Below are 511,791 nucleotides of genomic sequence, written 5' to 3'. Positions count from 1 at the left end.
CTTTTTGGAAAAAAAAACCCAGAAACACAGGCAGTAAGAGCAAAAATAGACAGATGGGAGTACATCGGGCTAAGAAGCTTCTGCGCAGCAAAGGAAACACTTATCAAAGAAGCAACTTGGTCAGGGAGAAAATACTTCAAACTATTAACTGATAAAGGATTAATATACAGAATCTACAAAGAGCTCAAGAAACTCAACAAAAACTAAACAATCCAGTTAAGAAATGGGCAAAGGACTTGAACAGCAATTTTTCAAAGGATGAAATTCAAATGGCCAACAGACACACGAAAAATAGCCAGGATCACTAGCCTTCAGAGAAATGCAAATGAAAACCACCATGAGGTACACAGTGTGAAAACACATGAAACTACTCAGTTCACTAAGAGAGCAGGTGCAATCAGTAACCAATGAATAAAATGGCAGGTACTAGTTCTATCATACCAACCTTGAATATAAATGGATTAAATTCCCCAGCCAAAGGACTTAGTTTGGCTGACTGAAATGAAAACAAAACAAAACTTATATGCTGCCTACAACAAATTCACTTCACAAGTAAAGACACACATAGGCTGAAACTGAAGGGTTGGAAAAAATACACCAGGCAAAAGGAAACCAAAATTGTGCAGGAGTAGCAATATTCACATCAGATAAAACAGACTTTAAACCAAACACATTAGAAACAGACAAACAAGGATATTATACAGTGATAAAAGGACCAATTTGGCAAGAAGATATAACAATCAAATATATATGCCGCCAACACAAGACTATCCTGATATATGCAGCAAATTGTATTAGACCCAAAGGGAGACATAGACTCCACCACAGGGCTCTGAGGAGAACCACACTGACTTTGTGGACAGTAGCCATTAAGAAGTTCTGAAGAGCATTACCCCTAAAAAATCTGCTGTGGTTTTCAGCTGAGGGTATTCAAAGCAAGTATTGCATTCATTATCAGAATTACACAAAAATACTTTTAAAAGTTGGTGGAAAAATCAAATTAAAAAAACAAATTTAGGGGCCAGCATTGTGCCTCAATGGGTTAAGCTACTACCTGTAGTGCCAACATCACATGTGAGTGCCAATTTGAGTCCCAACTGCTCCACTTCTGACCCAGTTCCCTGAAAATGCAGCTGAGAAAGCAGATGAGGATAAAGAAAGGTAAGTTTATTTGGCACAAAAAGGCTTGAAAGCCACATACTGCTTTTTCATAATGCAAATATTTCATGAGCTTTTAGAAGATCCCTTGTATGCATGTATTTCAAAAAATTTTGCACTAAAATGGAATTAACTTTTTTTTTTTTGACAGGCAGAGTGGACAGTGAGAGAGAGACAGAGAGAAAGGTCTTCCTTTGCCGTTGGTTCACCCTCCAATGGCCGCCGCTGCAGCTGGCGCACCGTGCTGATCCGATGGCAGGAGCCAGGAGCCAGGTGCTTTTCCTGGTCTCCCATGGGGTGCAGGGCCCAAGGACTTGGGCCATCCTCCACTGCACTCCCTGGCCATAGCAGAGAGCTGGCCTGGAAGAGGGGCAACCGGGACAGAATTCGGCGCCCCGACCGGGACTAGAACCCGGTGTGCCGGCGCCGCAAGGTGGAGGATTAGCCTATTGAGCCACGGCGCCGGCTCTGGAATTAACTTTTAATTCCATTTTCTATTAACTATTTTCAATACCTTTGTAGAAACTCCAAAACCTAGCTAGCTGAGTGTTGCTCCCTCTTCCATCAAGCAGAGCTAAATTCACTCTTAACAAATGTTCATGAGAGATATGAGTCTAATACTACATATTTTTCAGGCGGCATTCCTCTATTTTAAAATATTTCTCAAATTACAGAAATTATTACTATAATAGCTCTTAATGAAACAAATGAGCTTATAGATGATATGATATTTTCCTTTTTTTAGAATTATTTTAAGTTCTTAAATAGTGGGTTTCTTAAAAGATTTACTAACTTGAAAGGCAGAGTTATAGAGAAAGAAGGGGAAAAGATAGAGAGATTGATCTTCCATCTACGGGTTCAGTACCCAAATGACCACAAAGGACAGGACTGGATGAGGCCAACTCAGGTGCTAGGAGCTTCTTCTGGGTCTCTGATGTGCGTGTAGGAACACAAGTACTTGGGCCATCCTCTGCTACTTTCCCAATACACTAGCAGGGAACTGGACCAAAAGTGGAGCAGCCAGGACTCCAATCAGTGCCCACATGGGAAGCTGGCATTGAAAACCATGACTTAACCACTGCACCACAATGCCAGTCCCTGATGATATGGTATTTGATATTTAAAACCTATACAAGAATAAATGTTTAAGAAAGAACTACTTCTATGTAAATCTATACGCCTTAGCTGAAAGATCATATTCTGGTATCTGCTCTCCTGGTACTTTAAGTAAGTAATACTTCTGAAAGCCATCCATCCAGCTCCAACATTGTGGGGAGCAACTCGGACTAGACTAAGTTACTGGAATTAAGACTTATTCTGTGCATCTGCTCTCCCACAATATGGCACTGGGAGAGGAGTAAACAACTTCTACACAGCTGCCTCCAGTTTGACCAATAACCTGCAGGAGCTGATCCTGCTCCTGATTGGAGGAGAGCAGCGTACTCGGCGTGTGGGTAGCAGAGTTGGGATTGGTGGAAGAGGACTATAAAGGAGAAGAGAGACAACATGCACAAGGAACATCTAAAGGGAACATCTATCCGAATAACATCTGAGCAGCCCCCGAGAGAGCCAGCTGGCGGTGTGCCACTCCCCCGCGGAAGTGGGGAAAGTGGCAGGGGGGCCCGCCCCTCCATGGAGGTGGAGGGAGGGCAGCCAACCCGGGAAGAACCAGCAGCAAACCCGGGAAGGGCCGAGCAGACAAAAGAACAGCGCAGGGTCCTGTGTCGTTCCTCCGCGAAGAGGGGGGAGCGACACAACATCCTCCTGCAAAAGGCCAATTTTCTTGTAAAATACACATATATTGCTAATAAGCATATGCAAATGTAAGCAGTAAATCCAGACTGACACTATGTGGTATATTTGTGGTGGATATACATTCCTGTGTGTGTGTGTGTGTGAGTGTGTGTGTGAGAGAGAGAGAGAGAGAGAGAGAGAGAGAGAGAGAGAGAGAGAAACAAAGAAACAAAGAAATTAAGGGAAATGGATTAGGTCAGCTTTGTTTCAAGTTTCAATAATAAATGATGTGCAATGTAACATTAGTAATAAAATTACCAAAATGTATTAAAATACCCATAGTAATAAGCCAAATCACTGGCAAGGATGTCTCGGGTGGAATGCTTTTTCTTCACTTTCTGTGTCTTCGAAGAGTGACCTTTTCTTCTCTCATTTGAGTCACAGGCTCTGTACTCTCTCCTGGTGAAATGGAAAGTCTTATCCCATTGCTAAACCTGAGATCAAAACCTGAGCCTCCTCGGTGTTCCCTACCCTTTTGAACCATTTGGAAGAATCTACCCTGAGAGATTTCACTGCTTCTACATGATGGGAGTCTTCTTGGGTATTGGATAATTTTGTGTAATTCTCGAATGTGGGGTTAGTAATCTTATCGGATAATAGATTACAGTTCTTGTGCGACAACACACATGACATTGTGATTGTACCTACGTGTCAGCATTGTATGACTCACTTATTCTGAGAAGTGGCCAGAGGTGAAGGCTATTTCCAACTTCATCCTCATGCCCCTCCAGCCTCCTTCTCCATCCTGTGCTCTGTCCCTATGTCTAAGGAGGTTCTTTTTCACTTTTGGTAGACCTAATAAGTAAGGTTTAGTGTTACTGTCAACTTGAGAGGAACCTGAAGTACTTGGCTATTTTGTCAAATACTGTTCTGGGTGTTTCTGAAAAGATGTTTAGATGAGGTCACTGCTTACAGTTGGTAGACCACAGAAAGCAGACGGATCGCTATACCGTGAGTGGGCCACACACAATCAGATGAAGGCTATAACACAGCATAAAGCATCAGCTCCCTATGAGTCACATGGGGTTCTTCTTGCCTGGTTGCCTTTGAACTAGGCAAATGGCTACTTACCCTGCTTTTAGATACAAACTTGAGCATCAGCTCTTTCTAGGTGTGTGGCTGGCTCACCTCTGGACAGGAACTACATTCTCAGACCTCTGGACTTGAACCAGAGAACTAAATCCTCAGCCCTCCAGAGACTCCAGCTTGCTGACTTATCCTACTTATTTTGGGACCTTCCCACCCCCATAATCACGGTTCTGCTTCTCTGGAGAATCCTGACTAATGCACGGTGTTAGTCAGTGTAACAAAATAACTGAGGCACTAAATTTATAAAGATGAATAATTTATTTTGGCTTATGGTTCTGCAGGTTCAAGTTCAACACTGAACAGGTTCCACTGGTTTGGCCTATGGCATATTCCTGGAAAGGCACAAGGCATCACATGTCAAGGGACAGAGGAGGGATGCATCTACCTGTGTCTGTGATTATGTATGTAGTCACCAGGACTTAATCATGGGGGCTCTGCTCTAATGACTCACTACGATCCCTTCACCTTACAAAGGCCTCACCTCCACACATGCCAACTGGATTACATTTCTAACCCCTTGGTGTCATTAACATAATACACTGGGGACAAAACCCCCGAGCTTGGGAAGACAAACATTCAAAGCACAGCATACAGTGAGTTAAATTTCACTGTGACATCATCAGAATATTTTTACAAGTTGGGCTTGAATTAATTCTTGCTATTTGTGCGCCTAACTTTCCATCTCATGCAGGAGATTCTATGTCACTAGTTCACGTCCTGGCTGCTCCACTTCCAATCCAGCTCTCTGCTATGGGCTAGGAAAGCAGTGGAAGATGGCCCAAGTTCTTGGGCTCCTGAACCCATGTGGGAGACCTGGAGAAAGCATCTGGTTCCTGGCTTCATATTGGTGCAGCTCTGGCCATTGCAGCCATCTGGGGAGTGAACCAGCGGATGGAAGACTTTTCTCTTTCTCTGCCTCTGCCTCTCTGTAATACTGCATTTCAGATAATAAATAAATAAATCTTTTTTTTTTAAAAAAAGAGCTCCCCATTGTAAGGATAACCTATACTTTGAGAATTTGAAAACAGCCTCACTGTAGCATCCATTCTAAAGACAGATTCAAGTCATACATTGATCATCAGATAATACAATATGGTCACTTTATTTAAATAAACAGATGAAGTCTATATTTTTATCTTAGATTACCGCATTTATGTTTTTCAAATCTGATAATGCTGAAATTTAATAAAGGATCAGAGATGATAAAGAAGCACAGGAAATACTGAATGGTGGTTCCATCTGTAAAGGGAGTATGGATATGGAAGAAAGATGTCAGACTCTATAGTGCATTCAACTAATAAGCCAAATAGTCTCCAAAAAGGTGGGGTTTTTTTTTGTTCAGCCATCCTAGTCTGAATCCCAGGTCTTTTTGCAAATTTCAAGATTTATGACCAAGGAGAAATGCTTTTTTTTTTTTATTTAAGAAGCAGAGAGACAAAAAGAGAGAGGGAGGGACTGAGATACAGAGAGAGTGCTCTTCTGGCTCACTTCCCAAATGTCCACAACACCCAGGGAAGGAACTCTCCGCTATGTATGGCACTGATCCAAAGACTTAAGTCATCACTAGTTGCCTCTTAGGGTCTGCAGTTATGTGGACATGGAATCAGAAGAGCTTGCCATCAAAGCCAGACACTTCAATATGGGATGTAGCGGGGGTTGTCTTAGCTGGTATTTTAACCACAGGCCAAAAATCTACCCCCCTCCAAATACTTAATGTTTCCAAAGGCACACTTAGGACCAGCACTGTGCCATACATAGCAAGTAAAGCTGCTGCCTGTGACACTGGCATCCCATACGGGTGCCAATTTGTGTTCTGGCTGCCCTACTTCCAATCCAGAACCCTAGTAATGGTCTGGGAAAAGCAGTGGAAGCTGGCCCAAGTGCTTGGGCCCCTGTGGGGAGCAAACCGGACTAGACTGAGTTACTGGAATTAAGACTTATTCTATGCATCTGCTCTCCCACAATATGGCGCTGGGAGAGAAGTAAACAGCTTCCGCACAGCTGCCTCCAGTTCAACCAATAAACTGTAGGACTTGCTCCTGATTGGAGAGCAGCGTACTCGGCGTGTGGGCAGCCGAGTTAGGATTGGCGGAGGAGGACTATAAAGGAGGAGAGAGACGGCACCAGGAACATCTAAGGGGAACATCTAAGGGGAACACCTGTGCAGCCCCCGAGAAGAGCCGGCCGGCGGTGTGCCGCTCCCCTGCGGAAGTGGGGAATGTGGCTAGGGGGAACTGCCCTTCCACGGAGGTGGAAGGGACAGTAGCCAACCCGGGAAGAACCAGCAGCAAACCTGGGGAGGGCCGAGCAGACGAAAGAACAGCGCAGGGTCCTGTGTCGTTCCTCCACGAAGACGGGGAGCGACATAATGGTGCCGTGACTCGGATATGAAGCCTAGGCAGGGCTTAGTGTCGTTCCCCCATGAAGACGGGGAGCGACATAATGGTGCCGTGACTCGGATAGGAAACCTAGGACAGATAGGAAACTTAGGAGGGAAGAAACGGGAAGAAATGGGAAAATACCGGAGAGAGAGAGACTAGCAAACAGCCTAGGGAAAAGCCGGATGAAAAAGGTGCCGGAAGGAGCTATTGAAAGCCTAGGCATAGACTCGGATACGGACTACGGGGGGAAGCTGGGAGAAATCTCTAAGGTTGAAAGCGAAAGTGAAGGCTGGAACAAACAGACTCGGATACAGACTGTGAGGAGAAGCCAGGAGAAATGAGAGGAATATTGTTGGAAGAAAACTTAAGGAAACATACCGGGTAGAGAGAAATGTTAGGGAGGATGAAGCCGCGAGTGCAGGCCGAGGCGGAGATATAAGCCACCTTGGAATTCTTCAAGTCACCCCGGGGAGCAAGAGGCGAAGATCTGGAACCAGAGGCAGAGACGTGGGCCGCCAGGATTCGCCAGGTTAGTCCGGGGAACTTGGACTGAATGCCGGTGGTGGCGGAAACATTCGCGGAAGCCGCCGCGTGCAGAGAGAGCACGGGGCGTTGGCGCAAGGCCGTGGTGCGGGCGCGAAGTGCGTGGAGACCGCGGAGCGTGCGCGCAGAGCCGGGAACCCGCCGGCGGGGCGAGGCGCCAGGAAGCCGCGCAGAGCCGTGAAGCTGCCGCGGGGCGAGGCGCCGGGAAGCCGCGCAAAGCCGGGAAGCCGCGCAGATCGGAGAAGCGCGGGCTGAAGCGGCTCAGAGCCGGGAAGCCGCCGAGAAGCAGTCTCGGGGCAGGCGCCGGGAAGCCGCAGGGATAAGAGAAATAGAAGTTTAGAAGTAAAGTGAGAGAAATAGGAATGCTGGAAGATAGAAGTAAAATGGGAGAAATAGGAATGCCCGGAGATAGAGAAATAGAGAAATAGAAAGGCCTCCCTACAACATGGCAATTAGAGAGCTTGGATTCGGTCTGCCTGATTAAGTGAGGCGATGAGCACCTGGGCGGCTAGCAGCTTATGTGCCGCAGGTCACCGAAGACAGGCACGTTATCAACACCAATAAGTCACCCCACAACATGGCAATGAGAGAGCTTGGATTCGGTCTGCCTGATTAGGGCGATAAGCACCAGCAGGCAGCTCGACCAGAGTATGAGCTGCAGGTCACCGAAGATAGGCACGAATCAACACCAATAAGCCTCCCCACAATATGGCAATGAGAAGGCTTGGATTCGGTTTGCCTGATTGTTAGGGCTTGTAAGCCCCTGCAGGCTCGACCAGAGCATGCGCTGCAGGGCACGCATCAGCGCCTAAAAACCTCCTCACAACATGGCGAAGAGAGGACCCGGATTCGGTTTGCCTGATTGATAGGACTTGTAAGAGCCTGTGGCAACCCTAGCAAGTAGAGCAGAGTGTGTGCCGCGGGACACCGAAGACAGGCGCGTATCAACGCCAAAAAATAAAAAGAAAGGGGGATCTGTGGGGAGCAAACCGGACTAGACTGAGTTACTGGAATTAAGACTTATTCTATGCATCTGCTCTCCCACAATATGGCGCTGGGAGAGAAGTAAACAGCTTCCGCACAGCTGCCTCCAGTTCAACCAATAAACTGTAGGACTTGCTCCTGATTGGAGAGCAGCGTACTCGGCGTGTGGGCAGCCGAGTTAGGATTGGCGGAGGAGGACTATAAAGGAGGAGAGAGACGGCATGCACCAGGAACATCTAAGGGGAACATCTAAGGGGAACACCTGTGCAGCCCCCGAGAAGAGCCGGCCGGCGGTGTGCCGCTCCCCTGCGGAAGTGGGGAATGTGGCTAGGGGGAACTGCCCTTCCACGGAGGTGGAAGGGACAGTAGCCAACCCGGGAAGAACCAGCAGCAAACCCGGGGAGGGCCGAGCAGACGAAAGAACAGCGCAGGGTCCTGTGTCGTTCCTCCACGAAGACGGGGAGCGACATAATGGTGCCGTGACTCGGATATGAAGCCTAGGCAGGGCTTAGTGTCGTTCCCCCATGAAGACGGGGAGCGACAGGCCCCCACTACCCACATGGGAGACCCAGAAGGAGCTCTTGGCTCCTGGCTTAAGCCTGGCCCTGGATCTCTCTGTCTCTCTCTCTCTCCTATAACTCCGACTTTTTAAATTATTTTATTTATTTATCTGAAAAACAGAGTTACAAGGGTGAGAGAGAGAGAGTGAGAGAGAGGGAGAGAGGGAGCAAGGGAGCAAGGGAGAGAGAATGAATCTTAAGTCACACTCCCCAGATGGCTGCAATGGCCAGAGCTGGGCTAATTCGAAGCCAGGTGCTTCATCCAGGTCTCCCACATGGGAGCAGGGGCCCAACCACTTGGGCCATCTTCTTCTGCTTTCCCAGGCTCATTAGCAGGAAGCTGGATTGAAATCAGAGCAGCCAGGACTTAAACTGGTGCCCTATAGGATGCTAGTGTTGCAGGCGGTGGCTTTACCCACTATGCCATAGCAAAGGCCCTATCTTGTGATTCTGCAGGTTTAAATGATAGCTTTGCACCTTCCAGATGATAATATGTATCCAGTAAATGACAGATGTTATTTCACTTGTTCCTTTTTGAATGTTTCTAGTTACAATGGCCTGTTTTGAGATATTTCACACAGAGAATAGAATAACTCCCACGAGCCTGTTTAAGAGGGGGGCACAGTAACCCAGAATCATCCAAGTAGGAGAGAGACAAGTGGGTCAGTAGCATCTGCTCCAAGGTGCTTGTCCAAGAATGAGTCCCAGGCTACCTGCATAATCTCCCATGCAATTCTAAGACAAATGTCTGAGTCTCACCTAGTACCTACTGATTAGTATTGGTGGTGAGACCCAGGAATCCACATTTTTCTGGGCACTTGGGCCATCTTCAACTGCTTTCCCAGGTGTGGTAGCAGGTAGCTGGGTTGGAAGTGGAGCACCTGGGTCTCATACTGGTGCCCACATGGGATTCTGATATCACAGGTGGAGGCTTAACCTACTATGCCACTATGCTAGCCCCAGTAACCCACATTGTTAACAAGTTTCTAGGTTAATCTTTTATATTCGAAGATTTGGAAACTACTATAATAGAAGGGTTCCCTTTATTCGACAATACTAAAACTTTTCTCAATAAGATCCTTTTAGATCTCTCAGGCAAAGTTCAAAAGCCTCAAATACACAACCCTCCTATCAAACATCTCCTGATTTTATGAATTCTTATTCTCAAAACAAAGTATCCTAGTTGGAAGTCCATATGTAGGCCATGAAGGGTCTGCACAATCTCCAACATTTATTATTTTGTATGCATGTGAACATGTGCATTTTTCTAGAGATACTTCATACATTTCAAAATTCCCACAGGCTTCTACAACACAATCATTCTTAGAGCTGCAAAATTAGGAGATAACATCCATCTAAGAAGATAGGTTTGTTTTCAACATCTCTTTTGGATGCCTGAAACAAAGCATGAGGCTAAGCACTTCAATCATCATTAAATAGCCTTATATGTCAGCATGCCAGTTCTTTATAATTAAGCACGTTTTGAGTAATTTGGATTAAGTAATGCCTGCATTCTAAACTCCCCAAGCTATTTGCTTTATAAAAACAAAGAACAAAAGAACAGGACCATCTATGCACCTCTTCCCGAGTTAGTTATCTGAGGGGCATAGGTGCCTTTCCTTTTCTTTGGAATAAATTAACTTGAACATCTTCTCTGACGAGAGTCACAGATTCATCTGATCCCAGGTGCAGAAAGAAATCTTTGCAACTCTAGACAAACTAAGGATAAAGGAGGACCCCAGGGCACAAAGCAGATGTTGTAAGTAATCATACAGGCAGAAATTTTAATCAGTTCTTCTGTGTTTTAGAGACAATTCTGTTTCCTAGGTTAATAGGGAGCTGTGAAGGTGCTGAATTGCCCAGGTGTGGCAGGATGCTATCCTACCCTCCTAACCTAGGGACACTTACAGCACAGAATCTACCTCCTTTCAGAGATTCAATGTCACCTAGAGAAATCGTCTCTATTTTTCAAATTAATAATTCTATTGACATACAAGAATAACCGTTAGGCTTTGGAGTTAAAACACGAGCTGTTAGTTGCTTTGGGGAGAGTTTACATTACTAAGATCTTTCAATCTCTTTCGTAATCTTCAATATGATAAAAATGTTGACAAGTATCACATGAAAATATGTGAAACCATTTCCATTTGGTGCTTGGTGTTCCTTCCTTTCTCCTTACCAACTTAAAATGGGAAACTAAACATTTGAATGATCTGAATTTCCCTCCAGTGATCGGATAGGCAGCTTTCAGAGGGGCCCCAATGATCCTCACTTCCTGGAACCCAGGGTGTTGTATAGCCCCATAATCTCACCATTTGAGAGTGGAGTAGACCTCGTGACTGCTTTCTTATGGAGAGAATATGGAAAAGTGTATAGAGTATCACTTATAAGATGAAATAACAAAAGACTGTGACTTCCACCTTTCTCTCTCTCTTCCTCTCTCTCTTTCTCATTTCCCTTGCCCTGAGAGAAGCAAACAGTACATGACAAGTAGCCTTATGGAGAGGCCCACATGCCAAAGGACTGATGTCTCTGGCCAGAAATCAGCAACAACCACACGCCTTCCAATCAGCGTGTTGGTGAGTTTGGACAGGGAAAGGATCCACCCCTAACTGAGTGTGGAAATGACTGTAGCCCCAACTAACACATTTTAATTGCAGCCTTAGGAGAGACTCAAAGCCACAGGACTCAGCTGAGCTGAGCCCTGATTATGGTCCAGGAACTGGGAGGTGAAAATTGTTGCCCTAGGCCAATAAGTTTGGATGGAATTTGTTATACAGCAGTCAATAACAGAAATAAATTTAAAAATGCATAATTTACCCTTCCAAAATAGTAAACCCTTCAAATTCATTCTGTAAACTTAGTTTTCACAATGCGATCTACTGGGGGGGATTGAAATTGAAAGGGAAAAATGGGCTGGCAAAACCAGGTGGGTAGCTCTTTAAAGTAGCACATGCTTCAGGAAGGTAAAATGAGGAAGCTAAGCATGCACTGACCTATTACTATGTAAAAATGGATGTACACGGGTTGTACCACTGAATTCTCACAGTCACTCCAACTGTTATAACTATGGATACTATGGCTGTGAAGACTGAGGTAAAGGGATTTTAAGTTTCCCAGTCCACCTAGCTAGAAGTTAATCTAGATCCTATAAAAACTATAGCCTGTATTTATTTATAAACACAGCACCATGAAGAGACCTAATGATGGTGGCATCAGGTGAATAGGGGATACTTTCTTTGCCAAGCCTATTCAATGCTAATAAATTAAATTATTTTTCAAAGTGCATAAAATTCTATGAACTCTATTAAATTAATGTGCAATTGTTTCACTGCACTCATAAAGTTACACAGAAACATCAAAAACCAATGTATTTCATACATATATGGCACTTATTACATGCTCTGAGGACAGTTAACCACCAAGATGCTTTAGAATTGCATGGATTTGTACATAGAACATAATATAATAGTAACATTCATTCTTTCTACTTTTTCCTTCTGAATAATTCTGGACAGAACTGAATTTTTGAAAAAATAAATAATTGAAAGCTAAAGAGGTCTTTTCATCATCTAGTCTAACAATTTTCTTTTTGCATACAACCAAATGGAAGCTCTTGTTTTCATGTAGCCACATAACCAATTACAGGCAGTAAGAATTAGAATCAGAGCTATTACTCACAATTTATATTCAAATATAGAGCTATGCACGGTCCAGTAAGCTCTATGTACTAAACAGGCCTCCATTTTCTTTTTTCCAATGAAAAGGCAGAATCAAATTAACCAACAATGTTCTCTTTGGAGGCCAAAGTAAAATATAAAATTCATATGGAAAAAACAACCACAAAACTGACATAAGTCCTTAAAAGACCTAATTCTAATTATGTCAAAAGTAATATTAAAATTAATATTTTAAAGTAAACTAACAAGTTATTACTAGTGAGAATATGGGAGAGATATTTTTAGGCATGAAAAAATAGTTCCAAACAGAAGCACAATAATGTATGACAGCAATAAAGCAAAGAGCAGAGGATCATTGGAACGAAGGAGTTCTAAAGTCATTGCATGGTTCTGGAAGTTGACAACAGTAATCTAATAAATCTAAAATCATGTCTGATTTTGAGGCTAACCACTACGAGAAGGATCAGAGTATCTGACTACATGCTAGTAGAGAAGACAAAGTGGACAATTTCCAAACACTTGAAAAATATTTAATAAATTTTTTCTATAGGAAAAGAATCAAAGAACTGATAAGAAAAATTAAAAGTTACAGATTCTGGCCCCATTATATTAGTATTTTTATTAATATAATTAAATTTAATAGTCCATCTGGAGAATTGCAATATCCTGGATAAAAATAAAATTCAATCATGTGTTCTTTTTAAAGGACATAAAGCCATAGAAAGTTATATTTGGTCATATAGTCCCTCAATGGGTGAAAAGGTATATACTATGTAAACAATAGGCAAAAATAGAGCCAGTAAATATATTCAGAACAAAAAAGCATACTTTTAGGAAAGAGATAAAATATGAGAATGAGAGAAGCAAAATTAGCAATAGACAAATCTAAAATAGTAGTTGGAAATATTAGCATATCCTTTTAGTAACTGAAAAAAGCAGATTTTTAAAAATCAATAAGAATCTAGGCCGGCGCCGCGGCTCACTAGGCTAATCCTCCGCCTAGCGGTGCCGGCACACCGGGTTCTAGTCCCGGTTGGGGCGCCGGATTCTGTCCCGGTTGCCCCTCTTCCAGGCCAGCTCTCTGCTGTGGCCAGGGAGTGCAGTGGAGGATGGCCCAGGTGCTTGGGCCCTGCACCCCATGGGAGACCAGGAAAAGCACCTGGCTCCTGGCTCCTGCCATCGGATCAGCGCGGTGCGCCGGCTGCAGCGTGCCGGCCGCGGCGGCCATTGGAGGGTGAACCAACGGCAAAGGAAGACCTTTCTCTCTGTCTCTCTCTCTCACTGTCCACTCTGCCTGTCAAAAAAAAAAAAAAATCAATAAGAATCTAGAATATTGGAAAAGTTTGATTTCTAAACATCATCTAGTCAGGCTTAGCACTGCAGTCAAGAACTACATAGTCTTTCCTAAAATCTCATGGAACATGTACCAAAATAGACTTTATGTTGTGTCATTAAACAAGTCTTAATAGATTTTGAAAAACTGAAGTAATGAGTTATGCATCTGATGAACCTAATAATCTTAAGCTAGAAATCAATAAGAGAAAGTTGAATTTTAAAAATTCCAAATATTTAGAAGTGAAGCACTAGAGCATTATCAGCATGTACTGGAAAATAAGAAATAATTTAAGCTTCGATCTGAGGAAGTTATGAAAAGAAAAGCAAATTGACTCACAGAGAAGGAAGGATATAACGTAGGGTAGATTGGAGGGTGCCTGGAACAGCAGTTAAGATGCTGCTCGGGACAGCTTCTTCACTTATCAAGTGCCAGGTTCAAGTCTTGTCTACTTCACTTCCGATCCAGCTTACACTAACTCCTGTCCGTGAAGGTGGAAGGTACCTGCTACCCACATAGGAGACCTGAATTGAGTTCCTGGCTCCTGGCTTCCACCTGCCCAGCTTCAGCTGTTGCAGTTATTTGGAGAACAAACTACAGTGGATGGAAAATATCCCCTCTGGCTCTTTCTAATTCTCTGCCTTTCTAATTAAAACAAAGAAAAAGAACATTTTTAAAATAATAAGCATAAATTAATGAACTAGAAAGCAAATATAAAAACGATGAAATCTCCAAAGCCAAAATATGACTTTGAATATTAGTAAAATATAAACTCCTAACAATACTTTGCCAATGGGGAGGGAAGAGAATACGAATTGTAAGATCAAGCACCATTATTTTAGGTATTGAAAAGATAAGAGGCTATTATAAATAGTTGTATACCAGTAAATATCATAAATTGGTTCAAATGTACAAAGTGTTCCAAAGAACACATTACCACAGCAGGCAGAACAACAAAAAGTAAATATTCAGATAAATATTTACTAGAAAATTAGATTTGCTATTTTAGGCTTTTTGCATAATTAAATAATACCAGATGGCTTCACTGGCAAATTCCTCAAAAATATTTTTAAAATAGTAATATCAAGTTGGTTGGATTTATTACAAGGAGGCAAATTTGGCTTAATGTTTGAAACTCCTTTAACATAATTAACTACAGTAATACAATAAAAGAGAAAAGCATATGATCATCTCAATAAGTACATAAGGATATATTTAGTGAAATTCAATGATTATTCATGATACCCTTAACAAACTAGAATAACAAAAGTATCTTTTAGAAAATTTTATAGAACATTTTATAATTAATGTTAAAATTTTGAAAGCTTAAAGCCATTATATTTACAATGGATATATTTTATTAGGATTTCCATTTAATCTGATACTGGATATACAAGTAAATGTAATAAGACAAGAAAAAGAAATAAAAGTATATGAATTGGAAAAAACAAAAATGTAATTACTGGAACATAATGTGCTCCACTTCCTATAAATTGTTAGAATTAAGAAATGATTTTATCAAAGTTGTTATGTCTCACAAAGTCACTATTAAAAATGAATTATTTCCATATGCTAGCACCAAATAAATAGAAAACAAAATTTTAAAAATTCTAAAATAATACATGAAATAACATCAAATGCCTAAAAAATCTAATAAAAGATATGCCAACATATCTTCAGAGGAAACTACCAAACATTACTGGAAAAAATAAAGAAGACTTAGGGGCTGGCGCTGTGGTGTAGTGGGCTAAGACTTTGCCTGCAGCGCACGAATCCATATGGACAGTGGTTCAAGTCCTGGCTGCTCTACTTCTGATCCAGCTCTCTGCTGTGTTCAGGGAAAGCAGTGGAAGATGGCCCAAGTGCTGGGGCCTCTACACCCACGTGGGAGACCTGGAATAAGCTCCTAGTCCCTGGCTTCAGATCAGCCCAGCTCCAGCTGTCGTGGCCATCTGGAGAGTGAACAACTGAATAAAAGACTTTTCTCTCTGTCTCTTCCCTCTCTCTGTCTGTAACTCTACCTCTTAGATAAATAAAATCTTTTTAAAAAAACTGAAATATATTAAGTATATTAAGTGATAAATGGAAGACTCAATATTGTAAGACTGCTTATTGCCCCATATTTATTTATAAGCTCAATACAATTCCAATCAAAATCCCAAAAATATTTCTTTGTGCAAATGACTGGGTAATTATAAAATTTACATGGAAATCAACCAGTCAAAAATATTGAAGATAATTTGAAAAAAATAATTATAAAAGGGGGAATTACATTAATAAAAATGACATTTAATGTAGCAAGCATTAAGTTGAGAGGGAAAAGATAAAGCAGTGTAGAATTATATTTTTACAATATGCACAAATGATAAAGAACCATATCTTGACTTTATAAACAATGGATCAATAAGAAATCGATTGGCAAAAGACTTGGACATATCACTTGAACATATGAAAAGATGTTTAAAGAAAGATGCAGTTGAAGCCACATTCACAAGAATGACTACACTTAGAAACAATTCTGAGAGTATAAAATACTAGGAGGGGCCAGCACTGTGGCACACAAGGTTAAAGCCACGGCCTGCAGTGCCAGCATTCCATGTGGGCACCAGTTCAAGTTGTGGCTGCTCCACTTCCTATTCCTAATGCAACTGGGTAGACAGCAGAGGATGGTCTAAGTCCTTGGTACCCTTCAACCATGTGGAAGACCCGGAAACAGCTCCTGCCTCCTGGCTTCAGCATGGCCCAGCCCCGGTCTTTGTGGCTGGAAAAACCATCAGCGGACAGAAGAACTCTCTCTCTATGCCTATACCTCTCTCTCTGTAACTCTGTCTTACAAATAAATAAAATGAATCTTAAAAATAAAAAAACACTGGGAAATATTTGGAGAAACTGAAAACTCTCATTTACCAGTAGTATAAATTTGCGCAACCACTGTAGAAATAATTTGACATTATCTACTAATGTTGAGTATATTTATACCCTCTCTATCATTTTTACCAGCAACAAACTTAGTAGCAAATTCCCACAAACCTAGCCACTTAAAACATCACATATTCACAACTTTACACTTTCCAGGTCAGGAGGCTGGGAACAGCTAGCTGGGTCTTCAATCAAACTGTCAGCTAAATTATGTTCTGGAAGACCAACTGCAGAAGAATCCACTTTCAAGGCCATTCAAGCCTCTGAAAGAATTCATTTCCTGGGAACTGCATACCTGAGGGTTGTTTAGCGGCTGGAAGTTGGTGTAAGGTTCCAGAAGCCACTCCCAGGAGGTTCCTTGTCCGGTGTGTTCTCAACATGGGTCTTCAGTTTCATCAGACCAGCAAGTAGAACTTCTTTTTCTAGTCTGCTACAATAGTCCTTTATGATGTAACATAATTACAAGAGCTGTATTTCATTACTATTGCATTACAATGTAACATCAAAGGAAGAAGTAACATCTTATCACCTTTGTCATATTTTCTGGGTTAAAGAGCAACAAGGACACAAATTGGTACCCATATGGGATGCCGGCATTGCAAGACCCACTACACTGGTTCTTAACCCAGAGATTACATTAGACTCACCTGGAAGATTTCCAAGGTTCATTACCCCTCTATTCACTCATTCTAACTTAGGAAGTCTGCTGTGACGCCCCAGCATGTATATTTTTGAAAAAAGTTCACTGGGAAATTCTGATGCATCCGCTGGTTAAGTATTATAGGAACAGAAACTGTATCTGATGTGGTTAAAGAACATTATCCACACCTCATGCAGAGATGCACGCCCACCTGGCACACAAGGTATTCCATAATGCAGAGAATTCCTCACCGTGAGGACAGTAACCTGCTAATGACCTCGTGTGAGAAGGTCCCTAAATCAATATTTACTTGGGATGTTCCTTTCTGTCTTAAGTGCATGGGAGCAATGCTGCCCTCTCATTTGTATGCTGTATGACCTTTCAGTGTTTGTATTCTATCCAGCAAGTAGAATCAGGAAAAGTGACACGTCTACTGTTTATTTCTAAAATGTATCAGATAATGGTTTCATAGTGAGTGATTCAGTCCTTAATAATAACACCGTATTAGCTAGTGAATCCAATTTAATCTAAATTTGAGGGAATATTCAAACAGTTTTATACTTGTCAGTATTGAAATTTACAAAGCAAATAAGCCAGCAACAGAAGAAAGACAGGCAGGTGAATAAAACTCAGATGCAAGTGGCTTATAGCACAGCAGTCTCCTTCCATCATCAGATTCCTCTTCCAGTGCTACCTTGATCACTTGAGTCTCTTCTGTTCCAACTAGGTTTACACCACCCACTGTTCTTGAAACAAGCCAACGTAACCACCCATGCAGACATTCCCTGTGATGGGAGAAAACTCTGGAAACCAAGCTTCCCCTGGACATTGTCTCTTCAATGTCTCCACAGATTTTCACCTAAAATCCAAACACCTCAACAGAGCTAATGATAGAGTTGACCACATAATTCAAGTAAACCAGTTCAAGTAATTCAAGAAATAAAAGAGTTCATAGCAATTACAATGAGATAACTGAGCAAACTGGAACTGCCCCCAGTTAAACAGGGATGCCATCACCCTCCACATCCAGTGGTTCACAATCTGACCCCGAGCTCTATAAACCAGCACCTCACAAACATCTGTTTTATAACAGACTCAGCACATGTTGCTATGGCTTGGATGTAGTTTGTTCTGCAAAAGCTCATGTACTTGGGGCCAGCACTGTGGCATAGCAGGTTAAGACGCCACATACAACACCCACAAGCATCCCATATGGTACCAGTTCAAGTCCCACATGCTCCACTTCCGATACAGCTCCCTGCTACTGTGCCTGGGAAAGTAGCAGCAGATGACCCAAATGCTTGAGGCTCTCAACCCATGTGGGAGACCCGAATGAAATTCCTGGCTCCTGGCTTGGATCTGGCCATTGCAGCCATTTGGTGAGTAAACCAGAGGATGGAATATTTCTTTCTCTCTGCCTCTGCCTCCCTCTCTGTATCTATGCCTTTCAAATAAATAAATAAATATTTTTTAAAAAGTTCACACACTGGACATCTGATAACTAGTACTGTGGTGTTGAGGTTGTGAAATCTGTAAGAAGGGGAGTCTGTTGGCAGGAAATCCAGTCACCAGGGCCCCAGTCTCATGATTGGGTTAACGGTGTCTGATGAGAATGGACCAATTCTCATGGGACTGGATTACTTCCACTGCAGGAGGCTGCTAAAAGCAGAGCAGGCCTGCCCCCTCCTCTGTCTCTTTGGCTCCTCTTTGCCATGTTGTGATGCAGCCATGAGGCCCTTCCCAGAGACAGAATTCTGGCACCCTGTTCCAGGACTGGAGCTGCACAGATCTCTTTTCTTTGTAAATTGCAGTCTCAAGTATTTTGTTATGGCAACACAAAACAGATTAAGACAGACATATTATTTCTAGTCAGTCCAAAATCTACTGTTTTATTATTAATCTTATTATAAAGATGAGAAAACACACAGAAATTAAGTTCTTTGCAGACCTTTTGTCAGGAAACAGAGGCAAGATCAAAGGCAAATCCTGATCTGTTCGCTTTAATGTTGAAACGTTTCCTCAGGTTGGTGTTTTCCTTAACAACTCATACTTTCTAAAAGAGTGAAAAGATATATAAATATCCACCTATGTAAAAATGTGCCCTTCTAAAGGACCTGAAGAATGAGTCAATTACACCGTGATAAATTAAAGAAAATTAAGACAAAAACGTTAAGTTCCTGGGGCTAGCACTGTGATACAATGAGATAAGCTGTGGCCTGCAACACCAGGATTTCCTATGAGTACCAGTTCCAGTCCTGACTGCTCTGCCTCTCATCAGCTTCGTGCTAATGTCCCTGGAAAGACCCAGAAGATGGCCCAAGTACTTGTGTTCCTGCCACTCACGTGGGATACCAGGACTGAGTTCCTCCTAACTGGCTTCAGCTTTGCCCAGCCCTGGTTGTTGCAGCCATTCTGACAGAGACCTGACCTAACAGCCTATTAGCTCATCTAACTGCTCACACTTTCACATATAACTTTGTAGACAAATACAAACAAGTCACATTATTTTTTTAAAGGTTAATAGAAACTTATCAATGAGCTAATTTAGGAGAGCGCAAGAAGAAAATGTGTTTCATGCTTAGTAAAATTTGCTCCTAGAGTTGGCAGTTTCAAAGACTTCAAAAGATCATCACTGAGGACTATGTGTTACATAGAGTTGTAGTAAACGTCTTTGACTCCTAAGAGTGGGGACCCTGATGCACCAACTCTAGCAGGAATAACCTGGGACACACAGCTCCTCACCTCTTAGTACCAAAGAGTAATACCCCATGAATGTATGGACTTCTTCGGACTCATTACTTCTCTTTAGGACAACATTAGGTAAACATCCTCACCCTCCCTAGCCCACCACTTAGGCCCCTTTTTCCAGGTAGAAAGAGAAGGAACATCCAAGAGAGAAACATTTGCAGAATTACTGAACTACAGAAGTGAGATCACTGTTGTCCTGAGCTGCCCATGAGTTACTGAAATGGTTCCACAGGGAGTCCTACCAAAAAAGGAGAAACACAATTCCAATGATGGATACACCTTTTCCATTCCTGAAGTCTTCTTGTGGTGGGAGGTCAAAACAATCCCTCTCCAATTGTTGCTCAGTAGGGATTTCCTCATATTATTGGTGAGTCTGAGAAGGATAGCTGGGTATGTGTTACAACAGAAGACCATCAACCTGGGGCCTTAAACAACAGACATTGCTTTCTCACAGTGCTGGAGACTGGAAGTCAAAGGTCAAAGGGCCAACAAATTTGGTGTCTGGTGAGAGTTCTATTCCTTACTTGCAGACAAATGGTTTCTCCATGTCTTAACAGACAAACAGGGAACAAACTCTCTAATGTTTCTTCTTAGAAGGGCACTAGTCTCATCATGAGAATCCCACCCCAAGACTTCATTTAAAACTAATTTATTCCCAAAGATTCCCTCTCCGACTGTATCTCACTGTAGGTTTCCAGCTTTGAATTTGGGAAGGGAAACAATTCAGTCCATAGCAGAATGCTTAGCTCAACTCATTATTCTGATCTTGGAGTTAAACCAAACCACCAAAATCATAGGCTCTCCCTTGTTTGTGTGCATGCTGTAAGCCTTGCTGGGCCAATAAGGCTAAATTGTCCAATTCTTGGCTATGATATAACAGTTTGTGTTAGTCAGCTTTTCACCACTATAACAAATACCTGAGAGAAGCTACATATGAAGGAAGATTTATTTTGACTTCTGGTTTTCAAGATGCACAGTCCAAGGCAGAGTGGTCCCATTAGTTCAGCGTCTGATGAGGGTGGCAATGGTGGACCGTGGAATGCTGATGCGGGGAAGGAGATCACATGGCAAGCCAGGAAACAGAGGAGAAGCAGCGGGGCCTGACTCAGTCTTTCAGGCTTCATAACCACCTTCTTTCAAGAACTATCTTCCACAGGCACAGCCCCAGGTAGCTAAGAACCCCCCATATGTCTCCCACTAGGCATCATAGCTAGACTGTCTTCCTCTCCAGTGCCTTTAAGTTACAAGGCTGGAGATTAGACATCTCCATGAACTGGAGAATCAATTAAGGTTGGAAATACAGCACAGTTGCCTTTGGTACACAGACCTAAGCCCAGGTCCAACATCATTACCTCAATAAAGGTAGTATTGTGCTGTACTGTGCTTTTTGTGGTACTATTAATCACTAACCAATCCCACCCCCAAAAATATACAGAATTGTTAATGTCTTCTCCCATGTTCTCCAACTGAGCAAAGTACGTAGATTCTCTGACAGTATTTTCCTCTCCCTATGAGTTTGTGTAGGGGAAGGGGGACTGGTAGCAGTGGTTCATCCATAAATAAACCTTCCCTCGGCTGGTATTCCACACACATATTCTACATGCACTTGACCACACTCATGGGCAACAATCCCAGTGTGGCACAAGTCTGCTTTTCATGTAACATATCCGACACAACACATGCTTCTATGGAAATCAGAGACTCTATACACGAGATATCAATATTCAAGGGTAAGTTCACTGCTAGAAAAATAAGTAAGAAATGACAGCCACCAAAAGGAATTCAAATGGTTTATAATATCAATAAGGATGCATTCAGCACTGTGTCATGGAAAAACCTCGACTCAGCAGGCTAAGAAATTAGGAAACATTTTCATCATAAATAATGAGACAGAGGGGGACTGTCTTAGGGTTGATTTATTCAACTAATTCATTTATTTATCAGGAATGCAAGACCTTTTGTCTATAATATCAACAGTTTGTCAATTATTCAAGGTAGCCTCTCATAGTCACTGGGTGATTACGTCTGCTCCAAACACCTCATCCACTAAGACATGGCAAGATTTGATGAGGAAATAGGAGAACATTTCTTCCTTTGGGCCCTTTCTTAAGAAAAAGAAATCCTGACTCTAAAGGCTTGCAATGGACTTCTTAAATTTCAGAAGCCAGGTCATGCTCCCCTCCCTAAACCTATCAGTGAAAAGGATAATGGAATTAAGATGACTCACCCAGGCAAATCAGGTTTTAGTGCTGAGCTAAAATGAAGATACAGAACCCAACCACCAAGGTATGGAGAAAGCCCACTGGGTCAGCAGTGAGCAGTCTCTTCCACTGCCAGTCTGAATTGCTGAGTAATGCAAGAATACATTCTTCATGCTGGAATGTAGTCTTACTCCTCATGTCCATCCAGAGTCTCCCCTCCCCTACTGTGTACCTGGGGACTTTAACGTAGACAGAAAACAGTGACTGAACAATGTTTGGGATGTTATTCACTGCTTCAGCACATTGGGATAGGAAGGCAGCGATTGCATTTAATTAAATTATGTAAATCCTTCCCCAAATAGTTAGTGCTCTTGCTTCCTTTCATAAATGGATGAGATGAACAAATAAATTATTGGACTACTCAAATTCTGTTCTTTGGGAACTGTCATATGCCCTTTGACAATGAACACAGAGGGGCAGATAAAGAGCATCAGCTGTAATAGGATTTCAGCAAGACAGTAGCCTGGCCAGCCTATATGGAGGTTTAAATTAATGTCCTTCTGCCATCATTAGAATCATTTTGCTGTTCTGACAGACTCTTTGCTGCAACTATTTAAACAGAATATGTACAATTTTTCAAGAAATGTTGGCAGGGATGTCATTCATATTAATTAGATAAGAACCAATTGAGAATGCTAAAATGAATCTATATTCAGCTAACAAGTAAAGGCTGTTGCATTATCAGGCTCTTGAAACATTTTCTTTAAATATGTCAATTTCCACTGACCATATAAATCAATTTTAAGGTTTTTTTTAAAGATTTATTTTATTTATTTTAAAGGCAGTCACAGAGGGAGAGACAGACAGACATAAGAGCTTTCAGCTGCTGGTTTGCTCCCCAAATGGCCTCAAAGGCTTGGACTGGACCAGGGCAAAGCCATGAGCCAGGAGTCTCCTCCAGGTCTCCCACATGGGTGCAGGGGCCCAAGCACTTGGACCATCTTATACTGCCTTTTCAGGCCACCAGCAGGGAGCTGGATGGGAAGTGAAGCAGCTGGTCTCGAACCAGCTGGGACACTGGGGATACAGGTGGCAACTTAACCCACTACGCCATAGCATCAGCCCCTCAATGTTAAGTTATAAAAAAATCATACAACATTTCTGATCCTCTATAGCTGTACTGTTAAGGGCCAGCCTGTGGACTGCCTAGACAGGTAAAGGAGTCCGAGTTTGTAGGTTGATATGTGAAGGCCAAGTGATGAAGTGTAAATATGTGAGATTTGGTGAGAGAACACTCATCTTTCATCTCTGCCACTCAACTGTGTCCCTTAGGCAAGTCAATAAAACTATTTACCCATCAATGAAGTGGGGATAATATTGCCTACCTGACTTGTGATCAAAAACACTCTGTCCTGACGGTTGATGTACAATGTAATACTTTATCCATTATAGTATTTTTTTTTGTTCTAGTACTGTTGGTTGAACTCTGTAATTAACACACAATTATTCTTAGGTGTTTATATTTTAACTGAAAAGTGATCCCTGTTAGGAATTTGGAAAACATTATGCTGAGTGAAATAAGCCAAACCGAAAGGGACAAATACCACTTGTTCTCCTTGATAGGTGACAACTAACTGAGCACCAAAAAGGAAACCTGTTGAAGTGAAATGAACACTATGAGAAACGATGACTTGATCAGCCCTCACCCTGACTGTTGATGAGCAACTTGATATGTTATCCCTCTTACTATTTTTTGTTTGTTTGTTCTACTTAATACTTTTGGTTGAATACTGTAATCAATACACAATTCTTCTTAAGTGCTGAAACTTAACTGAAAAGTGGTCCCTGTTAAATATAAGAGTGGGAATATGAGAGGGAAGAGATGTGCAATTCGGGACATGCTCAAGCTGACTTACCTCAAACGGTAGAGTTAGAAACATACCAGGGGATTCCAATTCAATCCCATCAAGGTGGCATGTACCAATGCCATCTCACTAGTCCCAGTGATCAATTTCTGTTCACAATTGATCATAATGATAGGACTAAGAACCAAAAGGATCACATAAACAAGACTAGTGTCTGCAAATACTAGCTGATAGAATAAAAAAGGGAAAGAACGATCCAACATGGGAAGTGAGATACACAGCAGACCCATAGAATGGCAGATGTCCTAAACAGCACTCTGGCCTCAGAATCAGCCCTTAAGGCATGCAGATCCGGCTGAAAAGCCCATGAGAGTATTACAGGCATGGAAAGCCAAGACACTCTGGAAAAAAAAAAAAAAAACTAAATGAAAGATCTCCGCGAGTGAGATCCCAGTGGAAAGAACAAGTCATCAAAGAAGGAGGTACCTTTCTCTGAAGGGAGGAAAGAACTTCCACTTTGACCATGGCCTTGTCTAAAAATTATCAGAGTCAGTGAACTCAGGGAGCTTCCATAGCCTTGGCAGCTCATGACAAGAGCCTAGGGTGATTACTGATGCCATAAACAAGAGTGTCAATTTGTTAAGTCAACAACAGGAGTCACTGTGCACTTACTCCTCATGTAGGATCTTTGTCCTTAGTGTGCTGTACATTGAGATTTAATGCTATAACTAGTACTCAAACAGTATTTTTCACTTTATGTTTCTGTATGGGAGCAAACTGTTGAAATCTTTACTTAATGTATGCTAAACTGATCTTCTGTATATAAAGAGAAATGAAAATGAATCTTGATGTGAATGGAAGGGGAGAGGGAGTGGGAAAGGGGAGGGTTGTGGGTGGGAGAGACGTTATGGGGGGGAAGCCATTGTAATCCATAAGCTGTACTTTGGAAATTTATATTCATTAAATAAAAGTTAAAAAAAAACACTCTGAAGTATCTGACATAGGTACTTGGCATGATGGATACTGGTATTTATTATGAATTTGAAGACCTTGCACATATTTACAACTATTAGGTTAAGTAATCTAAACAAATTAACATTAGTTTTTCAGACATGTACATTAAAGTTTTGAAATGGGTAAGAATCCAGACCACAGAAGCCAAAAGATAAATCTTAAAATTCTCTGTGATGCCTGACTAATTTACATGTCAACTTCCTTGAGCCACAGTGCCTAAGATTTGTGATCAAACATTATTCTGGATGTTTCTGTAAGGGTGTTTTTGGATTCGACTGACATTTTAAGTGGTAGAATTTGACCAAAGTTGACTGTCCTCAATAAGGTAGGGGGGGCCTCATCCAATCAGTAGAAGTCTTGGATAGTGAGCCGGCGCCGTGGCTCAATAGGCTAATCCTCCACCTTGTGGCGCCGGCACACCGGGTTCTAGTCCCGGTCGGGGCGCCGGATTCTGTCCCGGTTGCCCCTCTTCCAGGCCAGCTCTCTGCTGTGGCCAGGGAGTGCAGTGGAGGATGGCCCAGGTGCTTGGGCCCTGCACCCCATGGGAGACCAGGAAAAAAAAAGCACCTGGATCCTGGCTCCTGCCATCGGATCAGCGCGGTGCGCCGGCTGCAGCGGCGGCCATTGGAGGGTGAACCAACGGCAAGGGAAGACCTTTCTCTCTCTGTCTCTCTCTCTCACTGTCCACTCTGCCTATCAAAAAAAAAATAATAATAATAATAAAAAAAAAAAAAAGAAGTCTTGGATAGAACAAGACATATCTCCCCGTGCTGTCGCTCCCCCTCTTCGTGGAGGAACGACACAGGACCCTGTGCTGTTCTTTTGTCTGCTCGGCCCTCCCCGGGTTTGCTGCTGGTTCTTCCTGGGTTGGCTACCGTCCCTTCCACCTCCGTGGAAGGGCAGTTCCCCCTGCCACTTTCCCCACTTCCACGGGGGAGTGGCACACCGCCGGCCGGCTCTCTCGGGGGCTGCTCAGATGTTCCTCAGGTGTTCCTTCAGATAGATGTTCCTGGTGCATGTTGTCTCCCTCCTCCTTTATAGTCCTCTTCCACCAATCCCAACTCTGCTACCCACACGCCGAGTACACTGCTCTCCTCCAATCAGGAGCAGGATCAACTCCTGCAGGTCATCACTCAAGTTGGCGAGAGGCAGCTGCGTAGAAGCTGTTTACTCCTCTCCCAGCGCCATATTGTGGGAGAGCAGATGCATAGAATAAGTCTTAATTCCAGTAACTCAGTCCAGTCTGGGTTGCTCCCCACACTGTGCAAGAGGGAATTTTGCTGAGGACACCCTCCTGACTAAAATGCCCTATCAGTTCTTCCCCAGGACCCCAGTCTGATGGCTTTGGACTTAGACGGTCCATTAGATCCACCTTCAGTATTCAGTCTGATAGTCTCTGAACTTGAACTGAAGCTTTGGCTCTTCCTTGGGTCTCCAGCCCATCCTTCTGCTATGTAGACTAAACTTGCTAGCTTCCATAATCTCATGACCCAATTATTTAAAAAAAATCTTCTTATCTATAAACACATCCTATTGATCACATTTTTCTGGAGAGCCCTAACTACTACACCTCCTCAAGTCAAGCACGTGTATCGTGTAGTACATGCTGCAGTAGCTGGTAGATGTGATGTTAGCATCAAGTCCCTTCATACTAATAGGCACTAATCCTATCTGACGTGCAGGGATGTGGCTTAGAATTGACAAACAGCCAGGTGAACTCTGGGTACTTTCCTTGAATGCAGTCATAATCTATTACTCTCATTAACTTCATTAATAAGGACAATTTAGTTCATGCAGTACCAGGGGTTTTAAGGTCCTGTTTCTAATTTCCAGAGTATCTACCTTCATAATATCCACTCTTTAATCTCCATTTATTGATTCCTTCAGCCTTCTCTTCTCAAAAGATATCACTCAACCTCTCTAAATTCTTCATGGTCTTCCCTCATTTCTCTCTCTCTCTCTCTCTCTCTCTCTCTCTCATTACTATCATGTATCCCTTCCTGCTTAAACACTTTTTCTAAGGAACACAATCTTTTTTAAAATTAGACCCATTACTTGAACCATCACTGTTGCCTCCAGGACCTGCAATGGTTGATAGATGGAATTAACAGCCAGAGACAGGAATTGAACCCGAGCACTCTGATATGGGACATGAGCATCTTAATTGACATTCACCCACTAGGCCAAATGATCAACCCTCATTTACAACTTCTGGTGGCAAAGTTGGACCATTTTTTGGCTAATCTATGGAATTTTATTCCTTAAAGATAGTGATATTTCTCTTTTTGGGAGAAGTCCATGGCAGGTCAGGAAAAAGTTTAAGTCAAATTACATCATTGAAAAGGACAAGAAAAAAAATGGAAATTTTTTATTACATCTGGAAAGAGCACTGGGAGATTTAAAGTTTATCTAGACCTTGGGGTTTATCTATTTGAATCTAGTCTATGACCATAAAAGCCAAAAACATAGTAAAACTATAGACTCTAGCCAGAGTACAGGTGAACACGGGTTAGATAAAGATAAATGAACTGACATTAAGTGGATCACTTGTACTTTTGAACTGGGAGAGAGAGTCGGGAAGCATAAGCTGTGTGTTATAACCAGGTCACTCCTGTCCTTGAGATTTACCCCTGAGCCCTCCACAAGCCAAACCCTCCGTGAAACAGTGTGTTATCTGCATTTGTGTTATCATTTTACCAGGAAGGGTGAAAACAGATAACTCCTGCAAGACTTGGAAATTCCACTTTCAAATATCTGCAGATAACAGCTATCAAGGTATGCATTTCAGAGGAAATATCTCTCTGAATATCTGAAATATGTAAAATGGTCATGCACAAGCCATCTTTTTAAAAGTGTGGGGAGCGGGCATTTGGCACAGTGGTTAAGATGCTGCTTGGGAAGCCTACATCGCATATCGGAGTGTCTGGGTTTGCACCCCAGTTACACTTCCAATCCCAGCTTCCTTGTTAATGTGCCCTCTGGGAGGCAGAAGGTCATGGCTCAAGTGCTTCGGTCCCTGCCACACATGTGTAAGACCCAGACTGAGTTCCTGTTCCTAGCTTTGGTCTGACCTAGCCCTGAGTTAAGGGCATTTGAGGAGTGAAGCAATGTATCTTTCTTTCTCTCTTTTGCATTCTCTCCCCTCTCCCCTCTCCGCCCTCCCCCCCCTTCTCTCTCTCTAATAAAATAACTAAATGTGTGAATATTTCTATTCCCAAGTTTGGAGGAAGAAAAAACAATCTCCTGGGGGACAGAATTCAAGAGCTGGTCCTAAAGTTCCTGCCCTCTGGCCAGTCTATCAAGCACTGTGAAGGGTTGAGGTGTCAGAGATCTTTCAACTGGGACTGAGGTTGTGGCCCACCAGAGACGGAAAGAATCCTGTAGCATGCAGGGGAGTCCAGTCTACTCCCCTGAACGTTCTTCCAGCTGGAGACAGAGGTGAACTGCGGCAGAGGAGGCAGGTGAGAGAAACCTGCAGAGAGACGCAGGCAGGCTGGCACTGCTGAGAAAGGTCTCGTGCGGCAGCTAGCAGAGCAGCTCGCCCTCAGTCCTACAGCCACACGAGGCTGCATTCTGCCAACACTCTGAACAAGCCTGCGGATAGATGGCTTCCACATGCCTCCAAGTAAAACCCAGGATGCTCAGAGCCTGGGTTTTGTCCTTGTGGAACCTGGAGTTGAGCTCAGCTGAACTATTCCTGAACTACAGAACTAAAGAATGCTAAATCTGTGGGGGGGTAAGCTGATAAAGTTGCAATAATTTTTTACACACACACTTGATCTTAGCCAAAAGGCCAAGAAGCGATGCAATAATTTTTTAATAGTGGGAATACAGCACTAATCCAGCACTTTAAGAACAAATTTTCACTCTGCCTTTTATTGTGTTATACGACTTTGGACACGGCTTTAACCCCTTTCCACAGAGTTTCTATGTGTTAAGTGAGAAAAATATATACCTCCACCACAGTGGCATTATATCCAAAAAATCGTTTTAAACCTTTGGGAAGCTAGGTATGTTTGCCGTGACTTGAACCATTCACAATGTATACAGGATGTGTACAGTATACAATGTACATGTATCAGTTAAAAGTAAAAATGTTCCTGGGCCTGTGTTATGGTATAATCAGTTAGGCTGCCACCTGTGGGCAGGCATTCCACGTGAGCACCGGTTCCAGCCCTGGCTTCTCGACTCTGATCCAACTCACTGTGACTGCATCTGGGAGGCAGCAGAGAACGGCCCACGTGCTCGGGTCCCTGCCACCCACATGGGAGGTCCGGGTAGAGTTCCAGGCTCCCGGCTTCGACCCAGCCCAGCCCTAGCGGTTGTGGCCATTTGGGGTGTGATCCAGTGGAAGGAAGATTTCCCTCTCTCTGTTACTATACCATTCGAATAAATAAATAAATCCAAAATAGTTTTAGCATCAAATATTTAGAATTTTTTAGATTTTAAAGTTACAAAAGGATGAGCCTTTATTACTAAATGCTTCATTTTGTATAAGCAATCTACAAAAAGAAAAATCAGAAGTTTTAAAAGGAAAAAAAAACCAACATAAAAGATATTCTAGACTAATATTCTAGGCTAAGATCCCTGCTAACGTGTTAGTATCTAAAACATTCCAGACACTCGATGTTGGTATCTTATGATGACCATGTTACAGAGTACACAGATAGCATGGTGAGAAAACCTACTGATGTTATCCTTCTTTATTTTCACCATTACAAAGAGACCAGAAGTAATGAAAACCATTTTATTCTTTGTTTTCCCAGTAAGTTAGGAACCGAGTCTCACAGATTCAAATTGCCGTGTCTGGGGCTTCTCCTCCCACCCCGGCTTGGAGAGAAGCTCTCAGTGACTGTGGTGGGGAGGTCACTTAACTCTCTTATGACAGGAGCGGCCGGAGCAGCACAGGATGAGCAGGGCCCACAGGGAGTGGATGGGACTTCTCAGAGGACCCAGCTCAGAAAAGCTCCATGTCAGAACCACAGCCCAAACTGGTGAAGTCAGATTATGGTGTAGTGACATTGTAAAACAGTGATTTTTTTTTTTTTTTAGTTTTTAAATTTACTTTTTTTAAAAGGCAAAGAGAAACAGTGACACACACATAAACATACACACACAGAAAGGGAGAAAGAAAGAGATCTTCTATCCACTCATTCACCCCCCAAATGCCCACAACAGTCAGGGCTGGCCCAGCCAGGAATCCAGAATTCAACCTGGGTTTCCCACAAGTGTGGCAGGGACCCAAGTGCTTGAATCACTACCTGCTGCCACCCAGGGTGTGCATTAATCAGGAGGCTGGACTGGATCATGGAGCTAGAACTTGAACCCAGACACTGGTATGGATGGAAGGCATGTGTCCCAAACAGTTCTTAACTACTATGTGCAGTGCCCGGAAGAGAATTTTTACATGTGTAATAGTCTTAAAAATTCTATAATCTTCTTTTAATTACTTGATTATTTTAACTCTTTATATCAAGAAACATAGAACCATGAGGTCATTTTAATAGCTGTATAATATTCTTTTAGATAGCTGTTCCATAATGTTTTTTAATAATACAGATTTTGGATGTTTTTGTTAAATCCAAATTTTCATTATTACAAACAATTCTGCTATTAAGATTCATTATCTTCATAGCTGGTGCTGTGATGTAGAGGGTGGGGCCACCACCTGCAGTGCTGCCATCCCATATGGGCGCCAGTTCAAGTCCTGGCTGTTCTACTTCCAATCCGGCTCTCTGCTATGGCCTGGGAAAGCATTAGAAGATGGCCCAAGAGCTTGGGCCCCTGCACCCACGTGGGGGACCTGGAGGAAGCTCCTGGCTCCTGGCTTTGGATCAGTGCAGCTCTGGCCATTGGGCCTATTTGGGGAATGAACCAGTAGATGAAGGATCTCTCTCTCTCTCTCTCTCTCTTTCTCTCATAGATCATTAAAAAAATCCATTATCTTCAACATAAAGAAAGCAGAAGTCAGGGTGACTTTGCAATGATCAAAGCCAAGAAGCTAAGAGGCACAACAGATGGAGGTTAAAACAGGGATGCTTGTCTGCACCCGCTGAAGGACGGAAGGTTTCGACACCAAGTCTGCTCAAGCACATAATCTACAGACAGCCTGGTGATATCTGACTCTTTTTTACTTAATTTTTGGTGGTTTTTTTGTCTGATTTGCAAAAAAACATGGGCAGTACCCTAACAGCAAGGCAAACAAATGTGTTACATTTCATATTCTCAGGCTGTCTTCAGTGTTTCATGAATCACTGCATAAAACTTATAGAATAATTACGTCAGTTATACTTGTTTTGCTGGTTAGCTCACACAGAATGAGAGAAATGTTGTATAATATAGGCTCGACTTACCTGTGCAATTAGATTGTGGCTTGGCTTCTCCAAAGAACATAAAGCTGTGTTGGTTCAGTGCTCTTTCTAATACCTGAGATTTGATTTAGTGAGGTGCATTTAGCTCACTTCAGTTTACCGAGGCAGCTGGACTATGAGCTCACCTTCCAGCGCGAACAACGACGCTAAGGAGGCTGCATGTCTGGTTGCTTCAGGGCTGCTCTTAAAGACTCGATAAATCCCTGCGCTCTCATTTGATAGGCTCATGCTTTACTTTATTGTTTCAAACTCTTTTCTGTTTACTATCTATTTTCAGAAGTTAAATTCGGCCCAATGCACAAACGTAGATCTCCAAGCAAAAACTACAAATTCATTTAAATAATTCTCAACACTGAGCAAAAATATATTTTTGGGGGAGAAAAAAAAAATCTCATGTAATTGAATCTGAGCAAATCAATGAAACACATCCGAGTGTTCCTCCACAGATGGCATTCATTTTTCTCTGGCTGCTGTGCCTTTCAGCCTGGATGGCTGGTTAGCCACGGCCAGTGTGTCCACAGCCTGGCTTCTGACTCAAGACCTGGTCTTGAGTTCTGTAGGCCAGGAGCCACAGTGAGTTCTCAGACCTGGAGACTCGCTACCTCTCAGTAGCCTCATGTGAAAACACGGCCTTGCAAGCATGGCTTAAAAGTTCCATATGAGGGCCGGCACCGCGGCTCACTAGGCTAATCCTCCACCTAGCGGCGCCGGCACACCGGGTTCTAGTCCCAGTCGGGGCACCGGATTCTGTCCCGGTTGCCCCTCTTCCAGGCCAGCTCTCTGCTGTGGCCAGGGAGTGCAGTGGAGGATGGCCCAAGTCCTTGGGCCCTGCACCCCAATGGGAGACCAGGAGAAGCACCTGGCTCCTGCCATCGGATCAGCGTGGTGTGCCGGCCGCAGCGTGCCGGCCATGGCGGCCATTGGAGGGTGAACCAACGGCAAAGGAAGACCTTTCTCTCTGTCTCTCTCTCTCACTGTCCACTCTGCCTGTCAAAAAATAAAAAATTTCCATATTAGGAGGAGCACGCTGCAGTACCCAGAGGATAGACACAGCCAGCCTTGCATGTGAGGATGATTCCACAGGTCCCCAGCAGGAGAGTCTACCCAGGCCTCACCTATTTCCAATCCCTTAACAGGAGCTCAAAAATCCATTTTCACCCATGTTCTTCAATGGATGCAGAATGCGGGAAAAACCACTGTGCTCTCCCTCCCACTCTCAACATGGTAGAGGTGCTCTTTCTATTTTCAAACTGAGATGGCTGTGAAAGAGAAAACTGCCTGGAAAGGAAGTAACCCAAAACGAGCAGGCGAGAGTTCAACCATTTAGCTTCAGTTCTTCTTGCTGAGATGTGAACTGGAGAAAGCACCATTCCGACACACACACACACACACACATACACTTATTTTTAATCTCAAATTTCATAAATTCCCCAGCAGAGGAAGTTGTCTCTTCATGAGAACACCTCTTCAAGTCTCTGCAGGCACCCGTAGCTTGGAGCTCCCTAAATGTAATCTTCCTTTTTCTTGCTTCATATTTCTATTATAAAATATTCCAAATACCACAAAAAGTACTAAAAGGAGTTAAGTGAGCACACATAGATTTAAGAATTTTTACCGGCATGCCATATTTGGTTCATATGTAAATTTATATACATGTATAATTTTAAAAGAAAGGGCATACATATTAATAATGTATAACATAGAATTTTTCACAGATGATAAAATGAGGAAACAAGAGAATAACAGTATGTAAGAACATAATTCCATGAAGACAATATTTATTAAATATATTTATACCAAATAATGTGGCACTTACACATACATATATATGTAGATTTATATGTGCATTATTTCTCTTCATGTTTGTGGCTTTTTAGCACAGTAATCTCCAGCTCCATCCATTCCCTTGCAATTGCCAGTATTTCATTCTTTTTTACAGCTGACTAATATTCCATAATGTATAGATACCATATTTTTCTTAAAATCTATTCATCCATTAATGGACACATAGGCTGATTCCATATCTTGGCTACCATTCATAGCAATACTGCAAAAACAGAGGAATGGAGGTATCTCTTTGATAACTGACACCACTTCCTTTGGATGTACTCCTAGAAGTAAGATAGCTCAGTCATATCATAGATCTATTAATTTGTCTGCCTTCCAAAGAGGCAAATGCCAATGAAAATTAATGTGTTCTACTATGAGAATTAACAGTATAACAAGTACTCAAACACTACTTTACACTTTGTTTTTCTGTGTGGGTGCAAACTATTGAAATCTTCACTTAGTATATACAAATTGATCTTCTCTATATAAAGATAACTGAAAAATGAATCTTGATGAAGAATGGGATGGGAGAGGGAGTTGCAGATGGGATGGTTGCAGGTGGGAGGGAGGTTAAGGGGGGGGGAGGAAGCCACTATAATCCAAAGGCAATGCCACGGCTGAGAAAGAACTTCTAAGATCAATCCCATTCACAATAGCTACAAAAACAATCAAATACCTTGGAATAAACTTAACCAAGGATGTTAGAGATCTCTACGATGAGAATTACAAAATCTAAAAGAAAGAAATAGAAGAAGATACCAAAACATGGGAAAATCTTCCATGCTCATGGATTGGAAGAATCAATATCATCAAAATGTCCACTCTCCCAAAAGCAATTTATAGATTCAATGCAATACCAATCAAGATACCAAAGATGTTCTTCTCAGATCTGGAAAAAATGATGCTGAAATTCATTCGGAAGCACAGGAGACCTCAAATAGATAAAGAAATTTTGTACAACAAAAAAAGAAAGCCGGAGGCATCACAATACCAGTTTTCAGGACATACTACAGGGCAGTTATAATCAAAACAGCATGATACTGGTACAGAAACAGATGGGTACACCAATGAAACAGAATAGAAACACCAGAAATCAATCCAAACATCTACAACCAACTTATATTTGATCAAGGATCTAAAACCAATTCCTGGAATAAGGACAGTCTATTCAATAAATGGTGCTGGGACAATTGGATTTCCACGTGCAGAAGCATGAAGCAAGACCCCTACTTTACACATTCTACAAAAATCCACTCAACATGGATTAAAGATATAATTCTAGGACCTGACACCATCAAATTATTAGAGAACGTTGGAGAAACCCTGCAAGATATAGGCACAGGCAAAGACTTCTTGGAAAAGACCACAGAGGCACAGGCAGTCAAAGCCAAAAGCAACAATTGGGATTACATCAAATTGAGAAGTTTCTATACTAAAAAGAAATAGTCAGAAAAGTGAAGAGGCAACCAACAGAATGGGAAAAAAATATTTACAAACTATGCAACAGATAAAGGATTAATAACCAGTATCTACATGAGATCAAGAAACTCCACAAAAACAAAACAAACAACCCACTTCAGAGATGGGCCAAGGACCTCAATAGACATTTTTCAAAAGAGGAAGTCCAAATGGCCAACAGGCACACGAAAAAATGTTCAGGATCACTAGGAATCGCGGAAATGCAAATCAAAACCACAATGAGGTTTCACCTCACACTAGTTAGAATAGCTCACATATAGAAATCTACCAACAACAGATGCTGGCAAGGATGTGGGGAAAAGGGACACTAACCCACTGATGATGGGAATGAAAACTGCAAAAACCTCTATGGAAGTCAGTTTGCAGATTCCTCAGAAGCCTGAATATAACCCTACAATACAACCCAGCAATCCCACAGCTTGGAATTTACCCAAAGGAAATTAAATTGGCAAATAAAAGAGCTTTCTGCACCTCAATGTTTATTGCAGCTCAATTAACAATAGCTAACACCTGGAATCAACCTAAATGCCCAGCAACAGTAGACTGGATAAAGAAATTATGGGATATGTATTCTACAGAATACTATACAGCAGTAAAATGAAATCCAGTCATTTGCAACAATATGGAGGAATCTGCAAAACATCATGCTGAATGAATTAAGCCAGTCCCAGAGGGACAAATATCATCTCTTCTCCCTGATTGGTGACAACTAACCGAGAACCAAAAAGGAAACCTGTTGAAGTGAAATGGACTCTATGAGAAACAGTAACTTGATCAGCCCTTGTCCTGACTTTCGAGGAACAACTTAATACTTTATCCCTTTTAGTACTTTTTTGTTCTACTTAATACTATTGGTTGAACTCTGTAATTAACACACAATTATTCTTAGGTGTTGAAATTTTAACTGAAAAGTGATCCCTATTAAATATAAGAGTGGGAATAAGAGAGGGAGGAGATGTACAATTTGGGACATGCTCAATTGGACTTGCCCCAAAAGGTAGAGTTAGAAACGTACCAGGGGATTCCAATTCAATCCCATCAAGATGGCATGTACCAATGCCATCTCACTAGCCCAAGTGACTGGTTTCAGTTCACAATTGATCATAATGATAGGATTAAGAGTCAAAGGGATCACATAAACAAGACTATTGTCTACTAATACTAACTGATAGAATCAAAAGGGAGAGAACTATCCAACATGGGTAGCGGGATACACAGCAGACTCATAGAATGGTGGATGTCCTAAACAGCACTCTGGCCTCAGAATCAGCCCTTAAGGCATTTGGATCTGGCTGAAGAGCCCATGAGAATATTTCAGGCATGGAAAGCCAAGACACTCTGGCAAAAATAAAAAAGAGGACCTAAATTAATGATCTCTGTGAGTGAGATCCTAGCGGAAAGAACAGGCCATCAAAGAAGGAGGTACCTTTCTCTGAGAGGAGGAGAGAACTTCCACTTTGAATATGGCCTTGTCTAAATAAGATCAGAGTTGGCAAACTCAAAAGGCTTCCATACTGTTGGAAACTCATGACAAGAGCCTAGGGGGATTACTGAAGCCATAAACAAGAGTGTCAATTGCTAAATCAACAACAGGAGTCACTGTGCACTTACTCCCCATGTAGGATCTCTGTCCTTAATGTGTTGTACTATGTGAATTAATGGTATAACTAGTACTCAAACAATACTTCATACTCCATGTTTCTGTGTGGGTGTAAACTGTTGAAATCTTAATTAGTATATACTAAATTGATGTTCTGTATATAAAGAGAATTGAAAATAAATCTTGATGTGAATGGCATGGGAGAGGGAGCGGAATATGGGATGGTTGCGTGTGGGAGGGAGTTTATGGGGGAAAAATCACTGTAATCCAAAAGCTGTACTTTGGAAATTTATATTTATTAAATAAAAGTAAAAAAATAAATAAATAAATAAAAAGGCCAACTTGAGAATGACTGTAATTAAATAGAAGAAAATCCTTATTTTGACTAATTAGTGGAGGGGGAGAAAGAAGATATTGCAGCTATACCCAGAGTGACACGACACTGTCATGTGCTTATTTTAATTCTGACCCCTTATTTAATTTATTCTTCATATGCACGTGTTTGAGTACCACTGGAAAACTGGTGCATGGTGTTAGGATATTCTCTCCTGGGTTCCTATACAATAGGAATTTTTTGAGTAGCTGAAATGAATGAATAACAAGAAAAATGCATCTGAACCATTAGTTTTTCTGGCCTGTCACAGTGTAGACAAGAATCAAAGAGATTTTTAGCTTTCTAGAGAAGAAAGGGGCAGAAGAATTGGTTGCCAGAAAAAAACTGATGTTAATAAAATATGCGATAGATGTATAAATTTTGGATTACTGTTTCATTAGAATAGTTCCGGTGCCACAGGAACCCAGGAGAGTGAGATATCTGGCAAGCCTTCATGCAAAAACAGACAGCTTTTTGATGTTATGGGTTCTGTTCTACAAATTCTTCAGTGCAACTGTTCCTGAGAAACAGAAAAGCAGTGTTACTCTATTTTCTTCTTTCTGGTGAAATCTTTGATTCAAATGAAAACGAGAATGCATTCCCTGAGAGCAGAGTCCTGGTCTTTGGGACCAGTGGACTACTCACAGGAAGAGATGGCTCAGGACAAGGTCCTATCTGTGCTTCTTTGCTGAAGCCCTGTGTTTAGAATTGGATCTTCAGGGTGCCAAGGCAATGTTGGAGGTGAGCACCGTGTGTGGACTGGAGGAATTGATATGGAATCATTTTCCCATACAGTCCTTTGGAGTAAGAAGAAAGCTCTAACTTTTTTTAAAAAAATGAAGCTACGAAATGATTTAAGTTCTGATGTTTAGACCATAACTGAGTCAATCATTCAAAAAGTACACTCTACCTATGCCCCGAATAAAATCTTTTGTAGTGAATATTAAAATACTCACCATGTAGCAAACCCTACACTTGTTTTTAAATTTGTATTTATTTGCTTTAATTGGAAGGCAAAGGAAGAGAGAGAGGCAGAAAGACAGAAAAAGATACCAATAGACAGACAGAGATCTCCCATCTGCTGATTTACTAGTCAAATGCAACAGCCCAGGCTTGTCCAGGTTGAACCTCGGAGCCTGGAATTCACTCCAAGTCCTTCATGTAGGCAGCTAGGGCCCAAGTATTTAAGCCATCACCTGCTGCCTGCCAGGGTACACATCATGCAGAAACTGTAATCAATAGTGGAATTGAGTCTTGAACCTGATGCTCCAATATGGGACACAGGTATTTCAAGTAGAATCTTAACAGCTGATCCAAAAGAGTGCTGGCAAACTATGGCTCTCTATTGAGTGTATAAAAGATAAGTAATCTACTGAAGAAAGGTTAACAGGTAAAATAAACATATTTAACTTCTGTTATTCATTGTTATTGGTTCAATTTATTAGATATACTTCTAAAGAGAATCTGTTGTCAGTGGTACAAATCAAACCCATTTTCTATGAAGCATTCCTGTTTATACATCTGATCACCTAGCTCATGGGTTAGAGTTCAGCTTGATGAGTGAAGACAAAAATTTTTGGCAACTTATATACAAATATGATATCTGAACACCCTACTCCCCAGTTAAGGAATCACAGCTACACACAAAACTGTCACTTTTAGATGAGTAAGCAAATCGGATACTGTGCTACCATTCAGGATTATCATTCTTTATTTCTTACAGGAATTCTCAGAAGAAGGTATCACCATCTCTAATTTGCATTTAAGGAAATTTATACGTTAAAAAAGGGGTAACTTGGGGCCAGCACTGTGGCATAGCGGGTTAACACCCTGGCCTGAAGCACCAGCATCCCATATGGGTGCCAGTTCAAGACCCAGCTGCTCCACTTCCCATCTAGCTCCCTGCTGTGGCCTGGGAAAGCAGTAGGACAGCCCAAGTCCTTGGGCCCCCGCATCTGCGTGGGAGACCCAGAGGAAACTCCTGGCTCCTGGCTTCGGATTGGATGTGGTTTCGGCCTTTGTGGCCAATTGGGGAGTGAATCATCGGATGGAAGGCTTCTCTCTCTCTCTCTCTCTCTCTCTCTCTCTCTCTCTGCTTCTCTTCTTTCTCTCTGCCTCTCCTCTCTCTGTGTAACTCTGACTTTCAAATAAATAAATAAACCTTAAAAAAAAGGGTAACTTAAAACAGCAAAGAGCAACAGTTATACTCTTCTCAGAATGGTTCCAGTCCAGAACTTGTTAACCTCAGTTGCTGTCAAGGATGTGGAGCAGTGGGAGAGAATGCAAATGACACAGCTACTCTGAAAGATAGTTTGGCAGTATTTTACAAAACTAAAAATGTTGTTATCATATAATTCAACAACTGTATTCCTTGGTATTTGCCTAAAGGAAAACTTATACAAACAGAAATTGTTTCATATATATAATTTGTAATTATATATATTCATATTATATATATCCATAATTCATAATTTCCAAACTTGAAAGCAATCAGGATGTTCTTCAGTAAGTGGATAAACTGTGGTACATCCAGAAAATAAAATATTATTTAATGGTAAACAAGAAATAAGCTCTCAAACAATTAGAAGACATAAAGGAAACTTAAATGGATAGTGCTAACAAAGAAGACAATCTGAAAAGGCTACATACTATATGATTCCAGTGATCCAACATTACGAAAAAAACACCACCACAGTGGAAACAATCAAAAAATCAGTGGTTGCCAGGGGGAAAGCGAGGAAGGCACAGATGAGTGGTTTTAATACAGAAGCTTTTAAAGCAGTGAAAATATTCTGATAATATAAGATGTGTCCACTTCATTCTATGTTTATCCAAACCCCGAGAACGTACAACACGAAGGGTGAACTCCAATGCAAACTATGAACTTCAGGTGATAATGCTGAGTCAGTGTGGGCTCTTCAAGTCCAACACCGGGACCACTGTGGTTGTGGTGCTGATGTTGGGGGAGGCTACACCTGTGTGGGGTAGGGAGTCATGCAGGAACACTCTGGACTTCCCTCTAAATGTTTCTGTGACTCTAAAACTGCCCTAAAATGATATTTTTAAATTAAAAAAGTAAAATAATAAAAATAAGTAACCTGTTAAGTATCTAATGGTAAGTGACAAATTTGCAAGTAGTAGCCTCATTTATTTTATCCTGACTTGAAAGTTTTTTGTTTTCAGTATTTTCTTTTGAAGAAGTACTGCTTTGGAGCCAGCACTGTAGCAGAGCAGTATTCCACATGAGTCGGCAGCCCATGTGAGTACTGCTCCAATTCCAATACAGCCCCCTGCTAAAGGGCCTGGGAAGGCAGCAGGTGACGGCCCAGGTACTTGGGACCCTGCACCCATGTATGAGAACTGGATGGAGTTCCTGGTTCCTGTCTTTGCCTGGCCTAGCCCTGTTCTTTGCAGCCATTTGTGAATGAACACACAGATGGAAGATCTCTCTCTGTGTGCGTGTGTGTGTGTGTGTCTCCCATTCTGTCTGTAATTCCATTTTGGTTTCTCTTGTTTATCAGTAGCCCCTCCTCTTAACACCCCATTAATGCTACTGAATTACTTTGAAGTAATATCCAGACACCATTTTCTTTAATCTGTAAATATTTCTGTATTTACTTCTAAAATTCATTATTTAAAACGTATTTCCATAATAACATTATTGCACTTAAAATGATTCCTATTTTCTCCATCAACCTCAAGTTATTTTACAACTTATTTTCATCAGAATCCAAATGAGATCCATATACACAAAATGTTTGCATGTGACCTAAGTCTGCTCCAACCAGTATATTCCTCCTTCTCCTCCCTCTCCCCACTTACTACAGTCTGTTGAAGCAGTGGGGCCATTTATCTTCAACAGTTTACTACCAACTGAATTTTAATAATGGCCTCTCATTGGTATCATTTAGCATGTTCCTCTGTCTCTTGTGACTACTGTAATTTAGTAGTCAGACTAAACAGCTTAATAGAATTCAAGTTTGAATTATCTTTTGGGAGTTACATATCACGGATGATATTGTATACTTCTATTTTTAAGATTTTATTTATTTATTTGACAGGTAGAGTTACAGAGAGTGAGAGAGACAGAGAGAAAGGTCTTCCTTTTGCTGGTTCACTCCCCAAATGGCCACTACGGCCAGCACTGTGCCGATTCGAAGCCAGGAGCCAGGTGCTTCTTCCTAGTCTCCCACGTGGGTGCAAGGGACAAGCACTTGGGCCATCCTCCACTGCCCTCCTGGGCCACAGCAGAGAGCTGGACTGGAAGAGGAGCAACCATGACAAGAACCCGGCACCCATATGGGATGCCGGCACCGCAGGTGGAGGATTAATCTAGTGCGCCACAGCGCTGACTCCTGTATACTTCTTTTAAGAGGCATATAAAGCTGTTTTTCCCTCTCTTTTTACGTTAGCAACAATTCATAATTACTGCTTCACATTCATCATTCCATTAGGGCTTAAAAATAGTACTATTTAAATTCTGTCATTCTTTTTTCATTCATTAGTTAAGTGCATCAATAAATAGAACTTTATCTTATTGACATTTGGCTGCCCTGAAAAATAATCTAAAAAGACAATTCAGGGTAACTGCTTGCATGTATTTTCCTGTATGCCATTTTCAAAACAATATATTGGATTCCCATCATTCTCCAAAATGGGCCAATAACACCCTTATCTTCTTATTTAATATTATTATTTACTTGTAAATAATACACTGGATGTATTTTTTTAATTTATTTGAAAGGTAGAGTTACAGTGAGAGAGACAGAAAGGTCTTCCTTCCATTGGTTCACCTCCCAAATGGCTGCTACAGCCAGCGCTGCGCTAATCCAAAGTGAGGAGCCAGGTGCCTCTTCCTGGTCTCCCATGCAGGTGCAGGGCCCAAGGACCTGGGCCATCCTCCACTGCACTCCCGGGCCACAGCAGAGAGCTGGACTGGAAGAGGAGCAACCGGGACAGAATCCGGAACCCATATGGGATGCCAGCTCCACAGGCAGAGGATTAACCAAGTGAGCCACGGCGCCGGCCCACACTTGATGTATTTTAAGGTAATTTATTTATTTTTCTTAATGATTTAAAGATTTTCTGATGACTTAGTATATGGGAAGACTGCCCTTATACTAAGTTGCAAAACAAATGTCACTCACATACACAGAGAAAGAATTGGGGAAAAAAAGTAGATCATGTTTTCTAAGCACCATGTCATTAAATGTTCTACCTTTGGCCAGTGGTAGCTTCTTCAAACAGAGGGGTACACCCAAAGGAATTTTAGGATGCATACATAAAATTGATTGCCAAGTTAAAGAGGATCACTAGAGAAACATAATACTAATTCATGAAAAGAAGTACAAAGTTGTGTGTCTGTGCATGTGTGTGTGTGTTCATGTATGTAAACATCCACCATGATGGTGTATTTATAACACAATAAAATGGTAGGCAGAAAAACTGATTAGCTTGAATCACCAATTTAGTAAGTGAAAGGCCAACTAGCACAGCATGAGTTCTATAGTTAATCATATTATACACTGAAAGTTGGCTGAGAATCAATTTCAAGTTACTTTTAGCTCAAAAATAGGAAGGAATTATGAGATACGATGGACAGGGTAATTGTCTTGCCTGCAGTAATACTTGTTCAATATATATATATATATATATATATATGTACATATATATATATAGAGAGAGAGATACAAAACATCATGTTGTATACCTTAAATATGCCAATTTAAAAAAATTATTTCTTTATTTGAAAGTCAGAGTTAGAGAGACAGCGAGAGAGATTTTCCACCTGCTGGTTCACACCCCAGATGGCCACAATGGCCAGGGCTGGGCCAGGCCCAAGCCAGGAGCCAGAAGTTTTTCCAGGTCTCCCATGTGGACAGCAGGAGTCCAAGAACTTGGGCCATCTTCTACTGCTTTCTCCAGACCATTAGCTGGAGCAGGAATGGAAGTGGAGTGGCCAGGACAGGAACCAGTGTACATTTGAGACTGCAGGTCGAGCTTTACCTGCTATGTCACAACACTGGCCCCAATATAATGATATTTATGTAAATAAATATATATACTCATACATAAAATAGAAAGACAAACATAATGATCATTAAAAAGATGCAGAAGGAGTATTCGGTACAATCTCATCTATCCTTGTTGAAAATAAACCTCAGCAAACAGAATAAAAATAAACTTTTTTCTCTTATCTAGGATAATCTACCAAAGCTTTATAGAAATCACCAGATTCCCTCTAAATCATAAGGGCAAAGACTCCAGCTGTTACAGCTGCTTTTCAACATTGTGCCTAAAGTCAAAAGGCTTGCTTTCGCTTCTAAGCCTTATAGCTGCCTTCTCTCCATGGCGAAGCTGCAGGAGGAGGCGGTAGTTCCCTAAAATCTCCTTCATAAGAGCATTAATTTCATTCATGAGGATGGAGCCCTCTTGATCTAGTCACTCCCCAGAGATCTCACGTCCTAATACCATTGTCCTGATGATTAGGTTCCAACATGCAAAAGTTGGAGGGACACACACTCAAACCAAGGCAGTGGGAATCCAGAATTTGGGAATCAACAGTATTCACAACAGAGGAAACATGTAGCATGTACCTGGCACAAAGGAAACATGACCCCTAAAGAGAAAATTATCCCTGAAATTCAAAACAATACAAAATAAAAGTAGACACTATGTCCACAGACAGATTCAGTATAGAAAAGACGCCATTTTTTTTTTCAAATAAATCCTCAAAATCAATACTATCCTATTAAATTATGGCAGAGTATGGCACTAACAACATTATATTGAAAATAGACGTGAGACAGAACTAAGAACTCAAAAGCATGTTAAGGAATGTGTGATATATTAAGCATGACATTGCAAATTCATTCCGAAATGGGAAATAACTCAATCTATGATGCTTACAATTGATCATTCACATAGAAAAGAAATAAAATCTATCAAATCTCGAGTGACACAATCTCGCATCAATTCTAGATGGAATAAAGAGTTATCATTTTCTATTGTCTATAACTCTACTTGTCAAATAAAAAAAGAATTGTTATCATTTTCTTCTATTGATACAAATAATCATCTGTGAAGTTAAAGTCTGTACATTTCGCAATATCATTTCTGATTTTATTGCTAACAGTAATCACTGCATCTGTGCTGCAAATAAACACATAAAACTGGGGCCAGTATTGTGGCGTAGTGGGCAAAGCCGACATCTGCAATGCCAACATTCCATATGGGCACTGGTTTGAGTCCAGATTGCTCCACTTCCAGTCCAGCTCTCTGCTAATGCCCTCGAAAAAGCAACAGAAGATGGCCTGAGTACTTGGGCCCCTGCACCAATGTGAGAGACCTGGAAGGAGCTCCTGGCTCCTGGCTCCTGGCTCCTGGTTTCAGCCTGGCGCAGCCTTTGCCATTGCTCTCATCTGGGGAGTGAACCAGCAGATGGAAGACCTCTCTCTCTCTCTCTCTCTCTCTCTCTTTCTCCCTCCCTCCCTCCCTTACTTTTACTCTAACTTTCAAATAAATACACAAATAAATCTTCTAAAAGAACCCACATAAAATAATGTTCATCCCTGCATTGTGTATGATCACAAAAAAATAAAAATTGGAAATACTTAAATGTCCTTAACAGGAGCATGTATAAATTATAATTAATTAATATACAATGAAATACAGCACCAAAACTGAAAAGGAATACTCAAGAGTATTATGAATCAGTGTGAAAGAACTCCACAATTCAGAGCAGTTGTGACCTGCTGTAGAAGAAGCCAACCTGGTGAGGGATGCACAGAGCTTTGAAGACTAGAGGTATATATCACACAAACAGGGGTTCTGGGAGAGATGATATTCCTCCTCTGCATATGAAATGTTCACTTCTCTGTGTAACATTCTGCACAACTCTACACCCACTAGCAGTTTCGAAGAGAAGAATCTTTTCAGTACATTTTAGATGTAATTTGAAGGGTTTTCCCAAGCCTTCCTAAATTCTTCTTAGGAGTCCCTGCTGGAGAAGTTTTAACCTCACAAGTTTTTGGATCCAGAGATGTAAACAAATCCTCAGAACCACCATTTAGATTAGGCGCAGTCTTACAGAGAGAATCAATTTATACAGCTACTGAATCAAGTTCAACCACATACTATAAAAACAAGAAGTCTGTTTATGGAGCATTATATATCCTAGATTTCCCAGACTTAAGTGATCCTGTTTTCATTTTTGTAAATTCCTGAGAACAATGGTGAAAATGCACCAATTTAGAATACAAAGGAAAATTCACAAGTGGCCCCACTTGTGATCTTCCTTGGGGTAAGGAATTATTATTAGCATCACAGATTGCTGGAACTTATTCTTCTCTTTGACATTACATACTTTGATACATTGAAAGATGAACTCAGAGCCATCAAAGCTAAATTACCAACTAGAAACTAAGAATATATATATATCAATAGGTTCTGATCTACTTATTGAAAAATGACATTTTCACATACCTTAAGTATAAGGAAATATCTGTTAATAGTATTCTAGCTTTTAACTACCTTAATATTGCAAAATTATTGCATATGTCAAGCAAAACTAATACAAAACTAATATGCACACTGAAGCAATTTAATGTTGGAAATATTGGACATAGTGTAGGGAATTAAAAAAACATAATTTGCTTATGTTTAAAATCCAGAGTAGAATAGTGTGTGGCTGTAGAAAAGGATGAAATCTTGCAACAACAGGGGTGGAAGTGGAGGTTATCATGTTAAAGTAAGTAAGTCATACACAGAAAGACAAGTATCCCATGATCTCACTCATATGTGGAATCTGTAAAAAGTGATCTCATAGGAGCTAAAATCATAACAGTGGAGGGAGGCACTTAGCCTTGTGGTTAAGACAAGATGCCATGCCCTATATCAGAGCACCTGGGCTCCATTCTGAGCTCCAGCCCCTAATTCCAGCACCCTACCACTGCAGAACCTGGGAGGCTGCAGTGATGGCTTGAGTGACTGAGCTCCCCCTGCCCATGAAGGAGATGTGGACTGGGTTCCCAGTTCCCAAGTTTGACTCAGCCCAGCCCCAGCCCTTCTGGTATTTAGAGAAAAACTTTCTCACTTTCTCACTTTCTCTCTCTCTCTCTTTCTCTTTCTCCCTCCCTCCCTCCTTCCCTTCCAGCCCCCCTCCTCCCTCCCTTTCTCCCTCTCCCTCGCTATAAAATATATTTACACATATATATTTTCATGTTTAAAAAGGAGAATGGTGGTTCCCACTGTCTGAGGAGGGAAGAGATTAGGAGAAATGGGGAGACACTGATTTTCTAGGACTGTTACAGCTACACTATAGTAAGTTCTAGGGTTCTACTATACAGCACAATGACTATAAATATTATGTCTCTATTAATAAAAAACTAAAACATATGAATGTTTTCACCACAAAACAGTAAGTATTTGAGTAGATAGATATATATTATCATTATTGTGCATTATACAATGTATACATGAATGAAAATGTCACATGGTATCCCTTAAACATATATAATTATCATTTGTCTATTTTACTCCAAAATAAAATGCCAATGGAAATAAGTTGCCTGAGAAAACCTGAGCTTATGTATTTTGATAAATTCAAAGCCTACAGAAACAGAGACTGATATTTTCTCCTGAAGGCTAAATCTGGAAATGAGATCATTTGCACAAGAATCACTGATAAGGCAGCCCTAGATGGGAATCACCCTGGTGTAGGGAACCTCAGCATCCAGAAGGAAACACTAAAACAAGAGATGAGCAGATAGGCAGCAGGGCTCCACGTGGGAGCAGAAACACCATGGAAGGAAATGTGCTGAACCTGCCCAGCTGCAAACTCAGACCCTGAGTCATTGTTGTACCATATTGTAGGTGAAGGGCAGATTCCTCTTCTGTCATCTGACAAGCCTTTACATTTGGGATGCAATGCTGACTTTTGACTGGCTAACCATTTTTCTCACTATGCATTCTTCATATTTTTCTTCTGTGCTTTAATACTGGCAATCCCAAGAAAAATATTTTTTCGAACTGTTCCAGGTAGCTGAAATAGTTGGCAAAACAAATCTCTAAGATATTAAAACTTTCTATCCTGGCCAGTGCTGTGGCTCACTTGTCTAATCCTCTGTCTGCGGCGCCAGCACCCTCGGTTCTAGTCCCGGTCAGGGCACCAGATTCTGTCCCTGTTTCTCCTCTTCCAGTCCAGCTCTCTGCTGTGGCCCGAGAAGGCAGTGGAGGATGGCCCAAGTGCTTGGGCCCTGCACCCCATGGGAGACCAGGAGGAAGCACCTACTCCTGGCTTCGGATTGGCGAAGCGTGCCGGCCATAGCAGCCATTAGGGGCGTGAACCAACAGAAAAGGAAGACCTTTCTCTCTGTCTCTCTCTCTCTCATTGTCTAACTCTGCCTGTCAAACAAAAACAAAAACAAAAACAAACAAAGAAACAAACAAAACACTTTCTATACTGATCAAATAAAACATTAAATATGGCTTACTGTCAAAATTAGCTTCATTTTTTAAGAATTGAAAGAATTCTTGAGAGAAACTGAAAATCTGCTACATAAAGCTCTGTATTTTATTAATGAGTTCAATGACATCAGCCCAAGAAACCACAGAAGAAAGTTTTCCCTTAACTTTACTGTCGTTTGACATCTTGCCGGCAGTGTCTATGAGATCTGTTTTTCCACCTACTGGCCCATGTTTAGTTTTCCTTTTTGCCATTCAGCGGATGGATAGAGTAACTCATTATGGTTTATATGTTGGTGAGCATTTTGTGATTTTGTTTTTGTTTTGTTTCTTGCTGTTCGTATGTCTTCCTCCTTGAAGTATCTGTTTAAATCTCCTCTCAGGTTCATTCTCTCTCTCTCTCTCTCTCTCTGTCTCTCTCTCTCTCTCATTGGATTGCTGTTCTCAATACCTTTCTTTCAATACCATTTTTGTTGTTGTTTAAAATAGTTTCTCTTGGCAGCTCATTCAAGCTTGTCCCTTCTGACTTGCAGACCTCTGCTCAGCACATCTCTCTTTATCTCTGAGCATGAGAACAGTCCTGGCTGTTTTCCCCTAGCCAGGGGTGCCACTGAGCAAGCGTGTGTGCTACTGAGAGGCAAGACAGCCTGCACGAAAATGTGTGAGAAATGCTAGTTCACGGAACTATCTCCACCTCTCCAAAAAACAAACTAATTTTAAAGAGACAAGTGGAGACACAAACCCAAGAGAAACGAAAACACGGTCAGGGAAGGAGCTGTGAACCAGCACTCACAGCAAATTTGTTTTCCATGATAGTTTAGAACTGAGAAGAACTCAGATGGCCTTGAGCTAATTAATAAGAAGGAATGAACTACTGGTACACAAAACAAACTTGGTATATCTTGAAACATTCTGGTTCCAGATACAGAAAGGTATATTCTGCATGATTCCATATATAAGAAACATGCAAATTGCAAAGTAATGTATTGAGGTATAAAATAGAGCAGTAGTTACTTAGAGTCGCAGGTAGGAGGTACTGACTGACAAAGACACTAGGGTGCTTTGGGGGAGATGCAAATATTCCTCCTTTTAATTGTATGGGTGGTTACACGAATGTTTACATTAAAAAAAACTCATCAGAGTCCCTTCCTAAAATGGATGAGATTTTTTAATGTGAATTATACTTTTACCAGCAGACTGAAGATCTCTCTCTCTGCCTCTCCCTCTCTCTCTGCCTCTCCCTCTCTCTCTGTAACTCTTTCAAATAAATAACTACATCTTAAAAATTAATTATACCTTTAAAAGATTTTCAAACACATATAAACACAGAAGCTATCTGAGATAAATGAGGACCACAGTAAGGAAATGAGAAGAAAGTGAGCTTGATAAGTCTTATAAGACATGTCAGAGCCATGGTAGACATGAAAATTGCTGTAGTGTTTTTAGGTAAGGTAGATTGCTATGTCAGGTAAGCAGGAAGCCAGGCCTTTGGCTGTGAATCCATCTGAGAGATCATCTCCAGGGCAGCACAGGCTTTTATGCTGCTTGTTCTGATCAGATATTTTCTCATGTCTGAAGTTCTTCCGGCTTTAATATTTTATGATTCTGCTCTGCAATGTCTATGGAAATGGACTGACCAAGCCTATAGAGAGCTTACAACTAGAATGGACAGCCAACTAATATACTGGGTGACAGATCCAGGATTCAAAATCATTTTCACATACAGGAACACAGAACTGAAACCAATCAGATAAAATTTAAGAAGACAAATCTTTTGAATTTGGGTCTAAAATTTCAATCCTGTAAACATAATTTTAAAAGTCTGTTTAAATCTTTATTTTTTTCCAAAGGATAAAAAAATGTTTTTTATAATGGACTGTACTCACATATGTTTATATGATTTCATTTTCATAAAAACTCTAGAAAATGCAATCTATGGTGACATAAAGCAGACCAGTGGTCACCTGGGGTCAGAAGTAGAGGGTTCGCAGAAAAACAACATCGGGGAACATTTAGGGTGATAAACACACATACTCTATTGCAAAGAAAATGAGACACATTCTCAAGCGATTGCTAAAAGCCCCAGGCAAAATTGGGCCACGTGAAGAGAAGTAAACATCCAAATCATTGTAAATAATAACCTCACTGATGTTCTATGCTGCTCAGGACATATCTGAAATACCATTTTCAATCACGAGTGACAAGCTTAGAAGGAAGATACCAGAGAAGCAGAGAGAAATCTGATGACAGATGTTTTTCCAAAATTTCAGACATTAGAATAGTACAGTGAGCAAAATCATAGTGGTTTCTAAACATTGAGCCATGGAAACATGGAAAAGAAAGGAAACATGTCTGTTTTTAAAATCATGAACATGTATGTAAGTTACAAAGAGGTAGAAATACCAAAAGCATTGCAAAAAGTAAGAGAGAGACAGATAATGAACTGCTCTAAAAATAAACACCAATGAAGATAAGTTACAAAAAGGGAGAAATACTTTAAACTGTAAGAAAGAAATTGAATGCATAGCCTAGTTCCTAATGATATGAGCTATCTCTTGATATATCATGTAACCTGCCCATGATATAAATTGAGGTGCAGGATCCAATTACAAAGATATATCATTTTATATATATATATATATATATATATATATATATATATATATTATAAAGATATCATAAGGAAATCATACAATTAGGTGAGAAGTGGGCCTAGGTGTCATGAATTAGGAAACTGAGAACATAATATTTGACCTAGCCTTCATGGTGGTAGAGGTTTGTAAAAGGGTAGAGAAAGGGATAGATAAGGGGTGCATAAATTGTAATGATGCAAATACATGAAACACCCCCCCAAATAGTTAAGTACGTCTACCAATCTGCTGCTGCATAGTATTCTTGCTAAGGAATTAGCCTGGAAAAACTAAGAAGAGTCTTGACATCAGGACAGGAGGTCTAACACTTCAAGATAATGTGCCAAAAGCTAGGGGGTAAGAATTTCAGATGCATTTTACAGTAGAACGCCATGCTGCTTTATTCATGCCTTTAAAAAAGGAGGTAATTTAAGGGAAGAGATCACAATTTCAAATTTCTTCCATGAGATTAAGAGGGTAAGTCAGATTTGTAAAGAGAAAGAAAAGAGAAGGAGGGGGCATTGAGATCTAGATGACTTAGATAAAAAACAGAAATCGAGATTCCAAGATTTCCAAGATGGCAGATTAGAGAATGACATACTGCACTAGGCTAATGATAAATTTTTCAAAAAACAAAGTATAGAAAGTATACTCTCAGGGGATAATTGAAGAGAACACCTCACCGGAAATCCTACAAGAGGAAGAGGAACACTATGGACCTGTGTGGAGGGTGCCGAGGCACAACACAAACACACATGACTGCAGCAGCCAAGAGCCGGAGCAGGAAGTGGCTCAGCGACTGCTTAGAAATGGAGGTGAGACCAGACTGCAGCAAACTGTGGTGACATAGCCAAAGGCAGAGCATATTATGAGTCCAGACTGGAGCCCTGGGGGCTAGTGGTTGTTAGCAGTTGCCGGCAGAAGCAGTAGAAATAGAGGGAGTAGATTTATCTCACCCTTAATTTCCCCAGACAGCACCTGCTGCCTCACTGAGACAAGGCAGGCAGCATTTTGGGTTTGGGCAGCAGGTGAGGAGCCTTTGTGTGCACGCACAGCCTCTGGCTGAAGACAGGATGACTTCTCAGCAGTACTGGCGGCAGGGGTAGGGAAAGAGCAACATTCGAACAGTGGCTCTTGTGTCTGCATGTGATCCAAAGATTGTAGCAGAAGTAAAAATCTCCAGTCCCCACTGACTTTGAGCCTGGTTGACAGGTGGCTGGACACCATGGAGAATTGTAAGGGGACTTCGGCCTCTCAGGATCAATGCCTAGGCAGAGCTGACTTGGGGAACACCTGCCTCTCTCCTGATGGGACAGACTGGCAGGAAGTGGCAAACCTCTGCATGCAGTGACTGTGGGAACCTTGTGTGCAGAGCTATGGGGATTCAGTGGTTACACGAGAAAGTGCAGGATGTAGCTGGGTCTCCGGACAATCATGCTTGGAGCTCCTTTGTTACTTGGGGCAGGTCAGTGCAGTGGGAACTGTCCTCAAAGTGAGGAAATATGGTGGTGCAGATGACTATAAAACACACTGGGACTAACACCTGAGCATTTCTCAGCTTGCAGGAGACGGAGAGGGTGATCACACCAATAGAGGTGACCATTCTCCCATTTCTATAAACAAGATGAGACCTACCATGCCCAACCTGGGAGTTACCCTTTCTATCCGCCCTACCCTGGAACACTGAACAGAGTTCCCTGGCCACAGCCACCATACAGCTCTTGGTATTCACTGAAGATGAAGATATTCTACTAAGCCACAGAGGCATTGCTCAAAGATAAAAGTCATCAGAGAAAAAAAAAATCAACTCCACAAATGCCTAAAGAATAATGCAGAAATTCAAGTAACAAGAATAAGGAAGACACCATGACCCCAACAAAGGAACACAAAAATGTTGATATTAGAATGTGAACATGAAGAGATTGAAGAAATGCCAGAAACAGAATAAAAAATTAATCATAGGATTACTCAAAAGCAATCAGAAGCAAATCCATGAAAAAAGAAAACTATACATGACATGAATGAAAAGTTTTCTCATGTAATTGAGATTTTTTAAAAGAAATAAAAATGAAATATTAGAAATAAAGAATTCAATAGATCATAAAAACATGTGGTGGAAAGCCTCACCCACAGACTTGGTAAGGAAGAAGAAAGAATATCCAACCTAGGAGAAAAATCTTTGGAAATCTTTCAGCCAGAACAAAAGAAAAAAAAAAAAACAAGAAGAAATTAGGAAACCTAAAGACAGTGTCAGAGATGTTTGGGAAATTATCAAACAACTCAATAAATGGGTCTTAGGAGTTCCTGAAGGCATGGAAAGAGAGAATGAACTAGAAGGCCTATTTTGTGAAATCAGTACAGAAAACTTCTCCAATTTGGACAAAGAAAGGGACATCCAAGTAGAGGAAGTGCACAGAACTCCTAACAGATATGACCAGAAAAAATCTTCACCATGACACCCTGTAATCAAAATTTCAAAAGTAAAGCATAAAGAAAAGACTCTAAAATGTGCATGAGAGAAATGCCAGATTATTTTCAGAGGATCTCCAATTAGACTCACAATTGACTTCTCATCAGAAACCTCACAGGATAGGAGAGAATGACAAGATATAATCCAAGCCTTAATGGAAAAAAACTGTCAACCCAGACTACCGTACCCTGCAAATCTCTCATTTATAAGTGAAGATGAAATAAAGACCTTCCATAACAAATTGATATTGAAAGCATTTGCCTCCACTTATACAGCCTACAAAAGAGCTTAAGGATGTGCTACACACAGAAACACAGAAAGATAGCCATCACTACAAAAGAATATGAAGGCAGAAAATTCCTCAATAAAAGTACAAAAGAAATCCAAGTAAATAAGAATATTTATGATAAAATGGTAGGCCCAAGTCATCACTTACCAATAGTCACATTGAATGTAAATAGCCTCAACTCTCCAATTAAACTATACAGACTGGCATAATGGATTAAAAAACAAGACCCATCTATTTCCTGCCTACAAAAAAACCACATCTCACCAACAAAATATATGCAGAATGAAAGTGAAAGGTCAGAAAAAGATATTCCATGCTAACGGAAAACAAAAAATGTCAGGGGTTGCTATCCTAATATCAGACAAAATAGACTTTCAACACAAAAACTGTTAAAAGAGATTTAAAAGGGCACTATGTAATGATTAAATATAATGATCAATTCAACAGGAAGATGTGATTACAATAAATGCATACACACCCAATTACAGGGTGCCTGGTTATTTAAAAGAAATGTTAATTATCTAAAGGGAGACACAGACTCTGATAAAATAGTAATGGGAGAATCTCAACACCCCATGTTCATCAATGGACAGACCAACTAGACAGAAAATCAACAAAGAAACAACAGAGCTAATTGATACTATGGACCAAATGACCCTAACTGGTATCTATAGAACTTTTCATGCCATGGTGGCAGAATACACATTCTTCTCACTAATGCATACAACTTTCTCTAGGGCAGACCACATGCTAGGTCAGAAGGCAATTCTCAGCAAATTAAAAAAATAATCATAACATGCATATTCTCTGACCACAACAGAATGAAGCTGGAAATCAACAACTCAAGAATTTCCAGATCATATGCAAACACATGGAAACTGAAAAGCATGTTCCTGAACAAACAGTGGGTCATAGAAAAATATCAAAAGAAAAGCCAAATTTTTGAAATGAATGAAGATGACAAAACATCATAACAAACTTATGGGATACAGAAAAGCAGTGTTAAGAGGAAATTTATACCAGTTGGTGCCTACATGAAGAAGTTGGTAAAGTGCCAAATAAATTAGCTATCAATGCATCTCCAGGACCTAGAAAAATAACAAACCAAACCCTTATTTGGTAGGAGGAAATACATAATTAAAGTTAGAGAAGAAATAAGCAAAACTGAAACAAAAAAAAATACAAAAGATCACTGAACTGAAGAGCTGGTTTTTTGAAAAAAAAAAATTAAACAAAATTGATACACCACTGGCCCAACTAACCATAAAAAGAGGGAGAAGACTCAAATGCATAAAATCAGGGATGAAAAAGGAAATTAACAACAGACATCAGAGAAATAAAATGAGTCATCAGGAATTAATACAAAGAGCTGTATGCCAACAAACTGTGAAATCTTGAAGAAATGAATAGATTCCTGAACACATATAATTTATCAAAATTTATCATTAAAACATGGAAAACCTAAAAAGACCCACAACCAAGACAGAAATTGAATCAGTAATAAAGAAACATCCAACAAAAAGCCCAGGACAAGATGGCTTCATTGTTAAATTCTATCAGACATTTAAAGAAGAAATAATTCAAATTCTTCTCAAACTATTTAAAACAATTGAAAGGGAGGGAATCCTCCCAAACTCCCTCTATGAAGCCTAGATCACCTTAATTCCTAAATCAGAAAAAGATACAACAGAGAAAGAGAACTATAGACCAATATCCCTGATGGACATAGACATAAAAATCCTCAACAAAATACTAGTTAATCGAATCCAACAACACATCATAAAGATCATTCACCCAGACCAAGTGTGATTTATCCATGATTTGCAGGGATGGTTCAGTGTTCATAAATCAATGTGATACATCACATTAACAAATTGAAGAACAAAATTCATATGGTTACCCCAATAGATGCAGAGAAAGCATTGATAAAATATAACTTCCTGGGGCTGACACTGTGGTGCAGTGGGTTAACACCCTGACCTGAAGCACTGGTATCCCATATGGGTGCCGGTTAGAGTCCTGGCTGCTCCACTTCCAATCCAGCTCTCTGCTGTGGCCTGGGAAAGCAATGGAAGGTGGCCCAAGTTCTCAGGGTCCTGCAACCGTGTGGGAGAACTGGAAAAAGCTCCTGGCTCCTGTCTAAGGATTGGCTCAGCTCTGGACATTGCAGCAGTCAATTGAGGAGTGAACCAGTGGATGGAAGACCTCTCCTCTCTGTGTAACTCTTTCAAATAAATAAATAAATAAATTGCCTCAGTATGGTAGGAAAGGGGAGCCAGCATTTGAACTCAGGATGAAAGACTGTAAAGCTATTTTCTAATATATATATATATATATATAAACTTCCTTTCATGATGAAAACCTTAAGCAAATTGAGTACAGAAGGAACACTCCTCAATACAGTCAAGGCAATTTATGACAAACCCATGGCTAGCATCCTACTGAATGGAGAAGATGTGGAAACATTCCTCCTAAGATCCTGAACCAGGCTAGGATGCCCAGTCTCATTACTGCTATTTAATATATTCCTGCAAGTTTTAGCCAGAGCCATTAGGCAAGAAAAAGAAATCAATGGATACAAATTGGAAAGGAGTAAATCAAACTATGCCTATTTGCAGATGACATGTTTTTATATATAAGAGATCCAAAAGACTCCACCCAGAGACTGCTGGAACTCATAAGAGTTTGGTAAAGTGGCAGGATATAAAATCAACACTCAAAAATCAATAGCCTTTATATACACAGACAATGTCATGGCTAATAAAGAACTTTTAAGATCAGTCCTATTCACAATACCTTCAAAGAGAATCAGATACTTTGGAATAAATTTAACCAAGGATATCAAAGATCTCTATGATGAAAATTACAAAATGCTAAACAAAGAAATAGAAGAAGATATTTAAAAAATGGAAAAACCTTCCATGTTCATGGATTGAAAAAACCAATACAATCAAAATCTCCATACTACCAAAATCAACTTACAGATTCAATGCAATGTCAATCAAAACACAAATGACATTCTTCGAAGATCTAGAAAAAATGATGCTAAAATTCATATGGAAACACAAAAGACCTCAAATAGCCAAAGCAGTCTTATATAACAAAAATAAAACTGGAGGTATCACAATATGTGATATTAAGACATAACATAGGGCAGTTATAATCAAAACAACCTGGTACTGGTAAAAAAAAAAAAAGACATATAGACCAATGGAACAGAATAGAAACTCCAGAAATCAATATATACATCTACATCCAACTTATTTTTGACAAAGGAGCTAAAACCAATCCCTGGAACAAGGACAGTCTCTTCAACAAATGGTGTTTGGGAAACTGAATCTCCACATTCAAAAGTAGGAAACCATAGACCTCACACAAAAATCCACTCAACGTGGATCAAAGACCTAAATCTATGACCTGATACCATCAAATTACTAGAGAACACTGGGGAAACCCTGCAAGACATTGGCATAGGCAAAGTATTCTTGGAAAAGACCCCAGAAGCACAGGCAGTCAAAGCCAAAATTGACAAATGAGATTACATCATGCTGAGAAGCTTCTGAACTGCAAAAGAAACACTCAGTAAAGTGAACAGGCAACTGACAGAATGGGAAAAAATATTTACAGACTACACAATTGATAAAAGGTTAACAGTCAGAATTTATATAGAGCTCAAAAATGCAACAACAAAACAAATATTGCAGTTAAGAAATGGGCAAAGGATTTGAACAGATATTTTTCAAGGAAGAAAATTCAAATGGTCAACAGACACTGGAAAAAATGCTCAGGATCACTGGCCATCATGGAAATGCAAATAAAAAGTACAGTAAGGTTTCACTTCACTCCAGTTAGAATGGCCCTCATATAGAAATCAACAACAAATGTGAGGCTGTAGGGGAAAGGTACCCTAATTCACTGTTGGTGGGAATGTAAACTGGTCCAGCCACTGAGGAAGACAGTATGGAGACACCTCAGAAATTTGAATACAGACCTACCATATGATCCAGCCATCCCACTCCTGGGAATTTCACCAAACCAAAAGAAATCAGCATCTGAAAGGTTTATTTGTACCCCATGTTCAGTACAGCACAATTCACAATACCTAAGACACAGAATCAATCCATGTGGCTATCAACTGTTGACTGGATAAAGAAATTATAATATATATATGTATATGCTATGAAGTACAATTTAGCTGTAAAAACAAACAAACAAAACAATGAAATCCTGTCGTTTCCAACAAGATGGACACAACTAGAGACCATTATACTTAGTAAAATAAGCCAGTCCCAAAAAGACAGATATCATATGTTTTCCTTGACCCAAGGTAACTAATAGAGTACCTAAAATGTAATGTATTGGAGCAAAATGGACATTTTAGGATTCAATGATCTTTTACAGCCCTTGTCTCTTCTGTTGAGGAACAGTGGTTTTTTTGTTTGTTTGTTTGTTTGTTTTTTCCTTTTCTCTTTTACTTAGCATAGGGTTAACTATATGATCATTAAGTAAACTGAATATAGATCTTTATAAAAATTAACAGTGAGGTGGCCAGCACCGTGGTGCAATAGGTTAATCCTCTGCCTGCGGTGCCAGCATACCACGTGGGCACTGGTTCTAGTCCCAGCTGCCCCTCTTCCAATCCAGCTCTCTGTTGTGGCCTGGGGAAGCAGTGGAAGACGGCCCAACTGCTTGGGCTCCTGCACCCATAAGGGAGACCAGGAGGAGGCACCTGGCTCCTAGCTTCGGATCAGTGCAGCTCCAGCCTTCGCTGCCATTTTGGGAGTGAATAAACAGAGGGAAGACCTTTCTCTCTGTCTCTCCCTCTCACTGTATGTAACTCTACCTCTCAAATAAATTAAAAAAAAATTAACAGTGAGAATGTGAAAGGGAGGAGGAAGAAGGATTGGAGCTTGGGTGGGAGGGAGGTCATCGGGGCAGTATCACTATGTTCCTAAATCTGTATTTGTGAAATACATGAAACTTGTATAAATTACATAAAATTTTTAAAAACTAGAAATTATTTGCATTGCAATCTGTGTAAAATTATTCCTGTGCATAAAGTTGAGAGGAAATAACTTAAAGTCTAAATAAACCTAATTATTGTCTTATATAACCTCATGGGAAATATTTAAATGTTACATTGTCATTGGCTGTATCTCATTGAGGGAAATTATGAATGACTAATTGACCAAAAAACTGTGTATGGGTGATATTGTCATTTAGACATTCAGTTAATGCTTATAGTTGTTGTCTATATTCCCACTAAAGTAGGTCAGTTTTTTTACTTTTTATTTGAGAAACTTCTTATTCAGTGAAGTATCAAGCCTTTTTACTTTAATGTAAATTTAAAATGTGTTATCTCAAAAACTAAAAGAATGAAGGGTAGAAGGAAGAATGGTGAGAGGGAGGGAGGGAGGGGTTATTACAGTGTTCTTAGGCTTTTATCTACAAATCATATTGAATCTGTCAAAAAATTAAAATGAAAATGAAACATGAAATATTCTGGACTTAAATTGGTATTAATGTACACATTAAGACTAATACTACAGGGGCTGGCACTGTGGCTTAGGGGGTAAAACCAGTGCCTGTTGTGTTAGAAGCCCAAATGGGTGCCAGTTCAAGTCCCAGCAGCTCCATTTCCAATCCATCTCCCTGCTAATGTGCCTGGGAAAGAAGCAGAAGATGGCCCAGGTGCTTGGGCCCCCACACCCACATGGGAGATTCAGATGGGGTTCCTGGCTCCTGACTTCAGACCAGCCCAGCACCAGCCATTGCAGCCATTTGGGGAGTGAACCATCAGATGGAAGATCTCTCTCTCTCTCTCTCTCTCTCTCCCTCTCCCTCTCCCTCTCCCTCTCCCTTTCCCTCTCTCCCCACCCCCCTGTGTGTGTGTGTTTGTGTGTGTGTGTCTTTGTAACTCTGGCTTTCAAATAAATAAATAAATATTTTTTAAAAAGATTAATACTACATTGGTCAATATAGAAGCTAATAAATAGTTGAATATTTGAGTATACTTAGCTTAAATTGAGACGTGCTAAGATTTTGAAGTTCACATGAGATTTAAAATAGAAAAAATAAAATGTCATATTACTTATTTAAATATTAACTGCATGTAAAATAATAACCCTTTGGATATATTTCATTAAATAAAATATATTCATATAATTTTACTGTATTATTTTATTGTTTCCATTAAATAAAATATATTCATATAAAAATACATAAATAAAAGATAAAAATAGTTATTTTCAAACCAAAAACCCAACTTGATATTTTTATTTTAAGTGTTTATTTGGATTTTATTTTTTTTAATTTTTATTTTATTTTTATTTTTTTGACAGGCAGAGTTAGACAGTGAGAGAGAGAGAGAGAGACAGAGAGAAAGGTCTTCCTTTTCCGTTGGTTCACCCCAAAATGGCTGCTAAGGCCGGCGTGCTGCACTGATCCAAAGCCAGGAGCCAGGTGCTTCTCCTGGTCTCCCATGGGGTGCAGGGCCCAAGCACTTGGGCCATCCTCCACTGCACTCCCGGACCACAGCAGAGAGCTGGACTGGAAGAGCAACCAGGAGAGAATCCGGAGCCCCAACCAGGACTAGAACCCAGGGTGCTGGCGCCACAGGTGGAGGATTAGCCAAGTGAGCCACGGCGCTGGCCTGGATTTATTTATTTATTTATTTATTTATTTGAGAGGCTGAGAGAGAGAGAGCTCCCATCCACTAGCTTATCCTCCAAATGCCCACAGCAAGTTGGAGCTGATAAGGCCACAACTGTTACCCAGGAACTCAGCTCCCATTTCTCATGTGGAGGGCAGGTCTCTCACGACTTGAGCCATAATGCTGTCTCCCAGGGTCCACACCCACAGGAAGCTGGAGTCAGGAGCACAGTGTGGAGTGTCTGACAAGAGGCTTAACTGCTAGGCCAAACACCCACCCACTAACTTGGTTTTGGATATGTAAGGAAAACTAAGAGGAGGAGGTAAGTGACAGCCAAGTAATGAATAGAATAACAATACTCATAGTCACAACTGTCTGATAAAGAGAAACAATCTTAGTAGGAAAGGCTTGTGTTTTGAGTTGACTGTGTGACCAACTAGCCCTTAGAACAGACCCTAAGCTCCCTAAGTGAAACTCCAAGTGGATGCTTATTCTGAGTCAGTACACATCATGTCTGAGGTTCTTTTATTCGCTCTATTTGTGTTTCTCCTTATTTTCTTAAGATGAATGGATTCTCTGCTTCATTGAACACAATAAGAGCAAGTGAAGATTAAATGTTGACTCGGTCTAATTAAAATATAAATCTAAATGCAGCATTGAAAGAGAATCAAGTGTGAAGGTAGATTCATAACATACACACAGAGAGATGCACATTCACACAGTCACACAGATACACACACACATAATTTATATTCTAAATATTTTTCAAAGGGTTATGAGCTATAAAGTTAATATACAGGATCGTTTCACCTTAACCTACAGATTATACTATATCATTTAAAATTATTTTATGGGTCTATTTATTTATTTGAAAGACGAAGTTACAGAAAGAAGAAGAGACAGAGCAAGAGAGATCTTCCATCCAGTGGTTCACTGCCCAAATGGCTACAACAGCCAGGGGTGGGCCAGGCCAAAACCAGAAGCCAGGAGAATCTGCATCTCCCAATTGGCTGGCAGGGGTACAAATCTTTAGGCCATCTTTCATGGCTTTCCCAGGTGCATTAGCAGGGAGCTAGATCAGAAGTGGTGCAGCTGGAACATGAACAAGTGCCCACATGTCATGCTGACGTTGCAGTTGTTGACTTATCCCACTGCCACAATGCCAGCACCTATGCATTTAAAATTCTAAATGCTTAAACCAAAGGAAATTAAATTCCTAAAGCTTAGGCCAGCGCCATGGCTCACTTAGCTGGTCCTCTGCCTGCGGCGTCGGCACCCCAGGTTCTAGTCCCAGTTGGGGCGCCAGGTACTAGTCCTGGTTGCTCCTCTTCCAGTCCAGCTCTCTGCTGTGGCCGGGAGGGCAGTGGAGGATGGCCCAAGTGCTTGGGTCCCTGCACCTGCATGGGAGACCAAGAGGAAGTACCCGGCTCCTGGCTTCAGATCGGTGCAGCGCCCGCCATGGCGGCCATTGGGGGAGTGAACCAACAGAAGGAAGACCTTTCTCTCCCTGTCTCTCTCTCACTGTCTAACTCTGCCTGGCCAAAAAAAAAAAAAAAAAATCCTAAAGCTTAATACAAAAGGTCAAAAAACATAGGCTCTATTTATTTATTCATTTGAGAGGCTGAGTTCCAGACAGAGAGAGGGAGAGACAGAAAAAAAGAGATATCTTCCATCTGCTGGTTCACTCCCCCAATGGCTGTAATGGCCAGAGCTGGGCTGATCTGAAGCCAGGAGCCAAGAGTTTCTTCCCAGTGTCCCACACAGGTGCAGGAGTCCAATCACTTGGGCCATCTTCAACTGCTTTCCTAGGCCATTAGTAGACAGTTTTATCAGAAGAGGACCAGCTGGGACACGAACTGCTGCCCATATGGGATGCCATCACCGCAGGTGGAGGCTTAACCTACTACACTACAGCAGCAGCCCCTCTGATGTATTTTATAGAAAGGAAAAGATGGAAGTTGTAGTCAAATATCTATACATTTAAATGGCTAACGCATGTGTGAAAATATGTAAAATTTCAAGAGAAGTCAAATGAATTCAAATTAAATTAATGAGATCTAACTTAAGGATTATATTAATATGTTGCTTATCTTATGATAAAAATTAAGATAAATAATATATATTGGTAGTGGAAGGTGATGAAATAGGCTTTTTATAGGGGAATAAAGTTTGCAAATTTCTGAGTCACAATCTAATACATCATGCGTATTTTAGGAAAATATTCCAAAACAAATGAAGTAAAAACATACAAAGAAGTGATCACAAAATGTCTGAACAAATATTGTTTATTACAATACTGCCAGAGATTTAAAGGTCTATTAAAAGGCACCTGTGTTAAATAAGTTATAGTTCATTCATAAAGTGAAATGCTACTTAAATGAATGAATTCATTATTAAATGCTAATATGGCATTAGCTATTAGATGATGAGATTGTAATATGTATATAAACAAAAATACTTTGATATAACATATATTTTTCATGTTTCAATTTAGATACATGATTAATCTACTTATTAAAATGTTGGAAAGGATAAGTTTTTAGTTGTTAATTATGTAGGTCAAAATTGTATTATGTGAATTTTTCACATTTTTGTCCATAAATTGGGATTTAAATTATGAACTATGATTTTGTATTTTGTGATAAGCAAAATCAATTAAATAATTCAATGTGCAGACACTAATCTTTCCTCTTCTCAAGATTTATTTATTATTTATTTGAAAGACAGAGTGTCAAAGAGGGAGACACACACATACAGAGAGAGAGAAAGAGACAGACAGAGAAAAAGAGAGGTCTTGGGCTGGCGCCGCAGCTCACTAGGCTAATCCTCCGCCTAGCAGCGCCGGCACACCAGGTTCTAGTCCCGGTCGGGGCGCCAGATTCTGTCCTGGTTGCCCCTCTTCCAGGCCAGCTCTCTGCTGTGGCCAGGGAGTGCAGTGGAGGATGGCCCAGGTGCTTGGGCCCTGCACCCCATGGGAGACCTGGATAAGTACCTGGCTCCTGGCTCCTGCCATTGGATCAGCGCGGTGCGCTGGTTGCAGCGCGCTGCCCGCGGCAGCCATTGGAGGGTGAACCAACGGCAAAGGAAGACCTTTCTCTCTGTCTCTCTCTCTCACTGTCCACTCTGCCTGTCAAAAAAAAAAAAAAAAAGAAAAAAAAAAAAAAAAGAAAGAAAAAGAGAGGTCTTCCATCCACAGATTTACCCCTGAAATGGTTACAACAATCAGGGCTGGCCTAGACTGAATCCAAGACCCTTCCTCGAGAAACTATGGCCCAATGCTGTGTACTGAATTTTTCTGTCCACCTAAAAATTCATGTTTAACCCTAATCCCCAGTGCGGTGGTAGTTGAAGGAGAGGCCTTTAGAAGGTGCTTAGGTCAGAAGTCCTCCCTCATGAACAGGATTCATTCCACAGACAGACCCCAGGGAGGCACCTTGCCCCTCCAACCATGTGAGGTTGCAGGTAGGAGTCCTCCATGACCCAGAATGTCAACTCTTGCTACAAACCAAACTCTTTATAACGGACTTCTCAACCTCCAAAACTAAGATAAATAAGTTTGCTTTTCTTAAAAATTTAAAAGGAAGGGGCCAGTGTAGTAGGTAAATCACTGCAGTGTTGGCATCCCTCAGGCACTGGTTCAAGACCCAGCTGCTCCACTTCTGATTCAGCTCTCTGCTATGGCTTGGGAAAGCAGTAGAAGATGGCCCAAGTATTTGGGCCCCTGAACCCACATGGAAGACTCAGAGGAAGCTCCTGGTTCCTGGCTTCAGATCAACCCGGCTCTGGCCCTTACAGCAATCTGGGGAATGGCCACCATTCCAACCAACAGATGGAAGAGTTTCTCCCTCTCCCCCTCTCCCTCTCTCCCTCCCCTTCTCCTCTCCCTCCCTCTCTTCCTCTCTGTAACTCTACCTTTGAAATAAATAAAAAAATCTTGAAAAATAATTTAAAAAGAAAAGGAAGAACCCTCCACTCTAGCCCCGCACTACTGTATATGGCAGGCTTAAAGAAACCCAGTCCTTCTACCCACATGCCCCTTTCTTGCCTGACATCCCACTGCCCCCCTCAACTTTGAGTCTCTGCCAATGCTAGCACCACGCTCTCCAGGATGTCTGCTTCTGTTGCCATCCAAAGGCTTGGGCTTTCTCCCGCTCACTCCCGTAGCACTGGACATGCATTGCCATCACAGCACATCTTGTGCATATTTGTCTACAAACTCATTTCCCCACAAAAGATCCTCCTCCCAATGTAAGAGGATGGAAGACAGGACTCCAGCATTGGTGTGTGAATAACCACCAGACCTGGCAAGCCACCTGATCTCTAGAGCCCTGGAATAAATACATGTTAGAAGAAGGAACAGAGAGATTTCAGAAAAGTCATGGAAAATGACATGAAAATCTGAGTTTGTTTTAGTGCAAAAAGAACTTAAAATTCATACATAGTTTTTCCATAGGATGCATCTTTCCCTGAACTTTTCAAAGACTCTCATGTCACTGAATGACCACCACAATTTGCTGCAGATTTCTGTACTTGGAGAAATATCAGACAAGATTCCTCTCCAACTTTAACATATGTTTGGGTGGGAGACTGTGGAGATGAGTTTGAAAATATAACTGAATGAATCTCCAAGGTGTACAAGGTATAGTCATGAGGAATCTGGGCTGAAATGGAGCTCCCGTGTTCAATGCTTTAAAAATCAACGTTATTGAGTATCGCTTTCTTTAAATATGTAGCTGAGAATACTACTTTGTTTACAGGAAATGTGCTTGCACTAACAGTCTCCCATTTGTCATTTAAATGGGACCCTGCATCATTCCCCCCCTAGTTTGTTAGTGGCTGTCATGTATAAAATTACTGCAAATAGAGAAGGAGGTGGAATATATTCAGAGGCAAAACTCAGCATGGTAGGCAGAGGTGAGAATGGAGGTTGCAAAACATTTTGTGGTTCCCCAGGGAGTGAGGAATGTAGGGCAAGTCACATCAGGAGCCTGGTGACTGTTTAGCTCAAATATCTATGTATACGTATATGCATGTGCATATTATTTTCTTTCTTGGAAGTAGAATATTTTAGAATCTGATTCACTATGGTGTACAGGCAATCTGCTGCTTATGACTTAAAATACCGTACCTCTTTTTGTTGTGTATGGATAAAACTAAACCCTTTTCCCCAAAACCTCCCTCAGCTTTCAGTCTCTTCCACCCCAGAGAAATTTAACATCAGGGAGGAAGAAAGGACAAGGGAGGGAAGGAGTCTCCCACGGAGGGGAAGGGGAAAGGGAAGCACACATTCTGGCACCATAAATTAAACAACTCCCCTCCCAAATGCGATGAACTAGTTACCAGTATGGACAGAAGGAACCTGGTTCAGCAGAGAGGCGTGACCATGTCTGTTTTTGGGGGACAGGGGGGTGTTGATTACAACAGTGGGGGTGAACTGGAGGGGTGTTGGGAATATCTGGAAGAAAAATAGGACAGAGATCTAGAGGAAGAAGTTGAGGAAAGTAAACTGAGGAACCACTTAGATAATACTTAGGGAGAAATTAGTGGTTTTTAAAATTATTCTATTCATTTTGGAGGCAGAGTCACAGAGAGAGAGACGTAGAAACAGAAAGAGAGATCTTCCAACCACTGGCTCATTTGCCAGATGGCCACGACAGCCAGAGTTGGGCCAGGCTGAAGCCAGGAGCCAGGAGCTTTTTCCAGGTTTCCCACCTGGGGTCAGGTGCCCAAACATGTGGGCCTCTTCTGCTGTTTTCCCAGGTGCATTAGCAGGAAACTGGATTAGAAGTGGAGCAGCCAAGACATGAGTCAGTGCCCTTAGGTAGCAGCTTGGCCTGCTACACCACAGCACCAGCCCCGAAATTAGAGATTTGAAGAAAGCGTCTCAGTGACTCTCAAAATCGGGAAGCCACAATATCATGGAGTCATCGCTTACAATATTTGACTGCAAGTCTAATGAGACTTCTATTGCATTATATTATGGCTATTCCAGTATCTAATTTCAAAACACTGGATGACTCACACAGGCCTTTGGACTTCTTTATCATAAGATAAGAAAAGACAGCAATCTTAAATTATCCTGCTCCTCCTGAGCCCATTTATCAAGCTACCCTCTTTCCACCAACTAAAGCAAGATGGGATTACTTAATCAACATTACTCCATCAGCAGGATTAAATAATCTCATAACTGTGAGTTCTCCATTTCTGGATATCTACAAACAGAACAAGGAGTCATGCATCTAAATGCTCTTGTTTGTCAAGGAAATCTACTGGACACAAGTATGCAAAATCTCCCTAGTCACATCTAGCTTGTAGGTGACTGGTTAGGTGTGGTATTTCTATTTTCTAGTGGCATTCAAAACATGTGTGAAATAGTCTACTTCATCAAGATTCTCTGGTCGGGATTTAACAGGACAGAATCAGGCGACCCATGGATTCTACAGACCAGAGTCACCAAAACACTTTTTCACAGGTCTGTAGATAACCTGAAATGACACAAGTACAAGAAATAGTTTCAGCTGGCGCCGCGGCTCACTAGGCTAATCCTCCACCTAGCAGCGCCGGCACACCGGGTTCTAGTCCCAGTCGGGGCAGCGGATTCTGTCCTGGTTGCCCCTCTTCCAGGCCAGCTCTCTGCTGTGGCCAGGGAGTGCAGTGGAGGATGGCCCAAGTGCTTGGGCCCTGCACCCCATGGGAGACCCGGAGGAGCACCTGGCTCCTGCCATCGGATCAGCGTGGTGCGCCGGCTGCAGCGCCGGCTGCAGCGCCGGCCACGGCGGCCATTGGAGGGTGAACCAACGGCAAAGGAAGACCTTTCTCTCTGTCTCTCTCTCTCACTGTCCACTCTGCCTGTCAAAAAAAAAAAAAAAAAAAAAAAAAAAAGAGACAGAGAGAGAGAGAAATAGTTTCTAGGCTTAGGAGACCCCTGTTCAGGGTAGTTCAGGTAATCAAGGAAAAGTCATTCCCCAGACTCATGCTTAGTTTTATTATCTATAAAATGCCAAACGTGGAATCTGAATTCCAGGTTCGATGTTATGAGCCCTGGAGAAGTTCTATAGAGTCATGTTTTGTGCTTTAATTTTCATCAACTCTGGCAAATGGGAACCACCGCCTCATCCAAGTCATTATTAATTTAATCAGAGCCTGTTAGATCAACAGAAATAATGTGGCTTAAAAATAGAACTGATAGTTTTGTTTTTTTTTTTTCTTTTCCAACCCAACAAACATCAGACATGAGGAAAACCGTTCCTTGTAGTGAACGGTGTTCTAAGGGTCACCATGGCTTACAACACACTTCATAGTGAAGACACTGCCAAGCAGGAAACGTTTCCGTTTGGAATTAAGTGTTTTTCTTTGCCCTCTATGCCCCCAGCTTTATAATTTCAGCTCCTGCTCCAAAGCTGAGGGAGGAGAGCACACAACTTGCATCCTCTGGTTCCTCTCCAGAAAACATGGTAATTCTGAGTTGTGCCCTCTAGTGGGGAAATGATCCAATTGCACCATTTCAGATGATTTGTTTCTTGGATGGGCTGAGTCTTTTCTCTGATTCTTGATTAAAGAACTCAAGACTTGGAGTCTCAAGTCTTTCTGAGCCCTAGGATGCCCATCACGGAGCTTTGTGAGTTTAGGAATTAATTCTTCAGAGTCCCTGTGTTACCATCAATTATGTGAGTGTCACCCCACTCTGGGCTGTTGTGTTAAGTGAAGTAATACATCATTTGCTTTGTAAAACGTAGAATGCTTCACACCCACCAATGCCTATGATTAATTAAAAGAAGTCTCAGCCTATTGAATGCTTAATTACTAATAATAGTTCTCCAAATCATAGGTAACTTTTATATATTTGAATATAAAAAAGAGCTTGTTCCATATTTTTCCCTTTATCCATCACTTCTTACACTAAATCAGTGTCATCTCTGAAACGCACAACTGTACTATCAAGTAAAACAATCTCAAAATGAGAAAAATTCACTTAAAATATACCTGAAATCAACTAAGGGTTAACAAGAGATCTGTAAAGTTCCTGACTTTCCTCAAAACAAGAATTATAATAGCTAACAGAATAAAATAACACAGAAAAACTGCCACCTATAACAAAGTCACTTTAAAGGATCCTTTAAATATCAGTTTAATTTCAGCTGGATTCCTTCCCAAAGAGTTATTCTACATGTCCCTTAACTTCTCTGTGGCAAATACCTAAAATTTGCAAATGTGCATATGGGATTATCCATCATTTTATTTTCTTCTTTTTGTTGTTCTTTATGTTAATAATATATCACTAGAATTACCTTTATTAAGATAAAAGCAGTATCTCAAACAGTGTGGATGTTTCAGAGTGGAACTGACATAGATTAAGTACCTTATTTAAATTTTAAAGCTATCCTCTCTTCTCTCTCTTCCTAATACTCTCTCACAAAAACACACAACCTTGTTTGCACATAGACAGCCTCTGACTGTGCCAGAAAAGCTCCCCCTCCCCCCACCCCGTTTTCCTGGAATATGTATGGCTCATCCAGTCTCCACAATGCCCAAACCTGTTTTTCCTGTCTATAGCACAGGTTTTGAGAGCATTTCTGAAATTGAAAATATATTCACTCAATAGGTATGTAACAAAATATTTTTCTGTTTGAAAATAGGGAATTAACACTCCAGTTTAACCAATTATGTGACTCTTCTGGGTCATCATCTATGTTAACATCACACAGTTAGAAAGAAACATCACACATAAGGTTAGCAAGGGAAAGGGATAGGGAGCAGATGCCAGGAGCACACCAGGGCAGTGAGAATGGGCATGTGGGGTGTGATATGGGGCCAATCTGAGAGTCAGAAGCAAAGTGCATTGTGTGAGGGGGGGGAGAAATTAGTGGTCAACCCAGCCCCTCCTTTGAGGATCCTTCAGTCCTCATTAATACGTTCTGATGCCAGGTGAAAGTTCCAGAAAATCCAACAGACTATAAAACTTTTCTTCCCTGAGCGACAGGAGAGTTTTAGCTTCCCAGAGACATTGGATTGTCTTCCTGAAACACCTACTAGCCACATCCAGGCCCGTTCTCTCTAACAGCACTCTGAACATTCCTTCATAGCACCTGCTACATTCTGTTATACATTTATTTATGTGATTATTTACTTACTTCCTGTGTTCTCTGCTAGGCAGTAGGTATGTTCAGGAAATATCTGTTCTGTATAACCAGTGCCTGATATTAAATAAACGTTCAGTGAGTGTTTATTGAATAACCACATGAATGATCTGTAATCTATAGCACCCCTGAACTCCTAAGGGAGCCCTTTTGCATGACTTTGCTCTTTTTCATCTGTCCTAACAGGTTTTTTCTCTCAGTTGTGAACCTAGCATTCAAGCAGTTGTTGAAGATGATACAGGATAGAAACAAGCTCACTAAATTACATTCCTCCCATCCTGATGTGTATGTGTCCGTCTCCTGACCAACGTAGCCATCTCTAGGCTCAAACCAATCCTCTCATCTTGATGCATATGTGTCCATCTCCTGACCACCATCTCTAGGTTCAAAGCAATCCTCTCACCCTGATGTAAATGTGTCCATCTCTGACCAACGTATCCATCTCTAGGCTCAAAGCAATCAGGAGCAAGGAGCATCCAGCAGGTAACTACAAAAGACACGTCCCATCTTGTTAGGGACACCCTCGACTTGCATGCACACCCAGAATAGCCCCATTCAACAATCTCATGACTTTCCTAGCATGGCAGTGTGAGCGACACTGCCATTTTGATCATTCATGTGCTAAAGAGAGAACAATGCCAGAACACGGAGCCAGGTGCAAACCAGAGTGTCCTGTGTGGATGGGGAGAGCAGAACTCCAGGCTGGGCACAGATCAAAGTGCTGCCCATCAAGGGGATCCACCACCCCACACCACCCAATGAAAACCGTACCCACCCCCCCCCATTGAGCCAGACCCCTTCCACCAAGGCTGTCTCCCTCACATATGCACTTAAGCCCCCAATAAACTTAGCCTAAGTTGCACGTTGACCTCTTGTCGATTTCTGTTTTCAAGTGAGCCAAAGAAGCTGGATTTGGTAACACAAAGAGGAATTAAGACGTTTCCAGTTTACACATCGTCACACAAAACTCAAAAGAACCTTATGGACAGATGTCCACAACTGCTAGCTTGGTTAGCACTTACTGACCTCTCTATAAAGGCCATCCCAACCGGAAAAGCATGCAGAACATTTTGCAGGTTTGAGTAGCAATCATTCAGGTTCAGAATTACTGTAAAATATTTCATTTGACCTCTTAATTTTAATAGCAGAGTTTCTAATTAGTGTGCTAAGTTTGGTGAACCTCAAGAGACAAGATAGAGCAGAAGAGAAAAAAAAATCTATATTTCGTTGTATTAGATTACTTTGATTATGGATCTAAAGCAACTCCATAAACAACAACAAAAAATACTATAGCAGCAGATTCATACTCTCAAAACACACCACTTTAGTCACCACTCTCAGAAGCACCATAGATTTAAGAGCATAATCTGTGGACCTGGAGCTAATTATGTAGCAACGAAAAAGTCCAACCTACATTTTAACCTTAGCCTCACAGCACTAAGCAACTAATCTATTCAGCCACCCCAAATCAAGTACCACAAATCATCAGGAATTATGTAAAACTCTGTGCCCTTTCTTAATTTTTTTCTTCTGCCCCAAACATCTGAATTTCCCTCTTAATTGTCCATCTGAGCTCAGCTTCCAGCAATCAAAACAGCAGCTGGACTGGGGACAGAAGTCTCTGAGGCAATCCAATCATGAGTTCAAGTAAAAATAACGAGTGCAGATATTTCCTTCTAAAGATATCAAAATGAATTTCTGGACTTTGCTATTGCAACCCAGAGAATGAACTCTGATGGTGTTCATGTCAAACAACATTTGCGTGAAGTTGGAGGCAGCAGCTCCTTTGGTTTGGTTTGACTTCAGGGCTTTTTTCTGTTTTCCAGGAACATTTTTCCTTGTGCAGTATTTTTGGGGCCCAGAAAACCAGTGGGAATTGTTTATTTACTACTGGAAGAAACGTTAAGTCATGAGTTTATCAGTTTCATTTTAAAAGAAACCAAGAAAGAAGAAAATGCTTATCCCAAAGCTGTTTCCTTACCCAGAGTGCTTATCATGGTGCCTTGATTTTTTTCTCCTGGTTTTCTCTGTCAACAGGGCAATCTACAGTGGAGAAAATGTTGTGATACTTCCCCAAAGGAAGTGAGGGTGGCCTTGTAGAGAACTTCCTGTTTACTCTACCTACTTCCTGGGGAAGCCTAAGCACCTGTTCTGTGGCAGGTTCTCCACACAGGTGTTTTATTCTTTTTCCACTTTCAGTCTTATCCCCACTATTGAGTACTAAAGGATATACATTACCAGTTGGGTTATGATGTTGATACCTTGAAATGTGAAAATTGCTTCATGAAGATAATGCCCTTTTAACTAAAATCTTTCTATCTGTGTGGGGTGGGGAAAAACACAAAGAAAACTGCCACTGGTTTCTTGGTATGTGTATACACGCACACACATATGTACACACACATATATCATAAAAATGACATATACATGTAACATATATTACATATCTGTGTATTATATAGATATGTCACTGTTGCCCACACACGATCATTCCCCTTTCTTTGAAACACTTCCCTGAAAGTACTGTGTGTCCTTTTCATTTTTACAATGCTGATATCTTTGATTGTAACTGGGTGGCCAGATATAGATATGTGAATTAAGCTGACTAGTGTAGTGCTCATTTCAAAACTTTAGACTGGGTTCTGAGAAGCGTCTGGTTGGTCTCAACCATAAAGCACAATTACAGAGGTGGAATCATTTTATAGGCTCCACTCCTCGAGGCAGGGCCCAAGCTTTTCCCGTTTAAAACCCCAAAAGGGTCCTGATTTCTGTCCGTTTTGAAGCATAGTGCTTCGTGTCTTCCTAGGATCTGTTTGATACCACAAAATCCTTTCTTTTTTCCACTGCCTACTTCACTTTATTTTTGTAATAAATTATAATGATTCTTATGGTAATTTATGTTTTTCTGAATACCTGCTAGAGTGGCACAGGGGAAACAAATTACTTACACTTAATCTTTCTGTCGTGAGAAACCACTATTTCTGGTGTCATTAGAGGATTGGAACGGTCAACTGCTCCCCATACCACGTGGAAAAACTTCCTGTTTTCAGCCTGTCCAACCTCAACTCTACCTCTCTAATACTGGGCTCTTTTGACCTCTCTTGCTCTGCCTTCACACTCGCCTCATCCAGGCCTAGACATGGTCTCCTCCTACATTTCTGTTCTTGTTCAAGTTGGCAAAGCAAGCTGTGCTTATCTTGACCACTACTGATTGAGTAAGTGGATTGACCCTTAGATAAGTATTTTTACATATGTAAGGGTTAGAACTACTACTAAGAGCACCTACTTAGGTTTCTATACTACCTAAAGGATGTCTCAGCATCATCTAATTGAGAAGTATAGACTGAGTTGAGATATTGGACATTTAGTTATTTAACAAAAAAAGTGATGCCTTTTTTCCCATTTGCCCTCATTTTAAAGCTTCTTAATCTGAAACCAGAGAGAAATAGAGGTAGGGGGTAGAATTCAGGCACTAGAAGCCATCTCAACCCCTTTGAGGAATGACTGATTCTCAATGATTAATGGTTTAGCTGGCATATACATTAGGAGTTTGATATTTGGACAACTCAGTAGAATCTACTGGAAAGCTTCTAAAATTTCCAATGCTCAGACAGCACCCATATCAAATTAAATCAGAATTATTTCTAGAGTGAAGCAGACATCAGCAAATGTGCAGGGAAGTTTGAGGAACATTATCTATCTTCCAATGACCCTCTCCCTCTCCATTTTTTCCCTTTAAATGATAATGGCCTGGTCAACCGATGATCACAGAGCCAAATGAAAAGCAAGAATGCTAAAGCAGAATGCTTGGGGGTGGGTTGTAATGGTGGTCACTAAACACAATGAGTTGCAGCAATGAAAATCTTGGGATAATTTATTATAAAATAAAAGAACAGATGGTTTTGATTTAAATTGTATTGACAGCAAAGACAAGATTTAGTAGGAAAAATATAATTATGTGGGAAAAGCCAACTTACAAATGTAGGATAAGGATAAGGGAGAAGTAACTAACCTCTAAGGTTGAGGAAATTTAGGTGTGGATTGGTCTGCTCAGACTGTCAAGGTAAGGCACCACAGATTTGGGTCAGCAGTGTCAGTCTCTGGTGAGGGCTCTCTTCCTGGCTTCTAGACAGCTCCCTTCTTCCTATGTCTTCCCTACCACCTTTCTTTGGTAAACACAAAGTGACAGAGCTTTGATGTCCCTTCCTCTGCATACAAGGGCACCAGCCTTATCAGTTTAGGTATCCACTCCTGTGACCTAATTTAACTTTCTCACTGACCCTACTTTCTTATACAATCACATTGGATGTCAGTGCTTCAACACAGGAATTAGGAGGCATGATTCGGCCTATAACAGGGTGTTCTGGTTGAGTGTAGACAAAGTGTAAGTCACTGACCTTATATGACCTTATATATGTTATCAAACATATATGAAAGTTATAATGAGTGCTTACTGGATTTTACCATGTGGGTGGCACTTTATAATAGAGTGTAACATACACAACATAATCATGTACATGCAATATCCCATATAATGTGTGAAGAGAGACAAGGACTGCCAGAAAAGGCCCCCCAGAAGCTCATGATGGCTGAGAAGAGGGTTTGCACAATGCCGGCAAGAGTCAGTGTGTGTCTAAATCAGCATCCACTAGTCGGAAATCAGGTTCTCAGAAAGTCACCAGGTACAGGCCCTGGACCTCAGACAACTCTGTACAGCTTGTGTCTAAACCCTGGGATTCCACTCTCTGACTCAAGCTCAGATTTGAATTATAAGAACATAGATGAAGAGGCAGGGTCCCTGAAAAATTATAAATTGCTATATGATCCTACAAGTTAACTCCGAGAAAACACCTAGGAGAATCCTAGATTTCTGCATGAATTGCAATTCACCAATCAATTTACTGTGTTTACTAGAACTAAGTATGTATAATCCAGTGGGAGCCAGCTAGGATTGACTTCAAAACAATTACAGGTCCAGCAACCCTTTAATACCGCATCTTTTGATTGTTTTGTTTGTTTGTTTCTTTGTTTCAGAGCCCTATGTTGGACTCAGAAATTTAATGGTGTTACTCTTCTCTAGGAAAACCAGGAAAAGATAAATAGCTGATCGATAGATACATGGATAGATGATGAACAGAAAATAGGTAATAGAAAACATATATGTTATATATATTTATATGTAAAATGTGTATTATACATATGACTTCTAAAAGTTTGTGGGAAAGTGAGATTAAAAGATGAGTTTATTGTTGTACAAAAATTTGAAATCCAGAAATAATTTTCACAGTATGCATTTTCTATGAACTTTTTGAAGACCTCTTGTATGCACTGATTTCGAAAATTTTTACACCAAAGTAAGTTTATCTTTTAATTCTATTTTTCTCAATTTTTTAAATTATTGTCATATTTGTTACTTGTAATATCATACATATTTTACTTATATTTATATAAAAATGTAAGAAATACATATTCTATTTCATGGAAAATTAGCATAAGGAAGCAAACATTTTTTTTTCCTCATCTGTGTCCTTAGAATAGACTAATCAAGGCCACTTTAAAATGATACCAAAACCACATGACTCCAGAAGAATGAAAGTCATGAGCTAGTCTGTATTTTGCCTATTTAAAATAATTTAACAGGAGTCTCAGAGTGATGTTGTACCCAGGTTCACTTCACTGAGTCTATCTGCATATTCATCTGAATGCCAGGCACGGATAAAGTGAATTGCTGTTTAGCTCTCTTCCCCTGAGCTCTCTGCAGGATCCACCTCTTATTGACAGGCACACCAAAGCCCCTAGGGAAGCATTTATAAAATGGGCTTACAAATTTGTTTATATGTAATTCTCTGCTTACCAAAACAGCCAAAATCTGCATGATCACACAACCAAAGCCACTCTTTCCAGTTAATCGGCTTCTCTCCCCCATTGTCCACTCTGTCCTTATTTGTACTTTTAATTTAAATGTACAATGATCATATTTAACCTTTTAGAAGTTGTTTTGCTTTTATAGCAAGATATCAAATTTTCAAGTGCCTGCTATAAGCTTAGCTGTATGTTGGGCACTGGACAGACCCTGATGAAAGTTTTAACTAGTCATATTTTATTATTATAAAAACAAAGCATACAAATATTAAAATTCCAAATACTGCTAAAGGATATTAAATTGACTCAGTTTGTCCCATTTCCAATGCCTCTTCCAAGAGCTTAACCACTTTTAGATATTTCTACTGTGTCATCACAAGGACTCAGTGTTTGTGCAGGTGGGGGTGAGCATCTGTACTAGACTCTTAAGTTTTATATATACATATACATATAAAGTTTTCTTATATGTAATACATTGTTTTATTTATATAATATGAAATATTTGTCCTTTTGGCACTGGCATATTTCACTAAATATGATATTTTCTAGTTTCATCCATTTTGTCGTAAATGACAGGATTTCAATTTTTAACTACTGTATAGTTAAATATATATATGTACATAAATATATATATATGTACATATCCTATAATTTCCTTATCCAGTATTCAGTTGACAGACATTTAGGTTGACTTAGTATCTTAGCTATTGTGAATTGAGCTGCAATGAACATGGGGGTACAGATATTTCTTTCATATGCTATTTTCATTTCCCTTGGGTAAATTTCCAGGGGTGGGATGGCTGAGTCTTATAGTAGGTCTAGATTCAGATTATCTGAAGTATCTCCATAGTGGCTGTTACTATTTTGCATTTCCACCAACAGTGGATTACAGTACCATTTTCACCACATCCTCACCAGCATTTGCTGTTTGTTGATTTCTGTATGAAAGTCATTATATATATATATATATATAGAGAGAGAGAGAGAGAGAGAGAGAAACTTCTAAGTTAATAATAAATAAAAATCTTCTGAAACAAGAAACATAACTTATGTTTGGTGTTAACCTCAAAGTAGCACATAGCACTGAATCTTTAACATACGTGTCTGCAATGTATTTGTGAATCCACCAGCTCTTTGTATTCTATCCTCTTCAACATACCCTAGCTTGGTTATTTAACTCTGTGTATGACCATTCCCCTCACCTCTTACTATAGAAGCATTAAAAAGCATTTGGTCAGATGTTAAAATTTAAACATATTGACCAGTTATTTATTTCTGAAATACTATGTATATTTCTTTGGAAATAGATTAATTTGTTTTATCATTGTGCTGAATTTTACTGGATGGGTTTAGACAAAAGGTAGTTTCCACAAGAATATGGGGATACTTCAAAAAATTCATGCAAAAATGGAATTAAAAAGTAAGTTTATTTTTAGTGCAAAAAACTGAATCCATGTATCTTTTTTTCCATCATGTATTTTTTTCCATCAACTTTTTGAAGATTCCCTCATGTGAAGGGATTTCAAAATCCTTTTTCACCAAAATAAACCTAACTTTAACAATTTTTAAAATTTGTTTCAAAGGCAGAATGACAGAAGGGAGGGGGAGAGAGAGAGAGAGGGAGGGAGAGAGGGAGAGAAGGAGAGGGAGAGAGGGAGAGAGGGAGGGAGGGAGAGAGGGAGGGAGAGAAGGAGAGGGAGAGATGGAGGGAGAGAGGGAGAGAGGGAGAGAGAAATCCCCTATCTGCTGGTTTATTCCCCAAATGTCTGCAACAGCCAGGCTTGGGCCAAACCTGGGTGGCAGGAATCCAAGTACTTGGGCCGTCATCCACTGCCTCTCAGGTGCATTAGCAGGAAGCTGGATCAGAAGCAGAGTAGCCAGGACTTGAACCTGCACTCAATATGGGATGCAGGCAGCTCAAGTAGCAGCTTAACCAGCTGAGCCACAATGCTCACCCACAAAAGCGATTCATCTTTTAATTCCACTTCCAAGAACTCTTTGAAGTTGTCAGTTTTTGTAGCATTACGGTAAGTCTCGAATTCAGATGATGTGAGTCCTCCACTTTTTCTTCCCTAATATTGTTTTGGTTATTCTGGGTCCTTTCATTTTCATATCAATTTTAGAATCATATTATCAATTTCCATGTAAAACCCTGCTGGAGCTTATATTGAGACTGTGAAAAATATATCAATAACTGAGAGAACTAAAATAAAAATAGTATTTAGTATCCTGGCTCATAAATATATTTTATTTCACCAAATATATAAGCCTTTATTTTCTCTCAACAATTTTTAAATATAGGATTCTTAATGTATTATGTTATAATGTATTTAACCATTTCACATGTGTTATTGTAACTGATACTTGATATTGTAATATTACATTCCAATTGTTCAGCTGTAGTATACACAACTTTTTGTTTTGTGATTATGCTAAGGAGGCTATTGGTCATATAAGCTACTGCATATTTCTTAGAATTTTAAGTGTAAATGTTTTCTGTGAACAAAGACAATTTTACTTCTTTTCCAATCTTACTTTATATCGCATTAGAATCTCTTCAACACTGTTGAATAGAAGTAGTGAGAACAGGTACCCTTTTCCAAGTACTCAGTACGTCAACATTGTTTGATGTTAGTTGTGATTCTTCACAGACAACTTTTCTTTTTTAGTCTGATAATATGATGTGATTGTCAATATTCAACCAATCTTTCATTCCTTGGACTTGTTTCCTTGTTATTTCCTTCTTTCTCTTTATTTTCAGTTTAATTTGCTCTACTTGTTTAACTTCTTTAGAATGACCCATAAGTCAAACATTTTAAACTTTTTTGTTTTCATATAAGCATTTAGAATTTTCAATTTATTTCTAAGCATAGCTCTAGGTGCACCTTAGGAATTTTTGTGGACTGTATTTGCCAATCATTAAGTTAAAATATGTTAATTTTCTTTTTGATGTCATTTGCATTTTTTAAGAGTGTGTGGTTAAACTACGTTTATGATTACATGGGCTCTTTCTATTTATCTTTCTGTTACTGCTGTCTAGTTTAATTCTTTTGTGTTCAGAAAACATATTCTGACTTACCTGGTCTGAAATGCATCGAGTGTTTTCTTGGCACCGTATTAATGTATCTGGCTGTTCTTACATGAGTTTTCCACAGAAATCTATTAGGTGAAGCTGGCTTCTGTCTACTGATTCTATTGAGTACTAAAAGGGTAAGTGTAAAGATCTGTAGCTCTAATGGTAGATTTTTTTTTCACCTTTGTATTCCATTACTTCTGGCTTCTTGATTTCTGAAGTTCTTTAATTAGATGCATGCACACCAAGACTATTTACATCTGTTGATGAATTCTACCTTTTATAATTATGAAAATACCCTAGGCCTCTTTCAGAATCTAGTCTGATATTAATATGGTTACTCTAGACTTTTGTCATGAATATTTTAGTGTGATATCTATTCCATTATTTTATGTTTAATTTGTTTGATTCTTTGCATATTTAGAGTATTTCTTTTAGACAGAAAAAATTAAGTCTGCTTTTTTAATGCTAGCAGAAAAATCTCATTTAGTTTACTTCACATTTGACAACTTTATTAAGATACACTTTATGTCCCATAAATTAACCAAATTCACGTGAATATTTAATATTTTTGTGCATATATCATGTTCTACAATCCTCACTATGATCCAGTTTTTGGTATATTTTATCACATAAGATACTTCATGACCATTTACCATTATTCCTCATTCCTGTGCTTGGCACAAAACAATCATTAATGTACTGTCTCTCTTCATTTACATTTTCTAGGTATTTTGTGTAACTAGAATCAAATATGCTTTTATATGTGTGTTCTTTCACTTGGCATGATGATTCTGAAGTTCGTCCATGATGGAGAATGTACTAATATTTCTTTTGTCGTTGTTACTGAATAGTATTTCAATTTTTTCTTTAACCATCTACCAGTTGATAGGTCTATTGGTTCATTCAGATTTTATAGAAGCTATGAATAATGCGGCTATAACCTTTCAATTTCAAGTCCTTTTGTAACACAAATCTCCATTTTGCTTGGACATATGCAAGAGCAACGCTGCGAAGTCCTGTTCTTTAAAAAAAAAATAACTTTTTCCAAGTGCCTGTTGTATTTTACATTAACACCAGGAGTGCATTTAGTTTTACGTTTCTTCAAATCTACATCAATATTTCTTCAAATCTACATCAATATTGTGTATCTCTTTAATTATAGTCATTCTGTGGGTATGAAATGGTAATGTCATTGTGGCTTATACTTGCATTCCATAATTACTATTGATGTCAAGCATCTTTTAATGGGCTTATTTTCCATATCTTCTTTGGTGAAATATTTGTTCAAATCTTTGCCTAACCTTTTCAGACTGAGTTGTGTTATTATTGAATTGTAGAAATTGTCATGACATTCAATGTCATTATTGATGCAGTTTAACTTAAATCTACCTTCAGATGATTTTGTTTTCATCACATGTTCTTTGTTCCTTTTTTCCTATCTTGCCTTCCATTGCATTGAGTTCTTGTGAAATTCCATTTTACTGTCATTAATATATTAGCTATAATCCTGTTTTACTGTTATGTGATTGCTCCAGGGTTTACAGCATTTTTTATTACATTCTAATTTCATTGCACTTCATGTACGATACAAGGACCCACAACAGCATACTTCCATCTCTTGCCTACAGTCTTTGTGCTAGAGTTATCATACATTTATACATCCAAAAAGACCCAATAGGTAGCTATTTTTATTTTGTTCTAAGTAGCCAACTGCCTTTTAAATGGTTTAAAAATGAGATAAAATCTCTTCCATATTTCCCACATATTTATCATCTCCACTGCTCTCTGTTCCTTTGTGTAGATGGGTACTTCCCTCCAGTATCTTTTTCTTGTTTGCCTGAAGAGCTTCCTTTATCTTTTCTTAATGTGCCTGTCTACTGCTGATAAATTCTCTCAGCTTTCTTTATCTGAAAAACAGTGTATTGTTTTTTGCCTTAAAACATTTAGTATTGAATTAAGAATAAAAAGAAACTATAAAATAAATCATAAATTGGTATAGAATTTTAAATTGATAACTTTTTTATTTTATGACTTTAAGAAGGTCACCTATTATAGTTTACACAGTTTTTAGAGACGGTTCTAATGTTGTTCATGTCTTTGATCTTCTATATAATGGTTCTTTTTACTATCTAGTTGCTTTGAAGATTTTCTCCTTATCATTAATTATTTTTTTTATTTATTTTTTGACAGGCAGAGTAGACAGTGAGAGAGAGAGACAGAGAGAAAGGTCTTCCTTTGCTGTTGGTTCACCCTCCAATGGCCGCTGCGGCCGGCGTGCTGCGGCCAGCGCACCACGCTGATCTGATGGCAGGAGCCAGGTGCTTATCCTGGTCTCCCATGGGGTGCAGGGTCCCAAGCACTTGGACCATCCTCTACTGCCTTCCCAGAGCCACAGCAGAGGGCTGCACTGGAAAAGGAGCAACTGGGACTAGAACCCAGTGCCCATATGGGCTGCCGGCACCACAGGCGGAGGATTAACCAAGTGAGCCATGACACCGGCCTCCCTGGTCTTTTCTTACAATGTCCTCAAACACTGTTCTCATGATGCTCAGTTATGCTCTATCATGGAGCATATGTTGAATAGTTGTTGCAATTGACTTACTTGTGAATCAGTTTGATCCTTTCAAGGGATGAGCTTAGAGCTGCCTTTTTAATTTAGCCCAAATACTAAAGTCCTTCTCAGAATTCTTCCAGATGTCTCATTATCAGGTCTTTCCACTTGGGCCACTGGAGACATAAATTATCCCTAACCTGATCCTGGCTGCAGCAATTGGTTGGCCCACAGATTTTGGTAGGTATGCTGCACAGCTGTACTGTGCATGCCTGTGAGGACTCAGCTACAGGGGAACATGGAGAATGCATATAGAGATGTCAGAGCTTCCTCTCTCCCTCCCTCTCTCTCTCTCTCTCTCTCTCTCTCTCTCTCTGTCTCCAACTCTCTTAGCTGGTAGTCTGCCTAAAAATTCTAGACATTGTGGCTTTTTCAAATACTATTATCCGATTTACTGATTTAGCAAGGATTCAAGGTGACTCGCGTTCCCTCTCTTTGCATAATTTAGAAATTGCCTCTAGAGTAAGAATTATTTGGACTCATCTAATTTCTTTTTCTTCTCCAGAAGAATCCAGATCTATGCTAATATTACTCAATGACAAAACTGTGGGGTGCATGTGTGTTTGGAGGTGGGGGGTCTATTTTGTCTGGTTTTCAGGTTTGAAGTCACAAAATCTGGTCTCCTGGCCACAAGACCAGACCTCTATATCGTAAAGGCAGGACTCAGCCTCTCCTCTGTCTCCCTTAGCCCAAGGTGTCTTTGCATGTCCTTTTCCAAAAGGATTTCACTGAATTGAAGCAGTGATACAGCTAGCCTGACAAGGTTCTAATTACTGGACTCAAGAAGTCATTTGCTTCTCCAATAGATAAAACTCTGTCGTCTCGAGGGAGATGTTTAGGGAAATTTCATGTCCGATGGGAAATTTCAGGTCTGGGGCAGAAGGTAAGTAATTCTCACATCTAATCAACCCCAGATCAATTGAAGCCCACCAGACTATCATAAAAACTCCCTAAAGAACACAGCATCACCGACCGATCAAAGGAAAGTCACAAGGACCACAGACCAACCAGGGACTTGGACACCAGCCAAGCACACTCCTCTCAGCTCCAGGTTCAATCTATAATAACCTTCACCCCCAGCTCTCCAGGGAGCTTCAAAATTAAGTGATAACTACTCAGCTCCTTGTTCTGTGCATGGCAATAAATATCTACTTTCTCCCAACATCCAGTGCTAGCAATTGGCTTTCTGAACTTCAGGCGCCTGAACCCAACTTTCAGGCTTCCTGTAACAATGCCTCCTACTAGTCTGGGGTGTTGTTTTGCAACAACCAGAGGCAGAAATTCCCTGTCTTATCTCTATCTTCTTTGCTGACAGGTTTAAAGTTAATGCCAGACTCACTGTTTTTCACTTTGATACATACCACATGTACCTTCTTTCAAAATGTCCACATTTTTGGGACCAGCAGGTTAAAGCCCCACCCTGCAGCACCAGCAGGGCTCAGTTCTAGTGCCAGCTGCTCCTCTTCTGATCCAACTCTCTGCTATGGTCTGGGAAAGCAGAAGTTGGCCCAAGTCATTGAGCTCCTGCACCCACATGGGAGAAGCTCCTGGCCCCTGGCTTCGGATCAGCACAGCTCTGTCCATTGCAGTCATTTGGGGAGTGAATCAGTGGATACAAGACCTCTCTCTCTCTCTCTCTGGTTCTACCTCTCTCTGTAACTCCATATTTCAAATAAGTAAAACAAATCTTAAAAAAATTTAAAAGTCTACATTTTCTTAAATAACCACAATTCTTTTTTCATACTATACAAATTAAAACAATTTTTTTAGTTTATTTGCTATTTAATAAATCAAATTACATCAATTTTGCTCAAAATGTTTTTTAACTTAGAAGTACTTGAATTGATATGCAAAATGTTTACGAGACAACTTTTTTTTTTCTTTTTACTTTAATTGGAGAATCTAGCTCTGTAGAATGTACTGCCTAGGTTCTATGCACGTACTATGCCGTTTTATGCAATGGACTTGAGCATCTGTAGATTTTGATGCCACAGAGGACCCTGGAACTGAGTTCCCAGATGCTGAATTCTCTAAGTCCTCCTAATGAATCATTGAACTTGAGACTGACCTTGACACAATGAGCTTCAGCTTGTTTGATTTCACTCTGTTTATCTTTTTTCCTCTTAACGTCATTATAATTAGTAGGTTTCTACATAATAAACATGCTTCAGTAAATGCCCACCATTGTTATTTTTTTGAAGCAAAAAATATGTCAGTTTTGCCAAGGGAGTTCTTTCTTGTTGGTCCCCTGTTCCTTGGGGGTAATGTAGTAGTCATTCATAGCTTTCTTGCTTTCTGTCACAATATACCCCAGACTCTCATGTTGAAAATATTCTGTATCTGAAATAAATCATTCTTTCAGGTAAATTAAAAATAACATGTAAAGTCAAAATCTGGGCCGGCGCCATGGCTCACTAGGCTAATCCTCCGCCTTGCGGCGCCGGCACACCGGTTCTAGTCTCGGTCAGGGAGCCAGATTCTGTCCTGGTTGCCCCTCTTCCAGGCCAGCCCTCTGCTGTGGCCAGGGAGTGCAGTGGAGGATGGCGCAAGTGCTTGGGCCCTGCACCCCATGGGAGACCAGGAGAAGCACCTGGCTCCTGCCTTCGGATCAGCGCGGTGCGCCGGCCGCAGCGGCCATTGGCAACCAATGGCAAAGGAAGACCTTTCTCTCTGTCTCTCTCTCTCACTGTCCACTCTGCCTGTCAAAAAAATAATAAATAAATAAAATAAAGTCACAATCTGGGTACTAGGTATATGCTTCTTAAGGAATGCCATTAACTTTGTCAGCCTTTTTTAAGTATACAGAGCCAGAAAATACATAATTTTTGAATTGAAAAATAAAATTAACACATCATACCAATAATGCCAATTAAAATAGCATATTATTAAATCATTACTTAACTTCTTTGATTTTCTACTTGTATCAATTTTCTATGACACTGAAAGTTGTGGTGACTGATAACATAAAAAATTAAATACTTAAATTGTCCTAAAATAGATATCAAAGTGTTATAAAATCATATCATAATCAAAGTGCCCAGTGTGAGTCTCAACTAGTCCCCTTCCAATCCAGCTTCTTGCTAATGTGCACCCTGGAAGGCAGCAAATGATGGCTCAAGTGTTTGTGTCCCTACCACCCATGTGAGAGACCTGAACTAAACCCCTGGCTTCCAGTTTTGACCTGGCCTTGCCACGACTGCTGCATTTGAGTGAATCAGTGGAATGGAAGATTTCTCACCTTTCCTCCTTTTCCAATAAAACAAAGATAAAGGAATAAAATTTTAATAAAATGTTTTAAAAAGTTAAGGCCACTTGGAATAATTTATCCCCTCTGTGACTAATGTCTTCAACTTTATGACAAATCCATGTCTCATTTTTTACTTTGCTATAAATTATATTCTAAATTTCTGATTACACTTAATTTTTAAAATAATAAATTGTGCATTTCAAATATCAACATTACTAAACAAGAAATTTCCAGAGAAATATTGCTTTTGTACCTGTTTTTTTAAATATATTTCATTATATAAATATACACATAAATGGTTGCATATTAAGTGTACTTTTCTGACACTTGCATTTTTCACTTGACAGTACATTCTGGAGGTCACTTCAGATAAGCTATGACAGAGAGTTCCCTTATCCCTTTTTGTAGCTACAATAGCATCCCATTGTGTAAACAGACACAATCAGAATCCATTAATGGGCATTATGTAGTAATATGATTTTAATGGGTATACTTTATGGATGTGATATTACAATTTACCCAATCCCATACTTTCAATAATTCATATCCAGTAGTCTATTACTGCAATTAAAAGTACTCTAGTGAGAATCCTTTAGCAAAATCTAAATTATTCTATTTATTTGATAGGAAAAAATCCCTAGAAGTTGAATTTCTGTGTGAAAATCCTGCATTTATTCATTGTTTAGCCCCATTCATCTGAGTTCTTTTCAGACAGTTTATTACATGACACAATCCTGATAATAATTGATTTCACCACTCAGTAACATTATTCTTTCTTTCTAAAAATAGGATCTTTTCAAACCCAAAACTTAAATAAAAAAGATGGATTAAATATAGCTATACAAACTATTTCAATATACAAATATGGTCCCACAACAGAAAATAACATTAACTTCTTATAGCTATGGAATGACGGTAAATTTGGTCTAATTGACTGTATAGGACATTAGTGTGAGTTGTAGACTCATACACACCCAGCAACCAGCAGGGAGAAGGCACTGTTGTGAAATGAACAGGGCTGTGGCCAGTGGGTATTGTGCAGATGCATGATCCAAGAATTTTACCAGAGGGAAAAACTCATTGCCCCATGAATTCTGAGTCTAGCTGGGAGGGCTGAAAGGTAGTTGAGCACTCAATTGTGACCATTTGAGGAGTGCAATAGCAGATGGAAGACCTCGCTCTTTGTCTCTACCTCTCTTTCTGTAACGCTATCTTTCAAATAAATAAAAATAAATCTTTTTTTAAAAAAAGTACAAAGGAAATCCAGAGTAAACAATAGGAATATTTATGGAAAAATGGCAGGGCCAAGTCATTACTTATCAATTGTAACCTTGAATGTAAATGTACTAAATTCTCCAGTTAAAAGACACAAACTGGCTGAATGGATTAAAAAACAAAACCTATCTATTTGCTGCCTACAAAAAACATATCTCACCAACAAAGATACATGCATACTGAAAGTGAAAGGATGGAAAAAGATATTCCACACTACTGTAAAGCAAAAAAGAGCAGGTATAACAATCCTAATATCAGACAAAATAGATTTTAATACAAAAACTATTAAGAGACAAAGAAGGGTACTACATAATGATTCAGGGATTAATTTGACAGGAAGATTTGATTATAATAAATGTATATGCACCCAATGCCAGGGCAGATGGCTAATTAAAACAAATGTTAATGGCTCTGAAGGGAGAAACAGACTCCAATAAAATAGTAATGGGGGACTTGGACACCCCACTTTCATCAATGGTCAGATCAACTAGACAGAAACAAGAGAGCTAATTGACACTATGGATGAAAACGACATAATTGTTATCTACTGAACTTTTCATCCCACAGTTACAGAACACACACTCTTCTCATCAGTTCACAGAACTTTCTCGAGGATATACCATATGCTAAGACATAAAGCAAGTCTCAGAAAATTCAACAAATTGAAATCATATCATGCGTCTTCCCTGACCACAACGGAATAAACCTAAAATCAACAACTCAATAACCTAGAACCCATGGAAATACAGAGACTGAACAACATGCTCCTTAATGAACAGCAGGTAATAGAAAAAGGCAAAAGAGTAATAAAAAAATTCTAAAAATGAATGAAAATCACAATACAATACATTACAACTTATGGGATATAGCAAAAGCAATGTTAGGAAATTTATAGCAGTTGGTACCTATATCAAGAAATTGGAACAGTACCAAGTGAATGAGCTATCAATGCATCTCAAGGAGCCAGGAAAACAACAACAAACCAAACCCAAAATCAGAAGGAAATAAATAAATAAATTAGAGAAAAATTTAAAAAATGGAACCAAAATATAATACCAAATATCAGTGAAATGAAGAGCTGATATTTTGACAAATTTAGAGACATTATTGGCCCAGCTAACCAAAATAAAAAAAAAGAGGGAGAAGACCCAAATCCATAAAAATAGATTTGAAAAAGGAAACATAACCATAGATACCAAAAAATAAAAAAGAATCATCAGGTATTACTACAAAGAACTGTATGCCAACAAATTGGGAAAGCTAATAGAAATGAACATATATGGACATATATAATCTACCAAAATTGAGTCATGAAGACACAGAATACCTAAACAGACCAAAACACAAGATAAAAATTGAATCAATAATAAAAACCCTCTCAGCAAAGAAAAGCCCAGGACTGGATGGTCTCACTGCTGAATTCTACCAGGCATTTAAAGAAGAATTAATTCTAGTTTTCTCAAGCTATTCATAACAACTTAAAAGGAGGGAATTCTCCCAAACTCCTTCTAGGAAGCCAACAGCACCTTAATTCCTACATCAGAGAAAGATATAACTGAGAAAAAGAGCTGTAAGTAATATCTGCAAAAAAAAAAAAAAATACTCACTAATCAAATCCAACAACACATCAGGAAAATCATTCAGCCAGACTAAGTAGGATTTAGCCCTGATATGCAGTGGTAGTTCAATATATGCAAATCATTACATGCAATACATCATATTAACTAACTGAAGAATGAAAACCATATGATTATCAACAGATGCAGAGAAATAATTTGATTATTTTAATAATTTCATGATGAAAACATTAGGCAAATTTGGTATAGAAGGAACATTCCCCAACAAAATCAAGACAAACCAATAGCCAGCATCTTATTGAATGTGGAAATGTTGGGAGCATTCTGACGGAGATCTAGAACCAGACAAATATACCCACTTTTTTTTTTTTTTTGACAGGCAGAGTGCACAGTGAGAGAGAGAGAGACAGAGAGAAAGGTCTTCCTTTGCCATTGGTTCACCCTCCAATGGCCGCCACGGCCGGCGCACTGTGGCCAGCGTTCCGTGCTGATCCGATGGCAGGAGCCAGGTACTTCTCCTGGTCTCCCATGAGGTGCAGGGCCCAAGTACTTGGGCCATCCTCCACTGCACTCCCAGGCCACAGCAGAGAGCTGGCCTGGAAGAGGGGCAACCGGGACAGAATCTGGTGCCCCGACCAGGGCTAGAACCCGGTGTGCCAGCACCGCAAGGTGGAGGATTAGCCTAGTGAGCCACGGCACCAGCTGTATACCCACTTTCAACAGTGCTTTTCAATACAGTCCTAGAAGTTTTAGCCAGAGCCATTAGGCAAGAAAAAAGAAATCAAAGAGATAAAAAATGGGAAGGAGTAAGTCAAACTATAGCATTTTGCAGATGACATGATTCTACATATAGGGGATCCAAAAGACTCCACCAAGAGACTATTGGAACTCACTGGACTATTGCTAACATGGCAGGATATAAAATCAACACACAAAAATCAATAGCCTTTGTATACACAGACAATGCCATGGCTGAGAAAGAACTTCTAAGATCAATCTCATTCACAATAGCTACAAACTATTTAATCCCTCGGAATAAATTTAACCAAGGATGTCAAAGACCTTTACAATAGGCTGGCACCGCAGCTCAGTAGGCTAATCCTCTACCTGCGGCACCAGTACCCCAGGTTCTATCCCGTTTGGGGGGCCTGATTCTGTCCTGGTTGCTCCCTCCTCCAGTCCAGCTCTCTGCTGTGGCCTGGGAAGACAGTGGAGGATGGCCCAAGTGCTTGGGCCCTGCACCCGCATGGGAGACCAGGAGGAAGCACCTGGCTCCTGGTTTCGGATCAGCACAGTGCACCGGCCAGAGGCCATTTAGGGGGTGAACCAACCGAAGGAAGACCTTTCTCTCTGTCTCTCTCTCTCTCTCTAACTCTGCCTATCAGAAAAAAAAAAAGACCTTTACAATGAAAATTACAAAACTTTAAAGAAAGAAACAGAAGAAGACAGAAAGAATGGAAAAATATTCCATGCTCATGGATTGGAAGAATCAATATCAACAACATGTGTATACTAAAAACAATTTACGGATTCAATGTGATCCCAATCAAAACACCAATGACATTCTTGTCGGATGTAGATAAACAATTCTAAAATTCATATTTAAACACAAGAGACCCCAAATAGCTAAAGCAATCTTATACAACAAAACTACATGACAGTTATAATCAAAACAGCCCAGTACTGGCACACAAAAATAGATGTGTAGACCAATGGGACAGAATAGAAACTCCAGAAATCAATCTACACATCTACAACCAACTTACCTTTGACAAAGGAGCTAAAAGGAATCCTTGGAGCAAGGACAGTCTCTTCAACAAATGGTGCTGGGAACCCTGGATCTCTACATGGAGAAGTAAGATAAAAGACCCCTATCTTACACTTTACACAAAATCCACTCAAAATGGATCAAAGACCTAAATCTATGACCTGATACCATCAAATTACTAGAGAACACTGGGGAAACCCTGCAAGACCTTGGCATAGTCAAAGACTTCTTGGAAAAGACCACAGAAGCACAGGAAATCAAGGCTAAAATTGACTAATGAGATTACATCAAGCTGAGGAGATTCTATACTGCAAAAGAAAGTCTCAGCAAAGTGAGGCAATGGCCAACAGAATGGGAGAAAATATTTGCAAACTATGCAACCGATAAAGGGTTAATATCCACAATCTATAAAGAGTTCAAGAAATTCAACAACAACAAAACAAACAATCCAGGCAAGAAATGGACAAAGTACTTGAATAGGCATTTTTCAAAAGAGGAAATTCAAATGGCCAACAAACACTGGAAAAAAATGCTCAGGATCACTAGCCATCAGGGAGATGTAAATAAAAATCACAATGAGGTTTCACTTCACTCCAGTTAGAGTGGCTCTCATACAGAATTCAACAAACAACAAACAATGGTGAGTATGTAGGGGAAAAGGTACCCTAAACCCCATTTTGTGAGAGTGTAAACTGGTGCAGCCATTGCAGAAAACAGTATGGAGATATCTCAGGAAACAGAATATAGAACTGTCATATGACCCAGCCATCCCACTTCTGGGAATTTACCTAAGCAAAATGAAATCAGCATATGAAAGAGTGATCTATTCCCCCATGTTTATTGCAGCTCAATTCACAATAGCTAAGATATGGAATCAACCTTGATGTCCATCAAGTGAAGACTGGATAAAGAAATTGTGCCATATATAACCTATGGACTACTACTCAGAAGTAAAAAATAAAAAAAATGAAATCCTGTCATTTGCAACAAAATGGATGCAACTGGAAACCATTATATTCAGTGAAATAAGCCAGTACCAAAAAGACAAATACCACCTATTTTCCCTGATCTGTGGTATCTAACAGAGTACCTAAAAGGTAATCTATAATATTGAAATTGACATTTTGAGATTCAATGATTTTTAACAGCCCTTGTCTCAACTTGCTCAGGAACAGTGTGTTTTTTTAATTATTTGTTGAGCTCTTTACATATTGTAGAGTTAGTCTGCTTTGTATAATGTTATCTGAAATATCTTTCAAAAAATAAGAATGGGAATAGGAGAAGCAGGAGGAAGAAGGTAGGAGTGTGAGTGGGAGGGAGGGTAGGGTGGAAAGTATTACTATGACCCTGAATCTGTATATAGGAAACACATGGAATTTGTATACCTCAATAAAATGAAATAAACTGTTAAAAAGAACAAATAGATTGAATAAATGAAAGTTTTGATTGAAGGTGACATATCAACAAATTTCATTCACATACATGCTCTAAGTAGTCATTGGAATATTATTTGAATATTTACTTCAGGCTTTATGGGCAAGTCTTTTCCATTTGCTTTATTTTCATAAATGCCCTTTATCACATTTTCCAAATGCAGAAAATTTTTAAACTGTTTCATGTTTCTTAGAAACTCTGCAATTTGGGGCCAGCACTGTGGCATAGTAGGTAAAGTCACCTCCTGCAGTGCTGGCATCCCATATGGGTGCCGGTTTGAGTCCCAGCTGCTCCACTTCAGATCCAGTCCTCTGTTATGGTCTGCTAAAGCAGTAGAAGATTTTCCAAGTCCTCGGGTCCCTGTACCCGCATGGGAGACCCAGAATAAGCTCCTGGCTTTTGATCAGCACAGCTCTGGTTGTTGCAGCCAATTGGGGAGTGAACCAGCAGATGGAGGACCTCTCTCTCTCTCTCTCTCTCTCTCTCTCTCTCTGCCTTTCCTTCTCTCTGTGTGTAGCTCTGACTTTCAAATAAATAAATAAATCTTTGGTAAAAAAAACCCTGCAATTTGATATTGCTGAAAAAAAAAAAAACATGCATTGTTCTGTGCTGTTCTCATTGAACATCCTTTGACAGAAAGAAAGTCAGCTGACCCTGAGTCAAGGGAAGAAACTCAAGAAGAAAGAGAGTTGGGATGGTCTTCTTTCCTCTAGGCAATCATAAAGACCTTGGGTAATTTCTCCTGAAAAACATATAACATTGTGGATTTAACTCTGGACATTCCCTTAGAAAACTGCTCTTGCAGGAAGCCCTGGAGGATATTATTAGCCACTGCTTTCATTCTGACCAGAGAAGCAAACAATGAACCTGGTACACACCTAGGGAACTTACATACTCAGTAAGGGACTGTGCATATATCAACCAATGCCAGTAGACAGCCTGTATAAAAATACAATTGCTGCCATTTACCAAAGACAGATTCAACAGTACAGAAATCCTTAGCCAGCAGAAGCCACTAGTACTTGGGATTCCAGAAAATTAAATCAAGAACCATCATATAGAATATCAGGGTAAGGGCCGGCGCCGTGGCTCAATAGGCTAATCCTCCACCTTGCGGCGCCGGCACACCGGGTTCTAGTCCCGGTTGGGGCGCCGGATTCTGTCCCGGTTGCCCCTCTTCCAGGCCAGCTCTCTGCTATGGCCAGGGAGTGCAGTGGAGGATGGCCCAGGTGCTTGGGCCCTGCACCCCATGGGAGACCAGGAAAAGCACCTGGCTCCTGGCTCCTGCCAGGATCAGCGCGGTGCGCCGGCTGCAGCGGCGGCCATTGGAGGGTGAACCAGCGGCAAAGGAAGACCTTTCTCTCTCTGTCTCTCTCTCTCACTGTCCACTCTGCCTGTCAAAAAAAAAAAAAAAAAAAAAAAAAAAGAATATCAGGGTAAGGAATCAACAGTTCTGCAGACTTCATCTGAATTTTACTGCAAAAAGATTAAAAAGACAAGGGGTGGCAGGAGCTGGGCCTGTAAGAAGATAGTCTGTGAGTACAGCTCCTCTAGATGGATAAAAAATTAGTTCTGATAGGGTACAGATTGCAGAAAAAAAGACCCCAGGCCGTAACTGGTAAATTCAAGCTTTTGCAATGTCAGTTATTGAAGCCAACCAGACAACGGCATGCACAGGTAAAGATGAGGCACTGAATGGTGGAGACAGAGCAGCTACTCACACCCAGTTAATGGCTGTAACTTCAGGGTTTGGGCAGAGCTCCCATTGATATCCCTTATCCAAAATGCTTGGGACCAAACGTGTTTCAGATCTGGAGTTTTCAGATTATAAATGTTCAACCTATATTGCCATAATGTTTGATTTTTTTCAAGAAAATCCAGAAAAAATTTATGTGGAAAAAAAAATCAGATGGTTAATGCTAACATTGTTGGCTAATGTTCAATTCTATGTAGAGCAATCAAACACGCCTGCAGAGCTCTGGTTTGTCATCTGGGTGATTGCCCTCATATTAGCATGCTTTAAGAAGCTGTTACTCCTATTAGAGATTGCCACTCGCTTACCCAAGAGGAATGACAGATGCTAAAGTACAATGAACTTATGCAGAAACAGCAGTCTTTCTTTTTAAGGACAATATAAAATTCTTAATGACCTTGAATTGCACAAGCTTTAGCATGTTCTAAGCTAACAATGCTACTTTGAATTATATTTTAAGTATCTTTTATTTTATAAAAAACTGTAAGACTAACACAGGACAACAACTCGCCAAATTTCAAACTGGTTCACAGTGGTGAAAACCAAGCTTTTTTTGTCTTACTAACAAAAATGGCAAACTAGCTGGGCATTTCATGCCTTCAGCACTTCATGCAATCAAAGATGCTGATGCAGTGCTCTGAAAATAAAATGGAAGATTCATCCTTCCCCAGAATCAGCTGATTAGTCTCCCCATCAAGATGACCAGATATTTTGGTGCGACATAGACACAAAATACGTCTTACAAGGTGAGCATGATGAATTCAAGAGCACAAACTGGAGTTGATGGCTTTAGCTCCTAGCATATTATTAAATTTATGTCTATTTCTTTTTCAAAGGAAATAGTTACTTTAACCAGAAAGAACTCTATTCCGTATGAGAAACCCGTGCTCCATCACATTGTCTCTCAATACTCCAATTCTCACCAAGACAATTTGTCAGAAGGAGGAAATTGATAGTCAGAAAATAACTGGATATGATCCTGATCCAATCTCTCACTCAACTGGGACTTCATGCTATGGAATCCCCAACAAACAGTCATTTGGCCTCTGCTTTATGAAACTAATGAATTTCATCTGGTCACAAATTTGGGCTACTGTGGAGAATAGGAAAAAAATATCCTTTGTGATTCTTCCCTATCCCTAATATCAAGTCTACACGTAAAATGAAAGCTCCTTCTATCTACTCTCACCCATCATGTTCTGTACTTGCTGGAAATCCTTAGCATCAACAAACATCCAACAGACTGGTGTCCCCACCATCATCATGACTCACAAGTATCTGATTATTTAAAGCAGTGAGATTTCACACTTGGCACCTCCCCTGAGAGGCAGCTGCTGCACTTAGCTAGTGTGTGAGCAGTTGGTGGGTCCTGCCCACTGGCAGGCAAAGTCAAAAATAGTCCATGCCCACGTCAACAGTCAAAGGCACATGGCTATCCAAAATCCCAGAATCTGTGGGGCCAACACAGCCAACACAAGGGAATAACACACCCAGCTTGCTGGCCTGTGTGTCCTCGGAGGGAAGGACAAATCACAAACTTTACAGAATTGGTCCCAATGGCTTGCGTTTCTGATAACAACACACTTCCAAGAGAAATCAAATGAATTAATAGTCACAAAATCAAAGTAATGAATTACTTCAATTCTATACAGAAAAATAGATTTGCTATCGACTGTGAATACATCCTAAAATACCTATTTTAATGTGGTGTAGAATCTCTAATGCTGCATAGGTGCCCAGGATTTCTGGAGCTTACAGAACAATGTCCCAGATGTGGTATGTCCTTGTTTTCCTTGTTTGTGCCTCTAATGCATCTACTAAATCCTACTCAGTTACATATTTTGAAAATGTATTCCAATTAATCTCTTCCCTTTATAAATGATTTATTTGTCAGAGAGATCGTCCATCCACGGGTTCACTCACCAAATGGTCACAATAGTTGGGGCAGGGCGACGCCTAAGCCAAGAGCCAGGGATTCCACAGAAGTTTCTCACTGAGTGGCAGTGACCCAACTCCTTGGGCCATCACCTGCTGCTTTCCCAGACACATTAGCAGTGGCCTGTCGCTCCCCCTCTTCGTGGAGGAATGACACAGAACCCTGCGCTGTTCTTTCGTCTGCTCGGCCCTCCCCGGGTTTGCTGCTGGTTCTTCCCGGGTTGGCTACCGACCCTTCCACCTCCGTGGAAGGGCGGTTCCCCCTGCCACATTCCCCACTTCCGCGGGGGAGCGGCACACCGCCGGCCGGCTCTCTCGGGGGCTGCACAGGTGTTCCCCTTAGATGTTCCCCTTAGATGTTCCTGGTGCATGCCGTCTCTCTCCTCCTTTATAGTCCTCCTCTGCCAATCCCAACTCGGCTGCCCACACGCCGAGTACGCTGCTCTCCTCCAATCAGGAGCAAATCCTACAGTTTATTGGTTGAACTGGAGGCAGCTGTGTAGAAGCTGTTTTCTCCTCTCCCAGCGCCATATTGTGGGAGAGCAGATGCATAGAATAAGTCTTAATTCCAGTAACAGTCTAGTCCGGGTTGCTCCCCACAGTGGCCTGTACCAGAAGTGGGGACTTGAATCGGCACTCTGATAAGGAATGCAGGCATCCCTAGTACATGCTTAAAGCAGACCCACAACGTCCCCCTCCCCACAATGTCTTTCTGATTTTTGTTTCAGTGAATTTTCAAGGAAAAGAAGTGCATCATTTAATGCACTTGGTTGCATTCATTTTTTTTTTCATGTGCATCTTGTTCCTTCGGCATTTTAAGAAATATTTGCCATTATAATATTAAAATATCTTCCTATACTTTTTCCTGTGTCTACCCTTCAGAAAGACACCTTCAATCTAGCCAACATCTAATGTATGTGTATGGTGTGAGGTAAGAATCTAATGTTACTTTTTCCTGGCATGGTCAATTGTCTTTTTTTTATCCCACTGATGTACAATGTTACTTCTGCTGGATACCGAGATGTCACAAAAGAGATTCTGGTTTTGGGGTCTTGACTTTTACTCATGGATCAATTTGTCTTCCAGACATAAGTATCACTGCATTAAATACTTTGTCAACTAGACCTTAATATTTGTAAAACAAGTTTCAAATCCAATACTTTTTCAGTGAAGTCTTGGTCACCCTGCTTTCCCTCAAATTTTTAGAAATCAACTTGTCAAGTTTCTCAAAACTCTTAGCTTGATTTGTGGACAGCACACATCTTTTGATGCTGAGTCTTGCAATATACTACCATGTAATACTTCTCCATTTATTTAACTCTTCCTTGACATCTTTTCAAAAATCTAAAATGTTGGGCTGACATTGTAGCATAGCAGGTTAAGCTGCCACCTGCAACTCCCCCATCCCACAAGGGTGCTGGATCCTGTCCGGTTTTTGTAATTCCAATCCAGCTCCCTACTAAAGACCTGGGAAAGTAGCAGAGGACAGCCCAAGTGCTTGGGCCCATGCACCCGTGTGGGAGACCCAAAAGAAGCTCCCAGCTCCTGGTTTCAGCCTGGCCCAGCCCCAGCTATTGCTGCCATTTGGGGAGTGAATCAGCAGATGGAAGATCTCCCTCTTTCTCTCAGCAACTCTGACTTTCAAATAAACGAAATAAATTTTATTAAGAGGTTTGTTTTACTCATTTTTGTTATACATATTCCCAGTTACCCTCATACTTTGTGCTATTACAAGTATCATTTTTAAATTATATTTCTGTTTATTCATGGTATGTAAGGATTTGATCAAATTATTTATGTCTTAAAGCTTGATATATTGCTAAAATTTCTTATTAACTCTAAGTGTGAAGATGTTTTGGGTTTTTCTATTTCAGTCATCATTTTACGTAAATGCAGATAAGTATATTTCTCTTTTTAATACTCATATTGCTTTTCTTTTTACTATCTTGGCTGCACTTAATAAGCTAAAGCATAGAAAATAATGTTCAATACAGGCTAGCATGTTGGCCATTCTTCTTAATTTTACAGATAATAATTCTAGCTATGTTTCACTAATAACAGATTTTAAGAACATTTTTAGACACCCTCTTTATTGTTATGAAGCTTCTTTCTATTCATAGTTTGAAAAAAACACTTTATAATAAGTGGGAGAATGTTGAAGTTCATCAAATTTCTGTCTTGAGGAAAGCATTTGTTTAATTCACTGATGTAGCCAATTTAATTTATCAAATACTTTAGAAAATCAAATACTCTTGAACTTCTGGGAGAAAACACACAATTTATAAGGAATGTATGATCATTATCAGCATAACTAATTAGCTAGCTAGTATCTTTCTTGATATTTTCATATCCGTATTCTTGAACAAAATGGCCTGTGGCTTTCTTTTGTCATTGCTCCCTTGAGTGGTTTTGGCAGGAAGGTTACTCAAGAGTTCCAGAATGTTTTGAAACCATATTCTTTCACTTTTTTTTCTTTGGAATATCCATACTGTTACAATTATCCCATGCAAGTTTGGTAGAATTCTTTTGAGAAATAATTTGCAACTAGTTATTTTCTTGGTGGGAAAAATTATATTACTCAGTTACCTGAATGGTTACAGAACTATTCAAGCTTTCTATTTCTCATGTAGTCATATTGTATTACTTGTTTTTCCTAAGTATTTGAACATCGCTGAAACTGTCATGAACATAAACATATCCACAGTTTTTTCTTATATCATTCTGAGTCTCATCTGTGTCTGCAGTTATAACCCTTTTCTATTCCTTATATTCAATACTTGTGTCCTCTATTTTGATCAATCTCAATGCATGTTCCTTTTATTAAGTTTTTCAAAGAACAACTTGTGGTTTTATTTTTCATACTACTCTATCTTTGATTTCTTCTTTATTAATTTCTGTTCTCAATGTAATCATGATCTTTCTTATGCATTTTCTTGAATATCTACTCTCTGTTCTTTAACTCCTTTAAGATGAATATTGAACTCACATAATTTTAATATCTTCTTTCACAGTAGTAAAAGAAGCCAAATAATAATTTATGACTAATAATAATGGCACATATTTCCAAGTCATGTATCCATAGTTGTGGAACTCTAAAATTAAAATTTATACTTATATCTGCTTTAAAATAAATTGTAGAACCATCAACAGATACTATAATAGAGAGAACACATGAGTATATAAATGTGTATTACTAAATCACAAATTTAAAAATAATTTGATGACAATTTGTTTATGATTGATTTTCTTTGAACTTTCATAATTTTATTTTATGAGTCACAATCACTATATGTGAGGTGGGGGAAGCAATATACTTCATCAGGCTTCCATAATGAAAAAAATGTTAAGACACCTTCAGTAGATCCTAATGCAACATTCTCAGACTTAGCTTCCTCATCCTAGTAGGGGCCAGAATTCCTTGATACCATGGCTCTACAGGTGTATTCCTTCTTATACTCATATTTTATATCCCCTTTGGTTTGCTTTGTTTTTTACAACTTACACTTTGTTGAGTTATATTTTGTCTCTTTTGTATATTTTTCTTATTTGGTAGCCAGACCAATAATGCATTAATTATTTTATTTGTGGTAATTTGTAAGGATTTCATTTTATATTAGCAAAAGGACACCAACAGACTATAGGGACCATTAACCTGCTGGAAATAGAAGCCTTGGCTAGGATTTTTCAACTTTTACTTAAACTAGGTTATGAGAAATTATTTATAATTCTGAAATTCAGATTTATGTTCAAGAAGCATTTTGAGGTGAGCATTTTGCCTGGTGCTTAAGATGCTGGTTAAGGTGTCCTTGTGTTGTATGAGACCATCTGCTGCCATCCAGCTCCTGACTTTAACTTCCCACTAACACACACCCTGAAGAAAGGCAGCTGATGATTCAAGAGCTTGAGTCCCTGCCACTCATGTGGGAGACCTGGAGGAGTTCCCAGCACCTGGCTTCAGCCTGCCCCAGCTCTGACCAGCATGCCATCATGGACATTTGGGGAGCGAATCAGAGGATGGAAGATCTCTCTCTCTCTCTCTCTCTCTCTTCTCCTCCCTCTCACTCTTCTCCTCCCTCTCTCTCTTCTCCTCCCTCTCTCTCCTCCCTCATCTTTCTCATGTGTGTGTCAGTGTGTATGTCTCAAATTAAAAAAATGTTGGAAGGGGGAGTCCCACCCCTTGAGAAATCATCTCCCCAATGAGACTTTTATCTTATACATCCAGCCCTGAATAATTATTTCCTAACTGCAAAATGGAAAATTTTAACCTAGAAAACTAGTCGTTAGGTATTAATCACCACTGCCACCTATTTTGAAAGGGACAGAAACAACCTTGTCTGGTGACACAGAACGCATATGAGCATCACAGCGATTCACAACACACAGTGTCTGGATCCTCATTCAGGGTACCATCTCCTTTCTCCCTCTGCTTCCCCAGCCCTCACAGCAAAGGCTTCAAGGTGAGCCCTGAACCGACATTGCTATCACCTATTAAATTCCTCAGCTTCATAGTTTTTCTTAGAATCACTCTATGACCAGGTATACAAAGAATTAGGTTCTTTTTTCTTAAATTCTATAGGATTTATCTTGATTGATCACAGATTCTTTCTGTATCTTTCAAGATTCTGAATCTCAGGGTCACTGTGCATAGATCCCCACCTAAAAGGACAAAGACACATCCCTGGTAGAAAAATACATCTTTTTGTTGTTTAGAAAACTAAATGACATCTGTGGCCTACACTGTGGCTCAGAAGGTAAAGCCAATACATGCAACACTGGCATCCTGTATGGGTACCGGTTCAAGCCCTAGATGTTCCACTTCTGATCCAGCTCCCTGCTAATGTACTGGGAAAGCATCAGATGATGGCCCAAGTTCTTGGGCCACTGCCACCCATGTGGGAAACCCAGAAAAAGCTCCTGGCTCCTGACTACCACCTGGTACAGTCCTAGACACTGTGGTCATCTGAGGAGTGAACCAGTGGATGAAAGATTTTCCCTCTCTCTCTCCCTCTCTATCTCTCCCTCTCTCTTACTCTGATTTTCAAATCAATAAGTAAATGTAAAAAAAAAAAAACCTAACTAAATGATATCAATGATCTATCTGTCCAATGTGAAGTAATGCTATAACTAGTACTCAAACAGTATTTTACACTTTGTGTTTCTGTGTGGGTACAAACTGATGAAATCTTTACTTAATATATACTAAATTGATCTTCTGCATATAAAGATAATTGAAAATGAATCCTGATGTGAATGGAATGGAAGAGGGAGCGGGAGATGGGAGGGGTGCGAGTGGGAGGGAAGTTATGGGGGGGAGCCCTTGTAATCCATAAACTGTACTTTGGAAATTTATATTTCCTAAATAAAAGTTAAAAAAAAGTTCATGAAAAAAACTATGCATGAATTTCAAACAATTCTTGCAGCAACATCATAAACTTATCTTTTTTCTTATGCACTATTCTAAAGAAACCAGAGAAACAGATATAGATAACCTTGTCTCCCACACGGGTGGCCCAAGTACTTGGGCCATCTTCCAAGGTCTTCCCTAATGCATCAGCAGGAAGCTGGAGCAAAAGCAGAGCCGCCAGGACTCTAACTGGCACTCTGATCTGGGAGTCCTGAGACACGTGCAGCAGCTTAGTTTTTTGCACCACAATACCATCCCAAGTATTGTCTATTATTCTATTTCATCTGTTCTAATGAGACAGGCAGAACAATGTCTTGTTTCACTGATAGCTAGCAATGCTGAATGTTTTACTTGTGTTTTTAGATAGCTAACTGAATTATTCTAAACTCAATGCCCTTCCAAAATGTGCCATATCTTTCAAACATAGACCAGACTGTAGCTGCCATATCAATTAACTGCTTGTTTTCATATAATCCTTGTGGATGAACTCTAGGAAGGTTATTTTCAAGCTAATTAGATCCAATCCTTATTGTCTTACTACTCAAACTCATGTATCATTTCTAACTTGTTTGCTTTAATTTTCTAGGGATTAGATTAAATAAAGAGAATTATTTTAAGCAGCTGAATAATGGCATCAGCTCTTTTTGGGGCATAAAAACAACCTTAGGGTATTTTTACAAAACTTCAAAATAGTCATTTGATTGAGTCGCCGTTTTGAACACTTACAGATATTTGGAGAAGAAAGATCCTTAGAGAGAGTCAAATTTAGCCTTCTTATTTTGCCAATCTGGCAACCAAGATCCAAAAAAGAAAGCTGATTTATCAATATCAAGGAAAGTTATTTCATAGCTCTAGGATTAGAGCACAGGAATTCCAGGGGCCAGCGTTGCAGTGCAGCAGGTTAAACTGCTGCTCGGGCACCCCATTTCAGAGTCCCAGTTTGATCACAGTTACTTACATGGGGGAGATCCAGGGGTTCCTGGCGCCTGGGTTTGACCTGGCTTCACCCTGGCCCAGACCTGGCTCTTGTCATCATTTGGGGCGTCAATCAGCAGATAGAAGATTTCTGGCTCCACCTCTCTGTCACCTTGCCTTTCAAATAAATAATATATAAACAAGAACACTGGCACCCTGGATCTTTTTCTACTGATGAAAACCATTTTGCCACCATACATTTTTTCCCATATAGGAAATGGGTGTCATGAAGAATAATTCCAGGGCCAGCCCCATAGCATAGCAGGTAAAGCCGCTGCCTGCAGTGCCGGCATCCCATGTGGACACCAGTTCAAGTCGTGGTTGCTCCACTTCCAGTTCAGCTCTCTGCTATGGCCTGGGAAATTAGTGGCAGATGGCCCAAGTCTTTGGGCCCCTGCACCTGCGTGGGAGACCCAGAAGATGCTCCTGGCTCCCGGCTTCAGACTGGTGCAGCTCTGGCCATTGCGACCATCTGAGGAGTGAATCAGCCGATGAAGACCTCTCTCTCCCTGCCTCTGCATCTGCCTCTGCCTCTGCCTTTCAATAAATATAAATCTTTTTTTAAAAGGAAGATAGTAAAAAAAAATTCCGAAATATGTTCAGATAGATATCTCTGAGTACTTTAGAATATACACAATTTTCTCTGACAAAAGATAGGAATCCACTGGGGTAGAAGGAATATTTTAGAACACATTCACTAAGCTTTTCATTTGATACTTTTTTTCATTTTTTTAAATTTTTTGACAGGCAGAGTTAGACAGAGAGAGAGTTACAGACAGTGAGAGAGAGAGACAGAGAAAGGTCTTCCTTCCGTTGGTTCACTCCCCTAATGGCCTAATGCTATGCCAATCCGAAGCCAGGAGCTGGGTGCTTCCTCCCAGTCTTCCATGCAGGTGCAGGGACCCAAGCACTTGGGTCATCCTCCACTGCCTTCTCATGCCACAGCAGAGAGCTGGACTGGAAGAGGAGCAACCAGGACTAACACCCAGCACCCCAACAGGGACTAGAACCTGGGGTGCCAGCACTGCAGGCGGAGGATTAGCCAAGTGAGCCACAGTGCCAGCCGATACTCTATTTCAAACTATAACAATTAGGCTATAGGTCATGTAGGAAGCATGTATCCAGTAGTAGATTTGGTCTGATATAATATTTCTGGTGCTGTTCATTAAAGACATGTTAATGTCACTTCAAGAAGAAAAGGGGTTGGCTCGAGTTATGACTTAAAAGCTACTTTTTTCTGCACAGCGACAAATTGAATATAGAACTTAAACCCTACATCAGTTTCTACTCAAGGACCCAACCCACCCAAAGCATCTGTATGTACAGAAAATATTTTTTTTGAAAATTTGGAGTCTGTGGCAGCTCTGAATTTCTACACAGGCAGAGATGATGCGTCGTAATCAAGTGGGAAGGAGGAATAAGGGACAAGTTGTGAAGACGCTTTTGCACACAAGTTCACTATTTTTGCTTAAATTGGGTTTTTCTTTGAAGGATCAGGACGACATTTGAGTTAAAAGAAAATGGTTTTCCACAAATGAACTTGCTAGCAGCAACGGTTTCTTCTGTACCCTTCCCCAAAACATCCAACCACACCCGATCTCCTGACATCTTTATTCTCCATCTTTCTCTCTTCTCTGCCCGTACACTTCCCTTGTCCCTTTAAAAAGAGGAGAAAAACTCTTTCATACCCATGTTTGCACCAGCATATTTACTGAGGACACTTATTTAGGTGAAATTCTGACCAAGCATAGTTCCGTCTAAAGGGGAATTCTGTTGCCACTTGTGTGGTTAATAATGTTTCTTAACCACAGCATGCAATAAGCAGAAGATCTAGGAGTATTTAATGTCCAGTTTACTGCAGCAATTATTAAACTCCCTTAACTTTGGTTATCTTTCTCTACTTCTTTCAGTTCACAAGCGCTTGCCTCCTTGTAGAAAGTGGCAGTCTCTTCTACTCACTTCTTTTGTTCACTGGCAAGTTTTTAGTCTGTCCTCCTCTCAACTTATGAGATAAAACCTTTCCACCGTTTCTCACCCAGCCCAAAGCAGCTGCCACCTTTGCCTCACTCTCCTAAATAGAATAGTTATTTCAGTAGTGCTAAACTTCTACAGAATTTAAAGCATACTCTTCTCTTTCTTTATTCATGCTTCTTCTCGATTCTCAAACAAAGCAACCAAATACCTGTTATTATTCTATTCTAGAGACTTGGGGTGAAAATGTTACCATCTGCCATTTATCTGCTGTCATTTGTACGTAATAGCACTGATTTAAAACTCTTGCATTGATCAAGGTGGGAGTGGTTGTGCAGCAGGTTAAGCCTCTGTTTGGGATGCCTGCATACCATATAGAATTCACAATTTGAGTCCCAGATACTGGAGTTCCCATCCAGCTTCCTGCTAATGCATCCTGAAAGGTATCAGTTGATGGTCCAAGTGATTGGGCCCCTGTCTCCCACACAGGAGAACCAAATGGAGCCTCTGGCTTCTAGCTTCGGCCTGGCCAGTCCTGGCTGATGCAGGCATCTGGGGAGTGAACCAGTAGATAAAAAGCTAAAAGATATTTTCTGTCTCTGTCTCTCTCTGTCTCTCTCTCTCTCCCCCCTTCCCCCTCGCCCCTCTTCCCCTTTCCCCCCTCCTTTTTCCCCTCTCCCCTTCTCCCTCTCCCTCTTTCTCCCTGTCTCTTGCTGACTTTCAAGTAAAGAAAAATAAATGAGTAAATATTTATACAAACATTTTGTTAAATCCTGAATTGAAAGTACCCTAAGTAAAACCTTTGTCATTTCCACTGACAAGATGCCAAACAATAAGAGTAGTATTTCAGGCCATTCAGGCTACTATAGAAACTACCACAATTGAACAGCATATAAACTGCAGAAATCATTTCACATGTTCTAAAGGCTTGAAGTCCAAGATCAAGCCACTGTCAGGTTCCTTGTTCTCCAAGAAGGCTGTGGTGTCAGTGTAACCTCACGTGACTGAAGGATTGAACACGCGCTCCAGGATTGTTTCCATAAGGCAGTAATCCCAAACACTTGGGCCTCGCCTCAGTGATCTGATTACCTCCTAATGGCCCCATTTCTCAATACCCTCGCCTTGGGAGTTTCAAATTTAACATATGAATTTGGGAGGATACAAATATTCAAACCATAGCAAAGTGGGGAAAAAAAAACTATCCTGTATTTTTAATGGTTTTATGTTCTTTCTATTCAAATGAAATGAAGTATTTCAAGATCTTAAGAGATTTTCATTTTGAAAAAGAAATATTTAATATTCTTTGCACCTCTTATGTTAGACTCTAGTCTCACTCCCCCTCTATCCCCACCCCCTGGCTTTACAGCCTCTGAGACAAGCTGTCATTCAATCACTATGTGGACCCATTTGCAATAAAGAAGTGGTATTGGAATAAAGATTTCTGTTGAGCTTAGGAGAGTAGTGCACTCAAGTAAGCAGCATTTCTATACACCTTGCAAAGGTCCCTGGTTCCATACTTTCCAACAAGTTGCTTCACATGTCTTCAAACCCATCACGTATTAGGTTACGATCCTCCATGGTGGGAAACATTTTCATTTACAGATGACAATTAAATCTGGCACTGTTCTCATGAAATATTTTTCTCGAGAGTTGAGTATTCTTCCTTCTTCCTGGCTAAAGAAAGAAGGAGCTCAAGCCAGTTAGAAAGGGTAGAAGGGCAGGAAAGAAAGAAGATGTACAAAGTGTACAAAGGCTCAGAAGTGGGCAAACATGGCCTGGAGCTACACCACCTGGCGAGCCTCTGCAGCATGCAGCTACAGAGATGGCATTTCATGAAAATTACCAATTCATTTTTGAGAGTATTGTAGCCACCCTGTCCACAGAGGCAGGCCCTGGAGGGAAGAAAAGTGTTTTATAAAGTAAGTTTGGGCACCAAATAACTTCATGGAGCTACAATCTCATGGAATTCTCCAGTTCAGAGTTTTCTTTTTGCTCTGTTTCCCAAATTATTGAAAATAATATTGGCCCTCTCCTTACAAAAATGGAATGCACTTTTTACTCAATCACTGGAAATACTTTTCTGGCCATTGATTTCTTTTTTTTCCTAGTTGACCTCAGTTCCTTGAGAAGAACCTAAATCATGCAACTGCCACACAAATTGCCTAATAATTCATCCTTCAGAGTGGGAAAATGTCTCAATTTACGCCTGATATCATGAAGCTTGTGTGTTGATCATAATGTTTTTTTTCAACTTTGGCATCACTTATTAGCCAGGGGCTAAGAAGGGAAAAATAGATGCATTATCTTGAAAAGACAAGAATATGATTGACAAGCAAGAGCTGGCCCCGGAGCTGGTTCCAGTCAATTTCCTGAACAAGATATCCAGCTCAGTCTTTCTTCCCACGTGAAGCCTGACCTAACTGAGGGATTGCTACATAACCCCGAATCCGCAGGATCAGCACAAACCAAAATTCTGATATTCATTCCAGCAGGTAAGGGATAGGCTAAATGTCCTCTACTTAGGACATAAAGGAAACTAAGGCTCAAAAGAAAATCCTTCTCGTAGTACCATTTTTGACATCCTTATCATTTGTGGTTAATTGATTTGTTATTGTTCTTCAAGCTTCAGAATCTTCAGCTTTTTGTCTTTATTATCAATACTCTTTTCCCAGCCTCCGTATGTGTGTGGGCATGCACATACATGTAAACATATGTATATCCTCTGATCCTAACTGCCATGAACACTTTAAAGGATACAACATTTCAGTTCTGTCATGCAACCAAAAACATCTGTATATTTTTTATGGAACGAAAAAATATCTATATTCATATTTTTGTAGGTTTAATAATCACATCTCAATAGATTTTTCATACAAGAATATTATTTTCTAAACTGAATATTTTTCTTCTGTTAAAGAACCTTTGAAATGTCTGCAGAAAAAAAGAGATCTATGTCCCAATAGTTCTGTTTCTACCACACAGGTACAAAGTAGGCTGGTAGTAACCCTTCTGTGAACTTCAGCCGTGAGAAGAGACCATAAACTCCGATGAGCACCGTCTTCCAACTCTGTGAAAATAGGCCCAAAGCCCTTCCTGCTACTTACTCCATGTGTTACCAAGGAAACCACATGTCCCATAAATATACTTGGTATTTGAGAAGTATTCCCTGAAGACCTACTCTTCCACTTGTTTTTAACTGGGTCTTTTTATTGATGCATAATGAAGTAGCAGAGCGAACTCTAATCAATGAGTCCCTGAAGTCACAGAAGAATCTCGTACTCAGGGGAATGTATAAGACAGACAGGAAAATCTGACATAAGGAAATATAGCAGTGTTCAAATGGTCCCTCCTAGAGGTGAGCTTATATTCAGAAATGCCTGACACTGTCCAGCAGTCAGGTCACGCTTGTATGCAAAGGTCTTGGAAGCCTTCAAAGAGATCAGCATTCATAAGGAAGGATCCAAGGGAAGCAGCCATCCTCCAAAAACATCCAACGCTTTTTCTCTCTACACCTATGGATCCCTTGCTCATCTTCCTCCCATGCCATAATCCCAGTTCTTTCAAGACCACATTCCACTTGATTCCATGCTTCAATAGGGAGAGGACAAGTTTTAGATACTGAAATTACAGTAGGAATGGAAGAACAAATCACTTCTTCAAAGTTGTCGGAGCTTCACACTGAATTTCCAAAAGCCAATCAGAATGTATGATCAGCAAAGATGAATGTGCTATCAACATATCTCCTATGTCTTATATTAAATGTGTATCTTTTGGCCGGTGCCATGGCTCAATAGGCTAATCCTCCGCCTGCGGCACCGGCACCCCGGGTTTTAGTCCCAGTCAGGGTGCCCGATTCTGTCCCCGTTGCTCCTCTTCCAGGCCAGCTCTCTGCTGTGGCCTGGGAGTGCAGTGGAGGATGGCCCAAGTGCTTGGACCCTGCACCCACATGGAGACCAGGAGAAGCACCTGGCTCCTGGCTTCGGATCAGCGTGGTGCACCAGCTGCAGCGTGCCGGCCACAGCGGCCATTGGAGGGTGAACCAACGGCAAAGGAAGACCTTTCTCTCTCTCTCACTGTCCACTCTGCCTGTCAAAAAATAAATAAATAAATAAAATAAATGTGTATCTTTGGGGTTGATGCTGTGGCATAGCAGGTAAAGCTGCTGCCTGCAGTGCTGGCATCCCACATGGGCACAGGTTCAAGTCTCAGTTATTCTACTTCTAATCTACTCTCTGCTATGGCCTGGGAAAGCAGTAGAAGATGGCCCAAGTCCTTGGACCCCTGTACCTACATGGGAGACCTGGAAGAAGCTCCAGGCTCCTGGCTTTGAATCAGCACAGCTCTGGCCTTTGTGGCCATCTGGGGAGTGAACCAGCAGATGGAAGACCTGTTAGTCTCTCTCTCTCTCTCTCTCTCTCTCTCTCTCTCTCTCTCTCTCCCTCTCTCCCTCTCTGCCTCTCTGTAACTCTGCCTTTCTAATAAAAATAAATATATGTTCATAAACATATGTTTTACCGTCCTACCTTAAAGGTCATTTTAGAAACCCTTGTATTAAAGTGAGGCTTCTGGAAGGGAATAGAGTTGAGGTAAGAATGAGAAGATTCATCCCAGCATATGTTAAAAAGTAATTATAATATTCATTTACCCACATCCAGAAAACATAATTTTCTATTATAAATCATTTTAGACATACAAATGCTGATTAAAATGACATAATAACCCTTATATGTGCATTGCCCAGTTTCAACTATTATCAAGTTCAAATTCCTATGATGTAAATCCCAGTTGTTGCATTATCTCATTCACACATGTTTCACATGTAACTCCTAAACCTATGGGAGACTTTCTATAATATACTCTTTTACATTATTTTAGTACTTCACCTGTGCATACTTTCCAAATTAGAAAGCAGACAATAATTTCTTTTAATCAAAATTTTCTTTTCCTTCATACATGTATCTCATTGCCTTCCTCCCTCTCTTCCTTTTAATTAATTAATTTGAGACATGGAAAGTATAACAGGCAGAAAAAGAGCACTCACCTTCTAGTTCATTCCCTAAATGCCCAAAATGATCCCTGCCAAAGCCAAGAACTGAGCAAGAAACTAATTATTTGAGCCGTCACTACTGCCTCCCACTACTGTCTCCCAGGATCTGTATTAGCAGGAAGCTGAAGTCAGGTGCCAGAGCCAGGAATCAAACCCAGGAACTATGAAGTAGAGAATGTTGTCTTAAGCCAGCCACTTAACCAGTAGCCCTCATGCCCATCCTATTTCATTTGCTCTCTTCTTATTTGAGTCCCTCACCACATAAGCTTGCTCTACAATCTCACAAACTGTAACTGTGTAGGGAATAAAATACTCACACAGCCTTGCACATTCCCTTAGCTTCTGCCCTATTGCCCAACTTGCTTTCAAAAAACACATCTGCTTATTAGGTCACACTCAGTGTTGTACTTTATACCTCCTCTTCAGCTTTCAACCCATTGTAATAAGGTGTTTACCCATCACTCAACTGAAAATTCCTGATGAAAGTTAGCAATGACTTCTACCTGCCAGAGTATGGACTTACTGAGTCTTTTTTTTTTTTTTTTGAAAGGCAGAGTTAGTGAGAGAGAGAAAGGTCTTCCTTCCATTGGTTCACCCCTCGAATGGCTGCTACGGCCGGTGCGCTGCGCTGATCCGAAGCCAGGAGCCAGGTGCTTCCTCCTGGTCTCCCATGCGGGTGCAGGGCCCAAGGACCTGAGCCATCCTCCACTGCACTCCCGGGCCAGAGCAGAGAGCTGGACTGGAAGAGGAGCAACCGGGACAGAATCTGGCACCCCAACTGGGACTAGAACCTGGGGTGCCAGCACCGCAGGCGGAGGATTAGCCTAGTGAGCCACAGTGCCAGCCAACTTATTGCGTCTTCATCAGGGACCTCCCTAACCATTTAGCACAGTTTAGCACCCCTCTTGGTAACTATTCCCAGTCGTATGAATTTCGCCCCTGAGATTCTGTAACACCATCCTCTAAACATTCTCCCGACTTCTGTGACTACACATTCAGAATATCAGTCACTCCATGAATCCTCTTGCGCATCACTATGCCAGCGTGCCTTCTCTTGTCCTCTGGTCCTCTTGATTCTACCTCCCCAATGCTCTCAGGAACTTCATTCTGCCTGATGTGCTCTCTGATTGTCCTTCCACGTCTCCCTCTCCATCACCTTAAGTCATGTCACAAGAATGCTCATGGGACATCCTGACATAAATACACGCACACAGATGTATGTGCACACAAACATAATATATTCCTTCCATGCCCTCTGGGTTCTGTCTCCATGACAGTGATTTTTCAATGTTTCCTTCTCCTTTCCAAACCGAAGTTCTTAACAAGATTTTCAACATCTGCTATTTCATCACTACTCATTCATACTTTGGCCCAAAGATGGATATATTAAAATGGAAATGAAGCTGTATATGGGGCTACTTCATTGTATGAACTTAATCCAAGACCTTATACATGGTTTTGAATTGATAACTCTGTATTTTTGGCCTTATAAAGGACCCTCCAAATTATACAGCTCCAGACTCCCATTAATTTTGATCTATTGCTGGCTTCTATTCTAACCACTCCTCTGAAACTACTCTGACAAAGCTCACAATTTAATTTCAAGTGAATAAATCCATAGGTGATTCTTACTCTACCTTAATCCCTTGTCACTCATCACAGTTAACCATATTCTCTTTAAAATTGTCCTTTCTGGTTAACTTCCATCCTCCCCTGGATCTTTTTAGACATCATTTGCCATTTCTCCTTCTCCTTTTTTCTTTGCTTATTTGCCACTATATTTAATTAATCATCAATACTACTAAGTCTATCTCTAAAAATCTCTCCCATATTCACTTCCACCTTCATTCAGGCCTTACTCTCAGCTTCTACTCTTGTGCGTTCCAATCTCTACCAACTTTGCCTTCAGGAGGCCCCACTGTTAAAATTAAAGATGGATCATAGCTTGAAGATACAGTAAAAGTCCTAACAGTAACATGCAAATCCTCTTCTCTCATTGTCCAACCTTATCAAAACATAGCTTAATAACTATTCTCCAATAAAATCTTTGCTGTAAACAGAAGTCACTTCTTTGATTTGTACCTACAGCTTCCTATGCCTGAAGAACAATCTCCCACTTCTCCTGTGCGCCCATGTACTGTTCCATTCAACTTCCAATGCAAACTGAAGAATGATCTACATGACTATCCTACGTTCTACTAAGTTGGTATTCTTCTTCTAACTACATTAACATCCTGTGGTTATCTCTATTATACTTTATATACCATTCTATGCTGTGATTGTCCATTGAGTTATCTAATTCCCCAAACCAGGCAAAATCCCTTGAGAACAGGGAATATGCTTAGACCATTTTGCATATTTAACACCAAAAATAATGCTTTGGAAATAGCCAGCTCTGAACAAGTGGTTACTGAGTGAATGAGTTAATATGTTAGCGAATGCTCAAAGCACTTCAAAACATTTCAATAGAATTGGTCTAGGAGACCTCCCCCCACCTTTCTCTCCGCCTAAAGCTTCTTTTAAAATTTAATCATAAGTGGATACCCTGTGCTCTGTCTAAACTGAAGCTACTAGTTTCTTTGTTAATATTTCATGATTATAAAATATTTCTTTTCATCAGTCTAATCAATATTTATTCAGTGCCACATGGAGCATGAACTGGGGTCTTTTGGGTTTTCCTATTATGAAGAACTAATCAATAAAAAATGTTCTTATCAATTGGATTGATACACTCTGTGACTATCAGCCACATTCTTAAGTTTACAGGGATTTTATTCATATTAAAAGGATCAGGCCAGAGACGTGGCTCACTAGGCTAATCCTCCGCCTGTGGCGCCGGCACACCGGGTTCTAGTCCCGGTCGGGGCAACGGATTCTGTCCCGGTTGCTCCTCTTCCTGTCCAGCTCTCTGCTGTGGCATGGGAGTGCAGTGGAGGATGGCCCAAATGCTTGGGCCCTGCACCCACATGGGAGACCGGGAGAGGCACCTGGCTCCTGGCTTCGGATCAGCGCAGTGCACCGGCCGCAGTGGCCATTGTGGGGTGAACCAACGGCAAAGGAAGACCTTTCTCTCTGTCTCTCTCTCTCACTGTCCACTCAGCCTGTCCAAAAATAAAAAAAAAGGATCAGAGATATCACAGTTAAGTGAAATATTCATAAAGATCTAATTTCAACAAATAACATTACAAAAATTGACCGGTAAATAGCAAAGTTAGAATATTGAGTGAAAGAATAAAAAGCCTAAATTCTTGCTCTCTGCACTTCAGATTCTCTTAACTGCACATTGAAAAGATGATTCCTTAGGCCGGCGCCGTGGCTCAATAGGCTAATCCTCCACCTTGCGGCGCCGGCACACCGGGTTCTAGTCCCGGTCGGGGCGCCGGATTCTGTCCCGGTTGCCCCTCTTCCAGGCCAGCCCTCTGCTGTGGCCAGGGAGTGCAGTGGAGGATGGCCCAGGTGCTTGGGCCCTGCACCCCATGGGAGACCAGGAAAAGCACCTGGATCCTGGCTCCTGCCATCGGATCAGCGCGGTGCGCCGGCTGCAGCGGCGGCCATTGGAGGGTGAACCAATGGCAAAGGAAGACCTTTCTCTCTGTCTCTCTCTCACTGTCCACTCTGCCTGTCAAAAATAAAAAAAAAAAAAAGAAAAGATGATTCCTTGGCCTGCTGTTGGGTGCCCATGCTCCTGTCTCCATGAATACCTCACAGGAAAGGAACGTCAGGCAGTCACAGGAAAAAGCAAAGAAAGTTGGAAGTCAGAATATCAGCAAGGGTAAACATCAACAGGGCAAGTAGCTAGAAGAAGATGCATTTAAGTCTCTCTCCAGCATAAAATAGGTGGTTGACTGATGTACATTCTCTCCCTTCTCTCATGCTGTGAGGTGAAGCTATCTCAAGAAGACTCGTGGGAGAGGGGGATTTCGAATGCACTGCTCTGAAATGCTCACTCTCTCCCCTCTTTCTCAGAGGGCACCTGTGACTTAGGAAGAATGTGTATCTGTAAGAAGAAGACCAGGAGAGGGCTCCATGGAAAGGTGCTCTCATCAGCAGAGATTAGTCCTCACCAGACAGCAGATTTGCAGATTCCTTGACCTTGGATGTCCCACACTCCAGAACTGTGGGAAAACAAATGTATATCCTTTATTTAAAACAAAAACAAAAAAGAAATAACCATGCATTAAGGCTTAGCCTACATGCCTCTAGGTTCCAGGTGCAAAAAATAAGAGTGAGATCCCAGTGGGAAGAATGGGCCATCAAAGAGGAGGTACCTTTCTCTGAAGGGAGGAGAGAACTTCCACTTTGACTATGACCTTGTCTAAATAAGATCGGAGTTGGTGAACTCAAGAGGCTTCCAGAGCCTTGGCAGCTCATGACAACAGCCTCGGGTGATTACTGACATCATAAATAAGAGTGTCAATTGTTAAATTAACAACAGGAGTCACTGTGCACTTACTCCCCATGTAGGAGCTCTGTCCTTAATGTGTTGCACTATGTGAATTAACAGTATAACTAGCACTCAAACAGTACTTTACACTTTGTGTTTCTGTGTGGGTGCAAACTGTTGAAATCTTTACTTAGTATATACTAAACTGATCTTCTATATATAAAGATAATTGAAAATGAATCTTGATGAAGAATGGGATGGGAAAGGGAGTGGGAGATGGGATGGTTGCAGATGGGAGGGAGGTTATGGGGGGGAGCCACTGTAATTCAAAAGTTGTACTTTGGAAATTTATATTTATTAAATAAAAGTTTAAAAAATAAGATTAGGGGTGCTGGTAGATATTCTTCTAGGTTAGCCTGCCTAGTTGATTTAGAGAGGAAAACAGCCAAGAATTCAGGGGTCTGGGGCCCACGTTAGGCACAGCAATAAAGACACTGCTTGGGACCCCTGCATACCATTTAGGAGTGTCTGAGTTCAATCTCAACTTCACTTCCAACTTCCGGGTAATGCCTATCCTGAGAAGCAGTATGTGAGGGCTCAAGTACTCCAACCCATGTAGGAGACTTGGTCTGAGTTCCTAGCTCTAGGCTTCTACTTGGCCAAGTCCCAACCATTGTGAAATTTAGAGAGTGAACTAGTAGTTGGGAGATCTGTATTTTTCTGTTTCAATCTTTGCCTTTCAACTAAAATGAAAATAAATAAATACATTTTTTAAAGAAAGAACTCAGGGGAAGCATTCTTGAGTAATAATATTGATTTTTAAAAATTCTATTCAATATATCTATCACAGATACTGATATATGCTCTCATGACTTAAATATTTACTGGGTGCCTACATAACATAGGCACTGTCCTAGACACTTGGGATGAAGAAATGGGAAAAACACATACAAGTCCCATCTTCACTAGACTTGCATCCTAATTCAAAGAGCTCAGCAATTGCTAAGAAAAACTAATAAAATGCCAGCTGACACAGATGTTATGAAACAAAATAATACAGAACAAGGGGCTGAGGCGTGCAGAGCAGAGACAGTCATTTAACATTGCTTGGGGGATTTAGCATTTAGCCTTTCAGCAAAGATACCCACGTCCTACACGACAGTGTCTGGATTTGGTTCTCAGCTCTGGCTCCTAATTCCAGCTTCCTACCAGCGCTGATCCTGGGCTGCAGAGACGACAGCTGAAGGAAATCCGTTCCTGCTCTCAGCGTGGAAAACCTGGATTGTGTCCCCAGCTTCTGGTTTCAGCCCTGCCTGGCCAGGTTCAGATTATTGTGGGTGTGTGTATTTCCATCTTTCCTTGTCTCTTTGCCTCGCAAATAAATAAAAAGCAATGAAGAAAAACCTTCCTTGGTTGGTTGTGGAAAGCCTCACTGAGAAGGTAAGATTTGGCTAAGACTAGGAGGACAGGAGGGAGGGAGTCACAGGCTGTCTAGGAAATCAGGGAATGAGTCATGAGCCATCAGAGAGATGAACTTTCCAGGGAAACGGAACCACCAGTGTCACCTGGGAAGCACGTGACGGCAGCTTCAGAGGAACAGAGCTGTGAGTCAGTTATCTGAAGCCCAGCAAGTGAAGGGCAACATCATAGAAGGCTAGGAAGGGAATTCAGAGTAAATCATGCAGATCTCCTGGACCAGAGGCCGGAGGAGCTTTGACCCTGAAAGGCATGGGAAATCACCTAAGGTTCTCAGTAGTGAATTAGCATGACCTCACATGGGTTTTGAAGAGAGAGTGTGTGTGTGTGTACCTGTGCTACAGAGCACATTTTAAACAGTAAGTGCAATATTCAAAAAATTGTTACATCTTTCTAAATCCAATTTTACAATAATCATAGGAGTGATACTCGAGTTAAATGTTTTTAATAGAAGGATAAAATTATAAAATCTAGATTACGGGAAATTCCAAGGATAAATTCCAAGTTTGTTTTAACAGTAACAACAAATGAGGAATTTACACATTCACTTCAAATTTTTTGAGAAAATTTGGATAGCTGAAGAATTGTTTTTTAGGATAATAAATATCCTTTTAAATTTCTTAACTTGTAGGGAAAATATTTTCAAGTTACATGATGGAATAGCTGGCATTCGTTTCAAAATAATTCAGGTGGTATGGGGGGCAGCTGGGTGAGGGAACAGATAAGAGATGCTGGTTGCTGAAGCTGGGTGGCAGGTTCATTTTACGATTGCTTTTGCTTTGATGCACAGTTGAGAAATTTTCAAAAATAGTACACTGTTTGCTTTTGTAGAATGAAAAACAACCCACTTCCTGTACAAGAAACAACCACTGAGCTCTTCAACTGTATGTTTAAAAAAAAGTGACTTTTATGGAAAATTTCGAATAGTTTCTATTTGTGATCACCAAGCCTTTCTCGTCCGTTTTTAAGCAGGTCAGGGTGTGTAGTGGAAAGAGCATTGGACTGTGAGACCACGGTCAGGCCTGTCCGGCTCCTCTCTGCCACTGACTGACTGTAGCCCTGAGCTAGTGACATAAGGACTGAAAAGTTCCGTTTCCTCCTCTACAAAATAAAAGACTTAGGCCAGATGGCCGGTAACGTTTCCTCCAGAACTAAGACAGAATCTTTGTGATGGCTGATTTGCATTGATTTTGATTTTAGTGACTGCCCTAAAGCAAACATATGTTACTAAAGGATTAAAAAAAGTGTTACCAAGTCAGAATCCTGAGACCCAAAAAGCAGCTGAAAGCCAGGTGAATCTGTTATTTCAGGTTCACCCCTCTTGTAACAGAAAGAATATCTGTCTTTAGCAGGGGTCTACAAACTTGTTGTAAAGGGCCAGAGAGAAAATAGTTTAGGCTTTGTTGTCTGTATGATCTCTCTTCGCAACTTCTCAACTATGCTGTTGCTATGAAAAAACAGGCATGAGAAGTATGTAAATAGGCAGAGGTGGCTGCTCTAAAAATCTTCATTTGTGAAACAGGCAGCAGGTGGCACTTGGCCCTAGGCAAGTTTGCTGATGTTGGTTCTTTAGCATAATCAGATACTAATATAAGGCTCTTAGTGCAGTCAGATGATAATACACAGAGACCTATTCTGTGTCATGTTTTCTAAATTTGCATATTCTTTAGCCTTAAAGTATCAGAGATTACTAAAGAGATCTAATGCTCTCTATTCCTACATCCTAATTCCAGTCTCCTTTCATCATCTCCACTGCTTCCTCCATTGCTTGCTTGAATTATTGCCAAATGCTTCAGGTTTACTGCCCTGTTGCAACTCATTCTCTGCACAGCAGCCAGAAATCCTTCCAAGGAGGAAACCGTATCATGTCAAGGTCCTCCTTAAACCCCCACAGCTTTCGTGACTCCTCATCATGGCCTGCAAGGTCCTGGATGAAGTCCTCGTTCTCTGACTTCATCCCCAGTCACTCAAGCACACTGAGCTCAGTCCTCTATCAGGCGTCTGCCTCTACCATATCCTCTACACAGAATGTCTGTTTTACTCAGGGTCATGTGGCTGTTTCTCACTCAACCTTTACGTCCCAACTCAAATATCATCATCACAAACAAGCTTGCTCTGACCTCATCACATCTCAACCTATTGTCCTTTCATATTTCTTCCCAAAATATCTCAACACTTAGAATGATATTATGCACTTATTTGCTTGAATATTTATTTTGTGCTAATCCCATTGGATTTCAAGTTCCTTCAGGGACAAAATTTTATCTTAAAGATTTATTTATTTATCTGAAATGCAGAGTTACAGATGAGGGATGTCAGCATTGCATTACAAGTGGTAGCTTAACCTGCTAGGCCACACTGCTGGCTCCACAGATTAAACCGATTCCTCTGTCCCCAGCACCTGGAACAGTATTTAGCATTTATTAGACAGTCAATAAATCAACTGTTAAGTAAAAAATTATTCATCAATATTACATGTTTAAAAACCAGTATTCTTCCTTAAAATGAAATTATGCTGTGTTATTTTTATTAGTTACTATGGTCAAAGTACTAAACTACTGTTAACAAAAGGTCCCAAAGATATGAAGGTTCTGACACAGTGGGAGTCTCCTCTTGTTCACAATACGATGCTAGGCCTCTGGGCAGGCTGGCAGCCTTTTCCATTCATTTAGGGACTAAAGAGGTGGTTTCCTAGAATGACCAGTGGCATCTGTAGTCGAACCAGCCTGAAGAAAAGAAAGCAAGAAAGAAAACAAAGGTGTCACATTGTGTATCTTTTCTGCTCACATTTCATTGGTGGGAAACCAGTCACATGGATACACCTAGATACAAAGCATGCTGGGAATTGTAGTGATTCCTGGGCTCACCCTAGTCAGATGTGACTACTCCACTGAAGTAAGAGCCCAGATCATTGTCAGAGTTAGCCCTCCCTGCCAGGATACCCTCATCTTCACCAGTCGGCTTTAAATGTGTAGCTAAAGAAGGAATGCAACCATACACAGTATGTTCCCAACACCTATAGCAATTTACACTTAAAATAAAATTGGAAATCATGTGAATATCAGGGGCAAGTATTTAGCCTAGTGGTTAAACACCAGCCTCAAGCAGTGGAGTGCCAGGCTTTGATTCTTGTCTCAAGGTCTTGACCCAGTTTCCCACCAGTGTAGACCTTGGGAGGTAGCAATGACGGCTCAAGTGACTGGGTTCTTGCCACTCACTTGGGAGACCTAACTGCAGTCCCAGCTCCCAGCTCCAGAAGCTGTGGGCATTTGGTCTGTGAACTGGCAGGTGGTTCTCTCTTTTTTTTCCATCTCTTTCTCTCAAAATAAATATGAAATTAAAATAATATAAATGTTTATCTTCACTACTAATTCTTTCATTTTTTGACTGTTCTGTACCTGAACCCAGGGATCTTACAAAGTCATATAAATCATGCCTCAGTTGACTTCCTAAAACCCCACCACAGGTATGTCCTACATTTCAAATTTTTGTCCCCCATTGGTCCTTTTTCTCTGGTTTGTTAAGAAATATCCATATGATTCCTAGGCTTATTCTTCATCCCCCATCCTTGATGTATTTTTATAAAACTCCCTCAAGATCAAAGTTGAAAAAGTCACAGTCACAGAGGAAATGAATGTGTCCTTAAAATATTCACAAACTAAGTTTTATATATATAAATGTATTTTATCTGAGTGATAGGAATATATGTAATTTAATATTATTCTTTTTAACATCTGTATCTTTAAATTCTCTGTATATTTCATAAGCAAAAATAAAATCTAAGTCCATCAACTTAAAGGTTTTGGTGTTGCCTCGCCTATTTTACCTTATCCATTTTCAAATTCCTCACTGCAGGTTTTCATGCTTTTGCCATATTTTTTAAAGAAACCTCTTGAAAGAGAATGTAGCTTCTAAGTGCCTCTATATCACTTGTTTTCCTTTAATTACGTCACATGCTTGCCTGGAAAAGGGCATTAATATAAAGAAAGATTTTTTTAGCTACAAAATACACATAGAATGGGACACTGAACAAGATTTGAGTTTGTTTCATTGTATCACCAGTAGGATTTTATCTACGCATGATCCATCCAGGAACCTCACTATAAGCAGCAGCTTCAACTCTCTCTCTCTCTCTCTCTCTCTCTCTCTCTGGTTTTCTCAGAACTGCTGAAAAGAAGCAAGGATGAAAAGGTGTAGGTATCTTTTCCACTTCCTCTCATTTAAGGGAGCAGGGCGATTGCCAAATATCAGGTGATGCAGAGAAAAAGAAAAGGATAAATGATCTAAAAAATTGGCAACGGTTCTCTGAGTAAAAGGATTTATGCTGTGTGGGATTCGGCGCCTCATAGCTGAAGCCCTTTAAGATCAGGGATACTTTGAGAATGTAATGGAAGGCGCTGACGCTGCAGTTATGCACATATACACACAAAATGTGGGATATGACTTCTGTGCCTTCACAAGCCCCCGAGGCCCACAGGCCCTAAGTTCAGAAGTCTGAATACCAAATTTAGGAAGCAATAGCTCAGTGGGCATGGAGTCCACATCAGGCTCAGACGTGTGATAAAATCAGTGTCAGGCTGTAATCTGGTTTTCAAGGAACCAGCTTCATATTTTTTAAAATCCCACTTTGGGCCCTGCACCACTCTCTTTATCTCATTTTTCCTCTTTCCTGTGTTTCTCAATACCCACATATTCTCTCCTTCATTCTTCTCTAGGACTCTTTCTCTTTCACTTTGCTTAATCTTCATGTTATTGTCTCCTCTCCCCACCCCCCATCATTTGCTGCTTCTGTTAAAAGTCTGACTTCAGAATTTGGTCTACATTATAATGTCACCATCTGCATCTCCATAATTGCTCTACTCTGTACTCATTCAATCAATTCTAATTTTTCCAGACCATTTGAATTCTTTCTATAGTCTTACATTTTTGAATTGCAATCACTCTATCCGTACTGTCATAGCTTAGTACCTGAGTATAAAATTCTTTACCTATAAAAGTTATTTACCTTTCTAGTCTTCACACAGAGGCATGCTATGCAATGTTCCAGTGCATTGACTGCTGTTTGAATCCTCAAGTATATTTAAGCATGTCAACCTAAAAGTGACACATGCAATAATATTTTCCATACTGAATCATATTTCCCATACTGATTTCTACATTTTCTTTTCCTGGGAATGAAACATCACTGTAAGGTTATGCAAGTGGAACTGTACCTTGCACATTTCTATGTAAATTATAAAAATAACTCACTGACGTGCACAGAAGCACACACTCATAGACTTGCAATAAGATCCATTTGTGGTAAGGAAGGAATAAGGCAATAGAGTTGAACAACTATAGAAGGAAATGTTGATTCCAGTTGATTAACTCAGCATAAGGCATGGAAATGCATTCTAGAATCAAGTCAGACATCTTGGTTTAAAAAAACAAAAATGACACCATCCTCCACTGCTTTCATTGACACTCCTTTCTTTCTCTTTCCTCACTGTGTGGACCTACGTGGACACACTTTGCCTTAGCTATCATCTGTACATCTAACTGCCCAGTAGTACTTGTCACTGAACGGTTACTAAGCTGTTTGTATACCGCTTGTGTTTATTAACGGTAACCACACGATGAGGTGTGCATTAGTTTTTCATTTGAGTGATGATAAAGATAGAGGACCGTGAACATTCCCGTGGCCAGGAGTCAGCCCTGGAACCAGCATAAGCATGAAGATCTCCCTGAATTCATACCCCAGACACTGCACAACTGTTGGCTCTGTGTATTTCTTGTGTATATATGTATACAAATCTTCCATCTGTTTCTACTGGTTTTGAATCAAGTGTGTGTGGTTTCTTTGTCACTTTTTCTGTTTCTCCTTTCCAGTCCAGCCCTCTGCCTGTTTGCACCCTATCCTGTGCTCATGAGACTTTCTCGTTATCTCTTACTCTCTGTCTACTGGTCAAAAGGGATTAGCTCAGATCAGAGCAGCAGGAGAAGTCAGGTATTCTTTCCCACCTGCTCTGACCCAGCCACAGCTGTGTTCCTCTACCCACAGCTCCTGTTAAGCAGCTCCCACCCTCTTGGCTGTAGCATTCACTATGTTCGGATAACCATTTCTTTCATTTGCCTCCTCAGAACTAAAGTAAGTAAGGGAGTTTCTGAATTTCACTAGTCCCTAGGTGCTTTCTCAGCCCTTGTTGATTAACCTATCTCTGTAAATAACCTCTTCTTAAACTCTCCTCAATTCCACTTTCATCATCTGTTCCTCCATGGACCTTGCTCACTGTTCCTGGTATGGCAATGAGCAGAGGAGTGTGTGTGTGTGTGTGTGTGTGTGTATGTATATATATGGTGTGGTATGTATGAAAGTTGGTTTTATGGAGTATACATAAAAGGCAAAATATTGCCCGAATATAATCTTGGGAGAAGGTTGGGAGGAAGCATGCCAAAAATCAAGTATGCAATGTAACTTTGGAAGGACAAAAAAGCAAACTTAGAAAGTCCTTTACTGGGTAGAAGTCCAAAAACTTTTAATGAAAGATGATAGTTTCATAAGTTACCTAAGGCAAAAGTAGCTGGATCCAAAACACCATAGCCTAAGGATTTAGCCAGCTAAAGACTAGTGCCAGTGAGTATTGGTTTTAGGAGATGTATTTCAGAGTAGGACAAAATTCTCCAGTGAAAGCAATTTACTCCCAAAAGGACCATTAGTTATCATCTCCAGCAGGTAAATTCGAGTTCTTATAGAAAAAGATACATCAAAGGGAGGATGAGACAACAGTGGAGCAAAGTCAGAAAAGCCTGGGCACTGGACAACAGAGGGGATGAATGGGAGAAGAGCTCTACCGGAGCCTGTAAAATGACCCAGAGGTCATCTGGGGTCTGGATTGTAGGTCTGACTGGTGACCCTCACTTAATTCCAAGGTCTACCAAATAACAGATAACTCTTATGCACACTCAGTCCTCAGATGATGTAACATACAATGGATACCCAATAATATTGATGGAAGAATTCATTATGAATTGGGAAATTTAGAGAAAATGACAGATAAAATGGATGGGAAATGGGAATGTACTGTAATAATGAAAAATCCCTGACAATAAAACTGAAAAACTAAAGCACAAGAAATATTTAATAATATAGTTCAGGAAGAAATTGTATCCAGAAATAAAATGCTTGAATCTATATTTTGGTATGGCATGCTAGCCTGGAGGAAAACCCATTGGCCAGTAATAGAAAACACATACAGTTTAATATTGCAGTAAACTTCAAGGTAAGGAGGAAAAAGAAAAACATATTATCAAAGAGATACAATGATTTTTCCCTTAATTGTAAAGAAGAAAATCAGGCTGGCATCAGAATTATCCATGGCAAAACTCCAAGCTGAAAGATTGAAGAGCAATGCCTACAGGCACTCAAAGAAAGGAATTAACTCATAAATGTGTAAGAGTGAATTTTGAAGATTCAAACACACAAAAATGGGCTTTCCATGACCTTCATTTGAAAGAAAGAACAAATGAAACCACTGGGGGAATGACCAACTTGAGCCTACAGAGAGATGAATAAAAATAAGTAAGCTGTCAGGTGGAGAGAACTGACTCTATTTACATGTGATTAAGACAAAATAAAAGTGTGCAAAGAGCTGGTTACAGGACAACAACCAACCGTTAAGTGTTAGTTATAAAAACAAAATAAATGCTACAAACCCAGATAATTGTAGATATTGCAAAAAATGTCAGGGCAAGGAAGAGAAAAGGTAAGAGGGAATGCAAATGTGCTGATTTCCTTAACTTCAGTAACTAGGATGCTACCATAGAAAACAAACAGGTTTCATCAGAGCAAACAACTTAGGATCAACAACCGGGCCAAGTATAGATGCCACTCCAAAATCCTCAAGACACAGTCAATTTAAGGTTCAAGCAAAAGCACAACTGATTGTTTGGCAAGTGGTATATTCAGACAGTCAGTCAGCTAATTAGTGGTAGTTTGGAATTTTTGTTTTGTTTGTTTCTTGTTTGTTTTTTAGCTAGTTGAGTAAGCACAGCAACGGAATTCGCCTAACCAGACGTGGTGGACTTCTCCATGCTCAGAGGGAGGACACCATCATGCACCATGCGGGAGGTGATTCTTCTTCTCCAGAAACCAGAGCAGCAGTAACAGGGAGGGACTGGTTGCCTCCATTTGAATGTGTAGGGAACAGCAATGTCAAGTTAAACTGCTCTTCCGCAAATGAATCAAGATTCTTCTAATTCTACTTCTTCCTCTCCTACTCCATTCACTTTAGAATTGTCAAATATAAATGTAGTATTTCTGGCCCCTTTTCTCCGTCAGGCAATTTATCATGATACGGGGAATGATGAGTTAGGAAACCCTTGTCTCAAGAACCAGCTAATGATGCTGCAGCCACCCCCACCCAGAGTCCCTGACAAAGCCCCTCTTCTGCTCACCTTGCATTGGAGCCCATTCTGTTTTCTGAGTTTTCTTTACTTTATAACAACAGCACCTATACAATGAAATCATTCCATTTAAAGATGGCTAAAAACAGTTAACCAAAATAGCTAGCTTCATGGTCTATCAGATCTCAGCTTGTGTCTGTCATTCTTGTCCTGTACACCAGAATCTTCTGTGATACAAACTTCTTAGTCTCATGCTCCGAACTTCATTCTCACATTGCCCTGAATATTGGAAACTTGTCTTTCCATTCTTTTTCAGCTGAATACTTTTATAAATTAGTGCTTTTTATATTAACAATCTGACAGTTCTTTCTGTGTGTGGCATCTTGCTGACATGAATACTACGTTGATTTGATGTTGGTAGACAAATCTGTACATTGATGGGTTTCCAAAAGTACTTCTGTATGACAGTATAACTCAAAGATAGCCATGAAAATACTGGTAGGATTGGGTGTATGTCAGTAAAATTCACCCAAGCACACAGGAAGCACTTTAGGATACCTGATAATGACCAACTATTTAATGAAAATATATAGCATTTATATGCCATTTGTCACCATAACAGTGAAGTATTACTGTTCCTAATAACACACAAGAGCTAACAAACCTGAGGGTAGAAGAGGTTAATTGGCTATTTTACAAAGTCAGTGAACAAAAAGCAGAAAAGGCTTTGTTAGTCTTAGCAAAAGAAGTAGGCAGTAACACCTGCTACCATGAAAAAAATATATAAATTTTAATAACAATGTAATGCTCATATTCTATCTAAGCTAAAGCAGTGATACTGACTGGTCTGCCATTAACATTCTCATATTCATCCTTCTAAGTTATCTTGTATATGTATTATGCTTTCATAGCTAAAATGAAACTAAACATATGTATTGTATACCTTTCCTTTGCATTTTTAAAGGTTTGTTTATTTATTTATTTATTTATTTATGTGAGAGGTAAAGTTACAGAGAGAAAGGGAGGGAGAAAGAAAGGTCTTCCAACCACTGGTTCACTCCCCAAATGGCCACAATAACTGGAGCTGTGCCAACCCAAAGCGGAGCCAGCAGCTTCTTCCAGGTCTCCCATGCAGGTGCAGGAGCCCAGGCACTTAGGCCATCTCTACTGCTTTCCTAAGCCATAAGCAGAGAGCCAGATTGGAAGAGGAGCAGCCAGGACACGAACCAGTGCCCATAGGGATGCCGATGATGCATGTGGAGGCTTAACATATTATGCCACAGCACTGGGGGCCCGCCTTTGCATCTAAATTGTAGACATCATTTTAAATTTCTCCATAATCATTCATCTCAATTCATCTATTTCCTTATTTCCAAATGCATGTATGTGTGTTTCCAGAAACATCTGCATGAGGCTCTCTAGCATTTCATTCTTTTTTTTTTTTTAAGATTTTATTTATTTATTTGAGAGGTAGAGTTACAGGCAGTGAGAGGGAGAGATGAGAGAAAGGTCTTCCATCCATTGGTTCACTCCCCAAATGGCTGCAATGGCTGGAGCTGTGCTGATCCGAAGCCAGGAGCTAGGTGCTTCTTCCCAGTCTCCCATGTGGGTTTAGGGGCTCAATTGGGCCACCTTCTACTGCTTTCCCAGGCCACAGCAGAGAGCTGGATTGGAAGAGAAGCAGCTGGGACTAGAACTGGCGCCCATACGGGATGCCGGTGCCGCAGGCAGAGGATTAACCTACTGTGCCATGGCGCCGGCCTCACTTTATTTTCTTAAATAAATTTCCAACAGTGGATGGAAACGTAGCAATTTTTAAATTTTGTAATTCCTTATTTGAGAGAGAGAGAGAGAGCGAGAGCTCATCTACTGGTTCACTGACCAAAGGCCCACAAAAGCTGAGACTGAGAGTGCAACCCAGGTCTCCCCCAAGGCTAACAGGAACCCAAAGACTTGAACCAATACCTCAGCCTTTCAGGATCTGCACTAGCTGGAAGTTGGATTCAGGACCCAGAGACAAGTACTGAACCCGAGTATTCCAAAGTAGGATACAGGTGTCTTAATTGCTAGGCTCAATGACTATTCCTTAAAAGTAGTAATATTTTTTGGATGCATGGTATATGTTGGAAAACTGATTTCCAAATGATTAATTGATTTACATTCCCAGAAGCAGTATTTGAGGAAATACTCGTATCGTCATTTGCACTTTCGAAATTTAGATATGGGGCCAACATTGTGGCACAGAGTTAAGACACAGCCTGAAATACCAGCATTCCATATGAGCACCAGTATAAGTCCTAGTTGCTCCACTTCCGATCCAGCTCCCTGCCAACATGTCAGAGAAAACAGTGGATGATGGTCCAAGTACCTGGGCTCCTGTCACCCACATGGGAGACCTGGATGAAGCGCCTGGCTCCAACACTACGTGAAAGGCTGTACAAACTATGGCATATCCACACAATGAAATACTACTTAGCAAATAAAAATACAAAGAATTGATATATATGTATATAAAATCATGAATTAATCTCAAAATAATTATGTTAAGCAAAAGAAATAGGCAGAAAAAGAACTCCATGGGTGTTTCCTTGTATATAAAATTCAAAAATATATAATCCATAGTGACATAAAGTCAGTTCATGGTGGCCGAAGGATGAGAAGGCAGAACTGCAGAGGGACAGGAGACTATCTGGGGGTGATGGCTGAGAGGGGATTGTTTAGGTGATCATCATGCTTCTACAGATGAATATGTAAGTCGACATTGATCAAATAGTTTAAATAGGTGCCATTGATCATCTGTCAACTATCAAGTTCTTTGTTGGCTCTGTGGTGTGGTAGGTTAAGCCTCTGCCTGTGGCGCTGGCATCCCATTTAGGCACCAATTCAAGTCCCAGCTGCTCCACTTCCCATGCAGCTCCCTCATGATGGCCTAGGAAAGCAGCGGAGGATGGCGTGAGTGCTTGGGCCCCTGCACCCACATGGAAAACCCAGAAGCAGCTCCTGGATCCAGGTCTCAGATCGGCCCAGCTCCAGCCATTGTAGCCTTTTGGAGAGTGAACCAGCAGACGGAAGACCTCTCTATGTCTCTCCTGTAACTATGTAACTTTGTCTCTCACAGAAATAAATATTTTTTAAAAATTATTAAGTTCTTGGAGTTTCTCCCTATAACACCATAACTACAATTGACTTAATATTGAGGTATACGAGTATCTTTTTAAGAGTCCTTGTATGCATGGATAAAAAATTATTTGAACCATAATTAGCTAATCTTTTAATTCCATTTCCACTAACATTTTTAAGTATACTCACATATGGCATACATTATTAGTAAATTACAGTATTTAGTTGTACTTTTATTTTGGATTACATTTGTGCTAGAAAATATTGGGTTTATTTTTTTTTTATATTTAGGTTGTATTTAATTATGTGCTACTATAAAGTAATTAAAATTTCTCCTGAGAGAATGTTTTCCATTTATTCAAGTTTTTGTATAAATTTGATAATTTTGTATGTAAAATCTTTATTTCCACTTTATTTTCACTTTTTTGTTCAATAGGTTGCTAATTGCTAATTTTTAATATTAATTAACTTGCCACCTGATTTATAAAATTCTTACATTTTATTTGAAGTAATTTTTCAGTAGACTTTCTCCAATTTCCCATAAAAATTAGACTACTATTTTCCTGTAACAGGTCTCATCCATTGTCATGCTTATATTTTAATCTCAATTTCCTTTATTTCAAACAAAAATCTCAAATATTATGACTGTCATTGTCTTGCCTTAAACGGAATAAGAATTCTTTAAGTGTTTTAGTAGTTTAGTATTTTAACAGCAAATTTCCCCTATAATCCTGTAAAATTTGGTTTATTTTTATATACATGTAAACATATATTTCCAAAGACATTTGTATATACTGTTACTCCCTTTTAGAGTGAGTATTCAATGTTCAATGCTTACTCAGTTCAAGCACAACTTAATATTTTTATATTATTATGACCTCTTTTCTCAATCCAAATTTACTCTAAATTACTACTTCAAAAAATTGACGATGATCCCTATAAACTATTTCAAGCCTTAATAATTCTGTGATTCTCTATATTAAATTTAATAAAAAGTGCTTTTAAATAATTTAATTTTGTACTAACTTTTGTCTTTTATCACTTTGAAAAAGATCTAATAAAATATTTTTTTGTTTTTTTTTTTTAATATGACAGAGTTATGGACAGTGAGAAAGACAGAGAAAAAGGTCTTCCTTCTGTTGGTTCACTCCTCAAATGGCCACTACGGCTGGCGCTGCACTGATCCGAAGCCAGGAGCCAGGTGCTTCTTCCTGGTCTCCCATGCGGGTGCAGGGGCCCAAGCACTTGGGCCATCCTCCACTGCCACGGGGACTAGAACCTGGTGTCAATATGGGAAATATGCCATAAGGGATATGCCGATATGGGATAATATGCCGATATGGGAAATATGCCGATATGGGATAATCCTCCACCAGCGCTGCAGGTGGAGGATTAATCAAGTGAGCCACGGCACTGGCCCCAGAATATTTTAAAGTAAATAATTATCTTTAGGTATCATGGGCAAGAGTTCTCAGTTTAGCCCAATCTGATTCTTTTTTTGGAAAAGAATGAATGGTAAGAAGCCACAAGGTATGAATACAAACTCTTTGAAAGGCACAAAATCAGGTAGGTTACTTTTATCCTTCTTAATGATAAAGTATTTGGTCCTTGCTTTTGCTCACTACTAGGAAGCTACTGTGCAAATGAAGAGGCCTCGCTAGAGGTTAAAATTTCTTGCCAGTCTCTGGACACTGTTATGAAAGCCTTCACCAAACACCCATAGGCAGAGGATGGGCCAGCAATAGCAGCAACACCAAACCAGGGACTTGTCTTCCTGATTCTTTCCATTTCCAAAAAGACAGAAGGAGGCCGGCGCCGTGGCTCACTAGGCTAATCCTCCGCTTTGCGGCGCCGGCACACCGGGTTCTAGTCCCGGTCGGGGCGCCGGATTCTGTCCCGGTTGCCCCTCTTCCAGGCCAGCTCTCTGCTGTGGCCAGGGAGTGCAGTGGAGGATGGCCCAAGTGCTTGGGCCCTGCACCTGCATGGGAGACCAGGATAAGTACCTGGCTCCTGCCATCTGATCAGCGTGCCGGCCACAGTGGCCATTGGAGGGTGAACCAACGACAAAGGAAGACCTTTGTCTCTCTCTCACTGTCTACTCTGTCAAAAAAAAAAAAAAAATCAACACACACACACCAAAAAGACAGAAAGAATAACATGGCTGACTTGAGTTCAATTAAATGATTTTCAAAGGTTCTCCTGGGTGGTTTTTGTTGTATTAAATAATGTTCTTCTCTCTTTCAGATTTGTGAATTTCCTTTGACCATAAAAGGGGAATGAAGTCAAATATTATCTAGAGTTTTGTGTTCCGTTTATGAAATTCATCTTTGAAATGTCTGGCTCTGTTTTAGACATTTTGTCTTCAAGAACAGCATTATCTATTTGCCAAGGCTATAATCATCAAAATAAGGATTTTTTTAAAAAAATTCTGAATAAAAAGCAGACTGTTTCAATTTTATGTCATGGAGAAATAGCTATAGTTTATTAGTTTGGAACAGTGTCATAGAATAATTTTATATAAATTGATATTACAGATAAACATACCCATCTTTTCATCAGCTTCTATCAGCATCTTTCCACAACAGAAGCAATATTGAAATCAAAACAACACATTTTGCAGGAATGAAAAAAATGCATTTCAAATAAAATCTTATGTGGGGAATGAACATTAAATGAAAAACACTGAAAGCATAATATTGTTCTAAACTAGAAATGGCAGCGATTTCGTGTTATGTGAAAAACTCTGTCCTAGGAGGCAGACGTTCTACCCTTGAAAAAGTTCCTTATGTTATCTGATCTCAGCCTCCTTATCTCTGAAATGGAGATAGCCCTGTTCTGAGAACAAAATGAGAGAATGTACGGAAAAGCGCTTTATGCTATCTGGTTTTTCTTTTAATGTGTTACAGCTTTAAGGGTCATATTTTATTTTAGAGAACATTTTAAATTATCTTGTAATGTTATTAACCATGTTACTAATACCCATATTTGCCATTTGTTGTCCTCTCTGGACATACAAATTAGATAATTTCACAGTAGAATTGAACGTATCTGCAATTTGTTTTCACCTACACAGCCATTCATTGAAATATGTGTATGTATACATATGTGCCACCCACACCCCCTACATACACATGTACACATATGGGAGAGGCAGGAAATGAATTAACAGGAGTTATGAATAAAATCAGACATTATCCCTGCCCCTGTTGAACTTATTATCCAGTGGAGAAGAAAGATGTTAACGACATAATTAAATATCAATTTGATGACACGCTAAGAGGATTTCCCCTGGCCAAGGAGAGTAAGAAGGCTTTCTCTTGGGAAATGACACTTGAACCAAGATTTACATGATGGATGAATAGTAATCACCAAGAGAAAAGCAAGAGAGAAGTCATTTGGTCTTGGGCAAAAACCTGTGGCTCATGGCCAGTGTGTTTGAGACAAAGAAAGCTCGGATGAAGGAGTGAGAACGAGTGAAGAGACCATCGGGGCCCATTTCCAAATTTACATTCCGGGGTGGGTGTTTGGTGCAGTGGTTAAGACACTGCTTAGAATGCTCATGTCTCACATCAGAGTACCTACAATCCAGCCGGAGCTTTGTTCCCAGTTCCAGATTCCTGCTAATGCAAACCCTGGGAAGCAGTGCTGGCGACTCCGTAGTTGTGTCTCTACTACTTGTGGGGAGACCAGGATTGACCCCAGGCTCCTGACTGCATCCTGGCCCTCTCTGCCCATTGCAGGCATTCGGAGAGTGAGCCAGTAGTCTATGGAAGGTCTCCCTCTGCCCCCCACGTCCCTCTGTCTCTCTACCTTGTGAATAAATAAAATAAATACATAGAAATTAGAAAGTAAAATGAGTATTTAGAAGTGACAGGAAAGGGCATAAAGAATTAAGATAATGAAGTCCGTCGAGCACGAGAAGTCTGGAAAATACTGAAGTTGGAGGGGAACTCGGGCTCAGTTCCAGGGAAGCCACAAGGTCGAGATGGGCAGTGGAGCGCGCAGGGGTGGAAGAGGGAAGGGCAGGATGGTGGTCAGGACATCTTCAGAACCATCGCTGGAGATGAGTGACCCCTGCCTGGGGACGGGGCGGGGGCTGTGCCTTTGGGCTTTTAGCCCGAGTTTGTGTCGTTAATTGAGTACAGGATTCCCTTGACCCAGGACAACTGATTAGCCACAGAGGAGCTCCACGGCCACTGCGGCTGCACGGGGCAGATCCTGAAGGAGCACACGCACGACGTCCAGGCCTTCCAGAAGCCCCACATACACACGTTACCATGTCCGGGGTTTGTCACGGCTTTCTCATTTCCTCTTGAACTGCATTTCCTTAGCGTCACACTTTGCCTCCTTCCTTAGATGTTCAGACTGCAAGTTAATTTATTTTTCCAACCTTTACTAGAGTATTGCCTGTCAGAGAATGGTCATTGTTGCCAAAAAGAAAATAAGATTACGTAACTTCTAAAAACGACTGCTTGTGCAACAGCAAGGAAACAGAGCAACCTGAGAGGTGGCTGCTGACGTGAGGGGACAGAGGGACATCAGGTCTGGAAGCAGCACATGGCAGGTGCCGGCTGCAGCTCAGTGACTGGCCACTCCCCTCGGGGATCGCTGGCTGTGCTGGGCGAGGCTGCTGTCCCTTTGCAAAGGCATAGTTAGGCTAGAACACCTGCAACACTGAAAGGTTTGCTTCCTCCATTCTTTGTAAGAAACTTTCAGAAAATTCTAGAAGCAGCTAACTGTATAAAAATAGTCTGTTTCACCTATCAAAGCAGTAGTTTTATTTTGCACCATTGCTCATCCTGCCTAATTGCCCTCAGACTTCAACCTAGACAACATTATCTCGGCAAGATAACATAAGCAGGACCAGGAAAGAGAACACAAAGCTACTGGAAAGACCAAAGAAACATATCAAAGAACAAAAGTCTTTATAGCAAATGCTCAGAGGCACAGGCACAATAGAGCCAACCAAAAAGACAATTTCAAGGCAACAAATTAAATTATCTAAGATGTAAGTGGAGTCACAAGCCATAATGAATGTTGAAATTCAAATTACAAATATAAACCATGCACGAATTGTGACCAGTAGGGTCATTCTAATCCAAGAGGGCATTCATCCTATAGTTTTACTTTTAAAAATGAAATAGAGCATAACTGAACAGAAACTCGTCAGAAAGAAAACATGATAATTATACAGCAACACACTTGTTTAAACAAAATATTGATCACTGGCATGATGCATATTTGTTACACACCAAGGCATTTCAGCACATCAGAGCAGGATGATAGATCTGGAGTAATTATGCAAAAATCGACAAGACATTTGTCACTGTTTGTAGTAACTTCACAGCATTGGCATTTCCTTGAATTATGGTATGTCATCTCATTTGTATACAAATGTTCAATCATTGATGGTAACAATTGGTCATTAATTATAGCACACGCTGAAGGGTAGCACCTATAAGAGTTTCAATTAAAGGAATGAATCTGGTGTTTAGGTTGTGCAATTAATTTGACAAGCACCCTGAAGTTTTAAAGGTGACTCATATTTCATTCGTTTGTTTCCATCTATAAAGTGTTATTGAAATGAGCTAAGGAAGAATGCTGAGAGCATGAAGTATTTTCCAATCCAGAAATAGCCTCAGTGTTGCGACATCTAAGTTGAGTAATGCCTACTACTTGATTGTGGAGAGTGAGCCAGCAGAAAGAAAAGCTCATACTCGCTCTCTTGCTCTCTCCTCTCTCCCTCTTCCCACTTGCAAATAAATCAATCGGGGGGGGGGGGGGGGAACAGCAGTTCCAGTTGAAAATCTACCCAAAGGACTCAATCTATTGATGGTGGTTCAATGACATTGCCTTCATAGATAGCTTGCTTTGCACAGTCTATAGAGGGCTACAAAATCGCCTGAGAAACCAAGGAAGAGGTAAGCCCATCCGGTGGCTGCTGGAGCTACCAGTTCTCAACGGGAGATAAAATATCTGCAGCAGAAATACAGGACAAAGCCTTCAGATTGCATGTGCAACTGCTAATAATTGCAGGAAAATGTTAATTGTTCCACTCATTTCCAAGTTAAGAGCCTAATTAAGAGTAAAAAGAGAACACACCTATCAGCCATGCCACCAAGGCTACTCTGGCTCTTGAGTATTTCAACAATTTGCCAGGCCAGTGGGTCAAGAAAATCACTTGGAGGCTCAGCTGGGATTCTGAGGTAGGGCACAATGCAGGGCTGCCTACAGGAAAAAACAATTACCTTTGTCCTATAACATGATGCGACACCAAATGCCTCCATGGAAGTTGACAGAATCAAAACAACTGCATGTAACCAATGCTTATCATAGATGAAATGATAGTAACAAGTTATAACTAAATAGTTCCCTGTTTCGACATAAAAAAAGGTTTATAACTTTTATAAATGGATATTTAGCTTCAGCTTACAAAAGAAAATTAAATTTGATTGAATTCAGTTTAAGTATTGAACGACTTTTTAAGGGACAAACCCTTGAAGAAGAAATACACATGTGGTGAGCCGGCGCCATGGCTCACTAGGCTAATCCTCCGCCTTGCGGCGCTGGCACACAGGGTTCTAGTCCCAGTCGGGGCGCCGGATTCTATCCCAGTTGCCCCTCTTCCAGGCCAGCTCTCCGCTGTGGCCGGGAGTGCAGTGGAGGATGGCCCAAGTGCTTGGGCCCTGCACACCATGGGAGACCAGGATAAGTACCTGGCTCCTGCCATCAGATCAGTGCGGTGTGCCGGCCGCAGCAGCCATTGGAGGGTGAACCAACGGCAAAGGAAGACCTTTCTCTCTGTCTCTCTCTCTCACTGTCCACTCTGTCAAAAATTTTTTTTAAAAAAAGAAATGCATGTGTGGGTACCTAAATGTCTCTGTGGAGTCCTTGGTTATATGCATGGACCAGAAAGCATTTTTGCATACTCAGTCTCTCTGCAGAAATTCTAATCCTCCTCAGATTTCCCCAAAATGAATCTGGAAATTGTCAGCAAGGTCCCTGGTGTACCCCGTGAATCAGCCCTCTTGCTGGCCACATGGTGTGGCCCATGTTCCTCCTCCCCTGTCTCTGCTGCCTATGGATCCAATTGCCTATGTGTGCCAAGAGCAAGAACTCGGCCTCTGGTGCCCTTTAAAAGTACAGCTCTCTGTGTATCTGGCAAGCTCTGCCAAGACTGCCAGTGCTTGCCAAGGTCCCCACTAGACTGCCAGCGTCCCGTGTCAAGGAGACTGACTTTTGTGCAGAGGGCAACTGTGCCTGATGTCACACATCCTGTTATCTGTGCTGAATTCCCTCTCTCCTGTCTTAACAAAAGCTGCTGGCACCATCTTCTGTTGCTGTGAAATGTTCTGGCTTGGATGCTGCTGACTGGAGTCTCAGTGGCCCAACTCTGTCAGAATGGACTTGATCTTCCATTGCTACCCTCTCCCTGTAATCTGTGATGTGAGTCCAGAGACCTGGCTGGAAGATGCCAAAGTTGTAGAAGCCATGATTTCCAGAGTTGCTCTATACAACCACTGAAACCAACTGTGCACTTTTATTTGCCTATAGGTGGAGGTTTGTCCAACCAGCATAAGCAGAGGCTCAAGACCAACTCCAGCTTGAGAATGGGACTGGCTGGCTCCCCAGGACGCCAGGGCTGGAGGCAGAGATATCATTCAGGAATCCCTGGCATTGAACTGCCTCCCGCCCCTGTGATGGGGTGGCCAGCAGGTGCAGACCAGCCTGGCTAGCTTGTGGCAAGCTCTCCCTTAGAAGAATGCCTGCACATAGTTAGCATAAACTTGTTTCCGAATGGAAATGTGGCCCTAAATACAAAAGGGCAGGTGCAGGAGATTCTGGCTTCCTTCTGAGCTCTGCTGTACTCATCTGGCTCTGACAGTATCACAAGCCACTGTGTACCTCATTGGAAACCACAGGCAAAGAAAATGCGACACACAAATCTGCTCCTGTCTGTATAATTGGCCAAATCAATCAGGAACATACAGTATCTTGGTGTGGGGTCTCGTCCTACCCATCTGACCCATGTTGGCTAAGTTGAGGCAAGGTAGCAGTTTCCCAAGTGATGGTCAAGTGGGAGCCAAGGAGACAGTCCAAAGCAACAATTCTAAGCATGTAAGCATAGACTAACTCAAGTCCAAAGCAACAGTCTTATATCCAACCAGTGTGATAACCAGCTCCAGGCCACCAGCAGCTCCCAGAGCTTACCATGTCAGCCAGAGACCCAGTAACAGGGAATTTTCCTACACATGTCTGGCAGAGACTCGTGCCGTTCCCTGAATATTCGTGCGCATTTCCCTCCCCTTTGTAAAATGGTTCATTGAACTAACCCTGGCCAATGGACAGTGACATCAATGACTCACGTGTCATCTGAGGAGCTAACGAGCAGCCTTACGGCTCTCTGGAACTCTGCCCTGGCAACTGCAGATGTTTCTGCTTCTTGTGTTGCTGGGTAGAAGAGTGACCATGGAGGACCCAGTCCTCCCCAGCCAGCCACTCTTGGTGAAGACAGTAAAACATACAGGCTTCATTGGGTTGAGTCAGGGATCACCATTCAGGGACCCACCTGTCATGACCTCAGATCTTGTCCAACACACTTCCATCTAATGCAGGAGATCTTGTCAGCCTCTATGAAGCAAATCCATATATTTCCCAGGCTTCTTTGTCCTTTATTTATGATCTCATTCCTACTTGCCAGGTGATTTTTGTATCTTCCCTTAATTCTTTGGCTATATAAATTCAGAATATGAATTTGACTCCCTTTGGTCAATATCCACTCGTTAAGCCAAAACCAAGTGACTTATGGGAGAAAAAGAAAAAGGGGGAGGGGCCATTGCTGTGGCATAGCCGGTTAAGCTGCCACTTACAGTTCCAGCATCCCATAGGGTACCGGTTAAAGTCCTGACTGCTCCACTTCTGATCCAGCTCCCTGCTAATGCACCTGGGAAAGCAGTAGAAGATGGCCCAAGTGCTTGTACCCACATGGAAGACCAGAAAGTAGCTCCTGGCTCCTGGCTTCAGATCAGCCCAGTTCCAGCCTTTGTGGCCATTTTGGGAGTGAACCAGCAGATAGAAGAAATCTCCCTCTCCCTCTTCACCCCAACTCTCTCCCTGCCTCTGTTTCTGCCTCTCTGTAACTCTTTCAAACAAATAAATACATCTTTAAAAAAAAAAAAAGAGGTGGACAAGAAGTTCTAGATAATGTACGCAGTAGCAGAAGACACCTTCAGGGAACTTGGCCAGGCCTAAACATACCCATAATGAACTCCTTCTAATCCCAAATCATGACCTTTATTTTAGATTCAAAAAGACACATCATTTCTGTGTTAAAACTTCAACTACAGTGACCAAGTATTTTTCAACCATTATTTGACCACTTTTCCAGAGATAAAACCTCAGAGAGAGCATAGTACAATTCTTATCAATATGTAAGCTCTACTATAATCAATATTACTACAATAAATAGAATCTGGGTGATATTATTAATGTTCCAGTGTTTAGAAATAGGAAGTGGAAATGTCCCCACTTCTCCTTGAATGTCAAGTACAAGTTATACTGGAAGGATAACTGTGATAATAAAAAGAAAATAATTGTGGATGAAAAAATGTCTTGCTAATACTTTCACCACTTGAAAGACATCTAAAATATATTTATGAGCTACAATAAAGAGCTTATTTTCTGGTGTCCAACTTTAAATGGATCATTTCCAGTATTCTCTATGGTATATTTTTATAACTGTATCAATTTATTATAAAGGTCAATATTATTTTCTTTATCAAATTCTTTCAAGTGGGTTTTAAATTCCATTTTCTGAAGTATTTAAAATGCTAATACACAACCAAAAATTTACCAGTAAAGTCCTGGGTCATTTTTTTAAACACACTATTTGATGTGACATGAACCTGGGTTACAATAAAACATCATTAGAAAAGGTCAGCCCTAGAAAACAAAGTACAAAGGCAAAATGCATAAGGCATCTTGAAAATCCTATAGTCAACTGAGCCATTCAGTGCAACTTTTCAGGGCATGAGGTTTGAAATTCTGAAGTGTAGGTTTCCTAAGGAAATTAGAACACATATTCTTCACTTGAGGCAAATATGGCATCCTCTCTTTCTCATTTGATTCTAACCAACAGTCACATGGCTTGATTTTTGCCTTGATAGTCTCTCTCAAAAGGAAAGGGACTACCTAGTGATCGTTGCAACCACAAATCCTATTTGATATGTAGGACTTGAACACAAAGATTTGTTGAATAAACAAATGAATATTTCTGGGTCCTAACACAAGTATAAATGGAAAAAAAGTCCATCTGATGGGTCACTTGTAGGCAAGACACCAATCACTGGTTTACTACTTTCCCCACTAAGTTTTGCAGACTATTTCGTTTTGCAGCTATTTTGTTACTGAGAAGGCATGGATAGAGCTTTCCCTCCACTCTCTATTCTCAACTCACTACCAAGAATGGTTCAGGATCAAGGGAAAGAATATTTTATTGTGTCAGAAAGTAGCACACTGTAATGAGCCTAGATGAATATGCTCTTTATGGTTGGTCAATCTTTCTTGGAAGTCATACTTCTTAGATGGTTCCCCTTAAGGGCAGCCTTCTCAAATCTATGGAACCCTATACTTGGAACTCAATGCTTCCTGTTCTTACCCTTTATTGTTGGGTTAGTCTCCCATGGAGCAATGGGATTCCCTGGCACACTTAGGATCAGGGGCCATGTTCACAGATCTACCATGTGGCCAGCCATCCCACTCCTGGCAATTTACTGAAATGAAATTAAATCACTATACGAGTCATTTGTATGCCCCATGTTTATAGCAGCTCAAGGCACAATAGCTAAGATAGGTAATAAATCCAGATCAACTGATGACTGAATACACTACACTGTGGAATACTATTCAGACATTTAAAAAGAATGAAATCCCGTCTTGTGCAACAAAATGGATGCAATCGGAAACATTATGTTTAGTGAAATAAGAAGTCCCTCCAAAAAAATCATGTTTTCCCTGATATGTGGTAGTTAATACAGAATACAAAAAAATTGTATAGGAACAAAATGAACACCTTGTATGTCGATTGTTGTTTTCATGCCTTGTCTACACTCCCGCGGAACTGTGGTCTTTATACTTTTTACTGAATATTATGGCTAGTGGAGCATTAAGCCTGTGATTATAAAGTGAACTAAAATTATGTTTTTGCAAAAATGAGAGATACAAAAAAGGAAGGAAGGAGGGGGATTGAAAGAGGGAGGAGGGGAAGAAGGAGGGAAGCCTGATGATCTTCTTAGAACTGCACCTCTGAAATGCATGAAATCTGTTCTCTTTATGTTAATAAGTTTTTAAAAAGGAACATAGGTCTGTCTCTAGCCTGGGTGAAAGCACCCACTGTGCAACTGAGCAAAGATACGTATTCAGACTGCAGTTTGGTCCAAAGCCCCGGCTACTAACCTGGTGTTCCTTGTCCTGGCCTTTCCCTGCATGCATTTTTTTTTCCCTCAGAAATCTCACCACAGCAGTGGTAACTGCAAAATAAGGTTTGTAAACACCCCTAGGGTCCTGTCATCTCTCACTTTATATAGAAAAGTGTATTTCCACGCTACTTTCCCTACAACAGCTTAGATCCGCTCCACCTCTGCCAACTGAGCACCACTGTTTCATCTCCACAAACAAACAAATGGCATCATAAGGAAACACAAAACATATCTTAGCCTATCTGCTTTTTAAAGAGAAAAAAAGAATATTTGAAATTCAGAAATGGTGAATTTAATGTTAATCCGCTATAAGTTTTACAATGGATAATTGGACAACCTTGAAATTGTCATCCAGCTTAAAAATATGAAAACTAGTTGCTTGTCATCAAGTGTACCTGTGTCACACCTGTGTCAGCAAGAAGACAACAAGGAATTATGTTTTCAATCTTGGCTCAGGGTACCTCCACCAGTCTCAGTGGACAGGTATGAGCTGATGCCAAGTGGACAGCTACCAACGAGAATACAAAGGGACATAGACAAATCACTGTGGCCAAACAAAACCTGTGCAGCAAGGCCCTCCTGGGCGTTTTACAAGGTGGAGGCTCTCTCACCATGGTAAAACAGAATTGGATAGAAGGGCCCCCACACCCACTTTCACCCAGTGTGGATCAACATGATCACACCTAATCAATTGAGAAAAGAGCAGTGGATTCCAAAATAACAGCAGAAAAATTCTGTCATTTTTCCTTATATTCAGAAGCCAACCACCACTATTTCTTCCATCTGGAGGCTAAGATCCACTTCCCTGCTTCCCCTGCATAGATGCCATAGTTGAAGCCAATCCAAACTCTCGGCACAGGGAGTTGGGGAGGGGAATTAGGATATAAACCAGAAAGTGGATTCTAACCTGGAGTCTATGACCACCTGTGTTACCACAGGCAAACTGCCTGCCCACTCTATGCTTCAGTTCTTTCAGACACAAAATGGGTACATTGTGGACTTGATCCATCAGCTTCCAGAGCTGCCCTGAGTACTAAGGAGTGCATCCGCGTCCCCTGGAGGGCTTGTTAAGACACAGATTCCCGGGCCTCAGGGGTTCTCAGGAGGGCTGAGCTGGGGAGGCAGAGAGCTTGCATTTCTACTGGGTTCTCAGAAGATGCTGATGCTGCTTAGTCTGAACACAACAGCCTGGGACTCCCAGCCTTGGGGGAAAAGAGAAGGACTGCCCTCTGTTTAAGGTGAATCCTTGCATCTTTGCTTCAAACTCCTCTTGCTGTGTCTTCCCTAACTTCTATTATCCTGAACAGCTTCTAGTCTCCGTCTCAATTACCCCTATCTCTTTTTTTTTTATTTGACAGAGTTAGACAGTGAGAGAGAGAGACAGAGAGACAGAGAAAGGTCTTCCTTCCGTTGGTTCACCCCCCAAAATGGCCGCTACGGCTGGAGCTATGCCTATCCGAAGCCAGGAGCCAGGTGCTTCCTCCTGGTCTCCCATGTGGATGCAGGGGCCCAAGCACCTGGGCCATCCTCCGCTGACTTCCCGGGCCACAGCAGGGAGCTGGACTGGAAGAGGAGCAACTGGGACTAGAACCTGGCACTCAAAAAGGATGCCGATGCCACAGGCAGAGGATTAACCAAGTGAGCCATGGCGCTGGCCCCAAGTTAGCCCTATCTTTGATAAATGTGGGGCTCAGCACTGTAACAGCAAGACCCAACATAAGTGCTGACTCCACGTTAGGCACTCAATTAAGGAAAAGACCACCGGTGAAATGAAGTGAATATTAAAAGTGTTTTGTGTCAGTGAAATGGTATAGGCACACGAGGGACTTATATTAGTCATGAAGTAGATTAAGTTATGTAACAAAGATATCCCAAAATAGAATGAGTCATCTAAGGTTTGCAGAATAACTGCTCCCTGAGCTCATTCAAGAATACATGGCTCTTCCCAGCTGTTGCTGCACCATCTTCTGAAATGTGGCACTCACCTATGTGATTGAAACGAGCTCGTGACTGCTATGGTGGATACGGTCTCTCTACCAAAGGTCCATGTGCTGAAAGCTTGGCTCCCAATCCAATGCTACTGCAAGGTGGTGGTAACTTCCAGAGGTGCAGCCCAGTGGGAGATGTTAGGGGCATGACTGCTTTTGTGAAAGGATTCCTGCTGCTCTCGTGGGATGCGGTGGGTGTCATACAAATGGATCAGTTCCCAGGAGTGGAGCTGTTGTGAAAGACCCAGTCTGCCCTGCCCTCTACTTGCTTCCTCTCCAGCCACAGGACTTCTCTGTCTTACACATCTCCCCACAATGGGATGCTTTATGTGACCAGAAGCCCCCACCAGTACCAGACTCTTAGACCTCCAGAACTGTGAACTAATTAAGGCTCTGTTTTTCAATAAATTACTCAGCCTCTGGTATTCTGTCACAGCAACACAAAATGGAATTAGAAAATGGCCATGATCCATAAAAGCCATTATTTCTAGGCCCACCAGAAGAGGAAATGGAAATTAAGCATGAAAGGGATATCCAGAAGTTAAATACATCCCCCAGTATCTGTTGGGACATACTCTGATACATAACCACAGTAGGCTGCATGTGGAGCTTGGAAACACAGGCTCGGTTTGGGCAACCACGTCTTAGGCTAAAATTCAAGGATCTATTATTGATTCTTCATGTTGTATCTATGAACTACATTGAATATGTTTTTTGTATTGATATCATATTAACAGAAAAAGTAAAGTATATATTTAAAAAAAAACACCTGTGACTGTAAAACACCCTGGAAGAAAAGGTTTCATGGCATTGTGTTGGGCCGTCATGCTTTGGATATGACAAAGAAAGCAAGATCAACAATAAATAAATAAATACAAATATATGATAAGGTACAAATGTAAATAACCACCAGAGAAGATACGTTTTGGCCACCCAATTATCTAGAGATGTCCCTACACATACAGAACATTCTCAGTTTCCCCCCAAAAATTTGAACCACAAAGATTCCTTCTGTGGAGCCTTGAGCTCAAAGGCTAGGATCCGTGACTCGCGTATAAAGAGTGAAAAGGATATTTAACAAGTTGTGTGTGTTGTTTTTCTCATATCATTGTTCCAAATTCAGTTAAACAAAGAATCCTGGAGGATACACAATCTAGGTAGTGGGGCGATATGCTAAGTAGCTTACCGCCAGCGCCGCAGCTCACTAGGCTAATCCTCCGCCTTGCGGCACCGGCACACCGGGTTCTAGTCCCGGTCGGGGCGCTGGATTCTGTCCCGGTTACCCCTCTTCCAGGCCAGCTCTCTGCTGTGGCCCGGGAGTGCAGTGGAGGATGGCCCAAGTGCTTGGGCCCTGCACCCCATGGGAGACCAGGAAAAGCACCTGGCTCCTGGCTCCTGCCATCGGATCAGTGCAGTGTGCCAGCCGCAGCGCGCTGGCTGCGGCGGCCATTGGAGGGTGAACCAACGGCAAAGGAAGACCTTTCTCTCTGTCTCTCTCTCTCACTGTCCACTCTGCCTGTCAAAAAAAAAAAAGTAACTTACCAAAGACTTACATTCGTAAAGGAAATATAATTGTAATTAACTTCTACACTACAAATAGAAATATGTAACATTCATCTTTATAGCTCCCACAGCACTTCATTTATTGTAGATATTCAAATTATGTTTGCTGAACTGTTTGCTAAATAGAAAGGTAACTGTCACACAAACAACAGAATAGACCAGAGCAGACTCACTCCTGAAATTTCTCTAAATTCTCTGAATCTCCAATTGCCTTAATACACCAAATCATCATAATATTTCTTGAGCGTTACATAAAAAAAACAAACTTGTGAGTTATTTAAATTTATGGAACATGATCAGGTTGTTAGTGAGCATTATTTGTGAACAGTCTTTTATGATCTACTACAAAATAAAATAAAGATCCTGGGATATAATTACATAGCTGTCTTTGTAATTCAATAACGTTAGAAAGTATTCAAAAATAGAAGAGCCAGAAACATATACAAATAGTACCTACAAATATGCAGAACGCTTTCATTGGTTAATCATCCATTAAGTAAATTCAATTTGATTAATATGTGTTTTTTTCTACATCTCCCAACAATTCTATGGGGGGAGAGGGGAAAGTTAACGTTGTCCTTATTTTAAAACTAATACATTAAAATTCAGAGAAATAAATAAACTTAATTTTTCACACCAAGATAATATTTAAGATTTATTTATTTATTTGAAAGGTAGAGGGAAAAAGGAGACAGAAAGAAAGTTTTCCACTGTTTGACTCACTCGTAATCCCCACAGCAGCCAGGGTTAGGCCAGGCCAAAGCCAGGGGCCAGGAACTATATCCAGGTCATTTGGATGGGAAGAAGCCAAATCGATGCGCCCTTAACCTCTGCTTCCCAGGCACATTAGCCATAAGCTGGGTAGGAAATGCAGAGAATCAGGACTTGAACTAAGGTACCCTGAAATGGAATGTGGACATCCCACGTATCAGCATAACTCACTGTGCATAATATCCACCCCTGAAATAATATTTTTGTTGAATGTTTAATGTACATATAGATATTACATAGGTATAGCCTCACCCAAAAAACATTTGGGGCAGTAAAGACTTCAAGGATAAAATCAGTACCTTTCTCTAATTAAAGTACTCGATGCACAGCCTCATAATTTTGATTGTTATTGATAAAGAGTTCTGTCATGCTATTATGCTTCTCTGATTCAATTCCATTTTTCTTTATTACTGAGGGCATTTAGAGGAAAACAAGACTGTTTCCAAAGAGTTTAGATGCTTATGTATTGCCTGAAGTCATGATTCTCCCTTTGGATATGACAATTACTTCCATCACAACCAATTGAGAAATGAAATACAGAAGCAAAATTGTTTCTAAATTAATAGCTTTTAAAAGTTTCCTGGGGAGTTGTCAGACAACTCTAAACATTTTTATGTTCTGTATCAATTTCCAGCATGAAAACATGGCAAGAGTACACTGAAGGTAAAAGGAACAATTGTAAATAAATTAAATTTTGCCATCTAGACATGCAGCAAACGATTAAATTATAGAAAAAGATTGAAAGCAAAATGTATACTAATAAATGTAGCAAGTATTGTTTTACACCAGTACTGGATGGTTTCCAAATTGGAGAGCTGGTTTAGCTGCAGTAGATCTTCCCTAAAAATACCTTATCAGAGATGTCCTTTCACATAATGTCATTATTATCAGCACCACGGGTCTCTTTACTAAGTGCCAGTGAGATTTACATACATAGCTCTCTACAGACATCTGATGAATCACAACTTGATCAAAATATGCTCACCCCTGTGCACACACACATACCCTTTGCCAGGCTTCACTAACTTGCAATTGTAGAAGACTGAGTGTTCTGTTTTATAAAGTATCTAAATGTTCAGAGTGGGTGGCATTCAATAGTCCTCAACTGATACTTAGAGAATGCAATTGCTCTTTAGCCATCTACAATCATTACGGTTGAATATTTACGTACGAACTGTACCTGAGCCCACATAGCAGACATCACCTTGTCTGCCACCACTGGCATGGCTTCAATGTCTGAGTATGTGTGCACCTTTGCATTTTACTGTTGTTCCTCCAAATAATAATTTCACACATGCTTACTGAATGAGGAATTTTGAATAATAATGCTGTAAAGAGCAAAGTATTAACTAGAGAAAAACAGATCAATCAAGAGGGTGCAAGTAAATGTGAGCTTTGAGCAAAAGAAATGAGAAATGATTCAGTTCATCAGGTTAGATGCATGGTCCTGGGACCACCATTTATACACTCTGACCTAGAATCTGAAGAGGAAGGCAGACAGCCTACAGCAGTCAATGTGGACTGGCATAAAGTTAATGATTATTATTAAATCCATGGAGGTATGCATGATTAATATTGTATGGTTATTAATTATACCAGCAAACATCTTTATGAGTTAATTATTAGCAGGAACAACTTAATCAATGATTTATAGCAATGGGCATTTGGTGCAGTGGTTAAGACACTACTTAGGAGGCCTGCATCCCGTATCACAGAGTACCTGGCTCAAGTTCCAGCTCTTCTCCTTCTGATTCAGTTTCCTGCACATGCACTCCCTGGGTGGCAGCAGATGATGGCTTAAGTTCTGAGTTCATTTTACACTCATGGGAGACCTGGATTGAGTTCTGGGCTCCTGGCTTCAACGTGGCTCAAAGTAAACAGAACTACTGTAATGCAATTAAACTTTGCCATCTAGATAAGTAACAAATTACTAAATGACAGAATGGAATTTATTTTTTTCTTTTTCTTTTTCTTTAGTAAATATAAATTTCCAAAGTACACTTTATGGATTACATTGGCTCTCCCCCCCCCATAATTTCCCTCCCACACGCACCCCTCCCATCTCCCGCTCCCTCTCCCATTCCATTCACATCAAGATTCATTTTCAATTATCTTTATATACAGAAGATCGATTCACTATATATTAAGTAAAGATTTCATCAGTTTGCACCCACACAGAAACACAAAGTGTAAAAATACTGTTTCAGTACTAGTTATAGCATTACTTCACATTGGACAACACATTAAGGACAGATCCCACATGAGAAGTAAGTACACAGTGACTCCTATTGTTGACTTAACAATTTGACACTCTTGTTTATGGCGTCAATAATCTCCCTAGGCTCTAGTCATGAGTTGCAAGGCTATGGAAGCCTTTTGAGTTCACTGACTTCAATCTTATTCCTACAGGGTCATAGTCAATTGGAAGTTCTCTCCTCCATTCAGAGAAAAGTACCTCCTTCTTTGAAGACCTGTTCTTTCCACTGGGATTTCACTTGCAGAGATCTATCATTTAGGTCTTCTTTTTTTCCCAGAGTGTCGTGGCATTCCATGCCTAAAATACTCTCATGGGCTCTTCAGCCAGATCCGAATGCCTTTAGGGCTGATTCTGAGGCCAGAGTGCTGTTTAGGACATCTGCCATTCTATGAGTCTGCTGTGTATCCCGCTTCCCATGTTGGATTGTTCTCTCCCTTTTTGATTCTATCAGTTAGTATTAGCAGACACTAGTCTTGTTTGTGTGATCCCTTTGACTCTTAGACCTATCAGTATGATCAATTGTGAACTGAAGTTGATCGCTTGGACTAATGACATGTCATTGGTACATGCCACCTTGATGGGATTGTATTGGAATCCCCTGGCACGTTTCTAACTCCACCATTTGGGGCAAGTCCGATTGAGCATGTCCCAAATTGTACATCTCCTCCCTCTCTTATTCCCACTCTTATTTTTAACAGGGATCACTTTTCAGTTAAAATTTAAACACCTAAGAATAATTGTGTGTTAATTACAGAGTTCAACCAACAGTACTAGAACAAAAAAAATACTAAAAGGGATAAAGTATTACATTGTACATCAACAGTCAGCACAAGAGCTGATCAAGTCACTGTTTCTCACAGTGTCCATTTTACTTCAACAGGTTTCCCCTTTAGTGCTCAGTTAGTTGTCGCCGATCAGGGAGAACATATGATATTTGTCCCTTTGGGACTGGCTTACTTCACTCAGCATGATGTTTTCCAGATTCCTCTATCTTGTTGCAAATGACCAGGTTTCATTGTTTTTGACTGCTGTATAGTATTCTATAGAGTACATGTCCCATAATTTCTTTATCCAGTCTACTATTGATGGGCATTTGGGTTGGTTCCAGGGTCTTAGCTATTGTGAATTGAGCTGCAATAAACATTAAGGTGCAGACAGCTTGCTTGTTTGCCAATTTAATTTTCTTTGGGTAAATTCCAAGGAGTGGGATGGTTGGGTTGTATGGTAGGGTTATATTCAGGTTTCTGAGGAATCTCCAGACTGACTTCCATAGTGGCTTAACCAGTTTGCATTCCCACCAACAGTGGGTTAGTGTCCCTTTTTCCCCACATCCTCGCCAGCATCTGTTGTTGGTAGATTTCTGAATGTGAGCCATTTTAACTGGGGTGAGGTGAAACCTCATTGTGGTTTTGATTTGCATTTCCCTGATTGCCAGTGATCTTGAACATTTTTTCATGTGTCTGTTGGCCATTTGGATTTCCTCTTTTGAAAAATGTCTATTGAGGTCCTTGGCCCATCTCTTAAGTGGGTTGTTTGTTTTGATGTTGTGGAGTTTCTTGATTTCTTTGTAGATTCTGGTTGTCAACCCTTTATCTGTTGCATAGTTTGCAAATATTTTTTCCCATTCTGTCAGTTGCCTCTTGACTTTCCTGACTGTATCTTTTGAAGTACAGAAACTTCTCAATTTGATGTAATCCCAAATGTTAATTTTGGCTTTCACTGCCTGTGCTTCTGTGGTCTTTTCCAAGAAGTCTTTGCCAGTACCCATATCTTGTTGGGTTTCTCCAATGCTCTCCAATAATTTGATGGTATCGGGTCGTAGATTTAAGTCTTTAATCCATGTTGAGTGGATTTTTGTGTAAGGTGAAAGGTAGGGGTCTTGCTTCATGCTTCTGCACATGGAAATCCAATTTTCCCAGCACCATTTATTGAACAGACGGTCCTTACTCCAGGGATTGGTTTTGGATCCTTGATCAAATATAAGTTGGCTGTAGATGTTTGGGTTGGTTTCTGGTGTTTCTATTCTGTTCCATTGGTCTATCCATCTGTTTCTGTACCAGTACCATGCTGTTTTGATAACAACTGCCCTGTAGTATGTCCTGAAATCTGGTATTGTGATGTCTCCGGCTTTGTTTTTGTTGTACAAGATTGCTTTAGCTATTCGAGGTCTCCTGTGTCTCCATATGAATTTCAGCACCAATTTTTCCAGATCTGAGAAGAAGGTCTTCGGTATCTTGATTGGTATTGCATTGAATTTATAAATTGCTTTTGGGAGAATGGACATTTTGATGATATTGATTCTTCCAATCCATGAGCATGGAAGATTTTTCCATTTTTTGGTATCCTCTTCTATTTCTTTCTTTAAGGTTTTGTAGTTTTCATCGTAGAGATCTTTAACGTCCTTGGTTAAGTTTATTCCAAGGTATTTGATTGTTTTTGTAGCTATTGTGAATGGGATTGATCTTAGAAGTTCTTCCTCAGCCATGGCATTGCCTGTGTATACAAAGGCTGTTGATTTTTGTGCATTGATTTTATATCTTGCTACTTTGCCAAACTCTTCTATGAGTTCTAATAGTCTCTTAGTAGAGTTCTTTGGATCTCCTAAATAAAGAATCATATCGTCTGCAAAGAGGGATAGTTTGAGTTCTTCCTTCCCAATTTGTATCACTTTAATTTATTTTTCTTGCCTAATAGCTCTGGCTAGAACTTCCAGAGCTATATTAAATAGCAGTGGTGAGAGTGGGCAACCCTGTCTGGTACCAGATCTCAGTAGAAATGCTTCCAACTTTTCCCCATTCAATAGGAGGTTGGCAGTGGGTTTTTTAAATTGCTTTGATGTATTGAGGAATTTTCCTTCCATACCCAGTTTGCTTAGAGTTTTCATCATGAAAAGGTGTTGTATTTTATCAAATGCTTTCTCGGCGCCTATTGAGATAATCATATGGTTTTTCTTCTGCAGTCTGTCAATGTGGTGTATCATGTTGATTGTTTTGTGAACATTGAGCCATCCCTGCATACCAGGGATAAATCCCACTTGGTCTGGGTAGAATGATATTTAAAGCAAGATAATGCTAATAAATGTGGAAGCTATTATTTTATACAACAGAAATTATCTGATTTTAATCAAGATGTGCATAATCCTGCAACTGCCAGTGATGTACCCTACCAGGCTTGGGAGCAGTCATCTGGGGAGTGAACCAGCAGATGGAAGATCTTTTTAAAAATATTTTTAACTATGATTTATGAAAATTAATAAAACACAAAAATTTAACAAATTCTTAAAGAAAACACACACATACACACGTGTCTGTGTGTGTATATATATATATGAATGAAAAGAGTGAATACATTTCAAACTCTGTGCTTAAAACATAAACCATGATTAAGGAAGGAATTTGCATCTTCAGTGCTTTACATAGCATCTGATGCACACCAAATACCCAACAATCCTTAGTTGAAATATATACTAGCAAAACCAACACATGACCATTTGTATGACTGATGAGAAATTATCACTTAATAGAAATGAGACCAAGTTGACATTTTTTTTAATGTGGAAGCTGACAAGACCAGCAGTGAAAATGGAAACAATTTTGAGAGCAATCATAGGGTTCTTATACCTCCTTTTGGCCCAACTCAGAATTCTCACCTGGGCATAAGGTTTTGGGGGACGTTTGGCAGTTTTACCCCTGGTGGCACCATGGCTCAATGCTACTGGCACCCAGGATCCTCCCTTGCTCTGGCAAGTACAGGCCAGAGATACTGCTGAAAACTGGACAGTGCACAGGACAGGTCTTTATAGGAAATAATTACCAAGCTCAAAACGCCAAGAGTGCCAGAGCTGGGAATCTTCGCATGACTGAATGGACCTCTCTGCTCATGTGATGTTTTTCTATACTCTGACTTTCTGGAAAACTCTTACCCATCATTCAAAGTCCAGCTCAATTGCCACCTCCTCTCCAGAGCTTAACCCTCCTGTGCTTCTCCTAAGAAAATTAAGTGACTCTTTACATAAGGCTTGTGTTTCCAAAACACATCTTACTTATTTATAGCATGGTACTTATCACATCATTGCTATCTGTAATTGTTGCTAGTTGCCACTTCAGCTGAACTGAATAATAAAAATAGCTACTGCTCTACTATTGGGGGCGGAGCCAAGATGGCGGAATAGTGAGGGCGCGCACCGATAGTCCGGGAAAATTTAGTTTAATAAAAGGGGAGTTACGGTAGCCTCAGAAAAAAGAACCAGGAAAATATTGCAGAGGAAACTCTTCTGGATCAAGTAGCTGTGAATCAGAGGACCTACTGGGAGAACAAGGTTGCCCACCGCGCGGAAGCCGAGCCGCGGGACCGAGCCGCGGGACCGAACCGCGGGACCGAGCCGCCCAAGCCACAGGGTCTGCTCGCCAGTGCTCGAAGGGGAGTGCGTGCCACACAGACAACAGTGGGGAGACTTGGGATGTCCAGGGCTCTGAGTCCACACATCAGCGCTGGAAGGGGAGCGGACCTGCGTGGAGAGCGTGGGAGCCCACAGTTTGGGACACCAGCGGCAGACTCAACACACCAGCGCTGGAATGCGAGGTGAGCCGAACCTCAATAGCCCAAGACACAGGCAGGCAAGCGGAGAGAGGAGACTAGAGGGAATGACCCCCGGGCGGGGGAAACTTCACCAGGCTAACTGGGAGTGAGAGAGGAAAAAAAAATAAAAAAAAAAAGGTGACTGGTACGGACACAGGTTTCTCTCTCTCCGCTCACCTCTCAAGGGCGAGCAAGACAAAGAGCAGGCACCATCTTGGACATACGTCATAAACAGAGCGACCTCAGGTCTGCACCGGCCCTGAGCCTAGCAGAAAAACCCGACTCTGGGCGGGGCGAATTAACAGGAGATTAGGACCTTGTAAATTTGTGGTGCTACTGAACTGAGACTGTGAAAAAAGAGACGGTGGGGGAGAGAACTCACGGAATTCACGTGAGCACTCTCCAGAGACGCTACAATTCCGTAACTTTGGCAACCCAGTGGGAGGCTGAAGGAGAATTTGAGCCCACTCTGAGGGCCAAACAGACTCCCTGTGTGGTCCTTGGGAAAGAGCTTCTGATCTCTGGCTCCTGTGGGTATATCATTTGCCTGCTAACTACCTCCAACTTCGTTCAGCTGTGCAGAATAACTTCCCTTTTGAATCAAAAAAAAAAAAAAAAGAAAGAGAGAGAGAGAGAGAGAGAGGTTTACCACGCCTAACCTGGGAGTGTCACCTTTGGCACACCAAACAGAGCTCTCAGGCCACACCCATCTCAAGCCCTAAGGCTCCATCAAAAACTGATAGTCCACTTAATCTAGAGTCATAGTATAACAAGAAAAAGCACCACAGTGAAGAAACCAAATATCTCCAATATGCCAAATAACAAATGCAAAAACCAAGGTAATAAAAACAAGGAAGTCACCATGAAGCCCTCAAATGAAAAAGACACCCCAATTCAAGATTATGAGGATGATGACATAGAAGAAATGCAAGAAGCAGATCTCAAAAAATTGATAAGAACATTAAGAAGTTCTCAAAAACAAATTCTTGAACTACAGAAATCCTTAATGGACAAGATAGAAAATCTCTCTCGTGAAAATGAAATATTAAGGAGGAATCAAAATGAAATGAAACAACTAGTACAACAGGAAACTGTGATAGTGACTGAAGTGAAGAATTCAATAGATCAAATGAAAAACACAATAGAGAGCCTTACAAACAGAATGGGTGAAGCAGAAGAGAGAATATCGGACTTAGAAGACAGAGAACAGGAAAGGATACAATCAGACCAAAGAAAAGAAGAGGAAATTAGGAATCTAAAACATATTGTTGGGAATCTTCAGGATACTATTAAAAAACCCAACATTCGGGTTCTAGGAGTTCCTGAAGGCATGGAGAGGGAGAAAGGATTAGAAGGCCTTTTTAGTGACATATTAGCAGAAAATTTCTCAGGTTTGGAGAAGGACAGAGAAATCCTAGTACAGGAAGCCCACAGAACCCCTAATAAACACGACCAAAAGAGATCCTCACCACGACACGTTGTAATTAAACTCTCCACAATGAAACATAAAGAAAAGATCCTAAAATGTGCAAGAGAGAAACGTCAGATTACTCTCAGAGGATCTCCAATCAGACTCACAGCTGACTTCTCATCAGAAACTCTACAAGCTAGGAGGGAATGGCGAGATATAGCCCAGGTACTAAGAGAGAAAAACTGCCAGCCCAGAATATTATATCCTGCAAAGCTATCATTTGTGAATGAAGGTGAAATAAAGACTTTTCATAGCAAACAGAAATTGAAAGAATTTGTCGCCACTCATCCAGCCCTGCAAAAGATGCTTAAAGATGTGTTACACACAGAAACAAAGAAACACGGTCATCAATATGAAAGAAGGTAAAGGAAGGAAACCAAGGAAGGAAAGCTAACAGCAAAAGATCACAGGGAATTCAAAGCATATATTAGAACTTATCTTTGGCAAATGGCAGGGCAAAGTTACCACTTATCATTAGTCACATTGAACGTGAATGGCCTGAACTGTCCAGTTAAAAGACACCGATTGGTTGATTGGGTTAAGGAACAAAACCCATCTATTTGCTGCTTACAAGAAACACATCTTTCCAACAAAGATCCATACAGACTGAAAGTGAAAGGCTGGAAAAAGATATACCATGCCAACAGAAATGAAAAAAGAGTGGGCGTAGCCATCTTAATTTCAGACAACATAAACTTTACCACAAAAATCGTTAAGGGAGACAAAGAGGGACACTACATAATGATTAAGGGATCAATTCAACAGGAAGATATAACAATTATCAATGTATATGCACCTAACTACAGGGCACCGGTTTATCTAAAAGATTTGTTAACGGACTTAAAGGGAGACTTAGACCCCAATACAGTAGTACTGGGGGACTTCAATACTCCACTCTCAGAAACAGACAGATCAATAGGACAGAAGATCAACAAGGATACAGTGGATTTAAACGACACTGTAGCCCAAATGGATCTAACAGATATATACAGAACTTTCAATCCTACAGCTAAAGATTTTACATTCTTCTCAGCAGTACATGGAACCTTCTCTAGGATTGACCACATACTAGGCCATAAAGCAAGTCTCAGCAAATTCAAAAGAATTAGAATCATACCATGCAGCTTCTCAGACCATAAAGGAATGAAGTTGGAAATTAGCAACTCAGGAATCCCTAGAACATACGCAAACACATGGAGATTGAACAACATGCTCCTGAATGAACAATGGGTCATAGAAGAAATCAAAAGAGAAATCAAAAACTTTCTGGAAGTAAATGAGGATAACAGCACAACATACCAAAACTTATGGGACGCAGCAAAAGCAGTGTTAAGAGTAAAGTTTATATCAATAGGTGCCTACATCAAGAAATTGGAAAGGCACCAAATAGATGAGCTTTCAATTCACCTCAAGGATCTAGAAAACCTACAGCAAACCAGACCCAAATCTAGTAGGAGAAGAGAAATAATTAAAATCAGAGAAGAAATCAACAGGATTGAATCAAGAAAAACATTCCAAAAAATCAGCCAAACGAGGAGCTGGTTTTTTGAAAAAATAAACAAAATTGACACCCCATTGGCCCAACTAACTAAAAAAAGAAGAGAAAAGACCCAAATCAATAAAATCAGAGATGAAAAAGGAAACGTAACAACAGACACCACAGAAATAAAAAGAATCATCAGAAATTACTACAAGGACTTGTATGCCAGCAAACAGGGAAACCTATCAGAAATGGATACATTCCTGGACACATGCAACCTACCTAAATTGAACCAGGAAGACATCGAAAACCTAAACAGACCCATAACTGAGACAGAAATTGAAACAGTAATAAAGGCCCTCCCAACAAAGAAAAGCCCAGGACCAGATGGATTCACTGCTGAATTCTACCAGACATTTAAAGAAGAACTAACTCCAATTCTTCTCAAACTATTCAGAACAATCGAAAGAGAGGGAATCCTCCCAAATTCTTTCTATGAAGCCAGCATCACCTTAATTCCTAAGCCAGAAAAAGATGCAGCACTGAAAGAGAATTACAGCCCAATATCCCTGATGAACATAGATGCAAAAATCCTCAATAAAATTCTCGCCAATAGAATGCAACAACACATCAGAAAGATCATCCACCCAGACCAAGTGGGATTTATCCCTGGTATGCAGGGATGGTTTAATGTGCGCAAGACAATCAATGTGATACACCGCATTAACAGACTGCAGAAGAAAAACCACATGATATCTCAATAGATGCCGAGAAAGCATTTGATAAAATACAACACCCGTTCATGATGAAAACTCTAAGCAAATTGGGTATAGAAGGAATATTCCTCAATATAATCAAAGCAATCTATGAAAAACCCACAGCCAACATCCTATTGAATGGGGAAAAGTTGGAAGCAGTTCCACTGAGATCTGGTACCAGACAGGGATGCCCACTCTTACCACTGCTATTCAATATAGTTCTGGAGGTTCTAGCCAGAGCTATTAGGCAAGAAAAAGAAATTAAAGGGATACAAATTGGGAAGGAGGAAGTCAAACTATCCCTATTTGCAGATGACATGATTCTATATATAGGGATCCAAAATACTCCACCAAAAGACTACTGGAACTCATGAAAGAGTTTAGTTAAGTAGCAGGATATAATGTCAAAACACAAAAATCAACAGCCTTCATATACACAGCAATGCCATGGCTGAGGAAGAACTTCTAAGATCAATCCCATTCACAATAGCTACAAAAACAATCAAATACCTTGGAATAAACTTAACCAAGGACGTTAAAGATCTCTACGATGAAAACTACAAAACCTTAAAGAAAGAAATTGAAGAGGATACCAAAAAATGGAAAAATCTTCCATGCTCATGGATTGGAAGAATCAATATCATCAAAATGTCCATTCTCCCAAAAGCAATTTATAGATTCAATGCGATACCAATCAAGATACCGAAGACCTTCTTCTCAGATCTGGAAAAATTGGTGCTGAAATTTATATAGAGGCCCAAGAGACCTCGAATAACTAAAGCAATCTTGTACAACAAAAACAAAGCCGGAGGCATCACAATACCAGATTTCAGGACATACTACAGGGCAGTTGTTATCAAAACAGCATGGTACTGGTACAGAAACAGATGGATAGACCAATGGAACAAAATTGAAACACCAGATATCAGCCCAAACATCTACAGCCAACTTATATTTGATCAAGGATCCAAAACCAATCCCTGGAGTAAGGACCGTCTATTCAATAAATGGTGCTGGGAAAATTGGATTTCCATGTGCAGAAGCATGAAGCAAGACCCCTACCTTTCACCTTACACAAAAATCCACTCAACATGGATTAAAGACCTACATCTACGACCTGACACCATCAAGTTACTAGAGAACATTGGAGAAACCCTTCAAGATATTGGCACAGGCAAAGAGTTTCTGGAAAAGACCCGGGAGGCACAGGCAGTGAAAGCCAAAATCAACTATTGGGATTGCCTCAAATTGAGAAGTTTCTGTACTGCAAAAGAAACAGTCAGGAGAGTGAAGAGACAACCGACAGAATGGGAAAAAATATTTGCAAACTATGCAACAGATAAAGGGTTAATAACCAGAATCTACAAAGAGATCAAGAAACTCCACAACATCAAAACAAACAACCCACTTAAGAGATGGGCCAAGGACCTCAATAGACATTTTTCAAAAGAGGAAATCCAAATGGCCAACATGCACATGAAAAAATGTTCAAGGTCACTAGCAATCAGGGAAATGCAAATCAAAACCACAATGAGGTTTCACCTCACCCCGGTTAGAATGGCTCACATACAGAAATCTACCAACAACAGATGCTGGAGAGGATGTGGCGAAAAAGGGACACTAACCCACTGTTGGTGGGAATGCAAACTGGTCAAGCCACTATGGAAGTCAGTCTGGAGATTCCTCAGAAACCTGAAGATAACCCTACCGTTAGACCCAGCCATCCCACTCCTTGGAATTTACCCAAAGGAATTTAAATTGGCAAACAAAAAAGCGGTCTGCAGCCTAATGTTTATTGCAGCTCAATTCACAATAGCTAAGACCTGGAACCAACCTAAATGCCCATCAACGGTAGACTGGATAAAGAAATTATGGGACATGTACTCTTTAGAATACTATACCGCAGTAAGAAACAACGAAATCCAGTCATTTGCAACAAAATGGAGGAATCTGGAACACATCATGCTGAGCGAAATAAGCCAATCCCAAAGGGACAATTACCATATGTTCTCCATGATCGGTGACAACTGACTGAACACCAAAAAGGAAACCTCCTGAAGTGAAATGGACACTATGGGAAACGGTGACTTGATCAGCATAGCCCTGACTGTTAATGAACAACTTAATACATTATCCCTCTTAGTAGTTTTTTTGTCTGTTCTACTTAATATGACTGGTTTAATTATGTAATTAATACACAGTTATTCTTAAGTGTTAAAAATTAACTGATATGTGATCCCTGTTAAACATAAGAGTGGGAATAAGAGAGGGAAGAGATGTACAATTTGGGACATGCTCAAGCTGACTTGCCCCAAATGGTAGAGTTAAAAACATACCAGGGGATTCCAATTCAATCCCATCAAGGTGGCATGTACCAATGCCATCTCACTATTCCAAGTGATCAATTTCAGTTCACAATTGATCATAATGAAAGGACTAAGAGTCAAAGGGAGCACATAAACAAGTCTAGTACCTGCTAACACTAACCGATGGAATAAATAAAGGGGAGAGTGATCCAACATGGGAAGTGGGATACTCAGCAGACTCATAGAATGGCAGATGTCCTAAATAGCACTCTGGCCTCAGAATCAGCCCTAAAGGCATTCGGATCTGGCTGAAAAGCCCATGAGAGTATTTCAGGCATGGAAAGCCAAGACACTCTGGCAAAAGATCTCTGCGAGTGAGATCCCAGTGGAAAGAACAGGTCTTCAAAGAAGGAGGTACCTTTCTCTGAAGGGAGGAGAGAACCTCCACTTTGACTATGACCTTGTCTAAACAAGATAAGAATTGGAGAACTCAGAGGGCTTCCATAGCCTTGGAAACTCATGACTGGAGCATAGGGAGATTACTGATGCCATAGACAGGAGTGTCAATTGGTAAAGTCAACAACAGGAGTCACTGTGCACTTATTCCTCATGTAGGATCTCTGTCCTTAATGTGCTGTGTATTGAGATTTAATGCTATAACGAGTACCCAAACAATATATTTCACTTTGTGTTTCTATGGGGGTGCAAACTGTTGAAATCTTTACTTAATGTATACTAAACTGATCCTCTGTAAAAAAAAAAAAAAAAAAAAAAGAAAAGAAATTATCAACTCCCAACTTGACTCTCACTGGGTTTAAACATGACAATAGGTCTGATCTGATTTCATCATCATTTAAAAAAAAATCATCTATCATTTTTCACTTTATGTTTCTGTGTGGGAGCAAACTGTTGAAATCCTTATTTAATGTATACTAAGCTGATCTTCTGTATATTAAGATAATCGAAAATGAATCTTGATGTGAATGGAAGGGGAGAGGGAGTGGGAAAGGGGAGGGTAGTGGGTGGGAGGGACGGTATGGGGGGAAGCCATTGCAATCCATAAATCGTACTTTGGAAATTTATATTCATTAAATAAAAGTTAAAAAAAATAGCTACCATGAATTAAGCATGTACTATTTGCAAACCATTTTGGTAAAGGCTTTAGACAATCTAACTTAGTCCTGGTATAAGATACTAGGAGGTAGCTAATAATATCTCCATCTCACAAAGGAGGAAAATAAAGTTTAGAGGAGGTGAAGAGTAGACACAAGATCACACGTATAGAAAGCAGCAGAACAAGGATCCAAGATAAAGGTCAAACCAGCCGGGGTAAGTACCCCCCCAACACGTACAGAGGTAATAAGTGTTTAGTGGGGAGTAACCAGGTTTTGCACTTCTGCATCAGAGAAAGTGAAAAATCCATGCACAAAGGTGAGCAGGGATCAGGGTATCAGCTAAATACTGGGGCTGACAACAGATGCTCCAAGCAGGTAAATCAGATGGAACAGATCGAAGAAAAGTACATAGTCATTCAGTAAGTAGATGGAATTCCAGGATGAATAAGCACATGCTTGTGGCTAAGTGTCGTAGCACAGAATGGAAACCTGACAAGCAATGTGTGGGTAGTGTCAGTCTGAAGTAGAGGACTGTAGAGTATCTAGAACTGGGAGATCTTCTCTAGTCTGTGACTTGGAATCAGGAGAGGCTTGCCCAATAATGCAGGATCCTGAACTGGCAGAAGGCAGGCAGACAGCTCACTGAGTGGGGCAGCCAAGGAAGGTGTGACAAGTGGAATGGGCAGGGGTTGAAGCTGGGTACCAATGTCCCCAGTGAGGGACACTAACTGGAAGGAATGGCGCTGGGGTCAACTGAATTCAGGGGATGCCAGGCAACGGGAACCAAGAGTAGGACTGAATTCACAGGGCCTCTTGTAAGGCAGGGAAGAAGAGAAGCCAGAGTCTGGGGCCATGACCAGGCTGATCTCAACTTCGAACTGAAAGAGCTGAGGTTAGTCTTGGACCCCAAATCGGAAGCTTCAAATGGTTCAGAAAAAAAAGTAATTACATTATAGATAGACAACATAGATTATTATAGAAAGACAATATAATCACAGAGCCTTAAAGGGAAAAAATTAAATGTGGGAAAATGACAACATTGACCCTAATGTAACAGAAATATTTGTAGTATTTTGGCAGCTTTTTTTCAAAATATAAAATTATTTTTTAAAAAAACATAAAGATTCTCTCTCACCTCCTCTCCATGGCATAGAGTGCCCCCGTGCAGGTGGGCAAGGTATTGTTTTCCACAAGGTTCAGCCAGGGTGTGCATGCCCTAGCATTTCACCACAGCAGGCTGACCTGCTTGCTGGCACAGGGCCCAGAGCTGCTCCCACCAGCAGATTGGAAATTGGCTACTCCACACAGTGCCCAGAACCTCTTCTTGCTTGCTCTCTCCCTAGGACCACATCAGCAACAAATTCCCACTGCTACTAAAACCCAGGCTGGCCATTAAACTCAGTAGTGAGCATTCCATTACCCAGAAGGCCACTGACCCAGGAAAAAACACAATCCCATAGTGGGCCCCAACAGATAATCTCTACCCTAACCTCCCAGTAGGAATCTTCCTCAAATCTCTTTAAAAAGAAAAAAGTGTCCTATTGGGAATTAGCTGTGTGTGACTGAATATGCAGAAGAGGGAACTGACCTTCCATTCAGTGTGAAGTTAGGGGCACTTGTCCAGTGAAGAGCCTCTCTGGCCAGTCACCTGGAAGCACTGGCTAACAAGGAGACCTCCAACCCCAGAGAGCTGAGTATGCCTATTTTCTATGTGGCCCGGTAAACAAACTTGCATTGTGACAGTGGAAGGAGTTACAGATTCTCTCAGAAGACACTTTTTCTTAAATTTTCATCCAAAGTGTCCCCAACCAACTTGAAGAGGAAAAGAGGGAAAAGCTGATTACACAAAGCCAGTGGCTAGAATCATTTAAGCTCAATTAATATGGCCTATAAATAACTTTGTCTTTCAAAAAAAAAAAAGATACTTAAGGTTAGTGAATAGAGAAACAATGCATTTGTCTCATCAAGTTGTGAAAACTGAGGAGATCTCAAATCAGTTTCAGGAAAAACAAAAGAACCCAGGGTAGTGGCTTCATGGAGTTTGAATGCAGTGAGGGCCTATTAGTTAGAATTCTCATCCAGTCAGATACCCACATATTTGTCACATCTTCCTTGCATAGCTACTAACTTTGCATTATACTTTGCTTTAATGAGATTTTTTTTCTTTATCACTGGGTTAGATTTTAGGTTTGCTGTGTTGATGTCATTGATTTTTTTACTTTGAATAATTTGCAAAACCTAAGATAAAGATTATTTCTCACAAAACTTTCTAAAGAATATATCAGATGCCCTTGAATCTGATCGATCCTATATGTTTTAAGAGGCCCCATTATTTCATGCACCAGCCAAAAAGAAAAATATTGATGATTAAGCTATTACACCATGTGTTCTTATCACTTGGAATTGTATTAAATGCAAATTGAGAAAGTTCTTTTAGATATACCTAGACACATACTTTAAACATTTATTACTGTTGTATACATGTTAAATAAAAATATACATGAGATACATTGGTTAAAACTTCTTTAAGAGTCCAATTTTTTATGATTACATCTTTCTAATTACTATTCTAACTACACACATTTAGACGATACAGTATGATAATCTGATATATGTATTCAAGGCATGATGGTCAAATCAGGTTACTATGTCCTTAATTTTTAAAGTATTTATTTATTTTAAAGGCAGACCTACAGACACATAGACATACACATACACACACACACACACACACACCCCACACACAATTCTTCCATCAACTGGTTCACTCCCTAAATGCTGGAAATGGCTGGGGTTGGGCAGAGCAGAGCCAGGAGCGCAGGACCGCAACTGGATCCCCAACATGGATGGCAGGGACCCAGGTACTTGAGCCGTTATCTGCTGTCCTCCAGATGCACTAGCAGGGAGTTGGAATGGTAGCAGAGAGGCTGGGACGCTAACCAGCAGTCCGATAAGAGATGCGGGCATCGCAATTGGTAGCTTAACCCGCTGTACCACAATTACCACCGCATCCTTAAGATTCTTTATCAATACCCAAGAAGTGTACATATTTATGGTATGCAGTATGATATTTTAATGTGTATTTAATGAATACTGATTCAATTATGTTAATATTTCTTTTCTGACTGCTTTCCTTTTTAAAGATTTATTTATTTATTTAAAAGTCAAGAGTTACACAGAAAGAAGAGACAGAGCTCTTCCATCTGCCAAAGTTCTCCCCAAATGGCTGCAATGGGTGGGACCGGGCCAGGCCAAAGTCAGGAGCCAGGAGCTTCTTCCAGATCTCCCTTGTTGGTACAAGGGCCCAAGTGCCTGCCATCTTCTTCTGCTTTCCCAGGCATATTAGCATAGAGCTGGATCATAAGTGGAACAGCTGGGTCTCGAACCAGAGCTCATGCAGGCAGTGGCATTACCCAGTATGTCACAATGCCAACCCCCTCTGATTGCTTTTGAAGTCAGTTGCTATATCCATGCTGCTCCAGGATACAGTGTTGCTAATGCAAAATTTCAGTTTTACAAAATTGTTTTATCAACAATTACACATACTTATACATATATATACATATATATATACATATATATATGTGTGTGTGTTCTGCAACTTGATACTTCAATACATGTATACAATGGATTTTTTTTTTTTACAGGCAGAGTTAGACAGTGAGAGAGAGACAGAGAGAAAGGTCTTCCTTCCATTGGTTCACCCCCGAAATGGCCACTATGGCCAGCGTGCTGCACTGATCCGAAGCCAAGAGCCAGGTGCTTCTCCTGGTCTCCCATGCGGGTGCAGGGCCCAAGTACCTGGGCCATCCTCCACTGCCTTCCCAGGCCACAGCAGACAGCTGGACTAGAAGAGGAGCATCCGGGACAGAACTGGTGCCCCAACTGGGACTAGAACCCGGAGTGCTGGCTCCACAGGCGGAGGATTAGCCTAGTGAGCCGCGGCACAGGCCATATGATGGATTTTGATCCAAATAGAATAATCACAATTTCATCTCCTTTGACATTGCTTTATGATTAGAAACTTGGAGCTTCTTTCTTCTATTAGGTCCTACCTCTTGCCATACAAAAAAAAATCAACTCGAGGTTGATGAAAGGCTTAAATATTAGACCTGAAACTATGAAACTGTTGACGCAAACATGGAGGAAACACATCAAAACCTTGGTGCAGGCAATACTTCCTAAAAATAATAAAAAAAAAAAAAACTACAGAAAGAACTAAAATCCTTTGGTGCTGAGCTTCAAGCAATCACAAAGAGCTGGAACACCCTCTTCCCTGCAACCACCGGGTTCCTAGTGGTTAAGAGGGCTCACCACTGATTTCTCCGGGATTTGTCCCCAAGCAGCTGTCAGTTACTCTGCCCAGCTTTCCTCCTGGTGCCTTTGTTCTGTTCACAGCTCAGGCAACAAGTGTGTCCTGCTGGCTCATCCATTAGCACTCGTTCCTTGCTATGGATGATAAAGTACAACTCAACACTGAGATAGTAACATTTGCACCTTAGAACCAACCAAATGTACTACGTGGTTCCTGAACCATCTGAGCTAGAAAAGTTGTTTCCTGGATCAAAAAGACTCTGTTTTCAGTTCTCACCTTAACTGAGAATTGAAACTCAAGACCTGTCTACACTGGCTTCTTGGCAGCCATCCTGAGTTATTTCTGGGCTTTTCTCAGGAAGCTTCCACCTCCAAATTTGTCATCTGAAATTAGACTATTCACTCTTTTTGGTATATCTTAAGCAACTTGTGACTAGTCTATAGCTTCAAAGGAAACCATTTAATAGACAGCTACCCATAGCTTTGTAAGATGTGACAGGGGGGATAAGTTGATAGTGCAAGTGGATGGCCTGGGTGAGTTTGCATGATGACTTCTCAGTGACCCATCTGTGAGAGTTCAGAGGTGAGCTGGACAAGAAATGCAACCGTAGACACAGAAGAAGGAGACCTGGGGGAAGCTGGATGGCACGCAACCCAGTGTGCTTCCTTGGTTCAACGAACCAGAGAGCAAACGCTATGGAGTCTAATAAATGGAACATGCAAGCATCCTTGCTTCTTCCAATGTTCACCCGCACTCATCCTGCATCACACACACAATGGCTGCCCGGTAACTCTGCATCTATTCTTTCTTCCACAACTTGCTCTTCGGTAATTTAAGAGTGTAAAATCTAAATAGTATGTGCTCAGATATTTCCCCTCATTCCTTACCTACATAAACAAACATATCTTGGGGAAAATCATTATGCCACAACAACGCATAGTATGCCTTTGTTTATTCAATTCTGGCTTGGAAATTCTTTAAAGTTTTCAGAATTTTAGAGGCATCCCAAGCTTTCCACCAAATTAAATTTGCATCACAACGCATTTCAGATCCTACACTACAAGACAAATGTAGCTTATATTAATGGTAATTAAGGTTACTCATCCAAACACTGAAAATTGCCCTGGTTTAAGTCTGAAAGACTTTGGTGATGGCTGTGCTTTTATTTAGTTGTTTCTTCTAGAAATGACCCAGCACTGAAGAAGTAGGCACTGTGTTAGTTTTCCTCAGCCAGCTCGGAAACTAGGTTACTGTTTCCCAGACTCCAAGTCAGAAATACCCAGAGATATTTTTTTTGGTTTGTTCTAAAGAAATGCTTCTTCCCTTCAGAGTAGTTTTACAAATCACTGGTGCTGTGCTGGATATAGGCCATGTCTATAGCCTGCTGAACAAATGATTAGACTCAGCATAGGGTGTGCTGGGTTTGCTGTGAAGTGAACCCCGCTCACTGTGCCAGTTAAGAACCTGCGATTTGTCTGCTCTGTTTTCCTGTACTCTGGCACTTGATGTTACTTGTTAAGGCCTGTGTTCATGTCATTTCATTGTTTCTGGTCCTGGCCAGGCTTTCCTGTCTGCTGCCTGCTAGGCTCACTGATGGTTGACATATAGGCCCTTCTCAGCCCCCTTGTTGTCTCTTTGAAGTCATCTCCATGTAGCTTTCTCACAAAATTATATTTTCCTTGAAGTCCCCTCGGTTTTGTTTTGTTGTACTGAAGCAACTTAAAACAGTTAATTGGGCTCTCAATTTGCTTACTTGTTTTTCAGGCAATTTTTAAAAGCTCAGAACTTTCCATTGGGAATTTTAAAGTACCCTGGGAGCAGACTTTTTGGTTTTTATATTCAACTATCCTAGACATGGAAACCTGAGGATGAGCTCTGAGTGACTGAGAAAGGTGAGACTGCAGTAGGAATGTAAATGGAACCACAGACAGACAGTCACAGCTATACCCTTGGTGAACCAGACCATGCACCTGCCTGAGGAGCAGACTTAGATGCCAACATTTTTCAACCCTGGAAAACTAAGGTTGACTCCTCAGTAGCTTTATATGGTATCTCAACCGATAATTGATGCAAATAGTAATCGCAAGCCATTATTAGGACAAAGACAAGGACAAGATATATCTCCTAAGCTACTTTAGAAACTACTAAATTAGCAAAGGTATGCTAACAATGCAGTCTTGAGGTGCCTTAGTTATGATCCCACCAGCCTAGGGAATACGTAGATAAGACTAGGAAGTCCCTGACAAGGCCTCCTACCGAGCAGTTTCTTGCAGCAATCATCCTGTTCATTTAACACCGCAGAGAGGGCATGACGAAGGTACCTGGTACCACAGCCCAAGGATTATTTGCCAACTGCTGGGTTCTGTGTGCAAAGTCTTATAGTCAAGAAATTAAATTCCTTTGACAAAAGAGAAGATATAAAAATGCTTTTAGAGTAAATATTCACATGGAGAATTCATATCTAAATCCTGCAAGGCTGCTGAGTTCTAATTTTATCCTCTTCTCTTACTTACACTACTCTTTAAAGTGAGGCAGGGGACCTTTATTATTGTAGTTTACGTACAAACCGTAATTCCAATATGAAATCACGTAAAAGCATTTAAAAATCAAAGTTAATGTTAACAAATGATCTATTTTATCCCCCCCAATAGAAGCTAATGAATCATTGTGAATTCATTGTGGTAGAATGACAGTGGCTGCTGGCAATTGCACTGATGAGCAGAAATCCTCACAAGTGGGTACTTTAAAGTAATTATTTTCCATTTGGTTCTGAAAAAAACCTTTGAGTACAACTAAGCTTTGATTACCTGGCATCTGAAAATATACATTCTCAGAGGGGTATTTGCGATGATTATTTTAGTGGGAAGAAAGTAAACAGCTACTATTTGTGAGAGCTCAGTTGTGAGCCTCTCTGACGTGTGAAGTATGGGTAGCACATTCGATGGAGCACAGCTTGATGGACCAGCACATTACTGCATTATGTTCCTAACTGGAGAGAGGCAAGAACTGGGCATCCAAAGTCCAGGAGACAGACAAACATCTTTCTCAAGAACAAATCTCTACAAACTCAGAAATCAATGTCATTTTTGCTGACACGTTCTGCAATCCTAATCCTCAGCCTTATCCCTCTATTTTCTCACTTCGGCCCTGCGTTTGCCGAGAAGTGCTGTGTCTAAGAATGACAACTGGTACAAAGCTTGCCTTGTATAACACTCATTCCTTTAAGACAGGCAGGCCAAAAATCACCCAAAGAGGCAATCAGGTGGAGGGAAGACTCAGTTTGTCCACGTCCTTATACAGGAAGATCAGGGGCCTTGCTGAAAGGGTGTTGTGCCCTGTTCTGTACAACTTAGGTATACTGGAGCATGGCGGAAGTCAAAAGGCCACATTTGAAAAAGAATGAAGATTGTGGACAAACCCAAGGTTAAAAGCCATAAGAAAAAAGTTCTCAAATGATGAACACATATCATAACTTCAGGTCTAGAGATGGTAGCACAAATTGAGACAGACATAATCAACTTTTCACTTGTCTTGGGCATGATTTTCACAATGGGAGATAAATTAAAAAGAAAATATAGTGGAAGAGATGAAGATTGAGAAAGGCTGAGATGAAGACAAGAGAAAGGGGATGTGGTAGATGGAGTAACCAGATATTAACCAAACCAGAATCAGCATTTTAATATCTATCTATATTTGCCAGGCTCATTACCATGGTTGGAAGTGCCAGCAAAACAGTGTGTACTGCAGCACCACCCCTATGAAAGGGGCCCCTTGCCCAAGTTCCCACAAATAGCAAGATGTAGAATTTGGACTAGGTGCTGGATATCTAATTGTCTGTTTTGTTCTTGATAAGAAAATAATGCATATTAATTTTTGGAGAAAGTATAAGGCAAGAAAAATACAAACTACCTTAAAACCACAATCCCAGCTCCTAAAGAAATTGTTATAATAAGATTCTGATTTTTCTACATATTGCTTTGCACACGTGATACTATTTTCTGCTTTGCTTGGAAATTTTATCATAAGAATTTACCATATCCTTAAAAATTATATATGCAAATCATATTTAATGTCTGCAAATGTTATATTTACCTAAGGCAGTTCTTTATGGCTGAGAATTTAGAAAGTCTTAATATTTTTACTCATATAAATTACCTTAATCAACCCTCAAAAGTTGAATTTCTGACCCCAAAAATATAAGCATCTTTAAAACTCTTTACTACTATTTCTGTCTTACCTTCTTGAAAGCTTAACACTATATTTTTAGCAGTTGGGAGTGCCCACCTCATGACACTTGCCAACAATGGGTATTCTCTTTAAAAATGGTTTCCTATGTTTAATTAACATAATTTATGTCTCATTTCTACTGGCAAATTTTGGTCATGCAATAAGCCAAATGCTTTTTCATTGGTGACTATTTACTTGCATGTTCTCCTCGGGGAAGTAAGCATTTATGATCTTTGTCATTTTTTTTGGCATTTCAAAGATTTTCTCATTGATTTATGACAGCAGTTGTCCTGTTTATTTTTCTCTCATTGATTTTTAAGACCATGTCTATCATGCTTAGTACTAGAAGCCCAGCACTGCATGGGACAAAATAAAATTAATTGAATTACTTTTTTATAAATCAATACTGTTCAACATTTCCATATTTGTCATAATGATTTCTCTGTGCTTTTCTTTTTTCTAATGTTCAATTTAAGCTCTTGGAAGTAACTGAATCTCTTTCTTCCCGTTTGCATTTTCTTCCATTTCATTGAAATCCAGAAGATCCTACCTATCATAGAGCTCAGACAGGCAAAGACTCAGTTTCCTTCTAGGCATTTCCTGGCTTAATAGTTACTATTTAATAATGATCTGAAATTTATTTTAATATGGTATATGGATTAATGATAACATTTAAATAAATAATCTCTCCCCACCCAACAAATTTTTATAGAATGTTTTCACATATGTAATTCATATCAATGTCTTTAAAAAGTTCATGAAAAATACATACTGCAAAAAACTAGATATGAACATCAAAATATTTGCACATCAATTTTGAAAGTACTCTGTATGTACTAAAATGCATTTTTGGAATTGTTTTCTTTTTTCTGATTTTTCCTGAAGGTGCTTAAGATTACATCAAATACTACATAGCTTTATACTATTTTAATGTCTTAAAACACCAATATACTTCACTAATTATCTTCTTCATATTAAATAATATTTCATAACTATATAATTTCCCACATGACTTAAAAATCATGTTAATAAATGTTTTAAATTTAATGAGAGATATGCATGCACGTATTTTTTAAAATATGCTGAGAACAAGGAATATAGCATGCCCCTTATGCAATGCAATCATCCTCCTGTTTGTGTTTCCACCCTCTATTCTCAATCCTCACAAAAAACAAAGTTCAACTCTTCTTACAGCTTATTGTTGTAATTCACCTGATAATCACTGTCAAGCTCTAAATAACATGCTTAGGCTGCTGTTGTAATTTACCCGTGTGCAGTGTTATATACTCCAACTAAACAAGACAGAACTCAAGTACACAGCACTGCAAATTCATCCCCTGTTCCTTTTATAGTTACTTATATTAACAATTCATTTCCCTGTTACTTTGTAACTTTTAATCACGTATTTTAATTTGTATTTCTTGTTCAAACAACTAGAGATTTTCTCTGGATTTCCTGCTTTACACAGAAAAGGGTTTAATGTTTTTGTTTCTTTACGTACCTCCCTTCCCTCTATGTCTTACTTTCCTTCATCCATGCATTTGTGTTATATTGCCTAGTCTGATAACATTCACACTCTTGCTCTGCAACTACAGCTTTGTAAGCTTTCACTAACTTACAGTGTAATTCTAGAAGACTGAGCAGCCATGTGAATTTCAATAGTTTTTCTTCTTCCTCAAATAAAAATAAAAGTGGAATATTTTATCTAAAGTTTTCATTCAATAACATAGTCCTTTATCACCAAGAAAAGTGGCCCCAATAGGAGCTTAATAGGAGCTCGTGTGTCCCCAAGACGTACAGACATCTAGTGGTTTGGTAGGGGGGCTCCAATCTAGAAATTATAATGAGGAAGGGATGTGATTGTCTGAGTGGTTTGCTGGAGGAACAAATGAGAGTTGATTGTAATGCAACCGGTCAGCATTCAGTTTGTTGGGACATGAGTACACACTACAGAAAACGGGAGAGAGAGAGAGAGAGAGGGAGAGGGAGAGGGAGATGTAGAGACAGAGAGAGAGAGAGAGAGAGAGGACTTCCATTCCATCTACTGGTTTACTCGCTCAGTGTCCACAACAGCCAAGGCTAGACCAAGCCAAAGCCTGGACCTGGGAACCTAATCCAGATCTCCCATGTGGATGACAAGTACCCAAGTACTAGAGTCATCATCTGCTGCCTCCCAGGGTGTGCATTAGCAAGAAGCTGAATCAGAAGTGGAGCCAGGACTCAGACCTGACACTCTGAGATGGGCTTTGAGCATCTCAGGTGAAATCTTGACCACTGCACCAAACGCTTATTTACAGCAGTAATTGTGGGCTAATTTCAGCCCCACAGTTCTGGGTTTCTCATGTTTAAATCTGTGATATTTGTAACAACAATATTGTAAGTACGGTGTATATATGAAGCAACTGTAATTTTGAAAGGCTGTATGTAGTCACTTTATTTATTTGAGTGGCAGAAACACACATAGTTCCCATCTGCTGGTTAAGTCTCCCAAATGCCTGCAATGGCTGGGGCCGGAACCCAGAACCAGGAGCTGGGAACTGAATCCAACTCTCCCACATAGATGGCAGGAATCCAATCACCTCACTCATCACTGCTACCTCCCAAGATGTACACTGGCAGTAAGTCAGAGTCACGAGCCCAAATGGTGAGTCTACCCAGATACCCTAATATGGAACATGGGCATCCCAAATGCCAGGTCAAATGTCTGCTCCTAAATGTATCTTAACTGGCTCACAATTTCTTCTTCAGGTTCCATTAAACTCAGGGTAGCTTCACTTCAGATATTTTTCAGATGACTAAAGAGTCCAATTTTTCTATGCTTTCAACACATTTTGGTTAATATAGAAATCAACACTGAAGATCAAGCACAGAAGCTAACATGATAGATCCTTAATGTGCTTCTATTTTGGTACAAATATTTAGCACTATTTATTTCTTTCTTAAACTTTTATAAGTAATTCCATATGAAGTCTCTTAAATTCATATAAAATTATCCACACCCACTATTTTTTCAATTAATAGTGCCTGCAGGTACATTATAATGTGGGACCAAGGTCAGAAACACAAGTCAAATGGGTAGCAAAATAACAGTCAAAAAATACCATTTTCCTTTTATGATTCTACAGTTTATAGAGTTATTATCCTCTGGCCTTCTGAACAGACCTTCCCTCTTCTTCCCTTAAGAGTTTGCTTACATTTTCTGTTTTCTCAAGGGGATTTAAGGCACCTTAAAATAACAGTCATGTCTACAAAAAAAGTTCTGGAAAAAATAACACACCAAAGATACACAGAGGAGCAGGAGAAAGCAAAAGTGCTAAGCATGAGGTTTGATATAATTATTGTGATTGCCTATTCAACTTTGCTCTGCATTTCTTCAGAAGCAAGAAAACCAGTATATCGAGTACTGCAAGTCATTTGTTTGCAGAAAGCAATCCAATTTTAAGACAGAGACAGTAAGAGATACAGAGAAAATGGGTACACAAATTTATTCCCTAGTTATAAATTCTGAATGAATTTTTCAAATGAGACTATACACAGAATGATAATGTCTCTTTGACCAAAATACCAAATATGGCACAAACAAAACCAAAGATAAATGATTTAAATTTAATTCAGTGAAGGTTCAGGGGAAACGTTACAGTCTAGTGATCTGCCTGAGGGCAGGACAGAGGAGAGGACTGCCCGGAGAAGTCAGCAGCATCTTGCTTCTTAGACTATCTCACTTGCAAGGCACTGCTCTGGCATGGTTCCAAGAAGCAGTTGGTGGGTAGATATGCTTTGAGGCCAAAGCCTCCAATAAAACCTAAAGGAACTACATTATTGGATACAGAAAAGCCACATGAGGGATCCTTTAAAAGATCATGAAAAATGTATATTATGAAAAAAACTATGCATGGATTTAAAAAAATTTTTATCAAAATAAGCTTTTCTTATATTTCTGTTTTCTATGAACTTTTTGAAGTGGCCATATATATTCAACTCTACATTGGTGACAGGTAAAGCTTACGCAGGTGGCACAAGGTCTTGAAAGACAGAGCCTGGACAGGGAGCATCCAACATATTCAGAAATGTAAGATCCCCCGTCACCTCTGCTCTGAGTTCCTTCCAAGCTTTAAGTCAATAAAGTCGCATTAGTCTGACAACAAGGACAGATGTTTCCAACACCATCCTGTGAAAAGGCTTAGGACTTCGGGTCTCTCAAAATAAAAAGCCCTCTTTTCAGAAGCAGGTTTATGTCTACTCAAACTTTGAAAGCATGAGCATAAATTATAAATATTTTCCAAGGGTGCTGTTCTTTCTCTAAGTTAAAAAAAAAAAAGCCCCTTGGTAATTCTCTATCTCAAACCTTTTACAGTCAACCCCCAGCAGAACCTGCATAATTAATTAAAAAACAAAGTTCATTTGTTTTAAAATGTTGTGATCTTGCTAATGTATTTCAAAAACCAATTAAATGTAAACTAAGCATCTCAAGAGAGAGGAAGATTTACTCTGTTTTCATCTAAACCACAGATACAAAGCCCTCAGTAAATACATTTTCATGCTGTGCTGAGAATATGTTATGTCCAAGCAAACTGCTTAAATGTCATCCAGCAAAGTGCAAATCCAGTGTATAGTTTGGCAGAATGAATGTTTGAAAGTCTAATACACTCAGATTAATGGTGGGCTGCAGTATATACAATTCTGCTCTGCCAGGAAAGGATGCTAGCCAGATGAACTTACAGAACCACATGGAAAACTTGAGTGGAAGTTGCTTGGCTGGCAACAGAACATATAACATATTAGGACTCTCTTAACTTTAAAAAATTAATCAAAGTCCAGAAAAGTATTTTGTATAATACTCTGAAAGGAGGTCACAATCGTGTTTTGACATCTGAAGAAGAACTGGATAAAATCACATTGTTTACTAATTTAAATACACCCCCGGCTCTCTAAACAGTCTCAACAGGGACAGGAAAGTAAAAATGCAAGTTCACCAAACAGGGCCACCCTAATAAAATGATAGCAATTGACCCAATTAAATCTGTTAAGCATTTTATCCTACTAACTCAAACTCTCCCTGTAAGCACAAAGTCAGCCCCTCTCACACAGCCCTTCCCCAGTGATCTTCGCTTCCACTGCCTGGTGAAATATTTGAGTCATCTTTTGCAAGTCTATCTCCAAGCAGCTACTGAGTCCTATTACATGCAACGCAATGCAGTGTACCCTAAGGAGGAATCTAAATTGGTAACAAGATACATTTATACATCAAATAACACCCTGGATGAATAAAGCACCAGACAAACCACATGTAAAATGATATGGGTATGGATGAAGAAAAAGTAGTAGGCTGCAAGTACCTATCATTTAATTCAACAAATTTACTGTCTTAATTTTTTGTATACATTTCACAAGAATGTTGCTATAGTATAGAGCTATTGATCTCTTTTTCTTTGTTTAGGAAAAAAATAAATCTTTAAAAAAGCTGGAGGTGGGAGGCTAGTGTGGTGTAGCAGGTTAAGCCACCAATTATACAGGATGCCATTTCCGCTTCTGATCCAGTTTCCTGCTAATGTACTTGGGAAAGTAGTAAATGATGGCCCATGTATTTGGGTTCCTGCCACCATACAGGAGACTCGAGTTCCTAGCTCCTGGCTTCAACCTGGCTAGATCTGGCTGTTGCTGACATTTGGGGAGTGAACCAGGAGATGGAAGAGCTAGTTCTCCAGCATATTCTCCCCCCTCTTCTTCCTTTCCTTTGTCATTCTGCCTTTCAAATAAATAAATCTTTATTAAAATTCTATAATGTGAATTTATTAATTTTACATAAAAGAGAGTATGTTAAAGATTATCTTACAATGCAGTTGGGGGAAAAAAAACAAAAATTTACTATGTGAGTATAAAAATTCAAAAGTATCCTATCAAAATGTGAAAAATAATATGCTATAAAATAGGATCAAAAGTATTAAGAAACAACCAAAAGGCTAAAATTGGTTCAGAGTAGCTTCCTGAAGGAAGTAGATTTCTGGGCTATTGAAAGCAAAGGTATTCTGCAACAGATCATGATAAATTGATGAGAATACTAGAAAAGCTGAAGCAGATGTGATATGAATTCATAAAAAGGCTGAGTCTGCAAAAAAGGGGGTTAATTTCCTACATCTTTCAAGAGTATGTAAGAAAAAATGACCTTTTTTTTAAAAAAAAAAAAAGGAGTTGTGGAGTGGCAGGAAAATTTTGTACTAGAAATGAAATAAACTGGATTTTGCCCTGGAGTTGTCATTTTTATGAGAGCATTTCATATAAATTCGGTCTTGATTTCCTCATCTGAAAAAATGGCAGCAGTAATTATACATAGCCTCCCACCTTCCCATTCTTTTTTTTAAGATTTATTTATTTATTTATTTATTTGAGTTATACAGAGAGAGGAGAGGCAGAGAGAGAGAGAGAGAGAGAGATGTCTTCCATCTGCTGGTTGACTCCCCAACTGGCTGCAATGGCCAGAGCTGCACCAATCCGAAGCCAGAAACCAGGAGCTGCTTCCAGGTCTCCCACTGGGTGCAGGGGCCAAGGACTTCGGCCATCTTCTACTGCTTTCCCAGGCTATAGCAGAGAGCTGGATCAGAAGAGGAGGAGCTGGGACTAGAACCAGCGTCCATATGGGATGCTGGCACTTCAGGCCAGGGTGTTAACCTGTTGTGCCACAGCACCAGCCCAACCCACCTTCCCTTTCTATTATAAAGGTCAATTCATATAATCTTTCCAAATATAAAAGCATGAAGTGTTGTTTGTGTGTAAAGGGTTTATGATTTTATGCAGCTGTCAAAATGCACCACAGCCTAGACCTCAGATTCAGGCTCTGCATACAATTATCCTGCCTGAACTGCATTCATACCCATGACCTCCACCACCATCTATGTCCTGTTGGCTCTCAAACTGGTATTTCTAACTCAGCTCTAACTTCTTTCTTTTTCTTTTATTTAATAAATATAAATTTCCAAAGTACAACATTTGGATTATAGCAGTTTTTTTTTTCCCCACATAACCTCCCTCCCACCTGCAACCATCCCATCTCCCACTCCCTTTCCCATCCCATTCACATCAAGATTCATTTTCAATTATCTTTATATACAGAAGATCAATTTAGTATATACTAAGTAAAGATTTCAACAGTTTGCACCCACACAGGAACACAAAGTGTAAAGTACTGTTTGAGTACTAGTTATACCGTTAATTCACATAGTACAACACATTAAGGACAGAGATCCTACATGCAGAGTAAGTGCACAGTGACTCCTGTTGTTGATTTAACAATTGACATTATTATTTATGGCGTCAGTAATCACTCTAGGCTCTTGTCATGAGCTGCCAAGGCTATGGAAGCCTCTTGAGTTCACCAACTCTGATCTTATTTAGACAAAGTCATAGTCAAAGTGGAAGTTCTCTCCTCCCTTCAGAGAAAGGTACCTTCTTCTTTGATGGCCCGTTCTTCCCACTGGGATCTCAATCACAGAGATCTTTCATTTAGGTTTTTTGTTTGTTTGTTTGTTTGCCAGAGTGTCTTGGCTTTCCATGCCTGAAATACTCTCATGGGCATTTTAGCCAGATCCAAATGCCTTAAGGGCTGATTCTGAGGCCAGAGTGCTATCTAGGACATCTGCCATTCTATGAGTCTGCTGTGTATCCCGCTTCCCATGATGGATCGTTCTCTCCCTTTTTCATTCTATCAGTTAGTATTAGCATACACTAGTCTTGTTTGTGTGATCCCTTTGACTCTTAGACCTATCAGTATGATCAATTGTGAACTGAAATTGATCACTTGGACTAGTGAGATGGCATTGGTACATGCCACCTTGATCTGATTATATTGGAATCCCCTGGCACATTTCTAACTCCACCATTTGGGGCAAGTCCGATTGAGCATGTCCCAAATTGTACATCTCCTCCCTCTCTTATTCCCACTCTTATTTTTAACAGGGATCACTTTTCAGTTAAAATTTAAACACCTAAGAATAATTGTGTGTTAATTACAGAGTTCAATCAATGGTATTAAGTAGAACAAAAAACTAAAAGGAATAAAGTTGTTAGTTGTTCCTCGACAGTCAGGACAAGGGCTGATCTAGTCACTGTTTCTCATAGTGTCCATTTCACTTCAACAGGTTTCCTTTTAGGTGCTCGGTTAGTTGTCACCAATCAGGGAGAAGAGATGATATTTGTCCCTTTGGGACTGGCTTAATTCACTCAGCATAATGTTTTCCAGATTCCTCCATTTTGTTGCAAATGACCAGATTTCATTGTTTTTTACTGCTGTATAGTATTTTGTAGAGTACATATCCCATAATTTCTTTATCTAGTCTACTATGGAAATCAGTTTGGAGATTGCACAGAAACCTGAATATAACCCTACCATACAATCCAGCCATCCCTCTCCTTGGAATTTACCCAAAGGAAATTAAATTGATAAATAAATAGCTGTCTGCACCTCAATGTTTATTGCAGTTCAATTCAAAATAGCTAAGACCTGGAATCAACCTAAATGCCCATCAATAGTAGAATGGATAAAGTTCTAACTTCTTATTAGATATTTCCACATGATAATCACACTATACCTAAAATCAACATGTCCAAAACTAAACTTACTATCCTCCCTCTCAAATCTGTTCCACACCTACTGTAATCTACATGAGTGAAACACAAGGTCCATTTGACATGAGACCTGAGAAGCACACCCTGAGGTAGACAGTCACGTGCAATGAGGAAGCATGAAGGGAGGATGGAGAGAGGAATGAGAACAGGAAGAAACAAGGCAACGGTGCTATTTTCAGGCAAGAGTTTGAGCCTCTGCTTGGTCCCATGGGGAAGCTCTGGACAGTACATGCATCTCACAGTGTATGCCCTGCCACAGCAAGGATTAAGCACTTTCACATCCCTGGCTGATTACTCACAGGCTGAAGGCAACTCAGGGCTGGGCAAGAGAAAGGTAAACTCCCAGGCTCTTCCAGCTTTCTGAGCAAATGCAGGAGTGGCTATAGTAACCAAGTAGTCTTCCAAAGAAGCAAGCTTCTTTGGATCCTAGTACACATGTGGGAGACCCCGATGGAGTTCTGAGTCTGAGACCCTCTGCAGAGATCTGAGAGGATCAGATTTCAGTTAGCAATGTCAGCATCACCTGAAATACTGGACCCAGGAATCCATAAGATACCTGTGGGCTACCACCCTTCTGCATCTGGTGCACGGTGTGGATCGATGACTCCAACGGGGCTATTCATTGCATGCTCTAGAGACATCCAATGGACACTGATCATTGCCTTGCCCTAAATCAAAGTCACAAGACTTCTAGCTTGCTCTCCTGGAATAGCTTCCAGCTCATCTCAAGGCCTCCTCTAAGGCGTCCACCAACCTGAGCTGTGCAGGTACATTGATTATTCAAAACAAAAAGGTAAGCAAATGTGACTTGTCACTTCTCTCTTTAAAGTCACTAACATCTTCTCATAATTTCAAAGATGAAAGCAAAACTCTTTGACTTTCTACATCCAGCCATTCCTGCTTTGGCCTCCAACCATCTTGCTAGCTCAGCAGTTCTCAAACTTCCTGTTCTCAGAGCCACTGACACTCTGAAAATTCAAGGAGGGCCCCACAGAGCTTGCATTATGAGGTTACAATATAACTTGATATTTACTGCATTTGAAACTAAAGCTGGGGGGAATATCAGAAAGCATGTATTAACTAATTCTATATTACACATGGATATAAATAATGTATTGTATGAAACCATTTTCCAAACCAAAAAATATTGAGAGAAATGTCATTGTTCTACATTTTTGACAAGTTTTTTTTTTTTAGTTTCACCTTAATAAAAGGTATTTGGAATCTCACACCTGCAATCAACATGTATGTGATTTTGTTAGGAGTATATGAAGAAAACCCAGCTTTACACAAATCTGTAGTTAGAAAATGACAAAGTATGTCAATGGATTTTTCAGATAATTGTGGATATTATTCTTGAATATAAAACCTTCAGGTGTTATTTTTTTAAAGCATAATTGGAATGTACAAACTACATCAATAAAATGTTTATACTATTTCATTAAAATTCATTACTGTACTTTGCATTGTAAGGATATATTTCAGTCATGAAGCCTTTTCTAAAAGAAATGTCCATTTGAAAAATAATAACTCATGAATTGTGTAAGCTCTGCAAATGTGACAAAAGTTTTCTTGGGGTCCCTATAAGTCATGAGCAACTGGCATGGCAACAAAGAATCATCTCCAGATACTGTTTTTTATACTTTACTTATTTATTTTAAGATTTATTGATTGGTTGGTTGATTTGAAAGACAGATAGGAGAGAAAATCCGCTGGCTCACTCTGCAAGTGCCCACAATAGCAGGGGCTGAGCCTGCCAAAGTCAGGAGGAACTCCATCTGGGTCTCCCACATGTGTACTAGGATCCTAATATCTGCTGCCCCCTAGGCAAAATAGTAGGAAGCTGCATTGGAAACAGAAGGGCTGGGAGTCCATTATAGGCTCCAATATCAGATGTTGGTGTTCCAAACTGTGGCTGAGTCTGCTTGCTACATCATAACAGCTGGCCTGACACGCTAGGTGTTTCTTAATTATTTTTTAATTTTTTTAATTGAATGTCAGAGTGTCAAGCAGAGAGACAGAGAGACAGCTAGACAGAGACAGAGAGGCAGAGAAAATAAAGACAGAAACATAGAAAGAGAGTTTCCATTTCTAGTTAGCTCTCCCAAATGCCTGCAACAGCCAGGATAGGGCCAGACAGAAATCAGAAGCCTGGAACTCAATACAGATCTCCCACATCAGTAGCAAGATCTCAAGAATTTGGACCACCACCTGTTATCCCCCAGGGTATACATTAGCAGGAAGCTGGAAGTGGAATCAGAGCCAGGACCGAAATCCAGGCACTCCTATATGGGATGTGGACATCCCAAGTGATACTCCAACTGCTACACCAAATGCCCACCCACACTATTTGTCAAAACCCCTTTATATCACAGAAGTTTTATGCAAAATGAACAGCAGCAATTCAGCTTCATTTTCAAGGACAACTCAAACCTAAGAGGACACATTTCCAATATACACATATCCAGCATGGGGGCAGGGAATTAAGTAACTTCCCATCCTGTCTTCCCTCTCATAGTCACCCTTTGAATTTCAGCTTCCCCCACAGGCAAAGAATCATGCACTCTTTGAATTTGACTTTTGAAACTTTAATAACCTTGTTCTTAACAAGAAATCGTCACCCTTTTAACTCTGTACAATTCAGTAACCTTAGGTACAAAAAAAAGCAGCCAATGATTTCCAATAGAAGACCTAATGAGACTCTGCTAATCCTGCCAAAAATAAAAACACCTCTTTATTCTTGGCTTAGCAAGATAAGAACTAAGTTTTTAAATGGAAATAAGTAAAAATAAAGAAGTGGAGGGAGGCTTCCATGAGTTTTGGAGCTCTAAGGTCTGGGGGAGACGGGGTTAGGATAGAGTAGAACTAGAAGCCCCAACTCAAGGGAATAACCTCCAATACTCTGATCACAGATACAGAGGGGCACCAACCCTAACTCCAGCTCCACTAGACCATGGCTTCTCATCACTGTACCTTCATGGGAGGAGGGAATATGAGAATTTACTCCTTTCCTCTACCTCTTTCTGGACATATACACGAGTCTGGAAGACTGACACTCTTCTTCCTAAAACAGTTTCTATTAAGGCCTCTCACTCAATCATATTTCCATATAACTTCCAACCTATAACCCTTGGATCAATGCATTCGTTGGTTTAACTATACCTCTGCTCCTATTCAGGTCACTTCATCACCTCTTCTTTGTTTTTTTTTTTTTTTTTTTTTTTTTTTTTTAGCCTTTTTTTTTTTATCTTTTATTTAATGAATATAAATTTCCAAAGTACGACTCATGGGTTACAATGGCTTCCCCCCCCATACCGTCCCTCCCACCAACAACCCTCCCCTTTCCCACTCCCTCTCCCCTTCCATTCACATCAAGATTCATTTTCGATTATCTTAATATACAGAAGATCAGCTTAGTATACCTTAAGTAAGTATTTCAAAAGTTTGCTCCCACACAGAAACATAAAGTGAAAAATAATAGATGATTTTTTTTAAATGATGATGAAATCAGATCAGACCTATTGTCATGTTTAATCCCAGTGAGAGTCAAGTTGGGAATTGAAAATTTCTTTCTTTTTTTTTTTTTTTTTTTTTTACAGAAGATCAGTTTAGTGTACATTAAGTAAAGATTTCAGTCGTTTGCACCCCCATAGAAACACAAAGTGAAATATATTGTTTGAGTACTCATTATAGCATTAAATCTCAATGTACAGCACGTTAAGGACCGAGATCCTACATGAGGAGTAAGTGCACAGTGACTCCTGTTGTTGACTTTACCAATTGACACTCCTGTTTATGGCATCAGTAATCTCCCTATGCACCAGTTATGAGTTTCCAAGGCTATGGAAGCCCCTTGAGTTCTCCGACTCTTATCTTGTTTAGACACGGTCATAGTCAAAGTGGAGGTTCTCTCCTCCCTTCAGAGAAAGGCACCTCCCTCTTTGAAGACCTGTTCTTTCCACTGGGATCTCACTCACAGAGATCTTTTTGCCAGAGTGTCTTGGCTTTCCATGCCTGAAATACTCTCATGGGCTTTTCAGCCAGATCCGAGTGCCTTTAGGGCTGATTCTGAGGCCAGAGTGCTATTTAGGACATCCGCCATTCTATGAGTCTGCTGAGTATCTCACTTCCCATGTTGGATCACTCTCCCCTTTATTTATTCTATCGGTTGGTGTTAGCAGATACTAGACTTGTTTATGTGCTCCCTTTGACTCTTAGTCCTTTCATTATGATCAATTGTGAACTGAAATTGATCACTTGGAGTAGTGAGATGGCATTGGCACATGCCACCTTGATGGGATTGAATTGGAATCCCCTGGTATGTTTCCAACTCTACCAATTGGGGCAAGTCAGCCCGAGCATGCCCCAAATTATACATCTCTTCCCTCTCTTATTCCCACTCTTATGTTTAACAGGGATCACATTTCAGTTAATTTTCAACACTTAAGAATAACTGTGTGATAATTACAGAATTAAACCAGTCATATTAAGTAGAACAGACAAAAAAAAATACTATGAGGGATAATGTATTAAGTTGTCCATTAGCAGTCAGAGCTATGCTGATCAAGTCACCATTTCTCATAGTGTCCATTTCACTTCAGGAGGTTTCCTTTTTGGTGTTGAGTCAGTTGTCACTGATCAGGGAGAACATACCTCTTCTTTTTTAAAAATTTTTATTTATTTGATTGAGAAGCAGTGAGAAAGAGATCCTCCACCCACTGACTCACTGCCCAAACGGCCGCAAGGACCAGGGCTGGGCCAGGCCAAAGCCAGGACACAGAAACTCCACCCAGGTTTCTTACATGGCGGCAGGCACCCTAGTTTTTGGAGCATCTTTCATTGCTACCCCAGGAGAGTTAGCATGGAGCTGGATTAGAAGCAGAGCAAGTGGCAGCCTCACCTGCTGTCCCGCACCACCAGGCCCCATCATAGTATCTTAGATGGCATCCCTCATCCCATAGGGTGCCATTCTGACTTCTACCAGTGACTCCTATCAGTACTGATACCCTTACCCCAGGGACTGCTAAAACCTGTGTATTCTTACAGAGCGTGGGAAACATTTCATCCTAATTATTGCTGTTTTTTTTATTCTCTCCCTTCCATTCTGAGTTCTTTGAAACTGGGGCTTAATTTAATTTTTATTCCATTCCTTAATTATGTGCCAACCCATGCAGTGGGTGGAAAATAAGAGGCAGTTAATAGCTATCCATGGATAAATACTTGAACAGTGTTTCTTGGGAAAAAGTACATGGTATTAAGAGAGGGCTTTAAGCAGTTTGTGGAAAATGGAATTCAAAGATAATGTGCATCTTCAGTGAACTTTCCAAAACTCCCTGGTGTGTCAGATTTGCATCAGTATTGAGTGAGAAAGTTATGCTGTAAAGGAAATGGAGTGACGGCCACTTGAGAGACAGGGCCTCATTCAGGAGTCCCTAGTTCTTGTCGCACCTACTCTTCTTCCCATCCAGATCCCTACAAACGCACATATTGGGAAGCAGCAGATTATGGCTCAAGCACTTGAGTCCCTGTCACCCTCTGGGGAGACCTAGACTGAATTCCGGACTCCTGGCTTCAGCCTGGCCCAGTCCTGGCCAGTATTTGAAGACTGAAGCAGCAGATGGAAATCTCTCTCTTCTCATTCTCTTCTCTTTTCTCATTCTCTCATTCTCTCTCTCTCTCTCTGATAAATTTCATAAAAAGAAATTGAGATGAAAATAAAAAACACTTTAATAGTTTTCATTTGTCTCCTGGAAAATGGATAAACCAAAAGAAGGGAAAACAATTAAGAAACCAGTGAAAACCACCGGAGAGACTAGAGATACGAAGATGGTCAGTGAAAATGGAGACATGGAAATATAATTGAGATGGAGTGAAGAGGTGGATTACATACTTCCTTATTCCCAAATTTAATTAAAAGACCAAAAAATGAAGACTTTTATAATTTTCAAAGTAATAAACTGAGGTCATGAATAGTTCTGATTATTAGAAAGAACAAAAGCATCTGACACTTGATTTTGACACCTGCTCCCAGGGTGAGCATTGTGGCCCAGTGTTGCAGGTTAAGTCTTTACTTGGGATTTTGAGCTAAGTCTAGAATCAATAGAGAATACTGTTAGAAACCTCTACAGTTACCATCACTGCAAACAGTGAATCTCATAAATAATTGGTGGTGCATTTAAATGCTTTGCTAAATTATGAGCAAGCATACAGATCTAGTTATTTACTATACCTTTTTTCCCTTTGATTTTCTCCCCATTTTAAGAACTGCCTCTGCTTTAAACTGGACTGTGAATTATTCATTGAGATGAAGACACTAGCTACTTCAAGTAAACAGCAGAGTTGCACTTACAGACACCAAGAGGAAGGGAGAAATGGCGTCTACTTTATTTTGGTGTTCTGCTGCTTTTGTCCCCTGAAGAGAATGTTCAGAGTGCTAAAAGGAGTGCCCCTTTTCCCAGTAATACAAATGCTTCCATTGCACTTCCCATGGGCTGGGTATAGACCCTTGCAAATCACTTGCAATTTGTTGTCCTCACCTTCCAACTCTAGAACACACCCAACAGGGCTACAAAACCATGGTGCCTACGCTTTTCTCCCTCCCTCATTCTTCTCTCCCATCTTCTCTCATCATTCACTGAGTCTCAAACACCTTCCAAAACAGCTACCTGTCCACTCTCAAGTGATCAAGCCTCTGGTCCATGTAAGTGCATAACCATCATGTATTTCTGTACCTAAGAATACAGATGTGTATCCTAGAAGGTGATCCATATTTTATCTTGTGCACTAATTATAGACATGGAGATAGATTCCTTTATTTGATCATACTTTGAACTGCCCTTTTTCTTGTTACAAATTCTTTTTTAAGTTCTCTAGTATAATTTATATTTTAAGATAAAAAAGAGACAGAATGCATCATTTTTTTCCAATGTGAAACACACAGATCCCCTTTCATATACATGGAGAATGAGTTTTGCCTGGAAATATTTTATATATATATATTATATAGTATATAGTATATATATTATTATATAATATATATGTTATATATAGTATATATATATATAAATGTGAACAATTTAGCTTTTGAATACTGCTGTCTCCTTCCTATATGCTGGGTGTGTAGCAAACTGACATACACAGCCAACATTGGCTTATTCTAAAAATAGGTCTGATTGGAGACATAAAAATACTAGACTTATGACATGGTTAGAAGCAATGAATATCAATCACCAAATCAAAGAACCTTCTTCGTTGTCAAAGCCAGCACTACATGAAGATAACTAACTCCCCAAGGTTCATTTGAAAGAATACTCATTCTTTGAAATGCATCGTGCCTGATGCCTTCAGTGCTCAGCTATGAAAGTCAAGAGTAATATCTATTACTAACTGAAAGAAAGAAACAGTACAAACAATTAAGAAAACCTCAATTCAGTAAATTATTTTTATTTCTGACAAGTCTGTGATTTTGATTATTTGACCAGTGCTCATTCTCTGTTACTTAATGAAAGGTTTCTCTTTGGGAGAACATTAAATGTAAGACTGAAGCATTCTGCATCATTTGAATGGTGTGTATATCAAAGAGATGATGGAAAAACCGTTTGTACTTCTAAGGTGAAAAACAGAATAGAAAAAATGAAGAAAGCCTAAAAGAATATATTAAAAACATACTTCTTTATAGTATATAGATCCTTTCTTATAAGTTTCAATCAGTCTGGAATTTAAGAATGAAAATGGAAAGCCTCTGATACTCCCATATCTATCTGACTTTTTAAATCAATTGTACCTTCAATCTCAACTCAATCTCAAGACATTCCTGGGACAAAAAAAGACAAATAACAAAAAAGACAAATAACCCTGTGGCTTAAATCTTAAATGGTCTAAATCTATCTAATCATTAAAGTGAAAATATGCCAGTAGGAAAACGATCTTTTCATTGAAGTAAATTATATTTGGATTCTGAATCCTCCCTACCAGTTCCCTAAAAAGTACATAAACAAACTGAAAAATGAAGAAAATGTTATTTCAGATAGAAAAAAAATGAGGAAAACAGCTTCATCAGCAACAAGGAAAATCTAAAAAGCTCCCCTAAAAAGTAGATACCTATGGAGCTGGTGTTGTGGCATAGCAGGTTAAACCGCCACCTGAGGTACCAGCATCCCAAATAAGCACCAGTGCAAGTCCCTCATCCTCACTTCCAATCCAGCTCTCTGTTAATGGAGAATGGCCCAGTGCTTTGGCCTTTGCACCCACATGGAAGACCCAGAAGAAACTCCTGGCTCCTTGCTTCAACCTGGCCCAACCCAGCTGTTGTGGCACTTTGGGGAGTCAACCAGCAGACAATCTCTCTTTCTCTTCTCTCCCCTCCAACAGCTTGCCTTTCAAATAAAATGAAAAAAAATAATAAAAACGAGACACCTAAACAAAACTAGATACTGTTAGCATGATAAGAGAGAAACATAGTGTTTCTAAGTACATGAATATTTCAACGTTCTTGTATGTGTGTGTGCAAATTGTTGAAATCTTTGCTTAATACAGAGTTGGTCTTCAGTATACAAAATTAATTGAAAAGGAATCTTAATGGAGAATGAGACTGGGAAGAGGGGAGAGGTGTGGAGGAGTGGTGAGAGTGTGGGTGGGAGAGCTGGCATGGTGGGAAGAATAACTATATATAACTAAAGTTATACTTATGAAATTTGTACTCCTTAAAAATAAATTTAAAAATAAGAAAAATGAAGCTAATAGCACATACAAAAAAAGTAATAAAGGACTGACACCTGAATGAAAGATTGTAATTGTCTGGGGAATAAAAAGGGATTAAACTAATCCCCCCCAAAAAAAACTAGGAACAAATGAGAATGATTATTGATAGCTACAAAGAAGACAAATATTTAAAAGTATGCCTTTTTATTTAAAGAAGCATTGAATTAACCTAAACTCTTCAAATCACCAATAGTCCTTCCTCCTACTCAAAGATAAGCATTATTAACAAGCACCCATCTCCTTTCAGGGGTCACCTTGAACATACTTTGAAATCAGGAGGTTTCCTGAAAACCACAGTATTTGTATTTGTAAATAAATGTATTTGCATATTACACCTTCCTCAATTGCTTCTCTGTGTGTATCTAATACAATTGCTTCTCTGTGTGTATCTATCAATTTTTGGACATCAGTTTATTTTTCCATTGTTATGTTATTAAAAACAAGTATACAATTTTTAAAATATACTTGCATTTTTGTGTTTCTAACAGTTTCTGTCATTAGGATGAATTTCTAAGTGTCATTTCTGCTTGATCATGCAGCATGCATATTATTAAAGTTTGTCACACTGCTAAATTGCCAAACAGAAATACGAGACCTCCTACGCTTCCACCATGAATGTGCTGATTTCTCACACCATTACAAATAACAGATATTAATATTATCCTTATTTTTCTTGTTGTCAATTTGATAAATTAAAAATGTACTTATTTGTTTTGTGTGGCTCTTTATCATCAAGAATATGTGTGTATATAATTTCTCCCATTTATCTTTTTTCTTCTAATTTTATATACAATGCTTTTGCCAAAGGAATTTTATTTTTTTGTTTCTTTGCAAACAGAAATTTCTCTCTCTCTCCCAACTTATGAGTTTTGGCTTTGCACAATTTCATTCACAGAAATCCCTAAATATGGAATTACCTACCTTTAAAAATGGCTAATCCCTTCCAGTTTTGAGACGGTATGCTGGATGATTTCCAGGTGCTATTTTATAGAAGTCCGCTTTTTATCTCTGAGTTTGAGCAATTATGTATATAAGATATTTTAAGATTTATGAAAGTAATGAAGGTGGTGCAGTGGGTTAAAGCCCCAACCTGAAGTGCCAGTATCCCCTATGGGAGCTGGTTCTAGTCCCACCTGCTCCACTTCCAATCCAGCTCTGAAATGGCCTGGGAAAGCAGCAGCAGATGTCCCAAGTCCTTGGGCCCCTGCACCTGCATGAGAGACCTGGAAGAAGCTCCTGGCTCCTGACTTTGGATCGGCGCAGCTCCAGCAGTTGCGGCCATCTGGGGAGTGAACCAGCAGATGGAAGACCTCTATCTCTGTCTCCACCTCTCTCCATAATTGTATCTTTGAATTAAATAAAAATAAATATTTTTAAAGAGAAAGTAGTTACGAAAAAATGTAAATGGAAAAATCAAAAACAAACAAGAAAGGAAATAACACTGCAGGAAAGCCTTCATTTTAAAGTCTTCACATCGTTTTTTTAAAACATGTTCATGAAATAATAATAGTCAATCAAATTTAATAATAAACAAAAAAATGGAAGATTCGACCCATACATTCAAATAATGCATTACTTTTTGTAACATGCAGGCTAAAAGTCTCATACTTAGGTTCAGATTTTTATATGGTAACCAGAATAGTTTTATGACTTGTGACCACCAAATTTATAAAACAGTAAAGAAGTACTTACAAAATAAACCCTCAGCAAATTTTAGCCTCAATTTTCCTGCCTCCCTCACAAATTCCAATTCTGAAACAAAGAAGCAGAACTGAGATAGAACTTAGCAGAGCGGTGTCTGGTTGCCTCTTGGCAGAGCTCTGTAATCACTGAGGATCCTATGGAAGCTTATTTCATGTGCTTCTAATTCACTTAATTCCTGCATTGCTTGAACCAGAAAAACAATAATAATAGGATGAAATTAGTCTCCATTTTTGCTATAACTTCCTTTTTATAGGATACTCTCTTGGTGACCAGGGCAATGTACACTTCTGGGAGTCACTTGTACTTGCATTATTATATGTAGATTTGGACAATGTCAAGTACATTGTATAGAAATGATTCTAGGGGCTAGCGCTGTGGCATAGTGAATGAAGTAATGAAGGTGGTGCAGTGGGTTAAAGCCCCAACCTGAAGTGCCTGTATCCCATATGGGTACCAGTTCTAGTCCCGGCTGCTCCACTTCCAATCCAGCTATCTGCTGTGGCCTGGGAAAGCAGTAGAAGATGGCCCAAGTCCTTGGGCCCCTGCACCCACATGGGAGACCCAGAAGAAGTGCCTAGCTCCTGGCTTTGGATCGGCAGAGCTCCAGCCTGTGTGGCCAACTGGGGAGTGAACCAGCGGATGGAAGACCTCTCTCTCTGCCTCTCTCCGTCTTTCTCTCTTTCTCTCTGCATAACTCTTTCAAATATATAAATAAATCTTTTTTTTTTCAAAAAAGAAATGATTCTAATGAGGGGAAGGAGAATGAGTCCTGTGATTCTAACTCAGAGTTTCTTTAAGTCTAGAAAATTGGAATGCTATGAATCAGAAAGGAAACCTGAGGCCCATTCAAGAATGGATTGAGAGATGGGCTTCTGCCCAGTGGAAAGCACAGGGAGATTCTAAGATGGCTGAATAGGGAAAAGACACGCTGATTTTGACCAGGGAAAAATAACAGAAAAAAAGCAGCGAAGTATTTTCCCAGGGGAGAGTTGGAGAGATGTTTGCTGTGGAAATTCTACAGAAAAAGAAGGACACCTGGCACAGTGTGGAAGCAGCAGACACACAGCAGTGAATGGGGACCCACATTGGACTGCTGCAGCCTGAGAGACACCAGCGTCGGAGAGCAGACAGCAACAGCCCACGCCCCTGGAGAGGCAGCACGAGGGCGAATCCTGCAGACCACGCTGACTAATGGGGGGCAGGGTGTCTACCTAATCCAGTGAAAGAAAAGCACATTTCTTTCTTGATCTCCCAACAAGGGTGGCTGGCAAACAGTGGGTAGAAGGTGCCATCTTGACCCCAGTAGAGGCTGTGGCAGCTCGTGTGCACATGAACAGGGGATTTTCACCAGAGGGAAGAATGCATGGTTCCCACTGACTTTGAGTCTAGCTGAGAGGGTTGACAGGGAGCTGGGCACCAACTTGGGATTTCCTCTCAACCTATAACAGGCTCTGGGGCTTAAACTGCCAAGGCGGTGCACCCACAGGCAGCTAGCTCTTGAAACAACTCTGCTCTCCCCATGGATGGGACAGACTCACAGGGCAGAGAAGGGATCCATTGCACACCAAGACTATGGGAGCCTTGTGTGCTGGGATTGTGGGAATTCTGTGACCACATGATAGGCCATGGGGTGAAGCTGCGTCTCTGAGCAATCCCGTGTCTGGTAACAGAGGCTCAGAGCTCCCTGTCTGCCTGGGATGAGTCATTGCAGAGGGTTCTTTGCTCACACCCAGGAACACAGAGATTCTTTGCACAGTTCTTGCACTAGCGTGGGTGAAGATTGTATCCAATGTGGGCTCACCCTTGGCATTGATCACCTCGGAAGAGAGGAAGTGAGGGTGTTATTGCATCATGAGGAATGATCATAGCCTCCTTCCTGCTGACAGCAGAGATCTACAAAGAACAACTTGGGTATCAACCTGGATTCTCATCTCACCCTTAAGAGCACTGACCAGAGCTCCCTGGCCTCTCCTAGCACACACCTTAGATACTTACTGAAGGAGCGGGCACTCCACTAAGCCACAGAGGTACAGTTCAAAGATAATTCCCATCAGTGGAGAAAACCAACAAGTGCTTCCATACATACTTAAAAATAAAAGCAGAAATACAAGAAACAAGAACAGGGAAGACAACATGACTTTCCCAAAGGAACACAACAGTTCAATTTTAAAATGTGAAGATGAGATTGATGAAATGCCTGAAATTCCCGAATTCAAAGGACTAATCATAGGATTACTGAAAACCAATGAAAGGCAAATTCATGAGTTAAAGAAATTTATACATGACATGGATGAAAAATTTCCCACGAGATTGAGATTTTGAAGAGAAAACAAACTGAAATATTAGAAATGCAGAATTTAATATGTCTAATAAAAAATACAATACAATGCCTTGACAACAGACTTGGGGAAGGGAGAATATCTGAGCTAGAAAACAAACCTTTGGGGGACAGCATTGTGACATAGTAGGCAACACCTCCCCTAAGGTGTCGGCATGCTATATGGGTGCCAGTTCATGTCCCAGCTACTCCTCTTCCAATCCAGCTCTCTGCTATAGCCTGGGGAAGCAGCAGAGGATGGCCCAAGAGTTTGGGCCCCTGTACCTGCATGGCTTCAAATCAGCTCCTGTCTCATGGCTTCAAATCAGCTCAGCTCCAGCCATTGTAGCCATTCTGGGAGTGATGCAGGGGATGGAAGACTTTTCTCTCTGTCTCTCTTTCTCTATCTGTCTAGAACTCTACCTCTCAAATAAATAAATAAGTAAATAAAATGAGAAAAAAGAAAAAAATTGGAAATGTCTCAGATCAAAATAAAAGAAGAAATTAGAAAAATTAAACAGTGTTGGCGGTTTACAGGATACTATCAAACGACTCAACTACAGGATTAGGAGTTCCTAAAGGTGTGGAAAAAGAGATTAGATTGGAAGTACTATTCAGTGAAACAGTAACAGAAAATATCCTATTTTGGAGGAAGAAAGGGATGTACAAGCACAGGGAGCACACAGAACTGCTGATAGACATGACCAGAAAAGACCTTCACTGCTACACACTGTAGTCAAACTCTCTACTGAGAACATAAAGAACAGATTCTAACACATGCACACAAGAAAAGCCAGATTACCTTCAGAGGATCTCCAATTAGACTCACAGCTGACTTCTCATCAGAAACTCGACAGGTAGGAGAAAACATAGTCCAAGTGTTAAAGAAAAAAAAAAAAATTTTCTCTTTGCAACCCAGGACACTGTACTCTTATGAGTGAAGGTGAAATAAAGACCTTCCATAACAAACAGAAATTGAAAGAATTTGTCACCACTCATCCACCTTTACAAATGATGCTTAAGGATGTGCTACACCTGGAAACACAGAAAGATAGTCATCATCATGAAATAATCTGAAGACAAAAAATCTCATAGTAAAAGTACAAAGGAAATCCAAAGCAAACAATAAGAACATTTATGGAAAAATGGCAGGGTCTTTATTTATCAAGAGTAACCTTGAATGACAATGGCCTAAAGATACAGAATGGCTGAGTAGATTAAAAAATAAGACCCATTTATTTGCTACTTAAAAGAAGCACACTTCACCAACAAAGATCACATAAATTGAAACTAAAAAGATGAAAAAGGATACCCCATGCTAACTAACAGAAAGCAAAAACAAGCAGGTAGAGCAGCCATCCTATTATAGAAAAATAGACTTTAACATAAAAACCATTAAAAGAGACAACTAAGGGTATTGTGTAATGATTAAGTGAACAATTCAGCAAGAAGATGTGACTATAATAAATGATTATACACCAAATGCCAGTGTGCTTCACTATATAAAATAAATGTTAGTGGATCTAATGGGAGACATACACACCAATACAATAGTAATGGAGGAATTCAACACTTTAATTTCATCAGTAAACAGATCAACAAAGAAATGACAGAGTTAATCAACACTATGGAACAAATGAACATAACTGACATATACAAGACATTTCATTCCACAGTTGAAGAATACGTATTTTTTCATCAGTGCATGGACCTGTCCTTTGGACAGACCATATGCTAAGCCATAAAGCAAGTTTCAGCAAATTCAAAAAAATTGAAATCATACCTCATATCTCTTCTGATCACAATGGAATGAAGCTAGAAATTAACAACTTAGGAATCTCTAGAAGAAATCAAACACATGGAGATAAACAATAGCTCCTGAATAAACTGTGTCATAGAATAAATCAAGAGGGAAACAAAACAATTCCTGGAAATGAATTAAGTTGACAATGCAACATATCAAAATAAATGAGATACAGCAAAAGCAGTGCTAAAAGGAAAGTTTATAGCAATTAGTGCCTACATCAAGAAGTTGGAAAGGCGTCAAATAAATGAGTTGTCAATGCATCTCAAGGACCCAGAAAAACAACAACAAACTAAACTCAAAATTAGTAGGAGAAAATAATTAAAATTAGAGTAGAAATAAACAAAATCGAAACTCTCCCCTGCCCCCCCAAAAAATACAAAAGATCAGTGAAATGAAGAGCTGGTTTACTGAAAAAAAAATTGATACTAAAAAAGAGGCAAAAGATCCAAATCAATAAAATCAGAGATGAAAAAGGGAACATAACAAGAGATACCACAGAAATTAAAAACTAAAAAGAATCATCAGGAATTAATACAAAGAGCAATGTATCGACAAATTGGAAAATCTAGAAGAAATTGCTTCCTGAACACATAAAATTGACAAAAATTGAGTCATAAAGACATTGAAAATATAAATAAACCAATAACCAAAGCAGAGATTGAACCAGTAATAAAAACCCTCCTAACATAGAAAAGTCCAAGACGAGATGGCTTCGCTGCTGAATTCTACCCAACTTTTAATTAAGAACTAATTCCAATTCTTCTCAAACTAATGAAACAAAAATGAATGGGAGGGAATCCTAACAAACTCCTTCTATGAGGCAGCATTACCTTAATTCCAAAACGAGAAAAATATACAACAGAGAAAGGGAACTATATAGCAATATCTGTGATGAACACATATGTGAAAATCCTCAACAAAATACTAGCTAATTGTATCCAACAACACATCAGGAAGATCATTCAATGGGACCAAGTGGGATTTATCCCTGGTATGCAGTGATGGTTCAGTATATGCAAAACTTTAAATGTGATACATCACATTAACAAAACTGAAAAACAAAAATCATATGGTTATCTCAACAGATGCAGAGAAAGCATCTGATATAATACGACACCCCTTCATGATGAAAACTTTAAGCAAACTGGGTATAGAAGGATGATTCCTCAACATAATCAAGGCAATTTATGACAAACCAACAACCAGCATCATATTGAATGGGGAAAACTTGGAAGACTTTCCACTCAAATCCGGAACCAGAATAGGATGCCCACTTTGACCACTGTTATTCAGTATAGTCCTAAAAGTTTGAGCCCGAGCCATTAGGCAAGAAAAAGTAATTAGATGGATACAATTTGGAAAGGAATAAGTCAAATTATCCCTGTTAGAAGATGCATGATTCTAAATATAGGGGAACCAAAAGACTCCACTAAGAAACTACTGGAATTCTTAAGACAGTTTGGTAAAGTAGCAGGATATAAAACTAACACAAAAAACTCAATAGCCTTTGTAAACACAGGCAATGCAACAGCTGAGATAGAACTTCACAACACCCACAAAAAATTTAAATACATTTGAATAAATTTAACAAAGGAGTTGAAAGACTTCTATAATGAAAATTACAAAACATTAAAGAAAGGTATAGTTGAAAACACAAAAAAGGGAAAATATTTCACGTTTGTGGATTAGAAGAATAATGTCATCAAAATGTTCATACTACCCAAAGCAATTTACAGATCTAATGCAGTCTCAATCAAATTACCAATGACATTCTTCTCAGATCTGGAAAAAATGATGCTAAAATTCATATGGAATCACAAGAGACCCCAAATAGCTAATGCAATTTTATACAACAAAAATACTCAGGATTTACAATAACAAATTTCAACACACACTACAGGGCAGCTATATACAAAACAGCCTGGTACTAGCACAAAAATAGACATGTACACAATTGGAACAGAATAGAATCCCATAATTCAATTCATGCATTTACAACCAACTTATCTTTGAGAAGAAGCTAAAATCAATCCCTGGAGAAGGGATAGTCTCTTCAACAAATGGTGCTTGGAAAACTGGATCTCCATATGCAGAAGTATGAAGCAAAACCCCTACCTTACATCTTACACAAAAATCAACTCAAAGTGGATCAAAGATCTAAATCTGTGACCTGATATGATCAAATTATTAGAGAACACTGGGGAATCTCTGCAAGACACTGGCATAGGCAAAGACTTTTTGGAAAAAACACCAAAAATGCAGACAATCAAAGCAAAAATAGACAAATGGAATTACATCAAGCTAAGAAGAATCTGAACTATAAAGGAAACATTTAACAAAGTGAAGTAGCACCTAACAGAATGGGAGAAAATATTCACAAAATATGCAACTGATAAAGGGTTAACATCCAGAAACTACAAAGAGCTCAATCCCTTCTCGGCCTTTTGGCTAAGATCAAGTGTAAACTACAAAGAGCTCAAGAAACTCAACAACAGGCCGGCACCGCAGCTCACTAGGCTAATCCTCTGCCTGCGGCACCGGCACTCCGGGTTCTGTCCTGGTTGCTCCTCTTCCAGTCCAGCTCTCTGCTGTGGCCCAGGAAGGCAGTGGAGGATGGCCCAGGTCACTGGGCCCTGCACCCACATGGGAGACCAGGAGAAGCAGCTGGCTCCTGGCTTCGAATTGGCGCAGCACGCCGACCATAGCTGCCAATGGAGGGTGAACCAAAGGAAGGAAGACCTTTCTCTCTGTCTCTCTCTCTCTCTCTCTCTCACTGTCTAACTCTGCCTGTCAAAAAAAAAAAAAAAAAAAAAGAAAGAAAGAAACTCAACAACAATGAAGCAGATAATCCAATTAAGCCATGGGCAAAGGACTTGAACAGACATTTTTCAAAAGAGCAAAGTCAAACGGCCAATAGACACATAAAACAGTGATCAGGATCACTAGCCATCAGGGAAATACAGACAAAGACCACTATGAGGTTTCACCTTTCCCCAGTCACAACAGCTCTCGTACAGAAATCAAAAAACAATAAATGTGGTCTGGTGCTGTGGCCTACCAGATTTTTTCAGTGTCAGCATACCATATTAGTGCTGGTTCAAGTCCCAGCTGTTCCTCTTCTGATCCATCTCCCTGCTAATGTGTCTGGGAAAGCAGCAGAAAATGGCATAAGTACTTGGGCCCCTTCTCCCATGTGGGAGACCCAGAAAAAGCTCCTAACTCCTGGCTTTGACCTAGCCCAGCTTCAGCTTTGTGACCATTGGGAGTGAACTAGGGGATAAAAGACCTCTCTCTCTCTCTCTCTCTCTCTCTCTCTCTGTCACTCGGCCTTTCAAATAAATAAAATAAATCCTGAGAGAAATAGATTATGGAGAGGATGTGATAAAAAAGTTTCCTTAATCCACCATTGGTGGGAATTCAAGCTACTATAGCCATTTTGGAAGACAGTATGGAGATTCCTCAGAAAACTTAAAGTTGAGCTACCATATGACACAGCCATCCCACTCCAGTAATTGAGTCAATGGCAAGGAAATCAGCATATGAAACAGTTACCTGTACCCAGTGTTTATTGAAATTGAATTCACAACAGCTAAGATGTGGAATCAATCCAGATGCCATCAACTGATGACTGGATAAATGAATTGTGACAGACAGGCAGACATACAGACAGACATATATGGTATGGAATATACTTAGCCATTAAAAAAAAGGAATGAAATCCTGTCTTTTGGAACAAAATGGATGCAACTGGAAACCATTATACTTAGTGAAACAAGTCAGTCCCAAAAGGAAATATACCATATGTTTTTCCTGATCTGTGGTAAGCAATAGAGCACCAAAAAAGTCATGTATATGAGTAAAATGGACATTGAGATTTGATGATTGTGTATAATTCTTGTCTCTTCTTTTGAGGAATCGTGTTTTTTTTTTCTTACTTTTTGTTGAATTATTTACTTAGTAGAGGGTTAATCTTATGATTACAAAATAAACAAAGTATGTCATGGTACGAATTTTTAAAAATGAGTAAGAAAGGAAGATGGAAGGGGGTTGGGAGTGGGGGCAAGAAGGAGGGCCAGGTGGGAAGTATCACTATGCTCCTAAATCTGTATATATGTAATACATAAAATTTGTTCACTTTATATAACAAAAACAAAAAAAATATTGAAGTCCTTAATCCTGACATTGGAATAGAGCCCAATCTCTTGTCTCCCTCTTCAGTGATTTGAAATCAGGAGAGTTTTCATGGAACCATATGACTTCTTTCAATTTCAAGTTATAGTCAGAAAGCCTAAGGAAACTGCAGTAGATGGTGCATTTCCTGCATTATTGAGAGGCCTATAGTCTTCACAACTATGTGGTGATTCTGTTAAGCTAACAGGACAAGCTCTACTTCAACCAGTCTCATTATACTACTGTATTATGTATTACTCTCTTCTTCTTTCACTCTGTCCCTCCCTCCAAAATTAAAAATAGATAGCTACCCACAAGAAATATATTACTGCGGAGACAAATTACATTTAAATCATCCAATAAAATTTATGAGTAATTTATCTCATGAATTATCTTGGTGCAGTTAATTCACAGGCAGAATCAAGGGTAGTGTTGGTGTTGCCGTGAAATGTTAGTGATAGGGTTTTCAGTGAGTTTTCTCCTGAGCCCAGGAAGAACTTAAACCCTACAATATGTTTGTATTCAACCGAAGGTCCAAGGCTATTCTTCTCTGTAATCAGTTTAGGTAACCACACACACAGCTGATAAGATTTCAGGGGACATGTAAGGCCATACCACCCCCCAGGAAAAAAAAAAAAAAAACTAAACAAAACACTTCCCATTCTTCCTGCCCCACAGTGCACTCCTCCTCAGTGAGAAACCTCACATTAGATATGGCAGCTGTGGCAGGGGTAGGAGGAAATAAAAAGAGAAAGAATGAAAAGTAATATTCTGGGATGCCAGTAGAGATAGAAGAAAAAGACTGTGAATGGCTTTGTACAATTCACCAAAATACTAGTTCTTTCTGCGGTAGAACTGAGAGGCTGTGATTATCCGCCAAGCCTTTGTTAAAAGTACCTCTTCATTGAGAGAACTCCTATGATAAATTCTTCACTTTTCTTGGGTATAATATCTCTCAAATGATAGACAAAGCATAAATAAATCATCAATCTGGATCTAATTCTGATGAAGGATTTTTCTAGCGTTCAAAATAATTGTTAAGGCTTTCAATTCAATTTTATACCTATTTATTGAGCATTCACTATAATACAAAGCATCCTGATATTATTCTCACCACCTAGCATAAAAATAAGAAAAATATAAACTCAAATATTTTGGAATCTGGCAAAAAATCCTATGTTTTTCAATTATATTTTTTTTTAAAATGTCACAGACTGACTTTGTTATTACATCCATACCACTAAAATGAATCAATGGTTATAAATAACACAAACTGATTAGAGAGGGGCTCAACAATGAATTATTAAACAAAAAATTATAAAAAATTGAAAGATTTTCAGACTTTAAGAGTTCTTAGATGAATCCAACCCTTCTAGACAACACAATGTTTTCTATTCCTTCTCACTCCTACTGAAATGTAATATTTCTCCATACCTAAAGCTTCTTACTCTTCAGTAATTCTATGACCTCTGCTTTGCAAAAAAAATAAATAAATAAATTGACAGGCAGAGTTAGACAGTGAGAGAGAGACAGAGAGAAAGGTCTTCCTTCCGTTGGTTCACTCCCCAAATGGCCGCTATGGCCAGCACTGCACCGATCCAAAGGCAGGATCCAGGAGCTTCCTCCTGGTCTCCCACACGGGTGCAGGCACCCAAGGACCTGGGCCATCCTTCACTGCCTTCCCAGGCCACAGCAGAGAGCTGGACTGGAAGAGGAGCAACTGGGACAGAACCGGTGCCCCAACCAGGACTAGAACCCAGAGTGCTGGCGCCACAGGTGGAGGATTAGCCTAGTGAGCTGTGGCGCCAGTCAGCCCTCCCTTACTTCTACAAATAGAATTACTTGGGGCCAGCGTTCTGGTGTAGCCGGTTAAGCCTCCACCTGCAGTGCCGACATCCCATATGGGTACCGGTTCAAGTCCCAAGTCCCGGCTGCTCCACTTCCGATCCAGCTCTCTGATGTGGCCTGAGAAAGCAGTTTAAGATGGCCCAAGTCTCTGGGCCCCTGCACCTGAGTGGGGGACCCAAAGGTTGCTCCTGGCTAGGGGCTTCAGATCAGTGCAACTCCAGCTGTTGCTGCCAACTGGGGAGTGAACCAGCAGATGGAAAACCCTCCCTCCCCCTCCCCCTCCCCCTCTCTCTCCCTCTCTGCCTCTCTGTGTAACTCTGACTTTCAAGTAAATAAATCTTAAAAAAAAAATAGAATGGCTTAACTAGACACAGAACCATGACAGTAATATAACAGGCTGCCTCAAGGTTTTGTTTCTTTGCAAACACCACCAGAGGAAGAACTGGGTTTGCTTCAGTTAGTTGATGAAGATACGTCTTGGGTTCAGATCGCAGTTTGTGATCTGCTGAACCCACACAGAAGCCCGCAGCAATCCCCTACGCAGGGACATTTCCCAGTCAGAACGGAAAGCTGCAGTGCCGCTGGGCTCCAGGAACTGCGTTGGAGCCTAGGGTGGGTGCCCTGCTGTGCTGGTTCAAGTCCCAGCTTCCCCACTTCAGATCCAACCTCCTGCTAATGCGCCTGGGAAGGCATCAGATGATGGCTGAAGCGCTGGGACTCCTGCCACCCATATCGGAGACCCAGATGGAGACCCTGGCTCCTGGCCTCAGCCTGGCCCAGACCTAACTGATGCAGCCATTTGGGAAGTGAACCAGGGGATGGAAGATCACTTCCTCTCTCTCCCCACTTCTTTCTCTGTTGCTCTGCCATTCAAATAAGTAAATGAATAAGTAGTTTTTTAAAAGAAAATATTTATTGGTATATATGACAACGTAGAGATAAAGGAAATGGGGCTTATCCTGAAAGACTACACAAACTTTTGAGAATTAAAACTAATAAATAAGAAGACGTGGCATTACTCCATGTGCTTAAGTGATAGACTGCTTATTGAGTCTCAAAAGCAAAAATATGAAATGAGTAACTGTCACTGAGTTAGCTATAGTGTTAAATTGGCAAGTTGCAGCATAAAGCTTAAATCTGTGTTTCTCAAATGTGAACCACTGTCGCCTAAAGCTGCTCTGTATGTACCGTAAGTGCTGCACATAATGTCAGCACTGAAAGTCTTTTGCTATCTCTCAAATGAATGCAGCCTTTGATGTAGGTGTTTTGATATGCCCCAGAAGGTAGCTGAGCGCCTAAGAATTTGCTAATCTCTTTGATAATGAAGGTATTTCCTGTTCTTTTTGTTGTGTTGTTCCATATTTTCATGTTTAAATATGAATTTTTACAATTTTACTACTGTTAACTTAAATACAACTTGTGCAATGGTTAAAATGGGGTTGTCAGTGAAGAAACTTAAAAACAGCCGCACTCACATAACTGCTTAAGTAAAAACTACACTACGTGTTCCATGTTCATACACTTTTAATGATCTGTACCTCTGTTCAAATATAATGATAATGCTTAGACTGTTTTTGTTTAATAGGCTTTTTACACTGACTAAATGAAGAAATGCATCTTTCTGAAGAGATTTATATTCTGTAAATAAAAATTGGTTGAAACAGTAAAACTAATAAATAAGTAATTGCAATTTAAAGAAATAGTTTCAGTCCCAGCCCCTTATCTATGATTTTATGTTCTTCAGTTTTAGCTACTCATGGTCAATTGCATTTCTGGAATATTAAATGAAAAATTTCAGGAATAAAAATTCACTAGTTTTAAATAACTATTACTACAGTAAATTGTTATAATTATTCTGCTTCATTTATTCTTAGTTATTGTTGATCTCTTATTGTGACTGATGTATAAATTAAACTTCCTTTTACATACACAAGGGCTCTTCACAAAGTTCATGGAAAATGCATATTGTGCGGAAAAAAACTGCACATGGATTTCCAATTTTTGCACCAAATTTATTTTTTGAAAAAGATTTCTGTATTTGAAAGGTAGAGTTACAGTTACAGAGAAAGGGGGAGACACAGAGGGAGAAAGAGATCTTGTGATCTCCCATCCACTGGTTCACGCCACACGTGGCCACAACTGCTGGGGCTGGGCCAGGCCAAAGTGAGGAACCAAGAAATTCATTAAGGTCTCCCATGTGGGTGCAGGGACCCAAGAACTTGGGCCATCTTCTGCTGTTCTTCCCAGGACATTAGCAGGGAGCTGGATTGGAAATGGACCAGTAGGAACTAAAACTGGCACCTGTATGGGATGCCAGCTACTCAGGCAGCGGTTTTACCTGCTGTGCCACAATGCTGTCACCAATAAATTTATTTTTAGTTGCACTTTTCCAAAAAAATTTTTAACTACTTTCATATATGTATAGAAGAAAGCACAGTATGTATTTTTTTGTGTGTGTGTGTGTGTAGATTTTGATACTATCTGCAATGGTATCGTAGGAGGTATTCCCTGTGCATCAACGGAACTACTATATTATAAGGTGTTCATATACACTGTTGTATTAGCATATATTTTCCCCCTAACACTTTGATCCTACCTTCTAACTATGTTATAATCTATTTTCTCTCAGGAATCACAAAAATACTAGAAGTTTTTCTGAATAAAGTCAGAATTCCATAATAATATTTGAAGGAATGTATAAAATGCATTTTTTCTTCTACATCATTCTTAATACAATACCAGGGAGAGAGGTATTATGCATACCATAACTTAACTGGATCATAATTTAAATGAATCTTCTGTATTAGTTTGCTAGGGCTACCGTAACAAAATATCACGGGCCAAATAGATTCAACAATGAAAGTGTGCTTTCTTGTTGTCCTGAAGTCTCAAAGTCCAAGATCAAGGTGTGGGCAGGTTGGTTTCCCCAGGGATCTACCTTGCTGGGTTGTAGGTGGCCACTTTCTCGCTGAGTCTTCTCATGACCGTTCCCCGATGTGTGCAGCTGCTTGTGTCCTAACCTCGCGCTATGAGATACATGACCTTGATTTACCTTAATTACCTATTTGAAGATCTCATCTGCAGATCTGTCATAATTTGAGGGACAGGAGAGTAAGACTTCAACATGTGAATTTTGTAGGGGCAGGGGACCATGTGGCCCATAACACTGACTGGAGTGTGTGAGAGACACACTGAAAATCGTTCTCTAGAACTGTGCCATTGGCTGTAACTAGGCGAAACTCTGAATGGGGTTCTTCTCATGCTCTCATAGCTAAGTCTCCTTCAGTTTTCTGTGTTGGATTTCACTGAATTCTACAAAAAAAAAAGCATAAAAAGCTTTTTATCCGCTCCTACTTTATCTACTTCAGTGTAGGATCCTGTGATAAATTAGCCAAAAAGACCCAATGATTCTGCCCAAGAATCCATGCATTCTGGAGAGCCCTCACAGACTGACTCTGGTGTTAGTCATGTGACTGACTTTGGCCAGTTAGACATTAATGAGTGTGACATAAGCGTAGGCTTGAAAAATCACGTGGGCAGTGGAACATGTCCTTCTGATGTCCTTGGAACCACTTCAGCCATATGAATAATCCCAGGATGCTGGATGATGGAAACCACGGGGCCAGCTGCTCCCTCATCCCGGCCGAGTGCCAGCCGAGCCTCAGAAGCAGAGCCGTCCAATGTGACTCCACATACGCTGAGCCCAGCCAAGATCAGCACAAGACCACCCAGCCAGACTCAGCCCAAACTGCCAACTCAGTGAATCGTGTGCTAAATCAATGGTTGTAGTTTTAGGTAACTAAGACTGGAGACAGTTTGTTACAAAAAAAGGCTGAACAACTCAATGAAATTTCAGATTTAAGAAACTTAGGGCTGACTTACTGAAACACAAATAAATAGAATATTTACAGTTTAAAGTACCAACAATACAGTTCATAAAAATATTCAGAGGGAAGAAAAAGTTTCCAAAAGTCAATTGACACCATATTAAATAGGCTACCAGATGGTAAAAATATGTGTGCTGTCGTTGATGTTGACCAAATGATGTCAGAAAAAAAAAAGAGCATTACAAAAGATTTCACTTGTTACAGTGGAACATTGTACCACCTTGTAAGATAAGTTAAAAACAATTTGGATGAATATGGCCAGCATTGTGGCATAGGAGGTAAAGCTGCTGTCTGCAATGCTACATCCCAGCTGCTCCACTCCTGATCCAGCTCCCTGTTAATGGCCTGGGAAAAGCAACAAAAGATGGCCCAAGTGCTTGGGCACCTGCACCCACATGGGAGACCCAAAGGAAGCGCCTGTCTCCTGGCTTCAGCCTGGCCCAGCAATAGCCATTGTGGCCATCTGGGGAGTGAACCAGCAGATAGAAGTTCTCTCCCTCTCTCTCTGGAACTCTGACTTTCAAAATAAATAAATAAGTAAATATTTAAATAACAATAATTTGGATGAAGACTAATATATTTCAGTGGGAGAAATATGAATTATAGATCTTTAAATGAATGTGCAATAGTATTTTAACAGAAATCAATGGCTAACATATATGGCCATGGAAGAATTGTGCTAAACCAGATATAATCAATAAGTAAAAGGATTTGCCATTGATTCATGAAGGGATTGCTACTGAAATACAAGTGTGCTAAAGAAATCAGAAACCGAGACATGGCACTTGGTGTAGCAGTAAAGATCCCATTTGGGATGCCCGCATCCAATACCAGAGTGCCTGGACTGGAGTCCTGGCGCCATGCCTGACTCTAGCTTCCTGCTAATGCACACCATGGAAGCAGAGGCTGATGACTCAAATAGCAGAGTCCTTACCAGCCACGTAGGAGGCTGGCTTTGAACTACTGACTCCCAGTCCTGGCGCTGACCTGGCCTGTGTCCGCTGTTTGTAGATACCTGCGAATTTCACCAGTAGATGGAAGATCTTCCTTCCTTCTTACTCCCTGCCTCCCTCCCTCCCTTCCTCTCTCTGCATTTCAAATAAATAATTTTTTTAATTTAAAAGAAAAAACCAGGAAGAATAAAAGAAAACTTCTGTCTTGACTTGTAGATCCTCTTAACAGAGAGCAATTCATTTGGCAAACGAGGAAGAGGCAGCGAGAGATGAGAGGCTTTCAAATACTGAAGGCTGTGTTTTCCTTGCCGATGACTCAGCTTTATGAAGCAGGCAATTCCCTGCACAAAGCCAACTCAGCAGCTCTAGGGGGAGGCGAACTGTTAATTGCTCATTCATCTCACCTAGATAAATGGGTCTGTCTGCTCTGGTGAGAGAATTCAAATCAGAGTTCAATGGCCAGATGTGACAGTTCACAGGGAGGCTCCCTGGGGGAGCAGGAGGGTACAACGCCACCTGAGACTGCTCACCATGAGACAGGAAAGGTGAGGGAACAGAGGCTCGGTGAGAGCAGAGCAGGAGTGACTGCACACAGGCTTATCAGAGAGGGCGACCTTAAAATACATTGTCCAGTACTGATTATGCTGAGACCACGGGGGTCAACTGAACCGCCCCAGAACGGGAGTCAAGAGTCCACCCTTTACCATAATAAATCCACATTAAAATCAAAGAGAATCCCAAAGCAAAATCTCTGAGGAAAGTACAAGGGGGTTGGGAGGAAACTGGTAGAAAACTGTGATTTAGAAAGACATCAAAAAAAAAAAAAAATCCAGGGGCAGGCAGTTAAGATTGCTTGGGATGCCCACATCCTGTGTCGGAGTCCTGGGTTCCAGCCACTGCTCTGTCTCTAATCCCAGCTTCCTGCTCCTCTCTAATCCCAGCTTCCTGCTCTTCCTGCTCGTGTGCAGCCTGGGAGGCAGCAGGCCATGATTCAAGCACTGGGTCCCTGCCACCCCGTAGGAGACCCAGATGCAGTTCCAGACTCCTGGTTTCTCCCTAATCCAGTCCCGGCTGTTGCTGGCATTTGAACAGTGAACCATCAATGGAAGATCTCTCTCTCCCTCTGCCTCTCAAATAAATAAGAAAAAAATTATTTATTTGTATGTACTTCTGGGTTTTATTTCCATAGTGATCTGCCTATAGGAACAGTAATTTATATTTATATGTCAACACATTTAATCTTCTACTCATCAGAGTTGAAAATTAGGAATAAAGCTGAGATTCCATACATATGTACAAAAAATCCAATATATTAAATATATTCTGCAAACTGACTTCACTTAGAATAGAATAAAACACTGAATACTAGACTCTGAGCATATCCATGCAGACTTTGAACTGTTAAAAATGATGACACTGGGGTTTTTTAAAATAATTTCTCTAATAAACATCAATTTTTCATTTCCAACTATACTGTCAGAAAAAATATGTAAGAGGAAAAAGATGTATAAGTGTGTAAAAAATGTTGTTCATTAATAATATTCCACTCTTCCATTCAATTTTCCCTTCCTTTCATCTTTCCTTTTATTTTCTTTCTTTTTTTTTTTTTTAGTTTTTGAGTTTTTACAGTTGAGGGCTTAAGTGTTCTACTAACTCAAGAGATGAAAAGGTAAACAGATCCTAGTTCAGTGGTAATATAGGCAAAGGCTCTATAAGCAGGTAGAAAGATGATCAATTCTCTAATAAATAGTAAATATTAATACAATCACAGATGATTAAAAGTATAGTAGTGTAACATTCTTAACCACTGGTTTAACAAAAATATATTTGCAGCAATACCGATACACACAGGCATTTCTTTTGTTTTGTTTTTTGATTTATTTTTTACATTTTAGCTCCCACATGTAAGGGAGAGCATGCACTATTTGTCTTTCTGGGTCCAGCTTATTTCACTCAACATGATGTCCTCCAATTGCATCCATTCTGGTACTAAACACACACACACACACACACACACACACACACCAAGGACATTTTCTTTATCCATTCATCTGATGATGGATACCTTGGTTGATTCTGTATCTTGGCTACCGTGAACAGTGCTGCTATAAACATGGTGCTCTGATACAATGTCTTCATGTCTTCTGGGTATATACCCAGTCGTGAGATCGCTGGATCATATGGAAAGTCTATTTCTAGCATTTTAAGAAACCTCCATACTCTTTCCAACAGTGGCTGTACTAATTTGTATTCAGACCAGCATCCCTTTCTCCACATGCTTGCCAATTTTAACTAAAACAAGAGACAGTCAAGAGGTACCCTCTGGGGTAGAAGAGGTAGCCTACACTCTGTGCCAAGATAGACCTGCATTACCCCAAGGTCCAGAAAGGCGACCCTCCGCCTTGGAAAGCCGGGTCTGTGGCTGCCTGTGAGAGATGCAACTGGCTGTGAAGGAAACAAGGCTGGGTAGATGGTGAGCAACGTTTTTGGTACAGATATTTAGGCAAGTAAAGAAGGCCTCCAGTGGTAGAGGACCCATTCATTTTCAACAAGTACCAGGGGACTTAAAAAAGTTGTAGAAAACAGAATTTAAAACCAGGCTTATTTGGGTCCCAAGAAAGTCAGAATTCTATGCAGTTTTCTTATGGTACACATTTCCATGAAGTTTTTGAAGACTCCTCATATTTACTGAGCCAATGCTCTGCTAAGTGATATGAAAGGTGGCCTGGCACACAAATCCTCTCCTATCGGATCTTTTCTTCTTGTGGGAAACACACAACACTTAAACACACACTTACACTTGTGGAAACAGCTATAAGGAAAATGATGAGATGTGACACATAGTACCATGTAATTCCCGGTGGGTGAAACAATAAATAGTTGATAAGGGGAGCCCTGAGCCTCAGAAATGGAAGTGATCTTGGAAAGATTTTGCACGGAAGGACACTTGAGACAGAAGAAACAGCTGGTGTAATAAGCCCTACAATAAGCACAAGCCACGTGGCTGGAAAAAAGGCAGCAAGGGAACGAAAGGATTGAGATGAGATCGGAGAGTTGGCGGGGTGGGCACGCAACAAATGTAAGAACTTCGGGTTTTGTTTGAGTGTGCCCAGAAGTGGCTAAAGTTTCTCTGCAGAGGAGAGACATGATCTCATTACCTTTTAAACATAGCCCTTGACTGTGCCTGAGAGAACAGGTTGCAATCAGAGAAGAGAATTTAGACAAGTCAATGGATTGTTAGAGTCGCCAACAGAGGGGTGATTTTGATCAGCTGAGATGAAGGGACGCTGTTTGGTTTGCGATCTGTCTTATAGAGCTTGTGAGGAAGAGAAATAAGGAATGAGAGGACTTTTACTTAGCCAGCTGGGAGACAGCCATAAACAGAGTGAAACCGAGGAAAGGCAAGCTTATTCCCACTTGCTAAATAGTAAACCTGAGAAGGCTGTTGTACATCTAAATGCAAAAGTCCAAAAGGTAGTTTCACATATGCTATGAATTTCAAAAAAATAGAGATTTTAGAATTAGTGCATATAAATGTCATCGAAAATAAAGGTCTAAGTGAGATTAGTAGGAGATAAAGAGCAAATAGACAAGGGTCAACTATGTGACGCTAAGAAATTTAAAGGCTGCATTAATAAAGGAGCTAACACCGGCAACTAGGAAAGAGCAGCCAATGACGTGGGAAGTAAAAATAGACTATGTAGTATTGCAGAAGCAAGGAAAACACCATGCATTTAAAAAAAGATATATACGCACACTGTTACGTGATTAAGAACTATGCAGAGAAGCAATCTCTGGGTCTGGCAACACAGAGGTTAATCTTAACCTTGGCAAGAACAATTTCCATAACATTACAGGGATATAGGCTCAACTATAGTCCTCTGAAAAAGTGAAGAATTGGAGACTGTGACTTCAGACACATTTATCCTATTCTGTGCCATGTATTCATGTGATATGAACATGAGCGGTCATACAATCTAAGTCATGGCTTGTCCCTGTGGTAGTTCACCAGGAAGCTCACACTGCAGGTCTGCATTAACTCAACAGAGCAGGCTACTGCCAGTGGCTGAGCTCCAAAAGCTGCCTCTTCCATCAGCAACACTCTGAACAGAATGCGCACACTCACATTGTTATCCAAATGTAGGGCTGGCAAACTTTGGTCCTCCACATGGACTCTGGCTCACCAACCATTTTATTAATAAAGTATTATTGACACTCAGTCATTACTGACACCCATTCATGTACGTAGTGGCTATTGGGGCCTTCACACTACAAGGGCAGATTTGAGATACTGGGACAGATCATATGGCCTGTGGAGTTAAAATTATTTACACCATAGCCTGTTTCAGAAAAACTTTCCCAACTCTTATCTATAAAACAAGACACTATAAATATAGATAGCCATTATAGATGTAAATACACAGTTTCCGAAATACGGAGAGCTTTACACGAGCAGGGTGCTGTCCGCTGCATCACTGGCCATGGTGCGTCGAGTCCAGCTATCTCCAGCTTGAGTCAGAAACACTGGTGAAGAAGAAGATGTGCTTAAGGGATTGTGTGTGCTCTGCTCCTTCTCTGCTTGTGCGTTCTCCCTGCAGTCCTTTCTGTATTTGGAGCAATCTAACAATTGTGACCATGTCTCTGATACCTTTGCCACATGAAAGGTAATAGTGGAAACACCTCTTCCACACTGTTTGGGGGCTTTAAAATGAGAGACTATGAGAACTGAATTGTGAATTATTATTAGAGGACATATTTTAGATATAGATATGTTTGCTAAACACATGTTTTTGACTAAGTAGGTTGATTATAGCTGACTCAAAGACATATTTGACTGGGGTCCTAAGGCCCTGTATCCTTGACTGGTTTGATGCTGTGGCTGGTAACACTGTGTGAGCAGGGAGCAAGCCACATAGAATATATGCCAGTAAAATGTAATGTTCCTAATTTTGTACCCAAATACCACTTTTTCATGTTCCCTCCAGGGTAAAAACACCACAAACAGTTAACTAAATCAGCTCCAGTGCCAGTAAGTCTGGATCATGGGCAACTGAAAGTCTTCCCTTACCACTTGTCAAACCCGGAATTCGGGAAGTTTGCAACCCTGATGTACTCATGAAGGCACAGCCTTGAAGAAGCTGGAATCAACAAAGTGGAGAATTGCAACTCTCTGCCAACCTAGGAACATGGATATAGGAGAGAGAGAGAGAGAGAGAGAGAGAGAGAAAGTCTCAAGTCACTGGAGCCATAATGCAGTGTCCATGCTCCCTGTTGATGGAACTCAGCACTTTTCAAGCATTTTTTCAGTCTTGTTGTATGAAGAAGTTAGAAGAAAGTTTTCTGATGCTGTTTCATCCTGAAAAATGAAACAGAAGCCCCGGGTGCAAATAAGGATAAGTCTCTAATGTGAAGGGGTTTTCAAGAGAAAGGTCATAGATAATACATATTATGAAAAACTTATGCATGAATTTCAGAGATTGTTACACCAAAGTAACTTCTCTTTCCATTACATTTTCCAAGAACCTTTTGAAGAACCCTTGCGTTTTCCCTAACACTGGGCTGAATGAGCTATGGGCATTACTTTGAGCCTGCAGCTGCAGGCTCTTGCTAAAATAAGGCTAACTGGTTTATTTCTCTGTTCCCTAAAAATTAATAATCTCCTAGGGACAATGTGGAAAATAAAACTCTTTCTTCCAGAGACCCACAGCAAAATTTTCCCAAGATTTCCTTGCCATATATTCTAGTCTGTGTTTTTTGTTAAAGTTTTTTTTTTCTTTATTTTCATCTACTTGAAAGGCAGAATGACAGAGAGAATCACACACACACACACACACACACACACACACACACGCATACTAAGAGGCAGACTGCAACTTCTAGTTCACTCCCCAAATACCTGCAACATCAGGTCTGAGCCAAGCCAAAGCCAAGAGCCTGAACTGGGTCTGGCTCAAGCACTTAAGCCTCCCAGGACGCATCAGCAGGAAACAGTCAAGAGCAGGGGACCTGGGACTCAAACCAGCACCCTAATATAAATATGGAGTCCCAAGGAGTGGGTTAACTTGCTGTGCCACCATACCTGCCCCACCCCTCTCCTCAGTCTTTTACTAACTCTTCTAGTTCTTCCTTGATCAGGGTTTCTTTCCAAACAGAATTTATCCTTAGCACATTTGGCAAGGAGGAAAAGATAAGAAATGAGGCTCACACGGAGTCAACTTGTCCTGAGAGATTTTTTTTTCTCTACCCACCAAAAGCCCCTAACTCTATGAGTAAGACACACTCATCTATAGTTTATGTCTTCCATGGCTTTTAGAAAGAAGGAATAGGGCATGCATCCTTGAGTTCCTAGGGGTTATGGAAGGCCTATGGCATACAGCTTATCATGACGACTGAGAAGAAAATAATTTGCTGTACTGGTTGAAGGAAATTTAATTTGAAATTAATAAGGGAGATATTCTCAGTCACATGGGAAAAATATAAAGACAGTCAACATCACTTTTTACATTAAAAAGAATTAACAGTAGATGAGGTGTCCTGTAATTCAAAGGAGAACGTAGCTCAAAGTACAAAACTCCACATCGATCTCAGCAGATACACCAATGCATGCACATGGAGAGGAGAAAACAGGCGAGGTGAACTTCAGGCTTCACGGAGATCAATCGTACCTCATAAATATCACTGAAATCTGGTTGCACAGAATTCATTATGAAGAGAGTGGTCAGAAGTGTATCTTGTTCAAAAGAAATCAATCAGGTAAAAATGGAAGCAAACTAAATTACAGTTTAAAGAATCTAACAGAATACAAATCTACAAATGTGAGGATGGCCTTTGGTAAAGAAAAAAGAGAATTACAGGCAGGTTATCAACGTGAGAGTGTTCTATAAGAGCTATTGCCACATAGGAATATATTTAACATAGTTCTGAAACAGATAGCAAAAAATACGACTTAAGCTATGAAAAAGACATTAAAGGTATCAGAGAGGAGGGACTCTACTCCTTTTCCTTCATGTTTCTATGAAATAAATTCTATTCCAGGAGAAGGCAGCATGCCAGGAGAAACTGCATCTCTTCTTCTAACTCTTTGTTCACTGTCACATGACGAAAGGAACTATCTATCCACATACAAATGACATGACATCAATTGATTACTTTTCTAATCAGAACAAAATAATGACAGAAAAGTTGGGCAGCACGTTGACCCCCTTCTCAGGACATGATAAGGAGGAAGAAGTGACTTCTCTTTTGGATGGAGAATTTCCTCTCTGGATAGGAGTTCAATCTAGAAGCTGCAGAGTGCCTCTGACAACAGGAGTACCACAGTGACTGATAATTAGCTACCTCAGAGACTCCTCTTCTCCTGAGGGGCCCCAAGACCCAAGCATAAGGGGCATATGTTAGGAAGCAGGATTATGGTTACTGGTCCATGCCACCTGCTCCCATCCAGAGCTAGTAATAATGAAGTCGATATATTGACCTCATATGCCTGTCTTTTGTGTCTACTCCTCACATGAACCCCTAAACTTCTAATAATAGGTACTTGTGTTATTTTAGAAATCTTTGGATAATCCCCAAACCACCTCTATTTTAAATTATTTTAAGAGCTCAAGGCTCACAGCTTACCTTGGTCTAAAGCCTCCTATCACTCTGGAGATCTAAATCCTACATCTTTTAGAATTTTTAGATTCTTTAGAATCTAAATCCCTACACTCTTTAGAAGCTAATTCTGATGCCACTTTTATCCTTGAGTATTATAGCCAAGTTTTCTCCATTGTCAATTCCTTAGAGGAGAAACAAATAAATAATAAATTTCTTTGTACCGCATCATCTTCACTTGCACCCTGATTCCTATCTCTGTCAGCCAAGCTGGGAGCCTCGGAGCCATTCTAGGTTCTAGCCTCTCGTTCATGCACCCCCTTTGTTGGATGACAACACATGCCATTTGTCCAAGACTAGTCCAGTCCATGCCCACTGCCAACTTTTCTTCTCAAAAGTGTCCCATATGGTCACCCTAAACCAGTATCCAATCTTGCCTTCCTTCTGTGTCTTAAATTAAGTCCTCTTTTTCCCCCACCCTTAAAATATAAGTACCCTTAAAATATAGTTTAGACTTTCATCAGGCCTCATTACTATAAATAGCCTTCTGATTATATTCCCAGAGGCCAGACTTCAAGTCTGTCTTCCATAGCTGCCAGAATAGGCAATCTAAAACCCAAACACGTTCATGTTATTTCCTATTAACCCTTCGGCTCCCCAAAGATGCCCAAATGGCAGTATGACTGCATCCACTACCTCACCGATTTCTTCTACTAAGTCAAACTTCCATTGCACCAAAACGCAAGTGTTCATACAGCTCATGCTTGCTTTCCTCACTTGGCCTTTGCCCACGCTGCTTACTTTACCTGGAATGCCCTATCCTCCCACAGCTTGCTTTCCCAACTCACCGGGCTGACTGTTGTTCTTCCTTTAGGACGAAGTGCAAGCATTATCTGATGCCACATGCCTTTCTCTCACTACCCCTCTTCACCCCTGGTTTGGATGATGGTAATTTTTCCTTTGTTACTATAATAATTTATAGTCATTTTCTTTTTGAGGTTTTGGTACAGAATTGTTATGGTTTGCATGCCTAAAATTTACTTTCTTCTAATTCATTAGGAGCATGTTTTCTTCCTGTCCTTTGTATCATAAGATGCCTACTTTAAAACTCTTGTTTATCAGTTCCAACAGGTGGCTCATCCTGAGGTTGAACTTCATTTACTTTCTTTCTTCTTAAGAATAAATCGATTTTTTCTGATTTCTTGTGTGTTAATTAACTTGGGGTTGTGACTTGCTGCATTCTGTCTTATCCCTCTAAAAACGTGTTTTTGTGTTGGGCTTGTTTATGTGAGGAGTCAGTTAGCATGACAGTCCTCAAACTTCCAACTCTTTCTGGGATGGCAGCTTCAATAGTGTCCTTATGTAGGATGCCTGGCATCTGCCCAGACATTTGTATTGCAGAGTTTGGTCCAACAAATGTGATGTGTTTATTGCAAATAAAAAGAGCAGGCTCCTTCTCTCTGGCTCCAGCACTTTTCAGAAGCTGCGTTATCTGGAACTTTATTCTTTTACTCTCCAGGACAGCAGGACAGCGCTTGGAATAGTGGGTAAACACACAGCCTGCAGTGCCAGCGTCCCATGTGGGGCCCGGTTTGTGTCCCATCTGCTCCAGTCCCAATCTGGTTGTCTGCTCATGGCCTGGGAAAAGCAGTGGAAGCTGGCCCAGCTATTTAGGCCCCTGCAGCACCTGCGTGGGAGACCCAGATGAAGCTCCTGGCTCCTGGCTTTGGCCTGGCCCAGCCCTGGCCACTGCAGCTATTTGAGGAGTGAACCACTGAATGGAAGATCTCTCTCACTCTCTTTCTAACCCTGCCTTTCAAATAAATATATAAATGTTACTTTTAAAAAATGATGAATTCAAGTTTTTGATCCCAACTTTAGCATGTCCCATCTGTGTAGACCGGGCTTTTCACTCAAGTACAAGCCTTGACAATGGAGACTCACCCCTGTCTTCCTTTCCTCTGTGTGACGACTTCCCCCTAGAATCTGCCTGCACTTTTGCTGCTCCCCTGCACCTCCAACCAATAATTCCCTTTGGTTTTGTTCTGATTTTGCCTTGAATTTATAGTTGTTATCTGCAGAAGGGTCCATCAGATAGAAGCAGAAGCAAGTCTGACAATTCATAAATATTTATCTAATGAAAACATTATTCTGCCAGCTCAAGGACGCACATCTTTAACTGGTATATCACAAGTGCCAGAAATGGTGCATGGCACGTTTAAGTGATCAATAAACATTTTAAATGAGCAGATGCATAGTCATTATTATATTTATTCACTATTAAAGTTTACAGTTTTCAAGCACCTTAGCTGACTTTCTCAAAAACTGAACATACACTAAAATGAAACATAATCCTGATTCTCTTTTCAAAAATAACTCAGCGATGAAAAATTCATGAAATTAGACATAAGTCAAAGGCCCCTTAACATTTTAATCTTTTACCCTAACTTTGAACCAGAGTGTACCTTTTTAAAATTTCAATTATAGAGAACTTACTGATCTTACAGATTTCCTAAAGGAAGAGAGGAACAAAAACATTTAGTTGCTAGCAAGTAGGTCTTCTAAAGAGTTAGTAGGCTACATCATGTAGGAAACAACAGGGAATGTTTCCAAGTCTTAGTGCTGCAAGCCACTGAGGACGCAGAGGGGCCACAGCACTTGCACACATCCCTGACCTGCGCTCTTTTCCTGGAACTCCTCGTGTGGCTACTGTTTTCTTGCAACTCACGTTGGGTTAAACCAGTATGAAAGAGCCCCATACTTCTTTTGTAGAAACGTCAGCCTCACAAACTGTTCTCTGACGAGGTGGATCAGCACCCAGGCTCTCTGGTTCCCCCAGAGGCATAGTCTCCCCTGCACAAGCGAGCCTGTGGAGCCTGGGCTGCAGCTCTATCTTTCCACTACACTCGCCTGAAGTAACGTCAGCCCTCATCCTCCGTTATTTACATGTTGATCCAAACATAAAAGAGAATAAAACAGCAGAGCAGAGTGAAGGAGCGATTAAGAACCTGGAGATATAAAGGGCAAGTGCTTTCAAGAGGAATCACCCGGCACACAGAGCTTTCTTTCATGATTAAATTCTTTTTGAAATCCTGAATCAAAGGTGCAGCCTATCAGGGAGCAAGGAAATCCATAATAAGAAAAAATGCCGCGATGAGAGCCATTCTGGTATTATACTGAGCGCTTTCGACAGCATTCCCTACCTGAGCACAAGTGGGAAACTGCCAGATAGCCCGAGCATTTCCTTTATATACAAAATTCGACAATGAAGTGCCCAGTGAGAGAGAGAAAAAAAGAAATAAAAGACAGCTGGCAAAGTCAAAGCGAGCAGAATTAATGCCTCTAAACCACAGCCCAGGTGTCTCTGGCTCCTGAGGGTATGGGGTGGAAACTATAGCTTTCATTTAGTCCTTTCACAACTCTTATTAATTTTTTTCTGCTTGGCTGAGTCAGGACTATACAGGGGACAGGCATGGGGCAGGACAAATCCACTTTTAAAATTCCTCAATCAAATTCTGAATAGGCACCGAAATTATTCAGAAAGTAACAACCATGAGTCATAAATGTCCTTGGGAACCAAGACACATTTTCAAACCAGAGGCCCACACTGGGACATCACTTGCATGCCCACGTGGGCCGACTGTGCAGGGTTCTGCTGAAAAATACAGTCTCGATTTTGTGGTATTTTCCATTGGTCATTTTCACTCTGGAGTTACTGATGTCAAAAGCAAGTTAGGAGAGAGGGGAGGGAGGACTGGTCAGAGTGATGTGTCCTTAGATCTGCCCTAACTGGGCAGACAAAAAGTTAGGTTGATAAAAGGCAAAGAAGTTTTTTGTTTGTTTGTTTTTATGTAGGACCCAGAAATCAGGGGAAAAACAGTACCTACACTGACCACAGGGTTTGACATAGACCAAGCATGTATCTTTTTCTTTCTTTTTAAAACCTTAAAGTAGAGAGCTGCGTGGTGACACAGCCGGTAAAACCCATGCCTGCAACACCAGCATCCTATATGCATACCGGTTGGAGTTGAAGTTGCAACACTTCCAATCCAGCTCCCTACTAATGTGCCTGGGAAAAGAGGCAGCAGATGGTCCAACTCCTTGGGTCCCTGCACCCAGTGGGAGAGCTGGCTCCGGGCTTCAGATAGGTCCAGCTCCAGCCTTTGGGGCCATCTGGGGAGTGAACTAGCAGATTGAAGATGTCTTTCTCTCTGTCTCTCTCTCTCTCTCTCTCTCTCTCTCTCTCTCTCTAATTCTTTCAAGTAAATATACAAATCTTTAAAAAACAAAAACTCAAAAGTAGTAATTTTCTGGGCAAGAATTTGGCCTAATGGTTAAGACACAAGTTAAGATGCCCATGTCCCATGTCAGAATACCTGGGTAACGACTCAGCTCCTCAGACCTGCGAATGCAAACCTGGGAGGCAGTGGTGACGGGTCAAGTAATTGGATTTCTCCCACCCATGTGGAGTTCTGGACTGACTTCCCAGCTCCCAGTTTTGTTCAAACCCAGTTTCAGCCCTTATGGGCGTTTGAGGGAGTAAACCAGCAGATGGGAGCAGCTTTGTCTCTCTCCTTCTCCTCTCTCTCTCCCGCCGCCCTCCGCCAAGTTCCACTGTGCATATTCATCTTGCCAAATTACACTACTGACAGGAGAAAATGGTACCCATTTCCCCTCCCACTCACAGTATATGAGAGCCAGTACTTAGTGTCCATTCTGGGGTCTGGGGTGCTTTTCTCCCAACCTTGGCCTTTACCCTCACAACTGGACTCTGGACTCCCCAGGGTCAGTCTCAACCACCTCTTCACGCTGCAAAGCACTGAAAATGGTGTTGGTTCCAAGGTGTATGCCCAATAGAGGTTCTGATAAAAAGGCAGTTTTTGTGACCTCCAGGCCCTGTAACAGCTTCCTACCCACATTATCTTCCCAATCGTCTCCCCTTCCCCTACCTCTCTTTCTCCAGCCACACCAGTACATCCTTGTTTTCTTGCAACATCCTTGGCATTCTACTAGGGCTTTTGTATCTGTTTCCTCTTTCTGGAAATTTCTTCTACGGATATCTGTGCGGCTCATTCCCTCAGGATTCTGCTTAAAGATCACATTAGCAATGAGGTCCTCCTCTTTCAAATCGCAACTCCTTCATCATTCTCCATCATTCTCCGTTGTATACACTTCCTGCAGTATCTCTAAGACCAGGTAGCACTATATATTTTACTTATTTATCTCATTTTTCTGCCTCCACTCCAACCAGAACAAAAATTTTTATCTGTTTCCTTTAATGCTGTATACCCAGAACCCAGAAGAAGCATTCAGGAAATATGTATTGAACGAAGAAAATATTTTATTGAAGTAATGAATAGATGAGCACATTTGCAAGCAGGAAATCAATTGCTAGAACCACAAGCAAGGGCACAAGGAAAGTGTGCCTTCAGGTGAATACAATGAAGTTAAACTACTACCCAGTTTACACCCTCAGCACTGTACGGTCATGCAGTATTTACCTGAAGCTGGCAGTGGGAGCACAGAAGGAACCTCGAAAATCTACAATCTATTTAGGGATATAAAACACAGAAGACATTTTCATAAAATTCATCATACAAAAAAAGTTACAAAGCAGGAGTTACTATGCTGTCAGCACTGGGGAGCTGAACTGGAGCCACAACAGATAAAATGGAAAAGGAAGAAAGAAGACAAAGGGTTCTGAAAAGAGGTAAAGACGTGGAGGTGTGAATGGGTGTGCTCATCACATAGGGGGACAGGCAAAAGGATTTTTCTTTTGTTTGTACACATTCATTAAGCATTTTTGAGTTGGAACAAGGACACAAAACGCAGACCCTGCCCTCGAGGAACCTCCACCCACCGCAGACAAACAAGGCCAATTCCGTTGGGATAGAATGTAATGGACACTACTGACAGCAGACATGAGGAACCCTTAACCCAGACCCTGGGAGGGAACAAGGATGCACTGGCAGGAAGGGCAGCTTCTGAGCCAAGTTGAGAATGGCCTGTCTAATAGGAATTAGCAAGAAAATACCCAAGGAAATGGTTACAAGGAGAAACACGTGCAAGAGCCCCCGCAGGGAGGTGTAGCTGAGGCCAAGACACATGAAGCAGTAGTAGGACATGGCTACAGAGCAAAGCAAGCCGCCAGGGACGGGACTTCTCTGGATTCATCTGAATCCTGCAGTCCCTGGCCTCCACGGAAGGAAGTCAGACGGGCAGTGACACAGCTAGCTCTAATCTCTAATAAACTCATTTCAGACACATAAAACGGACTGAAAGAGAACAAGAACCCACTTAATCAGATCTGAAGCTTCTGCTAGAATCAAGGGACTCAAGAAAAAGATGAAAGGTAAAATTGAGACTTCAGGCTGCAGCAGTGGGTGTCCCGGGCGACATGAAGGGACAGCAGCACAGGGCCACTGTGAGGGGTGGTCCTGGCTGTCTCCTTCACAACAGCGGGAAAGCACTGAAGACAGACCTCAAGAGATGCCAGGTGGGGTTGGGCGTGTTTTCAGGTGCTTTCCTAATTTATTATAGTTCTACCAGTTTTCCTACCATAAGTGATTCATAGGTTGTTTATGTGATCCGAATCGACTTGCATTGGATAGAGAACTGAACACATGACACATGACAAAAGCCTTCCTACTTTGTGTCATTTATCACCAGCTTTCCTCCACTGCAACAGAATCGGGTATATGAAAGATAACTGGCCTGCAAACAAACATGGATCAATCTAAGTGTGTGTGTTGTGTGTACGTGTGTGTGTGTGTGAACGTAATGACAGCAATGCTGGCTGCATGCAAGAAGCACCTGGAAAACTCACAGAAATACTGATGCATGGGTGCAACTCCCAAAGATTCTGATTGGATGGGTTGGAGTGATATCTGGGACTAAAGGTTTAAAATGTACCTGTTGAATGTCCTAAGAAATCTAGTTATAATGGTCAAATCTGTCATTAAATAAAAACTAATTTCCAAAATTCATTTCATGATGAGACCATTTCTTTGATAGGACACTTATTAACATCTAATAAAACACTAATCATCAGCAAAATATAATCTTAAAAGTGCTAGTTTTTGAGGACATAAAAGTCCAGGGGTAACTGTATATATTTATCATTATTACGAATGAATCATCAGGAAGAGTGAAGGTTCTTTTCTATCTCTTGCTTAGGTATAATGATCTCCAGGTAATCAAGAAACAGATGAACAAGAACCAAGATTTCCCTCTTCCATCACATGCCTTATTAAATGGAACAAGAAGTGCACTGCTCCATGATTCTCTTTCGCTCATCCAGCGGCACTACAATAAACCCTGCTCCACAATAGGAAGTACTATTTCCTTCATCATTTACAACACACCCTCATTTCTCTTATAACCTGTGGCACAGATTCAAGATTTGAAAATTAGTCCTTATAAGTAACCTAACAAATATAAAAATATGTTTTTGTGGTAATGCGTGGCAATGACAATAACACCACCATGAAATGGCAGGACCCAAGTTTAAATCACATCTCCACACTAATCCTATTTGTGTCCTAGGGCAAATTACCTCTCTGACCCCAAGTTTGACTAATAAGGTAAAGATACCTAAAATATCTTGCTTTCAGGATTGCTGGGAGAATAAAAAATGTTATACAAGTATATGCAATCTGCTAGACAAAGAAAGAACCCAATAAATGTTTTTTGGTTTGAACAAATGGCTTCTAAAGTAATGACATTGTGGTTTTTATATTAAGTTAGAAATTATTTTAGTGCTTTTTGAGTTTAATGTCAGACAAAATTCAAATTAAAGGTACAATCTTCTGTCATCTGTTTTTATTTTTATTTGTCTACCCGAAAGTTTAACAGAGAATGAAACAGAAAAGGGGAGGGGTCGCTCCTATCCATTGGCAAACTCTGCAAACAGCCAGGATGAAACCAGGAGCCTGGAACTCAATCCTGATTTCCCACATGGGTGACAGGGACCCAAGGACTTGAGCCATCACCTGCTGCCTCCCAGGGTGTGCATTAGCTGGAAGGCAGACAGGAGAATGGAGCCAGGATTCGAACCCTGGCACTGTGCAGTGAGATGTAAGCATCCTAAGTAGCTGACTTACTGTGGTATCCAATGCCTGTCTCTGTCAAATGTCTTTGAAACAATTGCACATTCTGCTATTAACTCAAATATCTAAAGTTGCCTGGTAAGGCTGATCCTTACAAACCCTTCATTTTCTGTTCCTGAACAGATGTTAACGATGACCTCCTTTATGCTTCTGTCTACACAAGCATACTAATGCCAAAAGACAGGTATCTGCAAGAGGGTTGGACAGCCAAATCTGGGGTTATTGACAAAAACAAACATACAAATACAGTTGCTCTCAGGGAATACTTTTTGGAAGATTATTGAAAGACCAAAGAATTGGAAGAAAATCAGCAAAATATCTATTCTTATTCAGATCTAATACTACCATTTTCCATTCTAGAGCTCACTTATTTGGGTAGATGACAACGTTGTGTATCCACGTTCTCAAGGGCCAAATATAAAGTAACCTGTGATAGAAGGTAATGATAAGGGCCCTACCTCACAAGGTAATTCAAATTACTACTTATTGACTACTTCTTCAGCTGTGACCACTCCCCTTTCAAAGTGATTCCCATTTTATATCACTTTATAATGCAGTTGAGAAGAAATGGTTGCTTCTGTTTATTTTTCAAATTCTCTGAAGTTGCAGCAACCTTCAATTGCTTTCCATGGGTTAGAGGTTAAAACTGAACATTTTATTTATTTATTTATTTATTTATTTATTTATTTGACAGGTAGAGTTATAGACAGTGAGAGACAGAGACAGAAAGAAAGGTCTTCCTCCCATTGGTTCACTCCCCAAATGGCCGCTATGGCCAGCGCTGCGCTGATCCGAAGCCAGGAGCCAGGTGCTTTTCCTGGTCTCCCATGCAGGTGCAGGACCCAAGCACTTGGGCCATCTTCTACTGCATTCCTGGGCCACAGCAGAGAGCTGGACTGGAAGAGGAGCAACCAGGACTGGAACCCAGTGTCCATATGGGATGCTGGCACCGCAGTCAAAGAATTAACCAAGTGAGCCACGGCGCCGGCCCAAAACTGAACATTTTAACAAGGCTGGGGCCAGTCTGCACATGGTACTCTTGCTTCTGGCACTCTCATCTCCCCTAATGAAACTACCTTATTCTCAAATCCTCCTGACCACTTTAGATTCTTATCAGCTTTGCCAGGACTGCTCTTCCAACCGCACACTGTACCTAACTAGCACCTTTCAACTTTCAACTTCCCTTGATCGTTTCTCTTCTACCTCCAGCTGAGCTGTGTTTCCTTATGCTAACTCCATGACAGCACCCTTTATTACAATCCCCATCCCTTAGTCCATACTCCCCCTTATAAACTTCTGAAATCTGGGGTTTTACCTGTCTTGTTCAACACAATCATCAACATTTAGGTTATTTTATTTGATAGGGGAAAAAAAAGAGACATTGAAAGGCAGGAGTGGTAGGGAGGGAATTCCCTCTGCTGATTCACTTCTCAAATGCCTGTGGCAATCTGGCTATGCCCAGCCAAACTTTGCTCTCCCACATGAGCGGCAGGAATCCATCACTGTGCATATTAGCAGGAAACTGGAATAGGAAACAGGGATGGGACTGAAACCCAAGCAATCCAATATGGAATGTGGGCATCCCAAGCATCCTGTGTAACCGCCAGGCCAAACACTGTCAATACAGTCTATTTGTTAAAAGTAGACATGATAAATAAAGAATAAGAAATTGAGTATTTCTTTCCATTTTTTATTTTTTTAATTTTTTATTTAGTAAATATAAATTTCCAAAGTACAGTTAATGGATTACAATGGCTTCCCCCCCATAATTTCCCTCCCACTCACACCCCTCCCATCTCCCGCTCCCTTTCCCATTCCATTCACGTCAAGATTCATTTTCAATTATCTTTATATACAGAAGATCAACTTAGTATGTATTAAGTAGAGATTTCATCAGTTTGCACCCACACAGAAACACAAAGTGTAAAAATACTGTTTCAGTACTAGTTATAGCATTACTTCACATTGGACAACACACTAAGGACAGATCCCACATGAGAAGTAAGTACACAGTGACTTCTGTTGTTGACTTAACAATTTGACACTCTTGTTTATGGCGTCAGTAATCTCCCTAGGCTCTAGTCATGAGTTGCCAAGGCTATGGAAGCCTTTTGAGTTCGCCAACTTTGATCTTATTCAGACAGGGTCATAGTCAAAGTGGAAGTTCTCTCCTCCCTTCAGAAAAAGGTACCTCCTCCTTTGATGGCCCCGTTCTTTCCACTGGGATCTCATTCACAGAGATCCTCCATTTAGGTCTTCTTTTTTTTTTTTTTTTTTTCCACAGTGTCTTGGCTTTCCATGCCTAAAATACTCTCATGGGCTCTTCAGCCATATCCGAATGCCTTAAGGGCTGATTCTGAGGCCAGAGTGCTATTTAGTATATCTGCCATTCTATGAGTCTGCTGTGTATCCCGCTTCCCATGATGGAGCGTTCTCTCCCTTTTTTGATTCTATAGGCTAGTATTAGCAGACACTAGTCTTGTTTGTGTGATCCCTTTGACTCTTAGACCTATCCCTTGGACTAGTGAGATGGCATTGGTACATGCCACCTTGATGGGATTGTATTGGGATCCCCTGGCATGATTCTAACTCCACCATTTGGGGCAAGTCCGATTGAGCATGTCCCAAATTGCACATCTCCTCCCTCTCTTATTCCCACTGTTATATTTAACAAGGATCACTTTTCAGTTAAAATTTCAACACCTAAGAATAATTGTGTGTTAATTACAGAGTTCAACCAATAGTACTAGAACAAAACAAAGAGAAAATACTAAAAGGGATAAAGTAGTAAGTTGTTCCTCGACAGTCAGGACAACAGCTGATCAAGTCACTGTTTCTCATAGTGTCCATTTCACTTCAACAAGTTTCCCCTTTGGTGCTCAGTTAGTTGTCGCCGATCAGGGAGGACATATTATATTTGTCCCTTTGGGACTGGCTTAATTCACTCAGCATAATGTTTTCCAGATTCCTCCATCTTGTTGCACATGACCAGATTTCATTGTTTTTGACTGCTGTATAGTATTCTATAGAGTACATGTCCCATAATTTCTTTATCCAGTCTACCGTTGATGGGCATTTGGGTAGGATCCAGGTCTTAGCTATTGTGAATTGAGCTGCAATAAACATTAATGTGCAGACAGCTTGTTTGTTTGCCAATTTAATTTCCTTTGGGTAAATTCCAAGGAGTGGGATGGCTGGGTTGAATGGTAGGGTTATATTCAGGTTTCTGAGGAATCTCCAGACTGACTTCCATAGTGGCTTTACCAGTTTGTATTGCCACCAACAGGGTTACTGTCCCTTTTTCCCCACATCCTCGCCAGCATCTGTTGTTGGTAGATTTCTGCATGTGAGCCATTCTAACCGGGGTGAGGTAAAACCTCATTGTGGTTTTGATTTGCATTTCCCTGATTGCTAGTGATCCTGAACATTTTTTCATGTTGGCCATTTGGATTTCCTCTTTTGAAAAATGTCTATTGAGGTCCTTGGCCCATCTCTTAAGTGGGTTGTTTTGATGTTGTGGAGTTTGATTTCTTTGTAGATATTTTTAAAAAATATTTATTTACTTTTGAAGTCAGAGTCACAGAGAGCGAGCTTCCATCTGATGGTTCACTCCCTAGATGGCCACAATGGCCACAGTGGAGCCAGGCTGACGCCAGGAGCCAGGAGCTTCATCTGAATCTCCCACGTGGGTGACAGGGCCCAAACACTTGGGTCATCTTTCGCTGTTTTTTCCAGGCCATTATCAGGGATCTGGATCAGAAGTAGAGCACCCGGGACGTGGACTGGCGCCCACAGGGGAAGCTGATGTCATAGGCAGCAGCTTGCCCTGCTACACCACAACGTGGACACAAGAAGTTTAGCTTTTAACCTGCTACTGGTTTTTTCTCATCTTGTTATTTACCTCAAAAAGAGAAGAAGTAAAAGAAACCATGTGTCACTTGTGGCATTTGCTTATGTGCACTGTATCTTCGCATATGATTAATTTCACAGTCAGGAATCAGGGCTTTTTATTTCTAGTGGTTGCTGAAGAAAATCTTGAATTTTTTAATATTCTACATCTTCAAATAATAAGGAATACAATTAGGTTCTCATGTTTGTTCAGTAAAAATATATGTAATATGTCATTATTAATCATGGTAGTAGAGGCTGAAAATCATTTAAGTAAACAGAATTAAATGAGTTACCACACATTCTTTTTAATTAAAGTACTTGCTTTTATAAATTAGCTGTCAGTTAGTGCTTTTGTTAATTTTCTTCTGAAAATTTGCTTTGTCCACTTTTTAACTTTTGAATGAATCAAATGTATAAAATAAACTTTTTTAATGCAAAGATGAGAAAGGTAATTTATACAAAATTGTTTTTTATCTATCTCAAATAGCTCTTGATGAAAAATCAGTTTAATATGAGGGTCAAATAACATTAGCTTGAGAACACCTAGAATGTAAAGTCTGAGGGGGGTGATACTACGTTTTTATGTCTTATCTTATTTTAGAAATAAACAGTTCCTTTTTCCTTGATGTGTGTATAAAATCAAAACTTTCTTACCTTAATCATCCTTAAGAACTGACATTCATTAGCTCATCAAGGTAATACAGATAAGGTTGTCATAGAGAAAAAGATGAGGAATACAATGGTACTTCAAAAAGTAAGTTCATAGACAACGGGATTGAAAAATGAGTTTATAGGCCGGCGCCGCAGCTCACTAGGCTCATCCTCCACCTAGCAGCGCAGGCACACCAGGTTCTAGTCCCGGTCGGGGCGCCGGATTCTGTCCCGGTTGCCCCTCTTCCAGGCCAGCTCTCTGCTGTGGCCAGGGAGTGCAGTGGAGGATGGCCCAAGTGCTTGGGCCCTGCACCCTATGGGAGACCAGGATAAGTACCTGGCTCCTGCCATCGGATCAGCGCGGTGCGCCGGCCACGGCGGCCATTGGAGGGTGAACCAATGGCAAAGGAAGACCTCTCTCTCTCTCTCTCTCTCACTGTCCACTCTGCCTGTCAAAAGAAAAAAGAAAAAAAAAAGAAAAAAAGAAAAATGAGTTTTTTCCCTAAACCTTTTAAAAGATCCCCTCATATGCATGGATTTCAAAAATTTTTGCACCAACATACATTTATCTTTAAACTACCTTCCATGAGCTTTTTAAAGTACCCTTGGATGTTTAATTAAAGTAAGAAAAAGGAGGTTTAATGTAAGAGTGTGTGTGTGCCTGTGTCAAAGGAATTACCCTGCATGGAAACAACCAAGCTGTGAGTGCTGAGAATTTAAACAAAACCATGGTGTGTATGAAGAACAAAAGCAGATGAAAAATATGAAATGTTTCATCCAAGGGCTCCGGGCCCCATCCACCAAGCAGACTCATTGACAAAACCTGGCCACCTGCTCTGGAAAGAGAGTGACTCAGCATCCACTGCGTGCACTTCTTTCCTCTTCATTTCAGCCTAGACAGAATTTGAATCAGCTGACCTTTATAGAAAGAAATATCCTGCAAATCGAAAATAAATCTTCCTTTAGGCCATCCCTTCCCTGGGACTTTAATCATAATGGAAAATATTGGCAAATTATTTTCTCTATAACTACCTCTTTGAATATTTTTCTCAAAATCTACATGTTAAATTACAGCTTGTTTTTAAGTGAATTTTACATAAACGCCATTGCTTCACAAACTGTGGAGAGGCTTTACTCTTTGACAGAAAGTATTATTTATCTTAGGTAACGGGATATAAAGCTGTTGTTCCAGACATGAGTGGCTCCCATTTCAAACTCCCTTAAACTAGTTCAGCTTGCAAGTTGTTCATTACTTCCGAGAAGGAAGAGAGCAAGAAAGGAAGGGAGGGGAGATGGAGGGAGGAGAAAGAGAGAAGAGGGAGGAGGGAGGAAGACAAGGGGATGATAAGAAGTGATTGAGGGAAGGAAGTAAAAAAATCAATTTAACTTCAGGTAATATATGTAGAAAACTGGAGCATCTCCCATTTATACAGATCAAACATTTATTCCCACAACATATCAATTTCTTCTTTCCTCGGGTTATAGAATAATTATGCCTTAGTACAAATCCTCAACATGAACGCAGGGAAACTGGAGTAAGTCTAGAGGGACTCTGTAAGCCGAGTATTTAAAGGTCAGTTTCTTCAGAGAACATGCCTCGTTCTGCACTTCACCAGCCTGTTGCTAAAATAAAGAAACTTACAAGTGGCTAATCAATGCTCTATCATCAAGATTTTTTGAAGGAATATAAAGCAAAAGAAGAAGTAAGTCCATTCTAATGGAAAACTTGGTACTTTGTGAGATGAATGCTTAGTCAAAACACAGAGACGAATAACTTGGTCTAATGTGTTCACACTTAAGAATAAGCATACAAATGGTTCACACAGCATCTAAATCCACTTCTAGAGAAAAATCCTTGCAGTTGGAGCTCATGGTGTATCTCTCCGTTAATTACACTGGTGTGTAGAGCAGAAGTTGGGACAAGCAAAGAAAATCATTTTGATTTCAGGTGTTGAGACCAACTACAAAGCCAAACAACAAAGTTTTGTGTAGACATGAATCCCATTACATCAAAGTCTACAAATCAAGGCTATTAGAAAAACTAGGAAATGCTTCCAAACACTACAAAGAGATGATGAGTTTTAGGTCCTTTGATCTAAAGCTCTTATTTATTTATGCCCACAAAGAAGTACACAGTTAACGTGGATTTCTCAACAGATATTCTTAGATATCAGATTGTTTAGGAGATAACAGAGAGCATATCCCAAGGAAATAAAAATACTGGGAAAGACCTCCTGAAAGGTTGCTTGACTTTGTAGTGGATCTTGTTGGCATTCTGAGCCATGCTTATAATGGGTACTTGGGGGGGAGGGGGGCGCATTGCCCCGAATCCTTTCTATGTTTTGGTGAGAGCACCCTGCTTTTCCTTGTTGCCCCTCCCCTCTCCAACTCCACTCCTTCTGCAGAGTAGCCATCTTGATCTCAGGCCCACCTTTCCAAGGAATGAAATCTTACTCAGCTTCACCAGTCAGAGGACACTGCTTTTGTATCTACAGTAATTTTTTTCAGGCATAGGCACATGACACCAATATGAGCAATGTCAAGCTATCTTGACATGGGATGCTGGCAGCAGAGACAGGATCTCTTCTCTGGGGAGGTCACAAACATTGAATGCTTGGATCTCCCATTATTCATCTATTTCAACACACGACTTGAACCTGTGTGAAAAAATAGCCACATACAAAATTAAAGAACCATAAAATGGAAAAGAAATGGTAACATGAAGATGCTTCAAAAGTTTATGCAAAATTAAATTAAAAGATAAGTTTATTTTTGGTGCAAAAAAAATTTTAAATCCAAGCATGCGCAGGATCTTCAAAAAGTTCATGGAAACTTATATACTGAAAAATCATGCATGAGTTTCAAAGAATTTTTGCACCAAAATAAACCTATCTTTTAATTCTATTTTACATCAATTCTTGGAGCGGCTTGTATAATATTTTTTAAGTCCCTGGATTCAGTTGTGCACAAAACTATTTAAATTTCCCTGTAACATGAATAAGTTCCCTTTTTATGTGTTTATGTTGTGTTTCTGTCACTTGTCCCTGAATGAGTTCTGAACCATACAACACAAATATGCTTCTTTGGTTATGGGTACACAATACAAAGTGTTCATAAAAATACTAGAAAAGACAGAACTGATTTTTTTACCATTTTCTGTAATAAATGCTATAAAAACTAAATGATTGAAAACATAACCTCATACTTTCTAAGATTTGACCTTTCTGGTGTCATAACATCACATTGTGTCTTGAGACTTTGTGAGAGATTTAGTGGTATGACAATCTTGACACAGGTTAGCAAGCAGCAATTTCTGTGTTCTAACAACCATGAAGACATCCTTGGAGACCAATTTCTGTTTTGCTTGCTTTCCCATGGGCATGGATGGCATCATAGCCCCTAGCTTACCTTCTCCAAAACAGATACATAAGCTCGTATGTAAGTGGAAGCTGAGAGACAACATAGGTGAAACCAAACAATTTATTGTAAAACAAAAGTTTCAAACAACGAATTCTATTAGGATGAGTCAACAGGGCCGCATCCCTACAGGACTGCATACAAAGCTGCCCCTGTAAGAACGCCTGGATTGGAATGCCTGTCTAAGGTTTCCTTTCTGCACCATGGGGACACAAATATCTCTTTTATTCAGACTTTCTCAGTGCAATGAGGAGGAAATGGTGGAAACTCCACATGACTTAAAGGATTATAAAAAAAATCCACGAGGCACAGGCTTCTGTTCCAAACGTTGCTCCATATTTTTTAATTTATAGCCTTCATAAATCCTTAACTTTCAGTTGTCATCCACACTTGGTGCTTGTTGCTATTGTTTGTCAATGTTGATTCCTATGTAAGTTTTCTTTACCCAACAATCCATAGAGCAATTACGCAAATTTTACTGTAACCAATCCACCCTTCTGAACCAAACCAGAATTTTTCTATTCCATTCTGAAGAATTCAAAAGAAATCTTTCTCCACGTTCTACCTAATAATGACTGATTTCTCTTAAGTCGGAGTCCATTAGAGCCTTATATACACTTGCACAGAGCTAAGAAGTCGGGAAGCACAGACAAGAACTGCAGGCAGCTTCCAGACTGTAAGAACGCTGGGGAGTACAGTGGGCAACTAAGCCTTAGCAGTGTGCTTCACTTGTCCACTGTCCTCCTCAGCCACACCTTCAGCGACACACACACCTCAGAAAATGAAATAGAAAGGAATTGCAAAACGGCTAATCACTCGTCCTTCAGAATCTTCAAGGACAAACTGCCACTAACATTTGATTAAAGCTTGTTCTCACAGCAGTACTGGGCCCATAAAAATTTATCCCTTTTTTCAACCCAAAAATTCCATTCCCAGGAATGTTTCCTAAGGAAATAATTCAACAGAAGGAAAAACTAAGAACACAATCATTTTATTTGCAACTTCACTTGAAATATAAGGCATCAGAAGTAATCTAAATTATCTAATAATAGTAATCTAAGTGTCTAATAAGGAATATTTAAATAAATATGTATAATTCAATGGAATATTACACAACCACAAATTACAATTACATTGTTGATATAATATTTTATGAAAATGTATTAAGATGCTACATTTGCATTATGATTACAACTATAAAAACCATTAGGATGGAATATAAGAAAATAAAGCTAATTGTATTAGGACTTGGAGATCATTTGTGAACTTTCTTTTCAGAATTAGAATTGAAAATTCTATTGCTATAAATCAGCAGGAACAATGACATGAACCTTTAGAGAGGGAAGTCAACCTTAGTTATCCATCCATTCCCTGGAGCCTGGAGGAGTCTCCTACTCAGCACCTCCCGCGTGCCAGAGTTCACTTGGAATTTGCGGTTTATTCAGCAGGAGACTAAAGTCAAACGTATTCTGAACAACACTTCTTCCCCACCGTCTGAGGGAATGAGAAAATATTAGATCTCCACAATGACCATATTTCATCAAATCTGAATGCCCATTTACCGCCACGTGTTAAATATTTCTGAAATCGAAATCCACTTTCTAATTGATAGCATCCTGAAACATTAGCACCCAGTCAGCAGTTATGATCAAGCTCTAGCGAGCTGCCACCTGCAAACTTGGCCATAGATCTCTCTGTGGCTGTCACTTTGTCGAGCTGTTTGCATTGCTGGTACTACAAATAAGGAGTTTCACTGCTGTCTTTAAAAAATCATGTTGCTACTTGGCAGCATTAAATAAAATGTGATTTTACATGCAGAGAGGCATGGATACCAAGCAAGAGAGTATAAATCTATTAGCAGAGCAACTATTCTTCTAAGAGAAATGACTACAATTCTACATCTTTCTGCAATAAAAAGCAAGTTGTTTTGCTTTTATTTTCCTAATTATACATGCACAATGATAAATAATAAAAGAGAATTATAAGTCCAAAATACTCTAGTAATGTAAAATAAAATTATTTAGGATATAAAATGTAAGGTGTCATAGGTTAATTAGGAAGCACGGCTTTTAGTGTCCCATAAACTGATGTTGTCACTAAAAGATCAGTGGCTATCACAGATTCGGTAAACACAGTAACTGATGAAACTACCCACTGATGACCCAATTTCATTTTGCCTGCAACTATTTCTCCTTTATCTTATTTGATGTGTAGGATTTCTGCAGTTTCCCATACTTCTGCTCCACACTGAAGAACTCAAGTGCTAAGAATGGAATGAAGAAGTAAAAACAAAAAAACAAAGATCCTGAAATATGTTCTGTACTTGGGCCACTGCTGAGGTCTGCACCACTCATTATTTGGAGGAAGATAAGAAGAGACATCCCAGCTCTCCTTGAGGGGCAAAGACCACAGTGGCAGCCTGTCTCAGACGGAGTCCCTGGCACTGCGATAAGAAACTGAAACAGGGAAGAGATGACAAGCGACTGCACTAAAAGAGTTTCTCTGATTTACGTAACTTTTGCCACTATGTAGTAGGCAGGAGATGGCCACTGCCCAGGTTCCATGAACATGCAAGCATTGCAGCATTAACCTGTGAAGACCTATGGTGTTTCGGCCAGACACCTGCCATTTCAGCAAAGCCCTAATAGGGAACATTTACATGGAGGGAGCCTAAACCTACAATCTGATATTAACATGGGTCATTCCTTTTTTCAAATATCTTTAAGTCTCATTTTCATCTATTTACAAACAACAAACATACTTTCAAAGAAACAAATGTCAGAAGTCACTGGCAGGTTTCATTTTGTTCTTCGTAAAGAAGGTATACAAACGTTAAACATAGGGTCTGTCAAAATTCTAGTTGAAAGAAATTTCTAATGGTCTATTTAAAAAACATGTATTTATTTATTCACTTGAAATGTTGTGAGACAGAGAGGGAGTAGGGAAGAAAGGAACTGCCACCCGCTGGTTCACTCCCCAAATGGCTACAATGGCCAGTACTGGGCCACGCCGAATCCAGGAACCAGGAACACCATTTTGGTCTTCCATGGCGGGGGTGTGGGGGGAAGGCACAAATACCTAGGCCATATTCAGCTGCTTTTCTAGGCACATTAGCAGGGCAGTTGTGACTCATATGGGATGCCAACATTACAGGTACACCCGGTTCTAGTCCCGGTTGGGGCGCCAGTTCTGTCCCGGTTGATCCTCTTCCAGTCCAGCTCTCTGCTGTGGCCCAGGAAGGCAGTGGAGGATGGTCCAAGTGCTTAGGCCCTGCACCAGCATGGGAGACCAGGAGGAAGCACCTGGCTCCTGGCTTCGGATCAGTGCGGTGCGCCGGCCGCAATGGCCATTGGGGGATGAACCAACAGAAAAGGAAGACCTTTCTCTCTGTCTACTCTGCCCGTCAAAAAAAAAAAGACTTTCTCTGAAGATAAAATGATTCTTGTGAAAGCAACTCTCCACTTGATTCAAATGAGTATTTCATTAAATAAACACAATCAAGTCTTCCAACCTCTCCTGATCAAGCTGGAATGATTGATGTCTCCAGGATAGCCTCTAAGTTAGAATATTATAGCATAATTACTTAATTTTATAACCAAGAACAAAAAAAAGTTGCTTCTAAAATATTTTTCTATAATTATTTTCACTAAAATTGTCAATGGAATTCCTCATTTAAAGAATTGATGTGCCAAGTATCAGCTATGAGTTTTGTTTTGTTTTCCTTTGTTTTGTTTGAAATACTGCAGCTAATAGTGTACCATTTAACTCATAACTGTTACTATCTGATTCACACATATGACTTTGATGTTGGCAACACAAAATCAGCATGTTCATATGTCTTTGAAATTGCCCACTGGCTAACAGTTTCCACATTGAGAGGACAGAGAATGAGGTTTAGGCACATTTAAACATGATCCACTGATAATAAAAAACATGTTCACGAGGAAAGACTTCTCGTACTTACTCATACCATGTTCAAACAACATGATACAAAACCTATGTGTCTTATTGCCTTGTATAGTGAGGCCACCCCTGGTTTAATAGAGGAAGCTGCAGACTACATTGCAAGTGATCAGAGGTCTTCCCCTCTAACAGCAATTGTGCAGGTTGAGAGAAGCTCTTGGAATATGCTACCTTCCTTCCGTGCCAACTACCACATCACAGATAAGTGTTCAACTTTCTGTGTGGCACTAAATAAGCTGCATGGAGCTTTAGAGAGATGGGAAATCCTTACCAGTGACTTCACTTTTTCTAAGCAGTCCTGGCTATGACTCTTGAAAAAGTTTAATTATCTGGTTCCTTTGTGATCTCAAATCTTTCCTTTGCCACAGCAAAAACTGAGGAAAAGGAGGAAAAAAAGCAAACTAAATCCCCAATAGTTTAACAGAGATAAAAGAGTAGATGGGATGAACTAACTTCTACTAAGATTAATATTCTTATGTTTTCAATGTGGCACCTCCTCCAATGCTTGCAGATTATTAAAAGTAAGTACATCCACCCATATGCAACAGCGAATCTTCATAATTATCTAACAACACATGCAACACTCACAGGAAGCCATTCAAAGAGGTGCAAACTCAGCGACAGTATCTTTGTGGTACCCATCTATTTTTCATTGTTACGCTGATGAGTAATTGAAATGGCTGTAATTAAAATGAAGCTGTAATTCTATTTTTAGTAGATCTATACATGGTCAAACTTAAGTATATATGGCAATAAAAAGTAACCTCACATGGTAAATTACATAAAGAGAAAACAGTTGGTGTTCCCATATCATGATATCATTCTACAGTCACATAAAAGAAGATTCATAGAAAAAAAGTATATTATATGGCTCATTTTCCAGCACAGTTGTTTAGCTCTCTACTCCACATAACATAAATTAATTTTTCAACTTCTCTGAATTTCTCAGATGACAAGCATATCCTCAGCCCTGCAAGTACTCCTCCTTGACCTGGCAATAAAATCACAATAACCATGTGCAGTGGGCAAAACGAACTTCAATGATTGTGCAGACTGAGTTCCAGGATCCAGAGGGATGGTCAAGGGAAAAGTGGACACTACTGCCTTTGTGAGGGAACTGAGCAGATGATCTCCTTCCTCCAGGCAGGTAGAAGTGACTGAGAGCCCAACAGTTCAACAACTCCTTGAACAAACTGCTACAACAACTGCTACAGAAGATACTGAAGGACTCTCCCTTGAAACTGCTGAGTCATTCCAGACAAGTGTCCTGGATTCCAGGCCTCACAGCTATCATCTTTCCAGACTCTCTCTTTTTGGGAGGTGAACCTCCAAGCCACCAGAGATGGTTGTCTGTTCCTACAGAGGAACCAAGGAGCTACTTGAGGCAGCAGAAACAGAATTGCCTAAAAAGGCAGGCATCAAGAGTTAGAAAAGATTCTGCCAGCAGAAGCTAATCTTCCTGCTACAGGAAGGACTCGTCGCGGACATGGCAATGATCACTGTGATGCCATGCCAGCTCATGTCACAACACAGATCTATCAACGTCAGTTTGGCCTTCTTGTTCTGCTTCCGCTACAGCAAGAGACAATCACAGCTCTGACAGTTATCCATCATGTTCCTTATCTTCATGTTTTAACAAGACAGAAAGAAATGATGACCTTGAAGTATTTGAGAGGTATAGTCTATCATTCCCTTATTTTCTCTCTAAATAAGGCATTTTCCACACTAGCCACCACTTTTTACATCTTTTAATAAAGACGAAAGATCTTTACAAATGTACGATGTTATTATCAAGACCACTGCTACTATCAGTCCAAATCCCTTAATTTTCTTTAAATAAGTTATTAGCCCAAAAGAAATTTGGATAAATCCTTGAGGCCTTACAACGTATCTCCAGCCATATTCTATGTTAGAAAATCCCTGTCTCTACCCCTGTAGCATGTATTCAGTTGGAAGGCTGATTCATCAGACCTTAGCTTGCACCTTCCTGGGACAGGAAAATGATATATTTCTCTTTGAAGAACAAATGCATTAAATAACAAACAAGTCATATCTAATGTGTACGATGATTAGACCTGGATGAAAGAACACATTCTACAATATCTTCTCAAGGATTTTCAGACTTACCTTGTGGGAGAACAGTGAGAACCTGCCAGTTACTCAGCCTTCAGTTTGTATTCAAGGCGATAATGATACAGTTGCCTTCCTTCTGATAAGCTCCACCCTCTTGTGCACATGCCTGTCAATAATGAACAGGATGCTTCTGTATGGAGGCAGTGTAGTGCAGTAGCTAAGAACGCAGCTCATTAGCTGTGTGATCCTGACCAACGATTCACCTTCTCTCTGTCTGCAGTTTCATTCCCAAATAATGGCAGTGATAACAACATCTACTTCACGGAATTGCTAAAAGATTTAAATGAGCTTAATGTGTAAAGAATTTAGGACAGGCCGGCGCCGCGGCTCACTAGGCTAATCCTCCGCCTTGCGGCGCCGGCACACCGGGTTCTAGTCCCGGTCGGGGCGCCGGATTCTGTCCCGGTTGCCCCTCTTCCAGGCCAGCCCTCTGCTGTGGCCAGGGAGTGCAGTGGAGGATGACCCAGGTGCTTGGGCCCTGCACCCCATGGGAGACCAGGAAAAGCACCTGGCTCCTGGCTCCTGCCATCGGATCAGCGCGGTGCGCCGGCCGCAGCGCGCCGGCCGCAGCGGCCATTGGAGGGTGAACCAACGGCAAAGGAAGACCTTTCTCTCTGTCTCTCTCTCTCACTGTCCACTCTGCCTGTCAAAAAAAAAAAAAAAAAAAAAAAAAAAAGAATTTAGGACAGTGCCTAATATTTAGTAGTACTTCATAATATCACTGTTAAATACAGACACAGGGAAAACCACTAATAATCTATACTATCCGGAAAGAAATTTTCTGTAAAGGGGCAGATAGTGAACATTTTAGACTTCATAGACATATGGTTTATGTAGAGACTCAACTTTGCCTTTTTAGCATGAAACTAGTCATAGAGAATCCAAACAAACAAATGAATGTGGCTGTTTTACAAGAAAATTTTATTTACAAAAGCAGGAAGCTGGATTTGATCCATGAGCAAATATTACACAAATCTGTTGTAGTCCAACAGTCTACTTAAATTGCTCTATTCTATATAATGACAATTTAAAGGAGGTCAAGTTTCTGTGTTATTCCTGGTCTAAGTTTTCCAAAATAAAGTTTCCTAATTCTTGGCCCAAACATTGCTTAGATCTGTTACTGTCAAAATTTCTACCGGCATTCTTGACCTAGGATATAATCCTGGTTTATCTGGTAGATTGTGTCATTTGTCTACTTCCTCTGCTGATACTTATCACCTTAGTTTTGTTCATTAACTTCATGATACCCATACAATCTTTAAACAATCTGAGCTCATCTCTTCATCTACCTATCCAGGTCATTATTTCATTCAATCATTTATTCACAAACAATACAGTGAGTGATAATTAATATTGGTATAAGTATTGTTCCAGGTGCTAGAAATATGAATATGAGTAGGACTTACTTAGATTCTACCTCCAAAAGACTCTTGGGTCAGTAAATTATCACATCACAGGGATGGTTTTATCTATAGACATGTTCAAGACTCCATATGAGTCCAGAAAGGGAAACGCAGGATTTGGGGCAACTTAAAGGATACGCAGACTTCAGCAAAAAGGCAAGAAAGAAAAGCATTGCAGTGAGAGCAAAGTCAAGAGGAGCTTCATATTCATTTGGAAGAGCATCATGCACTTAGGAAACTAAGCAGTTGATAGTATTTATGGCTAGAGCTAAAAGGTAATGGGAAATATGTTATAAAATTTAAAAAGCAGCCTTCCACAGTCTGTTTCTATGGGCTTGATGTTTTTAGAGTCAACATATAACCGAAGTCATGTAATATTTATCTCTGTATCTGGCCAATACATATGTATATCAAAGCCCCACATTATGTTCCTTGAATATATATAATTTTTATTTGTCAATTTTACCTCAATAAAGATGAAAAAGAAACAGGAAACAGGCAGGTACTCAATAATGAAGGGGGCATGCAAAGCAATGTGCACACAACTCTGTATGCTCTGGGCAGCCTCTTCTCTCTGGAGAAGAGATGGATGATCCGTGTCTTTTAGAAGGAGCTCAGGGGCCAGTGAGGGAAAGGAGATTTAGTACAAGAAAACCAGCAAGAAAGTTATTGAGAAATGATTAGTGTCTGAATTAAGGTGGGAAATGTGTATGCAGGACTGGATCTGAGAGGCTTGAGAGAGGCAGAATTGATCGTTCTTTGTAATCATTTGGATGTATGTGGCAGGGGAGTGGAAAGGTTATGGATGACACTTGGGATCCTGCATTGGGAGGCTTGTGAGTAAATCAAGTACTACCAAACAAGTTTATAAGTGTGAAGAGGAGAGAGTGGGAGAGCGCAGATCTAATTTTGCATTGACTGAGTCTGAGGTACCTGTGGGTCTTCCATAAGGAGATGTATTATCAGTCTGATGCCTGGGTTAAAAGCTCTGGAGAGAGATTTGTATTAGAGCTGGAGATCTGGGAGCTATCAATGAATGAGTGGAGATTAATAACATGAGAGCAATGGGGAGAAGGTGGAGGATGAAAGAACAAGAAGCTGAGTGTGGTTCTTTAAGGAGCACCAGCGTTTAAACTCTCTGGCCTCCCTCCACCACTCCACCACTCATCATCTGGCTCAAACTCTCTCCCTGGCAACATCCCTCATCCTGCCCCTGCTGACCCAAGCCTTTGCTAGCTGCTGTCACTATCAATGACCCAGCACTCATACCTTCTCCAAGAAAATCAAATTTTAATTTCAAATGCTATCAGAGGAAAGGGGACAAGAAAGATTGTAACACTCAAGATTGTAGCACAACCACAGATAACTCATGACTGCTAAAATTGGTTAGTTTCAGGTGCTATAACAAATACCAGAAAAAGTGCCTTAAACAATACAAATTGTCTCATTATTCTAGAAGATAGAAGAAGTCTAAGAGCAAGATGATAGCAGGGTTGGTTCCCTGAAGGCTGCGAAAAGAATCTACTCCATGCCCTTCTCTTAGTTCTAGTGGTTTGCTGAAGAGCTTTGGTGTTCCCTGGTGGGTAGATGCATCACCCTGATTTCTGCCTTCACATTTACACACGTTCACCCTTATGTGCATATGTGTGTCTAAATCTTCCTTTTAGAAGATTTCAGTCATATTGGATTAGGTCCCACCTTAATGATCTTACTTTAACTGCTTAGATCTGCAACAGTCCCATTTCCAAGTAAGGTCATGTCCTGGTGTTCTGCGAGTTAAAACTAAAAAATGTGAATTTGGTACAGGGGGGTGGGTATTAATCAGTTCACAGTTCCTAGTTTACCAAAACACAAGTTTCTTTCAAAAAAATACATGAGAGAGTGTTCTATGAAGTAGAAACTATTAAAGATATTACAGTTCAGATTTTAATATAGTAATAGCAATTTATATAAATGTGACTCAGAATTATTAAGGGTTAAGTAAAGAACACAGACTAGTAAAGAACTGTGCGTGTATAGATGCCATCATATGGTATAATCACCATGCCAGCTTTATAGTCCTTTCAATGCAACAAAAACACGGAGTCAGACACCCTTTGGATGTTCCTATTACTATTTTCTAATATTTCTTCCAATTACTATTTGAGGTTCTGTGACTGTATACATCAGCACCCTCATGGCTGTGGTATGAAATGAGCTCATTCAGCTCTAAACTGAGTTACTAGGATTGCAGACATCAGACCCTGACCCTGATACAAGACCACGAATGCCTGCTATCACCTGGCAACTGAGTTTTCATGGCCTCTCTTCAGAACCTGTGGTGCAACGGTGCAGCGGCATCATCCTGTGTTCCCGCACCAGCCCAAGATACCACATCATTGCTCCATGTTCCCGAACAACTATTTTTTAAGGAAATCCAGCCTTATGCTTTTTGTGGGCTTCAAAGCTCCTTGCCGACATCTTAGAGGTGAATTTGTAGATACCGCCATACCTCTAAATCCCATTCCCCACCTGAGAAAAGCGATCAAAAGCATAGACTTCCTTTTGATCATGTGGCACAATGCTATCCTCAGAGCCCTCAAGCTGATTACGTTTCGCACCTATTTCTTTGAGGAAATCTGCATTCAGAAGATGTTTTACTGAGCAGAATCACAACAAAAACCTTTTACTCTGCCTTTGCACGTTCTCCTACTGTGAAACCTATACCCACACATCTAATTTCTCCCTCACAATAGAACTATAAATATTTGCAGGGTGTTTCACATAATCCCATGGGGGATTACTGCCTGATAATCCCATGAGGGGTTGCAGCCCCCTGTGAACCACCCTGAAAGAAGGCTGCCGGTGCTGAGGTGTTCTCTTTAGTATTTATCATCTTTGCTCAAGACCATAGATCAGTTAACTCATTGGGCTCACTGTAACCGGGTGTGGGAAACAGAATGTTCTTTGGCTTTAGTTTAAAATTCTTTGCCTCTCTTCCTCTTCACACTAATTCTGACGCTTCTTCGGATTCTCTCTGCAGTCTGTGTAGACCAGCCATATATCAGAATTCCCATCTTGCTAGACACAAGATGGGGACAATAAGTATTTTGGCATTATACTCACTCCCAGATTCAGAACCAATGGTGCTGTTAAACCTTAAGTGCAAAATTCTTAACATTAAGTTGCTGCCAAAACAGAGAGAACGTATATTGTGAGTCACTGAAGAGAAAAATTACAAAGGGTTTGGGTTGGCTGCATTCTGTTCAGTTGATAGCTCCAGGGCATGGGGGGAGGAGTAAGGAAGTGAAGTTCTAGAAACTAGCAGGTCAGGGACACGCAGGAGGGATGACAGACGAACCCACAACATCCAGGATGGTCTAATGAAGGGAGCTAGGTTTAGGTACACAGAGATGAACTGGGGGGTAGAATGAAGATTCCTAGGAGCACACTGGCCAACTTAAGACTTGTCTGTGAGGTTAGCATGCCTTCCAATAAAAAACCAAAGGAAATGATCAATGTCCTGAGGCTGCCTGGAGACAGAGAGTCACTGCCACAGTCCCAAGACGGGGATTGGCAAGGCAGGGATGACAAGGGTTTCTGGGAGGGCCTGTTTAGGGCTAAAAAACCAGTCAAGGTTTGAAGAAGTTGGGAGAACTCATCTCTCTCACCAGAGAGGAACTTTGTTCCCACAGCTGTTACCTCTCCCTGCTATTACAGCTGCTCACCACCAGCCCCCATCCAGGGCCCCTCAGCCATGGGCCATCTTCAGAGTTGGGAATCTAACCAATTTTTCTATCATCCTAAAAGAAAATCAGATTTTCCAGTGGATGAAACCAACATGTAACTAACAGACCTCTGTTCCTGAAAACTCAGGCTTAATCCCTTTTGATTGAAAATCACTTTTCAACCACTGTGAGACAGGAGTTGGTTGCACTTGCTATTCCTCACCTGAACCTATTCAGAAGATGAACCAAACTAGCAAATCAAGGGTCCTGGTATAAACCCATCAGCGGACCACTTAGTTAATGGGAACACTGGTTCTCACTCATCATTACTTTTTATAGGAGATATCACATAAATAGGATGTACCCTCAATCCAACAGTGTCTAATCTTCGAAGTCTGAAGCAATGCCTAGATTTGCACTTAGCCCATTGCAATGTGCTTATTTGCAAGGGAACACGGCGGGTAAGTTTGCTTCCACAAGCAGTAAGAATACAGGTAAGAATCTTGGCACCGAAATCTCCCCTTAACCACAATTCCTACTATTCCTTTTTATTCATGGGATAAAAAAAGGCAAAGCATCAAGCCCCAAATCTGCTCAAATGTAAGAAGAATGCTACATTTTATTTAGTCTTGGTAGATTTAAGTACAGTTTCAATGAGTCAGAAAACAGCAGACAGCAAAAGAGTCCCAGAAGAGTTATTGCTTTTTTTCTCGAAGTAAAATGTACAAAAGGGTTTGAGGCCTGAGCTGTGTTTTGCAATGTAGATGCCACTGACCAATAAATATACAAGCTAAAGATAGCTAGAAAATGCAAACGTCAGCAATTCACATAGGTCCACAGGGAATGCTGCCAACAGGGCTGTCAGAACCGCTGGCTCCTTGCTCAGCTTGCCTCTGCCTCTTTTTCCTCTCCATGGGCTCAGTTCCGCTACAAGCTGATCTGGTGCAGCACAGGGAACACATAGAAATATTCTTCCTAAAATTTACAGCGAGTGTTAGCAAAGTCGTTTCTTCTCTCTCTTTTTTTCTGTGTATTTTCTAATTGAATCTGCTACCCAGACACTGAGTCTAGGTAGAGATCCTTGCTCTCTGATGCCCTGGGCCAGGACGTCTCTCCGGACTCTTGTCACGCAGTCTCACCTACGAATGTGGCCCAGGCAGCAGAATTCATGCTATTTTCTCCTCCAGACTCTGCCTTGGCTGGGTTCCTTTGGCCTTTTCTCTGTCTGTGTCCCTCCATGTCCTTGTGACGGCCTTAAACCTGAGGGGACACACCCATACAGGGACTCTAACTTCTCCTGACCTTGGTATCTGTCAGCACCGCCTTTGCCTGGACACTTTGCAAGCCCCACTCAAATGCTACCCTGACCTTGCACTGACAGCAAAATGGAAAGAATTTAGGGGTCTCAAGGGAATTTTTATTACCATGGGCTTACAGGTATATGCTAAGTGTTAGAGACATGTGTAATACAAATCCATATCGACATTCTCATCTATGTTGGGTGCAGGAGGAAATGATTACGAGCAAGAGCTGAAGTTAAGACAGGGAGGAGGGGTGGGCACTTGGCTCAGCAGTGAAGACATTGCTTGTCATGCCTGCATGCCATGTCAGAGTGTCTGATTCAAGTCCAGTATCTGCTTCCAATCTGGCTTCCTGCTAATGTGTGTCATGGGAAATGCTGGCAGCAAACGATGGCTCATTCTTCAGTCCCTGCTACCCAGATAAAATCTTGGCTTGACCAAGTCCTTGCTATTATGGGCATCTTGGGAGTGAAACAACAAATGAGAGCTCTGTGTGTGTGTGTGTGTGTGTGTGTCTCAGGCTGTCAAATAAAATGAAAGCAAATAAAAATTTTAAAAAGGCAGCAGGAAATGGGTAGTAAGCAATATGGAGACAGTGAAACACTGAGTATTAAGCAGTGTCTGAATATAAATTTAGGGGCAATGACTTCTGGACAAAGCATTTTTAAAGGATAACAAAGCTTTTCCACGGCCTTATGAGCTATGTCTCATCTTTGTTTAACCCTCACTCAACCCCACTGCCACAAAAAATAGTTGGTGAACACATTCGTTTCTATTGCATCTCATCACCAAACTCTTTTTTTTTCCCTATTTTTAGTCTCTGCTTGTTCTCCCCAGCAACTTGAGTCTTAGAGGAATGGCGAGCTATCACCCTTCGAAAATAAGCTCAGAGCCAGCGATTTATCAGCTCAGAAGTTTTCGCCACACTAATGGAAATCCTGTTTCTGTCACAGGCTGACAAATTAGCATAAGAGAGAGATTTCTGCTCAAGAAGCTATGGGGGGACCTATAAGCTGTATCAGAATTCGCTTCCTATCATCAGTAACACCCTTCCAGGCAGGAAACTACCAGCATTACCAAAATTCCTAATGATAACTACAGTCATCAAGGGCTAGGTATGCACTGAAAGTGGTGTTCTTGAAACTGACCCTGGAAAAACATTTATATTCATGTGGTTAGAAAATACCAATTAATCCAACACTCTAAAAAAGCAAAAAGGCTAGATATGCAAATAGACTTGCCAACTTGCAGAAGAGAAACTTTAAACACAACAGATGATGTACAGCTGTAATCTGAACCGGAACAGAGTCACTCATGTCAATTGCCTGTATAAAAAAGAAGAAAAGTCATTGGTGTTTTGTTAACAAACATGTGGAAAATAACACCTGAAGGTTTAAGACTGCCTTGGGAAGATGACAGACAGAACCTAATGCTGCAAACCAACTAAATGGGGAAAGGAGAAGCATCAGCCCAGAAGTGAGCTGCGGCCATCAGGTAACTCACAGAACTGTGTTCACTGCTATCCAAGAATATTTAACCACATGAAAGGTTTCCCCGGCTGGGGTCCACGACTAGTTGACCTTCTCTATTTTTAACTGAAAATGAAAGACATGTTTTCTGGTCAGTGGTATTATAGAGAATCTGATCAAATATCCTCCCTGGAGAATAAAATGCAAATGAAGTACAACTTTCACAAATGATTCCAGGGAATTCAGGGGCCAATGCCCAACTCATGAATTGACAGGTCATATATTAGGAGTCCCTGCACTGAGCTACTGGGGGTGGGGGAGGGTATTATAAAAGGAGTATCTGCTCATCACATTTTTCAGGGTGGAGGTAGACAGTGCTGCACTGAGAGCCACAGCTCTGATCTGTGAAAGGCTACAGGAACCAAGGGCTCACCTATTAGAAACCATCATTGAGGCCGGCGCCACAGCTCAATAGGCTAATCCTCTGCCTGCGGCACCAGCACCCCGAGTTCTAGTCCCCGTCAGGGCACCGGATTCTGTCCTGGTTGCTCCTCTTCCAGTCCAGCTCTCTGCTGTGGCCAGGGAGTGCAGTGGAGGATGGCCCAAGTGCTTGGGCCCTGCACCTGCATGGGAGACCAGGAGAAGCACCTGGCTCCTGGCTTCAGATCAGTGCAGCACACTGGCTGTAGCAGCCACTTGGGGGGTGAACCAATGGAAAAAAGAAGACCTTTCTGTCTCTCTCTCTCTCTCACTGTCTAACTCTGCCTGTCAAAAAATGAAAAAAAGAAACCATCTTTGAAATATTTTAGTGAATTGCCCTTTTGCTGCAAAACCTATTAAAACAATCTCTCTAGGTTATTATGTTACCATTTATTCTTTTCTCTCTCTTGGGTTCTCCTTTTTCCTGTCTGTCATTTTTCATTTATCCTTTCTCAATCCATTTATCTAATTCTTTGATTATTTTTTCTGACCACTGGTGACATTACTCCTGACCTAGGATGTGTAGGCCAGGATCACCTTTCTATGTGGCTATAGAACCAAAATATACCGCACAACCGACAAGGTTCTTGAAAAGTCTTCTCAATGTCACATGTTTACTGAATTTCAAATTGCACGAGAGGGTCACCTACAAATAGGGGAGAGAGACAGAACTACTGGATGCTACAGCAAGTCATTCATGCAGCTGACAGTGGCCGACTTCTCTCTCACAGTTTCATTGGATTGGCCACATTCCAAGAATGAATGACTGCTTTATGATGAGCTGTAAAAGGGCAAATGTAGAGAGAAGTGAGCAGAGAGCCATCAGGGGTAAGATGACTTTCTGGAACAAATATATCATTTAGAGTATGTTTAAAGCAGCGGAAGAGTCTGCAAATAGCACTGGCCACCAGGATCTGAAGGGCAGTGCTTCCATATACACAAAGTAGAACTCAAATTTGTTGTGCATCGGTCTTCCCAGCCATATCCAATGCTCCCAGCTGGGAACACAGTCAACAGGGTCATCTTCTACCACAAGGACTGATGCAAACTTAAAAAGCGTTATTAGATTTTTTTTTTTCAAGTAGTTTTGAAAGGGCAATGAAAAATCTTGTATTTTTATTATCTTTATGCACCATAAAACAAAAAGAATGCATCTAAATTGGATTTTGTCAGGTACCTGGTGAAGCATGGCAAAGCAGAAAGAAGAGAAAAAATGAAGTGAACATGCTAGACCTAGTTTATGTTGTTCACCTGAGTGATACAGGTTTCAAAATTTGAAAAACAAGAATGCTTCCAGCACTTACTAAATGCAAGATAGTGTTCCACGATGTAAACCAGTGACTTTCAAATCTAACTGTCTAGAAAAATAATGAGCGAGCTCAGAAAAAAAGTCAGATTATTGAGATTCTCCTAAAATACCTAAATTGGATTCCAAGTTGGGGTCCTCGCTGTAGACTTTGCAAGACACCGTGCTTGATCCTTTGCAGCTAATTTGGAAGCTGCTGCTACAGAGAATGAGTAAGACACAACCCTTGCCCTCGTGTACCTGAGAGTAATTTTTGAGAAAATACCTAATTAGAGATAAAATGTGAATGCATCAGCTAATAAGTAACAGTACAGCTATGCAAGGAGTATCATGGTGCAGTAAATAATAATGTCTACTTGTCCCTCTGTCCTTGGACTGAACAATGAGAAGTGAAGGTTATGACACAAAAGTTGAACAAGACAAAGTGTCTCCTCATTTTACTAAATTATCTCGGGCTCTAATCAAAATTTATATGATTGTGAAACACAAACACTATGTAAGGAAAAAAATGTGGAACTAAATAAAAGACTGAGCTGTAGCCAACATGATTTCTCCCCCAGTTGTAACATGCAAACCATTCCCAAACTAACAATTAGCACAAAGCCACTAATAAAACATCAGTTATAATAACAATCAGAAGAATGTGTTAACATCTTTTAAAGTTTAACAGCCCCTAAAAATTAGTTTTCATTGCAATTAAATTGGCTACATTTGCCTGGCAGTAATCTAAAAATCTAGCTACAAGTGATAAAAGTGAAATGGAAGAAGAAATATAAAAGCACAATATATACATAAATTTACCAACTTCTAGATAAATTAGGTATGATCCAAGTTCAAAACCCAAGATCTGACCACTGATGAACGCTTACCTGCTCAGGTAGCTTCCATGTCACTCACAGGCGTGGAGCAAGTTTTAGCTACCAGTAAGCAAAGCTCCCTTGGTGGAAGGCTTCCACGAACTGACCTTGACCTTTGAGTCCTGGCTGCACTTTCAGGAGCACAATTAGAACACTCTGCCTCTAAATCTTGGGCCACTCAAGGCAACTATCCCTCTGGGCTGTGGTACACTGTTGCTTTACACACCCTGGGCTCCACAGCCCATGGTAGGCCTTAATCAGCAGGTATTTCACCATACAGACATTATTGCCAGTCAGAGTTTCATTTCCACTTACCACTTTAGCATCCCAAGTACACTAAAGTACACTATTCTGAAATAAGAGCAGACTAATCATCAACTATTTTTGTTGTCTTAACACCAGCTCATCCTTGAGCTAATTCCCTACAGAAATGCAAAGGAACTTTAAAATGTGACATGCACTTGGCCAATTTAAAATATTATATAAGAGCATACCACATCCATGGCACAAGAAGCCAGGAGAGGCAATGTAAAACAATACAGAACCGATGCAAAAGCAATGCTGTACCCTCCGAATATTGGATAATTTTTTAAAAATGAAAAGGAATGCTGTATCAGCAGACTTCAAAAAGTCCATGGAAAACTGACTGAATAGCCTGAGATTTTTCAGTGTAAAAATATTATGCCAAGAAATATTTTTCATAATAGGAAAATATGTTTTATGCAAAACTATGCAATTTTGCATGAAAATAAGCTCATAATTTTTATTTCATTTTTCTATGAGCCTTCTGAGGTACCCTCATATGTCAGCAGGAGCAGAGCACCAAATCAGGGGCAGAAAGACTGTGGCACCTTGAGTTCTGAAGGACAGAATCCTAACCTGACTGCTCACCAAAGGGATATAAGAAATAAATCACCCTCACTGCTCCATGTCAGAGGAACTCTTCTTGTTTATTAAAAAAAAAAAAAAAATAGAAAGAGTTAAAGCAGTGTGCTCATCTGGAGGTAGAGAGCCTGAACCGTGGTAGAATTTCTAGCACCGCTAGGATATGGGATGGCTGGACAGCGTCTGGAAAAGCCCTCCGTGTACTGCGGTCGTCCTTTCTTGCCTTCCGTGTGAGAGTCACTGAAGCAAAAGGTCTATAAGGGCTTTTCTAGTTCTCGCTCTCTGCTCTTAGGAAAACCAGCACCATGTTGGAAAATCCGGATTTGCAGTCTCAATACATAAGGAAACATTAAATAAGCAGAAGCAGTCACTCTCCAGTTTTTATGTGCAAAAACATTCATTTCACGAGTACATATTAAACACCTACTTTGAGCCAAAGCAGTCCAGGGGAATCAATGGTTAGCAAACAAACATACCTACATGACTTGAAGCCAAAACCTGGACTTCATGAGGCTTGCCTTCCCGAGCCCTGTCTCGGGAGACTCTGGCTGTAGACTCTATTTTAGAATACGATGTTGAAATCTTTACTTAATGTATGCTAAACTGATCTTCTGTATATAAAGAGAATCGAAAATGAATCTTGACATGAATGGAAGGGGAGAGGGAGTGGATAAGGGGAGGGTTGCGGGTTGGAGGGACGTTATGGGGGGGAAGTCATTGTAATCCATAAGCTGTACTTTGGAAATTTATATTCATTAAATAAAAGTTAAAAAAAATAAAAAAAAGAATACGATGAGACTATATACAGTCATTTACTGCACACAGGATTGCCTGGGAAGCATGTGTATGAGGCCCTCGGGATCACGACCTGTAACCTCAGATTCTGTTCAGCCGAGTACTCACAGTCCGTCCCCCGGCACTGCCTGACCCCAGAGGGAAATCAGAACAGAAGGAGACCACTAGCCTAATTGCAGTTTAAATATTTTACCTTTCCCAACATCACCACAGTGTGTGACTATTGCTAGAGCTCTTTGCAGGGCCTTGTAAAGAGCTCAGTGCAGTGAGAGGCCATGAAACAAGTTTCATTAGCCTCACTGTGAATCTCAGAGGCAAAGACAAAACACGTGGAAAGTAGAAGTGTGAAATCTGGGGGCCCGTGCCATGGCGCGGAGGGTTAAGCCGCCATCTGCAGTGCCAACATCACAGGTGGGCACCAGTTCAAGTCCCGGCTGCTCTGCTTCTGATCCAGCTCCTCACTAATGCATCTGGGAAGGCAGTGGAAGATTGCCAAGTTCATGGGTCTCTGCACCCACATAGGTGATCTGGAAGAAGCTCTTGGCTCTGGGAAGGCAGTGGAAGATTGCCAAGTTCATGGGTCTCTGTACCCACATAGGTGATCTGGAAGAAGCTCTTGGCTCCTGGTTTCAGCTTGGCCCAGTCACAGACATTATAGCCATTTAGGGAATGAACCAGAGGATGGAAGATCTCGTCTCTCCTCTCTCTTTGTAACTCTGACTTACAAATAAACAAATAAATCTTCTAAAAATAAGTGAAACCTGCATTTAATTCTATCTCCATATTAGGACAGGTTTTTGATGAGTTGACATATCATTTAAATTATTGGTATCACCCAACGGCAGTGACTCTTGACAAAGAATAATACAAAGGGTTACTTCAGACCGTCCCTCGGAAGTGGAAAGTTCACACAGTAGTTTGAAACTTCATATTCACTGTTTTTCTTTCTTAACACAAATTGCATAAGATCAAATTTGACAATATTTTCTTGTCTTGGGAAATTCAATCAATACAGAGTGTTACAGGTAGGGTGAGAAAACATTATAGCAGGTGTGGAATCCAAAGAAGGAGGAGACTCCTGTAAGACTGAGAGGAGGAGGGAGGCAGCGCCAGCACTTAGGTCTCAAAGGATATGGGGAGGGAGAAGAGCATGATTAGGGCCCTGCCTGTATCTCTCTCAGCCTCCTACAGGCAGAGCAGCCCCGACCTGACGGGGCACCAGACCACCGCAGGAGGGGGAAGAATCCAGGCAGGCACGAGGGGGTTTTGGTGCTACGCTAACAGTTTAGACTCTGCTGACAGTGTGATTTCATTTTCAAATGACAACTTCACATTCGATGAAAATCAATGAAGATTTAAGTGAAAACATGTTATTTTTAATCATTCATAAAGCACTCTCTCTCATATACAATGTGGAATGTACATCAAGTACAACTGGAATTTCTGAAAGCATTGTTAGAAAGATACTTAGACTTGGAACACTAGCAGAGACATTGCATAAACCTATTTAAAATTTCAGTGATTTTTATCCTATTTCAGTAATACTGGCTCAGAAATTATAAAGTATTCTTTGCTTCATTTCATATGGCTGATGATTTGGGCTTTTAGCAGATGATTTTCTTCAACAGCAAGATGGTTGCCCTGTGTAGCTGGTTTCCTTAAAAACTATTTTTAGTTCTTTGATCGCTTCCTGTGATATAATGTTTTTGACCTCTTACATCGTCAGATTATTGCACCAAGTAGGAAGAGAACAGTTTTCCCTAGACAGAAAGAGCAAAAGCAAGTTATTTTTCAAGTACTTTCTCCAGCTTTCTTATTGTTTATAAAAATGTATAACGGTGTACTAGCGTAAAATAGTTTTGGTGGATACTCTAATAAGTAACAGTAGCCAATTGCATAAATAATTCTAAAATTCTGAAATTATTGGTACACTAGTAATCACACATTTGGTTCCTTTTAATACGTTTTAATCCTGTAAGGAAGGTTTTTCAAAATATCCTTTTTATTAATTGTAACATGGCCAAGTGCAGGATGCTGTGTCTGAGAAATGATTCAGACATCCAGAGATGACAACTTCCTGCAGAATTTTAACCCACATGTTGGGTTAAAGATATTTCACAGTCACTGGAGTGCCATGAAATCATACTTGCCATGTGATTGCTGTACTTTACACTTTTTCTGTATGTTTCAACCAGGTGTGCACAGTTTGTACTGAGCATCACAGAATGAATTATCCAAAATCCATTGATTTTAATATGTGTTCTGGTTTATAAACAAATCACACTAATTTGTTGCACATTTTTGGAAATCAACTAAGAGTATATGTATCTACTTCTAGATCAGTGTGTAAATAAAAATTTCATTCACACACACGAAAATAATAAGAGATTGTATCCAGAACCCCAGGTGGTTGATAGCAACTGACTTAGAGTCTGGCAAGACAGAGCTGGTTGTGGGAGGGAGGATAGGCTGCCCAAGGATGGCTCACAGAGCACATACTCTTGTCAGGAGCTTGTGGCCCTGGTCCAGGAGAGAGGTGGAAAAGCACTGACCACTCACTGTAACGGTGACTGTGGACCCCACAGGACTTGGAGCTGCAAGGGAGGGAGGCTCAGCATCATTACCCCTGACCCCACCCACTAAACTTCTCCTCCCACCTTCCTGAGTCACTATCACAAGTCCCCAAGCGCCATGGTCTTGGTCTAGCTTTACACCCGTAACTTAAGACATTTGGTCAACTTTAAGAGAAGTCTGGAATCAACTATTATGAAGCACTCGACAAGCCAACAGGGCCAAACTGGGACACTTGCAGAGCCCGGCTAATTTGTTACCTGCAGTATGATCAATATCATGTACCAAATGGATTGCATCTTCTGGGATTGTGGTCTGAGTGCTAATAATATAAAACAATCTAAGCAATGCCAAACTTCTATGTCTGCCTGAGATCAGCCTGTCTGGATTTCTTAGACTTCCCCCAGGCAATTTCCTATCAAGCTAGACAAGTCTCAGAACCCCCCTTAATGTACCTGTTAGAGACTCAGAGCTGCCTCCTCTGCCTGATTAATTTCTCAAGAGGACTGAGCTGCTTGCTTCAGACACATCCTGCTTCAGATCAAGAACTAAAAGGATTCACCTGGATCACAAAGGATCAGGGAGCCAGACGAAGCACCCTTAGTAAATACAGATTATTGCGGGGAAAAAAAAAATATTACCCAGGTCTGACTGCACCTGACTTCCATACAAGTTTTCCACAAGTATTAGGAGGATGAGGGAGAAGGGTAATATTTTCTGATAAAAAAGTTGTCTTTTCCCTAATATTTTCACAAAAAAGGCAACATGAATGCAATCCCTGTGCTCTCTGCTCTGTGGAAAGGCGTATGCAAAGGTACCTCAAAGGTGTGGGGAACATGAACTAAAAGGTAAGTTTATTTTACAATCAAAAACAACTGAAATCAACGCACAGTTTTTTTCGTTACATACATTTCTGTTGACCTTTGCGAAGATTCCTCATGTGTGAGTGTGTGTGTGTGTGTGTGAGAGAGAGAAATAGAGAGAGAGAGAGAGAGAGGGAGAGAGAGGGAGAGAGGGAGAGAAGGAGAGAGGAAGAGAGGGAGAGAGGGAGAGAGAGAGATAGGGAGAGAGGGAGAGAGGGAGAGAGGAAGAGAGGGGAAGAGAGAGAGAGAGAGGGAGAGAGAGGGAGAGAGGGAGAGAGGGAAAACAATGCCCTTCAAACGAATGACATGTCTGTGAAAGTCTAAAGTTATTTTAAACGTGTTCTCATGGCAACCCATTAAGAGATGGAAAACCATGCCATATCCTCATGTCTGGTCACTTTAAAGTAAACACTACAGTTCAGAGAGTTTGAGTGACTAACAGGTTCACACAGCAGCTGCATTAGGCAATGAAGCCTTACCTTCTCATTCCTAAATCAGTTTTCTTCCAATTACAGTAGACTGCTCCCTTACCCCATGGAAGGAGGGAAATCAGGGAATGCTTAATAATCAGACTGAGTTTATGTCCTATTGCTATGTGGGACCTCAGACAATTTATTTCACTTTACTGTGTCTCATGGCCTCATAGGAATAATGGCTGAGATCATAGTTACCTCTTATAAAAGCCTATTGCAGGAAATCAATAAAATAATATATACTGAATACTCATTATTACTTTTTAATGAATGAGGCATGCATAAGTGAGCCTTTGATAACAGATTCTCACTGAATGTTCAAAAAATAGTTTGAAAGTCCTAAGTGAGGGGCTGGCACTGTGGCATAGCGGGTAAAGCCGCCACCTGCAGTGCCAGCGTTCCCATATAGGTGCCAGTTCCTGTCCCGGCTGCTCCATTTCTGATCTAGCTCTCTGCTATGTCCTGGGAAAGCAGTAGAGGATGGACCAAGTCCTTGGGGCTCCTGCACCAGCATGGGAGACCTGGAAGAAGCTCCTGGTTCCTGGCTTTGGATCGGCATAGCTCTGGCCATTGCGGCCAACTGGGGAGTGAACCAGTGGATGGAAGAGATTCTCTCTCTCTCTCTCTCTCTCTCTCTCTCTCTCTGCCTCTCCTTCTCTCTGTGTAACTCTGGCTTTCAAATAAAAAAAAATAAACCTTAAAAAAAAAGAAAGTCCTAAATGAGCTTTTAGGCTGGGACAACCTGCAAATAATTTCCATAATTTTAAGGCAGACACCTCAGTGAGTGTACGTACAAGCACTTCTGCTTTCTCAGATGACTGTCTCCGGTTTCTCTGTGAATGTACTGCAAGATGCAAGCTTTGGCAGTATTTTCCAAGAGAAGGAGACACAGATCTTATTGAAAGGTCGTTACTTAAAGTTGCTTCACAACGCCTACTCCATGCCCTGCTCCTCGTGTTATTTTCTCATATGTCTTAGTAAAGCTCTGTGATGAACCTGAATTCCAACCTGGTCAAATATAACTCCTGATCGTAAACAGTTCTTTCCTTTTTCACACCAGCCCCATCAGAATACAGCAACAGAGTCTCAAAACCATAATACGGCCTTTCTTCCTGTTTTCTTTCAATTACTAAATTCTTATTTTAGAACAATTATTCTCAAACTCGGTTGCGTAGTGGAATCACATGAGGAGTTTTAAAAACTTCCAATCCTAGGCCCCAAACCCAGACAATGTGAGTCCGGGCTGCAGCCTGGGCATTGGAATTTTTTTTCCAAAGCTTCTGGAATGGTTTCAAATGTCAGCCTCTGATAGAGGGATCTCTCAGTTCTATATCTTTCCAGACTTGGAACACTGGGACGAGAGGAGCTCAACTCAAGCAACCACTGCTGTGCCAGGCCTCCCAGAGCTCCCCGGAGTGATGCAGACCACAGGATCCTCTCTCCCCTTAAAGTACCTCCTCCACAGCCCCTCGGAGCTGTTTCCCAGGCATCTTTCCCCTCTACTCTTCACTGCGAGCTTCCGGAAGAAGAGATCGGTTTTGTTTCTCATCCACAACACCTCAAGCAGAAGCTGACACCCAGAAGGCACTCGGGGAACACTGGTCATCCCACTGGCTGTACTTAGTCCTTCTACCCCTCTGCACAGAGTAACCAGGCCACAGCAACCTTCTCAGAGATGCTGCAAAGAAAATGCAAAGAGGACCCCCTGGCCCCCTCATCAGGCCCCTCACAGGTGTGCGGCAGCTCTGACGCTGACAGTTTATAACTTGCGAAGTGTTCTTTCCAGAGGCTCCTCGAGAGTGGATAGAATCAAAGCCTCTTCCATTGTGCCTGGGATGAGTCCCCGCTCAGTGTTCTGATAAGAGACGACTGATGAATGTGAATATGTCTGAAGTTAGAGCAGACAGCAGATAATGAAAACGGCTGATTGGAAAGTCCTTATCAACTCGAGAGAGTTCTGAGACACACAGAGCAGGAGGAAGACATGCAGAACTATCTTCCAAAGTCAAGAAGTGCAACTGTGCAGCTGTGAACTCTGCGAGCCTCTCTCACTAGCGCCCACACGTCAGCAGGGCCCCTGGTGCACAATCAGGAGCATTTATATCCTTCCTTGGCCAGGGTAACCCCTGGACCCTGCGGCTCAGCAGCCCCAAGTGCTTGCAGTGGAAAGATTCCCAGCACACAAGACAGAAGGCCACTTTCACTGTTAATAAGCTTCAACAAGGTCAAAATCACTTATGATCACAACTGCTGCTTTCTGCCACATAGTCCTGGTTCTCCCTCTCAGCCTTCAGCCCTCCATTCATTCAAAATACCGGGCTCTGAGAACCTCTGGCTCTGATGTCTGCTCCCAGCTCCCCTCTCCTCATGCTCAAGTTTAACCTCCTCATTTCATACCATGGAGACTGCTGAAACCAGCGGAAAACTAAGGTGGAGTTCTGTACTGAAAACACTCATCACTGAACTAACTCTCTCATTGCTGCTGTCCTTAGACACAACAAGGATTAATCTTCAACTGTTACCCCCACTGCTTCCTTGGCACACAATGGCCCAGTCTTTAACACATCAGTCCATTCTTAGAACAAACCATCTTTGCTCACAAGAGAGCATGGTGCAGTGATGAAAGTTACTCACCTTGGAGCCGGAGGATTTGTGTTTCACTCTCAGATTCACGACTTAAAACCACTGACACTTTGGCAAGCGGTCATACTTCAATATCCACAGCTATGATATACAGGTGACAATACTGTCCAGCTCCTAAGGAGGGATGCTGTATCTTGTAGCACAGTGCCTAACACACATACATCAGTATCATCAATAGTATTGCAGGTCTGAGCTGTAGGGTCAGGCTGAGTTGGCCAGAATTATACTCATAATACAAGCAAGCCTCTGGTCACCCCTCTACCATTTCTAAGGTGGGTGAAGTCTTTTCTTGCCCCTCTTCTGTTTCCAGCCTCGAACATGTATCACTTAAGAGAATGTCTTTCTTCCCCGTTGTTAAGTGAATGTACTTAGAACTACGATTATTTCTTAATAGCACCTCTCTGTTGGTAAACATATCCGTGGCACCCACCTGTTGAGCTGGGACTGTGCACACTCTGTCCTTCAGATTTTAATATTTCTGGTTCACTCTCTGCTTCAGGTCTGTTTCACTGGCTTCTTACTTCAATCGCAACATATCCACACCTACCTCAGCCACAGGCTCACAACTATTACCACAGCCAGCAAATCATTTTCCCTTACAGTATTTTATCCCTGCTTCGGAAATACAGAACTGAATTTTTAAAAGCCACTGTCATCATTCTTACAAAAAATTCCTGGTATTACACACTATTTTTTAAAGATTTATTTATTTACTTGAAATGCAGTGAGAGAGAAATTGATCTTGCATTCACTGGTTCATTTCCCGAATGGCTGCAATGGCCACAGCTGGGCCATGCCAAAGCCAGGAGCCTAGAACTCCATCCAGGTGTTCCATACGACTGCGAGGTCCCAAGCACTTCAGCCATCATCTGCTGCCTTCTCAGGTCCACTAAGAGGGAGCTGGGAGGCCGGTGCTGTGGCACAGCAGGTTAAAGCCCTAGCCTGAAGTGATAGCATCCCATACGGGCACCGGTTCTAGGCCTGGCTGCTCCTCTTCTGATCCAGCTCTCTACTATGGCCTGGGAAAGCAGTAGAAGATGGACTAAGTCCTTGGGCCCCTGCACCCACATGGGAGACCTGGAAGAAGCTCCTAGCTTCGGATCGGCGCAGCTCTAGCCATTGCGGCCATCTGGGGAGTGAACCAAAGGATGGAAGACTTCTCTGTCTCTACCTTACTCTGTAACTCTCTTTCAAATAAATAAAATAAATCTTTAAAAAAAAAGAGGGAGCTAGATTGGAAATGGAGTAGCCAGGACTTGAACCATCACCCATATGGGATGCCAGCATTACGGGCAGTGGCTTAACCCACTGGGCCACAACGTAGGCCTCTACACACTGATTTTCTTCCCATTTTTATTTTTCATTTTAATTTTCAGTTCATTTGTAACAGATTTAATGTGATTTGTAGGCACAATTCTAAGAACATAATGATATCCTCCCCCCTTCAACCCCCCCCCCATCCTTTCTTTTCTCTTTCAAGGGAGGATTGACTCCAGGTGATTCCAACATATAAAAATCAGTTTTGAAGGCATGAAATATTTTCCCAAACTTTAAATAAAAAAGATCTAAGTTCGGAAAATCAAAGGGTGAAACAAAGAAAGTAAACAAGATGCTACAAGGTAAGGACAGGCAGGAGAGAACTGCACTTTAGATTCCTTCTAAGACATGGCACAGGAAAGTGAGGCGCACTACACTGTTAAACAGGCCAATGGATTTTACCTCCACGGTCATTCCAACTCATATTTCATGTAGTTCTTCATGGAAGTTATTTCCTGCTTAGTTGCAAACTGCAGTAACACTTTTTTGGGGGTGGAGAAGCGTGGAAAAGGTGTGATCGGGGGAGAGCACACTATTTCTAAGTTTTGCAGAGTAATGAGCTACTTTGATTCAGTCACAAATGACTCATCAGAAAAGCTCTTTAGATTCCAGTATGTTCAAGTCCATGCTCTAAAAACACCCCCAGCGAATTTTTTTTTTCTTCCTTCATCTTGCTTTCGTGTGAACTTGTACCCATTTGTCTTTCATAGCAATGTCTGTCAGGCACACTTCAACTCCTAATGGATCACCACCAAGTCCTGGAGCACCAGGGTGAGGAATGAGGGTAACTGCAGGGGAGAACAGTAACCCGGATAGATAAGCATGCTGGGACATTCATGCCCTTGCTACTCTCCCCCAACCTCTACCACTGCTGTCCCAGATTTTTCATTCTGCATCAAAGAGTAATCTCGCACACTAGGTTTGTCACCCAGTTGCATCAACAAATGCTTCCAAAATACCACTTTTTCATTTAATATGGTCTTTTTTTTTTTTAAAGAAAAATGAGATTGAGTGGGTAATGAGAAAGGATCATGCACTTGAGAGGGAAGGGAGATGGCAAAAGCCAAGAGAGACAATAACTGGAGAATGAGGCCCAATGTCAAACTTAGAAGAAAAGACGAAGACAGACAATGCAGAACGCCAGGTGTTGTTTTGTGCTGAAATGGCACCAAATACAAATTAGGGGAAGATTAAGTGACAAATGAGTCTGCAGGATTGTACTAACAGAATGCCCTGTTGGCTGGCCAAAGCCAGGAGAGAGCCGGGGAGCCCCTGGAAGTCATGAGACAGGGTGGAGTGTGAACCACATGTAGAATGAGAATGTGTAACCGAGGGTTAGCAGTTGCATTCAGCTCCAGTTGCTGCCATAACAAATTACCAAAAAACGAGCATCTTACAACCACACACACTGCCTTACACTCTTCAAGATAAAAACTCCAAATGGACCTCACTGAGACAGCATCAAGGCACTGACGGAGCTGAGTGCGTTCTGAGGCTGTCGGGGAGACCCCGTTTCCTCACCTCTTCCAGCGTCTACAGATAGCAGCATTTCCTGACGTATGGCCTCTGCCTCCATGTTCAAGGCTGTCCAAGGCTGGACATACGGTTCTGACCCTCCTATGCCTCCCTCTCTTACATCTAAGTACCTTTCTGATTCTCTTAGGCTCACCCATATAACCCAAGACAATGTTAAGGTCGGATGATTAGCACTGATTCGTTTCACCTGCTGCTTTAATTCCTCTTTTCCACGTAAGGTAACACAGTCACATGATCCGGGGACTCAGATGTGGACAACCAGGGGGAAGGGGTCATTATTCTGCCTATCACAATAATCCTCTAAAAAAGCATGAAGAGAATGATGATCGAGTGACAGAACAACTCCAGCAGGGAGTGGGGAAATGGAAACTCTAAGCATCGATCAAGTTTTTTAAACTGGGAACCACAGGTTATATGATTCCCAGGACTAGCTCTTCAGGGAAACTGCATGAGAATACACATCATGTGTCACTGAGGGTCGTTTGTAGTGCTCCCCACTGAAGGAAGGGAGAACAGGAGAGACTTGTTTCTCTCTCCTGGGTCGACACATTGGGGAAAAACCTCAACAGAGAGTACTACACTCGCTCATCATTCAAGGAATGATTCAGGCACTTTCCTTCAGGATGAAGCTCCCTGGGTTCCTGGGCAGAAGCAGTTTCTGTCCCTGGATCGCTGTGCCTCCTATTTGCCTTTGCAGCACACTGATGGTTGCATAATGTAACTTCCTGTCATTGTGCCTGTCTCCCCTACTAGACGAGGAGGTCCTTTCAAGGACAGGGACCTTGACTTACGCATCTTTGTATTCCAAGCACCTACCACCATGGCTAACACAAGGAAGGCATTCAACATGTGTATTGATTGAAAACCTGAGGGGTGAGTTGAGAGAATTCTGAACTCCAGTCTTCAAGGAAGGCGAGGTTGGGAATGACACTAGATGGTAGCAGCTTTCGAATTAGAATAATGCATAATAAACCTCCAGGTCCTGAGAATGCGTTTGAGAGGAGGAGACAGGGAACTGACAGGCAGTGAAAAATGAAGACAGTTTTGCTCTGATTGACTTCAGATTTTAAAAAGCAAGGTCAAAATGCAGACAGGAAAGTTTGCCTGCTCTGACTATACATCCTCAACCACACTTAGCATACAAATGGGTATTGAGGAGGCGGGAACCCCACGAAACAGCAATTCCAGGAAGAGGAGAAGATAGCATATAATTCTTAAGCGGACACTGCTTTCAGGCAACTGATGATACACTTTAGAAAAAATATTTCCAGCACAAACTTTCCATGATATTTTCTGAAAAACTGTAAAGCCAGCTAACTTTGGAGAAGAGAAAATTTCTGAACTGCTTGCTTCCTCCCTGGAAATACAAAGTGGATTCTGCAATTCCATGAATTCTAAGGTGAATATGGGAGAAGAGGGAAAGGAACCCCCGGCCTCTCTATCTCAAGAAGACTTGGAAGAGAGGGGTCAAGTACAGGGATGATGCAGCACGATGAGCTGTCAAAGTCGCTCTCCCTCCCTTGCCAAATCCCTGCCCCAAAACCAACAACTGTGGCTCACAATAATGTAAGACATTCTGGGAGCATTGGAAGAGAAGAGCTGCTAAGTTCCAAACACAAAGAAAAGTTGAAGAAACAAAAGGGCCAGTCGCTTGGTAAGTTGAAGTACATGTGTTGAAAAGCTGCAGTGTTACCCGTTAAAATGTGCAAGTATTATGTGTTAATCTAAAATTAAAAAATTAAAACAAAAGAAAGGATGCAAGAAGGAATTAAAATCCTTCTCTTTCTACACATGCCAAGTACCTGGTTATGTCAGTCTAGATTTCACAGCCATTACAAAAGGGAAAAAAAGTTATATAATAGTTTAAAAACCTAAAGCTCAATACTGGTAAAGACTGATAGGGAAATCTGACAATACCGTTCCTTCTCAGAAAAGTTTGTTTTCATTTTTGTTAAAAATAATTTTGCATTTAATATCCAATTCATGAACCGAGGAAGTTACAGGTAGAGGATTAAGAAGTCTCCATTTTGTATCTCCGTCCCTGTCATCACTCACAATCAGCAACAGTCAGATGGGAAAGGTACAGGGATAAGGAGAGCAGGAGAGCACAGGCAAAACAGGGTAGGTCTCCATGAGCAGAGAAGTGGAGAAGCCATTTGTGAATGAGGAAGATATACAGAACAGGGGATGGGGGGAAGGCATGTTAAGAATGGCATCAAGCCGGCGCCGTGGCTCACTAGGCTGATCCTCCGTCTTGCGGCGCCGGCACACCGGGTTCTAGTCCCGGTTGGGACGCTGGATTCTGTCCCGGTTGCCCCTCTTCCAGGCCAGCTCTCTGCTGTGGCCAGGGAGTGCAGCGGAGGATGGCCCAAGTGCTTGGGCCCTGCACCCCATGGGAGACCAGGAGAAGCACCTGGCTCCTGCCATCGGATCAGCGCGGTGCGCCGGCTGCAGCGTGGCGGCCATTGGAGGGTGAACCAACAGCAAAGGAAGACCTTTCTCTCTGTCTCTCTCTCTCACTGTTCACTCTGCCTGTCAAAAAAAAAAAAAAAAAAAAAAAAAAAAAAAAAAAAGAAAAAGAATGGCATCTATGAAATCCCTACATTTTAAGGATTTCAAAAGAAGTCCAAGAAAGTAACTGATAAAGAAAACTCAGGCGGCAGAAGGAGAATCATGAGAACAGTGTCAGGAAAAGTGCAGGGAAGAGCATTTCAAGGAGGCAGCCAGCAGCAGTACCGTGTGCTGCAAAGAAACATATGGTAAGGGAAACAGCCTAAATACTTCCACCGTCCACAGCAGAAAACTAAGGATTAGTTTCTAGAAAAAGTCGAGTCTCTCACTTTAAAGTTTACTGTTTTTAGCAAAGATTCCTCTCTCAGAACCCATCCTCACCACACACACACACACACACACATACACACACACACCTATTGATGCCTCACTGAAAAGGAGCAGGGGTCAGTGTTGACAGGTGTTCACATAGGTGAGAAGAAAGACAGTCAGTGCACCCACCTTGTTATTCTCCTTTTCAAAAAGGTCAGCGAACCAACTGACTCCACAGATTTGGGAAGAGGCATTCAAGCGCACAGCTAAAGTTAACTCAGGGTTAACTCACAGCAATGGTGCCATTTTTAGAGCCAAATCAGAAGTTTTAGTAGCTAATCAAAGAAGAGTTGTCTTTACAAGGTGATATTATTAAACTCAAACATCTGAGAATACAGCTTGCATTCCACTTGCAAATCTAAGGCTCAGGACTAGCAGTATTATGCCAAAGGAAAAAGAGCATAATAAGAAAAATAAAACCGGTCATTATTTGTAAAGCCTTTTATGTTCAATACAACATGGGTTAGGAAAAGTTTTTATTATTATTCCAGGTTCATGCAAGGAAATAGTCTCAGAAGTTCTAACACCAGAACCACAACATGCTGCCTTGGAAGGTGAAGGATGGAGACGAGGAGAGCATCAGTGACATCTACCACGAACCTCAAGGCAAGAGCTGTGAATCAGTCAGGCTTTCCAAGCAGACAAACAAGTCTGAGTTGCTCATGAACTTGTACACAGGGACGTGCTTGAGAGCAAACTTCTTGGGAAACAGACGGAGTGGTGTGCTGGAGTCTGCACTGGCCCCCCAGGGCCTACTGTGTGCATCTCTTCCCAACTCTGTGTTCAAGGTCACCTTGCAGGATGTTTGTAATCACATGGGATCAGTTGTTTATGCCACACACACACAATCAACATGAAGCATGGCTACTTTTGGTTTTTAAGGAACTGTTTGTTAAATATCTACCAGCACGTCACTGGGTCTTTTGCATTGTCCAAACATAAACAAATGCTTATGGTGGTAAGTGTACAACAGGTACTGGAGGGCTAGTTCAAGTCCTGGCTACTCCCCTTCTGGTCCAGCTCCTGGCTAAGGCACTTGGGAAGCAGCAGACTACGGTCCAATTATTTGGGCCCATGCCACCCACATGAGAATCCTGGAGTTCCTGGGCCCTGGCTGCAGCCTGGCTCAGCCCTGGCAATTGTGAGCATCTGGGAAGTAAACCAGCAGATGCAATATCCCTGTTTCTATGCCTTTCAAATAATGTTTTAAATAACTTAGTGTGTGTATATATATATATATATATATACACACACACACACACATATATATATATATACACACACATATATACACACATATTTGTAAAGTATATATTCATCAGATACCTATATGATTTCAGAAGAAAGCTTTTGGGTTTTTTTTGTTTGTTTGTTTGTTTGTTTGGTTTTTTTTGACAGGCAGAGTGGACAGTGAGAGAGAGAGACAGAGAGAAAGGTCTTCCTTTGCCTTTCGTTCACCCTCCAATGACCGCAGCGGCTGGCGCACTGCGGCCGGTGCAGTGCGCTGATCCGATGGCAGGAGCCAGGTGCTTATCCTGGTCTCCCATGGGGTGCAGGGCCCAAGCACCTGGGCCATCCTCCACTGCACTCCCGGGCCACAGCAGAGAGCTGGCCTGGAAGAGGGGCAACTCGGACAGAATCCGGCGTCCCGACCGGGACTAGAACCTGGTGTGCCAGTGTCGCAAGGTGGAGGATTAGCCTAGTGAGCCGTGGCGCCGGCTTGGGTTTGTTTCCAACACTTCTGTTTACTGTGACAAGTTATTTTGAGGTACTACACTACTTTTTGTGTTTACTTAGACAGAAAATCTTAGGGATTACCAATAGATATATTTTATGGTGTAGAAGAAAACAACTAAAAGGTCTTATCAGTTTGGATTCCTTCTCATGAATCCGAGGCTTTGGTGGTACAGAGTTTGAGCAAGTCAGTCTTGCTGGGTCTGTCTTTTGATCAGTGAAATTAATAACTGACATTTTCAAATCATCTTCCATAGACCATTGGAGAACTGTGGATTTTGTCCCAAAGACTGCTTAAAAGGGTTGTCTTACATATCATTCTTAAATAAATAAATGTTTTTAAAAATTAGGGAAAAAACTAGCAAACTCAAATTTGTCCTACACTAAATTTGAATCTACTGGAGACCAAGTTATTAATTTTTACTGTCAGTTTAACTTGTATTTTGATAGACCTTAGAATAAATCTCCTGTGGCTGCTGCTGTGGCTCTGCGGGTTAAGCCGCTATCTGCAGCGTCAACATCCTATATGGGCTGCTTCAAGTCCTGGCAGCTCCACTTCTCATTCAGCTCCCTGCTAGTGAGCCTAGGAAAGCAGCAGAAGATGGACCAAGTGTTCAGACCCCTGAACCCATGTGGGAAACCTGGAAGAAGCTCCTGGTTCCTGGCTGTGGCCTGGCCCAGCCATGGTCGCATTTAGGGAGTGAACCAGTAGATGGAAAAATCAATCTCTCTCTCTCACACACACACACTCTCTCTCTCTACCTCTTTCAAAAATATAAATAATTATTTAAAAAAAAATAAATCTCCAACACATCTTAGACAATTCCTTGAGTAGGCTAGTTACAACTCTGCAGTTTTTGTTTTGTTTGAAACTTAAGATTTTTTTAAAACTTCAGATATAATTCAAACTTTTCTATTCCTTTTACCACACTTCTGCCCCTTAAAAATAATTTAAGATTCATTTATTTATTTGAAATTCAGAGTTACCGGGAAAGAGGGAGAGATTTTCCATCCGCTGGTTCACCATCCAAATGGCTGCAAGGGTCAAAGCTGAGTCAGGCTGAAGCCAGGAGCCAGGAACTCCATCCAGGTCTCCTATGTAGGCTGCAGGGGCCCAAACACATGGGCCATCTTGCACTGCTTCCCCAGGCACATTAGCAGGGGGCTGGAAGTGGAGCAGTGGGGACTTGAACCAGCACTCATAGGAGAGGCTGGCATTGCAGACAGCAAGAAAACCCACTGTGCCACAATTCCAGTCTGTGAGATCTGTTTCTTGATTCTCCATTGTTTCCTTGGCCAATAAATCTCTGTTTTAATTACTATAACTTTATAATATATCTTATATTTTATTATCAGGGAGGAAAAATGTCCCCAAAATATTATTATTCTTCAAAATTAGTTGGGCAGTCTTTGGCTTTTTATGCTTCAAAAAAAATTTTTTAGAAGAAGCTTGTTAAGCATCAAAACTGAACCAGCAGATGGAAGATCTCCCTCTCTCACCTCTCTCTCTCTCCCTTTCTTGTGCATGTGTGTGTAACTCTGTCTTTCAAATACATAAATCTTAAAAAAAAAGTTGAGTTGTATATGTTGAGATTTTTCTACAGTATTCTATGTATGCTTCAATATAAAGTTTACCAAGGTATTAAATTTGTATCTAAATAAAAACAATTGTAATCATGTTTTATCAGTAATGTAAGTCACAGATTCTTTCTTAAATTTGATTTATTTATTTGCAGGCAGAGAGACCAAGAGACAGAAAAGCCTCCCATCCACTGATTCACTTCTCCAATGCCTGCCATGTCCATGCCTGGGCTGGGGCTGAACTCAGGAGCTGAGACGCTACTGTGGTTTGCCCCATGGGAGATAGGAGCCCAGTTCTTCAGCTACCACACTAGCAGAAAGCTGGAGTCAGGAGCGTCCGCTGGGTATCAGACTCAGGTAGGTACTCTGATGTGGGCTACCGATGTCTTAATCCCCAGATCAAATGTCTGCTCCAAGTAATCTTTTAAACTATGGCTCAATGACATCCACTATCATCATTTTAATTTGGAAAATATCTTTTGTAATGGTCACAATTATATATCACTGATTTTTCTTCATAAAATCAAATTTCCATTTCATTTCCTTGCTACTTCATGCCATGTAATATATTTTCCAAAGCTTTTACATATCACCTTCCCATACTTCTATGCAAAAAATGTAAATATATTAAAATCAAAATAAATTAAGAAAATAAAACACATTCTGATTTCTTGTCACCAAAATATTCTAGCTATTAGTTTTCTGCTAGGTTATCATTGAGTTATAATTCACTTGTATAAAAATTAGCCCAGAAAAACATTCTTGTACATAAGTAGATAATACATTTTTTAAAATGTTATGTAATTTTAAATTTATATGCCAAAAAATCCCATAAAAAGGCCTGTTATCATATATCATCAATTTAATAAACCATTAAATTTTATCTCAAATTTGTTTAAAACTAGAAAACACCTGACTTGCAAAAGAATTTGTTATTCCGTTGAGTTGTTTACTTCTCCACCTTCTAGAAAGCCAACAAGATTTTGATCCAGACTTTCCGAAAGATCACAAATTATCTCTCTCATGCTTCAGTACTTTGTTTAAGGCAATTATAATCAAACTAGGTAGGAAAAATGGAAACACTCTTATTTATATTAAGCTTTGCCAATAAAATATTTTTGATAAAATGCTTTTTACTTTATCATTTGTTTTATCATTTATCTTGTGTTTGAAATATATCTTCTTAAATATCACAGATACCTTTATTTAGCTTGCTCAGTTTATGGAAAATATCCACTATGTAATTTTATTTCAAAGGCTCATCTGGGACTGATGTGAAACAAGTGAAGTTCTTGGGCAGCAAAATTTAAAGGGGCCAAAACCGGGCAATGTTTCCTTAGTTTTTGTGTCTTACACACCTCATTTGCCTCTTTAGCCCTTGACCCTTGGTACACAGGGTTAAGCATATACTTAGGCTGCCCACATTCCATATACAAGTATGTAGGATCAACTCCCACCTCTGCCTCCAATCCAGCTTCCTGCTAGTGTGCCTGGAAGACAGAAAATGTTGGTCTAAGTACTTGGGTCCCTGCCACGCACATGGGAAACCCAGATGGAATGCCAAGCTCCTGGCTTCAGCCTAGCATAGACACTGCTGTTGGGGGCATTTGGAGAGTGACCCAGTGCATGGAAGACATCTCTCTCTCTCTCTCTCTCTCTCTCTCATCCCCCGGCCCCCACCCCCATCATTCTGCCAAAAAAAAAGAGAGAAAGAGGGGAGAGGAGGGTAGACAAAGGGGAGGGAAAGAGGAAGAACCTGCCACATCAATCCGGTTTTCCATGAGGAAATATCTGCCATTCTTCACCTTAAATAAATCACGTATATCCTCATGAAAAATGTTTTACCTCTAACTACTAAAACAATTAAATGTATCAGTCACTGGATCAATGGAAGACAGACCACATGAGAATGCCTTTTGCCCCATGTGTCTCACCTGAACAAAATGATCTCAGTAGTCCTTCCATGTACTTTGACTTTGTTTTCAAAAAACTTTTGTACAGAATAACGGGCAATAATCCATGTAAGACAATTCTGGAGTATTCAGCGTGTTTCTCTGCTCCTTGTCCAGGCAAACAGGTAGAAGTCGTAGTCTGTGAAGAGAGTACACACTTAGAGGCTCCTGGCCTTAGATAAGTGCACCTGTTCCCAGGCTTTGCCCCCGTGTAGGGGCTTCAGCCTCATCCTGCACAGAAGCCTGAGTCTCCTAAGAAACCTCCAGGGGTCTGGTTATCCTGTGTCAGCAAACCTTTCGTTGAACTTCCAGGCACCCTTTGCCAAAATGACCATTATTTCTAAGTTTCTCTTCTCTGGGAATTCCGTTTTCTCTGTTGTGTGACCACATTCTGGTTCAAGTTTTCAGTACTTTTCCCCAGCCTGTCCGTGTGTTGGGATCAGGACTAGGGCCTTTTCATGTTGGTTAATGCTGCCGTGAGACCAGACGCCTACCGCTTGCCTCTATAAAAACTGAAGGTCAGTGCTAACTCAGTGTTTGTTATCTATTGCTGTTCAGCAAATTAAACCTTAGCTTCATGGCTACAGGCAGGAAAAAAAAATATTTACTATCTCCTGTGGTTTCTGTAGGGTAGAAATTCAGAAGCAGCCTGCCTAAGTGGCTCTCGTAAGACTGCCCACGCTGAAATGCCCCAGAGGGCCTTTTGTCTCACACCAAGTGGTTCTCTGAATTCTGCAGTCATGGCCTGTGCTTCATCTTCACACTGTGTATTCCTGAGAGTAACTTGGATTCAATCTCTATCCAAAAGCCAGTTTCTCCATGTCCCAGCTGAAGAGACCACCAGGTCCTGAGAGCTTTGTGTATGACAGTTTTTCTTTTGCTTACATCTCTTCTCTTGCATTTTGCCATAAGTAGCAAGAAGGAGCCAGGAGGCGTCTTTGACTCTGGAAATTCTCCTTTCTAGAGACCCCAGCTCATTAATGCACAGGCCCCATGCTCTCACAGGTCACACAGTGCTTCAGGAATCCCCTCTCCTCCCCAGGAGCCTCCTTGAGGGCTTTCAGATCTCGCCTACAGTCCCAGCGGGTTTCCCTAATGCATCCTCCAAGTCTTTTCAGTATCTGCCTCCCTCAGACCCAATTCCAATCCCACATTTTCAGCCTTTTTCCTGGGCAATATCCCTTGATCAAAATCTATATTCCTGTACAACACCTCACCCCGAACTTGGTGGATTCAAACAATAAACATCATTTATTGTCTGTTTCTGAGGATCAGAGATTCAGAAGCAGCTCAGCTGGGTGGCTCTGGCTGGACCCTGTGGCAAGGCGGCCACCAGACGCTGCCCAGGGCTGCAGACATCTAAAGCGTGACTGAGGTTTGGTGAGCTGCACCCAGCACAGCTCACTGTCAGGGCAAAGGGCCTCAGATTTCCTTCCTGCAGTCCTGAGTGTTCTCAGAGTGTGGTAACCGACTTACCCCAGAGTGAGCAATACAAGAACAAGAACAAATGGGCAGCAAGTGCATCTTCTTTGTGAGCTAGCTTTAGGAGCCACACAGCATCATTTGTGCCATGTTCTGTGTGTTGGTAGTCACTAGGTCTGACCTATATTTAAGGGAAAATGTGTTAAATCCCACATTTTGAAGGAAAGATAAAGAAGTTGGGGAAGTATTTTAAAGCCCTGCCACTTAAAACCCTTTTAAAATTTTCTGATAATACTATTATATTTCTCATGTATTTTCACTTGGGAAAGTCTGCGAATCTTCATGAATCTAGAAGGCTGAATGACATCAGGAGGTCCAAACAGTTTAGGTGACATTTGCCACCTGCATTTGCTGAGCTTCTCTGTAGCCTTTTCCTCATGCAGAGAAAAAGAAAATCACTCACAGAAGGAGGAGTGCAAGGGTGAGCAGGTGCATGAGCACAAGAGGCAAAATCGTCATTCATATTCACAGAGAAATTTCACCCAATACTACACTTTGCTAATGATTAAGAAACAGAACGAAAAGGAGCCACCATATACACTATACTGGTATTTCCTAAATCCCCACTTTCACACTGAGATGTGACTTCGTTCTGTTGGATTAGCACGTGATGTAAGTTGACATGAAGGAATAGCTTGGTTCTGTTCACTTTTCTGCCTCACTAGTCAGTCTTATAACTAACTTCCACCTTTAAGCATGGCTGCATCACATTAATCCACAAAGGGCAGATTTAGTACAAAAAGGAAGCCTGATATCCCCAAATTATTTCTTATCTTAGTTATCAGTAAATTATAAAGCCTTATTTACAAATGGATTTTTTCTCCACACGTGTATTCCATCAATTAATGCTTATAAACTTCCTACAGTGCTCTGGAAGAAGGAACTCTGTTTTTAAAAGATGTGTTCCTTGGTACCTTTCTCTGAAGGGAGGAGAGAACCTCCACTTTGAATATGACCTTGTCTAAACAAGATAAGAGTCGGTGAACTCAAAAGGCTTCCATAGCCTTGGAAACTCATGACTGGTGCATAGGGAGATTACTGATGCCATAAATAGGAGTGTCAATTGGTAAAGTCAACAACAGGAGTCACTGTGCACTTACTCCTCATGTAGGATCTCTGTCCTTAATGTGCTGTACATTGAGGCTTAATGCTATAATGAGTACTCAAACAGTATATTTCGCTTTGTGTTTCTATGGGGGTGCAAACTGTTGAAATCTTTACTTAATGTATACTAAACTGATCTTCTGTAAAAAAAAAAAAAGAAATTATCAATTCCCAACTTGACTCTCACTGGGATTAAACATGACAATAGGTCTGATCTGATTTCATCATCATTTAAAAAATCATCTATTATTTTTCACTTTATGTTTCTGTGTGCGAGCAAACTGTTGAAATCTTTACTTAATGTATGCTAAACTGATCTTCTGTATATTAAGAGAATCAAAAATGAATCTTGATGTGAATGGAAGGGGAGAGGGAGTGGGAGAGGGGAGGGTTGCGGGTGGGAGGGATGGTATGGGGGGGAAGCCATTGTAATCCATAAGCCGTACTTTTTGTGTCTTCTAATTCTCTCCCTCAAAGTTTTATGAAAAAAAAAATTTCATCATAGAGGTCTTTCACCTCTTTGGTTAAATTTATTCCAAGGTATTTAAAATTTTTTGTAGCTATTATGAATGGGGGTCATCTTAGAAGTTCTCTCTCGGGGCTGGCACTGTGGCATAGTGGGTAAAGCTGCTGCCAGCAGTGCTGGCATCCCACATGGACGCCGGTTCGTGTCCCAATTGCTCCACTTCCAATCCACCTCTCTGCTATGGCCTGGGAAAGCAGTAGAAGATGGCCCAAGTCCTTGGGCCCCTGTACCCATGTGGAAGACCCAGAAGTGCCTGGCTCCTGGCTTTGGATCAGCATAGCTATGGCCATTATGGCCATCTGTGGAGGGAACCAGTGGTTGGAAGACCTCTCTCTCTCTCTCTCTCTCTGTCTCTCCTTTTCTCTCTGTGTAACTCTTTCAAATAAATCTTATGTTAAAAGAAGTTCTTTCTCAACCATTGCATTGTCTGTATATACAAAGGCTATTGATTTTTGTCTGTTAATTTTATATCCTGCCACTTTACCAAACTATTTTATGAGTTCCAACAGTCTCTCAGTGGAGTCTTTTGGATCGCCTATATATAGAATCATGTCATCTGTAAACAGGAATAATTTCCTCCTTTCACATTGGTACCTCTTTATTTCTTTTTCTTGTCTAATGGCTCTGGTTAAAACTTCCAGAACTATAGTGAACAGCAATAGTGAGAGTGGGCATTCTTGTCTGGTTCCAAGTCTTAGTGGGAATGCTTCCAATTTTTCCCCATTCAATAGAATGCTGGCTGTGGGTATGTCATAAATTGCCTTGATTGTGTTGATGAATGTTCCTTCTATACCCAATTTGCTTAAGGTTTTTCTCATGAAAGTTTATAATATTTTATCATATGCTATTTATGCATTTATTGAGATAATCAAATGGTTTTTATTCTTCAGTTTGTTAATGTGATGTATAACATTTATTGATTTGTATTTACTTTCTGAAAATATTTTTATTATAATATTTATTTGAAAGGCAAAGTGACAGAGATAGGTAGAAGCAAAGAGAAAAAGATATTCCATCCATTGGTTCATGTCCCAAATGGCCACAACAGCCAGCTGTTGGCCAGCCTGAAGTCAAGAGCAAAGAACTATATCCTGGTCTCCCATATGAGTAACAGGGACTCAAGTAGTTGGGCCATCTTCTACTGCCTTCTCAAGCATATTAGCAGGAAGTTTGACCACAAGTAGAGCCAGGACTTGGACCAGAACTCCATATCAGGTGCTGGTTCACCAAGCTTATCAGTCTTAACTCTTTCTTTCTTAGCAGGAATTAAGGGGGTATACAGATGAATAATTCATTATACATTTATTTTTCTACTTTGTATTGTTCCATTTTCAGATTTAAGCAGCCCAATTTGTATTTTAACCCAATACTCATATAAAATTCCTTCCAATTTACCTATCTTCCTTTCAAGAATTCTACAGTTAACTTTTATCAAGCTATTAAGGATATACACATTCTACTCCATCATCTTTTAAATTTCCTCTTTTCTCTCCCCAACTATACTGCAATTTGTTGTGCCCCAAATTACCATCTCTGTTTTAAAATCCATTAAGATCTCTTTTAAAGTATTAAATATACTTATGGTCAAAAAGTATCATCTCTTTAATTCTATGTAAGTTTTCTGACAATGGCCAGGCTTGGGAAAAACATAATTAAGAAGTCAGCCAGAGAAGCTTTGGAGGAAATTGCTTTTAAATGGATGATAGTAATTAATCAATAAAAATAAATACCAGGTGGAAGGAGGGCGGTTTTCCTGGTAATTAGAAAAGAACAATCAAGGCTGAGTTCAGGATACTGACCTGTATACTTGTGATAGTGGTAATAATTCCTTCCTGGCCTTTGAGAAGCTAAATGGAGTGTAAAGCAATCTTTCCATACTAAAATAAGTATGAAGGAAGCATTCTAAATGGAGGGTAGCAATATTACCTTGAAAGGATTTTCAATTAAAGGAAAAATGCAGACAGTTTAACACCTAGAAGGAGTTGGAGAAGTCTCAGATCCATGAAAAAGCCTAATACAAGTGAGGAACGTTATTTATGGTACCCTGTTAAATTCAAATACAAATACAGAACTAGGATTAAATAGGGGAAATTTTGTGAACAGTATAAGATTAGCAAAATACATATTAACTTATGTTTCTTATGTTTCTAACTTATGTACATGTTTCTTTAGAAAACTATTTAATGCTATAGTATATTCACATAAGTAAATTAGTCTTTTTTTAATTTTTAACTTCTATTTAATGAATATAAACTTCCAAAGTACACCTTATGGATTACAATGGCTTCCCCCCACATAACTTCCCTCCCACCCGCAACCCTCCCCTTTCCCTCTCCCCTTATATTCACATCAAGATTCATTTTCAATTCTCTTTATATACAGAAGATCAGTTTAGAATATATTAAGTAAAGATTTCAACAGTTTGCACCCACATAGAAACACAAAGTGAAAAAATACTGTTTGAGTACTAGTTATAGCATTAAATCACAATGTACAGCACATTAAGGACAGAGATCCTACATGAGGAGTAAGTGCACAGTGATTCCTGTTGTTGACTTAAAAAATTGACACTCTTGTTTATGGCATGAGTAATCATCCTAAGCTTTTGTCATGAGTTGCCAAGGCTATGGAAGCCTTTTGAGTCTTTTAATATTGACATGCCAGGGGATTTCAATTCAATCCCATGAAGGTGGCATGTACCAATGCCATCTCACTAGTCCAAGGGATCAGTTTCAGTTCAAAATTGACCATAATGATAGATCTAAGAGTCAAAGGGATCACATAAACAAGATTAGTGTCTGCTAAAACTAACTGATAGAATAAAAAAAGGAGAGAACGATCCAACATGGGAAGTGGGATACACAGCAGTCTCATAGAATGGCAGATGTCCTGAACAGCATTCTGGCCTCAGAATCAGCCCTTAAGGCATTCAGATCTGGCTAAAGAGTGCATGAAAGTATTTTAGGCATGGAAAGCCAAGACACTCTGGCAAAAAAAATAAATAAATAAATAAAAACCTAAATGAAAGATCTCTGTGAGATCCCAGTGGAAAGAAACGGACCATTAAAAAAAGAGGTACCTTTCTCTGAAGGGAGGAGAGAACTTCCACTTTGACCATGGCCTTGTCTAAATATGATCAGAGTAGGTGAACTCAAAAGGCTTCCCTAGCCTTTGCAGCTCATGACAAGAGCCTAGGGTGATTACTGATGCCATAAACAAGAGTGTCAATTTGTTAAGTCAACAACAGGAGTCACTGTGTACCTGCTCCCCATGTAGGATCTCTGTCCTTAATGTGTTGTACAGTGTGAATTAATGGTATAACTAGTACTCAAACAGTACTTTACACTTTGTGTTTCTGTGTGGCTGCTGTTGAAATCTTTACTTAATATATTCTAAACTGATCTTCTGTATATAAGGATAATTGAAAATGAATTTTGATGTGAATGGGATGGGACAGGGAGCAGGAGATGGGAGGGTTGCAGGTGGGAAGGAAGTTATGGGGGGGGGAAAGCCACTGTAATCCAAAAGTTGCACTTTGGAAATTTATATTAAATAAAAGTTAAAAGAAAGAAAATTGTTAAATGCTACAGTATATTCACATAAGTAAATCAGTCTTTTATTGTTGACTGAAATTATGGCTACAAATCCAGTTAATCCTGACTCTAAGAAACCCAACTGTTCAACTAATCATGAAACATCCACAGGCAATGAACTTTACCTTGAAACAATCCACCTGCACTGCAACCAAACCCAGTCCTAGTTACCTGCTTTCCCTAGTTATCTCCTAGCATATAGTTCCTATGTATCCCTGACCTTCTAATGTCCTTCTCAGTATCCCAAAAGTTCACTTCTTTTTTTTATTTGACAGGCAGAGTTAGACAGTGAGAAAGACGAGAGAAAGGTCTTCCTTCTGTTGGTTCAGCCCCAAACGGCTGCTAGAGCCAGCATGCTGCGCTTATCCGAAGGCAGGTGCCAGGTGCTTCCTCCTGGTCTCCCACGCAGGTGCAGGGCCAAAGCACTTGGGCCATCCTCCACTGCACTTCCGGGCCATAGCGGAGAGCTGGGCTGGAAGAGGGGCAACCAGGACAAAACCCGGCGCCCCGACCGGGACTAGAACCTGGGGTGCTGGCGCAGCAGGCAGAGGATTAGTCCAGTGAGCCACAGCGCTGGCCTATGTTCACTTCTTAAGAGTAGGTTTGTTACTATATCCCCAGTACCTGGAACAGCATAGGCACTGTACATAGGATACCGAGAACATCTCATACACTGGTACATATCTGTTACAATCCCAAACACCTGAAAGAAAAACACCACTACCCTTCAACCTCAACTTGCCAGTTCTCCATATTGCTGTACCTCACCCTGTTCTCCAGTTCCATACCCTTTCTCAGACTTACTTTCACTCCAAATTCAAGAAATTTATTCTATGACTTCTCTCATAACCAAGAGTTACTTGAGGGGCCAGCACCATGGTGCACTGTGTTAATCCTCCACCTATGGCACCGGCATCCCATGTGGGTGCTGGGTTCTAGTCCTGGTTGCTCCTCTTCCAGTCCAGCTCTCTGCTGTGGCCCAGGAAGGCAGTGGAGGATGGCCCCAGTGCTTGGCCCCTACATTCGCATGGGAGACCAGGAGGAAGAACCTGGCTCTTGGCTTAGGATCAGCATAGCTCCGGCCATTGCGGCCATCTGGGGAGTGAACCAATGGAAGGAAGAAATTTCTCTCTGTCTCTCTCTCTCACTTTCTGTAACTCTACCTGTCAAAAAATTTTTTAAAAATTTTAAAAAAGAGTTACTTGAACGATCTGGAAAGCTATTGACCAAAGTTTAAATTAGAGGTAAAAGTTCCCCTATAATCAAAATTAAGAACATCTTCCCTATTTCCTATCACCAATCATCAAGAAGTCTGTGTAAAATATCAGCTAAGTGTCAGCATAGTGTAAGGTCCTGGGTATATACGAAGAAAGTGTATCTGCATTTATGAAGCTCCAAGTAACATGAGCAATAAGGCCAAAGAGCTGTGAGCTCACATTCTAACTACGACTTACTGTCCTAACAGCGATCATGAATTCTGTGCTTGAAAACTCTGGGTTTTGTGATTTGGAATTATTTTGCCTTCTTACACTTTTCTTTTTTTCATTTAAAAACTGCATTGCATGATGCTAACTTGCCTATTCATACCATCGTATACAAGTACCAACCCCAAATTAACCTTTTCATGAAAACAGAATAGTAGCCTCTGATTCATTCTTACCAAGCTTCTTATTTACATACCTTTACATATGCAGAAAAAGGCAGAATGTAGCCTAAATCTGGACAATACCTGAGATGCACAGTAACATCTACTAATTAAACTTTACATGTTTTATTGAAGTTACTTCTGAAGTTTAGGACTCAAGGTGTGCACTTACAGCACATGAGATTGTAACAGCAGTTCACTAATGCTAGGATCTACATTCTGATCCAGAAAGAGGCATATTCCTATGTATCGCCTCAAATGCTGGACTGCATGATAAAGTCAATCATGAGTGTTGATGCACTGTTTCCTTGAATCCAATGCTGCAACAAGAAATGGACAAACAGAGAGTAAGTGGCTGGAAGGGGAGGAGTGGAGGTTTGGGACAGCATATATGAAGAAAAGCAGCACGCTCCTGCCGACTCTGGCACTGCCAGAGAACTTAACAGATACTGAGTATAAAGAAGCCAGCAGAGCTCAGTATATTTGCACCAGAAAAATTCTTGCTGGGCTGGAAAAACAAATGCAGTTCAAGTCAATATTTGGGAAAGGACATAGTCAAGAATCAATATGTACAATGAAGGGGACTAAAGTATTCACAACAACTATTGAAAAGCTTGAGTTGACTTCTCCTCCCTTAAAAAACTAACAAATGAGAGAGAGCATTATATTTGGAAAGGCCTTAGAAGGAGCAAAGTGCTCATTTCAGAAAAATAATTTGTTACTACTAAATCTATGATGAGAGAAGTAAAACAAATAAAAAAGCAAGTTGTGAAGAAAAAACAATGGAGAAGGGACCTAAGCTCAGATAAGGAAAAGTACAAAGTCATTTTAAATGATTCAGATCTACAAAGGGGACATCAAAAATATGACATAACAGGAAGAAAATTGGTAACAGCAAGGGCAAGCTTGAGATGGACTCATGAAGATAAAGTAATGTATTAAAAGTAAAAGTTATATATATTAACAGCATTCTAAAATTGAATATATCATATGAATATTATATAATGAATAAAGGTCAGGACTGGCTACAGAAAATATATAGATGATAAACATATATAATCCCGAAAGAACAACAACCCCTCCCCAATGGAATTAAACTACAATTTATGTTAGAAGAAAGATGAGCCATTCACAAGTCAAAAAAGCCTGCTTAGTAGGAGTGGCAATGAGGAAAGACAAACATTGAGGCATGACTTAGTGGATATTTTAAAGTTGAAGAAAATCACATAAGCATTGAAGCAAGAAACATACTGCTATCCTCAAAGGGAAAAAAAAATATCTGGGGAGCTGAACTCAGAATTCTCCATAACCCAAAACCATATATAATAGAATGCTGTTTAAAAGTTAGATAAATGTACTTGTGAGCCAAGGTTTGCTGTTTGTATTTGTTTAGGCCAAACAAGGGTATTCTTGAATATGCGAGGCTAAATCTAAAAGGATGGGACATGCCATGGGACTACCACTCCTACTATTAGCCGCCCATGAGCAACGGGAGCAAATATGTCAAGAACGGTAAATGCGTCTTAAATTCCACTCCCCAGAAACAAAGCCTGACAAGAACCTGAGTGCAAGTAATACATTCAGAGTGTAAGTTCAACACACCAATGAGGAAGAAAGAAGTAAGACAGGGAGTGGGAAGACCCGGTGGTTCACCATTTGACGCTGTGGGCACCCAGAGCTCAATCCTGCGGGGCGACCCTGGAAGTCAGGGTGGAACACACCACGCCGAGGGTGACGAGGTTCAGTTCCCAGTCGTCGGCCGGGGACTGCTGCCAGGGGGCCACTTCCTGCACTGCCAGCTGTGTTCGCCGAGTGTGCTCTGCACCCAGAAGAAAGCCTTCAGTCTTGGAGTTTGCAGATGTTCACAGGATGCGGCTTCCGCGGGTGGAGGGGAACGTCAGGGGCACGTAAAGACGACACCAGACCCTCTGCTGCAAGCCACAACCCACCAGGGCAGAACAGCTCAAAGTTCAGCTGAAAGTCTGCCCCGCTGCACCGGGGGAGTTAGCCACGCCAGCCTGACTGCTGACACGGTGAAGCACATTAAGACCCACCAGGTCTTCAAAACAGGCAGTGTGATTAGACTGTCGTAGGTGCAAGGAGATTATCTCACCCACATGGTTTGCATCTGCTCAGATTCCCTTGTATGCCCTTGGACTATAGAAATAAACTTAAAAAAAATAAACTCAAATTTGAAAATTATATAAAAATTTAAGAATAAATATCTGGAATAAACTGAGAAATTATACAAAATATAATTACATAAACAGATCACATAGTTTTCAGTCTAAGGCATATAGTGGGAACTCAACAAAAAAAGAAGATGAAACCAAAATAAAAATGAATTACTGCATTAGAACATCATTTATTAAAAAACCTAAAAAAATACACAAGTATTTTTGGAGCAGTAGAAACTAATTCATACAAATCTAAATATCTGCTTTACTATGAAGTAAAAGTGTAAGAATTCCATACTCAAACACTTTTGCTGAAAGAATATTAATTGGATGGCATTGCATTGGACTATCACCAGGAATCAGTATGATGCAGGCTTGAAAGAACAGAGATGTAAGCCAAAATTAATTTTCTATTTCACTTTATTCAGTTTTACTACTACATGAAAGAAAAGAAACATGTCCTAAAGCCACAGGCAGTTCAGAAAAATAATATCATAAAGGAAATAAAAGATCAAAAACATCTTATTGGATCATGGGATAGAAAGAGATATGTCACTGTTAATTTTATGAAATAAAACATTTGTTTAATTAGTCCCATTATATTTATACTCAACTTCTTAAAGGCTTCATATTTATTTAAAACACACAATAATATAACATACATAGGGCCGGCACTGTGGTATAGCACATAAAGCCACTGTCTGCATTGCCAGCATCCTATAAGGGCGCCAATTCAACACACACCATTGCAGAATGTCACCTTATGATACACGATATTTAACAAGTATTTCCTATGTATATTTTATTTTTTTAACTTTTATTTAATGAATATAAATTTCCAAAGCACAGCTTATGGATTACAATGGCTTCCCCCGCATAACCTCCCTCCCACCTGCAACTGTCCCCTTTCCCTCTCCCTCTCCCCTTCCATTCACATCAAGATTCATTTTCGATTCTCTTTATATGCAGAAGATCAGTTTAGCATACATTAAGTAAAGATTTCAACAGTTTGCTCCCACACAGAAACATAAAGTGAAAAATACTGTTTGAGTACTAGTTATAGCATTAAATCTTAATGTACAGCACACTAAGGACAGAGATCCTACATGAGGAGTAAGTGCACAGTGACTCCTGTTGTTGACTTAACAAATTGACACTCTTGTTTATGGCATCAGTAATCACCCTAGGCTCTTGTCATGAGCTGCCAAGTCTACGGAAGCCCCCTAGTTCACCAAATCTGATCATATTTAGACAAGGCCATGGTCAAAGTGGAAGTTCTCTCCTCCCTTCAGAGAAAGGTACCTCCTTCTTTGATGACCCATTCTTTCCACTGGGATCTCACTCACAGAGATCTTTCATTTAGGTTTTTTTTTCCCCCAGAGTGTCTTGGCTTTCCATGCCTGAAACACTCTCATGGGCTTTTCAGCCGGATCCGCATGCCTTAAGGGCTGATTCTGAGGCCAGAGTGCTGTTTAGGACATCTGCCATTCTATGGGTCTGCTGTGTATCTCACTTCCCATGTTGGATTGTTCTCTCCCTTTTTTATTCCATCAGCTAGTATTTGCAGACACTATTTTGTTTATGTGATCCCTTTGGTTCTTAGGCCTATCATTATGATCAATTGTGAACAGAAATTGATCACTGGGACTAGTGAGATGGCATTGGTACATACCACCTTGATGGGATTGAATTGGAATCCCCTGGGAAGTAAATGAGGATAACAGCACAACATACCAAAACTTATGGGATACAGCAAAAGCAGTATTAAGAGGAAAGTTTGTATCAATAGGTGCCTACATCAAGAAACTGGAAAGGCACCAAATAGATGAACCCTCCCAACAAAGAAAATCCCGGGACCAGATGGATTCACTGCTGAATTCTACCAGACATTTAAAGAAGAACTAACTCCAATTCTTCTCAAACTATTCAGAACAATCGAAAGAGAGGGAGTCATCCTAAATTCTTTCTATGAAGCCAGCATCACCTTAATTCCTAAGCCGGAAAAAGATGCAGCATTGAAAGAGAATTACAGACCAATATCCCTGATGAACATAGATGCAAAAATCCTCAATAAAATTCTGGCCAATAGAATGCAACAACACATCAGAAAGATCATCCACCCAGACCAGGTGGGATTTATCCCTGGTATGCAGGGATGGTTTAATGTGTGCAAATCAATCAATGTGATACACCACATTAACAGACTGCAGAAGAAAAACCATATGATTATCTCAATAGACGCCGAGAAAGCATTTGATAAAATACAACATCCTCTCATGATGAAAACTCTAAGCAAACTGGGTATGGAAGGAACATTCCTCAATACAATCAAAGCAATCTATGAAAAACCCACAGCTAACATCCTATTGAATGGGGAAAAGTTGGAAGCATTCCCACTGAGATCTGGTACCAGACAGGGATGCCCACTCTCACCACTGCTATTCAATATAGTTCTGGAAGTTCTAGCCAGAGCTATTAGGCAAGAAAAAGAAATTAAAGGGATACAAATTGGGAAGGAAATACCTTGGAATAAACTTAACCAAGGACGTTAAAGATCTCTACAATGAAAATTACAAAACCTTAAAGAAATAGAAGAGGATACCAAGAAATGGAAAAATCTTCCATGCTCATGGATTGGAAGAATCAATATCATCAAAATGTCCATTCTCCCAAAAGCAATTTATACATTCAATGCAATACCAATCAAGATACCGAAGACCTTCTTCTCAAATCTGGAAAAAATGATGCTGAAATTCATATGGAGACACAGGAGACCTCGAATAGCTAAAGCAATCTTGTACAACAAAAACAAAGCTGGAGGCATCACAATACCAGATTTCAGGACATACTGCAGGGCAGTTGTAATCAAAACAGCATGGTACTGGTACAGAAACAGATGGATAGACCAATGGAACAGAATAGAAACACCAGAAATCAACCCAAACATCTACAGCCAACTCATATTTGATCAAGGATCCAGAACCAATCCCTGGAGTAAGGACAGTCTATTCAATAAATGGTGCTGGGACAATGGATTTCCACATGCAGAATCATGAAGCAAGACCCCTACCTTTCACCTTACACAAAAATTCACTCAACATGGATTAAAGACTTAAATCTATGACCTGACACCATCAAATTATTAGAGAGCATTGGAAAAACCCTGCAAGATATAGGTACCGGCAATGACTTCTTGGAAAACACCCCAGAAGCACAGGCAGTCAAAGCCAACATTAACATTTGGGATTGCATCAAATTGATAAGTTTCTGTACTACAAAAAAAAAAAAAAAAACAGTCAGGAAAGTGAAGAGGCAACCAACAGAATGGGAAAATATATTTGCAAACTATGCAACTGATAAAGGGTTGATCACCAGAATCTACAAAGAAATCAAGAAACTCCACAACATCAAAACAAACAACCCACTTAAGAGATGGGCCAAGGACCTCAATAGACATTTTTCAAAAGAGGAAATCCAAATGGCCAACAGACACATGAAAAAATGTTCAGGATCACTAGCAATCAGGGAAATGCAATTCAAAACCACAATGAGGTTTCACCTCACCCCGGTTAGAATCTACCAACAATAGATGCTGGAGAGGATGTGGGGAAAAAGGGACACTAACCCACTGTTGGTGGGAATGCAAACTGGTTAAGCCACTATGGAAGTCAGTCTGGAGATTCCTCAGAAACCTGAATATAACCCTACCATACAACCCAGCCATCTCACTACTTGGAATTTACCCAAAGGAAATGAAATTGGCAAACAAACATGCTGTCTGCACATTAATGTTTATTGCAGCTCAATTCACAATAGCTAAGACCTGGAACCAACCCAAATGCCCATCAACAGTAGACTGGATAAAGAAATTATGGGACATGTACTCTATAGAATACTATACAGCAGTCAAAAACAACGAAACCTAGTCATTTGCAACAAGATGGAGGAATTTGGAAAACATCATGCTGAGTGAATTAAGCCAGTCCCAAAGGGACAAATATCATATGTTCTCCCTGATCAGCGACAACTAACTGAGCACCAAAGGGGAAACTTGTTGAAATGAAATGGACACTATGAGAAACAGTGACTTGATCAGCTCTTGTCTTGACGGTTGATGTACAATGTAATACTTTATCCATTTTAGTATTTTTTTTGTTCTAGTACCTTTGGTTGAACTCTGTAATTAACACACAATTATTCTTAGGTGTTTAAATTTTAACTGAAAAGTGATCCCTTTTAGGAATTTGGAAAACATTATGCTGAGTGAAATAAGCCAATCCCAAAGGGACAAATACCACATGTTCTCCCTGATAGGTGACAACTGAGCACCAAAAAGGAAACCTGTTAAAGTGAAATGGACACTATGAGAAACGATGACTGGATCAGCCCTCACCCTGACTGTTGATGAACAACTTAATATGTTATCCCTCTTAGTTTTCTGTTTGTTCTACTTAATACTTTTGGTTGAATACTGTAATCAATACACAATTATTCTTAAGTGCTGAACTTAACTGAAAAGTGATCACTGTTAAATATAAGAGTGGGAATAAGAGAGGGAAGAGCTGTGCAATTCGGGACATGCTCAAGCTGACTTACCTCAAACGGTAGAGTGTATATTTTATTTTTATTAATAAAGGACTACTGTTGAGTTTTTACAAATGCCTTCAGGGTCTACTGATTGATCTTGCCATTTCTTTTATCAGTGTATGCTGAGTTGTTTATTTTGTCCCTGCTGAAATTTTATGTTTGTTTGTTTACCTCTGTTTCCCCCCAGGAACCTTTAAGGTATACAAATTTCATTCATTTCATAAATAAAACTTTAGGAACATAGTGATTCTTTTCACCACACCCACCCTCCCATCTGCACTCCCATCCTTTCTCCTCCCTCTCCTATTCCCATTCTTATTTATATCTATTTTCAGTTAACTTTTTACACGTAAGTTTAAGTAAAAGTTCAACAAATAGGAAAAAAAAAAACGGTTACTCAATAGTTGAGACAAGGGCTGTACAAAGTCATTGCATCTCAAAGTATCAATTTCACTTTTATAGATTACCTTTTAGGTGCTATCTTAGTTACAATAGAACAGGGAGCACATATGGTATTTGTCCTTTGGGGACTGGCTTGTTTCACTAATTATGATTTTTTCCAATTTCATTTTGTTGCAAATGACAGGATTTCATCTTTTTACTGCTGTATAGTACTATATGGTGTACATATCCCATAATTCCTTTATCCAGTCTTCAGTCGATGGACATTTGAGCTAATTTCATATCTTAGCTATTGTGAATTGAGCTGCAATGGACATGGGGGTACAGCTAACTCTTTTATATGCTGATTTATTTTTGTTTGGGTAAATTCCCAGAAGAGGGGTGGCTGGGTCATATGGTAGATTTCTGAGGTATCCCCATACTGTCTTTTAAATTGGCTGTACCAATTTTCATTACCACCAACAGTGGATTAGGGTACCTGTTTCCCCACATCCTCGCCAGCATTTGTTATTTGTTGATTTCTTTTTGAAAGCCATTTTAATGGGGTGAGCTGAAACGTTATTGTGGTTTTGATTTGCGTTTCCCTGATGGCGAGTGATCCTGAGCATTTTTTCATGGTCTGTTGGCCATTTGGATGTCTTTGTTTGAAAAATGCATGTTTAAGTCCTTAACTGAGTTGTTTGTTATTGTTGAGTTTCTAGAGCTCTTTATGTATTCTGGTTATTAATCCTTTATCATTTCCATGGTTTGTAAATAATTCTCCCATTATGTTGGTTGCCTCTTTACTTTGTTGAGTGTTTCTGTAACAGTATAGAAGCTTCTCAATTTGATATAATCCTATCAGTCAATTTTGGCTTTGATTGATTTGGAAGGGTCTTTATTACTGATTCAATTTCCATCCTGGTTATTGATCTGTTTAGGTTTTCTGTGTCTTCATGGCTCAATTTAGATAGGTTAAATATGTCCAGAAATCTATCCATTCTTCTTGGTTTCTGAATTTCTAGGCAGATTTTTTGTAGTAATCCCTGATGATTCTTTTCATTTCTTTGGTATCTGCTGTTACTTTTCCTTTTTCGTCTCTATTTTTTCAATTATTTCTTTTCTCATACTAATTTTGGATTAGGTTTGCTGTTGTATTTCTAGGTCCTTGAGATGTATTGATAGCTCATTTATTTGGTGCCTTTCCAATTTCTTGATGTAGGCAACAGTTGCTACAAGCTTTCTCCTTAATACTGATTTTGCTACATCCTATAAGTTTTGATATGTTGTACTGTCATCTTCATTCATTTCCAGAAACTTCTTCATTTCTTTTTTGATTTTTTCTATGACACACTGTTCATTCAGGAGCATGAGGTTTGTTCTCAATGTGTTTACACGCGTTGTCGAGTTTCTTAAGTTGTTGATTTGCAGCTTCATTCCATTGTAATTTGAGGAGATGCGTGGCATGATTTCGATTTTTTTTGCATTTGCTGACACTTGCTTTATGGCCTAGCCTGTCGTCTATCCTAAAGAAAGTTCTATGTACTGGTGAGAAGAATGTGTATTCTTCAGCTGTAGGATGAAAAGTTCTACAGATACCCATTAGGTCCATTTCTCCTTGCTGACTTTGTTTGATCTGTCCACTGCTGAAGGTGGGGTATTGAAGTCCCCCATTACTATTGTATTGGAGCATATGTCTCCCTTTACATCCATTAATATTCCTTTTAAATAGCCAGGTGCCCTGCCCTGTAATTAGGTGCATATACTTTAGTATGGTCCCATCTTCCTGTTCAATTAATCTTTACATAGTGCCCTTCTTTGTCTCTTTTAACGGTTTTTGTGTTAAAGTTCTATTTTGTCTGATATTAGGGTGGCTGCGGCAGCTCTTACTGCATTTCTGTTTGCATGAAATATCTTTTTCCATCCTTTCAGTCTCTGTGTATCTTTGTTGGTGAGTTTTTCTTGTAGGCAGCAAATAGATGGGTCTTGTTTTTTAAATATTCAGGCTTCTTCCAGGTCTCCCATGTGGGTGCAGGGGCCCAAGGACTTGGGCATCCTCCACTGCTTTCCCAGGCCATCGCAGGGAGCACATTCTCCCCGAAATCGTATGGGCGGCTAGCATTCCCTACATCAGTAATCCTGTGTATCAACTGAAAGCAAAGAATTAAAGACAGCAAAGCAAAGCAGTAAATGTGAACCCACCAAAAAATTACACAAGTTTCAGAATAAAACTGTAAAAGTCAACATGTTAATAAATACCAATAGAAAAGAGAAAATGGGACATAAATCACATTCCTCAACAATAATAGCAGCACCAAACATAAAACATTAGGGAGCAGTCTCACACAATAAAGTGAGGTACCCTGGGACCAGCACTGTGAGGAAGTGAGATAAAAGCCACCACCTGAGATGCCCCATCCGTTTGAGCATGTGCAGCAGTCCTGGTTTCTCTGCTTCCAATCCAGGTCTCTGCTCATGCTCCTGGGAAAGCAGCGGAGAAGGCCCAGGTGTCTGGATCCGTGCCACTCACGTGGGAGACCCTGATGGAGTTCATGGCTCCTAACAACAGCTACAGCTTGCCTCAGCCAAAGCCGTTGCAGCCATTTGGGGGAATGAATCAGTGAATGAAAGATTCTCTCTCTCTCTCTCTCTCTCTCTTTCCCCACCATGACTCTCCAATTCAAATAGATAATTTTTGTGTAGTGCACTGAAAAAGAAAATTATGAAATGTAACAGAGACATAAAAGTAGTCCCAAAAAACTATACAGTTATTCCAAGTTCCTAGATAAGAAATTCTCCACAAATTAATGGGTAATTTTAATTCTGTGTCATCAAAACCCATTTTGATAAAATGATACCCTAATTTAGTCAAAAGGATAAATGGGTAATATGACCCAAGAGAAACACTTAAATGATTCTGAGTTAGATAAAAACCTCATATAATTTGGTAAAGGAAATTACATATAGACTAAAGAGGAAAATTTTATTAAAAAAAAAAAAACCCTAAGGTCTAAAGAACTATAAGGAAAGATAGGGTGATATCTACCATACAGAAGGAGGTAGTGGGTCAATTGTTTGACACAGAGGTCAAGAGGCTGCTTTGGGGGCTGGTGTTAAAGCGCAGCAAGTTAAACTGCTGCTTGTAACAGCAGGATCCCTTACTGGATGACTGGTTCAGATCTTAGCTGCTACAAATCAGACCAGCTCTCTGCTAATGGGCTGGGAAAGCAGCAGCAGATGGCCCAAGTTCCTGGGCCCCTGCACCCATGGGAGGACCTGATGGAGTTCCTGGCTTCTGGCTCCTGGCTTCAGGCTGGCCCAGCCCTGGCTGCTGCAGCCATTTGGGGAGTAAAGCAGCAGATAGAAGATGTCTGTGTCTCCCTCCCTCCATCACTCTGCCTTCAAATAAATGTAATGCATTCTAAAAACAAAAAAACCAAAGTTACTTAAAAAGCTCACATCCTTACTAGAACACCTGGGTTCAAGCCCCAGGCCCACAGCAGATTCCAGCTTCTGGTGAATGCACCCCTGGGATGCAGCAGGTGAAATAACACATTAATTTGTGGAGAATTTACTTCTTTCTTATCTAGGAACTGGGAATATCTGTATACTCAAATCTTCGAGTCCCTGCCATCCACATAGAAGACCAGGAATGAGTTCAAGGCCCTAGCTTTGGCCTGGCCCAACCCTGGCCGTTGCATTTGGGAAGTAAACCAGCAGATGGAAGGTAATTCTCACTCTCCCCCTTTCTCCCAGTCTTTCAAATAATATTTTAAAATGTTGGTGATTTTTAAGTAAATAAATGGAGAGTTCTAACTACTACAACAATGGAGGGGGCGGGCATTTGGAACAGCACCTAAGATACTACTTGGGATGCCCATGTTCCATACTGGAGTGCCTCAATTTAAGTCCCACCTCCACTTCCAATCTAGCTTCCTGCAAACAGTACCCTGGGAGGCACCAGGTGATGGCTCAAGTATTCAGATCCCTGTCATCCATGTGGGAGACTCCAGATTAAGTTCCAGGCTCTCCGACTTAAGCATAGCCCAGTCAGCTATTGTGGGTGTGTTTGGGGAGTGAACCAGAGGATAGGAAATCTTTTTCTCACTCTCCCCATCTCCCTTTCTCTCCCCACCACTTCGTTCCCCACCCCGAACTCCTTGTGTGCTGTATGTGTGGGAGTGTGTGTGTGTATCTGCTTTTCAAAATTTTTTTAAAAGTGGGGGGAAAAAATGGAGAAAAGTTAATTAGAAAATGATTATAGGTTGAAATAAATATTTTAAATTATTCTTTACCATTTCAAAAATGGCACATATCATATTCATAAACGCTTTTTTAGAAGTAGCATAGGGGCCAGTGCTGTGGCATAGCAGACTCAGCCTCCGCCTACAGCACCGGCATCCCATTTGAATGCCAGATCCTTGCCCAGCTGCTCCTCCTCTGATGCAGCTCTCTGCTATGTCCTGGAAAGCAGTGGAAAATGGCCCAAGTGCTTGGGCCCCTGCACCTGCGTGAGAGACCTAGAAGAAGCTCTTGGATCCTGGCTTCAGATCAGCCCAGCTCCAGCCACTGCAGTCATTTGGGGAATGAACCAACGGACAGAAGACCTTTCTCTCTGTCTCCCCCTCTCTCTGTACCTCTACCTCTCAAATGAACAAATAAAATCTTTAAAAAACGAGGGAGCACAGTGTTATAAAGTGGAAAGCACTCTTTTTCCCCTCAACCATGTTAATCACACCTCTCAGAATTAAAAATGATTATAAAATTGATGTGTATCATCCTAGGTTATTTTTTTTAAACTTTTATTTAATGAATATAGATTTTCAAAGCACAGCTTATGGATTACAATGGCTTCCCCCCCCCCATAACCTCCCTCCCACCCACAACCCTCCCCTTTCCCACTCCCTCTCCCCTTCCATTCACATCAAGATTCATTTTCATTTCTCTTTATATACAGAAGATCAGTTTAGCATACATTAAGTAAAGATTTCAACAGTTTGCTCCCACACAGAAACATAAAGTGAAAAATACTGTTTGAGTACTAGTTATAGCATTAAATCTCAATGTACAGCACACTAAGGACAAAGATCCTACTTGAGGAGTAAGTGCACAGTGACTCCTGTTGTTGACTTAACAAATTGACACTCTTGTTTATGGCATCAGTAATCAACCTAGGCACTTGTCATGAGCTGCCAAGCCTATGGAAGCCCCCGGAGTTCACCAACTCTGATAATTTTTAAACAAGGCCATGGTCAAAGTGGAAGTTCTCTCCTCCCTTCAGAGAAAGGTACCTCCTTCTTTGAAGACCTGTTCTTTCCACTGGGATCTCACTCACAGAGATCTTTCATTTAGGTTTTTTTTTCCCCAGAGTGTCTTGGCTTTCCATGCCTGAAATATTTTCATGGGCTTTTCAGCCGGATCCGCATGCCTTAAGGGCTGATTCTGAGGCCAGAGTGCTGTTTAGGACATCTGCCATTCTATGGGTCTGCTGTGTATCTCACTTCCCATGTTGGATCGTTCTCCCCTTTTTTATTCTATCAGCTAGGATTTGCAGACACTATTCTTGTTTATGTGATCCCTTTGGTTCTTAGTCCTATCATTATGATCAATTGTGAACAGAAATTGATCACTGGGACTAGTGAGATGGCATTGGTACATGCCACCTCGATGGGATTGAATTGGAATCCCCTGGTATGTTTCTAACTCTACCGTTTGAGGTAAGTCAGCTTGAGCATGTCCCGAATTGCACATCTCTTCCTTCTCTTATTCCCACTCTTATATTCAACAGTGATCACTTTTCAGTTAAGTTTCAGCACTTAAGAAGAATTGTGTATTGATTACAGTATTCAACCAAAAGTATTAAGTAGAACAAACAAAAAAAAATACTAAGAGGGATAACATATCAAGTTGCTCATCAACAGTCAGGGTGAGGGCTGATCCAGTCATCGTTTCTCATAGTGTTCATTTCACTTCAACAGGTTTCCTTTTTGGTGCTCAGTTAGTTGTCACCTATCAAGGAGAACAAGTGGTATTTGTCCCTTTGGGATTGGCTTATTTCACTCAGCATAATGTTTTCCAAATTCCTAAAAGGGATCACTTTTCAGTTAAAATTTAAACACCTAAGAATAATTGTGTGTTAATTACAGAGTTCAACCAATGGTACTAGAACAAAAAAAAATACTAAAATGGATAAAGTATTACATTGTACATCAACCGTCAAGACAAGAGCTGATCAAGTCACTGTTTCTCATAGTGTCCATTTCATTTCAACAAGTTTCCCCTTTGGTGCTCAGTTAGTTGTCGCTGATCAGGGAGAACATATGATATTTGTCCCTTTGGGACTGGCTTAATTCACTCAGCATGATGTTTTCCAAATTCCTCCATCTTGTTGCAAATGACCAGGTTTCATTGTTTTTGACTGCTGTATAGTATTCTATAGAGTACATGTCCCATAATTTCTTTATCCAGTCTACTGTTGATGGGCATTTGGGTTGGTTCCAGGTCTTAGCTATTGTGAATTGAGCTGCAATAAACATTAATGTGCAAACAGCTTGCTTGTTTGCCAATTTCATTTCCTTTGGGTAAATTCCAAGTAGTGGGATGGCTGGGTTGAATGGTAGGGTTATATTCAGGTTTCTGAGGAATCTCCAGACTGACTTCCATAGTGGCTTAACCAATTTGCATTCCCACCAACAGAGGGTTAGTGTCCCTTTTTCCCCACATCCTCGCCAGCATCTGTTGTTGGTAGATTTCTGAATGTGAGCCATTCTAACTGGGGTGAGGTGAAACCTCATTGTGGTTTTGATTTGCATTTCCCTGATTCTAGTGATCTTGAACATTTTTTCATGTGTCTGTTGGCCATTTGGATTTCCTCTTTTGAAAAATGTCTATTGAGGTCCTTGGCCCATCTCTTAAGTGGGTTGTTTGTTTTGATGTTGTGGAGTTTCTTGATTTCTTTGTAGATTCTGGTGATCAACCCTTTATCAGTTGCATAGTTTGCAAATATATTTTCCCATTCTGTTGGTTGCCTCTTCACTTTCCTGACTGTTTTTTTTTTTTTTTGTAGTACAGAAACTTATCAATTTGATGCAATCCCAAATGTTAATGTTGGCTTTGACTGCCTGTGCTTCTGGGGTGTTTTCCAAGAAGTCATTGCCGGTACCTATATCTTGCAGGGTTTTTCCAATGCTCTCTAATAATTTGATGGTGTCAGGTCATAGATTTAAGTCTTTAATCCATGTTGAGTGAATTTTTGTGTAAGGTGAAAGGTAGGGGTCTTGCTTCATGATTCTGCACGTGGAAATCCATTGTCCCAGCACCATTTATTGAATAGACTGTCCTTACCCCAGGGATTGGTTTTGGATCCTTGATTAAATATGAGTTGGCTGTAGATGTTTGGATTGATTTCTGGTGTTTTAATTCTGTTCCATTGGTCTATCCATCTGTTTCTGTACCAGTACCATGCTGTTTTGATTACAACTGCCCTGTAGTATGTCCTGAAATCGGGTATTGTGATGCCTCCAGCTTTGATTTTGTTGTACAAGATTGCTTTAGCTATTCGAGGTCTCCTGTGTCTCCATATAAATTTCAGCATCATTTTTCCAGATTTGAGAAGAAGGTCTTCGGTATCTTGATTGGTATCATATTGAATCTATAAATTTCTTTTGGGGGAATGGACATTTTGATGATGTTGATTCTTCCAATCCATGAGCATGGAAGATTTTTCCATTTCTTGGTATCCTCTTCTATTTCTTTAAGGTTTTGTAATTTTCATTGTAGAGATCTTTGACGTCCTTGGTTAAGTTTATTCCTAGGTATTTGATTGCTTTTGTAGCTATTGTGAATGGGATTGATCTTAGAAGTTCTTCCTCAGCCATGGCATTGCCTGTGAATACAAAGGCTGTTGATTTTTGTGCATTGATTTTATACCCTGCTACTTTGCCAAACTCTTCTATGAGTTCCAATAGTCTCTTAGTAGAGTTCTTTGGGTCCCCTAAATACAGAATCATATCATCTGCAAAGAGGGATAGTTTGAGTTCTTCCTTCCCAATTTGTATCCCTTTAATTTCTTTTTCTTGCCTAATGGCTCTGGCTAGAACTTCCAGAACTATATTGAATAGCAGTGGTGAGAGTGGGCATCCCTGTCTGGTACCAGATCTCAGTGGGAATGCTTCCAACTTTTCCCCATTCAATAGGATGTTAGCTGTGGGTTTTTCATAGATTGCTTTGATTGTATTGAGGAATGTTCCTTCCATACCCAGTTTGCTTAGAGTTTTCATCATGAGAGGATGTTGTATTTTATCAAATGCTTTCTCGGCGTCTATTGAGATAATCATATGGTTTTTCTTCTGCAGTCTGTTAATGTGGTGTATCACATTGATTGATTTGCGCACATTAAACCATCCCTGCATACCAGGGATAAATCCCACCTGGTCTGGGTGGATGATCTTTCTGATGTGTTGTTGCATTCTATTGGCCAGAATTTTATTGAGGATTTTTGCATCTATATTCATCAGGGATATTGGTCTGTAATTCTCTTTCAATGCTGCATCTTTTTCTGGCTTAGGAATTAAGGTGATGCTGGCTTCATAGAAAGAATTTAGGAGGACTCCCTCTCTTTCGATTGTTCTGAATAGTTTGAGAAGAATTGGAGTTAGTTCTTCTTTAAATGTCTGGTAGAATTCAGCAGTGAATCCATCTGGTCCCGGGATTTTCTTTGTTGGGAAACAGTTTATTACTGTTTCAATTTCTGTCTCAGTTATGGGAGTGTTTAGGTTTTCTATGTCTTCATGTTTCAATTTTGGTAGATTGCATGTATCCAGGAATCTATCCATTTCTGATAGGTTTCCCTGCTTGCTGGCATACAACTCCTTGTAGTAATTTCTGATGATTCTTTTTATTTCTGTGTTTCTGTTGTTACATTTCCTTTATCATCTCTGATTTTATTGATTTGGGTCTTTTCTCTTCTTTTTTTAGTTAGTTGGGCCAATGGAGTGTCAATTTTGTTTATTTTTTCAAAAAACCAGCTCCTCGTTTGGCTGATTTTTTGCAATGTTTTTTTGGATTCAATCCTGTTGATTTCTTCTCTGATTTTAATTATTTCTCTTTTCCTACTAGATTTGGGTCTGGTTTGCTGTAGGTTTTCTAAATCCTTGAGGTAAATTGAAAGCTCATCTATTTGGTGCCTTTCCAATTTCTTGATGTAGGCACCTATTGATATAAACTTTCCTCTTAACACTGCTTTTGCTGCATCCCATAAGTTTTGGTATGTTGTGCTGTTATCCTCATTTACTTCCAGAAAATTTTTGATTTCTCGTTTAATTTCTTCTATGACCCATTGTTCATTCAGGAGCATGTTGTTCAATCTCCATGTATTTGCGTATGTTCTAGGGATTCCTGAGTTGCTAATTTCCAACTTCATTCCTTCATGGTCTGAGAAGCTACATGGTATGATTTTATCAAGATGGTGGAATAGGAAAGGAGCACACTGATAGCCAGGGGAGAGACAGTTTAATAAAAGTGGAGATACTGCAGGTTCAAGGAAGAGTAGGGGAGGAAACAGCAGAAGAAACTCTTCCGGAACGAGTGATTCACAGTGGACCTGCATGGAGAGCATGGGAGCCCACAGTTTGGGACACCAGCGGCAGACTCAACACACGTCAGCGCTGGAACGCGAGGTGAGCCGAACCTCAATAGCCCGAGACACCAGCAGGCAAGCAGAAAGAGGAGACTAGAGGGAATGACCCCGGGGGGAAAAGTTTACCAGGCTAACTAGAAGAGAGAGAGAAAGAAAAAAAAAAGTGACTGATACGGACACGGGTTTCTCTCTCTCCGCTCACCTCTCAAGGGCGAGCAAGACAAAGAGCAGGCGCCATCTTGGACATACGTCATAAGCAGAGCGACCTCAGGTCTGCACCGGCCCTGAGCCTAGCAGAAAAACCTGACTCTGGGTGGGGCGAATTAACAGGAGATTAGGACCTAGTAAATTTGTGGCACTACTGAACTGAGACTGTGAAAAAAGAGACGGTGGGGGAGAGAACCCACGGAATTCATGTGAGTACTCTCCAGAGATGCTACAATTCCGTAACTTTGGCAACCCAGTGGGAGACTGAAGGAGAATTTGAGCCCACTCTGAGGGCAGAACAGATTCCCTGTGTGGTCCTTGGAAAAGAGCTTCCAATCTCTGGCTCCTGTGGGTATATCATTTGCCTGCTAACTACCTCCAACTTCGTTCAGCTGTGTGGAATTACCTCCCTTTTGCATCAAAAAAAAAAAGAAAAGAAAGAGAGAGAGAGAGATCTACCACGCCTAACCTGGGAGTGTCACCTTTGGCACACCAAACAGAGCTCTCAGGCCACACCCATCTCAAGCCTCTAAGGCTGCATCAAAAACAGACAGTCCACTTAATCTAGAGTCATAGTATAACAAGAAAAAGAACCACAGTGGAGAAACCAAATATCTCCAATATGCCAAATAACAAACGCAAAAACCGAGGTAATAAAAATAAGGAAGTCACTATGACGCCCCCAAATGAAAAAGACACCCCAATTCAAGATTATGAAGATGATGACAAAGAAGAAATGCAAGAAGCAGATCTCAAAAAATTGATAAGAACATTAAGAAGTTCTCAAAAACTAATTCTTGAACTACAGAAATCCTTAATGGACAAGGTAGAACATCTCTTTCGTGAAAATGAAATATTAAGGAGGAATCAAAATGAAATGAAACAACTAGTAGAACAGGAAACTGTGATAGTGACGAGAAATCATAATGAAGTGAAGAATTCAATAGATCAAATGAAAAACACATTAGAGAGCCTTACAAACAGAATGGGTGAAGCAGAAGAGAGAATATCAGACTTAGAAGACAGAGAACAGGAAAGGATACAGTCAGACCAAAGAAAAGAAGAGGAAATTAGAAATCTAAAACATATTGTCGGGAATCTTCAAGATACTATTAAAAAACCCAACATTCGGGTTCTAGGAGTTCCTGTAGGCATGGAGAGGGAGAAAGGATTAGAAGGCCTTTTTAGTGAGATATTAGCAGAAAATTTCCCAGGTTTGGAGGACAGAGACATCCTAGTATAGGAAGCTCACAGAACCCCTAATAAACACGACCAAAAGAGATCCTCACCACGACACATTGTAATTAAACTCTCCACAGTGAAACATAAGGAAAAGATTCTAAAATGTGCAAGAGAGAAACGTCAGATTACTCTCAGAGGATCTCCAATCAGACTCACAGCTGACTTCTCATCAGAAACCCTACAAGCTAGGAGGGAATGGTGAGATATAGCCCAGGTACTAAGAGAGAACAACTGCCAGCCCAGAATATTATATCCTGCAAAGCTATCATTTGTGAATGAAGGTGAAATAAAGACTTTCCATAGCAAACAGAAATTGAAAGAATTTGTTGCCACTCGTCCAGCCCTGCAACAGATGCTTAAAGATGTGTTGCACACAGAAACACAGAAACACGGTCATCAATATGAAAGAAGGTAAAGGAAGGAAACCTCACAGCAAAAGATCACAGGGAATTCAAAGCATATATTAGAACTTATCTTTGGCAAATGGCAGGGCAAAGTTACCACTTATCATTAGTCACATGGAACGTTAATGGCCTGAACTGTCCAGTTAAAAGACAACGATTGGCTGATTGGGTTAAGGAACAAAACCCATCTATTTGCTGCTTACAAGAAACACATCTTTCCAACAAAGATCCATACAGACTGAAAGTGAAAGGCTGGAAAAAGATATACCATGCCAACAGAAATGAAAAAAGAGTGGGCGTAGCCATCTTAATATCGGACAACATAAACTTTACCACAAAAACTGTTGAGAGACAAAGAAGGACACTATATAATGATTAAGGGATCAATTCAACAGGAAGATATAACAATTATCAATGTATATGCACCTAACTACAGGGCACCGGTTTATCTAAAAGATTTGTTAAGGGACTTAAATGGAGACTTAGACCCCAATACAATAGTACTGGGGGACTTCAATACTCCACTCTCAGAAATAGACAGATCAACAGGACAGAAGATCAACAAGGATACAGTAGATTTAAATGACACTATAGCCCAATTGGATCTAACAGATATATACAGAACTTTCAATCCTACAGCTAAAGATTTTACATTCTTCTCAGCAGTACATGGAACCTTCTCTAGGATTGACCACATACTAGGCCATAAAGCAAGTCTCAGCAAATTCAAAAGAATGAGAATCATACCATGCAGCTAGGTTATTTTATATTATACAAATATTTTGAATGTGATCAATTTTAAGAGATTTTTAGTCTGAAATAAGTATGCATTCACAAGCAACTCCAAAGAAACACAGTGCTAATCCTGTACACCCTTTACACAATCTTCTCCAACACAGGTAACATCTTACATAACTAAGTACATTATCCAAACCAGGAAACTGACATCGATGCAAAGAACAGAACGAACCCAGATTTCACAATTAGACCTGTACATGTATTGTATGATAGTACCCTATGAATGGAGTGTGTGAACATCTCCATAAGCAGGAAACTGAAGTATTCCATCACCTCAGGCTCACTTCTAAAGCCATATATACATCCTTCCTCTATTCTTAAGCCCTGGTGCCCACCAATCTGTTCTCCATATATGCAGTTATAGTAATTCATGAATATTTTATAAATGGACCAATGCACTGACTCGAGATGGCACTTTTGCATTTGATAATCATCCAAGTATGTATGTATGTGTGTGTGTGTGTGTGTGTATATATATATATATATATATATATATATATCACATGTATCAATAGTTCTTTTTTATTGTTGCTAGTATCCCAAGGTATGGATGCAAAGTTTGTTGAACCATTAACTCTTAAAATAAGACACTTATCTAGCTTCCAGTTATTAAAGGTTCTATGAATATTCACATTCAAACTTCTGAATGAAAATGCATGATAGTTTTTATTTCCGAGACAAATTTCTAAGAGTTTCATTGGTGAATCACATGATAGTTGTATATTTAGTTTTTTAAGAAACTGATAAACTTTTTCAGAACAGCTTTAATGTTTTATATTTCCACCAACAACGCATTAGTAATCCAGTTTCCCTGTATCTTCACCAGGATTTGGCATTGTGACTACTTTTTTGCTGCAGCCATCTGACAAGTGTGTGGCAATAGCTCACTGTGGTTTTAATTTGCATTTCCCTGGTCTTTTCATGTGCTTATTTGCCATCTGTATTTCTTCTTTGTGGATATGTCTATCTAGGTCTTTTGTCTATTTTCTGATTGGATTGTTTGGTATTTTTTAGTCTTGAGGTATCTTTAATTATTTTTATGTATTCTACATACTAACACTTTGTTAGATATGTGGTTACCACTTTCTCCCATTCTGTTAGCCAGTATTTTCATGTTCTTCAAAGAGACAATTTTTAAAATTTTGAGATGATCCAATGTATCAGGTTTTCCTTTTATGCACTGTACTTTTGGTGTCAAGTCTAAGAACTTGGCACGGCTCTAGTCCACAGAGATTTTCTCTGCTTCTCTCCATGTAAGCAGTTGGTTTTCTCTCCACTGTCAGTTGGTTTTGGTATAACACATAAGATTTAACTGTCTTCTGGAAGGGAAGGGGAAAATGATCCAATTTACCCAACATTTGTTGAAAATAATCTCCTCTCTCCCATTGAAGAGTTTGGCTTCCTTATCCAGAATTAATTAGGCATATTCCTGTGGGTTTATTTTGGATCACTCTGTTGGTTTCCCTGTTCTATGTTCCAGCCTTCCACCAACACCATACTGTCTTGCTAATTATAGTTTTACAGTAAGCCTCAACATTAGCTGCAACAACTGCTCTTACATTTTTCCATCTCCTTCAAAATATTTTTGGCTATGCCAAAGATATTTTCTATGCAATATGTATTTCAGAATGATCTTGTCTATCTCAATGAGAAAACTGGCTAAAACTTTGGTAAGAATAATTTTAAATCTGTGGATCAATTTAGGGAGAAACAATATCTTTGCTCCATTCCATCTAAAGTTGTTAAAACATCATTTTTAAAACATCAGCTCAGGGCTGGCACTGTGGCGCAGCAGGTTAAAGCCCTGGCCTGAAGCACCAGCATCCCATATGGGCGCCAGTTCTAGTCCCAGCTACTCCTCTTCCAATCCAGCTCTCTGCTATGGCCTGGGGAAGCAGTAGAAGATGGCCCAAGTCCGTGGGCCCTGCACCCACATGGGTGACCTAGAAGGAGCTTTGGATCGGCACAGCTCCAGCCATTGTGGCCAATTGGGGAGTGAACCAGCGGATGGAAGACTTCTCTCTCTCTCTCCCTCCCTCCCTCCCTCCCTCCCTCTCTCTCTCTCTCTCTCTGCCTCTCCTTCTCTCTGTGTGTAACTCTGACTTTCAAATGAATAAATATTTTTAAAAAAATGTAAACTGGAACTGTTTGGGAAAACTGAAATGAATGATGATGAAATTTGCATTCAACCACATTCCACCAATGAACCAACATCGTATAGTAGTTGAGCTTGCATCAAATTAACAATTGATTGCCCATCACTTCAATCTATAGATTTGGAAGTTGTAATACAACTTTTAGTTGCTACAGAAATCACTAACAACAGCAGAATAGTCTATTACCATATAAACATTACTATTTAAATATTTTGCAGAGGGGAAGGCATTTGCTTTAGCAGTTAAGATGTCATTTGGGATGCCCAGATCAGAGTTCCTTCCTGGGTTTAAGTCCTGGCTCTGCTCCAGATTCCAGCTTCCTGCTCATGTGCACCCTGGGAGGCAGAAAGTAACGGCTTAAATAACTGGGTCCTTGGCACCCACGTGAGGGAGACACTTGCACTGGATTCCAAGATCCTGGCTTCTCCCTGGCCCAGCCCAGGATGTTGCAAGCATTTGGGGAGTGCACCAGCAGAGGTAAGATCTATCTCTGTCTCTGTTTCTTTCTCTCTCTCTCTCTCTCTCTGCTTTTCAAATACATAAAAATTAATGAATAAAAATTAAATGTTTAGTTGTTCTCAAGATATTTTCAGAAGGAAATAATATTTGAACTGACATTTTGGGGTCTAGGACACACACACACACACACACTCACAAATATAGAAAAACAAACATCTCCATATTAAGCATAAGGCACTATGAAAAGATCTACTTAGGAGCAGGCATTTGGCCTAACAGTTAACAAACCCACATCCCAAATCAAAGTACTTGGTTCAATTTCCAGCTCCAGCTCCTGACTCTATCTTACTGCTAATAGACCCAAAAAAACAACTGTAACAGTTAAGTAATTGGACTCCCTGTTACCCACTCTGGAAACCTGATTAGGTTTTCAGCTCCTAGCTTCAGCCTTTCCACCCTTAGCCAGCAAATTGGGTATAGAAGGAACGTTCCTCAACACAGTCGGGCAATGTACAACAAACCCTTGACCAACATCTATCTTATTGAATGGGGAAAAACTGGAAGCATTCCCGCTAAGATCAGGAACCAGAAAAGAAAGTCCACTCTATTACTATTCAACGTAGTCCTGGAAGTTTTAGCTGGAGACATTAGGAAAGAAAAAGTAATTAAAGGGATACGAATTGGGAAAGAGAAAGTCAAATTATCCCTACTTGCAGGTGACATGATTCTATACATAGGGGATCCAAAAGATTCCACCAAGAGACTACTGGAACTCATAAAAATTTGGAAAAGTGACAGCATATAAAATTAACACACAAAAATCAATAGCCTTTGTATACACAGACAATGGCATGGATGAGAATTTCTAACATCAATTTCATTCACAATAACTACCAAAAAAATTAAATATCTTAAAATAAATTTAACCAAGGACAAAGATCCCTATGATGAAAATTACAAAACACAAAGAAAGGAACAGAAGACAAAAAAAACATCTGTCATACAAAATCAACTCAGAATTCGATAATCCTGCAAAAATGATAACACAGACTGACTCAGAGAAAAATTATCAGAGAACTATCTCCTGTTGATGCCAAATGGTTTTACTGGAATATTCTTGAAAAATTTTAAAACACAGATAATCTCCATATCATAAGGATGGTTCCAAGACAAAAATGTTGAAGGCAGCCTAATAATTTTATGATACACATCAGAATCGGAGTAAGATATATATATAAAAGAATATACTTTTCTTATAATGCATAAATCCTAATATTAACTCATGAGTCCTAAGTCATTCTAAACTAAAAATAATTCAGCAATATTAAGAGGATTATATCTCATAATTAAAACGGATTTTACCCATATGTCTGAAGATTATTAAACAATAGAAAATTTGCTGTTTATGCATCACAAGATTCAACAAAAACACAATGTCAGAGATAACATCAATTCCTAATTTTAAAAGCTTTTAGAAAATAACATTTTTCTAACTCTACCGTTTGGGGCAAGTCCAATTGAGCAAGTGCCAAACTGTACATCTCCTCCCTCTCTTATACCCACTCTTATATTTATTTAACAGGGATCACTTTTCAGTTAAATTTAAACACTTAAGAATAAATGTGTGTTAATTAAAGAGTTCAACCAATAGTATTGAATAGAACAAAAAAAAATTACTAGAAGGGATAAAGTATTAAGTTCCTCGACAGTCAGGACAAGGGCTGATCAAGTCATTGTTTCTCATAGTGTTAGAAATGGGCCAGGGGCCGGCACCTCGGCTCAATAAGCTAATCCTCAACTGCAGCGCCGGCACACCGGGTTCTAGTCCCGGTCGGGGTGCCGGATTCTGTCCCAGTTGCCCCTCTTCCAGGCCAGCTCTCTGCTGTGGCCCAGGAGTGCAGTGGAGGATGGCCCAAGTGCTTGGGCCCTGCACCCACATGGGAGACCAGGAGAAGCACCTGGCTCCTGGCACTGTGTGCCGGCCACGGCGGCCATTAGAGGGTGAACCAATGGCAAAGGAAGACCTTTCTCTCTGTCTGTCTCACTGTCCACTCTGCCTGTCAAAAGAAAAAAAGAAAAAGAAAAGAAACGAAACAAAACGATACGTGCCAGGGGATTCCAATTCAATCTCATTAAGGTGGCATGTAATAATGCTATCTCACTAGTCAAAGTGATCAGTTTCAGTTCATAATTGATCATAATAATAGGATTAAGAGTCAAAGGGATCACATAAACAAGACTAGTTTCTGCTAACACTGATAGAATTAAAAAGGAGAGAACATCCAACATGGGAAGCAGGATACACAGCAGACTCATAGAATGGCAAATGCCCTAAACAGAATTCTGGCCTCAGAATCAGCCCTTAAGGCATTCGGATATGGCTGAAGAGCCCATGAGAGTATTTCAGGCATGGAAAGCCAAGACACTGTGGAAAAAAAAAAAAAAGGACCTAAATAAAAGATCTCCGCGAGTGAGATCCCAGTGGAAAGAACAGGCCATCAAAGAAGGAGGAACCTTTCTCTGAAGGGAGGAGAAAACTTCCACTTTGACCATGACCTTGTCTAAATAAGATTGGAGTTGGCAAACTCAAAAGGCTTCCATAGCCTTGGCAGCTCATGACAAGAGCCTATGGTGATTACTGATGCCATAAACAAGAGTGTCAATTGTTAAGAAAACAACAGGAGTCACTGTGCACCTGCTCCCCATGTAGGATCTCTGTCCTTAATGTGTTATACTATGTGAATTAACGGTATAACTAGTACTCAAACAGTACTTCACACTTTGTGTTTCTGTGTGGGTGCAAACTGTTGAAATCTTTTCTTAGTATATGCTAAATTGATCTTCTGTATATAAAGATAATTAAAAATGAATATTGATGTGAATGGGATGGGAGAGGGAGTGAGAGATGGGATGGCTGCAGGTGGGAGGGAGGTTATGGCGGGAAAAAGCCACTGTAATCCAAAAGTTGTACTTTGGAAATTTATATTTATTAAATAGAAGTTAAAAAATAACATTTTAAGTTGTGGAATATTGTAATAAACAAAAATTACAAAACTAAGGGATATTAAAGATATGAAACACTGCAGTCATATAGCCTTTTCGTGAAAAGACTGAATACTGAAACATGATAGTTTTTCAAATTGATAATCTTTATCACCCACTTAAAATGCAAGCTAGTTTCTTGGAACATCATGAAATAATTCTAAAGTTCATTAGAAGATTTGTTATTACTAAACTACTTTTTAAAAAATGAATAAGATATAATAAAGCAAATGAAACATATTACTAAAGAAAATGTATATAAGTGGTATTTGTCCCTTTGGGATTGGCTTATTTCACTCAGCATAATGTTTTCCAAATTCCTAAAAGGGATCACTTTTCAGTTAAAATTTAAACACCTAAGAATAATTGTGTGTTAATTACAGAGTTCAACCAATGGTACTATAACAAAAAAAAATACTAAAATGATTAAGTATTACATTGTACATCACCCGTCAAGACAAGAGCTGATCAAGTCACTGTTTCTCATAGTGTCCATTTCATTTCAACAAGTTTCCCCTTTGGTGCTCAGTTAGTTGTCGCTGATCAGGGAGAACATATGATATTTGTCCCTTTGGGACTGGCTTAATTCACTCAGCATGATGTTTTCCAAATTCCTCCATTTTGTTGCAAATGACCGGGTTTCGTTGTTTTTGACTGCTGTATAGTACTCTATAGAGTACATGTCCCATAATTTCTGAAGGGAGGAGAGAACTTCCACTTTGACCATGACCTTGTCTAAATATGATCAGAGTCAGTGAACTCAGGGGGCTTCCATAGCCTTGGCAGCTCATGACAAGAGCCTAAGGTGATTACTGATGCCATAAACAAGAGTGTCAATTTGTTAAATCAACAACAAGAGTCACTGTGCACTTACTCCTCAAGTAGGATCTTTGTCCTTAGTGTGCTGTACATTGAGATTTAATGCTATAACTAGTACTCAAACAGTATTTTTCACTTTATGTTTCTGTGTGGGAGCAAACTGTTGAAATCTTTACTTAATGTATGCTAAACTGATCTTCTGTATATAAAGAGAAATGAAAATGAATCTTGATGTGAATGGAAGGGGAGAGGGAGTGGGAAAGGGGAGGGTTGTGGGTGGGAGGGATGTTATGCGGGGGAAGCCATTGTAATCCATAAGCTGTACTTTGGAAATTTATATTCATTAAATAAAAGTTTAAAAAGAAAAGAAAATGTATATAAATTAAAGGAAAAGGATTATTTAATAAAATGTTATAGATCAATGGGAAAGAATTATTCACTAAAATGGATTGGAATTTTAAGGGATGATAATATTACCCCTATTTTCCCCATTTGGAGTACCAAGCCAGATGAGAATACATAAGAGGCTAGAGATAGAAGTATCTACTGAATAATTGTTACTCAGTTAACAAAAGCTGGATTAGAGAATATGGCTTTGATATATCGTCTTAATGAGTTTTCAACAACTTCTCTCTAGAATTAAACTTCTTCACCCAGTCACGCATGAACATGGAAAACTACAGGGGACTCCTGCGGGACCAGCTTCCTTGTGGCAGAGAACAGAGCAGAATGCAGATCTGCAGTCAGGTGCAGAGATCCACAGGGAGGTGAAGGGAGAGGAGAAACCCACAGGCTGAGTTCATGTCCGATACACTGCTCCTGCGCTGAAAGAATGTATGTGGAGGCTGAGAGATGCAGCACATCGGTGGAATGCAAGCCCTCCATACGGACACAGGAGGTATCCGATAAAGGAGGTAGAGAGGGCTCCCACCCATACTGAATCGGAACACTTGAATACTCGTGAAGTGAAATATCAAAGTAAGCCCTTATTTCACATCGTGTATTTTTATCTGTAGGTGATTTATTGGACTAAAGCCATCATTTTCTATATTAAAGCAATGGTTTCATAAGATGCTATTGAGTTCTATTTACTTCATAATACTGCATTGAAGCCACTGAAAGGGAAGACAGGGTCCAGCTGATGGTGCCCTGGGCTTCTCGCCTTGCTTCTGTCTGTTTACATACTCAGTTTTCCAAGAAAGTTCTGTTTGAGGAAGGGTTCAGCTAAAAGCAGTTTAAAACACGAGTAGACATCTCATATAAAATAAAAATTCCTTAAGCATGTTTTAAACTGTAAGAAAATATACATGGACATTTTCTCTAAGCACTGGAGAGACTTTCTTGGCATAAATCAATTGAAATTTGTAGGATGTATAGGTAACAGACAAGATAAATATAGACAGACAGACAGACATCAAAAGACTTTGTACCTCCTAAAATGTCACAAACAAAATGAAAAGGGAAAAAGTAAAATCATAAAAATATTTGTAACAATGAATATCAATGAAAAGTTTGATTTCCTTAATCTGTAAAGAAGCATTGAAAATCAATAAGAAAAATAAAAGAACTCTGTGTAAAAAACATAGGCCAAGGGCACAACAGAGAGGCAGGCTCTCTAGAGGGTTGGAGAGGTGGACGAAGAGCTATTTTCAGGACACCTGGGCAAGGACTGCTTCCCCGCCCATGCAGTGCCTGGATGAGGACTCAGGTTCTCACATATCACCAGAGTCTCACGTACCAGAGAGTGATGTGCCCCTTAGAGAGTAAGTGCCAGAGGAAGCCATGCAAGCCTAGGCTGAATGGACCTCTTCTCCCTACTGCCCACTAGGGACGTAAGGCTGTCAAGTCTTAGCCCATGTCTATCAGTTTCCCAGGTGTTCTGCTGTACAGAATACCACAGACGGGATGGATTACAACAGAAATGCGCTGCCTTACAGGACTGGAGGCCGAACGTCCAAACAGCCAAGGTCTGGGCAGGGTTGGTTCTTTCCATGCCCTCCCCTGGCTGCTGGAGGCTGCTGTTGACGCTTGGCACTCCTTGTTTGCAGACACATCCCTTCCCTCCATGCGTCAGTGCTTCTCCTGTCCACATTACCCTCTTCTTCAAAGGACGCTCATCATATTGGACTTCGGGCCAATTCTAATCCCGTATGACCTCATCTTAATTTATAACATCCGGGGCCCACATTGTGGGTTAACAGGTAAAGCCGCCAACTGCGACACCAGCATCCCATTCAGGAGCCGGTTCATGTCCTGCCTGCTCCACTTCCGATCCAGCTTCCTGCTAACAACTTGCAAACAGCAGCAGAAGATGGCCCAAGTGTTTAGGCCCCTGTCATTCGTGAGGGATACTTGGATGAAGCTCCTGGCTCCTGACTCTAGCATGGCTCAGCCCTGGCAATTGCGACCATTTGAAGAATGAACCAGTGGATGGAAGATCTTTCCCTCCCTCTCTCTCCCTTTCTCTCACTCTCTGTCTCTGTCTGTCTGTGTGTGTGTATATGTCTGTCTCTCCCTCTCTCTAACTCTTTCAAATAAATAAACAAACATTTTTAAAAAAAATTTATGACATAGGGGCCGGCACTGTGGCACAGCAGATTAACGCCCTGGCCTGTAGTGCCAGATCAAGATTCAACTGCTCCACTTGCGATCCAGCTTTCTGCTATGGCCTGGGAAAGCAGTAGAAGATGGCCCAAGTCCTTGGGCCCCTGCACCAGCGTGGGAGACCAGGAAGAACCTCCCGGCTCCTGACATCGGATTGGCGCAGCTCCGGCTGTTGCACCCAATTGGAGAGTGAACTAGTGGATGGAAGACCTCTCTCTCTCTCTCTCTCTTTCTGTGCCTCACCTCTCTCTGTGTAACTCTTTCAAATGAATAAATAAATCTTAAAAAAATTATGACATCTACAAAGACCCTATTTCTTAAAAAACAGGTATTCACAGGTATCTGGAATCAGGATGTGGACCTACCTTTGTGATGGAGTAGAGCCAACAACATCAACACACTAGGAACTCAAGATAACAGCATATTGTGGTCCCTTCTCACCAACCTTTAAAGAGACTTTCACATCTCTCTACACAGAAGTAGACAATTCACAAGGGAATTGGGTAAGCAGAGGCATGCTCACTGCATAATCATAAATTAAAATTTACTGTTATGGAACGCATAAATTCCGACTACAATTTGATCACTTTGGAACACTTCCCAAGATTCATTAAAAGCCACTGAGTTTGTGTCTTCTGGGCCTCGTTCACTTATATTCTGCCATAAATAAATCTTATTTTAATTCTTTTTACAAATTCTGTTTATTTCCATTGACAGAATCAAAACTTATTTAAGTCATTCAATAAATATTTATTGAATATTTAACAGACTGAGCACTGTTCTGAGACATATACTCCAAGAACTGCACTTTTGGAAATGTATCCAAAGAAAAATTAGTAGAAATTTAGACTTATGTACAGTAATCTATAGCAGTTTCTTTAAAAAGCCCAAATGGTCAATGAGTAGGCAGTGATTAAATAATTTATGCTACATATATACTTAGTCTACAATTTTTTACACATTTATTTTTATTTGAAAGTAAGACAGAGATCTTCTGTCTACTGCTTCATTCTTTAAACAACACAATAGCCAGAGCTGGGCCAAGCCAAAGCCTAGAGCCAATATGGATCCCCCGTATGGGTGGCAGGGAGCCAAGTACTTGAGCCATCACTCAAGACAGGAGCCTGGAATAGGAAGAAGAGTCAGAACTTGAACCCAGTCAATTTGATACGGAACGCAGGTGTCCTGAGTACGATTTTAAATACTATACAAAATGTCCACCCCTACATAATGGTTAAAAAAAAAAAACTGAAAGAATATATAAGATCCAGAAAAATTCTAACTTTATGGAGAAAATGAGATAATAAAAATGTATATTATAGAATGATCCCAGTTTCTGGGTATATTTGTATATTCGGCCAACCTGTATTTATCACCAAATATGTGCTATGATGTTTACAGAGAAAATCTGTAAGATCTCTGGGTAAGTAAGATTAAAGATCAACTTTTTATTATTATTATTATTCTTTTTCTCCATTTTACAGAAATTGCCGTAGAGCAGGCCAGCACACGGTAGAGTACTTTGGTGTTTTAGTCATGAATAAAAATTTGTCCTAATATAAAATGGAAGAATAGAAGTCAGGGGAAAAAATGTAATTTCAGTTTCAAGTGCTTTCTGTTTAACAGGGAATGGAAATTTGAATTTGAATTCACCTTTGAGGGCAGACAGGTTCTTTGGAGAAAAAGAAAGGCTATAGTGAGTCTTTTAAATTATGCATAGGTAAAAAAGAGGACTGCTCAGGTGGAGAAGTTTCAAGACTCTGAGGCTGAAAATCTTCAAGAGATGAAATGGAAAGGGAGGAGAGGGCAGCATTTCGGGGGAGGAGATTGCTTTTGAGCACAAAGGGCTGAAACTCAGGGGAAAGGAGAATAATGAAGAGGATATTTATCAGGTCCCTGTGCTGTGCTGCACCCTTGGTTAAGGGGACAAGGGGTGGAGAGGAGGCCAGAACGTGACAGGGTTCTTCAACTAGATCAGAGCAACTGGGAGCTAGGCTGAGCTCCCTGGAAGCCCAGCTGGCTATAAATATATGCGGGTACTTCAAAAAATTGGTGGAAAATGGAAGTGAAAATAAACGTATTTTGTTGCAAAAAAAAAAATGTGAAGTCTCAGCATAGTTTTTCGTAACAGGCATGTTCCTGAACCTTTTGAAGACTGCTTGTTTGGCTCGGAGTCGGTGCAGGGCCTGCGTTTGTGAAATTTCTGGACAGTGACCTCAAAGTTTTCACACATGGAGACAGTGACATTCCAAGGAGCCTTCTGGCCAACAGGCATGGACACTTGGGAGCAAAAGCAAGAGAATGAAACAAAGCTAAGATGGTACCTGGAGTCTGCATCGAAATAACAGATGAGGGCACCTGGAGGTGTGCAGGCATCTTAGTTGGCTTGGGCATCAGTGATTAAGAAATAAACAATTCACAGTCAAGGCTGAGACCATCGTTGCTTTCGCGTTTACAGTTCCTTCAGTTTATGTTGTTATCCACATTCTCAACAAAGAACATGCGTTTCTTCAGAAGCAAGAAAAGCCACTTAAAGCCCCTCTATTCTACAGCACTTTCGTCCCTTGAACTTCCCTCCCTTCTCTCACAGGGCACTTCCCCAGCCTCTTTCTTGTCCATCTTTTCCATCAACCCCACCCTTCCAGAAGCTGCTCCTCCTCCTCCCCTCACCCTGAAAGTCCCTGACTCTACTCTTTTCTACTCTTTGTTACTTTTCCTCCTGTTGCTCCACCTTCTCCTTGACCTCTTAGGAGGGGTATTGTGCAGAGTTCTGGATGAGGTCATTGTCACATTCTTTTTTTTTTTTTTTTTTTTTTTGACAGGCAAAGTGGACAGTGAGAGAGAGAGACAGAGAGAAAGGTCTTCCTTTGCCGTTGGTTCACCCTCCAATGGCCGCCACGGCCGGCGCACTGCACTGATCCGATGGCAGGAGCCAGGTGCTTCTCCTGGTCTCTCATGGGGTACAGGGCCCAAGCACTTGGGCCATCCTCCACTGCACTCCCTGGCCACAGCAGAGAGCTGGCCTGGAAGAGGGGCAACCGGGACAGAATCCAGCTCCCCAACCGGGACTAGAACCCGGTGTGCCGGCACCGCTAGGCGGAGGATTAGCCTAGTGAGCCGCGGCGCCGGCCCATTGTCACATTCTTACACATTCTCTCCAGGCCCTCTAATCTTCACCAAGCTAACCTCACGGCTTTCTTTACTGACCAGTCCACCCGGCCTAGAGCAGTGTCTCAGGGGACTCTGGGAGTGTGTGATAAGGAGCTGTCCACTCAACATTGCACATTCAACACGGATCACTTTAAATACCACCTTCCTCCATACAACAGTAGTCAGCACAGGATAACCAGTGGCCATCACTATTTTCTTGGTTTACTTCTGAATTTTAATGCAATGCACAACAAAGAATAAATTTCAATCTTAAAACATTATTAAATCGGGGCCAGCACTGTGGTGCAGCGGGTAACGCCCTGGCCTGAAGCGCAAGCATCCTATTCGGGTGCTGGTTTGAGACTCGGCTCCTCCTCTTCCGATCCAGCTCTCTGCTATGGCCTGGAAAAGCAGTAGAAGATGGCCCAAGTCCTTGGGCCCCTGCACCGGTGTGGGAGACCCGGAAGAAGCTCCTGGCTCCTGGTTCCTGGCTTTGGATCAGCACAGTTCTGGCCGTTGCAGCCAACTGGGGAGTGAACCATCGGATGGAAGACCTCTCTCTCTCTCTCTCTCTCTCTGTCTTTGCCTCTCCTCTCTCTCTGTGTAACTCTGACTTTCAAATAAATAAATAAATCTTTTAAAATATTATTAAATCTAGTAAAACACTTCAGATATAAAATTTCACTTTTACCAATTTCACACTCCATTTTTGTGTTTAAATTGAAACACAACCTAGTTACGTCAAATGGTCAAGTGGCATGACAGAACTAGTGCAACCCAAGTTCTATTTCTTCATCTTCACAAGTCACTGAACTAACATTGTCTATTTCTAATCTGTTGTTTAAATGATAAATATGTAGAATCAGGGACTGTTCTCAAAGTGAGCCCAAATTCCAAACCATTCTAAACTCCCTCTTGAAATAAAAGCATGTAGATGAGTTCATGCATATCAGAGGTCAAATATATAATGGGAGTTCTCTGAATTGACATAGAAGTCAGTTTTGTGAATTGACAAAAATGTGCTTAAAGTGTGCAAAGATATTGTTAAATCTCAATAGCAATGAGGCAGTAGATTAGAATTTAGATGAAAAATATTTTTCAAGAAATATTTTATCACTAGCATTGTGCAGCATTAGTATACAGGAAAAACTCTCCGCTTTATTCTGTGCAGACACTACATCATCCTATTGCTAGCTAGCTGCTCCACACCTTGCTGATGGCACACCACTGACAATAGGTATTTGATGGGAGGGTGGGTAAACACATTTGCTGAATGGCTCTAAATCCACCTCTTCAATCACACTTCTTTCCTAAATTCTATACTTCTCTGTATTTCATTTGTATCTTCACTCAGCTGTCACATAGGATCTTTTTGTATCCCTAAAATTCCACTCCTTTTTTTTTTGCCCCATACTAATAAATGATACAAAATTCCACTGCATAGCTCAAGACAAAAACTAGAGACTCCTTCCTGTCTCTCCTATCCTCCAAATAGATATGTAATCTGTTCAACTCCTCCCCACAACATTTCCAGAATCCATTCTCCATTTCTCTTTCCTCAATAAACTGGGCCAGCTCAGCACTTGATCTTCCTGTCCTGGACCACCGACAAGAGATGCTGCACTCTGTCTCTCGGACGTGAGTCTTTCTTAACTTCATCTTCAGAAAAGGATATTAATCTCTACAGCAAAGACGGCTGTGAGAATTAAATAACATGTGTGGAATGCCTGGTATAGTGGCTACCCATAAAGTATGCCCAAAAGAAATGTATTTTCATTCCTAAAACTTTGACCCTCTACTGCCTCCCAAATCTGAGTATCTGAGAGAAAGCAATTGTGTTTTGAGACTGAATTAATGAACCATAATTTTATATGCACAAAAAGCCCTATTGTGCAGCTAATTTCAGTTGTATAATTGAGACCTAATTTGGAGTATTCCCAAATTCATTTTTATTAGCAGTAACAAATACTTACCGATCATCACTTTGTACAAATAACAAGTTCTGGGTGTATTAACATAGATGTACAGAGATAGAGAAAGCATCACTGTGCTCAAAGAGATTATAGTTCCATACACATGCGTAAATCTTAGTGACATAGACTAATACATGCTAAGTGCTCATGAAATGCCACAACCACCAGAGAGAGAAAATGGGAGAAACAGAAACCCACCAAGCTGGAGTCGTCTGAATAATACTGAGGGAGAAACCTGGATAATAATACTGGATGTGTCTTAAAGGATATCGGGGCCAACATTAGAGCTCTTCTCTGAACGTAATGAAACATCCACACAGAAGCTATGAATTCAGCTGTCTCCTGGCCCTGCATCTGGCCACTCCCATCTCCAATCCACTTTCTGCTGAGCTGTCACTGTGTCCTTTCCAAAATCCAAAATTGATGTCACGTCCTTGTTTGAATTCTTATTCATGGTTCTCTGAAGAAGACAAATATCCAGTAGCACATGAAAGATGTTCAACATCACTAATTAGAGAAATGCAAATCAGAACTAAACACCCATTAGAGCAACTACTACCAAAAAACAAAAGCAGGGGCCAGCTCTGTGGTGCAGCAGGTTGGGTGGTTCAAATATCCCATACTGGGGCTCCAGCTCCAATCTCAGCACCTCCATTCCCAATCCAGCTCCCCGCGAATGCACCTGAGAAGGCAGCAGAAGATCGTTCAAGTGCTTGGGCCCCTGCACCCACGTGGGAGACCCAGATGGAGCTCCGAGTTCCTGGCTTCAGCTTGCCCAGCCTCAGCCCCTGTGGCCATTTGGGGTGGGAATGAGCTGAAGGAGGAGCTCGCTCTCTCGTTCTCACTCGCTCTCTGTCTCTCTTTTTCCTACTCAAAACCCCTGCCCCATCCCTCTCCTTCTCCCCATGACTGCCTTTCAAATAAAAAAATCTTCATTTTAAAGAAGCAAGAAGTATAGAGAAACAAGTGGAGAAATGGAACCTCTGGCATGGCTGCTGGTAATGCAAAATAATGCAACCACTACAGAAAACATTAGGGCAATTCTTCAAAAAATTAAAAATAGAAATGCCACAGGATCCAGTGACTCTACCTCTGAGGATAGAACAAAAAGCAAAATTTTGAAGAGGCAGTGGAAATCCATGTTCACTGTAGCCGAAGGTTGCTAGAAATGCAGCTGTCATAATGAGTGAACGGATAAACAAAATGTGGTATATACACACAGTGAAATATTATACAGCCCTAAGATGAGGGAGATTCTGACGCATGTCACAACACAAATGCACGCTGATGACATCATGCTAAGTAAAACAGTAAAATAAGCCAGTCACAGAAAAGGCAAATATTGCACGATGCCATTCGCTTAATGTGGGGAGCAACCCGGACTAGACTAAGTTACTGGAATTAAGACTTATTCTATGCATCTGCTCTCCCACAATATGGCACTGGGAGAGAAGAAAACAGCTTCTACCCAGCTGCCTCTCACCAACTTGACAAGCTGCAAGAGCCGCTCCTGATTGGAGGAGAGCAGCGTACTCGGCGTGTGGGCAGCCGAGTTAGGATTGGTGCAGGAGGACTATAAAGGAGGAGAGAGACGGCATGCACCAGGAACATCTAAGGGGAACATCTAAGGGAACACCTGTGCAGCCCCCAGAGAGCCGGCCGGCGGTGTGCCGCTCCCCTGCGGAAGTGGGGAATGTGGCCAGGGGGAACTGCCCTTCCACGGAGGTGGAAGGGATAATAGCCAACCCGGGAAGAACCAGCAGCAAACCCGGGGAGGGCCGAGCAGACGAAAGAACAGCGCAGGGTCCTGTGTCGTTCCTCCACGAAGAGGGGGAGCGACAGCTTAAGGCACCTGGAGCAGTCAATTCCTGGACAGAAAGTAGAACAGCAGTATCTGGGGGCTGAAGGGAATGGGGAATAGGAAGTTACCTAACGGGTTCACAGTTTCAGTTGTGCAAGATGGAAACAGTTCTGCAGATTGGCTGCACCTCAGTGTAAATGTCGTGAACACTACTGAATTGTACACTTAAAAACTGGCTACTCTGGTGAGTTTACATGCTGTGTACTTTACTACAACTGAAATGAAGCTTCAACAAAATGTTCTTCCATGAGCTTCCACCAAAAGGACAAATTGTAATAGCGTTAGCGTGACATTCAAGGCTCTCCACCACCTGACTCCTTCCCTCTTGAAGTAGCAGCAAGTCTAATGAGAAACACTGGGTTTGCCTGGTTTCTAGCAAAAAATAAATAAATAAATAAAAATTTAAAAAAAGTCATGAACCATTTCATTTACAAATACATTCTGCACTTATTTCTGGAGAAATAAAGATCAGAATGACTCTTATAATGAGAAAATCATAAACTGAGATTTTTATACTCATTAAATACAATGCTCCTTTAAGAAACATTTAGTAAAATTACTGTTTACATCAACTGATACGGTTTTGAACCATCTTTAATTCTCACAATAACCATTGTTTCATGACTTATGTAATTTATTCAAATAATGTGTCACAAGCATTTGGAACCAGGCAATCTTACAAAGCATCTTAATGTGTGTAACCAGAAAGTAAATTAAAAAGTTTATTAGCACCAGAAGGATTCTTATCTTCTCCCTCCATATCAAAGGCTTGACAGAAGGTCTCAATCTAGCTAGCAAGCACTTTACTGATTCAAAGCTAATTACCATTTTTAAAGGGCAAAGTCATTTTTCTGATCTATGCTTCCTTCTCAGGAGGAGCATGGGTGTGTGTCTGTGGTTTTCTCTCCTGCACAATCTTCCACTGCCAACCCCACAGTCCAACGCTTGGGCCCTGCACTACACAGAAGCAGAACAGTTGCTCCAAGGGGTCTGGTACAGACTTGTGCAATTTTGATTGATCTTTATTTGGTTTATGAATCTTCTCCAAAAGAACCCAATTTTGGAGAGAAACTGACTCCTTTGTGTCTTTACCTACAGAACTGACACAGAACGTGCCATTTTGTGGGCACTCAATAATGTTAAGTTAGCATAATGGAACAGTTAGGCTTAGTGATAAATGGGGTGTCAAAAAAGCTGTGCTTGGGGCCAGCATTGGGGCATAGTGGATTAACCCACTGCCTGTAATGCCAGCATTCCATATCAGAGGTCTGGTTACAGTCCTGGCTGCTCTGCTTCTTATTCAGCTCCCCATTAATGGACTGAGAAAGCAGCAGAAGATGGCCCAAGTGCTTGGGCCTCTGCCATGCTTGTGGGAGGCCCAGATGGAGTTTCTGGCTCCTGGCTTTGGCCTGGCCCAGCCCTAGACAGTGCAGCCATTTGGAGAATGAACTAGTGGTTGGAAGATCTCTTTCTGTTTCTGTTTCCCCCTCTTTCTCTGTCACTATGCCTTTCAAAAAAAGAATAAATCTTTTATTTAAAAAAAATAAAGAAAATTCCACAACAACAAAACAAACAACCCACTTAAGAGATGGGCCAAGGACCTCAATAGACATTTTTCAAAAGAGGAAATCCAAATGGCCAACAGACACATGGAAAAATGTTCAGGATCACTAGCCTTCAGGGAAATGCAAATCAAAACCACAAGGAGGTTTCACCTCACCCCAGTTAGAATGACTCACATTCAGATATCTACCAATAACAGATGCTGGCAAGGATGTGGGGAAAAAGGGAAAAGGGACACTAACCCACTGTTGGTGGGAATGCAAACTGGTCAAGCCACTATGGAAGTCAGTCTGGAGATTCCTCAGAAACCTGAAGATAACCCTACCATTCAACCCAGCCATCCCACTCCTTGGAATTTACCCAAAGGAATTTAAATTGGCAAACAAACAAGCTGTCTGCACCTTAATGTTTATTGCAGCTCAATTCACAATAGCTAAGACCTGGAATCAACCCAAATGCCCATCAACAGTAGACTGGATAAAGAAATTATGGAACATGTACTCTATAAAATACTATACGGCAGTGAAAAACAATGAAATCCGGTCATTTGCAACAAAATGGAGGAATCTGGAACACATCATGCTGAGTGAATTAAGCCAGTCCCAAAGGGACAAATATCATATGTTCTCCCTGATCGGTGACAACTAACTGATCACCTAAAAGGAAACCTGTTGAAGTGAAATGGACACTATGAGAAACAGTGACTAGATCAGCCCTTGTCCTGACTGTCGAGGAACAGCTTGCTATTTTATCCCTTTTAGTATTTTTTTGTTCTACTTAATACTATTGGTTGAACTCTGTAATTAACACACAATTATTCTTAGGTGTTTAAAGTTAACTGAAAAGTGATCCCTGTTAAATATAACAGTGGGAATAAGAGAGGGAGGATATGTACAATTTGGGACATGCTCAATCTGACTTGCCCCAAATGGTAGACTTAGAAATGTGCCAGGGGATTCCAATTCAATCCCATCAAGGTGGCATGTACCAATGCCGTCTCACTAGTCCAAGTGATCAATTTCTGTTCACAATTGATCATAATGATAGGACTAAGAGCCAAAGGGATCACATAAACAAGACTAGTGTCTGCAAATACTAGCTGATAGAATTAAAAAGGGAGAGAACATCCAACATGGGAAGCGGGATACACAGCAGACCCATAGAATGGCAGATGTCCTAAACAGCATTCTGGCCTCAGAATCAGCCCTTAACGCATTCGGATATGGCTGAAGAGCCCATGAGAGTATTTCAGGCATGGAAAGCCAAGACACTCTGGCAAAAAAAAAAAAAAAAAAAACCAACAACAACAACAACAACAACACCCTAAATGAAAGATCTCGCGAGTGAGATCCCAGTGGAAAGAACAGGCCATCAAAGAAGGAGATACCTTTCTCTGAAGGGAGGAGAAAACTTCCACTTTGACTATGACCCTGTCTAAATAAGATCGGAGTTGGCGAACTCAAGAGGCTTCCATAGCCTTGGAAACTCATGACTAGAGCCTAGGGAGATTACTGACGCCCTAAACAAGAGTGTCAAATTGTTAAGAAAACAACAGGAGTCACTGTGCACATACTCCTCATGTAGGATCTCTGTCCTTAATGTGTTGTACAGTGTGAATTAATGCTATACCTAGTACTCAAATAGTACTTTACACTTTGTGTTTCTATGTGGGTGCAAACTGTTGAAATCTTTACTTAATGTATGCTAAGCTGATCTTCTGTATATAAAGATAATTGAAAATGAATCTTGTGGAATGGGAGAGGGAGCAGGAGATGGGAGGGTTGTGGGTGGTAGGGAAGTTATGGGGTGAAAAAGCCACTGTAATCCAAAAGCTGTACTTTGGAAATTTGTATTTATTAAATAAAAGTTAAAAAATAAAAAGATAAATAAAATTGTTTTAGGATGAATCAGAATTGGTGTATTAGCTTCCTAGAGCCACTGTAACAAATCCTTCAAAATTTAAACACACCGACTTATTCCCTTATGGTTCTAGAGACTGGAAACCCAGAAGTCGGCAAGACCATGCTCCCTTCATGCTCTCGGGAGATTTCTGCTTCCTTCCCCTTCCCAGTGTGTGGAGCTGCATTCCTAGGGTTCCTTGCCTGTTAGCCCCTTCTTCCATCTTCTAAGCTCTCAGTGTAACATCTTCAAATATGTCTCTCCCTGCCCCCACATCACAGCACCTTCTCTCTTCTGTGTGTGGTGAAGACCCCTTTGTCTTCCTCTTACCAGGACCCTAGTAATTATATTTGGGACATACCAGGATAATCAGGAGATCTCCTCCAGAAATCTTCCATCACATCTGAATAGTTAGCTGATAAGGCAGCATTCACAGACCAGGAACTGGGGCCTGGATGTCTCTGAGGTCCACCAGCCAACTGACCAACAGATCAGTTAGGAAACTACTACAATGCTGACAACTGCTGAACTCAATTTCATAACAGAGGAAAAGTAAAGGCAGGGATACAAGATGTGCTATGGAAGAGGGGAAAGAACAGTGAATAATTAGATGCAGGGAACAAGAAAGAAAAAAAAAAAGATGATGACAAGATTTAGGGCCTCAGTAGTAAGATACAATAGCAACATCAGATAGGAGAACAAGAGTGAAGGGGAGGGGAAAAGAGAAACTCGATGTTTCAATATACTGTTTGAGTACCACAGAGAACATTTACACAAACAAGTGCTTTAGGAACTGAGATTTAGGAACCAGAGACATGGCAGTCACGGCTCAGAGGCAAGAGGACTCACCACGAGCTGAAAGAGAGGGAGCCCGGGGCTGAATCTGCAAACGTCTCACAACCAGCACCGGAAAGGAAGACAAGGACAAAGGGAGGAAAGATTCAGTCAGTGGGTAAGGAAAGGACACAGCACAGAATCTCTGACGCTGCAGGGAAGAGTCCGGACGAGGAGCCCACTCCTGACAGCAGACAGAGAGAGGACTTGGCGACAACAGACGACCTCTTGGAGCTGGTGATCGTGGACGTGGGAAAGAGCACACAGGAACCCGGATTTGACAGACCTGAATGTGTGCATCATACTGAAATGGAAGTAATGAGCAGAAATCAACGGGGGCGGGGGGAGGTGGCATTTGGTGCTACTTAGCAAGGGCAGGAGAAATGCAGGGAACAACTAAACACAAGAGTGTAATCAGGGCACTAAGCTCTGAACGTTCGCACCCCTCCAAATCCCCACGTTGAAACCTAATCCCAGTGTGGCGGTGAATCACTCAGGGGGACTTGGAAAGGTGATTAGGTCATGGGCTCGGAGGCCTCACTGGTGGACTTACTTCTCCCTTCAAAGAGGCTGAGAGGGGCTTGGCGAACCCGTCCACCATGTCAGAATGCCTCGGCAGGAAGGCAGCGTCTGTGAGAAACAGGCCCCAGCAGGCTCCACGTCCGCCAGCCTCTGGATGTTGGCCTTGCCCTCTCAGGAACTGTGGGGAATAAATTTCTCTCGTCTGTAAACCACCCGGTCCAGGGTGTTTTATCATAGCAGTCCCAACAGACCACTGAAGTTGCTTAGGGGAAGCCATCATTGCAGAGAGGAGACAGAACGGGGAAATCTGCAGAAGTCAGACACACAAGGAAGCGGGACAGGGCAGGAGTGAGACCCAAGGAGAGGATAGGAGCCGGGGGAGATCCCTTCCTCTGCAGGAGTGCCACACTGTCCCGAGACGGAGAAGTGCCACAAAAGCCTTTCCCCTGGAGGTCCCAGAGTGGCGGTCATCCTTCAGGTTTATACATCCCTGTCATGTCTGTGAGGATGTCTAGTAAATTGCATCAGGTGGAGCCCTGGGCAGCAGGACAGGGGTGGACACTCTGGTCCCCAGGGAGCCACTGCTGGCTGAGGGGCCCTGGAAAAATTGGTAAGCCCCCGTTGGTCTCAGTTTCCTGCCCCATGCAATGACGGCATCGGCCTCTGCACGCTCCCTCTGGCTTACCGCAGGGCCTGAAAGTCTCTATGTTGAGGTCATACCACAGTTCCCCTCTCACCTGCTATGTAAGACCAGAGTCCACAATCGGGCTTCTGCGTTTCTTCTGACTGCAGCCCAGGTGAGGACACAGGGCTACCCACGTCCTTGAGACTGAACAAGAAATCAACAGTCTCTTCCCCGGATCCCAAACCAAACTGGACCATTCCTGCCCCGCTACAGAGGCAGACTTCCCTGGCTGTGGGCCCTGCCTGCCAGGCCTGGCCCCTCTCCCTGACTCAGTGAGTCACACCCTGATGGATCCGACAACCCCCCCCCCCACTTAACTGGGCTCAGTTTATGTCACATGAGTCCCAGGTCCCTCCCAGCATCACACTCAGCCCTGCGACAGTATTTGGCCTTGATCAATGGCCCAGCAAATTTATTTCACATAGCTAATCTGTATCGTTCAGATCAGACATCACAAAGATCAAACTACTTGTCTTAAATAAAAGGGTTTCAATTGAATTACTTCCACATTTACTTCAACTTACTATTTGGCTTCACCACTGATTTTTAAGACTTGGGTTAAAAAAAAAAGCCCTGAAGTGATAATAAGGGTGAAGATGAGTATTAAAGCAGGTGCAGAAGAACTAACCAGGGGCTTCAGGCATCTGTCTGGATGTGATGACACACACATGGCTCCTGTCCCTGGGATACCTCCAGGGTAGAAGTGTGGGTCTGCAGGTCTTACAGGACACAGATATAACCAAGTTTCTCCACTTGACTAGTAAAGAATATGCTGCCTGGTAGGACAAGGTCAACTGCTCACGAGTGGATTCTATTTGGAGGCAACAGCTTCAGACAGACCAGGATAGAAGAGAGGGGGCACTTTGAAGGGCCCATCACAACCAGCAGCAAACACTGTGCGGCTCACAAATCTGCCTGCAGACAAAGAACCATTCCTACTGTGGTCTGTGAGCTCTCACTTCCTGCCGTGAGACACTCACTCTTTGCAGTTCTCTGCCTTTCAAACAAAAGACAGAAGTAAGCCTTCTAAGATGGTCCGCGTTGTGTGTGATTAGCCTAAATTGGTGTTGAAAAGCCTGCTTATCTGCAGTTTTTAATCAGCTACACTAATGACAAAAAGATGAACATCACACTCACATCCACACACCCACACACACACACACACACTCTCTCTCACTCCTCTTATCTGAATGTACAGTTGCAGAAACATACAGACTGGAATAAATTATTGCAAAATGAGCTCAAGATGAAACACGCCCAGGGAACATATTCCAAACTCTCCACAGAATGTTTGCTAACAAAAATGGGAGGATTCTGCACTGATCCGCATTCGAGGCAGAGACTTCAGACTCCTGCAGTTAAGCATGGCCTGGAGGGTGGACAAGGGTCACCACAGGCACAGAGCGGCCTTGGTCACCTTAGAAAAGACAGCTCCGTGATCTTTGCATGCTCTTTGGCTCTTTATCAGCAAGTTTGAGTCTACTGTAGCTGAGGAGGCAAGGAATAGCCTAAAGAAGAAAAACCTCTAGGTTCCACCTCAAAGCAAACAAGGCTTTAATTATTAAAAGAAAAAAAAAAAACACCAGTAGGAATTCATTTTTACCCATCACTGTCCTGATCACTTTTACCAATCTCACTGGCTGTTGGGCTGTAATTTCCCATCAACCATCTCTGCCTGCTAATACCCATAACAGCATCAGGCTAACACAAACAGGCAAAGGAGACAGGACATAAGCCACCTTAGGGCAGGGCCTGTGCTTCACAAGGGAAGAGGTTGTTAAAAAGTTTTCCATGCTCTCCTCACCAGAGAGCGAGCGAGCAACTCACCAAACAGTGCCCATGTGTGAAGCCAAATGGGTCACCTGTGTCTTTGACCTGGTATTGGTACCATCTCAGAGAGGGTTCATTCCCAGATTCAAATAGACACTGCTCTGTGATTTTTAATTCCAACTCTGACAGATCGTGCTTTGAATTACAAAGCTCACAAGGTACCCTGGTCTGCTTTGTCCATCAACTTTATAGAAAACAGTCTCAAACATATGGTCAGAAGACACCTTTCCAATGTCAGTTTTACAACCTGTTTATGGGTAGAATGTTGCTGTTAACAGCAATTTTAACTTGTTTTCATGATGAGAACTATGCACTGCACGGACATAGGATGACTAAAGACAGGACGCTTTTCTCATCTTCTCGTTTTAAAGAATTCTGTTTTATGTCTCTTCATTAAGACGGTACAAGTCCCTGAGAAAGAGGTTTCTGTACTTCTAAAACTTTATTTAAATGTTTGATATAACTCACTGGGTCTAGCACGAAGCAGATGCTTCATTAAAAAGCACTGTTTTTAAATGAAACAGGAACTCTAATATGTAGGAAATGTACTCTCAGTGCCATTGTGGACATAGTAGCAGAGAAAGACGCAATCATTGGTTGTTTAGTTTAAACAGCTCATTTTACAAATGAGAAAACTGAGTCCCAGAGATTTGAAATGCAATATTTTCTAGCCAAGTTGAGTCAGTTTGCCAATAACAGAATATATATAGTTGCCTGCTGTTACTTTCAGCATTTCTAGAGTGCTGGATCCTAATTAAAAAAAAAAAAAAAAAAAAAAAAAAAAAAAAAAAAAAAACACTAGAAGTGGTATGTGATATTCTAAATTGTTTCTGTAAAGGTGAACAATCTTGAAATAATTTCTTGAAACACACAGTTCAATGAAGTAGGCTTATAAAATCTGAAGATGAAGAGAACGATGTCTGTCCTTGAACGGTTGAAAGCTCATCCTTCCTAAGTGCAGTTAAGCTTCTCGCTGAGGATGGAAAACAGGGCCACTCATTGATCTGTCAGTGAGAGCTGAGCCACAGTGGAAGAGGTATTCTCCTGAAGTGAGGACCTGTGTTCCCAAACACATCCACGCAGGAGCAAGAGGTCAAATACCAGAATCAAACAACTAACAACTGACCCAGGGGCAACACGCATACACTGTTGCTGGCACTTGTAACCTGCATAGAGGTAGTTGCATAAAGGTAGACATTCTCACTTCACAACTAAGAAACTGAAGTGCTGGGGTTCTGCAGCTTAACCAACTCATAAAGAATACACACAGCTCAAAGAATAGCATAAGAAAAGTCTGCAAAATTTCAGAGTTTATTAAACAGATGAGATATGTAACGGTCATGATAGCCCCTGGCTCTCTCTATTGGCCTCACTAGGATTGAGTACCTGGGATTAAGCCAAAGAAGGAAATAAATTCTATCTAATTTTAGATACCGACACTGGAACAGGAGTTAGTAAAACCATATGGGAAAACAAAAAGAGGTACACAGTAAGCCCAGCAGTTAAACCCAGATCTCCCAGACTAGAAAACCCAAGCCCTCCCACTCTTTGGGGTGATCACAAGGACATCTTGTCTCTTGAATTACTCCTGCTTCTAAGATTCTTCAATTTTGAGCTTACTCTTCCAAAATGCAAAAATACATTTAACATTTCACAAAAAAAGGGGAGGGCAGGCGGTGCGGTGTAGCACATGAGCCACACTCACATCCCATATCCAAGAGCTGCTGGAAGTCCCAGCTACTCCACTTCGGATGCAGTCCCCTGCCAATGCCTCCTGGGAGGCAGCAGATGATGGCCCCTGTGCTTGGAACCCTGCCTCCCACGTGAGAAACCTGGATGGAGATCCACACTGCCGACTACAGCCTGGCCCAGCCACGTCTGCTGTAAGCATTTGGGCAGTAAACCAGAGAATGGAAGCTCGAACTCTCTCTCTCTCTCCACTTCTCTTGCTCTGCCTTTCAAGTATGTGAAAACATAAAATAAGTAAACATTTTATAGTGGAGAAAGGCTGCAAAAATTAATTATAAATCTTGGTTGTGTATTTAATTCAAGTATGTATTATGAACAGATACTCCTTTCTCTAGGAGTCTGGTCTGATATAAAGATCAAAGGCAATAAGAGTTTATTTTATTGTATACCCATATGTCCAAAATTATTTTCTATTTATGAGATATTCAAGTTAAAAAGAAAATATCCCAAGGAAGCACTCTTGGCTGAGTTTACAAGCTTAATCTTAATCCTTGTATTAACAATGTTTTTATTGATATTATTAGCATATTCCCTTCCCTGGGCTGAGAGCTCAGTGAAATAAACTTCAGTTGTATCAAACTTCAGCTGCAGTCTGTTACCGACTCACACTCAAGATAGCTTAGGAACAGAAAAGCTTCAATGGCACTTAATTTTTCACTGATTCTGCTTTTTCTGAATAAAAGGATTTAATACTAAAAATAAGTCACTTAAAGATTAACATTTGATTTTATCATAACATGAACCACTTAACTTTTCTTAGGAACTTTCCTAAATGCATAGAAAATGACTTGATCTATTTCTAATTACACTCAAATCATTCCACAAAATTTTCAGTGAATCCTGGTATAGGAAATAGGATGGCATTACTTTATATGGCCTTCTTCAAACACCAGAGTCACCTAAAAATTAACTTTTTTGAGCCATGGTCCTCTGTGGAAATCTAATGAAAAGTATGGCTCTTGCCCCCACATACATGTATATCTCACTCACACACACACACACAAACACACACACACACACAATCTTACAAACCTTTTCTATACTGTATCAGAAATTGTTCTTCACAAAGATAAAAAAATCCTGAGTTGAATTTCCATTTTCTGACAACAATTGCTGCTATCTTCATTCTCTTTGCTAAAAATCCAACATGAAGAAACTATAGAAATTCTAACAATATGCCCATGAATGTCACCAAGTGTAGGGTTTGTTCGTCTTTTTTCAAATTTAACAGGCAGCCAATATAATAGAAGACAGATGGCCATTGGAAGTCAACATCTGAAAAAGCTTACTTCCATCTTCCTCCTCAACTCCACACTAAAATAAATTCATTATTTTCAGGGCATATGAAATAATCAAGATATTTCTATGACCTTGATTTTTCTTGTTTGTTAATTTAAAACTTAAGATGCAGCAAATCAAAGTGTTAAAGTTTATTCTAACAATGCGAAAATAATATTCATAATCAAAATGGAAGGACTTACTTCCTTTGATATGTCTTTTTATATCATCACACAATGAAAATAACAATAATGTAGTAATATCTCAGATTATATGATTACAGTTTTGAGAAAAAGCACATAATTGGACATAACATAACTTTTTCAAAGGTATATTTCAAAGTAAAGCCTCCCCTAAATTTTTCCATGAATCTCAGATGAGGAACTTCTAACTCAGAAATTTGTGCTATAACATAATTTCTTTAAAAAAATTGTATCTATTTTGGGCCATCGTTGTGACAAAGGGGTTAAGCTGTTGCTTGTGACACTGATATGCCATATGGGCACCGGTTTGAATCCCGGCTGCTCCACTCTGATCCGGCTTCCTGCTAATGCTCCTGGGAAAGCAGAGAAAGATGGCCAGGTACTTGGGCCCCTGAACCCTGTGTGGGAGACCCAGATGAAGTTCCTCGCTCCTGGCTTCAGCCTGGCCCATTCCTGGCCATTGCAGCCATTTAGGGAGTGAACCAGCAGATGGAAGACCTCTGTGTCTCTCCTTCTCTATATATAACTCTGCCTTTCAAATAAATAAATCTTCAGAAAATATGAACCATTATTTGAAAGGCAGGGCTACAGAGAGAGAAGGAGACAGAGAAAGGTCTTCCATCCACTGGTTCACTCCCTAACTGGCCAAGGCCAGGAGCCAGAAGCTTCTTGCATCTTCCACATGGATACAGGGGTCCAACCTCTTCAGGCACCATTCGCTGCTTTCCCAGGCACATTAGCAGGGAGATGGATCAAAAGTGGAGCAGCCGGCACACAAACCAGCACCCATATGGGATGCCAGTGCTGTAGGTAGTGGCTTAGCCCGCTGTGCCACAATAACAGCCCCTTTAACATAATTTCTAGACTATATGAGGCATATTTTTACAAAGATATAGATAATATCTTTAGGAGTTTTTATTTTGCTTTTTAATCAGTATTTAAAAGGCAAACTAAAAAAATCAAAATCCTTTCTCGTGACTTATAAAAGAAAAATAGAACATACCTTCCCTCTACCAGAATCTCAGATGGTAAGGACCATGTATTAGCTGTAGTTTCTTTATAAGCAAACAACCATAGAGCAAGTGCACTTGTATTGTTAGGATGATGACGTGCATATGCTTAAATTGTTCATTTCGGTGGCATTTCTCTCCACGATCCAACTGCATTATCAGTCATAAACAATAGTTTTTAAAGGTCATATATACACACACACATATATGTATATACATTATATCACACTGCATTTTCCTAGCCCATATGTAGCCTATATGTTGTCACAAAGGAAAATTCTTGGGTTTTTTTTTTGTTTTTTTTTTTTTTTTTGGACAGGCAGAGTTAGACAGTAAGACAGAGAGAAAGGTCTTCCTTTTTCCGTTGGTTCACCCCCCAAGTTACCACTACGGTGGGTGTATTGTGGCCAGCACACTGCACCCATCCGGAGCCAGGAGCCAGGTACTTCTCCTGGTCTCCCATGCGGGTGCAGGGCCCAAGCACCTGGGCCATCATCCACTGCACTCCCAGGCCACAGCAGAGAGCTGGACTGGAAGAGGGGCAACCGGGACAGAATCTGGTACCCCAACCAGGACTAGAACCCGGGGTGCCAGCGCCGCAGGCAGAGGATTAGCCTAGTGAGCCGCGGCACAGGCCGAAAATTCTCGCTCTTAAGAACTGCTAGGAGCTACTCTTCAGTAGTGATAACTACACCCACACTTAGGCACTACTGAATAGGATAATACCTGGCGTGGGCTCCTGGGCACAACTCTGAAACCACTTCTGTTTTTGAGAAATGATTTCAAAGAAGTAACTTACAGAATTTGTAAATTTCTGCTCTGGTGCAAAAATGCCCTGGGGTTCTCATTTGGTGTCTCTTCTCTACAGCCTTCCATGTGTCTCATGAAATTACAACCACTCCATGACTGCCTTAACAAATACACCAGGAAACTGCAAAAGTCCTGCAGTTTATCAGCCATGTGATAAAATCTCTTAAGTATCTCTAGATTTTCCACAGAACCACTAGGCCTTCGCCATGTCATTGCAAAAAAAAAAAAAAAAAAAAAAGCATCCAAGTTACAGCTTTTGAAGGAAATAAATTCATGACAGCTTTATATGCTTCTAAATATTACTCTTCCTAGGGCCGGCACTGTGCGGCACTACGTTAATCCTCTGCCTGCAGCACCGGCATTCCATAAGCATACTGGTTCTAGTCCCAGTTTCTCCTCTTCCAGTCCAGCTCTCTGCTGTGGCCTGGGAGGGCAGTGGAGGATGGCCCAGGTGCTTGGGCCCCTGCACCCGCATGGGAGACCAGGAGGAAGCACCTGGCTCCTGGCTTCGGATCAGCGTAGCTCCATCCGTTGCAGCCATTTCAGGGTTGAACCAACGGAAGGAAGACCTTTCTCTCTCTGTCTGTCTGGAACTCTATCTGTCAAATAAAAAAAAAATGTTTAAAAAAAAAGACAAAATTTGCTAAGTGTGCTTAAGAAGAAAGAAAAATCATAATTAAACAATATAGTGGACAATTACCTCTATTTTTAAAACAGCATTGGGTGGTCCCAACATGGAAAATCAGGGGTCAAGGCAAACACAAGTATCTGGACTCCTAAAAAACCTATTTGTGTTTAAACTAAAGCAGAAAGGTCTGCCATGGCACAGCTCAAACTTTGCAAGGAAGAAAAGAAATTCCAGCAGTAGAGGACTGAGAAACCAGGAGGGAAGAAACCAGGGTTATTTCTTAATGTAAGGAAAATACAGAGCAGAAGGGGCTGAGGTCTAAGCTGGAGCTTCCTAGCTTAGAAGGCTCGGGGCTTTATACAAAGGACAAAGTAAGCACCCTTCTCCTGGCAAAGAGCACACAGAAATCTGTCCTATTTCTGGCCTGAATATCCTGAAAGTTTAACTCTAGACCAGTAGAAATTAAGTCATAATCAAAGTACTTAATCTTACTATCAGATGGGTAAACAAATTATCAAGGTCGGGTTTTACAGTTTATAACACCAGCCCCGAAGATAACAACTTAAATACGAATTCTCCAAAATGAAAGGTATTCAAGGCAGACAGATCAAGTGAAACTTTCTGTCTATAACAGACAATAAAGCAACTATTCAAACCAGGGATTCTTCATTCTAAAAACTCAATTCTTGGGCAGCTGTTATGGGAAACCCTGGAAAGCCACTGCTTGGGAGCCTGCATCTTGTCTCAGAGTACGTAGTATCCAGTCCTGCCTCTGTTTCCAATCTAACTTCCTGCTAACGCACCTTGGAGGGAGCACGTAATGCCTCAAGCACTTTGGTCTCTGCCACCCATGTGGGAAACCTGAACAGAGTTCCTGGCTCCTGGCTTCACCTGGTTCAGCATGGGCTGTTTTTAGGTATGTGGGGAGTAAACCAGATATGGAAGATCTCTCTCCATCTCTCTCTCTCTCTCCGTCTCTCTCTCTCTCTCTCTGTCCCTTCAAATAAATAAATTTATCTTTTAAAAATATATTTAACTAATAAAATAAAACAAAGAAAAAATAAATCAAAAAAAGCATACATTATACATATACTTTTTCCCATCTTAGAGGCAGTCTGTTTCATAAGCTCAATTGTTAAAGAAAACACAAGCAATAAACAGACACTTTAAAATACTTTGAGGGATGAGCATTTGAAGCACAAGTTAAGACACTTCTTAGAACACCAATATCTCATATCAGACTCCCTGGGTTCACATCTCAGCTGCACTCCCGATTCCAGCTTCCTGCCAACATGTACCTAAGGAGGCAGCAGATGGTGACCCACCCACGTGGAAGACCCTGACTAGTTCCTAGCTCTTGGATTGTGGCCTGGCACATCCCCAGATGTTAGAGGCATTCAGAGAGTAAACCAATGAATGGGAGATTTCTATTTGTCTCATTCTGCTTTCGAAATATAATTAATAAATTAATTTTTTAAATCAAAATATTTTTTAGAGAAGCCCAGAATCAGTGAACAAATTCTTACTATATGTACTTGTAAGGTGCTCAACCTGATAAGCAGGTAACCAAAATAATAAAGAAGTAAAGGGGCTGGCGCTGTGGCATGGCAGGTAAAGCCATCACCTGCCGTGCCTGAATCTCAAATGGGTGCCAGTTTGAGCCCTGGCTGTTCCAATTCTGATCCAGGTCCCTGCTAATGCACCTGGGGAAGCAGAAAAAGATGGTCCAGGTCCTTGGGTCCCTGTACCCATGTGGGAGACCAGGAAGAAACTCCTGGCTGCTAGCTTCAGACTGGCCCAGCTCTGGACGCTCTGGTCATTTGTGGATGAAGATTCTCTTTCTCTCTGCCTCTGCTTCTCTGTAACCCTGCCTTCCAAATAAATAAATAAATAAATCTTTTTAAAACCAAAGAAGTAAAAAAGCAAAAATATAAAATAAATGTTTTAATTAAAAAAATTACAGAAAGATCTCTGTGAGTGAGATCCCAGTGGAAAGAACGGGCCATCAAAGAAAGAGGTACCCTTCTCTGAAGCGAGGAAAGAACTTCCACTCTGACTATGACTTTGTCTAAATAAGATCGGAGTTGGCGAACTCAAAAGGCTTCCATAGCCTTGGCAACTCATGACAAGAACCTAGGGTGATTACTGACGCCATAAATAAGAGTGTCAATTAAATCAACAACAGGAGTCACTGTGCACTTACTCCTCATGTAGGATCTCTGTCCTTAATGTGTTGTACTATGTGAATCAATGGTATAACTAGTAATCGAACAGTACTTCACACTTTGTGTTTCTGTGTGGGGCAAACTGATGAAATCTTTACTTAATATATACTAAATTGATCTTCTGTATATAAAGATAATTGAAAATGAATCTTGATGTGAACGGGATGGGAGAGGGAGTGGGAGATGGGATGGTTGCAGGTGGGAGGGAGGTTATGGGGGAAAAAGCCACCGTAATCCAAAAGCTATACTTTGGAAATTTATATTTATTAAATAAAAGTTAAGAAAAATTACAGGTAAATATTTCTGCTACTTTTGTGTTGTGCTGTTTCTAAGAACATTATAGTCTGGATGCTGAGGCCAGTTCTCAAGACGGTCATTGTATTTTCTTAGCACTTTTGACCAAACTTGGGACTAGCTATTTGCAGGAGTACAGCAGTATCTTAGTAATTGGGTCATTTCCCAAACTTCCAAACCTCCCCCTGCCACGACTCCATGAATTGATCTCCTTCTCCATGCACAGTGATTTTAGGAACACCACTGTACCACACTTTCAAATAAGCATATCTGAGAATACTAACATTCCTATTCATTGTTTAAGCAAGCACACACAATTAAAGTGATTTTTTTAAGAATTTCAAGATAATCTGCTTTATGAATTTTGGAGAGCTTGGAAGTGTTGGATTTTTCTCTGTGTATATACAAAACATAAAATGTAGCATATGCTTGTGACAACTAACTATATTCCTGAGAAGACTGTTTGCAAACTGAATCATAACCAACAGCTTTACTGGGTCTCTTGCTTGGAGACAGGCAACAGTGAAACTTCACAGTCTGCATAATCACAATAAATAAAATAGAAAATATATTATGTATATATTGCTGGCTCTGTTTACATTGGGAATCCTGATGAATGTAGCAGCCAAGTATCAGTATGAATGGGATACGTAAGTGTCAGATAATAGTATTTGTGGTGTTCCTGAATCACCAATCACATCTAATACTAACGAGGTACATGAAAACACACTTGGATATGTTATGAAATGAATATAGAGGTCAGTGAATTTTAAGATAAAACACCAGTCTTCTCAGAAACTTTATGCTTGCAGAGGGCTCCTGAGCTCTGGACTCCTAAGACTCCAAAGGGGTCCATTTGCTGTTTGCCCTGAATTGGATTTTTCACAGTGAAGTGCTATGAAATCAGGTCCTGTGATGATGCTAACTGGAATACAAAGTGATTGGCTCCTGGTTCCCAATCCCTACTCTCAAGACAGGCAGGCTAACAGTCTTACATTCTACAGTAGAGAGGGAAGAGAAGAGAAAGAATTGAATGTGTATATACATTCGCTTATAATAACCAGTGGGTTTCTATACAGCTGACAGATGAAAAGGTTTTTTTTTTTTTCTTTTCTTCATACAGCAACTAATAGATTGATGAAAAATCCTGTTTTTCATTATCTCTGGAATAAGGAGGCTCTGCATTTTATGCAACAGAATTTTGGGGGGTGGTATTCTTATCTCTACCAGATCTCCCAGCACCCTTTATTGGCCAACACAGCCACCTACAGCTTGTAGATGTCTTCTCTACAAAAGGAGAACTCGAGTTCCTTGGGTCCGACAGACGCGAGACACAAAAGCTTTCCTTCCCCTCCTGACCAAGGCAGACATGAGCTCATATAGTCTCAGAGGCTTTCACTTCGCTGCTTTTCAAGAAACCAAGTCCAATCCATTGGAGACAGATTATAAATACAGTCATCCCTCAGTACACATGGGGGACTAGTTCCAGGACTCCTCAAATACCAGATTGGCAGATGCTTAAGTCTGTTACATGAAATGGCATAATATTTGCATACAACTTGCACACATCTTCTTGTATACTTTAAATCTCCTCTAGATTATTTATAACTAACACAATATAAATGTTATATAAATAGTTTCTAGACTGTACTGTTTAGCAAGCCATGACATGGGGGAAAAAGTCAGCACATGTTCAGTAGAGACACAAGGTTCTTTTTGAAATTTTTCTATCAGGATCATTTGCATCTGTGGATACAGAATGCAAGGATATGGAGGGCCAGCTGAACAAGAGATTTGCCATCCCTTGTCTAGATGACCCCAAGTTTCATGAGTGATAGAGGGAACAGGAGTCACAGCACAGCCCTTTTCAGAAAAGTCAGTTCAAGCTGTATTCTTAAACACATTTTCTTTGGCTGATGCAATGACTAGGGAGTGATGCCAACTGGTCCTGTGGCCATGGGCATAATCAGGGTAAAATGCACAAATAAAACCAACGCCTTGAGACCTCTTTCTTAGAAGTGGATCTTCTCTTGTGGTAAACAGGACCATAAGGTGCATGAAGACAAAGTTCTTCAATTTAAAATTTAGCTAGACCCCATGTGATTAGAAACCTGAGCTATCTTAGAGCTCCTGCATAACCTAGATAAAAAGGAACCAGGCCCCAAAGTAACAGGAACATGGAGGTCAGACAAGTTAACAACTTTCCCAAAGTTTAGGAATTTTAACAAGCAATGTCTTTTAGCTTTTTCTCACTGCAGGACATATTCAAAGCAGGGAAATCTGGATTACAAAGAATATGGCTTTAAGTTGTGCTCTCAGGATGGGCATGTGGTCTAATGGTTAAGAAGCCACTTAGGATACCCACGTCCCATCTGAGACACAGTATCTTGGTTCAACTGCTGGCTTTGCTCCTAATTTTTGCTTCCTAATGCCTGCCCTCAGCGGCAGGAGTGAAGACTCAAACTAATTTGGTCCCTGGCAACAACATGGGAGAGGTGGACTAAGTTACTGACTCCTGGTTTCAGCCTGGCCTGACTCAGTCCCAGCTGCTGCAGGCATTCCAGGGGTAAACCAGCAAATAGGATCTATCTACCTTCCTCCCTACCTACCTGTGTGTGTGTGTGTGTGTGTATCTGCCTCTCAAATAAATAAAGCTGTGCTCTCCCTCTGTAGTTAGCTTAAGCAAGCTTCTTTGTTTAATTTACATTGTATCTAGTGGATGACCAATCATGGCTTTCCTAAATGTCTGCTGCCACAGTTAGAATTTGGCCACCGGAAGCAGAACCTGACATAGTGCATGACGCTTGCCCGGCATTTTCAGTGCTGAAGCCATTTGTATCAGATGCCAGTGTGGCGAGGGAGAAGCAAAAGTCAAAGACTGACTCTGAGGTTTACCCCGTGGAAGACTTGCGGGCATGGTAATACTGCCAGCCAAGATAAACTTTAGCTGCCTTTGCCTAATCACGCATCTCAGCAGAAAACAATATTTAATGAACTATCAGAGAAATTTTTACACATCAACAGACTTCCGTAAATCATTCATCCATACCTCTGCCTCATGTAAGTAAACAATTCAGAACAAATAATTGTCTCTTGAAGGTCAACAGAGAAAGAAAATGAGTAGCCTCCCTGCTCATTGCACCTCAGTGCCTGATCCCTTTACTGTCGTGAAGATCATCATCATATCCGACCACAATCTCCCCTACCACAGGGCAAGCCCTTACGCCATCCATTCAGTTCCACTTCCATGCAACTGAAACTCTTCTTGGTGCATCATTCGCTCTTGCTCACTCTTCCAACACAAACCAATCACCACCATTTCCATTTTCCATAGCTTCCTTTTCCAGCTTAGTACTCATTATTTTTATTCTGTCTTGAAACTCCTTTCCTTATGCTACATTTTTTCTGAGATGATAATGATGAAGATTATCATACTGCCCTAGAGACTGAACTTGCCTTCCATTCAGCTTGTTGGATTCTTCCTCTTCCCCATCAAAAGTCAGCAAACCAATTACATAACCCTAAGGTTTCACTTCCTTGGATGGGATAAATAGCTGTTAAATTATGCATGTGCACAAAGGTAGAAAATGTTCGGGAATGTCTTTTTAATTGTTTCCCTTAGATTATGCACATGCTTGTAATAAAACTTGGAGATGCTGAAACAATATTCAAGATATTACAGGTGCATAAAGTACTAAAATTAATTTTTTTAGATCTGGGATCTTTGTCACATAACCCCACATGTTTGCTGTTCCATAAGAAATACACACTGAGTTGAATACCAAATAAAAGATTTTAAACTAACACCATCGAATTGTTGGTTTACAGTATCTATCTTTGGATTAAAAGACAGCACACAGGTTAAGTCCTGTATGTGCAGAGGTACTTAGCATTGTCACCGTAACGCAGAGGTCGAGTTCCCTGGGGCAAGGTTGAATAGCTTCCAGTTGAAGAGGGACCCTGAGCAGATGGATAAAACACCTTTCTGCCATAGTTAGACAACAAAAGGAATACATAGCACTCAATAACTGTGTTCCCCAAAGGTTTGCTCAAAGAAAATGGAATAGAGAGACTCAGATGTTTCTCAGAACAGGCTTAATTAAAGTACTGTTCAAAGGCTAGCCTGGCTTTGGAGGGGATGGAAAAATGAAGAGTGGAACTCACATAAAGTCTGAAACCTGAGGATAAAAAAAAAAAGTTGTTTTCTTACACCCTCCCCTCTCTGCTTCTAGAATACTTAGCTCTCATCAGATCTGTGAGTTTTCTTTGACAGTTTTTTGCTTAGCGCTTAATCCGTGTGGGTTTTTTCCTGATAACTGAATGGCATTGCATCCGACGCACCCTCCCCGATACAGTAAATCATGCTGCCCTGCAGTCCCATGAAGCGGGAAAGGGATGTCAGAATTATCTCAGAGGTGACAAGCTTCCCTTATCTAAAGACGGTAGGATCCTTAGTAAAGAAACCAACCCGTGACTGCTTTTAAATATTCTTCTATAAGGGCCAAATAGTCTGAATTTTAAAAAAGAAAAAGCCTGTTAAAAGAAAAAGAAACAGCTAGAAGTTATTAGCAGAATCATGCTCAAAAACTGGAATTTGGTAATTAGGTGACTTACAACAGCGCCATGCAGAGAACGCCCACAAGAGCTCTGAGCTTCAGTGGGGCGGGGCAGGGCAGTCAGCTGAGGCCACTGTGGCCACTGCCACGCAGCCACGACAGTCTCCTGACTGCAAGTGGAAGCCGCTACAGGGAAAAGGGTACTGAGGAAGGCTGACTGCTGCTTGACTTCTTACTAAGAAGAGCCAAGAGCTTGAAGCAGAAGCTTTCGGAGCAACTTGTCTTTCTAAGCCGCATCCCCTCGCGCCCACGGTAATGGAGCCTACCTTCCCACAGCCTCCATCAGAGACACACAGCGCCCCTCTGGACAAGCAGCAAGGCCATCAGGATGTAGGCTTCGCTCTTTCTGATTCCTTCCGTCTCTTTCTTAAGCTCTTTGGGGGACCCAGTGAAGATTATCCATGCTTTTTCTGCAGTCACAACTAGAAAGAACTAAACGCCAACCATCACTAACTTTCAAATGAAATGAATATCCTTAAAGACCTCATCATCAAGCATTTATGTGGTTAAATCTCTGATACACAAGCATACATTAAAAACATTTAGTTTGAGGTAGCAACAAGTTTTTCCTGAAATATCACTGTATTTTTCTAATACTGTATTCTGTCCTTGGTAGGAAAACAGAAAGGACACTTCTCCAAGTAGAAGCTTGCTCTTCTAAGCTGAAGTTGGCCAATAGCCCAGTTGGGCCTCATGATGACCCATATCCCAGCCCTTGCCTTCCTGAAAGTCAAGGGCAATTGCCTAACCATTCATCTTGTAGTCTAAACAGTAAGAAGTAAGCCCTTGAATCTTAGAAAAGAATTTCCCTTGTGAAATTAGTTTCACTCACTGAGGAGTGACAAATATCACTTACCTTGGGCTCCCTACCAAGCTGACTTTTCCTGTATTTGTTTAGCTCAGATGTGTCTCCTTTCAGAAAGCCTAAGACACATTTTTCTCCTGACAAGAGCAAAGATTAAAGCTGTATAATTACTGAGCAAAGCCGAGACCCCTGGTAGAGTGAAAGCACATGAAGCCTATCAGATAGGGTCTCTCTGCTCCAGGGTAGTAATTATCAACTATTCCACCACTGAAGTCTTATCATTTCTTCCCACAGGCCTCATGATTTGCAAGAGTTTGTCTACAAAAATGCACATATTAGGTAATAATTCATTTTCTCATTTTATTCATTTAATAAATACAGCTTCTAATAATTGGAATTCTGGAAAATAGAGATAAATTTATAATAATACATTGATATAATCCCTGCCAAAAGCAAAGAAACTTAACATTGTAGTCTGCATGACATTATTGTGAATAAATGTATTTGTTTTCATAGATTTTACAAGTTATCAAAAATAGCTCATAGATACCCGTTATCATCCTGTGGACAGAATGGTAACCTAGTTAAGGACAGAGCCCCAGGGCTCTCGTTCCCTCTGTTATTCACTTTATTCCACAGCATTTCTCGCTTCTCTCCTCTTGGGTTCTGAATATATTAGCTCATCAAGCTCTCAATGGCTTACTAAGATCATTCCTCATTTTGTGAACTGATTCTTATTTCTCAATGAAATATCACTGGACTCCTAGTGGGTGAGTCTCCTACCCTAGCTTGGTTCCAATGCTCCTATTTTCTAAACCACTCTCACCAGAGTGATACCCATAAACCAGCCTTACCGGTAGGTACACTTGTGAACTAGCCTTGCAGTAGGTAGCTTCGTCAAGCACTTCTGTTTGGTTGATGTGCAACCTTCATTAATAAAACTTTATTAATTAGTGGATGAAATACAGTTGCTTCCAAAAACAAAACAGTTGGATTAAGGATTCTTCTCCTTCCATTTATGTATGTATGTGTGTATGTATTTATTAAAGGGCAGAGGCAGGGAACTTTTCCACGAGCAAAACATAAGTTCATTAATAGCACTCTGTACATTTCACATGGCTTGAGTTTGTGCACTTACAATCCAACAAAATTATCACCAATGGCAGAGTAGGTGAATCACACTGCCCTCCTACAAACTCCAAAAAACTAAATCAATAAAAGAAGTGTCTGTGCCTAGGCACTCATCTGCAATACAGATGTAACCTGCGTATTGGAATTTCTTTAAAATATCATTGTTTCCACAAAACATGGTGGCTAGTAGGACCACATTAGGGTGATATTCTTTGCCTGAAATCTGCTTGTACAATTGCTTCTCTTGTTAACCAGAAACTGGCATTTCAGAAACAATTCTATCTACTACTTCAAGTGAAGAGAGTTTCAAATCACATGACTCTAATTGTTTGCACACCATTCATTTACATTTTTGTTTTTAGATGTATGAGTCGCTTTACCACACTTTTCCTCCCCTCTTCCTTGCCACCACCTTCCTGGGCTCTGAGGGAGGAGGAGCTCACTCTCCCCTGGCTTGTTCTGTTCCTCCCTAAACCCTATCAGATTGCTGGAGTCTGCACCACTCACAAGCCAAAGGGGCAGGACTAGGAGTCATGCATCAGGCATACAGCTCCCCAGGACTGTGCAAGCCTCACGGAAATGGGAAACGAAAGACAAAGCAACTGAATTATTAACACTTACATGATTCGGAGGAAGAGAAAGTCTCCATTGAGCTAGAGGGAAAGAAACATCCTGCATCAGCACGTCTTCATCAAGACGAGGTTCTTTTCCAATGTTCAATATCCGTTCCCGCAGTTCTCCAAAGCCCATAAATCTAAGGAAGAGGTAATTTGTGGTAAAACTCCAGCCAATACGTTAAAGTAATTGTATTGAGGTTTGATGACACTGAGCCTCCCCTCCCAGACTTTTACACAGATTCACAACAGCAGCGTGGCAGGCGGATTTATTTCCTCTCTTGACAGAATAATACGGTGTCAAGAGGCCATTTTTCTTGGGTTACTACTGAGCTAAGCACTTCTTGGTGGGTTGCCCTGCTCTCTGAGCTGTCAGCAGAGTGCAGGGAATAGCTCCTGCTCTATTACTGACCCTTGTTGGTCAAATGTAGCCACGCCACTGTTTTGCCTAGAACACTAAGCTGCCCATTCCCTGGCATTGTAGGAAGTCAGAAGCCCCTGCTGTATTAGAACACAGACTGCATATCACAGCTTCCCGCCCACGTCAGTATTACAGCCTCTCTGGATGTCTCTGCCTGACCTGCTGTTTGCTAACAACCTCCAACAACCATGCAAGGAACACTGCTTTGCACTGGTCCTTGTCATGTGTGTCATGGGATCCTCCCTGCTCACCTGGCTCCAGCCCCCATGGCTTCAGGGTTCCTGCAGTGATACCTTGTCCCTCCTGGTCTAGATCTCTTTGCTCCACCATCCCTCCGGAGCCCAGAAAGCCCGGGGAATCCCATCCTCTCTCCTGAAAGGTGAATGCCACATCTCCTCTGCTCCAAGGACTTGCCTACAAATAGTACTGTAATTCCTCACCCTCAAAGTTAGCTGAATCGATTCAGCTGTTTTGCCAGGTAGATCACTAGGTATTTACCTGCTCCCCTCCAAATTGGAGGTTTCCTTAGGGAACAGCACACCTTATTAGCCATTCTTACTTGGAAATATCCTTCCTGTAGCAACATACAAGAAAGGTGGATTGGCCGGCGCTGTGGCTCACTAGGCTAATCCTCCGCCTTGCGGCGCCGGCACACCAGGTTCTAGTCCCGGTCGGGGCGCCGGATTCTGTCCCGGTTGCCCCTGTTCCAGGCCAGCTCTCTGCTGTGGCCAGGGAGTGCAGTGGAGGATGGCCCAAGTGCTTGGGCCCTGCACCCCATGGGAGACCAGGATAAGTACCTGGCTCCTGCCATCGGATCAGCGCAGTGTGCGGCCGCAGCGGCAGCCAATGGAGGGTGAACCAACGGCAAAAGGAAGACCTTTCTCTCTGTCTCTCTCTCTCTCTCACTGTCCACTCTGCCTGTCAAAAAAAAAAAGAAAAGAAATAAAGAAAGGTGGGTTGAATTTAATGGAAATACTTATGTTTCATGTGTGAAAAACCTGTCTACTCTAGTGTGCTTTGAGCTGTTTCTGTGTGAAGGATGTTGGACAATTAAGGCACAGATTCCATGCGTGTGTATGTGTGTTTAGGCCGGTGGAGTGGACAGGAAAGAGTTTATCCATCTGCAGATGACGTCCAAATTCCACAGGTCTCCCCTGAATGCCCACACCTCCTCTTCTACTGCTTTTCAGAATAGCTGTACAAGAGATGTTATTATAGACTGTGTGCAGTGCCTGTATGCATTAAAACAGAGAAAACAGAAAGGGTATAGGAACTGCTCATTTGGTGACGGATGCTCTCAAAGAGCTTGCAGCGATAACCATGTACCAGAAGATGTGATACTGGCTGACAACAGGAATTATTACAAGCCTGTGAGTACTGATGTGAAATCAGGGGCAATGAAGCAGCACCATGCAACCTACCATGAAAAGCAAATGCAGCGAGCACCCCAGGCTGTAGGGAGAGGTGCTTGTTAAGGAGCCACAAACTCCTTGGGCACATCTCTCCAGGGTGATGTTGATGTCACCTGACTTAAGTATACACTGACCAGGATAAAATATTCATACCCAGTCCCTGATGCAGAGAAATAAATCCTCAGGAAAGAAGGGGGGCCTCACACAATGCTTGGTGGACATACAAAGATCCACTCAGTGAGTGTGGCCTGGGTTTCCAGCATGCACCCTTAAGATTTTCAGAGTAAATAAAAGACGCTCCACACCAACCCCATAAAATGATGAAAACTCTCAGTGAACAGGACCCAGCTCTTCTAGTAATCTTCTGTGACGTGCACATGCACATACTCACAGCCATATACCTCTACACACGTAGTCTGGCCAGATGTCCCCCTTCTGCTCTCTCCCACAGCCTCCTGTCAATACCGGTGCATACCTAAAGACTGTCTCTCCCACAGACTGTGAGCCCCTGAACATACAAGATAACGTCTTTGCTACCATATATCCAGGGCTTATCTGGCTCTCAATAAACGTTCATTGTCTCAAAGAAAGTTCCTATGAAATGGAATGCAAGAGGGAGTCCAATGTCAAGTATGTACAAGGTTTTCTTTACCCTGTTCCTCAGTGGCCTGCCCACAATAACCATACATATAGCTTACTTAACTTAGTTGAAGGGCAGAAATTAAGAAAGGTCTTCCTTCTGCTTGTTCACTCTCCAAATACCTGCAACATCCAGAAACCTAGAACTCAGCCTGTGTCTCCATGTGGCTGGCAGGAACCCAAGGACCTGAGCCACCACCTGCTGCCTCTCAGGGTGCACATGAGGAGGAAACTGGAGTCAGAAGCAGAGCTGGAATTCAAGCCAGCACTCTGATATGGGATACAGATGCCCCAGGCAGCATGTTTTTTAAAAGATTTATTTTATTTACTTTAAAGGCAGAGTTACAGAGAAATAGAGAAAGAAAGACAAAACCATTTGCTGGTTCACTCCCCAAATGGCCACACCAGCTGTGGCTGGGTCAAGCTGAAGCCAGGAGCCAGGAACTTCTTCCAGGTCCCCAATGTGGGTACAGGGGCCCAAGCACATGGGCCATCCTCCACTGCTTTCCCAGGTACATTAGCAGGCAGTTGGATTGGAAGTGGAGTAGCCAGGACTTGAACTGGTACCCGTACAGGATGCCAGCCACTGCAGGCAGCAGCTTAACCTGCTACATCACAATGCCGGCCCCACAAGCACCATCTTAACTGCTGGGCCAAATCCCAGCCCCAGAGCTCACATGTCTGGCTCTTTGATTTGAGAGGTCAGTCCACATCTCACATGGGCACAATCCCGGGATTCTCCCCTACACCACATCCAATCAGTCTTGGCTGTCAGGGCACTTTTTATTCTTCCCATATTCCTAAATTCTTTAAGCAGCACAGCTCTGTCAAAGCTATCCACACCCCTGGATGTGTCTGAATTTCTATATGATACAGGATTTAGGCTTCACTCTAAATGTTTGCAATTATATAGGAAGAGAGAAAATAATAAAATCTCTGGAAGCATAACATATGTAAAGGGAGCAAGGAAGCTGCTTCCTTTTTAAGGACTGTAACATTCAAATCAAAGAGAGTGAGGGACAGGCACTGAGCCTAGTGTTGAAGATGCAGGCTAGGGTGTCCAAGTGCTACAGCAGAGTGCCTGGACTCAATTCCAGATCCCACCTCCTGATTCCAGTTTCCTGCTAATGTCAACCCTCAAGTAGCTGGGTTCTTGCCACCCATGTGGGAAACCTGAAGTGAATTCCCCATTCCAAGCTTTGGCCTCCCAGATGTTGCAGGTACTTGGGGGGCAAACCAGCAGATAGGCATGTGCTCATGCTCTCTCCCTCTCTCTCTCTCTCTCTCTCTCTCACTCTGTGTGTCTTTCTCTCAAAAAAATAAATACTTTTAAAATAATAATAAGTCAAACAAGAGAGAGAGAGGAAGAGGGAAGCAAGGAGGAAGAAAGCGATTATCAAGCCATACTCCTGAAAATGGAATGGAATGGAATGGAATGGAATGGAATGGAATGGAATGGAATGGAATGGAATGGAATGGAAAGGAAAGGAAAGGAAAGGAAAGGAAAGGAAAGGAAAGGAAAGGAAAGGGAGGGGAGGGGAGGGGAGGGGAGGGGAGGGGAGGGGAGGGGAGGGGAGGGGAGGGGAAGGGAAGGGAAGGGAAGGGAAGGGAAGGGAAGGGTCCACCATGAATTTTCAGGAAAAAAAAACTTAGTTCAATTATATTTTATAAGGGAAACTACTACCAAAGAATGTCAGTTCATAAATGAAGAAGCAATGAAAGAATTAAAAATCACCATTTACAAACCTTAATGAAACTGTCGATTCCAACAAAGATTATTAATGCATGTTAAACCATTATGAAAAGGATTATTTGGAGAACAGGCTATCCTCAGACTATTCCACAAATTATCAGCTAAAATGAGATGCACCTTTGCAAAGGAGAGATTTGGCATCCACGCCTTAGCCAATTGATCAAACTTAGCATCGCTGATAGTGGTATGATTTCATGTTGCAAGCTGCCTAACCCATGCAACATGAGATCAACAGTATCACCCAAGAAATATTCTTGGGGCAGGCGCTGTGGCATAGTAGGTGAAGACTCCTGCCTGCAGTGCTGGCATCCCTTATGGGTGCCAGTTTGTCCTGGCTGCTTCTCTTCCAATCCACCTCTCTGCTGATGGCCTGAGAAGGCAGTGGAAGATGGCGTACGTGCTTGGGCCCCTGGATACATTTGAAAGACCCAAAAGAAGCTCCTGGCTCCTGGCTTCGGATTGGCCCTGCTATGGCCATTGCAGCCATTTGGGAAGTGAACCAATGGATAGAAGAGCTCTCTGTCTCCCCCTCTTTCTGTCTGTAACTCTGCCTCTCAAATAATGAATAAATCTCTAAAAAAAAAAAATTCTTGCCAAGAATACTTAACCTAAATCTACTCAAGCTTCTAGATTTGACTTTTAGTTTGTTAATAAATGCAGAAGTGGAGGATGGGCTAAATGAGACCACACTAAAACAAAACTCAGAATATGGTATTTTCATCAATACAAAACTATACCATATCTTAAAAATTAACCAATATTAAGAAAAAGTAGTAAATCAATCTAGTTGAATAGGTACTGCAAAGGTATATGGACTGGAAAGGAAGAAATAAAATCATCTGTATTTGTAGATGACATTATTGTCTACATAAAATCTTGATGAATCTACAAAAAAACTTGGAATAAATTCAGCAACATCATAGGACATAAAACCAACACATGAAAATCAATCACATTTCTATATGCTAATAATAAACCCATGGACTGAAACTTAGAATAATGTGTCATTCCACAATTATTCCAAAGAAAATTAAATACTTAAGACATACACTAACAAAACAAAGGGTTATATTCAGAAAACTACGAAATGCTGGTAAGAGAAATTGGAAAAATCTAAGTAAATGGAGTAATGTACCATGTTTGTGAGGATTATTATACTCAATAATAATACAGATCTCAGTATCTCCAACACTGGTCCAAAGGTTTAATATAATTCCCATGAAAATCCCAACAAGGGTTTCTGTAGACACAGACAAATGCTAAAAGTCATAGAGAAAGGCACAGATCCTAGAATAAACAATCTTGACAAAGAATAAAATGAAAGAAATCACTGTATCCAGTTTCAAGACTTACTATATAGCCATGGTAACAAATATCATGTGGCATTTTAGAGGGATAGAAACATACAGAAATGACACAGAATCAAGACTGCATAAATAGGCCCATACAAACACTTTTAAGCTTAAGTGGTTTTTGATAAAATACAAAACCAGTGCAGTGGAAGGAAAGATAGTTTTTTTTTAATTTTTTTTTTTTTTTTTTTTTGACAGGCAGAGTTAGACAGTGAGAGAGAGAGAGAGAGAGAAAGGTCTTCTTTTGCTGTTGGTTCACCCTCCAATGGCCGCCGCGGCCGGCGCACCTCGCTGATCCAAAGCCAGGAGCCAGGTGCTTCTCCTGGTCTCCATGCGGGTGCAGGGCCCAAGCACTTGGGCCATCCTCCACTGCACTCCCTGGCCACAGCAGAGAGCTGGCCTGGAAGAGGGGCAACCGGGACAGAATCCAATGCCCCGACCGGGACTAGAACCCGGTGCACCAGCACCGCAGGCGGAGGATTAGCCTATTGAGCTGTGGTGCCGGCCAGAAAGATAGCTTTTTTTAACAAAGGTTACTGGAGCAACAGAACATAGGCCAAAAGAAAAAAAAATTAATCTTTACTTAAACCTCAAATCTTATACAAAAGTAACTTAGAAGGAACAATTAACTTAAATGTAAAGCTATAAATCTTTTAGAAAAATAGCAGAACGTATTCCAGATTTAAGAATAGGCAGACAGCTCTTAGATTTGATGGCAAAAACATGGCTCATAAAAAAAAAAATGGATAGATTTAACTTCAAATCTTTGTTCTGTGAAAGACCAGGGAAAGGAGATAAAAAGACTAGCAACAGAGTAGGAGGAAATATTTGTAAGCCATATATCTGACAAAAACTGTTTTCTAGACTAGATACAGAACACTCAAAGCTTAGAAATAAAAATGCAAACAGTCCATCAGAAATGGGCAAAAGACGTGAGTTGAAATTTCACTAAGATATATAAATAACGAATAAACACTGAAAAACATGTTCCATGGGGCCGGCACTGCGGCCTAGCAGGAAAAACCGCCGCCTGCAGAGCCAGCATCCCACCTGGGTGCCAGTTCAAGTTCCGGTTACAACACTTGTGACCCACCTCTCTGCTGTGGCCTGAGAAAGCAGAAGATGGCCCAAATCCTTGGGCCCCCGCATCCACATGGAAGACCTGGAGGAAGCTCCTGGCTCCTGGCTCCTGGCTCCTGGCTTTGGATTGGCCCAGCTCCAGCTATTGCAGCCATTTGAGGAATGAACCAGCGGATAGAAGATCTCTACCTCTGTTCTGCCTCTCTGTAACCCCGCCTTTCTTAAAGAAAAAAATGTTCAACATCATAAGCCACATGGCAAATGCAAGCAATAATCGAAATAAGCTATTACAACACAACTATCAGAATGGAAAAAACAGCTAACAACATTAAATGTTTGTGAAAATGCAGAGAAATTGGGTCATTTATATGTTGCTGGTGGGGATACAGCCAATTGGGAAAAGAGCTTGATAATTCTTGAAAAAAAAACGAACAATGTGCACCTATCACAGGACCCAGCAATTATGCTCATGGGTATTTATTCCAAAGAAATGAAAATTTATGTTCACACAAACCTTACACACAAATGTCTGAGATCAGCTCAGATATCTATTGACAAGTGAACAGTTAAACAAATTGCATAACATATGGAAATAGAATTTTGCCCAATAAAAAAAATCACTGATTAATACAAGCAGTTGGATAAATCCCCAGGGAATTAGGATAGCTGAAAAAAAAAGCAATCTTAAAAGATGATCTTCTATATGATATCAAAAAACGTCTTAAGAGATGATGAAATTCGTAAATCAATCAATGTGATTCACCACAATAATGCAGAGATGCATTCGATAAAATTCAACACCCCTTCATGATGAAAACTCTAAGCAAATTGGGTATAGAAGGAACATTCCTCAGTATAATCAAAGCAATTTATGAAAAACCCACGGCCAGCATCCTATTGAATGGGGAAAAGTTGGAAGCATTTCCACTGAGATCTGGCACCAGACAGGGATGCCCACTCTCACCACTGCTATTTAACATAGTTCTGGAAGTCTTAGCCAGAGCCATCAGACAAGAAAAAGAAATTAAAGGAATACAAATTGAGAAGGAAGAAGTCAAACTATCCCTCTTTGCAGACGATATGATTCTTTCTTAGTAGAGTTCTTTGGATCCTCTAAGTAGACTATTGGAACTCATAGAGGAGTTTGGCAAAGTGGCAGGATATAAAATCAATGCACAAAAATCAACAGCCTTTGTATACACAGGCAATGCCATGACTGAGAAAGAACTGCTAAGATCAATCCCATTCAGAATAGCTACAAAAACAATCAAATACCTTGGAATAAACTTAACCAAGGATGTTTAAAGATCCCTACGATGAGAATTACAAAATCTTAAAGAAAGAAATAGAAGAGGATACCAAGAAATGGAAAAATCTTCCATGCTCATGGATTGGAAGAATCAACATCATCAAAATGTCCATTCTCCCAAAAGCAATTTATAGATTCAATGCAATACCAATCAAGATACCGAAGACCTTCTTCTCAGACCGAAGACCTTCTTCTCAGATCTAGAAAAAATGATGCTGAGATTCATATGTAGGCACAAGAGACCTCGAATAGCTAAAGCAATCTTGTACAACAGAAACAAAGCCGGAGGCATCACAATACCAGATTTCAGGACATACTACAGGGCAGTTGTAATCAAAACAGCATGGTACTGGTACAGAAACAGATGGATAGACCAATGGAACAGAATTGAAACACCAGAAATCAACCCAAACATCTACAGCCAACTTATATTTGATCGAGGATCTAAAACCAATTCCTGGAGCAAGGACAGTCTATTCAATAAATGGTGCTGGGAAAACGGGATTTCCACGTGCAGAAGCATGAAGCAAGACCCCTACCTTACACCTTACACAAAAATCCACTCAACATGGATTAAAGACCTAAATCTATGACCTGACACCATCAAGGTATTAGAGAACATTGGAGAAACCCTTCAAGATATTGGCACAGGCAAAGAATTTCTGGAAAAGACCCAGGAGGCACAGGCAGTCAAAGCCAAAATCAACTATTGGGATTACATCAAATTGAGAAGTTTCTGTACTACAAAAGAAACAGGAGAGTGAAGAGACAACTGACAGAATGGGAAAAAATATTTGCAAACTATGCAACTGATAAAGGGTTAATAACCAGAATCTACAAAGAAATCAAGAAACTCCACAAAAACAAAACAAACAACCCACTTAAGAGATGGGCCAAGGACCTCAATACACATTTTTGAAAAGAGGAAATCCAAATGGCCAACAGGCACATGAAAAATGTTCAAGATCACTAGCAATCAGGGAAATGCGAATCAAAACCACAATGAGGTTTCACCTCACCCCGGTGAGAATGGCTCACATACAGAAATCTACCACTAACAGACGCTGGCAAGGATGTGGGGGAAAAGGGACACTAACCCACTGTTGGTGGGAATGCAAACTGGTAAAGCCACTATGGAAGTCAGTCTGGAGATTCCTCAGAAACCTGAAGATAACCCTACCGTTCGACCCAGCCATCCCACTCCTTGGAATTTACCCAAAGGAATTTAAATTGGCAAACAAAAAAGCAGTCTGCACCCTAATGTTTATTGCAGCTCAATTCACAATAGCTAAGACCTGGAATCAACCCAAATGCCCATCAACAGTAGACTGGATAAAGAAATTATGGGATATGTACTCTTTAGAATACTATACCGCAGTAAAAAACAATGAAATCCAGTCATTTGCAACAAAATGGAGGAATCTGGAACACATCATGCTGAGTGAAATAAGCCAGTCCCAAAGGGACAAATATCCTATATTCTCCCTGATCGGTGACAACTGACTGGACACCAAAAAGGAAACCTGTTGAAGTGAAATGGACACTATGAGAAATGGTGACTTGATCAGCATAGCCCTGACTGTTAATGAACAACTTAATACGTTATCCCTCTTAGTATTTTTTTTGTCTGTTCCACTTAATACTATTGGTTGAATTCTGTAATTAATACACAGTTATTCTTAAGTGTTGAAATTTAACTGAAATGTGATCCCTGTTAAATATAAGAGTGGGAATAAGAGTGGGACGAGATGTACAATTTGGGACATGCTCAACCTGACTTGCCCCAAATGGCAGAGTTAGAAACATACCAGGGGATTCGAATTCAATCCCATCAAGGTGGCATGTACCAATGCCATCTCACTAGTCCAAGTGATCAATTTCAGTTCACAATTGATCATAATGAAAGGACTAAGAGTCAAAGGGATCACATAAACAAGTCTAGTGCCTGCTAATACTAACCGATAGAATCAAGGGGAGAGAACGATCCAACATGGGAAGCGAGATACACAGCAGACTCATAGAATGGCCTCAGAATCAGCCCTAAAGGCATTCGGATCTGGCTGAAGAGCCCATGAGAGTATTTCAGGCATGGAAAGCCAAGACACTCTGGCAAAAAAAAAAAAAAAAAAAAAAAAAAAAAAAAAAAAAAAACCCTAAATGAAAGATCTCTGTGAGTGAGATCCCAGTGGAAAGAACAGGTCTTCAAAGAAGGAGGTACCTTTCTCTGAAGGGAGGAGAGAACTTCCACTTTGACTATGACCTTGTCTAAATAAGATAAGAGTCGGTGAACTCAAAAGGCTTCCATAGCCTTGGAAACTCATGACTGGAACATAGGGAGATTACTGATGCCATCAACAGGAGTGTCAATTTGTAAAGTCATCAACAGGTTTCACTGTGCACTTACTCCTCATGTAAGATCTCTGTCCTTAATGTGCTGTATATTGAGATTTAATGCTATAACTAGTACTCAAACAGTATTTTTCACTTTGTGTTTCTGTGTGGGTGCAAGCTGTTGAAATCTTTACTTAATGTATGCTAAACTGATCTTCTGTATATAAAGAAAATTGAAAATGAATCTAGCCGGTGCCGCGGCTCATTAGGCTAATCCTCCGCCTTGCGGCGCCAGTACACAGGGTTCTAGTCCCGGTCGGGGCACTGGATTCTGTCCCGGTTGCCCCTCTTCCAGGCCAGCTCTCTGCTGTGGCCAGGGAGTGCAGTGGAGGATGGCCCAAGTCCTTGGGCCCTGCACCTCATGGGAGACCAGGAGAAGCACTTGGCTCCTACCATCGGATCAGCGCCGTGCGCCAGCTGCAGTGCACCGGCTGCAGCAGCCGTTGGAGGGTAAACCAACGGCAAAGGAAGACCTTTCTCTCTCTCTCTCTCACTGTCCACTCTGCCTGTCCAAAAAAAAAAAATGAATCTTGATAAGAATGGAAGGGGAGAGAGAGCGGGAAAGGGGAGGGTTGCGGGTGGGAGGGAAGTCATGGGGGGGGGGGTACGGGGAGCCAATATAATCCATGAGCTGTACTTTGGAAATCTATATTCATTAAATAAAAGTTAAAAAAAAAAGAGATGATGAAATTTCAGAAATAACAGACCAGTGGTTGCCAGGAATTTGGGATGAATGAGGGATGGAGAACGGGATGGATGTGAATGGTTATCACAGAGTAACAGGAGGGGCTGGCACTGTGGCATAGTGGGCTAAGCCTCCACCTGCAGTGCCGGTATCCCATATGAACAGGGTTTCTAGTCCAGGCTGCTCCATTTCTGATCCAGCTCTTTGCTTTTGCCTGGAAAACCAGTAGAAAACAGCCCAAGTGCTTGGGCCCTGGCACCTACACGGGAGATCCGGAAGCAGCTCAGGCCATTGCGGCCATTTGGGGAGTGAACCAGTGGATGAAACAACTTTCACTCTGTCTCTCCCCTCTCTGTCTATAACTCTGCCTCTAAAATAAATAAATAAAATATTTAAAAAAAAAAGTAACAGGAAGCTATCCTCTGGTATTGATGCTATTCAGCCCCTTATCTATGGCAGTGGATACATGAACCTACACAGGTGACGAAAACTATATAGAACTTAAGACACACCCACAAGTATATTAAAACTGGGCAAGTCTAAATGAGATTAGTGCATTATGTCAGAGGATGCCAATGTTTCAGATGTAATACTTTACTACAGTTTTCCAAACATTACATTTGAGAGAAACCGGGCAAACTGGACAGGGATCTATTGTTTATCTTTTTAAAAAAATTTATTTATTGAAAGGCAGAATTACAAAGAGAGAGGGAGAAGCAGAGTGCAATCTTCCATCTGTTGGTTCACTTCCCAAATGGCCACAACATCCAGAGCTGGACCAGGTTGAAGCCAGAAGCCTGCAGCTCCATCCAGGTCTCCCACACGGGTGGCAGAGGCCCAAGTACTTTGGGTCATGTTTTGTTGCTTTCCCAGACCCAAGAGCAGGGAGCTAGATCAGAAGCAGAGCAACCAGGACTTAAGCCAGTGCTCATATGGGATGCCAGTACTGCCGGCAGTGGCTTAACCTGCTGCTCCACAATGCTGGTCCCTCTCTTTTTTCATGTTATACAACTACATGTGAATCTATAGCTATTTAATAAGAGAGACAGGGAGAGGCAGAAATATAACAAATTGCAACAAATGTCCTTGTTTGGGTTCTACTATTTTTGTTGTAAAAAAAGCTTTACAGCAACTGGGAGAATCTGAATATGGACAGGATGTTAGTCCACATTGTGCTATTATTGTTAATTCTTCCAGATAATACTAGTGTAGCTATGCAGCAGAAAGGTTTTGTTTTTAGAAGACACATGCTAAAGCATTTTGGGATGACATGTACTAGTTGGAAATTTTTTTTTTTTTTGACAGGCAGAGTGGACAGTGAGAGAGAGACAGAGAGAAAGGTCTTCCTTTGCCATTGGTTCACCCTCCAATGGCCACCACGGCCGGCGCACGGCACTGATCGAAAGGCAGGAGCCAGGTGCTTCTCCTGGTCTCCCATGAGGTGCAGGGCCCAAGGACTTGGGCCATCCTCCACTGCACTCCTGGGCCACAGCAGAGAGCTGGCCTGGAAGAGGAGCAACCGGGACAGAATCCAGCGCCCCGACCGGGACTAGAACCCGGGGTGCCGGCGCCGCTAGGTGGAGGATTAGCCTGTTGAGCCATGGCACTGGCCTGAAATTTTCTTTCAAACTGTGTGTATATATGTGTCTGTGTGTGTGGCCTTATACATACGCATTGATATCTATATATTTAAGTGCTTATATATTTAATATTCATTCAGCAATTTTGCTTTATTTTATTCAAAAAAAGTTAAACAAGAGTTGGAAATATTATTGTAATAATTATGACCTAAAGAAAGATTATTTGTTTTCTACATTATTTATAATGACAAAAGTGACAATTGCAATGTAAAGTAACTACAGTGTGGGCTCCACAAGAACAGAGACATTACCTTGTCCTAAAGTCTTACCAACACCTAGAATAATGCCTCATACAGAGTATACACTCAATGTACATTAGTGAACTGAATGAGTAAGAGCATAACATTAAAAAGGCAAATCAACTTGTAACTCTACAATAAAATATTACTCAATACTATAAGTCTGCTTTTTAGGAACATGGAATGACACAGGGGGATCCCAAACTTAAAATATCTTGTGAGGGCCTATCCTATGCAACCCCAAATGTTAGAGATACATGACAAGCAGGCTTGCAGAGTAATGAGTTATAAAGCAGTTATTCTAGGTATAAGATTTTGGGTGATTTGTGTCTCTCATTATACTGTGTTATATTTTCTGTTAGCTTTTATTCAGAAAGAAAAAAACAAAAATATTTCACAGACTTTTAGATCTAGTAGGTGGGATCTGGAGCCTTGATTTTCCTTTGTCTCCATACCTATAGCCCTCAACTGGGCACAAAATTATTTTCCCCATACAGGTTGATCTGGATCTAAAAGCTGGGCTTCTGCATTAACTCTCTACTTAACACTCCAATAACCACTTCTTGTCCCAGACAAACCACTAGTAACTGAGAGCCCATGTATACTCCTCGGTCCCTCTCAGCGATTCTCTTTCTTTTTTTTTTTTTTCTTTGACAGGCAGAGTGGACAGTGAGAGAGAGAGACAGAGAGAAAGGTCTTCCTTTGCCGTTGGTTCACCCTCCAATGGCCGCCGAGGCCGGCACGCTGCTGCCGGCGCACCGCGCTGATCCGATGGCAGGAGCCAGGAGCCAGGTGCTTCTCCTGGTCTCCCATGGGGTTCAGGGCCCAAGCACCTGGGCCATCCTCCACTGCACTCCCTGGCCACAGCAGAGGGCTGGCCTGGAAGAGGGGCAACCGGGACAGAATCCGGCGCCCCGACCGGGACTAGAACCCGGTGTGCCGGCGCCGCTAGGCGGAGGATTAGCCTAGTGAGCCGCGGCGCTGGCCCCCTCTCAGCTATTCTCTTTAAAAGTTACCCTATGCTCCAGATCTTCTTGCCACAGAGGGTACAAGTGAATGATCTCCTAACATGCATCAATTTTTTATCCCCTCTCTACTGAGAGCTATCTTACAGAAATAGGAGTAATTATGCCTCAACCAGCCCAAGAACCTGTTTCCTTTTGACCACAACACTGAATAGTCACCACCATAGTTCACTCTCTTCCTAGCCTACTTTGCTCAGTGACGCCCTCTAGCAAGGATCACAAACGGTTCGAGGCAATCACACTTCCCTGTGACCCAGGGGCAAAGTCACACATCCACAAGAGCCAAAATTCACCACACATCCCCCACTCTGTTCCCACGACAGTACTGAAAGCCAAACAGACCGTATCATTCATCTCATACATATCAAACAGACAGGACACAGGTCCTTTTTCTTTAAGACCTATTTTTATTTGTTCAAAAGGCAGAGTTACAGAGAGGCAGAGGCAGAGAGAGAAAGGGGTCTTCCGATGGTTCACTTCCCAGTGGCAACAACGGCTGGAGCTGTACCAATCCAGAGCCAGAAGCCAGGTGCTTCCTCCAGGTCTCCTATGCAAGTGCAGGGGCCCAAGGACTTGGACCATCTTCCACTGCCTTCCCAGGACACAGCAGAGAGCTGGATCGGAAGTGCAGCAGCTGAGACTCGAACTGGCGCCCAGCAGCGCAGGCTGTGACTTTTCCCGCTACAGCCCCACGACATAGGTCTAATGTCAATTCAGCTTATCTCTAAGAGAAATGGAGTATTGTCAATTAGGTAGAGAATTCAGATTATCTTTTATTAGACTCTGAGTAACTCAAGCCAAGGGGAAGTCTTAAGAAATAATTAAAATTCATCAGAGCTAAAAGGAGTGATTTATCAGTAAAAACTAAAAGCCTTATTCAGTAATTACTTAGCATAGCAAGCAATTGAGACAGAGGGAATAAAAATGTTCTAAGATGAACAGAATATGAGCAGAGAAACATATGATACCACAGAGACGAGAAGATGTTATGCCTTAAAACTCAATAAAAATGAGTAAATGTTGATTGACTAAAGTTATATCTACTGGCCTTTCAGACATTATCAGAAAGTCCTTTCCTTGGATTAAGTGGGAATCAAAAGTGACAAGCCATTATCTGTTACAGAAAGTTCCACAGCCATTTTGGAAAGGAGAAGGAGAATATTAGAATAGATTAAATATAAACAGTAAGTTGCTGACAATATATACAAGATTGTGTCATAAATAGATCTTAAGTTATAAAGTAATTTTTTTCTGGAACATCATCTGATATCAGAAAAAGGCTGAAAATAAGCTTTTTATCTTTGCAAATCCATGTCAAGAAACTTAATTACACACTTGCCTGAGACAGTCCAAATTTAAATTAAGGACCTCATTTTTCTTTGCTTACCAGAAATGTGTCACCCCTGAGGGGAATGCAGGAGAGCTCTGGTCATCGCTGTTGCACTCACCAGAGGGAGACTGCAGATGTAGAGGAAGGTGGTTTGAACCAGAGGTCGTTAGCCTGAGTCCAGATCCACAGTATCAGGAAAAGTACCCTTCACCCTAGCCAGTAATCTCCATTGACAAAATCAGTGTTGTACGTAAACTTGTACAATTCAGCTGATATGACATGGAAAGGAAGAATTAACTATTTTTAAAAGCAAGTCATTTATTTGCTCCAGCTGCCAAGATATTAATTATTTTCCAGCAGATGGATGAATGGTGTTTTACTACTGATAAGGTAGGAGAATAAAGAACTAATTCTGTGCAGGTGAGAGAGTCTACCTTAGCACTTTGTCTTCAGCTTCCTCTGTAATGATATTTCTCAGCAGAAGGACTTCATGGAAGCAATAAGCTAGGGCAATTTTTCATTCTTCAGGATTACTTATTTCAGGACATTTAGCAACCTTGGCCCAACTAAATGCTGGTATTTTCCACAGGAATAGCAACAATTTAAAAGTCCTTGGACATTTCAGAGTGCCCCCCAGGGGGTGCTACTGACCCCAGTTGAGATTCACTGGTGATTAATTGGTTTTCTCCTGGTATCATAGAACCAGCAGTTGGATCCTTTTTCTTTTTAAATGAAAATAAGCTTCTTTGTATAAAATACAACTAGAAACTAGATGATGTATAAAAAGAAAAGCAAGTTTGAAATATATATGAATACTTTCTCTATAATTAATTACTTCAATAAATCTAAATGTGTTGACTTGTTTTCCTTCCTCTAAAGGAAAGCTGCAATCAGTCACCTAAAGATTGATTTTATCACCCAAAAGTTGTCTCGGGCTTTTTACACGCTTGTCCCAGGTGACAGATGACAGCTGTTGAACGGCTAAACCAGGAAGACTAGAAACGTCAGCTGAGCCTTTGCTCACTGCAGGAAAGGAGCAGGCACCACTAAAGGCAGAAACACTCAAGTGAGAGGCTACAGAACCGCAAGAGGAAAAGAAGTTCAGGTCTCAGCCTGCTACCTGGGACACTCCACCCCAGACACTTGCACGGCAGGTGTTACCCGGCATGGCCATCCATGGCTCGGCTCAGTGGAAGATGGAGCGATGGGCCGTCCCAGCCTGAGAGCCAGTGTATGTCACGGGCGGAGAGCCAGATTCGGAGTCAATTCTGGCTTTTCCATTTACTGTTGAGCATTCAGACAAGTCATTCAACCACTCTGAGCCTCACGTCCCTCCTCTGCAAGATTTAAAGAGTATCAGGAATAATGCGTGGCATTATTGCTCTGATAATTACATCAGTTAATGTGCACACAGAACAGTGGCTGTAAGCACTCAATACACATCATCATAGCAAGAGGATAACTGAGGCCGGCGCCACGGCTCACTAGGCTAATCCTCCGCCTAGCGGCGCCGGCACACCGGGTTCTAGTCCCGATCGGGGCGCCGGATTCTGTCCCGGTTGCCCCTCTTCCAGGCCAGCTCTCTGCTGTGGCCCGGGAGGGCAGTGGAGGATGGCCCAAGTCCTTGGGCCCTGCACCTCATGGGAGACCAGGAGAAGCACCTGGCTCCTGCCATCGGATCAGCACGATGCGCCGGCTGCGGCGGCCATTGGAGGGTGAACCAACGGCAAAGGAAAACCTTTCTCTGTCTCTCTCTCACTGTCCACTCTACCTGTCAAAAAAAATAAAAATAGAGGATAACTGGGCTTTTGAGTGACACAGATGGAGCCAATATGAAATTCCATAAATCAGATCAAAATATGAATACTTTAGGAAACCTTGAGACCTAGTTTTATAATTCTTGAACATTCTATCCACTCTGAACATATAAAATCATAAGGAGATACTGGAGGGGAAGGAGCTTGTGAGGACACTCTCTTTGGAGAATTGTGATATGAACCTATTTCTCTCTACTAGTGAATGTAGGGGAGAGGAACCCTTCACTGACAGCCTCTCGTCTATTGCGAGATCTTTGAATGCAACCCCCTTGTTCACTGCATAATGGACAAGGCCTGATCGCTAGCTGGGAAAGATAAAAAGATGAGCTATACTACAGCGTTGATGGCAGCAGAGCCAGAACTGAACTACTGAGTTACCTTCATCTCTGTTTCTCAGAGTTTACTGGGCAAAAGATCTCTAGGGTGGGGGCCGGGGCTGTGGCTCAGTGGGTTAAACCCACTGGCATCAGTTCAAGTCCTGGCTGCTCTGCTTCTGATCCAGTTTCCTGCTAATGCACCTGGGAAAGCAGCAGAGGATGGCCAGAGTGCTTGGGTCCCTGGACCCAAAGAAGCTCCTGGCTCCTGGTGCCAGCCTTGCCCAGTCCTGCCTATGGTGGTCATTAGAAGAAAGAACCAGAAGATACCTCTCTCTCTAACTCTGCCTTTTAAATAAATAATATTTTTAAAATCAGACTTCTAGGGAGAAGAGGCTGCATATGAGGTGGAGATGTTCAGCCAAAGGTTAAATGAGTACCACTCAGGGCTGGAATCTGAGAAGGCCAGCAAGGAAATGCCAAGGGCCACCCAGCATCCAGAGCTAGTCAACATTTTATTTTTTTTTTTTTTGTTTACTGAGACAAAAACATTTAACATGAAACCTACTCTCTTAACAAATTTTTCAGAGTGCAATATATTAATGTTGACAATAGATAGTGTTACGCAGCAAATCTCTAGCTTATTCATCTTACTAAATGAAACATTACAGCCAATGATAAATAATACCTCTTTTCCCCTCCTGTGAACCCCTGGAAACCGCCATTCTGTTGTTTGATTCTAAGAATGTTACACAACCTCATTAAGTGGAATCATGCAGCATTTGGCTTTCTGTGACTTGCTTAATTTGGTCAGCATACTGTCTTCATAGTTCATCCATGTTAAGGCTAACTAGTACTGTACTATATGTATGCGAGCTTCAGTCATCAAGCAGTACAACAAAAACCATACAGACTAATAGGACCTGTCCAGTACCTTTGTCTCTTTTTACTACTCTACCCCATTCCTTTGACTTGGGTTGAGAGCAAAACGATAGCTATACATGGTGAAAGAAATGAAGATAAGAGTAAAAGCCCATGATCAACATCATCACCCCACTTTCCCAGAGGATTGGCATGCAGAAAGAGGAAAACAAGCATTTTAGGATGAGTTTGAATGAATATTTAAGAATGAGGGGCTGACACAGTGGCACACTAGGTTAATCCTCCACCTGCAGCGCCGGCATCCCATATAGGCGAAAGGTTCTAGTCCCCACTGCTCCTCTTCCTGTCCAGCTCTCTGCTGTGGCCCGGGAAGGCAGTGGAGGATGGCCCAGGTGCTTGGACTCCTGCACCCACATGGGAGACCAGGAGGAAGCACCTGGCTCCTGGCTTCAGATCGGCGCAGTGCCAGCCGTAGCGGCCATTTGGGGAGTGAACCAACAGAAGGAAGACCTTTTTCTCTGTCTCTCTCTCTCTGTCTGTAACTCTACCTGCCAAATAAATAAATAAAAGAATGAGTTGATATCTCAGAGTCCATGTACAAATCACAGACTGAGACTACATTTGCACCCAAGAGAAAACAGAAGTCACTCAATCTGAAGATTTTATCCAGAATCAATGGAGGATTACTCTCACAAAATACAATTTCTAAACAGTAGTTAACAAATTTGCATTTTGATTACTTTGTGACTTGTGCTTAGTCAAAACATCTCTTACGCTATTCTTATTCCCAGATGCCTCCCCATCAAAATTAGTCACTATGAGAGTCATTGTCTATCATATCATTACTTCCTCTCATAGCAGTGATATTCATCTTATGCATTTATTTATTTATTTATTTATTTAGTGTCTTTCTTCCTACAATAAACTATAGACTCCTTAACAGAAGGTATTTTGTCTATTCGGTTCTCTGCACTGAGAAAATAACAAAGACAAAGAGGGCCCAAAATAAAAAAGCTAAACTGAGAATAGATTATTTTTAAGTTGCCTTAACATGGCTTAACATTGAGCACTGAAAAGAAATCAAACTTTTCTGTGAGTTATTTAACTGCACATAAAACAAAATCCAACACTCCTTACAGAAATGTGGTAAAACCTACAACCCAACAATGTAAAATTCTTAATACAAGCATCTGATAAAAATTTCCAATTGTTCAAGAAAATGTAACCCAAGCCTTGAACAAAAATAAATCAATAGAAATAGTTCCAAAAATAAACCAAAGGACAGAATTAGTCAACAAAAACTTTACAGGACTTATACATATATCAATGTGAAGGAAAACACTGACATGACAAGAAATAAGTAAAAAATATGTGCAATACTGAAACAGAACTCCTAGAAATGAAAAATACAATAACTGAAATAAAAAATATGCCAGATGAGATTAATTGCAGATTAGTGCAAAAAAAAAAAAAAAAAAAAGCAGTGACCTTGAGTATAGGGAAAATAAAACCCAAAGTGGAATATGGAAAGAAAAAAGACTGAAAAAAATGCTCTGTGAGCTTTAGAAAAATATTAAACAGTCTAACATGTGTGCTAAAGTTCAGAAAAACAATAAAGATCAGAAAAAATATGTATGTGGATATAGTGACCAAATTTTTCCAAATGTGATGAAAACTATAGCCCACAAGAAACCTGAGAAATATAAAACAAAATAAAGAAAATAACACAAAGATCTCAAAATGTTTAAAATTAGTGCTTAAGAAAAAACTTTCATGCATTTAGAGAAAAAAATGGAGCATGAAGATAAAAATGACAGTAGACATTTAACAAAGTCTACAAATCAGAAGAAAATGAAATGACACCTCTTAAAGTGCTAAAAAAAATACATAAAATAAACCTGGAGTTCTACAACCAGAGAAAATCTCATTCAAAAATGGATGTGAGGCAATGACTTTCTCAGCTCTTTATCCTGAACTTCAAATCCACATGTTGCTGGACCGGTCTCTGCCTCCAGTCTTATTACTGTCCCCTCTGTGCCCTGTGATCAAAGCATCCTAGCCTAGTTGCACGTACACCAGCCTCCACACCCAGCTTGGTTCAGGCCCACTGAACCGGCAACATTTGTCTTCCCTAAAGGCACTCTTAATTATCCATGGTCTGCTGCTGAAGAAGGGAGCTCAAGACTCTGATTGTCGCTGACACGTGGGAAGCTGGAGGACGATCAGGCTTTCGGAGATACCAGGTAATGATCAGTTCATTAAGGGTGAGGCTCAGGTCCGAACTGTCGTCTGACACCTGTGCACCTGAAACAATATGTCGCAATGACAGAGTGAAGGGAGAGTGCGACAGTGAGAGCAACTGCACCTTCAGTTCTGTGTGGTTACCATAGGGATGGCTCCACTCCCATTTCACTGACTAAAGGAAAGCCAATGACCAAGCCTGACGTCAATGAGGCTGAGAATTCTAGTTCTCCTCCATGGAAGGGAAGTAGATATTGGTGAATGATAATTCAGTTGGCCAGAATGCACTGCTTTTAAAATAGAGCAGCAATTAAAGGTCAGAGCATCCGATCAGAGTGAATGAAGTGGAGATAAGAGATGGAGAATGCAAATGAAGGAGGAGGGGGAGGGGGAGGGGAAGGGGAAAGGGAAAGAGAAAGGGAAAGGGAAGGGAAGGGAAGAAAAAAAGAGAGAAGGGGAGGAGAGGGGAGGGCAGGAGAGGGAAGATAAATGAAAAAAATTCTATCTGGCATATGGATAATACAATAAAAGGTAAGTGGGAACAGGGACACCAAAGGCAAGTCTCTTGTACCTATCAAAACAAGAGATGATGGGGGCCGGCCATCATCTGCAGTGCTGGCATCCCATATGGGTGCCGGTTCTAGTCCCGGTTGCTCCTCTTTCAGTCCAGCTCTCTGCTGTGACCCAGGAAGGCAGAGGAGGATGACCCAAGTGCTTGGGCCCTGCACCCGCATGGGAGACCAGGAGGAAGCACCAGGCTCCTGGCTTCCAATCATCGTAGCTCCAGCCATAGTGGCCATTTGAGGGGTGAACCAATGGAGGGAAGACCTTTCTGTCTGTCTCTCTCTCACTGTCTAACTCTGCCTGTCAATTAAATAAGTATTTTTTAAAAAAAAGAGATGATGATGGAACTGTGAGGTTCTTTAAGTGAATAAAGTCTTCAACTTCAGAATGTACTTTGTGATGAGAGTTGATAGGATCTGTTAATGGATTGCATTTGAAATATGAGGAAAAGCAAGAAATCTGTGTGGAGATCTGAAATTCAAATTCAGAATTAGCTGACTCTTACCACATTACACTGCATGTCTGGAAGAAGTCAAAGCAACCAGCTACATCTCCATCAACATAGCAGTTAATTTACTTTGAATTAATTTATTGGCAAAAATGATATGTTTTGCTCAGTTTTCTAGCTCACTATGCCAAAAGTATCCATAACACCACAACAACCACAAACAGTAGATCCCTTAAATATCACAACATCCATCTTACAAGAGAACCTACTAAAATTTCATTACTTAAGAGCTAAACCTGAATGTAGCCAAGCTTCTAGAGCCACCTTAGGCCTACTGGAAATGAAGAGCTACAGCAACAAGTTAAATAGCACCACAAGAAAGGAAATGGGCAAAGCCAATCTAAGACATTATCCAGTCCAAATGACCACGTCTTTGCAGAGAATTAAAAAGAGATATGAGGATCATTCTATCTTAAAAGAACATCAGGGCTGGCGCTGTGGAGCAGTAGGTTAATCCTCCATCTACGGTGCCAGCATCCCATATGGGAGCTGGTTCTTTTTTTTTTTTTTAACTTTTATTTAATGAATATAAATTTCCAAAGTACGGCTTATGGATTACAATGGCTTCCCCCCCATACCGTCCCTCCCACCCGCAACCCTCCCCTTTCCCATTCCCTCTCCCCTTCCATTCACATGAGGATTCATTTTCAATTCTCTTTATATACAGAAGATCAGTTTAGCATACATTAAGTAAAGATTTCAACAGTTTGCTCCCACACAGAAACATAAAGTGAAAAATAATAGATGATTTTTTAAATGATGATGAAATCAGATCAGACCTATTGTCATGTTTAATCCCAGTGAGAGTCAAGTTGGGAATTGCTAATTTCTTCTTTTTTTTTTTTTCACAGAAGATCAGTTTAGTATACATTAAGTAAAGATTTCAACAGTTTGCACCCATATAGAAACACAAAGTGAAATATACTGTTTGAGTACTCGTTATAGCATTAAGCCTCAATGTACAGCACATTAAGGACAGAGATCCTACATGAGGAGTAAGTGCACAGTGACTCCTATTGTTGACTTTACAAACTGACACTCCCGTTTATGGCATCAGTAATCTCCCTACGCACCAGTCATGAGTTTCCAAGGCTATGGAAGCCCCTTGAGTTCTCCGACTCTTACCTTGTTTAGACAAGGTCATAGTCAAAGTGGAGGTTCTCTCCTCCCTTCAGAGAAAGGTACCTCCTTCTTTGAAGACCTGTTCTTTCCACTGGGATCTCACAGAGATCCCTCATTTAGGTTTTGTTTGTTTTTTGTTTTTTTTTTTTTTTTTTTTTTTTTTTTTTTTTTTTTTTTTTTTTTTGCCAGAGTGTCTTGGCTTGGCTTTCCATGCCTGAAATACTCTCATGGGCTTTTCAGCCAGATCCGAATGCCTTTAGGGCTGATTCTGAGGCCAGAGTGCTGTTTAGGACATCCGCCATTCTATGAGTCTGCTGAGTATCTCGCTTCCCATGTTGGATCACTCTCCCCTTTATTTATTCTATCGGTTAGTATTAGCAGGCACTAGACTTGTTTATGTGCTCCCTTTGACTCTTAGTCCTTTCATTATGATCAATTGTGAACTGAAATTGATCACTTGGACTAGTGAGATGGCATTGGTACATTCCACTTTGATGGGATTAAATTGGAGTCCCCTGGTATGTTTCTAACTCTACCATTTGGGGCAAGTCAGCTTGAGCATGTCCCAAATTGTACATCTCTTCCCTCTCTTATCCCCACTCTTATGTTTAACAGGGATCACATTTCAGTTAAATTTCAACACTTAAGAATAACTGTGTATTAATTACAGAATTAAACCAGTCATATTAAGTAGAACAGACAAAAAAAACTACTAAGAGGGATAATGTATTAAGTTGTTCATTAACAGTCAGGGCTATGTTCTAACCCCAGCTGCTCCTCTTCCAATCCAGCTCTCTGCTGGGGCCTGGGGAAGCAATAAATGATGGCCCAAGTCTTTGGGCCCCTGCACCCATGTGAGAGACTTGGAAGAAGCTCCTGGCTCCTGGCTTCAGATCGGAACATCTCCAGCCATTGCAGCCATTTGGGGATGGAAATCCAGCAACAAGCAGATAGAAGACCTTTCTCTCTGTCTCTCCTTCTCACTGTCTGTAATGCTACCTCTCAAATAAATAAAATCTAAAAAAAAAAAAAGCATCAAGCAACATATCAATGCACTGTACTAGGAATACTTGTTATGAATCTTGACACTAAAAAACTATGAAAGGATTGCTCTTGAGAAAATTTACGGAGCTTCAGTTGAATGTCTATAATTGGATGACAACAAAAAATAATACTTAATTTTCAAGGACATGATAAGGACATGATTATATAATATATACCTATAGTCTTTAAAGTTTATATAGCGGCCGGCGCCGCGGCTCACTAGGCTAATCCTCCGCCTAGCGGCGCCGGCACACCGGGTTCTAGTCCCGGTAGGGGCGCCGGATTCTGTCCCGGTTGCCCCTCTTCCAGGCCAGCCCTCTGCTGTGGCCAGGGAGTGCAGTGGAGGATGGCCCAGGTGCTTGGGCCCTGCACCCTATGGGAGACCAGGAAAAGCACCTGGCTCCTGGCTCCTGCCATCGGATCAGCGCGGTGCGCCGGCCGCAGTGCGCCGGCCGCGGCGGCCATTGGAGGGTGAACCAACGGCAAAGGAAGACCTTTCTCTCTGTCTCTCTCTCTCACTGTCCACTCTGCCTGTCAAAAAAAAAAAAAAAAAAAAAAAAAAAAAAAAAAAAAAAAGTTTATATAGCAGAAAATGATATGATTTCTAGAATTAATTTTAAAATACTTGGGCAAAATAAACAGAGTTAATAAAAGTAGGAGAATCCTGGTAATTTTGCATTCTTAGTGATGAGTGTATATTTATTCATACTATTTATCCTTCCAACATTGGGTATGTTTTTAATTTTTTTTTTAAATAAAACATACATTCAAAAAAACCTATGGGGTCAGCAGCAGGGTAAGCCACCCCTTGTGATGCCCAAATCCCATACCAGAGCACCCATTTGCTTCTGATCTAGCTTTCACCTAATGTAACTGGCAAGGCAACGGAAGATGGCCCTTGCACTTGGGCCACCCATGTGGGAGACCAGCTTGGAGTCTCTGGCTCCTGGCTTCACCCTGGCTCAGACCTGGCTGTTGCAGCCATCTGGGAAGTCAGTCAGCAGATGGATGCTATTTCTCTGTCTCTTTCTCTGTCACTCTGATTTCAAATAAATAAAAATATTTATTTTAAAAAAACTAAAAAGAGACTAGTTACAAAGAATAGGACATATTGGCACAAAACTTTTCATTAGGAACATTAGATTTTAGGGAGGAAAGTATTTTTAGATGCAGAATAGTAATATTCCTTATAAATTTATCAAATAAGAGAAAAATGATTAAGTTTTCAGACATACAAAGACATTGAAAACCTACTTCTCATATATTATTTCAAAGGGGACAAACTTACTTAGCATGGTATAAAATAACTCAGAAAAGAGAATGGCATATGATGCAAGAAATGAGAAGCTATGAACAAAAAGCTGTATAGGAAACCCACAGTTCAAACAGGAAATCAATGCACTTAAGGAAATGGGAGTTAATTTGACCTGGACACTGAAGATGTCTTCCCTGAAGAGATTTAGACTGTTATTTTCTTTTTTTTTTTAAGATTTATTTTATTTATTTGAAAGAGTTACCAAGAGACGTAGAGACAGAGGGCCTCCATTTGCTGGTTCACTCCCCAAGAGGCCGCAATGGCCCAAACTGAGCTGATTGGAAGCCAGGAGCTTCTTCAGGGTCTCCCACATAGCTGCAGGGGCCCAAGGACTTGAGCCATCCTCCACTGCTTTCCCAGGTGCATGAGGAGGGAGCTGGATCAGAAGTGGAGCAGCTGGGTCTCAAACCGGTGCCCATATGGGATGCCAGCAATGCAGGCCAGGGCTTTAACCCACTGTGTCACAGCACCAGCCTCTAGGCTTAGTTCTTTACCAATCTCTCACAGCTCTTGGTTTTTGCAGTGAATCATGCCTATATCATTAGAATATCATAATTTTTTTTAAGATTTATTTACTTGAAAGGCAGAGTTACTGAGGGAGAAAGAGAGACAGAGAAGAGATCTTCCATCAGCTGGTTCACCCCCCAAATGGCAGGAAGGGCCAGGGCTGGGCTGGGTAGAAGAGAGGAGCTTCAAATGGGTCTGCCATGTGAGTGACAGGGGCCCAAACATTTGGGTCATCTTCTGCTGTTTTTCTCAAACCATTAGCAAGGAGCTGGATGGAAAGTGGAGCAGCCAGGCCACAAACTAGTGCCCATATGGGATGGCTATGTTGCAGGTGGCAGCTTAATCTGCTATGCCACAATTCTGGCTCCAATATTTTGTGATATTTTATATTTAAAGTCACCAGACAAAGCACAGAAACCTTAACTGTAGTTCCAGAAAAGAATGAAAATATAATTGTTGCTGAAAATATAAGTGGTGTACACCTGACAGAGGTTAGAATCTGATGAGGAAACATCTAGCTGTGAGCTAGGGTTGCTAATTTCATCTTAAAAAGTGGGGAGTGAAACCATATTGGTTCATTATAGAGAGATTAAGGTTTATTATCTGAGACTACGAAGGCAACACACACACACACACACACACACACACACACAGTTTGGGTAAGATGAGAAGAAGGAAAAAACTGTATAAGATTACAGAAAACCTAAACCTTTAGTTTATAGAAAAATCAGTAGATCATATTTAAATCTCATAAATCAAAAAGTATCAACATATATATGTAGTTTGAAAAAAGTATCAGAATATATATATTATATATATATATATAATATATATATAGTATGAAAGGGGTAACCTTAAATATCTAAAAAAGAAATAGGGCGTGAGAATTAGTCCTGAGGAGAGTGGGAAAGATTTTTAATTTTGACTTTCATGTTCATATGTTGCCTGAATTTTTATTACCATGAGAAGGTATCAATTTCATAGCTATATGTTTTTGAAACCCAAGGTCCAGTCACTGAATAAAGACCTTACTGCATAAAATAAATGAAAAAGGATGTAAAGCACAAAACTGAAAAGCTTTCCAGATGAAAAAAGTAGGAAAATGAAATAAATGCTACTTGTGCAAGTAATGAAGACAAATAGCATATTAAAATGCATATTAAATAAAAAGATTCAAACTTAGACGAAAATAAAATTCAAGGAAATGATGTCATTGGATATCAATCCTTGTTGAAGCAATAAATTTTAAAAATGGTAATAAATGTTCAAAATAAGATAGCCAGACAAGGCCTTAATTTCATAACTGATGCAAATGCAAGCAGCACAAATATTCTAAGAACAATGTGGGCATTTATAATAATAATGACAAAAACAAACTGTCTTCCATATGTGAATCCTGTGGGAATTACACTTGAAGGAAGTAAAAAAAAAATAATAGAAATTGATATGACATATTTAATTTGTCCAAAACGAAGGAAAGGCATGCAAGGCTTATTAACCTATGGTTTTAATAACCATAAAAATACACTGCAGTCTGCAACAATGCTCATAAAAATGTGTTTATACATGGAATTTTACATTTCACATTCAGAAGTATTAAGGAAAAATATTCAATAGTCATAACCATGGAATAAAAGTAATTTCTTTATTTTCTAATACAAATAGGATCAGAAAAGTAATATAAACATCAATAAAATGATCTGAATTATAATAATCTGAATTAAAATAGCTAAAAGAAATCTTTGGAACTTTTGCAGGTTAATAGTACCACTGACTGTTAATATTCAGTTTAAGAAACTGAATATTCTATTGTGCATTAATTTTTCTAATTTTATAATAAAAAGTAATTTATAAAATATTCTTCAAGGCATACTTGAAGTGAATGTTTCTGATATACACATACCAGCACTGAGAGCACCTTTGAAGCTAGGAGCAGCCTAAAACACTTACATGTGGTGATTCTGCAAAGGGTGCCTGCCTGCCTGCCTGCCTGCCTGCCACAAACGTGTTCCAGACACTAGCAAGGTGCAGGAGAGAAACCAACACAGAGAAGAAGATAAAGCATTCTAAGATGTCATCAAGTGGCAACATGTGGAAGCAACTTGCCTGGGGGAGGGTACTAGATCAACTGTCACCCTGCTGGAGTAGTGCAACGGTGGAGACTCCTGACTGTTCTGCTGGAGTAGTGCAACGGTGGAGACTCCTGACTGTTCTGCCATGAGGGCTGCAGGATCCCCCAGCAGCAAAACCTTCAGGCACGCATGGTGCCAGTGTAAGCTGGTTGGGACCTCCAGATTAACTTGTGATGGGAGAACTTCCATAGCACTTAACTGGCCCAGGCTGGAGCAACAGGGAAGTCAGTGTCAAACCATCCAATCCCTCTTGCTTCAGACTATGCAGCGTTTCCCAGTTCCATGATTTTTTTCATTTCAACCATACTGCATTCTGGTGCTTTTCTCCAAATATCCTAGAAAAATGATCACCATTTATTCTTTGTTTGGATCCTTCTTTGTTGAGAGAAGGAGAGTAGAGCCAACGCCTTTAGTAAGCCATCTTACCAAAAGTACTATTTCTAGTAATTCGATCTATCAACACCAAAATCCATCTCAGGAGTTTAGTTGTGAATAAATGCCTTTTTCCCCTTTAAAAAAAAAAGATGTCATTAAGGTACATACATATGGTACATTAATAAGGTACATACATATTGGTTAATAATAATAATAATAAAGCTGGCAGTCTCTACTCCCATAAAAAAAAAAAACAGACAAGAGTTAACAGTTTGATGTAGAAGGGAAAACATGAGGCTCCTTCACTACAGCCACCAAACATCTAATTTAGATTGTCCCCAGCTTATGGTCTCCAGAGGTGACTGATTACCAGAGAGTACAGAATCCAAATTATTCATTTATCTGATTCCAAAGTCAACAACACAAATAAATTATTCTCAGGTCCTGCGGATGAGAATAACAGCCACGTGGCTTACATCTTGAATCAGACAAAATGTGCCACTGAAGCTTCTGAATGACAGACCTCCTAAGTGTTAAGATAGAACTGATCGGGCTGGCACCGTGGCTCACTTGGTCAATCCTCCGCCTGCGGCACCAGCATCCCATATGGGCACCGGATTCTAGTTCTGGCTGCTCCTCTTCCAGGCCAGCTCTCTGCTGTGGCCCGGGAAGCCAGTGGAGGATGGCCCAAGTGCGTGGGCCCCTGCACCCCCATGGGAGACCACATGGTTCCTGGCTTCGGATCAGCGTAGCTCCGGCGGTAGCAGCCATTTGGGGGGTGAACCAATGGAAGGAAGATCTTTCTCTCTAACTCTATCTGTCAAATAAATAAATAAAAAGATAGAACTGATAATGTTTCCCACTCAGTAAAGCAAATTGAATATAGTAAGTGACATTTAGTCATAAGCAATATCTTCTTGGCTTTACAGGTTAATTCAGTCTGGAATCAAAATTTATTTCAAACCAACATAAGCATAGCTGACACATAAGTTACAAATTCCAAGAATATTAAGGATGAAGAAACTGACTCAGACTTAAAGAGTCAAAATGACACATAAGATTACAAGCCAAGATCCAAGCTAGCAGGGTTAGAACTGGAACCTGCAAACATGCCTGGACTTCCAAGCTCACGCAGGACTTCCTTCCTCCATTCCTCTTTCTTCCTTCTTTCCTTTCTCTTTATCTTCCTTCCTCCCTTCCTTTCCTCCTTTTATCCTTCCACTTTTTCTTTCTCCTTCTCTTTCTTGTTTTCCTTCATTGCTTCCTTCTTCCTCTCTTTCTTTAAAAGGCAAAGTGAGAAAGGGGAGAGAGGTAAAGAGAGATCTCCTATCTCCAGTGGTGCACTAGGATACATAAAATGGCTGGTCTGGACCAGCTTCAAAAGCAGAAGCCAGGACTAGAAATGCAATCCAAGTTTCCCATGTGGGTTTCAGGATTCCAAATCACTCTGCCTCCCAGGGTCTGTATTAAGAGGAAGCTGTAGACTGGAACTGGAGTCAGGGATTGAGCTCAGGCACTCTAAAGTGGGATGTGGGCAGAACAACTCTCTGCCTCCAAGCAGGACTTTCCCAAAGACATATTAGGTGCTAAGAGGGTGGAGACTTAGTCCAATTCCAGTGTTCACAGGCAGATGGGCCTTACATCATGGGGGGTATGCCATCAGCGGGTAGCTCTTGTGAGAGGGTTACTATAAAACCCTGAGCTTTTGCCCATCTGCTCTCTGCTTCCTGGCTGACCATGGGATCCTGCCTCTGTTCACACTCAGCCATCTGCCATGAGCCTTCACCAAAGCCCGAGTCATTCCAGTTGGGCTTCGAACCTCCAAAACCATGAGCTTTTTCTCTAAGTTTGATATTTCATTATAATAACACACCCAGAGTCCTGGGGTTTTAGGAGTGGTGCTGTTTTGAGGGTTTATCCCACCTTACCATACTTCCTGCAGGAAGGGATAATCTTATCTAAACACAAGAGAATGAGATAAGTTTTCTCTTACATTCTTATACTTGCCAAAAATAACTTTCTCATACATAAGAGTTATCACTTAGCTTTATGAACAAAGTGGGGGAATACAGACTCATGTCTTATGCAATAACATACCTTTCAAAGTTACAGTGAATAATTTGGATACTATTATCCTTAATAATCATCTGGAACAAGAGGCATTTAGGAATGGATGCCTACATTCTGTGGACAATACATGGCATTAAATTGTCAAAATCTACGTTCTGAAGCATTCAGGTAGGATAATTTATTAGAGTTAAATCACAGAATGGAAGGCCAAAGAAATATAAGACTCGATTTTTAAAAACATACACTATTTTTACATTTCCACAATGAAACAGGAGACCCATGATTTTCCACCTTAACAACTATCTGGAAATTATGGTTTTATTATTTTAAGAGGAAGTATGCTCAGAAGGTAGAATAAAATCAAAGAAGCACTGGGCAGGTTTTCAACATGTACAAACACAATGATCTCAGGACTACCATCATTCATTCATCCATTCATTCAACAAACATTTATTGAACACATACTATTTACCAGGCAGAGTTCTAGGAGCTTTGGATATATTAACATAGAAAACAAAAATCCCTGTCCTCATGGAATGACACTGGGGATGAGTGAAGGGGAAAATGCACAATAAATTTGATGAGTGAACTAAGTATATCATACATGAGAAGATGATATGTGTTATCAAGAGAAATAATCAAGCATGGTAAGTGGCATCAGGGATTCAGGGAGAGGAGCAGTTGGAGTATTAATGGAGTGGCTGGGATAGCCATACTGAGGAAGTTAATTATGAGTGAAGAATAAAGGAGGTGATCAGTTGATTCAAGGTATCTGGGGGAAGAACATTCCAGATAGAGCCTGGCTGAGGACAGTGGGCCAGTCGTTGGTCAGTGTGTCTCAAGAGAGAGACACAGTGGAAAATTAGGAAGGGAGGAAGCTGAGAAATAACTGGGGCCAATCATGGTGAATCTTGTGACCCTGGCTGTTGTTGTGAGATGAGGTTTTGATGGGAGGAGTTGCCATGAACTGATTTGCATTTAACAGGACCACTGTGCTGCTGGGCTGGAAATACAAGATGAAACAGGGGATGCAGACGAGATCTCTCTCAGGCATCTATTCCAGTGCTGTCTCAGATGAGGGTGGCTTGGTCAGAAATGCATGGGTTCTGATATGATTTGAAGATTTTCTGGTGGATTAAATGTGAATTGTGAGAGAAAGCAAAGTCACAAGATGACTACAACTTGAAATCACAGAGAAAGGGATCAAGATCTGAGCCCTAGAGTTATCCATCATGAAAGGCGAGGAACAGAAAAGATAGAGAACAACCAGTAGGCTGAGTCTAGCCAAGACTCACCAAGAAAATGAAGTGTATCAAAGGAGAGACAAAATGCTGTCAATAAAAGAAGTCTGAGACTGGCCAGCAGAACTGGTAAAGCATTATGACATTGGTGTCCTTAATGAGGGTAGTTTTGGTGGAGTTTGTGGAAATGAAAGTCTCGTAAACAGCATAAGAATCAATGGGGGAGGGGGAGCGGTGCTGCAGCAGATCAGATAAAGGCATCGCCTAAAGTGCCGGCATCCCATATGGGCGCCGGTTCGAGTCCTGGCTGCTGTACTTCTGATCCAGCTCTCTGCTGTGGCCTGAGAAAGCAGTGGAAGATGGTCCAAGTCCTTGGGCCCTGTATCCACATGCGAGACCCAGAGGAAGTTCCAGGCTCCTGGGTTTGGATTGCCACAGCTCTAGTGTTTTGGCCATTTGGGCACTGAACCAGCAGACAGAAGACTGAATCAATCAATCAATCAATCGATCACTCTCTCTCTGCCTCTCTGTAACCCTGATTTTCAAATAAAACTAAAGAAAGAATTAATGGGAAGGAAACATTTGTTATAAAAGAGAATAAAGAAATATGCTAAAGAAATATGCTAACTGATGGAGGAGGTAGAGTCAAGAGATTTTATTTTATTTTGAAGGAAAAAAGGGCATGTGGTTTTTTAAAGATTGATCGATTTACTTGCTACAGAAGAGTGACAAAGAGAAAAAGGGAGAGAGGTCTGGGCATGGTTGAAACTGGGAGCCAAGAACTCCACCCTGGTCCCCAACTGGGTGGCAGGGGCTCAAGTGCCTGGGCCATCTGCTGCTGCCCTCCCATGAGCATTAGCAGGAAGCTGGATATGAAGTGAAGCAGCCAGGACTCCAACTGATATGCCAAGATAAGATGCTGGTGTTGCCAGCAGCAGTTCAGCCAGGCTGGCCTCAGGAGCATCTTTAAATTCTGGTGTAGCAAGGAAAGGGACAGGGGTTGGGGGATAACACACAGAGAAAATAAAGGATGGCTACAGCAATATCCTTGAATAGGCAAAAAGAAACGAGATCTTGTGAACAAATGGAACACTGAATTTTAGATGGAAGCAAAGATGCTTTATGTCAGAGCAAGCAAGAAAGCAGAGGTGTGGATGCAGGTGCAGGAAGACAGAGAGAGAGGATGATAGCTTTCAGAAATTCATTTCTGATTGCTTCCATCTCGTCAGTGAAATACGAGTTCATCAACTCGGAATGCCACTGACAAAGTCAAGGAGAAAAGGTGGGAAGAAAATTCTTCCAGATGTGTGGAGGAAGAAGGGAACTAGGGGTATATAGCACAATGGCCTAGCCTCATAAGGAACATACTTGAGGTTTACGGCCATGAGTTTTTTAAGCGAGAAAAGACATGATTGTGTGTGTGTTTCTCTAAAGCTATCGAATTGCATGGGTGCAGGCATGGAAAGGCAGAGAGAATCTATTTATCTGGAGTTGCGCCTTTGCCAACTCCAATGAAAATGAAGTCAGAGACGGGAAACGAAGTTTGTGGTGAATATACCACAGAGATTTTAATAGTGGACCTTGAAATTGACACCTAAGAGCTACAATAAATCAAAAGACATGCATATCATCTACCTTTCTGTTTTTGTCTTACCTTAGGTTTCGAAGGATAAGAGTATGTTTTCTGTAACTAAGAACCTAGACCTATATCCATGATGACTATTCCATTAATATGTATTGATTGTCTAGTCACTTCTAGGTGAGAAAATGTAGCAGGTTCTCCAGTCTTTACTGATCCAGAGCTAAGCCCTACTAGATTTGACAGATGGTCTATAATTTTTATATTTGAAGCACCATATGCCAAGTACCAAAATCCTATACATACTTAGCTTCAAATTTCCAGGTTTGGGTGATAATGTATTTGGTAGCACCTGTGCTTCAAAATCTGCCATCCAGAAGCTTCTATTTTCTCCTCCCCACACATTCATCACCTCAAGCAGATGCTCCCAATTTCCTGCTTCCTCAGAGCACGGTCTGGCTATCCTGGGACTACATCCCATTTCCCCAGGTCTTATATAAGAGCCCTGGTCCAGGAACACGGAGCTGCCATCTGTCTACTCCTCTTCTTCATTTCTTGGAGATCACCTGATTCCTCACTGCTTTTACAGAAAGGTTTGAAGGATGAGTTAATTTTCTGTAGTCTCTGTGAAGGCTTCACCTATGACCCACATTTGTCTCTGACCCTTTCTGTGATGGTAACACCTGACTCAGGTGTATCTTAGGCACTGCTAGAACTGATAATATATCATTCCGACTATATTCTACATCATAAGTGCAGGCACCAGTAATCTTGTTTAAAAATTATGGAAATTAAAGCACTGTGACATTCTTACCCAGGGTTACTCAATATAGATAAGATGACACAAGAACTAAAGTTATTTAGATTTTCATTTTTATATACTTAGTAATATTATTTATATTATTTTCTTAAGTATACATTGCTATGAGATATAGGTCTGCCACTAACCCACGGATAAGTCATATGGCTAAAGATTCAAATAGAAATGTACCCCATTACAGATGCCCTATCAATTTATATGTCTCTCACATTTCAGCAAAGCCACCTACCTTATTTCCATTTGATTTCTACTTTAAAAGATGAAATGCTTTCCATTATGAATAAAAATGTTTACATGTATTAATGAAATCAAATTATAAAATGTGACAAATAATTATACTTAAAGGCAAATATTCTATTTTGTACATAACTAGTCATGATTAATAATGCTGTAACATTTACAGATATGCACTTTTTTAAATACTAGCAAATGCACTGTGTTAGACTGTGAGGATGCAGAGCCAAAAGAAACAGACACAGTTCCTACCCTCAAGAATCCACAGCGCTGGGGGGAGGACAAACAACTATATAGTAACAGTGGGGTTCTATTAGGAACACATTTCTAAGCCAGTATTATGCAAAGAGCCCCTGGACTTTTAAGAATGCCTCATTAGACATCTTTTTTTTTTTCCCTAAATTAAAAAAAAAATACTACCAAACATAAGAATGAAAGTAGTAATTGGGTCCAGGGCCAGGCATCCCAGTAATGAACTCACTGTTCATTGTTCTGTCTGTTGACATATAGATTCCTAGAATTAACTTAAGACTTGTCTCAAACCCCTTAATTCTACTAGCCTGATATCCAAGGATATTCCTTTATAATCCTAACCTACATTCTAACTACTTCTTTCCAAGCATCTTCATTTGTCAATGCCAGCTACTACAGCCTTGGCAAAAGTCACATTCACTTAAACAAAACAGCCAGCACTTACACATCCCTTTATCACACATTCAGAATAGTCTTTCCCATATAAGAATGCACATATAAATTGAAGTTACATGTATAATTTAAATAGGGCTTATTTTGTACCATGAGTAGAGGGCTATCTACTTATAAATTTGCAGTTTTCATTGAGTCTCCTCCTTTTCTATCATCAATCATTTTGACATTCCTTAAATTGGGAAGGAAGTTATTTGGTTCCACTGTCACAGATATAGCCTTATGGGAAAGAAGCAGGAGCCCTTTCACTCTCAAAGATTCTTGATTCACAGTTTTGTTTAGTTAACTCGTCTAAACAATTGAATTCAATTTTTAAAAAATCTATTGAATGTCTTCTATGCATAAGACATAGCTATGTGTCACCACAGAAATCAATCTGGTGTTATAACAAGCTCAACAGTCCCATAGAGAACTAATTATGGACAACAAGAACTACTTCATTAATCCCACCCGTGATTTGCATAGCAACAACAATCTCACTTCCAAAACCAACTTTCTGTCATGCAGATGGATTTTTTTTTAGAAAAAGTACCTGAAAACTGGAATTTGGAATCCTTTTTGTAATTAATACATACTTTTTCAGATTGGTGTTTAGTGCTCAAGAGAGATTAAACTTTTCTTTTAGAGTAACTCCTTGGATAGGAAGGAATCCAGAAGCTATGTGAGTAACCACAGGAAGAGAGAAACTTGAGCAAGCTATAAATATTTGCAACATATTCAATCTTTCATTTAAAAGATAAAAAATTTTGGCATTTTGTTTAAATGAATCAGATTCCTAGTCTATTGATGCTAAAAACTCCACAGGAAGGTTAGACACTCAAGACGGGTGCAGCTGCTTCTCCCACCTAACAGGTTCTAGGAGAGGGCATTTAGTCACTGCAGAACATGATAGAAGAAGTGTGTGCTTTGCCACTGCTGACAAACGGGTCGTACAACTTGCCCTGTCTCCTTTGAAGCCCGCGTCTAGTAATTAACCCTTCCAACTGGCAGCATCTTTTCCACGCTTCTCGTCAGGAGACATTTCACATTCCTAATAGCTGTGACTTCAGTAGTCCTCCTGCTAATGATACTTTTTGTTTCCGTTCCCATTTGCTAAAATGCTTTCCTCTAATTTAGTGACCCGAGCAGGATATTAGGGAAAGTGGAAAACAATCATTCAGAAACTCATTAAAATATCTCAGCGCAAAATGAGAGCAGCCTGCATGAGAAGAACGGAAAGGATGGGGAGGAATAATAAAGATTTCGGAGTCATTACAGCTGCTGTCAATCTGGCTTTAGTCAATCAGAGAAGATTCTGGGGGGAAAACAAGTCAGCGTGGAGTTTAAGAACAGTAGGAGCTACTTAAATGAAATGTGATAATGACCTCCTACAACCCTGACTGTATGCTTTACCAAGAAATAATCTTTAAAAACAAATCCATCCTCATCTTTCTAAATTCAAATGCTATTGACACGAAATTTTTTGACCTCTGTCTTTTGCTGGAAAACCCTGATGTAGGCTTACAAGCACAATGTCCCTGGAGATGTGTCCACCTTAAGTTTTAATGCAACCAGGCTACTGATCCTTAATGAGGCAGACCACTTTCTCCAGTGAGATTGAAAAGACTGAGGACCAAGAGACAAATTTTCATACCGCATCCATCTACTTGCTGTTTGATTTTAATCCAGACAGCATCCCTGTGAGAACTCCTGTGTTCCCCTCATGCAGGGAGCACTTAATCCCTTGGATTTCTAGGAAGCAGCTGAGTGAAAATACTGTCAAGTAAAGGTCGTCATCTGTAAGAACTCAGGCCAACGGTCACGCCTTCGGAAAGACCACTACCAGTCCTCATCTACCCCCAACAGTCATGCCTCAGAAAGACCATTACCAGTCCTCATCCACCCGCAATGGTCACACCTTTGGAAAGACCACTACCAGTCCTCATCCACCCCCAACGGTCACGCCTTCAGAAAGACCACTACCAGTCCTCATCCACCCACAACAGTCACGCCTTCGGAAAGACCACTACCAGTCCTCATCCACCACTTCCACACATCACACACCCTGAGCGCCTCACACCTTTTCCTTCATGGCACATAGCATGGTTTATAGTTTCAGGCTTGTTTCTTGTCCTCCTCTAGTATGTACCCCAGGCAGGCCGACCACACTCTTTGCTCACTGTTACAGCCCACTCACACTCCCAGGGATGTGGGAAGGAGCTGAGGTCTGACAGCCCCATCTGTACCACACTTGGATAGCTCCAGGCAACCAGAGAGGCAGCGCCTGTCCTAATTCACAGCTCTGCAAACTGGACAGGGGCTCCAGGGTTTGACAACAACAATGGATTCACCCTGGGACAGCCTCACCCACCCGTGTGACAAATTCCTTTCTGTGTACCATCCAAAACTCCCCTCCCATGCACAACCCAAGCCACCTTTCTGTGCATCAAGCTACTGCTGCCTCCCAGGCACCCACAAGCCACTCCCCGCCCTTTTCTGTGTAGCAGAAACTTCAAGTTCTCCCATGCCGCAAATGGAGAACCAGTGCTAACTGGAAATACCCAGCATGGCTCCAAGATGTATCCTCCAATGTCACTGAGGTCATTATAATGTCATTCTAATAAAAATGCCGTGGGGGCACTCCCACTGCCCCAGCACAGGACACAGAAATGGGCAGTATTCAAACTGAGCCCCTTTGGTTTTTTTTTTTTTTTTTTTTTTTTTTTTGACAGGCAGAGTGGACAGTGAGAGAGAGAGACAGAGAGAGAAAGGTCTTCCTTTGCCGCTGGTTCACCCTCCAATGGCCGCCGCTGCAGCCGGCGCACCGCGCTGATCCTGGCAGGAGCCAGGAGCCAGGTGCTTTTCCTGGTCTCCCATGGGGTGCAGGGCCCAAGCACCTGGGCCATCCTCCACTGCACTCCCTGGCCACAGCAGAGAGCTGGCCTGGAAGAGGGGCAACCGGGACAGAATCCGGCGCCCCAACCGGGACTAGAACCCGGTGTGCCGGCGCCGCAAGGTGGAGGATTAGCCTATTGAGCCACGGCGCCGGCTAAAACTGAGCCCCTTTGGAATTGGGCTGGGCTCCACCACAGACATCAGCCCTTTACCTCCAGATGGAAAAAGGGAAAGCAGCCGGCGACGCGGCTCACTAGGCTAATCCTCCGCCTAGCGGCGCCGGCACACCGGGTTCTAGTCCCGGTCGGGGCGCCGGATTCTGTCCCGGTTGCCCCCTTCCAGGCCAGCCCTCTGCTGTGGCCAGGGAGTGCAGTGGAGGATGGCCCAGGTGCTTGGGCCCTGCACCCCATGGGAGACCAGGAAAAGCACCTGGCTCCTGGCTCCTGCCATCGGATCAGCGCGCCGGCCGCGGCGGCCATTGGAGGGTGAACCAACGGCAAAGGAAGACCTTTCTCTCTGTCTCTCTCTCACTGTCCACTCTGCCTGTCAAAGAAAAAAAAAAAGGGAAAGCTGAAGCTTGCTGGGGGGCTTTCCTTTGTTGAGCACTTTCTCTCTGCTGGAAGTTTTATCTTTGGAGAAGGCTTCTCCTTTGTGAGAGCTTCGTTGTTGTTGTTGTTGTTGTTGGAGCCTTTTTGTTCATGTCTCTCTCTCAAGCTGGCCTGGCTTACTTCTTGAGTTTATAAATTTGCTTTGCTCTAAATAAACCCTGCTTTCCTGAACACCTTCATGCCTCCACCTCTGAATTTTCACACATGTAGGGAAGAACCTGCAACAAGCATAGCTGGGGATTCCCACTACCCACACACTGGCACAATGTTTGGCAGATTAGTGGGTTTTCAACAAATAGCAAATGATTTTAAAGATGTACTTATTTAGCATTCTGGCCTCAGAATCAGCCCTTAAGGCATTCGGATATGGCTGAAGAGCCCATGAGAGTATTTCAGGCATGGAAAGCCAAGACACTGTGGGAAAAAAAAAAAAAAAACACCAAATACCTAGATGAAAGATCTCTGTTAGTGAGGTCCCAGTGGAAAGAACAGGCCATCAAAGGAGGAGGTACCTTTCTCTGAAGGGAGGAGAGAACTTCCACTTTGACTATGACCTTGTCTAAATAAGATTGAAGTCAGCGAACTCAAGAGGCTTCCATAGACTTGGCAACTCATGACAAGAGCCTCAGGTGATTACTGATGCCATAAACAAGAGTGTCAATTTGTTAAGTCAACAACAGGAGTCACTGTGCACTTACTCCTCATGTAGGATCTCTGTCCTTAAGTCCTTAATGTGTTGTACAATGTGAATTAATGCTATAACTAGTACTCAAACAGTATTTTACACTTTATGTTTCTGTGTGGGTGCAAGCTGTTGAAATCTTTACTTAATATATACTAAATTGATCTTCTGCATATAAGGATAATTGAAAATGAATCGATGTGAATGGGATGGGAGAGGGAGTGGGAGATGGGAGGGTTGCAGGTGGGAGGGAGGTTATGGGGGGGAAAAGCCACTGTAATCCAAAAGCTGCACTTTGGAAATTTATATTTGTTAAATAAAAGTAAAAAAAAAAAAAGAGAAAAAGATTTATTTATTTATTTATTTGAAAGGTATAGTAACAGAGAGAGAGAGAAGCTATCTTCCATCCACTGGTTTACTCCCCAAAGGGCCACAATGGCTGGGGCTGAGCCAGGCAGGGCCAGGAGATGGGAACTCCTTCCAGGTCTGCCACATGGGTGGCAGGGGTCCAGGTACTTGGGCCATCTGCTGCCTTCCTACATACATAAGCTCTCAAATCAGTGCTCACATGGAATGCCAGTGTCACAGGCAGTGCCTTAACCTGCTGCGCCGCAACACCAGTTCTGTATTGGGAAATTTTTAACTTTAGATCTGGAGAGAAAGCAATGTAGAGGGCTGATAAGCGTATGATCAAAGAACTAATTCTTTTCTTCTTCCTCGTGTTTATGGAGAAAATGGTCCAGATCGATCAAAACAGTTCCCAAAGCCCACAGATGAACCCAAATCTGTCACTGCAGCCTCTGTGATAAGCAGGGTCACACTGGGGCTCCTGAGCTGGCACCATGTGCCCCCTTTTTGTTACCTTCCTTACCAAAGAACAAAGCCCATGAACTTTAATCCTAACAAGGACTTCCTTTGCTTACTGCAAAATGGCAAAAACTAACCTTAGTTCACCCAATGTCTTCACACTTTACATGTTCAATACACTTACTCATCCCAGCCCCTCTCCTTTGTTCCTATAGTACATAATATACATACTTATGTTTAAACTGTGAGCATTTCATAGGTGATGTGTATAAGAGGAATATGTTCTTATATAAGATGGGTAAATTTTATCTATGCAGCTATACATACTGAAGCAGAAGCCTTGTTTTTTCAGTTAATTCAAAAATGAGAATGTGCCATCAGATTTTTTTTAATTTTGTTTTACACTGAATAAAGAAAACTCTTCAGATCATCAAATTGGTCATTTTTCTGGGGAATGTAGCCAGTTTGACATTTTTTCATAAAGTAGTATGCTTATTTTAGTATTATCCATGTATTTTTGACCCAACTTATCTAATGATACAATTATTTAAATTTTTCATTTTTTCAGTTATTCTGACACTGAGCAAACCTCTTTCACAAGTTTTAAACACAGACCTTATGTTGCTGATCTCTCATTTGTTTAATCATTCATTCAGCCAACCTTTACTGCTTATCTGCTATGTACCAAGGACAGTGCTATTATTCTGTGGGCTCTGAGAACCCTTGGAGAGTCCTACAGCATCTCCACTTCTATCCATTTAGTATAGAATTGAATGCTTCTGAGATACCCAGTCTCATACTTCCTGTTTCCCTAATATATTTTTTTAAAAATTGACTAAATCTCCCTTTTTCAGCAGAAAATCTCATCATTTCCCACGTTTCTGGAGATTCTCTGGGCACGCTCACATGTCTCAGCTGATTCTTGTTTCCCCAAATGTAAGGTGCTGTCCCCTTTCTCCCTCATCACCCCTCCATGCCTCTGCTTCTCCATGAGCCGTCCTCTCCTGCATCCTCCAAGGTGGCTTACATACTAAACAGGCTTTAGACTCTTCAGCTAATCAGCTTAACTCACATCTGAGGACATCCTAAGGGAATGATAATGCAAAGAGAAAAACAAAACTCAAAATCTAGATTACTGCTCCTGGGGTCTGGGTTTGCGCCTCAGCCTCAGACCCTGCCCACCTCTGCCAGCACAGTAAGCTGAAAACTCGGCTCCCTCCTATCTTGGGAACCATCCAGTCAAGGAAAGAAAGTGCCTTGCAGCCGCATAAGGGCCCTCTTCATCCGCGTTTCTTCCCTCCAGCCCTGCTGAGGCCTTGCCTTTGTAGAGCCTGTTCATTCTTCGCCCAAGCAGAAGGATATTTCTTCTTCTAGGTTGGATCCTGACAAAATTCTTAAAATGTGAACACACTTGTAGACAACATTTTGCTACAGTACTTACGGGTTCTTTGCCTGGACTCTCTACACTGACCATGTTCTATGATGGCTTTGTTTGAAACAAAGGATCCTTTGTCCTGAAAGATAATAATCTAATTTGAATAATTCACTGAGTCGCTGGGGGCTTTACACAGGGAAGTGAGAGGAACTATGCTGGAGGGAGATCAACCTATACAGGCACCTTGCCCTGAAAGAGAGATTACTTTCCAGACAGCATAATATTTCCAATTCTGGATGCTTTTCTGTTCTCTCAATACTCTCCATTCTTTGCAAAAGACTAAGAGGGCAAACCTTTAGTGGGTTTATTCAAATAACAGTATTACAAGAAGAATAAAATATACAACAAACATTTATCACCAAGCAAAGATCACTTCTATTTTAGTTGAACTAGTTTGGCCTGAATCAAAGATTTGCTTCATAAATAAAATTTTGTGCGAAAAGAAAAATACTGGTTCCTGTTTCTTTCTGGGCAGCTGATTAGCCCTAATCAATAAGGGGGAAGGGACCCATTTTCAGAGATGTACCTTAATTCACACACCATAGTACTTCCCTTAAACTCATTATCACTCTGCCTACACAATGCCCAAGCAACTGATGAGAAAACCAAGACTGAAACTATATGGCTATGTGGGCTGTACACATCAAATGTAAACAGTTCAGTGTTGCCTGGGTATTCTGAGCCCTTGCAAATATCAAGCCCAATCTGAATTCACCCAGGAGATGGAAACATCACTGCTAACTCTCCTCAGTTTCTCAGACTGATGACGGACCAACAACTTAATAAAAAAGCACTCAGAAATTTTAGATGTGCTCCGTGTTTCACATGGTCACCAGTATCTGTTAGTTCTGTTTCTATTGTTTGTTGCTCAATCTTAAACTACTGATATTTATTCTATTTTTAAAAAGTTAATATTTTTCTGAAGATGAAAAGTTCACATGGTAACTGTAAACAAACATGCCAAATACAGTAACATTAAGAAAATTAAAATCAGCCACAAGCCCATGCCCTGAGGTAAACACTATTATAATTTAATGCATTTTCTTCCTATCTATAAATGTGCATGTGCACATGTAAATATATATACTATCATCTAACACTGATAGCCCACCACATTCAAATTTAAATTTCCTTGACTACCAGAATTTCCTAACACTTAGAGTGTTGATCTTTGCCCAAATTACAATTATTCTCATAGGCCAGAGCTGTATCTAGCAGAAGTTCTTTCTAATTAGATTCACAAAAGTCCTTAGGGCCTTGGTCCAGCCTGAGGTTAAATGTCACCTTCCCAAAGGCACCACCAGGATGCTGATGGATGGCCCATAGAAGCTTGAAAAGAAAACTCATCCCAAGATATCAGACCCAAAGACGTGGTCCAATAGCAGGGCCTCGGGCTTCAGCGGGGACACGCCATTCTGACTTCAGCAGAGTGTCTGTGGCTCAGATTTGCCTTATAGTTCTTTTCATATAGACTTGTGTTCTGCATCCAAGGAAGCAGATACACCTGCTGGATAAATACAAATAAGCTAACACTCACCCACGGGGCAGGTGTTTAGCCTGACAGTTAAGACACCCATTAAGATGTCCCATATTACAGTACCAGGGCTTGATGTCTATCTTTGGCTTCTAACTCCAGCTTCCTGCCTATGAAGGCCTTGAGAAGTAATGCTAATGGCTCAAGTAACTGATCTCCTGCCACCCATGTGGGAGACCTGGATGAGTTACTGGCTCCCAAGTTTTACAGGTGGGGAGTTTGAGGAGTGAACCAGCAGATAGGAGATTCATTCTCTCTCCCCCGCTCTTTACCTCTCCCCCTTCCTTCCCCTCCCTCCCTCCCAAAAATCAAATTTAAAAATAACTATTTAAAAAGTAATGTTCAAAACAATTTTGTAAAACGATGGACAAAAAGTAGCTCTGCTTTGCGCCTCAAGTGAGAAATCTAACAGACAAGAGGGCTACCTCCACTTATGCACAGAATCCAGCATGACTGATTCGTAAGACCACAGAAAACACTCTGGTGCCTGGCACATGGGAACTTCCTGTGTGCCCCCAGCTCCCTCAAGGCAGTGACAGGGCTAACGAGGGCCTCGCAGGCCAGGAGCTCCTAGGAAAGGCAGTTTCAAAGGTATGGAAGGCTTTTCCAATGACAGAAAGCAAGTCCCTGACAGCTCCCGGTGAATTTTCCTTACACAAATGTGAGATAACCAGGGGATGTCCTGTGAGCAGTGGGGGCAGTTTTTAGAGAAGGTTTTGTAGATAGAAATCCTATCCCAACAAATGAAAATAAAAAACATGGACTATAACCACAGAAGGAAGAGTCTCCCGGCCAGAGGAAATCCCTTTCTAGAAATTTGCTTACCTCACAGCAGCCATATAAAATTTCACTCCCAGCAAGCCAACAAATAAACACTGTTTGTCTTCAGTAAATAAAAAAACGATTACAGAATTCTTTACATAACCTTATGCATTATCTTGAAGGCCGTGAATGGTCTTTAATTCTTATTAAGTAAATCCATTTCCTTTTTGCCTTCTCTGATGCCAAACCCAAACCCTTCTCCCGTGGACTGAATTTAAACAGGCCCAGCCCTGGGGTTGGCCACAGAGATGTACCTGGCCAGACTCAGGGTGAGGCTTCCTCTCACCCTGCACCAGGGAGAGTTCATCATTATGAGTGCTGAAGCCAGAGAAAACAGAACAGAACCTGTCTAAAATAAACCCATTCTCCAATTTACCTGTATGGAAGAAACCTGCCACTCCAGCCCCATGCAAACAAGGACTAATATTCTGTCAGTTATGTGAGTTATCTGGATGGTTACAACGTGGGGAGTTAAAAGAACATATTAAGTGGCAAACAGCATGAGTTGAACATTTGTACAATGAGCGTCCCCACAGGGTGTACTTGTCTCAGCACAGACAATTGTAGTTGACTTCTCTGAAAGATAAATAATGTTCTTTCACTCTCCATCATTGAAAGCAATGTTTGACGTTGAGTGAATCAACCTGACAAATAGAATGATGATAATGATGACGGTGGTGGTAGTGATGGTAACACATTGTCTCTAAATTCAGCACTCTTTTAAGTTTTGTTTTTGCTTTTAACAAATCCAATTAATTCTTACAACAACCTAAGGAAATAAGAACTATTATCATTTTCATTTCGCAAATAAGGAAAATAAGATCTAGACAGGTTTTAAAAATTTGCCAGGTTTGGTCAGATTTCAAATCCATAAATCCAACATTAATGATACCAACATGTCAACTTCTAGATTTAAAGTAAAAAATCTTAATATACTACAATGACATTGTTGATTACTCAGAATTTTTCAAGTTGTTTCAATTGGCTGAATTGCTTCTTTTCATGTAAGCAACTTTGTCATAATGAATAAAGTCATTACCTAAAAAGCAAGACTCAAAAATTAAATAGATTTTGCCAAATTGACTCATTTTTCATTTCTTGATAACTGAAGTTCAGTTAAACAGTGGGGAGTAAAGGAATCAACTATTTGCATTTTGTATAACACAGCTCAGCATTTAATGGAATCAGACATGTGTTATAGAAAACGCCATTTTCTAGAACAAGGAAAATATAATATAAACTTGAATTAGACACATATAAAGTCTTTGGGGAAAAAAATATATATTTTTTCCTTGTTGAGGATTAAATCTGTACAGCAAGATGTCATTTCCCCCTTCCTCCTGGTTATTCATTAGCACCTGGGGTCTTCCAGGGAGCCATCTGTGTTTTCAAACAACCATGCTGCCCACAGCACCTCACCATCCCATCCCAACAGCTGCTCCATGGCCTTGTGAATTCCACCCTTCCCATCTTCAATTCTTCTGAGACCTACATTTCTATGACCTGGTCTTTACAACAAATTTGCCTTTTCTGTAAGCAAAACTTTAATTGAAATATTCAATCAGGAAAAAAAATAATTGAAATAGTCAATCTTTTTTTTTGCCAATGAACTTTACCAAGTACCAATAATCATGAATTATATTTAAAGTAAAGTAAATCAATTTACCTAACCCAGCAGAGTACACTGAAGAAGTCACTCTACTCAGAGGACTTGACAGTGGAAATGGGAATGGCCCCCAATCACAACCAAACATACCTTTAGAAGGCAAGGGCCATGTCTTTTATTCCTAATATCTACAAGCTGCTATTCCCAGTACCTATAAATCGTAAGTTCTCAGCAGTGTTGGTTGGAGTTAATTGACTTGAAATGTGAACAAGAGACAGTGATAAGATGGCTGAACAGGGTGCAGCCACACTAAATTCAGCTGCTCCGGGATTTGCAGAGAACAAAAGAAGGACCATGCTTCCTGGGGTCTGACTGATGGAAATTTTTGGCAAAGAAAAACAGCGCAGACTCCATGGGACAAGAGAAGACAGAGACACCACTACAGCCAGCTATTGGATGGGAGCTGCCCTCTTACCACATCAAGGTGGGAAGAAGTGCCATGCACCCCCACTTTCCCCACTTTTAGCTGAGAGGGAATTCCACAGTCACCCACTGACTTTGACTTCAGCCTAGGGAGCTGACAGAGGTCTAAGCAACTGCCAGGTTTGGAGCAGGAAAGCTGCGTTGCTTCCTTCCCCTGCTCCAGTCCCACAGAGCACTGACAGAAAGTACAGGGGGCCAGTGCCGCGGCTCACTAGGCTAATCCTCCGCCTAAGGCACCGGCACCCCAGGTTCTAGTCCCGGTCGGGGCGCCAGATTCTGTCCCAGTTGCCCCTCTTCCAGGCCAGCTCTCTGCTGTGGTCCGGGAGTGCAGTGGAGGATGGCCCAAGTCCTTGCGCCCTGCACCCCATGGGAGACCAGGAGAAGTACCTGGCTCCTGGCTTCAGATAGGCACAGCGCACCGTCTGTGGCAGCCATTTGGGGGGTGAACCAAGGGAAGGAAGACCTTTCTCTCTGTCTCTCTCACTGTCTAACTCTGCCTGTCAAAAAAAAAAAATTAAGTAATTAAAAAAAAAGTACAGGGAGCCTCTGCTCTGCTCCTACCAGCACCAGAGCTACAGTTAGGGCAACATGTGGAACAAAGGAGAGTTCCCAAAATCCTGTAATTGTGGGAGTTTTGGGGAATTATCCCCAGAGCTATGCTCACAGACTGTGTGAGTCAGGAGGATTGACCTTAGCATCTCGGAGCTAACACCAGAAGCAGCCCATAAAACAATCCACTCCCACCCTGGTGAGATCTGGGTAATCTCCCCACTATACCCTGCACACCAGGACTTTAACAATCCATTCTAACTCTCTCAGTGCCACTGGCATCTACCCAGAGAACCTAGGGGAAAAATCGACTTGCATTCCACCTCTCTGGACTCATACCCTCCACAGCAAAATCTCCTGTATACTTTCTAGACATCCTGCAGGACTGGAGCAGACTTCAGTTCATATACCCCAGTCCTGGGACTAGGGCTGCTGATATTAGAAGCTACAGCACCACTTGCATTCTCCTAGAAGGACTTGAGGAAGGGTCCATTCATATCACACAGTCCTAGAGCCACAGAAATTGGTGCCATAAGCCCAAGCATCACTCAGATTTGAAAACAAGACAAGGGGAAAACCATCCTTGTCTATCAGCACCAAGAACAAGGTCCTGGCTATCACACCAGGGAGACTGACAACAAACTCTCTGTGAATCAAAGATATATACCCTAGGAAATCCATTTTCGTATCAAAGCCATATTTCTATCAGTATGGACTGCAGTAGACTAGACCACTGTGTCACTTACAGATTCAACTAACTCTGATTAAGACAAAAGAAATCACTCAGAGACTACACTCCTGGGCACACCTAGAATCAAAGCCAAAGCAACAAGTTGGGTCCAGCGCTCTGGCATAGCAGGCTAAGCCTCCGCGTGTAGTCCAAGCATCCCATGTGGGCACCAGTACAAGTCCTGGCTGCTCCTCTTCTAATCTTGCTCTCTGCAATAGCCTGGTAAAGCAGTAGAAGACAGCCCAAGTGCTTGGGTCTCTGCACCCCTGTGGGGGACCTGGAAGAAGCTCCTGGCTCCTGGGTTTGGATCCGCCCAACTCCAGCCATTGCCACTATTTGGGGACTGAACCAGTGGAAGGAAGACCTTTCTCTGTCTCTCCTTCTCTGTGTCTGTAACTGTACATTTCAAATAAATACATAAATCTTTAAAACAAGCAACAAGTCGAGATATTTTTCATTCCAGCTAAACCATAAATTATCTTTCAATATAACCTACTTCATAAAGAAGGCACAACTACACCAGATGTGCAGGTGTCAAAGAAGAAACTCAGGCAACAAGAAGCAAGGTAGCATAATAGTTATAATAATAATAGGAGTCAGAATTCTGTCTTCAAGATGAACACGAAAGCACGCAGAGGTCAAGGCTAATGTTCTTCCCGCGTTGTGGAAGCTCACACGGTGCAGCAGGTGCACTTGGCCATCCCTCTCCTTATATATGATGCTTTTGTTCATGAGGTGTTTTGTTCTCCCAAAATGTTTGAAGTCTGTACTTGTATTTTTCCATGAAGACATATTTTAACCCCTTCACTTGTTTTGCCTTTCTCTACAGGGTGACGTGGAGAAATCATTGTCAAAATGATTCAAAAGAATAATAATCCTCCAAAATTAGATCCTGAACTGAAGGAAATCTATGAAATGACAGATACAGAGTTAAAAATAATGATTGTAAGGAAATTCAATGACATGCAAGAGAGTACAGATAGATTAAGGAAATTAAGAAATCAATGAGTGACACAAGCAAAAATATTACTAAGGAGATAGAACTCATTTAGAAGAGCCAAACAGAAATTTTGGAGATGAAATCTTCTATCAGCATAATACAAGATATGACTGAGAGTTTTAACAGAAGAATAGATCAAGTGGAGGAAAAAAATTCTGACCCAGAGGACAGGACTTTTGAAATAACCCAATCAAATAAAGAGAAAAGAATGAAAAGGAAGAAAGTAAGTCTACCTGAAACATGGGATACCATTAAATGAACAGATATTTGTATTATAGTTATTCCTGAAGGAGAAGAAAAGGCAAAAGGCATTGAGAACCTGCTAAATGAAATAATAGTTAAAAATTACCCAGGTCTTGAAAGATCCATGGACATCAAGATAAAAGAAGCTCAGAGAACCCCAAGCAGACTCAACCAAAAAATATCTTCTCCAAGGCATATAATAGTCAAATTCCAAACATAGGTTGGGAAGAATCACTGTTAAGAAAAAGGGGCACAGGGCCGGTGTTGTGGCACAGTAGCTTAAAGCTCTGGCCTGAAGCACCAGCTTCCCATATGGGCACTGGTTCTAGTCCCGGCTGCTCCTCTTCCAATCCAGCTCTCCGCTATGGCCTGGGAAAGCAGAAGATGGCCCAAGTCCTTGCGCCCCTGCACCCACGTGGGAGACCCAGAAGAGGCTCCTGGCTTCGGATCGGCGCAGCTCCAGCCATTGCAGCCATCTGGGGAGTGAACCAGCAGATGGAAGACCTCTGTCTTTGTCTCTACCTCTCTCTGTAACTCTGTTTTTCAAATAAATAAAATAAATCTTTAAAAAAAAAAAAAAAGAAAAAGGGGCACAAAAGAGAGAGGAGACAGATACAAACTTGCAGCCAGACTGCATTTATTCAAAGAAAATAGACTCTCAGAGGTGGGTGACCAACTGCCAGCATGGACCCAGATGGAACACATGGCAAAGAGCCTAGACCCCAGTAGGCTGGGTCTTTTTATATCTTAGGTGGGCTAGGAGTGGGGGTGGGGAGCAGTAGGCGGAGGTGAGTTTCCCCATACAGGTTCTTCAAGTTGGGTCCCTGGCTTCCAAACCTGGGGAAGAATGCAGAGAGTGGGGTGGGAAATAGGTTGTGAGACTGAACTGGTCTCCTGAAGGAAGGCAGGGGTAACAAGAACCTGAAGTGGCCAAGGATCCGTCCTTGTTCCATCAGTCCTGACTCTGAGTACAGATAAGGAGATGGGGCACCCGTTTCTTTCTGGCTCCCTCCTACTAACACAGGACGTTGACATGGAGTGGGGTGTTTATACTATGGATTGGACTGAATGAAGAAGAGCAGTCTTGTGTTGTTCCTGTGTGATGGCTTGGGGTACGGCAGTCCTTCCCACCCTGTAAGGACTGCTGAAATATGTTAATTATACATGGTAGGAATGAGCACTATGATTAGGAGAATAAAAGGAGAAATTGGAAATATTGCACATGGTGGAAAAGATGGCCAAAATGAAGACAAAAGAGGGAAATAGGAAAGCAGAAGTCCTGTTCATATGCCTGGTTGCCAGAGAGAGAGAATGTTCCAGTTTTGTTTAGTGTGTACATGCTGGCAAGGAGCCATGGGATGGAGTAAGTAGTCTGGCCTGCTTCTAGTCCTGGGCTCCCTCATTTCATCCCTCTGCTTACGGAAACCCTGGCTGCTGTCAGGGATTTGAGTGAGCACTGAAGCTGAGTTCTGGCTGAGCAGGGGCAGAGTAGGGACCCATGTTCAAGACAGGTCAAGAAGGTGGCCTCTGGAGGGGGCTGCAGCACTCACAGAAACTGTCTCCACTCAAGTTCCATGTGCATGGCTATCTAGAATTTCACTGCTTCAAGTCTGGAGGAAACGAATCTAACCAGCAGATTAGACACACAGGATCCAAAACTAAGAAAGGTGCTGTCCATGGGCTGGCACTGTGGTACAGCGGGTTAATGCCCTGGCCTGAAGCACCAGCATCCCATATGGGTGCCGGTTCAAGACCCAGCTGCTCCACTTCCGATCCAGCTTTCTGCTATGGCCTGGGAAAGCAGTAGAAGCTGGCCCAAGTCCTTGGGTCCCTGCACCGGCATATGAGACCCGGAAGAAGCTCCTGGCTTCCGATCAGCTCAGCTCCAGACGTTGCAGCCAATTGGGGAGTGACCCATTGGATGGAAGACCCCTCTCTCTCTGCCTCTCCTCTGTGTAACTCTGACTTTCAAATGAATAAATAAACCTAAAAAAAAAAAAAAAGGTGCTGTCCAAACCAGGAGGGAGTATGCCCATTGAGAGGCAAACAGAAACAGATAGGAGGAGCTTGATAATAATCAGGTGGTCAAGGCCTGGCCAGGTATATGTGGGGTCCAGACCTGTCTATCTCTTCACACAGAGTACTGGAAGAGATGTCACGAGGGAGGTGTGAACCCCCTTAGGGAAGACACCCTGTTGGCTTCCACTACGTAGGTGGCCTGCGAGGAGGGCTGGTCTGCACAGGAGGTTAGTATTGAATAGGTGGCATCTCTAAAAGGAAACTTACAGCTCTGGCTGCAAAGTTACTGACCTCAAGCCGCCCCCTAATGGCGGTGGGTGCTTTAGAAGCTGGGCAGAGTGAAGGACTTTTAGTGTGGGCCAACAGGGTCTGCAGTTCTGACTCAGGTGTCCTTCAACACCAAGGGCAGTTCTGTTTCCGGTGGCCTGGCTCTCGGCAGAGCTCACAGAGCTAACAGCTGTTTGCCCAGTGCCCCAACGCCTTGTTTAGAAAACAGGTGCCATTTGGGGGGTAGATTGGCCTTGTTCGGTCTCCTTGACTGCAGACCACTGTGTAAAGCAGCCATTAATGGGCCTATCACCTATCCTTTCATTGCTTTTGCTGCCTCACTAGCTCCTCTTTCTCCTGCTCCCTGTTAAACATAGACCACGGAGGCAGCCATCAGGAATGTCAGCCACGGGGGTGCTCAATCCCTTCCCTAATCTTTGGTGGTCTGAGCTAGAAATCTGTGGTCACTACATTTGCATGAAGTTTGTATTCCTTAAATAAAAGTAAAAAAAAAAAAAAGTTAAGTACAAGCAGAGAATCCTAAAGACAGTAAGAGAAAATTGCCAAGTTAATATAAAAGAAAACCAATCACATTAACATCAGAATTCTCAGCAGAAACCCGACAGGCTGGAAGAAAGTGGGATGACATATTCAAAGTATTAAAAGAACAAACTTCCAAGCAAGCATATTATATCCAATGAAGCTATCCTATAAAATTGAAGGAGAAATAAGATAGTTTCCAGACCATAAAGGAACAAAAGTAGAAATCAACAACAAGAAACATAGAACATTCATAAATCCTTGGAAATTAAACATGTTACTGAACGATCAATGAGTCACTGATGAAATTAAAAAGGAAACAAAAAATTTCCTAGAAATAGATGAAAACAAAAGCATACCACATCAAAAGCAATGGAATACAGTAAAAACAGTATTTAGAAAGAAGCTTATAGCATTAAGTGTTTATATTAAACACTCCTGCGGCCCCAGCATCCCATATGGGCACTGGTTCAAATCCTAGCTGCTTCTCTTCTCATCCAGCTCTCTGCTTATGGTCTGGAAAAGCAGCAGAAGACGGCACAAGGGCTTGGGGCCCTGCACCCACTTGGGAGACCTAGAAGAAACTCATGGCTCCTAGCTTTGGATCAGCCCAGCTCCAGTAATTGCAGTCATTTGGGGAGTGAACCAGTGGATGGAAGACCTTTCTGTCTCTCCCTCACTCTGTCTGTAACTATACTTCTCAAATAAATAAAGATTTAAAAAAGAGAAATGCCTCAAATTAAAGATCTAATGATGTTTCTTGAACAATTAGAAAAACAAGAACAAACCAAACCCAAAACTGGCAGGAAGCAATAAAAAATATGAATCAGAGCAGAAATAAATAAAATTGATACTAAAAAAATACAAAGAAAAAAACAAAAGTTAGTTTTGGGGGATGGTAAACAAAATAGATAAACCTCTAGCAAGAGTAAAGAAAAAAAGAGTAAAAGCTCAAATAAATAAAATTATAGATGAAAAAGACACGGCAATCAATACCACTGAAATACAAAAAATCATAAGAAACTACTATGAAAATCTTTGTTAATAAACTGGAAAACCAAGAAGCAATTAATAATTCCAGGATACATATAACCTACCACAATTAAATCAAGAAGATATAAACAACCTAAACAGACTCTTAACGAGCAAGGAGATTGAAGCAGTAAATCGAAAGTCTTCTATCAAGGCAAAGTTTGGCATCTGATGGCTTTACTACTGAATTCTACAAAACATTCGAAGAGGCAGCAACTCCAGTACTTTTAAAAACTATTCCAGCCAGCACTGCAGCTCACTAGGCTAGTCCTCCGCCTGCGGCGCCAGCACACTGGGGTTCTAGTCCCAGCCAGGGCGTTGGATTCTGTCCCAGTCGCTCCTCTTCCAGTGCAGCTCTCTGCTGTGGCCCAGGAAGGCAGTGGAGGATGGTCCCAGTACTTGGGCCCTGCACCAGTATGGGAGACCAGGAGAAGCACCTGGCTCCTGGCTTCGGATCAGCGCACTGGCCGTAGTGGCCATTGGAGGGTGAACCAACGGAAAAGGAAGACCTTTCTTTTTTTTTTTTTAACTTTTATTTAATGAATATAAATTTCCAAAGTACAGCTTATGGATTACAATGGTTTCCCCCGCCCCATGACTTCCCTCCCACCTGCAACCCTTCCCTTTCCCTCCCCCCTTCCATTCACATCAAGATTCATTTTCAATTCTCTTTATATACAGAAGATCAGTTTAGCATATATTAAGTAAAGATTTCAACAGTTTGCACCCACATAGAAACACAAAGTGAAAAATACTGTTTGAGTACTAGTTACAGCATTAAATCACAAAGTACAGCACATTAAGGACAGAGTCTGAAGGAAGACCTTTCTCTCTGTCTCTCTCTCTCTCTCTCACTGTCCACTCTGCCTGTCAAAAAATAAAAAATAAAACTATTCCAATTATGAACTGAAACAGATCACTTTGACTAGTGAGATGGCATTGATACATGCCACCTTGATGGGATTGAATTGGAATCCCCTGGCACATTTCTAACTCTACCATTAGGGCTAAGTCCCTTTGAACTGTACATCTCCTCCTTCTTATTCCCACTTTTCAGTAGGATCTCAGTCCTTAATGTGTTGAACTATGTGAATTAATGGTATAATTATTACTCAAACAGTACTTTATACTTTGTGTTTTTGTGTGGGTGCAAACTGTTGAAATCTTTACTTAGTATATACTAAATTGATCTTCTGTATGTAAAGATAATTGAAAATGAATTTTATGTGAATGGGATGGGAGAGGGAGTGGGAGATGGGATGGTTGTGGGTGGGAGGGAAGTTATGGGGGGAAAAAGCCGCCATAATCCAAAAGTTGAACTTTGGAAATTTATGTTTATTAAATAAAAGTTTAAAAAAAATTCCAAAACATTGAACAGAATGGAACTATGCCAAACTCATTTTATGGGGACAGCATCACTTTGATACCAAAACCAAAGACACACTATGAAGAGAAAACTACAGACCTATATTCTTAATCAACATAGATGCAAAGATTCTCAACAAAATGCTAGCAAATTAAATGCAAAGCCACATCAAAAAGGTCATATATCATGACTGAGTAGGATTTATCCCAGAAATGCAAGGGTGGTTCAGCATTCTCAAATTGTTGATTCTCAAATCAATAAATGTCAAAAATCTCATCATTTGTGAAGAACAAAAGCCATATGGTCATCTCAATAGATGGAGAGAAAGCATTTGATAAGATTCAACAACCTTTCATGACAAAAATCTCCACAAATTAGGTGTAAAAGGAACATTCTTCAAAATTATAAAGGCTATATAGGACAAACCAACTGCCAATATCATCCTGAATGGGGAAAACCTGAAAGCATTTCCCCTCAGATCTGGAACAAGACGAGGATGTCCATTTTCACTCTTATTCAATAAAGCACTCAAAGTTTTAGCAAGAGCAATTAGGGAAGAGAAAGAAATAAAGGGCATCAAAACTGGAATAGAGGAAGTCAAATTATCCATGCTTGCAGATGACATGCTGTTATACATGGAAAAAACTAGACACTCCATCAAAAAGTTGTTAAAATTGATAAACCAATTCAGTAAAGTTGCAGGTTACAAAATAAGCATACAAAAATGGTAGCTTTTTATATGCTAATGACGAACTCACAGAAAGAGAAATCAATGAAAAAGAAATCCCATTAACAATAGCCACCAAAAAAATCAAATATTTAGGAATAAATTTAACCAAAGTAAAAGATCTCTGCAATGAAAATTATCAAACATTCATGAAAGAAATCATCAAGGATACAAAAAAAATGGAAAGGTATTCCTTCTTCATGGATTGGAAGAATCAATATCATTAAAATGTCTATACTACATAAAGCGATCTACAGATTCAATGCAATCCCTACCAAAATACCAATGGCATTCTTTGCAAAATTAGGAAAACCAACCCTAACATTCATATGGAATCAGAAAAGACCCTAAATAGCCAAAGTGGTCCTGAGCAGGAAAAATCAAGCTGGAGGCATCACAATACATGACTTCAAGGCACACTACAAAGCTTTATTATCTAAAACAATTTGGAACTGTTATAAAAACCAATATACAGATTAATGGAATAGAATAGAGAGGCCAGAAATTAATCCACATACACACAACTGATTCTTGATAAAAGTGCTCAGACCATACAGTGGAATAAGGACAATCTCTAAAACAAATGGCACAGACAAAACTGGATGTATATGAATGTATATCTATCTATATATATGAATGGAATTAGATCCATACCTCTCACCACATACAAAAATGAATTCAAGATGGATCAAAGAGTAAACTTAGGGCCTGAGACTATAAAGTTACTGGAAGAAAATGTAGGGGAAACATTCCAAGCATTGGTGCGGGGGATGACTCCTTGGACAAGCCATCCAAAGCACGGGCAGTAAAACCAAAACTAAACAAATGGGACTATATCAAACCCAGAAGCTTTTGCACAGCAAAGGAATTGATCAATATAGGGAACAGACATCCAACTGAACTGCAAAAAGATATTTTCAAACTACCTGACAAAGAATTAAAATTCCAAATATATCAGCAAGTTTAAAAACTCAGCAACACCAACCAAAAAAAACCCAATCCAGTTAAGAAATGGACAAGGGACCTCAATACACAGTTCTCACAAATGGACAACAATTATATGAAAAAATTCTTAACATCACTAGCTGTCAGGGAAGGGCAAATCAAAATCACAATGAGGTATCACCTCACCCTGTCAGAATGGCTAAAATTCAAAACACAGAATAACAAATGCTGGCGACAAAGTGGACAAAGGGGAACACTTACACCCCTTGATGGGAATGTAAATTAACACTATGGAAAAGCATGGAGATTTCTTGAAAACCTAGAAAGAGACTTACCATATGATCCAGCAATCCCACTTTTTTGTATATACCCAATAGACATGAACACATTGCATCAAAGAGATACCTGCACTAGCATGTTCACAGCAACACTGTTCACAATAGCCAAAATCTGGACTCAATCAAGATGTCCATCATCACATAAACTGATAAAGAAAATGTGGTGTATATATACACAGTGGAATATTATTCAGCTATAAAAAGGAATAAAATTCTACCACCTGCAGCCAAACAACTGGAAGACATCCTGTTGAGTGAAATAAGCCAGACGCCAAAACACAAATGCCACATGTTCTCCCCTGTATGTGGGAGCTAAAGAGAGAGACATAGATAAACACTTGTGTGTATCAGCATTGCTGCAAATATAGTTTTAGGAAAAAGAGAAAAATGAACAAGAAAACTAATAAACATTTAAGGTTTTTTGCTACCAAACTGACTCCTTACTAGGTGTGATGTAAGGAGTTAGGTGCTACTACTGCTGAAGAAGATTCACACTTGCATTTACAAACAGAGAAAACAGAGAGTAGAGATAGGAAAGCAGGGAGGATGAGAGAGACAGAAAAGGGCTAAGAGACCACGGGTAGAGTTGGGAGGGTCATAGAATCCCGGAAGGGCAGGAAAAAATTAGGAAAACAAGGCAATTCTTGTACACTGAATGAGGTCCACCAAGAAGGAGTGTGTGCCAGATGTGACTCTTCTCTAACACATTCAGTATTACATCTTGGGCTGTCATGTAAGATAGAATTATGGACTATTTCCTCAACATCTCGGTTCCGTGGTTCTATACTTCTCTCTATTCTCTGCTCCCAGTTTGATAGCTTTTAGATTCTTGATAGTTGGGTTTTAAAAGAACTGGCTTAAAATTCTAAGTTTAATCTATTTCCATGAAGATATATACCAATAGAGCAGGTTTCTCAAGAAAGTATTCCTTATGTAAGCAACACAATGAGTGCACATCATAAAAGAGAATAATAAAGCAGTCTGGAGCAGGGAGCGGCGCATATTTGTTAATGTCTTTGACCCATAAACATAAAGTCCATTATCAGCAAAATGTTATATTCATCTTAGAACTGACACCACTTTACTCTTTGATGTCATCCAAATTGCTCCTTGCCAGTGTTTGATAGAGGTTTATTAGCTCTATATACAGTAAAAAAAAAAAAAAAAAAAAAAAAAAAAAAAAAACCTCTTTATATAAACAAAACCTTACAGCATGATTCTACAGAATGGCTTCCAGAACTTAGTACTTCTTAAGATTCTTTACTGCTTCCTCTATTTTCCTCTGCTACCTGATTATGTGCATAAAACAAATAACTGATCCAAATAAGAATGAAAGGGTTTATTGCAAGATATGCATTCTGTTTTCCTTTCCTATCTTAAATTAAACATTTATCCATTCCTCCTTTTGACTTTTTATTGTGGAATATAGCATGAATAATAAAGTGAATGTCATGTTTATGTGTATGTAAGAAAATTTCAAAATGTTCATAGGAAAAGGTAATTAACAGTTAAAGACAAAAATTATTAACACTATTTCCCAAAATAATTCCCATTAAGTTCAAATCCAGGGAATTTAACCATGTGAATTCAAGCTTTTATACATTATTAATGGAAGGAAAATGGATACCCTTTAAAGACTTTTTAAGATTAAGAAATGTAAAGTCAAAAGGAGCCAAATCAAAACTGTAAGTGGGATGCTCAATGATTTCTCCTGCAAACTCTCATAGAATTGCCCTTGTTTGATGAGAGGAATGAGCAGGAACACAGCTGTGGCGGAGAAGGACTCTGGTGAGCTTTCCCAGGTGTTTTTTCTGCTAATGCTTTCCCTGACTTTCTTATAGCATTCTCCTATTAAGCAGATGTTTTGTTCTCTGGCCCCCCAGAAAGTCAGCAAGCAAATGCCGTGAGCATCACCAAATGCTGCTGCCATGAACTTTGAATGACTGGACCATCTTCCATCTTTGATTCACACCCAAATGCCCACCAACAGCCAGGACAAAGCCAGGAACCTTGAATTTCCTCTGGCTTTCTCACATGGGTGGCAGGGAGCCAGGCATTTGAGCCATCATCTGCTGCCTCCCAGCACGCTTTGATAGCAAGCTGCATCAGAAGTCAAACAGAACACAGCCACCACTCCAATGTGGGGTAAGGTGGGGGAAGGCAGAGACGTAACCTGCTGTGCCACACTACTTACCCTTCTCATCCAATGATAAAAGGAGTTACACATTTGTAAACTGCTTATTCCTTTAGAGTATTGTCCTCCCAAACTTTTAGTAAAGCATCAGTGATTTTTACCATTCTCCCATCTAAGCTTCACCGTACATTTGATATTTGTTATGCTGCAATTTTAGCAGAATTCATGTTGCTCTTATTGGGGCTTTTTTTAAATTGACACCTTTCCCTTCCCAGTGCCTCCTACTAGATCCTGTTAAGACATGGTCTAAGGCCGGCGCCGCGGCTCACTAGGCTAATCCTCCGCCTAGCGGCGCTGGCACACCGGGTTCTAGTCCCGGTCGGGGCGCCGGATTCTGTCCCGGTTGCCCCTCTTCCAGGCCAGCCCTCTGCTGTGGCCCGGGAGTGCAGTGGAGGATGGCCCAGGTGCTTGGGCCCTGCACCCCATGGGAGACCAGGAAAAGCACCTGGCTCCTGGCTCCTGCCATCGGATCAGCGCGGTGCGCCGGCTGCAGCGGCAGCCATTGGAGGGTGAACCAACGGCAAAGGAAGACCTTTCTCTCTGTCTCTCTCTCTCACTGTCCACTCTGCCTGTCAAAAAATAAAAAAGACATGGTCTAACAAATGAGTATGAGGTTATTTTTTTGGCAAAGAAAAATTTTAATCTATGTATGGTTTTTCATAATATTCATTTTCCATGAACTGTGAGAACCTCTCATATGTACTGTTTAAAGAAAATAAGACATATCTGTCTATTCTAGCTGTCTTGCAATTTTAACAGTATTTTTTGAACATCGATTGAACTACTTGGAAAATAAAGAAAACATTAAGCCCAAAGTTAAGTACATTTTAAAGCCTCTTGAGAAATAAATTTTAAAAATATATGTAAGACTTGAGAAAGTTTCTTAAGCTGAAAAAATATTAAAATAGACCCTTATATCCTGCTTTGACTTTGGCTCTTTTCTTCTATTTTCTTAGTCTCCCCTCTCTCCTCTCTCCCTTCTGTTTCTCCTTCCCTTGAGCCCTGCTTAGTATTGAACAAATAATGAAATACCCATAAGACATACAGCTGTCTAACAGTTCTGATAGATGCTAAAGTGAGCTTGGACTGAAGGTATAAAGACACGGAATCATTTCCAACAATTACAACCACATGTCTGCAACAATTTCAGCAAAAAAACTAAAACAAAACCACTATGGCCTGAGACAAGACCACAGCCACAAACCCACCTGTTCTCCTTACCTGTCAAGACTCCAGTCCTGCTTCCCCTGAGAAAGTGGTCTGTCCCTTAGGAGCTCCTGATACACATTAGCTGAACAGAGCCCTTAGTTCTGTTTGAGTTGCCTGAACTACTTTTCCTTGACAAAGTTAACATGCATGCACCAATGTTTGACCACATCATCTTTATTTCTAAACAGAAGTCATTCAGGGATAGAACTGCCCGCCCCGACAGGCAGTGCACCCAAGATGGAGTAGAGGAGTGCTCAGAAGCACTCATGACATCATCCCCAGAACCGCTGCCCAGTGTCTGACATCACTGACACTGTCCCAGCTTCAGTACTGTGAACTTCCTACCCCGAGTCCTTGCACTCCTCCTCCCGTGGGCTTTTCCTTGTGCTTGCCTCTCTGTCAATCAGAAAGAGAAGCAGCTGTTGGACAGGAAACCATGGGACAGAAAGGACTGCTTACCTCCTCACTGTGGACTCAGTCAACCCTTTGTGAGCGCTAAGTGGCCAATAATGATATCTCACTCTTCATTCAGAAGAGCAAAATCAAATGGTTTCCAATATCATAGACTGTTAAGCGGGGCCCTAGAAATCACCTATCCGAATTCTTGTATTCAGCTAGTGAACATGCTGAGGCCCAGACAACTGAACTCACTGCCCCAAAACAACAGAACTGGTGTCAGGTGTGAAGTCTGAGACTTACTTCCGTCTCAGAAAATTATACTGGATATTGATTAGTAATACTAATAATATAATAGTTCATGCTTGTTGAGAACTTACTATGTGCCAGGCACTATTCTAAAAACTTACATTCCTTTATTTCTTTATCCTAACCAAAGTCTTAGGAGGCAGAGATCATTGTTATTTCCATTTTACAGATAAGGAAACTAAAATTAAGTAATTTTAGAACAGGCACCAAGTGGTGAAGCTGGAATTTGACTCCAGAAAGTTTTATTTCAGACCAATAATTTTAACACCACTGACGTTTTTGCTGCTCCATGCTAAAATGAAAAAAATAAGGACAGTGTACTGCATTTTCCTTAAAGCTAGATTTATTCATTTAAAATACAATATTATATTCTGTAGTTCCTATTTTAGAATATTAAAATGTCTTTTTTATGAGAAAATGGTAAGAGTACATTGAGTTGGATTTTATGCTTTTTATTGCTTAATAAAAATATATTTTGGAAGTTATTTATGTATAAATTTTCAGTCTAGAAAGTGCTTTCTTAAATTTCCTGCATCCTGTAGGAATTCTGGGAGGATGCTCAATTACTCTCCTGCTTCCTCTTGTAGGGTCTGGTTCCACAAGGAATGAGGGATGGGGAAAAGGGATGACCGGCATTTGCTATGTACACCTTGTTAATTCAGAACTCCTGGTGGCAAGCTAGTGACTTAAGTGGAAAAGGGCCTGTCAGCTGATACAGTTTAACATCTAGAAACAACAATAACACATACCCGAGCAGCAGCACGACGTATACCACAGCCCTTCCTATTGTTCTTAATAGTGTTATTTCAAAAATTGGAAAACTGAGACCCATAAACTCCCAACTTGCACAGAACAGAGTCAAAATCATCACTGGAGCTCAAAGAACTTCAGGTCCACTCCACAGCTCAGGGAAAAGCAGTGTTCTTTGTTGTCAATGGAAGTTCTAACTACCTTCTCACTGACATTTTGTACTAGCTTCATCTAAAGGTTGTTGGAAGAAATTCAATTTTGATCTATTAGCCAGAAGACATTTCAAATTAATGGTAACTCATCCATTTTGGGCTGAGTGTAAGTGACCATTAGTTAAGCTACAGTTCATCACACAGGATATGGCTTTATTCCCTGGAATGTTCTTTTAAACATATCATCTTTGGGAATTTTATATTGTGGTATAAACTAGTACATTAAGAAAATATGTGAGTGCCTAAAATATTTCATATACCAAGTTGGTTACAAACACAAAATAGATCTCTTATTTTCTTAAAAATAACATAAAAGATCAGAACCTTTTCTTTGTCTTTAGCAAATAATTTTCTTAGCTTCTTTGATATCCTTGTAACCGTTCTGTTGGAAATCTGCAATTAGAACATGATTCATTTGCCCAAGACAACATGAGAGCCTATATTTGTGTTTTTCTTGGAGACTTCCTATAGCAATGGAACAATGCAGCACTCAAATGGAAGTATAAACCCACCCCCACAGAGAATGCTTTTAGAAGCTCCGATATTTTTCTTCAAATTATGATTTAATGAAGGCAGTTACCAGTAAGATCTGCAGACCCTTGAGGCCAGTATAGTGGTATAGTGAGTAAAGCCATCGCCTGCAAAGCCAGCATCCCATATGGGCACTGGTTCATGTCTTGGCTTCTCTACTTGTGATCCAGCTCCCTACCGATTGCCTGGGAAAGCAGTAGAAGATGGCTCAACTTCTAAGGCCCCTCAACCCACATGGGAGACCCAGAGGAAGCTCCTGGCTTCAGCCTGGCCTAGCGCTGGCCATTGCAGCCATCTGGGAAATGAACCAACAGATGGAAGAAGTCTCTTTCTCCCTCTCTCCCTCTTTTCCCCCTCCTTTCGCTCTCTACCTCCCTCCCTCCCTTTTTCCCCCTCTCTATCTATAACACTGATTTTCCAAATAAATAAGTCTTAAAAAAAAATTACCAGATCCTCAGCACAAAAAGTTAACCTAACATGAGGTCACTCCCTAAACTGCAGCACACAGGGGCCAACAAGTATTTCATTGACTTGCTTTGTTTTACTGTTCTTGCTGCTGTCTTGTGTGCCTGAGAATCAACCTGGACACTTCCAAGACCCTTACATCCAGACCAGTTAATTCAAAGTCTCGACCGGCACCGCAGCTCAATAGGCTAATCCTCCGTCCGTGGCGCTGCACACCAGGTTCTAGTCCCGATCACTCCTCTTCCAGTCCAGCTTTCTGCTGTGGCCCGGGAATATAGTGGAGGATGGCCCAAGTGCTTGGGCCCTGCACCCACATGGGAGACCAGGAGAAGCACCTGGCTCCTGGCTTCAGATCAGCGCCCCGGCCGCAGCGGCCACTGGAGGGTGAACCAATGAAAAAGGAAGACCTTTCTCTCTGTCTCTCTCACTGTCCACTCTGCCTGTCAAAAAAAAAAAAAAAAAATTCAAAGTCTCTAGTACTGGGATGCAAGTTCTCATAAAGTTATCAGATGATGTCATTGTAAAAGGGCTTTTTAAAAATGCAAAATGTGTATTATGAAAAAACTATGAATGGATTTAAAAATTCTTTTACACCAAAAAAGTCTTTTAATTCCATTTTTCCAAAAATTGGTTAAACTATCCTCATTCCCCTAGGTTATAAGACAAACAAGCTATGTGCAAAGAAATGTGAAACAAAAGCAAATAACATTGACTACTAAATGTGAATAGTTCTAAATTGTAATTGAACAAAATTTGCAATAGTTTTTCCTCCACTCCATACAAAGCAGTAGCACTGAGTTTAGCAGAAGGTGAGTTTCAAGGAAGTGAATCTACAGAGGTAAAACTGAAAAGGAAAGCTGGAATGGAATTGGAGACCTCACCCCTTCAGTCACCAGGAAAATCGTGGAAGGTTTAGGTGCAGTGATGTGAAACAACCAAGGGATATTTTTGGAAGACTGACTGGTCTGCTAACAATAATAGGATGGACCAGAGAAGGAGAACAGAGCATAGAGGAGACTAATTAAGAGGCAATTAGGGTAGCCCAGAATTGAGGGGGTAGGAGCCTGCACTCCAATTGCCGCAGCCGGCACGGAAGATAACTGTAACCACCCTCTGGGTACTGAAGGGACACAGAGGGAGATGGAAAGCTGAAGTCTCCATCCAAGTCAGAAAGAAACAACCAAGTCATGAAGAGAAAGCATTTGAAAATAAAAGGGGGAAGTGTGACATATTTAGTTGGAGAACCATCTAAGGAAAAGGTTTAATAGGGAGCTGGAAATTTGAACCAGGAGATTGGTAGACAAGATGACCAATAGCAGATTTTTCCTGGTCCCAGAGTTCAGAGAGGATTTAGAAACAGGTCAGCTGTCACCAGACTGAGGTCTGGAAGGCGGGAGTTATATCTTAATCATCTTACTTTGCTGCCAGGACCTGGCAAAGCTCCTGGTACATCACAGATGTTCAATGAGCATTTGTTAAGCTGAACCGACCGGTCTGCAGTGGATTAGGAGAAAGCTTCCAGAGACTCTGAAAAGAATGTTTGCCAAATTTTTCATACTTTTGCTTATTATGCCTGTTGGCCTGCAGTGGTGTGAGGACAGAAAGAATGGTGAATGCATCAGGAGAGAGAGACCAGGGGAAGGACAGGGCCCGCGGAGGCTGAGGCAGATGCTGGCAGAGAGGGAGGGAGGGGACAGCCGCCTAGGTGTCCCGGCTTCAGGAAGGAGGAGCAACTGTGATCCAAGAATGGACACTTCCCGGGCCTCGGTGCCCAAGGAGCTCCCGGGGGATGACCCATGAACGGGATGAACCAGAACTGCCAGTAAAATTATATTTCGAATAGAACTCCAAATATGCCCAACTAGGATAAACCAATAGTAAAATAGCTCCTAACAGAAATGGAATAACACTATTTCATGCCACAGTACAATGATTCTTCAAAGGTATAGAGGTGCTGCTATAATTAATAGGAATTTCTTGCCAAATACGAAAAATAAACATCTTATGCATTATTTTTCCCAAAATGTATTACTTATGAATAATTTCATACTCTAAAATCAGTTTTATAAATGCCATCAAGATCAAATGGAATATCTTATGAAATTTACATCAATTAAGAAACTATAGTAATAGGTTGTGATATTAATGGTATTATTTTGATTAAATGATTAAATATGTTATCATTTTTAAATGATTTCTAAAAAGTCAGTTTACATTTTGTTTTCAGCCACTCTTACTCTTCTCTCTTTCCTAGGAGACTGATTTACAACAATTTTATGTTATATTTAATATTTTATATATGTGCATGTTTACAAGCACTAGGTATTGTTTTGTGGAGTTTCTAATGCTTAAATACTTGATATTATAAAACATGATGTAACTTGCCTGCTGCACTTAACATTATGTTTCTGAGATTTAGTTATGCATTTCATCTGCTGTATAACACTCCATTGTTTGAATTACTAGAATATAGTATCTTATTCCTTTATTGTTACTTCAGTTTCTTCTAATTTTTTTCTGTTGCAAACATGCTGCAATGCGGTTCCTTGCCCAGTCTTCTTACACGTATTTGAACCCTTTAGGCTGAATAGCTACAGTGAGGGTATGCACAATTAACAGAATACTGAAGTAAAAGCTTTGCTTGAGAACCTAAAATGCTAATGGTGCTGTCTAAAAAGTGGTCCGCTGCTCTTGTATCCTCAGTCCATCTTGAATACAAAAAACAATCAGGCTGTCAGATGCAAGACAAAGAACCTGGTGAGGATTTCTTTCTGTGAGCCACTCTGTCTCATCCTGCCCGCGATTCCTGCCAGAGGCAGTGGGTAGCAACTTTCTGCTCTCACCTCCATCCACTGAGCTGAATGTGAAATTTGTGGCCCCCGCAGAAAGGCCTTATCCAAACAATACAAAGGGCCTGTTGCCAAAGGACAAGCACAAGGCAAGGTGGCTGGATTAGCCTGGCCTTTTCTTTCTTTCTTTCTTTCTTTTTTTTTATTTGACAGGTAGAGTTACAGACAGCGAGAGAGAGACAGATCTTCCTTCCGTTGGTTCACCCCACAAAATGGCCGCTACAGAGCCAGGAGCCGGGTGCTTCTCCTGGTCTCCCATGTGGGTGCAGGGCCCAAGCACTTGGGCCATCCTCCACTGCCCTCCCAGGCCACAGCAGAGAGCTGGCCTGGACAGCATCAGGACAGAATCCAGTGCCCTGACCGGGACTAGAACCCGGTGTGCCAGCGCCACAGGTGGAGGATTAGCCTAGTGAGCCACGGCGCTGGCCTTGGCCTGGCCTTTTCTAACCACAGTGACAGCCAAATGCCCAGCATTAGTAGCAGGAGAGTGCTACAGCTTGAAATAAGCAGCCACCTGGTGGAAGGTCAGCTACACAACATCTCATCCACCTGGGGGCGCAGTTGCGTATGTTTTTCCCCTTCCTTACCACAGTGCTTCTGCTAGCACTACCACCTGAGGGTTTGCACATGTCTTCTCTATCAATGTGGTATCCCACGGCACATCACCTCAGAACAAGGGATTCCTGCTACAGCAACAAAGATGGGCCGCAGGAGTCTGATCTTACAATGTGCCCAGGAGCAGCCAAACTGTGGGAATGTCCAAGGCTGACCAAACTGACAACTGGGGCTCAACACATGTGAAAGAGCTCATCTGAAGAAGGCTTCCCATGTACTGAATCAACAAATTCTATACGCTGGTGTGCAACGGCTAGGATTTAATCAACAGGTCAGTGTCGTAGCCTCTGATCACAAGAAAATCAGCCTGTCCAGCGGCCCAAGAGTGAAATTAAGGGCATCTCCCCTAATAATCATAACCGATGACCCACTTAAGGCACTGACTCCCTTGGGGATGGGGAGCGAAGTCAGGAACACTGAAAGCCGCAGCTGCCTCGTGGCCGATGGACTCCTCAGGGCCAGCAGGCGGAGTCACTGCGAGGTTGGTGGTAATTAACGCTGGTATCTCTGGAGGACTCAGGGCGCCACATCACACTGCAGTAAGCACCTGTCTGAATGCCAGTTCACTGAGGCATCCCACACCTACTATTAGCCGCCCATGAGCAACTGGAGCAAATATGTCAAGTCCAGTAAATGCGTCTTAAATTCCACTCCCCAGAAACAAAGCCTGACTAGAACCTGAGTGCAAGTAATACATTCAGAGTGTAGTTCAACACACCAATGAGGAAGAAAGAAGTAAGACAGGCAGTGGGAAGAGCCGGTGGTTCACCATTTGACGCTGTGGGCACCCAGAGCTCAATCCTGCGGGGCGACCCTGGAAGTCAGGGTGGAACACACCACGCCAAGGGGGACGAGGTTCAGTTCCCAGTCGGCGGCCGGGGACTGCTGCCAGGGGGCCACTTCCTGCACTGCCAGCTGTGTTCGCCGAGTGTGCTCTGCACCCAGAAGAAAGCCTTCAGTCTTGGAGTTTGCAGATGTTCACAGGATGCAGCTTCCGCGGGTGGAGGGGAACGCCAGGGGCACGTAAAGACGACACCAGACCCTCTGCTGCAAGCCACAACCCACCAGGGCAGAACAGCTCAAAGTCCAGCTGAAAGTCTGCCCCGCTGCACCGGGGGAGTTAGCCACGCCAGCCTGATTGCTGACACGATGAAGCACGTTAAGACCGACCAGAGCGGCTGCACCTCTGTGATGCCTGGTATCCTCCCAGACACCCTAACTGTACCACTTTGAAGAGACCTCTGTATCTAACCAGACTGATACTTCCTCTCCCTTAGGAAAAAAAAATGGATGTATCTTGTTCTCATGAAAATAAAAAAATGGAAACTCCATGTTATTGTAATGGAGTCTAAAATAAGGGGAGTGTGACGAGATGGGCATGGGTGCAAGGAGACTATCTCACTCAATTGCCCCGCCCCGATTCCCTTGTGTCTCTTGAACTACGTTGCCATTTCTAGGAGCTGGCCTGCACTTGCCCTCATCACATGATCCAGACCACGATCCACACATATGACAGCTTCTGGCTTCTCCCACCACTTCCAGACTCTAATGAGACCCGGCACACAGCTCCTGTGGTGAGCCAGCTGACTTAACCTGGAAGGGTGGTGGATAATGCCCACAGGCAAACATGGACCCACAGGAAGCTGGAGACAGGAGGACCCAGATGGACACATCTTTGTCTCTTCCCACTGTCCCCTTAACTGCTCTGAGTCTGCGTCTGCACAGAGCCTCTTGGAGGCACCCCACACGCGGAGCATTACTGGGGCTCTCCACGCTTCGCCCCAGAGCACCGGTCAGTGGAGTAGAACTCACTGCACCGCGTCTCTCCTCCCTGCCTCTCATCCCTTCCTTCATCCGAGCTGCCTGGATTTTCACTTCCTAAATAAGGCCCCGACTCTTCAAATCCTTCCCTCAGGATCTGTATTTTAAGACATGGTACTTAACCAGGATCACTCAAAACACCGTGTTCAGATGCCTGGAATTTTTCAGATCACATAGATACAATGAACTCCAGTTTCAAAGGCAGGGAGTATAGGCTGATTAAGAGTTCCCGAGAGATTTTGTTTTTAAATGACGGTTGCATGCTACAGTTAACCCAGACTGAGGCTAGTCTTTATTCTCTGGAAGCTTTCTTTCATCATAGGCAGTGTCAAGTCTCTAATCAGACAGACCGCCTCTCCTGGGCACATAGCTGTGTTGTTTTTTCCGTGCACGGCTACAGGAAGTTCAGCCACCAGGACACAAGGTAATCTCAGGGAAGCTCAGGCTGCCTGCTCCAGGGGAATCATGCCTTCTTGACATTCTAGTCTCTGATTGTTTCTCTCTCTTTTTTTTTTTTTTTTCACTGCCTGCTCAGCCATGCTTTTAAAAGTTGTTTCTTTTTGTTTTATATTCAGCATTTTAAGTATCTTGTACTGGGAGGGTTTTCTTGGGACACTTAGTTCTCAATGTTGCCAGAAAAAGAAAATTTGGAAAACATTGTTTTTATTGTAAAACAATCCTAAATTTACAGAAAAGTTGCAAGTATAATACAAAGAGCTTTTCTTCCAGAATCATTTAAGATAAATTGTCAGCCCAACGCCCATCACGCACCCATCCTTGAATACATGAATGTATTTTTCCTGCCAAAAAAAAAAGAGAAAATTCCACAACAACCTCACATAATCATCAAATTCAAGAAAGCAACATTGATATCCTAATCCTCAGACCTGTTCAGATTTTGCCGTTTGTCCTAATAACGTTCTTTTGAGCAAAATGATTCAATTCGGAGTCATGTTCTTCACTTCAACGCCATGTCTTTTTATTCTCTTTAAATCTGCAAGAGTTCCTTTGTCTTGCCTTGTCTTTCATAACCTTGACAACTCTGATGATTAAAGGCTATTGTTTTGTAATATGCATGCTCCTCATTTTAGCTTTGTCTGTCACTTCATGAGTATGCATTTCTGACAGGAATATTGGAGAAGTCAGGCTATGCTGTTTTTCTTGCACTTTTTTCAGATAGCACACAATTTTGATTTGTCCCAGTACTGATGATGTTCATTTAAGGCTATGTCTGCCAGGCCACTCTGTCATCAAGTTACCCTTTGTGTTTCATAATGAATAAGTTTTTTGTGGAAATTTTGAAATTTTATAATTTTGAAATTTCCCATTTCTCATCAAAATTTCAATTTAGTTATTTGGTAATGTATTTCAGAGTACAGTCAGTGGATTATAAAATGTTACTATGGGGCAGAGGTAGGGTCCAGCACTGGAAGCTGTCCCCCCCAACGCCAACATCCCATATGAGCACCAGTTCATGTCCCAGCTGCTCGGCTTCTGATCCAGCTCCCTGCTAACACACCTAGAAAAGCAGCAGAAGATGGCCCCAGTGCTTGGGCCCCTCTGCCCACATGGGAGACCCAGAAGAAGCTCCTGTCTTTGGCCTGGCCAGCCCTGGCTTTAGAGGCCATCTGGGGAGTGAACTAGCAGATTGAAAGTCTGTCTGTCTTTCTGTCTGTCTGTCTCCCTCTCTCTCTCTCTCTAACTTTGCCTTTCAAATATATGAAGAAATCTTACAAAAAAAAAAAAAAAAGTTACTACCAGGCAGGCATTGTGGCACAGCACATTAAGCCACCACTTGCAATACCAGGTCCCGTATAAGAGTGCTGGTTCCAGTCCCAACTGCTCGGCTGCCAATCCTGCTCCCTGCTAATGCAACCTGGGAAAGCAGAAGATGGCCCCAGTGCTTGGGCCCCTGCACCCACATGGGAGACCCGGATGAAGCTTCTGGCTCCTAGATTCAGCCTGGCCCAGCCCTGGCCATTGTAGCCATTTAGGGAGTGAACCAGCAGATGGAAAATTGATCTCTCTCTCATATATATGTGTATATATATATATATATATATATGAAACTATGTGTATATCAAACTCTGACTTTCGAAATAAATAAATATATCTTTTTTTAAACAGCTACTATCACTATTTGCCTTTGTCCATTCAGGCTGCTGTAACAAAGTACGTGAGATTAGGACATTAATAAACAGCAGAAAATGATCGTTCATTCATAGCTCCGGAGGCTGGGGAGCCCATCATCAGGGCACCAGCAGATCCTGTGTCGGGGGAGAGCCCACTCATAGACGCAGCTTCTCACAGGGTCTTCCCTGGCAGAAGGGGAAAGTACGCTCTGTCCAATCTCATTCACAGTCATTCCACTCAAGAGGGGAGAGCCCTCAGGGCTTCATCGCTCCCCCAGCAGCCCCACTGCTCAGTGCCATCACATTAGGGATGACTTTTAACAAGTGATTTGGGGAGGACACCAACATTCAGGCCTCAGTACTATCAGACCTGGCAGTGATGCGCAATACGATGTCCAAGTTGTCCTCCAGTTGGCACCAGCCCATCTCAGGGAGTGAGCTAAGAAACACCTCTGACTGTAATATAGACTTATCTACATAAATATATGAATATTCATGCAATTAAATACATATTTATTCTTAACCCTACCTATACTGAGAACATCAAGTTCACATAGATAACCTCCAATTCCAATCCAATCCTTACAGGATTCTTCGTAGTTTTATTCCCTTACTGTTTGTAAATCTGGCTCTCAGACACTGAGATATCTGGCTCCAAATTACCCTCATTGTATTTACTTAGTTGAATGATGCCCCTATATGAAACCAGTTTCCAATTTCCCCTGCCCTCCTCCATCCCAAATGAACACTACTCTCTCATCCCATTCAACTCTACACACCACGTCAGACGCACCACCACTCCCTGGCTGCACTGCTTTCTCCCCAGGCCTGCGCTCTGGTGCCACATGCCAGGCAGTCCCTGTGGAGACACGCTCTGTACACAGTGCTGCACGGACACACTCCTCACCCTGCTGGAACCCTACCATCCTGCCCTAAACCTCCCAACGTCTGCATGTTTGACTCAGTCCACTTGGCTACTACTCCTTGATGACCAGTGCTCTTATGCAAATACACTTCTCATTACAATCTCGCTCTGACACATGCCTCATCCTGCTCGGATTCCATCACCCCACTCTGGGCCACCATGCCTAGCACCTGCCTACCCAGACATGGATGCTCATATTGTCCTAGTGGCTTTAAAACTTTAAAAATTGTTCAAAAATAATGTTTTGGGAGAATGAGACATGGCACTAGAGATATTTATCACACATTCTTATAAAGTTTACAGTCCTGTATTCACTCTGGTCATTTCAAGGACTTAGAAATGCTAACTCGAGGGGCTGGTGTTGTGGTGTAGTGGGTTAAGCTGCCACCTGCAACACCAACATCCCACGTGGGCATCAGTTCTTGTCCCAGCTACTCTACTTCCAATCTAGTACCCTGCTAATGTGCCTTGGAAGGTAATAGAAGATAGCCCAAGTGCTAGGACTCCTACATCCACATGGGAGACCCAGATGAAGCTCCTGGCTCCTGGCTTCCGCTTGGCCCAGCCCTGGCTGTTGCAGCCACTTGGAGAATGAACCAGTGGGTGGAAGACCTCTCTCCCTCCTTCTCCTCCCTCTAACTCTTTCAAATAGATAATGAATCTTTTTTATTTATTTATTAATAACGCTAGGCACCACTGTGTCTGCTCACCCTGGCATCTTCCATGTTACCATTGCCAGCTGTTTTTTCTCCCTATTTTATCTCCAAAATTCAGTCATATTTATTATTTTGTACAATCAGTACTTTACATTAATCAATAATTTACATGGCACGCTTGTGCTCTCTTGCTTCTTCCAGCCTTCTCCTTGTACTTGGATTCACTGTCTTTCTGCCATACCAAATCCTTCAGCAGTTCTCTCAGCAATAATCCATGAGACGTGAACCTCTTCACTCTCATCAGATGTCATGTTTCTTACTTGTGCTCCTTAATGGCAGCATTGTCCTCAAACCTGCTCCTCCATGGTGTTTTAAGTGGGTAGAGCGACCAGTGATCTGCTTTGGAGTCAGAGATTTCCTAGAACTTAGAGCTTTAAAAACTGGGACAGTCTCGGGCAAAATGCCATGGTCACTGTTTTGTTACAGTCCATTTATTTTCCCTCAGCACTATTAAAAACAGCATTCTTTCTGAGATTTATCTATGCTTCCAAGAAAACATCTGCATTATAAATTTCGGTTTTTAGAGGATAATATATCATTTCCCTCTGGCCACTTGTTAGGTGTCCTGTTTGATAGCCTATCCACAGTAGCACTCTGCAGATTAATGATCTTACTCATCCTATTCAGGCCCAGTTACCACTGAATCTGAAGGTTTCGCACCTTTCACAAATTGTGAAGAACTGCCGTGCGTTGTCTCTTTAAACATTCTCCCTCCCACTTTGTCTTTCCTTTCCTTTTGTAATTCCATCAGATATTGCTACAGACTTAACGTTTACATCCCCACAAAGTTCATACATTGAAATATAAACCCTGAAAGTGACGGTATTAGAAGTGCGATCTTGGGGAGGTAATCAGGGCATCAAAGGGGAGCCCTCGAGGGTGCGATTAGTGCCTTCTGTAACTGAGAGGACACGAGGGAGCCTGCTCTTTCTCTGCTCCCCACCAAACAAGGGGACAGCAAGGAGATGGCTTTCTCCAAAACCAGCAAGGAGGCCCTTACCAGACACCAGATCTGCCGTCACTTTGATCTAGGACTTCCACACTGAAGACAGAAACAAGCTTCTGTGGTTTGTAAGCCACCAGTCTATGGAACTCCCGTTAGCAGCCCAGGGTCAGGCATATGGAGTCCATACTTTGTTGTTACACTCAACAGGCTTCTCTCTCAGATTTCTCCACCTCTGCGTCTCTCTGTGCTGCATTCTGGGTAATTTCCTCAGCTCTGTCCTCCAGACAAGTGGTTACACGGGGCGGGGGGGGGGGGGGGGGGTGTTGAGCCTGACACTAACATGATAGTAAAGATTCCCATGCATCGAGTCAGAGTACCCAGGCCTGAGTCCCCACTTCAGTTCCATGTTCCAACTTCCTATGAGGCAGAAGTGATGGCTCAACTAATTGCATTCCTGCTACCCACCTGTGAGATTTTGATTAAGCATCCAGCACTTAGCCCCAGCCCAGCCCAGGCCACTGCAGATATCTAGGAAGTGAATCAGCAGACAGGAACTCTGTCTGTCTCTACCTCTCAAATGAAACAACAAAAATTCTAAAACAAAAGTAATTGTAACTTCAGCAGTAGCAAATCTGATATTTAATACATCCACTAAGTTTTTAACTTCTCAGGATACATTTATTAGAGAAGCTCCATGTGGTTATTTTCAAATGTTTTTATTTTTTCCAGAATGTTCTGCCACTAATTTACATGCTGGCTTTTTTCCTTCTGTCCCTGTAATTCCTACAAACATTAACTTTTCTTTCTTATTCAGATTATTTCACTAATGTCAGGGACCCTAATCTCTATGCATTATATTGCCTTCGTCTCTCTCCCTCCTTCTCCCTCTCCCCCTCCTTCCCTCTCTCTCTCTCTCTCCCCCCCCTGCCTCCCCCCCACCCCGTCTCTCTGGATTATTTTCCCACGTGATGTTTATTGTTGGTTATGAGGTAATACCTCAAGTGGTTTGTTTGTTCTGTGAGAATCCTGCAGGCCTGGTTAAGGGAATGTATTCTCAGTGTGGTTTTGCGTTTGCTGCTGGTGGTACCCCAGGGATGTCAATGCCCTGTGATGAGCTTTAATTATGTCTCTGTCAGGAGTTTCTGGGACATCTGAAGAGTGTTTAGGAATCCCAACTTGTGAGAGGTTCACGGCTGAGTTGCAGGTTCCTATAGGGATCAGCTCTGGTCATTGCCTCTATCCTCCTGCAGTGGGAGACTGTTCTCTAGTTGCTTCCAGCTGTATGCACGCAGTGCTCTGAGGTTCTTAGCTCCATGTAACAGTCTCAGTCACAACACACCATTTCTGTCAGGCTGGAGACACTAAGACAGATACTCCCTCCCGGTCTTTACCCACATCAAGGACAGCTATATCATCATACTCTTAACGCTCTGGTTTTAGTTATTTCTTCACTTCTGACACCTGGCATTTCAATCTTGTGATCAGAACTAGTCATTAAAACACCTGATGGAACATTTCTAAGTATTTGTGGGGAAGTTTTAGATACCACCTTATCACACCTTGCTAAAACTGCCTTTATCCCTCTACCAAGCAACTCCTGGGTGTCACTCATCACCATCTTGCCCACCCCTGTCTGTCTCTTGTTCTGCCTTCTGCTATACTTATCAGCTCCATTTGGAGTCTGATTGATTTCATCAACACAACTTGGTAGGAATTTTGTAAAATTATTCTCACTTTCTCCTAAACAAAGAAAAGAGATTGGCCAGTTTCTCTTCAATCATAGGAGCATTTGTAACTATTTCAAATGTTGTATGCACATTTCTGCATTATTTCACATATGCCACTTAACTCAGTGTCCACAACAACAAGGTTTCCTATTATTTGGCTCTTGCAAGTGCTCTCCAGCTCAAATCACAGCCCTAAATACCAGTGCTGACTTAAATATCCCTGCCACATAGCTTCAACTTCTCCCCACTTTCCCACTGGGACAGCAGGCTTTGTCCATTGTTTCCCAGTTTAACTCACATCCCAGATTCTAAATAGAACTCCCTGTAGGTGACTATACCATCCTCCTTCTACCCTAACTTGTTCCCCATGTTGGCCTATGCACCCCTGATCACACATGACTGCTGTACCCATCATCCTTGTCTCCTGCATCCTGCTGCACCGGCCTTCCAAGGGATGCACTGCTGTCCCACGGGATCCCTCCTTCCTACCTCCACCACCCAGTCTTTCTCAGATAGCTCTCTCTTTCTCCACAGCACTTCACATTTAGAACTCAAGGCAACAGCTTAGCACATATTGATCTATCCTTTTGTATTCTTTGCTATCATTTCCTATATATAAGTAGTGTTCCCTCCTTTAAAAGCTTCTAAAACAGAAGTCAGCACTTTGCTTCCATAGAGAGCCAGATGGTAAATATTTTAGACTCTGTTAGCCATATAGTCTCTGTCTCGACAACTCAGTTCTGCCACTGAGACTGGAAAGCAGCCATAGACAATACATAAACATCTGTGGATGCGTTCCAGTGCAACTATATTCATGTGAAACAGCAGCGAGGCCCCCCAGCAGCCGTACTGCACCCTGTTCCACAGCATGCAATGCGCCTCATTCGTTATCTTCTACAGATGGAGAATCTTCCTAAATGTCCAATAATACTTGCTGGACATTAATACTCGATGTTAGAACCATATGGGATAGTTCATAAATAGCCATCTGGTTACCTGAATCCCAAAAAAGAAGTCCAATTGAATTTTAAACCCCATGTTATGAGAACAATTATTCCGCCTTGTTATCTTGATGCCTTTCGGTTAACGCTTACCAGGTTCTGAGGACCGCCTTGCTGTGTGTAAGTAGGAACTCATCTGCTTTGCTTCCCCCAGTAGCAGCATTCCCTGTATAACACGTGGGAAATAACTAAGCAAACAAGTATTTAGAGCATTTAGAGCGTGGTAATAATTACTCAGTGATAGCAATCAGGGAAATGCAAATCAAAACCACAATGAGGTTTCACCTCACCCCGGTGAGAATGTGAGAATGGCTCATATTCAGAAATCTACCAACAACAGATGCTGGCGAGGATGTGGGGAAAAAGGGATACTAACCCACTGTTGGTGGGAATGCAAACTGGTCAAGCCACTATGGAAGTCAGTTTGGAGATTCCTCAGAAGCCTGAATATAACCCTACCATTCAACCCAGCCATCCCACTCCTTGGAATTTACCCAAAGGAAATTAAATTGGCAAACAAACAAGCGGTCTGCACCTTAATGTTTATTGCAGCTCAATTCACAATAGCTAAGACCTGGAATCAACCCAAATGCCCATCAACAGTAGACTGGATAAAGAAATTATGAGATATGTACTCTATAGAACACTATACAGCAGTAAAAAAAAATGAAATCTGGTCATTTGCAACAAAATGGAGGAATCTGGAAAACATCATGCTGAGTGAAATAAGCCAGTCCCAAAGGGACAAATATCATATGTTCTCCCTGATCGGTGACAACTAACCGAGCACCAAAAAGGAAACCTGTTGAAGTGAAATGGACACTATGAGAAACGGTGACTTGATCAGCCCTTGCCCTGACTGTTGATGAACAACTTAATACTTTATCCCTCCTAGTATTTTTTTTGTTTGTTCTACTTAATACTATTGGTTGAATTCTGTAATTAATACACAATTCTTCTTAAGTGCTGAAACTTAACTGAAAAGTGATCACTGTTAAATATAAGAGTGGGAATAAGAGAGGGAAGAGATATACAATTTGGGACATGCTCAAGCTGACTTGCCCCAAATGGTGGAGTTAGAAACATACCAGGGGATTCCAATTCAATCCCATCAAGGTGGCATGTACCAATGCCATCTCACTAGTCCAAGTGATCAATTTCTGTTCACAACTTATCATAATGATAGGACTAAGAGTCAAAGGGATCACATAAACAAGACTAGTGTCTGAAAATACTCACCGATAGAATAAAAAAGGGAGAGAATGATCCAACATGGGAAGCAAGATACACAGCAGACCCATAGAATGGTGGATGTCCTAAACAGCACTCTGGCCTCAGAATCAGCCCTTAAGGCATTCGGATCCAGCTGAAAAGCCCATGAGAGTATTTCAGGCATGGAAAGCCAAGACACTCTGGCAAAAAAAAAAAAAAATATATGACATAAATGAAAGATCTCTGTGAGTGAGATCCCAGTGGAAAGAACAGGTCTTCAAAGAAGGAGGTACCTTTCTCTGAGGGGAGGAGAGAACTTCCACTTTGACTATGACCTTGTCTAAATATGATCAGAGTCGGTGAACTCAAAAGGCTTCCATAGCCTTGACAACTCATGACAAGAGCCTAGGGTGATTACTGATGCCATAAACAAGAGTGTCATTTTGTTAAGTCAACAACAGAAGTCACTGTGCACTTACTCCTCATGTAGGATCTCTGTCCTTAATGTGTTGTACACTGCGATTTAATGCTATAACTGGTACTCAAACAGTATTTTTCATTTTGTGTTATGTGGGTGCAAACTGTTGAAATCTTTACTTAATATATACTAAATTGATCTTCTGTATATAAGGATAATTGAAAATGAATCTTGATGTGAATGGAAGGGGAGAGGGAGTGGGAAAGGGGAGGGTTGCGGGTGGGAGGGAAGTTATGGGGGGAGGGAAGCCATTGTAATCCATAAGCTGTACTTTGGAAATCTATATTCATTAAATAAAAGTTAAAAAATTACTTAGTGATGTGTATTTTCTATTGTAAAGGAATACATGTAATTCTTGTTTTGTAGTCATCATTTAGAAGTTTGGTTGGTGTGACTCAGTCCAGTCATGCCATTCTGAAACCATCCTAAAACCATGAGGCTCCCACCTCTGTGGGTCTGGAAACAAGACCCACACTTTGCCGAGCCCCTTCTGAGATGGACAAACCCTGAGTGGGAAGGCACAGCCTTTCATCACCGCACGTCTATCGCCACTCGGCCACCTCATTAAGGAGGAGCTCAGGAGCTACTGAAAGGCTGACGAGAGGGAAAGGCAGAAAGGAGATGCCAGGAAAACAACAGAAGCAGGAACAGGCAGGCCCCAGGCAGCGGCCTTCGGGTCACTCTGCAGTGGTGCGAGCACCTGGAGCTCGGGGCTTTGCCCAGCTGCTTGCACCCTCCGGGGCAGGCCCATCTATCCAAACGCTGAGCTCTGTGAAGGTACTTTACTGTCTACGTCTTCCTGTGTCTTTGTCATGTTTAAATTTAGAAGCAGACAGATGAGAGGGCTAACACAGGGAACATTCCCAGACAAAGGTTCCAAGGATGTTTGACGGGAAGGCATGACCATGTGCTCAAGAGGCCAGCTGTCACTGTGTGGCTCTAGCTCCTTGAACTTTATTACTTCTAACCTGTATTTACTATGAAGCTAAGAACAGAAGTTACCTGCTGCATATGTACAATGACTGATCCCTTTGTTTGCCCTAAAGTAATACTCTTTTGTCACAAAACTACCTACACTTGTAGGTATGCTGGGTCTTTTCCTTTCCATACTCCTTCTTGGGCCCCACAGCAGCCACATGCTCTGTACTGCCCCAGATCCCCAAGCCCAGGTGTTAGCACCTCCACGCACCATTTAGGAGCCAATCAAGGAAAAGAACCACACAGTGAACAAAAAGCGAACACTGAGGTGGCCTGCAGATGAGAACTGCCACACCAATTCCACTCCTGGAGCTGGAGGAAGGAGGAAAGGCTAGAACGGCCTGGACCTGGGGGCTCGCAGGAGGATCCCAGGTCAGGGAATGCCACAAGAGGCAGGAAGCTGGAACCAACGGCCTCTGCCCGGGCAAAGCTGATGGAAACAGCAAGCAGGAAAGAGGCGGTCCCTTCCCTCCCTAGCCCTGCCTTCCCCGCTCCCTCTGGCTCCCTCTAGTGGGCAAGGAATGAGAAATGAGAAATGAGAAATGTGGTATAGAGTGGTCTGGAGCAAGCACTATGAAGCAGAATTGAGAGTATTTATTTGGAACTGAGAGATGCTTTTTTTATAAAAAAAAAAATCTCATTTATTTGAAAGGCTGAATGACACAGAGAGGCAGAGATATATAGACAAGGATTACTTCCATCCGTTTGTGCATTCCCTAAATGGCCACAACAGACAGGGCTGGGCCAGACAGAAGTCAGGAGCCAGGAACACTATCCTTATCTCCCACGTGGGTGGCAGAGACCCAAGTTCTCGGTCATTATCTACTGCTATCCCAGGTGCATTAGCAAGGAGCCTGATTGCAAACAGCAGCTGAGGCTCCAACAACTGCTGTGATGTAGGCTGCCCCAGTGCTGCCCGAGAGATGCTACCTTAATGACTAGCAAAGAACTTGATTTGGGCTGGTTGGATTTTTTTATTTAGAGCAAGAAAGATCATGAGGTAGCTCTCTTCAATAGTGAAAAATGTTGCTTTCTGGCACTGAAGAAAACATAACAAAACCCAAGGTACTTTGCACTAGCTGCAGAATCAATGAGAATTTAAAAAAAAAAAAAAACAGATATTGACTAAATCAAGTTTAAATCTCTGGACAAAAAAAGGACAGGATCCATCTTTAGGGAAAAAAACTTAGTCACTATAATAATTTTTTCCATTGCTAGAATAAAGTTACCACAATGACCAGAAACTCAACCAATGCTCCCTCTAATCTCCCTCCCTCTCTCCCCCCTCCCCCCTCCCTCTCTCCCTCTCCCCCTCTCCCCCCTTCCTTTCTCCCTCTCTCCCCCTCTCTTCCTCTCTCCCCCTCTCTCTCCCCCTCCCCCCTCCTTTTCTCCCTCTCCCCCACCTCTCTCTCCCTCTTCCCCCCCTCTCTCCCTCTTCCCCCCTCTCTCCCTCCCTCTTCCCCCCCTCTCTCCCTCTCTTCCCCCCCTCTCCCTCTCTCCCTCTCCCTCCCTCTCCCCCACTCTCCCTCCCTCTCCCCCTCTCTCCCTCCCTCTCCCCCTCCCCCCTCTCCCTCTCCCCCTCCCTCTCACCCCTCTTCCCCCCTCTCTCCCCCTCTCTCCCCCTCTTCCCCCCTCTCTCCCCCTCTACCCTCCTCTCTTCCCCCCTCCCCCTCTCTCCCCCTCTCTTCCCCTCTTCCTCTCTCCCTCTCTTCCCCCTCCCCCTCTCTCCCCCTCTCCCTCTCCCCCTCTCTTCCCCCTCCCCCTCCCCCTCCCTCTCCCCTCCCTCTCTCCCCCTCATTCCCCCCCTCTCACTCTCCCTCTCCCTCTCTCCCTCCCTCTCTCCCTCTCTTCCCCCCTCCCCCTCCCTCTCTCTCCCTCATCCCCCCCACACTCTCCCTCTCCCTCGCTCCCTCCCTCTCCCCCTCTCCCCCTCTCCCTCTCTTCCCCCCTCTCTCCCCCTCTCTCCCCCTCTCCCCCCCCCCACACACACATTTATACATATGGTCTAACAGCTATTGGATGACCAACGTCCTGTCTAGCAATGCCTGCATCCCCTCTAAATGTCACTTTCTCTCAGTTATATTGAGAAAGTGTAAATTCGGTTCCCAACACGGCAGCAGGCAGAGGAGCTGCCTGTTTCACATGGATGGGCAGGCCCCTCAGAAGTGCTCGCTAGGCGAAGAGTCAGAGTTCTGGACACAGTGCGTGATGGGGCATCATCTCTCATGTATGATACCTGCACACACAGAACTAAGTGTTCCTTCTTACGTTCCATAAACTGAAAAACACACACAAACAAGAGTCAGAAGAACAGAATAGCATAGTAAATTCCTGCGAAAAAGCAGAATTGGCCTTGGAGATTCCAAGCACACAGAAACACTCCAGGGACAAATCACAGCAGAAAGACATTTTTACTCAGAAAGGCGCTAGGACGTTGCATTTACCTTAACCTTCAGAAAAACCGAACCTTTTTAAGTCCTGCCAAGGCTGGGATAAATCAGTAGAAAAATAAGCAAATGTATCATGTACACTAGGGGCCAGCGCTGCGGCGTAGAGGGTAAAGCCACCACCTGCAGTGCCAGCATCCCATATGGGCTCCAGTTCAAGTCCCAGCTGCTCCACTTCCGATCCAGCTCTCTGTTACAGCCTGGGAAAGCAATGAAGGATGGCCCAAGCCCTTGGGCCCCTGCACGGCATGGGAGACTGGAACAAACTCCTGGCTCCTGGCTTTGGATCAGCCCAGTTCCGGCCATTGTGGCCACTTAGGGAGTGAACCAGTAGATGGAAGATCTTTCTCTCTCTCTCTCTCTCTCTCTCTCTCTCTCTCTGCATCTACCTCTCTGTAACTCTGCCTTTCAAATAAATAAATAAATCTTTTTAAAAATGTACACTAAAAATATTGTTACAAGGGAAAAGAAATATAATTCCTAATAGCCAAAGGAAAATAGTATTTTTATTGTGGTAAAATACACATAACATAAAATTTACCATTTTAACCACTTTCAAGTGTACCGTTTGGTGGCACTGAGTACATTCACACTGTTGTGCAGGCCAAAGTGTATTTTTACAATTCCTTTAGAGTATCTTCCCCAAAATACAAAAAGAAAAAATAAAATACAAGGAGTCGATAGAGGAGAGCAGGTTGAAATAAAGGCAGAGATAGAAGTGACTAAAAAACCAAAAAAGCAATGTAAGTTTTAATGAAGTTGCATTTAAAGCCATACTGGATGCAGTAAAAGCAAAAGCAATGAAAATCAATTCAGCAATGTGAACTTGCGAAAGTATCCCAGAACAAACTAAGAAAGATCAAGAAATGCAACCAATGGGAGAGATGAGAACAGAAAAGAAACAAGTTGTTGACCAGCCTAAGCCAATCAAAGTAGCTCTAGATCCCTTATCATAGTGCTTGGTTCAGAACAGGCATGTGATCTGTGATTATCCAATCAGAATACAACACAGAACTTTCATTCACAAAAAACACTCTCTCCCCATGAAACCTGTAGCCCTGACAACCACCTCACTTAAATAAGGAAAGGTATCCCAAGAATGAAACTGACAAAGGATCAGAGAAGGGCAGAGCCAAAAGAAATGAATGAATATAGACTATATAACACTCGAACACTCTACTATCACTGAACTGGACTGTTCACTTGTGGACCAAACACATGTTCTTTATTGTTAAAGCATGTTTGAGATATATTTTCCTTAGATTCAGAAATATTTTAATGAATACTATTAGTAAAATCCCCATTACTAAAATCCACTCAAATTGAAACCCCAAATCTGAAGACTGAAAAAATAAATCACAAACTATTTTTTTAAAAGATTTACTTCATTTATTTGAAAGACAGAGTTACACAGAGAGACAGAGCCAGAGAGATAGAGAGGTCTTCCATCTGCTGGCTCACTCTCCAAATGACCACAAGGGCCAGAGCTGAGCTGATCTGAAGCCAGGAGGTTCCTCCAGGTCTCCAATGTGGGTACAGGAGCCAAAGGACTTGGGCCATCCTCTACTGCTTTCCCAGGCCATAGCAGAGAGCTGGATTGAAAGTGGAGCAGCCGGGACTCGAACCGGTGCCCATATAGGATGCTGGTGCTGCAGGCTGGGGTCTTAACCTGCTGCGCAATAGCGCCAGCCCCACAAACTATGTTTTAAAAACTCAGCTACAGAATAGGCGTTGTGTGCTGGATAAGCTACCATCCATGATGATGGCATTCCATAAGCACCCATTCAAGTCCTTGCTGCTCTAATTCCAATAGAACTCACTGCTAATGCAGCTGTGAAAGCAGCAAATAATGGCCCAAGGTTGGACACCTGCCACCTATGTGGGAGGCCTGGACGGAGATCCTGGTTTCTGGCTTCAGCCTGGTCCAGCCCTAGGTATTGCAGCCATTTGGAGTTAACCAACAGATGAGAAGTCTGTGTCCCCTCCCCTCCCCTCCTCTCCCTTCCTCTCCTCTCCCCTCTCTTCTCCTCTTCTCTCTCCCTCCCTCTCTCCCTCTGTAACTCTTTCAAATAAATAATTAAACCTTAAAATTAAAAAATCCTTAATTACAAAGGCCTATACTAAAGTCTAACCTGGTGAATTTCAAATGCCATTGGGAAAGAGAAAAACTAGAAGTTTTCAGATAGAATAATATGGTAAAATAGCAAGTTGATCTTAGAGTTCTTGAAAATTCTAAATACGGGACGCAATTTAAACAATGCTTACAGAATTTTGAGGGGATTTTTATTTTTGCTTTGATTCAATAATTAAAACTATAGAAAAATCTTATTCAGGTGTGAAAATAAAAATACCTACCTAGCTATACAAAACTTGTGAAAATGTAACATTAGCCTTCCGAAAAAACTCAAAAACAATATGAATAAGCAATGAATCAAAATCGCAAATGAAAGAAAGTAAAGGTTACAACATAAAGTGACCTGAACTAAGCACAAAAATGCTTTAAAAAAATCAAGTCAAAGAGCAAAGTACTAGTAAGCCTTACGAAACAGTTTCCGTGGTGAAGACAATGATTTAAAAATATATATTAAATATAAAATGAATATTCAATAAAAATGTGCATTTACTAAACAATTTCAATTAACATGCCCTGGGCCAGCGCCACGGCTCAATAGGCTAATCCTCCACCTGCGGCGCCGGCACACCGGGTTCCAGTCCCGGTCGGGGCGCCAGATTCTGTCCCAGTTGCCCCTCTTCCAGGCCAGCTCTCTGCTGTGGCCCGGGAGTGCAGTGGAGGATGGCCCAAGTGCTTGGGCCCTGCACCCCATGGGAGACCAGGAGAAGCACCTGGCTCCTGCCATCGGATCAGCATGGTGCACTGGCCGCGGTGGCCATTGGAGGGTGAACCAACGGCAAAGGAAGACCTTTCTCTCTATCTCTCTCTCACACTGTCCACTCTGCCTGTCAAAAATAAAAATAAATAAATAAAAATTAACAGGCCCTGAAAGTGGAAAAAGAGAAATGTGAAAGACTTCAAGGTCTAAAACACTAAATTCTTCACTGGGCAAGAAAGGAAGGAGTCAGGGCAGACACTAGGCAGCAGGGAGGCTGCCGCTGAGGACGGGCACAGCAATCAGTCAGGAGTTATCATTCTATTCTCGATTTCAATAAAGGAAGAAATATAAATCAATCAGATAGTCTATAACATTAATGCAATCATTATGAGGGTACTTCAAAAAGATTGCAGGGGGTCAGTGTCGTGGCACAGCAGGTTAAACCACTGCTTGAAACACAGGCATCCTGCATGGAACGTGAGTTTCAGTACCAGCAGCTTCACTTCCAATCCAGCTCTCTGCTCACGTGCCTGGGAAGGCAGTTAGTGATGGGACAAGTACTTGGGCCCCCGCCACACACGTGGGAGACCTGGATAGAGTTCCTGGCTCATGGCTTCAGCCTGGCCCAGATCCAACTGATCCGTGGCCATTTGGAGAGTGAACCAGCTGATGGAAGATCTCCCTCTCCCTTACTCTCCCTTACTCTCCCTCCCTCCCTGCTTCCCTCCCTCTCTCCCTCCCTCCCTCTCTCTTTCTTCCCCTCTCTGTTGTTCTGCAATTCAAAGGCATAAATCTTAAAAAAATAAAAAAAGATTTGTGTGGAATAGGTCACAAGACAACAGTTAAACTGTGTACGGTTGGGTCTGCAGGGATTCACTTTATGTGTCAAATTTGATATACTCAGTGCCCAAACGGTTGGTAAAAGACACTATTCTGTGAGCTGCTGTCAAAGTATTTTTACAAGAGATAAACATTCAATCAGTGGACTGTGAGTTGAGCAGATTACCCTCTATAACGTAGGTGAGCACGAGCCAATCAGTTGAAGCTTTAAGAGAAAAAAGATTGTTGCCCCCCAGGAAGAAGGCACTTAATCCACAGACTGCAGTAGGAGCCCTTCCTGGGTCTCCAGCAGCTGGCCTGCCCTGCCCATCTTAGCCTCGCCAGTCTCTACAACCATGGGAGCCAGTTCCCTCAAGTCAATCTCTGTCCTACCTGTCTCCACATGCATGTGCGCGCGCGCACACACACACACACACACACAGTTGGCTTTGCTACCTGTCTACACGCACACACACACACACACACACACACACTGTTGGCTTTGCTACCTGTCTACACGCACACACACACACAGTTGGCTTTGCTACCTGTCTACACACACACACACACACACAGTTGGCTTTGCTATCTATCTCCACGCGCACACACACACACAGTTGGCTTTGCTACCTGTCTACACACACACACACACCACACACACATACACTGTTGGCTTTGCTTCTCTGGAGAACCCTGAGTAGTACCGGCTGTGCCTCACACCCTAAGGCCTGGTGGTATTAGCCAAGAGACTGCCACAATTGAGAATCTGTATGTTTTAAAACATATTTCTCTTGTGGCTTCTCCTACAATACATGCCCCTAGCCTGAAAGAAGTCGCAAAAGGAAAGAAGCAGCATGAAATATGTTGGCAAAAACAGCAACACAAACCCTGCCTCTCTCATCAACATTCTAGGCTTGGAATGGCGCCTAAGGCGAGAGGGAACCACAACACATGAGAAGTTAGTTGTATGCTAGACTGGAATGGACATTTGGGTCTAAGATGTCAACAGTGAGCAGACAACAAAACAGGCAAGGCACCTTTGAAGACAGAGATCTAGGAGAAATACAGCTGCTGTTTACTGTGTCCCAATCACTTCACAGCTTTCGATGTTAGAACATCATCAAAAGATAAAGGAAGGAAGGAGGGATAAAACAAAGAATGAAGGAAAAGAGAAGGGGGAAGAGGAAAGGATAGAAACATCAAAGACTGGGGCGGGCATTGTGGTACAGCCAGCTAAGCCCACAGTTGTGGCCCCCTTATCCCAAACCCAAGTGTTGGTTTGAGTCCCAGCTACTCCACTTCTCATCCAGTTCCCTGCTAATGCACATAAGAGCAGGAGATGATGGCTCAAGTACTTGAGTCCCCACTACCCATATGGGAAACCCAATGGAGCTCCTGGCTCCTGGCTTCAGCCTGGCCTGGCTTCAATTTCAGTGGCTATTTGTGGAGTAAGCAGAAGCCAGTGAGATCTCGCTCGCTCTCTCGCTCTCGCTCTCTCTCTCGCTCTCTTGCTCTCTCTCGTGCTCTCTCAGTCTTGTGCTCTCTGTCTCTGTCAAATAAATAAATATTTTAAAAAATATGAAAAGACACAAGTAAGTAAAACAATACAATTATCAAAGTAGAGAAATGTCAAGACAAAAGTCATTCACCTGGACTGTGGACCATTTTACATTTACTAAATTATAATTCACTATAACATTATAACCAACATGAATCTAAAATACTAAATAACAGACTTCATAAATATGAGGGGAAATAGAGGTAAGGGAAATGTAAATTTCCAAAACCAGTTCTAAAAGTATTAGCCTGAAGAGATCAACAACCACAGGAGAAATCTAAGTTATCAAATAATCATCTTCCAAATATGTTAAAGCTGCATACCCAAATCCATAAGGGAACAGATAATTCCCAGGTTACATAATTTTTTTCAGGGTAAAGAAAAAGATTAAAAGTGACTCAATTCATTTTTTTAAATCTACCATAACCAATTCTGTCCCCCAAAACCTAAAAAGTGTTAAACAAGAACGCTATGACCATCCTCATGTTTTTAATATAAATACTGATTCAAGGCAAAGCATTAGCAAGTCCAGTTTCATTTAACTTTAGTAAATAGTCCACCATGATCAAAGAAAACTATTACTAAGATGCAAAAATGGTTTCATAGTAAGAGGAAACCATTAAGCCAGTCAGAAATAAAGGAAACAAATGGTAAGATCATGAAAATAAATGCAGATAGGCATTTGATAGAATTCCCAGCTCATGTCTAATGATGTTTCTTAAGCCTGAAGCTACAACATTTAACAATGAAATATTACAGCTATCTCCATCAAAACAAGCAAAGTGAATGACACCAACATCATCACCATTCTTGGACAGTATTCTAGAGGCTGTAGCCAGTACAAGGCACAGAACAGAAATCAGAGGCATAGATACTAGAAAAAAAAATCTTTCTTTGCAGACAACAAATGGCAGTATGCCTAAAATTTCCAAAAGATTCATTTGAAAGCCACTTTTCACATACACATGCAAAAACCTATTGCCTTTATTATGGCAGGAGGCATCAGTTAGGAGACACAATGAAAGAAAAACTCCCTCTGCATTACAGCAATAGAAAGTAAGATGGAATAGTAGCAATGTGCTCATATGGAAGGTTCTGGATTTATAGGAGTAAGCTTTACTGAAATTTTGTTTTATAAAAAGCACCAAAAAGTGTGAAGAAAATACCACTCGACATATTAATAAGTCAAATAGGATTACTCATTAAACAGAAAAGACAAACTACTGAAAACATAGTTTTAAAAGTAAACCTCATTGGTAACCAAGGAAACGCAGACTAAAGTCAAAATTGCACCACTTTTCACCTATCAAATAAGGAAGTTTTTGTTTCTTTATTTCTTTTTGTAATGAGACTTCTCGTAAAGGGTAAGACAGATACTTGGTTTCTACCTACACACACTACAGGTATGCGTATAATTGAAGCAGTCTCTCAGAGAAACAATTTGTTGATCATTAGGTTTAGTTATGACATACACACATTTGCACCTAGTAATTCTCCTAAGAATCCTTCAGAAATGTTTGGATGTATCAACTCAAACAGGAGAGGATCTAACTGTACAACAAAATTTAAATACCTTGAGATAAATTTAACCAAGGAGGTGAAAAATATCTATAATAAAAATTACTAAACATTGAAGAAAGGAATAGAAGACACAAAAAATTAGAAGAATTAATATCATCAAAATGTTCATATTACCCAAAGTAATTTACAGATTCAGTGTGATCTCAATGAAAATAACAAAGGTGTTCTTGTCAGATTTAAAAAAAAAAATGATGGTAAAATTCAAATGGAAACACAAGACTCCGAACAGCTAAAGCAACCTTAAACAACAACACAAAAAAGCCAGAGGCATCACAATACCAGACTTCAAGACGCACTACAGGGCAGTTATAAGCAAAACAGCCGGGCACTGGCACAAAAATAGACATGCAGCCCAAAGGAACAGAATGGAAACCTCAGAAATTAACCCACATATCTACAACTAATCTTTGACAAATAAGCTAAAATCAAAACCTGGAGAAGGAACAGTCGCTTCAATAAATGGTGCTGGAATTATGTGTACCATGCAGGAGTTATGGGTAATTTTTCTGCTTTTTTTTTTTTTAAGACTTGTTTATTTGAAGGGGGAGAGGGAGGGAGAGAGAGAGAGAGAGAGATCTTCCATCACTGATTCACTCCCCAAACGGCTGCAATGGCCAGGGCCAGGCCAAAGACAAGATCACAGAACTCTATCTTGATTTCCCAAAGGGGCAATGGAGGCCATCTGCTGCTGCTTTCTCAGGTGCGTTAGCAAGGAACTGAATAGAAGCAGAGCAGTGGGACTCAAACCTGCGATTCCATATGAGATGCCGGCACTGCAGATGGCAGCTTAGCTCGCTGTGCCGTGACACTGCCCACTGCTTTTTATTTCTATTAAAGATGTCAGAGCATCCGTATTACTTTAAAGAGGGAAACATAAAGCAAGGGTTTAGAATGTGGAGCTGACTGTGTCCATAACTCCTCTACAGTGTGTGCAGTTTTTTGCGTAACTTAATTTTCTGGGACACTGATAAGTTTCAAAAGGTTTTTGTCATCCCGGAATTATTAAAACTTATTTATTGAGAACTTTTAGAAATTAGCTTAAAAGATTCATAATTAACGTCAATCATGTTCCAAATTTGCCCACCCCTTTACATTAAAGGGTTTATATTATTTATAAAATAAAGGGCTAAAAACAACGATCATATCACATTATTTATAAAACTAAACCTCAGCAAAATTTCACTTGCTTTTCACAGTCCCATCTTCACATATTCAAATGGAGAAACTCAAATATTCATGAACACCTTTCTCATTTAAATTATAACTGGTGCTAAAACTGTTATTCCATAAATATTTATTGAACACCTATATAAGCAAAGTTCTACAAAGCATGAAAAGCTTTTTCAGATAAGAACCCAGGTTCAAGGTACAGTAAGAAAGATAAGACTACAGTACTACACCTTCTCATGATAATTTGTCCATTTATGTATGTAAATTTCGAGTATATGTATGTTTATTTTTATTCATGCCTTACCTTATTCAAAATGGTATTTAAGAAAGTTTACCAAAGTACTTACAGCACAGCATAGAATAAAATTTAAAATAAGTAGGTGAATCAATTGGGACAAAAATAAGGGAGAAAAGGAAAGACAAAGCCAGGAGTAAGGTCAGTACTCCCAGCTCTGCCAAAGTTTCAAGTTTCCTTGTAAACTCAGAGAGGTAATCACAATCTGTCACATGATTCCAGGGCCCAGAAGATAAAAAGGAGCCAGTTACTCAAGAGAAGCTCAGCTACTGACGGTTCTAGCATCAAAGGGAAAGTTTTCCCACGGGTTCCCATAAGGAGGACAGTCTGTAATATAATGAAAATGCTTGCAAGATTAGATAACAAACAGCACCTTCCTATAAAATACCAAGTAAAATATGTGTGTCATACCAGGACCAGCGTGACTAAAATGACAACACCCCCTCATCCCTTGCTTTAGTTTTTCCCATAGTGTTTAACAGCAACATACATTTTCTCTATATTTTTAAATGTATCACATCACCCACTAATTTAAATATAAATCCAATAAAAGCACATATCTTTGTCTTACTCACTTGTATTCCAGAGCATAGAGAAGTATCTAGAAGGCAGAAGGTGTATGATATGTACTTATTAAATGAATGAATGAATTCATGAATTACCAGAAGCATTATTATTCTACAAACACGTCATTATCACTGGGATTCATAGAACTCTTTTGTGTAGTATTCTTCAAAATAAATAAAGCACAAAATCAAAACATAATTTATCCAAAGCAATTCTATGAAAGTCAAAACAATGTGATGTAAGAATCAAGGCGTGCATTTCATAACTAATAGAAGAATCAATAAGCTACACATTCTTTAAAATTTCTTAAATAAAGATTTGATCATTATGATGAAACTATAAATTGGGGTTATACTGCCTGAAAGCAGCTGGAGAACAGGTATTCTATGTCCCTGTGAAGTGTGCTGCAATATGATTTGGTCGAGCTAACGTGGGCAAAAAAAAAAAAAATCAGAACAAGCATTCTAAAAAATAAGTTTGTCATCTTGTAGTGGCAAGCCAAGGGATAAACCACAGCAGAGCCACCGTTTTTCTCAACAAAAGATTAGATGTATATGTTAACATAAAGACAGCAACCCTGTCTCCAGATGTTCCTGCTAGAGCTTAACAGCTGTGAAAATTTTAGCCTAGGAAGAATTCACAGCAAGATATTCAAATGTTTGAGCCTCAAAATCTTAGTGAAACTCCCAGAAACTAATGTAATCTTTTAGTAGATTCCAGTTGCAAAACAGACTCTTAAATAAGCAGGAAAGTTTGCCCACTAGTAGATACGTTTTCCATAAGGGGCTTAAATGTCAAGAGCCATTTACAAACCTAAGAACTTTAATTTGATAGTAGTTGCCCCATAGCTATTCTTCCTGAAACTATTACATAACAGAACAGCTGTCAGCTCAGGTCAGTACTGGTTTCTGATCATAAAATCATGTATTTGGCACACAGGAAAATGTCTCCCTCTCCCCTCCTCAGGTTCAGAGAAGGGGAGGTCATTCACCTAACTTTTCTTGAAGTAGTATCATTTCTTCTTTTTCCTTTTTTTTTTAAATTCATTGAGTTGAATGGCAGAGAGACAAATAGAGGTCTTCCATCCTCGGTTTCACCTTCCAAATGCCTGCAACAGCCAGGGCTAGACCAGACTGAAGCCACGAGTCTGGAACTCACCTGGTCTCCCACCTGAGTGGCAGGGACGCGAGTACTTGGACCCTCACTGCTGCATCCCAGAGTGTGCATTAGCAGGCAGCTGGTTGGAAAGTGGAGCCAGTACTCAAACCGGGCACTCCTGTATGCGATGAGGGCACCCCAGGCAGCTTCTACAACCCTGTTCCAAACACCCTCTGCATTTCTGCCTTTCAGTGAGAAATGACAAAATCTCAGGTTTTTTCCCAGAAAATATTATTTCACTCCTAAAATCTCATGCTCACCAACCAGACTCTCACATTGGCAACTAATGCTAATGCAAAAGAGAAAGTGCTGAACACCTACAGTAGGTGCTGTTGTGTAACCCACACTCCCCCTTCAGGACAGAAGGACATGTGACAGCACCTGCTCAGAGTGTGGTCCACATGCAGCTTTCTCTTGCCAGCCACGGAGAACCCTCCACTAAGGAGAGGTACCTGGGCCATGCCCCTTCCTGGGTTGCAGTGCCACGTAATATATGAGACATCCAGTCGATTTGAATTTCACATCAATACTAATTTTTAGTATAAGTATGTCCAATTACTACATGGGACACGCTTACACGAAAAGTTACTCATTGTTTACTGAAGATCCAAACGTGACTAGTTACCATGTGTCTTCATTTCTTAAATCTCACCACCTCCTCCCCAGCAGCCAGAAGCCACTGACGACGCTGCACCCAGGAGGAAGGGTCTGGCCTCCTCACCCCAGTGTGGGACAATTTTCTGCAGGGTCACCCCCACTCTGAGCTCCCTCTGGGTTCATCTCAGGATTTCGTTGAGATTGCGGCACAGTCCAACTTCTCCCTCCTCTCAATCCTGCTTCCTCCTCTTCATGGGTCATGAATCCCAAACAGCCCTCCTGACAAGCTTGCTTCACACTCACCTTCCTCTTGAGAGCCAGCTTCGCTAGAAGCCAAACCTGGGACAGTGCCCTAAAAATAAGTAAAGAGACTTTTTAAGAAGACTGTGGGGCCGGTGCCGCGGCTCACTAGGCTAATCCTCCGCCTTGCGGCACTGGCACTCCAGGTTCTAGTCCCGGTCGGGGTGCCGGATTCTGTCCTGGTTGCCCCTCTTCCATTCCAGCTCTCTGCTGTGGCCAGGGAGTGCAGTGGAGGATGGCCCAAGTGCTTGGGCCCTGCACCCCATGGGAGACCAGGAGAAGCTCCTGGCTTCCAATCAGCGCAGCATAGCGGCCACTTGGGGGGTGAACCAACAGAAAAAGGAAGACCTTTCTCTCTGTCTCTCTCTCTCACTAACTCTGCCTGTCCAAAAAAAAAGACGACTGAGGCCATTCATAGAAGTAGAGAACACTTGTCAAGATAACCTGGAAGGCCTCTAGAAGATGGTACCTGAGCAGGACTGATCGACAGGCTAGCTCTGAACACACAGACACACAGCCTGCAGAGCACTCCAAGGCTGCACAGGGTCACGGAGCGGTTTGGCTACCACTACAAGAAGCAGGAGCTCAGCTGGCGAGGAAGGTTCAGGGCAAACTGTGAAGAGGACACGCACACTGCATTCAGTGTTGCCAGGCGGGCAAGTGCACAGCACACACTTGGGATTCCATTTCGGAAGGTATAATACAGAAAGGCAGTCACCCGTTTTTCTCTGCTGAGGGAAGAGCGTGTGCAGCTTAGGTACAGTAGTGCGGGTTCTTGGCTTGCCACCTGCCACTGCTTCCTGTCTTCTTCCTCTTCTTCTCCTTAAGAGTAGAGGAGAGGGGCCAGCGGCGTGGCTCACTTGGTTAAATCCTCCGCCTGTGGCACTGGCATCCCATATGGGCACCAGGTTCTAGTCCCAGTTGCTCCTCTTCCAGTCCAGCTCTCTGCTGTGGCCTGGGAGGGCAGTGGAGGATGGCCCAAGTGCTTGGGCCCCTGAACCCGCATGGGAGACCAGGAAGAAGCTCCTGGCTCCTGGCTTCAGATCGGCACAGTGCCAGCTGCGGCAGCCATTTGGGGAGTGAACCAATGGAACAAAGACCTTTCTCTTTCTTTCTCTCTCTCTCTCTCTCTCTCTCTCTCTCTCTCACTGTCTATAACTCTACCTGTCAAATAATAAAAAAAAAAGAGTAGAGGAGGCTGACCCCTTATTGGTCCATGGCAACACAAAACTCCTTGGGGATCTTTAAATATCAGTGCAAACCAGGCCTTCTCTTTTGTTATTTGTTGCTTTACATTTAAAAAATGTTTTTGCTGTCCCTCTCTACTGCCCATTCAGCTCCTTCCTGAGAAAAGCAGAGGAAAAAGGCCCATGTATCTGGACTACTTCCACCGACATGGGAGACCTGAATGAAGCCCCTGGCTCCTGGCTTCAGCCTGGCCCAGCACCAGCCCTTGTGGTCATCTGGGGAGCGAACCAGTGGATGGAAGATTTCTCTGTACGTGTGTGTAACTCTAACTTTCAAAATAAATAAATAAATCATTTTTAAAAATACTTTCCCCAAATTATTCCATCAACTTCCAGGAAGATGCTCCTGAAACATCTGTAAATGCACAGATTTACATCTGCAATGTTCCTATAGCTTTGTAAACTTGCAAGTTTTATAAACATCCACGATACTCCCACAGCCCTGTGAATTTTACTAAGTCAGCCACACATCCAAAGGTCATTCCGAGCCCAAGTGGAGCAGCACAGCCTTTAAGGGATCTATTGCTCTCCCTTCTCTCAGGATTTATTCTAAAAAAAAAATAAAAAAAAAAAAGATTATTTACTTATTTGACAGGCAGATTTACAGACAGTGAGAGAGAGACAGAGAGACAGGTCTTTCTTCCGTTGGTTCACTCGCCAAGTGGCTGCAATGGCCAGAGCTGCGCCAATCTGAAGTCGGAGCCAGATGTTTCCTCCCGGTCTCCCACACAAGTGCAGGGCCCCAAGCACTTGGGCCATCCTCCACTGCCCTCCCAGGCCACAGCAGAGAGCTGGACTGGAAGAGGAGCAACCGGGACTAGAACCGGCGTCCATATGGGATGCCGGCGCTGCAGGTGGAGGATTAACCAAGTGAGCCATGGCACCAGCCCCAGGGATTTATTCCAAGGAGAATCATGCCCGACTCTTTTGAGGCTAAACTCTTTCTCCCTCTAGCTTTCTAGCTAAAAGTTGCTATTCACTTACGCAAACAACAACTGCACTCTTGCAGGGCATCTTAACTCTCCACTGCTATTCAACACCAATTCCAGATGCATTTAGCAGGCATACAATGCCTGAGGTTAATGTAGAATCTTTTTTTTTATAATTTCTTTTTTTTTTTTTTACAGAGGATCAGTTTAGTATGCATTAAGTAAAGATTTCAACAGTCTGCACCCCCATAGAAACACAAGGTGAAATATATTGTTTGAGTACTCGTTATAGCATTAAATCCCAATGTACAGCACATTAAGGACAGAGATCCTACATGAGGAGTAAGTGCACAGTGACTCCTGTTGTTGACTTTACCAATTGACACTCCTGTCTATGGCATCAGTAATCTCCCTATGCTCCAGTCATGAGTTTCCAAGGCTATGGAAGCCCTCTGAGTTCTCCGACTCTTATCTTGTTTAGACAAGGTCATAGTCAAAGTGGAGGTTCTCTCCTCCCTTCAGAGAAAGGTACCTCCTTCTTTGATGACCTGTTCTTTCCACTGGGATCTCACTCACAGAGATCTTTTGCCAGAGTGTCTTGGCTTTCCATGCCTGAAATACTCTCATGGGCTTTTCAGCCAGATCCGAATGGCTTTAGGGCTGATTCTGAGGCCAGAGTGCTATTTAGGACATCTGCCATTCTATGAGTCTGCTGAGTATCTCACTTCCCATGTTGGATCACTCTCCCCTTTATTTATTCTATCGGTTAGTGTTAGCAGGTACTAGACTTGTTTATGTGCTCCCTTTGACTCTTACTCCCTTCATTATGATCAATTGTGAACTGAAATTGATCACTTGGACTAGTGAGATGGCATTGGTACATGCCACCTTGATGGGATTGAATTGGAATCCCCTGGTATGTTTCTAACTCTTATGTAGAATCTTTTGTCAAGGTTTCCCAAGCAACACTGGTAACTGCATTCAAAAAATGTGTTTAAAGATGCCACATGAGAAGCTGAAACAGATGACAAACATAAACTGAATGGTGTAATTACTCCATCACTTGGGCAATTTTCCCTTCACATTTTTGTCTACTATTTGTTCCATAGTAGCTCGTCTCCCACTTCTATGAGATGCTCCTTTAGTTTGCTACTGAAGTTTGGCATTTTACGAGCTAGGAAAGCACACAATTGAGAGGAAACTTGGAGTTTGACTGTGTAATTCAAATTCCAAATTCCCCATGAAAATCTCAATTTAAAAAAATCCAGGTTCCATTACTACTCCTTCCAGGTCCCAAATGCTCCCACTTTTCTACCCATTCACCCCTTCCCTTCATTTTCTCCTGCTAAGTCAAATCTGTATTATACTGGTTTTCCATTGCTGCTGTAACAAATCACTACAAACAACATACCATTAGTATTATCTTAGAGGCTGCATATTGGAAGCTCAACACAAGTCTCACTGGGCTAAAGTCACATGTCAGCAGAGCTGTGCACCTGTCTGGAGGCTCTAAATAATAATCTACTTCGTTGCCTTTCCCGGCTCTAGGGGCCATTTCTTGGTTTGTGGCCCACTCCTCCATCATCACAGTCAGCAACATAACATCTCTCTCTGACCCTTCTTCCAGCATAACCATTGGACCCACCCAAGTAATCCAGGATAAGCTCCCTATTTCTTTTGATCCTTAATTTAATCACATCTATGAAGTCGCATTCGTCAAGGAAGGTAACATATTCACAGGTTCTAGGGATTATGTATGGGTTCCAGTTGCTCCAGTTCCAGTCCAGCTTCCTGCTACTGCTACTGGGAAAGCAGAAGCGTAAGGCCCAAGTGCTTGGGTCCCCGCCACCCATGGAAGAGACCCAGATGGAGCTCCAGGCTCTTGGCTTCAGCCTGCCCCAGTTCTGGCTATTGCAGTCATTTAAGGAGGGAACCAGTGAACAGATCTGTGTGTGTGTATGTGTGTGTGTGTGTGTGCCTGTCTGTGCCTCTCCCTCTTTCTCAAATAAAAAAATATTTGTCTCTCAAATAATTTTTGTTCAAATAATTTTTTAAAAAGAAGATTGAAGGATTCAAATCAGTGGTCCAGATATCCTGGGACTTTACTTCCTGGGGCAAAACTAAAGATTTTAAAACCAATTAGCTTTTAATTTTATAAAACACTTTCCTTTAGATCCTAATTATATTTTTAAGGGGAAAAATTGATTGAGAGAATTAAATAAATTTCTGGTCATTAGATAATGAAGAGCATTTTGCATCAAGCAAAATGAACCTTACATAATCAGTCAAACTAATGGCAACAGATTAAAACGAACTTATAGAATAAACCAAGAGGAAAGGTGAAGTCCCTGAAGTGATACAATATAAATCAAACTGATATTTAGAAGCTACACTTTTTTTTTTTTTTTTTTTTGGACAGGCAGAGTGGACAGTGAGAGAGAGACAGAGAGAGAAAGGTCTTCCTTTGCCATTGGTTCACCCTCCAATGGCCGCCGCTGCAGCCGGCGCACCGGGCTGATCCGATGGCAGGAGCCAGGATCCAGGTGCTTTTCCTGGTCTCCCATGGGGTGCAGGGCCCAAGCACCTGGGCCATCCTCCACTGCACTCCCTGGCCATAGCAGAGAGCTGGCCTGGAAGAGGGGCAACCGGGACAGAATCCGGCGCCCCAACCGGGACTAGAACCCGGTGTGCCGGCGCCACAAGGTGGAGGATTAGCCTATTGAGCCACGGCACCGGCCTAGAAGCTACACATTTTAAACAGGGCATATGTCAGCACAGACATCAGATATTTTCCTACATTAGTTCAGTTTACATTTGAGTTTACTGCAATAGAAGAGAGAAGGTCTTATTATTCTGTATTAGGACAAATATAAAGTGACCCCAGATTGATGGCAAACAGAAGTACAAATTAATTTCATCAGATTGCTTTATTCTTCCCTAAAACCAAAATGAAATGTGACAAATAGGAATGGACTTAGATGCAGATGATTCTAAATGTTGAAAACAAGGTCAGGTCGAGATGGGGAAGGGTGGGAAAGGGAAGCACTACACAGCCAGAACACACGTCATCAGAACTTGGACACTCAGATCCATGAGGAAGGCAGATATTAAAGATGAGCTCTTCCAAAATACTCCCTAGGACTGGTTTTACATAAAATGCTCACAAGTTGGGGCCAGCGCTGTGACGCAGCAGGTTTAAGCCCTGGCCTGAAGCACTGGTATCCCACATGGGTGTCGGTTCTAGTCCTGGCTGCTCCTCTTCCCATCCAGCTCTCTGCCACTGCCCTGGAAAGCAGTAGAAGATGGCCCAAGTCCTTGGGCCCCTGTACCCACATGGAAGACCAGGAAGAAGCTTCCCGGCTCCTGATCGGCTCAGCTCTGGCCATTGTGGCCATCTGGGGAAGGAACCAGCAGGTGGAAGACCTCTCTCTCTGTCTCTACTTCTCTCTGTAACTCTTTTAAATAAATAAAATAAATATTTTACAAGTCTTCATGTTCCACCTCCACGTGCATCCCATTCCTAAAGTTTAATTTCAGAGTTGTTTTCTTAGTAGCATATTTATGAGGAAATAGAGAGCCTGGCTTATCAAGCTGGACTCTAAAAGTTAAAAACATATTTTTTTTTCATTTGTTTCAGATGCATTCTAATTGATTCAATTTCTCCTTGTACAGTATGGAATGAGGGGCACAGCTGCCAAATACTCATATCTATTTCTTGTTCTTTTTCAATCCTAGTACTTGGTAGCCATACAGCTTCATAAGTTGATTAGATCCTGAACTTAGACCAGCTCTGAAACAGCTTCTTCCTTCAACCCCACCATCTCCAGTAACTGCTGGAAATAAATATAAGCACAAATATTTCTCTTAGCAGGCAGACACATTACTAAATTTTAGAGTTTTCCAATCACGTTAAACTGAAATGACTATGAATAATTTCCATCTAAAATATTCTGAATAGCTACACCCTTTGTGAAACTCACGTCAAGGAATGATCCTTAACACTGACCTCCTAAACTTCCTTTCAAACACACAGAATTTTACATGGATTCTCAAGTCAGTGCTCTTCATTAACCAGGACGAGTTTCTGCATGAAACACCTGCTTGGTCCAGTTTGGGTCATGGTCTGTACCTAGATGTATGGGAAGCAGTGCAGATGGCTTACCCGTCTTGCATTTCTCAAGGAAGAGGGAGCCGTGATAAGCTAGGAATGACCAGATAGTAGGTGTCTACATCAGGCCTTGGCATTTTGTGGAGCAGCTAGCTATTCTGGCCCTGACACCCTACTCCACCCCCAACCCCCAGACGGTATGCCTATTGTAATCTTAATATCCAGAACACTGCAGTACTGGCTGTGAAATGCCAACTGAGAAAACCCACACATGGCTGTACCTTTCTTATCAAAACAAAGTGTTCAAGAATTAATGAAAAGAGATTTCATTAAAAATAATTCTTCACATAAACACAGAGCACTTGAAAGTCTACAAATCACCTTCATAGGTTATATAATAGAATTCCCACAACAACCTTAGGAAACAGGATAATCTAACTTTATTTGCATTTTAGAAGCAGAATCAGGAAAGCTAAGCAACTTGTTTGTCATTACAGAATTCACGGTTAATAGAGCACTTGAACCCAGGCCTCCAGGTTCCCAGGTTGAGTGCGCTTCCCAAGGTACCACAGTGCCTCTCACCCAGAAATGAAGAAAACCAAATCTGGAAGCCTAGCATACACCACCTGGGATGGCTGCAGGTCACACAGAACACAGCACTACAGACCAACGAGAACTCATTAGGGCCAGAATCCCACTACTGGCTGGCCTCCTAGACTTGGGCTTGCAGGAGGTTCACCTTTGGTTTATCAGTGTTCTCAGCATTCTAAGTGGTGTGTCAATGTCCTACAATGAGGTCTAGAACACCGAATCTCTAACACCACTCCTATCACCACTGTTTATTAGAATCCACTGGGTTGGCCAGCGCCGCGGCTCACTAGGCTAATCCTCCGCCTTGTGGTGCTGGCACACCGGGTTCTAGTCCTGGTCGGGGTGCCGGATTCTGTCCCAGTTGCCCCTCTTCCAGGCCAGCTCTCTGCTGTGGCCAGGGAAGGCAGTGGAAGATGGCCCAAGTGCTTGGGCCCCGCACCCCATGGGAGACGAGAAGAAGCACCTGGCTCCTGCCTTCGGATCAGCGCGGTGCGCCAGCCGCAGTGCGCTGGCCGCGGCAGCCATTGGAGGGTGAACCAACAGTAAAGGAAGACCTTTCTCTCTGTCTCTCTCACTGTCCACTCTGCCTGTCAAAAATTAAAAAAAAAAAAAAAAAGAATCCACTGGGTAATACTTTTAAAATGCAGACTCCAGACGTGGCTCTAGACCTACTGAATCAAACTCTCTTCAGATGTAACCTGGATAGATGTGCTTGTTTCAAAGTTCTAAAGGAGCTATTGATGCAAATCCAAGGTCATGAACCACTTTTCTTGAGTACGGTCAACTCCACCTACCACTCATGAAACAACTACTGACTGGAGGTGGGGGGAGGTTCAAGGTTTATTGAATATGGTGGTAATAGGCTTAATTTTGTTTTAATAAATAGTTTTAGTCTTCATAGCCATAGATTTTCAAATTTCTAAGAATCGTATTTTTCCCTTCTTGGGAAAAAGTGGAAAGGAAAGGCATCATCCTCACCTTCTGTTTTGCTTGTGACTGGAGCAAGGCTCCTGCAAAGACAATGAACAATGTGCCTGGCTTAGAAACAATCATAGGTAGTAAACAGAGAAATTTCTGGAACTACAAGGATATGGAAACACCCAATGGGTCAACCTGAAGCACAGCAACCTGGGTTAGCTCTGGTGGGGGCAGGGAGAGTGGAGAACAGCTCTGAGGCAGCTCTGAGAACCATGCTTCTATCAAATGCTTGGAGCCACCTGCATATCTCACACACCAAGGCCAACAAGACAACAGAAGAACCCCTAAAACTAGCGCCAACCCTCAAGTAACCCTACAGATAACTGGTAACCAAAGGACTGCTAAAGAGGCAGTAACCTGACTTTTCATCTACTTACATATACCATCTGAGAACAGATACTGCATCATACAATTGATCTTGTCTCGCATTTTGTATTGACTGCTCAAAGGTGTAAGTCTGAATTTGGAGTGTACTCCATACTTTAGTAAAATATTCAAAGTCCTCGAAACATTCATCGATTCATTCAGTTCATTAACCCACTCCTGGCTTTATCTGAGTTTCTAATCTTTTATCCAATTGTTTCACTTTAATTATATTTTATCATACTGCATGATATATATTTTTATAATATGCCCCATATCCTATTTAGAGACAGGAAACAAAGAAGAAAAAAAGAGAAAGAGGAAAATAGGTGAAAAAGAATGAGAACAAGTTATATAGAGAGAGTGGGTTTTAGGAAGGACAGTTGCAGCCCAAATCCTAAATAAATTTCCTATTATTTAGTACTTATTACACCCATGTGGGAGACCCAAAAGAAGTTCCTGGCTTTGGATCAGCTCACTTTTAGCTGTTGCAGTCATCTGGGGAGTGAACCAGCAGATAGACTTCTCCGTCTCCCTCCCTCCTTCTCTCTCTGGCTCTACCTCTAACTCTGTCTTTCAAATAAATAAAATAAATCTTTAAAAAAAAAGATAAATGGGAAAATGCCAATATGTTCAGAGGGCAAGTTGAATAAACAGATGAGTAGACTCAACATAGAAAATAATGATTAAAGAAACTTAGCTATTTCCCAATACCCATCATCCCCTTCTGCATAAATAAAAGAATCCTGATTTTAGCTGATCCCCTTCCGTCTCACTAACAGATTATTTTTCATCATTTCTAGGTGCTAAGTTTATCCAGATTCATGTTCTAGCCGATGCAATATTATCTGAAGTTTTGAGTGGCACTTTCAGCAAAGTTCTGTAAACATAAATGGTCACAACCTTCTCTTCTTCCATGATGTATCTGGCATTCATTTATATAGGCTGACTTCTTAGTAGTTACCCATAACCTAATGATGGTGAGACTTAGAGGCAGCCTGAGTCCCTTAGGACTTTGTAGACCACATACCAGTCCTTGAATATCTACTTTTTCTCTTGTTTTACAGAAGAAATAATTTCTGTGTTGTTCAAGACCTTATCATATTGGGTTTTAATGTTACATGAAACCAAACTTAATCAATACTTTTAAAACTATATATAGGGTTGGGGCCAACACTGTGGCATAGCAGGTAAAGCCACCGCCTGCAATGCCAGCATCTCATATGGGCACCAGTTCAAGCCCCAGCTGCTCCACTTGCGATTCAGCTCTCTGCTATGGCCTGGGAAAGCAGTGGGACCCTGAACCCATGTGGAAGACTTGGGAGAAGCTCCTGGTTCCTGGCTTCAGATAAGCCCAGCTCCACTGTTGCAGCCATTTGGGGAGTGAACCAGTGGATGGAATATCTCTCTCTGCCTCTGCAACTCTACCTTTCAAATAAATAAATATCTAAAACATATACATAAATAAATACAAAACACACAAACAAGCAAAAAAAATAGCCTTATTGCCTTAAGTTGTTTAGTCAACTTTTCCACTCATCACTCTCTTGACTTTCCTAAACCCAGATGACACAGCTCTGCCCCATTTAAATGATGTTTACCACAAACATAGCCCCTGAGAAATCATCTTCAACAGCATCATCGAAAGCAATTTTCCAGCATCTGATTTTGGTGTAAATCATTAAGATTTTTGCCTTGGCATGCAGCAATTATAGCTAAGCAGGGCTGCAGCATGGAATTAATCAAAACACAGTAACCAGGTCAGCTTCAAAGGACGACTCAGTTCTACCAGGAGATGATGTTAAGGACAGGGGAACTGAGATGCTGAACTTAGCTAGCAAGGCAAGGAGCTATCCATAATCAAGCAGGTCTAATGAACAACTTCATAATGTGAACCTGGCATTAAAAGGAACAACCATGCACCAGGATGAAACCTCTTTATTTGCAAAACAAAAAATAAAAATGTGCTGTTCTTAATAAGCACGGGAGAGAAGATTCTGTGGGAAGATCTCCATGAAGTGTACATGAGACACGCGGTGGCAGACAAGTTTGGGAACGAGTGCACCGGTAAGGAACGGGCACCACCGGGACAGCAACCAGCCAAGAAGTGAGATTAGCAGATCGCACCTGACAAGCTGCCACCCCAAGTTCAGGGTAGCCCTTGAAGTTACGTCGACATCTGCCAGTGATTCTTTGAAGATTCCTTCTGAAAACTGGCCAAAGTTCCACCTCATCTTCTCTTGGGTGGTATACTCACTACTCCTATCATCAAAAACCTCAAAAAACACAAGCCCCATGCTTTTGCTACAGCTAATAAACATGTCCCTATGTATCTTTTGATGCTAATCACAACTCAGAAGAGGAAAGTGGGTCCCAGTGGGTTCCATCTAATTTACCACCAGTGCTGAGTGACCGGTTTTGCTTTTTGGGTTTTGGGTGTTTTTCACAAGGCACTTTTCAGAGTGCTAATGGAAGGTATGAACAGAGAGAGAAAGGAAAGGACGGACCCCACAGGAACAATGAGAGTGAGAGAATGCTAGGCACACTCCGAAAAGAGCAGCCTGGCACGGGTAAGTGTATGCTACCTAGAGAGGGAGACGATGATGGCAGGTGAGAGCCATGTCTGGCAAAGCAGGGGAGGGTTGGCACTCAGATACCAAGCAGATAAGTTCTGTTTTCTTCAAAGTGAAATCAATAAATATATCTGTGCAGGCTGATTACATACCCTCAGAAATGGCTTTAAGAAACCAATGTGATAGCAATGTGTAGGTTGTGTGCAAATGGAAAAGCCTGAGTCCCGGGGGCACTTTGGGAAAAGGTTTGTGACATGACAAACATAATTCATTCTCTCTCTGTCTCTCTTATATCCCACAAACCAATTATTTTTTACTCCTAAGCCGAGATTTCCTTGGTGTTGGACTTGAGTCACGCCAGGCCTGCTCCTGTGTGGCTGCCTAAGCAAAGCCTGATTGTGAACAGCCTGTGTGCCCAACACTTAAGGGATCCTACTGTTTCTCCAGCAGCTGCCCAGAGTCACCACAAAACAAACACATGTGACTGTTGACAGAAAGCAATAACCCTTCTCACAGCTGTTGAATAAATTGCCTATTAGCAATCCCACACCATAATTCATGTCAGATCATGTAGATTCAGCCCTTATGAATGACTGGGAAAATCTAATCATTCAATGAAGTTCTGTACCAAATCCCTAAGCATGTTCTTGTTATTTCCTAAAGCTGTTTCTCCTTCCAGTTCATTCCTGAACTCCCGAGAGCTGGCAGACTCAAAGATAAGCAGAAAGTTCACACTGACTGTGCACTGTTCCTTTGGGGAGAGCCTCTCGGGTCCTTGGGATCTATATTTTAGAACCACAATTTAAATGCAGATTTTTAACTCCCATGTTGAACAGCCAAGAAGGAGCTTCTGGCTTGATTAAAATACTGAGCATAAATTTTGTACTTAACATTTTTCTTCTATAACAGGAACCCAGCTAAGTGTGGTGGTATCGAGGAGATGTTTTTAATGAACTTTCAAGTCATGCGTGAGGTCTCAAAGAAGTTTGTTTTCATAGATAAATTTTCTAAGTCTTAAAGGAACAGAGTTTGCCATTTTTAAATAGCATTTTTAACCACATCTCTTACTAGTTTCAGCCCATAGACTGAAGGCACAAATGCCTATGTGGTCAGGTCACACGTGGGTGGAGAAGGTAGGACAGAGATGGAACGTGGGACTTGCAGTCAAGCTTCCCAGTGTTCTGCAGTTTGGGGTTGAGGAGCTGTCCTAGGCGTTCTGATGCTGTTCAATCATCTAAACAGCAGTGAGGGTGGCAGCCATGACGAGATGAGCTGGCAGTGAGACAGCACCTGAAAGGGCAGCACAGAGACTGCACAACAGAGTCTGGACAGCTCAGGACAACTCCACTCCACTCATCTGGTGCTCCATTCCCTACTTGTGCAAAGACAGATTAGATGATCAATCTAGGTCACTTACAGTCCTGAAAACAAGGACTCTTGGTTCTTACTCTAAACATCCTAACTAATCACCAATACAGGCACAAATGCTGTTAAGTGGTGCGCAAACAGTGATCGCAGGCCCAAGATGCAAGAAAATCCATAGAAAACAATCTAAGGAGTGAGAAATAAAAGCTGAAGAAAAGGGGAAAATCAAGCAGAATTGAGTTTTTCCGTCTTTCTTTCTGTGAGCTATACAAAGGACCCAACTTCAAGAAAAAGAAAAGCAAGATGGAGGAGAGGGATGTGAGAATACTGGGGAGGAGAGGCATAAACAGGAAAAGCCAGGGAGGAAATTGAGACAGAGATACGCCACAGATAAATTCCATGTGAGGTTCCCTGTATGAGAGAGGAGAGAGATACAAAAAGCAATGTATTTGAGGCAGCAGATCCTCTTAGGAACAACCCCAAAGGTCAACATCTCATTCTCAGTTGAAGCCCTATACTCATTAATTCAACATTGGGATTTCAGTCTCTCTCTGTCTCTCTGTCTCTCTCTATATGTGTGTGTGTGTGTGTGTGTGTGTCTGTAATAAATGTTGTTCTATCTCATTCTGCTTACAGTGACTGGGCAGTCTAGGGGACCACGATGAACATCATTTGTGTCTCCCAGTTGCCAGGAGGATGACGCTGAGGAAGGATTTTTAACACCCACGAGGACCATCCATCCACATGCCTTAGGATGTTGCAAATCTTATTTCACTTGGCACAGCGTTAGCCTTGGGAATTCAACAAAAAGCAAGCCTCAGCCACAGGCAGCACACAAACAAGTGGCATGTGGCAGTCATTCTCCAAGGAAGTTCACCAAAGATGTTCTTGGTATTTTATCATAGATATAGACAATTTAAAAACTAACAAGTTGGGACCAGTGCTGTGGCACAGCAGGTAAAGCTACTGCCTGAAGTGCCAGCATCAAATATGGGTGCCTGTTCGAGTCCCGGCTGCTCCACTTCCCATCCAGCTCTCTGCTGTGGCCTGGGAAAGCAGTAAGTGGCCCAAGTCCTTGAACCCCTGCACCCACACAAGAGACCCAGAAGAAGCTCCTGGCTCCTGGCTCCCGATCACCACAGCTCCGGCCATTGAGGCCATTTGGGGAGTGAACCAGCGGATCGAAAACCTCTCTTTCTCCCTCCCTCTCTCTCTCCACCCCCCCCACCCCGCCATCCACTCTATAACTCTGCCTTTCAAATAAATAAATAAATCGTAAAAAAAAAAAAAAAAAAAAAAAAAAAAAAAAAAACATGTTAACCCTGAATTCGAGAACAACAATCACACTAATACCAATTAACCAAATGAAGCAAGATTATCTTGAATTACTTCTATAACATTGCTGGAAAGTAATTTTGAGAAATTTGGTTTTTTTTTATTTTAAGTTATACCAGTTTCATGTATTTCATATATACAGATTTGGGGACAGAGAAATTTGTTTTAGAAACCAAGTTCATGTGGTTTTCTGGTTTAAGATCTCAAAGCAGGGTATGGGTATGTGACACAATGAGTTAATTCGCTGCTTGAGGCGCTCACAGCTTCTATCAGGGGTGTCAGTGTGAGAAGCTACTCTGCTTCTAGACCGTTTCCAGTTAATGCAACCTGGGAGAATGCAGATGATCACTCAAGCACTTGGGTTCCTGCCACCCACATGACAGACCCAAATGGCGTTTCATGCTTTTAGCTTCAGCCTGGCCCAGATCTAGCCATTGCAGGCATTTAGGGACTGAATCAGCTGATGGAAGATGTGTATCTCCCTCTCTGTTGCTCTACCTTTAAAGTACAAAAAAAAAAAATATCAAAAAAATTAAAAGCAGGTGAGCAAAAAATTCTTTTTTAAAAAAAGGCCCCAATGCATACTATCAACATGCTTTTAAACTGTTCCTGCTTGGGTTGAAAGTTAATGAAATTTTTAAATGAGTTAACATGAGCATCTTTAAACTTTCTTAGTTTTAATTTCCAATTCCACATATAATAATAAATACAATCCATAAAAATGAAAGCTTTTGGGGTCCTCAATAATCATTAAAAGTTTAAACCATCCTAAGACCATGAAGTCTGAGGAACACGGCACTAAGAGGTCATAGATCCCAGGGGCTTAGAGCCTCAGCCAAGGACTTCTTCCTACTTACTCCTGCCTTGGAGTCTTGTGTAGGCTGGAAACCCAGATTGCACCCCAGACTGCTTGACTAAAGCCTAAGAACTCTTTCTCTAATTACCCAGGCTATCTCCCAGGGGAGGGGCTCAATTCCATTTCCCATTACCATAGATGACACAGAAAAAGCAACTTCATCAGAAGGGCAGAGTTGTCTAAAATGAATTTTTCACTTGCGCATTTCTATTTGAATTCATTTTAGCCAGTTAGCCTTCCTGCCCTGTTTGTGTGAATGAAATCAAAGTTGCAAATTATCATAAATATTGTATGCCTTGGCGCAGTTTCTTCAGTTATTAAATTTTTCACAAATAATTTTTACTTATGAATGTTTTAAAACTTAAGATTCTATTAAGTTTTGTTAAGCAGTCACAGAAGACATAATTGCCTAGAAATTAATAAGATACTTTAGAAATAAAAAGGGTTTCTTTTCAAAAGTCATTTGTGCTTTACTTCTATTGTTATAGTCTTTTTCTTTGTTTCAAGAAAAATAAATGGCCAATTCAAAAACAATCAGAAAAGCAAGAAAAACATTTACAATAAGACTGTCCCAGAGTAATCCCAAGAATTCCTTGGTGGTTTCACCACCAAATGGATTCTTTGATAGATTCTAATATACAAATATACTATTTTTATATGGATACATTGCAGGTATAGCATTTTTACCATTTCTTTTCTTTTACCTAACAGGATAATATCAACTTCAAGCTTCTCACATGACCCACAGATTCCCATATGATGTGCCCAGTGCTCCAACACATTCTCACATCATTCCACCCTTTGATCATTACACTGTAGCCGTACTTAACTGCTTCCTCTTCCCCTAAAAGGCTTGTTTTCATAATCTCAGGCTCTCTGCACTTATTTGTTACTTCCTCTATCTCTTTTCAAGACTGGATCCTTCTCATCCTGCAGGGTTTGGCTCAAATATCATTTTCTCAAAGATAGCTAACTTCTCAAAGTTAGCTAACTGGCTAACTGACTCCTCAATCTAAAGTAATACTTCTCCCAACCCCTACTTAACACTCTATTATATCAAGCCGGCGCCGCGGCTCACTAGGCTAATCCTCCACCTAGCGGCACCGGCACACCGGGTTCTAGTCCCAGTCGGGGCGTCGGATTCTGTCCCGGTTGCCCCTCTTCCAGGCCAGCTCTCTGCTGTGGCCAGGGAAGGCAGTGGAGGATGGCCCAAGTGCTTGGGTCCTGCACCCCATGGGAGACCAGGAGAAGCACCTGGCTCCTGCCTTCGGACCAGCGCGGTGCGCAGGCCGCAGCGCACCAGCCGTGGCGGCCATTGGAGGGTGAACCAATGGCAAAGGAAGACCTTTCTCTCTGTCTCTCTCACTGTCCACTTTGCCTGTCCAAAAAAAAAAAAAAAACTATTACATCAAACTCTTTCTATATTGTTTCTCTACTTGCTTACTTATCTACTGCCTGCCCACTACCACTACCAATAACAAAAAGAATGCAAGCTGCAGGGTAGGCATTTGGCATAGCAATTAAGCTGCTGGTTTGAATGCTCATGTCCCATGCTGAACCACCTGGGTTCAATTCTTGGTTTCAGCCTCTGACTCCAGATATTGGCAGATACTGGGATGCTTCAAATGTAGAGTGACAGGGTCTCTGTCATCCAAGTGGAAGGCCTGGATTCAGTTCCTGGCTCCCAGTTTTGGCCCATCCCCATCCTAGCTGTTAAGGGCATTGCGGTAGTGAACCAGTAGATGGGAGTTTGTTTCTCTCTTTGTGTCTCTCTCTGGTTTCCTCCAACACTGTAAGGCCCTTTTGTTGCTGTGTCTCCAGTGCCTCAATAGTACCTGTCATAGCAGACTCTCAACAAATATTCATAAGTGAATGAATGAATGATCATTTCATGTTAATACATTTCTGCATGGCATGATACTATATACAGGGGATCCAAAGGACTCCACTAAAGACTATTGGAACTCATAAAAGAGTTTGGTAAAGTGGCAGGATATAAAATCAACACACAAAAGTCAATAGCCTTTGTACAAACAGTGTCGTGACTGACAAAGAACTTCTAAGAACAATACCTTTCACATTAGCTACAAAAAGTTAAATACCTTGGAATAATTTAACCAATGATGTCAAAGATTTTTATGATGAAAATTAAAAAACATTAAAGAGGGGCTTGGCGCCACAGCGCACTAGGTTAATCCTCCGCCTGAAATCAGCATCCCATATGGGCGCCAGTTCTAGTCCCCGCTGCTCCTCTTCAGTCCAGCTCTCTGCTATGGCCTAGGATAGCAATAGAGGATGGCCCAACTCCTTGGGCCCCTATACCTGCATGGGAGACCAGGAGGAAGCTCCTGACTCCTGGCTTTGGATCGACACAGCTCCGGCTGTTGTGGCCATTTGGGAAATGAACCAAAGGAAGGAAGACCTTTTTCTCTGTCTCTCTGTAACTCTGTCAAATAAATAAATTTTTAAAAATTAAAGAAATAAATAGAAGACACAAAAATGGAAAAATCTTTCATAATCATGGATTGGAAGAATCAACATCACCAAAATGTCCATACTACCAAAAGCAATTTATAGATTCAATTCAATCCCAACCAAAATACCAACGACATTCTTCTCAGACCTAGAAAAAAATGCTAAAATTCATATGGAAGCATAGGAGACCCCAAATAGCTAAAGCAATCTTAACAAAAATAAAGCCAGAGGCATCACAATACCAGACTTCAAGACATACTACAGGGCCGGCACCATGGCGCACTAGGTTAATCCTTTGCCTTCGGCACCTGCATCCCATATGGGCGCTGGTTCTAGTCCCGTTTGCTCCTCTACCAGTCCAGCTCTCTGCTACAGCCTACGATAGCAGTGGAGGATGGCCCAAGTGCTTGGGCCCCTGCACCCACATGAGACCCGGAGAAAGCTCCTGGCTCCTGGCTTCAGATCGGCGCAGCTCCAGCTGTTGCAGCCACTTGGAGAATGAACCAACGGAAGGAAGACCTTTCTCTGTTTCTCTCTCTCACTGTCTGTAACTCTACCTGTCAAATAAATGAATAAAAAAGACATACTACAGGGCAGTTATAATCAAAACAGATGTGTAGACCAATGAAACAGAATAGAAACTCCAGAAATCAATCGACATTTCTATAGCCTCCCTATCTTTGACAAGGGAGCTAAAATCAATCCCTAGGGAAAGAATAGTCTCTTCAATAAACTGGATCTCCACATGTGGAAGTATGAAACAAAATTCCTACCTTACACCTTACACAAAAATCCACTCAAAATGGATCAAAGACCTAAGTCTATGATCCGATACCATCAAATTACTAGAGAACATTGAGGAAACTCTCCAAGACATTAGTATAGGCAAAGAACTCTTGGAAAAGACCCCAGAAGCACAGGCAATCAAAGTCAAAATTGACAAACAGGATTATATCAAGCTGAGAATTTTATGTACTGCAAAAGAAACACTCAGCAAAGTGAAGAGGCAATCAACAGAATGGGAGAAAATATTTGAAAACTATGCAACTAATAAAGGATTAATAGCTAGAATCTATAAAGAGCTCAAGAAACTCAACAACAACAAAAAAATCCAGTTAAGAAATGGACAAATGACTTGAACAGGCATTTTTCAAAAGAAGAAATCCAAATGGCATCAGACACATGAAAAAATGCTCAGGATCACTAGCCACCAGGAAAATGCAAATCAAAACCACAATGACATCTCACCTCACCCCTACTAGAATGGCTCTCATACAGAAATAAACAAATAATAAATGCTGGTGAGAATGTGGGGGGAAAGGCACTCTAATCCACTGTAGGTGGGAATGTAAACTGGTGCAACCACTATGGAAGACAGTACGGATATATCTCAGAAATCGCAATATAGACCTACCATGTGACCCAGCCATGCCACTCCTGGGAATTTACCCAAACCAAAAGAAATCAGCACATGAAAGTTATCTGTACCCCCATGTTTACTGCAGCACAATTCACAATAGTGAAGTTATGCAATCAACCCAGATATCCATCAACTGAAGACTAGATAAAGAAATTGATTTATATATATATAACACACACACACACACACACACACACACACACACTATGTAATACTATACAGTGGTAAAACAGAAAAAAAGGAAATCCTGTCATTTACAACAAAATGGATGCAAGTGGAAACCATTATACTTAGTGAAATAAGTCAGACCCAAAAAGACAAATATTATATGTTTTCTCAGATCTGTGGTAATTAATAGAGTACCTAAATGGAAAGCTACAGGAGTGAAACTGACAATTTGATGATTTTTAATAGCCCTTGACTGGACTACTGAAGAACAGGATCTTTTTCTTCATACTATTTGTTGAACTCTTCACTCAGTGTAGGGTTAATCTTATGAATATAAAGTTAATTTTGTAAAATATAAGAATGGGAGTAGGAGAGGGAGGAGGAAGAATGGCGGGAGCATAGGCAGGAGGGAGGTTAGGGTGGAATGTATCACTATGTTCTTGAAACTATATAAAGGAAATATGTGAAATTTGTATACCTTAATTTTTTTTAATTACAAAAAATAAATTTCTGCCAAATATCATTAAATTAAAAACGACCTCCATTTTATTCCATTATTTTGGAACAGCAACTATTGAAAACATCTCATTATAATAGGTCAGGCAAGAAAGAATCTAATGAAGCTTAAAGATGTTTTTAAAAATGTGAATGATTTTATAACATATGATGGACTCTGTTAAGTAAAGAGTTCAACAAATACTATGAAGAGAAAAAAATAAAACTGTTCCTCGACAGAACAAGGGCAGCTCAAGTCATCCCTTCTCGAAGTGTCCATTTCACTTCTGCAGATTTCCTTTTAGGTGCTCTATTTGTTCTCGCAGATCATGGAGAACATACGGTAATTGTCCCTTTGGGACTGGCTTATCTCATTAAGTATGATGTTTTCCAGAATTATCCATTTTGTCACAAATGACCGGATTTCGTTTTTTAACTGCTGTGTAGTATTCCACAGTGTACATATCCCATAGTTTCCTTATCCAGTCTTCTGTTGATGGACATTTAGGTTGATTCCATGTCTTAGCTTTTGTGAATTGAACTGCAATAAAAATGGAGGTAGCAGATAGCTCTTTTATTTGCTGATTTCGTTTCCCTTGGGTAAATTCCAAGGAGTGGGATGGATGGGTCGTATGGTAGGACTATATTCAGATTTCTGGGCTATCTCCCACCCAACAGTGGATTAGGGTACCTTTTTCCCCACATCCTCACCAGAATTTGTTGTTGGTTGATTTCTGTATGAAAGCCATTCTAACCGGGGCAAGGTGAAATCTCATTGTTGTTGTTTTGACAGGGAGAGAGAGAGAGAAAGGTCTTCCTTTTGCCGTTGGTTCACACTCCAAATGCCTGCTACAGTTGGTGTGCTGCGTCGATCCGAAGCCAGGAGCCAGGTGCTTCTTCCTGGTCTCCCATGCGGGTGCAGGGCCCAAGCACTTGGGCCACACTACCTTCCTGGGCCACAGCAGAGAGCTGGACTGGAAGAGGTGCAACCGGGACAGAATCCGGTGCCCCAACCAGGACTAGAACCTGGGGTACCAGCACCGCAGGCGAAGGATTAGCCAAGTGAGCTGCAGCGCCAGCCTCATTGTTTTGCTTTGCATTTCCCTGAAAGCTAGTGACCCTGAATATTTTTTCATGTATCTATTGGCCATTTGGATTTCCTCTTTTGAAAAATATCTGTTTAAGTACTTTGCCCATCTAACTAGGTTGTTTGCTTTGTTGTTGTAGAGTTTCTTGATGTCTTTGTAGATTCTAGTTATTAATCCTTTATCAGCTGCATAGTTTGCAAATAATTTCTCCCATTCTGGTGGTTGCCTCTTCACTTTCCTGTTTCTTTTGCCATACAGAACTGTGTAACTGATCATATAGACAGGATTAAGTGTCAAAGGGATCACATAAATAAGACCAAGTGTCCAGTAATAACAATAGACTTAAAAAGGAGAGAATGATCCAACATGGGAAACAGGCCACACAGCAGACTCATAGAATGACAAATGCTCTAAACAGCACTCTGACCTCAGAATCAGCCCTTAAGGCATTCAGATCTGGCTGAACAGCCCATGAGAGTATTTCAGGCATGGGAAGCCAAGACACTGTGGCAAAAAATGATCTCCATGAAGATCTCTGTGAAGGAGATCCCAACGAAAAGAAGTGGCCAAAGGAGGATGTACTTTTCTCTAAAGGGAGGAGAGAAATTCCACTTTGCTTATGGCCTTGTCTAAACACTGATGGAGTTTGTGGATTAAAAGGCTTCCATACCCTCGGCAGCTCATGTCAAAAGCCTTGGGTGGTCACTGATGTCATACGTAAGTGTTAATTGTTAAATTAATAAAAAGTCACTGTGCACTAACTCCTCATGTAGGACCTCTGTCCTCAATGAGTTCTATCATGAGAGTTCGCTGTGATACTTGTTCTCAGTTTTTTGGGTGTGTGTGGGTAGGGGTGTGTGTGCGCAAATTGTTGAAATTTTTACTTAGTGCAGAGTTGGTCTTCTGTGTACAAAGTTAATTGAAAATGAATCTTAATGGAGAATGGGACTGGGAAGAGAGGGAGGAGGAGGAGGCATGGGAGTGTGGGTGGGATGGTGGGTATGGTTGGAAGAATAACCATATTCCTAAAGTTGTACATATGAAATTTGTATTCCTTAGAACTAAATTAATTTTTTAAAAAAACAATAAAAATGTGAATGTTCAAACACCTATAGAAGTCAGCAAATTTACTGCATGATTCATCAAAACTACCTTACCAATTCACTGTGTTATCTAGTCTAATCTATTTTCTTTTTATTTATTTATTTGACAGAACTAGTGAGAGAAAGAGACATAGAGAAAGGTCTTCCCTCTGTTGGTTCACCCCCCAAATGGCCGGCACTGCACCAATCCGAAGCCAGGAGCCAGGTGCTTCTTCCTGGTCTCCCATGTGGGTGCAGGCACCCAAGCACTTGGGCCATCCTCCACTGCTTTCCCAGGCCACAGCAGAGAGCTAGACTGGAAGAGGAGCAACAGAGACTAGAACCCGGTGCCCACATGGGGTGCCAGCGATGCAGGCAGAGGATTAACCAAGTGAGCCACAGCACTGGCACCTAGTCCAATCTATTTTCAACCAGGATACCTTTGATAAATAGTGTCCAGTACCCCTAGACCATTCACTGGAGATGGCGGTGAAAAGAAAGCAAAGAGACACTGATAACTGCTCTCATCACTAGGCTAGATGTCCCCCATTACACTGTCACCTCGTGCCCTGGCCTTCACCAGGTCACTCATGTGCCTCCCTTCTGTTGCAGTCTGTGTCTTACGAAGTCCAAGCTTAACTGCTGCTCAGCCTCCTCTGTCCAGGCTCCCTGAGTTATGTTTATTGTAAGGCCCCCTGTACCCTTTACACATTACTTTTTGTCTCTCCTCCAATCAGCTGGCAACAACTGTAAGCGCTAAATACTGTTATTATTCCCAATAACCTGGGTGATGAGCAGCAACATGGTGGGGTCAAAGACTGGCCAGTTCTAGAACTCAGCTTCCTACCTGCCACACTTCACAGCTTTTGCTCCAGAACCCCTTTGTATCGATGGCTGTGCTGTGTTTTCAATCCAAAGCTGGTCCTTTGGGTTGACATTAAACCATCTTCTCCAAATCAGCTGAACAGACCCTTTTCCTCTCTATTAATTCCTTGAAACCAAGTCTTTCCCTTCTAATCCTGTCACTCAACTAAAATATGAGCACAATTTGATTTTTTATTCTTTCTTCACCTCATGTGACCTGCAATTAAGGTGCCTCTTGGTTCCATTTTTCATAGTAACACAAGACTAAGCAGTGTTGTCCTAAAGGTAAGTAAGAGCTGAAAGGGCTGTGCAGCAATAGAGCTACCATCCTTCCCCTGTCAGTCTCCGGCACACCAGAACATCTACAGCACGGTCTGCAATCACAGAAACCCAGACTGGATTCTCTCTCGGAGTTCTCACCCACATGCTCCAATCCTGCTGCTTTTAATCTTTTGTTGTTTTTTTTTTTTTTTAACCTGCAGGTTCTCCTAAACTTCTAGGGAAACATGTAATGATATTTAATTGTAATTCTGTGGCTACAATGGATTTTGCTGATTAGAAATGGAGGCTTCTTGATGCAGTACCTTAATCCGCTTAAAAAAAAAAAAAACAGCTTCTTGGGCTCTCTGCAGCTGTAAATTATTAAAAAATAAAGCAGGATTAAAAAATGCATACGCACTGTGCATAAGCATTTAAAAGGGCAACACATCAGGTTTAAACACCGAGAGTGTCTTGGATAAAGAAGTATTAATGGTATAAGACTTGATTATTGGTTACTGTCCTCTGGTCTTATCATGTGGTGATAAATCATTGCAAGAGGGGAAATTAACCAATACCTGTCTCTCCTTAAATCAAGACGTTAACCCATACAATAAATATTATAAACTCTTCTGCTTCTGTTATGATAGGCTACATTCCCCACTGTCCCCACAGCCCCTGTTATTTGCTCTCATAGAACCTTATCTTCACTTTCAGATGCTTATTTTAAATGTGTAACTCCACTTAAAATTATTCATCACTGGACTGTAAGTGCTACAGGGGTAACGCTGCATGTAGTTTTATCACAATCATACTCTTGACAGAGATGCTAGCTTGGGTGGGGGAACTATTCCAGTTTGGGGATCAAAATTATTGCATCTCAGGAAACCCTTCAGTAGCATGCAAATTGAAACAGGGAGTCCTCCTACCCTAGTACTTAGTCCCATAAACAGTATTCAGGGGAAGTAACTTGCATCATTCCTTAAAAAAAATTAATATGTGTGAAGAATAGAACAGTGCTATGATTAAGAGCATGACTGTGGAACTAGACAGCCTACATTCAAATCCAAGCCTTGTCACTTTAACAGTTGTCACTTTGTCAGTCTTCTCATCTGCAAAATGGAAAGTTAATGGTACCAACCACAAAGGGCTGTTTGAAAATTATTATTTCATTATTTCGTCAATGTAAAGCATTGAGAACAGTGCACCCAATACGTACTATTAAACATCTTGAAAACACCAAACATGGTATTCAGCCCATAGCAGATGTCAGATCTTATTCTACTTAAATGAATAAGAACAAGAGTAATCCCACTGGCTTGAACCCTTAGCTCCAGCCAAATTGTGAGCTATGTGAAATTTATTTTCAATTTCTTACTTCCTTTTTGTAGGATTGTCAAAAACCAAATCAGGGCCGGCGCCGCAGCTCACTAGGCTAATCCTCTGCCTGCGGCGCCGGCACACCGGGTTCTAGTCCCGGTCAGGGCGCCGGATTCTGTCCCGGTTGCCCCTCTTCCAGGCCAGCCCTCTGCTGTGGCCAGGGAAGGCAGTGAGGATGGCCCAAGTGCTTGGGCCCTGCACCCCATGGGAGACCAGGAGAAGCACCTGGCTCCTGGCTTCAGATCAGCGCAGTGCGCCAGCTGCAGTGGCCATTGTGGGGGTGAACCAATGGAAAAAGGAAGACCTTTCTCTCTCTCTCTGTCCACTCTGTCAAAAAAAAAAAAAAAAAAAAAAAAAAAAACTCAGGTACCCCTCCTGTCCCCAGTAGAGCCCTAGCTGACTCAGGCCCCGTGGTAGCACACTCTGCTCTTCCTCTCTAGCAGGACACCCAGTCTCTGGATTCACCCCTCCTCTGCTCACTCACATCCACTTGCATCCACCACTTCCTTTACCCTTTTAGGCAATCCAGTTGCTATCTGTAGATGAGTTCATTTGCACTGAAATGCTTCCTCCCCACCCCCCACTCCCAGGGACTTAATTTTCAAAGGGAACTCCCCAAAACGTCGTGTCTTTTAATCTTATGGGAAGGAGGAGAGTATGTGTGAGCAAGGCTACTTCCATGACATCTCACAAATCACCATGAAGACCACTAACTGCCTGCTGCCGGGGCTTTAACTTTGCCGGATGCTGTCTCCACAGATCCTTGCTTTGTGAAATGTATTCATCACTGATTATCCGATATGTTCTGATGCTGCTTCTATTGGAAACTGCTAATGGATGAAGACTTACGTCCCACTCTTAACTAGAGATACAAGGAAAACAAGGTCAAAGAAATAGGCTGGAAAGAACAGAGACTGTCACCCCGACACACACGTCTCAGGATGAATTTCTGGAGGAAGATCAGGTCTTAAGAAAGATGATTTCAGGCGAAGCTCAGAGGAGTGAAGAGCACTTCATGTAGACCTTCACCTTCATCCTTACCTGGGAAAGGCACTGGAGAAATGAACGACCAGAGATGAATTTATAATTTCTCTTTGTTGGTAATTCCTTAACAGCCTGGACTTGGGCATTCAATGCCAGCTCAGCACACTCTGATGACCCTCTGAAGTCTGTCTTCTTGGATAATGTTCCACACTTCTAAAGCAAATCTAATATGTTAAGTTGTGAGAAGAGCCCACAGCTATTGGTTACTATGTTACCCCTCTTATTTGTATTCCTACAGTGCCTTAACTTGAAGGAAACTTCCAAGCATAACAATAATCCATATAGAGAGAAAAGATTTAATGAAGACAAGACATTCCAAACCCCCAAAGCATACCTAGAAGTTTTTCACTGACAATTACTTTGGGAATAATTTAATGTCAACAGTTAGTCATTCTTTACTTACAGAATTTTTACAAAATACAATTTTATTTTGCATTTGAACACTATTTAAAGATAAACCACCTTTATTTTGGAACTTTAATTTTATTAAAAAGTAGAAATGTGTTCAACAGTTCAAGCTGTCACTTGGTAACAGCCCCCAATTCTTCCAACATTCCTTAAGAAGATTCATATAAATAATAATGGCCCTAAAAATTCCAAGGACAAGACCAGTACCTCCTTAATAAGTATGGACAAGTCCTACTCAGAAACTTGACTACAGACTACAGAAAACAAAGCCTCATGAATAAGGAATTATGTAGATGTTCTGAAGTTCAGAACACTTTGGTTACCTATATACCTGTCACCACTTTCAAAAATTTATGGACAGTCAATGTGGATGAGAACTGATTACTGATTAAAGTTATAAAACTGCAAAAATAAAAAAACTCAACAATACTATTGTCATTAACACATCTATCAGTAACCGAAAAAACAAAACTTTAATCAGAAAATGCCTTCTCATATACAACCCAGTTCCTTGGGCTGCAATTAACATAAGCTTCTATTCTTGTCATTCAATTTCCCAGAAATTCGGAAAAGCAGGTCGCCAGTTCCATATGGTGTCCTTCTAAGAAGTGAGACACCAGGGATACACAGGCATGCAGACAGAAGATGACCATCAGGCAGCCAAGGGAAGAGGCTGCAAGAGAAACTAATCCTGGCACTGCCTTGACCTTGGATGTTCAGCCTCTAGAAACATGAGCAAATGAATTTCTGTTATTAAAGCCACCCAGTCTGTGGCATTTTGTTTTGGCAGCCCTGGCAAACTAGCACAACAAGAACCTCAAATATGAAAAAGACATCATGTATAGCTTATTGGAAAGTACAGACACCATGTATTTTTGGTTCAGTACAGCATGTTAGTGACCCTAGGACTAGCTCACAGTAAGTCCTTTCTAAATGTATTTGTTGCCTAATTGAATAGATAGAGAAATTAAAAGGGAAATAGGCTAAGTACATCAACTGTATCTACAGTGTTGCCTTATTGAAAGATAAATAGCTAAGGAGAGCAGGAAGTGTGTGACCTCCTTTGGATGTTTGCAATTCCTTATTACTAATGTTGCATGGTTGACCAGTTTTCAGCCAGTTCACTCAGAGATTCAAAGTTCCAGCTTCTGCCAAAAAAGCAACTTGTTGGCCTTAAACCACTAAATACTTAAGGTTGTAAATCTCCCTCCCTCCCTCTCCTTCCCTCTCGCTCCCCTCCCTGTGTCTCTGTACCACACCCCCTATCACCCACACTGTGTCTATGCTCTTACAGTAGACTACTTGTATAGGAAAGAAGAAATGATAACAATCAGAGCAAAAAGAGCATGATCTTGTGAGACTGTAGAAGACCCTTTTGCAACCAAAGTCCCCTGGATTGACCCCTTGAGTGCAAACAAAGAATTTAACCTGCCATCCTCTGTATCTCATTGCCTAGGTGACTGTTATGGTTGCCAAAACCCAGATGGATAAGTAATGCCCCACTCACACACACCACCACCACCCTCTAGCTACATTTAACCAATTGCTAGAAAGAGTTGTTGAATGAATACTTCAGACCCCTCCACCTTAGGTGGAAAAGCTTTGCATAGTAGGGTTAAGGGCCAGTTGCCCACATTACTAACTTGCTGGGTAAATGCTCTCCATTGTCTGCTTTTCTTCCTGTCCCATTTTCCCAGTCCCCCTTCACATCCCAAGCAAGCTGCTCGTCCTTGAATCTTGAATACAAGGTCTTCTGAACAAACTGAACAAAACAGATTTGGTTTAGAATCCTGGACCTACCACTGAAAGACCATGCAACTTCATCATTTATCAGCCTTAGTTTTTCTATTTTGAAACAGAAATGGCTTATGCTTGGAGCTTAAATTTAAATGAAGACAGCCGGCACCGCGGCTCACTAGGCTAATCCTCCGCCTGCAGCGCCGGCACACCGGGTTCTAGTCCCGGTCGGGGCACCGGATTCTGTCCTGGTTGCCCCTCTTCCAGGCCAGCTCTCTGCTGTGGCCAGGGAGTGCAGTGGAGGATGGCCCAAGTGCTTGGGCCCTGCACCCCATGGGAGACCAGGAGAAGTGCCTGGCTCCTGGCTTCGGATCAGCGCAGTACGCCGGCCGCGGTGGCCATTGGGGGGTGAACCAACGGTAAAGGAAGACCTTTCTCTCTGTCTCTCTCTCACTGTCCACTCTGCCTGTCAAAAAAAAAATTTAAATGAAGTAATATATGAGGATGCTTCCAAAAGTTCATGGAAGTGAAATTAAAAGATAAGGTCATCTTTGGTGCAAACATATTTTGAAATCCATGCATAGTTTTTGTAAACATACATTTCCATAAGTTTTTGAAGACTTCTTGCAATCACGGATGTCAACAGTTTTTGGCACCAAAATCACATTTTACTTCCAGTTTCTATAACTGCTTGAAGCCTCCTCCTATATGAACACTGAGTGCTGAGTCCAGCATACAGCACATACCTAACCTAACAAGTTTAGTCTTTCCCTCTTCAGTTTATCTCTTCTAGCAAAGAACTCTATAGTTTAGGTTTGCTATGTGACAAACTACCCTTGACTTAGGAGCCTAACTAAACAATTTTATTTAGCTCACAACCTGGAGGGTCAGAAGTTTGGGCTGAGTTCAGTCGGATGGATTTTCTGCTGGCCTGAGCCAGGCTCACTCACGAAGTGTGGGCAATGGTCAGTCATCTTGGTGTTTATACCACAGGATGATCAATTAATTCTTTGCTGTGTTGACCAGAGTGACTTAAACATGTCTTCTGTCCCCTAAATGGCAAAGGCAGGCTTCACATGACAGCTCAAGTTCCCAAGAACAGCAAGATGGCACAGGTGTCTTGTAAGTCTTTGCCTATGTCAATTTTGCTACTTTCCCTTTGGTCAAAGCAAGTCCCTTGGCCTGGTTCAGACACAGAGAGTAGAGAAGGAGATTTTTAAAATGAGAGGCAGACATCAGAGACAGAAAGTGCCCATCTACTGGTTCACTCCACAAATGCCTACAACAGCCAGGCCTGGGCATGGCTGAAGCTAGGAACCAAGAACTTCATCTAGGTCTTCCAAGTGGGTTGCAATGACCCAACTACTTGGGCCACCAACTGCTGCTTCCCAGTTCCCTGTGTGCACTGGCAGGAAACTGGAATACAGAACAGAGCAGAAATTCAAACCCAGGCACTCTGATATGGGATGCAGGTATCCTAACTGGCCAATATCATAACTCTATGCCAATAAAAAAAAAAGCCCCAAGACTATTTCTTTTTAAGACTTTATTTATTTATTTGAGAGGTAGAGTTTCAGACAGAGAGAGGGAGAAACAGAGAAAGTTCTTCTACCTACTGGGTCACATCCCAGTGGCCACAACAGCCAAAGCTGAGCCAATCCAAAGCCAGGAACCAAGAGCTTCTTCCAGGTCTCCCACGCAGGTGCAGGGGCCCAAGCACCTGGACCATCTTCTGCTTTCACAGGCCACAACAGAGAGCTGGATCAGAAGTGCAGCAGCCAGGTCTCGAACCAGTACCCATTCGGGATATCAGTGCCACAGGCAGAGGTTTAGCCTACTACACCACAGTGCTGGCCCCAATTCTAATTCTTGACGGGAGGAGTTATGAAGCTATACAGAAGGGTATAGGTATGGGGAGTATAGGAACTGGCAGCCATGTTTGCAGTGCCTCACAGAAAACCTGTCTTGTATGTACCTGAGTGTCTTCCATAAGCTATCTGTGAACCCCTGGAAATCAGTGATGGAATCTCCCAATGCTTGGTATCTTGCTAGATAATTACAGAACAAGTTGGCTCTCACGGGATGCAAAGTAATCCCTACATTTTACATACTAAGTAATTTATGAAGCAAAATGTAAGTGTGGTTTTTAATCTATGATCAAAGTTAGAAATGCTTGTTGGACAATGATAAAGACAAAAAGTTTTAGATATTCAAGCATATTTGTTATACCACATTATTCAAATAGGTTATCATTTTTTTAAAAAAAAAACCATCATTGATAGAATCCTATTAATCACTGAAATGATGCCTATATTTCTGGATGCAGCTCTTCACACAAGCTTCTGTCTTGAGATGTATCGCTAATCAATCTGCAGAACATAGCAGCTACTTCCTTACACCCAAGACCAATTAATGTAAGCCCAAAGCCTACATGAAGAAGCTGCAAATAACTGCTGCCTCCATGGGAAAGCAGAGCACCTTTCTCAGTCGATTAAGGGTCATAATCACTCATCTTAATTTCAGTAATAACCACCTTCATAAAATTCCTTATAGAAACAACCTTATAAAATTCTGCTTTATAAAAACTTTTCTAATAAAGAAAGACAACATTAAAAATAACCTCAGGGGGCAAACTGCCATGTATTCAGTAAATTGCAAACAGCGCTTCTGGCTGCTCAATAAAAGTCCATAGAGGCTTGGGGCATGGCCACGAGATTGAAATAATCCTCGTGCTGTTGTAATTGCATTTATTTCCTATTAAACTGCTACATACTTCTGATATTGCGTTAGACTCTGTGTATAATTAGTATAAAAGAATTAAAGCCCGAGAGCCTGCCTTTCAGGAAGTTACATATGGGACAGAACCTAAGATAGTACCAACAAGCCCCAGCCCACACACAGAGGAAACACAATCAGCTTTGTCTAAGGAATGCAATCAGGCACTGGGTCTCCAGGTAACAGCTAAGGAAAATCAGTCGTCGTGGTACTCTCCCATGTGCAGCCACAGGAGGACCATTCCATTTCCTGCCAGCCACAACGCAATTCCCTGAGCCCCAGGAGGGAGACAGCCCTTCAGAGGCAGGGCTGAGGTTCAGTCTCCCTCTCTCAACACGGAATCCATGGATTTGCCTCTCCAGTGGGAAGATCACAGGGGAAGTTCCAGGCCCAACAGCTCTATGTTCAGCTCTCACATGTCCAGAGACAGACTGACTACACAATGAGCTAAGATAGCCCAAAAGAGAGGATACCCATAGAGTTTATCAGCTAAACCAGGATGCTCTTTTTATACCAGAACAATAGGCACAAACCAGGGCTGCCCCCGGTTTGCTTAGCCTCTACATGGGAGCTAAGAATTTACCTGATGACTAAGGAGTAGAATTTTTGTGTCTCTGGCCTTGTGAAAATGTTTGATCAAATCATGATAGAGGCTGGCGCTGCGGCTCACTAGGCTAATCCTCCGCCTTGCGGCGCCGGCACACCGGGTTCTAGTCCCAGTTGGGGTGCCAGATTCTGTCCCGGTTGCCCCTCTTCCAGGCCAGCTCTCTGCTGTGGCCCGGGAGTGCAGTGGAGGATGGCCCAAGTGCTTGGGCCCTGCACCCCATGGGAGACCAGGATAAGTACCTGGCTCCTGCCATCGGATCAGCGCCGTGCGGCGGCCATTGGAGGGTGAACCAACGGCAAAGGAAGACCTTTCTCTCTGTCTCTCTCACTGTCCACTCTGCCTGTAAAAAAAATAAAAATAAAAATAAAAATAAATCATGATAGAGCAGAGGTCAGTCTAACATATCACACGGCCTCATTTAGCAACCAGCTTCTTGGCAGGAGTGGAACAAGTTATCTAAACATTGACCTCACCTCGCCACATGAGCACTGTCCCTCTCACCTTGGAGACATCAGGAAAGCATTCTAAGGTGAGCCACTAGCGGGAATAAGACAAGGATTCACATTCACACCTAACACAAATGTTCAGTAAAGCCAAATGTTTTCCGGCAGAAGTGCTCAAATACTTAAATCTCCTCAGAGAATTCCAAAGAATTCTGACCTACATGATCTCTCCAGCACTGTCACGTGTGACTTAATGACAAGGAGAAGTTTGGATAAATGCATCATTAGGCAGTTTTGTCACTGGGCAAACATCATGGACTGTACTTACACAAACATTGGTGTAAGTCATTAGGCAGTAAAATCTTAGGGGACCACTGTCATATACTCAGCCCCTCATCATTACAAACAAAACGTCATTACACAACATACAGCTATATTTTATCTTCCCATTCATGCCATGGCTCCTTCCATCTCTCTTTGAAATACCTGACAACATTCATCTGTATCTTCCAGGGCTCAGCTTTTAACAACACAGGCACATAAATAGCTCTCATTAATTCTTCCCATGGCTTACCCTCAGCCCCTGAGTGTTGACCTTAGGGGCTGAGTCAACAAGAGAAGGCTACACTATGGTTTTATACCTCTTTCACTTTCCAAATAAGAGAAGGATTAGAAATTTAGACTTCCTTTGATTATTATACAATTTCTTTTCATCTAGACACTTAATGGGAGGAAAAACACACCTTCTGTCCTAAGTGAATGCTTACACCACAGATGACAGCTGGAAGATCTTATAGGGGCTCAATAAGTATTAAAGTATTAGAGTTTTATCTCATTTGAAAGAGGAGTGACTCATACTGTCTGCATGCCGAGTTTCTCTTCCACTGAAAAGTTGTGAAACATTACTGTAGAAAAACAGTTTGCTGACATGACGCAAATTACTGCGAAATCTTTACAGCTAACACTCATTTCATCACTGCCAATCACCAAGCATTCTGGTCCTGTCACTCGCATTAACACCTTTCATTTTAGTTAATAAACTCTTTAATCCCTTAGTCTCCCACTTCACTTCATCCACTCACCTTAGATTCCTAAGGATCAGCCCACTTCCCCTGTCTGAGCTACTTCTGACCCCTCGATCTCACATGAGAACTAGAGCAAGAGCCTCCTAAGGGATCCACATCTTCAGTCTCCCCCACCTCTATTCAGCACACCTCTGGCCTACCAGAACGTGTCATCACAGTTTGAATCATTAGAGGTTCTCTTGCCGTTGGGAAAATGTTCAAGCACTGCAGATCTACCGAAATCTAACATCCATCTAACCCTCCACTGTTACCCCACTACGGATGGGTGGGGAGTTTCCACTCTCCCTAAACAGCCCAGAGATCGCTAGACTCGCTGGATTTAATCACTTTCCATGAGGAGCTTCCCCAACTTTCCCAGTGCTTCTCTTACTGCCTAGGTCAGAAGTCAATGCCATGCGATTGTTGGCTTCAAGAATGAAAAGGATGGCCAGCTAAGTGATGTAAACAGTTTCTGCTGCAAGAGGCCCTCCCCCCCAAAACCTCCGGGAGGAACACAGTCCTGCTGACAACTGGACCTGAGGCCAGTGAAACCCATCTCAGACTTCTGAGCTCTGGGACTATCATATAACAATGTTGGATTCTTCCTTCCAGATCCATCTAAAGTCCAACCTGCCTTGCTAGCCATCTCAGCCTTTGGGGATTTCTTTCTCTTTTTTTGGTATTTATCATTTATACTGATAATCTGGCACCCAGTACACTTGATCTTGAGTCATTATTACTTCTTTTTGCATAGACAAGAATTCTGTCCCCTCAACAATATTTTAAACCTATAGGAGGGAAATCAAGTTGGATGCCTCTACATTATCAGCACCGGTCATGCCACTCCAAATATTTTACTTTTTTCCCCAAAAACTTTCAATAGATTCCCAATTTCTATCAAATTAAGTCCAAACATTCAATCATCAGCATCATATTCTGGGGCTTCCATATACGAACCCAAGTGTGATGACTCCTCTCTTACACTATCTCATCATTGTGTTCCTGAAATCTGTCCTGCGATTTCCCATCTCACTGTCTATCACTTCTTCCTCTATGCCTATCTACTATGGTGGCCACTGGCTTCATGCAGCTATGGAGCTCCTGAAATGTAGCTGGTACAAACTGAGATATGCTCAACATATAAAACCACACTGGATTTTTTAACTAACTACTTCAATTTTCATTTGTTTAGTTTCATTTTTTTTATTGGAGAGACAGAAACAGAGATCTTCTAATTCACTCCCCAAATGCCCACAATAGCCAAGACTAGGCCAGACTGAATCCAGGAGCCAGGGACTCACTCTAGTTCTCCAACATTGGTAGCAGACACCCAAGTACTCAAGCCATCAAAACTGCCTCCCAGGGTGCACATTATCAGGAAGCTGGAATCAGAAACAGATCCAGATATCCAACCAGGCATTCTGATATGAGATGTGGGCCTCCCACATCATATCTTAACTGCTACAACAAACAACCACTCCTACACTGGATTTTAAAGATTTGAAAAAATCAAATAAAAGGTCAAGTAACTCAGCAATTATATTCCTTACATACTGAAATGACATTATTTTGGCTATTTGAGGTTAAATGAGCTACATTAGAATTAATCTCATGTATTTCTTCGTTAATGTGGCTACTAATAAATTTTAAACCATAATTGCCTCACACTACATTTCTGTTGGATATAGATATCTAGAAGGTTCTTTCTCCACTACCTCTCCTGAACCTAATCTCATTTCCACTTCTCCAAGTTAGAAGGGCAAACTGAAACAGTTTGCACAGATCGTTTCCTGATTCTTGATCGCCACAATCAGGTCTGATTCCTCCTCTTCCAAGCATTCCTCCCACCAAAAGCATTTTATTCCTACCTATATTATAGCCCAAACCATATGCTACATGGGATGAACAGTTCTCAGTTAATTTTCTTCACCTCGTTTTCACTGACTGGCACAGTTCCCTGTATATTCTAGTAGGTATCTGAATCAAATAATGGGCTCCAAATTGCCCACATCTTATTCCCAGAACCTGTGAGTGTTATTTTTTATGGCAAGGGAGAATTAAAGTTGTCCATCAACAGACCCTCAAATGAAAAGACTATCCTAAATTGTCCTGGTAGACCCAATATAACCAAAAGTCTGCTGTGGTTTGAATTTTTGTATCCTCTCCCAAATTCATACTTAACCTCAGTCCTTACAGCGGTATTAAGAGGTGTTTAGATCATGAGGACACCACCCTCACGGATGGAATTAGTGCCTTATAAAAGGCGTAGACGGAACTAGCTAGGCCCTCTAGCCTTTTATACCCTCTGCCATGTGAGAACACAACATTCATCCCCTCTGGAGGACACAAGACCAAGCCCCAACCAGACGCCAATCAGTGTTGTCATGGCGGGCTTCCCAAACTCCACAAGTGTAAATATGAAATAAAGTCAAATTCCTCATTAATGACCCAGTCTCGTGTAGTTGGCTGTAACAACAGGAATGGCTAAGACAGTGTCCTTTTCAATGTGGATGGCAGCACCAGACGAGTCAGAGAAAGAGATGTGAAGACAGAGCAGAATTAAAAATGATGCCACTGCTGCCTTTGAAGACAAAAAGGGCCCAGAACCCAAAGAATGCCGGTGGCCTCTAGAAGCTGGAACAGGCAAGGAAACAGAATCTCCCCCAGGACCCCCAGAAGGAACACAGTCCTGCTGACAACTTGACTCGAGGCCAGTGAAGCCTGCATCAGTCTTCTGACCTCCAGAGCGGTATGTAAGTCAGTGTCATTTTGGGCCACCTAGCTTGTGGTAATTTGTTGTAGGAACACATCCTAAACACTTAGAGTGAGGTAGACACCACACTAGAGCTGAACATTCATCAGCACACACAGCACATCGCACAGCTCTTTAGAGAATTTACTACCGGTTCCCTTAGACTACAGGGGAGGAAACGGAGCCCTAGGAAGGTAGTGCCAGGTCACACTCACATAGAAAGCTAAGAACTGGCAGAGCCCAGTACAAAACTAACGACCCGCTAATGCCAAATCCTATACAGTAATCACTTCAAACCTGTCGCAAATGCAAGTGGAAAGGCTCACAAGATCACAGTGAGAAAGAGAGAGGGGGAAAGAATGGCATTATCTCTTGGCTCAGCACCTCATGGGAAAGAATTAGATTGTTGCTTTTTTCAACAGAACTTGTGAAGTACAAAAAGAACAGGCTGCACTCACCTCCCTAGCCCACAGCATGGGCAATCAGGCAGCCTCTGGGAACCTCCACACACAGTTTCTCCCTTTTGCTTGCACATCCTAAAAAACCTTTTTATCGCTTTGTAGGCAATGGGAATAAGGGAAAAGGAGTACGCGATTGGGTCTCTTTTGGGCACAAGCTGGACTCTCTCCTTTCCTAAACAACCTCCCCAGATAAGACAGAGGAACTCAGCCTTGAAAAAATGTTATGTTCCCTTCCCACATCACTTCAGAGCCCAGAACAAGCCTGCCTGATCTTCCTTGCCCACGCATATACTACTTCTCCTTTTTTTTTCTAAAGATGTATTTATTTGAAAGTCAGAGTACCACAGAGAAAGATGGAGAGGCAGAGAGAGAGAGAGAGGGGGGGAGAGGTCTTCCATCCCATCCACTGGTTCACTCCCCAATAGGATGCAATGGCCAGAGCTGGGCCAATCTGAAGCCAGGAGCCAGGAGCTTCTTCCAGGTCTCCCACACCGGTACAGGGGCCCAAGCACTTGGACCATCATCCACTGCTTTCCCAGGCCATAGCAGAGAGCTGGATCAGAAGTGGAGCAGCCGGGACTCGAACCAATGCCCATATGGGATACAGGCACTGCAGACAGAAGCCTTACCCACCACGTCACAGTGCCAGCCCCTCATATACTACTTTCCAATCTTCTCTCAGCACTGATAAGGTCTTCCCACAAAACACTGTCAAGGTTATAATTTTTAACTTTTTTTGTGGGGTTACTTAATTAAAATGAAGTTAAAGGTTGTGTCCCTCTGAGGTCACATTCGGCCCTCAAGGAGCCATCACCGATTCCCATCTTTCCAACCTCATACCATACTAAACTCATTTCAAGGGCACCTTCTTTCTCCCATGTAATAGATCGAGTTCATCTCAGCCTTGGGCCTTTGACCTCAAGTTCTCTATCTGGACTGTTCTTCCCTCAACCTCTCTTCATGTGACTGCTTCATTCCTGTCATTCAATTATCAGCAAATGTCACCTATCCTAATCCCCCAGTCTAAAGTAGCCTCTTAGTGAATCCCTGCCCTAATTCCCCATTATACATTGTCTGTATGAAACTTACTACCGTGTGATTATCTTCTCCCTTCATTTATAGGAAGTTTCATGAAAACAGTGACCCTATCTTTCCTGCCAACCCTGTATACCAGTGATGAGAATAAAGCACTCCCTAGATGTGCGATGAATGTGAATGAGTGACTTCTAGTGTGTGGTACTTTGTCTAATGCACAGTGTGCTTTCAGAAAATATTTGCTGAATAAATGAAGGGAAAGCAATTTGATTTTTAAATGATTAAAAGTTTATGCCTTTTCTATTCATTTCCTATTCAGTTTGATGTGACAGTTAATGATTTTTTAAAATTCTGTTTTCAAAGCATTAATTTGACACATTCAAACAAAAACCTTCAAAAATTTAAAGATACAAATCTGAAATCCAAGATACTCATTGTAACTCCACTGCTGGCTTTGGTTCCCTACTTCATACATTTTTTTGATGTCTGCCTCACAGACAGAAACACAAATGAACACGTAAAATGCTTTCATAGCAGTGTCAAACATTTGTGTATCTGCCTGATAAATATCATCCAAGCATTCTGGCCCATTCCTGCTGGGATAAAAGATAACAACAAAAGTCATAAAATGGCAAACATTTGGGGGCTCTCCCCCCTGGTGTCTCTGGCAGCATTACCTATCCCATCTTCAATTTTGCCAATGAGGTTGTCCCCGGGGATAGCTTCCACACCCTCTGTGAACTAACCTACTTTGTAGTCACACGGAAGTGTCATTCCCCTCCTTGCCCACTTCGACTCCCTCAGGCGGGATCTCATTTAGCTGCTGCTAACAAGAACCCATGAAAGCCACCACTGGTGAAGACCAAAGGGTGTCGCTGGCAGTGCCCACACACTGAGTGTGCCACAGAAGTATTCAAATGACCTCAATGGTCACTTCTGTTCAGTGCTAAAATTGCAGGCAGCAATCTGCTACCCTTCCTTATGGCCTCACTATTCCTTCAGATCTTTGAGAGACACGGTGGTTTTTAGTTTGGACTTGCTTATTTACTGAAAACTATCCTTATCCCATCCTTCCCCTTAGGACAGACTGAAGGTATATTGTGTTCTGAATCACAACACAATCCCTTCTGGGCCATTCCTCTTGAACCAAACTTATGTACTCCAGCTGTCTCCTTTTGTAAAATAAGCTGTCGCTCCCCCTCTTCGTGGAGGAACGACACAGGACCCTGCGCTGTTCTTTCGTCTGCTCGGCCCTCCCCGGGTTTGCTGCTGGTTCTTCCCGGGTTGGCTACTGTCCCTTCCACCTCCGTGGAAGGGCAGTTCCCCCTGGCCACGTTCCCCACTTCCGCAGGGGAGCGGCACACCGCCGGCCGGCTCTCTGGGGGCTGCACAGGTGTTCCCTCAGATGTTCCCCTTAGATGTTCCCCGGTGCATGCCGTCTCTCTCCTCCTTTATAGTCCTCCTCCGCCAATCCCAACTCGGCTGCCCACACGCCGAGCACGCTGCTCTCCTCCAATCAGGAGCAAGTCCTACAGTTTATTGGCTGAACTGGAGGCAGCTGTGCAGAAGCTGTTTTCTTCTCTCCCAGCGCCATATTGTGGGAGAGCAGATGCATAGAATAAGTCTTAATTCCAGTAACTTAGTCTAGTCCGAATTGCTCCCCACATAAGCCATCCCTTAGGTTGTTGGGCGGACAAGCATATCAATAACCTTAGCTGATATGCCCTGCCAGTCTATGGAACATTCTAAGATAAACACAACTTGAGTCATGTTGATACTGCAACCCCACGGTCACTTGTACACAACATGAGGATACTTCCACAAGCTCATGGGGAGATGGAATTTTTCAGTTACATTAATGGAATTAAATAAAATTTGCTTTGATGTAAAAGAATTTTGGAAAATCATGCATTTTGTTCATAACACATATTTTCTATGAATTTTCTGAAAACTCCTTGAATATCATTTGCTTTTTTCAATGATCATGTAGTATAAGATGGCAATTTAACAACTATTTTTATACATAAGGAAATAGGAGAAAGATTGTATGAATTGCATAAACCACAAAACCAAATAATTGGTGGAGCCAAATTTCAATTCAGGCTTCGACAACAGCCAGAGCTGGCACAGATCGAGGCCCGGCCACCATCCGAGTCTCCACCTGTTTCTTCAACTCTCCTGCAATGGCAGCCACGCCTAGAACACTGACTCTTGTAGTTCTAACTTCCAAACAAAAATTTTAGTTAGTTCTTATCTTTGTAGCTTAACTTGTTGCCAAGCCCTCAGTTCTGCCCCCTCAAAATGCTTGCTGATGCTTTCAGTCTGAATGCCTATTCTAAAATGGGATTTCTTCTCAAATGGGACTCACCAGCTCAACTCCCATAATACCCCGTCAGGTCATTAGGTGCACTTATTCTGAAGAGAGGCACAAACCTGAGCCAGTGGAGCCCTATTATATGGAAGCCCTTTGCCTTTATTTCACAAATATAACAAAAAAATTTCCCCCAAAAATGATCGCCTTCCTTTCATGGATACACAGGTAACTATTATTTAAAGGCTACTGTCAACTTTGTTTGCTTCATGTGAATGGTAATCTCTGAAACGGTTTTCTCATCAATGCAAAGGGGAAAGCAACACCCATTCACAGGTCTGCTGGAAGCATCACATGTTTAACCAGTAAAATCCTAGCACAGCATGTGGCCCTGAGAAAACACTGCATGTTTGATTTCTGGTTCACAGCAAATTTAACAATTAACATTTTGGATACATTCGCTGTCATCTGCAATTACACCTAACATTTCGTAAAAAAGACTACACAAAATTCTTCCTAAATTGTTTTTAATCTCTTGCCTTTTTCAGAAAATTTCATATGTTTACAGTATTTAAATTGGTTTTGGCCAAATTAAATTATTCATGCTGGCCTCTGTCACACTTTTCATTTTATTGTTCCCACAAACAAATCCAACTTTTGTCTAAAAGAATGCTTCATAATTGCATCCATATCTACCTTCTCCCACAATAATTAAAACTATTCATTCAGATTCAAGATAAAGGCAGAAATCATGTTTTGGAGGTTTCCCCTTCTAAAACCTAAAAGCTAATCCTTGCATTGTTCCAAATTGTAGAAAATAATCAGAATATTCATCAACTCTTTTGCAGCCAGTGAATCAATATATAGGCATACGTTGTCCCCAGGAAGTTATTTTTAAAAATAAGAAAACTTCCACATCATAATAGGCATATTAATCACGACTCTTCAAACATACTCTGGTGGAATATGCAGCTGAAGGTACTTCTCAAAAATAGCTTCCTGCTAGTGCAGACCCTTGGAGGCAGCAGGTGATGGCTCAAGTACTTGGGTTCCTGCCTCCTGTGTGGGAGATCCAATTTGAGTGTCCAGCTCCCAGCTTCAGTCCAAGCCCAACTCTGATCATTGAGGACTCTTAAGATGTTACCTATCGGCCGGCACCACGGCTCAATAGACTAATCCTCCACCTGCGGCGCCGGCACCCTGGGTTCTAGTCCCGGTCGGGGCGCCGGATTCTGTCCCGGTTGCCCCTCTTCCAGGCCAGCTCTCTGCTGTGGCCCGGGAAGGCAGTGGAGGATGGTCCAAGTGCTTGGGCCCTGCACCTGCATGGGAGACCAGGAGGAAGCACCTGGCTCCTGGCTTCCGATCAGCACAGCGTGCCGGCCATAGCTGCCATTTGGGGGGTGAACCAATGGAAAGGAAGACCTTTCTCTCTGTATCTCTCTCACTGCCTAACTCTGCCTGCAAAAAAAAAATAAAATAGATTCAATAGATTCAGCTCCATTTATTAGAGGTCTGAAACAATTTATGAATCTTTTAATTTTTGAAATACAAGTGAGGACAGCTGTAAACTTGAAAGTTAAAGTGGGTTGCAGCCCTCATTAAATCAGCTAAAACGGTATTTTACTTAGTTTTATTCTAGTTTTGTTCAATGATAGAGATCACCAATGTGACTGCATTGTTTAAAGCATAGTGTCCAAACTACGTGTGGATCACTTAATCAAAGGATTTTGGCTGGGTTGGAGGAGGGGGAGGATTTTTCGGGTTTTGGGGGTTTTCGGCCACAGAAATCCTTGGACAGCATCCTAATCCTAAATCTTTTGAGTACACTTCCATGAAAACAGGCACATTTCAGTTGAAGCCCTTTTGGTTTATATTTTATACCCAAAGTTCTAATGTTTTCAGCTCAGTGTCTCTTGAGGTTTGTTTGTAACTTACTTAGCATCACCAAACTTCAGGACTATAGAAGATCATTGAAATTATCTCTCTTGTCCTTTTCCATTAAGCATAGATAAAAAGCACTTCCTACTCAATAGGTACCTCCGGCAATTCAGATGTCTGAGTCAGGGTTATATATTTTTCTATAAAATTCTATTGGTGCTTTCGTGGCATTTTTACATACTCATTCCAAATCTGTTCCATAAGTACATGGGATAAGATGAGTGAGTTGCCTTTTGAGTATTTGGTCCTTTTGAGCATTGAAGACACTAACTACCCCAGACCCTTTTCCATGTAAAAAATCCCTATTCCCTTTAGCCAAACATCTTTCCACAGGATTTTCAGCCTTTTTCTCCATGCAACAGTGTTGTTCTAGCTTTTGTCCTGACTTTCCATACAGTGTGTATGTGAGAAGACCTCGGGGTTTACTAAGTAGCCTTCACTGGTCCCCAGGGTTACTGACTCCCCTCTCCTGCAGGAGACAGTACTTGACTTTCAGCGACCATTGGATCGTTCCTGCACAAAAGTTTTGTATTTGCTTTTTTGATCTTTTGGCGATGAACAAACTTCGCTCTGATTCTCTTTTGTTTTGCTTTTCCAACTCTCCAAGGCAAAAAAAATCAAAATTCAGAAATTTTGAAAGAAAAACACAGTGAAACTACATATAACATCTACCTAAACTCAATGACTAAAATTTGCCATCTCTGCACACACACAAACACACAGACAAAACATTTAAAAGGAAGGTTCAGGTAGTATTGTCACTCCTCCGTGGGCTCGTGGGAGAACGACACCGGACCGGACGCTCTTGTTTAAGCGAATGACTCTGCGTTGTGCGCTCAAGTTTGCTCCTGTGCTAACCGCATTCTAACCGCAGTCCACTTGGTGTGTGTCTGCATTCTTGTTATTCTTTCCGCGCGCGGTGTGAGATGTCTGCGGTGCCTCGCGGTGCATAAGCGAATCCCCCCTGCGCCACTTCTATCTCGTCTTTATAGTCCTCTCCCACCAATCCCTGCTCTGCTGCCCACATGCTGAGCACGCTGCTCTCCTCCAATCAGAGGTTGGGTTAGGAATCAGCTAACTGACGAAGCAGCTGTGTAAGATTTGTTTACTCCCTCTCAGCGCCATATGGTGGGAGATCAGGCCCGTAGAGTTAGTCCCAATAGTCTCAGTAGTCCAGTCTAGTTTCGGTAGTCTCAGTACTTATTTCGCCATGTTGCTGGAGACAGGCCCTGCTCCCAACAGGGCCCTGCTCCCCACAAGTATAATAATTCATCCTGGCTGGCACCGCGGCTCACTGGGCTAATCCTCTGCCTGCGGCGCCGGCACTCCGGGTTCTAGTCCTGGTTGGGGTGCGGGTTCTGTCCCGGTTGCTCCTCTTCTAGTCCAGCTCTCTGCTGTGGCCTGGGAGGGCAGTGGAGGATGACCCAAGTGCTTGGGTCCCTGCACCCGCATGGGAGACCAGGAGGAAGCTTCTGGCTCCTGGCTCCGGATCGGCGCAGCGCACCGGCGGGAGTGCGCCAACTGTAGCAGCCATTTAGGGGGTGAACCAACAGAAGGAAAACCTTTCTCTCTCTGTCTTAACTCTGCCTGTAAAAAAAAAAAAAAAAAATCCTAAAATACTAAGCACAATCTCTAAGTAAAAAAAAATTTTCCCACAATATTGTTACCACACCTAAGGACATAAAAAGAAATCTGTCATAATATCTAATATCCAATCTATATTCAATTTCACTGCCTACTCAATCATTTGCTAGCTGTGTGACAAGTGCTTTAATTTCTATGAGCTTCAGTTTCCTCATTTAGGAGATGAGGTCAATAAAACTATGAAAAGTAGTTGTAAATTTTTAAAATGTCATTCATTCACTCAAAAAACACTTAGAGTTATCTATTAAGTGAGCCAAACATTGCGTTCAGAACTGAGCATAGGGGCCGGCACTGTGGCACAGTGGTTAAAGCTGCCACCTGCAGTGCCAGCATCTCACACGGCCACCAGTTTGAGTCCCGGCTATTCCTCTTCTGATCCAGCTCTCTTCTGTGGCCTGGGAAAGCAGTAGGGGATGGCCCAGGTCCTTGGGCCCCTGCACCCACATGGGAAACCCGGAAGAAGTTCCTGGCTTCAGATTGGCACAGCTCCTGCCATTGTGGCCATCTGGGGAGTGAACCAGCAGATGGAGGAACTCTCTCATTCTCTGCCTCTGCCTCTCTGTAACTCTGCATTTCAAATAAATAAATCTTAAAAAAAAAAAAAAACTGAGCATAAAGTGATGAAAAGGTAGATCCAGTCACTGCCATCACTTTGAAGGGAACTCAATGACAAAAATGGGAGGTGAGTAGAGGCCCACTTATTTAATGTAATTCAGACTAGCAGTTGGGTATTAACCAGAAAAGTCAGTTAAAACATAGATGCATTCCTCGAACAGTTTATTTCAACTCCAAATGTAAATGCATATTTATTACTAATCTTTTGGTAGACTGATGTCTCTCTGAATATGAATCTTCTGGTCAAAGGTCAATATCAATTTTCTAGCATAAACCACAGCCAACATGCATGACTGTAGATTTCTCATTTCTTTTTCTTTAGTGTAAAAACAAAGATTCTTACAAGGAGTTATGATTTAAATTGACAGATGATTACATAAATGATATCAAATGGTAACTTTACTTCTCTATATTCCTAGTCCTCCCAAAATGAGAGCAAAAGTAAAAAAATAATAACTCTCCAAGCATAAAGGGAACAGAGGAGGAGACAACAGATATGAAGACTACAATAGAAGACAACACATGTTGAAGATGAAAAGTGGAAGAAGTAGAAACTTATTTATCAGAGTAAAAGGAGTTATGTGCCAAGTGCCTGTAGAGACAATAGATTGACCGCAAATAAGATGCTTTCCACTGTAACTCAGGGACTCCAAATTTAGTGGTATTGGCTGGCTCAAAGGATGGACCCAAGGAGGGAAGAGGCCAAGAGTAAGATATAGACTGAGCACAGAGCAATTAAGCAAAGAACATATATGAGTAAGTTGGATATCAACCTTTCTTCACACCCCCAAGAACATGGGGAGTTGATCATACCTCCTGTGTCACTTTCCCCACACATGAAACAGGAAAATGGAGAAGTATCGCTTTGAAAAGCCCAACCATTCCAGAAAAGCAACTAGCAAACTACCTTCTGGGTATGTCTTAATGAAAAGATCAGATGGTCTTATGTAAAGCTTACTATGGGGCCTGCGCCACGGCTCACTTGGCTAATCCTCCACCTGCAACACTGGCATCCCATATGGGCATCGGGTTCTAGTCCTGGTTGGGGCACCGGATTCTGTCCCGGTTGCTCCTCTTCCAGTCCAGCTCTCTGCTGTGGCCTGGGAGGGCAGTGGAGGATGGCCCAAGTGCTTGGGCGCCTGCACCCGCATGGGAGACCAGGGTAAGCACCTGGCTCATGGCTTCGGATCAGCGCGGTGCGCCGGCCGCAGCGGCCATTGGAGGGTGAACCAACGGCAAAGGAAGACCTTTCTCTCTGTCTCTCTCTCTCACTGTCCACTCTGCCTGTCAAAAAAAAAGAAAAAAAATTTTTTTAAAAGTAGAACCAAAAAGTAGAATGAGAGAACAGAAGAGAATAAGAAAATTGGGACAGCAATATCTGGCCCTGAAGTTCCCAAAATGAATAAAGATGTAGAAGAGTAAAATTTTTTATGTTTTAAAACTTATATTTGAAAGGCAAAAAAACAGACTCCATCTATTGCTTCACCCCTTGAAATGCCCATAACAGCCAGGGAGGGCTTGGCTGGATCAAAAGCTAGGATCCAGGAACACAGTCTGCATTTCCTACATGGGTGGCAGGGACCCAAGTACTTGAACTATCACCTGCTGTCTTCCAAGAAGTGCATTAGCAGAAAGCTGGAATCAGAAGCAGAGCCAGGACTCAAGCCCAGGCATTCTTATATGGCATGCAGGCATCCCAGCTAGTATCTTACCATTAGGCCAAATCCTATCCCAACTAGTGGAAATTATGAAAGAATTTATATTAAAAGATTTGAAAAATAGCTTAACATAACAAGTTCAAGATTAAAAAGTCCCACCAGGGGCCGGCACCATGGCGCACTAGGTTAATCCTCCGCCTGTGGCACCAGCATCCCAGATGGGTGCCAGTTCTAGTCCCAGTTGCTCCTCTTCCAGTCCAGCTCTCTGCTGTGGCCTGGGAGGGCAGTGGAGGATGGCCCAGGTGCTTGGGCCCTGCACCTGCATGGGGGACTGGGAGGAGGCACCTGGCTCCTGGTTTCGGATCGGCATAGCTCAGGCCGTTGCGGCCACTTGGGGAATAAACCAACAGAAGGAAGACCTCTCTCTCCCTCTCTCTCCCTCTCTCTCCCTCTCTCCCCCTCTCTCCCCCTCTCTCCCCCTCTCTCCCCCTCTCTCTCCCTCTCTCTCCCTCTCTCTCCCTCTCTCTCCCTCTCTCTGTAACTCTCTGTAACTCTACGTGTCAAAAAAGTTTAAAAAAAAAAAAGTTCCAAACACCCATCACAATACATTATTGAAATTCTCCAAATCAGATAATCAAGAAGTTAGTGAACAGCAAATAGGAAAATCACAATGTCATTCCTCAGAGTGGCATCTGATTTTTCCCAAAAGAAACAATGGATACAAGAGGAAGTAGAGCAATGCTTGTAAAAGACTATTAGAAAGTTGTTTTCAATTTATAATCTTCCTACCAAGCAAAAGAAATATGTTTGGATAAGCCTATAATACAATATATGGCCATGCAATGACTAAAACCCATTACCTACTATGCTTTCTAAGGAAGTTAATGGGGGGTATGTGTGTGTGTAGAGAGATATTTATCTATATTTATTTATAGATATTTATCTATATTTATGTATATATATACATGCTTTCATAAGTTGAGAAAAAAAAAGCAATACTTAGAATCCAAAAATACACACACTCATTCCTCTATCACCCATGCAGGAAAAGAAGTTTTCTACAGAAGCAACCGTGGAAGGAAGTTCCTGACCAGCATCTGTACCAAGAAGGGACAGCAGCTGGTCCAGTTCAGAGTTGCAAACAGCAGCTGAGGGGGAGGTGGTAGTAGGGGCAGCACTGAGTGGTACTGAGGAGTCTGGATATTTGCAACAATTTTTCCTGGGTATTTGACATATATGGTGAAACATATAGGGAAAAACACAGTAATTGACACAGAAAAGGAAGAAATACAAAAGCAACACAACTGTTAATTACAGTATAAATAAAAGTATACAGGAGAAAAGTACAATCACAAAGTAGCAGTTGGTTCAATTGGAAAAACAAGATTTATAAACTCACAGGAATGTAAGTTCTGACTACTGATTTAACCAAATGTTGCAATATAATTATAGAGGGAATAGGAGTGGATATATAAAATGGAGCCGCAGGAGGAAACCCTTGATCAACATCACAGAAAGTCCGTAACCACTGACTCAAATCAATCATGAATAGCTGTAAAGTCATACTGGTTGGATATGTGGGAAAAAATAGCTAAAAAACGAGGACCCAGCTGGTGCTGCTGAAAGTGGCTGCCTCTGGGAATCCACTAAAGCAGTGCCCAGCATACTGTGCATCCAGCAGGATCATTTCACTGCAAGTCGCAGAAACTCAAACTAGTTTCAGCTGAAAGAAGACTATAAGAGCTTATAAGCTTTTTGAAAAACGGATCAAGGTAGCTAGACTCAAGTTGGCAAATTTCTTGCAAACAAAAAATCATCTCCGTTTCCATCTCTCAGCTCTGCTTCCTTTCCCCTGGGTTGGCATAATTTCCAAGCAAGCTTTCCCCATGCAAGAGCAAAACGGCTCTCTGGAGCTCCACACCTGTAGACCCTTAGCATCCAGATTCTGAGGACAAGACAAAGCCTCAGCCCTGGTCATTCTAGCGAAATCCCAAGACTGGCTCCCATCTGCCCGGATTTGACTGTGTCTCTTCAGCCGGGGAAGCTGACGCTGTGATGGGCTGGGCCTCTGTCACATTCTCACCCTGGGAGCCAGAAGTGATGTCAGCCCCTCCTGAAGAATGTAGACTAGGGACAGCAGTTCTCTAAACCCAAGTCAGACTACGGGTGGTTCATGTTTCAACTTGAAGGTCATGATACCCAAATATTTGGTCAAATGCTACTCTCCATATTTACATGAAGACATTTTTAGAGATGAGGTTAAAATTCAAGTCAGTGGACTCTGAGTCAAGCAGGTGGCTCCCCACAATGGGTATGGGCCTCATCAGATTATCTGAGGGACATGGGCAGAGAAACCTCCGTCCCAGAGAGGGAACAGCAGGCTGCAGTGCAGCAGCTCTGGGTCTCCACTTTCCCAGTCTGCCCTGCAAGTTCTGAACTTGCTGGCCCACTATAATCACATGAGTCAATTCCTTAGAATAAACCTCTTAATTGCATAGACTAAATCTCTTCTTGGGGCTGGCATTGTGGTGTGGTAGGTTAAGCTGCTGCTTGCAACACAGGCATCCCATACGGAAGTACTGTTTCAAGTCCTGACTGCTCTGCTTCCAATCCAACTCCCTGCTAACGTACCTGGAAGAGCAACGGACGATAGCTCAAATACTTGGGTCCCTGCCATCCACACAAGACCCAGCTGGAGTTTCTGGTTCCTGACTTTGGCATGGCCAGCCCCAGCTGTCGCAGCCACTTGGGAAGTGAACGAGCAAATGCAAAATTGAGCTCTCCCTCTCCCTCGCTCTCCCTCTTTCTTATTCTGCCTTTCAAATAAGTAAATCTTCAAAAAAAAAATGAATACCTTCATGCATCTCTCCCCTACTCCAGATAGATACATAGATAGATGGGGGAAAAAGTCTACTCATTGATGGGTTAACAATTGTTGTCACAGGTACACTTTAAGGCTGTCAACTCCAACGTAAGTGGGGGAAACAACACACATAGGCCCATATGTTCTCAGTAACAAATACCTATGCATTGATAGAAGCATGACTCATCCAAAGTGCTTAAATATTTATCTCTGAATCACAGTTCTCTATTTTATTTCAAACATAAAGTCTGCTTAGGGACTTTACCAGACCAGGAAATGGAGAGTCGTAGTCTGAAAAGTGAGTCATGGATGACCAGACCTATAAATAACAAAGAACAGCTGATGACGCCACAGAACTGATATAGCTGATAGGATTCCCGACCAGCGATGACAGCTAAGTGGAGAACCCTAAGTACACTTAACTTCCCCACAGGGATCTCACTGTCAGAGAGGAATGTTCATAGAGATGCCAGAGAATTTACAATTGCTCTTACTTTTCCTACTCTTAAACCGTGGTCACTGTTCGGGTTTCTTTTGCTGGAAATCGGGATCCTTTTAGTAAACCATGGTCAGCATTCTTGCCAATGAGAGGATTGCTGTTAGCATTTTGGATAGCATGGGGCAGATTTGCCACAGGTCCTCAGACAAAGCACACACCATCCTAAGTGAAACAATCCTAAGATTAACACAGGATGGGGTTGGCACTGTGGCTTAGCAGGTAAAGCCGCCACCTGTAGTGCTGGCATCCCATATGGTCGCCAGTTGGAGTCCCAGTTGCCCCTCTTCTGATCCAGCTCTCTGTTATGGCCTGGGAAAGCAGTAGAAGATGTCCCAAGTCCTTGAGCCCCTGCACCTTCGTGGGAGACCCGGAATAAGCTCCTGGCTCCTGGCTTCAGATCACCTCAGCTCCAGCCATCGCGGCCATTTGGAGAGGTGAACCAACAGATAGAAGACCCCTTCCTCCCTCCCTCCCTCCCTCCCTTCCTCCCTCCCTCCCTCCCTCTGCCTCTGTAGTTCTGCCTTTCAAATAAATAAATAAATCTATAAAAGAATATAATCTCTTACAGTCTACAACCCAGGGATTTTCATGATGAAGCTCACTAGAAAGCTTTTTCCAAACCAACACTCCTCACCCTCCATAAATCAGAACAATAATAATTTAATATTATAAACAAGCTGCCTTTTACCAAGGCATGAACTTTTTTTTTAAATAAAGCTGGCAAATTTAGGAATTTAAAGTTACTGGACTTTTGGCCAGATCACCACATGTTCCAATCCATGTCCAAAAAAGCTGGCATGCCTGTGCCATGTCATTATCAACTCCATAGCAACAGGGTCTCATACAACTGCCCTAAGGAGAGCAAAAAGCAGACTGTGCAGAGTTCAAGCAAACCTTGAATTTGCAAATCTTGAATGAAACATGCTTCTTATAAAGAAGGAATAAATAGGGAGCAATAACCATGGCGTAGAAAGTTATAAAATCTAGTACAAGTCTGACTGGACATATTCCTTCAAAAATAAAAGCACAAAGCAATCACCCCAAATTCAATTTCACTGTTTACAAAATCCATAGCTATGAAATGCTCAAAATATATTGATAAAATTGTAACTGAAAAAGTAGACAAGATGGGCAGATGTTGGGGTACAGTGGTTAAACTACCACTTGGGAAGCTTGCACCTCACAGCAGAGGGTTCAAGTCCCACTTCTACTTCCTATCCAGCTTCCTGCTAATGTGCACCCTGGGAGGAAGCAGATGACTCCTCAGGCACTTGGGTCCCTGCCACCTCCACAGGAGACCCAGGTTCCGTTCTGGGCTCCTGACCTGGACGTGGCCCAGTCCTGGTTACTGCAGGTGAACCAGCAGATGGAATCTTGCTCTCTCGCTCGCTCGCTTGCTGCCTTTCCAACAAATACAAATGAACATTTTTTTTTTTTACGTGAACAAGACAGAGGGTATAAAACAAAACATACTTAAATAGACATACTTTTTAAAAAGTATTTTATAAAATGGCAAACTAAAAGTATTGAAAATGATTAAAATTAGTGATATTAGGAAAAACATTTTAGAAGAATTACTATAAGAAAGTTAAAAATAGAAAAGGAATACCAGGGAAAAAAAAAGGAAATAAAATTACAAAAGGCTCTAGAAACTCAGACATCCCATAACTGATATTTATCAAGAGGAAAATGGGTTCCTGTGCACCAAGATGGCTGACAACTATTCTCCCCAAACTGGAAGATGCTACTACGGTTTCAGGGGCTCCTTATTCCTGGACAAATAGTCCCTCCCTTCTGTGCTTCCATGTTCCACCATTCCAATTGCTCATAGTTAACTGCAGCCCAAAAGTATTAAATGGAAAATTCCAGAAATGAACATGTCGTGAGTTTTGCACTGCATGCTCTGCTCAGCAGTGTGATGACATCTCATGCTGCCCCACCCTGTCAAGCTCTGGATCGGAATCACCCCTTTGTGCAGCATACCCACGCCATATCCACTACCCTCCCATTACTCACTTAGTAGCCATCTCATTTATCGGATCTGATGCCTCAGTATCACAGCACTTGTCTTCAGTGGACCCTTGTTCTGCTTAATAATGGCCCCAAAGAGGAATAACTGTGCTGCTGGCAATTTGGATATGCTAAAGAGAAGCTCTAAAGTACTTTCTTTAAGTGAAGAGGTGGAAGTTCTAGACTTAAAAAAAATTATAGGGTGAGATTACTAAGATCGATGAAAAAATGACTAGTTTAAAAAAATAGTAAATATAGATTTTGGTACTGTCTGGTTTCAGGCACCCATTGGGGGTCTGTGCTGGGTCCATGTATTATTTCAAACTAAGCTCTATAGACCACATTCCCAGCTGTTACTCAAATCTCCCTCCCATCACACACACACAAATCACATCATGCACAGCACATAACACTGAAGCCAACCGATTTCTTGGTAGTTTACTTGGGGAGGAGAAACAAGACACTAACCATAGGGCTACATTCCCAGCACGAAGCACAGAATCCAAGAGCAACTAGCTCTTGAACTCAACAGAGCTGAACTGTACCATAAACTTCCAGACTGGATGCCAACAATGTGATTACACCATCCCTTTCATGCCAAAACACCTGACCAACCGGATTGTCTTCCATGACATACATCCTAGAATATGTTTCATCTCCACCCACCAAGGCCAATCCTTCAGGTCTTCAGCATCTAAAAGAGTAGTGAGGAAAGGAAATGGAGGTGGACCAAGGTCACTACCAGAGTGTGCACAGAAAGGGCACAGTACGTCAAGCCTCCAGCCAAGAAGGGTGGGAGCAAGGAGATGAAGGAGAACCCAGGGGCAAATCTAGCAGCAGCAGTAGGGACAGAGGAGTCAACACCGCAGGACCAGAAAAGTGGCACTGTGCTCAATAAACTTTCTGGACTTGGGTAGCACGTTGTTGAAAAAGCTAAAATCCCTCTCTCCCTACAGTCATGCCTCCGCAGCTATCAAAGGCAGGGTACTCTGACAGATTACAGATCCTTGCTAATTAAATTGTAAATCTTGTTTCAACTGTTTAAGAACATCAAGGACACTAAAAAGCAGGCATCTCTAAACTAGATAGAGCAGCTGTCTTAATCTTGAAAGAACACAGCACCCCAACAGAATCTACATCAGAGGGAAAACAGAGAGTCCTTGGGAGCTGGGGACGGGAGTTGTTAGCTTGATAGAGTGCAGTTACACGTTACCGGAACAGTATGTACTGGGCAGACCCTTACAATTTAAGCAACAGCCTGAGAGCTTTCTTTTCAAATTTAAGGCCAACTTAAGACATCACATACCATACATCTTCCATTTTGTGCTCAACTCTGGATTCCTTCTAAAGACCTGGGTTTCTCAGTTTTTGAAGCATAATATGAGTGCTCTCAATCTACTAATTTTAACAGAGCACAACAATCTAGAGTCACAGATCCAGGAAGGGATTTTTAAGTCATCATCGTATTGAAAAGCAGACAGAAAGACAGAAATATATATCCAATCCACAGGTTTATTCCTCAAATACATCAGCCAGACTGGGCTAGGCTGACGCCAGGAGCCACATCTCTTAATGGATGGCAGGAACATCACCTACTGCCTCCCAGGATACACATTAGCAGGAAGTTAGAATTGGTAGCAGAGCCAAGACTTGAACCCAAGCCCTCAGATATAGGATGAGGGCATCCCAAGCAGCAACTTAACTGCTATGCCAAATACCCACCCCTAGGAAGTTCTTGGAAGGTCAACTTGTTATGCCTCTACTTTAAAATAGTATGACTACAATTGTATTTATAAAACATGTCTGCTTGCCAGGGGATTCAAGTAAAAGTGACCACAAGACTACTTTTCTCACCTACTCTCATCCAAATGTCAATCACCCATGGTGAGGAAAATGGATGGCAAATACTAGCCTAACAGTTCATGAGAGGAACTTCTTTTCACCTTGTTTTGAGTCCCCATGGAATGTCATCAGTGCTACATTCATGACCTCATCCTACACAATCAGTTATTTTATCCCATGGTGGGTGGGATGATCTATATGACTAGTGAACTTGAAAAATAAGTGAAGTATGTCTTCAGCCTCGTTTTCCCATTGCTCTGCTTGCCTGCCCAGAACTCTGGCATGACCCCAAATCACATAAGAGCTGCACAAGAGCTGTGTGTCCCTACTGCCTCCTGTGACTGGGTAGGTGAGCCTACCTAATTGCGGGGTGCTGTATGCCTACGCCACGTTCTCCAAAGTGGCCTCTCTTACCAATAAAGGGGATATCTGGAACTCTACTTGCCTTACTCTATCTCTCTCTTACTTGATTCTCTAGGAGAAAGAAAATGGCATCATATATTTGCTGCCTTCAAATTCTTAACATTTGACTTCTAATTTTCAGTTGAGTTAAACCTTTTAGTTAGTTCATCTTTTGGTTAAAGAAATACAAGGCTCCCCTCAGCCAGCCCTACTGACCCACACTGAAGATGAGAGTAAATTCCAAACATGATTACACTATAGATGTTTCATAGAGGTTATTGACAGAAAAATGCATGCAAATTTTGCTCAGGACTTACACTAGTGTGTAGGTAAGGAGTAGATTGTGGGCAGCACTGCCCTGTGACCCACTCTCCATTCTTGGACTAAATATGGTGCCATGTTTGCCATTTCCATAATGTTTGATTTTCTCACCTCCACACCTTTGCTCATGCCACCTCCTCTTTGAGTCTCCACCCTGTTCATCTAGAACACAGCTGCTTATTCTTTAAGATTCAATTTAAACTTCACCTTTTCTTTTTATTTTGAGACAGAACTAAATTCTTCTTTGTGATACTATAACATCTTGAGTATCACTCTTTATTTCCATCCTCACTTTTTCTGTGTCATTTCCTTCCTCCCCACCTACCGCATTAGAGTGAGAACCTGGAAAGCCTCACTATCTTCACAATCCCAACTTCTAACTCATCGCCAGGCGTTTGGTAATGCCTAATATACACATAGAGACATGGAAGCTACAGAGACTAAGAGTCAGAGAAAGAGCAAAACAGGGGCAAAGACAGACAAGAGAAGGGAGAAGACATTGGGGGGGGAGGGGGTAGATAAAGCCATGAACACGACCCCTAGCTCTTCTACAAAAATACTTGCTAAGATCTCCCCGAATGCTGCAGACAGCTGTAATTGGGAGAAAGCTGGATGGGACAAACCGGGGAAAATGTCAGTAGAAGTGGTAAGAAACAAAGTGGTTGTTTCGAAAAACTGTTTAGACCTAGGCAGACCTGCAGAGCTGCATTCTTATCGCTAGTCCAAGTGTGAGGGGGAAGAGAGTCTAGTGCTGAAAGTATTCGGGAACCTTCCCACGCAAGGAAGCTTTCCATTTCAACTGTGTTGTGAATAAATGACTTATCTGCTTGCTAATAGCATTTCCCAATCCTTCATAACTTGTCTCATTATTTAAATAAAGAAGAAAAGATTTTAAATGGATTCATTTTTAATTTTGACCTCTAAACCACATTGCTAACTTGCTGGCTGTGGGACTTTTAGGAGATAATTTAAATCTTCAGGTTTGCATCATAAAGCACTTTTTCTGTAGGCATGCCATAAATCTCCAAGATGAACTGTGATTCATTCCTGTAGGTGTTGGTATATGATTATGGAAGCACTGCCAATATTGAAAAAAATTACGGGAAATTATGGCAAAGAACAAAAAAAGCAGCTATATCTATAAAATTGTTATATCTCTATACTACACCAAAAGATGAGCATAAAATATGAGAGGAACTTTTTTCTTATATAAACAGGTAATTTATAATAGCTGGTAAGCAAATCAACATTTTTCAGATGATAATCATCCAAATCATTACATACCAAGAAGAAAAAAAATAGAAATGACTAATTAGAAATTCTCCATTTTACAGTTTGCTCTAATGAGTTGGATTACTTAGCGTCCAGAATTAGGAGGCCCATGAAACACAGTTTGTCCATATAAAAGCTGTACTATGCCCTGAAGAAATGTTTTAAGCATGACTAAGGCTCAGGCGTTGTATTCAAGGATCTCACCGCTTTAGTCCATTTCATACGGCTCTATCAGAATAGCTGGGACTGAATAATTTCCAAACAACAGAAACGTGTTGGCTTAATGGCTCTGGAGGGACTGCCTCTGGTCACATGAGCAAGAGATGGAGCAGAGATGGTGGAACAATGAACTCACTTTTACAACCCACTCACAGGATGACGACCCCACTCTCATCATAATGACTAATCCAGAGCCCTGTGATCTCATCACCTCTTAAACATTGTTGCACTGGGGACAAGGTTTCCAACTTTCATTAACGTGGGGGACACAATCAAACCATAGGTCACTGGATTTTGGCAGTGCCACAAGTCTGTAGATGCAAACTCTCTGCCTTCCACTATGCAAGTGCCCATGGAGCCCTGAGAAGGGCTAATAGAGAGCAGACACAGAGGTCCAATCTACCACCTGCCACCTTTCCCCACTATAAAGCGCATCACACCGCTCTCCCAGCAGCTGTTTTATTTTCCTTTGTGTCAGTGCCATTTCTCTGTCTGTAACATATCTCTACGGACATGATAGGAATTTTGAGGACAAAATGGGTCTTCCTTGTTTGGGTGTCATCCAAAGCAAATTTTCTATTTGTCTTAGCTTCCTAAGACATCACGAGTTCTCTGAAGACATGAACTATAGTTTTGTTTTTTTTTATTATTTTTGTGTGTGTGATAACCAAATACCTCCAGATAGTACAAAGTTTATAGTACTCACTGAGGAAATATGGGCTGAATTAACCAGCAGGAACATAAATTACACCAAACAGAAGCTTTTCTCTGTCTGCTAGCTTAACCCCATTCTTTTCTGGCTATAGAATTTAGTTCTGCAGTCTCCATGTATTCCTCGGTAGAAGAATAACATCATCTATCTCAAAGTATTCTTTTAAAATGAAATTTCTCATACTTAAAATATATTACATAACATTTAACATTACTGGAATACAACTGTTGAGACAAGAGAATGAATCTCAGGGCGGAGGAAGACCCTTTACCATTACTTCGAGGAGTGCCAGGAATTGAATCCTCATGCTCTAGCCATAAAAGTATCATTTGCAACAAAAATTCTTGGTTTGTCAGATTCATCAGTGGAGAACAAGGAGATTCTCCAGGGTCTCGATGACAGCATTGCAGCTCAATTACTCTTACCTCAGAGTTCATGAATGGGCTTTACCCAGCACACTAACCCAGAAATCTGCATCAAGAACATGTAGGTGTGTGCATGTGGAGACATCTCTTGAATTAGGTGCTCAAAGGAAATTTTGTAGCACAAAATAAAATCGAAAGTCTTTACTATTTAATATGCTTAGTGTAAGTGCCACTTTTACCAAAGATTCATTGGAGAATTTTTTTCCTTGAATTAAAGTGTCTAGGAAGAGCTCTGCCTCTAGAGTGAGGATCACACTTCATAAAACCAAGCAATTAATGCAAATAAAAAACACGAAGAACGGAAGAAGAGGCCCGGCCGCGGCTCACTAGATTAATCCTCCACCTGCAGCACCGGCACCCTGGGTTCTAGTCCCGGTTGCTCCTCTTCCAGTCCAGCTCTCTGCTGTGGCCCGGGAGTACAGTGGAGGATGGCCCAAGTGCTTGGGCCCTGCACCCGCATGGGAGCCCAGGAGGAAGCACCCAGCTCCTGGCTTTGGATCAGCGCAGTGCCGGTGGTAGCAGCCATTAGGGGAGTGAACTAACAGAAGGAAGACCTTTCTCTCTCTCTCAAAGTCTATAACGCTCTGTCTCTCTAACTCTGCCTGTCAAAAAAAAAAAAAAAAAAACTAAGAATAGGAAAACTTATACCCAGAGGCACAAACAGTACTGTGTCCTACAAAAAAGACAAAACCTAATGATTAAAACCCAACACATGCTTGCTTAACCACTTGGACTTGAAAAATATTAAAAAGAAATGTGATAGCAATTAATAACCTTCTACCTCCCGTCCACATTCACTGGAAGAAATATAAATGGAAGTTTAGCAATTGCAAAAACCAAGAAGCAGAGTTCTATGAGTTCTGCAAGAAATTCCAAGAAAAATATATGAATATGAATATGAAACATGCTACCAGTAGGAAAAAATACAAGGGAAACCTTGTGGCAATTCTAAAATACTGATTCATACAGCCAACTTCATAAGTTTGATTTTAACCATCTCAGGTTTCAGAGAAACCATACTTACAGACACACCCAACTATTCCCTTCACTAAAATTTTATCACTGCTTCCCCATACAATTCAAATAATCAGAGACCATCTTCACATGGAAAAGATTGCTGACCTACTGCTTTTACATAACCTAATTTTGCCAAATGTCTTATTCATTCACAAAGCAAATTCAGTCAGGCACTCAAATCTGTGCTGGAGGCAGAAAAAGCAAGGCTTTATCCCCAATATCAGGGAGTTTTTCTATATGAGAAAAAGATAAGAAGGAAAAAAGCCAAATGAATAAATTAGTTTAAGTGTGAATTGTATACTCTATTTAATGCTAATACAGAAATGAATAAGAGGCTTAAGTTTAGATTATGAAAAGGAATCTATTAGTCTAGAGATCTTTCTAAAGGAATGTAACTTAAATTGAGACTACATAATTTTTTAAAATACATGGAATGACAAAAAGCAATTCAATGGTTGAGAGAACAGCATGTTTGAAGAAGGTAAAGCAGGAGAGAGCATGACATTTTTTTTAGAAAAGAAAAAAAGATAAATTCTACCCATGGGAGGGAGATAGGAAAAACTTATGGTTGGAAAGGAAGGTACAAGGTTATACAAGTCCTAGAAGCCACGGCTGGAAGTTCAGACGTTGTTCTAGGCGAAATGGCAAATCACTGAAATGTTCTAAGCAGGAAGGTGATGATGCAGTCCCTATTTAACGAGTATCCTTTGACGACAGGTGGAGACTGAATCAGTGTGGAAAGATTGAAAGATGTCAACCTCAAATAAGTGGAAGCAATGGAGTAGCAGAGAAGAGAGAACTAAGACGTGTTTAAGAAATACAATAAACAGTATTTTCCAATAGACTAGACATGGGGAAACAGGGGAAAGAAAGAATTAAGTGTTATCCCCAGAATTTCTATAGTAACCAAGAGAATGGAAAGGCCATTTACTAAGACTAAGATTTTCAGGAGTTGTTAGCGTTATCAGTTTGCATTTGAAATTGTCAATTCAGCCTTATCTGTGAGACATTCAGGAAGAACTGTCAGGTAGGCAGCTGCATCTACAAGTCTAGAGTTCTCATGCAAGATCAGGGCTGGATGTGTAAGTTTGGTTGTCTTTTACATTACAACTGTATCTGAACCCATAGGAATGGATGTGATCCACCCAGTAATAAAATTTGGAAAGGAAAAGCATTCCTAAGAGCTCCCCATAAAGCAATCATTTAGAGGATCACTTGAGAGGAAGTGTTAGGGTCTGAATGTGACTTGACCCTGAAATTCCTATAGGACTTTAAATCTCAAAGTCATGAGATAATGCTGTAAGGGGATGGAAACTTAATCCAAGTATGGTGTTCAGAAGGCAAGACACAGTAGGAAGGCCTTAGGTCATTGGGGGTTGCTGCCAGAAGGCAGTTCTCATGAGAGGATTAGTTATAGAAACACTGTCTCTGCTTCCTGGGTCACCATGCACACTTTGTTCTGCATGTATTCCACCCTCTCATTAGAAGCCAAGCCCAGGGGATTTCCCAGTCTTGAATTTGAACCTCAAAACCTGGAAGCTAAATAATCCTTTCCTCTTTGTAAAGTTAGCCTCTTCCAGGTGCTGTAGTCATGAAATGATAATTGACCAAGCAAGCAAGGGAGCCTATGAAAGGGAGGCTAGAAAAGCTCAATGAAAGCCAAGGAAGACCGTGGCATTGAAAGAGGAGAACGCATGGAGAAATGGTGGTCAATTGTATTAGATACTACTTGAGAAATAAAATTTAAAAACTAATAAAAATAGGGGCTAGCGCCATGGTGCAGTGGGTTAATCCTCCGCCTGTGGTGCCAGCATCCCATATGGGCACTGGTTCTAGTTCCAGCTACTCCTCTTCCAATCCAGCTCTCTGCTGTGGCCTGGGAAAACAGTAGAAGATGGCCCAAGTCCTTGGGCCCCTGCACCTGCCTGGGAGACCGTGCCTCAAGCACATCTCTTTGCCATTGTCCCCAACATCACTTTGACTTAAAATATGCTCTTAAAATGTACTCTTTGACTTAAAATGTACCCTTCTAAACACCTTTCTAACCTTTTTCATCAAGGCCATAGTAGAAACTGATAAACTGCTTTTATGATGTGGTGGGCAAACAGAGGGCATTTGAAGCCTTGCTGAGGCTGTTCAGGGTCCCATGAGAACTGTATTAATCCCTTCCGATGACCCAATAGCTTCCCACTGAAACGCTCTTCTGTCTCAACACTGCCACACCAAGAACCAATCGTCCAACACAAGAACCATTGTGGGGCAAACCACATCCAAATAACAGCAGCTGTCTTGGTCATTAAAAAAATCTAACCTAAGCAAAACTGTGGGAGATTTATTTTCACAATGCAAAGGTAATGCTAAGGACCCAGGGAAGGACTAGAAATGAGAAACAACAAGGCACTAGGCAGCAGGGTTTCCTCCCTCCACATTTCCCATGCCACTTCTGTCTGTAGCCTGATGCATCATGCTTCCTTGGCATGGTGGCCCTCTCTGCGACTCCACACACATGGCATCCCTTCTAAGTTCAGAAACTTCTGTTTCAAATCCAGGGAAGGGACTCTGGTCCAACTTGAACCGAAGGTCCACATCTGATTTGAGCAACTGAGGCCAGAGGAATGGTCTACACTGTGTCAAGTGGCTGCACAGGAGGCCCTGGGCACTAAGTACATACTCCAAAAAGATAGTGCTAAATCCAGCATGAAATTTTTAGTCATCTTGATTACAATACTCTACCCCTTAATTCTAAGACATCAACTATTGAAAAAAAAGCATTAATTTACTGACAACTGTTCCATAAGCCAATACTATTTTAAACATGTATTTTTGAGACCGTAAAGTGTGTATTTATTCATAATATTATACACCATTTGTTTCTCCAATACCAATATGGCCATCAAAATTTGACTCTTAAGCTTCTATTACAAAGTACAGAGAAAATTCTGAGTCACTTTTAGATCATCAAGATATTCTGATTTTCATTACCCATGCCTTTTGTCTTAACAGATATAAATTTGGGTTGGGAATATAATTTAAAAGTACAACAAAGAAGTGGAATTTTGTCTACATTTCTTCTCTGATTATATTTATAGGATTTTGAAGTAAATCACAGATCACTGTAATTTAAACAGCTTTTCTTGAAAGTTGGGTAGAAGCTTTTATCTGATGTTCTGAGCTTGAGTGATAGACCTTCACAAAAGTGGTTAGACTCACCTCTTTCTCCCAGCTTCAAAAATTCTATGATGTATTCTCAAAACCTTGGCATTCTCTGATGTTTTTAATTGCATTGCCTGACGTGCGACAGGCAATCTTCCGCATATACAACATCTCTTTGCTTCAGTTTTATACTATGGTATAAATGTGTTTAAAATACTTCATTTTGTTTTCCAATTACACTTCTAAATTTAATGTAACACACATGTGGTACTACCAATCACACTAACTAAAGGTAACGCCTATTTTCTGTGCCTGACAATGTTGGCACATGCACTTGGGCAAGCTTGGCAACTTCTCAGGATCTCTGGCAAGCACCAGGAAAATCTCTTTTGAAAGATTTTAAGGTGCATTCTGATTTCAGAAATCTCAAGCAAGGTAAATGTGCATATTAAAATCAAGAAATATGTAGTTTTCTAAGATTAAGACGTAATATAAAAAAACAGACCTTTTAACTAGGTGTTTCACGTGGTCTCATTCATTCCATCTTCATAACAATCTAATAAACTGTGGCTCATGTTCATTTTATAAATAAGGAACATGGAGTTTTAAGATTAAGTAGTTTTTCCACAACCAACCAGCTAGTAAGTAGTAGAGCCAAGGTTTGAGTCCAGCCTCATACCAAAGTCCATTTGTTTAGTCAGTATATCCAAATTGTTCTTAATATTTGTGAAATAATCAGTGGGTCATTAAGATTAATATAAATTATGAAACTATTAATTCTGTTACTTTGTTTTGCTGTTATTCAATTAACAATACTATTGTTTTATAGTCATGTTTCTCGAAAAAGTACAGTATATACTATATAGTATATACTAAATATATCTACTATATATATAGACTATATTGACTATTGTATATGTCAATAGCAGTCCTGATACAACTTGGATAAATCAGTAATCACATGAATTTTGTCCGTTCATCTTTAAATCCATGGGACCATTTCAATTAACAGTAATAATGAGTGGGAAAGTAACTTGGAGTTGGGGTTTTCGTTCCCCCCAGGCACAAAATGACACCAGCCCTCCTAATCCAAACAATCAAACAAAGAACTGCGGAGGAGCAGCCTGGGCCACCATCATCTTTATAGGAAAAAAGAGCAAATAAATATGAAAGAATGCCCTGGCTCAGGAACCTTTCAGGTTTAGGTTTCTGTCTCTGGGAGTGGTACCAAGGGGTGGTGTCTGGCACAAACTGTTATCAGATAACCCCAAGCACTGAGGTTTTTCTTAGGAATGTGGGCATCTGCTCTGAGCCTATCTCCCTATATTTGTCGGGGAAGTGATAATTCTTCATCTTAACATGCTAGCTAAGCAAGCATCATCTAGAGTTAAGACCACGGCTCCCCAAAACACGCTGCTCTCTAGCATATTAACTATTTTGAATTAAAGGCACTTGAAGGGTGGAGGAGTGTGGGGAGCAACTCGGACTAGACTAAGTTACTGGAATTAAGACTTATTCTATGCATCTGCTCTCCCACAATATGGTGCTGAGAAGGGAGAAACAGCTTCTACACAGCTGCCTCCAGTTCAACCAATAAGCAGCAGGACCTGCTCCTGATTGGAGGAGAGCAGCATACTCGTCGTGTGGGTAGCAGAGTTGGGATTGGCGGAAGAGGACTATAAAGGAGGGGAGAGACAACATGCACCAGGAACATCTAAGGGGAACATCTGAGGGAACACCTGTACAGCCCCCGAGAGAGCCGGCCGGCGGTGTGCTGCTCCCCCGCGGAAGTGGGGAAAAGTGGCAGGGGGAACCACTCTTCCACGGAGGTGGAAGGGTCGGTAGCCAACCCGGGAAGAACCAGCAGCAAACCCGGGGAGGGCCGAGCAGACAAAAGAACAGCGCAGGCTCCTGTGTCGTTCCTCCGTGAAGACGGGGAGCGACATAATGGTGCCGTGACTTGGATATGAAGCCTAGGCAGGGTTTAGTGTCGTTCCTCCACGAAGAGGGGGAGTGACATAATGGTGCCGTGACTCGGATAGGAAGCCTAGGCAGGGCTTAGTGTCGTTCCTCCACGAAGACGGGGAGCCACAGAGGAGGGTGGCAGTAATTCAAGAAAATCACTCTTTTGTCCTGTTTCTTAAAATCAGGAGATGAAATTCTCGGGTGAAAGATTTCTCCCCTACGGCAGAAAGCAAGCAACATGCTTACTATCAAGCACTGAAACTTAAAGCCAAGTGAAATCTGTGCAAACCAAGCTTTTCAAGTCAACCCTACCTTCCCAGTCTCTTCTCCACCCAGTTCATTCTTCCAGGCCATGCTCCTTGGTCTCGTCGCGTGTTCACAATTCTTATTCTTCATTCAACACAACAGATAAGTGACTTCACCACTTCTTGGGGTCTCCATTTCCTTATGAGGGCTAACGCATTTTAAATAAATGTGGTCATCTCTCTTAACTCCTGGGTTCAGCAGAGACCCTAAGAGGAGGGAGGAAGAATTTTCCTCCCTTGCATGAGTTCTGCGCCACAACCAAGGGCCAAGAACAGGGCATCCCAGCCCCAGGCATCATGAGCTGCTCCCCATGCTAATCTGCAACTGCCCTTCAACAAGTGCACAAAATAGCAAACTTCTTGCCCGTTGAGTAACAGTAAATAAATAAAGCTCACAGCTTATGTTCTGATTACAACGAGAGGAACATTTGCTATCCAAGAGCGGCAAGTCATCCAGGGCACTTCCCTGATGCTGGGAAGCCCACCTGAAAAGCCTCATTGACTTCTCAAAGGCTGGGGCTGGGTTTCTTTAATAGATTACTTAATGAGCTGAAGCAGCTCATAATTGTTTAGAAACTAAATGGAAAACACAAGAACCTCATATGTGGGTTTTTCTCATTTCCTTCTATTACTCGCAGGCCCAGAGATTGCTCTAATTCACAGTCTTTATGTTTCCTCCCTGTGGACCTTCCTCGTTGCATGTCCCTGGTGTGCACCAGGCTCCTCTGTGTGACTGTGTGTTGAAATCGGCTGCCCTCTAGATGATTTACCCTTTTCTTTGTCATTTACAAACATTTACTGAGGCCCTACTACAACCCAGGTCCTGCTACATAGGATTATCTTTGCTATTGGGAACACTGAGATCACTTCAAACAAACACTGGTGTTGTCTAAGAACAAACAAGAAGTCAGGTTTTCTCCTTCCCCAGAATGCTAGTTGGCTTTTGAGCTCTCCTGGGAGCATCTGTAGACTAGTGCCTAGATCTGTCTTGTCTTTTGTCACCATCCCTGCTCAGTTCAAGGGGAAATTCAGCAGTTTGAAGATTGTGAATTTTGGCATTGCTCAAATCTGGGTCAAACTCTATACCATTTAGCAGACCAGAAACAAGTTTGATGAGTTCTCCACATCTCCATGCACTCCTTCAATTAAATGGACAATCAATTGCATCTCACAGCCTTCTTCAAAAGGTCAATCAAGTTACTATAAGTCAAGAAATAAAAAGAGGCAGTCAATAAATGTCAGTTCTCTACTGATGCCCCTTTCTTATTTACTGGTGTTTCTTAGTTACATCCATTCATCGTGTAAGTGAATGTATTACTCAATGTGCCAGGCACTGCACTGGGCTCCAAGGATACAGTGGGAAGCAAAGTTAACAGGGAACACGTCCCGTGGAGCTTATTTTCTGGTGGAACAAGTAAACTCAATTAGAAAATTAGACATTTTTCAGCTTTTAAAACTGGGGGAAAAATGGAAGCTCAAAAATTTCTAATTAAGAATGGTTTAGAAGCAATCTGCATTGAGTTTATTTGCAAGGCCAGCCAGATTTTTGCTAAGAATCTATGTGTATTGGGATGGAGTCCTGACGGGAGTTATACCTTCTTGCTTACCTGCACCAGCCAACTCTTCTAGCCAAGAATACTGCCTTCTGCCCAGACTTGAACAGAAGTGACTACAGTCCTTCTCCCTGGCACTGCTGTGTTGTGGACCCCAACAGACAAGCCAGGTGAACAGAAGGCCTCGCTGCTTCCATCTCTCTATCCAAAGGCCCCAGACCTCCTCCCAGCTGGCTCCCAGGAAGACAGCCCATGGCCCTGCTGAGGAAGCCTCTTTGCCCTGGCTCTCACGGCAAGACCCTAAGCTGGCTCCTTCAACTAGCTCAGCACTGGGCTCTCTCTGCCTTACCTTCTCACTGCTTCATCAGCAACTTAATTTATCATTGATAACAAGCCCTCTTTTTTATTTCCTTTGTGTGGAACTTTCCAGTTTGGAAGTGAATTAACTTTATAGGTATATATTATCTGTTTAGTGTGTTTTAGGTCACCAAATATATTTCACATACCTTATCTTGTTAAATTCCTGTGACACCCTTGACAAAGAGTTATTATTAGTCATCCTATTCTGAGATCTTGAAAGATTAACAAAGGTCTGGCATTGTGGTACAGTAGGTTAAGCTGCCACCTGCAATGCAGGCATCATATATGAGTGCAGATTGGAGTTCCCACTGCTCTGCTTCCCATCCAGCTCCCTGCTATTGTGCCTAGGGAAGCAGCAGAAGATGGCCCAAGTCCTTCGGCCCTTTCACTCACGTGGGAGACCCAGATGAAGCTCCTGGCTTTGGCCTGGCCTAGTCCCAGCCATTGCAGCCATTTGGGGAATGAACCAGTGAATGGAAAATCTCTTTCCCTCTCTGTTACTCTGCCTTTCAAATAAATAAAATAAATAATTGAAAAAAAAAAGATTTATAGGACGTATTTTCTTTAAAAAAAAAAAAAAGATTTGAAAGTCAGTTACAGAGAGACAGAAGCAGAGAGAGAGACAGAGAGAGAGAGGCCTTCCATCTGCTGAGTCACTCCACAATTGGCCGCAACAGCCAGAGCTGTGCTGATCCAAAGCCAGGAGCCTCTTCCAGGTTTCCCATGTGGGTGCAGGGGCCCAACGACTTGGGCCATCTCTACTACTTTCCCAGGCCACAGCAGAGAGCTGGATTGGAAGTGAAGCAGCCAAGACTTGAACCAGCACCCATATGGGATGCTGGCACTGCAGGCGACGGCTTTACCCACTTTGCCACAGCACTAGCCCAGGAAGTATTTAACTACAAAGCTCTTCTCATTACGCCAAATATTAAAGAATTACCACAAAGCCTCTGCCAACGAATTCACAAAATTTAATTGGACATAAAGACTGCCTGCAATTCTCGACTAATAGACACTGGAAGTGCCTTTTTCTTTTGTTAGATATTGGATTAAGCATTTGGACACCTGCTATTCCATAGAGACCAATTGAGTCTAAACTTTAAAAAGCAGTATCTCATCCAATTTATCCCTTTCAAGGTGCTATTTATTCATATTTTTAAGCATGAGTTGGCTTGAGGACTTTGTAAAAGAAATGTAAGACACTTATTACCATCTACATCAATTCTGTGTCTGTGCTGTATTTACTGACAAAGCCTTTTTCCCCTCGAGTCAGCACCACGTGTTTGATATAGCTGGAGAAGAGAACTATATTCTCCCAACTCATATCACTAACAAAACGACTGTCAAAGACCCACTCTTCACTTTCAAACACAAACTAGTCCTACATCGTAGTATGTAACAAGTCCATCCGTCTCAACAACTCCTCTGCAACACTGATAACTTCATCAGGATGAGCCCAGTGACTAGGAGACCTCGCAAGTTACGCCACTATCATTTTCTTAGGTGGTATTTTTCTTATAGCCCTTCAATTTTGCCTCATATCATAAAATCAGTAGTGACTGGTTTTAAAACACATTGTTTAAGAAAGTATAATTTCAAAATTGACATTTCACCATCAAGAAGGGGAGAACTTAAACTTGGTCAAAACTCCAATAATTTCATTAGTCGGGTTTCACAGGCCTATGCTTAGGGAGGGAGAGTGATAAAGGGGAATACATTGGGATAAGAAGAACCAACTGCATCAACTCTGACTCCCAAGTAAGAGTCTGGGACCTGGGGCCCTGTAGCAGCTCTGTACAAATTCTACGATCTCTAATGTCATGATGTCCTTGGGCTGCATCTGCCTAATAGAAAAGTGAGGCAAGGTGATCTCCCAAGAATCACTAGCTTTAATAAATTAGTAACTATCGTATGGTTGTATGAATAATACATATCCTGAAATTATTAAGGAAACATCATAAACATCACCGAGAAACTTTTCCACAAAGAACTGAATGTGAGCAAAGCAGATAACTGAAATAGCCATCTTGCAGGTTTATCTCTATTTCTAAAAGGAAGGAACCAAATGAGATCAATGAAACTTTCTGATTTAGAAGATCAACCCTTTATCCTATGAAATGGGACTATACAATTGGGTATTTTTAAAAATCAAAGTAATGCTTGCCATTCACTGGATGCCTACTCTGCTAGACACTTTGTGTATTGGCTCACATAGTCTGCACATAACCCTGCAGAGCAGTCTTAATGACTGCCCTCTTACTTGCTTCAGTCACAGTAGCCTTCTAACACTCCCACAGATCCACTAAGCTCACACCCACGCCCCTCACTCACTGCATGTCTGGCTTCCTGTCACCATTTGGTCTCAGCCCAAATGCACTTACGCTGAGAAGTTTCTCCCCAGTTACCTTGGTTGAAGGACCAACTCCACCTTCATCTCCAGTCTATCCATCTCCTTGTATTTCTCACACCACTGATCACGTGTGAAATTATTTCATTTGCACGTATAGCTTCCTGCTTTCCATTTCCCACCCCTTGACAATATAAGCTCCACAAAGATAGGTCTTAACTTGCTCTCACCTATGTTCTCAGAACTTAGAACAGTGCCTGCTTAGTTAATATTTATCAAATGAATGACTGCCATCCCTACTCTACAAATACAGAAACTGAGGCCCAAAGAGACTGGATGTCTTGCCCAAGGTCACACACTGAATTGCCTAGCTGGGGAATGACATTGTGCTGCAGGGAGTTAAATTGCCACTTGTGACACGGGCATCCCATACAGGAGTGCCAGTTCCAGTCCCAGCTGTTTCACTTCTGCTCCAGCACCTTGTTAATGTACCTGGGAAGAAGGGAATGATGGCCAAAGTACCTGGTTCCTGACACCCACGTAGAGGAGACTTCCATGGAGTTTCTGGTTTCTGGCTTCTTGCTTCGGTGTGGTCCAACCCTGGCTGTTTCAGCCGCTGGCGAGTGAACCAGTAGACAGAAGATTTCTCTCACTCTTTCTCTTCCCCCACCCCACTGCCTTTCAAATAAATAACTAAATTGCCTAACTGTAACACCCGTGGTTCTTCCACTGTTTCTCAACTCTATTGGGGTCTGAATATTCTCAGCCGGTATTGTTTTTAGTTTTGCATTTTGTTTTTATGATAACCTCAAATATAAAAAGCCTATTCAGATATTGAAATGATAGTGAAAATCTGTCCACCTTGTAAATGAATATTGCTTTAAGGCCTGCTTTTGCATTTGGGTTTGCAAACAGGTTTCACTACCTAAGGAAATACTCAAATGAAGTTTTTCCCCAAGTGAAAATGAAATGATTTCATGATACTCTGCGGAAAACACAAGCTTGATGATAATTCAAATAGAGAAAAATAGAGAATTGAACCATTACATGACTCATTGTTGATTTCAATATCCCAAACTCCAGTGAACTCCTCTGGCACTATGGTCCAACAAGAAGCACTGTCTGAAAATGGTCCGAGGAGTTCCCTCTAGGTGTCCCTGGGTTACAAGTGACAAGTCAGCTGGAACTGCGCCAACCTAGCTGGTGGCCAACCTCCCCGAGCAGGAAGGCCTGGGCCCAAACCAACTCCATGCAGCCCCCAGGTAGCTGATTTACCTGATAACTCTGTTAAAACTGATTGAAATTCAAGATTCCTATGGCCACTTTCTTATGTATATACCATAAAAAAAAGATATTAGGGGTAAAACATTTCCCCTGAAAATACTGGATGTATTTCATGACATGGATTGTCATGCCTGGCAAAGCTTACAATTTCCAACACCGCTCCTTCCAAGGACAACCACAAGCCTTTCTTCTTGTTGACTGTACCTTTGTAAATTCCCCCAGCAAAGCCTTTTCCTGTTCACTCAGGCCAGCGTAGTAAAATTATTTTAGAGCTCTGTTGCAGGACACAGTGATCATGAAGTGACCCATGTTGAATGGCAGGTGATAGCCACAAAGAGTAGCACAAGTCCCATATCCAGACTGAATATTTTCAACAAACCAGCATTAGAATTGCATTCTGATTAGAAAACATATTTAGTTTTTAATTTTGATTTGGTTTGAACTATTTGTTTGAGAAATAAATTCAAAGTGTTTATAACTAGTTCTGTATTTATTCACATTTAATCAGTATTTTAACAAAATAATCACCCAGGATTAGGAGACATTGTTGGGTTTGTTCTGGGCTCTGCTCAAGTGTAGGTTAGTAACTACAAGGCTTCAGCAAGCACATTTGGTTTATCCATCGTAAGAACTACCTAAGAGATTACACCTGGATAGAACAAAGTTTCTGTTGAACCAGCATGGCTGTTGCCTGAGCAGCATCTGGAACATCTGGGCAGAAGGCGGCTGTATGAGGAAGCGTATACACCCTCCACTTTGAGAAGACATGCTTCGGGTTGGCTTTCCCTCTGTAGTCACAGGCTGCGCTGAGTCACTTGCACTTGCTTAATACTGCTGGGTATTGATGAGCGAGTCCTTTCAAACAAACCCTTGCTCGGAGCCACACTTCCTGGGTGCATTCTGATTTTTCCAGCACTACAGTTTCACCCAGAATGTGGGGTGTGATGACATACTACAACTCTACTTCATTACTGGAGGACTGAAAAATACTGAGTTCCCTTATGAAATCAAGTAACGTCAACACTGAATTTATCCGAGAAACTTAGAACTCAGACTTGTTATCAAACACCAGAACTAAACAAAGAACTTTAAAAATCAAGGATGGTGTCTCTGAATGCCTATGGTTCACTTTCTTTTATTGGTATTCTACTTATTTTTTTTACCAAATCTGCAATCCTTAGTCCCAATTCTACTTCTGCCTGGGCCCCTAGGGAGCTCCTAACAACCATGTGATCACTTGGAAATGAAACCATAATGACTGCATCTCTAATCAAGTTAAATCGAGTTCTCTCATTTGTTTTTCCATAAATCATTTGAACTTTTAAGTTTTTCAATAAGTATAATTCATAACCTCTTGTTTTGAGGTTCTCAATATAATTTTAATTATATAGCTTAATGAACTGGCATATAGCAATGTTCTGAAGATATCAAATTTTACTATTAACCCTCTAAGGAAGCTATGTTCACCTCTGCAACCCACATATTTATTCTTCCAGAGAATTAACTTATTAAATCAAAGTTCCAGAAGAGGACAGCATTTAATCCCACTGTTATTTGTGACTTGAAACAAATTCAGTAATTGGTTTATGTATGGAGATGAAACAGCCAACTATAATATTAATAGGAAGGTACTTCAAAAAGGTCATGGAAAATGGATTTAAAAGGTAATATATCTTTTCCATGAACTTTCTACAGATTTTTGTATATAATACTGACAAGTGTATATGTCTAGTGCTATCTTCAAGTGTTGGCTATTGTTGCCTTAAAATATCCAAATGTTTATCAAATGTATTGATGCTTACATGCATTTTCAATCTAGTATCTCTTTGCACTCTTCCAGGAAAGGCTTTATATAATTGATTTCCTGGTTTGTATGAGATTAGACTACACAGAACAGTTGAAAGTTACTAGGAACTGTTCAGAAACTTTAAGAACTGAGAAACAGAAATATACTTTTTGATGTTTGTTAAAAATATTTCCCGTAAGGATTTCAAGTGAATTATTTGAAGAGCTGCAGCAGTGTAGTTGTTCTGGAATGGAGTTTTCCTTACGGAGAGAGAACAAGATGTTACTAAAGAAATGAAATTTAAAAGGAATGCTGAATTAAAATGTGATTTAATATCCCAGTCCAAGACATGGAGACCTCTAATCAACTTGTGGTCATTACTGAAAACATAATAATGGCATCCTGATGGCCACACTCCCACCTCCCTCACAAGCTGCCCTGTTGGCTCACTCTCTGTCGAGAGCCTCCTGGGACAAGACTCTTTGAGCACAGGCATAAGAAACCCCCCAGTGCTTCAGGTATTTTCTTCCTCTGTACCCAATGAGCTTCATAAAGAGAATTAGGATGTAACATGTTACAGCTGGGGAAGGGAAAAGACACAGGTTCAACTAAGAGATGGCAAAAAAAAGTCAAAAACTGCACCCACACAGCTCAGGAGTGGCAGCATGGACCAGAAACGGATGGAGGTGCCATCTGCCCAGCATCCCATTCCTTATGTTAACAACTGAATAACCTACTAGTGTGTCTAACAGATATGAATAGGGAACTCCCCACACCCAATATAAAAACTCAAGCTTGGATTTAAGGACCAAGGCTTTATACACAAATAAACACTCATTTGGCTACCAAGAAAATCTCAATTCCTAAAGGTAAAAGCTATGCAAGTAACATTCTCTAATTATGGTGTAATAAAACTAGAAATGAATAACAAAAGTGAAAAATTCTTTCATCACCTAGAAATGAACAAAAGGCCAAAGCAAACATTCCAACTTGAGTAGAAAATAGGATTAAAAATTGTAAATGATTAAAGTAACAAAAAATTCACAACTATAAATAATCACTAAACCAAAGAACACAAAAATAAATCAATTGAGTCTGGGAAATTGAGAAAGGACTACGCATTAAAACTAAGAAAATAAGAGAATAAATTAATAAAATAGCAAAAATTATGAATTATTTAGAATGAATGATAGAACCACTAAGTATATTCAAGAATGAGTTTAACAAAATAGCAAAAATTATGATTTAGAATGATAAACCACTAAGTATATTCAAGAATGAGTTTAAACACAGAGTTAAAATACCTAATCAAAAAATTAAGGGTAAGCAGAAATGCATAAAATTGGATATTGGGAAAAGAGCCACAGATCACCCCAAATAGAAGGTAAATTTTAAAAATTATAAGAGACTTTTCAATGTCATGAAAGCATTAGGGTTCAAATATACACAATTGCCATTTTTATAAATCAAATATAATTAAATATTGGCAATTTCATATGGTTCAACCTACTATCCTGGAAAATCTAAAATAATGTTTGAGAGCATGAGATTATGTAATTCAGGTTAACATACATGCAATACATGCATCTTCAAAAGCTAATGATATCCTGGCCGGCGCCGTGGCTCACTAGGCTAATCCTCCGCCTTGTGGCGCCGGCACACCGGGTTCTAGTCCCGGTCGGGGCGCCGGATTCTGTCCTGGTTGCCCCTCTTCCAGGCCAGCTCTCTGCTGTGGCCCAGGAGTGCAGTGGAGAATGGCCCAAGTACCTGGGCCCTGCACCCCATGGGAGACCAGGATAAGTACCTGGCTCCTGCCATGGGATCAGCGCTGTGCGCCGGCTGCAGCGCACCGGCTGCGGCGGCCATTGGAGGGTGAACCAATGGCAAAGGAAGATCTTTCTCTCTGTCTCTCTCTCTCTCACTGTCCACTCTGCCTGTCAAAAAAAAAAAAAAAAAAAAAAAGGCCGGCGCCGCGGCTCACTAGGCTAATCCTCCGCCTAGCGGCGCCGGCACACCGGGTTCTAGTCCCGGTCGGGGTGCCGGATTCTGTCCCGGTTGCCCCTCTTCCAGGCCAGCCCTCTGCTGTGGCCAGGGAGTGCAGTGGAGGATGGCCCAGGTGCTTGGGCCCTGCACCCCATGGGAGACCAGGAAAAGCACCTGGCTCCTGGCTCCTGCCATCGGATCAGCGCGGTGCGCCGGCCACATCGCGCTGGCCGCGGCGGCCATTGGAGGGTGAACCAACGGCAAAGGAAGACCTTTCTCTCTGTCTCTCTCTCTCTCACTGTCCACTCTGCCTGTCAAAAAAAAAAAAATAAATAAAAAAAAAAAAAAAAAAAAAAGCTAATGATATCCTAAACAGTGAAATGCTTTAAGTATTTCCATTAAAGGCAAAAGGAATAAGACCCTCATGTCCACTAGCTTCATTAATAGGAATTTCCTGTATATTTGGCCAAGACATTAGTAATTATGATGATAGCTACATCTATTAGATCCTAGTATCACTATTGCAAATTTGTTATGCATATTATGTCACTGTATACCCTCAACAGTCCTATGAAATAAGTACTATTATTATCTTTACAGATAGGTAAACCAAAACACAGAGTGGTTGAGTAATTTGCAAGGGATCACCAAGGTAAAACGTTGGCAAAGTCAAAATTTGAACTCGGTCTCATTGCAGGGTTCAAGGTCTTAGAACCCCTTCCTAGCTCTTACTGTGTGGAGAATATAAAGAAATAGACAACAAAACTTGGAAAGGCAGAGAAAATTGTATACAACTTTATATTTGAAAGACAAATCAAAATTGATTCTAATCAACTTGTATTAGAAGTAATAAGAATATTAATGTAGTGATGTAGTTAATTACAATAATAACACCAGAATCAATAGCCCTCATCTATACAAAACTCAGTTGGGTACATATCTATTACACACCCAAACTGAAACATGGAGGGGAAAGGGAAAGACCATGTATACTGTATGTTTATAGTAGGAACAAAAGATTTTTTAAATATCTAGGAATAACTAGAAATGAGCAAATCATTTCTCAAAGAAAATATTAATTATCTGCTAAGATCCATGAAATAAGACTTAAATACAAAGACAAAATCTATTTTTAGGAAAAAGCTTAAAAATGTCAACTCCATTTAGATTAATACCTAAGTTTTGTGAGATAAAAATAAAATAACTAGAAAGGTTTTTAATGCGGTGAAACAGCAATTTTCTTCTTTTTGTATGGTGTCCTTGGCTAATCCTTTGAGAACAAAAACAATAATATTCAGAGTTGCCATCATTGTGTCATTTTTCATCATTAGCGATTTTGCTGGAATTGGGCAACACCCATACACATACAGGAATTTTTTTAGTTATATAAAATAAATGCAACACTTCCTTGTTCTTATTACACTGAACTTAAGAACATTCAACACAATTTATCACTGTTTCCACTGTTTTCTTGTAACTTTTAATGCCAATAAGACTAAAGAACACACGTCCAAGAGCTCATTAGTCTCTCTGCTCCCAAGCCTATTACTCTTCTTATACTGTGTCTCAGTCAATGGCACCAAACACACAGCTGCTTAAGCCCAAAGCTGACTATTACAAATTCTTCCTTTAACCCCGCCTATCCAATTTACTGACCAGTACTCTTAGTTTTGTGTCCAAAATGCCTCTGAAATGCATTTCTTTCTGTCCTAGTGCAGGCTGCCATCAGTTCTAACCTTAGTAGCAGCCTCCAAACTGGCCTCTCTGCTTCCATCTAATTGTGCCCCACTACACACCCCACTCTCCACACAGGGGCCTTAACAATCATTTTAAAGCAAAAATCACATCTAGTCCCTCCTCTGCTTGAATTCCTCCGATGGCTTCCTTTGAAAGCATCACACAACCTCAACTCCTCACAGCAGTTGACAAATCCCTCCCCAGCAGAGCTCCTACCTGCTCCTCCACACCAGTCTTCTTCCATCACAGGTCCCCAGTCCTCTCTCCCTGAGCGTCTGTGCTGCCTTCAACTGGGTGTGCTCCCTCCACTCTCCATTCCCACACCAGAAACAGCGCCATAACAGAGACGAAGTGGGGAAAGTTTTACTTGCAACATTCACAGGTCTTCTTGATATATCAAGAGATCTTTAAAATATTTTATTCAGTAAAACAAAGGGGAAAAAAAGACAACTTCTTTGCTGTGGAGAATTGAAAATCACTTTTTAAAAAATACTCACCCCTTGTGGTTTTGAAATCCCAAAGGAAAGTGGAGTGTAAAATTATGTAGAACAGATGATTTTGCAAACAGAGTAATTGAAAGAGAAAAGTTTCAAATGTTAAAACATCTTATAAAACTACATTAACAAAAACAGTAAGAAGTACAAATTTCAAAAAGGAAGGGGCAAATATTTGCAAGTTATGTGATTGTATACAGAGATCTAAACTTGTTTATTAATGAGAGTTTCGGAGTGGACACTTAGCCTAGCAGTTCAGAGGTCCACGTGCCACATTGGTGAATGCGTGAGTCCAACACCTAGCCCTGACTCCTGACTCCAACTTCCTGCCAATACACTTCCTGAGAGGCAGCTGTGACTGATCAAGTAATCGGGTTCCGACACCTATGTGGAAGACCTGGATTTGAGTTCCTAGTCCCTGGCTCCAGCCCCTGCCCAAATGGTTCAGAAATTTGGTGAAGGAACCAGTAAATAAGATCTCTCTCTCTCTCTCTCTTGCTAGTAAATAACACAATTTTACATAAAATATTGAAATATGTAGACTTTTTTAAGAAAACAGATCTTGGATAGTAACATAAGACTGTCATATAATTACATAACATTCAGTAACAATATTGGATAAATGAAAAGACACACAATTTTATTGTCTTCCTACAAAAAAAAAATTCTTTTTAATTTTCTGTAAGTTCTCTGCAGCATTCTCTCATTTGTCTCTAAATTCAAACTTGTTTGAAATTAAACAAATGTGCTTGATGTACATTAGTCAAACTGAGCCAAGGCTCACTGCAAGCCTTTGAATTTTAAACTTTTTATATACAAGTTAAGAACAAACAGGCTTTGCGCCACCTGCCGTGCCCAGGTCACCAGCAACAGAGGATGCGCCCACGGTGGGGGGGCGGGTTGGGGGAGAACTGGCGGACCCGCCCACAGACCCTCTAGACTCATGTACTGTATGATGGAGAGGAAAAAAATACCTAATGTCCCCCCCCAAAAAAAAAGACAGTATATTTTGTACTTTGTAAAGTGTTCATTAAAATGAAGACGAAAAAAAAAAAAAAGAACAAACAGGCTTTGCCTTCTGTTAAATATTTTGGAAAGCCACGTAGGAGGCCTAGGAAAAGCCTTCATAATCACCCTAGTTTATTTCCTTTTGCAATATATGTTTTAGATATATTTTTTAAATGATACATGCATATCAAAGTATGCACAGTAAACACTACAGGAGCAGCTCATGGATAGGGAGGAAAATATAAAACGGGGTGGGGGGAGGGAGTTAGTACTGGTGTTAGTTTCCTATCGCTGAACTGCTGCTGCAACAAGTTGTGTGAATCACACATTCACTGACTTAAAAAACACAAACTTACTTCTCACAGCTATGGAGGTCAGAGGTCCAACGGGGGTCTCACCAGGCAGAAGTCAGGTGTCAGCAGAGCTGCAGGAGCAAATGCGTCCGGTGCCTTCCCCCGTCTGACGAGGCCATCAGCACTCCCTGGTCAGTGCTCTCCCTCCATCTTCCAAGCCAGCGAGTACATCTTCCCCTCCGATGCCGACTCCTCACCCTCCTTTATTTATAAGGACCCTCGTGACCACACCTGGGCCCGTCTGTATTCTTAACTGAATCGCACCAGCACGGTGCCTTTTGCCCAATAAGGCAACATAGCCTCTGGCTCCAAGGTGAGGGCACGGACATACTCGGTGCTCAGGGAGGGCAATATTCAACCCACCACTGAGATGAAGGGAACAAGGATGAAATGGAGGGAGGGACGCATGAGTTGAGAGTCAGACAGTAGTGCGACTCCCTGAGGTAAAATCCCAAGGTTCACCAGGGTGCTAACGAGCAATTCTCAGCACACAGGGTGCACTGGAGTCGCCCGAGATTTAGAGCAGCTCGATGCGCAGCCCACCCCCCCCAAGCCAATTAAGTCAGAATCTCCGAAATAGGAAACATCAGGATTTTTAATGATACTCAAGTAATTCCAATATGCAGCCCAAATTGAAAACCCCTGGAGTAACCACTTGGTGATTGCTGAAGGCCTCTCCCTGTGAGTTTTTGATTAAAGAGGAGGTGTTCCTAATTGGTAAAGGGACCCACAGAGCTCCTGGTTGATCGATTCTTCCGTCAGATACTTTTCCACCTGTACTGCTGCCCCTATTCCCTGGCAAAAGTTCCCCGGCATTTCACTGTAAATTCTTCTGCCGCTTGGTCATCCCCACGTCTCCAAGCCAGCAGGTTTCCATGCACCATCTTACTCACCTCTAACCCAGCATAGAAGCTGCTAAGACTGCTCCAAATTCAACTTTCGACATCTTCCATTCAACAGAGTTTAATGAAGCAAAGAGCAACTTGTGAAGTAGCAGCCCCAGAACCGGAAGAGGTTCAGAGCACCTCTGCAACTGCCAGCCGTGGCACAACGTTTATAGACAAAAACAAAAGAAGGGAAGTGAGGCACAGCAATAGCCCAGCTGGGTGCTTGCCTCATTGGAAGCTGGTTTAAATAACTGGCTGCCGCTGGTTTACCAAGACTCGGCTACTTGTTACAGGAGTATGTTACGCTCCGCTTACACATCAAGCTACAGTTCACTATGTTCGGAGAAACCTTTAGGTCAAACGTAACTAAGTTAAGTAAATGTAACAGGCTCTCCTACTCCATCCCTAACATGCGCCCAAAGGCTGGCGACAGTGACAGTGTCTGTGCTTTCCAGAAAGGTCATTTTCACCTGGTTTAACCTGTGTCTCCTTCAGCCCTCCAGCACCCAGGATTCCCCACAACAAGACAGCACTGAGAAACACAGAGATGCTGATTTAGACCCCAAGGAAAAATAAAGACAGAATGAATGAAGCAAAGGAAAAAAAGACAGGTAGATTGGGAACTACAAGAATTGGGAGGTTGCCGGTACTGTGGTGTGGTGGGTAAACCCGCCACCTGCAGTGCCAGCATCCCATATGGGCGCAAGTTCGAGACCTGCTTGCTCCACTGCCAATCCAGATCTCTGCTACGGCCTGGGAAAGCAGAAGATGGCCCAAGTCCTTGGGCCCCTGCACCCACGTGGGAGACCTGGAAGAGGCTGAGCTCCTGGCTTCGGATTGGGGCAGCTCTGGAGGTTGCGGCCATCTGGAGTGTGAACCAACGGATGGAAGACTCACTCTCTCTCTTTCTCTCTCTCTCTCTCTCTCTCTCTCCTTCTGCCTCTCTGTAACTCTGCCTTTCCAATAAATAAATAAATCTTTTAAAAAAATTGCGGGGTCATCTCCAACTAACAATGTATGTATGTGTTCATGTGTTAAACTGCCTATGATTTTTATTATTGAAGAGCCAATGGAAAGCAACACTAATATTTTGTGCTGTAAATAAAGTGGTAGCAAGTAATTTTCATGAATTGCATATCATTTACTAATTCTTAGGCTGCACTAAGATTATTTTTCTGCTGCACGAATATATGTGTGCATATATCAATAATTATAAGAAATTAACTTACAAATTTCCTTTGGCAATATTACTGCTTGTATTACTAGTATTATATATGCACAATTTGGAGCTCAAGATATGGCCTTCTACTAACAACTTAAAGAGCAAATAGGAAATGTCAATTTAGCAGATCTATAATAATTTATATCATTGATGTCCAAATACAGTACAAGTTATTGGCCTTTTAATATCATTCAGAAATTTTGGTGTTTAAGGTTCAGTTAAAGTCAATGTTCAATCTATGATATATTCATTTAGTTCCAGCTGAGTCAGACTCTACCTAATGAGTCTTTCCAGAGCATTTTTATAGTACCCTGAAGCGACCTTGTCTACAAACAAGAGTGATTAATCGAAATATTTTCAAATACTGTACACAGATATCGATGGTGTATGTAATAGCAACCTACCAGCAGGGGGCTCTCACAGCCACAGAGTTAGAAACAGATAGGAAACGTTTTCCGAAATTATCCCCTCCGTTGTTCATTCATTCATGGACTCATTCACCAAAATATCAGTGCGTTCTTGCCAGCTGCCAAATTGTATGTTATTTTCTAGGGGTACAGTCAGGAAGCCTTTGTTCTCACGGAACTTGGAAGCTGATATTTGATTTTTGGCCACCTCCACTAGAAATAATCATTTTCAAAGTAAAAGCTGTTATTACTAGAACATTTATTTGGGGAGGGGATGATTTCTATTGCTGGAAAAGTTAAGTACTTAGGAAAAGGCTTTGAGCGCACATTACATTTGGTTCTGTTTTCCTCTGTGCCCTGAGAAATGCACTTCCTGCAACCAAAAGACAGACTGCTGCTGCTCCTTCGATGGGCTCTCCTGAGATCAGCAAAGCTAGGCTCTGCGATCAGAGGACCAGGGGTACAATCCTCCTGCACCAACAACTTCATATTTCTAGCCTCGAATCTATTATTCTGAGAATGAGGCGGAAACTAGAAACAATACTGAAGCCACAGAAACTAAAAACCTCACCCAGTGCAATAGCAGAACAAGAAACAATTCAAGAAAACACCAGAATATTTCAGATCACATTTCTGTTCTCCTTACAAATGAAAATGACATCACTGTGTCTTACTGAGAGAAAACCATCCTTACAACTTGAATTATCCACTTTAATTTTAAAACATGAATGATAAGGTTGGAACCATTGTAAGAACCACAAAAACATGAACATGTGAACATATTCAAGGGGCACCAGGTTCATGCCTGGTTCAATACCTCCAATATTTCTTAACATTTCAGGCTTGGTGCATAATCATCTCGTTTTGCAAATTAGACATCTAGAGTCTAGAGAAGATTCAGTACTTGTCCACACCACACAGTGGGTTCTTGCCCCACCCCCTTTTTAAGGCTCACTTCTCAAATACTGTGATATTATAGCATCTAGGAATTAAAACGAATCATGTGAAATCAAACAGTCCAAATGTTTGCCCAAGATGAAAGCCACTTCAACAGAACCCCTGAAAGGACTTAACCCAAGCAATGACAGAGCTGACTGCCCTTCACCCCTCAGAGGGGCTCACGCCATCCCTGGAGGGTTCTCATCATTATAAAAGTATTACCTAAGGCCCAAAGGTAACTTATGCTCACTTCTAGTTTTGTTTGAATCTAGTGAAGAGCTGCATGGCAATTCTTTAGGAAAAATCAAAGGGGCCAGCTTTGTGGTACAGCAAGTTAAGCCACTGCCTGCAACGTGGCATCCTATACAAGTACTGGTTCAAGTCCCACCTACTCCACTTTCAATCCAGTTCCCAACTAACATGCCAGAAAAAGCAGCAGAAGATGGTTCAAGTATCTTAGGCCCTGCCACCCACATAGCAGACCTCGGCCCTGTGCTCCTGGCTTCTGCCTGACCAAGCCCTGGCCATTGAAGTTATTTGGGGAGTGAACCAAAGGATGGAAGATCTCTTTCTCACTCTATCTCTCTCTCCCTCCATCACTCTGACTTTTAAGTAAATAAATCTTTTTAAAAATAAAAACTCCAATTCTCTTTTCCAAGCTAAACATCCTCAATTTTTCAGCAGTTTCCCAAGTAGTGTGATTTATCTCGACATCCTCAACTAAATTCTGTCCAAATTTTTAAATGGGATGATAGGGGCTGCTGCTGTGGCAAAGCAGGAAAAGCTGTCACCTGCAGCACCAGCATCCATTTGGTTGTTGGCCTGAGTGCCAGCTGCTCTGCTTCTAATCCAGCTCCCTGATAATGCACCTGGGAAAACAGTGGAGGACGACCCAAGTCCTTGGGACGCTGCACACATGTAGGAGACCCAGAAGAAGCTCCTGGCTCCTGGCTTCAGATTGGCCCAGCTCTAGCTGTTGTGGCTATTTGGAGAGTGAGTCAGTGGATGAAAGATCTGTGTGTGTCCCTCTCTGTAACTCTGTCTTGCAAATGAATATTTAATAAATAAATGCGAGGATACATGTGGGGTTATCTCAGTGGGATCTGACATGCATTAAGTGCAATGGGATGTATGAAGACACAGTATGTCCATTTCTAAGGAAACATATTTATCCTGTATTAGTCGGGTTTTTGTTGCTCTAAAATACCCAAGAGAAGCTGCTTAGTAAGGGGGACAGTTTATTTTGCCTCACAGCCCATAATCGGGCCGTCCCATTAGTCTAGTGTCTGACTAGGGCTTGTGGTGGCACAGCACGTGCAGAGGGAGAATCACATGGAAGCAGAGCGCAGCCAGGCCCACTGGCCTCGTAATCAATCCTTCTGGAAGAACTTCCTTCCAAGGGCATACCCCTAAGACTCAACAGTCTCCAGTGGGCCTGCCTGCTAGATACCACAACTGTTTCTACCACGAATCCATTAACCACTCAAAACTTTGGGGACCAAGCCTGCAATACTTGGGCCTTTAGAAGACAGCCAAATTATTATTCAACCATACATTATGTATGGCTGAGAGAGCAAAAAGTACACTGAACAACCAATGGGAAAAAAAAAAACACCCCTTGTGCCATTTCAGTCTGTGGGAAGCTTTTTCAGTTTAGCAAGTTCTCTAAATAAAGACTATACAGGGTTACTTCAAATAGTTCATAGAAAGTGGAATTAAAAGATTTTGTGCAAAAGAATTTTTAAATCCATGCATAGTTTCTTCATAATATGCATTTTTCATAAACTGTACTCTTCATATTTGAAAAATACAAACCTAAGGAAATCAAGACATTTCACCCATATGATACCAATATGGATCAATCCAGAAATTGCAAACACCACCCCCCTCCCAACCCCAAATTCCAGGTACTGGACTCAGGGTTAAGTGGGTTGAAATCAATCAATAAATGCACAGAGGTTCAGAGCTTTCTTGGAGATTCACCAGTGTCCTGAAGCTACATGCTCCAAACCCAGGGACAGATCCCTCAGGTACCTTTGGGTTCAAATAATAAGCATACCAAGAAACACCCCAAGGCCAGAACAACAGCCATTACTTCTATTAATAAAGAATATGTGGATGTATTTATACAAATTAATGAGTAAAAAGCTGCCATTGCCATAATTACCAAATAATGCCCAGGTCCTGAAACTTTTAGCTAATTATCATAGTAAAAAAAATAACCCATTGTCTTCAACCTTGCTGAAACTCTTTATGGCAATTTAAGCAGCTCAGCAGTCACTCAAAATGCTCCCAGAACGCAGATCAGCAAGAAAAGATTCACAGATGCCGGGCCGGTGCCCTGGCTCACTTGGTTAATCCTCCGCCTGCGGCACCGGTATCCCATATGGGCACCAGATTATAGTTCCTCTTCCAGTCCAGCTCTCTGCTGTGGCCCCAGAGGGCAGTGGAGGATGGCCCAAGTGCTTGGGTCCTGCACCCATGTGGGAGACCAGGAGAAGCACCTGGCTCCTACCATCAGATCAGCGTAGCTTGGGCCTTGGCGGCCATTTGGGGAGTGAACCAACGGAAGGAAGACCTTTCTCTCTCTCTCTCTCTCTCTCTCTCTCTCTAACTCTACCTGTCAAATAAAATAAAATGAAATGAAATAAAAGATTCACAGATGCCCACAATTTAACAGCAGTCCTTAACAAGCTGCGTAGATTGTCTTCTACATTTTTTGGGCAGAAAATGTCCACCTGTTCACCTAGGATCAGTGGATCAAGGGAGATTTTAAGATACAGAGTGCCCACATTCACAGGCTCAGAAACAAGTTGACTCATGGGTACAGTTAGACAATGTGTTTGAATCAGTATTCTCAGAAAATTAAGAAGTCACATTACTAACACACCAATTTGAAATTGGGCATGTTCCATTCATTGACATCCTGTCTTAACGCACAAGCCATTAAAATATTACATGCATGTTCCGTTTATTTTCTTTGGAGGCATCATAAAGATAGTAGCAATAACGCAACTTGCTGGATACCTTATAAAAAAACCATTTCATTTTCTCTTTATAGCAAATCTTTTCACATAGGTGCTTTATTTGTCTGCATTCCACAGATGCAGAACCTGACTTGTGGAGAAGCAAATTAACTCATCCGAGGTCGCTAAGCTAAGAGACGGCAGAACTGGGATTTGATCCCAGAATGGAAGCTCAACATCACACTTTACAGGATGTGTCTCTGGAGAAGCAAGAGAGGATGTAGACTGTGCTGTCTCCACCTGGGAAGAGTAAACAGCACCTGGTTGGGAAGGACATCTTTCCACTTTTGACAACTCTCTTACACACCAAACCAAATGTCTGTATCCACTTCCTAAACACTTATTTTTGAAAATGCTAAAGTCCCCTTAAACTCATCATTGAGCTCCAAATCCACTAGCTTTTCAGCACAGAGGCAACTTTGTGTACTGAAATTGTACAGAATTGGAAGTCAGAAAATTGGATTCCTGTTCTAACCTCACAAACTACTATTATGGGTAACTTGTTCCATGGAACTCTCCCCTTAAATCTATAACATTGTTATCAACTTCCTAAAATTGTTCTAAGTACCAAATAAGAATAATACACACAAAAATATTTTTGCAAAATTACATGCAAGCACTATCACTATTATTAATACTTCATGTATATTTATATGATTTTGTTATAAGATATTACCACGTGGAATATTTTCATATTTCCACCCTTTATTATGGCAAAGCCTTGTTATGGCTAAGCCATAATAAGAGTTCAATATCTTACGAATTCTCAAGCACTAATTATCACAGTTTGCCAAACAAATAATAAAACTTAGATTTTTCTTTCTCTTTTATTCTAGTTCTAATAAGCTCAGAGAACAGTAAGTTTAGCTACGAATGACTTCTGATTAAATTGTCTAACATAAACCACTCAACTTTTATAATATATGTGGAGTGAGTACTAAGCTCGGAAATATGTAATTGCTTTTTAAGAAATATTTGTTTTCAATTCAGCCTCTGAGTAATGTGGAAGACTAAATTATATGATTTCAAATGGCCTTAGTCAGGTAAAATGCTCAGTATCAGTAATAGATCAGGGAAGAACACAGTCACAGAAAAGAAACGATGAATTTTTAAAACATTGGACCTTACACACTATCATTAGTCCATAAACCATGATGAAGACAGCAGTCTATTGTTTAAGTAAGATTATCAATCATATTTTATAGCACTTCCACAGTTAGATGCATTCTACTATGTTTCCAAATGTAGATTTTAATCCAAGGTTTTCTTTTTTATAACCAAGAAATGAAATGCATATATGTTCATTTTGATACTAACTTAAAACTGGATCTCCTTCATCCTGTATCTTTTTATCTTCACATATAAAAAAAAAAAACACATGTAGGAAGTGTTGCTCAATTTATACCTGCAAATCCCTTGCCAGACCCTACAGGTCTAATCCATATGTATAGGTACCCCACCCACATCTCCTCTGCCTTTACTCGAGTACCGAAACATAATCTTAGAATTTCCTTATTCCAAAGTCTGCCGTGTTCTCCTCCTGCCAGTACACATCCTAGTCTAGCTGTATCTCAGCCGTTCGCCTGTGCAACAAATTATGTTCAGGCCAAACCGCTCCCTTTGTGAAAATCAAGGAGACAGGATATTAGCAATCTTCAAACGCGAAAAGAAAAATCTGGCTTTAAAAATAACACTAGAATGCCCCCTGTCTAAAGGCAGAGATGCCAGGTGGTCCTAGGAATAATCATTTTAAAACACACTCATATATAATAGAGATACGGATATCTGAGAGGCAGAGAGAGACAGAAGCAGAGACAGAGACAAAGACAGAGAGCTCCTATCCTCTGATTCACTCCCCAGATGCCTGCAATGGCCCCAGGCTGGTAACTCAAGTAACCCACATGGGCAGTAGAAATCCAATCACTTGAGCCATCACCACTGCCTCCCAGGGTCTGCACTGGCAGGAAAATAAAGTCAGGAGCTGGAGCCTGGCACCACCCAGACACTCTGATGTGGGACACATCCCCCAGGCGTCTTAACCACTGGGCCAAATGCCTGCCCCAAACACAGTCTTGTGTGTGTGTGTTCGTTCACTCAGAGGTGGTGTAGCAAAGTGGTAAAAGTGTGGTTCATAGAACAACATTCCATTCCCAACTCTGCCACTGACTAGCTGTGTTATCTTGGGAGACTGACTCTGTGCCTCAGTTTCTACATCCATAACACTAGGAAAAATAATTGTACCTTTCTTGTAGAGTTATTGTAAGAAGTAATTGAGTTCATATGTGTAAAGTATTTAAACTGCCTGGTGGACAGCATATGCCCACTGTGTTTCCTATTATTATTACAATAATCTGTTCATTATTCATTCATTAAATATTTACTGATCTCCACTAGTGCTGTTATGCTAAGCATTATAATACAACCCTGAGCAGAGCAAGCAGGAAATAAACAGCCCTGGTGGAATCTACAGAGAGACTAACACTGTGTAATAATGAGTATGATATAAGTGTATGCGAGATGACCAGCCTTTCTAGAAATCTTGTGCCTGTCTACCAGATTTCTTAATGTTGGCAGTTCCCCTGTTTTTCCAGGGGGCAGGAAATAACCAGTTCAGTTGTACAGTGAATGGACTAGTACTGACTTGCTTATCTGATTCCTTTTTGCTTTATTACCAAGAAAAGGCCTGATTACCACTCTCCCCATCGTGGTTTTGATCAGCTTGGTTAACAATGCAATCGGTGTTTCATGCTTCAACATCACACGGCGCTGCCTCTTTGAAACGCCTTTGCCTGTGTGACTTTAAGTCAGCAGCCCTCCTGGACTCTGTCCCTTGGGCTGCAGTTGAGTCTTCCTGTTGGACACATCACTGCTGCTGCTTCTCCAGAATGCCCTCAAGTTCCTCTTCCCCTCCAGCACACATTCCATGGAACACGTGGATCTGACTCCAAATGTGTCGCTGCTACTTAGACCAGTTGTGCCAGCTTTACCAGCTTCCTGAAATTTTCTCAGCCTTTGTCAACTCATGCGTAAAATGGGAATAAAAATATCTACACCACGAGGTTGAGTGGCTTAAATAAGATAAACGTCTTAAACAAATTCTAACATCTAACACTCAATAAATAAATTCATTTATCCGATAATATCTATCCCAAGGCACTGAGGTTATTCACCCACCAAGTATGCATCTCCAAGCCCTGGGGATACAAGAGCAAAAAAGAAACACAAATTGTTTCTTCATTTGTGAGGATGATACTCCATTTGCAGAGGCAACTAAAAGGTAAAATAAATTATAATAGAACTATGCAAGAAACAATAGAAGTTTAGAAGTTGCTGAGATAGCAAAACAAGAAGGACTTACTGTAGGCACAGTGGTCACAAAAAAAAAAAGAGGCAGCCAAGGGAGGAGAATGTGCAAGGATCCTGAGGGAGGCAAGATTAGCACGTTTGTGGGCCTGAAACGCCACAGTGGCTAGAGCCAGGTGAGCCAGCAATGTGAAGCACATGATGAGGTTGAAGAGGGGGAATTTCTAGGCCTTCAGGTCGGTGACAAGGAGTCTGCTTGTAATCTAGCACCATCTCCAGCCTCCTGTTTGGTGTGTTGTAGCATCTGTATGCCAATGACTCCAGCTCTGACATCCCTCAGCTCTGCTTGGTATCTTGTGAATGTCTAAAATCTAACATGATGCAAAGAGAACTCTTCATTGTTGCCCTCTAAATCAGTTCCTCTAGAGCCTTCCCTATCCCTACCACCATCCAACTTCCTATTCAAATAAAAATTATAAACACAATTGTGATTCCTCCCTTTCTCATGCCCTGTTATTTCTAATCCACCACATCTTGCCAGCAGTACACCTATAATAGTTCCTTACCTCAACAGCCACGTCCCAGGTCATCCTGGCCTACTGAAACAGTCTCCTCAATAATCTACCTATTTTCCCCCAACAAGGAATTGTTCATTGATTGGTATGCCTAACAATCGATTCTCCACATATCAACCAAAGTAGTCTGTTGAGAACATGAGCACAAATCACATCATGATGCTCCCCTGCTTAAAACCTCCCTTGCTTCCCAATGTTCGTGGAGCACGGTCCAGATCCCTAGCCCTGGGCCGTGAGACCCTACACCACCTGGGCCCTAAGCTTCACATTCTTACTTCACTGCACAACTTTCCTCCCGTTTTACTCAGTTCCAGCCATACTGTCTTCAAACACAACGTAAGAGCTTCCACCTTCCAACCTTTGTGTATCTTGTTCCCTTTGCCACACGTGCCCTGTCCTCCAGGTCCTTGCTGGTCTGACTTTTTCTTAGCCTTCAGGTCTTACTTCAAATGCTCCTCCCTCAGAGAAGCCTCCCCTAGCTTCCAAGTTAAGTAAGTCCATCGTCCCCAACATTTCTCTGTAACAGCGCCGCCCAAAAGATCTTGCTGTGATGACAGAAATGTCCTACAACCACTGCTGCTCCACACAGTAGCCGTAAGCCAAGTCACACGTTCAGCTTTGAAATATGGCTGCTGCAGCCAAGAAACTGAACTTCTAAATGTATTTCATCTTAATTTTAATTTAAAAGGCCCCACATGCATCTAGGGTCTACCTTATAGAACAAAATGGCTCTATTGCATCACCATATTTTATTCTCCTCACAGCCCCAACAAAAACCTGAAGTTACCATGTTCGTTTCTCTCATAAGTTCCATGAGGGCAAGGACCCTGTCTATCTAGCAAAAGTATCAGACATACAAAACGCATTATACAGTGTTATCTGTCTGTATAACAAACAATGTGCATTTCTTATCTTACTGTTGCTGTGGCACAAATCTCAGGCACGGCTTAGCTGGGTGCTCTGTTTCAGTGTCTCTCCAGGTCTGTAATCGCGGTGACAGCCGGGGCTGGGGTCTCATCTGAAAGTTTGACTGGGGAAGGATCAGCTTCTAAGCTCTTGAGATGGTTGGCAGAGTTCAGAGCTTCCAGGACTGTCAGAATGAGACCCTGAATATGGAGCAGGAAGCTGCCCTTGCCTCCTGCCCCTCTAGTGTGACTGCCCATTTCGTGGCAGCTTGCTTTATCAAAATGTGTAAGCCAAAAAACAGTGTAGGCAAACACTTTCTATCAAGACCCAAAAGTTGCAACCTTATGTAAGCTCATCATGGAAGTGATCATTTACCATCTTGTTGCATTCTACTGGTTAAAAGCAAGACACCATACCAGCCTGCACTCAAGGACCGATCATTCAGGGCCTGAATCCCAGGAAGCAAACTGTGAAGTGCCAGCCTACAGGACTGCCTCGTACAGGCGATTATTAAATATCTGCTGAATGGATGAATCAGCATGTATGAAGACCCAACTCTGTCCTGTCAGAGTAGTTGTACCAATGTAGCTCTTTTTTCCTTTACTGGGAAAGATAAAGCTTCATGCTAGAAATTATCAAAGGATAAATAGAGGATCTCTCCATGGTAAGATCTGAAAAAGTAAAAGAGCAAAATGGAAAAGGAAACTTCCTGGCAAAGTCAGCAGATACTCTGATTGATGAAAACGCTTAGGAACATGGGTCCAAGAGTCCAAATACTCAAATTCAAAGCCTAGCTCTGTATTTTTACCAACTGGGCCTTGTCTGTACCTCCCTTTGCTCATAGCATTGTTTCCAGAATTGAATGAACTCATAAACATGGTGAACACAGAACAGTGCCTGGCATAGAGAAAGCACTCAAGTGTTAACTATTACTGCTATTGTCACTACCACTACAATTGAACTGTGTTGAAAACAAATTTTCTGCTTCTGTTGCTGTTAATGTAATTCTTTCAAGCTAATGATTGTATCATTCTGAGTTCTCAGTTGCAGGCAAGAAAAACCAACTCGAGCTGACTTAAGCAGAAAATGGAATTTATTCAGAACATGGTGGGTGGCTCCCAGAATCACTGGAAGAACAAGAGAACCGACAGGAGGCTGTGCAGCAGAGAGCAACATCCTAGGTCATGAGGTGCAACCCCCTTCCTAACAGTCCACACTATTGCCACCGTCACCACTGACCTCAGATACTGTGCCTTGCTCCACCAACATCCCTGGTCCCGGAGGCTGCAGATGACCAGTTTTCCTATGGAAACCATCCTTCATCCAGATGCCACCACGGAATGTGGTTCTCACAGCCTCTACGTCACGGACTCTGGGTTCTCAGCTGATTCACCACACTGACTGGAGGCTAAAATAGCAAGATGCAAAAAATAGCAAGTGTTTGGCATTTTCTCCTCCCACAATTGCACATGAGCCTGCTTCCTTTCAAGGTTCCTTAAAGAGGGAATTTTCCAAAACAATATGTGTATTCCAATGCTAGACAGCAAAATCTTGTTTATGGGCAAATATCTACTAGAGAAGTCATTAATAATTTCTTCTTGATGGCTATGATTTTTTAATCTATGTATTAAAAATCTAAGAGATTGCTACAGAGAAATTCTCTCAAGGTTTTACATCTTCCATCATTTTCCTGTCTAGGTTTAAATCATAGTTTTAAAGCAAGAGTAAAAGATTGACCAAAATACCAGCTGCATGACTGATATATTTAGTAATCTCATTTTTTCACTGATGGATTTTCTTTCACCAGAGATAATTAATTGCATATTATATTTCTCTGCAACACCCTTTCAGTACCCAGATGTCTCGTCCTTTTTTAAAGTTTAATTTAGTTTTTAATTGACCCATAACTGTACATATTTATACGATATAGTGTGATGTTTTGGTACACATATGCATCGTATAGTGATTGAATCAGAACATTTTGCCTATCCATCACCTCAAACATTTATCATTTCTTTGTGGAAAAAGAATTCAAAATCATCTCTTTCAGCTATTTTGAAATATGTGAATTGTCTCTATTCACGACCTCCTTGGAAGAGATTCAAAATCTGACTGCATGTGGTATTTTCATCTTAAATTTTTCTAGGATACAGCCATGAGAGCCTTCCAGAAACTCCATAAGGGGCATCTCTGGGCTTTCATGCCTGGCACCGGTGAGCCTGATACGCAGTAGAGGCTCCTTATGCACCAGAGAAGCAGCCCCTGCAACACCAGGGTCAGGGCCCATTGGTACTCCAAAAAGATTTCCCGGCCGGCACCGCGGCTCACTAGGCTAATCCTCCGCCTGCAGCGCCGGCACACCGGGTTCTAGTCCTGGTTGCCCCTCTTCCAGGCCAGCTCTCTGCTGTGGCCCGGGAGTGCAGTGGAGGATGGCCCAAGTGCTTGGGCCCTGCACCCACATGGGAGACCAGGAGGAAGCACCTGGCTCCTGCCTTCGGATCAGCGCGGTGCACCGGCCTCAGCGCACCAGCCTCAGCGGCCATTGTAGGGTGAACCAATGGTAAAGGAAGACCTTTCTCTCTGTCTCTCTCTCTCACTGTCCACTCTTCCTGTAAAAAAAAAAAATTCCCATTTTACACGCCAGCCAATAGCTACGTTTGATATAAAAGCAGGAGACTCAGGAAATCTCTGCTTCAAGTAATATTCTGCTGCCAGTATCTCAAGTATGTAGACTTTCTCCAAAGTCTTTTCCCTTAAGACTTTAATTTCCCCTCTTATTTCTTCCTGATGCTACACAGCTGTGCAAGTTTGCCCATAAATGTACAGCTGACAAGTCAATCACATCACTTTAAAAAATAAAACGGTATGAGGAGGCCGGCGCCGTGGCTCAATAGGCTAATCCTCCACCTTGCGGCGCCGGCACACCGGGTTCTAGTCCCGGTCGGGGCGCCGGATTCTGTCCCGGTTGCCCCTCTTCCAGGCCAGCTCTCTGCTATGGCCAGGGAGTGCAGTGGAGGATGGCCCAGGTGCTTGGGCCCTGCACCCCATGGGAGACCAGGAAAAGCACCTGGATCCTGGCTCCTGCCATCGGATCAGCGCAGTGCGCCGGCTGCAGCGGCAGCCATTGGAGGGTGAACCAACGGCAAAGGAAGACCTTTCTCTCTCTGTCTCTCTCACTGTCCACTCTGCCTGTCAAAAATAAAAAAAAAAAATAAAAAAATAAAAAATAAAACGGTATGAGGGGGAAATGTTGAGGTGCAATCCACATACAGTTAGATCCACGTGCAGCATGCAATCTTGGCTATTTAATTCAGTTTGGTGCCCCTTAGACAACAGTTCTCCACCAAGGATGAGTCTGCCCCTCTGGGGGCATCTGACAATGCCTGGACATATTTTGGGTTGACACAACTGGAAACAGAGGGGCACCATTACTGGCAACTAGTAGGTAGAGGCTAAGGATGATGCTAAGAACCCTGGGATACACAGGACACCTCCCCACAGCAAGAAATTATCCCACCCTCAATGTCTATAAAGCTGAGGTTGAGAAACCCTTCTAGTTTTCCTTTCTTACTCTATAGTGCTTCCCCTTCTTGGTCTGCAAACGTCTCTTCTGGTCCCCATTACTTTAAAGAAGATACTTTTGAGTGGTCATCCAGATCACATCTTCAAACCTGAACTATGGACAATGAAGCCACATCATGGTCTCCAGCTCTGAAAGTTCTCAAATATTTCTACTCAATTTTGTGCATTAGAACCTGAAACTTCAGCAAGCTGAACTCCTGTTTTCATCACATCATGCATGCCAAATCCCCGTTTTTCTAAATAGGAGAGTTGAAAGCTACAACATCCAACTCCTATATCAACTAACTATGTGGTCTTGAAAAGTCATGGAAAATCTCTTTGCTTCACTGCCATACATGCAAACTGATATAAAAAAATCAACAAAATCACAAAACAGGTTTAAAGTTCGCATGAAATAATGTAAAAACATTTGAATAACAGAATGTTTTTACCATTATTCTCTTTCTCCCAAACTCTATTCTATACTCTCTTCTCCTGTCATTGACTTATTTAGTCCTCTGTGACAAGGATGTCCCATTGCATACCAGTTGAGCATTTGCTTTTACTAAAACATCAGCATATCTACAACATGCATGCTTATAATACTTGCTGCTACCCATAGAGTGAATCTGCAGTCACATGTTTGGAAGAATAGAGAAGGAGTCATACTGTAATTGGACCCTCCACAAATTTACCATAAAAGAAAACAAACTGTTGCTAACTTTTTTCTGATTTCTATATGCTCAGGGATAAGAAAAACAAAATGAATCATCATAAAATATTATATTTTCTCATAAGAAACTCCTTTTGATTTGTGCCTTAATAACAATTTGGTGTTGAATAGATGACAGAAAGAAACCAAAAAAAAAAAAAAACCCAAAGTTATAAAATCTTAAAAACAGAAGCAAGCTCCAAGTCACATACAAGATAAATGTGTTATACATAGTAATACATATTTTTGTTCATTTTTAAGTTTATAAGATTTTTTGTTGATGACTTGGATAGTTTACATTTTATAAAAATACAGCTCAGGGGCTGGTGCTGTGGCATAGTGGGTAATGCCACTGCCTGCAGTGCCAGCATCCCATATGGGTACTGGTTCAAATCCCTGCTACTCTACTTCCAATCTAACTCTCTGCTATGGCTTGGGAAAGCAGTGAAAGATAGTCCCAGCGCTTGGGCCCCTGCACCTATGTGGGAGACTGGAAGAAGCTCCAGGCTCCAAGCTTCCAATTGACCCAGCTCCAGCCATTGCAGTCATTTGGAGAGTGAAACAGTGGATGAAAGACCTCTCTCTCTCTCTCCCTTTTTGCCTCTCAGTAACTCTACCTTTATTTTTTCGAAGATTTATTTATTTGAAAGACAGAGAGAGGTAGAGACCGAGAGGTCTTCCATCCGCTGGTTCACTCTCAAGATGGCTGCAATGGCCGAAGCTGAGCTCCGATCCAAAGCCAGGAGCCAGGAGCTTCTTCCAGGTCTCCCATGTGGGTGCAGGGACCCAAGGACTTGGGCCATCTTCCACTGTTTTCCCAGGCCATAGCAGAGAACTGGATTGGAAGAGGAGCAGCCTGGACTTGAACCGGTGCCTATATGGGATGCCAGCGCTTCAGGCCAGGGCTTTAACCCACTGTACCACAGCGCCAACCCTGGTAACTATGACTTTCAAACAAATAAGTAAATCTTTAAAAAAAAAAAATCCAGCTCATGGGGGCCAGTACTGTGGCAAAGCAGGCTAAGCCTCCACCTGCGGCACCAGCATCTTGTATGGATGCCAGTTCATGTCCCAGTTGCTTCTCTTCCAATCCAGCTCTCTGATTATGGCCTGGGAAAGCAGTGGATGACGGCCCAAATGTTTGGGCCCCTGCACCCACATGGGAGACCCAGAAGAAGTTCCTGGCTCCTGGCCTCATATCGGCCCAGCTCTGGCTGTTTTGGCCATTTGGGGAGTGAACCAATGGATAGAAGATCCCACTCTGTCTCTCCCTCTCTCTGTAACTCTGCCTCTCAAATAAATAAAACCTTTAAAAAAATACAGCTCATGGGACGTGGTGGAATGAGAAGGTGAGAAGGTCATGCCAAGATGGCCGCTGACAACAGAAACTACCTGACAACAGGCTGTGATTGGATGGCTTCGGAAACCACATGACAACAGAGCCGGTCTGACAACAGGCTATGATTGGATGGTTTCAGAAACTGCCTGGCAACAGAGCCTAACTGGCAACAGACCTAAATGGCAACAGGCTGTTATTGTATGACTTTGGAAACTGCCTGGCAGCAGGCTGTGATTGGTTAGGGCATAGACCGCCCCTTGACTGGACTGGCTGCCTTGGCTATAAGCAGCTGTAGCAACTGAAATAAACGAGTCTGCAGGCTGCTTGCCTCAGGCCTGCTTTCACCAGGGTCTGTGTGGTAACTCCACACCTCTTGCCCCCACTACGCTCCTCCTCCCAGAAACGAATCCACCACAACAACGGGAGTCTGAATTGTCATCTTTCTTTTCCTTTAGTAAATTTCTCCTAAACTTGGAGAAATAGTCACTCTTTGCATCTCCCTTGGACGGCTTTGCCACATTGAACCCATTATACATAGAGTTCACTGCAGGGTCTAAACACATGACGCATTCCCAAAGTACCATAGTTTTCCTTTGCCCTTATCCCCCAGAATTGCATGCGAAAATAAACTACCAAAGGAAAGCAATAAACAAATGAGACACACAAAAGACAAGCATAGTCTCTTGGCTTTGAGCATTGGAGATACGAATCAGTTGATGGTTGCTGAAGCAGAGCACTGTAAGAAGCAGATTGTCCTCTGATAGGGCAGTGAGATGGCGGCTCTTTAAGAGTTCTTTAATTGTGTTGCAAATTCAACTAAATACGACAGACTTTACCAGCTGAATCTCTGCTATAGTTTCCTAAGGCTGCTTTTCAGCAATTGCTGTCTCCTATAGGAGACAAATGGCAGTGTGACATCTGCCATTTCTTCTCCATTTTTATTTGCGTGAAAGGCAGAAAGAAGAGAGGGAGGGAGGGAGGGGGAGAGAACACTCCTGGCTTCAGATCAGTACAGCTATGGTGTTGTGGCCAACTGGGGAGTGAACCAGCGGATGTAAGACACACCTCTCCCTCTCCCCCTCTCTCTCCACCCCCCTCTCTCTCCCCCCCTCCCCCCTCTCTCCCCCTCTCTTTCTCTCCCCCTCTCTCTCTCCCCCTCTCTCTCTCCCCCCCTCTCTCCCCCTCTCTCTCTCCCCCTCTCTCTCTCCCCCTCTCTTTCTCTTCTTCTCTCTGCATAACTCTGACTTTCAAATAAATATTTAAAAAATAATAAAATAGCATTGTATAACTCTCCCGCCACCATCCTTGGCACCACTTGCCTCGCTGGGGTCTGGTCTGCCAGCCATCCGCCACCATGGTGAACTTCATGATGGAGCAGCTCCGGGCCATCACGGACAAGGCGGTCAATGTCGCAACATGTCTGTCACTGCACAGGTGGGCCATGGCAAGCCCACGCTGACCGACTCCCTGGTGCGCAAGGCCCGCATCGCCAACTCGGCCTGCGCCGAGGAGACTTGCTTCAGGGACACCTGCAAGGACCAGCAGGTGCACTGCATCACCATCAAGTCCACGAGCATCTCCCTCTTCTACCAGCTCTCAGTGAATCACCTGAACTTCATCAAGCAGAGCAAGGACGGCTCCCTGGAGCACGTGGCTCCCTCCGTGTCACAGACGGCGCCCTGGGGTATGTGGCTTTCTCCTCGGAGGTGACGGCTCCCTCCATGTCACAGACGGTGCCCTGGTGCTGGTGGCCTGCGTGTCTGTTGTGTGCGTGCAGACGGAGACAGACACGGCTGTGCCAGACTTCTGCCAGCTCACCCTGGACCCCATCCTCAAGGTGATTGATGCCATCATGAACTTCAACGAGGAGGAGACGGCAAAACCGATAGAGAAACTGGACACTAAGCTGGGCAGTGGGGACAAGGACGAGGAGAGCAAACCCCTGCGGCAGGTGATCGCCATCCACCTGCCCTTGCCCCTCACCACTGCAAGCTGTTGTAGGAGGGATCCCCACGATGATGGGCCCCAAAGGGTCCCTCGTGGTGTCCATCTCCAAGATGGCGCCAACCTCGGACTCGTGTTCTCGGGGCTACTGTCCACCGGCCCAAAGGTCGGGATCATGGGCCCCAGCTACTCGCCCAGCAGCAAGGATCTCTACCTGAAACCAGTCCTGAGATCGATCCTCGGGTCCTGGGGGGCGTTGGCCAGTTCCTGGTGAAAGTGGGCACCAGCGCCACCTCCGAGCACGCGCACATCTGGGTGATGGGGTTCAGCCCCGTCGCCATGGTGGCCGTGGAGGCCAAGCACCCCGGGCGACCTGCCCAGGCTGGTGCAGGGGCTGAAGCGGCTGGCCAAGTCCGGATGCCAGGGGGATCTGGTGCTTCGGGCCCGACAGCACCAGCCCCAACATCCTCACTGATATCACCAAGGGGATGCAACACCGCACAGCGTGCCGTCGGCTTCCAGCCGGCCACCACCAAGGAGGGGGCGCTGCGCGAGGAGAACACGGGGGGCCTGCGCCTCCATGTGCACGACGTGAGGCCGCGGCCGACGCCATCCACCGCGGGGCGGCCCCACGGCCGGCACTGACCGCCCAGCCCCCTTCATGGGCCCCACCTGGCTCGTGGAGATCCAGCGTCCAGGGTGCTGACCGCCCAGCCCCCTTCATGGGCCCCATCTGGCTCGTGGAGATCCAGCGTCCAGGGTGCTGACCGCCCAGCCCCCTTCATGGGCCCCACCTGACTCGTGGAGATCCAGCGTCCAGGGTGCTGACCGCCCAGCCCCCTTCATGGGCCCCACCTGACTCGTGGAGATCCAGCGTCCAGGGTGCTGACCGCCCAGCCCCCTTCATGGGCCCCACCTGACTCGTGGAGATCCAGCGTCCAGGGTGCTGACCGCCCAGCCCCCTTCATGGGCCCCACCTGACTCGTGGAGATTCAGCGTCCAGGGTGCTGACCGCCCAGCCCCCTTCATGGGCCCCACCTGACTCGTGGAGATCCAGTGTCCAGGGTGCAGACCGCCCAGCCCCCTTTCATGGGCCCCATCTACCTGTGGAGATCCAGCGTCCAGGGTGCTGACCGCCCAGCCCCCTTCATGGGCCCCACCTGGCTCGTGGAGATCCAGCGTCCAGGGTGCTGACCACCCAGCCCCCTTTCATGGGCCCCACCTGACTCGTGGAGATCCAGCGTCCAGGGTGCTGACCGCCCAGCCCCCTTCATGGGCCCCACCTGACTCGTGGAGATCCAGCGTCCAGGGTGCTGACCGCCCAGCCCCCTTCATGGGCCCCACCTGACTCGTGGAGATCCAGCGTCCAGGGTGCTGACCGCCCAGCCCCCTTCATGGGCCCCACCTGACTCGTGGAGATCCAGCGTCCAGGGTGCTGACCGCCCAGCCCCCTTTCATGGGCCCCACCTGACTCGTGGAGATCCAGCGACCATAGCAAGTGGTCGGGGGCATCTACCGTGCCCTGGACAGGAAGCGAGGCCTCACGTTCGAGGAGTCCGGGGACCCCTTCGACAGCAGCCGCAACCCGAGCCGGCTGGTGGACCAGACACACAAAGGCCTGAAGAGGGGCGCTCCGGCCCTGGACAGCCTCCTGGACAGGTGGTGGGCGGTGTCTCCCGAGGCCCCGCCCCCTGACCCGGCTCAGCCACGTGATGCCGCCACTCCGCCGTCGCGCCTCCAGGCTGCCTGCATGGTGACGCTCCACGCCCTCGCTCCCCGACACCTCGGTGTGGCCTCCCAGAGCCATGTTTACTTCACGCAGGGCCTCCCTGGCCGGTGCCCAGGAGGCTGGTGGACCAGACACGCAGGCGCAAAGGCCTGAAGAGGGGCACCCCCGCCCTGGACAGCTTCCTGGACAGGTTGTGGGCGGTGTCTCCGGAGGCCCCGCCCCCTGACGCGACTCGGCCACGTGACGCCGCCACGCCGCCGTCACACCTCCAGGCTGCCTGCGTGGCGACGCTCCACGCCCTCGCTCCCCGACACCTCGGTGTGGGCTCCCGCCGCCATGTTTACTTCGCGCAGGGCCTCCCTGGCCGGTGCCCGGGAGGCGGGCGCATGCGCAACACTGCCCTGTCTCACAGAACTCGGGGGTGCACGCGTGGGGCGGCTTTCCCCCCGAAAGTGGGGAGAGCAGGCGGGTAGAACTCGGAGGCACAAAGTCCTGCACGCTGGGACCGCTGAACTCCAGCTGAGTGCCATTGGAGAAATTAATTTGATCAGTGGTGTGGCACCAGATCCTGTCCCGGTTGCCCCTCTTCCAGGCCAGCTCTCTGCTGTGGCCCGGGAGTGCAGTGGAGGATGGCCCAAGTGCTTGGGCCCTGCACCCCATGGGAGACCAGGAGAAGCACCTGGCTCCTGCCTTCGGATCAGCGCGGTGCGCCATTGGAGGGTGAACCAATGGCAAAAGGAAGACCTTTCTCTCTCTCTCTCTCTCTCTCTCACTGTCCACTCTGCCTGTCAAAAAAAAAAAAAAAAACACGTGTGCACTCATGTAATATTTATGGTATGGAAATAAAAGACCATGATCCTAGTTAAACTTGCCATGGCCATCTCAAAAAAAAAGTTTTTTATTCATTTGCGAGGTGGAGTTACTGAGAGGGATAGACAGAATTTAAAAAAGAAAAAGATTTTTGTATTCATTTGTGAGGAAGAGTTAGAGACAGAAAAAAGTCACCCATCCACTGGTTCAGTCCACAAATGGCCGCAACAGCCCGCGCTGCACCGATCTGACGCCAGGAGCTTCTTTGAGGTCTCCCACGTGGGTGCAGGGACCAGGCACTTGGGCCATTTTTTTTTTAAGATTATATTTATTTATTCGAAAGAGTTACACAGAGAGAGAAGGAGAGGCAGAGAGCAAGAGAGAGAGGTCTTCCATCTGCTGGTTCACTCCCCAGTTGGCGGCAACAGAGCTGTGCTGATCTGAAGCCAGGAGTTTCTTCCGGGTCTCCCACAAGGTTGCACGGGCCCAAGTACCTGAGCCATCTTCTGCTTTCCCAGGCCACAGCAGAGAGCTGGATTGGAAGTGGAGCAGCTGGGACTCAAACTGGTGCCCCTATGGGATGCCAGCACTGCAGGTGGTGGCTTTACCAGCTAAGCCACAGTGCCAGCCCCATTGGGCCATCTTCTACTGCTTTCCTAGGCCATAGCAGAAAGCTGGATCAGAAGAGGAGCAGCTGGGAGGTAAACCGGAGCCCCTGGAGTGGCAGGTGGAAGCTTAACCTACCACACCACAGTGCCGGCCCCCTATCATGGCCATCTTTAAGGTTTTACTTTGTGCTGTGCATTGAGGCAGAACTCGAATTCTTTCTGTTTGAAGAATTTGTAGACCCTATCTGAAGGCGTTGTCTTGATCTACCACCTTCCAATGGTGAATTTTGATTAGTGGAGATACTTAATTATGCTAAGAGAATTAACCCATCTGGTAATTCAAGGAATATTTATTGAGCACCTGCCATAAGCCAGGTGTAATGATACATACCTAGTATATAATTTATATTACAGAAAAATAGACAAGATTCTTTCCTCATTAAGAATGCTACAGACTTCATGTTTGTATCACCCTGTGATACATAAATATCATAACCTTAATTCCAAGTGTGTTAGTATTTGGTGACAGGGCCTTTGGGAGATAATTTGATCGTAAGAATGGAACCCTCTCCCACGTGGGTGCAGGGGCCAAGCACTTGGGCCCTTTATTTTTAAAGATTGTAATAATTTATTATATATGGGATTGGAGAGACACAAGATAGCCTCTCCTCCCTCCCTCCTTCTCTCTCTCCCTCTCTCACACACACACATCATCATCATCATCATCTGAGAAAATCAGGAAACAAACCCTCACCTGAACCCAATCATGTTAGCACCCTGATTGAGACCTTCCAAACTGTGAGAAACAAATGTGTGTTGTTTAAGCTACCTAATTGTGATCACAGCCCAAGCAGACCAGTTCAGACTACTCACACATGAGACAAATGACAAAGCTGCTTTACTCAGAACAAAATATAATAACATACAACTCCCAAAATATTAATGCCTTAAAACCTAAGATATTTCTCATTGGTACTACATATCTGTCCTGTCAGGGGAACCCAGGCTGATAATGTTGTACCTGAGCGAATGCAAAGGAGCACCACACATTGATGAAATTTGACAGTCCTGTATTGCCAGCAGCCAAGAGTGGGCTCATGCCCCAAAGAACTCTCAACCCCGAAGCCCAAAGCAACAGGGTTTATAAAGGCAAAAACCATAAAATTGGAAAGGGAAGTCATGGTTCCAGAGGTCAAGCTAACCTAAAGCCTATGTGAAACTAATATCAGTTATAATCTTAACAATACCAGTTGCAATCTTAACAGTTTCAATTATAATCTTGACATTAACCCAAGTATGGCCTAAATCATGCGTAGAACATAAACAAATTACAAGCGTATCATTAACCCAGGTGCAGCTTATCTGTTTTTAAGGTTGAGCGACCATGCTAAGGGTTTTCTATGCTTTGCCAACTGTGATGTAGTGGACTGCTATTGTCTGAGTGTTTCAATTCAGAGTTTTAGACCAGAGTATCATGGGGGGGTAGGTGCTTTCTCAAAATGGAGTCTCAGGAGCTCCAAAATGGAGTCCCTATTGTCAAGGTGTTACTTCAATAGCTGCCCCCCTATTGGAAAAGGTATATTAAAGAAATTTGCGGTGGCAATTAAATGTTTAAATGTTTTATTCTAGATTGATTTGTTCCTTCTAGTTGATATCTTCACAGCTCGTTTGCCAGAACTTAGCACATGTCCCTGTCCAACCACTGTGGACCCAGACAGTGTATCCAACTAGGGAACATGTGTGCAGACACTACCAGTGGCCACCAATCTGCCTTTCTTAGCATTAGATGCCAGGATAACCTTGCCAAAAGGAAAGGTTATATCTTAGATTCACAACTTGTGAATATAAGATTATACGAGGGGCCGGCACTGTGGCACACTAGGTTAATCCTCCATGTTGCGGAGCCAGCATCCCATATGGGTTCCAGTTCTAGTCCCTATTGCTCCTCTTCCAGTCCAGCTCTCTGCTATGGCCCGGGAAGGCAGTGAAGGATGGCCCAGGTGCCTGGGCCCATGCACCTGCATGGGAGACCAGGAGGAAGCACCCAGCTCCTGGCTTCAGATTGGTGCAGCTCTGGCCATTGCGGCCACTTGGGAAGTGAACTAACGGAAGGTAAACCTTTCTGTCTCTCCCTCTCACTGTCTGTAACTCTACCTGTCAAATAAATAATAAATAGTCTAAAAAAAGAATATATGAATGTAAGAATGGGCAGCCTCCATTCTATAAAATAAAATGGGAGCTCTCAGACTATAGTAGAACAGTAGGCTTTATAAAGTGGGAACAAGGAAGCAGAATAATAGGGAAACATGGATTGGTTAGCACCAGGTCACTTAGTTACTTTTTTGTAAGGTTAAAACAGAGAATTTCATTAGGCTGACTCAGGTAAATTTCAGTATCTTGTTTTGGAGAAATACTGGTCTGTTTTGAGATCTATTTAACATTTCATTTTGATCTTGTGGCGTTCAATATGATTGACTCCATTTTGGTTTCATATGGTCTGTTGGAACCTCACAATGGCTCAAAACAATGGTTTCCTATATGTTTCATTTAACACTCTCCTCTCCATGTGCAAAATAAGTGCATACTGTTTTCCAGGGAAATAAACACAGTAGTTTTATCTTATCACACTATCAGTGTCAAAGTCCAGGTTGGGCTTAGATGCATCTTCTCTTGATCTGGAGACATGTAAACTAAATAAACAAGGCATCCCCATCCTACCTACCACCCAATATACTTAATACACAATGAGAGAGTAGGAACAGGAACCTAAACAACACAAATTGCTGTTTGAAAAGGGAAGAACAGGATACAGATAGCAATCATTAGTCTGTGGCAGTTAAGGAAGCCGGCCCAGCAGACATTGCAAAGATTCTGTCTATGGCAGTGGAGAACATTCCTTGATCGGCCCAATTTGATCTAGGGTAGTTCCCTCTCTCAGCGCACTGTCTTCTACAGAGGTTCTTCCTGTCCGGCAGCTGTGTTGTCCTCAACTTAAGTAAGCGTTGGAGAACATGCTCTCCTTGGAGTTTGAGCAGATTTCTCAGACTACTTCCTGCCCTTAGGAGGTTGAGGCTACATGGTCATTTCAAATCTATGTGCAGCTTCCTGTGAAGATGACTGGTAGATATTTTGGCATCACTTCAAAAACTGTAGTCAGCCTCTTCTATAGTTGATTCATGCCAGCTCCATGTTCCATTGTCTCAGTCACTGTACTAAGACATGGTTTTCATTTTTTATTTCTTTCTTGAGGATAGTTTGAGCCTGTGAGATTTCCTTGTAGCAAGAACTGTCCTGAGGTCAGCGCTGTGGCTCACTTAGTTAATCCTCCGCCTGCGGTGCCAGCATCCCAGATGGGCACCAGGTTCTAGTCCCGGTTGCTCCTCTTCCAGTCCAGCTCTCTGCTGTGACCCGGGAAGGCAGTGGAGGATGGCCCAAGTGCTTGGGCCCTGCACCCACATGGAAGACCAGGAGGAAGCACCTGGCTCCCGACTTCCGATAGGCATAGCTCCAGCCATAGTGGCCATTTGAGGGGTGAACCAACGGAAGGAAGACCTTTCTCTGTCTCTCTCTCTCTCTCTCTCTCTCTCACTGTCTATCTGTCAAATAAAAGAAAAAAAAAAGGACATTTTGTTCCCTGAGTACCACTTTAACCTCTTCGGAAATTTGAGCAATGGCTCTGAGAGTCATATCTTTGACTTGATTCATGTCACAAGGTTGAGTTCTAGTCAGCCTTTGTTACTCACCTCAGATTTATTTTTTACAGATTCTTCCTGTTAT

At 41.5% G+C, this 511,791-nt stretch overlaps 1 protein-coding gene and 1 pseudogene across 14 annotated transcripts; one reads left to right on the top strand and one right to left on the bottom strand.

Moving 5' to 3' along the window:
- Positions 1–114,272: 114,272 nt before the first annotated feature.
- LOC149127601 (uncharacterized) lies at positions 114,273–504,383 on the bottom strand. 14 transcript variants are annotated; one of them, XR_016231093.1, is made up of 7 exons: positions 486,050–486,613; positions 484,408–484,501; positions 436,686–436,841; positions 321,935–322,067; positions 319,644–319,809; positions 255,367–255,523; positions 114,273–114,725 (listed from the first exon to the last, which is right to left on the bottom strand). XR_016231093.1 is itself a non-coding variant. In XM_089328656.1 (6 exons), the coding sequence occupies exons 3-6, from the start codon at positions 436,772–436,774 to the stop codon at positions 114,691–114,693; spliced, it is 414 nt and encodes a 137-aa protein (XP_089184782.1). In that variant the 5' UTR covers positions 436,775–436,841; positions 484,408–484,501; positions 486,050–486,613; the 3' UTR covers positions 114,273–114,690. The 14 variants fall into 14 exon arrangements, 6 of the variants coding, with proteins under 6 accessions (XP_089184782.1, XP_089184779.1, XP_089184783.1 ...); XR_016231101.1 differs by lacking the exons at positions 436,686–436,841; positions 484,408–484,501 and adding exons at positions 396,172–396,244; positions 397,318–397,490; XR_016231095.1 differs by lacking the exon at positions 255,367–255,523.
- On the top strand, positions 504,249–505,840 carry LOC103348629 (elongation factor 2 pseudogene; annotated as a pseudogene).
- Positions 505,841–511,791: the final 5,951 nt, after the last annotated feature.

The sequence above is a fragment of the Oryctolagus cuniculus genome, chromosome 3 (genome assembly GCF_051225735.1).
Source record: "Oryctolagus cuniculus isolate XC-2025 breed Fujian yellow rabbit chromosome 3, ASM5122573v1, whole genome shotgun sequence".
In the NCBI taxonomy this organism is placed as follows: domain Eukaryota; kingdom Metazoa; phylum Chordata; class Mammalia; order Lagomorpha; family Leporidae; genus Oryctolagus; species Oryctolagus cuniculus.
This window is presented reverse-complemented; position numbering and strand designations above follow the sequence as displayed.

What these genes read in the sequence shown, in the direction of transcription:
- LOC149127601 (XM_089328653.1), bottom strand. Translation starts at nt 436,774, where the DNA reads ATGCCCAAGTCCAGGCTGTTAAGGAATTACCAACAAAGAGAAATTATA. An exon ending in TTCTCCAGTGCCTTTCCCAG is followed by an intron (nt 322,068 to 436,685) that starts GTAAGGATGAAG and finishes CCTCTTCCTTAG; the next exon opens with ATTTATGGGCTTTGGAGAAC. An exon ending in TTTCTCTTCCTCCGAATCAT is followed by an intron (nt 255,524 to 321,934) that starts GTAAGTGTTAAT and finishes CTCTCTTCACAG; the next exon opens with ACTACGACTTCTACCTGTTT.